Below are 576716 nucleotides of genomic sequence, written 5' to 3'. Positions count from 1 at the left end.
TGAATTTTGGCCCATTCCTCTTGACAGAGCTGGTGTAACTGAGTCAGGTTTGTAGGCCTCCTTGTTCACACACGCTTTTTCAGTTCTGCCCACAATTTTCTATAGGGTTGAGGTCAAGGCTTTGTGATGGCCTCTCCAATACCTTGACTTTGTTGTCCTTAAGCCATTTTGCCACAACTTTGGAAGTATGCTTGGGGTCATTGTCCATTTGGAAGACCCATTTGCGACCAAGCTTTAACTTCCTGACTGATGTCTTGAGATGTTGCTTCAATATATCCACATAATTTCCCCCCCTCATGATGCCATCTATTTTGTGAACTGCACCAGACCCTCCTGCAGTAAAGCACCCCCACAACATGATGCTGCCACCCCTGTGCTTCACGGTTGGGATGGTGCTCTTCGGCTTGCAAGCCTCCCCCTTTTTCCTCCAAACATAATGATGGTCATTATGGCCAAACAGTTTTAATTTTGTTTCATCAGACCAGAAGACATTTCTCCAAAAAGTACGATCTTTGTCCCCATGTGCAGTTGCAAACCGTAGTCTGGCTTTTTTTTATGGTGGTTTTGGTGCAGTGGCTTCTTCCTTGCTGAGCGGCCTTTCAGGTTATGTCGATATAGGAATCATTTTACTGTGGCTATAGATACTTTTGTACCTGTTTCTTCCAGCATCTTCACAAGGTCCTTTGCTGTTGTTCTGGGATTGATTTGCACTTTTCGCACCAAATTACGTTCATCTCTAGGAGACAGAACGCTTCTCCTTTCTGTGCAGTATGACGGCTGCGTTGTTCTTAACAAGTCAGTTAAGAACACTTTCTGACATTTTTTCAGTCCCTGACTATAAAAGGAGATCTGGCGTTGATTAGGATGATCATCTGACACTATTGTTTGTACAGATGAGTGTGGTACCTTCAGGTGTTGGGTCTTGGCATTGCTAACATCCTATCCTGAGCAGCTGTGCCTCCCCTCTCTAATATCGTCCACAGTCAGGATAGGGAGTTTCATTATGGGAGGTTCATTGTGATATTCTAACTCTGTCTTATTACCATGCTACTGGAGTTATAATTAAGCAATAAGCCCAGAGGGGGTGTGGTATATGGTCAATATACCACAGCCAAGGGCTGTGTTTATGTACGACGCAACACCGAGTGCCAGGATACAGCCCTTAGCTGTGGTATATTGGCAATATACCACAAACCCCCAAGGTGCCTTATTTCTATTATAAACTGCTTACCAACGTAATTAGAGGAGTACAAATAATTGTTTTGTCAAACCCGTGGTATATGGTCTGATATACCACAGCTTTCATCCAATCAGAATTCAGGGCTCGAACCACCCACTTTATAATTGGGTGTAACTGATTACATAAATTATGCTTTACCAACAGAGCTGTTTTGTCTTTTGAATGCAGAATTTTGTGGGGAAATCAGCTTCAGAAGAGGTGTTCGTTTTAGGCGGTGACAGATGGAATGGCAAAAAGAAAGTCAGGCAGGTTAACATTCTATTCATAAGTTGTGGGATTTGACATTCATACCCTCCACCTGAGAAGGGAAGTGAAGGCATATAAAGCAGTAGTGATACTGAGGTGATTCAACAGATGGCAGGGTTTTGTAATGTAATTCAGTTTAAAAATAACCACATCAAAGCATACTGATTAGCTTCCTCTATCTATACATTACAGTAGAGTAAATGGCTGCAACAACAATGGTTCATGCTTTCAAGCTGCCATTTCAATGTGCCTATTAGAAAATACTTGTAACTTCATGTGCAAGAGTGTTATGTTAACTCTTGAACCAAAGGGATCTATTCTCGGAGGAAAGAGATGCATAAGATGCAAATGTGAAGAGGCATTTTGCATCAGCCATGATGACTTTCTTAAAGGATTTCCCAGGATTCTGGTCATTCGCATACAGAGCAGTGGAATGAATGTCATATTCAGCTACTATGCTACTGGAGATATTGATACTCAAAGGACACATGCAGCCCTGTCATCACTACTTGAGATCGAGCATAAATAAATACAGTATTTCGTTAAATGATAACAGCAAATTATATTTATATAGATATAGAGAGGAGACTGTCAAAGTAAATACATTTTTAAGTGATTATGTATGAGTGTCTGGAAGCCTGGTTTAAACTTATTTAATGGAATTTCAAAGCCTTTAAAATTAGGATACTGTAAGGTCAGCCTTTCCTTTGAAAACTTCCCCAACAATTCATTTTGAGCCACCATTTCCACCAGGAACTACAGTAGCCTATGCATGTACTATTCAGGAGGGAATATCCCTCATATGCAGGATGTCATAAAATAAATCACAAAGAAAAAAACACAGTACCAGTCAAAAGTTTGGACACACCTACTCATTCCAGGGTTTTTCTTTATTTTTACTATTTTCTACATTGTAGAATAATAGTGAACACATCAAAACCATGAAATAGCAAATATGGAATCATGTTGTAACAAAATATATTTTATATTTGAGATTCTTCAAAGTAGCCACCCTTTGCCTTGATGACAGCTTTGCACATTCTTGGCATTCTCTCAACCAGCTTCATGCGGTAGTCACCTGGAAGGCATTTCAATTAACAGGTGTGCCTTGTTAAAAGTCAATTTGTGGAATTTCTTTCCTTCTTAATGCGTTTGAGCCAATCAGTTGTGTTGTGACAAGGTAGGTGTGGTATACAGAAGATAGCCCTATTTGGTAATAGACCAAGTCCATATTATGGCAAGAACAGCGCAAATAAGCAAAGACAAATGACAGTCCGTCATCACTTGAAGTCAGTCAATCCAGAAAATTTCAAGAACTTTGAAAGTTTCTTCAAGTGCAGTTGCAAAAACCATCAAGCGCTATGATGAAACTGGCTCTCATGAGGACCGCCACAGGAAAGGAAGACCCAGAGTTACCTCTGTTGCAGTGGATAAGTTCATTAGAATTAACTGCACCTCAGATTGCAGCCCAAATAAATGCTTCACAGAGTTCAAGTAACAGATTGCTACTGCTACTCTCTGTTCGTCATATATGCATAGTCACTTTAACCATATCTACATGTACATACTACCTCAATCAGCCTGACTAACCGGTGTCTGTATGTAGCCTCGCTACCTTTATAGCCTCGTTACTGTATATAGCGTCGCTACTATTTTTCACTGTCTTTTTATTTCTTTACTTACCTATTGTTCACCTAATACCTGTAAATAAGCATTTCACTGTAAGGTCTACACCTGTTGTATTCGGTGCACGTGACAAATAAACAAATAAACTGATTTAATTTGAGACACATCTCAACTGTTCAGAGGAGACTGTGTGAATCAGGCTTTCATTTTATTTTTAACTAGACAAGTCAGTTAAGAACACTTTCTTATTTTCAATGACAGCCTAGGAACAGTGGGTTTAACTATCTTGTTCAGGGGCAGAATGACAGATTTTTACCTTGTCAGCTCGGGGATTCAATCTTGCAACCTTTCAGTTACTAGTCCAACGCTGTAACCACTTGGCTACCTGCCGCCGTCATGGTCAAATTGCTGCAAAGAAACCACTACTAAAGGACACCAATAATAAGAAGAGACTTGCTTGGGCCAAGACACATGAGCAATGGACATTAGACCGGTGGAAATCTGTCCTTTGGTCTGTTGAGTCCAAATTTTAGATTTTTGGTTCTAACCGCCGTGTCTTTGTGAGACGCAGAGTAGGTGAATGGATGATCTCTGCATGTGTGGTTCCCAACGTGAAACATGGAGGAGGAGGTGTGATGGTGTGGGGGTGCTTTGCTGGTGACACTGTCAGTGATTTATTTAGAATTCAAGGCACACTTACCTCAGCATTCTGCAGCGATACGCCATCCCATCTGGTTTGCGCCTAGTGGGACTATCATTTGTTTTTCAACAGGACCCAACACACCTCCAGGTTTTGTAAAGGCTATTTGACCAAGAAGGAGAGTGATGGAGTGCTGCATCAGATGACCTGGCCTCCACAATCACCCTACCTCAGCCCAATTGAGATGGTTTGGGATGCGTTGGACCGCAGAGTGAAGGAAAAGCAGCCAACATGTGCTCAGCATATGTGTGAACTCCTTCAAGGCTGTTGGAAAAGCATTCCAGGTGAAGCTGGTTGATAGAATGCCAAGAGTGTTTAAAGCTGTCATCAAGGCAAAGTTTTTTTTACTATGTGATTCTATGTGTTATTTCATAGTTTTGATGTTTTCACTATTATTCTACAATGTAGAACATAGTAAAAATAAAGATAAACCCTTGAATGACTTGGTGTGTCCAAACTTTTGACTGGTACTGTATATATTCTCTTTATTAGCCAAATACAAAAACAAAAGCCTTTTCATGTAGGATAAGACATATGAGCCTCATAAATAAGAGAAGGTTCAGGGGACCCAGGTCACAGAATTACTGAGCTATAAAAAGGTCTCACATATTCACCTGAAAAAAAATACTGTATGGAGATTGGCTGGAGGGGAAATGGAAGTTCTCTTTGGAATTAAAGGGTCGTTCCTGACGGCTCCTTTATGCCACATCACCAGACTCAGTGGCATTATAAATTAATTGAATGGGGTCAAAGTTATCAAATGGAGCCGTAGTATTGCAATGATCAAATGGACCTAACCCTCTGAGATCTGATATGGCTGTCATCAATTCATTTCAAGACATCTTTGCAGGGCACGCTGCTCTCTAGTGTTATACTGTAGCTGTCCATCAAGCTTCACAGTGCACACAATATTGATTCCTGAATATATACAAAAAGCTACTGTAAATACCTGTCCTGTACACCATAGAAAATTGTTCTATTAAGTAATCAAGAGACCCTACCATCACTCAGGGGCCTCAAATCACTCTGTCTGTCTGACAGATGTACTGTACCTCGGCTGTATATCTGAGTGTTGCCTTGGTTCCCTGTCTACTCCTTTCTCTAGCCTGTGTAAGGCCTCACTCCTTCATTAGACTCCCAGTAAACCCTGCTTCCACAAAGGATATATGCAAAGGTGAGGACTTTTGTCATTTGAAATTAAATTTCATCAGTAATTCAATGTGTCAGGTTTTCATATGCAGTTAAATTGCATTGTATCTCACCTGGATTCAGTGTCACTGATATTTGAATAAATGAAAGAATTTGTCCTTATGATTGAACTCAGTCTACCAGCTCTAATATATATTCAACAATTTTGACTTTAATAAGATATTACATTTTTCAGCATGCATAAATACATTCTACACCTGCGAAGTATACCATTTTGAGGGTTGCTGCAGTAGGGTAGTGTTGTAGCGCGTATGTCTGGACACAGGAAGAATTCTATAGTAAAACGTAAACCAGAGTCCTATAGAGTATCATGAGGATGATTTACTGTCTTATCTTCTCATCACCTTGTCCTGTCAACCTTGCCAAAATAGCAGATTCATTCCAGTGATTGTATTTCAAACTCAGGAAATGGAATCCAGGTGATAAACGGGAGATCTATATACTGTTAGGTCAAGAAAGCTGGACTGTGCAGAGGGTTCATTGATCCATGGGCCGTTCATCTGGAATAGATCTCAGATGGAACAAAGACAACGACCATGACAGGCCACTCAGTCACCTGACAGATATAGGGCAGGCCAGGGAGGAGAAAAGCAACAATGATATTAGATCCTTCAACAACAACAAAAAAATGTTTTTCTTTTTGTTTAAAGAAGCCACTCTTGAATTCCCTCTGTAAAGAACCTATACTGTATCTAAAATATATGTATGTTAAGAATTATTTTCATGAAAATTTGGCAATGGCTGACAAAACAGAGACATAATAAATCCCCCAGCAGAACACAGGGACATACTTCTAAGGGAAATGAATTTTCCTCTATGAGGAACTTGAGGACACCGGGACTGATTTTCTGATCTGTGATAAATGATCTCTCCCTGGATATCCTGTTTTACAGCCTGTTGGAAGGAAAATTGTGTGTTTCTATAACATGGCAAATATGTTTTATGTCAGACATAATGCAGTTATCTATGTTGTCCACAGCCGTGCTCTTTCTTACTAATGTGGAGAAAATAGAAGGAATAGAGCCTCCTGAAGTCTTTTATAATGCATACTTAATGAAACTCCTGCAAGAAGAATAAACAAATCGTGTGCAGGCCATTGCCTCCAATGAATCATCTACTGTGCTCAAGCGTCATGGCCACTGTGCCTTCATTGATACAAGAGAAATGAAAGCACACAAAACACTGGAGAATAGGTCTAGTCTTGATAAGTTCTCTACATAAATAATTAATGTAACAGAAACTTTTAATTAAACTAAATTATATAACATCTGGACTTGTCGTACTAATTTGTGTTTGCTGTGACTAAATGTGACTGAACAGCTGAGATACTGAAATGGAGTCCCACAACCTACTGTAGATCTCAAGGAGAGTCATTATCTCCTCGATGCAATCAGAGGGATAGCATTTTTCGACTAAGACATTTAAATCTGAATGAGGGGCATGAAATGTTAATAGGAATGGGCCCAGACCCCCAGTATTCTCTGAGAAAAACAAACTGTTCATAGTTATATTTACTTCATCAATTCAATCTGTGAACTCCTGCCAGGCCGTAAAAACGTCAGATTCCCAAGGAGACACCACAAAGGCCCTGATCCATAAGGGAGAATATTGCCTAGCAACACATATTAGCAACAGCTCTAAGGTGGACTAGAGCAGTATGATCACCTCAGCATGTGAACATTCTACAAGATGGGGCAATGGGTTCATGGCTATATCTGTCATTTCAAAAAGCCAGTATGGGCCTAGATATCAAATAAGATAAGGACACACATTTATTCCAAAGTCAACTTGAGAACATGTATGGATGTAATTATCCTGACTGAAGCCATGGTATCCCTTCACTAATATGAATGACATACAGTTGAAGTCAGAAGTTTACATACACTTAGGTTGGAGTCATTAAAACTCGTTTTTCAACCACTCCACACATTTCTTGTTAACAAACTGTAGTTCTGGCAAGTCGGTTAGGACATCTACTTTATGCATATGTCACGGCTTCCACCTAAGTCGTTTCCTCTCCTTGTTCGGGCGGTGTTCGGCGGTCGGCGTCACCAGTATTCTAGCCATCGTCGATCCACTTCTCATTTTCCATTTGTTTTGTTTTGTTTTCTTACACACCTGGTTTCCATTTCCATCATTAATTGTTGTGTATTTAACCCTCTGTTCACCCCATGTCCTTGTGTGGAATTGTTTGTTTGTAAGTGCTTGTACGCTATGTTACTGGTGCGTGTTGGGTTTTGTACCCATGTAGGTTATTTTTGGATTGCCGTGGGTTTTGGAAATTAAACTGCTCTGGCTATTACCTATCTCTGCTCTCCTGCATCTGACTTCACTGCCACCAGTTCCGCAACCCTTACAGCATGACACAAGTCATTTTCCAACAATTGTTTACAGACAGATTATTTCACTTATAATTCATTGTATCACAATTCCAGTGGGTCAGAAGTTCACATACACTAAGTTGACTGTGCCTTTAAACAGATTGGAAAATTACAGAAAATTATGTCATGGCTTTAGAAGCTTCTGATAGGCTATTTGACATAATTTGAGTCAATTGGAGGTGTACCTGTGGATTTATTTCAAGGCCTACCTTCAAACTCAGTGCCTCTTTGCTTGACATCATGGGAAAATCAAAAGAAATCATCCAAGACCTCAGAAAAATAATTGTAGTCCTCCACAAGTCTGGTTTATCCTTGGGAGCAATTCCCAAACACCTGAAGGTTCCATGTTCATCTGTACAAACAATAGTACGCAAGTATAAACACCATGGGACAACGCAGCTGTCATACCGCACAGGAAGGAGACTCGTTCTGTCTCCTAGAGATGAACGTACTTCAGTGCGAAAAGTGCAAATCAATCCCAGAACAACAGCAAAGGACCTTGGTGCTTGCCTACGGAGCTGTGAGGGGAACGGCACCTCCGTACCTTCAGGCTCTGATCAGGCCCTACACCCAAACAAGGGCAGTGCGTTCATCCACCTCTGGCCTGCTCGCCTCCCTACCTCTGAGGAAGCACAGTTCCCGCTCAGCCCAGTCAAAACTGTTCGCTGCTCTGGCACCCCAATGGTGGAACAAGCTCCCTCACGACGCCAGGACAGCGGAGTCAATCACCACCTTCCGGAGACACCTGAAACCCCACCTCTTTAAGGAATACCTGGGATAGGATAAAGTAATCCTTCTAACCCCCCCCCCCCCCCCTTAAAAGATTTAGATGCACTATTGTAAAGTGGTTGTTCCACTGGATATTATAAGGTGAATGCACCAATTTGTAAGTCGCTCTGGATAAGAGCGTCTGCTAAATGACTTAAATGTAAAATGTAAATGAAGATGCTGGAGGAAACAGGTACAAAAGTATCTATAGCCACAGTAAAATAAGTCCTATATCGACATATCCTGAAAGGCCGCTCAGCAAGGAAGAAGCCACTTCTCCAAACCCACCATAAAAAAGCCAGACTACGGTTTGCAACTGCACATGGGGACAAAGATCGTACTTTTTGGAGAAATGTCCTCTGGTCTGATGAAACAAAATGAAAACTCTTTGGCCATAATGACCATCGTTATGTTTGGAGGAAAAAGGGGGAGGCTTGCAAGCCAAAGAGCACCATCCCAACCGTGAAGCACGGGGGTGGCAGAATCATGTTGTGGGAGTGCTTTGCTGCAGGATGGACTGGTGCAGTTCACAAAATAGATGGCATCATGAGGGGGGGAAATTATGTGGATATATTGAAGCAACATCTCAAGACATCAATCAGGAAGTTAAAGCTTGGTTGCAAATGGGTCTTCCAAATGGACAATGACCCCAAGCATACTTCCAAAGTTGTGGCAAAATGGCTTAAGGACAACAAAGTCATGGTATTGGAGTGGCCATCACAAAGCCGTGACCTCCATACTATAGAAAATTGTGGGCAGAACTGAAAAAGCGTGTGCAAGCAAGGAGGCCTATAAGCCTACAAGCCTCCTCTTATACTGGTCACGTCCTGACCAGTATAAGAGTTGTTTGTTATTGTTGTTTGGTCAGGACGTGGCAGAGGGTATTTTGTTTGTGGTTCGGGGTGGTGTTTTATGTAGTAGGGTGTTTGATTTATTATTTCCGGGGTTTTTGGGGTTATGTTCTAGTTTTTGTATTTCTATGTGGTCTCTAGTCTTTTGTATTTCTATGTCTAGTTTATTGGGGTTGGACTCTCAATTGGAGGCAGGTGTTTTCTAGTTGCCTCTGATTGAGAGTCCTATATATGGGTATGTGTTTGGTTAAGTGTTTGTGGGAGATTTGTTTCTTGTTTTGCATGTGTGAGCCTGACAATACTTTTTTTTTGTTCGTGAGTTCTTCGTTTTTGTTATTTTGGTGTTCTCTTTATTTTAAAATAAATACAAGATGAGCATCCACATTCCTGCTGCGTTTTGGTCCTCCATTCCCGACGACAACCGGTACAAAGCCTGATTCAGTTACACCAGCTCTGTCAGGAGGAATGGGCCAAAATTCACCCAACTTATTGTGGGAAGCTTGTGGAAGGCTATCCGAAACGTTTGACCCAAGTTAAACAATTTAAAGGCAATGCTACCAAATACTAATTGAGTGTATGAAACTTCTGACCCACTGGGAATGTGATGAAAGAAATAAAAGCTGAAATACATCATTCTCTCTACTATTATTCTGATATTTCACATTCTTAAAATAAAGTGGTGATCCTAACTGACCTAAGACAGGGAATTTTTACTTGGATTAACTGTCAGGAATTGTGAAAAACTGAGTTTAAATGTATTTGGCTAAGGTGTATGTAAACTTCTGATTTCAACTGTACATTACAGATATTTTGAAAGTAATGCTTTTGAAATGAGAGGGCATTCTCGATTCTGATTGCTTCAGAGTTTTGTTCCTCCATTTGACTTTTCCCCTAATTTTCCAAACCTATGTAAATAGCCGCCACCATAGAGATGTTCTGTTTAATTCTGTGGCCAACAGTATAAAGGACATGCGGGAGTTTACCTACCTATGAACAGCCCTATTGATGGAAGCATGATAGGGATCAGCATTACACCTGCATAAGACCTGTAAACCATGGCAACCATACGTGCTGCTTCAAGCTGCTAAATTGGGTTCAACAAGGTGTGTTAAAAAAGTGCGTAACGTCATCCTTGACAAGTCAATACAGTACTGTTGGTGTACATATGGTGTGAAAATCTACAATCCAACCAATAGAAGAACACTTTAATCATACATCATTAAAGGCAGTGTGTAGCAGAATCACCACATGGCCTTAAGCTCTACTCCAGCAGGATTCTATTGAGATAATCATTTGGATGCTTGGTGAGGAGAAATTAGATTGAGTCTTGAACTAAACATTTTATCACATGGGCAGCACTGTTGTACTATGTTTAACTAGATGTGTCGATACAGATGCCAGCTGCTGCAGAGAGAGACTTTCACACAGTGACAGTGAAGCAGGGAATGAGACATTATGAGGCAGCTCCTACCATTACACAGGGAAAGAAAACAAATGGAACTAACACTGCTAGCACTGACTTTGCTGATAACTACTTTATTGAGTAAAAATGTACTTACTATGACTGTGATATGTGGTAGTCTCAGCTAGCTATCTTAAAATGAATGCACTAACTTGTAAGTCGATCTGGATAAGAGCGTCCCTGGTTCTTAACGGCACCGAAGGAGATGGCCGCCGTTTTCCGATCCCGTAACCAACTGTGCTATTGTGTATGTTTTTTTCACGTTATTTGTAACTTATTTTGCACATAATGTTTCTACCACCATGTCTTATGACCGAAAAGAGCTTCTTGATATCAGGGCAGCGATTACTCACCCCGTACTGGAGGAATTCTTCTTTTTCTTCAACGAGTCGGACAGGAAGGATTTACTCCAGACACCCGACAAGGCTCTCATCCCCGTCATTCGCAGGATGGAAAAGATGGAGATGTCGTGGACGACGTTCCGGGTGCCTTGTAAGGATCCGTCGACCGAGAGGGTAATCTACCTTTACCATCGGTCCCATTAGCCAATGTAAAATCAATCGATAATAAAATAGATGAACTACGAGCACGTATATCCTACCAACAGGACAATAAAACTGTAATATCTTATGTTTCACTGAGTTGTGGCTGAACGACGACATGATTAACATACAGCTGCCGGGTTTTCAGCTTTTTCGGCAGCGGCCTCTGGTAAGTAAAAGGGGCGGCGGCCTATGTATATTTGTAAATAACAGCTGGTGCACGAAATCTAAGGAAGTCTCTAGGTTTTGCTTACCTAAGGTAGAGTAAATGTGCAACCAGAGGGAAAAAAACTCTAGCCCACCTTTACTTCACACACAGAGACACGTACAAAGCTCTCCCTCACTCTCCATTTGGCAAATCTGACCATAATTCTATCCTCCTGATTCCTGCTTACAAGCAAAAACTGAAGCAGGAAGCACCAGTGACTCGGTCAATAAGAAAGTAGTCAGATGAAGCAGATGCTAAGCTACAGGACTGTTTTACTAGCACTAGCACTGTTTTACTAGACTGGAATATGTTCTGGGATTCTTCCGATGGCATTGAGGAGTACACCACATCAGTCACTGGTTTCATCAATTAGTGCATCGATGACGTCGTCCCCACAGTGACCGTATGTACATACCCCAACCAGAAGCCATGGATTACAGGCAACATCCACACTGAGATAAAGGGTAGAGCTGCCGCTTTTAAGGTGCGGAACGCTAACCCGGAAGCTTATAAGAAATTCCGCTATGGCCTCAGACGAACCATCAAACAGGCAAAGCATCAATACAGGACTAAGATTGACTTGTACTACACCAGTACCGATGTTTGTCAGATGTGGCAGGGCTTGTAAACTATTACAGACTGCAAAGGGAAGCACAGCCATGAGCTGCCCAGTGACACAAACCTATCAGACGAGCTACATTACTTCTATGCTCGCTTCGCTGTTCCAGACGACTGTGTGATCCCGCTCTCCATAGCCGATGTGAGTAAGACCTTTAAACAGGTCAACATTCACAAGGCCGCAGGGCCAGGCGGATTACCAGGACGTGTACTCCGAGCATACGCTGACCAACTGGCAAGTGTCTTAACTGACATTTTCAACCTGTCCCTGACTGAGTCTACAATACCAACATGTTTCAAGCAGACCACCATAGTCCCTGTGCCCAAGAACACTAAGGTAACCTGCCTAAATGACTACAGACTCGTAGCACTCACGTCTGTAGCCATGAAGTGCTTTGAAAGGCTGGTCATGGCTCACATCAACACCATTATCCCAGAAACACTGACCCACTCCAATTTGCATACCGCCCCAAAAGATCCACAGATGATGCAATCTTTATTGCACTCAACACTGCCCTTTCCCACCTGGAGAAAAGGAACACCTGTATGAAAATGCTATTCATTGACTACAGCTCAGCGTTCAACATCATAGTGCCTTCAAAGCTCATCACTAAGCTATGGACCCTGGGACTAAACAGCTCCCTCTGCAACTGGATCCTGGGCTTCCTGACGGGCCGCCTCCAGGTGGTAAGGGTAGAGAACAACACATCCGCCACGCTGATCCTCAACATGGGGGCCCCTCAGTGGTGCGTGCTCAGTCCCCTCCTGTACACCCTGTTCACACATGACTGTATGGTCAGGCACGACTCCAACACCATCATTAAGTTTGCTGACGACACAACAGTGGTAGGCCTGATCACCGACAACGATGAGACAGCCTACAGGGAGGAGGTCAGAGACCTGGCCGTGTGGTGCCAGGACAACAACCTCTCCCTCAAGGTGATCAAGACAAAGGAGATGATTGTGGACTACAGGAAAAGGAGGACAGAGCATGCCCCCATTCTCATTGACGGGGCTGTAGTGGAACAGGTTGAGAGCTTCAGGTTCCTTGGTGTCCACATCCCCAACAAACTATCATGGTCCAAACACATTAAGACAGTCGTGAAGAGGGCACGACAAAGCCTATCCCAATCAGAAGACTGAAAAGATTTGGCATGGTTCCTCAGATCCTCAAAAGGTTATACAGCTGCACCATCGAGAGCATCCTGACTGGTTGCATCACTGCCTGGTTTGGCAACTGCTCGGCCTCCGACCGCAAGCCACTACAGAGGATAGTGCGTACAGCCCAGTACATCACTGGAGCCGAGTTTCGTGCCATAAGGACCTCTATATCAGGCGGTGTCAGAGGAAGGCCCTAAAAATTGTTAAATACTCCAGCCACCCTAGTCATAGACTGTTCTCTCTGCTACCGCACGGAAGCGGTACCGGAGCACCAATTCTAGATCCAAAAGGCTTCTTAACAGCTTCTACCCCCAAGCCATAAGACTCCTGAACAGCTAATCAAAGGGCTACCCAGACCCCTCTTTTACTCTGCTGCTACTCTCTGTTTATAATCTATGCATAGTCACTTTAACTCTACCTACAAGTTCATATTACCTCAATTACCTCAACTAACCGGTGCCCCTGCACATTGACTCTGTTTTTTTACTGCTGCTTTTTAATTATTTGTTACTTTTATTTTCTATTTTCTACTGATCTATTTTTTACTTAACACTTTTTTTTCTTAACTTCTTAATTATTGTTGGTTAAGGGCTTGTGATTAAGCATTTCACTAAGGTTGTATTCGGCGCATGTGACAAATAGAATTTGATTTGATTTGATGAGATTAAAAATATATGAACTGATGGAACAATGGGGAGTACTTGCATCTTGTCAGGGATTCTTTGACTTTTCATATTTTAGACACACACACACACACACACACACACACACACACACACACACACACACACACACACACACACACACACACACACACACACACACACACACACACACACACACACAGATAAATAAGCAGGGGGAAATTAATGCATCTCTCTTTCCTCTCCTACTTTCTCTCTCCCTCTTTCTAGCTCTCTCTCCCATCTGACTCTCCCTGTCACATCTCTCTTTCTCTCTAAGATTTGGAGTTGAAGTGCTTGTTTCAAGCCAAGCAAGGAGGCAGAATAGCACATGTGAATAATATACAAATGATTCTCATTCAAATGTTCCATTATAGCTGCCTGAGACACTCTTGGCAGGGTAATGATAAGCAGATTGTTTAGCTATTTATTTCTGCCTGCCGTTCCTGAGCTGGCCGGCTCAGCAAAGGCTCTGGTCATGGGAATTGAGGAAGGCACTGTAGGTTGTCTGCGATCTCGCTCTCTTTCTCTCTCTCTCTCTGCCACTCTTTGTCTTACTCTCTCTGAATTTGGAGCATTCAGCTGTATTTCTGTTAGTGAGGCATTGCTAGTCCATCCATCACCACCACTACCACCATCACCACCATAGATAACTGACATGACATCACAGTCTCCATCAGCTCCTCAGCTCTGACTGACACTCTCTTGAACAATCATTCTTATTGACAAGTAGGATTGTACAATGCTGATGAGACCAACTTTTGCTTTAGGATGTGTATAAGCATATTACTTCATTCTGAAATTGGTTTATTAACATCCCTGAGCAAATGATGATTAGCACTGAGGTGGCTATTATGATCAGTGTTACTAGGATCACAGCATCAGCTATCACACTGAACAAATATGACCTCCTCTATGCTGCTAGTGTAGGTGAATTCACCTACAGTTCTGTATCAGCCAATGCAGGCCGGCTGGTGCATCATCATATCTGTGTGTCCTCTGGGATCTACACACTAATCTGATGAGTCACAGTCACATCTGTGTTGGTCTGTAATTACATTTAGAGATAACCTTGGCGCGCTACACCCACACCTTCCTTTTTCAAGTTAATTTGGTGTTAGTGGGAGAAAGAGGGAGAAGAGAAGATGCTGAGAGGGGAAAAGAAGGATGTGTGGCGAGAGGAAAAGAGGGAGGAAAAAGTGACGAAGTAAGAGGGGGATCAAAATCACTGAGTTCCTAAGGTTCACTGGTTTAGGTGATTATTATAGACCTACATTTCTCCTCCATGCAGTCTCCATCAATCCCCTCCGACCTCTAGATATCCCTTCCTATCGAATGTGTCTCATTAGAGTGTTGGCCCTCAGAGGGAGAACAGGCCAGTGTGCTGGGAATCACCCATTCAACTAAAGTGGTGACAGCTGGCAGCGTCCTGCAGAGACTCCATCAACATCCTAAATGGTACCCTATTCCCTAAATAGTGCACTACTTTTGACCAGGGGCTTGAACCAAAATACATGTTAAAGAGTCCAGACACTTCAATACTTTTCCATGTATGAGCATGCGTGTGCTTTCTTGTTTCACCTCATTTGGAAGAGAAAGCACGTGAATGCTCGCACACGGAAAAGTATTGCTCAAGTCATTTTATTTCACCTTTATTTAATAACCAGGTAGGCTAGGTGGGAACAAGTTCTCATTTACAACTGCGACCTGGCTAAAATAAAGCAAAACAGTGCGACACAAACAAATATATAAATGTAAAATATAAATGTGTACAAGATCAAAAGAACAGCATCACTAAACTGAGAGTGTTGGCGTTTTTAAAATTACGCATTTGGGTGTTTTTGTAGCCTTTGTTAAAGTTTTCTGTGCCCTGGCACTGCAGAGCGAGCCTGAGGAAGTCTATCACTGGTGTGGTAAGTTTCTCAAAACCAAGTGAAATTGCCCAAAAAGTGTCTGGACTCTTCTATAACATACCATTTACATTTACAAAAATAGAGATTTGGTTAAAAAAAAGCTATATTTTCCTTAAAGATCTTGGGGAGGTAGAGAGGACAGAGTAAGCTACATTTGTCACGGTTGTCTAAAGGATCGGACCAAAGTGCAGCACGGTTGTAGTTCCACATATTTATTATTTCCGTGAAACGTTGCAATACACAAATAACTTGAAAAACAACAAACCGTGACGCAGAGAGAAATAAACACTACTCAAAAGATAACAACCCACAAACACAAGTGGAAAAAAAAACCCTGCTTAAATATGATCTCCAATTAGAGACAACGAGGACCGGCTGCCTTAAATTGGAGATCATCCCAAAAACCCCAACATAGAAATAGAAACCTAGAATAACCACATAGAAATAGATAACATAGAAACCCACCCAAAGACACCCCCTGTCACGCCCTGACCTACTCTACTATAGAAAATGACATCTTACAAGGGTCAGGACGTGACAACATTTGAGAGAGAGTTGACAAGGTTCAATGTGGTAGACATTGGGCTTGTCTGAAAATGTGTGATTTCTTACATTGTTCTTACACAAATATTATTTGTCACATGTTATTTGTCATAGAACAGGTGTAGACTTTACCGTGAAATGCTTACTTACGAACCCTTTCCCAACAATGCAGAGTTAAAAAGTTAAAAAAATTGCTAAAAATGTAAAAGGAAATAACAGTAATGAGGCTATATACAAGGAGTACCGGTACTGAGTCAATGTGCAGGGGTACGAGGTAGTTGAGGTAAAACGTACATGTAGGTAAAAGTGACTAGGCAATCAGGATAGATAATAAACAGAGTAGCAGCAGCGTATGTGAAGTGTGTGAAGGATGTATGTTTGTGGTTGTAAGGGTGTTTAACTGGCGGCAGAGAAGTCAGACGCAGGAGAGAAATAACTGTATTTCCAACGGCGCAGTTTATTTACAAAAACCTCCACTGGAAAACATAATAATACAAATCAATGGGTAACATAACCCGACGCACACCAGTACAGACGTACACAAACACTTACAATAAACAATCTCCGACAAGGACATGAGGGGAAACAGAGGGTTAAATACACAACATGTAATTGATGGGATTGGAACCAGGTGTGACGGAAGACAAGACAAAACCAATGGAAAATGAAAAATGGATCAGCGATGGCTAGAAGGTCGGTGACGTCGACGGTCGAACACCGCCCGAACAAGGAGAGGGAACAACTTCGGTGGAAGTCATGACAGGGGTGGAGTGTCAATGTAGTATGTGTGAGTGTGTGGCTAGACTCCAGTGAGTGTGCATAGAGCAAGTGCAAGAGAGTCTGTGCAAATAATAAGGGGCTCTTAGGGGATAACTTGCTTAAATGTGTAGCACCCAAATACCGTACTATAGGTGATGTACAGCTGCCATTTTAAGCTTGTGTGCTTGCTACACATTGGTAATTGCAGTGGTGAGATGTCATTCACCAGTTTAAACTGATTAAGCAACCAAGACTATAGCTACATTGGAAATTACTGTAAGGCACTATACAGATTTAATAATATTTCTACCATGACAATTTAAAATCCATGCATATGTAAGAGACAACGACTGAGTTTCCACTGCAATGTCACTACCCTTGAACTGTGTACATGAAAACAAGCTTACACGCTACATTAGCATGGATATAATTACACACAACGCCAAACACCATATTTTGGCCATAGAGCACATACACACTGTGAGAAACCGTCCTCACTATTCTGCCTTAAACATATTTGGTGTGCCATGTTGTGGCTTCTGGGAATGAGTCTTTTCCTGGCACCTATTGGCTGTCCTGCATCAATGCCAAGGACACAATTTTCTACTTCAAACATAACGGAAACACACTGCTGATTGAGGACAAAAAAGGGCAATACATGCCTATAAGGAGAAAGAAAACTCAAGTCTGGTAGCCGGATAAGTTTGTGCTTTAGCCAAGTACTTGGTACTGTATGGCATGACAGTGAACACACGTCAGACAAGTTCGCTGGTTGAAGTTCAAACAGATGGATACCAGGCCAAGAAAACATATGATTACTAAGAGAAGAGTACCCATTCACAAAACTATTTCAAGCTACTGTAAATGCAACCTGGTCTCAGAGCATTTCGTATTATTCTGTATGTAAATCTGAGAACACTCCATTTAGTATGATATGTTAAGTTTCTTATGGTATGTATTAATTTGTGGATATCCATCGCCAATTTTGTATGATATGTTACGGATTGCAATTCGTATTATATGTTACAAATGCTAGGTGGTTAACATTAGCTAGCTTGCTAACATTAACTTTGCATTATACCCCCATCCATCCACCCCAACCAACCACTATATTTTCGTTTTAGTCTTAAGTAACCATCTGTCTTATGTAACCATGCCAAACGTAACATATCATACTAATTGTAGCGCTCCAATTTACATTTACTATTGTTACGTCAAGTCTATAAAACCAGGCTGGTAAATGACATTACCTCAAGCTTAATAAAACAACCAGATATTATGAGTTCAGATCTTTTTGCCATATTTGGCATAGATTGGATTACTACAGTATTTGTTCAAACAATGAGCAACGGACAGGTGTCACTCCCTTGGCCCCATGAGTAGGTCCTATACAACTCCACCCCTGGAGAGCTCTCCCGCCATGCATGTCCCCACTCAGGGCAACAGATGTTTGAGAAATGTGACTGTAATCATTTGGGAAAGGCTGTTTAATTCCCAACTCAAGCTGCCCTTGTAGGAATCACGTGTGGCTGGGTGAGGATTAGCATGCATTGGTGCCATTGTGGGTTGGCACTTTCACTGTGACAGATGATGTCTAGATGCAGAAAGCCAGAACATGTAATCTCTGCATGGCCACTAGCATGACAAACCTACAGTCTAAAATGTATGCCACTCTAACCACACTAGCCTATGTTAGGCTTTTGATAAACCTCTATTGACACCAATGTAAAAGTCGGGGGATTGTAGGACAACAAATGGTGTGATCTTAACACAAATGTGCACTCTTATCCGGTTCCATTTGTCAATGGGAGCCATTGGCATACAGTAGGCCTATGTGTCTCCATAGACTTACTGGGATTTAAGAACTACATACTTAACACCTGCTTTGTTAATACTGTGTAGTAAATAACTAGAGAATAACTATTGGCCAAACAGACAATATCATCATATAATGGCACTTAAAATAACATCACATTAGCCTAGGTACTAACATGCTAATACTATCGTAACAACTTATAGTTATTCATAATAAAAACATGATTTTCCTAAAACTCACAATATTGGCAACAACCTGTTACAGTAATGATGCTCTAAAGAAGAGATGTACAATTTTGGTTGCATAAGAGGAGATTACATCAACTTTCAACTGCCGGAGTCTGTCACCCTAATCTAAAAGAAATCATCACACTGCTGCTGTCTCGACCGGCCAAACAGTCTTTCTGTCTGTCTATCTATCTGTCTCCTACTGCCTCATAAAGCTGGGCTAATACCATCATGCCATGTTGGTGTCGCCGTGGAAACAGACCCTGTACAGTACTTATCCATTTTTACAGTCCCAGAGGGTCATGAGATGTTCTGGTCAGGAAAAGGCGATGTGTCAGCACTCCTGCAACTTTAGGCCATGGTCGAGAGACAGAGAGAGATAGAGAGAGACAGAGAGAGAGAGAGCGAGAGAGAGCGAGAGAGAGAGAGAGAGAGAGCAAGAGAGAGAGTGAGAAATTAAATGACCTTGTATTGTACTCAGTTTGCCATGCAGCAGTCAGAGAGCGTGCGAGGGGGGGGGGGGGGGGGGGGGGGGCACTACTGCACCTGTCCCATGACAGTAATTGGGACAATGTGGGCAGCTCCACCCTACAAATGGCTTTGTCATCCAGGACCATTTCAATGGACCTATCAATGACAAATAAAAAACATACTTTCTTACATGTTTTAATTTCGCAATTTGCCATGGAAAAGGTGTTTGCCATTTTACAAATGTACCCACATTATATTTCTGTCACCTTGTCAAATGAGGCTCATGCAAGATAAAGCAAGCAACATCTTCCAGCCCTGAGTATTAACTTGTCAGAATTCTCTGTCACAGACATCAGACGATCTCTAAGAACATTTACGAACACAAGAATTCAGAGGATAGATATTTCCACGCTGTCATCCCTTGATTTCATCACTTGTTCCTGCCCAAAACTCTGTTTCCTCTTCTACAAAGGCACTTTCTCCTAATCAAGAGTGACAAAATAAATGGCTTCGCTGACCATGGTTTAAAAAAGAACAGTGTTACCCAAAGCTCCCAACATAGTCAAACGTGATATCCATCCAGTCGTGAAAGTATGTGGAGTGTTGGCACCATAGAAATATGTTTGGCACTGGCATTTTAGATTCACCAGTTCACCACCCTTCCAGGGCAGAGACCTCTATTACAATACTGCTGGTCCTCCAGGCAATGTTTCATATTGTCCCGGATACACAGTTGTCTATTGTGTGGCTAAATGTTTCCCCTGGTAGGACAACAGGATGAGCCCATGAGAAAATCATCAGCGGGGATAATGAATGCTGTGAACCAGATAGCAGTTAGCTCAAACTGTACCCAGTGAACTTGTTTTGATTGCTCTGAGTTTCACAACCCAATGCATTGCATGTGCCTCAACAGGGCGTCAAATTAATCACTTCTAATTGGAGTTGTTTACCGTATTGTAGCCCAACTCTCTCTACAAAGCCTGGAAAATGTCCCTGTCATTGCCTTGTAATGTCTTTCTAAACTCCTGAATGGCTTATGGTTGGTGATATAGGATACAGTCCAATCAACATTAGTCTCAATTTTGTCCCTAAAATGCTATTTATTTCTCAGATAGAGTATTTACAGTGCAGTTATAATTTTTTATTTATATATACACATTTGCAAAAATGTCTAAAAAACTGTTTTTGCTTTGTAATGATGGTGTATTGTGTGTCGATTGATGATGGGAAAAAACGGTTTAATACATTTTAGAATCAAATCAAATTTTATTTGTCACATACGCCGAATACAACAGGTGAAATGCTTACTTACAGGCCCTTAACCAACAATGCAGTTTTAAGAAAATACAAAAAAAAAGTAAGAGATAAGAATACCAAATAATTAAAGAGCAGCCGTAAATAACAATATATACAGGGGTCACCAGTACAATGTCAATGTGGGGGCCACCGTGTCGAGGTAATTGAGGTAATATGTACATGTAGGTAGAGTTATTAAAGTGACTATGTATAGATAATAACAGAGAGTAGCAGAAGAGTTCCAGAACGTGGGGGGAGGGGGCAATGCAAATAGTCTGTGTAGCCACTTGATTAGCTGTTCAGGAGTCTTAAGGCTTGGGGGTAGAAATTGTTTAGGAGCCTCTTGGACCTAGAATTGGCGCTCCGGTACCGCTTGCCGTGCGGTAGCAGAGAGAACAGTCTATGACTAGGGTGGCTGGAGTCTTTAACAATTTTTAGGGCCTTCCTCTGACACCGCCTGGTATAGAGGTCCTGGATGGCAGGATAAGGCTGTAACGTAACAAAATGTGGAAAAAGTCAAGGGATCTGAATACTTTCTGAATGCACTGTATCTGTCCATAATTCTGGGGAGTAGTCAGTGAAAGAATTGCGTTGTGTGTCATGATAAGCAGGAGCTGACACCTTTAAAGCCACACTTTCTGAATTGCTATCATTTTACTGAGGAAACTGCATGTGCAATATTAAGCCTATCATTCACTGGAATAAGACATAGTAAGTACCTTAAAGATACAGAAAACCAAGTAAACTGCTTTTATCCATATATGGATAGGAAAATAACACAATTTTGAATTGATGGAGAAGTACATTAGATTCTAGATAATTTTTCTGAGGGATATAAAAAAACATTTCTGTCATTTTGATTTGTTTATGTCATGTGCAGTGTTTGGAAAAAGTGTATCTTCATATCTCTCCACATTTTCACTGAATGGAGATGTAAAATGAGCGTGCTGATACGGTTTCAACACTATGCCATGTGTAGCTATGCTACAGATGGATTGGGAGCATTAGCTGACAAGGCAACCTCCCTGCAGTCCTCGAAGAAACAGGGGTAAAACAATGTTGGCATCTGTCGCCACACCCAACACATTAGCTGAGGTTGTAGTTGCAGAAAAGGAACGTTTTAACCCGGTGACAGCGACATGACCACTGCTCGAGGCTGTGAATGAGCGACAGACAGAGGAGAGACTCAGGCACAGCACAGACATCATGGCTCTTGCGCATCACCATCATAGCTCGCAGCATGAATAGATATGCCAACATTGACATGAATAATGAATGCATGTTCAAAGGCTCTCAATAGACTGGTCAGTATTTAACAATGATGGTGGCACTTGATAAGGAACACTTCAAGGCAGGCGTTTAAAGATGCGGACTCTGCTCTCTGTCAATGCGCATGATACTGCGGTTCCACTACTACGGCACGCTTCAACTCACCTTGAATTGGTACGCGTATGTTCTCCTGTCATTCGCATAGTAAGGGGCGGAAGAATAACCAATACACGCCCCAAATCCTCTATCAGCAACCAATCCAATGAAAGAAGAGGCGGAGCTTTTGGCTAAAATATCACACTTGGTTTCACTATGCGCTCGTAAAACAGTTCCGTCTACTACAATCGCGGCGGTGCAGGTGCTCTGTCTCTTCGGGAGAGGATGCGGACGGAAGGACGGGGGAGGGAAGGGATGAAGGGAATCGCCGAGAGGAAAGTGCATAGAATATGAATAAAAAGGCATCGATAAGAGCGCGCGCTGTGCAATGTCGAATATGAAAGATTCGTTGAACGGGGCACTTTGCGTGGTAATAGCTGGTCGGCAATAGTACTATGATTTGGTATGTGGCCACTTTGATAGCAAGTGTTTTCAGCACCAGAGGAACGGCCGCTCAAGGTGAGTTGAAGTGCAATATATTTTGTGCCGCCCATAATATATGATTTTGAGCGTCTGCATGTGGGTTTGCTGCTGGCGTTTGCATAGCATGCTCATTCTATATTGGTAGATAAACGAAATAGCTGTATTTCATTGATTTAAATGGCTGCATTTTCTCTAGTCACGTGAAAGTTGTGCCTTGGTTAATTGTTTTTTTTCGAAATAATTTATTTAAATATTAGCCTACTCCGTATCATGTAATTATGTAATACAGCCTAAAGAGTAAAATCTCACATTTGAAAGGAAAGATGTGAGACATAATATTGCATAATTCTGTATAAAAAAATTGCTCCATTATTTGAGCAGAGAAATACTACGAGCATATTACTGTCTCTACTGTAAGTACATAGTGCTATGCTCGGTGATAGTAGCCTATACAGCCAGGAGCATGTGTTTCAGATGTGTCAGATAAAAGGCCAAAAATACATTTTGTTCTGTTATTTGCTTTAGAAAAAAATCTGTCATGATCAGTAGAGGTGTCAGCAGTCTCAAATGTGATCATTTTGCCAAAAGGGGTGTGACGCTACACTAGTTTCCAGCATGGGAAAGTAACTCGTCACGAAATGCAGCAATATTGTCACATAACATTGGAATTTCTATGTGCATGAATGTATTCATTTAATGTTATGAATTTTGTCTGTTTAAATTCCATTTCAGAGGGTATGTAACTGCTGTGTGTGATGTGTCAGTAACTGACAAATAAAATAAAATCTAATCAAATTGTATTGGTCACATACACATATTTAGCATATGTTATTGCGGGTGTAGTGAAGTGCTTGTGTTCCTAGCGCCAACAGTGCAGTAATATCTAACAATTCACAACAATACACACAAATCTACAGTAAAAGAAGGGAGTTAAAAAATATATAAATATTAAGACGAGCAATGTCGGAGTGGCTTTGACTTAAATACAGTAGAATAGAATACAGTATATACATATGAAATGAGTAAACAGTATGTACACTTTATTAAATTGACTAGTGTTCCATTATTAAAGTGCCCAGTGATTCCATGTCTCTATATATTGGGCAGTAGCCTCTAAGGTGCAGGGTTGAGTAGCTGGGTGGTACCTGGCTAGTGATAGCTATTTAACAGTCAGATGGCCTTGAGATAGAAGCTGTTTTTCAGTCTCTCGGTTCCAGCTTTGATGCACCTGTACTGACCTCGCCTTCTGGATGGTAGCGGGGTGAACAGGCAGTGGCTCAGGTGGTTGATGTCCTTGATGATCTTTTTGGCCTTCCTGTGACATCGGGTGGTGTAGGTGTCCTGGAGGGCAGGCAGTGTGCCCCGGAAATGCGTTGGGCAGACCGCACCACCCTCTGGAGAGCCCTGTGGTGGCGGGCAGTGCAGTTGCCATACCAGGCAGTGATACAGCCCGACAGGATGCTCTCAATTGTGCATCTGTAAAAGTTTGTGAGGGTCTTAGGGGCCAAGCCAAATGTCTTCAGCCTCCTTCACCACACTGTCTGTCTGGGTGGACCATTTCAGATCATCGGTGATGTGTACGCCGAGGAACTTGAAGCTTTTCACTTTCTCCACTGCGGTCCAGTCGATGTGGATAGGGGCGTTGTGACTGGTGCAGTGCCCATCAGAGGTGTTTACCAAATGGTCTGGAGTGGAGCAAGGAATGTTTAACATTTACAATATCAATTATGCAAGTTTGTTCACATTTGAATGAAAACACTGTGTTGACCCATGGACTGATTTAACCTTGCTCTTCCAATAGTGTCCAGATGGGGGAGTGCTTTCTCGAGCTGTCACATGATGATGACTGAGCTCAATGACCCTTCATCCTCTGTTTAAAATTACTCTGCTTTCTGTCTCATTTGACAATTGAGGATTAGAATTGTTAATTTGTATGATTTGTGAGGGCCAGGGGTTCGACACAATATAAATAGTTTTTTCTAAATGAAACATAATTCGATTTTAGTTAGTCAAAACATACATTATTATTTCCTTTCTTGCTGTTTCTTTGATAATTCAATACCTGCCCTGGTCTCTCATGTAGTGGTCACATTCAGGGTTGTCTGTTCCATCCCTGAAATAGGTATTACCAGTGGCTATACAATGTTGGTTTTACTTTTTAATCCCGCCATGTATGTTGTTGTTACTCTGTTGGTTTAGGCCTCAATGGTTAGGATTTATTATTGCATAAAAACTGTTTTAGAGAAATGTCAACCGCTGAAATGTGATTGTACAAATCTGAAAACAACCTATGTAAATATTAGTTTAAACAGCTTTTGTGGAAAAATATTTATACAATTGGTATACTTTCTAAGGCTGTCTGCATCCTTTGGCTGTTGCTTTTGCGATCTCTGCGTTAGGCATGTTGGTAGATGAAGTAAGATGTCAGGGCAGAGGGTAGTGCCCCTAGCAAGGTTGGGGTCAATCCATTTCCATTTCCAATCAATTCAGAAAATTAATTCAGAAAAAATGATCCTTGGACTATGGGCATTCATTACATTTGAATTTATCTCCAGAATTGACTCAAGTTTAAATGGAAATGACCCCATTCCCAGTCCCTGGCACTATGTGTTTCATCCTACTGTACCATTACTGCCTTCCTCTGCCTTAGAGAAGGATACAGTCAGTCCCACATCTAGTCTCTTCTCTCTCTCTCACTCATTCATTCAACCGTTCTCTGAAATCATTCACTCGTCTATAGCACCCATTAACCTACAGATACCTCACTCACATGCATTTTTAACATTTATTTAACTAGGCAAGTCAGTTAAGAACAAATTCTTATTTACAATGATGGCCTACACCGGCCAAACCCGGGGGATGTTGGGCCAAATGTGAGGCGCCCTATGGGACTCCCAATCACGGCCGGTTGTGATACAGCCTGGATTCAAACCAGGGTGTCTGTAGTGACGCCTCTAGCACTAAGATGCAGTGCCATAGACCGCTGTGCCACTCGGGAGCCCACATTCACTCGGACATACAACCTATACCCTCACTCATTCACTGTCAGGCATATGCTCTATTTACTCTCCCAATCATGGGAGTAAAGCTTGTAAACCCAGCCTAGAGAAAGCCCTGTGCTCAAGCTGTGGAAGGCAGACTTCTGCCAGCACAGCACTGTGCATGTGCCAGCTCTTTCTGCTGCAACCACTCCTTTCGCCTCGGCCAGTTCGCTCCCAGTGGAATCTCCCTGCAAACAAAGCCTGGAGCATTCTGGGAAAGCCAGTATGAGGAACAGGCCTGATTGAAGCCCCCAGTCCTCTTTTCTTATTTTTCTTTTTTCTTTTTTAGGGGGTGGATCAGCTTTAATATTGCAAATAGATTGTGGCTTCTATCAATGTAATTGTCTGCATAATTTCCAATCCCCCATATATTTTAAATATACAGTGCCTTCAAAAAGTATTCTGACCCCTTGACCTTTTCCACATTTTGTTACATTACAGCCTTATTCTAAAATGGATGAAATAGTTTTTTTCCCTCATCAATCTAACAACCTGTTTTCGCTATTCCATTATGGGGTATTATGTAGATTGACAAGGGAAAAAATACATGTAATAAGGCTGTAATGTAACAAAATGTGGAAAAAGGGAAGGGTCTCACGAGAATCCCAGGAGTAGTAAAACCGCAAGCACTGCTCAGGCAGTCAAGAGGAAAATTGATTCCATCATTGAACAGGGAGGTTCCAAAGATTTAAATAGGGAAAAATAACAGTCATATTATTCGTCTCAGCAGAATTTAAGAGATGTAATGTAGTGTTATTGACATAGTGAGTGAGACTGAGTGTGGCAGAGTGAGAGGGTAGAGAGAGAGAGAGAGCGAGGGTGGAGAGAGAGAGGGTGGAGAGAGAGTGATAGAGGGAGTGTAGAGACAGAGAGAGGGAGTGTAGAGACAGAGAGAGAGGGAGTGTAGGGACAGAGAGAGAGGGAGTGTAGAGACAGAGAGAGAGGGAGTGTAGAGACAGAGAGACAGAGAGGGTAGAGACAGAGAGGGTGGAGACAGAGAGAGAGAGAGAGAGAGAGGGTGGAGAGAGAGTGATAGAGGGAGTGTAGAGACAGAGAGAGAGGGAGTACAGAGACACAGAGAGAGAGAGAGAGAGAGAGGGTAGAGAGAGAGAGAGGGTAGAGAGAGAGAGAGGGTAGAGAGAGAGAGGGTAGAGAGGGTAGAGAGAGAGAGGGTAGAGAGAGAGAGAGAGAGAGGGTAGAGAGAGAGAGAGGGTAGAGACAGAGACAGAGAGAGAGAGGGTAGAGACAGAGAGAGAGAGGGTAGAGACAGAGAGAGAGAGGGTAGACAGAGAGAGAGAGAGGGTAGAGACAGAGAGAGAGAGAGGGTAGAGACAGAGAGAGAGAGGGTAGACAGAGAGAGAGAGAGGGTAGAGACAGAGAGAGAGAGAGGGTAGAGACAGAGAGAGAGGGGGTAGAGACAGAGAGAGAGAGAGAGAGAGGGTAGAGACAGAGAGAGGGTAGAGACAGAGACAGAGAGAGAGGGGGTAGAGACAGAGAGAGAGAGAGAGAGAGGGGGTAGAGACAGAGAGAGAGAGGGTAGACAGAGAGAGAGAGAGGGTAGAGACAGAGAGAGAGAGAGGGTAGAGACAGAGAGAGAGAGGGTAGACAGAGAGAGAGAGAGGGTAGAGACAGAGAGAGAGAGAGGGTAGAGACAGAGAGAGAGGGGGTAGAGACAGAGAGAGAGAGAGAGAGGGTAGAGACAGAGAGAGGGTAGAGACAGAGACAGAGAGAGAGGGGGTAGAGACAGAGAGAGAGAGAGAGAGGGGGGGTAGAGACAGAGAGAGAGAGAGAGAGAGAGGGGGTAGAGACAGAGAGAGAGAGAGGGTAGAGACAGAGAGAGGGTAGAGACAGAGACAGAGAGAGAGGGTAGAGACAGAGAGAGAGGGTAGAGACAGAGAGAGAGGGTAGAGACAGAGAGAGAGAGAGAGAGGGTAGAGACAGAGAGAGAGAGAGAGAGGGTAGACAGAGAGAGAGGGTAGAGACAGAGAGAGAGAGAGGGTAGACAGAGAGAGAGGGTAGACAGAGAGAGAGGGTAGAGACAGAGAGAGAGAGGGTAGAGACAGAGAGAGAGGGTAGAGACAGAGAGAGAGAGAGGGTAGAGACAGAGAGGGAGGGTAGAGACAGAGAGAGAGAGGGTAGAGACAGAGAGAGAGAGAGAGAGGGTAGAGACAGAGAGAGAGAGGGTAGAGAGGGTAGAGACAGAGAGAGAGAGGGTAGAGACAGAGAGAGAGAGAGAGAGGGTAGAGACAGAGAGAGAGGGTAGAGACAGAGAGAGAGAGAGAGAGGGTAGAGACAGAGAGAGAGAGGGTAGAGAGGGTAGAGACAGAGAGAGAGAGGGTAGAGACAGAGAGAGAGAGGGTAGAGACAGAGAGAGAGGGTAGAGACAGAGAGAGAGAGAGGGTAGAGACAGAGAGAGAGAGGGTAGACAGAGAGAGAGAGAGGGTAGAGACAGAGAGAGAGAGAGGGTAGACAGAGAGAGAGGGTAGAGACAGAGAGAGAGAGGGTAGAGACAGAGAGAGAGGGTAGAGACAGAGAGAGAGAGAGGGTAGAGACAGAGAGAGAGGGTAGAGACAGAGAGAGAGAGGGTAGAGACAGAGAGAGAGAGGGTAGAGACAGAGAGAGAGAGGGTAGACAGAGAGAGAGAGAGGGTAGAGACAGAGAGAGAGAGGGTAGAGACAGAGAGAGAGAGGGTAGAGACAGAGAGAGAGGGTAGAGACAGAGAGAGAGAGGGTAGACAGAGAGAGAGAGAGGGTAGAGACAGAGAGAGAGAGAGAGGGTAGAGACAGAGAGGGAGGGTAGAGACAGAGACAGAGAGGGTAGAGACAGAGAGAGAGAGAGAGAGGGTAGAGACAGAGAGAGAGGGTAGAGACAGAGAGAGAGAGAGAGGGTAGAGACAGAGAGAGAGAGAGAGGGTAGAGAGAGAGAGGGTAGAGACAGAGAGAGAGAGGGTAGAGACAGAGAGAGAGGGTAGAGACAGAGAGAGAGAGAGGGTAGAGACAGAGACAGAGAGGGTAGAGACAGAGAGAGAGAGGGTAGACAGAGAGAGAGAGAGGGTAGAGACAGAGAGAGAGGGTAGAGACAGAGAGAGAGAGAGGGTAGAGACAGAGAGAGAGAGGGTAGACAGAGAGAGAGAGAGGGTAGAGACAGAGAGAGAGAGGGTAGAGACAGAGAGAGAGAGGGTAGAGACAGAGAGAGAGGGTAGAGACAGAGAGAGAGGGTAGAGACAGAGAGAGAGAGAGGGTAGAGACAGAGACAGAGAGGGTAGAGACAGAGAGAGAGGGTAGAGACAGAGAGAGAGGGTAGACAGAGAGAGAGAGAGGGTAGAGACAGAGAGAGAGAGAGGGTAGAGACAGAGAGAGAGAGGGTAGAGACAGAGAGAGAGGGTAGAGACAGAGAGAGAGGGTAGAGACAGAGAGAGAGGGTAGAGACAGAGAGAGAGAGGGTAGACAGAGAGAGAGAGAGGGTAGAGACAGAGAGAGAGAGAGAGGGTAGAGACAGAGAGAGAGAGGGTAGACAGAGAGAGAGAGAGGGTAGAGACAGAGAGAGAGAGAGGGTAGAGACAGAGAGAGAGAGAGGGTAGAGACAGAGACAGAGAGGGTAGAGACAGAGAGAGAGAGAGAGAGAGAGGGAGGGTAGAGACAGAGAGAGAGAGGGTAGAGACAGAGAGAGAGAGAGAGGGTAGAGACAGAGAGAGAGGGTAGAGACAGAGACAGAGAGAGAGGGTAGAGACAGAGAGAGAGAGAGAGGGTAGAGACAGAGAGAGAGGGTAGAGACAGAGAGAGAGAGAGAGAGAGAGGGTAGAGACAGAGAGAGAGGGTAGAGACAGAGAGAGAGGGTAGAGACAGAGAGAGAGAGAGAGGGTAGAGACAGAGAGAGAGAGAGAGGGTAGAGAGAGAGAGGGTAGAGACAGAGAGAGAGAGGGTAGAGACAGAGAGAGAGGGTAGAGACAGAGAGAGAGAGAGAGGGTAGAGACAGAGAGAGAGAGAGAGGGTAGAGAGAGAGAGGGTAGAGACAGAGAGAGAGAGGGTAGAGACAGAGAGAGAGAGGGTAGAGACAGAGAGAGAGAGGGTAGAGACAGAGAGAGAGGGTAGAGACAGAGAGAGAGAGAGGGTAGACAGAGAGAGAGGGTAGAGACAGAGAGACATTTATCGAGCAGATTCCATCACTCACACTTGTTCTTGAGGGCAGTGCAATTTCTTTGATTTATCGATGTTGAATAAACATAATTTTCCATAACCAACTGCAATTAGACAAGCCATATGAAAGTGCTAATAAGCATGCTTCTTGATGCAAATCATCTATCAGGTTATTATCGCTGAAGAATCTGCTACTTGTTTAAAAAAGGAAGGAAGTTGAGTCTGTGACTCGATCCGTGTTAGCATGGGGGAAATGTCAGTGACTTACAACTCCTGGCTGGCACAGGGCAGGGCAGGTACCACCCGCCGTATATCCTGATTTCCTGTAAGGTGCACCTCTGGCAGTGCTTCACAGTGTTGAGCTGGCCTTTGGGCCTCTGGCACGCCTGGCCCGTTTCACACCCCCTCTCTGTGCCCAGTGCCCAGGCAAGAGCAGGTGTCAGCTCATTGTTGAGTGAGGGCTGGGGCCCTTCCTTAATTGGTCTGTGCTTGTCTGAGGGGGACATGCAGCTACAGAGGGCCACAGAGAGTGGAGGGGAGAGAGACTGACTAGGCTGTGCTGGCTCACAACACTGGGCTGTCAGGCTAGAGATGTGTTTTAAAGGTATATGACACCCAGGTCTCTGTCTGTCAGCTCAATGCCACTGGTGTTTCAGAGATAGTAGGCAGCTAGCCTGCGGTGGCATGGCCTCTTGTCTGTGTTGTGTAGTAGTGGGCAGCCTGTGTAGGATGTAGTGTTCATGAGGCTGCTTTCCATGTAGGGTAGTGTGCTGTGCTCAATAGCATATGTTGTGCATAGAAGGAAGGGCCCACTAGCTGGCATCGAGTAGAAGGTAAAGTATAGGATTTCAAATCTGCATAATGTGTTCCCTGTCATGAAGGGTATTTTTTGAATCATAATGTAGAGAGAGAGGCTGCGAAATCTAAGGTTGCCTTCTCCAGACAATGATTCCAGCTTAGGGTTGCAAAATTCCCCACATTTTCTATAAATTCCCTTGTTTTCCAGAAATCCAGGTTGAAGAATTCTGGAATTCTTACTTATTCCCTCCTGATTCCCGGGGAATCCTACAACCTGGATTTCGGTAAAACCAGGGAATCTATTGAACGTTCCTGGAATTCTGCAGCCGTATTCCTGATAATAAGAAAGAGCATTTTTTTCCTCTGTTGTCATCACTTTTACGTATAGATGTTATCAGTACTCAGTTGGAGATTTTGGAGAGGTTGATAAGTAACCTACTTGACATACAGGTAACTGCCAAAATAATGGAAACACTTGAGTAAATGAGGGATACAAAGTATATTGAAAGTGGGTGCTTCCTGGGTTAATTCTTGGGTTAATTAAGCAATTAACATTCTATCATTCTTAGGGTCATGTATAAAAATGGTGGGCAGACCATTATTTTGGCTACCATAGCTATGCCCCCATAGGATGATATCCAAAGGGCACGAGTGGTAACTGAATGGTTTGATGTGCATGAAAACAATGTGAACCATATGCCATGGCTGTCTCAGTCACCAGATCTCAACCCAATTAAACACTTATGGGAGATTCTGGAGTGATGCCTGACAGAGCGTTTTCCAACACCATCATCAAAACACTAAATAATGGAATTTCTCATGGAAGAATGGCGTCGCATCCCTCCAATAGAGTTCCAGACACTTGTAGAATCTATGCCAAGTTGCATTGAAGCTTTTCTGGCTCGTGGTGGCCCAGCGCCCTATTAAAACACTTTATGTAGGTGTTTCCTTTATTTTGTCGGTTACCTATATGTGCTTATTGTTAATCTTTGTTCATGTCTCCCTCTCTGTGAAGAGTGGTTAAAGGTTCATTCATTTTTCAGTGAAGTTAGACTTCTCCATTATTCAACTACAATACCACTCTGTGGTGCCCAGGATCCTGCATGATCAAATACATAATGTTACCATTTATAAAGGTCATGATTAAGTCTCTCCTCTCCCATTTGCTCTGTCACCGTCTGTCTTTCCTGCCTTCCGCCTCACCCTGCATCACTATCACTGTAATGTATTCCTCTCGATTGCAGTCTGTGTTTGTCTTTTCATATGGTTTATGTTTTTGTATTAGTGCCACAAATCCAGATTTTTTTTAGGAAAGCTATTTATAGGGCAGCTATTACAATGTTTGTTTGATAAGTAGCTCAACAAGGATAGGATTGGCTTTTGTACTTGTATGTCACACTTTGATGTTAGGTTGTCAGTGTGTTCTGGGATGACTTATATTCAACACTAGTATTTTTACTGTGGCTGACTGTCTGGTAGTACTACGCTGAGCTTGGGTTTGACAGACTCCATGTGGCGCCAGTGGGTGTAACTGAGAGTGAGTCACACAGCTTCTGGTCAGTCTATGACGTTGGTTCACTCATATCATTGTCTCACGCTGCCTGTGTAGGAGGTGGTCATCTGTCATTAATTATATGTAAGTGTCCATGTTAGCTATCCATGCTGTTTCTCTGTGTGCAGCCTACTATGCAGTGCATTAGGCACTCCTATCCATGTGTCCTGACTACACTCATTGCATTGCACCTCATTGCCACACACACACACACACACACACACACACACACACACACACACACACACACACACACACACACACACACACACCTGTTCTCTGATGTGACCTTCAGCACATGCAGGCTGGCATTCAATTACCACCCTGTCAGTGGCCGATCCAGCCCAGTCGCTGCACGTCCTTGAGATTCATTCTCTAGTCTAGTCTATATTCCATTACATCCAGGACATTGTGTGTTCTGTCCAGTTTAATCTGTGCTCATATCCTTGCATCACATACACCATAACCATATGTGTGCTGGTACTGAAGTGCTTGTAGTGTCATATTCACCTTTGCTCAATACCTGATTTCATATCACAGATTATCGTGAAATAGACATTTGTGACAGGCACATGAAAAAGTTGTAAAAAATTGTGTCCACCACACAAGTTTCTTCTTCATAATCCAGTACACAATTTTCTTCATAACTAATTCAATTTTTTTGTGGCTAACGTTAGCTAGGTGGCTAACGTTAGCTAGGCTAGGGGTTAAGGTTAGGATTATGGGTTAAGGTTAGCGTTAGGGGTTAAGGTTAGTGTTAGGTAACATGCTAGCTAAGTAGTTAAAGGGTTAGCTAACATGCTATCTAAGTAGTAAAACAATTGTAAGTAGTTACAAAGTGGATAAAATGTTGTCCATCATGTGATTTGAACATGCACCGTTTGGGTTGCTAGACATTGACGTTATACGCCCACCCATCCTCCCCAAACAAACCTCCCTCCTATCGTTTCTGTCTTAAGTAACCTACTGCCTTTATCTGTGATTAAAATGGACTGTATACTGTTTTACTTTTTGTGTGTCACGAATTTCCCAAGTCATTGGTGTCTATTTCAGGATAATTTGTGATAGTGGGTTGTAGTGCTGTAGCACTGCCAGGATCCAAAGCATTTCTGTTCCCCATCCCCTCCCTTGTAATGTTCTGATGGTAAATTTGTCACAGATTGAGTCAGTGTCAGGAAGAGGATTTAGGCATCCTGGGGTGACATGAAAACCCCACAATGTCTCCAAATGTAGTACATTTATTATTTATATTTATTCAAATTGGACTTCGATAATGTCAAAATATTTCACAGCTATTGTTCTAGCTGCATAATTACAGCGCAAAGTGCCTGGAGAGTCCACACACACAAAACTGTGATCATTATTGGAAGTACAGTAAAGGGTACTTTTCATGCAAGTGCCATTATCGTTGCTGCAGCTCGAAAGGCTGGTTGAAATCTCCAGCGGATTTAACTCCTAACTGTCCCCGCTGTTCTACTGTGAACATTCATGTTCTGCTCTGGACAGATGTTGATTGACTCGGAACAGATTAATTTTATTGATTAAGTGAGCTGCAACAGAAGGAGGCTGCTTGCAGTGAGTAACTGGCTTTAGTATTGGTAGTGAACATGCCTATTTAACTGGTGCCAAATAATCTGGAATTATTCTCCTGCATTGTGCTCTGGGACATGGACTGCCTCTGATTTAGCTAATTTACCTGCAAATGCAGACAGCAGCATAGTGTACTGGATAAAGTCGTCCCTTCAGGAATTCGTTATGAGCAGGATCAGCACTACTGTTGCTTGCAGTTAGGAGTTGGATACTTGTACAGATGAGGTAGTTGCTGAATTATATGTTTTCCAAGATGGCGTAGCAGTTGGACGTGTATTTGTCCTGTGTACATATTAGTTTTCCTCGTTTTTCCCCCGTATATATTTAGTGTATATTCTAATCTCACTTTCCATTTACGAACTGAATATACTTTCCTGCAACCAGCCTCACCCAATGTGGTATGGATCTGCTATTTTTATACTTTAGAATCGGAACCCCCAACAGAAGCTAGCCAGCTAACTAGCTACTAGCTAGTAGTCAGTTAGCCACTGCTAGCGGTCTTCACCGTTAACTCGGACACCAACCAGCTTCAGCTCGGTCAATACCTGGCCTTCCCTGTAGCTCAGTTGGTAGAGCATGGTGTTTGCAACACCAGGGTTGTGGGTTCGATAACCACGGGGGGCCAGCACAGAAAGAAAAATTATGAAATGTATGCGTTCACTACTGTAAGTTGCTCTGGATAAGAGTGTCTGCTAAATGACTAAAATGTAAATACCTGCCAGTCTGCACAGCGCAATAACAACCCAGAGCATATCGGACTGCTTTTTCTCTACCTCATCACCGGATTCCTGCCGCAAGCCCTGGTCCATTACACTGGATCATCGCAGCTAGCTAGCTGAATTCGAGTGGCTACTGCTGGCTAGCGCCTTTGTCCCGAAGCAAGAACCAGTTAGCCTTGAGCTAACTGGTAGAGGTCTACCAGCTAATTCTTGGGCTACTGTCACGGTTGTCGTCGGTTAAGGAGGACCAAAATGCAGCAGAAATGAGTGTACTCATCCTCTTTATTAAATAAAGAAGGAAAACTGACAACAACAAACACGTACACTGAAACACTACGACAAAATAACAGTCTTGCAAGGCACACGGCTAAACACAGAACAATCTCCCACAATTAAACAGACAAACACACCCAACTAATATAGGACTTCCAATCAAAGGCAACACCACACAGCTGCCTTCAATTGGAAGTCCACCCCAATTAACTCTACATAGAAATAGACTACCTAGACTAAACATAGAATTACATAAACATAGATCATAAACCAAAAACCCGGAAATACTAAATCAAACGCCCTTTTACCAAAACACCACCTCGAACCACATAAAACAAATACCCTCTGCCACGTCCTGACCAAACTACAATAACAATTAACCCTTATACTGGCCAGGACGTGACAGCTACAATACCTCTTTTGCCAATTGGCCTGGACCCTTTATTGCCGACACAGAGCCCTGCCAATCCATCACGACTGGTCTGCCGACGTAATTGTCCGAGGTGGTTTCAACAGGCTTTTCTGTTGCGATGTCGCCGAAGGCCCATCTGCTAGCCCCGGCCCGCTAGATTGCAACTCCGCCCCCTTTGGCAGTTCTATCTTGTCGGAAAATGTTACAGTTAGGGATGGAAATTTCAGGGGTTTTGGTGGTCTTCCTAAGCCAGGATTCAGACACGGATAGGACATCCGGGTTGGCAGAGTGTGCTAAGGCAGTGAATAAAACAAACTTAGGGAGGAGGCTTCTAATGTAAACATTTATGAAACCAAGACTTTTACGGTTACAGAAGTCTACAAATGGGAGCGCCTGGGGAGTGGGAGTGGGAGTGGAGCTAGGCACTGCAGGACCTGGATTAACCTCTACAATACCAGAGGATGAGGAGGATAAGGATACGGCTAAAGGCTATAAGAACTGGTCGTCTAGTACGTTCGGAACAGAGAGTAAAAGGAGCAGGTTTCTGGGAGTGGAAGAATAGATTCAAGGCATAATGTACAGACAAAGGTATGGTAGGATGTGAATACAGTTGAGGTAAACCTATGCATTGAGTGACGATGAGAGAGATATTGTCTCAAGAAACATAATTTAAACCAGGTGAGGTCACCGCATGTGTGGGAGGTGGAATTAAAGGGTTAACTAAGGTGTGTTGAGCAGGGCTAGAGGCTCTACAGTGAAATAAGGCAATAATTACTAACCAAAACCTCAATGGACAAGGCATATTGACATTAGGGAGAGGCATGCGTAGCCAAGTGATCATAGGGGTCCAGTGAGTGGCTCAGGCGGGCCGGAGACACGGCGATTCAGGCAGCTAGTGGGCCGGGGCTAGCAAGCTAGCAGAAGGGCCTTAGAGGGACGTCGCGACGGAAGAAGTCAGTTGTAGCCCCCTCGTGCTGTAACGTCGGCAGACCAGTCATCGTGGATCAGCAGGGCTCCATGTGGTGAAAGGGTCCAGGCCAATTGGCAAAATAGGTACAGTGGCCAAAGAATTTGTCCGATGGGCCTCTTAAGCTAACAGTCCAATTTGAACCCTCTCTTTCTAAAATTATCCGCTTTAATTGTTGCAACCCCTATTACTAGCCTGTTCAACCTCTCTTTTGTATTGTCTGAGATCCCCAAAGATTGGAAATCTGCCGCGGTCATCCCCCTTTTCAAACGGGGAGACACTCTAGACCCAAACTGTTATAGACCTATATCCATCCTGCCCTGCTTTTCTAAAATCTTTGAAAGCCAAGTTAACAAACAGATCACCGACCATTTCGAATCCCACCATACCTTCTCCACTATGTAATCTGGTTTCCGAGCTGGTCATGGGTGCACCTCAGCCACGCTCAAGGTCCTAAACGATATCATAACCGCCATCGATAAAAGATAGTACTGTGCAGCCGCCTTCATCAACCTGGCCAAGCCTTTTGACTCTGTCTATCACCGCATTCTTATAAGCAGACTCAATAGCCTTGGTTTCTCAAATGATTACCTCGCCTGGTTCACCAACTACTTCTCAGATAGAGTTCAGTGTGTCAAATCGGAGGGCCTGTTGTCCGGACCTCTGGCAGTCTCTATGGGGGTGCCACAGGGTTCAATTCTCAGGCCGACTCTTTTCTCTGTATACATCAATGATGTCATTCTTGCTGCTGGTGATTCTCTGATCCACCTCTACGCAGACGACATCATTCTGTGTACATCTGGCCCTTCTTTGGACACTGTGTTAACAAACCTCCAAATGAGCTTCAATGCCATACAACACTCCTTCCGTGGCCTCCAACTGCTTTTAAATGCAAGTAAAACTAAATGCATGCTCTTGAACCGATTGCTGCACGCACCCGCATGCCCGACTAGCATCACTACTCTGGATGGTTCTGACTTAGAATATGTGGACAACTACAAATACCTAGGTGTCTGGTTAGACTCTGTAAACTCTCCTTCCAGACTCACATTAAGCATCTCCAATCCAAAACGAAATCTAAACTCAGCTTTCTATTTCGCAACAAAGCCTCCTTGACTCATGCTGCCAAACATACCCTCGTAAAACTGACTATCTTACCGATCCTTGACTTCGGTGATGTAATTTACAAAATAGCCTCCAACACTCTACGGAGCAAACTGGATGTAGTCTATCACATTGCCATCCATTCTGTCACCAAAGCCCCATATACTACCCACCACTACGACCTGTATGCTCTTGTTGACTGGCCTTCGCTACATATTCATCGCCAAACCCACTGGCTCCAGGTCATCTATAAGTCTTTGCTAGGTAAAGCCCCACCTTATTTCAGCTCACTGGTCACCATAGCAACACCCACCCGTAGCACACACTCCAGCAGGTGTATTTCACTGGTCATCCCCAAAGCCATCACCTACTTTGGCCGCCTTTCCTTCCAGTTCTCTGCTGCCAATGACTGGAACGAATTGCAAAAATCCCTGAAGCTGGAGACTCATATCTCCCTCTCTAACTTTAAGCATCAGCTGTCAGAGCAGCTTACCGATCACTGTACCTGTACACAGCCAATCTGTAAATAGCACATCCAACTACCGCATCCCCATATTGTTATTTATCTTTTTGCTCTTTTGCACCCCAGTATCTCTATTTGCACATCATCATCTGCACATCTATCACTTAGTGTTAAGGCTAAATTGTAATTATTTTGCCTCTATGGCCTATTTATTGCCTTACCTCCCTAATCTTCTACATTTGCACACACTGTACATAGATTTTTCTATTGTGTTAATGACTGTACATTTGTTTATGTGTAACTCTGTGGTGTTGTTTTTGTCGCACTGCTTTGCTTTATCTTGGCCAGGTCACAGTTGTAAATGAGAACTTGTTCTCAACTGGCCTACCGGGTTAAATAAAGGTGAAATAAAAAATTTAATAAAAAGGATGCCTAAGAAGGTTGTTATCTTAGTTACAATACTAAACTAATATAGGGCAGGCTATAATATATTGACTTGTGATCTTTCTGTTAGATGTATTGGTGCCTCAGTGATGACACCTGGTCTTTGAGAAAAGCTCAGCCTGTGAAGATATAGCAGAGGTTAGAACAGGGAGGGCCTGTAACATGATTTGCACAGCTGGCATTTATGTCTTGTTGAGAGCATAAATATGTTCCCTTGAAAAAGTTCCCATAAACACTGCCGGGTCACTGTGTCTCCATTAAGGAAATGAAAACGGCGGTAGCAGTGACTGGGCCTGTGCTGATCGTCCCCTTGTGATGATCTCATAAAGCGATTGGGCAGTTATTAGCCAGGCAGTATATTATCCTGGGTCTTTATGGTAATTCCTCTAGGATCCAAAAATAATGTTAGGCAGAATCCGTGAACTCCTGAAACCTGAACTGTCTGCAGGGAAACAATGGGTTTCAGCACTGCTGTGCCCCAAGCCCAGAGTGCAGGCTTTATAATGTGACAGCATTTAGTTCTCAAGCCAAACAATGTGGATAATATTTTATATTCCTCAACTTGTGTGGATAGTACTTGGCCTGCTTGGTCCCTTAGGGATAGACCATGTGAATTTCATGTTTTCATGTGATCACATGTGAAGTTAATGTGATGAAATGTGACAACATGTAAAGTAATGTGATAACATGAAACATGTGAAGTGTTCAACAACAAAGAATTCTAATGTGAAATGAAAGGGGTGGCTCATGTAGCTTAACCAGTGTTTGTAAAGTAGCTCACATAATGTATTGCTTTTCTCTTGCTCATGGGTTGCAGTTGATGATTACCTTTTAAACTCTCTAGACCCCTTTTATTTTATTAGTGTGGAAGACACATGTTGAGTCAATAAAAATATGTTAAATTGATAGAAGAGGGAACGATTTCAGGAAACTGAGCCTCTTGAAGTATCAAATTCTCTGATAAGTCTTCTACAGAAAAATACTTTGTTGTCTATTACAGACTGACTCCAACTGAATAGATTAGTTTCCTGAAAATAGATCCAGTCATTAGGCAGCTCCAACACACTGTAAAAGGGTGCTGTGAAAACTGAGAGGAGATAGTCTAAGATTGAAATATGGGGTGCGTAAAGTATACTGCACAACTAATATGTTATGAAGGTGTAATAAATAGGGGTGTTAAGGCCATCACCACTCAGTCCCCTCTACCATGTCTACCACCCTGCAGCCATCACCACTCAGTCCCCTATACCATGTCTACCATCCTCCAGCCATCACCACTCAGTCCCCTCTTCCATGTCTACTGCCCTCCAGCCATCACCACTCCGTCCCCTCTCACTGAGTCCTCTCTGTCACTGACGAATCAGATGCTACTGATGTTCTCCTTCCATTTTCTGCATCTTATCAGTGTGTGTTCGTTGCTGCTTTGCACCATTATCAGTTAGAATATACACTGAAAGTGCCTAATCTTTACTTTCATTAAGCATGATAAGTCTATGCATATTTAGCTTTAGATTGCAATTATAGGTGCTCTTAACTCGTTCCCTTCCCTGTAAATGGTCTCTTTGAGTCTAACTTATAGGCTACTTAGCCTCAGTATATTTATAATGCTTGTGTAGGCTGTGTTGCTGGTTTGTTTAGCTACGGCTTTAGGTCTTAGTTACAGGCTGAATTGTGGTCATGTGCAGGGTCCAGTGACTCGGCGTATGGCACATGTGTTCCAGTGGGTCAGTCATTAACTCTAAACCATGTTTTTTTATGCTGCCTTTTTTTGCACTACTTACCAGAGAGACACAGTGGCAGAGCAGATTTCAGAAGTAAGGCCCGTGACTGGCAGACCACAGCTCCACTTTAACAAAAAGTGTAATTTGATTAAATCTGCTCTGTTTCAGTCCAAAAGCTGTGCTGGCTAAATCACATAAAGTGGATTAACTCTTCTACCGGATAGAGCAGATTAAAATTGTAAACACAATCACTGACTGATGCATAGGACCTTCAGGGGTGGAGCCTGAAATAGAGGTAAAGAGGCTTCATGACTGTTTAATTGGAAAGGAACAATGGCAACCGTAGCACTTCCTATTTTACACAACACTGACAATGGTTTACACACTCAACACAAGGCATGAGTTCCATTACAGAAACCTACCTAGAGAATCGTACTGCTACCTTTTCCCCATCCTGAGGCGGAGCCTTTCTTTACCACTACTGTACTTGGATGCTGTACTTCCTGAAAACATTAGTAGCCATAATGCAAGTAATAGTGTTAATGAAAGCGCTAAGTTATTCAGCCGGTGTTTCTGGAGAGTGAAACGTCAGCATGTCTCTTGATCCCTGAAGCGATGTTCCCCCCGGGGCGAGGGGAGGGGGGGTGAGGGAGGGTGGAAGGGCGGCAATGCTCAGTCTAATGGAGGAGATCCAGAGATCCAGGCTGACTCAATGAGAGCAGAGCGGGGGAGGCAGCTGGACAAAATCCATTCCCAGAGTGAGCGTTCTGCTGAGGCAGGTAGGCCGACCTTTCAGCCGTCCGATAGGTCAACCCTCGGCAGTGTGCCTGAACATCCATGGCTAAACGCCAGCCCACCCCTGGTACAGCTCATAGTAAAGCCCATATGAGCAGCAGCCAGCTCTGATCAATAGAGCCGCCTGGGCTGGTAACTTATTTACAGTACTGTAGGCAACCAGACAGAATTCTCTCTCACCAGGAGAGATGACGACAAGGGAACTGTACAGAGCCAGACTGTCCTGTACTAGATCCATATAAGTACCTACTAGGGTCTATAAGTGGGGCCAACACTGTAGGCAGGGGTGTTCAATCTTAGTTTTGACGAGCTACATGGCCTGTTTTTTCAATCACTGTAGCTATAATGGAATTTGTGTTTTATAGGCATTGGGAAACAAAGCAGCAATATCTTCTCTGCTTGGTCAGCACAGCTGTAGTAGTCGAGAACAGTACAGCACATGTACTGTACCATGACCTCCCTCCTTCTTTAAGGCACCCTCAGCTCTTTGGTTAAAATAACCTCTCCTGTTTACCCCCCCAGTTGCCCACGGAGTGAGAGAGGAGCCCCAGTTTGTGACGGCGCGCGCTGGCGAGAGCGTGATCCTGGGATGTGACGTGTCCCCTCCCCTGGACGGCCAGCAGCCCCCCTACGTGGTGGAGTGGTTCAAGTTCGGAGTGCCCATCCCCTTCTTCATCAGCTTCCGCTTCCATCCTCCTCATGTCGACCCAGAGTACACCGGTAAGAGCCAAGCCGACCACTCTCCTCATGTCAACCCAGAGTACACCGGTAAGAGCCAAGCCTTCCACTCTCTTCATGTCAACCCAGAGTACACCGGTAAGAGCCTTCCACCTCCCCATGTTGACCAAGAGTACACCGGTAAGAGCCAAGGATCTAGTGAGCATTTGCCATGTAGCCTGGTTCCAATGCTATGAAATTACAGAAAAGAACAGAACAGAGGCAGCACTAACACGCTGACGCACATTGCAGCTCAGATTAAAGTGTATTGTGGGGACAGATGCCATGTTACAGTAGAGCTGTGACAGTGTGATAATGGTTGAGACTGGGCCATGGTTCATGAGAACCTCCCCTGGGTGTTTTATGGGACTATATCCTCTCTGTGTCTACATGGAGCTGAGTGGCTGGAGTGTCTGGAGATTACCATGGCCCACTAGGCCAGAGTGGCCTGCTGCCTAACACACGCATGCACACACACACACACACACACACACACACACACACACACACACACATGCACACTGTATAAGATCTGCCTGGCTGGCTATTCTCATGAATCCCCATTTCCCATTTCTCACCAAATAAATAATTCATCTGGGTGGAACAGAGATTAAATGTACTGTCATTGCCCGGTTAGACTGGCTAGTCCTGCAAGGCAGTCAATGTACTGCTATATTTCTGGGTGTTAATGTACTGTATTCAGCCTATATTTCTGTGTCTTAATGTACTATATTAATCCTATATTTCTGGGTCTAAATGGATTCATGCTGAAGATAAGAGGTTTTGGATGGCCTTTTACAGTAGCAGAGCTCGTATGCGGGGGTAAGCTAGCTTCTCACGCCTCTCTGCCTCTATGTCTGTGAGCTTTAAATGGGCATACCTGAAGACTGAAGTGTATTTTGTAATTCCACTATGACCTTATCTTTTACAAGGGATTCTATCTTAGATTATGTTAAATAATGGGGTTATGGTTCACATCATATGTGTTGTATTTATGTTGAAGTGGATTGGGAGTGGCACACCTCTCTCTTGCAGGGAGGAAAATACAGACTTTTACTGTTCGACTGAATATTACCCTTTGGCAAGTGTCTTAATCCGTGCTAGACAGAAATGGAGTGCTCCTCTAGTGTGTTAGCCAATTGCCCAAGGTGATATGCAAATCTAACATTTAAAATCAGCTAGTTTTGCACCAACTAACGCAAAGAAACAATCAATAATGCAGACACTATGATATTTAGTTTGTGCATTTTTAGTTAAAGATTTTTGGGGACAGGCTGGTCTTACATCTCACCCAAACCCAATTCCCAGTCTCTCCTCCAATCAGAGCCAGGGAAAAGCCTGCAGAGGGATTATGGTCTTTAAAGAACTGAACGTTTAGCTGCATGGCTTTCTTTAGCTCTACTCTCCTCTCCTCCCTCTACAGCTATTGCAGCAGTGCAATGGATCGAAGCCTATGTGTGATATTAATAAACCCAGAGGGCAATATTCACTGTAGGCAGCAGTAGTGTTAGATTACAGTGTGTGTGAATGCCCTGGAAGGGCTGGTCCTGATGTGTACATAGTATTGTTAATTCTGTTTACAGCACGCCTCTCACTCGGTGACAGATTGAACCTGAGGTCGATCCCTACCCTTCACGCCACCACCTACCCTACTCAGCACTTCATCACCCAGGCTAAAATAGACCTGACTTTTAAAGCCTCGCCTTTTTACTGCAAGACTGCAGTCTCCCTCTTTCCTCTACCCTCTTCCCTTTGCCTTATCGATTTCCTGCTCAACAAAAACCTGCCGTTTTCTTCGTCAGTTATGGCAGCCATCCCAGTAAAAGGCTATCTATCGAATCTATATGCAGCGCTACTGGAAGAGCAATCCAGCCCGCCCTCCACGCCAATATGTTTTCCTGACGTTCAAAATGAACAAACAAGCAACAGTACTTACAGTACATACCGTATATACATCTCAATGTTTGGAAAAGGATCTTTGTCCCAGGGCACGGCTCTAACAGAGGAGAGAGTGTTTCAGTCAGTTTATCTGGCTCGACTGTCAGGGCTGTAGCAGAAGCCGTGTGGATGCAGTGGGTTGGAAGCTGTGAGACAGATTTCAACATGCCTGGTTTACTCAACTTCTCTCATCCTCTGTGACATGACTTTCTACTTTTAGATTTCCTATTAATCTCCTAAGCCTTCAAAGAAAAGTCAGTCTTTTTCACTATTGACACTAAGTGCTTTCCCTTTCCAAGCCCTGTGCTTCATCAGGTAGCTGTGGGGAGCTTGGAACAGGGTTGCCAGGTCAAGCTAAAAATTCTTGCCCAATGACCAATCAAAACCCGCCCAAAAGGCCTGAAAACTAGCCAATTTTTTATTTTTTTTTCACAGCAAGCGAGGAGTTGCCATATCTATACAATAAACACTTTTTTCCATAACGTTATCGAGACAATTAAGAACGAATATCATAGTAACTTGGAACGACCATTACAATTCAATAATTATTGCAATCTATGACATGACGTAATAAAGACATTTGAATATGTGACAAGAGAAAATAGAATTTTCCCTGATTAAACTCGTCAGATCTTTTTCCATCAATGGATGTCGTTTTAACCCGCTTGACTGGTATGATTAAGCAATAAGGCTACAGTAGCCTAGACAAGATGTAGGCAAGATGTAAACTGAACGATTTAGCAGTTTGCTTAGTTCAAATTAACAGACTGATTTATTCAACATGAATAGTGAGGCGATTTCGCAATAGTAAATGCTTGTTTCCTCAATTTCCTGCTGGAGTAGGCTACTGAGGATGGGGTTATAATTTCAATCACTGAATTAAATATGAATAATAGGTATATGAACTGAATATGCTCGTCAACAACAGCCAGTGTTTATTTTTTACATTTGTTTTACCTGCAGCCTAATCTGACTACTGTTAAAGTCAATCTAATGCGTTCATAATAACACAAGGCTACAACAACAAACTGAAGATATAGGCTTTTTATTCAATTCGTTTGCCAGCTCCAGGTAAGCTACACAAGTGGCACAAATTGATTTGCAATGATTCCAGTGATATCGTAATTTCAATATATTTATTTGATCAAATGTTAGCCTACAATGGCATATATATTAATAGGCTACTTGATGGCCAACAGAGACAAATGTATAATTCTCCACATTTAGCCTAGTTTCATTGAGTACTTTTCCCCATAAAAAGAACCACGCGAGGGTTTCATAACTTCCATTTAACCTGTTAGGGCTAGGAGGCAGTATTGACACGGTTGGATAAAAAACGTACCCGATTTAATCTGGTTACTACTCCTGCCCAGTAACTAGAATATCCATATAATTATTGGCTTTGGATAGAAAACACCCTAAAGTTTCTAAAACTGTTTGAATGGTGTCTGTGAGTATAACAGAACTCATATGGCAGGCCAAAACCTGAGAAGATTTTATTCAGGAAGTGGCCTATCTGACAAGGTGTCGTTCTTCTTGTCTCTGTTTATTGAAGAGTGAGGATCTTAGCTATAACGTGACACTTCCTACGGCTGCCATAGGCTCTCAGAAGGCAGCAAAATGCTGAATCGTGGCTTTGCAGGCTCTGGCTGAAAAAAAAGTACCGCGTTTGGGTAGTGGCTGGTTACAGTACTGTGAGACTCAGGCTCGTGCCCGCGTCGACCGAAAGCTTTCTTTTCCTTTGTCTGTTTACCTAAAAGGATATTCCCGGTCGGAATATTATTGCTTTTTTACGAGAAAAATGGCATAAAAATGGATTTTAAACAGCGGTTGACATGCTTCGAAGTACGGTAATGGAATATTTAGATTTTTTTTTGTCACGAATTGCGCCATGCGCACGACCCTTATTTACCATTTCGGATAGTGTCTGGAACGCACGAACAAAACGCCGCTATTCGGATATAACGATGGATTATTTTGGACCAAACCAACATTTGTTATTGAAGTAGAAGTCCTGGGAGTGCATTCTGACGAAGACAACAAAAGGTAATCAAACTTTTGTAATAGTAAATCTGATTTTGGTGAAGGCTAAACTTGCCGGGTGTCTAAATAGCTAGCCCGTGATGGCTGGGCTATGTACTTAGAATATTGCAAAATGTGCTTTCACCAAAAAGCTATTTTAAAATCGGACATATCGAGTGCATAGAGGAGTTCTGTATCTATAATTCTTAAAATAATTGTTATGCTTTTTGTGAATGTTTATCGTGAGTAATTTAGTAAATTGTTAGTAAATTCCCCGGAAGTTTGCGGGGGGTATGCTAGTTCTGAACGTCACATGCCAATGTAAAAAGCTGGTTTTTGATATAAATATGAACTTGATTGAACAAAACATGCATGTATTGTATAACATAATGTCCTAGGGTTGTCATCTGATGAAGATCATCAAAGGTTAGTGCTGCATTTAGCTGTGGTTTGGGTTTTTGTGACATTATATGCTAGCATGAAAAATGGGTGTCTGATTATTTCTGGCTGGGTACTCTGCTGACATAATCTAATGTTTTGCTTTCGTTGTAAAGCCTTTTTGAAATCGGACAGTGTGGTTAGATTAACGAGAGTCTTGTCTTTAAATAGCTGTAAAATAGTCATATGTTTGAGAAATTGAAGTAATAGCATTTCTAAGGTATTTGAAAATCGCGCCACTGGATTAGACTGGCTGTTGCGTAGGTGGGACGAATTCGTCCCGCCTAGCCCAGAGAGGATAACATTTCCACTCGGGCTACCCCGAGACCCAAGAATTGAGCATGCACAAAGCACTTCGCTTGATACCGTTATATTTAAGCAGTCAACATTAGAATGCAGTTTAAACCACCTCCAAGCGGATTTATGTAATGCACTCTAGTGAGCCGAAAAGTAGTTTTCCAGTGCTTAAAACTTCTCTAGGGCCGGCGGGACAAACTTCCGGTGAATTTACAAAAAATTTACAAAATTACTCACGATAAACGTTCACAAAAAGCATAACAATTATTTTAAGAATTATAGATACAGAACTCCTCCATGCACTCGATATGTCCGATTTTAAAATAGCTTTTCGGTGAAAGCACATTTTGCAATATTCTCAGTAGATAGCCCGGCATCACAGGGCTAGCTATTTAGACACCCAGCAAGTTTAGCACTCACCAAAGTCAGATTTACTATAAGAAAAATGTTATTACCTTTGGTGTTCTTCGTCAGAATGCACTCCCAGGACTTCTACTTCAATAACAAATGTTGGTTTGGTCCCAAATAATCCATAGTTATATCCAAACAGCGGCGTTTTGTTCCTGCGTTCAAGACACTATCCGAAAGGGTAAATAAGGGTTACGAGCATAGCGCAATTCGTGACAAAAATGTTCGAAATATTCCATTACCGTACTTCGAAGCATGTCAACCGCTGTTTAAAATCCATTTTTATGCCATTTTTCTCGTAAAAAAGCGATAATATTCCGACCGGGAATCTGCATTTAGGTAAACAGACGAAAGAAAATAAAGCATGGGGTCGACTCGGGCACGCGCCTAAGCCCATAGTACTCTGATCGGCCACTTGCCAAAAGCGATAATGTGTTTCAGCCAGAGGCTGCCTCGATATCGTTCAGCTTTTTCCCGGGCTCTGAGAGCCTATGGGAGCCGTAGGAAGTGTCACGTTAGAGCAAAGATCCTCAGTCTTCAATAAAAAGAGCCCAGATGAACAACAACTTGTCAGACAGGCCACTTCCCATATAGAATCCTCTCAGGTTTTTGCCTGCCATATGAGTTCTGTTATACTCACAGACACCATTCAAACAGTTTTAGAAACTTTAGGGTGTTTCCTATCCAAAGCCAATAATTATATGCATATTCTAGTTACTGGGCAGGAGTAGTAACCAGATTAAATCGGGTACGTTTTTTATCCGGCCGTGTCATTGGAAGGAAAGCGCTGAGAAGCGGAGAGGGCGTGGGACCTTTGGGCGGAGCGAAGGTGGCGGTGAAAAAGATCAACTTTTCCCAACTTTAGGCAAATCACCAGCGCGACCGCTGGGTGAATACCAATCATTTTACATTTACATTTTAGTCATTTAGCAGACGCTCTTATCCAGAGCGACTTACAGTAGTGAATGCATACATTTCATACAATTTTTTATTTTTTTCCTGTGCTGGCCCCCCGTGGGAATCGAACCCACAACCCTGGCGTTGCAAACACCATGCTCTACCATTGGTTCCCATGACGAATTTGATGCTATGCGACCCAAGGCTGGAGACTTTCTTCAGAAAAGACGGCTGACAAAATACTATGATGGAAGCAAATGTAAGTGATTATAACATCATAACGAATCATGCAAAAAATGAATGTACAGTTGACAGGAATATGTTAGTTAATGTAGAGACAAACGAGTATGCATATTTTTTACCATAAAGTTAATTTACGAAAATCTCGATTTAGCAAGCTAGCTGACTAGCTAACATTAACCAGCTAGCTGGCTAGCTTTATGGGTGTTGTGACATGAGTATGAAATTGTAATTCTGGTTGTTTGTTTTAGGGACTCCTGAAACAACCAGCAAACCAGGCTGTCGTCTTGTGAAACAGTGGATGTAAAGAATCTAGCTAGCTAAAGCATTTACTGCAAATTGAATGTACAATTTTGTAAGCTTGCCTTGCTGATATTTGCCATGCAATGCAGATAGATTAAATAACGTAGCTAGCTATGTTCTTGCTTATTGTGCAGTGGAGGATAAAAATACCTGTGTGCCTATGGATGTGTAGCTAGCTATCTAGCCGATCTGTGTATGGACCCAAACGTTTGGTATACATATTAGTTCAGAACCTAGCTATGAACCTTAGCTATCATAGCCAGTTCAAAACAGTCTGAATAACATTAATGAAGCCTATGGATTGAGTAGAATATAATATAACTTTGTGCCAAGGATGCAAGTCGTAGACAAGTTATTACCATGCATGAGTACCCCACATTGTAGCCTGTACATTTAATATATTCACTGATCATGTACTCTACCTTGGCAAATAAAGGTGCAGTTCAGGTATGAATGTCTTTGAGATTATTTTTCAAGTCATATCCAGTACCAGGAGTATCAAATTCCAGTCTTTGAATGATGCTGTGTCTGCATGTATGCATTACAATTATACACTTCAACAGTGTTTACCAATCTTGATCCTGGGACATCAATGGTTACACGTAACTAATAGACTAGAAACAGGATTTAACTAGTTAATTGCTGATTTGTAATTCATATACAGAAATAGAATTTTAAAAACCATACACTACAAATCCTATGCATCATGCAAATACTCTAAAACCGGTTCATCTCAATATCTAATGCCCTTCATCTGCATTGATCTGATAAACACAGGATATGACTTAATTTCAACCAGTAGAGAATGTGAAACGCTTTATTGAAAGAAGTTCATTATCAAAGTGTTATAAATACATGCCTTATAAATATGATTAATGAATCAGTGCTATCCAAATATTCTCTCGGTTCATCACAATTACATAATAGTGTCTCTAGTTGGCCTGAAGGTTATCTTAAGAGTGGGTGAGGTGGCGATGATGGGACTGGTTGGCATCCTCTCTCATCAAAACATATCTGCAGATGAGAGACAGATGGCGAGAAAGAGCATGTTTAAGCCTTGTTTTTATTTTTATTCTAACATTGTTAGTCATCATAATCATCAGGAGGTGACATGCAAAACTGACCTTGGATCATTAACTCTGGGACTACTGCATCTCGATCTATATTTCAATGTAAAGCATCTCTTTAATAATACTTCCTGTTACCTGACCAAGTGACTTCTCACCTCTGATCATGCTGTGCCCTCTATGTAGCCAGTTCAGATGCGGGAGGGGTTCACCGACATAGCTGATATAACCTAGAGGATTTAGGGAGAAGAGGAGAGAGGGATGAAGTGAAGGAGAGATACTGTTATTGAGAAAATAAGGTAGTTAAAGAGACAGTGTTCTAACAGGATTCTGTGTTTGTGGCCTCACCTGCTGTCCACACCACACTAAGTGGCTGCATAGTACTTTGTGCTGGAAAAACATGAACGGGCACACCAGGACAAACAATATAGCCTAGTTATATAAATAATGAAGTGTCTTACTATTCTCCATGGTTGGTCCTCTTGCCTATTCCTTGAAGGTGGAAGGCGCTACAGTTATACACCTGAGCCTGCTTACTTCACAACACAATCCATCAATCAGATTGATACATGAGTATGTAGGTGTGGGTTATAGGGTGTCTAATTGTCCTACATTTTTTCAATATGGGTGATTTAAAATAGCCTGTTTTGTTTTTGTACAGACATCACACCCTTACTTAAACAGCACCCTCACCTGAGAAATAGAAATCAAAGGGAGAGAAACTGGGAATTTAATAACTGCAGTTGACATAGCTAAGTAAATGGAAGAATACCCTAATTGCAATGTAAATGGCTCTTAAAATAGCCTTTGGTTGTGCATAGTGTAGTCTATGGTGTCGCCAGGGAACAGCACCCTCTTCGAAGAAGTAGGAGGTGAAGATCTCCCGTACATGGATTGCCTCTTGCTGCGTTGTTGGACCCCATCCTTGAAACATCCTGCAGAACAGCAGACTTCTCCTCTGGCACACGGCGGCAAGCTGCAGATCCCCTCCTGGTCCTCGTGTCCATCCTCATGAAGTTATGCAGGACACAGGTAGCCTTCACACACCTGAATTCCTCCACGAGGCAGTCCCAGATGGCCCTGGTCACCCAACCTTGCAGTGCCCTACATGTTAACTGTAGGCAATCGTTTTGGAGGAATCTCCAGTTACAAGGTTTCTGTAGGAATGTGGAAGACAATGTAATTATTAGCCTTTTACATCACCAGGTCATTGTGGATTACTGAAGTATAATATCCCTGATAACAAATCATGATAACATTGGATGATTGATAGATGCATATGCACACATATGTGCATGTGACAATAACAGGATCATATCAAGGATAGCATCACAAATGAATACATAAATACCACTTGAAGCTTGATGAGTTGATAATTTGACTCAGCTGTGCAGTGCTAAGGCAAAAACAAAAATGTGCACCCCTTTGAGTCCCCAGGACCAGGACTGAGAACCACTGCTCTTCATTGGGACCTCTTCGTATGTCTCTTTATCAAAGGACAGAAAACTTTACAAGAAACAGACTAAATTATAGTCAAATTACACTGCACTGAATATTATGTTACTATTATCTCCATCCTCACTTCTAGGGACAGGAACTACACAAAAGTATGTGCCCTATCCAGAATAGCCAACTCACTTTTTTATATATATAATTTGTTTTACCAGGTAAGTTGACTGAGAACACATTCTCACAGTGGGATGCAACTTTGACAGTTGGGGCTGCTATTCTTTCACCCTCCTCTAAGGCTGTTAGCTAGCTACCTACAAATGCATTTGGAGTTTATTTTTTACAGTGATAAATACATCAAGATAACTAGCTCATATGAAGTTAGTTAGTTGGTGATATTTAATTCACTTGGTTAGCTATCTATACAGTATGTGAAGTTGGCTAGATAGCAAACTAGCTAGCTCATTTAGCAGATCATTTGAGTTAGCCTGTACTGTAGCTAGTTAGGTAATAATACATCTTTATTTTTTTATTTTTTAACATTTTTGAAATGTATTTACTTACTTGAGTAGGTTCTCCAAGCCATGTGGACAATTGGAAACAGGGCAGCAAAGTGTGTTTGTCACCAGAGCGTTTTAGAAGATATTACTATTGAACTATGTACCCATTTAATAACCAGACCTTTATACAAACTTGCTATGTTGAATTATTGACGCACAATCGAATATGCTGCCAGCACGCCCACAAGCGAGTCACATAAGCGGCACGCGGCAATTTACCGCTATCTAGTGTACATGCACCGTGACTCAGCCAATAACTTTAGCGCTCTCTCAACACACACACACACCTCCGACCCTCCCCACCACTCACTCAGCAACAGCCTGTCTCACTGCCTGACAGTCAATAGCAGGTCACAAGGAAATACAATTTTTTTTAAAGAGAAATGCCATGGCAGCCGCGGTACAACTGACATGCTGCTCGCGTTGCAAAATAAATGTACACATACATGTTATTCAGTCATTGCATCCAAACTGTTTGCACAAGTCAACGAGCATTTGCGTAGCAAGGGACTAAAATGGGCTCCCGAGTGGCGCAGCAGTCTAAGGCATTGCATCTCAGTGCAAGAGGCGTCACTGCAGTCACTGGTTTGAATCCAAGCTGCATCACATCTGGTCCCATAGGGTGGCGCAGAATTGGCCCGGCATCGTCTGGGTTTGGATGGGGTAGGCTGTCATTGTAAATAAGAATTTGTTCTTAACTGACTTGCCTCGTTAAATAAAGGCTAAATAGAACTTTGTTCCAAGTCCCATCTCCTCATTGGTTTTTAGAAGTATAGGTGAGACTCAGGGGTATGCTAATTTAGTATACAGCAGACCTAACCAACTCTATTAAATTAGTCAAAACAGGATCATTTTACATCTGGCTAGAAATTAATAAATGAATAATTATCTCAACAGAGAAAAATGTCCTCATGTGTGCTACCTATATCCCCCCCAATAGAATCTCCATACTTTAATGATGACAGCTTCTCCATCCTAGAGACGGAGATCAACAATTTCCAGGCTCAGGGACATGTACTAGGTCTGTGGCGACCTAAATGCCAGAACTGGACAAGAACCAGACACCCTCAGCACACGGGGACAATCACCTACCTGGAGTTGACAGCATTCCCTCCCCCATATGCCCCCCTAGACACAACTACGACAACATAACCAACAAAAATGGGTCACAACAACTCCTGCAGCTCTGTCGGACGCTGGGTATGTACATAGTTGGTAGGCTTCGAGGGGACTCCTATTGTAGGTACACCTACAGCTCATCTCGTGGCAGTAGTACTGTATACTATTTTATCACTGATCTCAACCCAGAGTCTCTTAGAGCATTCACAGTCAGTACACTGACACCCCTATCAGATCACAGCAAAATCACACTCTACTTGAACAGAGCTATGCTCAAATCATGAGACATCAAAGCCAAAGGAACTGAATAATATTAAGAAATGGAAGGAAAATTGTGTGGTAATTTACCCAAAAAACAATTAGGCAAGAACAAATTCAGTCCCTTCTAGACAATTTCCTGGACAAAAGGTTTCACTGTAATAGTGAAGGTGTAAACTTGGCAGTAGAAAACCTAAACAGTATATTTGACCTCAGCTTCCCTATCAAATCTAAAAATGTCAAGCAGACAATGGAAGAAAATTAACAACAATGACAAATGGTTTGATGAAGAATGCAAAAACCTAAGAAAGAAATTGAGAAACCTATCCAACTAAAAACATAGACCCAGAAAACCTGAGCCTACGCCTTCGCATGGTGAATCACTAAAACAATATAGAAGAAGTACACAACGAAAAAAGAAGGAATAGCACTTCAGAAATCAACTCAATGTAACTGAAGAATCCATAGACTCTAACCACTTCTGGGAAAATTGGAAATCTCGAAACAAACAACACGAAGAGTTATCTATCCAAAATGGAGATGTATGGATAAACCACTTCTCCAATCTTTTTGGCTCAAAAACAAAGAACAAACAGCAAAAATATATACATGATCAAATACAAATCTTAGAATCAACTATTAAAGACTACCAGACCCGACGGGATTCTCCAATTACATTGAATGAACTACAGGACAAAATACAAACCCTCCAACCCAAAAATGTCTGTGGGGTGATGGTATCTTAAATTAAATGATCAAATATACAGACTACAAATTCCAATTGGCTATTAAACTTTTTAACATCATCCTCAGCTCTGGCGTCTTCCCAAATATTTGGAACCAAGGATTGATCACCCCAATCCAGAAAAGTGGAGACAAATTTGATCCCAATAACTACCGGGGGATATGCGTTAACAGCAACCTTGGGAAAATTCTCTGCATTATCATTAACAGCAGACTTGTATGTTTCCTCAGCGAAAACAATGTACTGAGCAAATGTCAAATTGGCTTTTTACCAAATTACCGTACGACAGACCACGTATTCACCCTGCACACCCCAATTGACAAACAAAACAAAGGCAAAGTCTTCTCATGCTTTGTTGATTTAAAAAAAAGCTTTAGACTCAATTTGGCTTGAGGGTCTGCTATTCAAATTGATGGAAAGTGGTGTTGAGGAAAAAACATACAACATAAAATCCATGTACACAACCAACAAGTGTGCGGTTAAAATTGTCAAAAAACACATTTCTTTCCACAGGGCTAGGGGGTGAGACAGGGATGCAGCTTAAGCCCCACCCTCTTCAACATTTATATCAACGAATTGGCGAGGGCACTAGAACAGTCTGAGGCACCCGACCTCACCCTACTAGAATCTGAAGTCAAATGTCTACTGTTTGCTGATGATCTGGTGCTTTTGTCCCCAACCAAGGAGGGCCTACAGCAGCACCTAGATCTTCTGCACAGATTCTGTCAGACCTGGGCCCTAACAGTACATCTCAGTAAAACAAAAATAATGGTGTTCCAAAAAAGGTCCAGTTACCAGGACCAAGAATACAAATTCCATCTAGACCCCCCAAAAAATATATCTAAATATATATATACACACATATACCTCGGCCTAAACATCAGCTCCAAAATACTTGAGTCAGTTATAAAACCCATTGTCACATGGAATGACGCTGGAGAGACGAAGCAGGTACGGGGAGTAAAACATTTAATAAATAACGGACATGGAACGAGACAGGAACAGCTTCAGCAAACAAAGACAAAAAACTATTAATGCAGCAGCGGGGAACAGAGCAAGGGAACTGACAAATATAGAGGAGGTAATAAACAGATGAGTGAGTCCAGGTGAGTCCAATATCGCTGATGCGCGTGACGAGGGAAGTCAGGTGTGCATAATAGATGATAGGAGTGAGTGATGCAAGGCAGCCTGGCGCCCTTAAGCGGGGGGGGGGGCTTCAGATGTGAATCTCTCCACTCCTCCATGTCATCTGGTTGCCTTTTCCTGCTCAGGGTCTTCCATTGATTGTTATGCATCCTCTGAAAAAACTACATGTAATCACTTAACTATGACAATACAGTATAAGTAAAATAACAGTGGAGTGAGAACCTTGTTATTGTTTCAATTAAGGATTGTAGCTTTACCCAACTTTTGTCCACCCTTTTGAAACTTATGTTTCACTTTCTATAGCCTGCCCCTGTCTCATAAACACAGGGCTGGGGTTGGAACATGTACCAACTCACACATGGACAAAGCTGTGAATGCAATGATGTCTATGGTGGTTTATATTGTTTGTATAGAAATACTCAAATATTTATTTGGGTTGAAAAACAATTGAACAGCAGGAAAACTGCAGTGTGGCTTTATTGAGTTGGGTAGCATGGTACTCTGAAACCATAGCTAGCTAGCTAACTAAGTTAGCAACAACCCTGACAGTGAGCATCTTGTAATGTTGGGTTACAGAGTGCAACTAACGTTAGCTTTCAAAACATTTTTTTTTTGTACTTTTGATTTAGCTAGCTAGGCTATGTAGCCCAGTGAATTTCACCCAACTATCTACAACTGATTTGTCTTAGTTAAAATATATTTCATTAAATTGTTAAATTAGCACAATAGCATACTTGCTATGATATCTTGCTAACTACAGTAGCTAGCAACCGACATAGTGAGCAGCATACCACATAGTGTAGGAGAGTTGGCAAGCAAATTAGCAAACTAAACAGGCTAGCTAGCTAGAAATCTGACTAAGTAGCTAGCTAGTACTCTCTGAAATCTCCGACCTATACCGTAAGATTGGTAACATTGTGAAGATAACCTGTCTGTCTCTACAGACTAGCTAGCTAAGCAAGATAATGATCCACACCTGCCAATCGTCATCCTTACGTCCAAGTGTTTCTTCAGGTTCGAAGTCGAGTCTCTGGATGTCGACAGCAGCTTTACCGTGGGCAAACATAGTTTGCATTGAACTGTTACATTACTGCCCTTTTCTTCTCTGAACACATTGTTCTTTGAAATGCCATCCAAAAAATGTACTGCGTTGGTTTAGGGTAATGCACTGCGTTGGCGCGCCATACCCTTTTCTTTTGTGACCGTGTATGTTGCTCAGGCGGTAAGATCAAAGAGGTACTTTTTCAGTTAATGATATGATTGACGTTAATATGAAAGGAAAAAAAATATTCCGAAAACATCCCTTCTAAATTTGAAAGTAATCCTAGAAGTAATTATCTACTTAAAAAAAAAGAGCTGGTAATGTAACGGTTTACAGTTATATTTTGTAATCCGTTACATGTAATCTGTTACTCCCCAACCATGTCAACCTCCATATAACGTCCAAAGAAGAAGCCTGAAGGAGGAGAGATTACTACAAACAAACTCGGTTTACCCTTTTATCTGTGGATTAATTGTCAGAGTAGGGGACCTTGTGCATTTCAGGTAAAATAACAACCCAATGTTTATATCCCAGGACAAATTAGCAAGCAAACTAGCTAAATTGCCATAATCTGTCCCCAAATGAATATAGTTGGTTCAGAGTTCGTTTTGATATTTCAACCTACGTGTCCTGATCGCGTCTGGTGTGGATGGGTAAAATCAACATGCGCGCAATGGCCCGGTCTAGTCAGCGTGTTAGAAATAGCCCCAAAACCCGCAAACCATGACCAATACATTTTCAACTGCAACATCGTTTTCAAGGTAGCCCAATTTGGTGGGAAAACTGCAAACATGACAACACTGGCTGGGGAGAGACAGAGAGAGGTGGGGGTGGGGTGGGGTGGGGGGCAAGAGAAAGAAAATATATATAGAGTAAGAGATGGAGAGGAGAGGAGAACCTTAGCTGGGAAGCTTCTAGACGAGAGAGAGCAAGAGATATTGCCCTCCAGGTAATGTTATCTATTAATCCTAATACTGGAAGGCAGCTCTCTTCTGGCCAGGTTCTGTTGGTAGTTTGTTTATTGTGAGAGGTTGTGAAGTAGTATGGATTGGGAACAGCTCAAATTCAAATCCAATCATTTTCATTTTGGGTCAAATCAAATCTCCCTGACCTTGGTCATTAGCATTCTTTATATTGAAGCCATCTGTAATCAAACTGGATAGGTTAGGGGGTATCTAACAGCACAATCTAAGGCCACTGGCTTACCAAATGAACCTGCTCAGAGACACAGAGAAGATGCTGTTGGCAGAGCAGCTACGTATTTGCCAGCTGTGTGATGTCTGTGTCAGTGCTATGTCAGTATGCTGGTGTGTGATACTGTAGTGTCATTAATGAATTGAACAGTCAGTGGAATAATGAAAGAGCTGTGTAAGCGTCATCCATGTTTAGATATGCACATCACACTGATTCATGGTGCTCTTTGGGTACACTGGCGGCCATGTTGGGTGTACCATTTGGATCAACTCAAATTCTATGGTCCTGACTCCTGACCCTACCTGTGTTCTTCTCTCCTAACCCAGGTAGAGCCAGCCTGCATGGGAAGGCGTCTCTTCAGATCGACCCAGTGCGCTCAGAAGACCAGGGCTGGTACGAGTGTAGGGTCCTGATGTTGGAGCAGCAGTACAACACCTTCCACAATGGCAGCTGGGTGCAGCTCACAGTCAATGGTGAGTCAGTCGCTGGCTGCATCCCAAATAGCAGCCTATTCCCTATGTATTGCATAACTTTTGACCAGGGCCCATACGGCTCTGGTCAAAAGTAGTGCACTATATAGGGAATAGGGTGCCATTTGCTTCACTTCACTGTTACTTTACTGTCAGCACCAACAGATTGGAGTGTGGTAAGTGTGGTTTGGGATTGAGACCCAATATGGGGAATGGGTTTCTACAGTGTAATCTCGTCAGATGTGTGTGCTCGAGTGATTCATGTCAATGTTCACCTCATAGCTTGCTAACATTCCAAGCCGCCACGGTTTTCATTGTTTTACCTCAGATAGCTTTACTATAGCTAACTACATTCTGAATATTTTGTCAGAACATTCATTCTCTGACTCGCCAGTCAGATACAGTAGAGGTGGCAATGACTTGTCTGTCTGAGATTTCAGATTTACTGTGTGCCTGCTGATTTGTTTTATCACTTGTCCAGTCTGATGTTTGGCTTTTTACTGATTGTATGTGGTACTGTACAATCATTTGTCCGCCCAAATAATTGTTTTCATGATTTATGGCCATTTCCCTGTAGTCACTCAGTCTATGTTTATTCTGAGATGCCAAAGCTATGATGAGTGGCAATTAGGTATTCTTTTAGATAATGCCTTTTCAAGAACGTCACACAGACAGACACATTTCAGATTGCCTTGGGGATAAAGGGATGAGAGACTAGTGAGAAGGGGAATTGATTGTGGCCTGTTTGACACAGTTCCGGCAGGGAACGTCTGGGATAGTCTGGGAGCAATCAAATGAATGACCAGACGGGAAAATAATCTGCATGTTTGCACTTCCCAGGAAGGCCCCATTGGGTTAGCAGCTAGCTGCTTCTATCTATGTAATGTGTTCCAGTACATTGTTCAAGACCAGAACCATGTATTTATAGAGTTGGGACTTTTAGAAGGTTGAATAATGTTCTAATTGTAGACATTCAGTTACATAGCGTTATTTAAATATTTAAGCATTATTTCAATATTCTCCATGTAATGTTATTCATTTTGTCATATCTTATAATAGACAATAAAATATACTTGTCTTAGAGAAATGTAATGGAATTTAATTTCACGTTGCCATATTGAATTCAGTTTGCAGGGCCGCGGATGCTAAATTGTAGCTGCAGCATATCTGTCCATTCCAATTATTTTGGTCTGCTGGTGTTATTGAGATACAATGCATCTCCCATTTGGCCGTCCTCCGGATGGATAGAGGTGGGTAGTTATTTCTCCATATGATGCAAGCATTTGAAAATAATGGGCTCGACCAAATGCAGTGGTTTCGTTAGTCATTTTTTTAACATTAAACAGTTTTTTCCCCTCCAGATAGACACCTCACAAGGACTGAAGATATTATTCATGTGACAGTTTGCAGTTTATACTGTCAGATTCACACACTCAAAATATATTTTTGGTGTGTGAACTTATGCTCACTGTCTGTGTGAGGCTCATTCATATTCTCATCAGGAACTTTCTAATCTGTAACTGACTGTTAACAGTATGCATATACAGTATACTTGACATTGGATGAGGTTCAACATATGTTCACTGTAAACCTAATGGTCACTATGAAACTGAAAAGGTAGAGATTATGAAGAGGGAGACTACCAATGTGTCAGTGTGTGCAAGCTTGCATCTACACACTGTGTATTTGTGTGTGAGATCATTGCATGTGTGTAAGGGTACATGTGCGTTTGGCTGTGGCTAAATGAGTTCTCTATCTGCTGAGTTACACTCGCGGTTCCCTGCCAGGGAGTGTCACCTGCGCAGCCTCTAGGGGGGCGGGAGGGAGTGTGTGAACATCTGTGTGTGTTTGGTTTGAATGGCTTCCTGTGCAAGCCGGACGGGCACACTGCATCTCTATGGCCGGCCTCATCAGTGTTCACGCTCAACTCACCAACTCACCAACTCACTCACTCACTCACTCACTCACTCACTCACTCACTCACTCACTCACTCACTCACTCACTCACTCACTCACTCACTCACTCACTCACTCACTCACTCACTCACTCACTCACTCACTCACTCACTCACTCACTCACTCACTCACTCACTCACTCACTCACTCACTCGCCTATGCTCTCCACCTCTCCTACTCCCAGTCCTTTACACTATCACTGAGTTGTCTGGATAATATGTTTGATGTGTCTTTATCCTGTGTGTTGGAACCAGGTTTTGGTGTCTGAGTTCATATAAAACAAGTCTAAAATATTTTGTTTGCCCATACTTTGTTTACAGCAGTGTAATAGCAAAGGTGCAGGGCATAAGGGTAATGCCTTGTTTTCCCAATCGGGGACTGTTGGGGCTGAACCTGAAGCCAAGCTCTCATGTCTACTGAAAGAGCCACAGCAAAATGGCTGGCAGTGTTTGTGCTTGTTTTGAGACATCTGTGTGTTGAATTGACATTCAGAGGCCTCATCATAGCTGTATGTCCCCTCAAAGGGCCTCTGTTGGGAAGGCAGGTGCTCTCCTGGCCAGGCTTCATCACAGATACTAAAGGCAGCCATTTCCTGGGGCCTGTGGAATCTACATATGATACACTCCCTGCTTTGACTTCCTGTTTGCTGCCCTCTACTTCCTGCCAAACGGAGAGAGGATTCATGCCCACTCAGTGGCAGGTGTCAGATGGCAAGAACTTGTGCCCGAAAGACAGAGAGGCTACTGTGGTGCCTCTCCTCCTCTCACCCTCTCCTCTCTTCTTAGTTTAGTATCAGTTAACAGTATGCTAATAAATCAGCAGCTTTTGGATAGAGTGAGAGAATACGTCAGTTAGAGAAACAGTGCGTGAGAGATTGTGCGTGTCAACTCACACAGCTGCAGTAACTTCAGAGACAAATAGTCTGAAGGGGATCCCTTGTTGCCTTGAGGGAAAATGGTTGTTGGGTTGCGGATGGAAAGTAGAGTACAGTAAACAGTAAAGAGCTAAATATATGCTGCGATTCAATAAAAATGCATCATGATCCTTTTGTGCTGTAAGTAGTAGTCCTCAGGGAAAATACGCTCTCTCACCCACTCTGGCTGACTCTGTACTGTAAATGTTCATTTTGTCTGAAATCTGCTCATAAAGGGAAATCAAAGAAAAACGGTGTAAAAAACTGTGCATCCCCAAAGAGCAGTCTTCCAGGGAGTGGGAGAAAGAGAGATGGCGAGAATGAGGGAGAAAGAGAGGAAGGCGGAGAATCAGAGTGAGGAGGAGAGGAGAGAGAAGGAGAGAAGGAGAGATGTCGGTGAGCAGGTATGGAGCTCTAAGGAGGCCATCTGCTCGTGTGGAAAGGTCTACAGATGGGAGTGGTGTGAAAACAGAAGCATCTGAATCCAGGAATAAAGGAGACGTGAAAATTAGGAAAGTAAGGCGAGATTGTGATGCTCGACTTGGCTTTTTGTAGAACATCTCCCAAGTTCCCCACTTGATGACACTTACGTACTGATGTGTTGTACCTGATGGGTGGAAAGAACTCCCCTGTCAACTATTCCACTCACAGTAAATGCAAACTCCTGTTTGCCACCTACTTAGTGTAAATTAATGTTAGGTCATCTAAACCACATTATAGATGTGAATCAAAGATGTAGACCTGTTCATAGAAAATAATCTACACCACCATCCACAAAATTGTTGCCGATAAAGCACACTTGCATTGTAAATCACTACAAAAATCAGAGGGGGTTGCTTACAAATGTGCAGAAAGGAATATATTCTAGTATACTTGCAGAATGACAATACAGAATGACAATAAAGAATGACAATACTTGCAGAATGACAGTCATTGAGAGAATGCCTAGAACAGCTGTTAAAGAGATTGAATGGGATCTTAAGCACATTCATATCATATTATACGATTCAGTAGGACGTAACATATCAATGGAAATGGAGGACGTTGTGCACAATTTTCGGGGAGCTGTTTTGGCACGTGAGCTCTACTTTCAAAACTACTGGCTGAAATTACATCACTTTAAGAAGTTCCTTAATGGTAGTCACTGGTAGTCTCTATACAGGAGCATTGTGCAGTGAGGGGCCAAGATAAGGAGGCAGATGTCTAGAGATGCTAATTGTTGTGTTTGTTTACTCCACACCGTGTGTGTGTGCAGTTAGAAGTCAAGACAAGACTCCCATCGGCTAGCCATGACCCACTTGGGTAGAGAGAGAGTGATCCTCTCTTCAGCTAAGTTTAGTTCAAGTTTTATTGTAACATGCACAAGTACAGTAAAATACTTAACTTGCGAGCTCAACCCAACAGTGCAGTAATCAATGTCTAAAATAATAAAGCTAATAAAATACAAAAATATACTGTATATAATTAAGAAAACATGAGAAATAAGAGAAGAAGCTATATAGAGGGTGTCACGACTTCTGCCGAAGTCGATGCCTCTCCTTGTTCGGGCGGTGTTCGGCGGTCGATGTCGCCGGTCTTCTAGCCATCGATGATCCATTTTTCATTTTCCATTTGTTTTGTCTTGTTTTCCCACACACCTGGTTTTCATTTCCCTCATTACGTGTTGTGTATTTAACCCTCTGTTCCCCCCATGTCTTTGTGTGGTATTGTTTGTTGTAAGTGCTTGTGCACATTTGTTTGACTGGTGCGCGTCGGGTTATTATGCCCATTTTTTTGTATTTCTTATGCCGTTGGTTTTACTATTAAACTGCTCCGGCTATTACCAAGTTCTACTCTCCTGCGTCTTACTTCCCTGCCACCAGTTACACACCCCAGTTACACACAGAGGGCCAATGCCAATACCACATTTACAATGTGCAGGGATAATGGAGTAATTTGAGGTAGATATGTACATGTAGGCAGGGATTAGGAGAAAGTGACTGGTAACAGGATAAATAATTGTAATAGTAAACAGTATGGCAGCAGCATAAGTGGTAGGTGGGTGGGTGGGTGTGGGTGTTTGTTTGCGTGTGTGTAAGTGTTTGAGTGTGTGAGAGTGTCAGTATTAGGCGTGATAGGTGGATATACATGTAAACATGGCTGTTAACAGGAATATATAAATACTTATGGTATTAACTAGTGGTAATATATACAGTGCCTTAAGAAAGTATTACCCCTTGACTTATTCCACATTTTGTTGTGTTACAGCCTGAATTCAAAATGGATAAAATATTTTTTTTTCCCTCACCAATCTACACATAATACGCAATAATGACCAAGTAAAAACTTTTTTTTTCTTTTTGCTAACTTATTGAAAGTGAAGTGCAGAAATATCTCATTTGCATAACTATTCATACCCCTGAGTCATTACTTTGTAAAATCACATTTGGCAGCGATTACAGCGGTGAGTCTTTCTCGATACGTCTCTAAGAGCTTTCCACACCTGAACTGAGCAACATTAGCCCATTATTATTTTCAAAATTCTTCAAGCCATAGATTTTCAAGTAGATTTAAGTCAAAACTGTAACTCAGCCACTCAGGAACATTCACTGTCTTCTTGGTAAGCAACTCCAATGTAGATTTGGCCTTGTGTTTTAGGTTATTGTCCTGCTGACAGGGGAATTCATCTCCCAGTGTCTGGTAGAAAGCAGACTGAATCAGGTTTTCCAATTGGATTTTGCCTGTGCTTCGCTCCATTCCGTTTATCAGTATTGTATTTGCACCAAACATAACACTTTGTATTCAGGACAAAAAGTATATTACTTTACCACATGTTTTTCAGTATTACTTTAGTACCTTGTTGCAAACAGGATGCATGTGTTGGAATATATTTATTCTGTACAGGCCTCCTTCTTTTCACTCTGTCAATTAGGTTAGTAACTACAACGTTGGTGATCCATCCTCAGTTTTCTCCTATCACAGCCATTAAACTCTGTAACTGTTTTAATGTCACCATTGGCCTCATGGTGAAATCCCTGAGCGGTTTCTTTCCTTTCCGGCAACTGAGTTAGGAAGGACGCCTGTATCTTTGTAGTGACTGGGTGTATTGATACACCATCCAAAGTGTAATTAATAACTTCACCATGCTCAAAGGGATATTTAATGTCTGCTTTTTAAACGTTTTACCCATCTACCAATAGGTGCCCTTCTTTTCAAGGCATTGGAAAACCTCCCTGGTCTTTGTGGTTGAATCTGTGTTTGAAATTCACTGCAGGACTGAGGGACCTGTATATGTGGGGTACAGAGATAAGGTGGTCATTCAAAAATCATGTTAAATACTATTATTGCACACGGAGTGACTCCATGCAACTTATTATGTGACTTGTAAAGTAAATGTTTGTCCTGAACTTATTTAGGCTTGCCATAACAAAGGGGTTGAATAAATTTCAGCTTTACATTTTTTATTAATTGGCAAAAATGTCAAAAAACATAATTCCACTTTGACATTGTGGGGTATTGTGTGTAGGCCAGTGACCAAAAAATCAAAATTTAATCCATTTTAAATTCAGGCTGTAACACAACAAAATGTGGAAAAAGTCAAGGGGTGTGAATAATTTCTGAAGTACTAGTATTAGGATAAATAGATAAGGGGTGTGAATACTTTCTGAAGTACTAGTATTAGGATAAATAGATATATACTAATGGTAACGGCAATCAATGAAAGGCAACGTAGTGGTAGTAATAAATCTAATCAATAATAATTTTAGCAGCAGCGTAGGTGTGAGGGGGAGCAGTAGTTATTACCCATTTAACAGTCTTATGGCCAGGGGATAGAAGCTGTTTAGGAGTCTGTTGGTCTGAGAACCCGATACCGTCTGCCAGACGGGAGCAAGGAGAACAGTCCATGTCTTGGGTGGCTGGAGTCTTTGGCAATTTTTGGGACCTTTCTCAGACACCGCCTGGCATGTATGTCCTGGATGGCACAATGCTGCTGCTGCTGCTGTTTAGAACCAGAGTTACCTTGCGATATCAAATGCAGAGAATGCCAAGAGTGTGCAAAGCAGTCATCAAGGCAAAGGGTGGCTACTTTGAAGAATCTCAAATATAAAATATATTTTGATTTGTTTAACACTTTTTTTGGTTACTACATGATTCCATATGTGTTATTTCATAGTTTTGATGTCTTCACTACTATTCTACAATGTACAACATAAAAATAAAGACAAATCCTGGAATGAGTAGATCTGTCACAGCTTTTGATTGGTACTGTAGTGTAGCAGCTAGTTAGCTAGAAATAGATGATAAACCCATAAGGATACTAGCGAGACCCAGTAACAGCTGTGCAGTATGCTGTACTGATTGGTTTTATTAGTGGCTGTATTATGTTAGATGGTTGTGATATTATGCTCTTTGCTGGGTTCATATAGAGCAGATTAAGTCATCTTTGCCTAAATTGAAGAGGGAACAAATTTGTTATAGTAAATTTTAGGGATTTATCAATGTGGGGTAGCAGGTAGCCTAGTAGTTAGACCGTTGGGCCAGTAACCGAAAGGTTGCTAGATTGAACCTCCGAGCTGACAAGGTAAAAATCTGTCGTTCTGCCCCTGAACAAGACAGTTAACCCACTGTTCCTAGGCCGTCATTGTAAATAAGAATTTGTTCTTAACTGACTTAAAAAATTGGTTTTGACATTTTAACAGTCATTCCTCATCCCTGTGTAATGCTGGTTAGAGATGCATGGGCATAGACATTTGATAGGCTGTTAATTTAAAGACTATGCCACATCCCTGAAATTCCCAACTTTTTAATACCTTCAAGAAATTAAGATATTCTCTGTGGATAGAAAATATGCTAATGCTGTTTTTTCTTTCCCAAAGCCCCTCCCACTTTTACGACCACGCCCCCACAGTATGTGGAGGCCAAGGAGGGGGGAAGCACACTGCTGACTTGCTCCGCCCAGGGAAACCCCAAACCCATCATCAGCTGGCTGAGGGAGGGGGAGGAGCTTGCAGCCAGTGGAAAATACAAGGTAAGACAAACAAATTTACTGTACCTCGGGCTAGAAATACATGCCCTTTAAACCTTGAATCAGTAGTGAAATGGCCTGTGAAAGTGACTCTATTTTAGGTCAGTAGAAATAAAACATGCAGCTTTGTCCATATTCTTGGGCTGCCATGACATTGATATTTAGGGAAATGAGCCTTGAAGGTATATGGATTTCAGATAATTTAGCCCTTTAAGGTCTTGGAGTCATTCAGATGTGAAGTTGAAATCTTAGATATTATACCTGTCTTGCATGCTTAACACCAGCCCCACCCCACTCCTGAGGATGTCACTGCTCCTGATGGTTTTTTGTTGTTGCTATGGAACAAAGTACAGTAAGCACTGAACAGTATGGAAATATTCAGAACAACTGAACTGTATGGAAATATTCAGAACAACTGAACAGTATGGAAATATTCAGAACAACTGAACAGTATGGCTAGGCTATATCCTTTCACAGACAAGCTTTCACAGACTCCAAAACAATGTGTGGTGCCAGAACCACAACCTCTCCCTTAACGTGATCTAGACAAAGGAGCTGATCGTGGACTACAGGAAAAGGAGGGCCAAACACACCCTCATTCATATCGGCGGTGCTGTAGTGGAGCAGGTCAAGTGCTTCAAGTTCCTCGGCATCCACATTACTAAGGACCTATCATGGTCCAAACACACCAAGACTGTCGTGAAGAGGGCACGACAACACCTATTCCCCCTCAGGAGACTGAAAAGGACCCATTTGGGATGGGTCCTCAGATCCTAAAAAAGTTCTACAGCTGCACCAGTGAAAAGGGCTCCTTAACAGCTTCTACCCACAAGTCATAAGACTGCTGACAGTGCCATCCGTTTTGTCACCAAAGCCCCATATACTACCCACCACTGCGACCTGTACGCTCTCGTTGGCTGGCCCTCGCTTCATACTCGTCGCCAAACCCACTGGCTCAAGGTCATCTAGAAGACCCTGCTAGGTAAAGTCCCCCCTTATCTCAGCTCGCTGGTCACCATAGCAGCACCCACGTGTAGCACGTGCTCCAGCAGGTATATCTCACTGGTCACCCCCAAAGCCAATTCCTCCTTCGGCCGCCTCTCCTTCCAGTTCTCTGCTGCCAATGACTGGAACGAACTACAAAAATCTCTGAAACTGGAAACACTTATCTCCCTCACTAGCTTTAAGCACCAGCTGTCAGAGCAGCTCACAGATTACTGCACCTGTACATAGCCCATCTATAATTTAGCCCAAACAACTACCACTTCCCCTACTGTATTTATTTATTTTGCTCCTTTGCACCCCATTATTTCTATTTCTACTTTGCACTTTCTTCCACTACATATCTACCATTCCAGTGTTTTACTTGCTATATTGTATTTACTTCGCCACCATGGCCTTTTTTTGCCTTTACCTCCCTTATCTCACCTCATTTGCTCACATTGTATATAGACTTATTTTTCTACTGTATTATTGACTATATGTTTGTTTTACTCCATGTGTAACTCTGTGTTGTTGTATTTGTCAAACTGCTTTGCTTTATCTTGGCCATGTCGCAGTTGTAAATGAGAACTTGTTCTCAACTTGCCTACCTGGTTCAATAAAGGTGAAATAAAATATTTAAAAAAATAATCAAATGGCAACCTGACTATTTGCATTGACCCCCCCCCCCCTCCTATTTAAAAATAATAATAATTACACTGCTGCTACTCACTGTTTATTATCTATGCGTAATTACTTTACCTACATATACATATTACCTCAATTACCTAGACTAACCTGTACCCCTGCACAGCCTCGTTATTATTATTTTATTGTGTAACTCATTCTTTTTTTCTCTATAGTTTATTTAGTAAAAATGTTCTTAACTCTTATTTTTCTTAAAACGGCATTGTTGGTAAAATAAGCATTTCAAGGTAAGGTCTACACCTGTTGTATTCGGCTCATGTGACAAATCGATTTGAATTGATCAGTTTAGGCAAGTCTAATGACAACAATTTACAGTTGTGAATGCTACACACTTTTTGTGAAAATATATGATTTAAAAAAAATAAAAACATGCATGTTCCTCTATCTTGGTACTCAGACTGGCTGTAGACAAGTCTATACAGTCTGTTTCATAAGTAATGTTCAAGCAAGGAAGGCAGTCTATAGGTGTGGTTGTGTGTGCTGGAGGAAATCTTCAGCACACACCACCATCTGCCTGAGTATATGTGAGACTGCTGTCTGTCTGTGCACTTTTCACTGCTCCCAGATTGCAGATCGAGAAGCCCTTAATTGGACTGTCTTGCATGTCTGTGATTGGCCAGGAGCATCTGTCAGTCAGGCTGCAGAATGCCTGCAGAGGGCGGGTCCCTGAGGGGAGGAAGAACAGTCCAGGCGTGTCAAGCCTCGGCTGCACCCCCTCTCTCATTTGTCATGTTTTGCGTTAGTGTTCCAGTTCTCTTTAAGGAACCCTGTGAACCATGGCCAACCCCCTCTCTCACCCCTCTCTCAGCCCCCCCTACACTGAGATATTTCAGATGGAGTAAATCCCTGAGCTTGCTGAAGGCTGCACCTAACATTTGGAAATGATGTGTGATGTACAGGAAGTGACAGCTATCCTCATTCCTGTGTCATAGTTTATGTCACTCAGCGAGCTGGCGCTCTGTCTTGTCCCTCTCTCACCCCTCTCTCATCCCTTTGTCATCCTTCTCTTAGCCAGTCACCCTTCTCTCATCCTTCTTTCACCCTTCTCTTTCATCCATCTCTTTAACTCTTCTCTTTCATCCATCTCTCTCACCCCTCTCTTATCCATTCTCACCCCTCTCTCTCACCTCACACTCTCTCACCCCTTTCTTTCATCCATCTCTTTCACCCCTCTCTTTCATCCGTCTTTCACCCCTCTTTTTCATCCATCCCTCACCCCTCTTATCCCTCTCTCTTTCATCCTTCACTCTCTCATCCCTCACTCTCTCATCCTTCACTCTCTCACCCCTCTCTCCCTTAACCCTCTCTCTCACACCTTTCTTTCATCCATCTCTCTCACCCCTCTCTTATCCATCGCTCATCCCTCTCTCTCTCACCCCTCACTCTCGCTCACCCCTCTCTCGCTCACCCCTCTCTCTCTCGCCCCTCTCTCTCTCGCCCCTCTCTCTTTCTCTCTCTCTCTCTCTCTCTCGCTCTCTCTCTCTCACCCCTTGCTCTCTCACCCCTCTCTCATTCCTTTCCTCAACCCCTTTCTTATCCCTCTTGCTAACCTCTCTCTTCCCTCTCTCACCCCTCTCTCATCCCTCTCTCACCCCTCTATCATCCCTCTCTCTCACCCCTCTCAGGCTCCCACACCACAGCCTCGTCAAAGGTCAGAGTGGACGAGCCCAGGGCTTTAACATGCTTGCCTTAGTAAACGATCAGAGGACTTCCTCATCCTACTGCATCAATATTACATTACTCTTAATATGAATGTTATACTAAACATGAATATCAACAGTGAGCCAAGTGCCTCACTTCTAAACCATGCTTTGATTCAGACAACATTTAGGCGTATTGGTAGTGAGGGTGGAATATGTGTATGATTTGTTTGAACACTCAAATTGTTTTTGATTTCCATGTGGTTGGTTTGCTGTGAGAGGAAACTGGAAAAACATATATATACCCAAACCAAGCCATAGTCTAGACATTTCAGGACTCCCATTGTAGTAAAGAGATGGTGGTAATGTTTGTGCTCCATGGATAACTAGTGTCCATAAGGACTTGTTAGAGAATGGCAGGGATGTGACAGTGAAGAGGAGGAATCATGGTCAACATCTCAGCACCCCCTGCTGTTTGAGGTCCCACACATGAATCAATGTGTTGTGTCTGAAAGTCATTATCCTCCTCCTCCACCTTCGTCTCCTCATCCTTCCCTTCCCACCCTCCCCTCCTCATCCTCCCTTCCCCATTCTTCCCTATAGCTATAGAAGCGGCCTGCTGACTACACTGCTGCAAGTGTAGTGTAGGTTACTGTGTCATAACTGTGGCCCAGCTAGGTGTGTTTGTCCTGCCGTGGAGTGGGATTAACAGGGAGTCCTACTTCAGCTGGGCTGACCCAAGGTAGGATGGACCACTGTGTGGGTGTGTCTAGTGGCTGCTAAACTCTCTTGGCTGAAAGGTTTGAGAGACTGATGAATAGGTATAATCCCTCCCATGTTTTCTTTAGCAGATTCCCTCCCATTTTCTTGAATGGACAGGGCTACAGCTGTGTGTAACCTGAATGGACAGAACCCAGCAACCCTACTGCATCATTTATGAGGGTATTTGTATTAGTTTGGGTTAATGTCTTCCCTCCCTGCTTATTGGTTCCTGTCAGCATCCTCCTCGGCAGAGGGGTGAGGAAATACAGGCGCACAGTGAGACGTTTCCCAGGTTACCGCTTGGAGAGATTAGCTTCACATCACAACCAAAGTTAATTAGAGAATAACCTCATCCCCAGGCTATTGCGCATATAATCCTGGCATATCAACCACTCAACGTTTTCCTTAGTGGGAGTGACCATAGAATTCAATGGGTGTGACCTGAGTAAATTATTTTTCATTTAATTTTAGCGAATCACACGACCTGCAAGGCGTGGCTCTGTGCTTGTGGTTTGCTAGCATATGCGGGAGAGTTAGGGGGAAGGTGTTGTGGGAGATGATTGGTTGGTAGATTAAGACGATTAAGCCAATTCCTATGCGCCGGGAGTTTCTCCCGGCTCTCTGTATTGGCTCACGAAGGCCAAGTTTGACACATTGGTCCACCAGACTCTTTGCGTATTTGCGCGGAAGTGTCTGGGAACTAGATTAATTAGAGAGTTACATGATGATGAGTTTAGACTTTAGAGTATTGGTTGTATGCTCTCTATAAAACATACATTCCTACCAAAGACAGAACCTCAACCCTGCCTTGATTTTGGTGTGCCATTTCACTAGGTTATGCATATAAATACCATTTCTGTATGTTTGCTCTGTCTCGCACAAACATGTCCACCACAGGTGCATGATGGGAGTCTGACGGTGCTGGGGATCACTCGGGACGACAGAGGGGCGTATACGTGTCGAGCCTTCAGCGACCAGGGAGAGGTACTCCACACTACCCGTCTGCTGGTCCAAGGTAACAGGGCAACAGTCACACTGTAACGTCACAGATGGGTGTAACTTCAAAGGTTGTTATGGTGATGGGAGGGAGAAATCCTGACTTTTCTCTACTGAGGTGCACACTGATTATTGAGTATGAGTTTTGAGGAGAAGATTCCTAGGACAATTGCTGGCTGAATACTGAAAGAACAGTTTGTCCTGACTTCGTGAAAATTCCCTTACCAGTTAATCTTTACACTATTTTTACCTTACACCTGCTATTAAACATCTATTACATGCCTACAGCTATGCAGTACTGTGTCTGAATTGTGTTTAAGATAGAGAAAGTAAGTCCTGCCGCTATCTACTTAAAAAGTCTCTGTTTCCTGCCTTTGTCACAGTATGCAGGGTTAGTGTTTGGTTTTATCAGTGTGGTAATATGGTTTAGTCGGTATCAGTCAATAATCTTAAATCCTCTCCTGACCTAGTCTGTGGCTACTGCTGCTGCTGGTGTGTGTGTGCATATCACTGTCTGTCTGAGGCATACATCACTGTCTGTCTTCGGTCCATTAACCAGGCTCTCTCTCGGCTAGACAGACACAGAACTGGGCTCTGCTCTGCTCAGATAGATGGATCTGATACAGGCTTCCTCCACTTCCTGCCTTTGCCTCTATGTCTTCATCAAACACACGCGCACACGCACACACATTCTCTCTCTATCAAAACAAGCACTGGATGAGTTAACAGGCTGTACATTAGACGATGGAGCAGGTTGGTTTTATGGTAGGCTTGTTAGGTTTAATGGTGGGGTAAAGATGTGTCAATTTCAGTCAATGTCTAAATGGAGGATGGGCAAGAAGTCATTGGTTACATCTTGGATTTTGAGGAAGGTTTAGTCTACTGACCCCTCTAAACACACGCACACACTGCATGCACATGCCTGATAATACAGGAAGTGGAGGGTTGTCTAGAACAGCTGACAGGTGAGGGGAAAGATTTAAATGAATTGGTCTGACTGAAACATCCTCATAAACCTCATACATGTCTTAGATGGTTGGAATAAGGCTTTTACAAATCCAGAGTGAATTGGAATAAATCTGAGATATAATGATACATATGAGTTTTGTACACCAGCAATATTGCAGCCTGTTTTTGTTTTTCACTAAGGAGTATCCATCCATAAGCAGGCTCTGTGGAAATGTGCCAATGAAGTTGTCTAAGGCTCTCTGAGCAATTACAAGCAGCTATCGGAGGAGTCGTGATTCTCACTAAAGTGATCTGTTTTTATTTGTTCTGTGACTTAACCACTCTTTCAGTAGTCCCTCCTGATGTATAAAGCTATTCAGTGTATATTAAGGAAATAACCAGGAGGCTTGTAGCTGGGCCCACTTATAAAAGACAGCTTACGTTTCACTGTCTGTAATATAGTACAGAAAGCAGAGCATCAACCTCAGGGCACTGAGGGCTCATGCTGTGGAGGCATCTGCAAGTCTGGCAACCAAGTGTGTGGTTCAAGTTACAATATCCCTGCTTACTGTATCTCATAGGCTACTAGAGAGAAGCTTGTGCCAGGGGTCTACTGTACCTATTTAACAATAAACAGATGCTGAATGGGTCATAAGATAATATTTCAGTATCCTTATCTACACTGAATAAAAATATAAACGCAACATGTAAAGTGTTGGTCCCATGTTTCATGAGCCGAAATAAAAGTTCCCAGAAATGTTCCATCCACACAAAATTCTAATTTCTCTCAAATTATGTGCACAAATTTGTTTACATCCATGTTAGTGAGAATTTTTACTTTGCCAATTTAACCCATCCACCTGACAGGTGTGGCATATCAAGAAGCTGATTAAACAGCTTGATCATTACACAGGTGCACCTTTTTCTGGGGCCACTATAAAATTTGCAGTTTTGTCAAACAACACAATGTCACAGATGTCAGTTTTGATGGAGTGTGCAATTGGCATGCTGACTGCAGGAATGTCCACCATGGCTGTTGCCAGAGAATTTAATGTTCATTTCTCTACCATAAGCCACCTCCAACATAATTTTTGAGAATTTTGCAGTACGTCCAACTGGCCTCACAACTGCAGACCACATGTAACCACGCCAGCCCAGGACCTCCACATCTGGCTTCTTCACCTGTGGGATCGTACGAGACCAATCACCCGGACAGCTGATGAAACTGTGGGTTTGCACAACTGAAGAATTGATGCACAAACTGTCAGAAACCGTCTCAGGGAAGCTCATCTGCGTGCTCGTTGTCCTCACCAGGGTCTTGACCTGACTGCAGTTTGGCATCATAACTGACTTCAGAGAGCAAATGCTCAACTTCGATGGCCACTGGCACGCTGGAGAAGTGTGCTCTTCACAGATGAATCCCGGTTTCAACTGTACCGGGCTGATGGCAGACAGCATGTATAGCATCGTGGGCAAGCGGTTTGCTGATCTCAACGTTGTGCCCCATGGTGGCGGTGGGGTTATGGGATGGGCAGGCATAAGCTATGGACAACGAACACAATTGCATTTTATCGATGGCAATTTCAATGCACAGAGATACCGTGACGAGATCCTGAGGCCCATTGTGCCATACATCCATCACCTCATGCTTCAGCATGATAAAGCATGGCCCCATGTCGCAAGGCTCTACACAATTCCTGAAAGCTGAAAGTGCCCCAGTTCGTTCATGGCCTGCATACTCACCAGACATGTCACCCATTGAGCATGTTTGGGATGCTCTGGATCAACGTGTACGACAGCGTGTTCCAGTTTCCGTCAATATCCAGCAACTTCGCACAGCCGTTGAAGAGGAGTGAGACAACATTCCACAGGCCATAATCAACAGTCTGATCAACTCTATGTGAAGGAGATGTGTCATGCTGCATGAGGAAAAAGGTGGCCACACCAAATACTGACTGGTTTTCTGATCCACGCCCCTAACTTTTTTTAAAGTTCCTGTGACCAACAGATGCATATCTGTATTCCCAGTCATGTGAAATCCATAGATTAGGGCCTAATGAATTCATTTTAATTGACTGATTTCCTTATATGAACTTTATATCAGTAAAATCTTTGAAATTGTTGCATGTTGAGTTTATATATTTTTTCAGTGTATGTTTTGTTGTACACTAAAAGCCTTTGTTTGTTTCCTCTAGGGCCACCGTATATTAAGTCACCGCCAGAGAACATCACTGTCAACATATCCCAGAATGCACGCTTCACCTGTCAAGCAGAGGCGTATCCTGGCAACCTGACCTACACCTGGTTTTGGGAGGAAGATAACGTCTACTTCACTAAGAAGTAAAGTTATAATCGAGATCATGTGTCTGATTGTCTGTGTGCCTTCCCTTTGGTCTTTGAGTCTTTTTCACCCTGTCATCTAAAGGCTTTTGAATCTTGTCCTCTCCTGTGACCTTAAAGTATTTTGTACTGTGTCTTGGCATAATTATTATTTGAGTTTTCCAGACCCTGTCTTGATTCAGTGACTTTGAATGTGTGTGTGTGTGCTGGTGCCCTGTCCTGCTCTGGTCCGGCAGCAGTAAGAGAGGGCCTAGCAGGGGCTGTCTGGAGCACGCCAGCCGGGTTAGAATGCTCTGATGACAATTCCACGTGCCTCTTATACTGTAGTAATGATCTGAAGCGTAGCCAGGAGGTGTCAGACTCGCCCCAAGCACCGCTTTATTTTAGTGATGGAGACGTTTTAGAAAGAACAAGTGACTGGGAGACCAAGTGTCTGTCTGGGAGAATCAACCTATCAGAGAGTCCCTTAGAAAGAGCCCATCTCAAATAGTTTTCTAAAGGCCTAGAAAAAGGCTGTGCATAATTAACCCTAGGATAAGACACTACTATCCTAGTTGGGCTGCGTACAATGTTTGGTCTATCCTTGGAGGCAACAGTCTATCACGAAAGGGTATTTTTGGTCTAATCATACGATTTATTTACTAAAAAATATTCATAGTTTAGATTAAAATATTCCCTCTGCTATTTCTTTTGCATAATGTCCTCTCAAATATTGCTCAAATGAACATGGTGTGAGGTGTGTTTGTTCTTTGTTTGAAACACAGCGGGAATAGAATATCTGCCAGTGTACTCTTCATGAGGGTACTTCATTTAAAGTGGCAGTGCGAGAGAAAACACTAAGGCTGCAGCATCAGGTGATTGTGGAAATTAGGGGATTTATTTGACATACAACTGCTTCATCTTTTGGAACCTATTCAGCCTGGATGGGTTTGACCAAATGCTGCCCTCTCATGGCAAGCTTGTGCAATTACATTAATGCAGCCCCCAGTGTGTGAGTGTGTCTCTATGCTATGGCATATTCGATAACTGTCTGCTTCATCTCGGCAGTGACCTGAAAAACCGAGTCCGCATCCTCATCGATGGAACCCTCCACATCTTCCGGGTGAAACCAGAGGATGCTGGGAAATACACCTGCAGCCCAAGCAACAGCCTCGGAACTCCACCGTCAGCATCAGCACACCTCTCTGTTCAGTGTGAGTGTTACCATGGTGACGGAGGGAGGGAAAGGGGGAGGGGCAGACAAGGCTGGCTGGCTGTACTGGAACAGGAGGAGAAATAACAGTATCACAACCTGCATAATGGCAGCCAGAACACTGCTGATGTATTGTCATTGGTGATGCACTACCATACATATTGCCCTGCTGAAACTTTTCCACCCTTGGCTGAATTTCAGAGTCAAAGGTCGGGACGAGGGAATGATTAGATATTCCTACTGCTCATCATCTTGGCAGGGCCTCTCTCATCACCATATTCTTAGCATTTTTTCCCCGTCTATGATTCCAGTCTCTGTAGAGTTGTTTATCTTCCATTGCTAGACACTGAAAGAGACAGTCTGCTAGTCTCACCCCATAGCATGCTGCTCAGTCTCCCCTTAGAGAAAGAGTCTTGGTCTCCTCAATGTGCCGGACTGAATTGAAACGGTGACCTTTTATTTCATCTGCTATGTGGGGGGGGGGGGGGGGGGGGAAAATGCCACCAGGCCGGATGTCTAAGTGTGTTTGCTACTATGCTAATTCCCTCTGGAGTCGCTGGTCATTGATTTCTGTGTTCTTAGAGAGAGAGAGAGCGAGAGAGAGACAGTAGCAGCTGACCATGACTGTCTTTGTGATTGGCTTCAGAGGGTGACCAGAGCCCCTCGCTGAAATGAAAAACCAAATTCAACAGTCTTACACAATTGTCCTTTTTCCTGTTATGTACTATCCAAGTTGATAGCTAAAGACAATTAGTTAGCAGCTAGCTTGGGCCGCCATAAAGTCACTTATAAAATACTATTTCTTAAATGGCTTCCATATCGACCAACTTATTACAGGAGAAGTACCTGGCAGTTGTAATTGTGATTTAACAGTTTCAGACTTCATGCTCCAGTCTATTTTCACTGAAAACATCTCCTGTCCATCTGTACAAAACCTCGTGCTCTGTCCTCTCTGACATCTAACCTCTGACCCTCAGACCCTGCCCGCGTGCTCAACATGCCCTCCATCATATACGTCCCACGGAAACTGCCAGGGATCATCCGCTGCCCAGCGGACGCCAACCCGCCGGTGATATCAGTGAAGTGGGAGAAAGATGGCTACCCTCTCAGAGTGGAGAAGGTCAGTCTCAGTCTGCCATCTGTGGGGGCCTCTGTCTGTCTGGACTGATGCTGATTACACCTCATTCACCATAACAGCTGTTCACAAAGTATCCCAGAGTAGAATTGCAGATCTTTCCCTTTTAGACCATAATGAATGTGATTTATATGGACGCGGATCCTAGATCAACACTCCTTTAACGCTGTTTGAATACAGGCCCTGACATGTTGTGGAGAATATTGCATCCCTGTGATGTTGAGTGTACCTCCTCTCTCCTGTCCCAGTACCCCGGTTGGAGCCAGGCACCGGATGGAAGTATTCGGGTGGCGGAGGCCACAGAAGACTCCCTCGGCACCTACACCTGTATGCCTTACAACGCCCTGGGTACTATGGGCCAGTCCGACCCAGCCATTCTGGTGCTAAAGGTACTGGTACTGGAAGAAACCTCTGACCAAATGTGATATGTGTAGTCTTCTCTCCCCCCTTTTGGTGAGACTTGTTGTGAGACTTGGTCTGTGACATTGTGTGTGTTGGCCCGGCCCACAGGATCCCCCCTACTTTAACGTGAGGCCTGGTGGGGAGTACCGCCAAGAGGCTGGTAGAGAGCTGGTCATCCCCTGTGCTGCCTCGGGAGACCCTGAGATACCAACCATCACCTGGAGGAAGGTATGAAACCACTCTACAGCTGGGACTAGTCTGGGAAGAGAGACATGGAAAACTCAAACTGCTTTTTTGATATAACAACCAGGGAACTGTGTGTGTGCTTGTGTGTGTGTGCGCATGTGTGTGCATGTGTTCAAGGTGGGGAAGCCCAGCAAGAGTAAGCACAACATCCTTTCCAGTGGCAGCTTACAGTTCCTGTCCCTCAGCAAGGAGGATCATGGGGAATGGGAGTGTGTGGCCACCAATGTGGTCACCAGCATCACTGCCAGCACGCGCCTCCTCGTTATTGGTACCGTCCCCTGTGACCTCATAACCCTCTGTCCCCATGCATGTCTGATGATCCTAGTCATCGGTACAGTCCCCCCTGTATTTTCTCAGCTCTTCAGGGTTCAGAGTTTCAGTTAATCTTAATTGAAGTAGTTTGACAGCAACCCTGCAGCTTTCTGTTCCCATTCATGATGACCCTAGTCCCAGCTGTACTGTATGTATACTGAAGTACTGCTTAGACATTCATGATGACCCTAGTCCCAGCTGGACTGTATGTATACTGAAGTACTGCTTAGACATTCATGATGACCCTAGTCCCAGCTGGACTGTATGTATACTGAAGTACTGCTTAGACATTCATGATGACCCTAGTCCCAGCTGGACTGTATGTATACTGAAGTACTGCTTAGACATTCATGATGACCCTAGTCCCAGCTGGACTGTATGTATACTGAAGTACTACTTAGACATTCATGATGACCCTAGTCCCAGCTGGACTGTATGTAGACTGAAGTACTGCTTAGACATTCATGATGACCCTAGTCCCAGCTGGACTGCATGTATACTGAAGTACTGCTTAGACATTCATGATGACCCTAGTCCCAGCTGGACTGTATGTATACTGAAGTACTGCTTAGCCATTCATGATGACCCTAGTCCCAGCTGTACTGTATGTATACTGAAGTACTGCTTAGACATTCATGATGACCCTAGTCCCAGCTGGACTGTATGTATACTGAACTACTGCTTAGCCATTCATGATGACCCTAGTCCCAGCTGTACTGTATGTATACTGAAGTACTGCTTAGACATTCATGATGACCCTAGTCCCAGCTGGACTGTATGTATACTGAAGTACTGCTTAGACAAGTGACTTGCTTGCGTATTTACAGTACGTATGAGTAATAAGCGTGCCTCAGGACTTCTCACAGTCATACACCCTAGCTGGCACCTTCCCAAGTGTCCCCTCACTGGAGTGACAGGTGACATGTCAGATGTGCTGAGTGTGGAGAGGACAGCTTTGACGTTTAGACCGTAGTGGTCAGGACAGCAGGTCTCCATTTAATCCCAGTTAAAAGGTGCTGGGTCTTGGGATGATGATGGTCTGGCCAAGCCATAGACCTTCACTCACCTTTACCTCACCATTGGTCAACACCTCACAGTACAGGGCATTAGCCAATCAGATAGGCCATTCACAGCCATTGTAGACAGTTATATACTGTAGAGGACTGTGAATGGTAATGACAGCACAATGTACATTATTTGACTTAATAGGACACATTTTTGGACAATGATAGTCATTCTGAGTGAGAAGGCTTTTTATACATTGACAAAACAGCTGTTATGGGAATAACACACTTGACTCATACTGTGGTTATTGAATAATGGTCATCCTAACCTTCACTGTACAGTACATATAGACCTAACAGATTGCGCTATCACTCTTTAGTGTGGGCCAGAGCAATATACAGTAGAGATATAGAGAGGTATACTGTAGATGGCTCTGGTATTAAATATGATGGTCTCTTTTCTCTGACCCTCAGGCACCAGCCCACATGCTCCAGGCAACATTCGTGTGTTGCCCTCGGTGACCTCGGCCAACGTGTCCTGGGAGCCGGGTTACGACGGAGGCTTTGATCAGACATTCTCAGTGTGGTACGGCCCAGTGTAAGTACTCCCAGCATGCTCTAGTCTACTATCACATCTTATACTCAGATTGCAGCTGATTCCCCTAATAGAGGTGGGAGGACAGAGACTTTGGGGATTGATCTTCAATAGATATGTAGATATGTAGGGATCTGATTTGTTATCAACAGGGCTGTTGCGGTGACCGTATTACCGCCACACTGGCGGTCACAAGTCATGAAGCCAGTAAAATTCCACATGAACGTTTAGTCATGGTAATTAGGCTTCTCTAAGCTCTGATGCTGCTGCTGGTCGTTACTAGCTTACCAAACTTGCTTACTACCTGGTACTCAGCATGACATCAATGCAAATGTAATCAAAAATCCAATCAAACACTTCAGGAGAGCCCATGAGCTCCTGTTGCGCAACATTTCTATAGGCTATGCAATTGCGCTAGAAAACAGAGTGATGGCCTCTATTAAAAAGAGGAGGATCAGCTTTCTATAGACTAGGCCGACTATATTTATTTCTCAACCTTCCTAATATTAAGCACATTGCTTATCTTTACAACAGTAGTATAGCCTACCTGGCTGGCATGAAAATAAACCACGGGGAAAAGCGTCCTCCATTCGCTATTTAAATGCATAGATGACATGTTTCGATACAGGTGCACGGTAGGCAATTAAGGTCACAGTTATGAAAACTTAGGACACTAAAGAGGCCTTTCTACTGACTCTGAAAAACACCAAAAGAAAGATGCCCAGGGTCCCTGCTCATCTGCGTGAACGTGCCTTAGGCATGCTGCAAGAAGGCATGAGGACTGCAGATGTGGCCAGGGCAATAAATTGCAATGTCCGTACTGTGAGACGCCTAAGACAGCGCTAAAGGGAGACAGGATGGACAGCTGATTGTCCTCGCAGTGGCAGACCATGTATAACAACACCTGCACAGGATTGATACATCCGAACATCACACCTGCGGGACAGGTACAGGATGGCAACAACTGCCTGAGTTACACCAGAAATGCACAATTCCTCCATCAGTGCTCAGACTGTCCTCAATAGGCTGAGAGAGGCTGGACTGAGGGCTTGTAGGCCTGTTGTAAGACAGGTCCTCACCAGACATCACCGGCAACAACGTCGCCTATGGGCACAAACCCACCGTTCCTGGACCAGACAGGACTGGCAAAAAGTGATCTTCACTGACGAGTCGCAGTTTTGTCTCACCAGGGTTGATGGTCGGATTCGCGTTTATCGTCGAAGGAATGAGCGTTACACCGAGGCTTGTACTCTGGAGCGGGATCGATTTGGAGGTGGAGGGTCTGTCATAGTCTGGGGCGGTGTGTCACAGCATCATCGTACTGAGCTTGTTGTCATTGCAGGCAATTTCAACGCTGTGCATTACAGGGAAGACATCCTCTTCCCTCATGTGGTACCCTTCCTGCAGGCTCATCCTGACATGACCCTCCAGCATGACAATGCCACCAGTCATACTGCTCGTCCTGTGCGTGATTTCCTGCAAGACATGAATGTCAGTGTTCTGCCATGGCCAGCGAAGAGCCCGGATCTCAATCCCATTGAGCACGTCTGGGACCTGTTGAATCAAGGGTGAGGGCTAGGGCCATTCCCCCCAGAAATGTCTGGGAACTTGCAGATGCCTTGGTGGAAGAGTGGGGTAACATCTCACAGCAAGAACTGGCAAATCTGGTGCAGTCCATGAGGAGGAGATGCACTGCAGTACTTAATGCAGCTGGTGGCCACACCAGATACTGACTGTTACTTTTGATTTTGACCCCCCCTTTGTTCAGGGATACTTTATTCCATTTCTGGTAGTAAAATGTCTGTGAAACTTGTTCACTTTATGTCTCAGTTGTTGAATCTTATGTTCATACAAATATTTACACGTTAAGTTTGCTGAAAATAAACGCAGTTGACAGTGAGAGGACGTTTCTTTTTTTGCTGAGTTTAGATTGACATAGGCTAGTGCTTTTGCTGTACGTTAGGCGTACTCATCTTGTTGGCTGACTAAAGTAAATGTGGACAGTTCATCCAATATCTTCAATATGCTCCTCGGAATTGGATAAGGACGCATGCAGTTGCGTCCCCGATCTGTCTGTCTTAACAGAAAGACCCAATCACTGACAGAGAGCAGTGTGAGTGAGAGGCGCTTCGGATTGCAGCACACTCAGGGAGAAGGGCACAACGCAGCACTCCAGGTCGCAAAAGGCATGGATTTTTCTAGGGTGCATGACGGCCACAAAGGGGATGCCGCGGTGAAATTTGAGGCATTATCAAGTGCTTGTCAAATTGTGAATGACAGACTACTGGAGTGTGTACAGCCTGCACAAAAAAACAAAGCATAGCTCATGTCTTTCGAGTTACTTTATTCAAATCATCATTAGAGTCTCATCATGCAGCCTTACAATGTATTAAACATCCAAACATACAGCCCAACGTTTGTATCACAACTAAAGTTACATTAATAACTCTAAATTAAGCATATAGGAGTATCTATTTCTTTGTTAACTGCTGAACACAGAATAGCCGCATGTGCACACTCCCCCAAATCGTTTGGAGACAATATTTATAATTTATTCAGCTTTGTTTGATTGTATTGTAGACCTGCTGTTTTCAACTCTCTAGAGACAGCAGGAGTGGTAGAGATACTCTGAATGATCGGCTATGAAAAGCCAACTGACATTTACTCCTGAGGTGCTGACCTGTTGCACCCTCGGCAACCACTGTGATTATTATTATTTGACCCCGCTGAACATTTGAACATCTTGGCCATGTTCTGTTATAATCTCCACCCGGCACAGCCAGAAGAGGACTGGCCACCCCTCATAGCCTGGTTCCTCTCTAGGTTTCTTCCTAGGTTCTGGCCTTTCTAGGGAGTTTTTCCTAGCCACCGTGCTTCTACACCTGCATTGCCTGCTGTTTAGGGTTTTAGGCTGGGTTCCTGTACAGCACTTTGTGATATCAGCTGATGTAAGAAGGGCTTTATAAATACATTTGATTGATTGATTATTCTTCATACTATAAAATAATATAAAATAATGCCACAGAATTATAAGCAAATCTTGTCTGCTAAATTAACTAGTGTAGCCCCCAGCCATTTGGCATAGCCACATCAGGACCTAACATAAGGACAACTGAGTATGCTATTCTGTTCTTCTGAAATAGACTACATTTTCTTCATATCATGCTTCTTTAGACCTGTCTAAAATAAATCATGGATTTATTGTGAAGGTGTAGGCTATATTACATGGATTTATTGTGAAGGTGTAGGCTATATTACATGGATTTATTAGCCTACAATCCATTTTAAAAAGTCTACGTGTGGAACCCAGGAGATGCTAGAGGTGCTTATGTTAATTAACGGTCAATTACCGTGAGACTGACAGTTCTTTGCTTGACAATCACCGGCTGACAAAATGTTGTGACTGCTACAGCCCTAGTTATCAGTAAGGAAATATTGAATTACTTGAATTATTACAACGGTATCCAGGGAGAAACATATAACGGTATCCAGGGGGAAACATATAACGGTATCCAGGGGGAAACATATAACGGTATCCAGGGGGAAACATATAACGGTATCCAGGGGGAAACATATAACGGTATCCAGGGAGAAACATATAACGGTATCCAGGGGGAAACATATAACGGTATCCAGGGGGAAACATATAACGGTATCCAGGGGGAAACATATAACGGTATCCAGGGAGAAACATATAACGGTATCCAGGGGGAAACATATAACGGTATCCAGGAGGAAACATATAACGGTATCCAGGGGGAAACGGTATCCAGGGGGAAACATATAACAGTATCTAGAGGGAAGCATACAACGGTATCCAGGGGGAAGCATACAACGGTATCCAGGGGGAAGCATACAACGGTATCCAGGGGGAAGCATACAACGGTATCCAGGGGGAAGCAAACAACGGTATCCAGGGGGAAGCATATAACGGTATCCAGGGGGAAGCATATAATGGTATCCAGGGGGAAACATACTATCATCAACAGACAGGTACTACAACATAATTTTGACAGCACAATGCTAATGGTTTATTACTCAGTCCTTCAGTAATATCACTCAGTTACTCAGTATTTGTATTTACATTATTTGCATTGTTGAAGAGTTGGGCATACAGTAAATCACAGAAGATGCATAATTCATGTGTTCATTCATTTATTAAAGGCGTAATGGAAAGACATTGCAGTAACATTCTATTAGACAACATCCACGAGGTGCCATAAAATCTCCATTATCATTTTATGTACATGTCAGCAGTCATACGAGCCATACTGTGTTGAATGGGGGCTGTGTGTGAATAATAATCTGATAGAAGTGGTGCTTTTGGCAGTCTAATATTAACAGCCATTCTCATCCATCTCTCTGGCATGGCCTGGTGACACCTTAATGGACATTTGTTGACTGTAATATTAAACCATGTGCTTTGAGGAACATTGCATATACATGGAGGCATCTCTTGTGTACTTAAATAATGAATTACTTTGTACAGAGAGCTGTTACTATAAATGTACGAGTCAAAGTGATCTAATTACCTTTAGTTAAGATTACAGAGATGGTGACGTGAATGTGAAGAGGACATTAAACAGAGTGAGATATAGCCTAGCAACAGTATTGTATTGCAACACTGTGGCCCACTGCCTGTGTAGTTTGACAGAGGCACACTACATAAGACTGTCTATCTACTGTACACCATATCTGCTATCTGAGTGTTACCAGGATGGCCCATTGACCTTATAGTCGGGGTGCAGGTTAGTTAGTATTGATACCTCTCTCTGTGTTTCTGTCCTCCAAGGTTGAAAAAGGAGAATTTTGGCCCCCATGACTGGCACTCCATGCCGGTGTCGGGGTCTCAGACGTGGTTGGTGGTGCCGGGACTGGAGCCCAGGACAGAGTACCAGTTCAGCGTCCTGGCACAGAACAAGCTGGGCACAGGCCCTTTCAGCGAGGTCGTGACGGTTAACACAGTAGGTAGGTGGCACCAGCGCCAGAACAACTGCCTACACTGGACTGATACAGTATGCCTATACTTGTATTTTATATTTATTAAGGATCCCCATTAGTTCCTGCCAAGGTAGCAGCTACTCTTCCTGGGGTCCAGCAACATTAAGGCAGATATATACAATTTAAAATATTACAGGACATTACATTTCATAACACTTTTCACAACACATTGTGTTCCCACAGGCCACTACTCTACTATCACATATCTACAATACAAAATCCATGTGTATGTGTGGATTTAGATACCTGTAGATACCTAGAATTTACTATTTGTAATGCATGTTTTTTTAGATAACTCTATAGCTTATGATATGCCTTAACTTGAAATATAAAAGATTTGTATTTAAATGTTTACACATCAGTGTGTCCATTTCAGACATGTCATGTTGATTCTGTATGCTCACAATATCATTGAAACTACTGCTCTCTAGAGCTATGTTCTAGAATGCAGTTTGAAATTGCTCTCACCATCTTCTGTTTATCTCTGATTGATCACATGTGAATGTATGGGTTTGTTATGGCTGTTTGAATAATATGAATTGCTTAACTTCCTTCTAAAACTGGTCTGTTCTCTTGTCCCCTTAGTGTCTCCCCTGAGTACCCCTGAACCACAGGTGCTTCTTACTCCACCACGGTGCCTCACAGCCAATCGCACGCAGCACGGCGTCCTGCTCACATGGCTCCCGCCAGCCAATCACTCCTCGCCTGTCGACCGCTACATCATGGAGTTCCGTCTCGGAGAGAGGTGGGAGGTCCTCGACGATCTGATCCCTGCCGCTGAGACTGAGCTGATGGCCAGGGACCTAGTCCAGGTAAAGGACCGTAAACACCTACATGTATAAACAATGCTGTCTGTTTATAGTGACTACTGCCAATGTGTAATTAGTGTCATAACTTGTCTATAAGATAATAATGAACACTTTACAAATGACTTGTAAATCCTATATAAATCCTTTTAGGTATACCTTCATGTATTTGTAAGTCGCTCTGGATAAGAGCGTCTGCTAAATGACTAAAATGTAAAATGTATACTCAAACTGTTATTTCTATTATTTTGCCAATGGCAGTTGTTTTGGGGTAATGACACCGTTATTTTGAGACAGTGGTTATGCTGAGGGGAATTGGACTGTGGATGTGTTATGTGTGTGGAATGGACAGTGGAGGAGTGTGTTGTTTTATGTCCCTGGCAGGAGTCCTGGTATGAGTTCAGAGTCATGGCCGTCATGGATGACCTCATCAGTGACAGCAGTAATGTGGTGGGAGTGTCCAGCACAGGTAAGTGTTACACATAATATATTACACTACAATTCAGAATTAGATTAAGAGTATATTCAAATAATATTCCCAAATAGCTACAATGGAATGGAATCTTTTTAAATGCTGCTGATATGTCACTCCATTACATCCATTTACCCCCCCCCCACCCTCCATTTACCATTTACCCCTCCCCCCCACCCTCCATTTCTGAACCCCTGGGTACCTTTTCCGCTTCAGATCCCTTCCCCCCTACGGAGGTGACTGAAGAGGGGTTGGCGCGGCCCGTGGTAGCGGGCGTCGTGGCAACCATCTGCTTTCTGGCGGCTGCGGTGCTCTTCAGTACTCTAGCAGCCTGCTTCGTCAACAAACAGCACCGACGCAAACTCAAACGCAAACCAGGTATGCCTCCAATTCCTCTAACTGTCTAACTTCTACTGTTCATTCACTGGTCTTGGTTGTAATCTCTATATCTCTGTTTTGTCTCTTCTAAGACCCTCCCCTGTCTGTAACACACTTCAGGAAAAGCATTGACTCACCGTAAGTACTAAAAATTTGTAAGTCGCTCTGGATAAGAGCGTCTGCTAAATGACTAAAATCTAAAATCTAAAATCTAAAAACAAACCCAGAGAGATTAAAAAACAGGAGCCAACCTTTTGAGCTCATATGTCGATTCACAATGCAGTAGTCACTGGATTGAATTTAGATGCAACAATAAACTCCTCTTTACCTGTCTTAAGAGTTATTGTTATGGCCTCTGTTCACTTCACTCCTGTTCAGTACCAGCTGTCAGGGCAGGGTATCTTTGCTAGGACATGAATATGGTTTGGATGTATATTGTGTGTATGTCAAAGGTTTGGAGAGAGGTCTATGTTAAAAGGAATTGGATGTGTTGACTTGCATTATAATGCATGTTCCAGTTGTTTATATCAGAATAGTGAAGTCTAGTCCTCTTGTGACTCCGTGATGGTCCCTCCTGTGTTGTGTGGAGGTTTGGCTTAGTTGACAGATGACCGTGGCCCATGTCATTTGTGTGTCTCCCACCGCAGGCCTCCTCTCACCCCCTTGCCCGGGGTAGAGCCCTGTTGGGACGCGCCAGCCAGGAGCAGCTACATGCCCCCACCAGCCAGCTCCCTGTGAGTGCTTAGCTGCTTGCACCATGCCACAGTGTGTGCTGTGCTGCACTACGCTATGCTGGCTTGGCTGCATGGATAATAAATGAATTTTATAGATTTTATTTACTTAGTGCTCTGCTGGCCTAACCGCATGCACAGTATACATTATATGCACCGTATAGGGATTTGTGTTTGCGTTGGCTCAGCTGCATGCACTGTACTGTGTATATGCACTCTATAGTTGACTGTGTTGTTTACAATGCTGCTCCTGGTGTGTGGCAAATAGAAAAAAAGGGCTAGTTGGATGTCATCTGCTTTATTTTTATGCCATAAAAGCATTTGGCGCAGCATATGTCCCCAACAAGACAAATGGCCCTCGGTTTTTACCCAAGAGCAAGTAAAAAAAGATCTGTGAGACGGTTGTCATGGCTGCTTGGTAACGGTTCCTTTCTCATACTTTCGCTGGGGCTACAGTCATTAGCTTCAATGCTAGCAGAATGCACTGGATACTATCAGGTTGAATACAAATGAAACAGGTGTATTTGCTTTGACATGGTGCCATGGCTTTGGATTTTATCAGTCTAGCATAGTAGTGATGCCTACTGTGAATAACATGCTATTTTACTGTGTACAATTAGGCAGTTTATTGATGAATAACTGCTGTTTAATAGGTTCATTATGAAGCCATCATGTTTGAGTGTCTGCCTCTGTGTTGGTTGTGCCTGACAGGCTGTCCTCTGGGAAGATCAGTCCAGAGAGCTCCCCTCCCGCCTCGCGGCCCCAGTCCCTGTCTTCAGATGGGGCCCACGGCCCGGGCCTGTACGTCAGGAGGCTGCCAAGCCCTCAGAGAGACAAGGACAAAGAGCTTTCCTTCTACAAGAAAACCAAGCGTGCCATAGCCAGCAAGAAGTACAGCGTGTCCAAGCACGAGGCAGAGGTCACCAGCCCCATCGAGCTGATCAGCCGCGGTCCCGATGGTCGTTTCAGCATGGCCAGCCCGCCATCAGCCCACCGCCGCATCCAGGGCTTCCCATTCGCCGAGGAGTCCGACATGTATCCTGAGTTCCGGCAGTCCGACGAGGAGAATGACTTTGACCCCGGGCCCCTGCCCCCGATCATGGCCACGCTCCGACCACAGCTCTCCCCAACATCCTCCAGTCTGGAGTCCACGCAGCCCCCCAACTACAGCCCCCGCCTCCACAGGCCCATGGAAGGTATGAGCTTTGTGGAGGGCAGTGGGCATCATGCTGCAGGGCAGGCCCCAGCCTCCCTCTACAGGGATTTTCCACAGGTCCCCTTCTATGGGTATCTAGGCAGCTGCGGGGAATCGGGTATACCGCCACCTTTTTACATGCCTGACATCAGTCCCCGTAGTTCCACTCTATCCTCCCCCCCAGGCACTGCTGACGGGGGGCCCTACGGTTATCCCTCCATCCCAGAGGAGAGGGAAGAGATGGAGCTCCATCATCAGTACACTGCCTCTGGCCATTCCCTTCCTCATACACACAGTACTCCCCCTCGCTCCCCTCGCTCACCTGACAGCTGGCAGCCTCACGAGTTCCCCTTTCTGGGTCTGGAGGGGCCCCGCTTCATTTATCCACCTCACCACCCCTTACATCATCACCAGGACCTTCCCGACCCTCCACCGTACCCCCCTCTCCACTCTCTCCCCCCCAGCCGCCTGCACCTCCCCAGCCCTCGGCTCCTGCAGCTGGAGGTCCCAATGGCTCCGCAGAGCAGGGACCGACCCCCAGGCCCTCCAGCTAGGCGCTTAGCTATGCAACAGGCCCAGAGTCTCGGCCAGCTCAGACACACGTCCCATGGTGTGGGTGTACCAGTGTTGCCTTACCCTGACCCGGCAGCCCGTGAAGGGAGCCTAAGCACAGCCCGTAGCAGCAGCCCCCAGTCCTGGCTCAGCCCGAGGTCAGGGCGTAGGACAGACCCCTCCCTGCCCCCGCTGGTCCTCCAGCCCTCCCGCCTCTCACCCCTCTCCCAGAGCCCTCTTAGCACCCAGCCAGGTTCTCCAGATATTCTAGTCCGCCCCCCGCCCCGCCCCAGCATCCTCCGCACATCCCACTCTCTGGAGATGCCTGAGATCACCCTGCACCCCCAAGCCACTGTCAGTTTCTCCCGAAGGTCCTCCCTGGCCACCTCCCCCACCCAGGCCCAGCAGGGAAGCCGCAGGCCCAGCCCCAGTTACCGTCCCCACATGTCCTATGCCTCCACCGCAGCCAGTTATCCCTCCCAGTCCCCCTCTCCCCCCTTGGAGGGCAGGGATGTGTTCGGGCAGTGGCCATCCCAGAGAAGGACAGAGGAGGAGATGCTGCCCTCAGAGCCCTCCCAACTCCAGATATCCGCCTCAGGGTAGGTGACCTACACCGGTCCGGCAGGGACAGCAACGCACTAACTAACGCACATAACAAACTTCTCCAACCTGGGCACTCAATTCTTAATGTATCCCCAGTTTATAGAATATGACGTAATGTTTTACTTTTGGCATACCAATAATGCATATTTAGGCTTATATGCAGAAAGCATGTATTTGCATCTGGCACACATCTGATCAGTCATAAACAAGTTATTAATAAAAAAATTGGCAATATACCCATCTGAATCAAGGCAAATGATACAATTCATACTTTTAAAGTGTGTCCTTATGACACATTTTGAAATTTAACCCTAGAACAAAGTCACATCTGAAGATATTGATATTGATCTTTGAATTCTGTAATTATTATTTATTAGATATTTGTGTTTTTATCTGTATGGCGACCCATTTTCAGAAGAAAATGTGAGTTTTAACTGCCATAGTTCACGGAAAATACTGTTTGCTAAAGAAAATGTTGGCAGGAAGCCTAACCTAGAATGTGTAAAATGTTACAATTGCATTAAGATGCAATCTGTAGCATAGGATTTCAGGTGGCAGACTTATGGGATCTTTGAGCGAATGCATCCCTAAATAATTAGCTAGCATATACAGTGTTTTTTTTATTGATTGAAAACTCTGAATACTACTCTGAATACTGAATAATAGTAATATTTATTCTTACATATTTAGTTGATTTCCTTGTATTATTGCCCACCTTTGACATCTTAGTAGAGGCTTTCCTTGACTGCTACTGTTTTTTAACTGGTGGTAAATGACACTGTAGCTAAACTAAAAAATGACGATTGAGTGAGACCTACAGTGCCTTCGACCCCTCAAACAAAATGTGAAATGTACAAGGTAGCAAAGTTAATTTAATGATATTCAGCGTCATTATTGCCCACATAAGCCTTCTATTTCAGGAATGATCTTCACACATTTGAACATTTGAATATCAGAGATTTATGACCAAACACCTGTTTTATTTTTTTATTTTTTACCTGAGACCATTTGGACAACTTGATCATTTCTAATTATTATCTATTACACCCACATAGTCATACAGTAATCCTCTGCAGGACAATAGAAGACATACACGAGAGCAATATACCTGAGGCGCATATAATCCTCCCCTTTTGTCTGTGTACCTACATGCTTCCCCCTCACACCCACCTCCTACCTTTCTGAATCCCAGGGATTGCCAGGTTAGCGTAAGCGGTCACGGTCTTTTCCCACCCCTTTACAGTGTCATGGTCATATGGGCAAGTATAGTGTAGGCCTGCTGGTTTGTACAATATGAGGGCTCAGGGGTCTTACCTCATCTGTTTTTGATTGATCTCAGCTATCTGGGCAGCGTTGTTGTGAGCCGGTCCCCTACGCCGCAATAGGTAAGGGTCGGACCCATGTCTGAGAGGGGAGGCGTCAGCAGGGGAGGGCTCTAATCACTCTCTCCTTTAAAGGGGAATCGCTGACTTTGGGTTGAGCCTCTTTACTGGATTCAAGTTTGCTAGCTCTAATGCTAACTGCTAACATACAGGTTACATTCCCTACAGTTCTTTGGCACAACATGCCTGCTGTCGAGCACAGTTATTAGGCTGGTGAGCAATATTAGGAGCTGTTTTGGACTGTGGAGCAGTATTTGAAATACAGGCACGGTTTCCCTGCACTCAAAAAAGCCTTGAATCAATAGAGGACCCAGATTACTGATAGACTGGAGTATTCCCCTTTAAAGTTTTGTTCCATGTGCAAAATGCCATGCATGCCTTCTCTAAATATCTCTCTTTTGACTCAAACGTATAACAATAATTCTCAAGACTAAATTCTTCGTCACATTCGTCGTCTTAAGTGCTTTCGTTTCTGTCATGTGACTGTTTTTAATGGCCATTTCCTCTTCCTGTCATGTGACTGTTCTTTAACGGCCATTTCCTCTTCCTGCCATCTCCTCCCGTCAGCATGGTGAAGCCTCTGTACACAGTGTTCATGTTGATGAAAGTGTGCTGTACAGTGTTCATGTTTTATGGAAATGTACTGTATCTAACTAACTGTGGCCCCTGCACACAGTATTTGTGATTATGAAAATGCTACTATTTATCTAACGAGGAATGCTTTAATTCTCATATTTGTCTCCCCTCTCTGCTAATGGCTCTCAATCTCTCTCTCTCTACAGTGACACTATGAAGGACAACACCTCTAAACCTTTGTGTTCCTACAGTATGCCTTTTGAAACAATATGTTTTGGCAGAATCACTTGACTTTAGATATCGTCAAGTTAGGTTTTGAAGCTGGTGTATTCAATCCATTAAATGGCAACAAACATTTAATCTCATGAACCTGAACGTAAATGTTTGGTGTTGATGAGGTTATTTTGGGTCTTAATATCATTACTTGCATCTTTCTATGATGGACTGCAAAACAAGAGTATTCATTATGAGGTAAAAGTATTTTTCAAAACAGATACCTTTCTGTGTAAAGCTCATCAACGTCCTTCAATTTGACATGGATTTACAATTAGCCAATGATAGATACTGCTCATCTTTAACACATTAAAATATATTCAGTATTAGGGTGATTTTGATTGATATGTCATTCATTAAATGAAAATAATCCACATACCGTAGCTCTATCAAAAGATGAGAATCCTCTTTGTTGCCCCACTCAACAAAACAGACAAGCCATTCTCACTGTAGAGCAAGAGGAGCAACTCAGTAACTATAGAAACTGAAGCCTTTCTTATGTAAACTGTTATTACAATTACAGTATAGAGATTATTTTCATTTTATGGGTATCTGAAAGTGACAAATATTGACGTATTCCTTCATAATTATTTTGAGAATTAACACAGTTCGTCCCATAGTACTTTATTAATTCCTCACAATCTAAAGCCAATGAATTTCTCAACAAATCATCAGTTTATTTATGGTTCAATATTACAGCCTTTCGGAATCAATGTCCTCCTGACTCCCCATCTGACTAATCACTGAGAGGATAGCGCTCCCCGGTGGTGAGTTAAAGTAAAGCATGTGTATTGTGCCTGTCTTGTCCTCTTTCTAGGGAACCTCTAGGTGCGTCTTGTGATCCTGCCGGGTCTGAGAGCTTACAGTCACTGCTACACCACTGTATTACTAAAGCCAAGAGAGTGGCTGCCAACACCAATAACAACTCCACTTCCAGGAGAAGAACAGGTCAGTCTCTGAACTAAAGAATAGGCCACAGGCTGACACACAACTGTTTGAAGTACCAATAAGAATAACATTTAGTGAGTTCATTGTAGCCTTGTCCCAAATCTGTTTGTGATGTAAAGCCAAATCCTATCGTTGTCATGCCTATGTAACGACCATACTTGTTTGCTTTACAGCACTTAGACAAGTCAGGGGCCATACGAAATGCTTCTGTGTTGTATCCTCAATAACACTACCTCTCCCTCGCTAGGTGTGTCTCCCTCTCAGACCCAGCAGCAATCCCAGACTCCCCCGGCTCACAGGAAGAGGAAAAGGCAGAACAGGAAGAGCCCATATCTCTTTTTGTCCTCACTCCTGCGCCGCAGCAGACGCTCTGAGGAGGACCAGGCGGCCATCCTGGCCAGTATAGACTCAGACGGGCCCAACTATGGGACCCTACACTGACCACTGACCAGTATGTCCACTACTGTCACTCACAGACAGCCCAAGCCATGGGACGTGACTACATTGACCCACCAACCTAGATCTCCCTATAACTCCCATACACTGATGATGATAATCAGATGATTCATTCCATTCAGCTTTTGGCAGTGGAGAACCTGTCTCTATCATTTTTCTAATATTTTAGAAACAAAATAAAGATGTTTTCCATGTCTCCCTGAGGATAATGTAGTGAGGCTCACCAGATAAAACATCTGTAATGTAAATATATTAAATAATGAAAAGGGGGAGAATCTCTCCTATTGTAGGAAAGTGCATTGATCTAAATAATTCACAACACCTTAAAAGTCACTGGTCAGGAGGAGTCTATCTGAGGTGTTACAGTGACACCGTGGACTATAAAACCTGGTGTGTTCCTTAGACAAGGACCTCAGTCTACCTTTCCTACAATTCAAATAGTGTCAGTATCTAACACAGGGTTCGTATCACAAAATATACCTCAGAGTAAGCGTAGAATTGCTGTAATTCTAGTGGTATATACTGTACGTATTTTACATTATTTTTCAAATGAAATAAATGGTATATAGTATCATACACTTCCCATATGAAATGGATGCTATGGCCTGAAATCTGATTTTGATCCGCATTTAATATCGATCCCAATCTGCATATTTTGCTTAATCCCAAAATAATATTATCATCCAATACGAGGCGTGATATGATATTGGTACATTTCAAACCACTAAAAGACATGTCCTCACTCTCTTGCATGTTGGCTCAAAGCCTTTAACCATGTGATCACATCCAGTAAAGTTGAGCCCATGTTCTTCTTGCTAAGATATACAGTAACCTTGTGTTCAAAAGAGGCCAAATGTTCACTTGATAGGGTGAGTACAGAAAAGGGGTGAGGAAATGTGATGTCTATACAGTGTTTTTCATTAATATGGAGGAAACCTCGAGTCACTTGTGGAATATGACACATCTCTAGGGGCCTTGTTTGCCTTTTCTCTCTTGTTTTTGAAAAGTGAATTAACTGCCTTTTCCTTCGCCTTCACGCATTCTCTCTCTCTCTGTTGGGACTCATTATAAACTCCAGTCTGACGTGGTGCAGACTCAACTTTTTCTGCCAAGGACACCTAGCTGTGAGGAAGTGGTACTGAAGGTGCATTACTCTGATTCTTTTATAAAAAATCTATCTTGACTGTGTATATTCTACTAATAGAACAGACCTATAATAACAATTAGTGATTATGATAAGTGTTATTCATTTCAGGTTTCGAATTGTGGTAATGTTATAACATAGATTTTTTTTAAATCACAATTAAATCAACATTTAAATGTAAATGATACAGAAGTAGTTATTATGCAGAAAGTGAAACTTGCCATTGATGTTCATATTTCAAAACAACTGTAATACTTAATACTGTATTGAAAGATCTGATTGCTGTTGATTTATTATGCGATTTTAACCAATGGGCTTGTTAGATGACAAGTGACAACATTTGTGTTACAATAACTAAGGTGAAACTCAAGGTGGGGTGGCTGTCTCGACTCTCGACTGTTTATCTCTCTAACAACTGTATAATATTACCTGCTAGCTATTTCTCTTTATGTTTATTCATTTTAACACTAACCGATAATGAATGTATGTTTTGCTGTACAGGAAATGAATGTCCTGATGTCACAGTACAATGGATGACCTGTCACATGTGGTGGTATTAAGTTTAGGTTTAATTGGCTAGTTGGCACAATAGATTGATTTGATTTATCTCAAGGGGCTAGCTGGTTAGCCAAGGAAGAATGTTTTCCTTTACACTGATGGTTACTGTTAGCATTTTCTTCTCACTCTGTAGACTATACCTATTAGAGCGCTTTACGCTTACACACTGACAAGATGAATCACTGGAAGACATTGACATTTTAAACCCATTTGTCTGACTTGGAGTCACTTTTATCTCTACTGATAGCAATTCAGGAGTTGAACTAGCCATAACAACTCTCTGAATGTATGTTAATTAATACCCTCTCTGCTTGCTATAGAATACAATTCAGTGATCAAAACATCAACTTTATCTGCCCTCTTCACTCACTTTCCAACATATTTTCTTTTGAATTAGTGAAATAGTTGTTTGAAATTGATACATCAACATGCATATTCTAAGAATTGGTTATATGTAAGATATGATGAAAATCTATATTTATAATGTATACATGGTGTGTACTGTATTTGTAAAGATGAAACTAAACAGAAAGATTTTCTGTCCGTGTCAATTATGCTTGAGGACAAAACTCTAGATACAGATTTAAAGCAAATTATATTAGATGTGATGAAACTATTTGCTTTAAGGTAGGAAGTGGACAATATTTATAAAACATCTTAAGGTGCCTCTTTTGTCATATTTTCGGAGACGTTGTTTTACATTTATGGAAAAGTAAATGTTAGCACAGAACAAATGTGTTATTGTCATTTGGGCCTGCTGGCTGCACAAGTTCAGTAGTATTTCTTCTGTTGTATAGTATGTGAATGAATACCAATTTGAAAAGCTTTAGAAGCATCAACGTGTTGTCGCTGGACTAAACCTTATCTGGAACAGAAAACAACTTTTCTTTTCTCACGAGCACACAGGTAGATTCACTCATGATCACTTGCCTTCAGATGTCCAAAGTATGAGAGAAAGAAAAGAGAGACCACATTTTTCATTGAGCCACAATGTCATCGTTATGGGGTACTGTATGTGCTGCAACCGAAGTCGTGTTTACATTAGCTAGAGATGACATACGTGATACTAGGACGTAGTTGCTTTCAACATTATGACTTGGTGCTATGTTTAACTCTGTGGTGCTGTAGATCAGAGGCCTAATCTCTTGAAGTCCTCTGTGTTTTACTAACTCAACTAGTTCCATCGTTGTAGGTCCTATTAGTAAACTAGTGTGATTGGCAATGAGCAAATTGTATTGATTGTGGAATCAGATAGTGGCAATAGATAGTGTGGTGACATTCAAAAAATACATAAAAGAGACTTGTAGCAGTCAATGGAACAATAGTTAGTTTCTGTCTCTGTTACATCCTCTGTCTGTGCTTCCAGGGTACCCTCCAAAGTGTTGTACTTGTGTTGAAGGGGAGATATAATATCCAGATTAGATGGGGAAACCTACTTGGTGTGAAGTTATTTATCAGTACTTTGGATCAGTATTAAATATGTAACAGGAGACAGGGGAGGGAATCTGAGCCTATGGTCAGGGTATGAGAAGGTTGTTCTACACTACACACTTCCTACAGGTCAAAACTATTTTTGATTGACAGCACTGTTTTCAAGCACACTACTGCAGGGGCATAACCTTCCTACGTGATTTCTCTCTACTGTTGTCGCAAAGTCTCCTATTGGGGGACAGTATTGTACAGTATAGCCAATAAGAGTATTCATCAAACAGCGTTTGTATTTAAGCTGATTCTTCTCGTATGTTTTGGTAAAGCTGATTCTTCTCGTATGTTTTGGTAAAGGTATTTCTGACACATTCTCCATGTAGAATTTTACTAATGTATGTAGTCTTCCGGGCTCTTTTGCTTAAAAAAAACATATAGTATGTAAGAGGGCTACTTTGGAGGTACAGATGTAGGATCTTAATTTGAGCCAGTTTGATACTGCAGGAAAATAATACCTTCAGCAAGAAAAAATGTGAATTATTATAATGATTATAATTAATGGACATTTTTTTTAGGGGTTGCAAAAATGTTCTTAAGGGAAAATAAAGTCTGAAATGTCAAAGTGGAAATTACAAACTTCAGAAGCCTTTTTAAACCTCAAATACACTACAAGTCTGAAATATCCTGCATTGCAGGAAAGTTCTCCTGCAACAGGGCGATCAAATTAAGATCCTGTTCTGTTAGATCGACTTTTGTTTTGTGTTTTTCTGCCCTAATGCTTTTAGTGCAGGAGCTGGTAGGATTATACTTAGAGCCAATTTGATTTAACTATATTTATCTTGCATGTAGAGACAATACAAAAAAGCCTATTCAGCAATCAGTCATAAACTTTCAACCTGGTTGTGATCAGACAGAAAATGGAATATGTAGTATTTTCTATGTTCTCTGTTTTTCCATGTGTACCAGCACTGAGGAAATAGAATGTATTATTACTGTACAATAAGCGCTACATCTTTGACTGTTTTAACTAATGCTCCTCATCTTCAAGCAAGCCAGTAGTGCTTAAAGGAAGAATATGTAGTCATGTCTTAGCATATTTTCATCCATTGAGCCGTGTGCGTGCTGTACATCACACATTTACATTCTATATTTTATGTTGGCGTCTTCTGCGCATAATCTGTTTCAATATGCCTTTTTAACTGAAACAATTGATTGATATCAGACTGTTCATATGTAAATATTCAGAAGCAAAAACATAAAATACCTTTTACTTTTTGTCTGTTTTAGAATGATAACCTGCTGATAATTTGGAGCTTCATCATTCAGTTCTTTTGGATTGACATCAGGAATTATTTTCCACTTAACTTTTATGTGAGCAATTAACTCATCCACTGTATGGTGCTGTACCAAAGCCTTATGTAAAAAACTAGTCTGTGTTGATTTTCTCTTTTGCCACTGTTGTCCAGGGAATTCAATATTGCCTGGGATCACATGTTACTCACTTCATGTTCAACTGCCATGGAACGTTGTTCTTCAGAATAAACCCTGATACCACCAGTGGCTTCTAGATGATAGGTGACAGAAGCTTATGACCTGTGGCATAGGCTCAAGACAAAGTGACATAGGTTTATTAAAAAAGGCATTGGCACAGTTTTTGTAACATTGGCTCATGAGCGGTTTGACATAGACATACAGCATGTTCTATGATGATCCATGGCATGTCCATGAGAGGTGGAAAGCAGCGTTGCGTTCATGTCCATCATATGTCCATTTCCAACGCTTAGTCCAATGTAATATTTTCCTCTCCAATTTTTGTATTTTGATATAATAAAAATCTAAAACGTGCTTATGTATGTGTTTGCGTTATTTTTGGATTAACAAACTAAAATGGAATTTCTGTCTGACCTTTTGTCTGACCTGTAGAGGTGTAGTTTCAACTACTGGACACAAGGTGTGGGTGTTAGAGAGCCAGACACCATGACTGGCTGCTAGATAAATTATCAGGTCAGAGAAAAGTATTTATTTTGAGTATTTATATATATTATCGTGAGGCTATCTAGTCAGATTTACAGTTCATACAATTGGTATATAGTGAGTTATAAAAATGTCTGACCATACAAGGTACTGTAGACCTATATCAAATTAAGATTATGTTAAATTGAAATCACTTCCACAAGTTGCTAAGTGGGATTATTTCCATTTATAGTATATAACAAACTACTATGTGAAACCTGGAAGGTCAGTCATGAATCTAGTGTTAAGAAAGCTCCACCACCCAATGACCAAACTGTGGATATATACTGACAGTGAATGACTGGCCTTCGCACTAATGTTCAAATTCCTTTCTGGCTTTGCAAAAAATGATCCCTTTCAGTCTGCATATACACAGAATATACCAAACATTAGGAACACCTTCCTGACATTAGGAACACCTTTCTTATAAATATTGTTTTAACCTGTCTCCTCCCTTTCATCTACACTGATTGAAGTGGATTTAACAAGTGACATCAATAAGGAATCATAGCATTCACCTGGATTCACCAGTCTATTTCATGGAAAGAGCAGGTGTTTTTAAGGCAATTTACATTAAGCAAAAGACGATTGGTCTCTTAGGCCTTATTGTTGGTAATAGGTACACACAGATGATGTCATTAGTATATCACCTGTGTTCGGTGTGTTTATCTTTATTTTACAAGTTAAGTTGAGAATTTATGTTTGTACATGTATTTTATACTGACCTTATAGACACAATTGACTTTAAGTTAATATACAATGCATTCGGAAAGTATTCAGACCCCTTGACTTTTTCCACATTTTGATACGTTACAGCCTTATTCTAAAATTGATTAAATTGTTTTTTTTCCTTCATTAATCTACACACAATACCCCATAATGAGAAACAAAAATAGTTTTTTCAAAATGTGTGTGAATTTATTACAAATAAAAAACTGAAATATCATATTTACCATTTACTCAGTACTTTGTTGAAGCACCTATGACAGCGATTACAGCCTAAAGTCTTCTTGGGTATGATGCTACAAGCTTGGCACACCTGTATTTGAGGAGTTTCTCCCATTTTTCTCTGCAGATCAATCAATCAATAACATTTATTTATAAACCCCTTTTTACATCAGCAGATGTCACAAAGTGCTATACAGAAACCCAGCCTAAAATCCCAAACAGCAAGCAATGCAGATGTAGAAGCATGGTGGCTACAAAAAAACTCCCCAGAGAGGCTGGAACCTAGGAAGAAACCTAGAGAGGAACCAGGCTCTGAGGGGTGGCCAGTCCTCTTCTGGCTGTGCCATCACGTCTGACTCAATCCACTCAAGTGACACACCCCTCCTAGGGACGGCATGGAAGAGCACTAGTAAGCCAGTAATAGGGTCAGAAACAGAGAATCCCAGTGGAGAGAGGGGAGCCGACCAGGCAGAGATAGCAATACCGGTTCGTCGCTCCAGGGCATTGCCATTCACCTTCACACCCCTGGGCCAGTCTACACTCAATCATAGGACCTACTGAAGAGATGAGTCTTCAGTAAAGACTTAAAGGTCGACACCGAGTCTGCGTCTCTCACATGGATAGGTAGACAATTCCACAAAAATGTTACTCTAGGAGAAAGCCCTGCCTCCAGCTGTTTGCTTAGAAATTCGAGGGACAATAAGGAGGCCTGCGTCTTGTGACTGTAGCGTACGTGTAGGTATGTACGGCGGTACCACATCGGAGAGATAGGTAGGAGCAAGGCCATGTAATGCTTTGTAGATTCGCAGTAAAACCTTGAAATCAGCTCTAGCCTTAACAGGAAGCCAGTGTAGAGAGGCTAGTACTGGAGTAATATGATCAAATGTTTTGGTTCTTGTCAAGATTGTGGCAGCCATGTTTAGCACTAACTAAAGTTTATTTAGTGCTTTATCCGGGTAGCCGGAGAGTAGAGCATTGCAGTAGTCTATTCTAGAAGTGACAAATGCACGGATTCGATTTTCTGCATGATTTTTGGACAAAACATTGACGAATTTTGCAATGTTACGAAGATGGAATAAGGCTGTCCTTGAAAAATTCTTGATATGTTCATCAAAAGAGAGCAGGGTCCAGGGTACAGGTCCTTCACAGTTTTATTTGAGATGACTGTACAACCATCAAGATGAATTATCAGATCCAACAGCAGTTCTCTTTCTTTCTTGGGACCTAGAACTAGCATCTCTGTAAAAGTTTAAAAGAATTGCTAACATCCACTTCCTTATCTCTGAAACACAGGCTTCCATAATAGGCAGTTTTGGGGCTTCATCATGTTTAAACAAAATGTACAGGTGTGTGTCGTCCAGCACTAAGGTATAGGAGCTCGAGGACAGAATTTGGTCAAGTGCGGTCTCAGTGCTATGATGCTACATTATTTCTCTTCAGGAAGCCAGTAAGTTGCTGCACAACAGCTTCTTTTTTTTTTTTTTGAGGAATGGGAGATTCGATATAGGCTGATAGTTTTTTACATTTTCCGGTACAAGGTTTGGCTTTTCAAGAGAGGCTTTATTACTGCCACTTTTAGTGAGTTTGGTACACATCCAGTGGATAGGGAGCCATTTATTATGTTCAATATAGGAGGGCCAAACACAGGAAGTAGCTCTTTCAGCAGTTTAGTTGGAATAGGAGCTTGAATATGCAGCTTGAAGGTTAAGAGGCCATTACTATTTTCATGAATGTGTCAAGAGGTACAGGATTCAAAAACGTGAGTATTTCCATTGATCCTAGGCCCTGGCAGTTCTGTGCAGAGTCAGGACAACAGAGTTTTTGAGAAATACGCAGATTCAAAGAGGAGTCCGTAATTGCTTTATAATGATCAAGATCTTTTCTTCGAAGAAGTTCATGAATTCATCACTGCTGAAGTGAAAGCCATCCGCTCTTGGGGAATGCTGCTTTTTAGTTAGCTTTGCGACAGTATCCAACAGGACAACGACCCTATATTTTGGATTTTTCTTATTCTCCTCAATTGGATTGGAAAAATAGGATGATCGCGCAGCAGTGAGGGCTCTTCGATATTGCACGGTACTGTCTTTCCAAGCTTGTTGCAAGACTTCCAGTTTGGTGTAGCACAATTTTTGTTCCAATTTTCTAGAAGCTTGCTTCAGGGGTTTGGGATCATCTCAAGCTCTGTCAGGTTGGATGGGGAACGCTCAGGACCTCAGACTGGGGTGAAGGTTCACCTTCCAACAGGACAACGACCCTAAGCGCACAGCCAAGACAACGCAGGAGTGGCTTCGGTACAAGTCTCTGAATGTCCTTGAGTGGCCCAGCCAGAGCCCGGACTTGAACCCGATCGAACATCTCTGGAGAGACCTGAAAATAGCTGCGCAGCGACGCTCCCCATCCAACTTGACAGAGCTTGAAAGGATCTGCAGAGAAGAATAGGGGAAACTCCCCAAATACAGGTGTGACAAGCTTGTAGCATCATACTCAAGAAGTCTTGAGGCTGTAATCGCTGCCAAAGGTACTTCAACAAAGAATATCTAGTTTTTTTTTATACATTTGCAAAAACTTCTAAAAACCTGTTTTCACTTTGCCATTATGGGTATTTTAGAATAAGGCTGTAATGTAACAAAATGTGGAAAAAAGGAAGGGGTCTGAATACTTTTTGAATGCACTGTGCATGTAGTTTATTCATACTGACATATAAAATCAGCACTTTCAAATAAACAATTTCCAAGATTTTACTGAGTTGCAGTTCCTATAAGGAAATCAGTCAATTTAAATAAATTCATTTGGCACCAATCTATGGATTTCACATGACAGGGCAGGGGCGCACACATGGGTGGTCCTGGGAGGGCATAGGCCCACCCGCTTGGGAGACTGGCCCAAACACTGGGAAGAAAGACCTAGCCATGCAGAATGAGTTCTTCCCCACAAAAGGGCTTTATTACGGTCAGAACTACTCCTCAGTTTCATCAGCTGTCCACATGGCTGGTCTCAGATGATCTTGCAGGGGAAGAAGCTGGATGTGGAGGTCTTGAGCTGACATGGTTACACGTGGTCTGGTGTTGTGAGGCCGGTTGGGCGTATTGCCAAATTTTCTAAAACGATGTTGGAGGTGGCTTATGGTAGAGAAATGGACATTCAATTCTCTGGAAACAGCTCTGGTGGACCTTCCTGCATTCTGCATGCCAATTGCGTGCTCCCTCAAAACTTCTGTGGCATTGTGCTGTGTGACAAAACGGCACATTTTAGAGTGGCCTTTTATTTCCCCCAGCACAAGGTGCACCTGTGTAATGATCATGCTGTTTAATCAGTTTCTTGATATGCCACACCTGTCAGGTGGATGGATTATCTTGGCAAAGGAGAAATGCTCACTAACAGGCATGTAAACAAATTTGTGCACAGAATTTGAGAGAAATAAGCTTTTGTGCACCAGGAACATTTCAAATCAAGTCGAATGTTATTGGTCACATACATTCACATTTACGTAATTTAGCAGACGCTCTTATCCAGAGCGACTTACAAATTACACATGGTTAGCAGATGTTAATGTGAGTGTAGCGAAATGCTTGTGCTTCTAGTTCCGACAATGCAGTAATATCTAACAAGTAATCTAACAATTCCCCAACAACTACCTAATACACACAAATCTAAAGTGGTGAATGGGAATATGTACATATAAGTATATGGATGAGCGATGGCCGAGAGGCATAGGCAAGGTGCAATAGATGGTATAAAATACAGTATTTACATGTGATATGAGTAATGTAAGATATGTAAACATTATTAAAGTGGCATTATTTAAAGTGGCATTGTTTAAAGTGACTAGTGATCCATTTATTAAAGTTGCCAGTGATTGGGTCTCAATGTAGGCAGCAGCCTCTCTGAGTTAGGGATTGCTGTTTAGCAGTCTGAAGGCCTTGAGATACAAGCTGTTTTTCAGTCTCTCAGACCCAGCTTTGATGCACTTGTACTGACCTCGCCTTCTGGATGGTAGTGGTGTGAACAGACAGTAGCTCGAGTGGTTGCTGTCCTTGATTATCTTTTTGGCCTTCCTGTGACATCGAGTGCTGTAGGTGTCATGGAGGGCAGTTTGCCCCCGGTGATGTGTTGTGCAGACCGCACCACCCTCTGGAGAGCCTTGCAGTTGAGGGCGGTTCAGTTGCCGTACCAGGCTGTGATACAGCCCACAGGAGGCTCTCGATTATGCATCTGTAAAAGTTTGTCAGGGTTTTGGGTTACAAGCCAAATTTCTTCAGCCTCCTGTTGCGCCTTCTTCACCACACTGTCTGTGTGGGTGGACCATTTCAGTTTGTCTGTGATGTGTACACCGAGGAACTTAAAACTTTCCACCTTCTCCTCTGCTGTCCCTTTGATGTGGAAAGGGGGGTGCTCCCCCTACTGTTTCCTGAAGTCCGCGATCATCTCCTTTGTTTTGTTAACGTTGAGTGAGAGGTTGTTTTCCTGACACCACACTCTGAGTGCCCTCACCTCCTCTCTGTTGGCTATCTCGTCATTGTTGGTAATCAAGCCCACTACTGTTGTGCTGTCTGCAAACTTGATGTTTGAGTTGGAGGCGTGCATGGCCACGCAGTCGTGGGTGAACAGGGAGTTCAGGAGGGTGCTGAGCACGCACCCTTGTGGGGCCCCAGTGTTGAGGGTCAGCGAAGTGGAGATGTTGTTTCCTACCTTCACCACCTGGGGGCAGCCCATCAGAAAGTCTAGGACCCAATTGCACAGGGTGGGGTTGAGACCCAGGGCTTGATGATGATCTTGGAGGGTACTATGGTGTTGAATGCTGAGCTGTAGTCAATGAACAGCATTCTTACATAGGTATTCCTGTCCAGATGGGACAGGGCAGTGTGCAGTGTGATGTGATTGCGTCATCTGTGGACCTGTTGGCGTGGTATGCAAACTGAAGTGGGTCTAGGGTGGCCGGTAAAGTGGAGGTGATATGATCCTTGACTAGTCTCTCAAAGAACTTCATGATGACAGAAGTGAGTGCTATGAGGCGGTAGTCATTTAGTTAAGTTATCTTTGCCTTCTTGGGTACAGGAATAATGGTAGCCATCTTGAAGCATGTGGGGACAACAGACTAGGATAGGGAGCGATTGAATATGTCCGTAAACACACCAGCCAGCTGGTCTGCGCATGCTCTGAGGACGCGGCTAGGGATGCCGTCTGGGCCAGCATCCTTGCGAGGGTTAACACGTTTAAATGTTTTACTCACATCGGCCACGGAGAAGGAGAGGTGGGGGGCGCAGTCCTTGTTAGCGGCCCGCAACGGTGGCACTGTATTTTACTCAAAGCAGGCAAAGAAGGTGTTTAGTTTGTCTGGAAGCGTGACGTCGGTGTCCGTGACGTGGCTGGTTTTCTTTTTGTAGTCCGTGATTTCCTGTAGACCCTGACACATATGTCTCATGTCTGCGCTGTTGAATTGCAATTCCACTTTGTCCATGTACCGGCATTTCGCTTGTTTGATTGCCTTGCGGAGGTAATAACTACACTGTTTATATTCAGCCATATTCCCAGACCTCTTTCCGTGGCTAAATGCGGTGGTTCACGCTTTCAGTTTTGCGTGAATGCCGCCATCCATCCATGGTTTCTGGTTAGCGTAGGTTTTAATAGTCACATCTCCAATGTACTTCTTTATAAACTTTATAAACTCACTCACAGAGTCAGCGTATAGGTCGGTGTTGTTCTCTGAGGCTGACCTGAACATATTCCAGTCCACATGATCAAAACAATCTTGAAACGTGCCTTCTGATTGGTCAGACCAGTGTTGAATGTTTCTAGTCACTGGTACATCCTGTTTGAGTTTCTGCCTATAAGACGGTAGGAGCAAGATAGCGTCTTGGTCGGATTTCCCAATGGGAGGACGGGGAGGGCTTTTTATGCATCGTGGAAGTTAGAGTAGCATTGATCGAGTGTATTACCCCTGCGCGTCGTGCAATAAATATGCTGCTAGAATTTAGGTAGCCTTGTTCTCAAATTTGCTTTGTTAAAATCCCCAGCTACAGTAAATGCAGCCTCAGGATATATGGTTTCCAGTTTACATAGAGTCCAGTGAAGTTCCTTGAAGGCTGTCTTGGTGTCTGCTTGAGGGGGAATGTACACAGCTGTGACTATAACTGACGAGAATTCTCTTGGAAGGTAAAATGGCTGGTATTTGATTGTAAGGAATTCTAGGTCGGGTGAGCAGAAGTACCTGAGTTCCTGTATGTTGTTAGGATTACACCATGAGTCGTTAATCATGAAACATACACCCCCGCCCTTCCTCTTCCCAGAGAGGTGTTTATCTCTGTCGGCGCCATGCATGGAGAAGCCCGGTGACTGAACTGATTCCGACAACATATCCCGAGAGAGCCATGTTTCCATGAAACAGAGAATGTTACAAACTCTGATGTCTCTCTGGAAGGCAACCCTTGCTCGAATTTCGTCTACCTTGTTGTCAAGAGACTGGACATTGGCGAGTAGTATACTCGGGAGCAGTGGGCGATGTGCACGTCTACAGAGCCTGACCAGGAGGACGCTCCGTCTGCCCCTTCTGCGGTGCCATTGTTTTGGGTCGGCTTCTGGGATTAGATCCATTGTCCTGGGTGGTGGTCCGAACAGAGGATCTGCTTCGGGAAAGTCTTGTTCCTGGTCATAATGTTGGTAAGTTGACGTCGCTCTTATATCCAATAGTTCTTCCCGGCTGTATGTAATAAGACTTAAGATTTCCTGGGGCAACAATGTAAGAAATAATACATAAAAAAACAAAATACTGCATAGTTTCTTAAGAACTCAAAGCGAGGCAACCATTTCTGTCGGCGCCATCTTACATTATTTCAGCTCATAAAACATGTGACAAACACTTTACATGTTGCGTTTATATTTTTGTTCAGTATAACAGAAGCAGTAATATGCATAGTAATAATGGACTGTATTTACACTGTATTTACAAATATGAAGTGGGTAATGACACTCAGTAGAATTAAGCAATAAGTATGTAGTATATGGCCAATATACCATGGCTAAGGGCTGTTCTTAAGCACGACGCTACTCGGAGTGCCTGGAAACAGCCCTTAGCCATGGTATATTGGCAAGACACCACAAACACCCGAGGTGCCTTATTGCTATTATGATCATGGTATACAGTCCAATATACCACGGCCTTCAGCCAATCAACATTCAGGGCTCGACCCACCCAGTTTATAATAAATTGTATATATAGTAGAACAGCAGTGTTGACCGTGTGTATGTACGTATGTGTGTGAGGCTTGAGTGTGTGTGTGTGTGTGTGTGTGTGTGTGTGTGTGTGTGTGTGTGTGTGTGTGTGTGTGTGTGTGTGTGTGTGTGTGTGTGTGTGTTTAGGGACACTCAAATGAGTATATGTGTTACGTTTGGTATGGTTATATAAGACAGAAGGCAAAAACGAAAGTTGGGTGGGTGGTCAGGGTGAATGTGTGGGCATATAACGCGAACGTCTAGCAACCCAAAGGTTTCATGTTTGAATCTCACCATGGACAACTTAACCATTTTAGCAACTTTGCAACTACTTACTACTTTTTAGATACTTTGCAACTACTTAGCGTGTTAGCTAACCCTTCCCCTAACCAAACCTTAACCCTTTAACCCAACTCCTAACCCTGACCTTAACCCTAACCCAACGTTTCCCAAACTCGTTCCTGGGGACCCCAAGGGGTATACATTTTGGATTTTGCCCTAGCACTACACAGTTGATTAAAATTATCAAAGCTTGATGATTAGTTGATTAGTTGAATCAGCTTTGTAGTGTTAGGGCAAAAAAATTAAACATGCACCCCTTGGGGTCCCCAGGATCGAGTCTGGGAAACAATGCACCCCCCGCTAGCCTAGCTAACGTTAGCATTAGCCACCTAGCTAACATTAGCCACAACAAATTGGAATGGTTAACGTTAAGTTTAGTACATTTTTTAAATACGTAACATATTGTACGAATATGAATTTGTAACATATCATACAAATTGTAAATCGTTACATATCAAACAAAATGGATGATGGAAATCCACAAATTAATACATACCATACGAAATGTAACATGTCATTAATTGGAGTGTCCCGGATTAACATTTACTATGTTATGTCTAACCCTGAATCCAGGTTGCAACATGGGTGTGTGTGTGCACATAACCTACAGTATATACTACTGCAATCCACTGTTGAAATAGTTGACAAGGCTCCTTTTTGTATGCCAATAGCAAACATCTTTCATCTCATAAATCACCCATGACATAGTACACATAGATGTGTTTCTTTGTTAGGAGTGGAAGAGCGATTGAAACCTGTTTTCTGATGTACAAGGACAGTTGAGGGCACTAGGACTAGAGCAATTTCAGGAATCATTTATTTACCTTGCTGGCGCGTACGCGCACAGCCGGGTTTGCGCGTTCGCAGCGTTGGGTGCAGAGCATACGAGGCTACGGGTTCTGTCTCGCAGTCTCTTCTGTAGGACATGTTCACTGACGAATCCCATATTTGTTTTATTCTCACTGAAGCAGTGCAAACTGGGCTTCGTAGTGGGATGCTGAAAAATCCAAGTCATTGCTGTCGAAAACCTCAACAGTAGTAAAGTGCGCGGCACACTGCGGCTCGGAGGATATAGAGAAGAGACCCTTGGTGTGGTGGTTTGTCCTGCGGTTACAGGTATGTTTAAAAGACCATCTGAAAGTGTTACCATCGTCGTCATTCTTGTGCTTTGTATTGAACTCGGTTTTAGGTGAGTGAGAAAGATAGGATGTGAATGAATGTTGTGGCTTTTGAAGGTTATGAGATATGTCAGTTGTGTATGTAATGACAACATGTTGACTACGTAAAGATCCTGTTAACTTACTAGAGGAGCTGTGTCATAAACCCTCAATTCCATTATGGGAGAAAATGGCAGCCATCTTGGTCAGGGAGAAATCTAAAACCAGTCTGATTGGAATTAATGGCGTAGGCGATACATGTCCAGCTTTTACTTAAGAAGGAAAGTAAAAGTAATATGTGGTGTATCAGAAATAGTGTAGTTTATTTATAGTCAACCTAGAATATTGTCATATAATTATAAATACAGGGTCTTTCCATGTCATTTCAGCAAGCCATGACACCCACCATCTCACATTGTTCTGAAATTGTTTCAGTAATTTATTAAGATAATTGATTGCACCTAAATTTGCCATTTTAATTTATAGGATTCATATATTATTCAGTAAAAATAGTGGACCAAACTTTTTTTTTTAAAACAATAACCATGTTTCCATCCACAGTTTCAATGTGAGTAAAGTTGTACCGTATAAAAAAAACTGCTGTAATGGAAACAGGAAGTTTTGTTTCAATTTGATAAATGCAGACAGATAATTTGTTTGTTCAACATGGTGGAATCTCTTTGTGTCTGGAAAATGTATCATGTGAGCAAACTGGGATATGCTTAACACCCCAGCCGTCCTACAATCTAAGCTTGATGCCCTCAATCTCACACAAATTATCATGGAACCTACCAGGTACAACCCTAAATCCGTAAACACGGGCACCCTAATAGACATCATCCTGACCAAGCTGCCTTCTAAATACACCTCTGCTGTCTTCAACTCGGATCTCAGCGATCACTGCCTCATTGCCTTCGTCCGTAATGTGTCCGCGGTCAAACGACCACCCCTCATCACTGTCAAATGCTCCCTAAAACACTAAAGCGATCAGGCCTTTCTAATCGACCTGGCCCGGGTATCCTGGAAGGATATTGACCTCATTCCGTCAGTAGAGGATGCCTGGATATTCTTTAAAAGTGCTTTGCTCACCATCTTAAATAAGCATGCCCCATTCATTTTTTTAACAATTTTTTTAACTAAGAACAGCTATAGTTCTTGGATCACTCCAGACCTGATTGCCCTTGACCAGCACAAAAACATCCTGTGGCATACTGCGTTAGCATCAAATAGCCCCCGCGATATGCAACTTTTCAGGGAAGTTAGGAACCAATATACACAGGCAGTTAGGAAAGCATAGGCTAGCTTTTTCAATATGCTAGCTTTTTCAATATGCTAGCTTTTTCAAACAGAAATTTGCATCCTGTAGCATTAACTCCAAAAAGTTCTGGGACACTGTAAAGTCCATGGAGAATAAGAGCACCTACTCCCAGCTGCCCACTGCTAGGAAACACTGTCACCACCGATAAATCTACGATAATCGAGAATTTCAATAAGCATTTTTCTACGGCTGGCCATGCTTTCCACCTCGCTACCCCTACCCCAGTCAACAGCTCTGCATCCCCCGCAGCAACTTGTTCAAGCCCCGCCCCCCCCATTTCTCCATCACCCAAATCCAGATAGCTGATGTTCTGAAAGAGCTGCAAAATCTGGACCCCTACAAATCAGCGGGGCTAGACAATCTGGACCCTCTCTTTCTAAAATGATCTGCCACAATTGTTGCAACCCCTATTACTAGCCTGTTAAACCTCTTTCATATCGTCTGAGATCCCTAAAGATTGGAAAGTTGCCGCGGTCATCCCCCTCTTCAAAGGGGGAGACACCCTAGACCCAAACTGTTACAGACCTATATCTATCCTACCCTGCCTTTCTAAAGTCTTCGAAAGCCAAGTTAACAAACAGATCACCGACCATTTGAAATCCCACCGTACCTTCTCCGCTATGCAATCTGGTTTCCGAGCTGGTCATGGGTGCACCTCAGCCACGCTCAAGGTCCTAAACGATATCATATCCACCATCGATAAAAGACAATACTGTGCAGCCGTATGAATCGACCTGGCCAAGGCTTTCGACTCTGTCAATCACCACATTCTTATCGGCAGACTCAACAGCCTTGGTTTCTCAAATGACTGCCTGGCCTAGTTCACCAACTACTTCTCAGACAGAGATCAGTGTGTCAAATCGGAAGGCCTTTTGTCCGGACCGCTGGCAGTCTCTATGGGGGTGCCACAGGGTTCAATTCTCGGGCCGACTCTTTTCACTGTATACATCAATGATGTCGCTCTTGCTGCTGGTGATTATCTGATCCACCCTCTACGCAGACGACACCATTCTCTATACTTCTGGCCCTTCTTTGGACACTGTGTTAACAAACCTCCAGACGAGCTTCAATGCCGTACAACTCTCCTTCCGTGTCCTCCAACTGCTCTTAAATGCAAGTAAAACTAAATGCATGCTCTTCAACCGATCGCTGCCCACACCTGCCCGCTCGTCAAGCATCATTACTCTGGACGGTTCTGACTTAGAATATGTGGACAACTACAAATACCTAGGTGTCTGGTTAGACCGTAAACTCTCCTTCCAGACTCACATTAAGCATCTCCATTCCAAAATTAAATCTAGAATTGGCTTCCTATTTCGCAACAAAGCCTCCTTCACTCATGCTGCCAAACATACCCTCGTAAAACTGACTATCCTACCGATCCTTGACTTCAGCGATGTCATTTACAAAATAGCCTCCGACACTCTACTCAGCAAATTGGATGCAGTCTATCACAGTTCCATCTGTTTTGTCACCAATGCCCCATATACTACCCACCGCTGCGACCTGTATGCTGTCGTTGGCTGGCCCTCGCTTCATATTCTTCACCAAACCCACCGGTTCCAGGTCATCTATAAGTCTTTGCTAGGTAAAGCCCCGCCTTATCTCAGCTCACTGGTCACCATAGCAGCACCTACTTGTAGCACGCGCCCCAGCAGGTATATTTCACTGGTCACCCCCAAAGCCAACTCCTCCTTTGGCCGCCTTTCCTTCCAGTTCTCTGCAGCCAATGACTGGAACGAATTGCAAAAATCACTGAAGCTGGAGACTCATATCTCCCTCACTAACTTTAAGCATCAGCTGTCAGAGCAGCTTACAGATCATTGCACCTGTACATAGCCCATCTGTAAATAGCCCACCCAATTACCTCATTTCCTTTATTATTATGATTTCTTTTTGCTCCTTTGCACCCCAGTATCTCTATTTGCACATTCATCTTCTGCTCATCTATCACTCCAGTGTTTAATTGCTAAATTGTAATTATTTCGCCACTTTGGCCTATTTATTGCCTTACCTCCCTAATTGTACTTTATTTGCACACACTGTATATAGATTTTTCTATTGTGTTATTGACTGTACGTTTGTTTATTCCATGTGTAACTCTGTTGTTTGTGTCGCACTGCTTTGCTTTATCTTGGCCAGGTCGCAGTTGTAAATGAGAACTTGTTCTCAACTTGCCTACCTGGTTAAATAAAGGTGAATTAAAAAAAATATATATATATTGTATAATTGGAAACTCCTTTATGTGCAGATATTGATATACAGTGCATTCGCAAAGTATATAGACCACTTGACGTTTTCCACATTTTTTTACGTTACAGCCTTACTCTAAAATGGATTCAATAAAACATTTCCCTCATCAATCTACACACAATACCCATTAATGACAAATCAAAAACAAGTTTATAGAAATGTTTGCAAATGTATATGAAAAAAAACATCTTATTTACGTAAGTATTCAGACACTTTGCAATGAGACTTGAAATTGAACTCCGGAGCATCCTGTTTCCATTGATCATCTTTGAGATGTTTCTACAACTTGATTGGAGTCCACCTGTGGTAAATTAAATTGATTGGACATGATTTGGAAAGGCACATCTGTCTATATAAGGTTCCACAGTTGACAGTGCATGTCAGAGCAAAAACCAAACCATGAGGTCCAAGGAATTGTCCTTAGAGCTCCAAGACAGGATTGTGTTGGCACTGATCTGGGGAAGGGTAATAAAATATTTCTGAAGCATTGAAGGTCCCCAAGAACACAGTGGCCTCCATCATTCTTAAATAGAAGAAGTTTGGAACCACCAAGACTCTTCCTAGAGCTGTCCGCCCGGCCAAACTTAGCAATCGGGAGAGAAGGGTCAGTGAGGTGACCAAGAACCCGATGGTCACTCTGACAGAGCTCAAGAGTTCTTCTATGGAGATGGGAGAACCTTCCAGAAGGACAGCAATCTCTGCAGCACTTCACCAATCAGGCCTTTATGGTAGAGTGGCCAGATGGAAGGCACTCCTCAGTAAAAGGTACATGACAGTCCGCAAAGTTTGCTAAAAGATACCTAAAGGACTCTGAGAATGAGAAACAAGATTCTCTGGTCTGATTGAACTCTTTGGATTGAATGCCAAGCGTCACATCTGGAGGAAACCTGGCACCATCCCTACGGTGAAGCGTGGTGGCAGCATCATGCTGTGGGGATGTTTTTCAGGGACTGGGAGACAAGTCAGGATCAAGGAAAAGATGGACGGAGCAAAGTACAGAGATCCTTGATGAAAACCTGCTCCAGAGTGCTCAGGACCTCAGACTGGGGTGAAGGTTCACCTTCCAACAGGACAGCAACCCTAAGCACACAGCCAAGACAACGCAGGAGTGGCTTCTGGACAAGTCTCAATGTCCAGAGCCCGGACTTGAACCCAATCGACCATCTCTGGAAAGACAATGACAATAGCTGTGCAGTGACGCTCCCCATCCAACCTGACAGAGCTTGAGAGGATCTGCAGAGAAGAATGGGAGAAATCCCCAAATACAGGTGTTCCAAGCAGGTAGCGTCATATCCGAGAGGACTCGAGGCTGTAATAGCTGCCAAAGGTGCTTCAGCAAAGTACTGAGTAAAGGATCTTAATACTTATGTAAATGTGGTATTTCAGTTTTCTAAACCTGTTTTTACACGTCCAGTCAATATAATTGACCACAGGTGGACTCCAAGTTGTAGAAACATTTCAAGGATGATCAATAGAAACAGGATGCACCTGAGCTCAATTTCGAGTCTCATAGCAAAGGGTCTGAATACCTATGTAAATAAGGTATTAATAAAAATGTGCAAACATTTCTAAAACCCTGTTTTCGCTTTGTCATTATGAGGTATTGTGTGTGTGTAGACTGAGTAAAACAATTTAATACATTTTGAATAAGGCTGTAACGTAACAAAATGTACTTTCCAAATCCAATGTACTAACTAGTGATGCACCCATATGACATTTTTGGCTGATACCGATGTTCAATATTTTCCTTGCCAAAAAACCCAATACTTAAAATTTGAGTGGCCTTTTAAGCATTCTAGTATAGTTAAAACAGACACATGGACTCAGCGGTCTAAGGCACTGCATCTCAGTGCAAGAGGCATCGCTACAGTTCCTGGTTCGAATCCAGGCTGTATCACATCCGGACGTGATTGTGAGTCCCATAGGGCGGCGCACAATTGGCCCAGCGTCGTCCGGGCCGTCATTGTAAATAAGAATTTGTTCTTAACTGACTTGCCTAGTTAAATAAAGGTTACACACACACACCACACTGACCAAAAGGCTATTTTGTTGGAATTTACATATGTCCCCATTACCAGTAAAACATAATCAAAACCTATTTCTTTCACTTACTTGCTGTGCTGTTTCGTTGTTCATTTGTTCAGTCGTTTCATTCTCAACCAGGATTTCTATGGAACGCCGTTTGGGTCTTTGCGTGTGTCAAAAAAGATACACATCAAATAACACCATTTGACGTATCAAATAACGCTATTTGACCATTCAGGACCCGAAATATGATTGCACGTCACATAAGAATTTAACGCGTTCATTAAATTTTTACGTAGTTATTACACTTACACTTGTATTTCATATGTCACAACGATTCATCGATACTTATGCTATGATGCTGGTAAAGTTGTTTTGCACACCTACAGTGCTGGTCATAAAAAAGCTAGCTAGCTCATGGATGCAAACAATGTTCTTCCCCAAAAACATAGCAAAACGACAGTCTGTTTCAGTAGCTATTGTTAGTTAGCTAGCTAACTATATAGCTAGGTGTCAACATCTAAAATAACCCTAATTTATAAGACAGTTCTTATTTGATTATGGTGGTTGGTCCCATCTATATGAAGCTAGCCACAATAAGGGTTAGCCTTCAAAATACAAGTATGGCATAATTCTACTCTTTGTATTAATTTGCATCACTGTCAATGACCTACTTTTATTTTGACGCCAAACTGCAAATTCCATTATTGTGCCTAATCCTTATTGTGGCTAGCTTCACAACACAACGTGGTCTGGTCGCGCCTCACTAGCCAGATGAAGCTAGCTGGCTGCTTATAACGTTATCTTTGGGAAACAGGGTTAAGTAGCTGACTAGCTATTTATTTTCATGAACTGAAGTTCAATTTCAGTTGGCGAACAACAAGTGGCAACCTAGCTAATACTTACTCACAAGGATTCCTAAATCATTGCTAAGAATAATGAAAATGACTGCAGTTTCTACTGGTCATTGTTTGTATTGGTACTAGCTAGGTACCAAGCTAAAACTAGCTACCCCAGAAGTTGCGGTCGAACAAATGATGCTTTATTACCAATGCTGTATTGTAAACGCATCGTTCGTGGCCGGTGTTTGCTTGTTTACAGACTTTTTTGTACAGCTTTGACAGTGCTACTGTATCTTTTTTGACACGCAAAGACCCAAACGGCGTTCCATAGTATGTATGTATGTATGTATGTATGTATGTTGTGAAGCTAATAGCAGTAACGCTATTACTGTGTAACTTCGGTAGGGCAACATCTGAAAAATAGCGCGCTTAGTAGTGTGTACCGATGCTCGACCAGTCGGCGAAAGCCAACATCGCCCACGACAGAGTACGGTTGATTGTCAAGGGCAATGAATTCCATTATCTTGGCTTTAATGGATTTGGCCTTTGAGTTGTCTCGCTAAAATGTTCTTTCTCTTTAAAATGACTGCTCGACTTGTTGACTGCTCGATCAACACAGCAGACATTGTGGGCTAGGTTAGGAATGCTGTGTTGTATGTGTAGCGCCAAATTTTACCTATGTTATATAGGTATGCACAGTAGCTTTGACATCGGTTTATAACATCTTCGTTAAACTAGAAATCGGGCCGAAACCGATGTTGGCATTTTTAGCTAATATCAGCCGATTCCGATATATCGTGCATCTCTAGTAATAACCATCATATCGAAGTAAATTTGGAGTTACGCAATGATATGGTGTGGTCCTCCTGCTACGATTCGGCAAACCATGCACTTGATTAGGCTACAGATTAAATAAGTTATAATGAACTTCACAGGGTGGTGAAAGTGATGAGCTTGATGCTCATTTCCAATAAATATTGAGGGTCTTATTCTGGTGACAATTCTGGTCGATGCAGTCAAGCATCAACCATGTCACCAGTTTGGTGGAAACACCCCTGGTGGGAAAATGCACCCATTTTTCTTTATGCAGATTTTTTTAAATATTCACATGAAATCTGTCATCAGTTGGATGGAAACCAAGGCACTGAGTAAAACATGAGGAGTCCAAAGAAATTGTCAAAAGCCACCCAACAACGAGTCAGTCTCCATCTCCACGAACTTGTAAGGATTTTTGTCCTATTAATACTGTAAAATTAACAGCTGTACAGAAAGACTTATGTTAAGGCCAAATTAGAGGAGAAAGTTCTTGATACAATTAAAGCCTTTTAAATCCGGGAAATAATTTTTAAAAAATTGTTGGATATTATTAATCCTAATCAGACAGGTTTTTTACATGGACAATACATTGGAGATAATAAGACAAGTATTGGAAACATTTAAACACTATGAAAAATCGGGGAAACAAGGCCTGGTATTCGTAGCTGACTTTGAAAAGGCTTTTGATAAAGTACGACAGGAATTTATATATAAATGCCTGGCATAGTTATATTTTGGAGAATCTCCATACAATGGGTTAAAGTTATGTATAGTAACCCTAGGTTTTAAAATAGTAAATAATGGCTACTTCTCAGAAAGTATTAAACTGTTGGAGTAAAATAAGGTTGTCCACTGTCGGCATATCTATTTATTATGGCCATCGAAATGTTAGCTATTAAAATCAGATCCAACAATTTATATCAAGGGCCTAGAAATACAGGGCTTAAAAACAAAGGTGTCTTTGTACGCTGATGATTCATGTTTTCTTTTAAATCCACCATTTGGATCCTTCCACAGCTTCATAGATTATCTACTTTTTCTACCCTCTCTAGATTACAACCAAATTATGCTAAATTTACTATATTACGTATTGGATCACTAAAATATACAACTTTTCCATTACCGTACAGTTTACCAATTAAAATGGTCTGACGATGATAAGGACATACTCGATATTCATATCTCGAAAGAAAGAAATCATCTAATTTCAATGCATTTTCATAGAAAGTTAGCAAAAATAGATAAGTTCTTGCTACCGTGGAAAGGAAAATACCTGTCTATTTGTGGAAAAATCCCCCCTTTAGTCATATCCCAGTTTACTTATTTGCTTATGGCATTGCCTACACCTAGCGACTTGTTTTTTAAATTATATGAGCAAAATATTTAATTTTATTTGGATTGTCAAGCCTGACAAAATGAAACGGGCCCATTTATATAATGAATATGAATTCGGAGGGCGGGAATGATTAAATATTAAAGCATTAGACCTCTCACTAAAGGCTTCAGTCATACAAACGTTATATTTAAATATTAACTAGTTCTCTAGCAGATTAGTAAGAATGTTTCAACCCCTGTTCAAGAATGGTCCTTTTCCCTTTAAACAGATTACAACCTCTTACTTTTGGTTATTTGAAAATGAAATGATCTCCAAAAATATCGCTATTTTTAAAACAAGCCATAGAAAGTTGGTTGCAATTACATTTTAATCCACCAGAAAAAAAAAAGAACAAATATTACACCAAATATTATGGTTAAACTCAAATATACAAATTTATAAGAAACCAATCATTTTGAAAAAATAAAAAGGTAGAATCTTTGTAAATTATATCTAGGCAGAGTTGCAAAGAAAAAGCCATATCTCAGACTGGCCAATAACAAGAAAAGATTATGAAGGGCAAGAGAACAGACACTGGACAGAGGAACGCTGCCTAGAAGGCCAGCATCCCAGAGTCGCCTCTTCACTGTTGACATTGAGACTGGTGTTTTGCGGTACTATTTAATGAAGCTGCCAGTTGAGGACTTGTGAGACGTCTGTTTCTCAAACTAGACACGCTAATGTACTTGTCCTCTTGCTCAGTTGTGCATCGGGGCCTCCCACTCTTTCTATTCTGGTTAAAGCCAGTTTGCGTTGTTCTGTGAAGAAAGTAGTACACAGCGTTGTACCAGATCTTCAGTTTCTTGGCAGGTTCTTGCATGGAATAGCCTTCATTTCTCAGAACAAGAATAGACTGACGCGTTTCAGAAGAAAGTTCTTTGTTTCTGGCCATTTTGAGCCTGTAATCAAACTCACAAATGCTAATGCTCCAGATACTCAACTAGTCTAAAGAAGGCTGGTTGTATTGCTTTTTTAATCAGAACAACAGGTTTCAGATGTGCTAACAAAGTTGCAAAAGGGTTTTCTAATGATCTATTAGCCTTTTAAAATGATAAACTTGGATTAGCTAACACAACGTGCCATTGGAACACAGGAGTAATGGGCCTCTGTACGCTTATGTAGATATTCCATAAAAAATCTGCCGTTTCCAGCTACAATAGTCATTTACAACATCAACAATATCTACACTATATTTCTGATCAATTTGATGTTATTTTAATGGACAAAAAAATGTGCTTTTCTTTCAAAAACAAGGAAATTTCTAAGTCACCCTAAACTTTTGAACTGTAGTGTATGTCAACTAAGCTTAAAGAATTCTTGTGGGCATCAATTCATCACACCAGCCCATGAATTGTAATACAGGTTTCATAAATGGCATGCAGAATTGCGTAGGCTGCCCTAGTTTTCCTAGAATACCATGTAGGCCAGAGTCGTCAAAGACAGATCAGCACTGTTTCTCTCTCCTGGCAGCAGAAATGGAGAACTTCCTTCAAGTGGTGAACAAGATATCTTGTAGCTACCGCTACTGTACATTGCAGGATGATGGCTTTACTATCAGTCTGGCATGACTGACAGATAAGTGGGGTAAGGATAATGTCCCAAATTACACCCTATCCCTATATAGTGCACTACTTTTTTAGCTCTGGTCAAAATAAGTGCATTATGTAGGGAATAGGGTGCCATTTGGGGGACACAAAATGTAAGGCATTGGCTAACATGTCAGAAAACATCTGTGTCCTCATTAAACTGTATAGCTTTGCCATGTTATCGATATTTAATGGATAAATGAATGTATGTACCTTGTCATGTTGCCATAAGGCGGTGCTGAGTGTATCTGCAACGCAGCAAAGTGAAGCACAGGATGCCCTTATCTGAGAAGAAACATTCTCCATTCTGAACAATCATCAAGGTCAGGCATGTTACATTTGATAATAGAATAAATGCAATGCAGTCGCCTACAGAGCTTTTGAAAAGATTACTGGAGGAACAGAAAGTTGGACCACACATTCTGATGGGTGACAGAGTGCCAGACTATACTGAATGGTAAAAACATTCTGTACATGCAAACTGTTGTATTACTTAGTTCATCTTTAAAATCATGTAGCCTATCCCTGGAGAGATTCAGGACAGCTTTGGGACTTCACATAAATTGTTGATAGTTTTTTTGTGTGTCATCATGCTATCCTCTCTCATTAGATAGATATTTGTTGTAATAATTGTGGCAAAGAAGGGGGCCGAGTAATACATGGCAGATATGTGAGGGCAGAACTAATAAACGGGCTCTGCCCTCTCATTAAGGGTTGGCCAGATAAGGAACTACAAAGCACAAAATGTCTGACCCAAAGAGAGAGAAACTTCAATCCACAGAAGCAAGGGGAACGCTTGCAAGGTGGGGCCGACCCACGTATATGAGCGATCTATCGAGAACCTGATTTGTGTACCGAACCCTGCTATCCTCGAATACGCCTGCAGCCCAGAACGGTCCAGGCTGGAGAAACAAACATTCAGGTGCTGCCCTGTTGGAAATAACTCTCTCTGGTGTGATTTTGTGTCGGTCTCCCGCTTAATTTGTGTACGAACTCTCCTAACCTTGAAGAGAATTGTCACATAATGTTTGGCCATGTTCTGTTATCTCCACCCGGCACAGCCAGCAGAGGACTGGCCACCCCTCATAGCCTGGTTCCTCTCTAGGTTTCTTCCTAGGTTTTGGCCTTTTCTAGGGAGTTTTTCCTAGCCACCGTGCTTCTACACCTGCATTGCTTGGGGTTTTAGGCTGGGTTTCTGTACAGCACTTTGAGATATCAGCTGATGTAAGAAGGGCTATATAAATACATTTGATTTGATAGGAGATCCTATAGCAAGGCTACAGCCGCCATTGGAAAGATGAAGTGAGAGTACAGTGGAATATAGTAGATCTGTGCGTGTGGAGTGGGTCTGGTTTGGCCTGGGTCTCTGGCTGGTCACATTGCTGAGTCAGAGGGCTGTGTGGAACTCTGTCATCAGTGAGCACCACTCTGTGGCTATGGGCCAATGGGCTGCCTCCCTCTGCCTGCTTGCTTGGGGAAAATACTACCCTGTAATGTAATGGCTGGCCTGATGTATCTATTTAGCTACTACTCCTTACTCCAAACGTCTCCTATGGTCATCATTACAGCTTCTGATTGGAGAAGAGGAAAACTCCTGCTTTACTACCTCAGTATTGGTTGGCTGGGGAGTTTTAATGCTGAGGTGTAGAACCGAGGTACTTTGAGTGCACAATGCACATATTGCAGCACTCCAGGACCAGGGTTGGTTGGTTACCACTGCACAGTGTTTGCCAAATATCCCACCAGATGTTAGTTCAGCTCCCAGCGTTGCCTTTCATGAGGGCTAGTTATGGAAAGATTTGGAAGGCTGTGTGGAGGTGTTTTGTTTTGCTCTGTCAGAGCATTCCTTTTATTTGTTGACTGTATATAAAGAGCTGAATTAGGGATGATGGATCATGGGTGCTGTCACAACACTCCTCATGGGGGCTGTCACAACACTCTCTTCACAACACTCCTCATGAAGAGTTTGTTTCTGCCTTTCAGGACCATTCCAAACACAGTCATTCAAGTCCCAGTGCTTTACTCCGCCTGCAGTATGGATGGATTCCATATCGTTTTAAAAATATTTTTTTCAATATTACCTGTTTGAATGAAACAATTTTAGTATGTAAGAAGTGGGTATTTACTTGTTTACTGAATGCCTTTCTTACTGTAGACTCATTAACCATTCATTTGTTAAAAGGCGTGAAGTGATTCTAGAGAGAGCAAGCTGCAGCTAAGAGTGGGTTCATGTCTGGCAGCTTCCCAGCTAAGTCTCTCTATCTCTCTCGACTGTTGCAGTATGATGGAGGCTGGCTGTGGGGTTGCCGCGGTGATCGGGAATGCTGCCTCAGGACCCCAGGGAAAACCAGGAAGTGGTGACGTCCTTGAGGGGTGAGTTACTCTCTCACGCGCCACACAGAACCAGTTCTATGTCAACTGACCAGGACTCTGCAGATATCACACCCATAAATGCAAAGGAGACATGTTGAGGGTGTGTGTGTGGGTGATTGTACGGGCATGTGTTATGTGTTTGTGAGAGATTGACAGGGAGGAAGAGAGTGATGGCGAGAGGAATTCTAAAGACATTAGAGATGGCTATACTATATCATCCCATTGTAAAGGGTTGTGATGACACACATGATATCTTCTCTATCTACTGTAAGTATTCTGAAAAACAACCAGGCCTAGATAGGATAATTTAATCACAGATCTCCAGCAGATGAGACGAGTTCATTCTTTCAGTGCCAGTGTTCTTGTCTTTATCAGCAGATCTCATGTCTGAGCCCAGGAAGGAAGGAGAAATCTCAGGGATCCACTCTTCTTCATTGTACCTGAGAAAAGTTGGGCTGAAAAGACTTTTCTTCCTCTGCCTAGCACACTGACTCAGATTTCAGCTGCAGGTTTTGTGAGGCAATCCCTGGTGGGCCCAGGATGTGTTTTACTGTATGTAGGCTAGGCTATACTCCTCTCTGGAGCTTTCTGTACCAGTCAGTAGCCATTTGAGACTGTGTGCAGTTATTTGTTACCACCAGAATAACAAGGATGTAAATACCACAGTTTGATTTGATTCGATCCCCAAACATAATGTGAATACATCGGTCTCTCTCGCTGGCTCCCTCTGGTGGAACCCATGGACATTTTTATTTATTTTAAAGTATGTCAAATGTAATGTATTTATGGATTCGGATTCTTCCTGACTCTGTCGGTCCTTCCCTCCCTCTGCCTGTGTAGGGCCATGTCACTGTGTATTACACCAGATGAAGACAAGAACCAGCCTGATCCATACAAGAGTACTACTCCAACAGATAAGTCCCCACAAGGGAGCACAACTGCCATGGTACAGTCTTGTATTGCTAGATGAGGTCTGATAAGAGCACTGTAACCTGGGAATAGCAGTCTCTTAACTCTACTACTATGTAGTCTTATAGATACTGCTAGTATGGGTTTGACCATCTTGTAATTGGTTTACACTTCAGGAATGTTGAGTTTTGTGTGTGTTGATTGGCAGATATTGTGTGTTGATTGGCAGGTACGGAATGATGAGCTCACAGAGCTTCCTGCCGAGCCTGAGCCCACCCTGCATTCCTGCGTCAGCACAGCCAGCATGAAGGTCAAAAACGTGAAGAAGTAGGTGCTCCTGTCCCCACGGAAACAGGCTATTATGGGCTGTAAAATGGGCCTCTAAACCAGGGCAGTAAATTGATGGGCCGGGCAGAGACTGACTGGTCAACTTGCTATCTCACTCTCTCTATCCACTCTCTCTCTTTCACGTTACTATCTCCCCCTTCTCTTGTTTCCTGCCGTCTTTCTCTGCTCTCTCCTTTCTCTCTCTCTCCTTTCTCTCTCTTTCTCTCCTCTCTCTTTCTCTCTTTCTCTCCTCTCCTTTCTCTCTCTTTCTCTCCTCTCTCTTTCTCTCCTCTCCTTTCTCTCTCCTCTCTCCTTTCTCTCTCCTCTCTCCTTTCTCTCTCCTCTCTCTTTCTCTCCTCTCTCTTTCTCTCCTCTCCTTTCTCTCTCCTCTCTCCTTTCTCTCTCCTCTTTCTCTTTCTCTCCTCTTTCTCTCTACTTCTCTCCTCTTTCTCTTTCCCCCTTTCTCTTTCGCTCGCTCTCTTCACTCGCTCTCTCTTTCGCTCGCTCTCTCCTCTTTCGCTCGCTCCTTCTCTCCTCTCTTGCTCCTTCTCTCCTCTTGCTCTCCTCTTTTGCTCTTTCTCCCCTCTTTCTCCGTTTTCTTTCTCTTTTTTCTTTCTTTCTTTCTTTCTTCCTTTCTCTTCTTTCCTTCTCTCTCTCTCCTTCTTTCGCTCTTTCTTGCTCTCCGCTCTTTCTCTCTCTCCTCTTTCTCATCTTTCTCTTTTCTTTCACTCTTTCTCTCCTCTCTTTCTCATCTTTCTCATCCCTTTCGCTCTTTCTCTCCTTTCTCTCTCCTTCTCTCTCGCTCCTTCTCTCCTTTTTCTCTGCTCTTTTCTCTCTTCTCCCCTCTTTCTCCGTTCTTTCCTTTCTCTTTTTCTTCTTTCCTTCTCTCTCTCCCCTTTCTCTCCTCTTTCTCGCTCTCGTTCTTTCTCTCCTCTCTCTGCTCTTTCTTTCTCTCCGCTCTTTCTGTCTTCTCTTGCGCTCTTTGCTCTTTTTTATCTCCTTTTCTCCTTTCCTTCTCTCTTCTTTCTCTTCTCTACTTTCTCTCTTTCTTTCTCGCTCTCTTTCTTTGCTCTTTTTCTCTTTCTTTGCTCTTTCTCTCATTCTCCTCCTTCTCTTCTCTTTCTTCTTTCTTCTCTTTTTCTTCTTCTCTCCTCTTTTTCTCTTTCTGTTCTTTCTCTCGCCGCTCTCTCTTCGCTCTTTCTTTCTCTCCTCTTTCCCTCCACTCTCTCCGTTCTTTCTCTTCTCTTTCTTTCTGCTCTCTGCGCTCTTTCTCTCCGCTCTTTCTTCTTTCTCTCCGCTCTTTCTTCTTTCTCTCCGCTCTTTCTCCTTTCTCTCCTCTCTCCTCTTTCTCTCTCCTCTCTTTCTCTCTCTGCTCTGTCGCTCTCCTCTTTTCTTCCTCTCCCTTTTCTCTCCTTCTCTTTTCTCTCTCTTTCGCTCTCTCTGCACCTCAGTGTATCACCCAGTAGAATACTGATGAGGTGATGCTGCTGTATTACAGGCTGACGTTCCCCAGAGGTCATTTTCCCAGGCTGGCTGAGTGTGCCCACTTCCACTATGAGACCGTTGACTTTGGCACAGTGCAGGTGAGACCCGGCCCAGAACTGAACACTCATACATTCTATGGAGAACAGAAGTCATTTGTTGCTGGTAGTTTGGTAATTGTGTCCTTGGCTCGAGTTCATGTGTAGCTCAGTGGACATCATGGTGAATTGTTCCACAAAATACCTAATTCCCTTAATGGAACCAAGCCATTGCATCAGCAGTTTGTTCTAATTATTTTAGGTCATCCTGTCCCTGCCCCAGCCCCATTCCAATTTCCCATATTTGGAAAAAGTACAGGTGGAATTTAAGTTCTCATTCATTATGTACTTAAAGGGATGCGTTGGGATTTTGGCATGCTTGCAGATACCCATAGACTTCCAGTCATTGCACTAACGCTAGTAAGCATTGGCTTGCAAAAATAAACCTAACTTCCTTCATACTAGACACAGTGACATAAAAATGGTATCCACTAGTTCATCTGACCCTGGGGAGTAGATAAAGAGCCTCATTGCCAAAATCCCGAAGTATCTCTTTAATTTGTAAATAAAATTGGATAAGTGATACAGCCGTCAGAAACATGGAATCCAATACATCAGTATATTTAAATGCTGTTTATGAATTTTTCATCCTGTGTGTGTGTGTGTGTGTCTGTGTGTGTGTGTGTGTTAATCCACTAAGTAGCATTCATTCCTCTGATCCGCTCAGCTCAGGATAAACCTGTAATCCTCAGTACTAGTTTGGATTAAAGTGATGATATCAACCAGAGAAATAGGGGTTTTCTGTGCAGACAGCGTTACTGTGGGAGCATCTACAGCCAGTCAGTACTACTGTAGTACAGAGCGTGAACTGTGGCAGCTTCAACTTCCAGGAGGTGGCAGGAGAGAGCAGTTATGTGCATCACTGGAGAATGTAAGAGAACATTTCATTGTTTAAGATGTTGCTTTGCTTAGCTTGCACCTGTGATATCATCCCATAGCCTCATCAGGTGGTCATTTTAGGATGGCCCTAAGGGTAATTTTTGCTGACACTTTAACTGAAGATTCATTGCCATTACAGTCAGCACAGATTTCAGATGGTTGAGAGTTTTTTGTTGTTGTTGTGCCTGTGGTGATAATTAGAATCAGTCAAGCGGAAGTGGTTACTCACTCATTTGTGAAAGTGGCTGTTTATTGCCTGCATAATTCCTGTGTAATTTTGTTGGCTTGCTAGCAGAGAGCAGTAGTCATCTACTCATTCGCACACTGATGCTTTTACCACAGTTTCTAAACCCAGAGGCCCATCATTGCGAGACTTACGGGAAGGAATAGGAAGTAGACACAGCAGACCAGACCGGGGTTTGGAGTTAGAAAAGTAAACAATTCTTCCTAAGTTGTTAATTTTTTCACAGTCTAAAGGCACAACCTAGATTTGAGCCAAAGTCTTAGTAGCTGGACATGTTATTACTCCAACCTAGTGAAAGTGACATACTGACACGTTTTTATTTTTGTAAAAAAAAACAATTTTTTTATCAAAGTGCCTTTTTAATTTGACGGCATGCACATGCGCAGTTTGTCGCGAGATGACCGTTAGACCTGATTTACATATTTATGCGCATGAGTTTAGCTAGCCAACCTCGTGGTCATGTCTACTCCCGCCTCTCCCCTCCGGCGTTCGACGTCGCAGGTTTACTAACCACCGGTCCTGGCATCAATCATTATACGCACCTAGCATCAATCATTACGCGCACCTGCGCTTCATCATGAGGCACACCTGGACTCCATTACCTCACTCATTACCTCCCCTTTATCTGGCACTCCCTTAGGTTTTTTCCCCAGGCATTATTATTTCTGTGTTTCATGTCAGTATGCTACTCCTATATTGTATCGTTTTTTTGGTGTATTAAATTTACCACCTGCTTCTCAACTCCCAGCGTCTACTTTACAGAATACAGCCTCACAAAATGGAAGCTGCAGGAAATCAGAACATCTCCCAGACAGTCGACGAGCAGGGATAACTACTTCGTCAACACTACGACCAGCTGGTGCAACTGGGGACGGCTATGGAAGAGGTTCTTTGCAGTGTTCAACGTCTCGGAAAATACCCGAGAAGCGTTGCCTTCAACTAGCGGAGGATACTCTACCACCAGTCGAGCCAGCACACCAGTCCATTCAGTAACCCACCTAGGTCAAAGACGCCTATTTGTCCTTCCCGGCTAATATGACGGCACCCCATCTAAATGCCGTGGCATCCTACTCCAGTGCTCCCTCTATTTTGCGCACCAGATGAGAGCCCCCACCATCAAGAGGTCCAAGGTTGCCACGGTTATTTCTCTGCTGACTGGGCGGGCGTTGGAAAGGGCCACGGCCGTCTGGATTCGTATGAGGCTTCATGGCTCTGTTCAGTGGTATCTTCGATCATCCAGTACAGAGAGGGGAGTGAGCGCCTACTCCAACGACGGCAGGAGGACCAGACTGCTGCCGAGTACGCGCTCACCTTCCGGACAGTAGCAGCATCCAGCGGATGGAATGAGCCGGCGCTTCATACGCTATTCAGAAGAGGACTATGTGAGAAGGTCCAGACGGAACTGGCCTGTCGAGACGACAACCTCTCCTTGGACGCACTCCTCAAGATAGCCATCCGTCTGGATAACCTACTTCGGGAGCGTCGGGACTCATCGCTTCTCTCCCTCCCTGGCTGTTACACTGTGGTAGAAAGGACAACGAGATAGAGGCGAGAGGAAAGCGAGCTGGAGGACTTGCTTTCCTGTCCCCTATGGTTGCACGTTGGTTGAGAGTCATGTGGTTGTCCTTCAGCCCAACATCCCGGAGGTATACCAGGACCTGCGGGAGGTATTTTCCAAAACCCGCGCCACCTGTCTCCCTCATCGCCCCTGGGACTGTGCCATCGACCTGCTTGCAGGCTCTGTGCCCCTTTGCAGACGCATCTACCCTCTGTCGGTGGCTGAAACCAAGGCCATTGAGGAGTACATCCATGAGGCGCTCAACAAGGTTTCATCCGTTCGTCCACTTCTCCTGCGTCTGCAGGCTTCTTCTTCGTGGCCAAGAAGGATGCAGGGTTACGTCCATGTATTGATTACAGATGAGTCAATGAGATCACCACCAAGTACCGTTACCCTCCCGTTGGTGCCGGCAGCCATCGAACAGCTCCACGGGGCCCGGTTCTTTACCAAATTGGACCTAATGGTGCATACAATCTCATCCACATCCGGGAGGGGGATGAATGGAAGGCAGCCTTTAGCACGATGTCTAGTCACTACGAGTACTTGGGGATGCCATTTGACTTAGACAGTTTTCTGTCGGTGTTCCAGGCATTCGTCAACAAGGTGTTCCCGGACATGTTCGGAGGCCAGGTTGTCGTGTATATCGATAACATCCAGGTCTACTCGGCTACCTTGGAGGATCACATCGCTCACATCCAAGTTGTCCTGGAACGCCTCCTGGCTAACCAACTGTTTGTTTGTCAAGGATGAGAAGTGCCAGTTTCATCGGGAGGCTGTCTCCTTCCTAGGCTACCAAAGATGGACGTCAAGAAGGTAGATGCTGTGAGGTCATGGCCAGTCCCAACTACCATAAAGGGGTTACAATGGTTTTTGGGGTTTGCCAACTTCTACCGCCGTTTCATCAGGAACTTTATCTCCATTGCCATTCCTCTCACCTCAATTGTTGTCCCCGTAGGTTGATGTGGAGTCCAGCATCTGATGAGGCCTTCCGCCTACTGAAGGGACGTTTCACCTCTGCCCCATTGCTCAAATGACCAGATCCCACAATACCCTTTGTGGTGGAGGTGGACGCTTCATAGGTGGGCGTGGGGGTTGTCCTGTCTCAACGACAAGGTAATCTACAAAAAGGTTACTCTTAATGAAACTGTCCCCTTCAGACAGGAATTACAATATTGGCGATCGAAAGCTCCTGGCGGTGAAGTTGGCATTAGACACTAGCTGGAGGGCGACAAGGACCCATTCGTCATCCTCACTGACCATCGGAACCTGGAGTACATACAGACAGCGTGGAGGCTGTATCTGCGCCAAGCAACGTGGGCCCTTTTCTTTACGAGATTTGACTCCACGCTGACCTATCGCCCAGGTTTAAAGAACACCAAAGCCAATGCCCTGTCCTGTCTTTACGATTTGGGAGAGGGTCCAGTCCAGAATGCACCCATAATCCCATCCTTTTGAGTCGTGGCCCCTGTGATCTTGGACGTAGATGTGGACATTCACCAGGCTCTGGAGAGGGAGCCCGTACCCACTACCTGTCCTCCTGAGCCCATCTATGTTCCCACAGGGATAAGGTATCTGCTGCTGACCTGAGCGCACACAGCTGTTGTCGCTGGACATCCAGGTATTTATCGCACTACTCAATCTATCTCTGAGAAGTATTGGTGGCTACCTTGGCGCAGGACGTTATTTGCTACATCAACTCCAGTTCTGTATGTGCTCAAACCAAATCCCCCCCCCCCCCCCCCCCGGCATGCTCCAGCAGGGAAACTTTTCTCGTGCCTCAGTGTTCCTGGTCTCATCTATCCATTGACTTTGTCACTGATCTCCCCACCATTTCAAATTTTACGGTTCAGGGTTGCTCCCTCTGCTGTTTCCTGAAGTCCACGATCATCTCCTTTGTTTTGTTGATGTTGAGTGAGAGGTTATTTTCCTGACACCACACTCCGAGGGCCCTCACCTCCTCCCTGTAGCCTCTCGTCGTTGTTGGTAATCAGGCCTACCACTGCAGTGTTGTCTGCAAACTTGATGATTGAGTTGGAAGCGAGCATGGCCACACAGTCATGGGTGAACAGGGAGTACAGGAGAGGGCTGAGAACGCACCCTTGTGGGGCCCCAGTGTTGAGGATCAGCGGGGTGGAGATGTTGTTTCCTACCTTCACCACCTGGGGGCGGCCCGTCAAAGTCCAGGACCTAGTTGCGGAGTTGAGACCTAGGGTCTCGAGCTTAATGACGAGTTTGGCGAGTACTATGGTGTTAACCTCTATGGGCTAGGTGGGACGTTAGCGTCCCACTCTATTCAACAGCCAGTGGAAGAGCGTGGCGCGAAATACAAAAACCTCAAATGCTATAATTTCAATATTTCAAACATACAACTATTTTACACCATTTGAAAGATAAGACTCTCGTTAATCTAACCACATTGTCCGATTTCAAAAAGGCTTTACAGCGAAAGCAAAACATTAGATTATGTTAGGAGAGTACATAGACACAAATAACCACACAGCCATTTTTCAAGCAAGCATATATGTCACAAAAACCCAAAACACAGCTAAATGCAGCACTAACCTTTGATCTTCATCAGATGACACTCCTAGGACATTATGTTATACAATACATGCATGTTTTGTTCAATCAAGTTCATATTTATATCCAAAAACAGCTTTTTACATTGGCGTGTGATGTTCAGAAATTGTATTCCCACCGAAAACTTCCGGTGAATTTACTAAATTACTCATGATAAACGTTGACAAAATACATAACAATTATTTTAAGAATTATAGATACAGAACTCCTTTATGCAATCGCTATGTCAGATTTTAAAATAGCTTTTCGGCGAAAACACATTTTGCAATATTCTGAGTACATAGCTCAGCCATCACGGCTAGCTAATTTGACACCCGGCAAGTTTGGGGCTCACTAAACTCAGAATTAGTACTAGAAAAATTGGATTACCTTTGCTGTTCTTCGTCAGAATGCACTCCCAGGACTGCTACTTCCACAACAAATGTTGTTTTTGTTCCAAATAATCCATAGTTATGTGCAAATACCTACTTTTGTTTGTGCGTTCAGGTCACTATCCAAAGGGTAACGCGCGAGTGCATTTCGAGACAAAACATTTCAAAATGTTCCATTACCGTACTTAGAAGCATGTCAAACGCTGTTTAAAATACATTTTTATGGTATTTTTCTCGTAAAATAGCGATAATATTCCAACCGGACAATGCTGTATTCATTCAAAAAAGAAGAGAAAAAATGGCGAGGTCTGGTGAACGCGCATTTCCAATCTCTTAGTCACCAGGCAGTCCACTGACAAACTGTGCTCCTGTTATCTGCCCAGAGACAGGAGACGCCTCAATCCGCTTTCTGAATGCTTTAGAGAGCCAATGGAAGCCTTAGAAAGTGCAATATAACCCCACGGGCACTGTAGTTTCGATAGAGAAGCAAAGGGAGAACTACAAATTCGCAGACAGGCCACTTCCTGCTTGGAATTTTCTCAGGTTTTTGCCTGCCATATGAGTTCTGTTATACTCACCGACACCATTCAAACAGTTTTAGAAACTTCAGAGTGTTTTCTATCCAAATCTACTAATAATTTGCATATTCTCGTTTCTGGGAAAGAGTAGTAACCAGTTTAAATCGGGTACGTTTTTTATCCGGCCGTGAAAATACTGCCCCCTAGCCCAGACAGGTTAAATGCTGAGCTGAAGTCAATGAACAGCGTTCTTACATAGGTATTGCTCTTGTCCAGATGGGATAGGGCAGTGTGATGGCGATTGTGTCGTCAGTGGACCTATTGGGGCGGTAAGCAAATTGGAGTGGGTCTAGCGTAATCGGGTAGGGTGGAGATGATATGGTCCTTGACTAGTCTCTCAAAGCACTGCATGATGACAGAAGTGAGTGCAATGGGGCGATAGTCATTTAGTTCAGTAACCTTAGCTTTCTTGGGAACAGGTATAATGGTGGCCATCTTGATGCATGTGGGGACAACAGACTAGGATAGGGATTGGTTGAATATGTCCCTAAACACACCAGCCAGCTGGTCTGCGCATGCTCTGAGGACGCGGCTAGGGATGCCGTCTGGGCCGGCAGCCTTGCGAGGGTTGAAAATGTTTAAATGTTTTACTCACATTGGCCACGGAAAAGGAGAGCCCACAGGCTTTGGTAGTAGGCTGTGTCAGTGGCACTGTATTGTCCTCAAAGTGCACAAAGAAATTGTTTAATTTGTCTGGGAGCAAAGCGACGGGGCTGGTTTTCTTTTTGTAATCCGTGATTGACTGTAGACCCTGCCACATACGTCTCGTGTTTGAGCCATTGAATTGCGACTACTTTGTCTCTATAATCCGATTGGTCAGACCAGCTTTCTATTGACCTGAGCACGGGCGTTTCCTGTTTTGTTTTCTGTCTATAGGCTGGGAGCAGCAAAATGGAGTCATGGTCAGATTTGGCGGGGGAGGGCTTTGTATGCATTGCGGAAATTCGAGCAGCAATGATCCAGAAAGCTACCAGCTCTTGTTGCACATTCGATATGCTGATAGAATTTAGGAAGTATGGTTCTTAGGTTAGCTTTGTTAAAATCCCCAGCTACATAAATGCAGCCACAGGATGTATGGTTTCCAGTTTACATAGAGTCCAGTGAAATTCTTTCAGGTCCGATGAGGGATCTGTTTGGGGCTATACACGGCTGTGACTATAATCGAAAATAATTCTCTTGGAAGGTAATGCGGTCGGCATTTGATTGTAAGGAATTCTAGGGCGGGTGAACAAAAGGACTTCAGTTCCTGTATGTTGTTGTGATTACACTATGAGTCATTAATCATAAGTCATACACCCCCACCCTTCTTACCAGAGAGATGTTTGTTTCTGTCGGCGCGATGCGTGAAGAAACCGGGTGGCTGTACCGACTCTGACAACATATCCTGAGTGAGCCATGTTTCCGTGAATCAGAGATTGTAACATTCTCTGATGTCTCTCTGGAAGGCAACTCGTGCCCTAATTTCGTCCACCTTGTTATCTAGAGATTGGATGTTGGCGAGTAATATGCTTGGAAGCGGTGGATGGTGTACTCGCCTTCTGAGTCTGACCAGTAGGCCGCTCCCTCTGCCTCTCCTGCGGCGACTGCGTTGTTTTGGGTCGGCCTCTGGGATAAGATTGCATGTCCAGGGTGGAGATCCGAACAAAGGATCCGCTTCGGGAAAGACGTATTCCTGGTTGTAATGATGGTAAATTGACATCGCTTTTATATCCTATAGTTCTTCCCGGCTGTATGTAATAACACTTGAGATTTTCTGGGCTAACAATGTAAGAAATAATAAATAAAAAAACAAATAAGTGCATAGTTTTCTAAGGACCTGAACATCTCTGTCGGCGCCATCTTGTGTGGTTGTGGATAGATTTTCCAATTCAGGTTGTTTCATCCCCTTCATCCATTATGGTCTTCCTACTGCTCTCTAGGTCGCTGAGGCAGTATTCCATCAGGTCTTCCGGCATTATGGTCTTCCGGAGGACATCGTCTCTGACCATGGCCCCCAATTCACATCAAGAGTATGGAGAGCCTTTATGGAGAAGCTCGGGGTCACGGTCAGCCTCCACTTCCAGGTATAGGCCTCATTCTAACGGGCAGGTGGAGAGGATGAACCAGGAGCTGGGGAGGTTCCTGAGGAGTCATTGCCAGGACCGGCAGGGAGAGTGGGCCCGATTCCTTCCATGGGCGGAGTACGCCCAGAATTCGTTAAGTCACTCCTCCACCGGGCTGACTCCGTTCGTTCCAGTGTGTTCTGGGTTTTCAGCTTACCCTGGCTCCGTGGACCTCGGGCTTGATCAAAACTCGTGCGGTGGATAATTGGTTCAGCCCCACAGAAGAAGTGTGGAGCGAGACTCATGTGAGACTCCAGCGCACTGTCCACCGTCAGAAGGAGCAGGCAGACCACCACCGCAGTGGTCTGGAGGATCTCACTTTTTCATGTTTTCCTTCTCAGGCTGGTGGTTCCTGGTCCCCTGGTTGATGCTGTCCCCCACGGCACGCCTCGGCCCCCCTCCTGGACTATGCCGTCAGATCCCTACTGGACTCCCGACGTCGTGGGGTCGGCTCCAGCAACTAGTGAACTGGGAGGGGTACGGCCCAGAGGAGCGGTGTTGGGTTACGGTGGAGGACATTCTGGATGATTGATTTCCATCTTTGCCATCCGGCCTGCTACTCGTTCTTGGGGCCGTCCCTCTGCACCTGCATCGTCCTGCAGCTGGAGCCGGATTACTAACCACCGGTCCTGGCAACCATCATTACATGAACCTTGCATTGTTCCATGTTCTTTGTTATATTAAACTTACCACCTGCTTCTCGACTCCCAGCGTCTACGTTACAGTTGCCATGACATCGCCTACAAGCGTGATCTGGGATTTCTATTGGGGAAGCAGTTTCTACATGTCATCATACTAAACCATCTTTGCTTTTACTGTTGAGAGTCTCAGTGAACCGCTTTGTTCGCAGCGTGGTATAACATAACATGACCAGCAAGCTATTACATGTATGCTAAGGGACGTGTGTGAGCTGATGGGAGCTCTAGCACAGTGCATTGCAACTATATAATAGCTGACCTACTGTAGCTGTGGCAGCTGTGATGCATTAGATTCGTGACTGGGGCGTAGCTGCTGAACAGAAATCTGTCTGTGACCTTGATCTTCCTACAGGAGGAGATGAGATGTGCTATGAGAGAAATATCACTCTAGGGAGAGACCAGCCATGCCTCACTCTGAAACTTATAGTACAGACCACACATACACGCAGTGCATTCGGAAAGTATTCAGACCCCTTGACTTTTTCCACATTTTATGTTACAGCCTTATTCTAAAATGGATTAAAAATATATACAGTTGAAGTCGGAAGTTTACATACACTTATGTTAGTCATTTCAACCACTTCACAAATGTCTTGTTAACAAACTATTGTTTTGGCCAGTCGGTTAGGACATCTGCTTTGTTCATGACACAGTCATTTTTCCCACAATTGTTTACAGACAGATTATTTCACTTATAATTCATTGTATCACAATTCCAGTGGGTCAGAAGTTTACATACACTAACTTGACTGTGCCTTTAACCTCTCTAGGGGAGGTGGGATGAAATCGTCCCACACTATTCAACAGCCAGTGAAAAATCAGAGCGCCAAATTTAAAACCACAAAATGTCATAATTCAAAGTTCTCAAACATAGGACTATTTTACACCATTTTATAGATACACTTCTCCTGAATCGAACCACGTTGTCCGATTTCCAAAAGGCTTTACAGCGAAAGCAAAACATTAGATTATGTTAGGAGAGTACATAGACACAAATAACCACACAGCCATTTCCAAGCAACTAGCATGCATCACAAATACCCAAAACACAGCTAAATGCAGCACTAACCTTTGACGATCTTAATCAGATGACACTCTTAGGACATCATGTTACACAATACATGCATTTTTTGTTCGATCAACTTCATATTTATATCTAAAAACAGCATTTTACATCGGCGCGTGACGTTCAGAAAATACACTGCTCAAAAAAATAAAGGGAACACTTAAACAACACATCCTAGATCTGAATGAAAGAAATAATCTTATTAAAACCTCTCTAGGCTAGGCGGGACGAATTCGTCCCACCTACGTAACAGCCAGTGTAATCCAGTGGCGCGATTTTCAAAACGTTAAAAATCCTATTACTTCAATTTCTCAAACATATGACTATTTTACAGCCATTTAAAGACAAGACTCTCGTTAATCTAACCACACTGTCCGATTTCAAAAAGGCTTTACAACGAAAGCAAAACATTAGATTATGTCAGCAGAGTACCAAGCCAGAAATAATCAGACAACCATTTTTCAAGCCAGCATATAATGTCACCAAAACCCAGAAGACAGCTAAATGCAGCACTCACCTTTGATGATCTTCATCAGATGACAACCCTAGGACATTATGTTATACAATACATGCATGTTTTGTTCAATCAAGTTCATATTTATATCAAAAACCAGCTTTTTACATTAGCATGTGACGTTCAGAACTAGCATACCCCCCGCAAACTTCCGGGGAATTCGCTAACATTTTACTAAATTACTCACGATAAACGTTCACAAAAAGCATAACAATTATTTTAAGAATTATAGATACAGACCTCCTCTATGCACTCGATATGTCCGATTTTAAAATAGCTTTTTGGTGAAAGCACATTTTGCAATATTCTAAGTACATAGCCCAGGCTTCACGGGCTCGCTATTTAGACACCCGGCAAGTTTAGCACTCACCATAATCATATTTACTATTATAAAAGTTTGATTACCTTTTGTTGTCTTCGTCAGAATGCACACCCAGGACTGCTATTTCAATAACAAATGTTGGTTTGGTCCAAAATAATCCATCGTTATATCCGAATAGCGGCGTTTTGTTCGTGCGTTCCAGACACTATCCGAAATAGTAAAGAAGTGTCACGCGCATGGCGCAATTCGTGACAATAAAATTCTAAATATTCCATTACCGTACTTCGAAGCATGTCAACCACTGTTTAAAATCAATTTTTACGACACTTTTCTCGTAGAAAAGCGATAATATTCCGACAGGGAATCTCCTTTTCGGCAAACAGAGGAAAAAATCCCAAAGGCGGGGGCGGTCGGGGTCACGCGCATAAGCCCGTGTCCCTTGATCGGCCACTTGAGAAAGGCGATAATGTGTTTCAGCCTGGGGCTGGAATGACGACATTCTGTTTTTTCCCGGGCTCTGAGCGCCTATGGACGACGTGGGAAGTGTCACGTTAGAGCAGAGATCCTTAGTAAATGATAGAGATGGAAAAGAAGTTCAACAAATGGTCAGACAGGCCACTTCCTGTAAAGGAATCTCTCAGGTTTTGACCTGCCATTTGAGTTCTGTTATACTCACAGACACCATTCAAACAGTTTTAGAAAATGTAGGGTGTTTTCTATCCATATGTAATAAGTATATGCATATTCTAGTTACTGGGTAGGAGTGGTAACCAGATTAAATCGGGTATGTTTTTTATCCAGCCGTGTCAATACTGCCCCCTAGCCCTAACAGGATAAATACTTTTTTCTTTACATAGTTGAATGTGCTGACAACAAAATCACAGAAAAATAATCAATGGAAATCCAATTTATCAACCCATGGAGGTCTGGATTTGGAGTCACACTCAAAATTAAAGTGGAAAACCACACTACAGGCTGATCCAACTTTGATGTAATGTCCTTAAAACAAGTCAAAATGAGGCTCAGTAGTGTGTGTGGCCTCCACGTGCCTGTATGACCTCCCTACAACGCCTGGGCATGCTCCTGATGAGGTGGCGGATGGTCTCCTGAGGGATCTCCTCCCAGACCTGGACTAAAGCATCCGCCAACTCCTGGACAGTCTGTGGTGCAACGTGGCGTTGGTGGATGGAGAGAGACATGATGTCCCAGATGTGCTCAATTGGATTCAGGTCTGGAGAACGGGCGGGCCAGTCCATAGCATCAATGCCTTCCTCTTGCAGGAACTGCTGACACACTCCAGCCACATGAGGTCTAGCATTGTCTTGCATTAGGAGGAACCCAGGGCCAACCGCACCAGCATATGGTCTCACAAGGGGTCTGAGGATCTCATCTCGGTACCTAATGACAGTCAGGCTACCTCTGGCGAGCACATGGAGGGCTGTGCGGCCCCCCAAAGAAATGCCACCCCACACCATGACTGACCCACCGCCAAACCGGTCATGCTGGAGGATGTTGCAGGCAGCAGAACGTTCTCCATGGCGTCTCCAGACTCTGTCACGTCTGTCACATGCTCAGTGTGAACCTGCTTTCATCTGTGAAGAGCACAGGGCGCCAGTGGCGAATTTGCCAATCTTGGTGTTCTCTGGCAAATGCCAAACATCCTCCACGGTGTTGGGCTGTAAGCACAACCCCCACCTGTGGACGTCGGACCCTCATACCACCCTCGTGAAGTCTGTTTCTGACCGTTTGAGCAGACACATGCACATTTGTGGCCTGCTGGAGGTCATTTTGCAGGGCTCTGGCAGTGCTCCTCCTGCTCCTCCTTGCACAAAGGCGGAGGTAGCGGTCCTGCTGCTGGGTTGTTGCCCTCCTACGGCCTCCTCCACGTCTCCTGATGTACTGGCCTGTCTCCTGGTAGCGCCGCCATGCTCTGGACACTACGCTGACAGACACAGCAAACCTTCTTGCCACAGCTCGCATGATGTGCCATCCTGGATGAGCTGCACTACCTGAGCCACTTGTGTGGGTTGTAGACACCGTCTCATGCTACCACTAGAGTGAAAGCACCGCCAGCATTCAAAAGTGACCAAAACATCAGCCAGGAAGCATAGGAACTGAGAAGTGGTCTGTGGTCACCCCCTGCAGAACCACTCCTTTATTGGGGGTGTCTTGCTTATTGCCCATCATTTCCACCTGTTGTCTATTCCATTTGCACAACAGCATGTGAAATGTATTGTCAATCAGTGTTGCTTCCTAAGTGGACAGTTTGATTTCACAGAAGTGTGATTGACTTGGAGTTACATTGTGTTGTTTAAGTGTTCCCTTTATTTTTTGGAGCAGTATATGTTTCCACATTCTGAGGTTGGAATAATACTGTAAAACTGTAAACAATTATTATTCCCTTTTAGTGTAAGAGCTGTTTGAAAAGACTGCCTGAAATATTTGCCTGTTTTGGGGCCTTTCCATGGTGATTTCACCATGCGGTAAATGAGTTAATAGACCAATAAGAAAGAGTTACAAACCTCTGCCGATAACAGCTAGTTTTCAGTTTTCCCCTCCCCACTCAGACCACTCTGACAGTCCTAGCAAAATTTTAGCTTGAGAAATTGCTCTTTGCAAATTAGCTATTTTTGTTACTGATTGTTTTCAATAAAAATAATCAAAAGTAACATTACTTATCTGTTTTGTAGTCGAGTCACTAAACCTCTTGTCTCAGTCGAGTCACCAGTCCCCTGAGGTCGAGTCACGAGACCTTATGGCTAAGTCCGAGTCGAATCCGAATCACCAATGGTAAAGTCACCAGTCTATGAGTAGTCCTAGTGGGCGAGTCCTTGTCCAAGTGCTCAAGTCTGAGTCAATGGGTCTGAGTTTAACAAAAAATACTACATTTTCTAATATTGGTTAATGTGCACATAAAAAAACTTTTGAAAGCCAAAATAATTATTCAGGGTTCTTTAGACAAATTTGATATTTTGGTTACTGCTGTTTTAAAATGTTTTATTGCTGGCTTATTGCTCGTTGCTAGATTCGTGGCTGTATTGATTTGGCTCGGATTTAGTTGAAGATATCTGCCCAGCAGCAACTAGTGGCTGGCTGGCGGGAAGAATTTAATGTGAGCATTGAAGTAACGCAAATATTTTCCTCCTGTTGCACAATGGTCATAATTGCCTGCAATATAAACTCAGAGATAATTCGTAAAAGTCCAAATAACTCTTTATTGTAAAAGGGTTTAAACACTCTGTCCCATGCTTGTTCAATGAATCATAAACAATTAATGAGCATGCACCTGTGGAACGGTCGTTAAGACACTAACCACTTAGACAGTAGGCAATTAAGGTCATAGTTATGAAAACTTAGGACACTAAAGAGGCCTTTCTACTGACTCTGAAAAACACCAAAAGAAAGATGCCCAGGGTCCCTGCTCATCTGCGTGAACGTGCCTTATGCATGCTGCAAGGAGGCATGAGGCCTGCAGATGTGGTCAGGGCAATAAATTGCAATGTCCGTACTGTGAGACGCCTAAGATGGCTCTACAGGGAGACAGGACGGACAGCTGATCGTCCTCGCAGTGGCAGACCACGTGTAACAACACCTGCACAGGATCGGTACATCTGAACATCACACCTGCGGGAAAGGTACAGGATGGCAACAACAACTGCCCGAGTTACACCAGGAACGCACAATCCCTCAATCAGTGCTCAGACTGTCCGCAATAGGCTGAGAGAGGCTGTACTGAGGGCTTGAAGGCCTGTTGTAAGGCAGGTCCTCACCAGACATCACCGGCAACAACGTCGCCTATGGGCACAAACCCACCGTCGCTGGACCAGACAGGACTGGCAAAAAGTGGTCTTCACTGACGAGTCGCGGTTTTGTCTCACCAGGCGTGATGGTCGGATTCGCGTTTATCGTCGAAGGAATGAGCGTTACACCGAGGCCTGTACTCTGGAGCGTGATCGATTTGGAGGTGGAGCGGTCCGTCATGGTTTGGGACGGAGTGTCACAGCATCATCAGACTGAGCTTGTTGTCATTGTTGGAAATCTCAACGCTGTGCGTTACAGGGAAGACATCCTCCTCCCCCATGTGGTACCCTTCCTGCAGGCTCATCCTGACATGACCCTCCAGCAGGTCAATGCCACCACGCACAGAACGAGCAGTATGGCTGATTTCCTGCAAGACAGGAATGTCAGTGTTGGCCAGCGAAGAGCCTGGATCTCAATCCCATTGATCACTTCTACGACCTGTTGAATCGGAGGGTGAGGGCTAGGGCCATTCCCCCCAGAAATGTGCGGGAACTTGCAGGTGCCTTGTTGGTAAGAGTGGGGTAACATCTCACAGCAAGAACTGGCAAATCTGGTGCAGTCCAGGAGGAGGAGATACACTGCAATAATGCAGCTGGTGGCCACACCAGATACTGACTGTTACTTTTGATTTTGACACCCCCTTTGTTCAGGGATACTTTATTCAATTTCTGTTAGTCACATGTCTGTGGAACTTGTTCAGTTTGTCTCAGTTGTTGAATCTTGTTGTGTTCATACAAATATTTACACATGTTAAGTTTGCGGAAAATAAATGCAGTTGACACAGTGAGAGGATGTTTTGTTTTTTGCTGAGTTTAAAATAGCCATTGAAACAAATAAGTCTTTCATACAGTCTCACACATTTTGTTTTAATATAATGTTCAATAGTTATGTCAAATCAGTAGTGACGTTTGGAACGGATGAATGGTCTGTAACGGAATTGGCTATTGTCTCATGTCAGATTGACCGGATTATTATTTCCTACTTTTTTGTAATCACCCACTGATATTTATTTTTGAATTATTATAATTTTTTTTACCCCTTTTTTTTCTCCCCAATTGGTAGTTGTCTTGTCCTATCGCTGCAACTCCCGTACAAACTCCCATGTCAGCGTGCGTTGCGCTCTGTCCACCACAGGAGTCGCTAGAGTGCGATGGGACAAGGACAACCTGGCCGGCCAAACCTTCCCCCTAACCTGGACGATGCTGGACCAATTGTGTGCAGCTTCATGGGTCTCCTGGTCACAGCTGGCTGCAACACAGCTTGGGATCGAACCAGGATCTGTAGTGGCGCAACTAGCACTGCAATGCAGTGATTTAGATCGCTGTGCCACTCGGGATGCCCACCCACTGATATTTGTGTAGGTGGTTTTATTCCAGAGTGAAAACTAAAGGGAGACTGGAGAAAGTGGAACTTTTTTTTAAACTATTCAATACTGAAAGGGAGAGTGAGGGAGACAATAGCTTTACTGTTTGACTTTTAAACTCAATACTATTGTTTTCAATATCGTGAAGCAGTTTGTTTCTTAACCTTGCAAAGCTAAACAGTAGGCTGGTGACTGGTGGTTACGGGGAAGCAAGAGTCGCTTGCGTGATGTGTATGATCGGAGGCGGAGCCAGAGCGGAGCCTGCCTGCCTGTCCACACTCACCGCTTGCTGGTGTAGCGCGTCCTTCCATTGCTAGAGAACAGAACCCTCGCTGCTCTGCGCACCCATTGTTGCGTATCATAGTAGCCTATCCAGTCAAAGTGCAAATACAAGTCACGGGAAGGCGAGTTAGAGCCACCAATGGTCGAGTACAAGTCCTGGACTCGAGTACTACAACACTGCTTAATTGTTACCCAGAAATGATTTGATATTGAGATAAAAACAGCTGCATTGGACCTTAAACAGCTGTCATGATATAATTTATGTGCTGACTTCACCCTGAGAGGAAGTGGGCTGACAGATTAGAGGGAGTATCATAACATTATCCCTGTGGTGGGTCTCATGACTCATATGCTTGTTCTAGAACTCACACACAGGACCATCGGGAATATGACAGATCAGGTCTCAGACAGAATGGCAACATGAGGACAGCAGCCTCTGAAACACATACAGTGTACTGGGCTGATTCTGCCCAAGATTACTTCTATTCTCTACAGAAGCACAATTTTGAAATGGAGATGCCTGGGTGGTCTGTGTCCTCCTGCACCTCTGTCTCTGTGTGTCAGGGTTACATATGGGCGTGTGCTAACTGCTCTGGTTTAGCCTATATACTGTAGAGCTTCTTTGTCACGAGAGGATGACGAAAGGTAGAGGGAGGGTGGGAGGGAGATTGAAATGGGGAGCGGGAGGGAGGGAGATTGAGGAAGGGATGGGAGGGACAGAGGGAGAGCGAAACAGCGGGATGCTTCCCCTATTTCTATTCTCTGCTCTTGTGGTCTAATTGAACAGTGAAAACATGTTGTGGTTCCACCTTGCGGCGAAGGACAGGCTGAAGGGGATTTAACCTCCGGGACAGATGAAAGCAACCAGCATCTGTGGTAGGCAGCGTAGGGTTCAGCCTGGTGACTTCTATCTGGAGACACAGGACTGCAGTTGAACGCTGTCTGGGAGACATCCAGCTGTGTTGTAACCTGACTAAATAGCTGAGGACCAGTTAAGAGTCTGCGTTGGCAGGTACCAGTATGCGGTTGTCTTCATTTCTGTCTCTGGGTCCAGATGTGTGTATTAATAGTTAATGACTGCAGGCATGTTTCTATTTAGGGATTTGTGCTGCGCTGTGTGAGGTTGTCAGTATTAGTTGCTTGGCTAAAATGCGTTGGTAAAAAGAGTTGGGGGATGGAAAGAGCGTAAACAAAACATAAGTAAGACTTGCACTAAATTTACTCAGTTTAGTCTTCAGTGTTAAATGACTGCTCCATGTGACTGTTTTTCTGTCCAGACATCCTCTTGACATATTGTTAGTAATCATTGATTCATGTTTGTTGTCTTATTATGCTGACAGTCCATCTTTCCATCCACATGACCATAGTTAATGTTATTGTTCAATTCACTCACTGACTTGTGCTTATTTTTTAAATCCTCTCTATATAGCTATGTGTATGAAGGATCTGTGGTTTACCATGTTATTGAGCAGTGATGGGTAACTAGGTCATATTGTGTTGGGTATCTAGATTAGTTATAAATAACCAAAACCTCCCCTGCCTCGCAGCACTTTGAAGTTTTGCTTGTATTTGATATACATTTATTCCCCTAACTATTCCTGAGGCTTTGATCTCCTCTTGGTATAGGATGTTATGGAGTTCTATGGGAGGGATGGAGGGAATTTGACAAGGATTTTTGGTACATTTCCATAGCCTCTCAAACTCTGTAGGGGTTTTCAATTGCTTATGTATTATTCATATACTGCTTATATTTTGGGTTGAAAAACATATGTCAAGGGGTCAATGTTGAAAATGCACATTCACACTTTCTTAACCTCCCAAGAGTTCTTTCCTTATTATGTGTGAAGTCAGCAACTCTGAAGACCAAAGGACCTCCAACAACCCATTTATTAAAGGGGCCTCTGTTCTTTTTTTCTTCTTTTTTTTAAGACCATGATTGTTTTTATTATGTATTATCTAGATGTTTCTGGTCATGACAAACCATACCCATTTCTTACCATGGTAGTATTACCCAGTTTGGTTTACTGTCCATTATTGATAGAGTTTGGAGAGTTGGCTAAGTGACCGAACATGAATTTGGTGTATGTTCTACTTTCACAGTAGTTCAGTTACAGAAAGAGGTTGCTGTATTAAACTCCTACATTATTTAGAGTGTGGTGTCCCTCACTATTTGAATCTCTCTGTACCCATTCCCCTGCAGCTGTCCTTTGCAGAGGAGCAAACTGAGGGCCAGAAGGCAGGTCTGGATTCCAAGGAGCCACTCTTCCTTGTTCAGATCTGCTGCCAGGTATAATGGAGCTTGAGGGCTAGGCCCTAGTTTCTGACCCATAGCAAAATCTGGAACATTTAATTGAAGCATGATATTCATATCTAAGGGGGTAGGATAATCCAGTGCTTCTCAACCCTTTCCTCAGGGACCCCCAGACATTTAACACATGTAGTTGTAGCCCTGAACTAGCACAACTGATTCAAGTAGTCAAGGGCTTGACGATTAGTTAACAAGTGGAATCAGGTGTGCTAGCTCTGGACTAGATCAAATACATGGAATGTCTGGGGGTCCAGGAGGAGAGGTTTTGAGACAGGCTGATGCCTTTGTGTACACTATCTTTGTCCTAGATTTCTTCAATGTTTTTCTCAGTCTGGTCTCATTTCAGGCTCACTCTTGTCTCTGTGTCTCAGAGTCGGAGCTGGTTGGTGAAGCGCTCCTATGAAGACTTCCGTGTGCTAGACAAACACCTCCACCTTTGTATCTATGACCGACGCTTCTCCAAACTCAATGAGCTGCCTCGCTTTGACTCTCTGAAGGACACAGTAGAGGTAGGAGTCAGTCAACAGGACTAACTGGGAATATTTTACTATCTGCTGTGATTGAGACCATATGTATCCCAAATGACACCCCATTTCCTAAGTAGTACACTACTTTTGACCTGTGCATAGGAAACTGGTCTAAACTAGTGGACTACTTAGGGAATAGGGTGCCATTAGGGACACTTACACAGCCATAGTTACATTACATTATCTCCCTTGGCTTTACATTCTACCTAACTCATTGCTGCTGATTCTATTCTCCGTAGGAAATAACCAAGATGTTGGCAGCCTACTTGTCCCATCTCTCAGCCATCGCTGACAACAAGATCAACTGTGGTCCAGTGCTGACATGGATGGAGGTGAGCTACTCATGTTTCTCTTACTCACTCCTCAGATCAACAGGACAGCTTGTTTATTCAATTAGACTTCATGCACAATTAAATGTTCCATTCTAGTAATTGATCTGATATCTATGCTGAACTCCATAATGTTGAGTATTTTGTAGACTTCGTCAACCTGTGTTTTGTCTCTCAGATTGATAACAAGGGCAACCGCATGCTGGTAGCTGAGGAGTCCTCCATCAATGTTCCTGCCATCGCCGCGGCCCACGTTATCAAACGCTACATTGCCCAGGCCACAGACGAGCTGACCTTTGAGGTGACACCTCTGTGCATCTTGTCATTGGACAGGAAAGGGGAGGGGTTTAGGGAACAGTGGGGAGATATGGGGATACATTCTGCCGTGGTTATTGATCAGTCCCTACACCCAAACGAGGGCACTGCGCTCATCCACCTCTGGCCTGCTGGCCCCCCTACCTCTGAGGAAGCACAGTTCCCGCTCAGCCCAGTCAAAACTGTTCGCTGCTCTGGCACCCCTATGGTGGAACAAGCTCCCTCACGACGCCAGGACAGCGGAGTCAATCACCACCTTCCGGAAACACCTGAAACCCCACCTCTTTAAGGAATACCTAGGATAGGATAAAGTAATCCTTCTAAACCCACTCAAACTGCTATACTCTCATTTGTCTTTTCTGTGTTGACCCTGTTGTAGGTAGGGGACATTGTGTCAGTCATTGACATGCCTCCTAAAGAGGACACTGGCTGGTGGAGAGGGAAACATGGTTTTCAGGTAAAACTCCTCAAATAAGTCTGACTCAAACAGCTCTGTCTGTCCCTTCATACTAGTGATCCATTTTCTGCATACCACTCCCTACTGTACATGGAGGTTACTATCACTTACAGTGAGGGGAAAAAAGTATTTGATCCCCTGCTGATTTTGTACGTTTGCCAACTGACAAAGAAATAATCAGTCTATAATTTTAATGGTAGGTTTATTTGAACAGTGAGAGACAGAATAACAACAACAAAAATCCTGAAAAACGCATGTCAAAAATGTTATAAATTGATTTCCATTTTAATGAGGGAAATAAGTATTTGACCCCCTCTCAATCAGAAAGATTTCTGGCTCCCAGGTGTCTTTTATACAGGTAACGAGCTGAGATTAGGAGCACACTCTTAAAGGGAGCGCTCCTAATCTCAGCTTGTTACCTGTATAAAAGACACCTGTCCACAGAAGCAATCAATCAATCACATTCCAAACTCTCCACCATGGCCAAGACCAAAGCGCTCTCAAGGATGTCAGGGACAAGATTGTAGACCTACACAAGGCTGGAATGGGCTACAAGACCATCGCCAAGCAGCTTGGTGAGAAGGTGACAACAGTTGCTGCGATTATTTGCAAGGTCCCCGTGCTCAAGAAAGCACATATACATGTCCGTCTGAAGTTTGCCAATGAACATCTGAATGATTCAGAGGACAACTGGTGAAGTGTTGTGGTCAGATGAGACCAAAATGGATCTCTTTGGCATCGCTGTGTTTGGAGGAGGAGGAATGCTGCCTATGACCCCAAAAACACCATCCCCACCGTCAAACATGGAGGTGGAGACATTATGCTTTGGGGGTGTTTTTCTGCTAAGGGGACAGGACAACTTCACCGCATCAAAGGGACGATGGACGGGGCCATGTATCGTCAAATCTTGGGTGAGAACCTCCTTCCCTCAGCCAGGGCATTGAAAATGGGTCGTGGATGGGTATTCCAGCATGACAATGACCCAAAACACATGGCCAAGGCAACAAAGGAGGGGCTCAAGAAGAAGCACATTAAGGTCCTGGAGTGGCCTAGCCAGTTTCCAGACCTTAATCCCATAGAAAATCTGTGGAGGGAGCTGAAGGTTCGAGTTGCCAAATGTCAGCCTCGAAACCTTAATGACTTGGAGAAGATCTGCAAAGAGGAGTGGGACAAAACCCCTCCTGAGATGTGTGCAAACCTGGTGGCCAACTACAAGAAACGTCTGACCTCTGTGATTGCTGACAAGTACTAAGTCATGTTTTGCAGAGGGGTCAAATACTTATTTCCCTCATTAAAATGCAAATCATTTTATAACATTTTTGACATGTGTTTTTCTGGATTTTTGTTTGTTATTCTGTCTCTCACTGTTCAAATAAACCTACTATTAAAATGATAGACTGATAATTTCTTTGTCAGTGGGCAAACGTACAAAATCAGCAGGGCATCAAATACTTTTTTCCCTCACAGTACTCATCCTTAGATCATATCTGGTGCATTATAGAGCGCAGGAGAGTTACTATTCTTCCTTCTGTTTCTCTCTGCAGGTTGGCTTCTTCCCCTGTGACTGTGTGGAGCTGATCAGTGACAGGATTCCCACCTGTGTGTCCAGCTCTGTGCCAAAACCAGGTACTGTGGCCTGTTTTACAGCAACAATACTCTGTTATACTCTGTCCTCCCTCTTCCCTATGATTAATGTATAGCTGACTGGAGTTAACTCTTAAAGTATGTCCTGAAAAGATGAGATGTGTGTGTGTAACAGCGTTGTATTGGTGGACTCTTTGGGAATAAGTGTTTTTATTCTTACTTTCATGTGTTATCCACTGGGATTCAAATGCACATCTATTGTATGTTTTATTTACAACCCAAAAACAAAATGTATATTCATTCAGTGTGTCCATCAGTGTGTAAGAAGCATGGGAAGCTGGTGACATTCCTGAGGAGTTTCATGAAGTCCCGTCCACCCCCCCAGAAGCTGAGGCAGCGTGGGATCCTCAGGGAGAGGGTGTTTGGCTGTGACCTGGGGGAACACCTCCTCAACTCAGAACATGATGGTCAGTTTCCCAGCAGCCTTTTCTCTCTATAGTTAGCACTGTATAGAGAAGGTAGTCTTCTCAGTCTTTGTTGTTAAAATCTCTTGGATGTTACTTTGTTGACGGCCCTTTCTCCTCTCCTTTCTCCAGTCCCCCAGGTGATAAAATGCTGTACTGAGTTCATTGAGAGACATGGTGTCGTGGACGGGATGTACAGACTCTCTGGGATCTCCTCCAACATCCAGAAACTGAGGTACGTCCCTGCTTCACTTCTTAACATCAAATAATGTACAACATCCTGGAAAACAATGAAGTTGAATCATCATGTCAGTACTGCTTACGGACTTCTACAGTGTTGATTGTACGTGGTGGTTTGATGTTGAGTGTTAACCAGTGTCTTCTCTCATCTGTTTCCCCAGACATGAGTTTGACTCGGAGGAGATCCCAGACCTCAGTAGAGATGTTTTCAAACAGGATATCCACTCCGTAGGGTCCCTCTGTAAACTGTACTTCAGAGAGCTGCCCAACCCTCTACTCACCTACCAGCTCTATGAGAGATTCTCAGTAAGGAGCAGAACACTGAACTGACCCTGAGGGGAAAGGTGGACGCTGATTGGGGAATAGATTACTAATATAGTCATCTTGGAATAAACCAAGGGAGATACTGTACTAACAAATAAGCTACTCTTTCCCATTTCAAAATATGTGAAATAGAAAGGACTTATCACTGAAATAAACTTAGAATTCTTAGTCAGAAATCTCCTTGTAGCACAATGGGGTGTATTGAAGATAAACGTAAAGGGGGGAACGACAGTAAAGGACAGAAAGCTCCTGCAGGCATAGTTAACAGGCTCTCTCTCAGTATGGACCTCTGGTGTTCCACAGGAGGCTGTATCTGCAGCTACTGATGAGGAGAGGCTGGTGAAGATCCACAACGTCATCCAGCAGCTTCCTCCTCCTCACTACAGGTCAGTGGGAGATGAGTTCACAGCACACCCTAGTGGCTCCTGCAATGCGGCATCTTCTATATTCACTACAGTAGTGTATAAAGTCACCACTGAACTGTAGGTGCTAAGGCGCCATCTGTTGGCTAAAAGAGAGCATTGAAGTCACCATCTTGGCTTTGTAGGCTGACTGTAAAGAAGGGTGTATTCCACATGTCTGTGTTCTACCTGATCTGTAATACTCCCTGGTCTCCGCTGCAGGACTCTGGAATTCCTCATGAGACATTTGTCCCAACTAGCCACCTTCAGCCCTATTACCAACATGCACACCAAGAACCTGGCCATCGTCTGGGCTCCAAACTTGCTCAGGTATATTGTAACGTTCCAACCACCAACACTGTCATTAGTATTAACTGCGATTTATAAACTGGGTGGTTGGAGCCCTGAATGCTGATTGTCTGAAAGCCGTGGTATATCAGACCATATACCACGGGTATGACAAATCATTTATTTTTACTGCTCTAATCACGTTGGTAACCAGTTTATAATAGCAATAAGGCACTTCGGGGTTTGTGGTATATGACCAATATACCACTGCTAAGGGCTGTATCCACTCTGCGTCGTGTCTAAGAACACCCCTTAGCCGTGCCATATTGCTTAAATGTACACTGTTTTGTAACTGGCTATGACTGGCAATGCTGTTGATTAGGACATAACTGTGTTTCAGGTCCAAGCAGATTGAGTCGGCCTGTTTTAGTGGAACTGCAGCCTTTATGGAGGTGCGTATCCAGTCAGTGGTGGTGGAGTTCATACTGAACAACACAGAGGCACTCTTCATCCCCAAGGTCAACGCCCACAACCGGGAGAGCACAGGTACAGCATTACCCTGGCTTAGGCAGTCATTATGGGGACATTATGGGAACTTCAAAAACATTTCTCTCTCTGCTCCCAGGTACCAGTACCCTATCCAGGCCCAAGTCTCTGCTGGTGTGCTCTCCCTCCACTAAGCTCCTATCTCTGGAGGAGGCCCAGGCCCGTACCCAGGCCCAGTTGGGCTCCCCTGTTACTACCCCCGGTCTGTCCCACAGCGAGTACATTGAAGTGGGGGAGGGACCCGGGGCACTGATGGGCAAGTTCCACACAGTCATCGCGCTCCCCACTGAGATGTAGGTTGTTGGTGCTTCTAGAAACTAGTAGCCTACAGTACATTGTAGTTTGATAAACCATATAAACTCAGCAAAAAATAATCATCTGGTCAATCTGACAGGAGGCAATAGCCAATTCCGTTTAGAGACCATTCATCCGTTCTAAACGTCTACTGATTTGACATAACTATTGAACATTATATTAAAACAAAATGTGTGAGACTGTATGAAGGACCTATTTGTTTCATAGGCTATTGTAAACTCAGCAAATAATGAAATGTCCTTTCACTGTCAACTGCGTTTATTTTCAGCAAACTTAACATGTGTAAATATTTGTATGAACATAAGATTCAACAACTGAGACAAACTGAACAAGTTCCACAGACATGTGACTAACATAAATGGAATAATGTGTCCCTGAACAAAGGGGGGGGGGGGGGTCAAAAGTAACAGTTAGTATCTGGTGTGGCCACCAGCTGCATTAAATACTGCAGTGCATCTCCTCCTCGTGGACTGCACCAGATTTGCCAGTTCTTGCTGTGAGATGTTACCCCACTCTTCCACCAATGCACCTGCAAGTTCCCGGACATTTCTGGGGGATTGGCCCTAGCCCCCGCCCTCCGATCCAACAGGTCCCAGAAGTGCTCAATGGAATCGAGATCCGGGCTCTTCACTGGCCATGGCAGAACACTGTCATTCTGGTCTTGGAGGAAATCACGCACCGAACGAGCAGTATGGCTGGTGGCAGTGTCATGCTGGAGGGTCATGTCAGGATGAGCCTGCAGGAAGGGTACCACATGAGGGAGGAGGATGTCTTCCCTGTAACGCACAGCGTTGAGATTGCCTGGAATAACAAGAAGCTCAGTCCGATGATGCTGTAGCACACCGCCCCAGACCATGACGGACCCTCCACCTCCAAATCGATCCCGCTCCAGAATACAGGCCTTGGTGTAACACTCATTCCTTCGACGATAAACGCGAATCCGACCATCACCCTTGGTGAGACAAAACCGCGACTTGTCAGTGAAGAGCACTTTTTGCCAGTCCTGTCTGGTCCAGCGACGATGGGTTTGTGCCCATAGGCGACGTTGTTGCCGGTGATGTCTGGTGAGGACCTGCCTTACAACAGGCCTTCAAGCCCTCAGTCCAGCCTCTCTCAGCCTATTGCGGACAGTCTGAGCACTGATTGAGGGATTGTCCGTTCCTGGTGTAACTCGGGCAGTTGTTGTTGCCATCCTGTACCTGTCCCGCAGGTGTGATGTTCGGATGTACCGATCAGGTGTTGTTACACGTGGTCTGCCACGGCGATGACAATCAGCTGTCTGTCCTGTCTTTGTGTAGCACTGTCTTAGGTATCTCACAGTACGGACATTGCAATTTATTGCCCTGGCCACATCTGCAGTCCTCATGCTTCCTTGCAGCATGCATAAGGCTTGTTCACACAGATGAGCAGGGACCCTGGGCATCTTTCTTTTGGTGTTTTTCAGAGTCAGTAGAAAGGCCTCTTTAGTGTCCTAAGTTTTCATAACTGTGACCATAATTGCCTACCGTCTGTAAGCTGGTAGTGTCTTAACGACGGTTCCACAAGTGCATGCTCATTAATTGTTTATGATTCATTGAACAAGCATGGGAAACAGTTTTTAAACCCTTTACAATGAAGATCTGTGAAGTTATTTGGATTTTTACAAATTATCTTTGAAAGACAAGGTCCTGAAAAAGGGATGTTTCTTTTTTTGCTGAGTTTGTCTTTGACACCCTGTACGGTCCACTGTTTTCACTGGGGATGTTGTGTTGTGTTATAGTAAGAGGGCTCCTGGGAAGGTGAAAAAGTCCCCAGTGGGAAGCTGGCGTTCATTCTTCCACCTGGGCAAATCGTCCTCCATGACCTCCAAACGCAAGCTGAAGCGTCACCCCAGCGAACCCAATGAGATCAAGAGCATCGCGCTGCCAGGTCAGGACTTAACCAGCACTACACGGTCACCATCCACTACTGTACACAACCATAAGGACCGTCTTCACAGCCATGTTATAAAATACCTCCAGTCATGTCTCTGTGGTTAAATGTATGGCTGTTTATTCCACTTGGGTGATGTGATGAAGTCATGTTTTTTCAAAAAGAAGTCCATTTCAACTTCAGTTTGTACTTCCATATTATTCAGGTGGAAGAGGTGATAGTGGGACACTGCGCTCCACCAAAAGTGAAGAATCTCTCACGTCTTTGCACAATTTGGAAAGTAAATATGCTCTGTCATACTTTCAATCCTGTCAGTACCTGTGTTTCATAATACGCGATAAACTAATTTAGATGGATCATTTGTTACCTTTATTTTTATGTTGTCTAATGTTGAAGTCTGTCGCTGAGTGGTAATTCATACTGTCTGTCTGCCATAGGGGAGCCCCAGATGTACCGCCTCCCTAGACCACACTCCACCAGCGATGCCCTCTCCACCGCATTCAGGGATGACCTGTGTGATGCTAGGGTCAAAGTTGACCACTACAATAACCAGGCCAAGGAGGTCCATAGTGGTGCTGATGGTCCAGCCTATGACCCAGCTGGCATGTCCCCTCCACATCAGGAGGACGACCTTGACCTCTGTCTTCCAGCCCCTGGCATGGCCTTTCTGGACTTTGACCCCATGTCCTTCCAGTGCAGCCCAGTGAGCCCACCAACAGCTAAATCCGCTCCTCAACGCAAAGCAAGCGTCAACTGTAGGAAGCATGTCGGGGGTTCCAGTGAAACAAAGCCCACCTCCTCATCCCTGAATAAAGTCCCCAGTAACTCCCAGTCCCCTGACATCAGCCCAGTCCATAGGAAAAGAGGGGAGAAAAAGAAAGCGGCTCGGGTCGTCTCCCCCAAACTCCGACGGAAGTCCTCTACGTCCCCCCCTGTGGTCGAAACAGATGTGCACACTGTGTGTGTGTCTGCCCCACGCGGTGTCTCAGACACCCAGGGGGGGGAATCCTCCCCTCCACCTCTGGATCGGTGTGAGTCCCAACTAGTGAGTGAGGAGGGGAGTGAGGCTAGGGCTCCCCGCCGGCCCCCCAGCCCACCAAGCTTCACCTCAACTGTCACAGACAGCCTGGCTTCACAAAACCCTCCGGATGCAGGTCAGTGGCACATTAAAAATACATTTCATTTCAGTTCATTATTTTTATTTAACTAGGCAAGTCGGTTAAGAACAAATTCTTATTTACAATGACTGCCTACAAAATGGAGGCCTGTGGAATGGGGGCTGGGATATTGAAAAAAAAGACAATTCATCACGACGAGACAACACTACATAAAGAGACCTAAGACAACAACATAGCAAGGCAGCAACACATGACAGCACAACATGGTAGCAGCACAAAACATGGTACAAACATTATTGGGCACAGACAACAGCACAAAGGGCAAGAAGGTAGAGACAACCATACAAAGCAGCCACAACTGTCAGTAAGAGTGTCCATTTTTGAGTCTTTGTAAAGCCTTTTTCAATCGACAGTATCAGTAATGTGCAACAATGTTTAACATGCATATGTACAGTTCTTATTGTGTTCCATTGTTAGCTGAAGTTCTTATGGTATTATTCTATGTGTTGTCCCCTCATGTCTGATCACAGCGTTGTTTGTCCTGTCATACTGTAGCAGCATTGTTTGTCTTATGCCTCCCCAGGAACAGATAGGCTTGTGAATTCAGTGTCTGTCCTCCCTCCTCACCCTCCGTTGACGAGTGCTGCCCGCAGGCTGGCCCTGGCCCTGGCTGAGTCTGCCCAGAAGGCCACACTGACCTCCCAGAGGAGGAGCACCCAGCCCCCCTACCTTCTCCAGAGACAGGACACCCCCCACCCCGTGGACAGACCCCCACGACCCTCTGTTCTCCACCTCCAACCCTGCTCTCAGGATTACGGTGACCTCAAGGTCTCTTCTCCAGCCACCCTCTTACCCATGGCTGGCACACCAGTTGAGAGTCCTTGTGACCGTTTCCCTGGCCATGAGAGAAAACAGGCCCCTGAAGGACAAGTGGCCATGAGTAACTTCACTCCCACTGTCAGTCCCTTAGAGGCTGGAGCTGTACTGAAGGGGAGCACAGAGGTGAGGGACCAGAGGGAAGGGAGAGACCGGCCCCTGGGAGCTGTAAGGACTGTTCATCTTCAGACTGTGTCCTCCTCGTATCTCAGTGGTGGGGCCCCCCCTCCCATTCAATCAGTCTGCTCCATTCAGAGCCAGTTAGCTGCCGCTGTCCTTGCTAACACTGACTCAGTCAATGCCTATAACTATCAGACTGTTCTTGCTGAGGCGTCCATGCCAGGGTCTGTGGAGGAGATCCCTCCACGTCGTCCTCTGCCGTCCTTAGTCAATCAGTACAGCTGTGATGGAGAGAGAGCTATGAGGGAGGCTGAAGACGTGTACAGACTTCATCGGGTCAATCCAGCAGGACAGGTATCTGGACCTCCTCGGCCTGACTATTTCCCTCCCCACCAGGCAGGGCCCAAGAGCATGTACAAACCCACGCCTGACAGCTGCTACAGTAGTTTAGGCCTCCGGTACTACCCCTCTTTCTCCCCCCAGTACAGTGGTCTACACCAACCCAGGGAGGAGCACAGCTCCAGTGCCCACCACAGATCCAGGGGACAATGGCAGAGGACTGAGGATAGAGCCCTGGGCTACCCCGGCATCCGCAGGGCACGCTCCTTCCATGCCCAGCAACCTATTCGTATTCAACTGGCAGACACCCTGTTCTACGTCCAACGTCCAGCTGTCCAGGAAAAGGAGTACAAAAGGCTACTCCAGTCAGATGTCCAACCTCTGCAGCCGTACTTTGAGAATGGCTGTGTTCAGTACCGCTACAGCCCCTATTCAGACGCAGTGCCTCTAGAGGAGTCTTACTGCTATGTGGACCCTTACAGGACGAGCCGCATCCGACACAGTCAGTCATACACCATGCGCTCTACCAAGGATTGTGGACATCCTGGTTACCACTACCGTCCCTCACACAACATCCCACCTACAAAAAGAGAACTCTTCTTGGAGAGCAGGGATCCAGAGCGTGCCATTTACAAGTCCTGGGACCACCCAGAGGGTTGTGACAGACCAGTCTATCAGCCAATCAGGCAAGAGAATAGAGCCAGGCAGAGGCCCCAGGGCCCTATCATGTCTCCTTATGAGAACCTGAATCCTCCCATCCCACAGAGTGACATCAGGGGCAGAGATATCAGTCACACCAGAAGCAGGTCAGACCCAGGTAATGCCTGGCTGCTGGCCATCGACAGAGTGGACAGCCAACGTGAAGTACCTGCCATGTCTCCAATCTCCCCTGGTCAGCAGCTTTCAGACCCTAGTGATTACATCAGGCACCAGAGGGTTCATTGGCCAGGCAAGGAGCCAGTCCCTCCCATGAGAGAGAGCGTCTCCAGGAGAACCCAGTCCAAGCAGGGCACCCCCCAACGATATCAGCCCCAGCCACAGCATTGCAACGTCCCCATGCTCCTAGATGTTAAGAACGTGGAGCAGGGTGAGGGTGGTCATAGTAGAGGCGGTGACCAGGACAAGGTAATTATGGGCAACACTGCTAACAGCTACTCTGCCCGATTAAAACCAAGCATCCCCAGGAGACCACGATCACAGAGCATCAAAGAGCCTCGTTACTACCACCATGTCAAATCACCTGTGGAACCAGATCACCCTGGGTCCTTCTCCACTCAGCACCACAGGAGAACTCAGAGTACCAAGGCCATGCCCTCTCACTATGATAACCTGGAGGGGTACTACCCAGCTCCCAAGCCCAAACCCTCAGGATCTAGTAAGGCCATGCCAGGGCCGTTCCCTGGCCATGGCTGCATGCCCCCACACAGTCACAGACTGCTGTCACATGGCCTAGGGGGCCATGGGGCCTTCCTGCAGACAGGCCTCAGGCCGGAAGCTGGAGTCTATGCTGAGTGATTCAGTCCCCTAATCACACCAGCAGCTAAAAGAGGCCAGCTTGGCATATATCTCCTAATCAACAGATTAATGTTGATAAAAATGTAAGAAATTCATAGACATATCCCTTCAAACTGTTTTTAAGAAAATATTGAATTGACACGAATGGGTGGGTCATACTGTTGGTAACATGTAGATAGCAAAGAAAGAGGGACATTATTTTCTCATAAACTAAGAGGTGAGATTTTGAAAGCTTGTTTTGGGAAATTGTTTATGAAGGTGTTGTATAATCTTCATTTAATGTCCGTAAGATAATATTGTCCAACAAACAGAAAATGCCATTTGAAATGTCTGCCAAATATTGTTAATCTAATGAGCAATAATATTGTAAGATATATGTCTTACTGGGCCTACTGCCAGCGTGATATTGTTTGCCTAGATCATTTATGCCCTAACTGAAGAAACATGCACTTTTAAAGAATTATAGCATCTGAGAACCATGCATAGATCCTTGACTTTTTATGTTTTGCTGATTCTTCACTGAAGGTGTTTGGTAACATTGGCACTTGTGGTGTTATTTAGTTCATACAATAATGGAAGACACTGAGGACATTTCTTCACCTGCACGTCTCCCACCTTCACAAATCAAGACACTCAGACATGGAAAGATTAAGGATCATGGAGGATTGTGACCACAGCTGGGGTCCATCTAATGTCATGTTACCAGGATAAATAACTTCCAAACATGTACGTGTGCTGCAAATGTGAAAGAAGTGTACAGAATGTCAGTGCACTCCTCACATTAACAGGAAGCTAGGATGTTGTATGCTGAGGACATTCCTTTCTCTCTTTGTAGGCATATTTGAATGGTATGTCATGTTTTAACTGTTGCTTTACTCTTTTGTTATAGTTTTTTATTCATTAAAGATGTTATTTAAAGCGAACCCTCTGTAAATGAGATATTGCGAAGACATTTTAATGTTTTTTTTTTTCATGAGATAAACTAAATGAAAAAATAAATAATATTGTAAATCATACAATGACATTGTGGCTGGGTTTATTTGATATTTTGTCCTTTGGAATGCACTTCTGATTAAGTAATTGGTTGGAGCAACAATGCGTACTCTCTGGGCCTTGAGTTTGCTACCGTGCAGATTCAGAAGTTTATTAGACTGCAGAGGGCACTGCAGTATTGCAGAAAAAGTGGTTCCCTAATAATGCCTCTGAATCTTTAGTGAAGATGGAACAACATTTTTCTTTATGAATACATTTTTGTCCTAAAGTCTCTCATTCCTTATATGTGTAGTGTATTACTACACACACAGCAGTGACTGTAGTTGTTTCCCAATAGTATCTCATTAGCATAGACAAATCTGACATCTTCTGAAAATCTAGTATTTTTGTTAATGCATCCTCTCCCCTTGATCTGTCATCCATATCCAAGGAAACTGCCAGTGCAAATTTAGGAACAAATCATTCAGGATCATTTATCTGTAGTCTGCCGAGCAAATCGGGAATATTCCCAGAACATTAGCTAACATTCCAATTAAGTTCTAGTTAAGGTTTGAACCAGTATCTGGGCAGAGGAGACGATGACTGACAAGATCTCCTCTGCCCAGAAAGCTACCATTTCAAGCTACCATTCACCAGCTCTGCAAGCGTTATGTCAAAATAAGTTTGGTACTCACCAAATATGCCTGGCCTGCTCATCAACTATCATCATTTACTGCCGTTACGCCCGGTTTGTACTAATAAAAAAGGTCAAAATAAAAATTCACAGGATGGTAACGTCCCACAAACATTCAAAGCATGTTTTTGACCAAATCATTTACAAGAATTTCTAACATTCAAATGTTGTTCACAACATCTGTAAAATCTACCATAACATTCCCCCAAGGTTCTCATTTGGTTGCTAGGGAATGTAATAAAACAATGTTCTGGTAATGTTCTTAGAACATAATGGCACAGCAAAATGTGGGAGCAATAGAAGTGGTTCTGAGGAAACATTACAGGAATGTTCATGTATATGTTATTCAAACAATAATATTCCTACAATAGTGTCATAAAAAGAGTGTGACATTGACATGATGGTTCTAATAATGTTGCCTGAACATACTTCAATAAAATGTTGGAGCAATAGAAGTTCAAAAAAAATCCTGGAATATTGTTGTTGATGGAACTGTTACTATTAACACCTACAGTGCATTCGGAAAGTATTCAGACCCCTTGACTTTTTCCACGTTTTGTTGCATAACAGCCTTATTCTGTAATGGATTAAATAAAAATAAAAAACCCCATAATGACAAAGTGTTAACAGGTTTTTGTTACATTTAAATGAATTTTTTTTTTAAATGTAGAAATTACATTTACATAAGTTTTCAGACCCTTTACTCAGTACTTTGAAGCACTTTTGACAGCGATTACAGCCTCGAGTCTTGGGTATGACGCTACAAGCTGGGCACACCTGTATTTGGGGAGTTTCTCCTAATCTCTGCAGATCCTCTCAAGGTCTGTCAGGTTGGATGGGAAGTGTCTCTCCAGAGATGTTCGATCGGGTTCAAGTCCGGGCTCTGGCTGGGCCACTCAAGGACATTAAGAGATTTGTCCCGAAGCCACTCCTGCGTTGTCTTGGCTGTGTGCTTAGGGTTGTTGTTCTGTTGGAAGGTGAACCTTTGCCCCAGTCTGAGGTCCTGAGCGCTCTGGAGCAGGTTTTCATCAAGGATCACAGTACTTTTCTCTGTTCATCTTTGCTTTGATCCTGACTAGTCTCAAAGTCCCGGCCACTAAAAAACATCCCCACAGCATAATGCTGCCGCCACCATGCTTCACCGTAGGGATGGTCCCAGGTTTCCTCCACACGTGACGCTTGGCATTCAGGCCAAAGAGTTCAATCTTGGTTTCATCAGACCAGAGACTCTTGTTTCTCATGGTCTGAGTCTTTAGGTGCCTTTTGGCAAGCTCCAAGTGGGCTGTCGTGCCTTTTACTGAGAAGTAGCTTCCATCTGGCCACTCTACCATAAAGGCCTGATTGGTGGAGTGCTGCAGAGATTGTTGTCCTTCTGGAAGGTTCTCCTATCTCCACAGAGGAACTCTAGACCTCTGTCAGAGTGACCATCAGATTCTTGGTCACCTCCCTGACCAAGACCCTTCTCCCCCGATTGCTCAGTTTGGCTGGGCTGCCAGCTCTAGGAAAAGTCTTGGTGGTTCCAAACTTACATTTAAGAATGATGGAAGAAACTGTGTTCTTGGGGACCATCAATGCTGCAGAAATGTTTTGGTACCCTTCCCCAGATCTGTGCCTCGACACAATCCTGTCTCTGAGCCCTACGGACAATTACTTTGACATCATGGCTTGGTTTTTGCTCTGACATGCACTGTCAACTGTGCGACCTTATATAGACAGTTGTGTGCCTTTCCAAATCATGTCCAATCAATAGAATTTACCACAGGTGGACTCCAATCAAGTTGTAGAAACATCTCAAAGATGATCAATGGAAACAGGATGCACCTGAGCTCAATTGTGAGTGTCATAGCAAAGGGTCTGAACGCTGAAGTAAATAAGGTATTTCAAAAAAAAAAACAGTTTTTGCTTTCTCATTATGGGGTATTTTTTTATTTATTTAACCAATTTTAGACAACTGGACAGTTTTTATGTTATGAGAACATTTTCCGCAAACTAACAAATATTCTGGGAACTTTCACAGAATAAATTTTGGTTTGCTAGATGTTTTGTAAATGAAGAGAAAACAAGCCTCCATCAAATCACAGCTGACAGAGGTTTCCTTGCACTGTGGCAGAAGCAATTACTGAGACCTGAGGAGGTCGAGACATCCCTCCTGTCAGCTCAGTGTTGCTCCGGGTGCAGCCATCCCACAGAGCCATTTTATATTCATCGCTGCATTGACATTCAATGTGCACCAATACCGCGTCCTCTCGTAACCAACAAGTTGCAATTTTTATGCTTGTGAACATTGGAGGGGAAATTACTTATTGGAGACGACTGGGGTATAGTGAGCTTTTAGCAAAGCGTTTTGCGCTGCATCCAGACCCAGAGCGATCCGTTTGTTTCTTGGATGTGCTGTTTCACAGCAAGGTGTGCATGCATTATTCAGATTTACTGTGGTGGGTCTGGTCCCCAGCTAGATGGCCATCTGCTCGGTGGACATTGTGATGTTTTTGGAACATGCTGCCTTTCAGTTTCAGGTTTACGCCTCATAGTTCAGTGGGGACAAATTAAATGAAGGGGTTATGGATTCCTGTGATAATGTCCTTTTCTCAAAGTTGGCCGCCCTCTCCCCCTAACCAAAGTAGTTTTAAGTTAAGGGGAAGCGAGGGTTAAGATGAGTTCAACTGTGAAGAGAAAGTCTGAATCCTCTTTACCTGGTTGCTTGGAGAATTATTCCTGAACAGCTGTGCTTGTCCAGATGCAGAGACAGCTAAAATGTGCTGTGTGGGGGGAGTTTGGTGCCAAGCTGTGCCCGTTTGGTGGAGACAGCAGGTGCCTGGCGGTAGGACGCCTCTCAGGGGGGAGTGGTCTGTAATCTGCCCTATGGGTGTGATTGTTGTCTGAGAAAGCGTGTGGGTGGCTCAGCACTATAGACCCCTGTACAGAGACACTGTCCTTGGGGATAATACCAGGGGGAAAGCAGCTTTATGGGGTGTCATGCAGACGCTAAGGAAAAAGACCATGGTGATATGCACTTTTGAGTCTGATTAGCATGTGGCATATTCTGCTTTTCAGCAGCTCACGGTTGACCCTATTGGAATCATTTCAATTGCTTGTTCTGTCAAAGGGGTAGTTGCCATTACCAAGGCAAATAGAAAGCTTAAAAAAGTATTTGCATCCCTCATAATCACCTCAGCAATAGAGTGCTAAATGAATTAGCAACAACCCCAATCAACAGAACCTTGTTAGTGCTTGAGGTTTCAAATGCTGTAACCTTGGATTCGGATGGAAGAAAGGAGGCAATCAGTGGCGTTCACCTTCTTGCTGATGGATTGGAGGAATAGGGGTTGATGGGATAGAGGAGGGCAGAGAAACAATATGGGCTGATTAAGTGCCTGATTAGACCTCACAATTACATTAGGCAACAGCTCTTCACTGAGCATCAACCCTTACATGGCCCCTCTTCTATTCTGATATTCTCATGTGGATTCTGTATTCTATTCTAGCGGAGTTGATTGTGGTTGAGGAGAAGGCGTAGTTGGACTGTGGACTGATGCCAAATGCCAGGTGTCACTGTCACAGACTGATGATGAAGCGCTTGACCTTTCCCTGTAGGTGACCGATCCTAAATGATAATGCCCTACCTGTCACCCTAGCAAGGTAGGCAATTATTCAGGAAAATACTGTTGCTACAAAGGGTAATTGTTAGACATTTGATATGAATTAGTTGTGTATCGCTAATTATCTGCTGTACTTGCCACTAGTCAGGATTTAACCTTGTCCCTAGGCTCAAGTGCTAGAGAGCCAGCTGGGGACTAGATTAGTCAGTTTCTTATAATACAACTGTTATTGGGTGATTGTCTTTATAAGGTGTAAGGAGAGGGTTAAAGGATTTATCGTCTTTTATAAGGTGTAAGGAGAGGGTTAAAGGATTTATCGTCTTTTATAAGGTGTAAGGAGAGGGTTAAAGGGTTTATCGTCTTTTATAAGGTGTAAGGAGAGGGTTAAAGGATTTATCGTCTTTTATAAGGTGTAAGGAGAGGGTTAAAGGATTTATCGTCTTTTATAAGGTGTAAGGAGAGGGTTAAAGGATTTATCGTCTTTTATAAGGTGTAAGGAGAGGGTTAAAGGGTTTATTCCATAAATGGCTGTTTGTTTTCTGCCTCCCTTCGGATCACTTAACATTTATGACTGATCCATAAAGGTTATGTGCTTGAGTCACTTGTTCCCCATCAAATGAGATACCAAAACACATACACACACACACACACACACACACACACACACACACACACACACACACACACACACTATGCTAATAGGCAAAACACTCAACGGATGCCAGTCTTCCATGACTGAGTGAAGACAGTACAGTATCAAGGCCTTTTCTGTCATTGCATTCTTTGATGGAGAGAACCTGAGTGTATTGAATCACATGGTTTATGGTTCTCCCCCTGAGAAGCCACACATGGTCAAGATAAGATGGTAAAATGATTTGAAATACGTTACCTCTCGGAGTCGGAGCTCAGGGGACCGTGATTAAGACGTAATATTGATGATCGCTGCAGGTTCATCTTGCCACCTTTGTCTTAAAAAGGAAGCCGATGACTGTACAGGAAAGGAAATGTAACTAGTTTATGGCTTCTGAGGCGAGCCACTGGCCACCAGCGTCAGATGGGTCACTGGACTCCAGCCATCTCCCCAGAGGCAGCCATGTGTGCACTACAGCAACTACACACACTCAATAATAAACAGGTAGTCCGTTATCTCTTAGAATAATTTGATGTGGATTTCATTAACGTGCTTTACGACATGAAGGAGCTGAGGATGTGTCATTATTATAAGTCAGCTGATTGGCACACTCATTAATCAAATGGAAACACAAATTAGGAGGTAAACAATGTAAAGAGCAATTACTGCTGCCTTGTCCTGCAGCTGTATCAGACAGATTGGGCTTGGCTCTAATCGTTTTACATTCAAAATGAGACATAATGGGAAAAATAAGACTTTGTCCGTCTTGATAAGAGGTATTTTACAGAATTGATGAACTCTTTCGAAAAATAAATAGGAGTAATTTAATACTTTGGCCTCAGACAATAGGCCCATTTGGCCTCTAATACATTTTCTCCTTTTTTATACAGAGCCAATTTTCCTCTGTTCACATCAGTGGTTCTACTGATGGACACAGCCTATTGATAATCTGCTGGGCGAGATAGTGGGAGTTCTACTCTCTAACTTCAGATACTTAGCTGTGCTCTGCTCTGCCTTTCATGCCGTTGGAGAATGAATAGCCTTTGATAGCTGTTGAATTCTGCTCTTGGTGATGACTTTGCTCATCCACCCAGAGTGAAATTCCATTCCACCGCACCTCTGTCTGAGTGTTCCATCGTATAGAGACATGCTGTGTCACATAGAGCATGAGGATGCCACAGGCGATATGCTATACTGTATTATGTGTTATGCATGTGTTATAACAAGATTCTATAACAAGGTTCACTATTGTTTTCACAATATATTTTCCCTCTTGGTGATGTCATTCGGAGACATAATGTTAACTTTTACTGCTATACGGAGGACACACAGCTGTACATTTCAATGAAACATGGTGAAGCCCGAAAATGTCCCTCCCTGGAAGCCTGTGTTTCAGACATAAGGAAGTGGATGGCTGCAAATGTTCTACTTTTAAACTCGGACAAAACAGAGACGCTAGTTCTAGGTCCCAAGAAACGAAGAGATCTTCTGTTGAATCTGACAATTAATATTGATGGTTGTACAGTCGTCTCAAATAAAACTGTGAAGGACCTCGGCGTTACTCTGGACCCTGGTCTCTCTTTTGAGGAACATATCAAGACTGCTTCAAGGACAGGTTTTTACATCTACGTAACATTGCAAAAATCAGAAACTTACTTTCCGAAAATGTGGCAGAAAAATGTATCCATGCTTTTGTCACTTCTAGGTTAGACTACCGGTACTGCAATGCTCTATTTTCCGGCTAGCCGGATAAAGCACAAAATGAACTTCATTTAGTGCTAAACATGGCTGCTAGAATCTTGACTAGAACTAAAACATTTGATCATATTACTCCAGTGCTAGCCTCTCTACACTGGCTTCCTGTTAAGGCAAGGGCTGATTTCAAGGTTTTACTGCTAACCTACAAAGCATTACATGGGCTTGCTCCTACCTATCTTTACGATTTGGTCCTGCCGTACATACCTATACGTACGCTACGGTCACAAGACGCAGGCCTCCTTACTGTCCCTAGAATTTCTAAGCGAACAGCTGGAGGCAGGGCTTTCTCCTATAGAGCTCCATTTTTATGGAATGGTCTGCCTACCCATGTGAGAGACGCAGACTCGGTCTCAACCTTTAAGTCTTTATTGAAGACTCATCTCTTCAGTAGGTCCTCTGATTGAGTGTAGTCTGGCCCAGAAGTGTGAAGATGAACGGAAAGGCACTGGAGCAACGAACCGCCCTTGCTGTCTCTACCTGGCCGGTTCCCATCTCTCCAATGGGATTCTCTGCCTCTAACCCTATTACAGAGTCACTGGCTTACTGGTGTTCTTCCATGCCGTCCCTAGGAGGGGTGCGTCACTTGAGTGGGTTGAGTCACTGACGTGATCTTCCTGTCCGAGTTGGCGCCCCCCCCCCCCCCTTGGGTTGTGCCGTGGTGGAGATCTTTGTGGGCTATACTCGGCCTTGTCTCAGGATGGTAAGTTGGTGATTGAATATATCCCTCTAGTGGTGTGGGGGCTGTGCTTTGGCAAAGTGGGTGGGGTTATATCCTGCCTGTTTGGCCCTGTCCGGGGGTATCATCGGATGGGGCCACAGCGTCTCCTGACCCCTCCTGTCTCAGCCTCCAGTATTTATGCTGCAGTAATTTATGTGTTGGGGGGCTAGGGTCAGTCTGTTATATCTGGAGTATTTCTCGTGTCTTATCCAGTGTCCTGTGTGAATTTAAGTATTCTCTCGCTCGCTCTCTCTCTCTCTCTTTCTCTCTCTCTCAGGACCTGAGCCCTAGGACCATGCCTCAGGACTACCTGGCCTGATGACTCCTTGCCGTGCTGCTGCTCCAGTTTCATTTGTTCTGCCTGCGGCTATGGAACCCGGACGTGCTACCTGTCCCAGACCTGCTGTTTTCAACTCTCTAGAGACAGCAGGAGCGGTAGAGATACTCTGAATGATTGGCTATGAAAAGCCAACTGACATTTACTCCTGAGGTGCTGACCTGTTGCACCCTCGACAACCACTGGGATTATTATTATTTGACCCTGCTGGTCATCTATGAACATCTTGGCCATGTTCTGTTATAATCTCCACTCGGCACAGCCAGAAGAGGTTCCTCTCTAGGTTTCTTCCTAGTGAGTTTTCCTAGCCACCGTGCTTTAACACCTGCATTGCTTGCTGTTTGGGGTTTTAGGCTGGGTTTCTGTACAGCACTTTGTGACATCAGCTGATGTAAGAAGGGCTTTATAAATAAATTTGATTGATTCTGCAAGAAACTCCACAATAATATGGTGTACCGTGTCGATGAGCTATGCAAACTTTTAGCATTCAAGAGCATTGAATGTACGACTTGATGTACTACATACTACATTACACTTCACAGTCGAGTAGTCCATATTTACTCTTTAAATACATAAATACACTTCCTATGATAGTCAGTTTGACATATAGCCATTGGCAGCTACTTGCATACAAACACAATATTCTGTCACTCTAAGATGCTTTTCCACACCCACACAAAGAAAATTCGAAGGAGAGGGTTAAAGGATTTATCGTCTTTTATAAGGTGTAAGGAGAGGGTTAAAGGGTTTATCGTCTTTATGTGTAAGGAGAGGGTTAAAGGATGTATCGTCTTTTATAAGGTGTAAGGAGAGGGTTAAAGGATTTATCGTCTTTTATAAGGTGTAAGGAGAGGGTTAAAGGATTTATCGTCTTTTATAAGGTGTAAGGAGAGGGTTAAAGGGTTTATCGTCTTTTATAAGGTGTAAGGAGAGGGTTAAAGGATTTATCGTCTTTTATAAGGTGTAAGGAGAGGGTTAAAGGGTTTATCGTCTTGTATAAGGTGTAAGGAGAGGGTTAAAGGATTTATCGTCTTTTATAAGGTGTAAGGAGAGGGTTAAAGGGTTTATCGTCTTTTATAAGGTGTAAGGAGAGGGTTAAAGGATTTATCGTCTTTTATAAGGTGTAAGGAGAGGGTTAAAGGATTTATCGTCTTTTATAAGGTGTAAGGAGAGGGTTAAAGGATTTATCGTCTTTTATAAGGTGTAAGGAGAGGGTTAAAGGATTTATCGTCTTGTATAAGGTGTAAGGAGAGGGTTAAAGGATTTATCGTCTTTTATAAGGTGTAAGTTTAAACGCTAATGAATAATGTGCCACTAACCTTTTGTTTTCTGATGGAGTCCTATAGTGTTTGAATTCATGTCTATTTAATTAATTCATGTCACACTTAATTACCAAACTAATTAATTTAACAAGGCAAATGCGTCACACGGATAAATGATTGGGGAGGAAGTAGGCAGTGTTCGTATTTAGCCACTCCCTCCCTGCATCAACAAAGCCTATTTCTTATGGCTTCAATAAGCCTGATTTATCCACTAGTTTACTGTTATTTCACTCACTGGTCGATCAACAAAACAGATGATACTTTACACACTGTTAATAATCTAGACAGCCCTTTATGAGATTGGACTGGACAAATAGTGTTAAAGGTTGAGACAGTTTTACACAGTCATTTGTAGTGTTGCTGAGCAGCTGCTCTCCTCATTGTAGATGAAGCAGGAAGACTAGGGGTCATGTTTTCTCTTGTGTTTTTCTCCAGGACCCTAGAGGAGCTAGAGGGCACTAGTGGGAGAGATGTGAGTTCAGGTAGCAGATGAGATGTCCACCGTACTGAGGTTAGGTAGCTGTCTGTCTGTATAACATTAACATAACGCTCATTCAGTCAACAAAGTAATTAGAAGTAAACCTCTCTGGCTGTTAGACTGGCAGAGAAAAACAACATTCACAATTAAATAAACCTGCCACAGAAAAGTTATAAAAGTATTTCCTCTGTTTTTTTTACTGACACTAATAAGTACTGTGTCTTGTGGTCGCCTAATTGGACAAGTTCCAAAGGAAAACAAATTAAACATACGTCAGCAGACAAAGTAAGAATATAACTAATCGCACACAAAGACAGAAATGACATAAATACTGAAAGTAGTTGAAGTGAGAAGCAGGTAGGAAACATCACATTTCTTACTGTACTTGCAGCAATGCTATCTTCAAGCTATTCAAGTCCATAGAGATAAACATTAACTACTATCTAACCACTACATTCAAATTGAAAGTTTAGAAAATGAATTACATTTGAAGAAAACTAAATAAGATGCAGAACAGGAGTAGATAAGGTCACAGGACTGGGAAGATTTAAATACAGTTAGGATTGTGAGATAATTTGTTCTCAGATTTCGATTGACTCTTGGTAACTGTTCAACAATGTGATAAATTGCATACAAAAACAATTTGAGAGAAAAGGAGTCGCCTTGAAAATAAGTTTGAGAGACGCTTGAGGGAAACATCTCAAGAGTGCTAAAACAGAACATTATATTGTTTTCTTTGACATTCTTTAATTTAATCTATTTTCATAGAATAGTAAGAATAGTAAGGTATTATTATAATTGTGCTGTTTTTGCATTATCAGCCATATGCAAACTGAACATCGAATCCAGCACATTTTCCCTCTGGTAAACATCAGTGTCTGATTAAGTACTAGGCAACGAGTATTAAACCGAACATCAAGCAATAGCATCTCTGACTTATGAGCCTGTAGTGCTGTTCACAGCATCTTCAGGCTTAGAGTTAATCACCTCCCAAACACAAGACTCCTCTGTCTGCCACTCACACACAGGATTAGCAGGGCTTGGTTATGTGTTTTAATTAACCAACGTCTCTCCTCTTCATAAAAGGCTGAGATAACGGCCTGTCTTTCGGACTGATCATACGATTCAGGTGTTTGCAATTGAGATTCAGTATTTAGATTTATTTATAAAGTTGGGGCTAACCTCATCTATTTTGTTTGTTCATATATGGGGCTTTGGTTTTTAGTTTTCTACTTTTTAATGAGGTCTGTTTTGAGCATTTGTTTCCCATTAAAAGTTTTTCCTCAATATACTCCAATGTGTGCCTTTGCTTTATGACCAAGCCCTGACATCCTCCACAGCACTTCTGGTCAAAATGATATTCTTATTCTAGTGAAGCAGCCGTTGTCCCTCAACAATCAATTACCTCCACTGTTGGTAGTGTAGATCTCTTGTACAAAGCAAGTCCCTGAAATAATTATATGTTTTCTTGTTGGCTGTTGTGTGTATTTCCACTGAATATGTTGTAACAAAAGCATCTCTGTGGAAAAACTAGAGGACATATCCTCTTTTGAACACTGAGAATTAGAGCTTTGTACAGAAGGATGTTAGGTAACTGGAGTAAATGTTTGTTTGTCCTTCCCAGTCATTGTCCACTTATGAATCATGTGTGTGTGTGTGTGTGTGTGTGTGTGTGTGTGTGTGTGTGTGTGTGTGTGTGTGTGGAGTTACACAGTACCTGGAATTACGTTAGCAGGCAGAGCCCGTCACCCCTAGCTGTCTATGCTCACACACATGCATCTATTTATACTTATATCATTTAATTAGGCTGCAGCCAAGCGAAGTGATACATGCCATCAATCTTAATCAATAAATTAGTCAACTAAACAAGCCATGCACTGACACTCATTCACTCTCCATTCCCCCACTGTGCTAATTACACTTAAACATGGCATTGCAGATTAAAATGGAACGTTTAAATAGAACTTCTTAATGAAACATCATACCGTAAAGTTCATCAATTCATGTACTTGTGCACTGTTTCATGTTATACGTGTGTATGCATACAGTGTGCATAATGTTCATTAAAATGTCAGCATTTGCATTATTCATATTTTCACATTGTTGTCCCAAGTTCCTCCCATGTTTAGATCAGATTGTTTCAGTCATTTTCACACTAGGGTAGTTTGCAGAGGCGAACTCTTCACAACTGTATATAGACTTAGAGGTGTAGAGTAGAAATTATGAAACACACTATACATACAACAGTATGTGGACACCCCTTCAAATTAGTAGATTTGGCTATTTCAGCCACACACAGGTGTATAAAATCGAGCACAAATACATGCAATCTCCATAGACAAACATTGACAGTAGAATAGCCTTACTGAAGAGCTCAGTGACTTTCAACGTGGCACCGTCATAGGATGCCACCTTTCCAACAAGTCAGTTCGTCAAATTTCGGCCCTGCCAGAGCTTCCTGTAAGTGCTGTTACAGTGAAGTGGAAACCTCTAGGAGCAACAACAGCTCAGCCGTGAAGTGGTAGGCAACACAAACTCACAGAATGGGACCTCTGAGTGCTTAAGCGCGTAAAAATCATCTGTCCTCGGTTTCAACACTGCCTCTGGAAGCAATGTCAGCACAATAACTGTTCGTCAGGAGCTTCATGAAATGGGTTTCCATGGCCAAGCAACCACATACAAGTCTAAGATCACAATGCGCAAGCGCCGGCTGGAGGGGTGTAAAGCGCCATTGGACTCTGGAGCGATGGAAACGCATTCTCTGGAGCGATAAATCACGCTTAACCATCTGGCAGTTCGATGGATGAGTCTGGATTTGCAGGAGAACGCTACCTGCCCCAGTGCATAGTACCAACTGTAAAGTTTAGTGGAGGAGGAATAATGGTCTGGGACAGTTTTTCATAGTTCCGGCTAGACCCCTTAGTTCCAGTCAAGGGAAATCTTAATGCTACAGCATATAGTGACATTCTAGACGATTCTGTGCTTCCAACTTTGTGGCAACAGTTTGGGGTAAGCCCTTTCCTGTTTTAGCATGACAATGCCCCTGTGCACAAAGTGAGGTCCATACAGAAATGGTTTGTTGAGATCGGTGTGGAAGAACTTGACCGGCCTGCACAGAGCTCTGACCTCAACCCGATCGAACACCTTTGGGATGAATTGGAACGCTGACTGCGAGCCAGGCCTAAACGCCCAACATCAGTGCCCTACCTCACTAATTCTCTTGTGGCTGAATGGAAGCAAGTCCTCAAAGCAGTATTCCAACATCTAGTGGAAAGCCTTCCAAGAAGAGTGGAGGCTGTTACAGCAGCAAAGGGGGGACAAACAAGGGGGGTATTACTTTTTCATGATCCTGGGGATAGTGAAGAGAAATGTCTGGTTTCTAAGGTTAAAACATTTCCATTAAAGCTTGAATAATTCTCCTGACCTTTAGCTGGGATCACTTCAAATAATGGGAAAAGGCTGCTGTGACAGAATTATGAAGACAGAATGGTCCATGCTAATAAATTAGGTCCTGTTCTTGAAAATGCTTCTCAATTTGTCAAATCAATGTTAACTTCCAAGGGCTGTTACTGATATCTTAACGTGTGTGGAGTTAAGCTACTGTATGAAAAAAAGACCCCTTCAATCAGGATCACTAAATACAGTACATCACTCACCACATCACATCTAATTGAGATGAAATACACTGCCCAGTTTCAATTGAGAGGCCAAACTGGGTAGTAAAAATATTTAAAAATATTTAAGAAATATCAAAAGCTCTGGTTCTAGAGGCTGAGTTGAATAGAGGGTTTTGAAGCAAAGTTCAAATACAAAATCTATATCCACACCAGGGGTAACAGTGCAGGACCAAGGGAATGATTGCTGTTACAGTGCAGATTGGATGGTAACCACCTTTATGGCTTGAACCGTATTAGAACTTCTTGACAATAGGAATATCAGGTAAAAGACAATACAGTCCATTTCACATTGATATCTTTTTATTAAGACAAGTACTCTTCAGATTTTTTTTTGTGTAAAAATGTTTTATGAACCAATACAAAATATGTATGGGAACATGAGGAAACCTTTCTTTACGACACAGAAATGTTGCCCAGGTACAGAGAGACTAAAGATTTGACCTCAAAACAACTAACTGGGGCAATGAACAACCAAAACGTTCTAGGCATCAAACATGTTCTCCATCCAAACAGCCAAGAAATGTTGGGAGTTAATCAGAAAACTTAACCACTGCAATTACACCACCTGTTTTTTGAAAACCAATCTGAGAATGTGACTGACATGCATCATATTCAGGATGCTAATACACCATTAGAAAGTAAATAGATGCTATTTAAGTCTCTACACAATCCGTATCATGGAAGTTCAGGTTTACAACGTGATTCAAATTTAAAGGCAATGTTCCTGCGTTAGCGAAGGAAAACACTGTATATGTCAGCTCAATCGGAAATGACCTTCAAATTTCTATCGCGCAATCTGTAACGCGATCAGCGATACAAATTCAATAGAGCCTTTAGTCTCCATTCTTTTTTGTGATTACTTGTTCTTTATGTCTGGGGAAAAAACAGATGATACGTTTTACTGTGGATATAAGGATTTATCAATCACCACCCTTGTATTTTGCTGGACACTGACTGTACAAGCGATATTGTCTGATTAACAAATCTAGTTCTTTCTTTGTGAACTAGGTCTATACAAAATAATATGTAACATTTAACAGTGCACCATATATTAAGAACACAAACATATACAACTGAGAAAAAAAAATATATATTTTGATTTGATAACTTTCTGAAATGTGTAGTATTCTTGGGGGGCTTTCACTTTGCATTTCACCTGAGATGCAAAACACAAGATTCATGAACCTGAGAAAGTGGAAACACATGGACTACATATCAAATAGCACTCAGTGGCCAGTTTATTAGGTACACTCATCTAGTACTGGGTCGGACCCTCCTTTGCCTCCAGAACAGCCTGAATTCTTCAGGGCATGGAAACATTGCTCAAATTGGTATCAAGGGCCATAATTTGAGCCAGGAAAACATTCTCCACACCATCACACCCCTGCCACCAGCCTGTACCGTTGACACCAGGCAGGATGGGACCATGGACTTATGCTGTTTACACCTAATCCTGACTCTGTCATCAGCAAGACGCTACAGGAACCGGGATTCGTCAGACCAGGCAATGTTTTTCCACTCCTCAATTGTCCAGTGTTGGTGGTTGCTTGCCTACTGGAGCCGCTTCTTCTTTTAAGCTGATAGGAATGGAACCCACTGTGGTCATCTGCTGCAATAGCCCATCCAGTAGGCAAGCGATCACCAACAAAAAAACAGGAGGCTGGCCGTTTCTGAGATACTGGAATGGTGCGTCTGGCACCGACGATCATAACACGCTCAAAGTTGCTTAGGTCACTTGTTTTTCCCATTCTAACGTTCAATTGAGCAGTAAGTGAATACCTCAATGTCTGTCTGCCAACTGTATATAGTGTAGCAAGCCATGGTCATGTGACTCACTGTCTGCAGGAGCAAACCATTTTCAAGAATGGGGTGGTGTACCTAATAAACTGGCCATTGAGTGTATACTGAAAACAAAAACAACACTTAATTGGAATCCCTACAGCGATCATTTCAGTTGTATCCAGAATAAAACATTGATGATTAACAAAACAAAAGCAAGTTCAGAACTAATCAATACACTTTGAGATGAATATTGATTTGCAAATTTTAATTTGTTATACTGGTATTGGTTATGTTCTGCATCACCCTCAAGCAATTCAATTAAATAAACATCAGATTTCCAGTGCGATTTTGCTTGTTTTACCTTTCCCAAAGTGTGGTGAGCCTTGGCCACAATTGCAGCATATAACCTCATACAATAACCTTATAAATACAACTAAAATTGATTTAGCAAATAAATTAAATACACTTTTTTTGCCTACCTTGTAAATTCTTATTGGACAGAAATAGATCGCCCGTAAATAAAATCATTAATACTACTTAGCTTGTTTGTTATAAGGAGCTGTTTTTTAAATAGAAGCAGCCATATCATTCAGTTATGATTCCAATTATTTATCCAACCTGAAAATAACTTTAGCTTGTTATTCCAGTTCTTAGTACTGTCTGTTTTATGAGTTACATGTGAATAGAGAGTAAGACCACCACTACTAGTGTAAGGTACAGAGAGATTCATATACTAAGATATATCCGGAGTGACACTGTTGACATCATACTGTATACCCTTTAAATAAAGGAAGGCACTGCATTTAGTCCTTCACTCTTGTTTTCTTCATTATTATGATATATTCAAAAGCAAAGTTTTATTGTTATATTGTTTTAAGGCAGTGGCTGTCCTTTTTTATTCATGTATTTGGAGTTGTTTTGTCTATCACACTGTTATATCCAATAAATCCATTGACTAATGCACCATGGAAAGATAAAAGCAGGAACTTCAATATGCATTACAGGGATTCCACAGCAATCTGTACATTTACTTCAAAAGCTGAAACATGGCAGAAATGGAAACCGTGCTAGTCATTCCCCATTCAAAACTTATAGGGGATCTTCAATACCTTATTATTCACAGACACGATTAGGAATGCTCATTGAGCAATGACCATTAGTTTTGTGTTACTTTTTCTAATATGAAAACAAAACATTTTAACAAAACAATGTCATGCAAAAATGATATTCAAAGTGTATCATAATATCCATAAAATATACAATGGCAGTCAAAATAATACATACAGAATTCCTTGTGTACTGGCTACTGTTTGAAAAATTCAAATGTTTTAAACATCATTACAATTAAAACGTCTTCAATCTAAAGTAGAAGTAACATTTTTTCTTCCCTTTCATATTGAGATATATTCCTCGCAATAGCAACCCGAGTCAACAGATTAGACAAAGGCCTAAGACAACAATAAAATCGTGTTTGAAGGTCCTTGTAAGGTTTCTAAATATATATTCAATATATTAAAGTCAGTATATTATTCAAGAACAAACTCAAACTTGTTTTATCTGTAGAAGATAATTATTTGAACTGGATTTGACCCTGTGCTGAAAACACTGGGTAATATATGCACTGTATTTGAACACGTACAAGCATTACTATTACATTGGTCCTTCACTGACCATTGAGGGTATGAGTATGATGACCCAGAGTAAACCATATTGTAGCGACCTTAGCCCAACACCTAGTGACCTCATCAAGGGGATCGGACCTCTTGGCATAACAGTTAAGGCGTTGGCTTAACAATTGCTGGACCCAGGTTCGAGTCCTGGTTGGGACTACCCCCCGAATTCACTATAATATCATGATGTTGAAACAACACAACAGCCTGTTGCTCCGACCCACATCTGACAGATAAACCAACAATGCTTATGACCATGGCAGCAACTCCAGTCAGTCTTTTAGCCACAGAACAAACATAAAAGGGATGTTTCAGGATGTCTGATAGAGCAGGAGAGGTCATATTTATGCTTGAGTTAAGAGCGACAGTACAGTTTGATATTGATGAGAGCTGTTTACAATTGATTTTAGATAGTCTGGAAATGACTCATATGTGTTGTTGGCTGCTTCTACAGTACACAGCATAGAGAGAGAGTGCTTCTAAAAGCCTGGTACACAAGCTAAGATAGAGCTGCAGGACAACTAGAGAAGAAGTGCCGTGTCATTCAATCTCCTCTGAAAGCTAACTGCAGCAAAAAGGATCTGGTGGAGTCGACAGGCTTGAGGGGAAAAAAGAAAACAACAATTACGAAAGAAATAGAACAAGGCACAAAATTGTCTGTAAAATAATTGAACTGTACAGAATGGGCCCCAGCAGTCCAGGAGAGGTTGGATGGGCGAATCCACGACAAAGCAATGAAGCCTCCAACTACTCATCCACTCTAATCCTCCTCTCCTCTAGAGTTCTCATCATTCTTCTCCTCTTCTCTTCTCCTTTCCCCACCTCTCATCTTTCCTTCTCAGCTGCACCAGTTCGACATCCCTCGTTACCCCCCCTCCCCCTCCCCCACCCTCTCAGAGTTAGATATAGTGCTCCTACAGGACGCCCCCCCCTCCCCCCTCAACATAACACCCCCATGGCCTCTCATCATTAGATGTAGTACTCCTTCTTCTCTTCCGTGTTGTTGTGTCCCCCCTCTGCATTAATGATGGCCGTGTCTGCATCTGCTGCGTCGTCTGCCCCTTTGGCTTCATGTGTGAAGTAGGTGCCTGCAACGAATAAACAAATTCATGAACACCCCTGTTGGACTCAAATGAATGGTAATGAATCTCTACAGCTAGTCCACCTCTAGGTCTATGAATTATCAATGATAGTGTACAGCAGTTCATCTCAAGCCAGTGGAAGCATTGTAACAGCCAGGGGACCCAGGTGAGCCGTTATACCTTTGTGTCTGGCGAAGTAGCGCCCCAGGACGATGAGTGCACAGAGGATAGCGAACATCACCACGGCAACCACGCCCCCGATGACAGCGTGGTCTATCTTCTGTGGCGCCCCCTCACCAGCTCTGGAGTCTGGAAACAAGCCAATCACAGCCTCTTAAAACAATGATCCCCAGACCCCTTCTTTGAGCCAATCACAGCTACAGTTGAAGTCGGAAGTTTACAAACACTTAGGTTGGAGCCATTAAAACTAGTTTTTCAACCATTCCACAAATGTCTTGTTAACAAACTATAGTTTTGGCAAGTCGGTTATGACATCTACTTGGTGCATGACACAAGTCATTTTTCCAACAATTGTTTACAGACAGATTATTTCACTTATAATTCACTGTATCACAATTCCAGTTGGTCAGAAGTTTAGAAACACTAAATTGACTGTGCCTTTGAACAGCTTGGAAAATTCCAGAAAATTATGTCATGGCTTTAGAAGCTTCTGATAGGCTAATTGACATCATTTGAGTCAATTGGAGGTGTGCCTGTGGATGTATTTCAAGGCCTACCTTCAACCTCAGTGCCTCTTTGCTTGACATCATGGGAAAATCAAAAGATATCAGCCAAGACCTCAGAATAATAATTGTAGACCTCCACAAGTCTGGTTCATCCTTGGGAGCAATTTCCAAACGCCTGAAGGTACCATGTTCATCTGTACAAACAATAGTACGCAAGTATAAACACCATGGGACCACGCAGCCGTCATACCTCTCAGGAAGGAGAAGCGTTCTGTCTCCTAGAGATGAAGGTACTTTGGTGCGAAAAGTGCTAATCAATCCCAGAACAACAGCAAAGGACCTTGTGAAGATGCTGGAGGAAACAGGTACAAAAGTATCTATATCCACAGTAAAACGAGTCCTATATCGAAATAACCTGAAAGGCCGCTCAGCAAGGAAGAAGCCACTGCTCCAAAACCGGCATAAAAAAGCCAGACTACGGTTTGCAACTGCACATGGGGACAAAGATCGTACTTTTTGGAGAAATGTCCTCTGGTCTGATGAAACAAAAATAGAACTGTTTGGCCATAATGACCATCGTTATGTTTGGAGGAAAAAGGGTGAGGTTTGCAAGCCGAAGAACACCATCCCAGCCTTGAAGCACGGGGGTGGCAGCATCATGTTATGGGGGTGCTTTGCTGCAGGAGGGACTGGTGCACTTCACAAAATAGATGGCATCATGAGGGAGGAACATTATTTGGATATATTGAAGCAACATCTCAAGACATCAGTCAGGAAGTTAAAGCTTGGTTGCAAATGGGTCTTCCAAATGGACAATGACCCCAAGCATACTTCCAAAGTTGTGGCAAAATGGCTTAAGGACAACAAATTCAAGGTATTGGAGTGGCCATCACAAAGCGCTGACCTCAATCCTATAGAAAATCTGTGGGCAGAACTGAAAAAGTGTGTGCGAGCAAGGAGGCCTACAAACCTGACTCAGTTACACCAGCTCTGTCAGAAGGAATTGGCCAAAATTCCCCCAACTTATTGTGGGAAGCTTGTGGAAGGCTACCCGAAACGTTTGACCCAAGTTAAACAATTTAAAGGCAATGCTACCAAATACTTATTGAGTGTATGTAAACTTCTGAGCCACTAGGAATGTGATGAATGAAATAAAAGCTGAAATAAATCATTCTCTCTACTATTATTCTGACATTTCACATTCTTAAAATAAAGTGGTGATCCTAACTCACCTAAGACAGGGAATTTTTACTAGGATTAAATGTCAGGAAATGTGAAAATCTGAGTTTAAATGTATTTGGCTAAGGTGTATGTAAACTTCCGACTTCAACTGTATCAGAGCAGTGACTCACTTCTGATTAAATCACAGAGCAGGAGACTGAAAGTAGCATAGTAATTTACAGTGTATTCAAAGTCAGTGTATTCAAAGAAATCAGATAACATATGCTACCAGAAATACAGGGATGTAGGAAGACTACATTTAGCAACTTCTACATAGAAGCTACCATAGACGTCCATGGTCAACGATTGACCCATTCAGGGAGGTAGCTGCGACTCAATGAAATTCTATCAGAGCTATTCTGTTACAGGGTGTGTTGTTCAACAATGAAGGACAATGACGCATTGTACAACATGAAGCAGTGGAGTGAAAACAGTGTTTTCAGTTCAAATCAACATTCAAATGTATGATTAACCTCCTCCCACTCAGTCACACCTTCTCTTCCCTTCCTACTGTGGCTGTATGCGCTGTAGAACAGAATAGCCCACTTCATTTCGGTTTCATTACTTTTTCTGCATACAGTTGAAGGGCACTTCTGGATGATGTTATTCAAACTACCAAATGCAAGTCTAATGTATATGTATGTGTTACATAATGAAGACCCCATGGCCATTCAAACTGATACTGCACTGCCGTGAATGAGGCCTCAATCGTCATCTGTATCTAGAGTATGTCATTTATAAGTGATTAGTCCTTGTCTGTATGTGGCGATGGACATTCACAACAGGATATCTACAACGTTTGTTCTCTGTGCTTTCAGATAGAGTTCTCCAGATTTCATTCTATGACACTGTATCATATTTCCAAATACCACTTATTCTGGGAGGCTAGAGCTTTTCATCTCCAAAAAGTATTTGTGTAAAATGTTCTGAGACTGTTACATAAAAATCATATACTTGACATACCCCACAATTTCAACAGAAACAGTCCAGGGAACTGTAAAATACACTGATTTAAGAGGTAATATCAGGAAGTTATAAACCTCAATCATCGGGAGTAGACACAAGCACATAGATAAATCTGGCTGCAATGTGCTGTCCCCTCTCACAGAAATACATTTCACCCACGGGAATCCAAAAATTGATCGTTGTCCACTGTTTAGGGAGATTTATACGTCTGGTAGCTACAAAAGAACAAGGCAAGGCATTAAATCTCCAAACATTCCACATTTTCGGCACTCGAGGTCTACAGATTAAGTGTGGGGACCTGTATCAGTTGAGACTGATGGAGGGGTGAAGAGGAGAGGTGAGAGAAGGGGTGTTACTTTACTGCCTGAAGGAGAGACTCCATTTCCCATCAGTCCCCTCTAATCATGAACTGAAATTGGATGGTTTTGAATAAAGATTATGATTAGGAGAAATTACTTTCTTTCTGAATGCGAATGGGAAAAGCCTAAAATGTCTGACACCTACTTAACTTGAATAGAGAGTAAAGACATGCTTCAATGCCATTTCCTCTTCAGAATGGACTTACCTCCACCAAGCAGGGGCAGAGCTCACATACTGTTGACACAGACTAGAGTCTCATCTGCTGCTGCTGTTGGTTGTATCTGAGGCAGGATGAGGCGAGCAGAGCAGAGCTGTTTGTTTCCAGTATCAGGGACGTCTTGTAGCACAGCACAGAATGCTCCCTGAGGAGAGGGAAGGGCCCGTGCTCCATGCTACTCAACATCAACCCGCTAAATGGACTGAGCCGAGGAGCCCTGTCACATCCCCTCACTCGCCCCGGCCCCGGCCCGCCCCGCCCCGCCTCACCTTGCCCCCCACCGCCTTCCATTTAACACCTGAACCAGCCAAACGTCTGGGAGCACAACCAGCCTGCCACAGCGCACAGAGGGGGAAATGGAGCGGGTTTCTTTCACACAAAGAAGTGGGCCCGTCTATATCATTGAACGTATCTAAAAGGTATTACAAAGTATCAGCAGGGGGACTGTAAAATCTATAACCCGTCACTAACGTCTAATGGCTAGATGAATGACAGATCTGTAATGGAATTGTCCCATGCTGTTGCCCTGTCTGGAGTCATTCAATTGTTCTGCCTTTTAGTTCAGAACCACATTAGAGGTCCTTTATGGCATTGCACACAAACTAAATAGAATTTTGATTATGTTTAAAATGTGGAAGTGCTCTAACAGTCGGCCATTACCTCCCACATAGTCCTGCTGTTGGCTGGGGAGCTGTGACATGCCCACACCTCGGTCCTGACAGGATGTAGCTGGGGGAGCTGTGACATGCCCACACCTCGGTCCTGACGGGATGTGGCTGAGGGAGCTGTGACATGCCCACACCTCGGTCCTGACAGGATGTAGCTGAGGGAGCTGTGACATGCCCACACCTCGGTCCTGACGGGATGTGGCTGAGGGAGCTGTGACATGCCCACACCTCGGTCCTGACAGGATGTAGCTGAGGGAGCTGTGACATGCCCACACCTCGGTCCTGACAGGATGTAGCTGAGGGAGCTGTGACATGCCCACACCTCGGTCCTGACAGGATGTAGCTGGGGGAGCTGTGACCTGCCCACACCTCGGTCCTGACAGGATGTAGCTGAGGGAGCTGTGACATGCCCACACCTCGGTCCTGACAGGATGTAGCTGGGGGAGCTGTGACATGCCCACACCTCGGTCCTGACAGGATGTAGCTGGGGGAGCTGTGACATGCCCACACCTCGGTCCTGACAGGATGTAGCTGGGGGAGCTGTGACATGCCCACACCTCGGTGCTGACAGGATGTAGCTGGGGGAGCTGTGACATGCCCACACCTCGGTCCTGACAGGATGTAGCTGGGGGAGCTGTGACATGCCCACACCTCGGTGCTGACAGGATGTAGCTGGGGGAGCTGTGACATGCCCACACCTCGGTCCTGGCAGGATGTGGCTGAGGGAGCTGTGACACGCCCACACCTCGGTCCTGGCAGGATGAGCACAGCCAGGTGGATTTATGGGGAAATAAAGAGGATTTGTGGCTGATGCCCACATCGTTCGGCACAGCACTGAAATGTGCTCTGCTGGAGTGAAGGGGCTACATGCTTTATGGTTCCCTCTCTCTCTGTGTCTGTTCTGGAATGACAAATTATACATAGCCAGGTCACTAACCAGCAGCCTTGAACTGACTGACTGGCTGACTTAGTAACTGACTGATTGACTGAATGATGTATTGACTGATTGACTGACTTAGTAACTGACTGATTGACTGACGTATTGACTGACTTAGTAACTGACGTATTGACTGACGTATTGACTGATTGACTGACTTAGTAACTGACGTATTGACTGACGTATTGACTGACGTATTGACTGACTTAGTAACTGACGTATTGACTGACGTATTGACTGATTGACTGACTTAGTAACTGACTGATTAACTGAGGTATTGACTGATTGACTGACTTAGTAACTGACGTATTGACTGACGTATTGACTGACGTATTGACTGACTTAGTAACTGACGTATTGACTGACGTATTGACTGATTGACTGACTTAGTAACTGACTGATTAACTGACGTATTGACTGATTGACTGACTTAGTAACTGACTGAATGACTGACTTAGTAACTGACTGATTGACTGACTTAGTAACTGACTGATTGACTGACTTAGTAACTGACTGAATGACTGCCTGACTGATGTTTTGACTGATTGACTGACTTAGTAACTGACTGAATGACTGCCTGACTAACGTTTTGACTGATTGACTGACTTAGAAACCGGGGATCAGTTGTGTGTATCTCTGTCCCCTGGCTGATTACATGGGATATTGATTTCATTACTCATACTGGAACTCACTTGTATGCACACTGTGGATTTACAGATGTAATTACACACATTTAATTGCAATGATGACTCTTGTGAATTGATGGAAAAAGCTCATAACATATTAGGCAAGGGGCCAAATTCAATCTCACCCTCCATTGCAATATGTTTGTGGAGTATGTGGCCTGCTCTCACACACTCCTGAAGAAGACTGGAAGCATCTACTTTGTAGCAGAGTCTACTTGGTAGTAGCAGAGTGTACTTAGTAGTAGCAGAGGCTACTTGGTAGTAGCAGAGTCGACTTGGTAGAAGCAGAGTCTACTTGGTAATAGCAAAAGCTTTTTAAGCATGTTGTTTTGTTGAAAAAGAGCTGCAGATGTAGAATCTTAATTTTATCACCCGGTTGCAGGATAACTTCCCTGCAATGCAGGAAATGTAATATCTGTAGCGTATTTGAGGTTTAAAATGGTTTCTGAAGTTGGTAATTTCCACTTTGAAATTTCAGACTTGATTTATCAACCTACAAAAAAGTCCATTAAATATAATGCACACAATAATTAAAAGTTCCTGTTGCTGCAGGATTATTTTCCTGCTGTAGCAAACTGGCTAAAATTAAGATCCTACATCTGTACAGGATAAATATGGCAATTCAGGCTGGACTGAATTCAAATGAGCCTTAGATTGCCTAGTTAAATAAAGGTCAAATAAAACAAATCAAAAAGATTTGAAAGCATCTTTGTTGAGGTCAGTTCATAGAGTGCAGGCATCACTTAGGGCTGTGAGGTCAATCCTGTATGTTTTGTTTGGAAGGAAAATGAAAAAAGAAAAGTTCTAATTTATGTTTTCATTTAAAAAAAAATACATCTTATTCTAGACAGGGTCATCTAAAAATCTCCAACTGCACTGCTGAAAAATATGAGCATTGTCCTCAATACAATTGCAATGCCTCGACCTTCTTCAGCACAATAGAGATTCAGAGACAGATTTGCTTTGTCAATTCTGAACAAAGCAGTGAAGATTCACAGACTCAACCGGGACATTCTATCGAGGTGTGAAAATACAGATGAAGTACTATTGGCAACACATCAAATCTGTGAATGGAGAGTTAACTGTGAACTCTGTACCTTGGGATGTTAGCAAACATGTAGTTGGGAAAACTTTGGATTGACAAAACAAGCTTCTTGACTAAACAAAAAAGGACATTGTGAATGCTGCCTGCTTCTACCTAGTTTTTGAAGCTGTTTTTCTGGAGGTCATGGCTAAGAAAAGTGATTGACAAGCTAATGGAAAAGATGTTCCAGTGCTCTGCTCTGCTCTCACAGTAGCTACTGCACCACAACATAACCAACTCTAACCTCCTCAGAAAGAATATTCAAGGCACTGAGTTATCTGAACTTCTAATGCCAAATATTGTTACCCTTTTCAGGGTCAGCAGGTAGACAAACTAACAAACCACTTCTGGTTAGACATTCTACTGCGGTGCATGTCAACCTAAGAATGTTGAAAGGGTTCATCATGGGTTTTGAGGAATATTGAATCTATCTGTGCCTGTTTTCCTTTTTTTACCTCAAATATTCCCAAATATGCTCTTCTAACATCACAACGTCAGTTCCTCAAGAGCTGAGAAAAGTTTTAAAGTTAAGTATCCATATTTCAAGTTAAAATCAGGCCATATGAGAAAACCATCTTCATTTAGTATGATACTCTTTGAACATCCCCATCCTGGCACAGTAAAACCCATATACCCCTGGAGACCAATTAGAACGGACTATTGTACAGACTAGAATGGAGCCAGTGGCTCATTTTCTCCACATATAAATATCATTTATTTTTTGTTGATAAATCAAGGAAGCAAAGCACACCCATTACAAAGGGAACCAATCTGCTAATCTGAGCCAAAACTCATTTGCATATTAAATAAGAATTGAACGTTAAGCCTCAAAGGCTAATGATATACAAGTGTTAGGTGTTTGCATTAAATGTTCAACAAATGCTATAATGTTTGATGAACAATGAATGAACACACATTTGTGCATTCTTATTCAGGCCCTAACACTATTGACTCAGACAGTTAGTGTGTATTAAAACCTGTTGAGGATAGGGGGCAGTATTTTCACGGCCGGATGAAAAACGTACCCAAATTAAACTGCCTACTACTCGGACCCAGAAACTAGAATATGCATATTATTAGTAGGTTTGGATAGAAAACACTCTGAAGTTTCTAAAACTGTTTGATGTCTGTGAGTATAACAGAACTCATATGGCAGGCAAAAACCTGAGAAAAATCCAACCAGAAAGTGGGAAATCTGAGAATTGTAGTTCTTCTTTTGAATCCCTATCGAAACTACAGTGTCTGTGGGGTCATGTTGCACTTCCTAAGGCTTCCATTGGCTGTCAACAGCCTTTAGAACGTTTTTTCACCCTTCTCCTGTTACTGGGCAGAGAATAGTAGCTCAGTCAATGAGTGGACTGCCTGAGGACAAAGGGCTTGGTTATGCGCAAGCCCGCGAGCGCGCCGTTCCTTCTTTTTCTCCTGGAATGAATACGCTATTGTCCGGTTGGAATATTATCGCATTTTTACGTTAAAAATACCCTAAAGATTGATTGTAAACAACGTTTGACATGTTTCTACAAATGGTAATGGAACATTTTGACTTTTCGTGTCTCGATTTATGCCTTTGGATAGTGATCTGAACGCACGAACAAAACTGAGGTATTTTGACATAAATATGGAGTATTTCGAACAAAACAAACATTTCTTGTGGAAGTAGGAGTCCTGGGAGTGCATTCCGCCGAAGATCAGCAAAGGTAAGGAATGATTTATAACACCAATTCAGAGTTTTGTTGATGCCAGAATTTGGCGGGTAGCTGTATAGCTTGCATTGATGGTTGAGCTATGTACTCAGAATATTGAACAATGTGCTTTCTCCGTAAAGTTATTTTGAAATCTGACACAGCGGTTGCATCAAGGAGTAGTGTATCTATAATTCTTTAAACAATTGTTATATATTTTGTCAACGTTTATGATGAGTATTTCTGTAAATGAATGTGCTCATTCACCGGCAGTTTTGGTGGGAATACATTTTCTGAACATCACGCGCCGATGTAAAATGCTGTTTTTGGATATAAATATGAACTTGATTGAACAAAACATACATGTATTGTGTAACATGATGTCCTATGAGTGTCATCTCTTGACCCAAATTGCTATAGACCTATATCCATCCTACCCTGCCTTTCTAAGGTCTTCAAAAGCCAAGTCAACAAACAGATTACCGACCATTTCGAATCCCACCGCACCTTCTCCGCTATGCAATCTGGTTTCAGAGCTGGTCATGGGTGCACCTCAGCCACGCTCAAGGTCCTAAACGATATCGTAACCGCCATCGATAAGAAACAATACTGTGCTGCCGTTTTCATTGACCTGGCCAAAGCTTTCGACTCTGTCAATCACCACATCCTCATCGGCAGACTCATTAGCCTTGTTTTCTCTAATGATTGCATCGCCTGGTTCACCAACTACTTCTCTGATAGAGTTCAGTGTGTCAAATCGAAGGGCCTGTTGTCCGGACCTCTGGCAGTCTCTATGGGGGTGGCACAGGGTTCAATTCTTGGGCCAACTCTTTTCTCTGTATGCATCAATGATGTCGCTCTTGCTGCTGGTGAGTCTCTGATCCACCTCTACGCAGGCGACACCATTCTGTATACTTCTGGCCCTTCTTTGGACACTGTTAACTTCTCTAGGGCCAGCGGGACGAAATCGTCCCACCTACGTAACAGCCAGTGGAATCCTGTGGCGCGTTATTCAAATACCTTAGAAATGCTATTACTTCAATTTCTCAAACATATGACTATTTTACACCATTTTAAAGACAAGACTCTCGTTAATCTAACCACACTGTCCGATTTCAAAAAGGCTTTACAACGAAAGCAAAACATTACATTATGTCAGCAGAGTACCCAGCCAGAAATAATCAGACACCCATTTTTCAAGCTAGCATATAATGTCACAAAAACCCAGAAGACAGCTAAATGCAGCACTAACCTTTGATGATCTTCATCAGATGACACACCTAGGACATTATGTTATACAATACATGCATGTTTTGTTCAATCAAGTTCATATTTATATCAAAAACCAGCTTTTTACATTAGCATGTGACGTTCAGAACTAGCATACCCCCCGCAAACTTCCGGTGAATTTACTAAATTACTCACGATAAACGTTCACAAAAAGCATAACAATTATTTTAAGAATTATAGATACAGAACTCCTCTATGCACTCGATATGTCCGATTTTAAAATAGCTTTTCGGTGAAAGCACATTTTGCAATATTCTAAGTAGATAGCCCAGGGCTAGCTATTTAGACACCCAGCAAGTTTAGCACTCACCAAAGTCAGATTTACTATAAGAAAAATGTTATTACCTTTGGTGTTCTTCGTCAGAATGCACTCCCAGGACTTCTACTTCAATAACAAATGTTGATTTGGTCCCAAATAATCCATAGTTATATCCAAATAGCGGCGTTTTGTTTGTGCGTTCAAGACACTATCCGAAAGGGTAAATAAGGGTTACGAGCATGGCGCATTTCGTGACAAAAAAATTCTAAATATTCCATTACCGTACTTCGAAGCATGTCAACCGCTGTTTAAAATCCATTTTTATGCCATTTTTCTCATGAAAAAGCGATAATATTCCGACCGGGAATCTGCATTTAGGTAAACAGACGAAAGAAAATAAAGCATGGGGTCGACTCGGGCACGCGCCTAAGCCCATAGTACTCTGATCGGCCACTTGCCAAAAGCGATAATGTGTTTCAGCCAGAGGCTGCCTCGATATCGTTCAGCTTTTTCCCGGGCTCTGAGAGCCTATGGGAGCCGTAGGAAGTGTCACGTTAGAGCAAAGATCCTCAGTCTTCAATAAAAAGAGCCAAGATGAAGAACAACTTGTCAGACAGGCCACTTCCCATATAGAATCCTCTCAGGTTTTGGCCTGCCATATGAGTTCTGTTATACTCACAGACACCATTCAAACAGTTTTAGAAACTTTAGGGTGTTTTCTATCCAAAGCCAATAATTATATGCATATTCTAGTTACTGGGCAGGAGTAGTAACCAGATTAAATCGGGTACGTTTTTTATCCGGCCGTGTCAATACTGCCCCCTACCCCCAACAGGTTAACAACCCTCCAGACGAGCTTCAATGCCATACAACTCTCCTTCCGTGGCCTCCAACTGCTCCTAAATACAAGTAAAACTAAATGCATGCTCTTCAACCGATCGCTGCCTGCACCTGCCCGCCTGTCCTGCATCACAACTCTGGACGGTTCTGACTTAGAATATGTGGACAACTACAAATACCTAGGTGTCTGGTTAGACTGTAAACTCTCCTTCCAGACTCACATCAAACATCTCCAATCCAAAGTTAAATCAAGAATTGGCTTCCTATTTCGCAACAAAGCATCCTTCACTCATGCTGCCGAACATACCCTCGTAAAACTGACCATCCTACCGATCCTCGACTTTGGCGATGTCATTTACAAAATAGCCTCCAATACCCTACTCAACAAACTGGATGCAGTCTATCACAGTGCCATCCGTTTTGTCACCAAAGCCCCATATACTACCCACCACTGCGACCTGTACGCTCTCGTCGGCTGGCCTTCGCTTCATAATCGTTGCCAAACCCACTGGCTCCAGGTCATCTACAAGACCCTGCTAGGTAAAGTCCCCCCTTATCTCCGCTCACTGGTCACCATAGCAGCACCCACCTGTAGCACGCGCTCCAGCAGGTATATCTCTCTGGTCACCCCCAAAGCCAATTCCTCCTGTGGCCGTCTCTCTTTCCAGTTCTCTGCTGCCAATGACTGGAACGAACTACAAAAATCTCTGAAACTGGAAACACTTATCTCCCTCACTAGCTTTAAGCACCAGCTATCAGATCAGCTCCCAGATCACTGCACCTGTATATAGCCCATCTATAATTTAGCCCAAACAACTACCTCTTCCCCTACTGTATTTATTTATTTTATTTATTTTATTTTGCTCCTTTGCACCCCATTAACTCTTTTTCTACTTTGCACTTTCTTCTACTACAAATCTACCATTCCAGTGTTTTACTTGCTATATTGTATTTACTTTGCCACCATGGACTTTTTTTTTGCCTTTACCTCCCTTATCTCACCTCATTTGCTCACATTGTACATAGACTTATTTTTCTACTGTATTATTGACTGTATATTTGTTTTACTCCATGTGTAACTCTGTGTTGTTGTATGTTGTCGAACTGCTTTGCTTTATCTTGGCCAGGTCGCAATTGTAAATGAGAACTTGTTCTCAACTTGCCTACCTGGTTAAATAAAGGTGAAATAAATAAATAAAATCTGATGAAGATCGTCAAAGGTTAGTGCTTCATTTTAGCTGTATTTTGGGTTTTTGTGACACGTCTCCTTGCTTGGAAAATGGCTGTGTGGTTATTGTTTGTCTATGTACTGTCCTAACATAATATAATGTTTTGCTTTCGCTGTAAAGCCTTTTTGAAATCGGACAATGTACTTACATTAAGGAGAAGTGTATCTTTAAAATGGTGTAAAATAGTCGTATGTTTGAGAAATTGAAATTATTAGATTTTTGATGTTTTGTATTTCGCGCCCTGCTGTTCCATTGGATGTTGGCTAGGCGTTCCACTAGCTGAACGTCTGTCCTCAACAGGTTTTAATTCATTGTTAATCACTATGCAGTGAAACCGACCTATTGCAACTACTGATCACCTCTCTTTCATTTACAGTATATTTCATAATACACTAGTATGACTTTACTTCAGTCCTAAATGCATACATTACCATAAGGTGCCATCTAATTTCTAAGGTGCTAGACCAAGTGGGTGTATGTATTTGGAGGAGTCACTCAGTCAAAGCCGTGAACAGCTGAATCATTCATGTCTTCTTGCTTCTGTCTCAGCACCAGGAGAATCAGCATAATAAAGTCACTGTCTGTCTGTCTGTCTGTCTGTCTGTCTGTCTGTCTGTCTGTCTGTCTGTCTGTCTGTCTGTCTGTCTGTCTGTCTGTCTGTCTGTCTGTCTGTCTGTCTGTCTGTCTGTCTGTCTGTCTGTCTGCAGAGCTATCTTTGGCAGTGCTTCAGCAGCACAACTAGGAGTGCCAAAGTTAGACACTGTACTGTTTCAACATCAGAACGTGGAAGACTTCTCACTTCCACTGTAGCCCATTAACTCACTGACATAGGCAACACTATTTAGTGACACCATTTAGCCTCACCTTGGTGTGGTTGGCAACACTCAACATGGCTGTATTATCTAACAGATAGGACTTAGCTCGTAAGATACTGTTAACAATTCTTTTCTCAAACTAGCATGTATTACTGTTTATAATCTTGTTACACATTGTTGTGACAGTAAAGACAGTTTGATATTTTGTAGAACATTTGCTAATGTTTGTTTGTGCTGAAGATTACATGCACAGCTTGAAGACACCGCCCACATACTTTTGGAAGATGAAGAAGCCAAACCACTCCATAAGACAGCAATGAAACATTTGAGAACACATGAATACAAACAGTGAAAGTATCAATGTGCACTTACAGTAAGACAGCATACTTTCTCTAGTTTCACTCCAATACATTTCAGCTTTAGTCATTGACAAACAAATTGCCTCACAAAACAAAGCAGGGGAGAGAAAAGTCGAGGTCAAGAGTTTCATTCATTCCTTATTCTTAGTGCCAGCTAAACTCAGATTGACTCATTTATTGTTTATGAAAGGTCCTTACCTGGAGTAGGATCAGTTTAGCTGGTTGATAGTGGATATACTGTGGTGGGCTAGCATCCTTGCATCATACAAACACAGGCTTGACAGAGTTCTGTGTGGTAGCAGGCAGCATGACTAGTGGCCTATCTTTGGCTCTGTATACATGATATCCTTTAAGACAATATGGAGCCTGCAGCTGAACGTGGAACTGTGGGAACCCTGCATGGGGAGGACTTAGTGCTCCTCCAGCCACTGAGCCTGTACATCTGGACCAGTTGTTAAACAATCGGGCTCTGGCAATCTCATTCAATTGAACAGGATTCTCAACATTTACCCTGTTTCTTCTTACAGTTCATTTATTCAACATGCTCACCAGAATAATGTACAGGAGCCCTGTCAAGTGGTTTGAGTTTCCCATAGAGATCATTGTGAATGGTGAGAAGTGTTTCTGTGCAGATTCTTCTATACTCTCTACTTTCTCCAGCCAAGGCGAGGTAAGGAGGGTGTTAGCAGGAGATTACCCTGGATATGATGTCCCTCCCTGGGATCATCTCTGAACGTTTGACGAGCGAGGGCTTCACCTTCGCAGACTGCCTTTATAAACCCTGAGCTGTAGAATCAGAACGACTACTACCCTCTCACCAATAGAAACCAGCCTGCCAGCACAATACCAGAAACCACTCTGTTTGATATTGCTGCCTGAAATCTATTCAAGCCAGCCCCTCATATAAGCCATGGTGCCTGGAGCATTGCATTAGGTTAGCAAACCAATCAGAGAGGCAGCACTTATGAATTAGGATGGGCACTGTACTTGTTTGTATGCCATTTTATAATAGTAAAAATCATTTTAAAATAACTTCCCCATACATTTGTGAATTGGAAGAAGGTTTGGGAACCCCTGTACTCTCAGCCTCTTTACTTAAAAAAAGTGAACACAGCTTTAAAAGCTACTTTCAATGCACTTTACAATAACCTTTGGTTAAATAACTATTGGTGTATGTGTAGTTAACAGTACAGCATTGAAAATAGATTTTATAAAACCCATGACAACGCTTTCATAGACTGATAGTGACTAATTTCTCGCTGAACTCTACAGTTCAGCCCCTTAGTCCTACATACAGTATTTTATATAGGAACGCTGAAAAGCTTGACAATGTGAACTGTCCAAGCTGCCTCTTTCTTCCTTCCTTCCTTCCTTCCTTCCTTCCTTCCTTCCTTCCTTCCTTCCTTCCTTCCTTCCTTCCTTCCTTCCTTCCTTCCTTCCTTCCTTCCTTCCTTCCTTCCTTCCTTCCTTCCTTCCTTCCTTCCTTCCTTCCTTCCTTCCTTCCTTCCTTCCTTCCTTCTTCTTTCTTTCTTTCTTTCTTTCTTTCTTTCTTTCTTTCTTTCTTTCTTTCTTTCTTTCTTTCTTTCTTTCTTTGAGATAGAGCAGTAGATACAAAACGTGGAGGGCTGGCCAGCTCTACAATAGAGATGTACAAACGACTGTGGTTTCATGCTTTACCATGGCATTTGCTCCTCCTCACAAAACCATATTTAGGCCTTGAACCGCTGCCGCTCTCGCCTGTTGCTAGGCTACACCAAGGAAATTGAGAGAAAAAATAAAACACTTATCAGAGGAGAGAAAAATCTAGCAGGGCATGAAAGCATTACACTGTGGAAATGAAAAGCTACATTCCACATGAACTAGGAGCCACACAAAGAGGAAATGGTGCATAAACAACTTGTTCAGAATGGAACCCCACAGAATGTTTCCCTTAGCTTATAAAAGGGAAGTGGAGAGGCCACATGGAGGGACGGTTGCTTGTGTGGATCAATGGAAAATGGCAGCTTGAGAGCTGTATGTTTACACATTCATTTGGATAACACCATTCACACACATCACAGGAGCGCACTGTGTGGTGCTCAGGGCTGGGAGGAACTAGCTCAAGTTGTCCTCGACGTGTTCCTAAAAGGAAATTCCTATGAAGGCCAATACAGAGTTATCTAAGTACAATGTAAAGCTATGGTACGTTACATGATATTTCAATCTCTATGGGCCTCAGGTTTACAAGAATATTCTGATAATGACACTCATTACCCTCTGTTGCGAATGTAAGTTTTGTGCTTGAACAAAGTAAAACGCCAACAGAAGGTGCAGTTCTGCAGCTTAGAGTAACACAATGTGATGCATTGCATGCCAGGTTAACAAGGCCCCTGAGACATAGTATTCAGAAGAGTAGTAAACAGCAAGACAGCTCTATTACATCCTACCAGCATGCACTGCAGAAATCATGTCAAACCCCCGTTTTAGTCCTGTCTCTCGGAAATCACTGAGGAGTTATGAAAACGTCTCCGCTGCCGCATGCATTAAACTGTGTGAAGAGTAATTGGTTTACAATGAAAAACACAACACACAATTTTAACAACCACCTGTTTACGAATTGCATTTTCACAGTAAATTGGCTGACGCCCATGGGAGGAGTCATCTGTTGATTCTCTGTAGAGACCATATGAGATCAACAGTCTCCTCAGAGTTTTGTCCTAGTCCAAGGACAATCATAGAACATTAGACGTACACATGTAGGATCTTTTGAGCCAGTTTTCTACAGCAGGAAAATAATCCTGCAGCAAGAGGAAATGTGAATTATTATATAGGTTATAATTAATGAAAAAAATATATCTTTCAAAGTGGAAATTCCCAACTTCAGAAGCCTTTTTAAACTTCAAATACACTACAGGATTAAAATGTCCTGCATTGCAGGAAAGTTGTCCTGCAACAGGGTGATCAAATTAAGATCCTACATCTGTATAAAAGTAGAAATACCGGGACACAGTATAGTAGGATTGTCATTGATACAGGAGATCCTATATATAAAAGTTCACCCCTCTTCTGTGGAGTAAAATATTCCAAATGGACTATTCAAAAAACCTTAGAAATAGGAGCTAGAGCTTCTTCATGTCCCAGACCACTCATTCACCTTGTAGACCTGATTGTGCAGTTGATGAGACACTCAGGCTCTCTACTCCCTCTACTCAGACACACAAAATGGCCTCTGGAGGTTTCCAGCACCAGCATGAAAGGGACCTGATTACTTCTCTAGTGCCTGAGTGGAAATCAAAGAGCCATACTGTACCACCACCCACCACCACCACCTCCTCCTCTGTAGGAGCCTGCGGTGTGACATGCCATTGGACATGTACGTATGGTACATCTCGGTGGGCTGGCTTTGAATGACTTGGGATGACTTCATGTTAGCTCTGGAAGTACATTGTCAGCTATGAACGTGCATTTGCCCCTCCCCTGTGTGTTAGTAGAGAATCACAGCAGTACCTATGGAGTACTTCCATAGTGCAGGATTTCATCCAAACGTTTGAGGGAACTCTGCTTGCAAATATTGATAGAAATCAATTACGAGGTCTGCGTTTAGCTGGCAAACAACAGAGAATATAATTAAATGGCAGTTGTCAGTGCTGCAGTTACTCTGCAATATAAATGCCATATTTAGTTATCTCTAAATGTCACCTCCTGATGCTGCCAAGTACTTTTGGCCAACATTAGGCTTTAATAGATATTTTAAAAGCTCCAGCCCATCCCAGTACTCCCATTCTATTTCTCTCACTGCCGTTTATCAGAAATGTATTATCTTCTAAATGGACTTTCTCTCACTGATGAATGAATTTGGCATTCCTAATAAATGGTCTCCATGTGTCTGTATATGAACAAACCTGAACTATCTAGAATGGAGGAGAGACAGATTTTTGTTTTGTTTTTCAGTTTATTTGAACAACCATATTATACACAAAGAAGTCTTCCCAATAGTCAACACACTTCTTCCTCCACAAAAGTGAAAAGAATAAGAACTACATATAGTACCGTAGAAGATCCAACACTAAACCGTATGTACAGAGGTGGGCCAGCTGACACTGTAAATAAACTGTCCTTCATCCATATCATAAGTCAAAGAGAAAACAAATCAGTCAGTGTTTCCAGGCCTACAAAGATGGATGTGATTGTGATTTGATGGGGGAGATGTAAAGGGCATTGTAATGTGACTGTGATGTGAGTGTGGGCAGGTTGAGATATGGCTGCATGGCGATGCTGATAAGATAGCAGAGTGCCGAGCGACTGACATGTCTCCTCCATCCTCACAGATCAAACGTGACAGGAAAGGGCTGTGACAGGTGTCACTGAAAGCACAGCGCAGGGCGTCCGCTATGGCACCTATCAGTAGAACAATCTGATTAAAACTGCCCGCCCGCTGTCTCAACCTCTCTCTGTCTCTCTCCCAAACTCTCTCACCCACTCTCTCTTTCTCACTGTACTACACTACTGCAAACACACTCACAAGCAAGCATGCACACGTGTACACACAGGCGAGGGGTGAGAATGAACAAAGTGGGGACATACAGTACCTTGGGTGTTGTCTAGGTTCAAGGTGGTGGGTGTGGGGATCGTGGTAGGAGCATCTAGATGGAAAACATACAAAATCAAGAAGAAATGTATAAGAAATAAAGAAAGTGTGAGAAGCCATTAAGGATGGGGTCATGCAAGTATGGAAGTACTGTAGCAGAATTGGGAAAGTATCAAATCTCTCAGTAACTACTGTAGTATTACTATAGAGCGAGATAATGATTTAGGTTCTGTATGGTCTCAGTAAGATGGCTGTTTTTCCCACAGGAAGGATGTTGCTTTTCCCATATTGCATTCTTCATCTGTAACCTGTGTCAACGCACCATTGGTGTCTTTTCTACTGTCTGGTGATAGTGAATGCAATATCAGAGCTTTGACAATGCACAGTGTTTGATATCAGGTCATTCCAATCTTACTTAAACCTCTACTCATTAACAATAGGCCAAAAGGTTGGAATGAACACATCTAATTTACTATTTTGTATTCTCATACTGTAGTTTGAAAAACGAACTTAATGTGCCCGATATTGTTCATAAACATTCAATGGGTAGTTGGGAAGTTAGAAATTAACATATTAAGGGATTATTTCCAGTAATTAAGTTAAGCAGTGCATTAAGCAACTCTGGTGCACTCCCCTGTAGTTCTTCTGCACCTCTTGCAACAACAACAGACTGATAGTGTACTGACAAGGCCTTTCATAACACCACAAACAAAATAATGAGAATTACAAAATGGAGGCCAATACAGGTATGCAGCGGTGCTAAGAGACTGAAAAGCTTCCCTGCCACTAGGAATATCTTCCTGTTTCTGGCACAGAGAGATAGTGCCGGCCCCTTGCTGGAGACAAGTCACAGCGGGAGAAATTTGTCTGGCTGTCTTCATGCCTTTACTGTCTGTGCCCATCAGAAGCCCACAGTAGGGGACCACACACTTCCAAACTAATGATAAAACATCAATGGTGGCATAATGTCGCTTCTGGGGGAGGAGGGGGCAGGGGGGAGAGGTGAGGGGATATCAGGAACAGATTCTCCGCAAACAATATTTATAGGGGATTTCTTCTTTCCCTGTGACCGAAGGCGGTCTGATAGCTGAAATGTCAGAGTCTGGGAAATTGGGCATGCAGGCCAGGGATAAGAGGCTGCCACAAAGGCCTGGATGGGATATGGCACATATAATAGTCTAGCAAACAAGTATTCTCCATGGGCAATTTGCAGGCTGGATTACTCTTGGCTCCACATTATGAGAGCTGAAATATGAATGTATTTGGAGGTGCCATATTTTCAGGGTACATTTCTATTTGTAAGAACATTTGATATGAGAAATTCTAAGCATAAACTGAAACAATGCGGGAGAAATTGTTTAGCTATGCCCTCTTAAACCTGGCAGCCAAAAAACTTTATTTTTCTTCAGCTTGTTAGCAATTCTGAATACATTGTTTTATATGCACATTGTCTTCATAACATAGCAATGGAGATTTCTGACTCAAACAAATATTCCATAAAGTAATACAGTACAACAATGTCCTCAGATGCATTTTTCAAAACACATTAAACTATGTTTTCTCTTGAGACTGTATGACTTGGTTATTAATTTGCAGCCTGATGTTTCATTAGTTATTCTGTACTATGGTGCAGAGATGGGTGATGGTTCAGAATCCGTGTGATTCAACACGTTTGTTTTCACAACAGCGCTTCATCCAAGTCAGGGTCAACAGAGCCATATTTGAGCATACTTTCTGACTGGGCTTGACGCCCAGATGGCTGCATGGGAATCTTTGACTTCATGGCCGTGTAGGAAATCTCTGGGTCAGAGAGTCAACTGCAGAACAAACCCTTGAGCAAAATACATAATTGTTCTCCTGCCAACAGCCAGTATGTGTGAGTTATAGCACCAGGTCAGCTTTGTACAGTGAACGGAGTTTGGTGGGAGCCTACAGTAGCTGGGAGCCTAGTTGCTTTGGACCAGTTTACTCCTACACCGGACGTCAACCAACCACAGACCAGCACTCATAGTCTACTGAAAACAACCCAGAACCAGCAGAGGAGGCAAACCAGCCTAACTACCTTCTCTCTCACCCTTAGACCAGAATACAACTGACAACTAAACATGCTTTGTTACTTACTATATGCTTTTTTATTTACTGTAGGAGAGTACACAGAGTATACACAACATTTCTAGTGTCAGGGATAAAGTGTTTTAGTGCAGCGGTAGGCAGAGGCAAGATGAGAGTAGCATACTCTATATTCCAACTCTCAGAAAGTAGCACACATATGAATATCTAATATATCTAGAATAGCACAGACCATTGGTACACATACTGTACTCTCCTGTTGCACTACATTAGCTAGGTTCCTGGTCATCTAGCTTTGACATGGTACTGCACACAGTCCTCTGACAGATCCACATTAATGAACATCAGGGACATACTAAGAGATAGCAGCTGTGGATTCCAACACTAGACACTAATGGGCTCCTCCTGGGCCTAATACAAGTAGAAAACAGGAAAACCCACCCAGCAGTCTCTTCACGTATAGACCCACCTGCTAAGCTGACACATCTGTGGTTCTCATCATGCTTACCCCTAGATGGAACCATGTTCAGAAAGACACACTCATTATGCTAGTGTACAGTAACTAGTATGATTAGTCAGGGAAAACAATCCTCTTATGGACCAACAACATGGCTTCTTTTGTCTAGCATCTAATTCTGTGGAATAACAGAACTGGGAATCTCAAACATAATTACTCAAAGTGTTATCAACACCTTTCACAAATCTCCAGTGTCTCATTAATGCTCTAACTAAAAGAATAGAGACTGTACTGATAACACCAGAGATATGCTGTCTCTAATGTTGAGGTGGTAAAAGACTGAAAAAGACTTGTGGTGGGAAGCTATTTCTGTAAGATGGGATATTTCATTGTGCCAAAGGCATACAAATAGATAATTCTACTACAAAACATGTACAGCTCACACATGCTAGCATGTTTGCTGCACCGGCAAACACACATTTTCACCATGGAAATTCATTCACGAGTCTTTTTAGTGTATAGCTGTTTGTCTAGTTTATCTCTGTTGAGTAGGGAGCAGGTTGTTCCTTCAAAGAAATGTAGGAAAATGCAATATGGAGACGTGAGGAGGGCATATATGAAGAGACGCCTACTATAGAACTTGATTATGCATGGGAGAGGGGTATATCTCCAAAACAAATAGTCAGCTCACATTCCCAATCAAACCAATGTGCCAAAACAAGTATGAAAGTAAAAGACAAAACAACATAAATCAAAAGATGGTGTGTATGGAAAATGTTTCCTGTTCTGGCAGTTTTCATTTCTCACAAGCTCCTTTATGAAGCTAAATCTATTTGGAAATGGATGATGTGTGTTGTTCAAAGCCAAAAGTAATCATATTCCAAACAAAGGATCCATATGGAAGCAAGACTACAGCCTGCTTCACAAACCTCAAACCTCTTCCTGTAGATACAGTAACTGTATGACAGTTACATTACAGAGGGAAAGTGAATCATGCCTCTAATGGATGAGAGTGGATGGGGCGCCAATTATGACTTCAGTCATAGGATGAAACCCTGGATAGGCCTGGACTGTTACTTAATAGCACGTTCCATGCTTTTGTTCTGGAGATGATCACTAGAGGACTAAGAGGGACAAACAAATGTCACCATCTGCCTAAGAGCACTTACAGAAATACAATCTCAGAGTGGCATTGCTATAAGTGCCATAGTAACCTAAGTCAGAGATTCATACGTAAGCTACAAGTTAGATTGAGGATAGTCTGTGAGGTGTCAGTCAGAATAAATCATTAAGTCAGAGCCATCTGTTACTATGTCAGTGACATGGTTTCTGTGACAGATTCACCCAGAGAAACCTGTAATCAGTGAACTGACACATGAGAAGTTTCAATGGAAAATTTAGCAAATTCTAGTGAGTGGCCATGATTGCCTACTCGACACATCCTGTATCAGCAATACAGACCACCTGGCCTGGACTCATCTCCAAATATAGATAGAATCGCAAAACAAACTACAGGCGACAGTAGCCATGACAGTACCTACCGTATACAAAGAGGATATAGTCATCGTAGGCATCTCCCACGGTGTTGGAGGCAACACAGCGGTACGTGCCGTTGTACGACTTGTTGAGGTTTTCGATGAAGAGGTCAGAGCCGGTGATCACGGTGTGAGATGGCACATCATCATCCACTCTGAGCCAGCTGATCTGATGGGGCCTGGATGACACAAAAACCAACCACATCAGAAAGACCCTGCACGATGCCCGTCAATAGACCAAATCTCACTCTAAAGGTCTGAACTCAGATCAGCGTGGGAGAGCCATTGGCAGGTTCCTCCTAATGATGCCTTTTACACAAAACACACTAGCAATTGGTAACATATAAATGCTACAATGCATTGGGAAGGTTAGGGGAGTCCTTTGGCTGGCAGAAAAGGGATATAGGAAGCCTGGAAGTGTCATGTAGCTGTCTATGTTGGCATTTTTAAGGACAGAGTGGAATGCTGTACTGTTAACTAGTATTAAATTATATGTGTGGATGGATGGATACTCACTGTGGTTTGCCTTTTGCTATGCACGTCAGCTCTAGATTCTCTCCCTCTCTCGTTAAACCTTCAGGGAACGCCTGAACGATCTTCACTTCTGGTTGATCTGAAAGTAGACAGATGGTATTTTCACATACACATTGTATAGAAGCAGTACACACTTTATAATTCATATCATATTCACAGCTCTAGCAATGTCAACCTATCTCAATCTGACTCATGCTTTCAGTCACTCTATAAAAAAGTGTTATTGTATGTTCAAACCAGTGAAAGAGCCATTTGTCGGTGCGCTATAATATAACAACAAATGTCATTTAGCAGCCACTTTTATCCAAATAAATCTACAGTCATGCGTGCATTTTACATATGGGTGGTCGCGGGAATCAAACCCACTACCCTGCTGTTACAAGCACAATGCTTTACCAACTGAGCTACAAAGGACCATGCTGCAATGCATTGGGAAGGTTAGGAGAGTGCTTTTGCTGGCTACGACAGTGCCATTACTCCATTGCTTATACACTGCTCAAAAAAATAAAGGGAACACTTAAACAACACATCCTAGATCTGAATGAAAGAAATAATCTTATTAAATACTTTTTTCTTTACATAGTTGAATGTGCTGACAACAAAATCACACAAAAATAATCAATGGAAATCCAATTTATCAACCCATGGAGGTCTGGATTTGGAGTCACACTCAAAATTAAAGTGGAAAACCACACTACAGGCTGATCCAACTTTGATGTAATGTCCTTAAAACAAGTAAAAATGAGGCTCAGTAGTGTGTGTGGCCTCCACGTGCCTGTATGACCTCCCTACAACGCCTGGGCATGCTCCTGATGAGGTGGCCGATGGTCTCCTGAGGGATCTCCTCCCAGACCTGGACTAAAGCATCCGCCAACTCCTGGACAGTCTGTGGTGCAACTTTTGCGTTGGTGGATGGAGCGAGACATGATGTCCCAGATGTGCTCAATTGGATTCAGGTCTGGGGAACGGGCGGGCCAGTCCATGGCATCAATGCCTTCCTCTTGCAGGAACTGCTGACACACTCCAGCCACATGAGGTCTAGCATTGTCTTGCATTAGGAGGAACCCAGGGCCAACCGCACCAGCATATGGTCTCACAAGGGCAACAGCATGTGAAATTTATTGTCAATCAGTGTTGCTTCCTAAGTGGACAGTTTGATTTCACAGAAGTGTGATTGACTTGGAGTTACATTGTGTTGTTTAAGTGTTCCCTTTATTTTTTTGAGCAGTATATTATTACTCTTGTATGACCAGTATATTTTCAGCTCAACTCCACCGACTAAGGCTTTCAGTGGTATAGGACTGCATAAACCTGGCTATCAAAGCCAGTTGGGTTCTCAGTACATCGCGCCGACAGGACAAAACATCTATTTGGGAAGCAGAAGGGTGGAGGTATATGTTTTATGATAACGACTTATGGTATAACTATGATAACATACAGGAACTCAAGTCCTTCTGTTCACCCGACCTAGAACATCTCACAATCAAATGCCAACCGTACTATCTCCCGAGATAATTTTCATCAATAATAGCCACAGCGGTCTATATCCCCCCTCAAGCCGATACCACGACGGCCTTCAAAGAACCTCGCTGGACTTTATACAAACTGAAAACCACATATCCTGAGGCTGCATTTATTGTACATGGGGATTTTAACCTGTTAGGGCTAGGGGGCAGTATTTGCACGGCTGGATAAAAAAATTTACCCGATTTAATCTGGTTACTAATCCTACCCAGTAACTAGAATATGCATATACTTATTATATATGGATAGAAAACACTCTAAAGTTTCTAAAACTGTTTGAATGGTGTCTGTGAGTATAACAGAACTCATTCGGCAGGCAAAATCCTGAGACATTTTCTGACAGGAAGTGGATACCTGATGTGTTGTATTACCTTTAAACCTATGCCATTGAAAAACACAGGGGCTGAGGAATATTTTGGCACTTCCTATTGCTTCCACTAGATGTCACCAGCCTTTACAAAGTGTTTTGAGTCTTCTGGAGGGAGATCTGACCGAACAAGAGCCATGGAACGATGATGGCCCATTAGACACCTGGCTCGCGAGTTCATGTTGGGTACCCTCGTTCCAATACGTTATAAAAGAGAATGCATTCGTCCACCTTGAATATTATTCATGTTCTGGTTAAAAAAGGCCCTAATGATTTATGCTATACAACGTTTGACATGTTTGAACGAACGTAAATATATTTTTTCCCCTCGTTCATGAAGTGAAGTCCGGCGGGCTTAGATCATGTGCTAACAAGACGGAGATTTTTGGACATAAATGATGAGCTTTTTTGAACAAAACTACATTCGTTATGGACCTGTGATACCTGGAAGTGACATCTGATGAAGAGAATCAAAGGTAATGGATTATTTACATAGTATTTTCGATTTTAGATCTCCCCAACATGACGGCTAGTCTGTATCGCAACGCGTATTTTTCTGGGCGCAGTGCTCAGATTATTGCAAAGTGTGATTTCCCAGTAAGGTTATTTTTAAATCTGGCAAGTTGATTGCGTTCAAGAGATGTAAATCTATAATTCTTTAAATGACAATATAATATTTTACCAATGTTTTCTAATTTTAATTATTTAATTTGTGGTGCTGACTTGACTGCCGGTTATTGGAGGGAAACGATTTCCTCAACATCAATGCCATAGTAAAACGCTGTTTTTGGATATAAATATGAACTTGATAGAACTAAAAATGCATGCATTGTCTAACATAATGTCCTAGGAGTGTCATCTGATGGAGATTGTAAAAGGTTAGTGCATCATTTTAGCTGGTTTTATGGTTTTGGTGACCCTGTCTTTCAATTGACAAAACATTACACACAACTCTTGTAAATGTACTGTCCTAACATACTCTAAATGTATGCTTTCGCCGTAAAACCTTTTTGAAATCGTAAAACGTGGTTAGATTAAGGAGATGTTTATCTTTCAAAGGGTGTAAAATAGTTGTATGTTTGAAAAATTAGAATTTTGACATTTATTTGGATTCAAATTTGCCGCTCTTGAAATGCACCTGCTGTTGATGGAGTGCACCACGGGTGGGACGCTTGCGTCCCACCTAGCCCATAGAGGTTAACAAAGCAAATTTCAGGAAATGGCTCCCCAAATTCTATCAACATATTGATTGTTGTACTCGCGCTGTTAAAACTCTCGACCATTTTTATACTACCTTCCAGAATGCATATAAGGCCCTCCCCCGCCATCCATTCGGCAAATCGGACCACAATTCCATCTTGCTTCTCCCCTCCTATAGGCAGAAAGTCAAACAGGAAGCACCTGTGGAAAGGACTATTCAACGCTGGTTTGACAAAACGAAATCCTCGCTTCAAGATTGTTTTGATCACGCGGACTGGAATATGTTCAGAGTAGCTTCAGAAAATAATATCGACACATATACCGATACGGTGAATGAGTTTATCAGGAAGTGCATAGGAGATGTTGTACCCACTGTGACTATTAAATGTACCCCAACCAGAAACCGCGGATAGATGGGAGCAGTCGCGCAAAACTGAAAGCGTGAAGCACCGCATTTAACCAGGGAAAGTGTAGAAAATTCCCTCCACAAAGCAATCAAGCAGGCTAAAGATCGGTATAGGGACAAAGTTGAGTCCCAGTATGTGGCAGGGTCTACAAACAATCACGGATTATAAAAGGAAAACCAGCCACGTCGTGGCCACCGACGTCTTGCTTCCGGACAGGCTGAACACCTTCTTCACATGCTTTGAGGATAACACAGTGCCATCGACGCGGCCCGCTATCAAGGACTGTGGGCTCTCCTTCTCGTGAGTAAGTCATTTAAGCGTGTTAACCCTCTCAAGGCTGCTGGCCCAGATGGTATCCCTAGCCGCATCCTCAAAGCATGAGCAGACCAGCTGGCTGTTATGTTTACAGATATATTCAATCTCTCCCTATCCCAGGCTGTTGTTCCCACATGTTTCAAGATGACCACCATTGTCCCTGTACCTAAGAAAGCAAAGGTAATTGAACTAAATTACTATCGCCCAGTAGCACTCACTTCTGTCATCATGAAGTGCTTTGAGAGACTAGTCAAGGATCATATCACCTCCACCTTACCTGCCACCCTAGACCCACATAAATGTGCTTACCTCCCCAATAGATCCACAGACGATGCAATCACCACCACACTGCACACTGCCCTGTCCCATCTGGACAAGAGGCATACCTATGTAAGAATGCTGTTCATTGACTATAGCTCAGCATTCAACACCATAGTACCCTCCAAACTCATCATCAAGCTCAAGGCCCTAGGTCTGAACTCCGCCCTGTGCACCTGGGTCCTGGACTTCGTGATGGGTCGCCAGGTGTTGAAGGTAGGAAACAACACCTCCTCGCAAATCCTCAACACTGGTGCCCCACAAGGGTGGGTGCTCAGCCCCCTCCTGTACTCCCTGTTCACCCATGACTACGTGGCCAAGCACGCCTCCAACTCAGTCATCAAGTTTGCAGACGACACAACAATAGTAGAGTTGATTACCAACAACAATGAGACAGCCTACAGGGAGGAGGTGAGGGCTCTGGGAGTGTGTTGCCAGGAAATAACCTCTTACTCAATGTCAACAAAACTAAGGAGATGATTGTGGACTTCAGGAAACAGCAGAAGGAGCACCCCCCTATCCACATCGATGGGACCACAGTGGAGAAGGCGGAAAGCTTCAAGTTCCTCGGCGTACACATCACTGACAAACTGAAATGGTCCACCCACACAGACAGTGTGGTGAAGAAGGCGCAACAGCGCCTCTTCAACCTCAGGAGGCTAAAGAAATTTGGCCTAACACCTAAAACCCTCACAAACTTTTACAGATGCACAATTGAGAGCATCCTGTCGGGCTGTATCACCGCGTGGAATGACAACAGCACCGCCCACAACCGCAAAGCTCTCCAGAGAGTGGTGCGGTCTGCCAAACTTCCCACCCTCCTGGACACCTACAGCACCCGATGCCATAGGAAGGCCAAAAAGATCATCAAGGACAACAACCACCCGAGCCACTACATGTTCACCCCGCTATCATCCAAAAGGCGAGGTCAGTACAGGTGCATCAAAGCTGGGACCAAGAGACTGAAAAACAGCTTCTATCTCAAGGTCATCAGACTGCTAAACAGCCATCACTAGCACATCAGAGGTCGCTGCCTATAGACATAGATTAGGAATCACTGGCCACTTTTAGAAATGGATCACTAGCCACTTTAATAATGATTCCGTATCTAGCATTACTCATCTCATATGTATGAACTGCACTCCACATAATTCTACAGTATCTTAGTCACCTTTAAAAAATGTTTACATATTGCTTCCCCCATCTCATATGTATATACTGTATGGTATTCTACGTATACTACACCACTGACTGTTAAACAGCCATCTCCAGCACATCAGAGGCTGCTACCTAAAGGCATAGATTAGGAATCCCTGGCCACTTTAAGGAAATGAAACACTAGCCACTTTAATAATGTCTGTTTTTCTTGCATTACTCATCTCATATGTATAAACTGTACACTATACTATTCTACGGTATCTTAGTCACTTTAATTGTGTGTAAATATTGCATCACCCATCTCATATATATATAGATATATATACACTGTATTCTCTACTATGCGACTGTATCTTAGACCAATGCCGCTCTGACATATATGTATACTGTATATTCTTAAGCCATTCCTTACTTAGATTTATGTGTATTTTGGGTATATGTTGTGAAACTGTTAGATATCACTTGTTAGACATTACTGCACTGTCGGAGCTAGAAGCACAAGCATTTCGCTCCACCGGCAATAACATCTGCTAAACACGTGTATGTGACCAATATATTTGATTTGATCATAGCCCCTTGGTTAAACATATAGAGAAAAGGGCTGTGTTCAGACAGTCTAACTATAAAGTAAAATATATATATATTTTTCTCTTATCTATGTTAGCAAAAGATTGCCAAAATGTCAAGTGGTTCAAGTTGAGCTTTCCCTTTTGCCTAGAAAGGTTAGGCAAAGCACTCGTCTATGTTAATAAATGAATATTCTACACAGACTACCAAAGGTTAGCTTAACCTTTATCTGATGTTCTACAGTGTGTAAGGATGGCTGTTTTACCTCTTCAATCAATAAACCATTGGAGGAAACAGCAAATCACATTTGACACAAGACTAGAGCGTGCAGTTCTCTCTTCTTTCATGTTACACAACACTACAGCAAAAGTTACTTTTCCCTGGAGGTGATTCTATTACATTCCAGGAGACGTATTGTAAAGTGAATCTCTGGGCTGCCAGGTATTTTAATTAGATACAGAATTGATGATCTAATTCATTCATATACAGTACAGTGCCTTCAGAAGTATTCATACCCCTTGACTTATTCCACATTTTGTTGTGTTACAGCCTGAACTCAAAATATATATATATTAAAAATCTCACTCATCTAACCACAATACCCCATAATGACAAAGTGAAAACATGTTTTTAGAAGATTTTATACAGAAATATCTCACTTACATACAGTTGAAGTTGGAAGTCATTAAAACTTGTTTTTCAACTACTCCACAAATGTCTTGTTAACAAACTATAGTTTTGGCAAGTCGGTTAGGACATCTACTTTGTGCATGACACAAGTAATTTTTCCAACAATTGTTTACAGACAGATTATTTCACTTATAATTCACTGTATCACAATTCCAGTTGGTTAGAAGTTTAAATACACTAAGTTGACTGTGCCTTTAAACAATTTGAGTCAATTGGAGGTGTACCTGTGGATGTATTTCAAGGCCTACCTTCAAACTCAGTGCCTCTTTGCTTGACATCATGAGAAAATCAAAAGAAATCAGCCAAGACCTCAGAAAAAAAATTGTTGACCTCCACAAGTCTGGTTCATCCTTGGGAGCAATTTCAACACACCTGAAGGTACCACGTTCATCTGTACAAACAATAGTATGCAAGTATAAACACCATGGGACCACGCAGCCGTCATACCGCTCAGAAAGGAGACGCGTTCTGTCTCCTAGAGATGAAGTACTTAGGTGCGAAAAGTGCTAATCAATCCCAGAACAGCAAAGGACCTTGTGAAGATGCTGAAGGAAACAGATACAAAAGTATCTATATCCACAGTAAAACGAATCCTATATCGACATAACCTGAAAGGCCGCTCAGCAAGGAAGAAGGCACTGCTCCAAAACCGGCATAAAAAAGTCAGACTACTGTTTGCAACTGCACATGTGGACAAAGATCGTACTTTTTGGAGAAATGTCCTCTGGTCTGATGAAACAAAAATAGAACTGTTTGGCCATAATGACCATCGTTATGTTGGGAGGAAAAAGGGGGATGCTTGCAAGCCGAAGAGCACCATCCCAACCGTGAAGCACAGGGGTGGCAGCATCATGTTGTGTGGGTTCTTTGCTGCAGGAGGGACTGGTGCACTTCACAAAATAGATGGCATCATTGCAAAATAGTTGGGAAGAGATGTTCGATGTGCCCATTCCATGGCACATGGTTTATGAATTGATACGCAAAACAACGCCGGATTCAAAACTTAACATTTTTCAATTTAAATTACTATACAAAATTCTTGCGACTAATAGAATGTTATATATATGGGGGATACAATCTTCCCAGCTCTGCAGATTCTGCTGTGAGGAGGCAGAGTCATTAGATCATTTATTTTGGTATTGTCTATATGTAGCTCATTTTTGGTCACAGGTCCAGGAATGGCTGAAGAATTGCAACATTTGACTAGAACTAACGCTGCAGATAGCAATACTGGGTGATTTGAAAAGCCATAGTAAATCAATCAAAAATATAATAATTATTTTAGCAAAAATGTTTATTTTTAATTTACAATCTGTAGAAGCTATGAGAATAGAAAGGTTCAATTCTTTTGTGAAGCATCACAGCACAGTTGAAAATAAATGGCAAATAGAAATCCGAAATGGATGATGTTGATGGATAGATGGGAGGGGTTGAATGGAGCTGAAGGGTGGGACTAATAACAAGATAACCAATGTAAAACATACGGGATCTGTAAAATGTATATAGGTTCAGAACCTTTGTGATATAGCACAGTTACAAATAGAAATCAAACTGGATGGACATCAGAAATAGAGGAAGGACTAAAAACAAACAAAAAATAACTATTGTAAAATAGACTGTCTGTAAAATGTGTATAAGATGAATAAATTGAAGGTAAAAGCCGAAGTGTTTATTAGTTTACTCCAATTGGGCGATCGGTGGTAGGGTTTGCGGGGAATAATAATAAAGGTATATTCTTTAAAAAAGTATGTCTATATAGGTATGTGTATGTATATATGTGTATATGTATGCATGCGTGTATGGATATATATATTTACCAAAAAAATAAATGGGGGATTGGAAATGATGCAGACAATTACATTGATGGAAGCAATATTCTTTCCGCAATATTAAACTGATCCACCCCTAAAAATGTATAAAAAATAAAAAATAAAAAAATAGATGGCATCATGATGAAGGATGTGGATATATTGAAGCAACATCTCAAGACATCAGTCAGGAAGTTAAAGCTTGGTCGCAAATGGGTCTTCCAAATGGACAATGACCCCTAAGCATACTTCCAAAGTTGTGGCAAAATGGCTTAAGGACAACAAAGTCAAGGTATTAGAGTGGTCATCACAAAGCCATGACCTCAATCCCATAGAAAATTTGTGGGAGAACTGAAAAAGCATGCGCGAGCAAGGAGGCCTACAAACCTGACTCAGTTACACCAGCTCTGTCAGGAGGAATGGGCCAAAATTCACCCAAATTATTGTGGGAAGCTTGTGGAAGGCTACCCGAAACGTTTGACCCAAGTTAAACAATTTAAATACAATGCTACCAAATACTAATTGAGTGTATGTAAACTTCTGAGCCACTGGGAATGTGATGAAAGAAATAAAAGCTGAAATAAATCATTCTATCTACTATTATTCTGACATTTCACATTCTTAAAATAAAGTGGTGATCCTAACTGACCTAAGACAGGAACTTTTTACTTGAATTAAATGTCAGGAATTGTGAAAAACTGAGTTTAAATGTATTTGGCTAAGGTGTATGTAAACTTCCGACTTCAACTGTAATTATTTACACCCCTGAGTCCATACTTTGTAGAAGCACCTTTGCTGGCGATTACAGACTTGAGTCGTCTTAGGTATGTCTATATCAGCTTTGCACAGATTTTCTCAAGCTCTGTTAAGTTAGAAAGCGAGCGGCTGTGAACAGAAATCATCAAGTCTTTCCATAGATTTTCAATGGGATTCAAGTTTGGGCTTTAGCTGAGCAACTCAAGGACTTTCACATTCTTGTTCTGAAGCCATTCCAACATTGCTTTGGCTGTATACTTGGGAACATTGTCCTGTTGGAATGTACATTTTTTCCCCAGTCTAAAGTCGTTTGCACTCTAAAGCACCATTCATTGTCCCCTTTATACTTACCAGTCTCCCAGTCCCTGCTGCTGAAAAGCATCCCCATAGCAAGATGCTGCCACCACCATGCTTCACGGTAGGGATGGTGTTAGACAGGTGATGAGCTATGCCTGGTTTTCTCCAGACATAGCACTTTGCATTCAGGCCAAAGAGTTACATTTTTGTCTTATCAGACCACAGAATCTTTTGCCTTATGATCTCAGAGTCTTTCACGTGCCCTTTTGCAAACTCATGGCAGTCTGTCATGTGCATTTTTCTCAGAAGTGGCTTCCGTCTAGCCACTCTCTCATAATGTCCAGATTGGTGAAGTGCTATAGAGACTGTCGTCCTTCTGGCAGGTTCTACCATTTCAGCCAAGGAACTCTGTAGTTCTGTAAGAGTTCTTGGTCACCAAGATCCTTCTTTCCCGGTTGCTCAGTTTGGTCGGACAGCAAGCTCTAGGCAGAGTCTGGATAGTTCCATATTTTTTCCATTTCCCAATGATGGAGACCACTGTGCTCTAGAAATTGTTTTATATATGCCTCATCACAATTCTATCTCGGAGATCTACGGACAGTTCCTTGGACATCATGGTATAGTTTCTGCTCTGACATTCACTGTCAACTGTGCAACCTTATTTAGACAGGTGTGGTTCTTTCTAAATCATGTCCAAACTATTTAATTGGCCATAGGTGGACTCCATCTCAAGATGATCAAAGGAAATTGGATGCACCTGAGCTCAATTTGAAGTGCCATAGCAAAGGGGTGTGAATGCGTATGCAAATTTGATATTTCTGTATTTAATTTTCAATAAATTTGCAAAAAATTATTAAATAAAAAATGTGTCACTTTGTCGTTATGGGGTATTGTGTGTAGATGTGTGGAATTCCATTTGGAATTCAGGCTGTAACACAACAACATGTGGAATAAGTCAAAGAGTTTGTATACTTTCAGAGGCACTGTATTCCTTATCTCTGTGATAGACCTCATAGGGACTATGAGAGTCAATAACATTCTATTTCCAGGTCATGCCTGTTTCACTTCCGGGTCACTCACATAGCACTTCCAGGTATCTCTGTGCCCGGAGGTCCTTCACGGCTGGGTGGTCGATGATGCAGCTGACTGGCTCTCCGTCGTCCTCCTTGGACACAGTGAGTCTCAGCCGACTGGTGACCGTGAACATCCTGTCATAGGTCTCATCCACCGTCATCTCGCCTAGGAACAATATAACATACAAAGGTGTGATGGAACCAAAGTCTATAGAGATGTCTCAACTCACAACAGACTATCATACAGAGCATGGGGTTACTGAGTCAGCTTAAAACAATGTGACTAGGATCACCTGGTTATTCACATGGACACAACTAACATGTACTGCAACGGATGTATTCTATTTCACACTGCACACTTTTTGCAGTCAAGCTAAAAACAAGGTAACTTTGACCACCCTTTACACCTTAAAATCATTACATTTACTTAAGCCTACTTGATGTGGTTTTAGAACCCACAGATTCTCATTGAGTCCAACGTGAGGTAGGGACGATGTGCTTGTGGTTTGTTAACGGTGTCTATGCAGCATCCTGGATGCTGAGTGGGGTTCTGTTCTGTGGTGTCCAGGCTAACCCCTACAGTAATCAGCTGCCCTCCAGGCTCCTACATGTGTCTGGCTGTCAGAGGGGCATTCATTTAGAGAGCATTACAATGCCACAGGGCCAGCGCATTAGCCGCGGTGCTGAGTGTGATGGTTTACTTGCACTTAATGAAGTGAGGAAATAATTACAGGGCCTTCTGTGACCTGCAGCACACTTCCATCTCCGCCAGCCGACCAGCCAGTCACAGGGGGGCACGCTTAGGGCTCAGAGAAGGCATCACACTGCTGCTCCAATACACACTGACCACATACACTAACATGCACATTGCTATAGCTTTTAACCCAATGACACTTACATAGGGAAACATCCTGAGAGATAGGCGTTGAAAAACAACCTTAGAGAAAGGTTTTTTCTAGTGGTTTTGCTCTGCAGATATACAGTAATAATCGTAGCAAAACAAACATGGATTAGGCCCCTGTTTTTAGGTGTTTCCAGATGATCTATTCTTAATTGTACATCACCAATTTGTGACGGATCTCAATGTGGGCACAGACGTCAATTCAACATCTATTCCACGTTGGTTTAACATAATTTCATTGAAATGACATGGAAACAACGTTGATTCACCCAGTGTGTGCCCAGTGGGGAGCTAATGAATTGCTTATGAGAAGTGAGCTGTGTTTCCAGAGGTGCTAAAGGACGTGACTTCCTGGTCCGTCCACGTCCTCCTCTGCCAGTCTGGATTAGCCCCTGTTCAACATGGTGGCATTTCACTAATCTAACGAGCCTGTCTGCTTGCCTGCCTGTCTAACGTACCCACACCACACCAGCCCAGCCTTCCCCAGAGGGCCTGACATCTCATAAACACAAATTGACTTCCACTTCTCTAACACTGGAGGCGCAGATGGCATTTAGCTTATATTCGCTCCTTCTAAATATTTCATCCTCTCAACAAGCCAAATATGTCCTCTCTATTCTAATACATACATGTATATCATTTGACGACAGAGATATTCAGTCCTTATGTAAACAGGACCAGGCTGTGAAATGAATTCTCCCTCTTGCTGTAGTGTATGGATAGGCTGAATAATAGATGAGTCATCTTGATCATATGTGAGGCAATAAGGCACCACACCACAGTACCATACACTACTGCACCTCTCTCCAGGAGCCTACAGTGAACTTGAGGCATTCAAATAAAGTACTTTCATAAAAGGACAGCAATTAAAGGTAATAAGTGAGGTTGAAGGCTTTCAAACCGTTGGATCAGAAGTCTGATCAACCAAAAGACAACATGTGATCAACAGAAGCAAACGTGTTGCTGGTGTGTGAGCTGTGGTCCTTCAGCAGCAGGTGACGTATGCTCTCAGTAGACAGGGGCTGTGACCAGATTTACAGGCTGTTGCCGGGCGGATTCCTCAGAGAGAGTGTTGATTCCACATCAACTCCCTGGTGTCTGGCGATGACACAGGTTTATGAGTGTATTAAACCAGTAAAGACACTGGGTGCCTCAGTGATGTACTAAAGGGATGTACTTTAGCCTACACACTGTTCTGATACAGCTAGGCTGCTGGCTGGGCGATGGGGGAGGCTGTAGTGAGTGGGTGGTGAACAGTTGGGAGTTAATTTGAAGCCACTTATCTGGTCATTGGAAAAAGCCCACTACAAGTTCAGCCCAGCACTAAAATGCTCTGCTTCTTTGGTAACTGTTATAATATGGCTATTGCTGAGGAGACAGTTAGCTAACGCAGTGCTTTATGAATAGATAATAGTCAAAGTCAACGCTATACCTAGTTCAATTGAACAACTGAAATACTCATATCCATTCTCACTCTTTAGTCCTTGAACAGATCAGTAGATATAGCATACTGTGATGAGTGTGAAACCAAGTCCTGAATGTAAAAGGAGCATTTGCAATTTCCAGTAGGATGCTGTGGAGAGTTAAAGCTGCCTGGCTGGGGTTTTATCTGAAGGATATCTGAGGGAAAGATATTCCTCTGACCTGTCAGCTCCTGCTCTCCTTTCATCCATCTGATGGAGGCGGCAGGCTTGCTGACCATGGCTGTACAGGTGAGCTCTGTCTCGTTCCCCTCACTGACCACATCCTCTCGGGAATCCATGATTGGACTGCCTGGTGGGACTGACAGACAAACAGCAAGAGCCTCAGATATATATGTACAGACAGACCCACATATACACAGACGCACACACACATGTTTGTGTGTGCACAAAGGAATGCACACAAAAACATGCATGCACTCTCCCTTGCTTGCAAGCACATCAACACATAATGTCCTGTTCCACTACGCTATAGGCTATAATGTCCTGTTCCACTATGCTATAGGCTATAATGTCCTGTTCCACTATGCTATAGGCTATAATGTCCTGTTCCACTATGCTATAGTCTATAATGTCCTGTTTCACTATGCTATAGGCTATAATGTCCTGTTCCACTATGCTATAGGCTATAATGTCCTGTTCCACTATGCTATAGGCTATAATGTCCTGTTCCACTATGCTATAGGCTATAATGTCCTGTTCCACTATGCTATAGGCTATAATGTCCTGTTCCACTATGCTATAGGCTATAATGTCCTGTTCCACTATGCTATAGGCTATAATGTCCTGTTCCACTATGCTATTGGCTATAATGTCCTGTTCCACTATGCTATAGGCTATAATGTCCTGTTCCACTATGCTATAGGCTATAATGTGCTGTTCCACTATGCTATAGGCTATAATGTCCTGTTCCACTATGCTATTGGCTATAATGTCCTGTTCCACTATGCTATAGGCTATAATGTCCTGTTCCACTATGCTATAGGCTATAATGTCCTGTTCCACTATGCTATAGGCTATAATGTCCTGTTTCACTATGCTATAGGCTATAATGTCCTGTTCCACTATGCTATTGGCTATAATGTCCTGTTCCACTATGCTATAGGCTATAATGTCCTGTTCCACTATGCTATAAGCTATAATGTCCTGTTCCACTATGCTATAGGCTATAATGTCCTGTTCCACTATGCTATAGGCTATAATGTCCTGTTTCACTATGCTATAGGCTATAATGTCCTGTTCCACTATGCTATAGGCTATAATGTCCTGTTCCACTATGCTATAGGCTATAATGTCCTGTTCCACTATGCTATAGGCTATAATGTCCTGTTCCACTATGCTATAGGCTATAATGTCCTGTTTTACTATGCTATAGGCTATAATGTCCTGTTTCACTATGCTATAGGCTATAATGTCCTGTTCCACTATGCTATAGGCTATAATGTCCTGTTCCACTATGCTATAGGCTATAATGTCCTGTTCCACTATGCTATAGGCTATAATGTCCTGTTCCACTATGCTATAGGCTATAATGTCCTGTTCCACTATGCTATAGGCTATAATGGCCTGTTCCACTATGCTATAGGCTATCATTTCAATTTCCCCTTCCAGAAACAAAACATATATATTAGCATGACCAATGAACACAAGCTAAGCATGTCCAACCTTGATTATTTATTCCGCTGTCTCTCACATAGGGAAACCAGCCTGAGACACTTGTAGAAAACTCAGAAAGATGTGTCGCGTCAAGAGCTCCTAAAAATCACCCTTAGTTCACACTTTTTGCTATTAGATTTCATTTCTAAAAGCAGAGTAATTACTTTGAAGTGTACTTAATTCCTTTTCAATCCCCTAAGATGCCTGCAAGTATAATACAGCTGTAGTATTAGTGTAATTTCACGCCGTAGCTCCACTGTTTGTCAGAAATGACTCTCAATAGGGAACTACTTAGAGCATCCAAGTTAACATTCAGTAGGATTCACACACTCAACAGTCAGAAGTCATCAAAGCCAGTCTGAGATAGATCTGTTCTGTTATCCATAGCAGCATCTGTTCCTATTCATTACCATGCTATTGAGCACTGTAAGAGCCTAATTGGCTGACAGTGGGACAGTGGGACTCAATATAACACGATTAATCAAGAAAATACATAAATTCAAATAATTGTATATTCACAGTTTATATAGGATGTGTGAGAGTGTGGTAGAAAGCAATGTCTAAGTTATGAATATGGCACCATGTAATGTGCATACATAACATGTTGTGTACATACATAGTGTCATGTGTGTGTGTACGTTACTTGGGTATACATGCAGGCGTACATTCATGCATGTGAGTTTAGGCATGTGTGTGTAAAACCTACCCAGCACAGTGATGTCTGCGTAGGCCTCCTGAGGAGGGTCTGTGTAGAGCTGGCACACATAGCGTCCCTCATCTGAGAGAGACACGTTGGACAGAGACACCCGCAGCTCGTTGTCGGAGAAATTCACCAGCTGGAACCGGCTGTCCTTCAGGGCTGAGGAGATACAGATACCAGACAGACAGTTAGGACTGGGAGATACACACGCACGTGTGTGTGTTTGTGGTATGTGTGTGTGTGTGAGAGAGAAGCAGAACGAGAGAGAAACAGAGAGAGAAACAGAAGAGAGAAACAGAGAGAGCAAAAGAAAGAGAGAAACAGAAAGAGAGAAACGGAAAGAGAGAAACAGGAAGAGAGAAAGAAAGAGAGAAACAGAAAGAGAGAGAAACAGAGAGAGAAACAGAGAGAAACGGAGAGAGAGAAAGAAAGAAAGCAAACAGAGAGAGAGAAACAGAGAGAGAAACAGAGAGAGAGAAACAGAGAGAGAGAGAAACAGAAAGAGAGAGAAACAGAGAGCGAGAGAAACAGAAAGAGAGAAACAGAGAGAGAGAAACAGAGAGAGCAAGAGAAACAGAGCGAGAGGGAACAAACAGAGAGAACAGAGAGACATACTGAAATAGTGCAGTAAAAGTATTTGGACTGTATTCATATAGCTAGTAGTTATGCTGAAAAATGCCTCCTAAATGGTAAAAAGCCTCAGCATTACAACCCAGGTCTCTAAAAAGAAAAGTGAGTTTCAGAATGATTTATAAAAGTTGATTTATAAACCATTTTATCTCTCCAGTCTACAGAGCACTCCCTGGGCAGGAAAATAGGAGAAGTGCCCATGAAGACCTCACATATTCTGGAAAAGGAGAAGTACTGTAACATACATTATGAATTCAATCACAAGAACTTGAGGTCCATACTAAATAAAAAAGTATCTGTTTTGAACAAAAATCTGTAGTTTGGACTGGCGTGCCATAGAAGTGTGTTGTTGCTCGAGTTAGCTTTGAGTGTGGCAACCTAGCTTAACATCCTACATCTTATATTTAGCTACATCTTTTTTCCATGTCAGTTAACCCCCCACTTGAACACTGTTTTACATAAATACCCCCAGATGGTTCCTTGGAGAGTGTAATGATGTTTTGACCTACCCATTCCTTATCAGGTCTTCTATTAGCGCAGAGCTAAATAACTCAATCTATTCAGCCTATCTTTAAAACATGGGGAGTGTTCGTTCCTGTCAGAGCTCCATGTCAGGCAGCATCTTGATCATTACAGAGGCCTTTGAGCATCTTCCTATATGAGACCTCATTCCCAGTCTTGTCTCATAATTTGAGGAGTCTTTGGAAGTCTCTCCTCAAAGGATAGCGATGAGCCTTGGCATAGCTTTGAGAGTCAAAGGCCTTGCTAGGGAGGAATTAGTTGGCATGAAGCAGTTTGTTCATTGACAGGTGATTACTCAAGTGTTGAGATTATAAAGAGCCTGTAGCCAACATCAGGGTTGCACTGTAAAACAAGTTCAGAGGAAAAATGCAAAACAAATACAATCAATAAGTAATGTTGGATCATTGCCCTCTACACCAGGTGTAATGTACTTTAACTCTACCTACATGTACATATTACCTCAATTACCTAGACTAACCGGTGCCCCCCGCACATTGACTCTGTACCGGTACCTCCTGTATATAGCCTCGCTATTGTTATTTTATTGCTAATGTTTAATTATTTGGTACTTTTATTTTCAATTTAACTATTTTTTACTTAACATGATTTTTTCTTAACTTCTTAAAGCATTGTTGGTTAAGGGCTTGTAAATAAGTATTTCACTGTAAGGGCTACACCTGTTGTATTCGGCGCATGTGACAAATACAATTTGATTGGATTTGATTTGATGTACTGTATGTGAGCTATAAAGGTTGATGATGACACCAACATGAATTGATGATGACATCAATAAAGTTGGTTTGTTTCCTCGATCCCTAAGTATTGGAGCACTGGGCCAAATATATAAAGCAACAGCAAAAGCCTTGACATTGGGTCTCTAGCATCAGGTTCAGGGACAGTGTTACTGTGTTAGTATTGCTGAAACAGTAACTTCCCAGGTGGTTGACAGTGAGTGGACTTGATAGCTCTGTTGAGCAACTCTATGGTATTTCAACCAAAAGAAGCAGACGGAGAAAGCTAGTGCATTAGTAGATTTGATGGGGGATGTGTAGCCCTACGGTAAATGTTGGGTATTATTATCCTGGTAGAGTGTTTTGTGTAAGTGTCTGTATCTGTTTGTGTCTGTTGTTTTCCCTGTGTGACTGTGTGTCATGGTTGTTTTCCTCCTCACACACAAAGGGCTGACTCTGTAGAGAGAGGCCCTGGTGACAGGTAACAATGCCACTAGTCAGAGGGGGGTCACCACAGAACACAGCCTTCTGGGAGCCCAGCCCAGAATAGACCTGCGTCCCTGGGATTTACCAGGTTCCGCTGCGGGTGTAATGTTCAACCGGGAGCAGCAGTTAGATATGATCAGAGCTCTGACTCATATCTGATACTAACTTCAGCCAATTTACTGATACCCAACTGTTTCTGTAATTACACTTGACTATTGCACTTCAGCCATTTTCATTGCTGCTAGTGTGAGTTGGCTTTGAAATGGGATAAGTGGTAAAATGACAAACTGTTAAAGAGGCTGTGTGGAATATGAGACTAAATAGAGAAAAGATGTGAGGCCAGAGCTCTTTCAAACACAGATTTGATAGATCACACACCATTCTATTTGTGTTGCATTCAAGGCTGTCAGGGGTGTCTTTGTGTTATCTTTATTTGAATCTGTCCTACAACGCGGTAAAACACATAAATTACATTAGCAATACAAACATCACAGAGATGTACACTCAGCCTTCCGTAACTTTCTGCCATACAGTGGAAAATTAGAACACCAATCTGGATACCACTCAGACTTGTGAAATAATTTTGGATGGAGATGAAATATGAAAACAAGAAGAAGTGTTTCTCATATCACCTTGAAGGTTGGCTCCAATCCAAGACACAAACAAGTGAAACTCATGCAAACTCTGGTTGAACCTAGAGGAAGCCATATGTTCATGCATAAACATTGTCCTAATCTTAGATTCTCTTTAGATTCCTAATCTAAGAGATTATCTGGAAATTGCATGAACAAAATGATTAATAAATCAACTCAATGGCCAATTAAACATTAAATCAAGGACAGAAAGCATCCCATTTATATCAGTATTGTAATCTAGTCCTTGAAATATGACGCCATCACCAATAGCATCATAACTGATGAGTTGCCATAAACTGCCAAAACCTTAAAGAGTGATTTATTTTACTACAAGAGGCCCTGAAATATGGTACTTGAGATGAGACCCTGAGATATGGTTCAAGAGGGACATAACCTGAATGTCATATTTTGGAAATGTGTCTAATGAAATGGTCAGTATAACAATAGAGTATCCAGCAATGTTCTTCCTGTTGAGAGTATCCAGTATGATGGGGGAGTGTCCAGTGAAGCAACACCATAGAATACTAGAATGGATGTGTTAGATAGCTAGCCAGGCTGTTTTAGAGGAATGATTCCATAGCATTTTCAGATTTAAGGATTAGTTAGCTTTTTTACAACCACATCTATATTTTTGATGTAAATAGCATGTTATAGGAGGATCCAGACACCTTTTTTTGTGATTTCATGTTTTTGAGAAACTTATCCCAAACAGCAAATCACTTCCTTATCCTCATTGTATAGTTTGAAAAAACATGAACAAAGGTCTTTAGATTGGGTCATTCCAAACTTTATCCGTAATGTTATATTCCATTTTTTGTGTGATTCAAGTGATACCTCTCCGTTCATTCTATGTGTAACTGCCAAAATAAAGGAAACACTAGAGTAAATGACGGATATGAAGTGAAAGCTTGGGGTGCTTCCACACAGGACGATCCAGACACTTGTAGAATATATGCCAAGGCACAATGAAGCTGTTCTGGTGGCTCATGGTGGCCCAATGCCAACACTTTATGATGGTGTCTCCTTTATTTTGGCAGTTACATGCAGCAGCAGGCTACATGGAAAATGGAACAGCTGGATAGGGGAAATGGCTTCAGTCGAACAAAAGGGAATATAACATTGAGGATAAAGTTCAGAACTACACAATTTCACGTGTACAACATCTAAAGACCTGCATCACTATACTGAGAGCTTTGCCGTTTCTAAAAGGATGTATTTGGGTGTTTTTGAAGCCTTTGTTGATGTTTTCTCAAGACCCTTATACTGCACAATGAGGATGAGGAAGTGATTTTCTGTTTGGGGTAAGTCTCTCAAAAACATGTGAAATCACAAAATAGGTGTCTGGAACCTTCTTTAACATGCCATTACATACAATTTCAGATTTGTTTGTGAAAAGGAAACCTCCTTTAACTGCCAATATGCCAACATTCCATTCAAACAATGCAGTCAATCCACAGCCATACACTGTCTCCAATCAGTTGATGATAGGACTTAGACAAGCTGTAAATGCAACAAGTACTAGAATTGTATAACATAATAGCGCTCACAGCTTTTCAAGTAAACTAAATCTGAGACATTTATGATCTGTTTACATATATTTTAGGGGCTATATAGGCAGAAAATTGATATAAAACCTGAATGAACTGCATTTATAATTATATGACATTAATAATTCCATTACACAATTTCTGAGACATCACATGCCTTACTTGCATTTTCCGCAATAAGTAAAAGCAGGAAATGCATCACCTACTGTTTGCCTATACTTCCATTCATTCCGAATAGACCGGTTTTGGATTTGTCACTAACCAAGATGGCTGCCATTTTTGCCCCATTATGGAACTTTGAGGGTTTATGACATAACCCCTCTAGTAATTTAATAGGATCTCTATGAGAAGCACTTACGTCTGACGTCTCTGAAGTAGATGGTCTGTCTGTTGGGGTTAAGGAGCTGGATGACTGAGTCATCATTGTTCTTCACCCTGCAGCTGATGGTCGCCATCTCCCCCTCGATCACTGACACATTATCAGTCCCCAGGTTTTGACCTTCAACTGGACACAGACAGATGACAAGAGGAGGAGTAAAACGCATGAAAGGTCTAGAATTACTGCCATTCAGATTTCTTTTCATTGTGTAATGTTAATAATTTTGGGATTGAGACACACAAAACATCATTGGCACCATAACAGACCACGGATTTGAACAGCATGATACTTCAGCACACCCACAGAGACGTGAACACAGCCTGACTGCTATAGACATATGTTGGCTGTACTTGCAGCCACATTCCTAATCCTCCTAATACAGTAGAAGGGCCTAGAATAATAGAGCTGAAGGAGATGGCTGCTGTTTTACGATCCTGTAACCAATTGTGCTACTGTGGCCTTTCACGTTATTTGTAAGTTATTTTGTACATAATGTTTCTGCCACCGAGTCTTATGCCCGGATATAGCTTCTAGATATCAGGACAGTGATTTAGGTCCCGTGGAGCACTGGAGGAATACTTTTTCTTCAACGAGTCGGACGGGAAGGATTTACTTCAGACGCCCGACAAGGCCCTCATCCCCGTAATTCGCAGGAGAAAGAGACGGAAGAATCGTGGATGAAGGTCCGGGTGCCTTGTAAGGATCCGTCGCCGAGAGGGTAATCTACCTTTACCATCGGTCCTATTAGCCAACGTACAATCAATCAATAATAAAATAAATTAAATACGATCACGTATATCCTGCAACGGGACAATATAAACTGTAATATCTTATGTTTCACCGAGTCGTGGCTGAACACCGACATAAATAACATGCAGCTGGCGGGTTTTAAGCTTTTTTGTCAGGATAGAATAGCGGTCTCTGGTAAGAGTGCACGAAATCTAAGGAATTCTCTAGGTTTTGCTAGCCTGAGGTAGAGTATCTGTCACGCCCTGATCTGTTTCACCTGTCTTTGTGATTGTCTCCACCCACCTCCAGGTGTCACCTGTTTTCTCCATTAGTCCCCGGTGTATTTATCCCTGTGTTTCTTGTCTCTCTGTGCCAGTTCGTCTTGTTTTGCCAAGTCAACCAGCGTTTTTCCTAGCTCCTATTTTTCCCAGTCTCAGTTATTTCCTAGCCCTCCTGGTTTTTACCTTTACCTGTCCTGATGCCGAATCTGCCTGCCTGACCACTCTGCCTGTTCTGACCTCGAGCCTGCCTATCGCCTGGTACTGTTTGGGCTCTGACCTGGTTTATGAACTCTCGCCTGTCCCCAACCTGCCTTTTGCCTACCTATTTTGTTATAATAAATATCGGAGCTCAACCATCTGCCTCCTGTGTCTGCATTTGGGTCTTGCCTTGTGCCCTTATAGTACGAACTGGCCATGACAGACCCAGCAGACTTGGACCAGCTCCGATCTCCTCCAAGGCACCACACCATCACGTGGTTGGCTATATTCTCTATCCGGCCTGGAGGCTAAGGCCATGGAGGAATACATAGAGGAGTCTCTGGCTACTGGAGGCATCCATCCGTCTGCATCTCCTGCCGGTGCAGGGTTTTTCTTTGTGGAAAAGAAGGACAAGACCCTGCGTCCGTGCATTGACTACTGGGGTCTGAATGATATAACAATAAACAATCGTTACCCCCTACCACTCCTCTCCTCAGCTTTTGAACCTCTCCAGGGGGCCACCATTTTTTCCAAACTGGACCTTCGGAATGCCTACCACCTGGTTCGGATATGGAAAGGAGATGAGTGCAAGACAGCTCTTTAACACAGCCAGCAGACATTATGAGTACCAGGTCATGCCGTTTGGACCTGTCTTCCAGGCTCTGGTAAACGATGTGCTCTGGGACATGCTAATCCGTTTTGTGTTCGTCTACCTTGACGACATCCAGTTTTTTTCACAGTCTGCCGAAGAACACATTCTTCATGTCAGACAAGTACTTCAGTGCCTCCTGGAGAACCAATTGTTCGTGAAAGCCGTTTCATTCGGGGCTACAGCACCCCCTCTCTGCACTCACCTCTCCCAAAGTAATGTTCACATGGTCTCCAGCGGTCGACAGAGCCTTCGTGGACCTGAAGCATCGGTTCACCACAGCACCCATCCTCGTCTATCTGGATCCGTCCCGTCAATTTGTGGTAGAGGTTGATGCTTCAGATGTTGGAGTGGGGGCCATCCTGTTCCAGCAATCTGCCCAGGACCTAAAGCTCCATCCCTGTGCCTTCCTGTCCCATCGTCTCAATCCTGCAGAGAGGAACTACAACGTAGGCAACCGAGAACTCCTGGCGGTCATGATGGTGCTGGAAGAGTGGAGGCACTGGCTGGAAGGAGCAGAACAGCCATTCTTGGTTTGGACCGACCATAAAAATGTGGAATCTCCGTAAAGCCAAGCGCCTTAATGTTGAGGACAGGCGTTCCACTAGCGGCCAACATCCAATGGAACAGCAGGGCGTGAAATACAAAACATCAAAAATCTAATAATTTCCATTTCTCAAACATACGACTATTTTACACGATTTTAAAGATACACTTCTCCTTAATGTAACCACATTGTCCAATTTCAAAAAGGCTTTACAGCAAAAGCAAAACATTAGATTATATTAGGAGAGTACATAGACAAAAATAACCACACAGCCATTTTCCAAGCAAGAAGAGGCGTCACAAAAACCAGAAATACAGCTAAAATGAAGCACTAACCTTTGACGATTTTCATCAGATGACACTCCCAGGACTCAATGTTACACAATACATGTATGTTTTGTTTGATAAAATTCATATTTATATCCAAAAACCCCATTTTACATTGGCGCGTCATGTTCAGAAAATGTTTTGCCTCCAAAATTTTTGGTGAATGAGCACATCAATTTACAAAAATACTAATCATAAAAGTTGATAAAATTTACAACAGTTATTGAAAGAATTATAGATACACTTCTCCTTAATGCAACCGCTGTGTCAGATTTCAAAATAGCTTTACGGCGAAAGCACATTGTTCAATATTCTGAGTACAGAGCTCGGCCATCAAAGCAAGCTATACAGTTACCCGCCAAGTTCTGGAGTCAACAAAACTCAGAAATAGTATTATAAATCTTCACTTAACCTTTGCTGATCTTCGTCGAAATGCACTCCCAGGACTCCCACTTCCACAAGAAATGTTCATTTTGTTCTATAAACTCCATATTTATGTCCAAATACCACCGTTTTGTTCACGCGTTCAGATCACTATTCCAAAGGCTCAATGCGCGAGTGCAAAACCCTAGATGAAAAGTCAAAAAGTTCCAATACCGTTCGTAGAAACATGTCAAACGATGTTTACAATCAATCCTTAGGGTCTTTTTATCATAAATATTTGATAATATTCCAACCGGACAATAGCGTATTCATTACAGAGGAAAAAGAAGGAACGGCGCGCCTGCGTGAGCGCGGAGTAAACAATTCATTGGCGTCAGGCAGTCCTCTTGTTGAGTCAGCTCTTATTCTCTCCCCAGTAACAGTAGAAGCATGAAACAAGGTTCTAAAGACTGTTGACATCTAGTGGAAGCCTTAGGAAGTGCAAATGAACCCTAAGTCACTGTATACTGTATAGGCAATCACTTGAAAAACTACAAACCTCAGATTTCCACACTTCCTGGTTGGATTTTTCTCAGGTTTTTGCCTGTCATATGAGTTCTGTTATACTCACAGACATCATTCAAACAGTTTTAGAAACTTCTGAGTGTTTTCTATCCTACCTTCTGAGCCTGAGTAGCAGGCAGTTTACTATGGGCACGCCTTTCATCCGGACATCAAAATACTGCCCCCTACCCTAGAGAAGTTAAATAATAAATGGAAAGCAAAGTTATATTTGTCTCCCTTTTTTTTTTGCTTATCCAAAAAATGATCCGATCCGTGACACAAAACCGTGATCCGATCCGAACCGTGAGTTTTGTGATCCTTTGCACCACTACATTATAGTATCTCATGATAAGCTGTAGACCACACTATTTACCAAGAGAGATTTCATCTGTATTTTTCGTAGCTGTCTACATACCACCACAAACCAATGCTGGTACTAAGGCCACACTCAATGAGCTGTATAAGGCCATAAGCAAACAGGAAAACACTCATCCAGAGACTGCACTCCTAGTGGCCGGGGACTTTAATGCAGGAAAACTCAAATCTGTTTTACCTAATTTCTACCAGCATGTTAAATGTGCAACCAGAGGGAAAAAAACTCTAGACCACGTTTACTCCATGATAGAAACGCGTACAAAGCTCTCCCTCGCCCACCATTTGGCAAATCTGACCATAATTCTATCCTCCTGATTCCTGCTTACAAAGAAAATCTAAAGCAGGAAGCACCAGTGACTCGGTCAATAACCTCTACGGGCTAGGGGGCAGTATTGAGAATTTTGAAAAAAATATGTGCCCATTTTTAACTGCCTCCTACACCAACTCAGAAGCTTGGATATGCATATTATTAACAGATTTGGATAGAAAACACTCTGAATTTTCTAAAACAGTTTGAATGGTGTCTGTAAGTATAACAAAACTCATATGGCAGGCATAAATCTGAGAAAAATACAACCAGGAAATTAGAATTTTGTGGCTGTACTATTTTCAAGTCATTGCTAATAGATCACACAGTGACAAAGGATTCATTTTGCACTTCCTACGGCTTCCACTAGATGTCAATGATCTTTATAAAGTTGTTTGAAGCGTCTATGATGAACAGAGACCGAATTAGAATGCAGGGAAGTTGACGTCCCTGGGATGTCGTCACTTCATTATTGCGCGCACCTGCGCGTGCATGTGAGGCGAGACATTTTTCAAAAACGTTTTTCAACACACAGGAGAGGTCAGGTTGAAATATTACTGATGTTTCACGTTAAAAATGGCCCTAAAGATTGATGCTAAACAACGTTTGACATGTTTGAACGAAGGTAAATAGATTTTTTTTTTACTTTTCGTCGTGACTTTTCCCCCGCCCTACATTTTGAGGAGCCTAACAACATGGAACAACTTGGAGTTATTTGGACATAAATTATGAACTTTGTCGAAAGAAACCACATTTGTTGTGGACCTGGGATTCCTGGAAGTGCCTTCTGATGAAGATAATCAAAGGTAAGGTTTTATTTACAATAGTATTATTGATATTAGATGGTGCTAACCTGTATATCCTAGCCTATTGTTCTTAGCATGTTCTAAGCATAGCACCCCATTTATTGCAAAGTGTGATTTCCCAGTAAAGTTATTTTGAAATCTGGCAATGCGGTAGCATTTACGAGATGTTAATCTATAATTATTTTAATGACAATATTATAATTTACCAATGTTTTCGAATAGTAATTTTGTAAATTGTAACGCTGATTCACCGGAAGCATTTGAGGGAGAAAAAAAATCTGAATTTCACCGCTACTGTAAAATGCTGTTTTTGGATATAAATATGAACTTGATGGAACAAAAAATGCATGTATTGTATAACATAATGTCCTAGGAGTGTCATCTCATGAAGATTGTCAAAGGTTAGTGCATAATTTTAGCTGGTTATCTGCTTTTGGTGACGCCTGTCTTTGAATTGACAAAACATTACACACAGCTATTTTCAATGTACTCTCCTAACATAACCTAACTTTATGCTTTCGCCGTAAAGCCTCTTTGAAATCGGACAATGTGGTTGGATTTAGGAGATGTTTATCTTTCAAATGGTGAAAAATAGTTGATTGTTTGAGAAATTGAAATTATTAGATTCTTGCAGTTTGAATTTCCCGCCATGGTCTCTTGACAATAAATCCCAATACCGGGATCAGGTCCTCAACAGGATAAGGAAGTGGTCAGACGAAGCAGATGCTAATCTACAGGTTTGTTTTACTAGCACAGACTGGAATATGTTCTGGGATTCTTCTGGTGGCATTGTGGAGTACACCACATCAGTCACTGGCTTCATCAATAAGTGCATCGATGACATCGTCCCCACAGTGACCGTACGTACATACCCCAAACAGAAGCCATGGATTACAGGCAACATCCGCACTGAGCTAAAGGGTAGAGCTGCCGCTTTCAAGGAGCGGGACTCTAACCTGGAAGCTTATAAGAAATCCCACAATACCCTCCGACGAACCATCAAACAGGCAAAGCGTCAATACAGGACTAAGATTGAATCATACTACACCGGCTCCGGCGCTTGTCGGATGTGGCAGGGCTTGCAAACTATTATAGACTACAAAGGGAAGCACAACCGCGAGCTGCCCAGTGACACAAGCCTACAAGACAAGCTAAATAACTTCTACGCTCACTTCGAGGCAAGTAACACTGAAGCATGCATGAGACCATCAGCTGTTCCGGACGACTGTGTGATCACGCTCTCCGTAGCCGATGTGCGTAAGACCTTTAAACAGGTCAACATTCACAAGGCCGCAGGGCCAGACGGATTACCAGGATGTGTACTCTGAGCATGTGCTGACCAACTGGCAAGTGTCTTCACTGATATTTTCAACCTGTCCCTGACTGAGTCTATAATACCAACATGTTTCAAACAGACCAACATAGTCCCTGTGCCCAAGAACACTAAGGTAACCTGCCTAAATGACTACAGACCCGTAGCACTCACATCTGTAGCCATGAAGTGCTTTGAAAGGCTAGTCATGGCTCACATTAACACCATTATCCCAGAAACCCTAAACCCACTCCAATTTGCATACTGCCCCAACAGATCCACAGATGATGCAATCTCTATTGCACTCAACACTGCCCTTCCCACCTGAACAAAAGGAACAACTATGTGAGAATGCTAATCATTGACTATAGCTCAGCATTCAACACCATAGTGCCCTCAAAGCTCATCACTAAGCTAAGGACCCTCGGAATAAACACCTCCCTCTGCAACTGGATCCTGGACTTCCTGACAGGTCGCCCCCAGGTGGTAAGGGTAGGGAACAACACACCCACCACGCTGATCCTCAACAAGGGGGCCCCTCAAGAGTGCGTGTTCAGTCCCCTCCTGTACTCACTGTTCACTCATGATTGTATGGCCAGGCACGACTCCAACACCCTCATCAAGTTTGCCGATGACACAACAGTGGTAGGCCTGATCACCAACAACGATGAGACAGCCTATAGGGAGGAGGTCAGAGACCTGACCGTATGGTGCCAGGACAACAACCTCTCCGTCAATGTAATCAAGACAAAGGAGATGATTGTGGACTACAGGAAAAGGAGGACCGAACACTCCCGCATTCTCATCGATGGAGCTCCGGTGGAGCAGGTTGAGAGCTTCAGGTTCCTTGGTGTCCATATCACCAACAAACTATCATGGTCCAAACACACTAAGACAGTTGTGAAGAGGGCTTGACAAAGCCTATTCCCCCTCAGGAGACTGAAAATATTTGGCATGGGTCCTCAGATCCTTAAAAGGTTCTACAGCTGCACCATTGAGAGCATCCTGACTGGTTGCATCACTGCCTGGTATGGCAACTGCTCAGCCTCCGTCCACAAGGCACTACAGAGGGTAATGCGTACGGCCCAGTACATCACTGGGGCCAAACTTCCCGCCATCCAGGACCTCTATACCAGGCGGTGTCAGAGGAAGGCCCTAAAAATTGTCAAAGACGCCAGCCACCCTAGTCATAGACTGTTCTCTCTGCTACCGCACGGCAAGCGGTACCGGAGTGCCAAGTTCACGTCCAAAAGGCTTCTTAACTGCTTATGCCACCAAGCCATAAGACTCCTGAACAGCTAATCAAAGGGCTACCCAGACCCCTCTTTTTACACTGCTGCTGCTCTCTGTTTATTATCTATGCATGGTCACTTTAACTCTACCCACATGTACATATTACCTCAATTACCTCGACTAACCGGTGCATTGACTCTGTACTGGCACCCTCTCTATATAGCCTCGCTATTGTTATTTTACCTTAGCTGTTTAACCTGTTGGGGATAGGGGGCAGTATTTGCACGGCTGGATAAAAAACGTACCCGATTTAATCTGGTTACTACTCCTGCCCAGTAACTAGAATATGCATATAATTATTGGCTTTGGATAGAAAACACCCTAAAGTTTCTAAAACTGTTTGAATGGTGTCTGTGAGTATAACAGAACTCCTATGGCAGGCCAAAACCTGAGAAGATTTCAAGCAGGAAGTGGCCTGTCTGAGAAGTAGTGTTTCATCTTGGCTCTTTTTATTGAAGACTCAGGATCTGTGCAATAACGTGACACTTCCTACGTCTTCCATAGGGTCTCAGAGCCCGGGAAAACGTTGAACGATATCGAGGCAGGCTCTGGCTGAAACACTTTATCGCTTTTGGCAAGTGGCCACTCAGAGTACTATGGGCTTAGGCGCGTGCCCGCTTCGACCGAATGGTTTCTTTTCCTTTGTCTGTTTATCTAAACGCAGATTCCCGGTCGGAATATTATCGCTTTTTTATGAGAAAAATGGCATAAAAATTTATTTTAAACAGCGGTTGACATGCTTCGAAGTACGGTAATGGAATATTTAGAATTCTTTTGTCACGAATTGCGCCATGCTCGTCACCCTTATTTAGCCTTTAGGATAGTGTCTAGAACGCACAAACAAAACGCCGCTGTTTGGATATAACGATGGATTATTTTGGACCAAACCAACATTTGTTATTGAAGTAGAAGTCCTGGGAGTGCATTCTGACGAAGACAACAAAGGTAAGAACAGTTTTCTTATAGTAAATCTGACTTTGATGAGTGCTAAACCTGCTGGGTGTCTAAATAGCTAGCCCTGTGATGCCGGGCTATCTACTGAGAATATTGCAAAATGTGCTTTCACCGAAAAGCTATTTTAAAATCGGACATATCGAGTGCATAGAGGAGTTCTGTATCTATAATTCTTAAAATAATTGTTATGCTTTTTGTGAACGTTTATCGTGAGTAATTTAGTAAATTCACCGGCAGTGTTCGGTGGGAATGCTAGTCGCGTGCTAGTCACATGCTAATGTAAAAAGCTGTTTTTTGATATAAATATGAACTTGATTGAACAAAACATGCATGTATTGTATAACATAATGTCCTAGGGTTGTCATCTGATGAAGATCATCAAAGGTTAGTGCTACATTTAGCTGTGGTTTGGGTTTATGTGACATTATATGCTAGCTTGAAAAATGGGTGTCTGATTATTTCTGGCTCGGTACTCTGCTGACATAATCTAATGTTTTGCTTTCGTTGTAAAGCCTTTTTGAAATCGGACAGTGTGGTTAGAGTCTTATCTTTAAAATGGTGTAAAATAGTCATATTTTTGAAAAATTGAAGTAATAGCATATCTAAGGATTTGAATAACGCGCCACAGGATTCAACTGGCTGTTTCAACTCGCTTGCGTCCCACCTAGCCCATAGAGTTTAATCATTTGTTACTTTTATTTTAAATTTTTCTACTTATCTATATTTTACCTAACACATTTTTCTTCTTAACTTCTTAAAGCATTGTTGGTTAAGGACTTGTAAGTAAGCATTTCACTGTAAGGTCTACACCTGTTGTATTTGGCGCATGTGACAAATCAAATTTGATTTGATTTGATGTGATTTGCACTGGTTGGCGTTATTGATCTCTCAGTTCAGAGTGGGTCCTGTGACTCTCTGCCAGATGGGCTGTAAGCACTACCTCTCACACACAAAGAGAAAGAAGGAGAGTTAGAGAGAGAAAGAGAGAGGGAGGGAGAAAGACAGAGCTGAATTATAGATCTCCATCTGAGAGAGAAGGAAAAGAAAGGAGACAGGGAAGGATGGAGAGAGACAGAAGGAAAGAGGGTAGTGGAAGAGAGGGAAGGTGGAAGAGAGAGAGGTGAAAGAGAGAGAGACTGAAAGAGAGAGACAGACAGACAGACAGACAGACAGACAGACAGACAGACAGACAGACAGACAGACAGACAGAGAAGTTAGAGTGAAGTACATCGGAAAAAAGCAACAGAAAACTGCAAGACTGAATAGGAGACAAAACAAGCAACAAACAAAGAAGATAGGCTTTTGAAAAAGTAACTAGAAACAACACTTCTATTGCAACAATGTAGCCAACATCACCAGCTTTGCTATGGAAATAGTTGAAGTACAGCTCTCCATCTGTCTGTGAGCACAGGGCTTTATTCTCTATCTCTTAGGAACAACAGCCCACTGAGTCACCCACTGAGTCACCCACTGAGTCACCCACTGAGTCACCCACTGAGTCAGCCACTGAGTCAGCCACTGAGTCAGCCACTGAGTCAGCCACTGACTGAGTATTGCCACACCTGTGCCTGCCTGCACGGTCATGCCCTCATCATTAAAGCCAGAAACCAAGCATCCATTTGGTTTTCACAAAGAAAAAAACATTTGTTTTCAGCCTTCCAGGTGAGGGAGGGGGTAAATCAAAAGTCACCTTGTGCTATACGGCAGGAGCCAAAAGGCATAAGAAGAAGAATAGAGAATGCTTTTAAATGCCTCGGATTCGCACCACGAGAGGAATAAGACTCCCAGCAACAGCCTGAAGAAAACATCCAAAGCACATTTGCATGCCTGAGTCGTCAGACACCTCCAAACCGGGCTGACATTTACAAAGTGGAAAAAAGCCCCTGCGTTTTCAGATAGTGATAATGGGAATAGACAGCCAAACTAACAGGATTCAAATGAGCTGAGAGAATGCAGCGACCAGCAAGAAATTAACCTCCTGTGGAGAAATACACCTCAGACCTGTCTGTAGCAATGAACTTTCCATTTCATTCCACATCACAGATATTGGTTCATCAAGCACACACACAACACAGGATGGTGATGACTGAAAATGGACATTGATATTGACCAGAGTACAGTACATTCTGTACTAAATGGGTAGTATCTTGAGGTATGTGAGTGTTATCCTATTGTAAGGGAATCATTTTCTTCTACTCCATGGAAGTGTCCTGTTTTTAAACTGTCTTAATTGAGTATCTGTGATGTTTGAGGAATCCATATTTGTTTTATTATTAGAAGCCTCTGTTTTCAACTACCTCTGAAGTGTGAATGTATAGTGGACTACTAGCATAGCGAAATACTCTAAAGGCGAATTGATCCATAATTAACTCATTATAACACAATCAAATTCTTGTTTATTAAGTGTGCTCCAATGTTGGAATGTGGAAGTGTGTAATTAATTTGAGTGTGTCTGACTGAAACCCGAAAGGCTGCTCTGACATACTTATAGTAAGTATGCCTACCCCAGCAGAGGAGCCCAAAACAGTTTGAAGTGTTGTTTTTATTTCGGTTTTGTTAAAGTAATCTAGCTGGCAGTCAAAACAGCAACACGAAGAAGCCTCAAAGAAAGGTTATTCTGTTCCAATCTGTTGGACTGAGAGGAAAGGGACTGCTAGAGAAAATATCCATGGTTTCAGCAGCCCTTAGTAGGGTTGGGTCCTCTCCAATATCCATGGCTCATCTCCAATTCAAAACACACATAAATAACGGCGCTGTGATTAGTAATCCCATCAAAGGGAAAACAGGCCACTTTGCGGAACATGGAGGGTTTTTTGCAATTCTAGTAAACATTTTCAATTGCCTCAGCATCCTGGTCATGATTCGGTGCAAATGAGGAGAGGCAGTCATTCATTTCTGCTGGCGGGAGGGGTAGGAGGAGAGAGATATGGGGCGCAGACAACTGGCTGATAAATTCACCCTCATTCTAGCAGCTGTCTCAGAGTGCAAAGCGCCGGTATTGCCACACATGGCTGTCTTCCTGTTCCTACGTCAGAACACATTGAATGACACAGTCAAAGATAATTAATTACAGGGCCTTCAAAGGTCTGTGAACTCAAATGCTGGGATGTTACAGCAGCGGCCTGAGATGGGCTCCATCAACAAGCAGCTCATAACGCAAGACACGGAGAAGAAACTCTGCCGCTAACATTTAGTAGTTGGGGGGTTGAAATCAAGAAATATAATCTAAGTTCCTCTCATTCCTTCAAAGAAGTTAAGAAAGGGCACCTTTTGATTTTCTTTGAACTTCTCTCTCTCTTTTTATTTTCTCACCGAAAGACATGAAAGGGGCAGTGGAAAGCAGGACAGCGCCAGGCCCCTGATTCCTCTCCCCTGAGTCACCGGTGTCTGGAGCGGCCCTGTCCTTTTCATAGAGGAACCAGGATCATTCTACAGTCATTAAGAATGAAAATAGCTCTCGTTCTCACACTCCCATTCAATGCCTTATGAGCTACATACATGTCCAGCTCAGTCATTAAGCCCTGCTCTCTAAGAAGGGAAGCTCTTTCAAGGACATCTGTGAGTAAAAAGCCATCATATCATTGGGCATTATTAGTGCTTCACTGTTTCAAGGCTCCTCTGCATCGTAGCAGGGCTTCTAAAGTTTCTGGCCTTCTAATGTAATCTCTTTTATCTCTGAAGTCAATCTCTCACTCAACTTTCATCATGTTTCTGATGTGATGTCAGATGTCTGATGCTGCTTTGACAAGGCTTTGACTGAATAGAGATGTACGGAGACATTTCCCCTCGGAAAAGCAGCTCTCCTGTACTCTATTATCTTATGCAGATTGTGCCATGTTCACTGCAGATCAATGTTGAGGACTGCTCAATCTCATGTTCCACTGTATTGGCAGGTTAGAGGCTCTTCGTGCTCGTTCTGTCTTCTTAAGTGTGACAGAGAGACTAGGGGAGCTTCTAGCCTATAGTAGTGGTAGACATGGGCTTTCACAATACAGAATGTTTACCTTTGGTTTAGTGTAGGCTACCATAGTCACTTTGTACAGTACATACCAGTCATGGGTCAACCAATAGAACACTAGACATAGACAACAATATACCGTAAATTCCGGACTATAAGCCGCAACTTTTTTCCCACGCTTTGAAACTCGCGGCTTAAACAATGACGCGCCTAATATATGGATTTTTCCAGTTTTATTTTTTTTATTTTTTTTAAAACACATTCTGTGACGTGCTCAGTTTTTTGGCGGCATGAAGCTTTCATTAGACCAATGAAATTGCTGAACGGGTTAATGAGTCGATGATAAGACGTTGGAAACAGCAGCGTGAGGAATTGACTCAGTGCAAAAAGACAACTAAAGCTTACTGCTAATTTTGTATTTTTTGTTACAAGCCGTGTTTCGTTAAAGCCTATTTATTTTTGTTACAAGCCGTGTTTCGTTAAAGCCTATTTATTTTTGTTACAAGCCGTGTTTCGTTAAAGCCTATTTATTTTTGTTACAAGCCGTGTTTCGTTAAAGCCTGTGTAAAAGTTCATTTGTTTCAATGTACCGGTAGGCACCTGCGGCTTATAGACATGTGCGGCTTATTTATGTTCAAAATAATATTTATTTTTAAATTCAGTGGGTGCGGTTTATATTCAGGTGCGCTTAATAGTCCGGAAATTACAGTAATGCACAAACAGTAAACATAGTGACAGTAGCCAATAACAACAGGGAATGTAGAATGTACTCTGCCACCATCTGACATAGTCTTAGTTGAAATGGTCTCTATGCACAATAGCTGTGCTATACAAATACAATCACTTTGGCAGTAGATTGACATACGATTGTCGAGATTGCACAGCACATGAACACACAACTCGATGCTTTACACAAATAAATAAAGAGCAAGTGGAGCAAATGGCATCAGACATCGTCAGATGAACATTAGAGGGAAATCAAAAGTACCTGACAAGGTCTCAGCGGCTCCTGTTGCAGCAGTAGAGAAGGAGGAGGAGAGGAAAGGAAAAAAGAAAGACAGAACAATTGTAAGCAGAGGCCCATATTCATGATAAGACGGACACATTCATTCATAATTCCCACACGGAAGGTAACTCTGTCAAAACTCATCTCATTTTGGATGAGTCATAATCCACTGGTTTAAGCGCTTCCGCTTTTTAATTTTAGAGACTGGCATAAATCCCGAATGTGTGTCAACTGAAATACTGAAAATTCCAATGTATTTTAGAGTGTATAGCTTTACAATCCCACACAAAAAAATAGAAACTTTTCAGCGCCTCTTTTACAACTACTGTAAAGTTTCAGTCGTTTGGGGGATATTAATATGAAACAGCTCAGGGGTAGCTAGTTAGCTATCTGTGGACTTGTTTTTCCCACCTCTCTCTGTTTGAGATTCCTGCCAGCCCAGGGGTAGAGCAGCCTCTGCCTAGTGAAGGTCCCCTGAGAGCCCTGGGGCACACTGGAATTCGCACGCTCGGAACAGTGGCCAGCCACCAGAGACTGGTATCTCACACCAGCAGGCCAAGGGAGACTGGCATGTTCTCAACTCCCCACGGCACCACCCTGGGCATCCTGGACTCATAGCACCGCTCTGAGCGGGCTCAGAGCAGCTCCATGGGGCCCTACCCTGGGGATAACTACCATCATTCACACACACAGACCAACTGCCATTCATAAAACAACTCCACTGACTGCATAGTCTTATTGGCATCCTATTTCTAACATCACAGCTTGTTATAGTAAGCCTATTGATGCAGGCTAACATCTAATTGGACCATTTCGTAAAGAGCAAGCAGGCACACACTAGTCTTCTTGCCTGAGTTATCATCTTTGACCTAACCTGAATGGAAGGCATGTCCTTGTTATACTCTCTCAGCCTGGCAGGAATCCCCACAGGAGACAAATCACAAACCAGCACATAATAATAAAGGTACATGTCAGATTACAAATCATACAGAAAGTCGACTGAAAAAGCTTAATTTCTGTTATAGTATGAGGAGTGAGGATCTAATATATCTATATTCTCAGCCTAGTTTACAACTATATTACAGTTTTTTCCAACTGCTTACACACAACATCTTTTCATGTCACACAATTTTTGAAACCTCTCACTCAAAGTGCAGAACTACACACCAAATATCCAAAACCATAAGCTATTTCTCAGCCTTTGACTCAGTTGTCAATTGCATAAAACACTTTTTTCAAAACACTACACACAATTCTCTAACTAAAACACAAAAATCTAACAGGAAGTGACTTGCTTTCCTTTTCCAAACACAACCAATCAAAATGCTACACTTATTCACCAGGTCACACACACAATAGGACAGAGGGCAATTACCAATGTCCCTGGACAGCGTGGGGGTAATATAACTATGTGTGCTGCCATCACTCAAAACGGGGTCCTCCATCACAATGCCACACTGTACAACACCGGCCATATGCTCACTTTTCTGGATGCAATTTACACAATGCTTGTCCCTGATCCAGATCAGGAGCCTGCTAGATTTGTGGTTTAATGGGACAATGTTAGTTTTCACCAGGCTGTTCTGGTCCAAAACTGGTTTGCCACCCATCCACAATTTGTAGTTTTGTACCTAACCCCATATTCACCTTTTCTAAATCCCACAGAGGAATTCTTCTCAGCCTGGCGCTGGAAAGTGTATGATCGCCAACCCTATGCCCGCATGCCGCTTCTCCAGGCAATGGAGGACGCATGTGGGGACATAGAGGTTGCCTCTGTCCAAGGTTGGATACGCCATGCTAGGAGATACTTCCCTCGATGTTTGGCAAGAGAAAACGTAACTTGTGATGTGGACGAAGTATTGTGGCCAGACCCAGCCCAGAGAAAAGATGAAGCGTAGCTTAGCACTGGTGACTGCCCCCCCCCTACCAATTCCTGGACTGCCCTCCCAGGACCCCACACACACAATTGTGTTCTTTACTGTATTCTAAAGAATATACTTTTGGTTTACATATGTTTATGGTTTTGTTGTATGCTACTGTATACAACAGTAATGTTTGGCCTAATAAATATGTTCTGTTTCTACATTGCATTGGTGTTTACAGTGTACTTGTTACCCCTCTCAGCAGATTACTTTCACTGTAGAACATTGTATTGAAATGTAGATATAAGCCTATGAAAGACCAAAGAGCTTTAGATTTAGAACAACAGTGTTTACATGGTATATCCAAAAATGTACTATTATGAAAGCAGTCTTTGCCATTTGATGCAAATGCTTCATTCTGACATGTGTTTATGACATTTTGAATGCAGTGTTACATTTTGAAGGAGATGTGAGGCATTTTGCATTTTGTGAGTGCAGTTTAGGGAATTGTGTGTAGAGTTTTGAAAAAAGGAGTGACAGTTTTGAAAACGTGTGTAAGCAGTTGGAAAAAACTGTAATGTGGCAAAGTGTACAGCCACAGACAGGACTACTATAAATACCTGCTGGTCCTGTCTCTTGTCCCCTGCGGCCCCCTGCTACCACCATCCCCAATACTCCCCTGTACCTGGAGCACATTAGGCAGGAGTTATGAGGTGCCAGCCAGGCTGTGATTAGATGTCATGGCTGTCTCTCTGCTTAGACAGCACTGATAGACAGATTTCAGGGGAAATGCGCGTGATGCTATTCCCTGCAAGTGGCAGCCTCCACCGCAATCTGTCAATCATAGAGGATGAGGCCAGACAGGCCCACCGTCCTCCAAATAAAGCCTGTCCTTGTCTGGGCCTGCTCTCCTCCTCTTCTAACACATATTCCTTAGACTTCTGTACTTTATTGTACTTAGACAGAATCTACAAATGTCTGATATGCTGTTGTATGAATGTATTACCTGACAGACAATAAAATCTACAAACTATCTGAGCATTAGATAGTATGTGCATGCTTTCAGACAATACTAGCAGTGTTCAACAGGCTGTCATCTGGGTGAATCCACAGAGCTGCAGTACACTCTGTGAGCCAGATGGATATCTCTGGAGACGGTCTCTCTTGGTGAGGGTGGAAGAGAGCAGCCTCTCTTTCCAGGCTGCTGGGTAATAGCATTTGGGGAAAGGTAACATTCTGTCAAGGAAACATTTTTCCTTCTTATTTCTGGCCATGATCTGCAGCTTATCGCATGATCGCATGTTATCTGTGTGTGTGTTCACAACGCATGTGTGGCAACAGCAGGAGGAGGATGCTGGGATGCTGTGCGGCCCAGGCAGTCTCCTCTCCTCAGTGACTCAGCTTCTGGCGCGCGCGCGCGCGCGTGTGTGTGTGTGTGTGTGTGTGTGTGTGTGTGTGTGTGTGTGTGTGTGTGTGTGTGTGTGTGTGTGTGTGTGTGTGTGTGTGTGTGTGTGTGTGTGTGTGTGTGTGTGTGTGTGTGTGTGTGTCCCACTGTGCTTTCATTTAATTAAAAGGTTGGGAGGAGGGATGCAGACCTTTTTCTTAAAGGACATTTGGTGGAAAAGCCAGCACCTGCTGAGTAGACCCAAGGAACACAGATTGGCCGCTGTGGTCATCATTTTCCAAACAGCAAGCCATCAGATGGTTTAAGACCTCTTCTCAAAAGTAAGAACACTGTCCAGTGACCTTCAGTGATGTCTAAGATTTGTGTTATAGCCAGTGTCTAGCCACAAATACCTCTCACAATCTCCTGTGTTTACATTTTCCAAATAAACAGCTTTAAAAAAAATTAAATACTGTACATTCAATCTGGGATTTGAATGTGATATTACTGTAGTAACCACTCTCACTCATGCTGAGTTCATGTCATCTTTGTCTCAGCCTCAAGTCAAATACCATAATATTGTTAGGTTCTAATTTTCAGAGTACAAACTCAACGGACACTATGAAAGCATTAAACCAAGTTTATTCTTCCCAGAGGGTCAATACAGCTGCATTAGACAAAGACATGGTTCCACCCGTGGTAGTATACAGACCCCACTTTGGATGGAGTCTCCTCGTTATCGCTACACATTGCATCCTTATTGCTAGGAAGGGAGCTGAGTGATATGGGCCTTAAACGGTTCCTCCCCTCGCCACATGTGATCCTTTTCCCTCACTCGGCCCCTCCCAAGCATCATTATGGCTCCACATCTGTCTCTTTATAACTAATGATTAATAATAGTTAAAGCTCAAAAACCAAACGTATCAATATTCACTTAGTGTACAAAACATTATGGACAACTGCTCTTTCCATGACATAGACTGACCAGGTAAATCCAGAAGAAAGCTATGATCCCTTGTTGATGTCACCTGTTAAATCCACTTCAATCAGTGTAGATGAAGGGGTGGAGACAGGCTAAATAAGGATTTTTAAGCCTTGAGACAATTGAGACATGGATTGTGTATGTGTGCCATTCAGAGGGTGAATGGGCAAGACAAAAGATTTAAGTGCCTTTGAAAGGGGTATGGTAGTAGGTGCCAGATGCACCGGTTTGTGTCATGAACTGCAACCACACTGGGTTTTTCACACTCAACAGTTTCCCATGTTTGTCAAGAATTGTCCACCATCCAAAGGAGATCCAGCCAACTTTAAAAAAAAATGTTATTAAACTTTTATTTAACTAGGCAAGTCAGTTAAGAACAAACTCGTATTTACAATGACGGCCAAACCCTAACGACGCTTGGCCAATTGTGCGCTGCCCTATTGGACTCCCAATCACGAACGGTTGTGATACAGCCTGGAATCAAACCAGGGTCTGTAGTGACGCCTCTAGCACTGAAATGCAGTGCCTTAGTCTGCTGCGCCACTCGGGAGCCCCAACTTGACACAACTGTGGGAAGCATTGGAGTCAACATGGGCCAGCATGCCTGTGGAATGCTTTTGACACCTTGTAGAGTCCATGCCCCGGTGAATTGAGACTGTTCTGATGGCAAAAGGGGGCGCAACTCAATATTGGGAAGGTGTTCTTAATGTTTTGTATACTCAGTGTAGTACAATGTGCAAACACTGGACAAAATGTAACACTCCAGCTATCTGTGTAGTTGCCTGCAGCAGAGCGCTTTAGAGGGAGGTGTAGAGAGAGGTGTCAAGAGCAGCTATAGCTAAACAGAGAGAGCTGCTCTGGAACCCCACCGTTTTCTCAGATATGGCTTAATCCAGGTATCTGGTTGCCTGTGGAATATCTGTGAAAACACTTACCTATAACACCAGAGGGAATGCTCAGGCTAATTCCTCTCAGTGGCAGACAGAAACATGTTACAGTTTTTCTCAATTGTTTACACACAAATACTGGTACTTGAGACACAATGACCACAACATGTAACTCATGCACCAACCCCCTGAACCAATTCTGCTAAACTACAAGCACAATTCCTGCTTTACACTCATATTGCAGTTCTAAAACACACTTTTTTCAAAACACTACACACAATTCTTTGCATTTGGCACAATTTTCATGCAGAAAATCTCTTGTTTTCACAATGAACACACTGCCATTCAAATATGCACACTGACTCATCACATGGGCAAACACCCGTCACACAGTTTTACATTTAGCAATCAGAGCTTTAGCATAAAAGGGCAACAGGTGAGCTCTTCTGTTTTGGAGCAATGGATGCCAACATTGGAAACAGAGGCAGAGCCAGAGGAGTGAGAGTAAGAGGAGGAGGAGGGGGAGGACAAGGACGAGGACGAGGAAGGCCAAGGACCGTAATCTCTGATGAGATCCGAGCCACTTTGGTTGATCATGTGGTCAACCATGGTCTAACAATGAGGGAGGCTGGGCAAAGAGTACAGCCAAATTTGAGCAGGTACACTGTAGCATCCATCATCCGGACATTCCGAAATGAGAATAGGTAAGAAATCTACTCTCACTAGAAAATTGCAGTACTGCATATCAATACAGTACTCAATGAGTACAGTAGTACAGTATTTCCTGTGGACTGTTCTGTAGGACTGTAAAAATAAAGTATGTTTCAAGTATTTGGGAAATGTATTCCTACTTTGTATTTACAGTATTTTACTATTTGTTTGGCAGAGCTGAAAGATTACCAACACAAGGTGGTCGGGAACGTGTTCTGTCTCCTGAACAGGAAACTGAAATCATGAACATGGTCCTAGAAAATAACGCCATAACATTACGGAAAATACAAAGAAAAATAATAGAAAACAATGAGATATTTCAAAATATTGATAGGGTAAGCTTATCAACACTGGACCGTGTCTTGCGCAGAAATAATCTCAGGATGAAGCAGGTCTACAGGGTGCCATTTGTACGCAATTCAGAAAGAGTCAAAGAATTGCGATATAACTATGTGCAAGTGAGTCCTATACAATCCCACAATTGATGCATACTCTCAACACTGTAGAAATTATACATATTTCAGTATTGTAATCATAATGATTGTGCTTCACAATAGTGTCTATTTCTGATATTGTCATTTGTGTTTCAGAGAGTCCTTGAGCTAGAGGTGGCTGCAGTGGAGCACCAGTTCATCTTCATTGATGAGGTTGGATTCAACCTCACAAAAAGACGAAAGAGGGGAAGGAATATCATCGGCCAGCGTGCCATTGTTCAAGTCCCTGGCCAGCGTGGAGGGAACATCACAATGTGTGCAACGATTACCCACCACGGCGTCATCCATCACCATGCTACCCTTGGCCCCTACAACACCGCCCATCTGATCACATTCCTGGACACCCTACACAACACACTCATTCCACCAGATCAGGTAGATGGCCCAGAGCAGCTCAGGTACGTTGTCATTTGGGACAAGGTAAGTTTCCACAGGGCTGCTCTGGTTCGTAACTGGTTCACTGCCCAGCCACGCTTTGTAGTTGTTTATCTCCCTCCATATTCTCCATTCCTACATCCTATTGAGGAATTCTTTTCTGCCTGGAGATGGAAAGTATATGACCGAAATCCACAAACGTGTATACCTCTTCTCCAAGCTATGGAAGACGCATGTGGAGATATAGCAGCTGATGCTAGGCGATATTTCCCCCGCTGCTTGGCCAGGGAAAATATTGCTTGTGATGTGGATGAGGTGCTGTGGCCAGACCGCAACAGAACAGAGGATGCAGCATAGTTTTTATTTTTTATTTTTTTACTGTAACTGTATACATTAAATTTGTCTGTTTTGTATGTAGACCACTGTATGTGCAACTTTGTGTTGGTTGGGAATGGGATGTACACTGTACATTGTTTTTGTGGGAAAAATAAAATATATTTGTTACTGTGTATTTGTGTGTTCTGAGTATAAAACAATATTCTCAAGTATTTTACAACACACTTATGTATGTACTGTCTGAAGTAATGGCAACAATGAACCAAAAAAAGGCCTAAGTCATTATGATGAATGGAGAAGAAGTGTTTCATCATAGTGTTTTACATTGAGCACATCAGTGTTCAACTGGTTCTTATAAATGTCTATTCATATGATGGTTTGTGTGTCATTTGAAAACAAAATACCATTTTGATAAGAAATAACATTGTTTTGAATGTAAAGTTTCATTTTGCTGGAGAATTGAGGGGTTTTGCCCATTGTGTGTTTTTTGATCTGTGTGTAGAGTTCTGAGAATATGAGGCATGCTTTCAGAAAATGTGTGTAAACAATCAAGAAAAACTGTAATACATCTACAGGCTGTTCCTTCAATATACTGTAGTCAAAGAGGATTCTATATGTATCCCCACTTAAACACTTTTCCCATGGCCAGAGGAGGTTTAACTGCACCCTATTGATGGAACATACAAACAGACACTGAAGGTCAGATATGACAACCTCTCCCTGGATATGGCTGATTCCATGCTCAGAATATTAACATGGGCCAACAATTCAGAGGGATTGAACAGTACTCTCCCATGGTGAGTTCACAGTGTGATTTTCTGGTATTCAAGGGCTAGTTGGTAAGGAGGCTGATGTATGTGAGGATCTTGCAAAGATTGCATCATGTTTGTCTGAAAGCATTTGCAATACGTGTTTATAAGTTCTTCAATCAGAACTTCAAGTCCTCTCTGTAACACTAAAGTAATGTCTTCATTCTGAGAGCAGAAATGAAACAGAAAACATAGAAGCTGACAGAGAACTCTGCCCCTGCCTGTCTCAGGTGCCACTCACTGTCCGTGGTTGTGTTAGAGATACACGCCTCTGACTGGATGCCCAGCAGCCCCGCCAACTGCCATCTCTCACTCTAAACATGTCACATATACAAAGCTTTCTCTGCAAGTTGTACAGACCTGTGCTGTATATCTGTGCAGAATACTGGCATCCTTTATTAATAAAAAAATGAACAAAGAAACCAACAAAGCAACGAACTACCGCTATGTCACCATGACACTTCAAAGTCACTCTGGTGTTTGACATAGCAAAATATAAATGACCACAGAACAGCATTTTTCACCCGAGAAAACGGAACCAAAGCCATTATACAACAACAGTGACACCTCAGCCTCCCACAGTCATCCAAAATAGATTTAAAGGGGTTCAAAGGTTTTGAACAAAACAACCAATATCAGTATAAGCATGATTCTGCATTGTGTTATTCTACCAATAGCAATGTACGCACCCACAAAACCACACAGGTGTAGAGAGGAACAAATCATAGTGAATGCGTAAACCCTGGCTGTGAGACACATCACATCTTATTCACGGTGTCTGTTCAGCTAAAGCCCTGTCTTCCATCTTGCTCCAGAGGGAGAGATCACACAGAGCCTTGATTCTTTTCAACCCGGTCTCAGGTGGAGGCGAGGCGGCAGCAGGAGCGTTAGTGTTAATGCCGCTGGAGAGCACACAAAGCTCTGACTCAATGCACAGCTCGCCTCTGATTGCATTGTACTCACATGCAGCTTCTTTAAATCAAAACTTGGAAAGAGTCGTATACGGTGTAATCATTGCCTCTTTCCTTTTAGTTTTGGGTACATTGTTCCCCTTCATCTAATGTGGTGCCAAGCAAGGGGCATACCAATGCTGTGCTGATGCCTGACAGGACAGGTTGGGATGTGTGTGTGTGTGTGTGTGTGCTTGTGTGCATGTGTGTGTGTATATGCATGCGAGTGTGCACATGCATGCGTGCCTATGCTTGTGTGGGTTCATGTGTGTACATGCATGTGTATGTGAATGTGTGTGGGGGGTAATTAGGACATCAGTAGAAGCCTCTGACAGCCTGTCCAGCAAGAAGAGAGTGGTCAGGGAGGTAAGAGGGGCTGGAGATGGGTCAGGAGGCAGCTGCTGCACCACCGCTCACTGTCTGGAATCTCTCACAGAATATTAAACCACTGGGGCCTCAGGCAAGACGCTCCCTCGCCTCATTTATGGAAAACACAAAGCCATCTCAAAGGGTATTGCTATTTGATAACTATGTCTGCATTGTGATGGAGTATGGCTATGAGCCATGAGATTTGAGTTTTGAGACAACTTGACAAAATGTGTTTTCTAACTGTTTTAAAAATCCCCTCGTTATGACATAATGAAAAATCCAGTCAGCTATTGTGAGCCTAACCACTGAGCATGCTATGACATTGAGGATCTGTATTACAAAGAGACAGACACATTAAATATAATCTCCATAGACGGGCATTTCTGGTGACCTTGGTTATGGCATATCATTAATTCTATATATGGATGATTATTTATCCCCACAACAACGTCTTCTCTCTCTCTCTCTCTCTCTCTCTCTCTCTCTCTCTCTCTCTCTCTCTCACTCTCACTCTCTCACTCTCACTCTCTCTCTCTCTCTGTCTCTCTCTCTCTGTCTCTCTCTCTCTCTCAAATTCAAATTCAAATTCAAGCTGCTTTATTAGCATGAAAAACATTGTCAATATTGCCAAAGCAACAATGTATACCATATACAGTGGGGGGAAAAAAGTATTTGATCCCCTGCTGATTTTGTACGTTTGCCCACTGATAAAGAAAGGATCAGTCTATAATTTTAATGGTAGGTTTATTTGAACAGTGAGAGACAGAATAACAACAAAAATATCCAGAAAAACGCATGTCAAAAATGTTATAAATTGATTAGCATTTTAATGAGGGAAATAAGTATTTGACCCCTCTCAATCAGAAAGATTTCTGGCTCCCCGGTGTCTTTTATACAGGTAATGAGCTGAGATTAGGAGCACACTCTTAAAGGGAGTGCTCCTAATCTCAGTTTGTTATCTGTATAAAAGACACCTGTCCACAGAAGCAATCAATCAATCAGATTCCAAACTCTCCACCATGGCCAAGACCAAAGAGCTCTCCAAGGATGTCAGGGACAAGATTGTAGACCTACACAAGGCTGGAATGGGCTACAAGACCATCGCCAAGCAGCTTGGTGAGAAGGTGACAACATTTGGTGCGATTATTCGCAAATGGAAGAAACACAAAATAACTGTCAATATCCCTCGGCCTGGGGCTCCATGCAAGATCTCACCTCGTGGGGTTGCAATGATCATGAGAACGGTGAGGAATCAGCCCAGAACTACACGGGAGGATCTTGTCAATGATCTCAAGGCAGCTGGGACCATAGTCACCAAGAAAACAATTGGTAACACACTACGCCGTGAAGGACTGAAATCCTGCAGCGCCCGCAAGGTCCCCCTGCTCAAGAATACATATACATGCCCGTCTGAAGTTTACCAATGAACATCTGAATGATTCAGAGGACAACTGGGTGAAAGTGTTGTGGTCAGATGAGACTAAAATGGAGCTCTTTGGCATCAACTCAACTCGCCGTGTTTGGAGGAGGAGGAATGCTGCCTATGACCCCAAGAACACCATCTCTACCGTCAAACATGGAGGTGGAAACATTATGCTTTGGGGGTGTTTTTCTGCTAAGGGGACAGGACAACCTCACCGCATCAAAGGGACGATGGACGGGGCCATGTACCGTCAAATCTTGGGTGAGAACATCCTTCCCTCAGCCAGGGCATTGAAAATGGGTCGTGAATGGGTATTCCAGCATGACAATGACCCAAAACACACGGCCAAGGCAACAAAGGAGTGGCTCAAGAAGAAACACATTAAGGTCCTGGAGTGGCCTAGCCAGTCTCCAAACCTTAATCCCATAGAAAATCTGTGGAGGGAGCTGAAGGTTCGAGTTGCCAAACGTCAGCCTCGAAACCTTAATGACTTGGAGAAGATCTGCAAAGAGGAGTGGGACAAAATCCCTCCTCATATGTGTGCAAACCTGGTGGCCAACTACAAGAAACGTCTGACCTCTGTGATTGCAACAAGGGTTTTGCCACCAAGTAATAAGTAATGTTTTGCAGAGGGGTCAAATACTTATTTCCCTCATTAAAATGCAAATCATTTTATAACATTTTTGACATGTGTTTTTCTGGATTTTTGTTGTTGTTATTCTGTCTCTCACTGTTCAAATAAACCTACTATTAAAATTATAGACTGATCATTTCTTTGTAAGTGGGCAAACATACAAAATCGGCAGGGGATCAAATACTTTTTCCCCCCACTGTACATTGTAATACAATTATAAACAATAACAAATAATAATATAAAATGGCAGTAAATAATAATACAAAAATAATAACAATAAAATGGTAACAGTCAATAGTAGAATGTAATGTAATAAATATAAAAATCAAAATATGGAAAATGAAACTATAACTAACTTATAACTAAATAACGGTCATATTCACCATTACATCAGTACTACAACTACTATCATCATTACCACTACTACTACCACCACCATCACTAAACTGCTATCATTACCATTACCACCCATACCACTACTATTTGGAATGATAAACAACAATAATAATAGTAATAACAATAATAGTAATGATAAGTAAGTTACTGCTTACTATGCAGATGTTATTATTCAGTGTCCCTCAGGCTATGGCAGGCAAATACATATTTGGCTGCAAGAGGAGCCATTGCTCCCATTAGTATTTTTAGTTTTTCCTCTGGGTTTAATAAGTTCAAATTTGGAATAAATGTAGTCATTTCTGTGAATAATGAATCTCTTTGTGAGAAATATTTATCACAGTAAAGGAGAAAGTGCATCTCTGTCTCTACCTCCCCTGTCGTGCAGTGACCACATACACGCTCCTCTTTGGGTAGCCATGTCTTTTTATGTCTGCCGGTTTCTATTGCCAATCGGTGGTCACTCAGCCTGTACTTGGTAAGGATCTGTCTCTGCTTTGTATAATCAGCCAATTCATATTCTATGTTTAGGGTCAGATAGCAATTTATTCGGCTTTGGGATTTTGTTTCGTTTTTCCAATGTTGTAAATATGAGTCCTTTGATTGGTTCATGATTTTGTTTATTTGAATTCTTTCTTTTGGTCACTTGGTTGGTGAGGTCCAACACCAGCTGACTGAGAGGACTCGTTTCTGGGCTCAGCTCTTGGGTTTGAAGCGCTTTAAATTGCAGACTTGAATTTGGACTTGAATTTAGATGTAGCCAAAATTTTTATGATCTTTTCTGTATTTTCATTATTACTGGAAAGTGGCCCAAATCTGTCCAACATGCATTAGTTGGTGGATTTCTCTGGACTTGTCGGATTTTCCGACAGAATTCTGCATGTAGGGCTTCAATTGGATGTTTGTCCCACATTTTAAATTCCAGTTTATTGAGTGGCCCCCAAACCTCACTTCCGTAAAGAGCTATTGGTAGGATTACACTGTCAAATATCTTGGTCCAAATTGTAATTGGGATGTTGATTTTGAATAATTTCATTTTTATTGCATACAATGCACTGCGGGCTTTTTTTGAGTGCATTCACTGCCATATTAAAGTTTCCCGATGCAGATATGGTCAGACCAAGGTAGGTGTAATTTTTAGTGTGTTCAATTATGGTGTTGTTTAGGGTGAATTTATATTTGTGTTTCTGACATCAGTTTTTTTTGTTGGAAAATCATGATTTTTGTTTTTTGGAAATTTACTGCCAGGGCCCAATTATGGCAATATTGCTCTAGAATATTAATGTTATGTTGAAGACTTTCTTTGGTTGGTGATAGAAGTACCAAGTCATCAGCATATAGCAGGTATTTCACCTCTGTGTCAAATAGTGTGAGTCCTGGGGCTGGAGAATGGTCCAACATGTCTGCTAATTCATTGATATAAATGTTGAAAAGATTTGGACTCAAACTGCAGCCTTGTCTCACACCTCAACGTTGTGAAAAGAATTCTGTTCTTTGGTTTTTGATTTTTATTGCACACTTGTTTTCCGTGTACATACATTTTATTAAGTCATACACCTTACCACCAAGCCCACATTGGAGAATTTTGTAGAATAGCCCTTCGTGCCAAATAGAATCAAATGCTTTTTTAAAGTCAATAAATCAAGCAAAGATTTTGCCCTCTTTTTTTTGGTGGACGTGTTTATTAATTATTGTGTGTAAGGTGTATATATGGTCAGTAGTGCGATGGTTAGGGAGAAAGGCAATTTGACATTTACTTATTAAATTTCTTTCTTGAAGAAAGGTTTGAATTCTTGAATTCAAAATGCTACAGAAAACCTTTCCCAAGTTACTGTTTACGCAAATTCCCCTGTAATTATTGGGGTCTGATTTGTCTCCACTTTTGTGGATAGGGGAGATGAGCCCCTGGTTCCAGACATCAGGGAAGCAGCCAGAAGTTAAAACCATGTTGAACAATTTAAGCACAGCATTTTGCAACTCAGGTGTGCGTTTTTCAGCATTTCATTTCTGATGTTGTCTAGACCACAAATCTTCTTTGATTTAATAGATTTGAGCTTTTCATTTAGTTCTTGTTGGGTTATTGGGTAATCTAATGGATTTTGGTTGTTTTTAATGACTGATTCAAGGATGTTCAATTTTTCTTTAATTTCTAATTGGTTATGTTGTAAGTCTTTTTGTGGGATGTTTTTGTATAGATTATCAAAATAAGTTTTCCAAATTCCTACATCTTGCATGGCTAATTCTTGTGGCTTTGTTGTGCTTAAATTGTTCCACATGTCCCAGAACTGATTTTGGTCAATTGCGTTTTCAATTTCATCAAGTGTCTTGTTGGTATAATTCAATTTCTTGCATTTCAGTGTTTGTTTATATTGTTTCAGAGTTTCAAAGTATTCATATCGTAGCTCTGGGTTGTTTTGCTGCTTATGTTTTTCGTTTGACATTTGTCTTAGGTGTTTTCTAACTGTTATACATTCATTATCATACCCTTTTTCAGAAACATTTTGTTTTTTGTTTCTGATGTTGCATTTCTTTGGTTTTCTCAAATTTGCTTTCGATGCTGCTTTTTGGAATATGCAGCTGATGTTTTGAATAGCCGAATTGACACCATCTTTACTGTTTTGGTATTGTGAGTTATTGAAAAACTGTATAGAGTTCATTATTTCATTTGAGTTCAATGTTTCAATGAATCTCTCTGCACTGTTTGGAGCCCATCTGTACGATTGGTTTATGTTGTAGAGTTTATTGGGCAGTTTTTTTTTATGAGTATTGCTGGTTAGTTTCTTCAGAAACACGTTGATCTGACTGTGATCTGACAGTGAATGCACTAATGGAGGAGGGGTCAATGTCGGTGATGGTATAATCGACTACACTTGTCCCAAGAGCTGAGCAGTAAGTAAACTGACCTAAAGAGTCCCCTCTGATTCTACCATTAAGCATGTACAGGCCTAAGGCTCGACAGAGATACACTCCTTCCCATTTTTGTTCAGTATTTGGTCAGGACTGTTTCTATTATTTATAATAGGGCTACTGTACAAGGAGGGGTGTCCAAATATGTGGTGGTTACCTCCCGCATCAGTGTAGTCAGGCTCAGAATCTGTTCTTGCATTGAAATCTCCACAAAGAAGCACTTTACCCTCTGCCTGAAATGTAATGATTTCTGTATGGAGATTGTCCAAAAACTGATCATCATAATATGATGAATCTGAAGGAGGAGCATAAGCTGCACATATGTATACTTCATTGTCACAATAGATTGTACCTTTGTTATGTTTTAGCCAAATGTGACTGGTACCTTTTTCATTTCATTCAGTGCTAAGTCCTGCTTATGCCAAATGATTCCACCTGAGTCTCGGCCCCGTTTAACATTTTTATGTTTGATTGATGGTAGTAAACTTTCTCTATAGCCTGAGGGACACTGAGTATCTATGTCTCCACGACACCATGTTTCCAGTAGGATTATGATGTCCTGTCCCTTGATGGATTCTGGATTTGTTGTTTTATAACCAAAATGTGAAGAGCTGATAGTTAATGATCTCATTTATAATAAGTGATATTCACTGGTTTGAGTAAAGCACATTGAAAAAAAAACTAAATAATAATAATAATATATATATATATATATATTACATACATACATACATACATACATACATACATACATACATACACACACACATACACACGCACACGTGCGCATACACACACCATTACATATAATTATTATTATAATAACGGTGCCAATAAAATTAAGAATAGTTGTAAAAAAAATTAATAAGAATGGAATAAGATTGCACAAAAAATAAGTACAAAATAAGTACAATGCAATCTGCAACCCTGTGTGTGCATGTGAATTAAAGGGTCTGTCTAGCTCAGTAGTCTGCATATTAGATGCAGTAGTTGGCACACCTCTCCAATCTCTGATTGTTCTGGGTGTCTTTGCCAGAGGTTACCTCAGCATATGTAGGCTGATGATCTGAATGATACATGGTGTGGACTGCATCATGTGGTGTACTTCTCTGAAGGACAGTGTTCTGTCCGACCCTGGAGTAGTGGTCAGAGCTGTGTTGTGATGGGCCTGGTCTAGTAGAGCTGTGTTGTGAAGGCCCTGGTCTAGTAGAGCTGTGTTGTGAAGGCCCTGGTCTAGTAGAGCTGTGTTGTGAAGGGCCAGGTCTAGTAGAGCTGTGTTGTGAAGGCCCTGGTCTAGTAGAGCTGTGTTGTGAAGGGCCAGGTCTAGTAGAGCTGTGTTGTGAAGGCCCTGGTCTAGTAGAGCTGCGTTGTGATGGGCCTGGTCTAGAAGAGCTGTGTTGTGATGGGCCAGGTCTAGTAGAGCTGTGTTGTGATGGGCCAGGTCTAGTAGAGCTGTGTTGTGATGGGCCAGGTCTAGTAGAGCTGTGTTGTGAAGGCCCTGGTCTAGTAGAGCTGTGTTGTGATGGGCCAGGTCTAGTAGAGCTGTGTTGGGATGGGCCGGGTCTAGTAGAGCTGTGTTGTGATGGGATCTAGTAGAGCTGTGTTGTGATGGGCCTGGTCTAGTAGAGCTGTGTTGTGATGGGCCAGGTCTAGTAGAGCTGTGTTGTGATGGGCCAGGTCTAGTAGAGCTGTGTTGTGATGGGCCAGGTCTAGTAGAGCTGTGTTGTGAAGGCCCTGGTCTAGTAGAGCTGTGTTGTGATGGGCCAGGTCTAGTAGAGCTGTGTTGTGATGGGCCAGGTCTAGTAGAGCTGTGTTGTGATGGGCCAGGTCTAGTAGAGCTGTGTTGTGAAGGCCCTGGTCTAGTAGAGCTGTGTTGTGATGGGCCAGGTCTAGTAGAGCTGTGTTGTGATGGGCCAGGTCTAGTAGAGCTGTGTTGTGAAGGCCCTGGTCTAGTAGAGCTGTGTTGTGATGGGCCAGGTCTAGTAGAGCTGTGTTGTGATGGGCCTGGTCTAGTAGAGCTGTGTTGTGAAGGCCCTGGTCTAGTAGAGCTGTGTTGGGATGGGCCGGGTCTAGTAGAGCTGTGTTGTGATGGGGTCTAGTAGAGCTGTGTTGTGATGGACCTGGTCTAGTAGAGCTGTGTTGTGATGGGCCAGGTCTAGTAGAGCTGTGTTGTGAAGGCCCTGGTCTAGTAGAGCTGTGTTGTGATGGGCCAGGTCTAGTAGAGCTGTGTTGTGAAGGCCCTGGTCTAGTAGAGCTGTGTTGTGATGGGCCAGGTCTAGTAGAGCTGTGCTGTAATAAGCCGTGTCTGTATCTTTTCTCCTGGGGATGGTGGAGGTACTGTTGTTTCAGAATGTGGAGTGGGGGACCTCTGTTGCTGAGGTGATGGGTGTGTGGGTCCCTGCCGAGTGTTGCATCTTTTAGGTCCTTGGCAAAGGTTCTGATACTGTCCTGATCAAGATGTACATTATGGTATAAGTGTTGACATGTCAGAGTGGGATGGTGAGCCGTTCTGACGTTGAGCAGTGAGGCTCAGTCCACAGTGATCTGTTGATTTATATTGTCCATCAACTGTCCTGGGAAGTCTTTTCTTTGTAGGAGGGTGGACACAACTATATTGGTTGTTGGGAACATAGCCTGTGCCCATTCTGCCACTCTTCTCACTGCCCCAGATACATTTTCACCTTTGGCATGAAGGTTGTTTGTGCCAGTGTGGATGATGATGTTGTCGGGGGTGTCAATCCCGGTCTGACTGAGTAGCTGCATTGCACTGTCAGTTGTAGGACACCAGAACTTATACACCTGGTGTCTAGGGAATAATCTTTCCTGGACTAAGAACTTCCCATTTGAATCAATAAGGATTGCAGTTGTGGGTGATTGTCTGGGTGGAGCAGACTGGGCGACTGGTATTCTGACCTGAGCTGGAGCAGACTGAGAGGCTGGTAGGTTGACCTGGGCTGGAGCAGACAGGGTGGCTGGTTGGCTGACCTGGGCTGGAGCAAACTTGAGAGGCTGGTAGGTTGACCTGGGCTGGAGTACACTGTGCTGGAGCAGACTGGGAAGCAGGTAGGCTGACATGGGCTAAAGTAGACTGGGACGCTGGTTGGCTGATCTGGGCTGGAGCAGTGTCATCAGGCTGTGTGGTGGAGGCCACGCTGGTCTCAGGTTCTGCTTGTGTTATGCCAAGCTGGTCGACATGTTCTCTAGATGCAGAGGACATAATTACTCGCTGCTGGTTGAGGGGGTCAATGTACCTCTCTCTTTGTTCTAGCTCCTTTCTTGTTGTGCTCAGATGGTCTCTGAGGTCATCATTTGTCTGACTCAGTTTGTCCATTCTGCTTTCTAATTTAGTAATAGATGCTCTGCTCTCCTCCCTGAACAGTTTCATCTCTTCTTTTAGTTTTTGGACAGTGTCCTCCTCTTGAAGCTTGTTCTCTCTGAGTTCTATGACCTCTGCTTCAACTAGAGAGAGGGTGTTGTGGAAACGTTGCATAACAGGTGTTCTTGGTGTTGTAGGCATGTCCTTCGCTCTGTCTGCTGCAGGTGAGGTAGGTAGAGGGACACTGAGGGCTTCTTGCTGGGTCACAGAGACCATTGGAGCCTGCTTTTCTCCATCTCCCTCCTTGACTTTTTCCTCAGTTTCTGAGATGATTTCAGCTTCTGCTTTTAGGGTTGCAAACCTATTCTCAAAAGCCTGGAGGCTTGAATCATTGCCTTGTATCAATACAGTTCCATTATTATATAAGTTTACTGTTTGATACGTGTTGCTCTGGTCAGCTTCTTCAAAAATGCTGATCTGACATCCTTGGCTGTTGCCTCTCTTTTTTTAGAAAGGGAAATGGTTGCAAATAACCCTTTTCCATATGTGCCCTCGTTTGGTATTAAAAATTACATTTGCTCTTGTTTTGCAACTGGTAAGATCTGCAAACAGGCATTCATGGTTCTGTCCCATCAACAAACCTTTGAAACTTTTCTTAGCTTTCTCTGTTTGGATGTCTGGTGGGTAAACAATTTCCATAGCAAAGCTGGTGATGTTGGCAACCTTGTTGCAATAGAAGCTTGTTTCTTGTATTACTGTCTCTTGTGACTTTAGAGGACTGTTTCACTTTGATGTCCTTTTTCTTCTGTCCTTTCTTTTCTTCTGTTAACTAGATATTCTTTGTTAGCTAGCTAGCTTCTTCCAGGAGAGTCCCTAGCAACTGCTTAGCAACTGGTAAACAATTCAGCTAGCTAAGATAACTGTACAATTTTATGAAAAATAGTTACTTTTTCAAAAGCCTATCTTCTTTGTTTGTTGCATGTTTTGTCTCCTATTCAGTCTTGCAGTTTTCTGTTGCTTTTTTCCGATGTACTTCACTCTAACTTGTCTGTCTGTCTGTCTGTCTGTCTGTCTGTCTGTCTGTCTGTCTGTCTGTCTGTCTGTCTGTCTGTCTGTCTCTCTGTCTCTCTCTTTCTGTGTGTGTGTGTGTTGCACCTGTGCTCATTCTGTCTGTGTCTGGCCCCGGTGCTCATACTCTCATAATCACATCCATCAGCCCACAGCTCTAACTGCATCCAGGACCGCTAAATACATCCATTTGTTTGCAGGTGTAATTTATTTTGTGTGCCTCAATCAGACACCTGTCACACACACCTGTTGCCTGTGTGTGTGTGGAACTCAAAAAATAATAAAAGAGAAGAGGAGGCCTTTTGTTTCTTCTGCGGGTTTATAATGAGCACACTGTTCCCAATCTTCTTCCACCATTTTTCAATTTCCTATTTCCTTTTCACAGTCAAATCACAGCTATCAATCAGGTGTGTGTGTCTGTGTGTGTGTGTGCGTGTGGTGTGTGTGTGCGTGTGTGTGTGCGTGTGCATTGTGTGGTGTATTTGAGTAAATGGATCTATTTTACACACTGTTCTTTTACAGTGGTTCAGACAGGAAATGCCATGTATTCATTTAACCATTTATTAGAAAAGATTACAATACTTGCAATATGTTAGTCTTGGCGTTAGGCTCTGCTCCTTCGGGGTAGCTCACTGCCAGAGCATGCATAATGATAAGATCATAATAGTAACAGAGAGTGAGCAAGATATGCTAGATCAATCCCCCTGGACGAAGCAAAATCACAGCCCAAACAGGTGGAGGCTGCGATGGGAAAGCAGAAAACAGACATGGCGAGTAATGCATGTTACAGCAATAGCATGTCACCATGAACACCAGCACATCGTGTGCACGTGGCACCCGTCAGGGATTGAGGGTGCAGCACCTGGTTTGACTAAATAGGCCGCCATATTAAGGTAGAGTGAATCTAATTGCCGCAATATCAGCTGATGCAAATACTCGGGTTTCCTGTCTGGTGTTGCTGTAACTACTGATAACACATTATAACACATTTTACAATGTATGTATACAGATATAGGATCTTCATTTGAGACAGTTTGCTGTAGCAAGAAAATAATCCTGCAGCAACAGGAAATGTGAATTATAATGTGGATTATAATTAATTACATTTTTGTAGGGGTTGATAAAAAAAATTGTGAGGTAAAAATCAAGTCTAAAATTTCAGTGGAAATTACAAACTTCGGAAACCTTTTTAAATCTCAAATACACTACACATTTAAATGTATTTAATTGCAAGCTCTGCTGCAACAGGGTGATCTAATTAAGATCCTACACCTCTATGGCTCGGCCTACACAACACAATGAAGAACACAAATACGCTACGGTGAATAAAATAATTGGCTCAGTAGATATCAAGTTTGCATGTTTGAAACCATAGGAATATTGCAATCTAACGTCAAATCGATAGCATGTGGCAGCAAATGCAAAGCGTCAGCAGTAAAAAGAGGAAGATAAATCTGACTGACAGCACTCCCAACGTAAAATAAAAAATGGACTATTTTAACATAATGCAGCATTTACACTACCGTTCAAAAATTGTGGGTCATTTAGAAATGTCCTTGTTTTTGAAAGAAAGTTTGAGAAACAGACGCCTCACAAGTCTTCAACTGGCAGCTTCATTAAATAGTACCCGCAAAACACCAGTCTCAATGTCAACAGTGAAGAGGCAACTCCAGGATGCTGGCCTTGTGAGGCGTCTGTTTCTCTAACTAGACACTCTAATGTACTTGTCCTCTTGCTCAGTTGTGCACCAGGGCATCCCACTCCTCTATCTATTCTGGTTAGAACCAGTTTGCGCTGTTCTGTGAAAGAAGTAGTACACAGCGTTGCACCAGATTTTAAGTTTCTTGGCAATTTCTCGCATGGAGTAGCCATCATTTCTCAGAACAAGAATAGACTGACAAGTTTCAGAAGAAAGGTCTTTGTTTCTGGCCATTTTGAGCCTGTAATCGAACCCACAAATGCTGATGCTCCAGATACTCAACTAGTCTAAAGAAGGCCAGTTTAATTTCTTCTTTAATCAGAACAACAGTTTTCAGCTGTGCTAACATAATTGCCAAAGGGTTTTCTAATGATCAATTAGCCTTTTAAAATTATAAACCTGGATTAGCTAACACAACGTGCCATTGAAACACAGGAGTGATGGTTGCTGATAATGGGCCTCTGTACGCCTATGTAGATATTCCATAAAAAAATCTGCCATTTCCAGCTACAATAGTCATTTACAACATTATCAATGTTTACACTGTATTTCTGATCAATTTGATGTGATTTTAATGTACAAAAAATAGATTTTCTTTAAAAAACAAGGACATTTCTAAGTGACCCCAAACCTTTGAATGGTAATGTATATGTATAAAGAAAAAATCTAATGGGAGGGAAGACTATTAGTGAGGACTAACTCCAGGATTATGCAGAGTCGGCGATATGCGCCAGTGTTTTACAGAGTGCATTGATTAAAACAGAGATCTATTTGAAGTGACCGCGCCAAATGGCAACTATAGTAAATTCACAATGGCAGGTTAATATACGACTTCACAGCTTGACATTTCCTCCCCTCCACACGAAGCGCTCTCTAGCTGTGTGCCAATGGCCATATGATTTAGTCCGGACTCACATGAATATTTCATATTTGCGCCTAGCTGGCTCGTGGCTTCCAGAAAATGGATTAGTTTTAGTGAGCTTTGCAGAGACAGCCAGGAAATCCCTCACACTTTTGATGAATGGCTGGATAGTTTATGTTGTATTAAAAGTGCAAAACAAATGACTATCAATCATCGGACGTTGACATGACAGCAGCTATACGCTTAACCCCTCCCATTTCTGACATTCCCTGGATCAGCTGCCAAAGCAAATCAAATCAAAGCCTGAGCTCTACAGAACAGGTCAGCTTGGAGTTCACTATTAGCCAAGCCTACTCTGAAAGAGATAGCAAAATACTGGTTACTATAAAATATGGGTTACCAAAGAGGGCGTTTTTTTGTAATGCGTTAACTTTCAATAGACACAATACTAGGCTCTAACCTGGAGTTTGACCCTCTAGTTCATTTAGGAAACACATGTTAAGTAACACCAACTGCTTTAAGAGCATACTAATGGTTTCAGATAAAAGGAGGAAATAGAATTCAACTATGAACGTGGTGTGATTTGAAATCAATGAAACAGAATTAAGAATTACATTCGTTTTTCAGGATTTCTGCCTGAGTGAAAAAGTAGATTGCAGCGATGACATCTGAGTGTGCATAAAGGTAGAATTGCTAATGAATGATTAAATCTGCTCATCATGCTCCCACTACTACCTGTGTGGAGTGGGCTTCATTTGATTGGCTGGGTAATTACCTGAACGCTGGTTAATTGCTTGTTAATTTGCCCCTGATGGCGACCACATCCAACTCATGACAAGTCTGCCAATCAGCAGTTTACACATGGTGCACAAGGGGACTTGCTCAGAGAGTATGCATACACATGGGCACATGTATGTACTACGCACATTCTACAGCCCTGCAGCTTAAATCTTCTCCATAATTAAATATAATGCAAATAACTATACATAACCCATAACTCCAAAATTCACTTACAACAACATAGCTATGATCTAAAATGAGATTAGGCCAATCTCCAGCAAGAGAGCAGATAATCAACTACTAAATGATCCCCATGTGATAAACAGTAGCTGCTATGCCAAGCTGAGCGAAGCAGGAGCTCTTCCATTTGGATGTCCATTGAAAAACAGCAGACATGATTGAGAGAACAAGACCACTGAGTGTCTTGGCTTCTGAGTTAGAGAGATAGGCGGCATGCTCACAGACTGGCAGGGAGAAAGAGAAAGAGACACATAGAGACATATATAGAGAGATGCATGGGACTGACTATAACTGTTCACTCCCCCACCAGATTTATATTTTATGGTGTACGATGTGGTACAGATGACATGGAGAGGCTGAGATGAAGTGAGAGGCAGTGTGCAGGCAGGAAGAGTTCAGTGATTTATTGTGTGGGTGCATGTCTGGCATGTGGGTAAGTTTATTTCAGGTATGTGTGTGTGTGTGTGTGTGTGTGTGTGTGTGTGTGTGTGTGTGTGTGTGTGTGTGTGTGTGTGTGTGTGTGTGTGTGTGTGTGTGTGTGTGTGTGTGTGTGTGTGTGTGTGTGTGTGTGTGTGTGTGTGACTGTGTGAAGAAACTGTGTCTGTGTGGGTGTGTGTGAAGAAACAGTGTCTGTGTGGGTGTGCACGAGTCCACCCACGTGTGAATGTATGGTGGGATGCTGAGACAGAACAGAGATTGCGTATATTTGTATGTGTGTCCGCGCGCACACGCGTGTGGGTGTGTGCATGTGTGTGATGAGTGAGCGCTGCCTGCAGTCAGACTGAGCCCATTAAAAAGTGGAGACACAGGGGGACAGATGCACCTCTCTCTGAGCCCAACATGAGGCACAGGAAACAGGCTCTTTGATCATTACCTGCCTGCCAGTCTGCCCTCCACAGGGACCGCCCATTACCACTGCTGATGTGCTGCTCTGACAAGCCATAAACACACACACACACACACACACACACACACACACACACACACACACACACACACACACACACACACACACACACACACACACACACACACACACACACACACACACAGACAGAACAGCAACTACTCACATTCACAACTATCACTCAAACTAGTGTTGTCGTCAATCAGACCTGTCCCCCAAAGACACATATAGAATAGCCATGGCAATGGGGTTGAGATGAATGCATTTACAGGTATTGATTGTTTTGGTGGATATACTGTATGTAAGCTACTCAGTTCTTTTCTCTCTGTCTAGAGGGCGATATAGCTGGTACATAGGCAGTATAGAAGCACTTCTCACTTCTGTTCTCACCTATATGGTGAGAGGGGTAACTGGAAAACATATCACTCACAGACTACTATGAGAGTCTCATTAGCTGACAGTGTCATGTCTCCCCCCCACGCTCCCTCCCCACAACACGGCCAATAGTCTCTCTCCTTGATGTGGTTTGGCTCCATCAACCTGTACCGGGGGGGTGAGGCCCAGCTACAAACTGTGTTTGCTCTGTTGATGGGATGGCTGATATGAGAGCTGCAGGTTATTGGCACAACTGAACTGGGTTTCAGGTAAACTCATTTTATTGTTTGCTCAGAGAGGTCATTCACATAGCTCTCAAATAGCCATCACATAGCTCTTTCAGCAGAGATATAGAATGCATCACACAGATTTTATCAGACTCCCAGCATTAGCCATCAGACAGGAGGCATCAGACATCAGCACACATCATCAAACAGTTGCCATCTAACAAACAGCATCGGCAGAGATGCTCCTCTGTGACTCAGAGCCTGTTAGCTCTACATTCCCTCACTGGAACCTATTTTGTCTTCACAGACACAGTGCCTGATGACAACATCTATTACTGTGCATATGCACATTCCCATCTTCAAATAAGTCCCTATATGAAAATATAAACCTCAACATACAACTGAACACAGTACAGATCCTAGGCATACAAATACATTTGTGGAGGGAGTTGAAAAGAGAACACACAGAAGCCTGTTGTATAAAACACCTGTCTACGGATTACATCTTCAAACTAAGGGCAACCATGGCATCCGTGATAGAGAGGGAGAAGCGTTCATCCATGTATACAGGCAAGAGAGACTAGCTAGCTACATTTTCAGATGTTATGTGTTTCTAATTTGGTCAGAAAGTCATTTTCATTGCAATGTTAGCTGGCTGTCTCGCTAGCTAATGTTACGTGTAGGATATGTGTAGTAATATTATTCGTATCTCAGCGACATTTGCATTGCTAGTTATAGCCTAATTTTAGCTAGCTAGCTAACATTGCACCTAGTTGGTTAGCTACCTGCAGATTCATTGTAGTAGTAACGAAAAGAGTTGGGATTATGGTTAATTGTTTAGCTAGCTAGCTAAACAAAAGACTCCACTATGCAAGTAACCATTTCACAAATTAGCTAAAGTTAAGACGTTTGATTATTTGAACTGGCTAGCCAGCAACATTAGCTAGCTAGCTAACAAGCTAGAAATGAACCAAAACATTGTTTAGAAAGTTGCTTTTAGTTGCCTGGTTTGCTAGATTGACAAATACTAAATACATTTTTAAGCAGATGGGTTTACTGGTTTTAAAATATACCAGTTATGCTATTTTGGACCACCAGGCTGCTGATGTCATGCAGCCTGTAGTTTTTGTGTATACTTTTTCATAACGACGATGACAGATTGATTTAGGACGACAATAGAATGTTCATGATGTCACTGCGACAACTGTCTACAGACATGTCGATAGACATGTAGTATAAACAGTCTTTAGTCTTGAAATCTTTGGTTGTGTCACGTCCTGACCAGTAAAAGAGGTTGTTTGTTATTGTAGTTTGGTCAGGGCGTGGCAGAGGTTGTTTGTTTAGAGTGTTTCGGGTTTGTTGGGCTATGTTCTTGTTAGTCTATTTCTATGTTAGTTCTAGTATGTCTATTTCTATGTGGTGTTTATTGGGTTGACCTTCAATTGGAAGCAGCTGCTCCTCGTTGCTTCTAATTGAAGGTCCTATTTAAGAGGGGTGTTTTTTCTATGGGATTTGTGGGTAGTTATTTCCTGTTTTGTGTTCGTGCACCTGACGGGACTGTTTAGTGTCGTTTGTTGTTTTTGTATACGTGTTTCTTTTGTTTTCCTTCTTTAATAAAATAATAAGAGGAGTTTACACGTTCCCGCTGCGTTTTGGTCCAATCCCTACAACACCCATGACAGAACTACCCACCACCAACGGACCAAGCAGAGGAGGAAGGAGCAGCAGCAGAACTATAAGGAGTTTTGGACTTGGGCGCAGATACTAGCGGGAGAAGGACCATGGAGGAAGGCTGGAGAGGACAGAGAACGCTATGCTGGGACACGGCTAGCAAGGAAGCCTGAGAGGCAGCCCCAAGAAATGTTTTTTTGGGGGGGGCACACGGGGAGATTGGCTAGGGCAGGCAGTAGACCTGAACCAACTCCCCGTGCTTATTATGGGGAGCAGCGGATCAGAAGAGCGCCGGTGTATGCGGAAGTGCGCACGATCTCGCCCATGCGCACGCACAGTCCGGTGCGAGCGATCCCAGCCCCTCGCAAGTGCCGTGCTTGAGTGGGCATCCAGCCTGGAAGGAGGATGCCTGCGCGCACATCTGGCCACCAGTGCGCCTCCTAGGCCCAGGCTACCCTATGCCTGCTCTCGCACGGCAGCCATTAGGTCTCTGCCCAGCCCAGTTCGCCCTGTGCCAGCACTCTGCTCGTGCAGGGCTACTATTACCATCCAGCCAGGACGGGTTGTGCAGGAGGTGCGCTCCAGATCTCCAGTGCTTGTTCATGGCCCGGTGTGTCCAGTTCCTGCTCCTCGCACTAGCAATGAGGTGCATGTCTCTAGTCTGGCACCTCCAAAGCCAGCACCACGCACTAGGCCTCCAGTGCGTCAGCCCAGTCCAGTACGTCCTGTTCCCTCTCCTTGCACTAGCCTTGGGGTGCGTGTCTCCAGTCTGGTACCTCCAGTACCAGCACCAGGCCTCCAGTGCGTCAGCCCAATCCAGCTCATCCTGCTCCTGCTCCTCGCACTAGCCCTGTGGTGCGTGTCCCAAGTCTGGCACCTCCTAAGCCAGCCCCACACATCAGGCCTTCAGTGCACAGTCCCCGTCCAGAGCTTCCGACGACAGTGCCCTGTCCAGAGTGTCCGGCAACAGTGCCCCGTCCAGAGTGTCCGGCAACAGTGCCCCGTACAGAGTGTCCGGCAACAGTGCCCCGTCCAAAGTGTCCGGCAACAGTGCCCTGTCCAGAGTGTCCGGCAACAGTGCCCCTTCCAGAGTGTACGGCGACAGTGCCCCGTCCAGAGTGTCCGGCGACAGTGCCCCGTCCAGAACGTCCGGAAACAGTGCCCCGTTCAGAGCTTCCGGTGACAGTGCCCCGTCTAGGGATGGCCCACAGTCCGGAGCCTGCAGAGACGGCCCACAGTTCGGAGCCAGCAGAGACGGCCCACAGTCTGGAGCCAACAGAGACGGCCCACAGTCCGGAGCCAGCAGAGACGGCCCACAGTCCGGAGCCAGCAGAGACGGCCCACAGTCCGGAGCCAGCAGAGACGGCCCACAGTCCGGAGCCAGCAGAGACGGCCGACAGTCCGGAACCGACAGCGACGGCCCACAGTCCGGAGCCAGCAGAGACGGCCCACAGTCCGGAACCGACAGCGACGGCCCACAGTCCGGAGCAAGCAGAGACGGCCCACAGTCCGGAGCCAGCAGAGTCACCCTACAGTCTGGAATTCCCAGAGTCACCCTACAGTCTGGAATTCCCAGAGTCGCCCTACAGTCCGGAACTCCCAGAGTCGCCCTCCAGTCCGGAGCTCCCAGAGTCGCCCTCCAGTCCGGAGCTCCCAGAGTCGCCCTCCAGTCCGGAGCTCCCAGAGTCGCCCTCCAGTCCGGAGCTCCCAGAGTCGCCCTCCAGTCCGAGGTCTCCAGCGATGCGCATCAGCCCGAGGTCTCCAGCAACGCGCATCAGCCCGAGGTCTTCAGCGATGTGCCATAGCCCAGAGACTTCGGGAGGGGTAAAATATAATATGCATTTAGCGGGGGTGGACAGGTTAGGTTGGGGAGTAAGGCCGGAGCCTGAGCCACCTCCGTAGTAGGAGGTTGGGGAGGGGGGGTTGTAGCACAAGAACCGTCGGTGACGGTGGCCACCCTCCCTTCCCTCCCTTTAGTTAGGATTATTTTTTGTTTTGGGGTTTATTTGTTTGTGTTTATTTTTGTGTGAGGTGCTTCCGGGGTCTGCACCTTTGGGGGGGGGGGGGGGGGGTACTGTCATGTCCTGACCAGTAAAAGAGGTTGTTTGTTATTGTAGTTTGGTCAGGGCGTGGCAGGGGGTGTTTGTTTAGAGTGTTTCGGGGTTTGTTGGGCTATGTTCTTGTTAGTCTATTTCTATGTTAGTTCAGGTATGTCTATTTCTATGTGGTGTTTATTCGGTTGACCTTCAATTGGAAGCAGCTGCTCCTCGTTGCTTCTAATTGAAGGTCCTATTTAAGAGGAGTGTTTTTTCTATGGGATTTGTGGGTAGTTATTTCCTGTTTTGTGTTTGTGCACCTGACGGGACTGTTTAGTGTCGTTTGTTGTTTTTGTATACGTGCTTCTTTTGTTTTCCTTCTTTAATAAAATAATAAGATGAGTTTACACGTTCCCGCTGCGTTTTGGTCCAATCCCTACGACACCCATGACAGGTTGTTTAGTATACTACCATACTCACTCTGTTTAGCACATGGTCTCACTTGTGAATATTTAATGAGATTGGTGTGGCTAAGGCTTAAAAGGGTGTGAACTATGCTGAATGGGTGTAGACAAAGAAGAACTCTCCTGTAAGTGTACCAAAACATTCAAGGGCCATTTTCTCAAAAATGGGTTTACAAGTTGATCAACTTTCAAAGCAGAATTACTTTCCTATTGTTCCTCAACTATAGTTTTTGAAATACAATTTTTGGGCTCTGAGTCTCCTTTTATCCAATGTAAAAAACACAATTTCACATTTTGCAACGTAAGACCGAGCCAGTAGGTCACAAATAGAGACTAATGTTGTTTTATCTGTTGTTCTATCTTATGTTTGGGAGAGGCTGTGCTGTACTGTTCTTAGAAGCTCAGGGGGGAGAGGGACAATTACAGGAGGACCAAGGTCACGGTTAGGAGGACACAGTTTGTTTGCACCTGACAAGAGGCTGGCATGGGAACGAGAGTGTGAACAGCCAGCGGTGCAATATCAGTGCTCTGTACTGAAGTGTTGGACCCATCATGGCCCCCACAGTCAGTATTGGAAAGCCCTGCCTAGCTCTTGGCAGAGATGTGGCTCTCTCTGTGCTTCTCCTCTCGGTGCACTGCTCGCTGGGCTATGAGTCAGTGAGTCAGCCCCAACAATGAAACCACATCCCCAGGAGCCATTGCTCACCTTTGATTTGTGCACAAGGTTAAACGAAACGTTGCATGAAAGCAATAGAGACCGTGATTTCCTGGGGTAAACTGAATGGGGTATGACAGAGGCACAGACGAAGGTAATATTACCCTCTGAGCTACAGGTCTGTATGTTGCCCTACTCCCCCTCCTCCTCAATATGACCCACCTAGTTGCTATGGTGGCCAAATGTCACATTTGCATTTCTTTTGTAAGTGGATTTTAGCAAAAGTTAGGTGGAAGGGTTTATGATAGAAAAATGATATCTGCAAAATACTGTGTCGTAATGTAAATTAACTTTTATCACAAACAGATCTACACGTCTGAAATAAACACTTGCAAAAACAATAACACTCAGACTGAGCTAATTTTCGAAAACTAATTTCATTGTTGCAAATTGGCCAGTTTACACTGTTCTCTCTCTCTCTCTCTCTCTCTCTCTCTCTCTCTCCTATGAATGAGGTATAGAGCAACAGCCTTCATTATCTAATGAGATTACCAGAGTCAATTTCAACGATGCACATACCCCACATACAGCCTGGCAATAACACAGGGCCATTAATGAGGTAAAATAAAGTCTAAATGAATCCCTATCAGTGGAGCCAGGGGATGGGGGAATGTGAACTGTGCACAATTAGCCAACTCATCCAGAATACAGAATCAGCCAGCACCACACTACTCACATACTGTAAACCTCGTTAAGGCAGCAAAGCACACAGTCAGTCAATCTACTGTAGCGAGCCCTGTGGTAACATACAGTCAGTCAATCTAGTGTAGCGAGCCCTGTGGTACTATACAGTCAGTCAATCTAGTGTAACTAGCACTGTGGTACTATACAGTCAGTCAATCTACTGTAGCGAGCCCTGTGGTACTATACAGTCAGTCAATCTAGTGTAACTAGCACTGTGGTACTATACAGTCAGTCAATCTACTGTAGCGAGCCCTGTGGTACTATACAGTCAGTCAATCTAGTGTAACTAGCACTGTGGTACTATACAGTCAGTCAATCTACTGTAGCGAGCCCTGTGGTACTATACAGTCAGTCAATCTAGTGTAACTAGCACTGTGGTACTATACAATCAGTCAATCTACTGTAGCGAGCCCTGTGGTACTATACAGTCAGTCAATCTACTGTAGCGAGCCCTGTGGTACTATACAGTCAGTCAATCTACTCTAGCGAGCACTGTGGTACTATACAGTCAGTCAATCTAGTGTAACTAGCACTGTGGTACTATACAGTCAGTCAATCTAGTGTAACTAGTACTGTGGTACTATACAGTCAGTCAATCTAGTGTAACTAGCACTGTGGTACTATACAGTCAGTCAATCTAGTGTAACTAGCACTGTGGTACTATACAGTCAGTCAATCTAGTGTAACTAGCACTGTGGTACTATACAGTCAGTCAATCTAGTGTAACGAGCACTGTGGTACTATACAGTCAGTCAATCTAGTGTAACTAGCACTGTGGTACTATACAGTCAGTCAATCTAGTGTAACTAGCACTGTGGTACTATACAGTCAGTCAATCTACTGTAGCTAGTACTGTGGTACTATACAGTCAGTCAATCTAGTGTAACTAGCACTGTGCTACTATACAGTCAGTCATTCTAGTGTAACTAGCACTGTGGTACTATACAGTCAGTCAATCTAGTGTAACTAGCACTATATTACTATACAGTCAGTCAATCTAGTGTAACTAGCACTGTGGTACTATACAGTCAGTCAATCTAGTGTAGCTAGTACTGTGGTACTATACAGTCAGTCAATCTAGTGTAACTAGCACTGTGCTACTATACAGTCAGTCAATCTAGTGTAACTAGCACTGTGGTACTATACAGTCAGTCAATCTAGTGTAACTAGCACTGTGCTACTATACAGTCAGTCAATCTAGTGTAACTAGCACTGTGGTACTATACAGTCAGTCAATCTAGTGTAACTAGTACTGTGGTACTATACAGTCAGTCAATCTAGTGTAACTAGCACTGTGCTACTATACAGTCAGTCAATCTAGTGTAACTAGCACTGTGGTACTATACAGTCAGTCAATCTAGTGTAACTAGCACTGTGCTACTATACAGTCAGTCAATCTAGTGTAACTAGCACTGTGGTACTATACAGTCAGTCAATCTACTTTAGCGAGCCCTGTGGTACTATACAGTCAGTCAATCTACTGTAGCGAGCCCTGTGGTACTATACAGTCAGTCAATCTACTCTAGCGAGCACTGTGGTACTATACAGTCAGTCAATCTAGTGTAACTAGCACTGTGGTACTATACAGTCAGTCAATCTACTGTAGCTAGTACTGTGGTACTATACAGTCAGTCAATCTAGTGTAACTAGCACTGTGGTACTATACAGTCAGTCAATCTAGTGTAACTAGCACTGTGCTACTATACAGTCAGTCAATCTAGTGTAACTAGCACTGTGGTACTATACAGTCAGTCAATCTAGTGTAACTAGCACTATATTACTATACAGTCAGTCAATCTAGTGTAATTAGCACTGTGGTACTATACAGTCAGTCAATCTAGTTTAACTAGCACTGTGCTACTATACAGTCAGTCAATCTAGTGTAACTAGCACTGTGGTACTATACAGTCAGTCAATCTAGTGTAACTAGCACTGTGGTACTATACAGTCAGTCAATCTACTGTAGCGAGCCCTGTGGTACTATACAGTCAGTCAATCTAGTGTAACTAGCACTGTGGTACTATACAGTCAGTCAATCTAGTGTAACTAGCACTGTGCTACTATACAGTCAGTCAATCTAGTGTAACTAGCACTGTGCTACTATACAGTCAGTCAATCTAGTGTAACTAGCACTGTGGTACTATACAGTCAGTCAATCTAGTGTAACTAGCACTATATTACTATACAGTCAGTCAATCTAGTGTAATTAGCACTGTGGTACTATACAGTCAGTCAATCTAGTTTAACTAGCACTGTGCTACTATACAGTCAGTCAATCTAGTGTAACTAGCACTGTGGTACTATACAGTCAGTCAATCTAGTGTAACTAGCACTGTGGTACTATACAGTCAGTCAATCTACTGTAGCGAGCCCTGTGGTACTATACAGTCAGTCAATCTAGTGTAACTAGCACTGTGGTACTATACAGTCAGTCAATCTAGTGTAACTAGCACTGTGGTACTATACAGTCAGTCAATCTACTGTAGCGAGCCCTGTGGTACTATACAGTCAGTCAATCTAGTGTAACTAGCACTGTGGTACTATACAGTCAGTCAATCTAGTGTAACTAGCACTGTGGTACTATACAGTCAGTCAATCTAGTGTAACTAGCACTGTGGTACCATACAGTCAGTCAATCTAGTGTAGTGAGAACTATATTACTATACAGTCAGTCAATCTAGAGTAGCGAGCCCTGTGGTACTATACAGTCAGTCAATCTAGTGTAACTAGCACTGTGCTACTATACAGTCAGTCAATCTAGTGTAACTAGCACTGTGGTACTATACAGTCAGTCAATCTAGTGTAAGTAGCACTGTGGTACTATACAGTCAGTCAATCTAGTGTAACTAGCACTGTGGTTCTATACAGTCAGTCAATCTACTCTAGCGAGCACTGTGGTAATATACAGCAAAGAGAGAGCAGGATCTATCTGGCTCTGCCTCTCATTCAGTTCATTACCTCTGTACATTGATCATACAGAGACTGAACTAAGATCAGTCCTTACAGTCTGAACTGCTGTTCATCTCTTGTTCTAACAAGTCATGGTTCATTATTTGGAAAACACTTTCCAAAGGGGTGCTGACAGAGCTTTCATCTCCTAACATTTTTCCCAAATCCCGGAACGACTCTAACCCCCATGGTTAAACATGAGAGAACTGAGATATTTTAAAGTGACACCACTTCAAAGGCAGTGTGTGTGCTGCAGACCCAAAGAGAGACACCGGAAAGAGATTCACACAAGCCTCCTAGTCACCTGTAATCCACTGTTAATTCTAGGTCCCTTAAATCACACATTAAAATGCATGCCCACTCATCCAGGAACTGGTGAGTACTTGGGGACACATGGATGTTAGGATAATTCAGGAACATATGATTCAAATATACACTGACTGCATAACTCTTCAGCCACACTAAACATTTGTGTGCTACACACTGATTAAATACTGATATGTATGTAGAGAATCAGGTAGCAGCTATGTGTTGATATGGCCTAATCCAAGAGAAGGAAGAACTCTGCTCATGAACACTGCTCATGAATATATCATTGTCATTTAGCATCGGCAGCAGCCGTTTTAAAGATACAACTCCTCTATAAACTGAAATCTACCATGTTTTCTACCTTGTTGTTTTTAGCTGTTCCACTGTATGTCTCACTCTTTCATCACTTCCCTCCTTTGTCTTTGCCTTCAAACTCTTTGAGTTTCTTCTCACAGCGGGTTTTGAAAGGTGCATCTCTCTGACAGTGAACTGCTTTACCCATAAATAAACTGAATACAGCTACACCAAAAACTATTGACTGCAGTGGAGGTAAAATCTCCATTAGTCTTCCAGGTGCAGTAGAAAGAAAAGCAACGTGTCCTCTGAGGATGGAAACACATCAATAAATAGAGGAAAATAGCTTTTAAAATGCAAGATTGAACTTATTGTGATGAGTCCCTTGTATCAGCATCTACAGTATGCCCACCTAATTTTGACGGGATGTTAAATTGCTCAAACAGACAGTTTTAACAATTTAAAAGTATATCATGTAGGAGTGAAACTACTCAGTGACACTATCTCGCAGTGACACTATAATCATATGCCAGTATACCCATGATGCAGTTGCAATGGAAATGAGAAACACTAATTTGGCAGAGTACTAACAAGCTCTTGTGGGGAAAAAGTGCTTCATCTTAAGCTGCTCAAATTTCCATTTCCGTTTGATTGGACTCTCAGAGCGTTCTATGTCGGTTTGGCAGTGGAGCGAAAAGAGTCCACTTCATAAAGCATTCTGGCTCTTTCTGGACATCTTGTCCTCAGCAAATATGCAGAAAGCAGATTGTTAGGATAGATTATACTAGAGAGGGACAGCATAGTAACTAAAGGAGAGATGACTACTTGATGATTTGATGTCTGTACCATAACAGAAGTTCTCCCTTGGGGTTAATGGCGAGGGAAGGGCATTGAGTATTCCATGTGTTGTGTTCAAGAGCCACAGCTGTTCAATAACTGGTCGGCTTTCAGTTAGCTTTTATTTGTTTTACCCAAACCTCCATAATTCTGCTGGCAGATCTCTTCTGCATCAACATATGAGAGCATAATGGCAAGGAGATTGAGTCTGAGCATTCCAGACCTCATAGAGGGATCAAATACCATCTAAAACATTATTTCTAAAATAGATACGTTATTTGTTGACACACACTCCATTCACCAAATCTTTCAGCTAAATTCCCACTTTCATTTTCTCTCTCGTGTGATTTGAAGCGTTCATGTTCAATCAACAGTGACGAATGAGAACATGAGACCCTCCTGAGGGTGAAGCTGCCTTGTGCTAGGCTACTTGTTCCTGATGATGATGTATGTGTTTGTTGGCTTAAAATAAAGCTGAGAGCAGCTAAATCTCTCCACTCTATATTTTGCTGTCTCTTTGGGTTTATCATGTGCAGATTTGGCAGCCAATTTCAGTCTTAAACACAACATCCAAGGGCAATGCTAAGGTCAACAACGATCCATAAACAATCCCTAAGTCTGAGACTCTTCCACTAAGCGTTATTCAAAGACGATCAATAGGATTTTGCGATTCAAACCCTAAAAACCAATTATGCTGCTTATCAGCAAAGCTCTCTTCTCTCCAAGAACTTTCTCACTGATCAATTATTAAAATCAACTTCAGATTTATTTTATTGTGTAGAACTTCTGAGAGGTAATTTTTCATTCCAACGGCCTTAAGCATTTCTTATTAAAATACATTATTGTTCTTGTAGATGTATTTATTTGATGTGATAGCTCATTAGTCAGATGAATGTAATGTACTCTCTCCTCTCAGCAGAGCTGGTGTGCTTGCAGAGTGGCCACCACGCTCCTGTGTAAATAAAACACTCTCCATGGAAAGCTCAAGTGCATTGGTTTGCCACAACAAATGGCTCTTACAATGCATTCGCAATCAATCTAATTTGAAAAATTAGCAGATCTTTGGCATTTAATTAAATTGGAAGTTGTCGTTACATATTCCACACACACATGTAAATGTATCTGACAGTTCTTACAGTTTCAGTACAGTGCCCAATTAAAACAATTATACTCATCAAACTAGCCTTGTCTAACTGTAATAGCCCCCATGCACCAGAAACCCACAGAGAAAAGTCCTCCCTCAGTATTAGTATTCTTTTCAGGACCATCTGTGAGTGGGCAGAGCGTTGCAGTATCCCAAATGGCACCCTATTCCCTACAAAGTGCATTACTTTTGACCAGAGCCCTACCATTCAGGACACAAAACATGGCTCTGGGTTTACAACTGACTTGCTGGTCCAGAGTGAAGTCTTCTATAATCCTCTGATTAGACAGAGAGTGAACTCTCATCCCGCCAGATACAGCAGGCCTCTCTACTACCTAACTAAAGGTTTACATTTACATTTTAGTCATTTAGCAGACACTCTTATCCAGAACGATTTACAGTTAGTGCAATCATCTTAAGATAGCTAGGTGGGACAACCACATATCTCAGTTATAGTAAGTACATTTTTCCTCAAAGTAAGCTACCAGCAAAGTCAGTGATAGTAGGGGGGAAAAGTCAAGTGTGAGTGTTAGTTCATGATAAGCATTTATTAGGAGGGGCTGCGAGGGGAGGTGCCGTGGGATTATTTAAGATACTCTATGAAGAGGTAGGGTTTTAGATGTTTTTGGAAGATGGGCAGGGACTTTACTGTCCTAGCTTCAGGGGGAAGCTGATTCCACTTGATTATTTATTGTATTTTATCATTATTATTATTTTTACTTTAGTTTATTTAATTTATTATTTTCAGTGGTTTGATGGCACAAGCGGGGAGCCCAGCCAACAGCGAGTTGCAGTAGTCCAGACGGGAGATGACAAGTGCCTGGAGTAGGAGCTGCGCCACTTCCTGTGTGAGGTAGGGTCATACTCTACGGATGTTGTTGTAGAGCATGTGTAATACACTCACCATTGTTTTGCACCTATAGGCTACGCTACAGTACAGCTCTACAGAGTTTAAATGGAGTGTGTAGATGTACACATAAAGTGCCTTTGTAATTGATAGTTCCATTGATGTCTGATACATGTCTGCACTCTATAGTAGATAGGCTATATAATAGGATTGAAACAATAGCAAATTGACTTCATTTCCTAATTTGTTCCCTGAAGATGAGAGCTGGATCGTAGACTGTGAATCATCTCATCCCCCAGCCAACCTCAGCCTCAGGCACTTTCTGTTTTAGGCATCTTGGCTTGAATTGGCTTACTACCCTTTACACTGCCAAAGATTACCTACAGTACATTGTTTGGGTGGATACTACAAGTTAACTCTTCAGGGCCTAGACCAGGGCTGCATCCCAAATGGCACCCTTTTCTCTATACAGTGAACTTCTTTTGGTCTGTGTCCACTATGTGCACCACGTTGTCCACTAGAGAATAGAGTGGCATTTGGAACACATCGCAGAATTTGATCCACAACATGACAACGTGTCACTCAGGTTGACCCCTTTTCTAAGACAACAGTAAAGGACAACAGCCAGTGGCGTGAACTTCAGAGCTGTCCTTGTAACACACTCCCACCTCTGTGAGTGGATGTGAGTGGACATAGAGTATAGTACATATAAACCTACAGGTGTAGCATTGATGTGGCTTGAAGCTACATGCCCCATTACCTCCAAATCCAAACAGGATAACACGTTTTGCTTTTATTGTGTCTGAAAAGGATTTCGATTACACAGTTAAACACTGTTTACAAACTGTGCTAATACAATTGAGTCCAGTGTTTGATCGGAGTCCTGGAGCAATTTTTCAAATCTATCTGCGCTAGAAAACAGACTGATGGAAAACACATTTACTGTGCTCTGATTACAGATTATTACAACCCAATGAACAAACACTTGTCTTGTCAACATCTCCACCATCAAATACTTCCTCATGATTGCAATCCTGTTTAGAATTTTAACTGAATGCATTTTTTTCACGTCACACAGTCATTCCAATATGCATTATTCAACAAACTGAAAAGCACAAACACACGCGAAAGTGTACATAGTCCATTCATTACTTTGGAAAATACTAGAGCAGTAATTGCATCTAAATTCTGCTTTTGTTTTTTTGGCATCATCCCAAAGAAATGTATGAAAAATGTAACGAAACAAAATGCACAGCTACATTGTAACTTCTAATCCCCATAAAAGAAAGCCATCACAGCTGAGTGAAGTGTGAACTTGAGGTGGATATTTAAATCTGCTAGCCTGGAAATGAACTGCACACTGTGCACACATGTAATGCCAGGTTCAAACTGGCAGGAAACCAAGGCTTCAGGCACTGTTTCCACAGAAACACACTCAGCCTTACTGTGAGTTTAACTCAAAATCAAAGGAGATTTTCCCCACAGGCTTTCTGATTCAACGTATGACCTTTCAGCTGAGCATTCTTAAAGTCTTCAGGAAAAAATCCAGAGGTTTAGCTTTAGCTTTGCTCCATGACTGATGAGCTGGGGAAGTTTCCTCAGCTAAGGCTACAACATGACACCTTGCCCTGGGCAGACAGACACACAGTTTAGGCTAGGCCTCAGTGTTACCTACAGTACCACTGCACTGGCAGGGAAGGACGGCCAACATTGATTTATGTCCTAACATGTAGGGCCTCCCATTATTCAAGTTTCCATCAATGCATACATTAATACGTGGAAGGGTAATATGAAACCTTAGCAGTGTGCATTGGTGAAGAGATTTGAGCTATTCTGATAGTGTAGTCAAGTTAAAAAGCTCCACTCTAAGCTTATGTTATCCTGATCAACAGTACAGGTTTATCTATCTCTTTTGCCAGTGCTCTGAAAAGAACCATACCAAGGGGAGATCCATGGAAGAGCAGAATTGGCATCTGTTACTGTATCACATTCACATTCAGCTCTACAGGAAGTTGTCACAGGCATAGCTCACACTACAGGAAGTTGTCACAGACATATCTCACTCCACAGGAAGTAGTTACAGACATAACTCACTCCCCAGAAAGTTATCGCAGACATCTCGGTGTGTAGGTACATGATGCCCTTGGCGCGGGCCCAGGGACGGGGAACAGTGGATCCCAGATAAGTCGCAGCACAGAGTCAGTTGGCAGAGCACAAAACAGGAAGTGATCACGACCCATATCTCAGACCACAGGAAGTTATCAGATGCGGTGTACTACACAGAAAGTCATCAATGACAAACATTAAAGTAACATGAAAAGATAAGTTATGTTACCCTCTGCTGTTACTAATTTCTACCTCTGAGATTTTTCATTAGGGCCTATGATTGTTCGAATGAGGGAAGTGCATTTTGTAATTGGATATGCAAGCAAGTAAGTGAATAATGGATCTTTATGAGTAAAAAGCCTGTTTTGCATATGATAGGGAAAGCTGCTGTTTTGCATAGTGTGTGGTGGTGTGGTGGTCATTTTTTAAACTGATAAATGTGTTTTCAGGCTTGTGCGATACACAGTGTGCATGAGAACACCCCCATCTGTGATTAAAAGGAGCAGTTTTATATCAGAAACATTTGCTTTAATCAGCTCTAATGGGATTGCCTTTTATTTCTTCTGCACAGCCCATAGCCTTGACTTAAAGGGATACTTCTGGATTTTGGCAATGATAATTATCTACTTCTGCAGAGTCAGATGAACTCGTGGATACAATTTGTATGTCTCTGTGTCCAGTACGAAGGAAGTTAGAAGTAGTTTTGCGAGCCAATGCTATCTAGCATTAGCACAATGACTGGAAGTCTATGGGTATCTCCCAGCAGATACCCATAGACGTCCAGTCATTGTGCTAACGCTAATTAGCAATTGCGCTAGCTCTAGCTAGCAACTTCCTTCAAGTGCAGAGACATAAAAATGGTATCCACAAGTTCATCTGACTCTGTGGAAGTAGATAAACGGCCACCTTGGCAAAATTCCGAAGTATCCCTTTAACTTCAGAAGCTCCGTATGCTACAGATTCCTTCCTCATCCATTTAATCAGCCCCCAACCAATCACAATATAGACTTTCACTATTTTAAAAATTATTTTCAGATAGAGGTACACCCAACACATAGCTCTCATACCTCACAAATAAGATCATGGTATTAGGCAGGTTATTGAGTCTTGGAGAGCATGAAGAAAATAAGCGCTTCTCTAGCTATTCTCTTAAACTCCTCAGCTCAAACAACACTCAATAAGTTACACTTAATACACTCTTAGCAAGAGTCTAATAAAGCAGAGTACGTCTATATTCTTCCTCTGATATCATCTGGCAATATACAAAAATGATTCCTGTAACTATAAAGTACTCCCAAATCTCTCTGTGGCTGGCAACATAGGCCAATAGTGCCTCCACGGCTGGACTCAGAGCTCAGAGCATGGCCTCAGGTTACGCTGCTATCAGACAGCTGATAAAATGTTAACAAAGAAAGAAGACATTAGAAAGCAAATGGGAGACAGCTGGTGGAATCTTACTGGTGCAGCAGAGGAGATGTCAGACAGTCATGCTGAGTCACTGCCAAAAGCTACAATATGGTCACTAAAATATCACTGGCATTACATGGGCTATTCTGTGAAAAGAAAACAGCACCAAACAGAGACACAGTTGGGTCTTTAGGCTTGTCTTTTAGACCAACTACAAAGCAAAGTGTATGCACTAACCATACTATTTGTGATGTAAATTGAGTATGTAGTATGGTACTTGGTCATAGTATAGATATAGTTAGTATGCCAAAAGTTCTCGGATGTCGTACTACATTCGCCATAATTAGAAGTATACAAGCACTGGACACTATTTCTGTGCTTTTAGGAACCATAACGCAATTATTCAGAAAATAGGCGTGGCTTTGAAACATTTTCAGATTTGAAGAAAATGGCGGAAAATATGCTGCCGATGTTCAACGAGAGCGGATGCAAATGCACAGAAAGTAAATATTCATTGCTTGAACTAACTATGGCAAATGTTAAGAACATTTTCAGCAATGTAATAAAAAAGTAATGACTTTTCAAATAAGTTACGTAACACACTATGTTGGCTGACAATTTGTTAGCTACACTACTAGCCTACGAACCGCATAGCATATCATTACAGTAGTTGCTCGTATGTACAGGTATATCAGCTAGCTACCTATAGTTAACTTAGTTGGCTACTAATACATCGAACTTGCCAGTATATGACTATTACATAGTTGTATGTGGTATGTCTATCTCGATCCGCATACAGTGCATCGTGTGCCAAGTTGAGCCATATTTGGTTTAACATAGAAATGGACACAAATAATGAAAAATCAAATACAGATAGAGGAAAACATTTATTGACTTTATTATTCACGTCATTCTTAGCTTAGCTAAGTGGTATAGTCGTTGTGTGTTCTCAATGGACTTTTTGGACATTTTGTCCATTTGTTATTCTAACAAGCTAGCAAGAAGTAGCATAGCAACAGCATCAACTTCCGGTAGACAGGCTAAGTGCTAGTACACTAAACTGAAAGGATGCTGTTAATTTACAGTATACTGAAAAATGAACTAATAGTACAGTCGTGGCCAAAAGTTTTGAGAATGACACAAATATTAACTTCCACAAAGTTTGCTGCTTCAGTGTCTTTAGATATGTTTGTCAGATGTTACTATGGAATACTGAAGTATAATTACAAGCATTTCATAAGTGTCAAAGGCTTTTATTGACAATTACATTAAGTTGATGCAAAGAGTCTTCTCAAATCCAATCAAATCAAATTTTATTTGTCACATACACATGGTTAGCAGATGTTAATACGAGTGTAGCGAAATGCTTGTGCTTCTAGTTCCGACCATGCAGTAATATTTAACAAGTAATCTAACAATTTCACAACAACTTGTCACGTCCTGACCATAGTGAGTGTTATTTTCTACGGTAGATTAGGTCAGGGTGTGACAGGGGGTGTTTGTCTGGTTTTTGTATGTCTATCTTTTGGTTCTAGGTTTGTATTTCTATGTTGGTGTTATTTGGCATGACCTCCAATTAGAGGCAGCAGGTTGTCGTTGTCTCTAATTGGAGGTCCTATTTAAGTTTAGGTTTGTCCCACAGGTGTTTCTGGGTGATTGTTCTTCGTGAGGTTTATGTTCCTCCAGCGTCACGGTTTGTTATTTTGTATTTACTTAAAGTGTTAATCGTTGCATTCGGTTTCAGTGATTTAAATAAAACATGTGGAACTACGAAAACGCTGCATCTTGGTCCGCTCTTTCAAACTGCCGTGACACAACTACCTTATACACACACAAGTGTAAAGGAATGAATAAGAATATGTACATAAAAATATATATGGATGAGTGATGGCCGAATGGCATAGGCAAGATGCAGTAGATGGTATAGAGTACAGTATATACATTTAAGATAAGTAGTGTAGGGTGTGTAAACGTTATAAAAAGTGGCATAGTTTAAAGTGACGCGTAATACATTTATTACATCCAATTTTAATTATTAAAGTGGCTAGAGATTGAGTCAGTATGTTGGCAACAGCCACTCAATGTTAGCGATGGCTGTTTAAGATAAAAGCTGTTTTTCAGTCTCTCGGTCCCAGCTTTGATGAACCTGTACTGACCTCGCCTTCTGGATGATAACGGGGTGAACAGGCAGTGGCTCGGGTGGTTGTTGTCCTTGATGATCTTTTTGGCCTTCCTGTGACATCGGGTGGTGTAGGTGTCCTGGAGAGCAGGTAGTTTGCCCCCGGTGATGCGTTGTGCAGACCTCACTACCCTCTGGAGAGCCTTACGGTTGTGGGCAGAGCAGTTGCCGTACCAGGCGGTGATACAGCCAAACACGATACTCTCGATGGTGCATCTTTAAAAGTTTGTTAGGGTTTTTGGTGACAAGCCGAATTTCTTCAGCCTCCTGAGGTTGAAGAGGCGCTGTTGCACCTTCTTCACCACGCTGTCTGTGTGGGTGGACCATTTCAGTTTGTCCGTGATGTGTACGCCGAGGAACTTAAAACTTTCCACCTTCTCCACTACTGTCCCGTCGATGTGGATAGGGGGGTGCACCCTCTGCTGTTTCCTGAAGTCCACGATCCTCTCCTTTTTTTGTTGATGTTGAGTGTGAGGTTATTTTCCAGGTATTTTCCAGTATTCCAGGTATTTGACCACAGTGTATGTGTTTGTGCACTATTTTACATGTACAGTAATATGCTTCTTTCTTAGACGCGTTGTACTACCAGTGAGCCAATATGAAAATAACCAAAAAAATTGTCTGCAGCTCATACAAATAAAGAGGCAAAAGGAATACTGACTATTAGCTCATTGCAGCATCTTCGGAACCTAATCTTATTTGGGTGAAGTTATCTCCTTTCTGACTTTATGGAGAGATTAAAGGAGCAGAGAGGATTTTATTGAGCTTTACTGAACTTGTCAGACCTGGGTACTCCTGAGCTCAGTTTAGCTGAGCCAAACAGGCCTAGAGAGAGACATGAACCACTGGGTCTGAACACCTGACCAGCAAATGAAAATTACAGAACTAGACGCATTCTAAAATGCTAACACAGGTCATATACTTCACACAACTTCTGAATGAAAACTAACCTTATATAGATACACACCTGACAGCACAGTACAAGTGTGTACATTGCACAATGACTCACAATTAGCAAAAGACATAACCGGGGGTGTTCTATTTTCCAAGCAATACCTATTGTAAGACAGCTGCAGTACGAAAGGTTACTCTGCGCTGCTCCAGGGAAAACACATTTTTCCCCCGTCTATCACTAAAGTTGCTCTATCAGCCCCAGAGATACAAGAACAAAATAAATTGTATTCTGCTGTTCCAGCTTCCAAATTGTACTCTTAAAATGGGAGGTCTAAGGCAGAGAGTGGCCTTGGGAGGCCTGTATACAGCAGCATCTCTGCTTACTCTCTCTGGTTTCTCCACTGACTTTCATTCATTCATGGCCTGACCCCTGGTCGCTGCCCTTAGCCAGATACAGAATGGGTGCTATGATGGATGCCTTATTAGAATCCTTTATTGGTGTACTTTAGCCGGGAGATAAACTTTGTAATTAATGTCTCAGTTTGGTCATCTCTCATTTATTTCAATCGGCTAAAGGTGACTCTTTCAGTCGACCGGAGAACAATGGCCATCGGAGAAGACAGGAGTTTGGCAGCAGAGCGGAGCACAGGAATGCTGAATAACAATCCCACCATCCATCATGGAATCGTCCTGGGGAGAAGGTCCAAGGAGGAGGATTGCTAGCTAACCACCACAAAGAGTGGGAAGAGTCACGCTGCTACTACTCTGCTGGTCAGCGCTGGCTGGATGACACAGCATCAGAACACACCATTAGCTTCTTATCCCTGTTACTGTGGAACAAGCAGAGACTTACCAGGTCTTCTTGTGAAGCTTAATTCTTATTTGAGGACGGGAACACACAGTACACAATAAGCTCTTGTATTGTTTGCTTGTCCTGCCCACTAAAGCAGCTAGCTAGAGTCTTGAGACTCCAGCAGCCCTCCATCTTTCCTTGCTGTGAGAGGACAAAATGCTAACCCCAGCACTGGAGGTAATGGGATATGCAGTCATTAATTCTGCTGCTGGCTGGTTCAGGCTCTTTGACCAAATGACATGCTGGAACAGGGCCATGCTGATACAGTACTGGAGGCTAGCATCAAGTTTAAAGCGCTGCCATTACTAATCCAGAGGAGAGCAGTATCCTGATAACACCACTGGCCTGCATGCTCTCTGAATGAGTCACAACACAACCATGAAGGATACAAACACAATGTGCTCTCTATGCATACACTGCAAATAGGTGGCTGAACAATGACATCTCCCACGGACAGATTTAATGCAATACCTGAACTTGCTATAGGCCTACAGTTTAATTGTGCAAAGACATTTCAAGGGAACTCAAAGAAAAACCGAAGCAACTTCAAAGCTGTCCTTTGCTTAGAGGTCAACACAACAACCTTGTGTTTGCTATGGATCAACTGATGCAGTGTGGTCTGGTGCGCGTCATGCCAGGTTGGTCTATGGCATTGGTACTGTATTATTGGTCCCCAGGTCAACTGGACTAGCTTCCTGTTGAGGCTGCCTGATGCTATGCAGGTAGTGGGCACTGCCATGACCCTCTCTGCTCCCTGAAGCAGATGGCCAGTAATGTCAGCTTTTTTCCACTCATCTCCCAGCCCACCTAATGCTCTTATCCCAGCAGTTATTCCAATGGTTCTCAAAAGGTCACGTCTGCCATGCTGAAGCCAACAGAAGTCTGTTACACTCACAATAACACTGCCACTAACTCATCCTGTCTGGCGACACACTCCACAAGGGTTCCTGTACTCTGTGTGTTTTGTTTAAGTGGCCCTGTCTCCAATCGGCTAAATCAACAGGCTGTGTTGGGAAGTGGCGCTTCAGAGAGACAGGTGTGGTGTGTTGCTGTTTAATCTTCAAAAGCCTATCTTCTTTGTTTGTTGCTTGTTTTGTCTCCTATTCAGTCTTGCAGTTTTCTGTTGCTTTTTTCCGATGTACTTCACTCTAACTTCTCTGTCTGTCTGTCTGTCTGTCTGTCTGTCTGTCTGTCTGTCTGTCTGTCTGTCTGTCTGTCTGTCTGTCTGTCTGTCTGTCTGTCTGTCTGTCTGTCTGTCTGTCTGTCTGTCTGTCTGTCTGTCTGTCTGTCTGTCTGTCTGTCTGTCTGTCATTCTACAGCTAGAGGACTGCTGATAACTCTAGGAGTGATAAGTATTATTTGTTTTGTCTTTATATGTTGTGGTCTAGTAGTCTTTTTTCTAGTTAGGGCCATCTCCTTTAAGTGCTGCCTGTTTTCCCAGTGGCCTACTTGGTGTGTGAACTGCTGACTGCTCATAATTTGCAGATAGCTGTTGACACATCAACCAGGATCAAGGGGCAGGGCAATTTGTGACTTGTTTTGGTAATCAGTTACTGTATGGGGGGGAGTGGTTTCACCTCTCCTAGGCAATTAGCAATTAGTACTTCGAGGTGTGCTCTCCACCTCTGCAAGGCAATTAGCAATTATTGTTAGTTATTCAGTCTCCCCTGGTTTCTCAGCGGCGGCTGTGTCAGTGGCGGTTGTGTCGCAAAACTAAGACCATCGCCGAAACAAAGACTGTTCTGCAAGAGTTGTTAGAGGAAGGAAAGAGAGGGAGACTCCACATCGCTCATTCACTTGAGTATCTTACCTAGTTATTTACAGATTATCAAACGTTGCTATTTTGTAGCTTTCTCAACTATGTGTGTGTTTTCTATACCTGTTCACACCTCTCCCTGTAGGCTTTACAGACACTCCCCACCCCTTGCCTTCAACCCTTCTAATTCAGTGTACCCTGTGCGCACAACCCATGTGAATTCCGGGACTCTAGCAGCGTTTGGAACTGCTGATCCGCAGTGAAGAATGCTGAGTTCATCTCAGCCTATGCTGCCCTTCAATCCCTTGACTTTTTGGCCCTGACGGTGACATGGATCACCCCAGAGAACACTGCTACTCCAGCTGCTCTCTCTTCATCGGACTATGTTTTCTCTCATAGTCCGAGAGCATCCGGTCATCACGGTGGTGGCACAGGTCTACTCATTTCTCCTAAGTGGAGATTTTCTCTTTTCTCCGTCTCACCTGTCCCTCACCTGTCCAACTCCTCATTTGAATTCCATGCTGTCACTGTCACTTGTCCACTCAAGCTTAACATTAAAGTCATCTATCGCCCACCAGGTGCCCTTGGAGAGTTCCTCAATGAGCATGACACCTTGATAAGCTAATTTCCTGACGATGGTTCACCGCTCTTCGTACTTGGTGACTTCAACCTCCCGACGTCTGCCTTTGATTCATTTCTTTCCAACTCTCTCTCCTTGCCTTTTTGACCTCACCCTTTCACAATCCCCTCCAACTCACAAGGCAGGCAATACGCTTGACCTCATCTTTACTAGAGTCTGCTTGCCTACTAATCTCACTGCAACAGGTCTCTGATCACTACTTTGTTTCCTTTTCTGTCTCCCTTTCCTCCAACCCTAACCACTCAGCCCCTACCCAGACTGTCGCAATCTTCACTCTCTCTCTTCTCTCTCCTAACATCTCTCCTTTCTGCTAAATCCTACCTTCTGTCTCCTGATTCTGCCTCTTTGACCCTCCTCTCCTCCCTTTCCGCATTCTATGACTCACCCTGTCCACTTTCCTCCCGGTCGCCTTGGCCTTCCCGTCCTGCTCCGTGGCTGAGTGACTCATTGCGATCTTACAGAACAGGGCTGCAGGCAGCTGAGCGAAAATGGAGGAGAACTAAGCTTCCGGAGGACCTATCATCCTTTCACTCCCTCCTCTCGACCTTCTCTTCCTCTGTATCCGCTGCTAAAGCCACTTTCTACCACTCTACATTTCAAGCTTCTGCCTCTAACCCTAGGAAACTATTTTCCACCTTCCCCTCTCCTTAATGCTCCACCCCCTCCCCCTTCCTCCTCCCTCTCTGCGGACGACTTTGTCAACCACTTTGGAAAAAAGGTTGAAGACATCCGCTACTCATTCACTCAGCCTATCAAGTCCACTGGTCTCACTCACACACAACTACCCTACGCCTTGACCTCTTTCTCCCCTCTCTCTCCAGATGACATCCTACAACTATTGAGGTCTGGTCGCCCGACAACCTGCCTGCTCGACCCATCCCATCCTCCCTTCTTCAGACTATCTCTGGAGACCTTCTCCCATTCCTCACTTCCCTCATCAACTCATCCCTGACCACTGGCTATGTCCCCTTTGATTTCAAAATGGCCTGAGTTGCTCTCCTCCTCGACTCATCTGACGTCAAAAACTATACATCCTTATCCCTTTCTTTTATTTTCAAAACACTTGAGCGTGCTGTCTCTGATCAACTTTCTCATCATCTCTCTCAGAATGATCTTCTTGACCCTAACCAGTCAAGCTTCAAGACAGGTCACTCAACTAAGACTGCTCTTCTCTGTGTCATGGAGGCTCTCAGCACTACCAAAGCTGACTCTCTCTCATCTGTTCTCATCTTCCGAGATCTATCCGCTGCCTTTGACACCATGAACCATCAGATCCTCCTCTCCACCCTCTCAGGGCTCGGCGTTTCAGGCTATGCACACTCTTGCATTGCATCCTACCTGGCAGGCCGCCCCTACCAGGTGATGTGGAGAGGATCGGTGTCTGCACCACATACTCTCACTACTGGTGTCCCCCAGGGCTCGGTTCTAGGCCCTCTCCTCTTCTCTCTATACACCAAGTCACTCAGCTCCGGCAGACGGTCTCTCCTATCTAGTCTCCGACCACTACCTTGTATCCTTTTCCCTCTCGCTCTCATCCAACACTTCTCACTCTCCCCCTACTCGGATGGTATTGCGCCGTCCCAACCTTCGCTCTCTCTCTCCCGCTACTCTCTCCTCTTCCATCCTATCATCTCTTCCCTCTGCTCAAACCTTCTCCAACCTATCTCCTGATTCTGCCTCCTCAACCCTCCTCTCCTCCCTCTCTGCATCCTTTGATTTCCTCTGTCCCCTATCCTCCAGGCCGGCTCGGTCCTCCCCTCCTGCTCCGTGGCTCGACGACTCACTGCGAGCTCACAGAACAGGGCTCCGGGCAGCCGAGCGGAAATGGAGGAAAACTCGCCTCCCTGCGGACCTGGCATCCTTTCACTCCCTCCTCTCTACATTTTCCTCTTCTGTCTCTGCTGCTAAAGCCACTTTCTACCACTCTAAACTCCAAGCATCTGCCTCTAACCCTAGGAAGCTCTTTGCTACCTTCTCCTCCCTCCTTAATCCTCCTCCCCCTCCCCCCCCCCCTCCTCCCTCTCTGCGGATGACTTCGTCAACCATTTTGAAAAGAAGGTTGACGACATCCGATCCTCGTTTGCTAAGTCAAACGACACTGCTGGTCCTGCTCACACTGCCCTACCCTGTGCTTTGACCTCTTTCTCCCCTCTCTCTCCAGATGAACTCTCGCGTCTTGTGACGGCCGGCCGCCCAACAACCTGCCCACTTGACCCTATCCCCTCCTCTCTTCTCCAGACCATTTCCGGAGACCTTCTCCCCTACCTCACCTCGCTCATCAACGCATCCTTGACCGCTGGCTACGTCCCTTCCGTCTTCAAGAGAGCGAGAGTTGCACCCCTTCTGAAAAAACCTACACTCGATCCCTCCGATGTCAACAACTACAGGCCAGTATCCCTTCTTTCCTTTCTCTCCAAAACTCTTGAACGCGCCGTGCTTGGCCAGCTCTCTTGCTATCTCTCTCAGAATGACCTTCTTGATCCTAATCAGTCAGGTTTCAAGACTGGGCATTCAACTGAGACTGCTCTTCTCTGTGTCACGGAGGCTCTCCGCACTGCTAAAGCTAACTCTCTCTCCTCTGCTCTCATCCTTCTAGACCTATCTGCTGCCTTTGATACCGTGAACCATCAGATCCTCCTCTCCACCCTCTCCGAGCTGGGCATCTCCGGCACCGCGCACGCTTGGATTGCGTCCTACCTGACAGGTCGCTCCTACCAGGTGGCGTGGCGAGAATCTGTCTCCGCACCACGTGCTCTCACCACTGGTGTCCCCCAGGGCTCTGTTCTTGGCCCACTCCTATTCTCGCTATACACCAAGTCACTTGGCCCTGTCATATCCTCACATGGTCTCTCATATCATTGCTATGCAGACGACACACAATTAATCTTCTCCTTTCCCCCTTCTGACAACCAGGTGGCGAATCGCATCTCTGCATGTCTGGCAGACATATCAGTGTGGATGACGGATCACCACCTCAAGCTGAACCTCGGCAAGACGGAGCTGCTCTTCCTCCCGGGGAAGGACTGCCCGTTCCATGATCTCGCCATCACGGTTGACAACTCCCTTGTGTCCTCCTCCCAGAGTGCTAAGAACCTTGGCGTGACCCTGGACAACACCCTGTCGTTCTCCACCAACATCAAGGCGGTGACCCGATCCTGTAGGTTCATGCTCTACAACATTCGCAGAGTACGACCCTGCCTCACACAGGAAGCGGCGCAGGTCCTAATCCAGGCACTTGTCATCTCCCGTCTGGATTACTGCAACTCGCTGTTGGCTGGGCTCCCTGCCTGTGCCATTAAACCCCTACAACTCATCCAGAACGCCGCAGCCCGTCTGGTGTTCAACCTTCCCAAGTTCTCTCACGTCACCCCGCTCCTCCGCTCTCTCCACTGGCTTCCAGTCGAAGCTCGCATCCGCTACAAGACCATGGTGCTTGCCTACGGAGCTGTGAGGGGAACGGCACCTCCGTACCTTCAGGCTCTGATCAGGCCCTACACCCAAACAAGGGCACTCCGTTCATCCTCCTCTGGCCTGCTCGCCTCCCTACCTCTGAGGAAGCACAGTTCCCGCTCAGCCCAGTCAAAACTGTTCGCTGCTCTGGCACCCCAATGGTGGAACAAGCTCCCTCACGACGCCAGGACAGCGGAGTCAATCACCACCTTCCGGAGACACCTGAAACCCCACCTCTTCAAGGAATACCTGGGATAGGATAAAGTAATCCTTCTAACCCCCCCCTTAAAAGATTTAGATGCACTATTGTAAAGTGGTTGTTCCACTGGATATTATAAGGTGAATGCACCAATTTGTAAGTCGCTCTGGATAAGAGCGTCTGCTAAATGACTAAAATGTAATGTAAAAAAATGTAAGTCGCTCTGGATAAGAGCGTCTGCTAAATGACAACATTTTTTTTTAAATGATGTCTCTCGTTCTCTGTGTGTCCCTGTGTTATCTATTCCACAGCCTGTGAATGGCAGGCAGGACTTCAGCCACTCTCCTATCAGCAGTGACACATCCCAAGGGTTACACAGGATATCCATTAGCCCAAAGCTGCCGTTTGACATGCTCCAAGTGAATTGTACTCATCCTGACACAATGCCATCTGAGGCTGAGGCTGGCCCGTGGTGGCGTGGAGCTAACTCACTGGGAATTACCAAGTAAGCAGCCAAAAAACATGTCAATACCTCTCTATTACAGAAACATGACTTGATATACAATATAATTTGCAGTATGAAGTAATGTAGTAATGTTCAAAACTACACAAGTAACAGAATGGTATCTGGTTACTATCTGGTTACTAGCTGCATGGTTAGACCTGCTAATACAATGTACAAAACTAACACCAGCTCAGGCTAAAGAGGGTCATATTTGGCAGGTAAAAAGACTGGTGACTTTCCTGCCATCTGGTGACCTCTTAAATGAGACACGGAGACATTTCTTCCCCAGAGCAGCCCTGTGTGATGGTGTCTCAAATCATTTGTGATTCCTCCCTCCCCAGGTGTCCTTCATTTCCATTCAGGTCACTCTTTCGACCGTGTTAAACAAATAATATTACACACAGATTGCAATACGATTGCAATTTCTCCGCTTGGCAAATTACACGGGAAGCCAGGAGAAATTGAAAAGCTGGCAGCGGCACAGGTATCTGACAGGGGCTGTGACCATGATGAAGAGTCTTCCACTAAGCATTGTTTACTTGGCCAAATATCAGAGCTTTCCATAGTCCCCACCTCCTGTTCCCAGCCTGCCAGCCTAATAAACAGAAGGGGAGAGCTGCCAAAACTTTGCAAATAAGGAGCACCAACAGACCGATGATAGCTACAGCCTGTAGAACAATGTTCTAACTGCCTGGCTGAGAGGCCATTTCATCTCTGCTACTGCCTTAACTAGAGGACCTTAGCATGGCCTGGAGGGCTACTGGTTAGGAGGGCTACTGGTTAGGAGGGCTACTGGTTAAGAGGGCTAGGGGGATTTGGGAAGCCTAAGGATTAAAACCAGGCTAACAATCTAATATCATGATAAAATTAATATCAAGCCCAGCTCCCAAAAGACATCCATGACCTGGATAAATGCTTTAGAAAAATGTACATGCAAGAAGCAACACACAAGAAACACAAGTTAGTATTGTATGCACACCTTCATTCCAGACCAAATGGATAGCTACATATTTGTAATAAGATTTAAACTGTAAAACACCAGGTCCCAAGGGAGGTACTACTTTGAGGCATATTTTCCCTCACGCTCAACAATTAAAGATCGGCAGAGTATATCTTGAACATGACCAGATTATTTAGTATAAACATATACAGTAAACACACACATCCATGGTTAAAACACACACACACACACACAAAACACACAAAACACATCTGCTCAACTCAGAGAGAGAGAGAGTTATGACAGGAGTAAAGTGGCTATCTGAGATAAGAAATGCCTATCCTTCACCTGAAATCGTTTTTCGGACTCCAAATTTTATCTGTCAGAGACACCTGTTGTAATAACAACTCAAATGGATGCAGAAACATAGAGTATTCACCTGTAATCCTTTTAGAACCAGTGGGAGAAAATGAAGTTATATAATATCCCCCGTTTTAAGTCGTTCTTTGATGTGGAAATCTTTATACAAGTTAAGCCATCTGGTGAATGCAAACAGATTTCTAATAAACAGCATTTCTCTACCTAGAAGCACATCGATATGATTATGAATGGTAACTCCTCTGGAAACAAATGCATATAATATAAAAATAATTTTTTCGCTTTATAAGCTCATTTAAGTACAAACATTTTAACATTACTCTAAACAAATTTTCTCTGCTATTTTAAGCACGAGGATCTCAGCTAGTTTTCCTCTCTGCCTCTATCGATCATGTCAAAGCATCTCTTTTCATAGGGGGCCTTTCTGCTGTGACAAGCTCCAGACATGCTTCCAGCACCCTGTGTTTTAGGCTGAAAACCGGTATTTATGTGGATGACAGCGGGCTTTGCCCAGAACTATGTGGTGTGATAGCAAATTGATCCAGTCCTTTTGAGTTGTGAAGAAGGAATATACTTGACCTGCTGGCCTTGAGGAAATGTTGTGTTGATATAGCAGTAAAATACAGGTTTGGACATGACTGGAGAATTATGGTAACGTCAGTAGGCAACAACTGATGATTTTTCTCTTTTTGGGGCTTTGGTGGATAGTTCTATTCTGTAATAGTATGGAATCCTCTGAGGGATTCATCTAGACATAACAGACAACTATACTGAGCTGCCGAACTGTGGCATTTTTATTTTTTATTTTGTGATATCCAATTGTGATCTTGTCTTATTGCTGCAACCCCCCAATGGACTCGGGATTGGCGAAGGGTGAGTCATGGGTCAACCTGCCCGCTTAACCCAGAAGCCAGCCGCATCAATGTGTCGGAGGAAACACCATTCAACTGGCGACCGAAGTCAGCCTGCAGGCGCCTGGCCTGACAGAAGGAGTCACTAGAGCGCAAGGAGCAAGGTAAAAAAACCTGGCCAAACCCTCACGACGCTGGGCCAATTGTGCGCCACCCTATGGGACTCCTGGTCACGGCCGATTGTGACACAACCTGGGATCAAACCCGGGTCTGTAGTGACGCCTCAAGCACTGCGATGCAGTGCCTTAGACCACTTGCACCACTCGGGAGGCCCTGTGGCTTTTTTTAAATGATATACAGTATGTCTTAGCTTTACTTGCCTGTGTCCACTGTCTTCTGAATTGTAAAAATGCTTGGGCATACTGTTTCAAAGGATTTCAAATTAGGCTACTGTAGCATGCATTTGTAGTGTTAAGTTCTAATTTTTCAGAGTAAATGACTCACGGACACTAGAGAAGCTTAACCAAGTTTAATTCTTCCCAAAGGGTCGACACAGCTGTATTCAGACAAAGACATGTTTCCACCATCACAAGTATATATACTCCACTTTAGACACTCCTCCTTCTCTCCAATCCTTACATCTTATGGTTCCACAGGAAGAGGGTAATAGGATAATAAACCATAATTTCTCCCTTCGGGGGATCTTACCTGACCACAACCCCTCCTTCACCTAATCCACAGTCCATCCGCTTCCGCTATAGCAATCCTGTGACTTCCTCCCGTCCACCCAACACATTCCAAAGCCAGCTGTCTTTCTACAGAGAACCATTAACTTCTGATGTAAAAACCAGTCTCTTACTCTCCTTAATATACTATGCTTCTGATCTATCATGTCTCTAGTATATCAATGTTCAAAGTTTACCCCGAATCCAACATGAGTAAGAACGTGAATAAGTCAGCATCAAATCATGTATCTCTATATTGCAACAGCAGTGCATGCCACACAGTTGCTGCTTTCTAAAGTAAAAGGAGAATCTCATACAGTATATGATCAGAGATATGTGAAACATTAAGAAATTAGGACGGATAAGAGACAAATTTAAGAATATCTTCCACACAAACCTTTCTCAGAGCATCAGTTCTGTATTAGCAGGGCTTGACTGTAAGTGTTTTAATGTGGTATTGATTAGTGGGGTCATTAGCACTGATTACAATCTTCAGCTATCATCCCAGTGGTCTTTGAGTGTTTGGACTGTAGATGAGCTGACTGGAGGGAGAGCAGGGAGAGCAGAGCAGCCTGTGGAGGGGACGGGAGCGGTGTTACATGCAGAGTAGCAGGCAGCGCTTGATAGGCTAGCTGTGATTTAGTGTTCCCCAGCCAGGGCAGTGCTGTTGATTGAGGAGAGCATTACATCACAGTTGATAGATCCGAGAGAGAGGCCCACAGCAGAGTGGAGCTACATCAACGGCTTCTGACAGTGGCGTTAGTTCTGTTGACAACTGACGAAAATGGGTTGGTGAAGAAAACACTAAAATTATGCACACAAACAATGCGTACTCACACACGGAGGCACAGACACAGAAGGACAGGCACACCTAACTAAATAAGAACGAGACTGCGCTTCTAAGATAAATGATATGTTTGACTGTCTAAGATCTCCTCTGAATACATGACTGCAGTCAATATTGAGGGTCAAACCATAACAGAACAACAAAAAGACTGATGCTCAATGCATATGGAATTACAGTAAAAAAAGCATTTCAATTATATTGAGATTTTGAAGAATGTCTTTGAAATTATTAAGGATCTATGGAATCATCCACCCATATACCAAAACATTTAGCAATTCTTATGATTCATAATTGTATTGTAATTGTGTATAATTTCCGGAGAACACAACCATTCCCTCTACAGCACCTCCTTTCCTCTCCCACCCAGCAGCAACAGCAGCACCACAGCAAATCCTGCTATTGGGCCAAAATACCAATTACCTACCAACACAAATGCTAATGTGACCTTTAATATAAATACAACATTATGAATGAGATTTGAATTCAATAGCTGTCAGGCATGAAACACATTTGCTCATTTGACAGGGACTTATAGCAATGTCTATGTAGATTAATTGAAGTCAGACTAGTTTAGTGGTATAAAATACAAACATGTCAGTGGATTTAACAATGCTAGACAAACATTGTATTGGGTTGATAATGCTGCCTGCACAAGGATTTGACTGTTTTGATGATGTGAGACAGACATTTTGCTAGTTTATTCATGCATAATAGGTCATTTCTCTGGTCAACTTCAAATGCTCAATTGTAGTAGAATGACATTGAAAACATAAACTGGACATTGCCCCTGACCTTGCAACCAGATTCCACAATAACTCAAAATACGTTTTTTTTTTGTGGCAAAAGACTATTCCCCCAATAACCTAAAATGAAATGCAACAGAGAATCTCGCCATGAGGAACATGTGTCACATATCCAATTAGCTGCAGAGAGCTCAGCGATACAAATGAACAGTGATAAAAATGCCTTCAATTTCCTTTATCAGACAGTGGAACTCCCAGCCACTGATAAGACCTATCCTCAATAAGACACTGGGAGATGACAGGATGCTAGTAGTGTGTGGTGGTGCTATGTTATATAGGTCTGAGATAAGGGATAACTCTGTTCCACACATCACCACTCTGACTCCATAGCTCTGTTCCATACAATACACTCTCTCTCACATGAACACGCACACATAACTCTGTTCCATACAATACACTCTCTCTCACATGAACACGCACACATAGCTCTGTTCCATACAATACACTCTCTCTCACATGAACATGCACACATAACTCTGTTCCATACAATACACTCTCTCTCACATGAACACGCACACATAGCTCTGTTCCATACAATACACTCTCTCTCACATGAACACGCACACATAACTCTGTTCCATACAATACACTCTCTCTCACATGAACACGCACACATAGCTCTGTTCCATACAATACACTCTCTCTCACATGAACACGCACACATAGCTCTGTTCCATACAATACACTCTCTCTCACATGAACACGCACACATAGCTCTGTTCCATACAATACACTCTCTCTCACATGAACACGCACACATAGCTCTGTTCCATACAATACACTCTCTCTCACATGAACACGCACACATAGCTCTGTTCCATACAATACACTCTCTCTCACATGAACACGCACACATAACTCTGTTCCATACAATACACTCTCTCTCACATGAACACGCACACATAGCTCTGTTCCATACAACACACTCTCTCTCACATGAACACGCACACATAACTCTGTTCCATACAATACACTCTCTCTCACATGAACACGCACACATAACTCTGTTCCATACAATACACTCTCTCTCACATGAACACGCACACATAACTCTGTTCCATACAATACACTCTCTCTCACATGAACACGCACACATAACTCTGTTCCATACAATACACTCTCTCTCACATGAACACGCACACATAGCTCTGTTCCATACAATACACTCTCTCTCACATGAACACGCACACATAACTCTGTTCCATACAATACACTCTCTCTCACATGAACACGCACACATAACTCTGTTCCATACAATACACTCTCTCTCACATGAACACGCACACATAACTCTGTTCCATACATGAAAACACACTCATTCACCTGAACTGAACACACACTCCACAGACAGTGGAATGTCAATCATGACTCCGATACTAACAGATACACAGTGTAATAAATTCATAAGACTATTCCCTCAGTGTCGTGAGGATACACACACACACACTAGCACGCACACGTGGGGCGGCAGGTAGGCTAGTGGTTACAGTGTTGGGCCAGTAACCGAAAGGTTGCTAGATTGAATCCCCGAGCTGACAAGGTAAAAATCTGTCGTTCTGCCCCCGAACAAGTCAGTTAACCCATTGTTCCTAGGCCGTCATTGTAAATAAGAATTTGTTCTTAACTGACTTGCCTAGTTAAATAAAAACAAATGTACACACACACAATGATAAGGCCCATGGCAATATTACTGGTACAGTAATTGTGTCAGGCAACCCTGCATCTCACTTATTGGCATAATTAAGCCATGCAAGAGTGTCATACCATCCTAAACTATTAACGACAATAATACTCCCTGCCTGCAATGTAATCTAAATACACATCAAACACACCTTTGGATGCACTATCATTTAAACATATTACACAGTACAACCACAAACCTGAGAGTCATTCACTTAATTCCAAAACAATCTGCTTTCTGAATAACCAGGCCCACAACCTAAAGCAGCGGTTCACAAATAAAGGGTAACCTGTGGGATCACCTGATATGAAAATGGGGTCGCGGGAGAATTTCCAAACTCCTGAAGAAAAAAAATATATATCCAATATATATATGTATTATAATATTGTTTTTGTATCTCAAAATCATTGTAATGTGGTTAACCTTAATCTAAATTAAAATTATTCAAATCTAAAAGATCAAATTCAGCCAGAGCTCCCTTAGATCAGGGGAAAAGGCTGCACTTGGGACAACGTTGCACTTGAATCATTCCCACAGTGAATGGCTAGGCCTGCTACGATATGAAACCACACACTATTGCAGAGACTTTGACATTAAGGGTCACAATTGATATGGTGAAAACAATGTGTGGGGAGGCAGAGACAAAGAAACTCACATCAATACCTTTGTCAGATAACACTGTTAAATGAAGAATGTATGCTATTGCTATCAATCAAGAGTTAACTCTGACTGAACGATTCAAAAACTCCCCAGCTTATGCTCTCCAAATGGACATTAGCTGTGAGGGCCGAGATGCCCATGCATTGACTTTTGTTCGCTATATGTCGGGGGATGCTATTCACGAGGACATATTGTTCTGTCTCACGATTCCCGAGCATGAAACGGCACAGGGGATGTTCAGTGTGCTGCAAGGCTATATTGACGAAAAACTAATTCCATGGGATCGAATGGTGGGCTTTTGCACAGATGGGGCTCCCTATATGGCAGGATGGCGGGCAGGCCTCTGCACTCTAGTTATGAATATGTCTCACTCTGTTATATGGATGCATTGTATGATACACCGAGAGCAACTGGCGGCAAAAGAGCTGAGTACAGAACTCTGAGATACTGCAGCAGGTAATTTCGATTGTAAACTACATCAAACCACATCTACTGTACGCACGCCTGTTCACAATATTATGTGGAGGTATGGGATCAGAGCAGGACAATGTTCTATTTGGTGGTTATTTAGGTGGAGCGTTGGAAAGATTTTTCGCATTCGTGAGAGGAACTGTTGTATTTCACAATAGATGTAAAAAAAAACAGGCTTGGATGACTTTCTGTGTAATGAAAAGAAAATGTCTCATTGCCTATGTAACAGACATATCTGGGAAACTAAACAAACTGAACGCAAACATGCATGGGAAATACAAAAACATTCTACAGATGAGTGACCAAATCAGTGGATTCAGAGGAAACAATTATTTTTGGAGAGAGTGTCTTTCAAAAGCGAACCACTCCCCCTTCCCTTGGCTGTGCATGTTTCTAACAGACAACAGCATCAGTAAGTGTCCCACACAAGTGATGACTGCTCATCTCCAATGCTTGGAAGAGCACCTTGGAATCTACTTCCCAATCCGTTTGACTGTGATCCTGGCTCAGTGGACATGCTGGTAAGTGAAATCGAACAGCTGACCAAGCTGTCATGTCACCAAATGCTGTAGACAACACACTTCACAGCTCATATCTGTGTGAAGCTGGATTCAGTGCTCTCGTCTGCATTAAAACCTAATATTGATCCAGGTTGGATGTGACAGCAGAGATGAGGCGCGTACTGTCAACCACGCCCCCTGACTTTGAGAAGCTCTGATGCGACATGCATCAAGCCACACCCATCTCATTAGTGGCGGTGAGGTAAGAGATATTATGTCAGACTAATTTGCAAATGACTGTCAAAGCCCCACATTAAAAGTATGTGATGGTGAGAAGACAATCAGAAATACTGTTAGAACGTTTTTCAATTGACTGCCATCGCCCCAAATAAAAAAGTAAATATTGGCTGTTAATGACATAATTATTTTCATATGGTTGTGAGAATCTTAAGATATCAAAATGGGGTCGTGGCCAAAAAGTTTGGGAACCCCTGGCCTAAAGCCTTATGACTGTACAGTTATCGCAGTGAAAACAGTGCCAGCAGAGTTGGGTTGAATATTTATAACAGAGTGCTCAAGTGCGCACTGATTTAAAGCAATGATAATCGAGTGATAGGCTGTTTTAAAACATATTTATTTGTGGATGCAAATAAAAAGATATATTTGCAATTAAAAAGTAAGGTGACCCCCTAAAGCTAGATAGAATTGTGTAAATTAGACACGCATTCAGTCCTTATATTATCCTTGTCACAACGTCGACTGAAGGTGGCGCCTCTCCTCGTTCGGGCGGCGCTCGGCGGTCGTCGTCGCCGGCCTACTAGCTGCCACCGATCCTCTTTTAATTTTATTTTGGTTAGGTCTGGTTTAATTGTGCACCTGTATTGTGTTAGATCGTTAGGGGGGGTATTTAGTCTCTCTGTTTAGGTTTGGGTATTGTGTTAGATCGTTAGGGGGGGGTATTTAGTCTCTCTGTTTAGGTTTGGGTATTGTGTTAGATCGTTAGGGGGGGTATTTAGTCTCTCTGTTTAGGTTTGGGTATTGTGTTAGATCGTTAGGGGGGGGTATTTAGTCTCTCTGTTTAGGTTTGGGTATTGTGTTAGATCGTTAGGGGGGGTATTTAGTCTCTCTGTTTAGGTTTGGGTATTGTGCGTGATAGTTTTTTGTCTGGTTTGGTTAGGTTGGGGTTAAGGCATTTTCCTTTGCCTTTTGTGTATGTAAGGCTGTGTAACAGTATAGCTTCCGTCCCTCTCCTCGCCCCAACACAAAAGCCACGGCCCTTGCAACGCAGGGGGAACAACCACTTCAGATCTCAGAGTGAGTGACGTCACCAATTGAAACGCTATTAGCGCGCACCACCGCTAACTAACTAGCCATTTCACATCGGTTACAGCTGCGTGTTTTGGGCTGCGCCCCTACGCTGTTTTCGGGCTCTTTCTGTGTTTGTAGTTTTGCCCTGCCTACATGTTGTTGGCAGTTTTTTGACTATTGTCTATTAAACGTGTGTTCATGGACCTTGGTCTCCTGCGCCTGACTTCAGCCCTCCTGCTGCTTTAAGTCCCCTGACAATCCTACTGTAGCAAAGGCTATGCTCCAGCAAATGTAGGTCTGATTGTCACAAGAAAAAAGTTATCATAATAAGATGATACATGCATTGTGAACTACGCTCCACAGCCTACTGAGATGCTCTGTCTGTCCCCACCCTGAGCGTTGACGATTGATCATGCAAATAGCAGCGAGAAGCCAGATTTAGAAATATAATTTTATAGTTCCATTTCACGTCATGCTGTTAATAGAAATAATTGATAATCATTTACCTGTTTCTCGCAGTTATTTATCCCGGGAAAAGGGAGTGGGTTTTGGCAGTAAATCTCGGTAACCCAGTTCCCACTTTTCAACCCTACTGCAGAGGGCTTTGTGTATATGACCGCACGGGAGCTTTTTCTCAATACAATAATATTACATTCAATTTCTTGTACCGGTATGCTAGTCAGCTTTAAGTTTGCTCTGAGTCAACTCTTTCACATCCCATTCAGGCAGTGACTGTCTATTGAGGCCTGCTCTCCAGATTGGGGTGAGATGAGGGTTGAGTCTCATGCCTCCAGCACCATCTGCTCCATAGGGCTGCTTTTAGACATGCTGAATAGACAGTAATGTAGATGCACTTTGTGATTATCAGCGCAACTGCTTCATCAATGGAGAGGGAGAGGGAGGGAGGGAGGGAGGGAGGGAGGGAGGGAGGGAGAGAGAGAGAGAGAGAGAGAGAGAGAGAGAGAGAGAGAGAGATAGCCCCCTGAAGGTACATATAAACAGTGGATTATTATAACAGATCAATCACCCATCTCTATCATTCCACACTAATTATTACAGTGCATGCACATTGGTACAACGTTTTATTTCCTCAAACGATAACACAGGTTCCATTTTAAGACGTGTAATTGAAGGTAATATCAAGGTGTGCCAGTGAGTGAGATGACTGTGATATTTCACTGATCCCTCTGGACCAGGCAGGAACAGGAAAGGAAAGCAGCCCAGAAGTAAAGCTGAAGAGAGTGTTTCTACTGTATGTCAGTGGGCTCATCTTAAAGCCTCGCTGATCGAAAGCACATCTCTCTTCTCCTTTCATATCCCTTCTTCTCCTATCCTGTCCTCAACTCACACCTCTTCCCCCTCCCCTCTCCACTCCTCTACCCTACTCTTCGGCCTCCTCTCATCTCACCTCCTCTAGCCTCCTCTTCCCCTTCCTCTCTCCCCTTCTCTCCCCTACTCTTCCCCCTACTCTCTCATCTCCCCTCCTCTACCCTACTCTTCCCCCTACTCTCTCCTCTCTCCTTCTCTACCCTACTCTTCCCCCTACTCTCTCCTCTCTCCTTCTCTACCCTACTCTTCCCCCTACTCTCTCCTCTCTCCTTCTCTACCCTACTCTTCCCCCTACTCTCTCCTCTCTCCTTCTCTACCCTACTCTTCCCCCTACTCTCTCCTCTCTCCTTCTCTCCCCTACTCTTCCCCCTACTCTCTCCTCTCCCCTCCTCTACCCTACTCTTCCCCCTACTCTCTCCTCTCTCCTTCTCTACCCTACTCTTCCCCCTACTCTCTCCTCTCTCCTTCTCTACCCTACTCTTCCCCCTACTCTCTCCTCTCTCCTTCTCTACCCTACTCTTCCCCCTACTCTCTCCTCTCTCCTTCTCTACCCTACTCTTCCCCCTACTCTCTCCTCTCTCCTTCTCTACCCAACTCTTCCCCCTACTCTCTCCTCTCTCCTTCTCTACCCTACTCTTCCCCCTCCTCTCTCCTCTCCCCTCCTCTACCCTACTCTAACCCCCTACTCTCTCCTCTTCTCTCCCCTACTCTTCCCCCTATTCTCCCCTCTTCTCTACCCTACACTTCCCCCTCCTCTCTTCTCTACCCTACTCTTCCCCCTACTCTCTCCTCTCTCCTCTCACCTTCTCTATCCTACTCTTCCCCCTCCTCTCTCCTCTCTCCACCCTACTCTTCCCCCTCCTCTCTCCTCCTCTCTCCTCTCACCTTCTATACCCTACTCTTCCCCCTACTCTCTCCTCCTTGTTTCTTATCCATTCCTTTCCTTCCCTCTCTTCTGCTCCTTCCCATCTTCTCCTCCACTACTCCCTCCCTCTCCTCCCCCTATACCCTCCTCCCCCTCACCTCTCCTCCTCTCCCTGGGAGGTCAGATGTGATTCAGTGGTCAGCTCTGTGACAGCTGGTGATGGGAGGTCAGATGTGATTCAGTGGTCAGCTCTGTAACAGCTGGTGATGGGAGGTCAGATGTGATTCAGTGGTCAGCTCTGTGACAGCTGGTGATGGGAGGTCAGATGTGATTCAGTGGTCAGCTCTGTGAAAGCTGGTGATGGGAGGTCAGATGTGATTCAGTGGTCAGCTCTGTGAAAGCTGGTGATGGGAGGTCAGATGTGATTCAATGGTCAGCGCTGTGAAAGCTGGTGATGGGAGGTCAGATGTGATTCAGTGGTCAGCTCTGTGAAAGCTGGTGATGGGAGGTCAGATGTGATTCAGTGGTCAGCTCTGTGACAGCTGGTGATGGGTGGTCAGATGTGAATCAATGGTCAGCGCTGTGAAAGCTGGTGATGGGAGGTCAGATGTGATTCAATGGTCAGCTCTGTGACAGCTGGTGATGTGAGGTCAGATGTGATTCAGTGGTCAGCTCTGTGACAGCTGGTGATGGGAGGTCAGATGTGATTCAGTGGTCAGCTCTGTGAAAGCTGGTGATGGGAGGTCAGATGTGGTTCAGTGGTCAGCTCTGTGAAAGCTGGTGATGGGAGGTCAGATGTGATTCAGTGGTCAGCTCTGTGAAAGCTGGTGATGGGAGGTCAGATGTGATTCAGTGGTCAGCTCTGTGACAGCTGGTGATGGGTGGTCAGATGTGATTCAATGGTCAGCGCTGTGAAAGCTGGTGATGGGTGGTCAGATGTGATTCAATGGTCAGCTCTGTGACAGCTGGTGATGGGAGGTCAGATGTGATTCAGTGGTCAGCTCTGTGAAAGCTGGTGATGGGAGGTCAGATGTGATTCAGTGGTCAGCTCTGTGACAGCTGGTGATGGGAGGTCAGATGTGATTCAGTGGTCAGCTCTGTGACAGCTGGTGATGGGAGGTCAGATGTGATTCAGTGGTCAGCTCTGTGACAGCTGGTGATGGGAGGTCAGATGTGATTCAGTGGTCAGCTCTGTGAAAGCTGGTGATGGGAGGTCAGATGTGATTCAGTGGTCAGCTCTGTGACAGCTGGTGATGGGTGGTCAGATGTGATTCAATGGTCAGCGCTGTGAAAGCTGGTGATGGGTGGTCAGATGTGATTCAATGGTCAGCTCTGTGACAGCTGGTGATGTGAGGTCAGATGTGATTCAGTGGTCAGCTCTGTGAAAGCTGGTGATGGGAGGTCAGATGTGGTTCAGTGGTCAGCTCTGTGAAAGCTGGTGATGGGAGGTCAGATGTGATTCAGTGGTCAGCTCTGTGAAAGCTGGTGATGGGAGGTCAGATGTGATTCAGTGGTCAGCTCTGTGACAGCTGGTGATGGGAGGTCAGATGTGATTCAGTGGTCAGCTCTGTGACAGCTGGTGATGGGAGGTCAGATGTGATTCAGTGGTCAGCTCTGTGACAGCTGGTGATGGGAGGTCAGATGTGATTCAGTGGTCAGCTCTGTGAAAGCTGGTGATGGGTGGTCAGGGCTCATGCATATTGAAGACAGAGTCAGCAGGAGTTACAGCTACCTGACTATCTGCTGAGCAGTAATACTGCTATAAGCATGAATAGTAATACTGTAGGTTGATCTGAGTATTAATACTGCAAGGCTACATGTATGTAATCATATGCCATGGTTATACTACTATCTCCTATGCATTAATACTGAAGGCCTATTTAAGTATAAATGCTGCAAGACTATAATATTCCTATATATCAATATGGCATGGTTGCAATAATAAATAGGCCTATTTCTGTACACAGGAGTACTACAAGAGTACATTTCTATAGTAACAGTGTGCCATTGCTGCACTGACTCTATGCTTGTCTGTGTATTGAAACAGCAGGGCTACAAGCCCATCTGCTGTGAATGGGCAGAGCCATGCTGCAGTACATCACCTCAATCAGTCGTCCAACCCCTCATAGGGAGTGATCACCACCAGAGCACAAACCCCCATCCCCGACAGTGAGGCCAGAAAGTGCTTACCTAAGTGAAAAATACAGAGAGGGCATTAAATCAGTGAGCATAACATCCCAGTGAGCGGCAGACTCGCTTTCACAGATTAGCCAATCTCTCTTCAACATAGCATACTGCCAGAGTGAGTTTTTTTTCTTCTCTTAGCTTGAATTGAAATGGAGAGAGAGTAGGTTATCCCATACATTCTGGTGCTCAGCATTTTCTAATGTGACTAAGTACAGAAAATGAGGGAGGTCAATGCACATCGGAGCGTCTCACAGTAACAGTATGATTGAATCGAGAGAATAATGACAAAGTATTGCATGGGGTAAAAAAGTCAACTCTCTCACAAAAAAAACTAATTTCACAAACTTCTGTGAGCCACAATAAAATATTTGTATGGGAGTTAGAATTTGTGATGTGGAGGGAGAACATACCCTACCGTAGTGTTAGGGAAAGCTTACATTTTTCTAGGAATACGTTTGCAAAAATATTCTGCTTCTACAGTTCTCTGGATCTTCACAGAACAGACTAGATAGTGTTAGTCTGCCCAACAACCTAACTGGGAGGAAGAGGACAACAGTATTGAGCTAGCTGAGAGGTGGGCTCTGTCCTTCAGCCTTGCCTGAGAGCTTCCCTACAGAGGGAGATACTGCACTGCATTCAGACTCAAGCTATGTGTGAAGTGTGTTTTGTGCTCAGCTCAATGAGAGTGGTTCCATCAAAAGACAAGGACGTCTTCCAGCCAGGCCAGTACATCAACACAGCTTGGTTCTGACTACCTCTCTCTGTTATTTCTCAGGCCATTCTCTACTTTCTCAATGCTCCAAGATCCTCTCAGGCTCAAACCAAGAGGCAATGAAGGCAGACACAAAAACAAGGTCAATGTGGAAAAGAAAAACAAGGAAGACCCTGCCACAACCTGAGAACGAATACACCCATGCATGTATGAAGTCTTTAATCTAGTCAGGACAAAATACCCTCTTTTGTCATACTAAAATACATGAAAAACCTTCAGACACTAACAAACCCAGTAGAAAACTGTCTAGTTTCTCATCCTAGTCTCAGAAAATGTGGTATTATTCTGTATATACATCCAAGACACTCCATTTAGTATCATATGTTACATTTCGTATGGTATGTATTCATTTGTGGATATCCATCACCCAATTCGTATCCTATGTTACGAATTACAATTAATATTATATGTTATGATTTGTTGAATGTACAATATGTTACACATTTGCAAAACGTACTATATGTTATGAATTTTCGAAACTTATGATATATGTTACGAATTCTAGCTAGGTAGCTAAAGTTAGCTAGCTGGCTAACGTTAGCTAGGCTAGGGGTTAGGGTCAGTGATTATGGTTAAAGTTAGGGTTAAGTTTAGGAGTTAGGTTAAAGGGTTAGCTAAAAGGGTTAAAGTTGGGGTTAGGGTTAGCTAACATGCTAAGTAGTTCCAAAAAAGTATTAAGTAGTTGAAAAGTTACTAATTAGCTAAAATGCTAAAGTTGTTCTAGATGAGATTCGAACTCGCAACCTTTGGGTTGCTAGACATTCGTGTTATAGAACCAACAATCCACCCTGACCAACCACCCTACTTTTGTTTTTGCGTTAAGTAATTATCTGTCTTATGTAACCATTCCAAACGTAACATATTATACTAATGTGAGTATTCCTCCCTCCTGAATCCTCCTCCCCCTCCCCCCCCCTCCTCCCTCTCTGCGGATGACTTCGTCAACCATTTTGAAAAGAAGGTTGACGATATCCGATCCTCGTTTGCTAAGTCAAACGACACCGCTGGTCCTGCTCACACTGCCCTACCCTGTGCTTTGACCTCTTTCTCCCCTCTCTCTCCAGATGAAATCTCGCGTCTTGTGACGGCCGGCCGCCCAACAACCTGCCCACTTGACCCTATCCCCTCCTCTCTTCTCCAGACCATTTCCGGAGACCTTCTCCCCTTCCTCACCTCGCTCATCAACTCATCCTTGACCGCTGGCTACGTCCCTTCCGTCTTCAAGAGAGCGAGAGTTGCACCCCTTCTGAAAAAACCTACACTCGATCCCTCCGATGTCAACAACTACAGACCAGTATCCCTTCTTTCTTTTCTCTCCAAAACTCTTGAACGTGCCGTCCTTGGCCAGCTCTCCTGCTATCTCTCTCAGAATGACCTTCTTGATCCTAATCAGTCAGGTTTCAAGACTGGGCATTCAACTGAGACTGCTCTTCTCTGTGTCACGGAGGCTCTCCGCACTGCTAAAGCTAACTCTCTCTCCTCTGCTCTCATCCTTCTAGACCTATCTGCTGCCTTTGATACTGTGAACCATCAGATCCTCCTCTCCACCCTCTCCGAGTTGGGCATCTCCGGCGCGGCCCACGCTTGGATTGCGTCCTACCTGACAGGTCGCTCCTACCAGGTGGCGTGGCGAGAATCTGTCTCCGCACCATGCGCTCTCACCACTGGTGTCCCCCAGGGCTCTGTTCTAGGCCCTCTCCTATTCTCGCTATACACCAAGTCACTTGGCTCTGTCATATCCTCACATGGTCTCTCCTATCATTGCTATGCAGACGACACACAATTAATCTTCTCCTTTCCCCCTTCTGATAACCAGGCGGCGAATCGCATCTCTGCATGTCTGTCAGACATATCAGTGTGGATGACGGATCACCAGCTCAAGCTGAACCTCGGCAAGACGGAGCTGCTCTTCCTCCCGGGGAAGGACTGCCCGTTCCATGATCTCGCCATCACGGTTGACAACTCCCTTGTGTCCTCCTCCCAGAGTGCTAAGAACCTTGGCGTGATCCTGGACAACACCCTGTCGTTCTCCACTAACATCAAGGCGGTGACCCGATCCTGTAGGTTCATGCTCTACAACATTCGCAGAGTACGACCCTGCCTCACACAGGAAGCGGCGCAGGTCCTAATCCAGGCACTTGTCATCTCCCGTCTGGATTACTGCAACTCGCTGTTGGCTGGGCTCCCTGCCTGTGCCATTAAATCCCTACAACTCATCCAGAACGCCGCAGCCCGTCTGGTGTTCAACCTTCCCAAGTTCTCTCACGTCACCCCGCTCCTCCGCTCTCTCCACTGGCTTCCAGTTGAAGCTCGCATCCGCTACAAGACCATGGTGATTGCCTACGGAGCTGTGAAGGGAACGGCACCTCCATACCTTCAGGCTCTGATCAGGCCCTACACCCAAACAAGGGCACTGCGTTCATCCACCCCCCTACCTCTGAGGAAGCACAGTTCCCGCTCAGCCCAGTCAAAACTGTTCGCTGCTCTGGCACCCCAATGGTGGAACAAGCTCCCTCACGACGCCAGGACAGCGGAGTCAATCACCACCTACCGGAGACACCTGAAACCCCACCTCTTATTAAAATATATGCAGTCATTCTGAATAAGAGCGTCTGCTAAATAATTAAAATGTAAAATGTAGTCTGAGACCAGGCTGAGTTTCTAGTGCACTTATCAGACAACAGATGACGTGGAACAAGATTTACGCATCCGATTTCATAAATTATTCATGATGTTGACACTGGGGTGCCAAAGCAAAGAAATTACTGAATTCAAGGGTGAAACAATGAGCCACCACCTACACAGGGAGGAAGATGGAGAGCATCCGTCATAATCATAATAAGCAAAGGGCGGGGGCATATTATTCCAGGAGCATAGGCATTCAAAGTAAGAGTAAAACATAGCTGTAAGCTACGGTGTAAGTAAAAACAGGGTCCAGAAAAAGAAGAAGAATATCCCGTGGTGTCTCACAGACCAGTGATACAGGTTCATCATTGGAGAGGCCTCCAATAGTGCTGCAGGCCGTTTAATCAAAAATGAGCTGAGCTGTGACAGTCAGTGAAGAACCTAGACAGACCAGCCCACACAAAGAATGCCACAGATAGTTAGAGAGGGGGAATAGAAAGAAAAAAGAGGTGCGGAGGGATGGAGGGAGAGAAAGAGAGTGTGTGAGAGTGGAGATGGGAAGAGTAACAGAGAGAGAGAGAAAAAAGAGAAAGAGAAAGGGGAGAAAGAGAGAGAGAGAGAGAGACAGAAAGAGAGAGAGGCGAAGAGAGAGGAGGAGCGGGACATAGAGAGGTGGGGGAGATGGAGTGAGGGTGAGAGAGGGAGGGAGAAAGGTTAGGGGGAGAGAGAGGTTGGGAGCTCTGTCTCTGTAGGACAACTCTCTGCTTCAGTGAGAGATCAAGATTGACAAAGAGTAAGAGTTATGGAAGGTTGCAGTGCATTATATGGGGGATATAAAATAGGGAGCTACAGGGAGGGAGCTGGGGTGTTGTCAATAGTCTTTAAACATAACACAGAAAGAGAAGTACTGTACATTAGCTGAAAATACAGTTATGCTTGACCAGATTCTAAAGAATTACATATTTCCTCTGATTATTTTTTTATTAATACATGCGCCAACTGTTATTCCAATTACTGTTCTGTATGATGATATCTTGTGAAATAACACAAACGAGCCAAACGAAAGAGACCAGGGGACACAGAGGGCTGAGTTCAGACAGACTTCAGTCTGGTTCAAGAAAGCTTGTTTAGATGTATCCCACTGCAATATGTAAAGCATGCCTTTGAACCCCCTCTATTGCATCTGCCCTCCGCTTTCAACAAGAGGCTCTTTTCTTGCCAAGGGATGTCGCTCCCCTGCATACAGAGATACTGTACCTGTGACATACAAAGAGACAGAGAGGGGACAGCAATACGATATTGAATAATTTCAGCAAAGAAACAAAGGTGGGAGGCACAGCATTAGCAAAGTGAAATTAAATTCTACATTTGGACTAGAAAGTTTGACATTTAACCACTCAGAAACTGCTTAGAGTGTTCTCTTTAATGTGGCAATACAGTGAGGGAAAAAAGTATTTGATTCCATGCTGATTTTGTACATTTGCCCACTGAGAAAGAAATGATCAGTCTATAATTTTAATAGTAGGTTTATTTGAACAGTGAGAGACAGAATAACAACAAAAAAATCCAGAAAAACCCATGTCAAAAATGTTATAAATTAATTTGCATTTTAATGAGGGAAATAAGTATTTGACCCCCTCTCAATCAGAAAGATTTCTGGCTCCCAGGTGTCTTTTATACAGGTAATGAGCTGAGATTAGGAGCACACTCTTAAAGGGAGTGCTCCTAATCTCAGTTTGTTACCTGTATAAAAGACACCTGTCCACAGAAGCAATCAATCAATCAGATTCCAAACTCTCCAGCATGGCCAAGACCAAAGAGTTCTCCAAGGATGTCAGGGACAAGATTGTAGACCTACACAAGGCTGGAATGGGCTACAAGACCATCGCCAAGCAGCTTGGTGAGAAGGTGACAACAGTTGGTGCGATTATTCGCAAATGGAAGAAACACAAAAGTTGCAATGATCATGAGAACGGTGAGGAATCAGCCCAGAACTACACGGGAGGATCTTGATTGGTAACACACTATGCCGTGAAGGACTGAAATCCTGCAGCGCCCGCAAGGTCCCCCTGCTCAAGAAAGCACATATACATGCCCGTCTGAAGTTTGCCAATGAACATCTGAATGATTCAGAGGACAACTGGGTGAAAGTGTTGTGGTCAGATGAGACCAAAATGGAGCTCCTTGGCATCAACTCAACTCGCCGTGTTTGGAGGAGGAGGAACGCTGTCTATGACCCCAAGAACACCATCCCCACCGTCAAACATGAAGGTGGAAACATTATGCTTTGGGGGTGTTTTTCTGCTAAGGGGACAGGACAACTTCACAAATCATTTTATAACATTTTTGACATGCGTTTTTCTGGATTTTTGTTGTTGTTATTCTGTCTCTCACTGTTCAAATAAACCTACCATTAAAATTATAGACTGATCATTTCTTTGTCAGTGGGCAAACACACAAAATCATCAAATACTTTTTTTCCTCACTGTATGTAACTTTTATAGATCTATCATTCTACTTGAAAGCAAGTCTAAGAAGCGGTAGATCAGTTCTTTGTGCGCTATTTCTGCTTCCCATTCTTAAGTCTTTTACTTTGTTTTTTTTTCTTTTTTCACTAGCTTCAAACAACTGAAACAAAAATATTTTTAGTGATGGAAAATATATTTCACAGGGGTTTAGATGGTACAATGATTCTCTACACTATACTAGCTTATTTTGTCACATAAACTGAAATTAGGTGAACTATTAGAATTTTAGCAGCCAGGAAATGGTGGAGCGATTCCTGCATAGTGCATCTTTAAGTCACTGTGGGAAACTTCCATTTTACTTAACTCTGCAACTATAAGTCATTTGCTTCAATAGCACTCAAACCTGGCCATTCAGCTCAGGGTGATGCTTATTGTGTAATCATGCTGATTGCTCTCTTCATCACCACATATAAACTCTGTACCTTCATAACTTACAGTAGCTTTATAACAAATAACAAAAACACGGAAGTCTGTTGCATTGCTCAAATAACAGTCAAATGCTCAGTTTCTAAAGACATGGTTTAAGTACCTGCTAGGTGATATGGAAAGGCCATCAATACATGGCCATAAATGCTATCAATCATAAACTTCAATAACTACAAATTATGAAACAGATCAAACAATGAAGTAAACGTACATCAATTACCCATTACGCTCAATGATAGGAGAGAGTGGAGAGACTGACCACAAGATAGAATGGGAGGGACAGTGCACTTGGCAACCGTATTTCATCCATTTATCATAGACGTAAAGGTAATAGGACTTCAGAGCACTGCTAATAACCAACGACAGCCTCTCTGTAAAATAGATGAAAAGTGTGCCATTATGGGGTGGACTCTTGAGAGGAGAGGCCATGCGGCTAATGACTCATTAGAGACTTCTATAGCCAGACAGGCTGGGAGCCAAAAGGCCAGGAGTCCTCTTTAAAGACTCAATAACCAGCTGACACTAATTGTAGCCATCAGGTTAGCACAGATTTTCATCTGAGATAATAACAGTCTGCCGCCTTGATACGTCTTGGCCTGCTACCCCCAATTGGCATGGTATGTCCAGTAGGGCTGACCCCATTTAGTCGACTGGTCGATTGTTTGGTCGGTGTTGGTCGACCGAGATTTCTTTAGCCGAGCAGTAGCAATAATTTTTTTTTTAAGAAATTGAAAAAAAAAATATAAAAAAAAAAAATAATATATATATATATATATATCATGGTGTACAAGACACCTGTCTGAGTGGACTGCTCCATTGTGGAGGCCGTGGGAATGGCAAAGTATAGGGGCGGCAGGTATCCTAGTGGTTAGAGCGTTGGACTAGTAACCGAAAGGTTGCAAGATCGAGTCCCTGAGCTGACAAGGTAAAAATCTGTCATTCTGCCCCTGAACAAGGCAGTTAACCCACTCTTCCTAAGCCATCATTGAAAATAAGAATTTGTTCTGACTTGCCTAGTTAAATAAAGGTTAAATAAAAATATCAGTCTAAGATGTGCTACTGAAATTGAATATGGTTATATCACATAAGAAGAATTGTGCAACACTAATAAAAATGATATTCTTTTATAACAAATGCGCTTTCTCCTGCTTTGGATAGTGGTCACTGTCTGGGGTTCAGAAACACATCAGTATGCTGTGAATTGGCAACTTTTCCTAAACCATGTTGCTATGTGCATAATAGCAAAGTTAACCAGCATATTAGTGTTGAGAACAATGTGGTGGAGGCAACAGCAGAATTAGGAGATGAGGAAACAGCCCTTGCCTTATTGTCTAAGAAAGGTGAGGAGAGAGGAAACCCCAACTTAATTAGGTCTATAATCTATAGCCTAACTGTTAAATGTGCCTGGCTTTATAAATCATCCATTAAAATGTATAATAATAATAACGCTCCTTTTTCTTGATCTCCTTCTCCTTCTTATTGTTATTATTACTATTATGATCATAAGTAATGTCATAATCATTAGTAGGCTTACTATAACAGCCTTATATAACCACCATTGAGCTGTAGGCCTAAGAGCGCATCCTGTTAAGTCTTAATAACATAACTTAGTTAGGCCTATATTTCAATACTTATATAGGCTACTGTATCAATCAATCATTCATTCGTTCATGTCATCACACAGCATAGGAGTCATTCCTGATTTGAAATGCAATCAAGCATTTTAGTTTTAAAATAAAACAAAGCGAGCCTTAAATAATTAGCTTAAACTATCAATAAACTGTTCTATTTCGGAAATTGCATTCATGAATCAATGCTACTGTTTTTAGTCTTTGCTTTAATAAAGGCTTGACAACAACAAAAAAGTTACAACAAACTCTCTGGTACGCTTATAATTTATAAAGTGTTGTTTACGTTGTTCCAAATGGTCAGAAAAATGATATTGTAATCTATACAGCACCTGTTTGGCATACATAATATCCATGCAGCGCTTGCTCCTTACCTTCTTTTTCTTGATCTCCAGTATTTTCCACAACTAGTCACATTTATTCCACACATTTGACTTTTCCTTTACCTTCTGAGCAACCAGTAAACCTTCCCACGTTTCGAGCTTATTTGTCACATCCTCTGTATCCATTTTGCTGTCACATGTGTTACGGTGTTCAGAGTTTGTTATAATATTGACGTGATTATGATATGCTATAGGTCAGGCCCTGTCGTGCCCTATTTGGACGGGGTACTGATACTGATTAAGATACTGATTAAGATACAATGAGTGCAGGCCTCCTGTTAATGGGACTAACAGCATATCTCATGATCTAACTAGCTAGGTAAAAAAAGGCGAAACAGGAATTCTAAGATTGAGCAGATATATTGTCATATTTCTGCTTCAGCATACAGCTAGCCAACATAGCTAATAGCAGACACCTGCGGTGACTAGCACTATCTCTCACTAAGACAGAGGCAGGCAGGGCAGGATGCTTTAAAGTTCAGTACCTCTGCCTAGGCCTGTCAACGTGGTAATGTGTTTCAGTTACAAAAGAGCCAGATAAGAGGAGAGAAAGAGACTCAGAGCTCATCTTTTCTTCCTCGCAGCGCTCAGACATATGACACACAAGGGTCTACCAGCTAGCACAGATAAAACTATAAAACCATGCATGATACATTGACATTTGAGCAAAGGCACTTACTGCCTGGTTCGGAAAGAGTGGCGCATTCTTGATGCTAGATTTAAATGCTATATAAGTTACTTAGGAGAGGGAGTCTTGCTGCCTGGCAGTACAGAGTACTTCAAACTTAATATGGCTGATTGACAGCCAGAGGAAAAAACTGAAGTATTTTACAGCATGAGTGACAGAGTGAGACCTAACAACCCTACTGGCATTATGTCAAAAACACGAGCGGAGGAGTCCACGACCTAAGCCTTGATCCTATTTTTAAAAAGAGTTGTGACAACTCAATATACCATTAAGGCTATTCCCCGTTGGGTTCTAGATTATTTGTATAGGTTTGGATCTGAGGGTTTTGTCAGTGAAGACTGACATCTTTGGGCCCTTCTTGGACAAACTTGGCAGCGATAACACAGGGGTTAATGACTGTATTTCCACCAGTGCTGTTGTTTACTGAGGTAAGCTGTAATGTCTATTCATAGCTATCAATAACAAGATGACTCATCAATGCACAGTAAACAAACCAAACAAAGTGTGTGGTGGTCATTTCTCACAGCACGTTCTGATGGAAAGGCTGTGGTTCAAAAAAACACAATAGAAACACATTTTTTATGAATGGTTTCCAACTGGGAGTTAAAGCTTTGACTAACAGTGTCAATCAGGGGAAACAGATCCATAACCACTGCTTTTATAAGGCCACCGTGAAATAGGAGCTTTTAAAAGACCAGGAGTGTAAGCTGAGAAACAAAGGTCAATCAAATATGGACTCCTTTAACGATTGCTTTCCTCTCTCACTAATTCCCAGAGGTCAGGGGAGGGGACAGGGGGAGTGGGGCATAGTCAGTACTGCTAGTGCTAGCTCAGTCTCCAATGCTTTGTTATCCCTATCGAAAATACTCCACACACCACTAAGTAACCATTAAGAGTTTAACAAGGAAAAGCATTCTCACACCACTAAGTAACCATTAAGAGTTTAACAAGGAAAAGCATTCTCACACCACTAAGTAACCATTAAGAGTTTAACAAGGAAAAGCATTCTCACACCACTAAGTAACCATTAAGAGTTTAACAAGGAAAAGCATTCTCACACCACTAAGTAACCATTAAGAGTTTAACAAGGATGTCACGTCCTGACCAGTAAAAGAGGTTGTTTGTTATTGTAGTTTGGTCAGGGCGTGGCAGGGGGTGTTTGTTTAGTGTTTCGGGGTTTGTTGGGCTATGTTCTTGTTAGTTTATTTCTATGTTAGTTCTAGTATGTCTATTTCTAAGTGGTGTTTATTGGGTTGGCTTCAATTGGAAGCAGCTGCTCCTCGTTGCTTCTAATTGAAGGTCCTATTTAAGAGGGGTGTTTTTTCTATGGGATGTGTGGGTAGTTGTTTCCTGTTTTGTGTTCGTGCACCTGACGGGACTGTTTAGTGTCGTTTGTTGTTTTTGCATACGTGTTTCTTTTGTTTCCTTCTTTAATAAAATAAGAAGATGAGTTTACACGTTCCCGCTGTGTTTTGGTCAAATCCCTACGACACCCGTTACAGAACTACCCACCACAAACGGACCAAGCAGCGGAGGAAGGAGCGGCAGCAGAGCTGTAAAGAGGACTGGACATGGGAGGACATCCTGGACGGCAAGGGATCCTATACGTGGGAAGGGATCCTGGCCGGAAGGGATCGCCTCCCATGGGAACAGGTGGAGGCAGCCAGGAGAGAGGAGATACTGACGGGTGAGTCACCATGGAAGAAGGCTGAAGAGGACAGAGAACGCTATGTTGGGACACGGCTAGCAAGGAAGCCTGAGAGCCACCCCCAATAAAAAAAAAAATTGGGGGGGGGCTCACGGGTAGTTTGGCTGGGCCAAGGGTGAGCCCTAAGCCAACTCCCCGTGCTTATTATGGGGAGCGTGTGGAGTGGAGAGCACCGGTGTATGCGGAACTGCGCACGATCTCGCCCATGCGCACGCACAGTCCGGTGCGAGCGATCCCAGCCCCTCGCAAGTGCCGTGCTAGAGTGGGCATCCAGCCTGGAAGGAGGATGCCAGCGCAGCACATCTTGCCACCAGTGCGCCTCCTAGGCCCAGGCTACCCTACGCCTGCTCTACGCACGGCAGCCATCAGGCCTCTGCACAGCCCAGTTTGCCCTGTGCTAGCACTCCGCTCGTGCAGGGCTACTATTACCATCCAGCCAGGACGGGTTGTGCAGGAGGTGCGCTCCAGACCTCCAGTGCCTACTCATGGCCCGCTGTATCCATTCCTGCTCCTCGCACTAGCCCTGAGGTGCGTGTCTTTAGTCTGGCGCCTCCAAAGCCAGCACCACGCACCGGGCCTCCAGTGCGTCAGCCCAGTCTAGTACGTCCTGTTCCCGCTCCTCGCACTAGCCTTGGGGTGCGTGTCTCCAGTCTGGTACCTCCAGTACCACCCCCACGCACCAGGCCTCCAGTGCGTCAGCCCAGTCCAGCTCGTCCTGCTCCTGCTCCCCGCACTAGCCCTGTGGTGCATGTCCCTAGTCTGGCACCTCCTAAGCGAGCCCCACGCATCAGGCCTTCAGTGCGCAGTCCCCGTCCAGAGCTTCTGACGACAGTGCCCCGTCCAGAGTGTCCGGCAACAGTGCCCCGTCCAGAGTGTCCGGCAACAGTGCCCCGTCTAGAGATGGCCCACAGTTCGGAGCCTGCAGAGATGGCCCACAGTCCGGAACCAGCAGAGACGGCCCACAGTCCAGAGCCAACAGAGACGGCCCACAGTCCGGAGCCAGCAGAGACGGCCCACAGTCCGGAGCCAGCAGAGACGGCCCACAGTCCGGAGCCAGCAGAGACGGCCCACAGTCCGGAGCCAGCAGAGACGGCCCACAGTCCGGAGCCAGCAGAGACGGCCCACAGTCCAGAGCCGGCAGAGACGACCCACAGTCCGGAGCCGACAGAGACGGCCCACAGTCCGGAACCGACAGAGACGGCCCACAGTCCGGAACCGACAGAATCGCCCTCCAGTCCGGAACCGGAGCTCCCAGAGTCGCCCTACAGTCCGGAACTGGAGCTCCTAGAGTCGCCCTCCAGTCCGGAGCTCCCAGAGTCACCCTCCATTCCGGAGCTCCCAGAGTCGCAGTCCGGAGCTCCCAGAGTCACCCTCCAGTCCGGTGCTCCCAGAGTCGCCCTCCAGTCCGGAGCTCCCAGAGTCGCCGTCCGGTCCGAGGTCTCCAGCGACGCGCCATAGCCCAGAGACTTCGGGATGGGTAAAATATAATAAGCATTTAGCGGGGGTGGACAGGTTAGGTTGGGGAGTAAGGCCGGAGCCTGAGCCACCGCCGTAGTAGGAGGTTGGGGGGGGGGGGGAGGAGTGTAGCACAAGAACCGTCGGTGACGGTGGCCACCCTCCCTTCCCTCCCTTTAGTTAGGATTATTTTTTGTTTTGGGGTTTATTTATTTTTTGTGTTTATTTTTTATATGAGGTGCTTCCAGGGTCTGCACCTTTGGGGGGGGGGGGGGGTACTGTCACATCCTGACCAGTAAAATAGGTTGTTTGTTCTTGTAGTTTGGTCAGGGCGTGGCAGGGGGTGTTTGTTTAGAGTGTTTCGGGGTTTGTTGGGCTATGTTCTTGTTAAGTTTATTTCTGTTAGTTCTAGTATGTCTATTTCTATGTGGTGTTTATTGGGTTGACCTTCAATTGGAAGCAGCTGCTCCTCGTTGCTTCTAATTGAAGGTCCTATTTAAGAGGGGTGTTTTTTCTATGGGATGTGTGGGTAGTTATTTCCTGTTTTGTGTTCGTGCACCTGACGGGACTGTTTAGTGTCGTTTGTTGTTTTTGCATACGTGTTTCTTTTGTTTCCTTCTTTAATAAAATAAGAAGATGAGTTTACACGTTCCCGCTGTGTTTTGGTCAAATCCCTACGACACCCGTGACAAAGGAAAAGCATTCTCACACCACTAAGTAACCATTAAGAGTTTAACAAGGAAAAGCATTCTCACACCACTAAGTAACCATTAAGAGTTTAACAAGGAAAAGCATTCTCACGCCACTAAGTGCCTCTCCTTTACCATTTTCATAAATACTTGAGGATACGCCATACTAACCATCCTTGAACTGAGTGCAGGACCTGCCGTGTTGCTGTTAGCTGCTGTTATTACTGTGGTAATTTAAGCCCCCTGCGAGGATTCCTAGAATTAATTTAGGCATTTGGGGATGATGCTTAGCGATGACAAGGGCCATCCGTCTTGTCTTAACAGTCCTAATCTTTATGGAGGATCCAGACCTCAGGTAGTACATGTGATGGATAGCACCCTGCCTGAGGACAGTCGAGAGAGAGAGAGAGAGAGAGAGAGAGAGAGAGAGCCAACCACATAGCCCATACCCTGCCTACCTGGCTGTAGCTACCACCAGCTACACTGTCCAAAGTGCTTTACTGGGGGGCTGGCTACCTGGCAGGTCTGTATACTACATTCCCAAAGCAAAGCCAATGTTTTGGAACAAAAGTCCACTCCTGTTAACAATTCTTTCCAGTAGTCCACATGGACTGAGATAGTCCTAGGCTTGGAGATAAGGGCTGCGCAGAGCTCCAGCTCTGGGCTGAATGCCCACTCACACAGGATGACTCTCCACTGAGTGGTTCATTACTGACCTGAAGACAGAACAATCACCAACCCCTTCTGCTCTCAGAGAAAGAGCTGAATCACGTAGCCTAGTATGAGATGCCCTGAAACAGATGGGTCTGGAGGACTGCAGGTCAGATATACCACAGTGTTATTGAGGATGGAATAAACATGTACTTAACATGTGTATGTATTCTGTTATACCAATGACCTTGAACACAACATCTGTGTTAGTTTGAGAGAAAATAGATAATTACATTGTGGGTTAGATGTGTTTTTCACTCCATCCATAATGTCCCATTAAGTGTTTTGTTTATCTATGGCATACTGCAGTAAGCCTTTAACAGGTACACACTGTCGCTCAGACCACTCCTGCCCGGTGGGAGAGCACATTGACGCTCCATTCAAAACCATAACGTGGCATTATATTCATAAAAGTAAAAAAAAAAAATCCCTGTTCAAATTGCATGCAGATACACTGTTGTTAAGTCATTATGACAAAACACAAAATCACTGTTTTGTGCACATTCATTTAGGCATTACATCAAGCTCTAGTGCCTTTTGACTGAGCAAATAAAGAGAAGAGAAAGTGCAGTTATCCATCACAAATCATCTCGGGCCTCCTGTCATCTCACACAGCATGTTAGCCTGTCACAGCTTTAATTAACTTATTCTGCAACTGCTGACAACAAAATAAAGAATGAAATGGTAGAAAAATAGAGGAGAAGTGTGGGGAGTTAATACGGAGACATGAAGCATCTGGCTGTGTCCCAGTACTCTCGCTTCTTTATTTTTTATTCTCTCACTTCTCTCTCTCTCAATCTTTCTCTCTCCCTCTCTTTTTCCCTCTCTCTCATGCACCAGTGCTCAATCATGCCAACTGTACACATGATTCCTTGACAAACAAATGATTAATTGTATGTCATGTTACTAATATCATCATCATCATCATCATCATCATCATCATCATCATCATCCTTCTCATGCCACATCACCACTTCATATGACTGTTCTCTTTCTCTGTGTGTGTACAGTATGTTCTCTCTATTGTCCTCGCTTGTGTCCCCCATTGTGTCTGTATCATAGAACACCATGGCACTACTCTCCATACTCTCTAACATGAGTCCTATCTGCTACACACTAAGCGTCTATATGACATCAGCATGGCACCATGCCACTGACTCTCTGTCACTGACAACATACATCTAACTGCATCAAAACAGTTTAGCAACAGGAGAGGCCTCTTTACTGAGAGTGGGGCCTCAGATCCGTATCAGTGGGCATTATGGAGGACATTAAGTTAACCATTAGTGGACATCTAGGTAGTGTAACTACAGTAGGAGTGTGCATTAAGGTACTTGTAAGAGGGCCTTGAAATAACTATAATTGGGCATTGAGCTGAGGAGGGGCGCTAATTGTACCCTCAGATAAATATGAGCGGGCACTTTTGCAGATGAGAGTTAGGAAATAAGATAAAGCAGCTTGGAAAGATTTCCTCAGGGGAGTAGAAACCTTGGCTCTCAACTCTCAGCCGCATTCTTTGTCTTTTTGTCTTTTGTTTTCTCCACTTTAAACAGAGGAATAATCTGCTTCAAATGGCACCATATTGTTGATAGCAGAGAGGCTTATTGTCTGCCTTTCATGTCTCTGATAAAAGACGGAGAGAGAGCTACTGTTCCAGAGGAGAGTGTGCCATTACACTTCTTCATCTCCATAAAGGCCCTATTCATCCCTCTACCTCTCAGGACTCTCTGGTCTCTAGCAGCCTGCAGGCAGCAGCAGTGGAGTGCAGAAGGCTGGGGCCGGAGAGGATAGCCTGAAGCAGCCTGATGCGCTGAGCAGTAAGCAGTAAGCACATCCCTTTTGTTGTACTCTTTCATTAAGACAATTAACATGGGACTGCTTTCGAAACAGCACAACTCAGTGGGACAAAAGACTGGCGTTGGCGGCAGCGATAGCTAGTTTTACTCCCCAACTTTGAAACCGAGCGATAACCATCTGTCTGACGCGCTCAGGCAATTCGAGCCAGCAGAAAAAGATACAGAGAGCAGGGAGAGAATATATTATTTATTTTGACACATCACTGAGGAGGACGGCGGTGGTACCACTTATCTTTGCAGCAGTAAGGCGTCATGCACAGCAAAATAATCTTAATTACATATTAATATCACCAAATGAACCTGTCAGTGGAGATCAGTCAACACAGTGTTGATCGTAGTACATTTCTGCTGATGACTACTTTAACCACTCTCCCATAATGGGTGTAGAACTGAGGTGGAGAGGTAGAGTTATTGCTAGCCTGTTTTAACATTAGTACAATCATTCTAATTATGTTAAAATCATGGTTAACTTTGTCTGTGGTTCAAGTTTGAACCAGCATCATAGTTAGGCAAGCAGGGAAGACAAGAGTCAGAGACTTGAAACTCACTCAGAAGTACATTTCATTTCACTTAGAGGGAGGACACACAGACATGTTGTGTTTTATAAAGAGCCCTAAAGGAACACAATGGCTGTGGAAAGCTTTTTGTGGTCACAGAAGAGAGGGGTGGCTGACCTCCACTTGGCCATCTTTATCACAGCCTGGGAGAGAGTATCAGGAGCTACAGGCCATTATAGTAGCAGGGGAGGGCTAACTAAGGCTGTTACGGTGACCATATTACTGCCACACCGGCAGTCATGACAGCAGTAAACTTCTGTGTGACTGTTGATCTCCTCTTATGCTTTGGTAGTACCCTACTTGCTAACGACCGTCAAGTCCTAATGGCCTGGTACTCAGGGCTCTATTGTCCCGCCATCAGGTCCTAATCGCCTGGTACTCAGGGCTCTACTCTCCATCCATCAGGTCCTAATGGCCTGGTACTCAGGGCTCTATTGTCCCGCCATCAGGTCCTAATCGCCTGGTACTCAGGGCTCTACTCTCCATCCATCAGGTCCTAATGGCCTGGTACTCAGGGCTCTATTGTCCCGCCATCAGGTCCTAATCGCCTGGTACTCAGGGCTCTACTCTCCATCCATCAGGTCCTAATGGCCTGGTACTCAGGGCTCTATTGTCCCGCCATCAGGTCCTAATCGCCTGGTATTCAGGGCTCTACTCTCCATCCATCAGGTCCTAATGGCCTGGTACTCAGGGCTCTATTGTCCCTCCATCAGGTTCTAATGACCTGGTACTCAGGACTCTATTGTCCCTCCATCAGGTTGTAATGGCCTGGTACTCAGGACTATATTGTTCCTCTAACCACTCTGACATCAATGCAAATGCCATGGAAAATCACATCAAACACTGATCATCAAAACAGTAGGCTTATAGTACTTTTAAAACTCACCACACTGTGATACATTTGAAGAACGAAGTTCAAAAGCAGGTTGAACCAGTGTAAAACATGGTTGTTGTGGATGTTGTTTCAAAGTCTAACACAATGAAACGGACAGCGTTTTCAAAAGTGATGATTTATTCAAAACAATACATAGACTACCGCATATTACCCAAGGCAGAAAAACATAAAACAAAACTGATTTAAGATGTCTTTGGTACACACTGTAATTGGTCTAGCCTATCTGCCGAAATTGTTGCAATCCCTATTACTAGCCTATTCAACCTCCCTTTCGTATCATCTGAGATCTCCAAAGATTGGAAAGCTGCCACGGTCATCCCCCGCTTCAAAGGGGGAGACACTCTAGACCCAAACTGTTATAGACCTATATCCATCCTGTCCTGTATTTCTAAAATCTTCGAAAGCCAAGTTAACAAACAGATCACCGACCATTTCGAATCCCACCATAACTTCTCCGCTATACAATCTGGTTTTCGAGCTGGTCATGGGTGCACCTCAGCCACGCTTAAGGTCCTAAACAATATCATAATCGCCATCGATGAAAGTCAGTACTGTGCAGCCGTCTTCATCGACATGGCCAAGGCTTTCGACTCTGTCAATCATCGCATTCTTATCGGCAGACTCAATAGCCTTGGTTTCTCAAATGACTGCCTCACCAGGTTCACCAACTATTTCTCAGATAGAGTTCAGTGTGTCAAATCGGAATGCCTGTTGTCCGGACCTCTGGCAGTCTCTATGGGGGTGCCACAGGGTTCAATTCTCGGGCTGACTCTTTTCTCTGTATATATCAATGATGTTGTTCTTGCCGCTGGTGATTCCCTGATCCACCTCTACGCAGACGACAGGATGCTGTATACATCTGGCCATTCTTTGGACGCTGTGCTAACAAACCTCCCAACGAGCTTTAATGCCATACAACACTCCTTCCAAGGCCTCCAACTGCTTTTAAATGCAAGTAAAACTAAGTGCATGCTCTTCAACTGATTGCTGCCCGAACCCTCCCGCCCGACTAGCATCACTTCCTTGGACGGTTCTGACTTAGAATATGTGGACAACTACAAATACCTAGGTGTCTGGTTAGACTGTAAAGTCTCCTTCCAGATTGGATCTCCAATCCAAAATTAAATCTAGAATCAGCTTTCTAATTCGCAACAAAGCCTGCTTCACTCATGCTGCCAAACATACCCTCGTAAAACTGACTATCCTACCGATCCTTGACTTCGGCCATTTACAATATAGCCTCCAACACTCTACTCAGCAATCTGGATGTAGTCTATCACAGTGCCATCCGTTTTGTCACCAAAGCCCTATATACTACCCACCACTGCGACCTGTATGCTCTCGTTGGCTGGCCCTCACAACATATTCGGTGCCAAACCCACTGGCTCCAGGTCATCTATAAGTCTATACTAGGTAAAGCCCCGCCTTATCTCAGCTCACTGCTCACTATAGGAACAACGACCTGTAGTACACGCTCCAGCAGGTATATTTCACTGGTCACCCCCGAAGCCAACACTTCCTTTGGCCGCCTTTCCTTCCAGTTCTCTGCTGCCAATGACTGAAACAAATTGCAAAAATCACTGAAGCTGGGGTCTTATATCTCCCTCTCTAACTTTAAGCATCAGCTGCCAGAGCAGCTTAACGATCACTGTACCTGTACACAGCCAATCTGTAAATAGCACACCCAACTACCTCATCCCCATATTGTTACTCATCCTCTTGCTCATTTGCACCCTAGTATCTCTACTTGCACATCATCATCTGCACATCTATCACTCCAGTGTTAATGCTAAATTGTAATTATTTCGCCTCCATGGCTTATTTATTGCCTTACCTCCCTACACTTCTACATTTGCACACACTGTACATAGATGTTTCTATTGTGTTATTGACTGTACGTTTGTTAATGTCTAACTCTGTGTTGTTGTTTTTGTCGCACTGCTTTGCTTTATCTTGGCCAGGTTGCAGTTATAAATGAGAACTTGTTGTCAACTGGCCTATCTGGTTAAATAAAGGTGCAATCAAATAAAAATAAATACTCCAAAATTAAACAAATTTGAGTAATCGCCTTTGTGTGGACTGTATTATTATGCATACTGGATGGCCTGGTTACCTTATGCGACACTACAAAATGTCAATGGCTTAGTCTGGGAGAGAACGTATAGCCCTAGGCGATGCTGTTGGTTCATTGATTGTGCAGGGTGGCTTACAGTTCACCTACAATTATTGAATTTGTATTTGATTTTGAATAGCCTACTAATAGGGATTAAAAAATATATATTTTCATAATTAATTGCGTGACACAATACCTTTAGCTATACAGAATATCTCACCACCATGCGTTTCTATGTCTCTTCTTCTCTATCCTTTATTCCTTTCTCGAGCAGACGGCTGTCAACACTTTAGTAAAATATGTTTTGTTGTGAAAGCATGTTAGGCTACGATTGATGTTCCCGAAACAGATTTCAATTGGTTTCCTAAATTAAGCACTGGGTAGCTGCAGGAACAAGGTTGGAGAGCCCATGGCATTCAGAGTTTGAGCGTGTCTGTCACGACTGCTCCCCCTCTCTGGCGCTCGAGGGTGCCATGCTGCCTTTCATTATGCACACCTGTCACCATCATTATGCGCATCAGCGCTTCATTGGACTCACCTGGACTCCTTCACTTTGTTGATTGCCCCCTTTATATCTGTCTGTTCCTCAGGTTGTTCCGCGTGTCAGCATTAATGTCGTTTTGTTTCTCCTGTCCAGACGCTGTCCGTGTTGTTTCATATCCGTTGTTTATTGAATGTTCACTCCCTGTACTTGCTTCTCGTCTCCCAGCGTCTGTCCTTACAGAATACTGACACCAATATTGTAAGCATCAAGGAGTTTCGTTTTGGTTTTTGTTTGGTTGGTGACGTCGGTCCGGGGGCCACTGCCGAAGGAACCCGGGGGTGCCTCAGCCGGTTTGTCGGGCTTCCACGCCTTAGCTGGCTCGAGAGGTTTCCTTGCCTCGGTTGGCTCGGCAGGCTCCCACCCCACGTCATGCCTCAGCCGGTTCGTCAGGCTTCCACGCCTCAACCGGCTCATCAGGCACCCACGCCTCAGCTGTCTAGTCAGGCTCCCATGTGTCAGCATTAATGTCCGTGTTCTGTTTCATGTCCATTGTTTATTAAGGACAGCGTCTGTCCTTACACTGTCAGGCAGCGAGAGCATGCTCCTCAAACAGTGGTTGATGCATGGTGTGAAATAAGTGTTCTTATATTTATTTCTCAGCCGCTCATATTAAGCACATGCTCTGCTAAAAACTCGAAGTAGCCTACAAAACGGACAGGTGGGAAAGTGTGCTGCCTCCATTTGCTACTCGAGTGCGTACAGACTGTGTCTTTTTCCCCTTGGCCCTGTTCCTGCCCATTTCATAATGAGCCATTCTAAATCTAAACAAATGTTCCATATTAGTAAAGACAAGACTAAATTGATAATAGTCTGATGGGTGAAAATATGATCACTTGATGAGAGAATAGCTGTGCAGCCTGAGGCAAGGAACAGGGGGCAAACTTTTTTTGCTACTTTCTCAAATCATCAGTAGCCTTCAGTCACACCATGCAGCCCATATATGTTTTGATTTCTAAGACATTCTGAGGTTTGTATCATTCACAACTAAAGTTGCCAAATAACTCTAAATCTAGCATATAGGACCTGTTTCAAATGTTCACTTTTACGCTCAACATAGCCACTTCATATGCGCACTCGCTCCATAATGGGAAAAAAAATTCTTCCTATTTTATTCAGCTAAGCTCAATTCTTATTGCATGGGACTTATAAGCATATCTTGTCATCTTAATGAACAAGCCTACAGCCTATGGCATAGAGCATCGCCAGATAGCCTACTGTAGGCCGAAGTTAACTCAGTATGTTCTTCTAAAATATTTTTTCTTCATATCATAATGTTTCTTTAGACCTGACTCTTTTGCATGACAATAACCGGCTAACAAAATGTAATGACCACCACAGCCCTAGGGTTAACCCGTAGAGCCTTTCAGACACCTAACAGACAGACAGACAGACAGACAGACAGACAGACAGACAGACAGACAGACAGACAGACAGACAGACAGACAGACAGACAGACAGACAGACAGACAGACAGACAGACAGACAGACAGACAGACAGACAGACAGACAGACAGACACACACACACACACACACACACACACACACACACACACATATTAACATCAGAGGACAATGATGTGACATGTACATACACACAGTCACAATTTATATTCATAATAAAGGTCATATTCACAGGTGGAGGGTTCATTTCATACAATCTAAAAGTGGCATTTCGAAAGATAAAAAAGCAATAAAAGAATATAAAATTGTCTCGCTACCAAACATATTTGGTGGAATCATTACTATTGAAATAGCGGAGTATATTTTCCAGATGATATACTTTAAACAAGATAATCATAGGCGGTGAGAAGTGAGGTAGAAATTTCATTGTGCAAACGATGTGATTCTTTTATTTAGAATCCAAAGGGAGGCGCAGGCTGAATATGACATGAGATGATTCAGAAGGAGTCGAGCGTAATGGAATACTTTACAAAGCTATGGGCATCATAACTCTCTCTTGTGGTATAATACAAGACATATCCAAGGAGGTGTGAAAGGAGTGGGAATTGAGACGTGTGTGCTGTACAGAGTGTACATTATAAAGCTTTTGAAAAATGATAAAAGCCTTGGATGTGTGAACTCTGCCTTGAGTAAAAGTGTGAACTGCAAAAGTTTGAGCATCAAAACTTGAGTCTTTGCAAAATAAAATTATAGGAACTCTTTATGATGGATGCAGTATTTACAACTGCACAATCTACACAAAAGAAGACAGGCACTAGTATTTTTTGGCATTACAGTAATCACACGACAGTTGTTAGATTTTGAATGCTCGTGTTGTATCAGCCGCGGTTTTGTATGCATTTCACTAAAGCTACCAATGGGGAGGAAAGCCGAAGAGGCTACCAAGGGCAGCTTTAATAAAATGGCTGTTGTTTTTCAAATCTTGTCTCACTTCACAGCACTTGCCTAATAATTTACTATCTCCACCCCCTCTCCCCTCCAAAGGCTCTGCTAATCAAATAGCGTCTCTGAAGAAATTCAACCCGTTCTTCAAATTAGTATCATCATCATAACTGAAAATAGTCCTTGTCAAGTTAGCCCAGTGATAACCTCCTAACATGTGGTAAATAGAATGGCCACCATGAGACAGGACTCATGAAGCGAAGGGAGGGATTGGTATTGGTTTAAACATAAAGCCAGTGGAGATAAAGCACATACTATGGACATGCTCATTCCAGGTCCAGTGGGGTCAATATGAAGCTGTAGTGGACAGCAGACAGATTTAAGGCCTTATTGAGAATGGGACTCTGAAGGCTATTAAAGGGCCAAGGCTGTTAAAGGGGATGGCTGGATACAACCAGGGGAGAAGAATGAGGAAGTAAATCACCTGGCTGGACCCAGACTGACTGACTGGAGTTAAGGGAGCCACACTGTCGGCTAGTCTAGTCCATTCAGACCTCTAAGGACTCTTACAGATGAACACTCAACAGCTCTATGAATGCTCATCGACAGGACAAGTCCATAGATAAACACTGCCAATGTCTAGCACACAGACAGCCCTAAGGAAGCAGGAGATGATATCACACCCATCTCAATGTGGGTAATCCTCTGGGAGCTTCCCTTCTATAGCCCTGATACAACACATGAATGCAGAGCAGGCTGTTGACAGGCATGAGACAACATAGGTTAGAGTGGGTCAGGGCTCATTCCAATATCCCTAACAGACCCAAAAGCACAAGGAACATAACTCATTCATAGAGATTTCATCAACATTTCCTCTGATAAGGCTTTTCATTTATCACAGCCATAAATATTTCACTATAGCTCTCACATTTGGAAACGTGGCACTTGTGGAAGTCGTTCCAGGAATTTATCAACCCTCTGTCAGAGAACATGGCAGCCAAGTTTCCCTCTGTGGGGATGAGGATCATGCTGGCACTGATAAAGCAGAGACCAAACTGTGGGGATGACACACTGGAGGATGTATTGGCGATTGGGATCAGGTTTCATAGAAGGGAGAGTAAATCATACAAGAAGCGATATAAGGGAGGGTATTTTACAGGCAACAAAACAAATCATAATTTTAGATCATTCATAGACCATTCAGCTCATGGAACATGACGCAATTATACTGAAAGCTTCAACCATAACTTCTGTTATTGGCTAAATATAATGATGGATTTGAAACTAAAGTAAAAAAAAATGACCGCTTTTTCTCTTCCTCTGAGCTGCCCGTCATTAACTTTGATGACGACCATCACCATTAATGAACCAAAGAGCTGTATTAACACAATAACAAAAGGAACACTTTGTAGACTGACATAAAAGGCCAAGTTCAAAGGAATATTGAATTGCAGAGCATTGCATCATGTGAGGACACCACTGAATCATCTGCTGTGGAACCCGTTCCAGACGAACCTACATCTGATCATAAGCTGAGAGACAACAAAGGTTTCAGCTCCACTGATCTTGTCAACCACTATCACCTCTTTTAACAGATCTTGTCCTTAAAATTCTCTAGAAACAAATGAGCAATGTACAAAGCAAATTAATTTGTCTGTGAATTTCATCATCTTATGTCAATGCAATTAACAGTGTCGAAAAACGTAATTTTCTTTGAGACAGATTTTTTTTTATGTTTGAAGATTTTCATGTCTGAAATAGCAGCTTTCAGAAGGTTGTATCATAAAGGCCTAATTTAGTCTATGGCTTTCCGTTACACAACCTCCACTATGAACTAAAACACAGGGTGGTTCCCTTTCGCACAACCATAATGATAGCCTGCTATTTCTGCTCTGGCAGCTGGTTGGCTGCTCTGCTGCAAACACACTCTGCTTTATTTGCCCCCCGAATCTCGTAACACATTGTTTGTTTCAGTTTCATAAGGTTGCCTGTGTTATTTAAGTTGGAAATGGCTTTAAAGGTTTTAAGTGTTGACTGTGAAACTCACACTTTACGTTTTGAATGAACAACAGTCTGTAGACCATAGGATTCCAGAGTGTTGTGTTAATTGTGTGAAGCAAAACACTCACTGCCTGCCCAGAATAAAGTCAGTAACATCTCTACAGTGAGACTTGTGTTTAATGATCAGGGTAGCACAGGGCATGTACATATTAGCTCATCATTAACTATCTGACTTTATGGCAAGGGCAGGGGAGCAGAGTCTCAAGTCTAGAGTGAGGAGAATTAAGTGGGAGAAAAAAGAGAGGCCATTTAAAAAAAATATTAGAGTGGCTTGAAGAGGTACAATATGTTGGTTTAATGGTTTACAAAAATTCGATGAAAATTGTATACTTTGGAAATCGAATAGAGAGACAGCAAAAATGTTTTACTTCTGAAATTGAAGAGCCAGTGTATTAGCAGGTGCTTATAAAAATGTCAGTATTTCAAGTATTTTATGTCTTGTTACAATTTACCGTGTAATAATATACAATATATATACAAACGGTAATAAAGAGAAGTTCATGAATGAAGAAGAAAATAGCCAACGGGGGAACAAAGATTTTCATTTCCTCTCTAAGGATTTTCTTCAAAAATTGTCTGGTGTCCGGTCTGGTCTGTCTGTGAGTTAACAGGAGCCGCTAGGAGCTAGAAGTAATTAAAGAGAGCTAGCAGATCTGTTCTACAGAGAGAAACGAGCTGTGAGCAGCGATAAGATACCTGCTCATCTGTTATTCAGCTTTAGTACAAGGTTTAAAGTCTGTTCTGTTTGGGGCCTTGAGCAGTTTAGTTCAGAAACCTACAGCTTTGACAGGCGAGCAGCGCAGCTGTCATCTCTGACTGATTCCACCCCTCCACATACTCAATTAGCATTAAACATACTGTACATGACAGTTTATTTCTGAGATTTTCTCAGCGCATAAAATAATTACGTGGCAAAGTTTAAATGTTAGATTTAATTGAAATGTGGATGAATGTGGAAATAAACAAAATTAAAAGAGAGTCTGACTAATTGCAGCTATAATTAGCCACCTCGGAGACACAAGACTTTATCTAATTAAAACACCCAACCAGCCATGCAGTGAATGAAAGAAGAAAAGCCAGCAGTCAGAAAATCTTGAAAGGAATATCCTGAAGGAAAGGAAGGCTGAGCTGCTTTATTTCAGTGGAAAGCTCTTCACCTCAAGGTTACAGCAGCCAGCCAGTGTGCTGCAAATGAAATACTCAAGGAAGACATAAGTCTCATTAAGACCCATAAAGGACATCTCTAATAAAATCCTGGGCCTGACATAGGAGCTCTCTAGTGATGGCTGATTAATTGCTGGTGCAAATGAAGGCATGGGAGAGAGGCTGGGCTTTGTGGGTGTAATTTATCCTCCTCTGTCCTGTCTTTTCCTCGCTGCCTGGGGTGATCTGCCTGCAATATGGGGCAGTGGTGTCGTAGATGGAGAGTGGGAGGAGAGGGGGACTGGCTGTCTTCGTAACACAGAGGATATCATGTTCATGTTTAGATGCCGGCTAACATCATCTATTTAGATTGTTATTTGGTGATGACAAGCTGTAGATGTTGACACCTGGGGACTTTCACCAGGAAAAATATTTCCCTTAGCATGTCCTAGATTGATTCTGATGACCCTCACACGAGGCTGTGGATGAAATATGGTGACAAAGATTTTATCCAGTCTGAAGTTGACCCAAAATATAGTCCAAGCGCATCATACATCAAGTGGAAACCATGCTATTGTATGACAGCTTGCTCAATAATTCATCAGTTATATACTGTAATTTCACAGATTCTCTGACAGGCAGAAAGGACAGGATGTATATTTCATCATAGCTAACCTCACCTTTTGTCAGATATCGTTCTGATAAACAGAGTGCTATCCAATGCCAGGGAGGGTTTACTTGTCAAACATATGGCTAATGAGTGAGTAATTACCTTCATAAAGTGCTTTGATGCCTTGCCTTTGATCATTTCTAAATCTAACTGAAGTGGATTAATCATTAGAAAGAGATGGGCTTTAAGAATAGCCTGTAAATGATACATGGGGTTGGTCTGTGGTTTAGCAGCCAGGGGAAGGACATGCAGGGGGGTGGGGGGGCTGAGGACCATCCATGACCATCCAGCCCAGGCATGATATAAGACCCACTGGGACCAGACCCCCATCTGCCCCATAGGTGCCACATTGGTCAGGGCCAAGCCACACCAGGAAGTGGAGTGAAGGAGAAAGAAGGGGATAATCCATTTACAGTGAATTAGAAGAGTATATAATTAGAGTGTATAATCTTCCCCCTTTGGCATGGCAGGGCACGACCCATAGAGCAGCAGCGGTGTGTGGGTAAAATCACTGGGGAAGACAAGCCAGAAAAAAAAACATATTACAACCTACATGTTGTGATAATTGTGTTGCTTGTGTTGTAATTGTGTCTATAACCTGTTAGTTTGTATGCCTTAACACTGTGATATATACTGCTCCAAAAAATAAAGGGAACACTTAAACAACACAATGTAACTCCAAGTCAATCACACTTCTGTGAAATCAAACTGTCCACTTAGGAAGCAACACTGATTGACAATAAATTGCACATGCTGTTGTGCAAATGGAATAGACAACAGGTGGAAATTATAGGCAATTAGCAAGACACCCCCAATAAAGGAGTGGTTCTGCAGGTGGTAACCACAGACCACTTCTCAGTTCCTATGCTTCCTGGCTGATGTTTTGGTCACTTTTGAATGCTGGCGGTGCTTTCACTCTAGTGGTAGCATGAGACGGAGTCTACAACCCACACAAGTGGCTCAGGTAGTGCAGCTCATCCAGGATGGCACATCAATGCGAGCTGTGGCAAGAAGGTTTGCTGTGTCTGTCAGCGTAGTGTCCAGAGCATGGAGGCGCTACCAGGAGACAGGCCAGTACATCAGGAGATGTGGAGGAGGCCGTAGGAGGGCAACAACCCAGCAGCAGGACCGCTACCTCTGCCTTTGTGCAAGGAGGAGCAGGAGAAGCACTGCCAGAGCCCTGCAAAATGACCTCCAGCAGGCCACAAATGTGCATGTGTCTGCTCAAACGGTCAGAAACAGACTCCATGAGGGTGGTATGAGGGCCCGACGTCCACAGGTGGGGGTTGTGCTTACAGCCCAACACCGTGCAGGACGTTTGGCATTTGCCAGAGAACACCAAGATTGGCAAATTCGCCACTGGCGCCCTGTGCTCTTCACAGATGAAAGCAGGTTCACACTGAGCACATGTGACAGACGTGATAGAGTCTGGAGACGCCGTGGAGAACGTTCTGCTGCCTGCAACATCCTCCAGCATGACCGGTTTGGCGGTGGGTCAGTCATGGTGTGGGGTGGCATTTCTTTGGGGGGCCGCACAGCCCTCCATGTGCTCGCCAGAGGTAGCCTGACTGCCATTAGGTACCGAGATGAGATCCTCAGACCCCTTGTGAGACCATATGCTGGTGCGGTTGGCCCTGGGTTCCTCCTAATGCAAGACAATGCTAGACCTCATGTGGCTGGAGTGTGTCAGCAGTTCCTGCAAGAGGAAGGCATTGATGCTATGGACTGGCCCGCCCGTTCCCCAGACCTGAATCCAATTGAGCACATCTGGGACATCATGTCTCGCTCCATCCACCAACGCCACGTTGCACCACAGACTGTCCAGGAGTTGGCGGATGCTTTAGTCCAGGTCTGGGAGGAGATCCCTCAGGAGACCATCCGCCACCTCATCAGGAGCATGCCCAGGCGTTGTAGGGAGGTCATACAGGCACGTGGAGGCCACACACACTACTGAGCCTCATTTTGACTTGTTTTAAGGACATTACATCAAAGTTGGATCAGCCTGTAGTGTGGTTTTCCACTTAAATTTTGAGTGTGACTCCAAATCCAGACCTCCATGGGTTGATAAATTGGATTTACATTGATTATTTTTGTGTGATTTTGTTGTCAGCACATTCAACTATGTAAAGAAAAAAGTATTTAATAAGTTTATTTCATTCATTCAGATCTAGGATGTGTTATTTTAGTGTTCTCTTTATTTTTTTGAGCAGTGTATATATATACCTCTGTCTGGTGAAGTCCACCAAACATATTGCATGTAACAAACAGTTACATGACCTACAGCGTGTTCAAGCAAGTTAATGTTTTGGACATTTTGGGACTACTGAACAACTATTGATTTAGAACCACAGAGATTAACCGCAAGTCGCAAAGAAAACAGGAGCTGCCTCCACTATTCCATCACCATTTCAACTTCAACATTTCAACATCATGAAATCACCTATGCGTAGTCTAATACAGAGACAATTAAAAGATACCAAAAACTGTTGTCGAATCAATATAAGCTAAATATGATGTGGCTGTCCATGGTTCAGATTGTGTGTGTGTGTGTGTGTGTGTGTGTGTGTGTGTGTGTGTGTGTGTGTGTGTGTGTGTGTGTGTGTGTGTGTGTGTGTGTGTGTGTGTGTGTGTGTGTGTGTGTGTGTGTGTGTGTGTGTCTGTCTGTTAGGTGTCTGAAAGGCTCTACGGGTTAACCCTAGGGCTGTGGTGGTCATTACATTTTGTTAGCCGGTTATTGTCATGCAAAAGAGTCAGGTCTAAAGAAACATTATGATATGAAGAAAAAATATTTTAGAAGAACACACTGAGTTAACTTCGGCCTACTGTAGGCTATCTGGCGATGCTCTATGCCATAGGCTGTAGGCTTGTTCATTTTGCTGACAAGATATGCTTATAAGTCCCATGCAATAAGAATTGAACTTAGCTGAATAAATTAGGAAGAATTTTTTCCCATTACGGAGCGAGTGCGCATATGAAGTGGCTATTTTGAGCGTAAAAGTGAACATTTGAAACAGGTCCTATATGCTACAATTAGAGTTATTTGGCAACTTTAGTTGTGAATGATACAAACTTGTGTGTGCGTGCATTTGTCCAAGTAGAATTTTCTTTTGACCTAACCTACTTGAAGAGAAACGCCAACGCTATCCTCCTCTCATGTTCACAAAATGGTCTATCCCTCCATCATACAGTGCACGCTTAAAATGTTTAGGTCCTAGGCTACCTGGCTGAAATGTTTTTCTTTATTTTTACTGTTTTCTAAATTGTAGAATAATAGTGAAGACATCAACTATGAAATAACACATATGGAATCAATTTGTGTTGGGTCATTGTCCTGTTGAAAAACAAATGATAGTCCCACTAAGCTCAAACCAGATGGGATGGCGTATCGCTGCAGAATGCTGTGGTAGCCATGCTGGTTAAGTGTGCCTTGAATTCTAAATAAATCACTGACAGTGTCACCAGCAAAGCACACCCAAACCATCACACCTCCTCCTCCATGCTTCACGGTGGGAACCACACATGCAGAGATCATCCGTTCACCTAATCTGCGTCTCACAAAGACACGGCGGTTGGAACCCAACATCTCAAATTTGGACTCATCAGACCAAAGGACAGATTTCCACTGGTCGAATGATCTTTGCTCGTGTTTCTTGGCCCAAGCAAGTCACTTCTTCGTATTGGGGTCCTTTAGTAGTGGTTTCTTTGCAGCAATTCGACCATGAAGGCCTAATTCACGCAGTCTCCTCTGAATAGTTGATGTTGAGATGTGTCTGTTACTTGAACTCCGTGAAGCATTTATTTGGGCTGCAATTTCTGAGGCTGAACTTATCCTCTGCAGCAGAGGTAACTCTGCGTCTTCCATTCCTGTGGCGGTCCTCAAGAGAGCCAGTTTCATCATAGCGCTTTATGGTCTTTGCAACTGCACTTGAAGAAACTTTCAAAGTTCTTGAAATGTTTCGTATTTACTCACCTCCATGTCTTAAAGCAATGATGAACTGTTGTTTCTCATTGTTTATTTGAGCTGTTCTTGCCATAATATGGACTTGGTCTTTTACCAAATATGTCTATCTTCTGTATACCACCCCTACCTTGTCACAAAACAACTGATTGGCTGAAACACATTAAGAAGAAAATAAATTCCACCAATTAACTTTTAACAAGGCACAGCTGTTAATTGAAATGCATTTCAGGTTAATACCTCATGAAGCTAGTTGAGAGAATGCCAAGAGTGTGCAAACTTGTCATCAAGGCAAAGGATGGCTACCTTAAAGAATCTCAAATATAAATATACACTGCTCAAAAAAATAAAGGGAACACTAAAATAACACATCCTAGATCTGAATGAATGAAATAATCTGATTAAATACTTTTTTCTTTACATAGTTGAATGTGCTGACAACAAAATCACACAAAAATAATCACTGGAAATCCAATTTATCAACCCATGGAGGTCTGGATTTGGAGTCATACTCAAAATTAAAGTGGAAAACCACACTACAGGCTGATCCAACTTTGATGTAATGTCCTTAAAACAAGTCAAAATGAGGCTCAGTAGTGTGTGTGGCCTCCACGTGCCTGTATGACCTCCCTACAACGCCTGGGCATGCTCCTGATGAGGTGGCGGATGGTCTCCTGAGGGATCTCCTCCCAGACCTGGACTAAAGCATCCGCCAACTCCTGGACAGTCTGTGGTGCAACGTGGCGTTGGTGGATGGAGCGAGACATGATGTCCCAGATGTGCTCAATTGGATTCAGGTCTGGGGAACGGGAGGGCCAGTCCATAGCATCAATGCCTTCCTCTTGCAGGAACTGCTGACACACTCCAGCCACATGAGGTCTAGCATTGTCTTGCATTAGGAGGAACCCAGGGCCAACCGCACCAGCATATGGTCTCACAAGGGGTCTGAGGATCTCATCTCGGTACCTAATGGCAGTCAGACTACCTCTGGCGAGCACATGGAGGGCTGTGCGGCCCCCCAAAGAAATGCCACCCCACACCATGACTGACCCACCGCCAAACCGGTCATGCTGGAGGATGTTGCAGGCAGCAGAACATTCTCCACGGCGTCTCCAGACTGTCACCTGTGCTCAGTGTGAACCTGCTTTCATCTGTGAAGAGCACAGGGCGCCAGTGGCGAATTTGCCAATCTTGGTGTTCTCTGGCAAATGCCAAACGTCCTGCACGGTGTTGGGCTGTCAGCACAACCCCCACCTGTGGACGTCAGGCCCTCATACCACCCTCATGGAGTCTGTTTCTAACCGTTTGAGCAGACACATGCACATTTGTGGCCTGCTGGAGGTCATTTTGCAGGGCTCTGGCAGGGCTCCTCCTGCTCCTCCTTGCACAAAGGCGGAGGTAGCGGTCCTGCTGCTGGGTTGTTGACCTCCTACGGCCTCCTCCACGTCTCCTGATGTACTGGCCTGTCTCCTGGTAGCGCCTCCATGCTCTGGACACTACGCTGACAGACACAGCAAACCTTCTTGCCACAGCTCGCATTGATGTGCCATCCTGGATGAGCTGCACTACCTGAGCCACTTGTGTGGGTTGTAGACTCCGTCTCATGCTACCACTAGAGTGAAAGCACCGCCAGCATTCAAAAGTGACCAAAACATCAGCCAGGAAGCATAGGAACTGAGAAGTGGTCTGTGGTTACCACCTGCAGAACCACTCCTTTATTGGGGGTGTCTTGCTAATTGCCTATAATTTCCACCTGTTGTCTATTCCATTTGCATAACAGCATGTGCAATTTATTGTCAATCAGTGTTGCTTCCTAAGTGGACAGTTTGATTTCACAGAAGTGTGATTGACTTGGAGTTACATTGTGTTGTTTAAGTGTTCCCTTTATTTTTTTGAGCAGTATATTTTGATTTGTTTAACACTTTTTGGTTACTACATTATTCCATACGTGTTATTTCATAGATTTAAAGTTTTCACTATTATTCTACAATGTAGAAAATAGTAAAAAATTAAGAAAAACACTTGAATGAGTAGGTGTGTCCAAACTTTCGACTGATACTGTTCATCTAGCTACATATTGAGCTTCCATCATCTCAGTCCAGGGGCACAACGTATGAATTTATGGTTGGATCAGAATCGTCGTTATAATCATTGGCCATCACGGAGAATTAAGTAAAAACACATGTCCAAATTCCTATCTCCATCCATGGGTAATTTTAGCTAGCTAGCCACCGGATGAAAACAACACAACAAGATGCAACAATTCAAGTTGTTTCTGTCAATGAGGTATTTCTCTCGATGCGATGTGATAGGAGTGAAGACAAAACCAAACTGGCTTCCCTTTACACTTTTTTTTCGTGCCCCAGGACCATTCACAGTTGAGGTCACTCAGTTTAGCTCATCGCTGATTGGCTATTATTTTATACTTTTTGATCAAGGGAGGCCAAATGCTCTCTGGCTTCCCTTGCATTCAATGTTATGGGCGGCAACAATGTCATAGTCTTTTTGACCAGACAGCATCACATACAGAGACAGAGGGGCGCTCGCTAAGATGCTTTCTCCAGTGAGATACATTCAGCCTCTTGTGAATTGAAGGAAAATTATGAAAACACAGAGAGATGAAAGATAAATTATTTGATATGATTTTTTTCTTTATTTTTAGTATTTTTTTCAGGGAAGCCTGGCTTCTGTTGGCATCCATAAATACATGCCATGGAGAGTCAAGAAGAGTGAACAATCACAATGAGAGGGGGAGCAGCCAGAGCGCAGTGGCAAACACAGGCTAACAAGCAGCCACTCAGACAGGCTGACAGAACACTGTAGACTCACAGACCAATCAACTAGCAGGTAACAGAGAGTTCCTCTGACAAGGTGAAGAGGAAACATCCCGAAATGTAACACAGTAGGCACTAAGCAGCACCATGACCAAGCTAACACACAAGAGTCCCAGTCAATATAACAAGCAGCACCACAGACATTGACGTCACTTCCTCTGCTGTGGGTGTAGAAGAAACCACAGACACCCTGGCAGAGTCAATGTCACTCTGGGGGTCTGTAAGTGCTGCTGTATTAGTGGGATCCATAAAGGCTACATGTCATGTGAACTAACAGGCAATTGGCTGGATTGATGATGATTTAAAAGGCTGTGAGAGGAGTAGATGGCCCATCTAAAAGGCTGCTGACAGTAAATGTCTACAATATGGGCCTGATGCATCCTGGTGTCACCTTCACATGGGCCCCTCTTCCTCTGACTGAAGGTTTGATTGGTTCCATAAATACAGATTCTAATTACATCCAGAGAGAAACACAACGTTCTCTTAGAGGCCATTCTGACAATCTGAAGACAGAGTAAATGAACCAGGCCTCCGCGGCCGTTATGCATACCGTGTCTGGCTGATATGTCAAAGTGATGGCTTAATGCTCCATAATTATGCCATTGTAAATGTCTGATAGCTGGGCTGGCCTGGGGTTGAAAATGTACTGTAATGTGTAGAGAGTCTGAAGAGGACGACCGTCTGAGATGTTTTGCTGCAGATTTCAGTGTCGGTGTTGATGACATGAGAAGTGATGAATATTCAGAGGTGACCTACCCACACAAAGAACGATGGCAGGAGACAAAAAACAAACATGCATTTAGTCTGTGTCTGGTGTCTGCCCCAATCTGGGGAATCATTAGACATGATTATGCATAATGGCTGGACAAGGAATACCATCCATGCCATCCATCACACTAATAGTATGTTTATACAGAATTCCTTATTTGAATGCGTACATACATAAATAGCCCAGTACGCCTACTGTACATAGGATCAAGGTTTGAGGGTTTGTATAATAATGTCAGTTAGATGTTCAATAGTTGGACTGACTGACAGGCAGCAGGTGGCTTCCCCGGAGATGCAGGGTGTCATTAAACATGCAGTCAGTCATTGAGGGAAATGTGTCTCAGGTTCTTTTTGACAATATTAAAGATCCATTTAAGATAACTTAATTCAACAAGCAAGTCTACAGTAGAGTTAATTCCACAAATTCACTTATAATTCAATTCCCTATCCCGCTAAATTCATTTTAATGTAATTCCAATTCCAGGTCAATCTTTGAATTCAGAAATATTTTAATTCCTCTCAATTCCAATGTTAGGTACAGTTGAAGTCGGAAGTTTACATACACCTTAGCCAAATACATTTAAACTCAGTTTTTCACAATTCCTGATATTCAATCCTAGTAAAAATTCCCTGTTTTAGGTCAGTCAGGATCACCACTTTATTTTAAGAATGTGAAATGTCAGAATAATAGTAGAGAGAATGATTTATTTCAGCTTTTATTACTTTCATCACATTCCCAGTGGCTCAGAAGTTTACATACACTCAATTAATATTTGGTAGCATTGCCTTTAAATTGTTTAACCTGGGTCAAATGTTTCGGGTAGCCTTCCACAAGCTTCCCACAATAAGTTGGGTGAATTTTGGCCCATTCCTCCTGACAGAGCTGGTGTAACTGAGTCAGGTTTGTAGGCCTCCTTGCTCGCACATGCTTTTTCAGTTCTGCCAACAAATTTTCTATGGGACTGAGGGCAGGGCTTTGTGATGGCCACTCCAATACCTTGAATTTGTTGTCCTTAAGCCATTTTGACACAACTTTGGAAGTATGCTTGGGGTCATTCTCCATTTGGAAGACCCATTTGCGACCAAGCTTTAACTTCCTGAGTGATGTCTTGAGATGTTGCTTCAATAGATCCACATAATTTTCCTCCCTCATGATGCCATCTATTTTGTGAAGTGCACCAGGCCCTCCTGTAGCAAAGCACCCCCATAACATGATGCTGCCACCCCCGTCCTTCACGGTTGGGATGGTGTTCTTCGGCTTGCAAGCCTCCCCCTTTTTCCTACAAACATAACGATGGTCACTATGGCCAAACAGTTCTATTTTTGTTTCATCAGACCAGAGGACATTTCTCCAAAAAGTACGATCTTTGTCCCCATGTGCAGTTGCAAACCATAGTCTGGCTTTTTTATGGCGGTTTTGGAGCAGTGGCTTCTTCCTTGCTGAGCGGCCTTTCAGGTTATGTCGATATCGGACTCGTTTTACTGTGGATATAGATACTTTTGTACCTGTTTCCTCCAGCATCTTCACAAGGTCCTTTGCTGTTGTTCTGGGATTGATTTGCACTCTTCGCACCAAAGTACATTCTTCTCTAGGAGACAGAACGCGTCTCCTTCCTGAGCGGTATGACGGCTGCGTGGTCCCATGGTGTTTATACTTGCGTACTATTGTTTGTACAGATGAACGTGGTACCTTCAGGCATTTGGAAATTGCTCCCAAGGATGAACCAGACTTGTGGAGGTCTACAATCTTTTTTTCTGAGGTCTTGGCTGATTTCTTTTGATTTTCCCATGAGGTCAAGCAAAGACGTACTGAGTTTGAAGGTAGGTCTTGAAATACATCCACAGTTACACCTCCAATTGACTCAAATTATGTCAATTAGCCTATCAGAAGCTTCTAAGCTTCATGACATAATTTTCTGGAATTTTCCAAGCTGTTTAAAGGCACAGTCAACTTAGTGTATGCAAACTTCTGACCGACTGCAATTGCAATCCTCCGCTCTCTCCACTGGCTTCCAGTTGAAGCTCGCATCCGCTACAAGACCATGGTGATTGCCTACGGAGCTGTGAAGGGAACGGCACCTCCATACCTTCAGGCTCTGATCAGGCCCTACACCCAAACAAGGGCACTGCGTTCATCCACCACTGGCCTGCTGGCCCCCCTACCTCTGAGGAAGCACAGTTCCCGCTCAGCCCAGTCAAAACTGTTCGCTGCTCTGGCACCCCAATGGTGGAACAAGCTCCCTCACGACGCCAGGACAGCGGAGTCAATCACCACCTTCCGGAGACACCTGAAACCCCACCTCTTTAAGGAATACCTAGGATAGGATAAAGTAATCCTTCTAACCCCCCCCCCCCCCCCTTAAAAGATTTAGATGCACTATTGTAAAGTGGTTGTTCCACTGGATATCATAAGGTGAATGCACCATTTTGTAAGTCGCTCTGGATAAGAGCGTCTGCTAAATGACTTAAATGTAAATGTAATGTAAATGTGATACAGTGAATTATAAGTGAAATAATCTGTCTGTAAACAATTGTTGGAAAAATGACTTGTGTCATGCACAAAGTAAATGTCCTTACCGACTTGCTGTTGAAGTGGTTGGAAAAGTGGTTGAGTGGTTGAAAAACGAGTTTTAATGACTCCAACCTAAGTGTATGTAAACTTGTTGAAATTATACAAATTGAAATGATGTAAAACTCATCCTGGAGTCAATTTATTTTAAATTCCAAAGATTAAATGTTTTTACAATTCCAATTCAATTCCAATTCCATAACTTGATTGTTGAAATTTGGATTGAATTTAACATAAATTCTCCACTTCATGAGTCAATTCAAGAATTTTATTAGAATTTGACATTAAATTGTAATTGACCCCAACCCTAGTCTACAGTAAGTGACACAAATCCCTTCATATGCCATAGAGAAGTTCTATGGCAGGCTTATGTCCCTGTAAATGACAGCCAGTCGTCCATTCCTTCTAACAGTTACCTTAGCTAGGACTTTTCTCCCTGTAGATGATCCTATCCTCATTCTAACCCAGTGGGTTGTGGTGGGTGTGTTCACCAAATCCCTCCCCAGGTCACGTTTTCCTCAGAACTGTAACAGAAATGTTCCGCCTGCGGACGTTTGACCACAAAGGTCTGTGAGTGATATAGTGAAGTTAACATAATACAATCTGTGCCTAATTAAGGCCACCTGGAGCTGGAGATCTGTCTTAAACCTAGTACTGGAGCCTTAAACCATAGTTAATGTTTGTTTTTTAAATCAAATATTTCACTATGAGTTATGAAAGGACTAGCATAGATAAAAGGGGAAACCCAGGTAGTTCACATGGGGTATGAAAAGAAAATGTCATGAATAGAGTGTACTACGTTTTGTAAACTTGGCCCGTTGCCAAAGTGTAAAGAAAATGGCGTTGTTTAGAAGGATGGCAAGGGCAAATTGATTTATTGCACACGCACACTTCACAGAGTAGGCGTTCTCTAACAGAAATATGGAAATACATACTAAAACACGGCAATTAGATCTCGTCAGCTCGTGCTTGGCTCTGCCCACCTCCTTGCTTGTTCTGCCCACTGTGCTTATTTGCTCCCATTGACGCAGATTAATTATCTTGGGTTAGTTGCCAGAGTCGACTACTCTGGTGATACCAGAGCTCAATCTCCACAGTGGTAGGTTCTGGACAAACCTAGAACTACTGGAGTTGTGAGCGATATGAAATTCTCTGAAATGACATGCAAAACCAGAAAGGATATAGTTAACTGATTTCATCTGGTTTAAGAGACAGAAATGTATCTAATCTAGCATGTGATGTCAGTAAAATAATTTCAATTGTATCAATGAAAACAACAAGACGTTGATAGATGTCTGAACAGATAAATCAAGCCTGTATCTCTGGTACGTGTAAGAGTCTGGGATATTATCTGACACCACAACATAGCAACACCATAGCCTCATCCTCTCTCACAAGTCATCACCTCCATATGGCGAGCCAGCCATTCCAGCCCACAGTCTGTTATGTGCTGTGAAATGATTTAATTACCAGTCTGGTGATGACTCTGTGTCTTAAGCCCTCATTATCAGACAGTGCACATTGGTAGGGAGCTGGAAAATGGCACATTTGTAGCACATAAAAGGCTAAATGGCAGCCTCAGGTCTCCAAACAAAAAAGATCAAAACAAAATGGCAATACAGATCACATTTTAACATTATTATCATTTTTATCAGACAGACAGAAGACATGACAACCAAAGCATCTTTGTCCTTTTGAAGATCCTTTGTGGTGATGCATCTTTTTTTAAACATGAGTAAAATAAACTGTTAAAATCTTGTTGAGATAGTGTTGGAAAGAAAGAGAACGAAGGTCAATTTGGAACAAAGAATTTCCTGAGTTTACATAACTGCTGGGTGATTAGGTGGCCTAGATACTGTATATTTGATGAGGCCAGATTGGGAAGACAGCCAGGCATTTTGGCTGCACCCGCTAAAAACTGGAAGAGCCTTTTTTGCAAACAGACTCTTGAGAGGAGGGAGGCAGCAGACAGTAACAGTAGTCTAATACTTGAAACCTGCACATCCGGATGTATTATACAGTGACAATCCTCACTGCACTGAACACATTTAAATTAATGCAGACTTGGGATTTAAGATGAAACCAACGTGTCTGTCATAGTGATTGACAATTACATTCAAATGAACAATATTTCACAGCTTTGGAGTAAAAAACATTTGTTTCTAGTTGGAATTTCTGCTTCAAATGTATTTCAAAAGTTTTCCAGGTGTTTTTGTCGTTATATTGTTTATTATGAAATGTACTGTACATCAATCATTTTAATCATACCTTTTACCATCTAAAAGGCTTGAAGGAACAGAGTGATTTGCTTGAGCTCTGGGATCCATGATATGGTTTCTGAACCATTTCCCTCCACACTACTTCAGCCTATTAAGATTATGCAAAGCTTTCAAAACTTTGTTGAAAATCACTCTGAAAAAAAGTCAAATTAGAAAGTTCTAGCAACTGTGGAAAAATATGAAACAACCTACTGAAATACTAATGGGAACATTCATATCCTGTCAATGTTGTTTTTAATGGAATATGTGACGCTGTGATAAGACGTTCAGTCACGTTTGTTTGTCACCATATCACCAAACATTTATTGGAGACAAAAAAAAGAAAAGCCTAAATGTGAAGTGGTTCAAATGAATTGGCCTGGACAGCCAATTAAAACATGTAGAGAAAAAAAAAAGACCCCCTTGAATTTAAATACTACTTAAAAAGTTATTGTTTAGTCAAGCTAATCGATTCATGACAGCAGGGCAACACAAATCACTCACAGTTCCAAAGTCATAACTATTCACATCAAACTTTAACAATATGACCAAACAAGTCCACTGAAAAATACATAATTCTCTCAACTCAATAGACTCCTTCCTCTACCAACTGAACTCTTGTAACATAACATGTGACTGTCTGCTTGTCCACCTGAAGACTAATAACATGTGAACAAGCTAATCCAACTTCCCCAATACCAACCCAATTACCAGAGTTAAGACAGGCCTGCTCTCAGGCTGGGGAAATCAGCCATAGCTCCTCCAACAGTGCCTTTGTCAAACAGGCCCACCCTTTCCCTTCCTAACTCAACTATCCTCCTCCCCTCTCCTGCCTGCTCAACCACAACTACTATGCTAAATAAACCATTTACATCTCCCACTGCAGCAGCACAGCTTATCTACATTTTCCAATAAAACTCCTAAATTGATGGATGTCATCTTAGTGCTCACAGGTCATAACTCATGCTGCTTTCTAATAACACTGTGTTGTGATGTTATTAGGTATAGACATGCTATTCTTTTCCACACCATCACTAAGCCTGTCCTGTTTTCCTTTATTGATATCTATTTAAACACCAGCGGAGTTAGCCTTCCTCTGAGGCATGTTGTATACACATGCATTTGAGAATCCAGCTTTTGAGGCGAAGGAAAGTAAATTCTCATTGAAGTGTAGACTTTGACTGTACAAGGAGCAGACATAGATGCTTTGAGATGGGTCCTTGTCGGACCACTGAGCATAAACAAGCATAATGCATCATGTAAATATTACACAAACACAAACTCTCTGACCTTACATCACTTGCGACTTTTTGCAAGGTGTTTTTAGTTAACACTGAGTATGTAATGTGTGTTTTCAGATACCAGAGATGTCCCACACTGGCCTTGGACAGCCTACCCTTCCAAAATGTCGTAAATGTTAAATGACAGCCACAGTCATCAATGAGACAACAAATGAGTCCAAATAGCCCTGTTAATGAAAACTATTTTCCATTCATTCTGTTTTAGGCCTCTGTGAGGAGAAACCAACGGGCTTGACTTGGTGAAATTAAATGAACAATGTCGAGAGGCCTCAGTGTTCTGGGTGAATAAAGGACACGTCAGGTCAGGGGAAGATGATGATGGAGGAGAAGAGGAGGAAAGGAGGATAAAGAGTGCTCCTTCCCTGTGACAAGAGTTGCAAAGGGATAAACTTCAACAGGGATGGTGATATGAGTAAGAAGAGTTTGCAGCAAATTGTTTTGATGTAGACATTCAATCAAACCCCCACTGCAGACAAAGCAAATTGCTATCCTGCAATTCAAATGTTTTTGTTTTGTTTTTAATCAATTCAATTCATTACATTTAAATGTGGATTAATGTGACAGATTTTTTTTCTTCTCATAACTATTTCATTTACTGAGAGTGCAAGTGGTGGGTCTATGTTATACGTTGTTATAAACGCTTAGTCATCATGATGAAACCTTCAAAAAAATACTAAACATGCCTTTAGTTAGCCTATGCTGTGGCCAATCGAGTTTGTTAGCCAGTCAAAAATTGCAATGAGTGACAATAAGGTGAAAGACAGCTACAGTGGCAAAACCACAAAGCAGCATGGGAGAAGAATTCATTATAAGAGGACTGGTAAGGCTATGGTATGGAGTGTCCATAAAGTGGCAGGCAGATGACACCTGTAACACCTGAACAGATTAGATAGTTTGACAGTGGGCTTGCTTTCCTTGTTAAGTACAAACAGACTGTCATTTGGCAGCCCATGGACGAAGCCCATATTTCCTCTTTAATACATTTACCTGTCATCTTAGAGGTAAGCAATGTGACTTTGAGTTTTTGCCTTCCATTAACTATATTGCCTTCCTGTCTCGCCGTCCCTTGACAGACAGAGCACTGGACCAAGAGTGAGAAGTAATCAATGGGCTGCTGGTTTGGGTCAATTCATATTATTGCTTGGGTTGCACAGTCCTGATTCAACTGACAATGACAGATTAAAGGTGTGTGTGGGAGAGTAATTAAGATGGTTCTTAAGTCAGGTTGATAACTCAAAGAGGTTGACGCCCCAGGCTAGTAGCACACTACCTGCAGACTGCAAACCCTCTCTCATATAAACATCAGAAATATGATTTTATACCACACAGTATACGACCTTGAGAAAATATAAGTTCTACAGTAGTTGTGTACACTGTTGATGTGGTCCTATATGACCCTATCTTAATAAGATTTCATACAGGCACATCATGCACAAATTGCTGCATTGACATACAAGGCTGTTGTGTGTGACAACTCTTGAGGGCAATTCTACAAAATGCATTTGTCTATGAAATACATAATATTCCAACACAATTTATTTTCTTTAAATAGCTATAGCTAAGTATTTTAGCCCTTTACCACTGGAAAACAATTCAAAGGGAGAGAGTTATGGCATAGTAGCCAAGCCTAGTTGTTAGAGCTTTGGGCCAGTAACCGAAAAGTTACTAGATTGAATCCCCAAGGTAAAAATCTGTTGTTCTGTCCCTGAACAAGGCAGTTCCTAGGCTGTCATTATAAATAAGAACTTGTTTTTAACTGACTTGCCTAGTTAAATAAAAAGGTTAAAATAGGCTTACAACAAGTAGCCCAGTAGCTGTTTACTATTGACAGCATATAATGTATTGTAATAAATTCTATAATGTATTAAAATAACGACGGAAAATAACTGTTTGTATTTGTATTTATTAGGGATCCCCATTAGCTGTTGCCAAGGCAGCAACTACTCTTCCTGGGGTTATTTTTTTTCCTCATCAATCTACACACAATACCCCATAACGACAAAGTGAAAACAGGTTTGTTTTCGCTTTGTCATTATTATTTACATAAGTATTCAGACCCTTTACTATGAGACTCGAAATTGAGCTCAGGTGCATCCTGTTTCCATTGATCATCCTTCAGATGTTTCTACAGCTTTATTGGGGTCCACCTGTGGTAAATTCAATTGATTGGACATGATTTGGAAAGGCCCACACCTGTCTATATAAGGTCCCACAGTTGACAGTGCATGTCAGTGCAAAAAGCCATGAGGTCGAAGGAATTGTCTGTAGAGCTCAGAGACAGGATTGTGTCGAGGCACAGATTTGGGGAAGGGTACCAAAACATTTCTGCAGAATTGAAGGTCCCCAAGAACACATTGGCCTCCATCATTCTTAAATGGAAGAAGTTTAGAACCACCAAGACTCTTCCTAGAGCTGACTGCCTGGCCAAACTGAGCATTCGGCGGAGAAAGGCCTCGGTCAGGGAGATGACCAAGAACCCAAAGGTCACTCTGGCAGAGCTCTAGAGTTCCTCTGTGGAGATGGGAAAGCCTTCCAGAAGGACAACCATCTCGGGCCAGACGGAAGCCATTCCTCGGTAAAAGGCACATGACAGCGCACTTGGAGTTTGTCACCAAAAATGACTCAGACCAAAAATAAACAAAATTCTCTGGTCTGATGAAACCAAGATTGAACTCTTTGGCCTGAATGCCAAGCGTCACGTGTGGAGGAAACATGGCACCATCTCTACGGTGAAGCATGGTGGTGGCAGCATCATGCTGTAGGGATGTTTTTCAGCGGTAGGGACTGTGAGAATAGTCAGGTTGAGGGAAAGATGAACGGAGCAAAGTACAGAGAGATCCTTAATGAAAACCTGCTCCAGAGCGCTCAGGATCTCAGATTGGGGCAAAGGTTCACCTTCCAACAGGACAACAACCCTAAGCACACAGCCAAGACAACTCAAGAGTCTCTAAATGTCCTTGAGTGGCAAAGCCAGAGCTCGGACTTGAAAAAATTAATTTAATCCATTTTAGAATAAGGCTGTAACGTACTGTAACAAAATATGGAAAGAGTCAAGGGGTCTGAATACTTTCCGAATCCACTGTACAACAATATTACAAAGTACGTGTGTGTAGAGTGTGTGTGCTAGCGCTTGTGTGTGTATGCATGTGTCTGTACCTTTGTGTGTGTCTCTTCACAGTTCCCGCTGTTCCATAAGGTGTATTTTTACCTGTTTTTTTTTATCTGATTCTACTGCTTGCATCAGTTACCTGATGTGGTATAGCGTTCCATGTAGTCATGGCTCTATGTAGTACTGTGGGCCTCCCATAGTCTGTTCTGGACTTGGGGATTGTGTAGAGACTTCTGGTGGCATGTCTTGTGGGGTATGCATGGGTGAGAGTGCTAGTAGTTTAAACAGACAGCTCGGTACATTCACCTTGTCAACACAAAAACAAGTAGTGATGAAGTCAATCTCTCCTCCACTTTGAGCCAGGAGAGATTGACATGCATATTATTAATATTAGCTCTCTACGTACATCCAAGGACCAACCGTGCTGCTCTGTTCTGAGCCAGCTGCAATTTTCCTAAGTCCTTTTATGTGGCACCTGACCACACGACTGAACAGTAGTCAGTAGTCAAGTCAAGGTAGGACCTGCCTTGTTGATAGTGTTGTTAAGAACGTAGAACAGTGCTTTATTAAGGACAGGCTTCTCCCCATCTTAGCCACTGTTGTATCAATATGTCTTGACCATGACAGTTTACAATACAGGGTTACTCCAAGCAGTTTAGTCACCTCAACTTGCTCAATTTCTACATCATTCATTACAAGATTCAGTTGAGATCTAGGGTTTGGTGAATGATTTGTCCCAAAAACAATGCATTTAGTTTTTGAAATATTTAGGACTAACCAATTCCTTGCCACCCATTCTGAAACTGACTGCAGCTCTTTGTTAAGTGTTGCAGTCATCTCAGTCACTGTAGCAGCTGACGTGTATAGTGTTGAGTCATCCACATACATAGACACACTGGCTTTACTCATGTGAGTAAAGAATTTAAAAAGTAAGGCGCCTAGACAGCTGTCCTGGGGAATTCCATTCTACCTGGATTATGTTGGAGAGGCTTCCAATAAAGAAGACCCTCTGTGTTCTGTTAGACAGGTAACTCTTTATCCACAATATAGCAGGGGGTGTAAAGCCATAACACATACGTTTTTCAGGCAGCAGACTATGATCAATAAAGTCAAAAGCCGCACTGAAGTCTAACAAAATAGCTCCACAAACTTTTTATCGTCAATTTCTCTCAGCCATTCATCAGTCAATTGAGTAAGTGCTGTGCTTGTTGAATGTTCTTCCCTATAAGCATGCTGCAAGTCTGTTGTCAATTTGTTTACTGTAAAATAGCATTGTATCTGGTCAAACACAATTCTTTCCAAAAGTTTACTAAGGGTTGGTGACAGGCTGATTGGTCGGCTATTTGAGCCACTAAAAAGGACTTTACTATTCTTAGGTAGCGGAATGACTTTTGCTTCCCTCCAGGCCTGAGGGCACACACTTTCTAAATGAAATACATTTATTTTATTTAACCTTTATTTAACTAGGCAAGTCAGTCAAGAACAAATTCTTATTTACAATGACTGTCTACCTCAGCAAACCCGGACGATGCTGGGCCAATTGTGCGCTGCCCTATGGGACTCTCATAGCATGATGTGATTCAGCCTGGATTCAAACCAGGGACTGTAGGGATGCCTCTTGCACTGAGATGCAGTGCCTTAGACTGCGGCGCCACTCGGGAGCCCAAATAGGCAAATAGGAGTGGCAATATCGTCCGCTATTATCCTCAGTGATTTTCCATCCAATTTCTCAGACCCCGGTGGCTTGTCATTGTTGATAGACAACAATAACTTTTTCACCTCTTCCTCACTCACTTTACGGAATTCAAAAGTACAATGCTTGTCTTTCATAATTTTATCAGTTATACTTGGATGTGTAGTGTCAGGGTTTGTTGTTGGCATGTCATGCTTAACTTTGCTATTCTTGCCAATGAAAAAATCATGAAAATAGTTGGCAATATCAGTGGGTTATGTGATGAATGAGCCATCTGATTCAATGAATGATGAAGCCGAGTTTGCCTTTTTGGCCAAAATTTCATTTAAGGTAAAAAGCTCCAAAGCTTTTTACAATCATTCAATATTTCATTTATTTGTGCTTCATAGTCTAGTTTCTTCTTTTTATTTAGTTAAGTCACATGATTTATCAATTTGTAGTACGTTTTACCAATCGGTTGTGCTGCCAGACTTATTTGCCATACCTTTTGCCTCATCCCTCTCAGCCATTCAATGTTTCAAGTCCTCATCAATCTAGGGGGATTTAACCTTTTTTACAAACATTTTCTTAATGGGTGCATGCTTATTTGTAACTGGAATAAGCAATTTGGTTGCTCCTCAATACACACCACAGACCTGCAAATATTCTTTACATCATCAACATAAGAATAACTACAAAACTTCTTCTATGACCTCTTGTACACTATATTAGGCTCAGCCTTTGGAACTTTGGTTTTCCTAGATATGGCTACTATATTGTGATCACTACATCCTATGGATTTGGATACTGCTTTAAAGCAAATTTCTGCAGCATTAGTAAAGATGTGATCTATACATGTTGATGATTTCATTCCTGTGCTGTTTGTAACTACCCTGGTAGGTTGCTTGATAACCTGAACCAGGTTGCAGGCACTCAACCAGACATCATTCTTCAGAGATACTTTAGATCAGTGGCATATGTTACTTCAGATACTATTTACCTGAAAAGGCTTTGTGAAAAGGCTTTTTCCATTCTTCACAATAATTTTCATTGACCAATTCCTTGCTCAATGATCATGGAAGAACATAAAGGATATTAGAAATTACTAGTAAAACGGTGAGTAGTACACTATATATACAAAAGTATGCTGACAGATGTATAAAATCAAGCACACAGCCATGCAATTGCCATATACAATCAATGGCAGTAGAATGGCCTGTACTGAAGAGCTCAGTGACATTCAATGTGGCACCGTCATAGGTTATCCAAGATGGCGTAGCAGTCAGACGTCTTTGTCCTCGTCTTGTCGTGTCCCGTGTATATATCTTTTATATCTTTTTTCTTCACATATATTTTTAAAATATTTTTCTTAACCTCAACTTCAACATACTCTCGTGCAATCCACCTCACCCAATGTGGTATGGAACTGCTATTGTCTTTACTTTTGAACCGGAACCCCCAACAGCAGCTAGCCAGCTAACTAGCTACTAGCTAGTAGTCAGCTAGCCACTGCTAGCGGTCATCAGCTAACCTTTAGCCCGGACAACTCTCGCCAGTCTGCACAGCACGACTCAAACCAGAGCAAATCGGACTTATTTTTCTCCATATCTCCGGATTCCTACCGCAAGCTCTGAACCTTTTCACCTGGATCATCGCAGCTAGCTAGCTGCTATCCGAGTGGCCACTCCTGGCTAATGTCTCTGTCCCGAAGCAAGAACCAATTAGCCTGGAGCTAGCCTTTGCTAGGCCCATCTCCTGGCTAGCCGAAGAGGTCCATCAGCCACTCCTTGGGCTACAATGCCTATTTGCCAATTGGCCTGGACCCCTTTAACAGCCAACATGGAGCCCCGCCGACCCGTCATGACTGGACTACCAACATAATTTGCCCGAGGGGGTTTTTCAACTGGCTCCTCCGTCGCGACGTCCCCTGAATGCCCATCTGCTAGCCTGGGTGCACCTCAGCCACGCTCAAGGTCCTAAATGATATCATAACCTCCATCAATAAGAGACAATACTGTGCAGCTGTCTTCATAGACCTGGCCAAGGCTTTCGACTCTGTCAATCACCACATTCTTATCGGCAGACTGAACAGCCTTGGCATCTCAAATGACTGCCTCGCCTGGTTCACCAACTACTTCTCAGACAGAGTTCAGTGTGTCAAATCGGAGGGCCTGTTGTCCGGACCTCTGGCAGTCTATGGGGGTGCCACAGGGTTCAATCCTCGGGCTGACTCTTTTCTCTGTATAGATCAATGATGTCGCTCTTGCTGCTGGTAATTCTCTGATCCACCTCTACGCAGACGACACCATTCTGTATACTTCTGGCCCTTCTTTGGACACTGTGTTAACCTGTTAGGGCTAGGGGGCAGCATTTGCACGTCTGGATAAAAAAAATGTACCCGATTTAATCTGGTTACTAATCCTACCCAGTAACTAGAATATGCATATACTTATTATATATGGATAGAAAACACTCTAAAGTTTCTAAAACTGTTTGAATGGTGTCTGTGAGTATAACAGAACTCATTTGGCAGGCAAAACCCTGAGACATTTTCTGACAGGAAGTGGATACCTGATGTGTTGTATTGACTTTAAACCTATCCCATTGAAAAACACAGGGGCTGAGGAATATTTTGGCACTTCCTATTGCTTCCACTAGATGTCACCAGCCTTTACAAAGTGTTTTGAGTCTTCTGGAGGGAGATCTGACCGAACAAGAGCCATGGAACGATGATGTCCCATTAGACACCTGGCGCGCGAGTTCATGTTGGGTACCCTCGTTCCAATACGTTATAAAAGAGTATGCATTCGTCCACCTTGAATATTATTCATGTTCTGGTTAAAAAAGGCCCTAATGATTTATGCTATACAACGTTTGACATGTTTGAACGAACGTAAATATATTTTTTCCCCTCGTTCATGACGAGAAGTCCGGCTGGCTTAGATCATGTGCTAACAAGACGGAGATTTTTGGACATAAATGATGAGCTTTTTTGAACAAAACTACATTCGTTATGGACCTGTGATACCTGGAAGTGACATCTGATGAAGAGAATCAAAGGTAATGGATTATTTACATAGTATTTTCGATTTTAGATCTCCCCAACATGACGTCTAGTCTGTATCGCAACGCGTATTTTTCTGGGCGCAGTGCTCAGATTATTGCAAAGTGTGATTTCCCAGTAAGGTTATTTTTAAATCTGGCAAGTTGATTGCGTTCAAGAGATGTAAATCTATAATTCTTTAAATGACAATATAATATTTTACCAATGTTTTCTAATTTTAATTATTTAATTTGTGACGCTGCCTTGACTGCCGGTTATTGGAGGGAAACGATTTCCTCAACATCAATGCCATAGTAAAACGCTGTTTTTGGATATAAATATGAACTTGATAGAACTAAAAATGCATGCATTGTCTAACATAATGTCCTAGGAGTGTCATCTGATGGAGATTGTAAAAGGTTAGTGCATCATTTTAGCTGGTTTTATGGTTTTGGTGACCCTGTCTTTGACTTGACAAAACATTACACACAACTCTTGTAAATGTACTGTCCTAACATACTCTAAATTTATGCTTTCGCCGTAAAACCTTTTTGAAATCGTAAAACGTGGTTAGATTAAGGAGATGTTTATCTTTCAAATGGTGTAAAATAGTTGTATTTTTGAAAAATTTGAATTTGACATTTATTTGGATTCAAATTTGCCGCTCTTGAAATGCACCTGCTGTTGATGGAGTGCACCACGGGTGGCACGCTAGCGTCCCACCTAGCCCATAGAGGTTAACTAACCTCCAGACGAGCTTCAATGCCATACAACTCTCCTTCCGTGGCCTCCAACTACTCTTAAATGCAACTAAAACTAAATGCATGCTCTTCAACCGATTGCTGCCCACACCTGCATCACTACTCTGGACGGTTCTGACTTAGAATATGTGGACAACTACAAATACCTAGGTGTCTGGTTAGACTGTAAACTCTCCTTCCAGACTCACATTAAGCATCTCCAATCCAAAATTAAATCTAGAATCAGCTTCCTATTTCGCAACAAAGCATCCTTCACTCATGCTGCCAAACATACCCTCATAAAACTGACTATCCTACCGATCCTTGATTTCGGCGATGCCTGCTAGCCACGGCCCGCTAGCTGTCTAGAGCATATCAGACTGTTAGCTGAAGAGGCCCATCGGACAAATTCTTTGGCCACTATACCTATTTTGCCAATTGGCCTTGACCCTTTTACCACACGGAGCCCTGCTGATCCATCACGACTGGTCTGCCGACGTAACAGCACGAAGGGGCCACAACAGACTTCTTCCTTCGCGACATCCCTCTAAGGCCCTTCTGCTAGCTTGCTAGCCCCGGCCTGCTAGCTGTCTGAATCGCCGTGTCTCCAGCCCGCCGAGCTACTCACTGGACCCCTATGATCACTCGGCTATGCAATTCCCTAATGTCAATATGCCTTGTCCATTGCTGTTTTGGTTAGTGATTATTGCCTTATTTCACTATAGAGCCTCTAGCCCTGCTCAATGCGCCTCAGCACACCCTTTAGTTCCACCTCCCACACATGCGGTGATCTCACCTGGTTTAAATAATGTTTCTAGAGACAATATCTCTCTCATAGTCACTCAATGCATAGGTTTACCTCCACTGTATTCACATCCTACCATACCTTTGTCTGTACATTATGCCTTGAATTTGTTCTACTGTGCCAAGAAACCTGCTCCTTTTATTCTTTGTTCCGAACGTACTGGACGACCAGTTCTTATAGCCTTTAGCCGTACCCTTATCCTACTCCTCCTCCGTTCCTCTGGTGATGTGGAGGTTAATCCAGGCCCTGCAGTGCCTAGCTCCACTCCCATTCCCCAGGCGCTCTCATTTGTTGACATCTGTAACCGTAAAAGCCTTGTTCATGCATGTTAACATTAGAAGCCTCCTCCCTAAGTTTATTTTATTCACTGCTTTAGCACACTCTGCCAACCCGGATGTCCTAGCGTCTGAATCCTGGCTTAGGAAGGCAACCAAAAACCCTGACATTTCCATCCCTGACTATAACATTTTCTGATAAGATAGAACTGCCAAAGGGGGAGGAGTTGCAATCTACTGCAGAGATAGCCTGCAGAGTTCTGTCTTACTATCCAGGTCTGTGCCCAAACAATTTGAGCTTATACTTTTAAAAATCCACCTTTCCAGAAACAAGTCTCTTACCATTTCCGCTTACTATAGACCACCTTCTGCCCCCAGCTGTACCCTGGACACCATATGTGAATTGATTGCCCCCCATCTATCGTCAGAGCTCGTGCTGTTAGGTGACCTAAACTGGGACATGCTTAACACCCTGGCCATCCTACAATCTAAGCTTGATGCCCTCAATCTCACACAAATTATCAATGAACCTACCAGGGACAACCCCAAATCCGTAAACACGGGCACCCTCATAGATATCATCCTAACCAACCTGCCCTCCAAATACACCTCTGCTGTCTTCAACCAGGATCTCAGCGATCACTGCTTCATTGCCTGTGTCCATCATGGGTCTGCTGTCAAATGACCACCCCTCATCACTGTCAAACGCTCCCTAAAACACTTCAGCAAGCAGGTCTTTCTAATCGACCGGGCCCGGGTATCCTGGAAGGATATTGGCCTCATTCCATCAGTAGAGGATGCCTGGTTATTCTTTAAGAGTGCTTTCCTGACCATCTTAACCTGTTGGGGATAGGGGGCAGTATTTGCACGGCCGGATAAAAAACGTACCCGATTTAATCTGGTTACTACTCCTGCCCAGTAACTAGAATATGCATATAATTGTTTGATTTGGATAGAACACACCCTAAAGTTTCTAAAACTGTTTGAATGGTGTCTGTGAGTATAACAGAACTCATATGGCAGGCCAAAACCTGAGAAGATTCTAAACAGGAAGTGCCCTCTCTGACCATTTCTTGGCCTTCTTTGTCATCTCTATCCAAAACAGAGGATCTCTGCTGTAACGTGACACTTTCTAAGGCTCCCATAGGCTCTCAGAAGGCGCCAGAATGTTGAATGATGACTCTGCAGTTACTGGCTGAAAAACAGTAGCGCATTTGGTAAGTGGTCGATCTGAGAACAATGAGACGGGTGCGCGCATGCACGTGAAGAGTCCATTTTCTTCTTTGAGTCTTTGAACGAAAACAACTTCTCCCGGTCGGAATATTATCGCTATTTTACGAGAAAAATTGCATAAAAATTGATTTTAAACAGCGTTTGACATGCTTCGAAGTACGGTAATGGAATATTTTGAAATTTTTTCGTCACGATATGCACCGGCGCGTCACCCTTCGGATAGTGTCTTGAACGCACGAACAAAACGCCGCTATTTGGATATAACTATGGATTATTTGGAACCAAACCAACATTTGTTGTTGAAGTAGAAGTCCTGGGAGTGCATTCTGACGAAGAACAGCAAAGGTAATCCAATTTTTCTTATAGTAAATCTGAGTTTGGTGAGTACCAAACTTGGTGGGTGTCAAAATAGCTAGCCTGTGATGGCCGGGCTATCTACTCAGAATATTGCAAAATGTGCTTTCACCGAAAAGCTATTTTAAAATCGGACACCTCGATTGCATAAAGGAGTTCTGTATCTATAATTCTTAAAATAATTGTTATGTTTTTTGTGAACGTTTATCGTGAGTAATTTAGTAAATTCACCGGAAGTGTTCGGTGGGAATGCTAGTCACATGCTAGTCACATGCTAGTCACATGGTAATGTAAAAAGCTGGTTTTTGATATAAATATGAACTTGATTGAACAAAACATGCATGTATTGTTTAACATAATGTCCTAGGAGTGTCATCTGATGAAGATCATCAAAGGTTAGTGCTGCATTTAGCTGTGGTTTCGGTTTTTGTGACATTATATGCTAGCTTGAAAAATGGGTGTCTGATTATTTCTGGCTGGGTACTCTGCTGACATAATCTAATCTTTTGCTTCCGTTGTAAAGCCTTTTTGAAATCGGACAGTGTGGTTAGATTAACGAGAGTCTTGTCTTTAAAATTGTGTAAAATAGTCATATGTTTGAGAAATTGAAGTAATAGCATTTCTAAGGTATTTGAATATCGCGCCACGGGATTCCACTGGCTGTTGGCAAACATCCCACCTAGCCCAGAGAGGTTAAATAAGCATGCCCCATTCAAAAAATGTAGAACCAGGAACAGATATAGCCCTTGGTTCACTCCAGACCTGATTGCCTTGACCAGCACAAAAACATCCTGTGGCGTACTGCACTAGCATCGAATAGCCCCCGCAATATGCAACTTTTCAGGGAAGTTAGGAACCAATATTCACAGGCAGTAAGGAAAGCAATGGCTAGCTTTTTCAAACAGAAATTTGCATCCTGTAGCACAAACTCCGAAAAGTTCTGGGACACTGTAAAGTCCATGGAGAATAGGAGCACCTCCTCCCAGCTGCCCACTGCACTGAGGCTAGGAAACACTGTCACCACCAATAAATCCACGATAATTGAGAATTTCAATAAGCATTTTTCTACGGCTGGCCATGCTTTCCACCTGGCTACCCCTACCCCGGTCAACAGCCCTGCACCCCCTACAGCAACTTGCCTAAGGAACACCGACCAGATCACCCCATTTCTCCATCACCCAAATCCAGATAGCTGATGTTCTGAAAAAGCTGCAATATCTGGACAGCTACAAATCAGTCGGGCTAGACAATCTGGACCCTCTCTTTCTGAAATGATCCGCCAAAATTGTTGCAACCTCTATTACTAGCCTGTTCAACCTCTCTTTTGTATCGTCTGAGATCCACAAAGATTGGAAAGCTGCCACAGTCATCCCCCTCTTCAAAGGGGCAGACACTCTAGACCCAAACTGCTACAGACCTATATCCATCCTGCCTTGCCTTTCTAAGATCTTCGAAAGCCAAGTTAACAAACAGATCACCGACCATTTCTAATCCCACCGTACCTTCTCTGCTATGCAATCTGGTTTCCGAGCTGGTCATGGGTGCACCTCAGCCACGCTCAAGGTCCTAAATGATATCATAACCTCCATCAATAAGAGACAATACTGTGCAGCTGTCTTCATAGACCTGGCCAAGGCTTTCGACTCTGTCAATCACCACATTCTTATCGGCAGACTGAACAGCCTCGGCATCTCAAATGACTGCCTCGCCTGGTTCACCAACTACTTCTCAGACAGAGTTCAGTGTGTCAAATTGGAGGGCCTGTTGTCCGGACCTCTGGCAGTCTATGGGGGTGCCACAGGGTTCAATCCTCGGGCCGACTCTTTTCTCTGTATAGATCAATGATGTCGCTCTTGCTGCTGGTAATTCTCTGATCCACCTCTACGCAGACGACACCATTCTGTATACTTCAGGCCCTTCTTTGGACACTGTGTTAACTAACCTCCAGACGAGCTTCAATGCCATACAACTCTCCTTCCGTGGCCTCCAACTACTCTTAAATGCAACTAAAACTAAATGCATGCTCTTCAACCGATTGCTGCCCACACCTGCCCGCCCGTCCAGCATCACTACTCTGGACGGTTCTGACTTAGAATATGTGGACAACTACAAATACCTAGGTGTCTGGTTAGACTGTAAACTCTCCTTCCAGACTCACATTAAGCATCTCCAATCCAAAATTAAATCTAGAATCAGCTTCCTATTTCGCAACAAAGCATCCTTCACTCATGCTGCCAAACATACCCTCATAAAACTGACTATCCTACCGATCCTTGATTTCGGCGATGTCATTTACAAAATAGCCTCCAACACCCTACTCAGCAAATTGGATGCAGTCTATCACAGTGCCATCCGTTTTGTCACCAAAGCCCCATATACTACCCACCACTGCAACCTGTATGCTCTCGTTGGCTGGCCCTCACTACATATTCGTCGCCAAATCCACTGGCTCCAGGTCATCTATAAGTCTTTGCTAGGTAAGGCCCCGCCTTATCTCACCTCACTGGTCACCATAGCAGCACCAACCCGTAGCACGCGCTCCAGCAGGTATATTTCACTGGTCACCCCCAAAGCCAATTCCTACTTTGGCCGCCTTTCCTTCCAGTTCTCTGCTGCCAATGACTGGAACGAATTGCAAAAATCACTGAAGCTGGAGACTCATATATCCCTCACTAACTTTAAGCACCAGCTGTCAGAGCAGCTCACAGATCACTGCACCTATACATAGCACATCTGTAAATAGCCCATCCAACTACCTCATCCCCATACTATTATTTATTTTACTTATTTAGCTCCTTTGCACCCCAGTATCTCTACTTGCACACTCATTTTCTGCACATCTATCACTTCAGTGTTTAATTGCTATATTGTAATTATATTGCCACTATGGCCTATTTATTGCCTTACCTCCCTTATCCTACCTCATTTGCACACACTGTATATAGACTTTTTCTATTGTATTATTGACTGTATGTTTGTTTATTCCATGTGTAACTCTGTGTTGTTGTTTGTGTCGCAATGCTTTGCTTTATCTTGGCCAGGTCGCAGTTGTAAATGAGAACTTGTTCTCAACTAGCCTACCTGGTTAAATAAAGGTGAAATTAAAAAAATAAATAGGATGCCACCTTTCCAACAAGTCAGTTCGTCAAATTTCTGCCCTGCCAGAGCTGCCCCAGTCAACTGTAAGTGCTGTTATTGTGAAGTGGAAACGTCTATGAGCAACAACGGCTCAGCCGCAAAGTTGTAGGCCACACAAGCCCACAGAATGGGACTGAAGAGTGCTGAAAAATCATCTGTCCATGGTTGCAACACTCACTACTGAGTTCCAAACTACCTCTGGAAGCAACGTCAGCACAAGAACTGTTCGTCGGGAGCTTCATGAAATGGGTTTCCATGGCAGTAGAAACGCGTTCTCTGGAGTAATGAATCATGCTTCACCATCTGGCAGTCCGAAGGACAAATCTGGGTTTGGCGGGTGCCAGGGCAACGCTACCTGCTCCAATGCATAGGAATAATGGTCTGGGAATAATGGGAATAATGGTCTGGGGCTGTTTTTCATGGTTCGGCTAGGCCCCTTAGTTCCAGTGAAGGGAAATCTTAACGCTACAGCATATAATGACATTCTTGGCGATTCTGTGCTTCCAACTTTGAGAAAACAGTTTGGGGAAGGCCCTTTCCTGTTTCAGCATGACAATGGCCCCGTGCACAAAGCGAGGTCCATACAGAAATGGTTGGTCGAGATCAGTCTGGAAGAACTTGACTGGCCTGCACAGAACCCTGACCTCAACCCCATCGAACACCTTTGGGCTGAATTAGAACGCAGACTGTGAGCCATGCCTAATCGCCCAATATCAGTGCCTGACCTCAGTAATGCTCTTATGGCTGAATGGAAGCAAGTCCCCACAGCAATGTTCCAACATCTAGTAGAAAGCCTTCCCAGAAGAGTGGAGGCTGTTATAGCAGCAAAGGGGGGACCAGCTCCATATTAATGCCCATGATTTTGGAATGAGATGTTGGATGAGCAGATGTCCACATACTTTTGGTCATGTAGTGTATGTCACTGATCAGATAAGTTGCTAACAGACAGTTTCTAAATGACTGTCAATAGGGTGAACTAACACCATGCAGATGTCAGATTATGAAGTCAGTAGGCAACAGGCAGTCATTACTGAACCCCCTCGTCTTACTGACTCCTCCAGTCGACTAGTTCAGTGGATTGGGCAGGTTTCCAGAGGGCCACTGATGCTGATGGCAGGTGGGACATCCCACCGTTGCCCTCCAAAACGTCCAGTCGCATCCAGCTGTGTAAGTGGATAATGTGGCTGCCATTTGAGTCAATCTGGGCGAAAGCATCTGCTAAGCAAACCACATCACTTAACCATGGCCGATGAGGAGTGACTGCAGCGTGACTGTTGATGCGGAGAGGGCAGAGCAAACAGATGTTGATGAGTCTCACCCATTTACTTCCTCCAATTAGATTAAGTTGAGGCAATCTGATGACCTGGCATTCTTGAGTATTTATCAGATCAGTTGAATACGGTATTCCCAGTTACCCAGCCAGCCCTACTCTCCTCTCCTTTGGCAGCATCTGTACATTTATTGATCGGCTGAGTCTCTTGTTCAGAAAGCTGGATCTGTACAGATTATCGATTAGGAATTCTCTCCCTCACAGAAAGCTGATGGTCTTCTATCCACCACACTGATCAGAGATGGGGATGCTTCTCAGCTGTTGTCATGGTTTCTGAATTGTTCCACTTTCTCTCCGTGAGGCTGGTTAAATAAACTGCATGCAAGTTGTGAAGTTTCCAAGAACATTTATTTGAAAAATTACAACATTTCCACCTGCAACTAGCTACAATTTACCTTTTTGGAAACTCTGGACAGTACTCAGATTTGAAGAAATCTTGGTCGGCCAATCGATTGGTCTACATTTTTAAATGTGTATTTTTCCATATATAGAAACACCATATGTGTTTTAATAAAATCAACTATATATGCACTGAGCTTGTCTGATGCTTAAGCTCACGGTTTAATGAAATAAGACACAAATGACTCAAGAAGGATCCAGAGATCAACATAACCAGAAGAATAAAAACCTTCACCTGTCCCGACCATCCTCCTCCCGCTCCTACAGGATTTAGCAGATTCTGCAGTTACTGTATATTGAATGCCTTAAACAGACATTACAGTAACCAAACAAACATTGTAGATTAGAAATTATAGGAATTAACGGTAAATGTACTACTGATGATATACACTTCATGGCCCAAAGTATGTGGACATCTGCTCATTGAACATTTCATTCCAAAATCTATGTATGGAGTTGGTCCCTCCTTTGCTGCTATAACAGCCTCCACTCTTCTGAGAAGGCTTTTCACTAGATGTTGGAATATTGCTGCGGGTTCTTGCTTCCATTCAATCACAAGAGCATTACTGAGGTCGGGCACTGATGTTGGGCAGTTAGGCCTGGCTTGCAGTCGGTGCTCCAATTCATCCCAAAGGCGTTCTATAGGATTGAGGTCAGGGCTCTGTGCAGGTCAGTCAAGTTCTTCCACACCGAACTCGACAAACCATTTCTGAATGGACCTCACTTTGTGCACAGGGCCATTGTCATGTTGAAACAGGAAAGGGCCTTCCCCAAATTGTTGCCACAAAGTTGGAAGCTCAGAATCGTCTAGAATGTCATTGTATGCTGCAGTGTTAAGATTTCCCTTCACTGGAACTAAGGGACCAAGCCCGAACCATGAAAAACAGCCCCCGACCATTTTCCTCCTCCACCAAACTGTACAGTTGGCACTATGCATTCGGGCAGGTAGCGTTCTCCTGGCATCTGCCAAACCCATATTCGTCGGACTGCCAGATGGTGAAGCGTGATTCATCACTCCAGAGAACATGTTTCCACTGCTCCAGATTCCAACGGCACCGAGCTTTACACCACTTAGGCTTGTGCGCGGCTTCTCACCCATGGAAATCCATTTCATGAAGCTCCCAACAAACAGTTATTTTGCTGACTTTGCTACCAGAGGCAGTTTGGAACTTGGTAGTGAGTGTTGCAAACGAGGACAGACGATTTTTACACACTACACGCTTCAGCACTCGGCTTTCCCGTTCTGTGAGCTTGTGTGGCCTACCACTTCGCAGCTGAGCCGTTGTTGTTCATAGACGTTTCCACTTCACAATAACAGCACTTACAGTTGACTAGGGCAGCTCTAGCAGGGCAGAAATTTGACGAACTGACTTGTTGGAAAGGTGGCATCCTAAGACGGTGCCACGTTGAAAGTCACTGAGCTCTTCAGTAAGGGCCATTCTACCGCCAATGTTTGTCTATGGAAATTGCATGGCTGTTTGCTTGATTTGATATATATCTGTCAGCAATGGGTGTGACTGAAATAGCCAAATCCACTAATTTGAAGGGGTGTCCACATACTTTTGGCCATGTAGTGTATGTAATGGGGATTTGATAGACACTAACAATCAAATGCAAACAATTCACAGAATGAAGTTATGAAACAATGAATGTGCACAAATTGGTGGGAAAGAGCGCATTCTGGAGAGAGATGTGCATTGTGCATCTTAGTGACACCCCTTCTTCTTGAACTGTGCCATCCCAGTGTCCTCTGCAATGGATTAGTTCACTGAGATGGACGTAAATAAGACAAGTGTCTTCTGTGCCATACAAAATATATATATATATTTGCTGATGCTCGACTAAAAAAAATCTTGGTCGAACAACAGCCTATCGACCAAACAATGGACCAGTCGAATAAGTGGGGTCAGCCCTAGTTCTGTGCATGCTAGGGACTGTATGTCTGTGCCATGTCTGTTGATAGACACGGTTTTGTTCTGCATTAAAACTGTCCCATGTCTCCATTCACGAGGTGCTGTGCTGTGAGCCGGTGACTGGTCCACAGTATCTCTTAATGGTGTGCTGTGATTGCTCCATGAGGCATGCTAATGTGCACTCTATGCCTTCCTAAACAACAACATTGCTTCTTCATTTTCTTATCATGGAAATGATTCGCACAGCCAGGCAATGTGGACAATGCAGTGAGGACCCTCAGATCTAGGGCACAGAGAGAACAATGTCATATTCATACCAGCAGACACCACTCCTCCTCATTATCACAGCACTGGCATGAATGAAGCACTCTGTCCTCACACTCATCAAAGGGCCCGCCACCAGTCCTTTACTGCTATTTGACTGTTTACTACACTTAAGTTCAACAGCCAACATTGTTGTTTCAGTACTATCTCCAGCATTCTACATTCATTGACAACTCGTTCTCTATAGTGAAAATGCCTTTGACGAAAAGGTGGGAGGTCTGATTCATATTCCATCCACAAATAACTCTAAAGTCAATAGGATGTCAACAATTCCCCTCTCCCTGCCCTTTGACCTTGGCCTAACACATATTTATTTAGCAAAAGGCTATTTTACACAGACAGCAAAGTTGTATTGTGTTCCCCTGCTGAGGACTTGAAGGGAGGACTATGTGTTTGTCCCAAATGGCACCCTATTCTCTATATAGCGCACTATTTGAAAAGTAGTCCAATATAAAGGGAATAGGGTGACTTTTGGGATGCATCCTAGGAGTCTTGAAAGGTTGAAAAGCTATACAAGGTCAGTGATGGAGAGACATTCTGCAAGCACCACCAGACATAGCCAAAGGCCATCTCTTCTGACCTCTCACCCCTCTTTAGCTGCGTGCCTTCACCCAGTTTGACTTGAAGACAAATACAACAGTGGAGCCTCACTGCAACCCTTAATCACACTTCAGCTAGATCCTCTGCTTCCCTTCACATTTTAGCAGACTTGCTTATCCAGGTGCAATTAGGGTTAAGTGCCTTGCTCAAGAGTACATCAATAGATTTTTCACCTAGACAGCTTGTATCACGGTCGTTAAATAAATAATCGGACCAAGGCGCAGCGTGTGTAGAGTTCCACATATTCATTAGTGAAACTTCAAAACAACAAAGAATTAACGAACGTGCAATACGTAGCGCACATAGGCACTCATACCAACAATATCCCACAACGCAGGTGGGAAAAGGGACACACTAAGTATGATCCCCAATTAGAGGTAATGATTTTACATTTACATTTTAGTCATTTAGCAGACACTCTTATCCAGAGTGACTTACAGCAGTGAATGCATACATTTCATTTCATGCATTTTTTTTTTTTTTGTACTGGCCCACCATGGAAATCGAACCCACAACTCTGGCGTTACACACACCATGCTCTACCAACTGAGCCACAGGGAAGACGATTATCAGCTGCCTCTAATTGGATACCATACACCAACATAGAAATAAACTAACTACAAATCCCCCTAGTCACGCCCTGACCTAATACACCATAGAGAACCCTGAGGGCTCTCTATGGTCAGGGCGTGACAGTACCCCCCCAAAGGTGCGGACTCCGACCGCAAAACCTGAGGGTTAGGGTGGGCAACTAGCGTTGGTGGCGGCTCCGGTGCGAGATGTAGCACACGCTCAGACAGCGGAACCGGCCATGAAGCCGGGCTGAACGCCGTGCCCGGACTGGGCACCGGAGCAGAGGAAGGCTCCGGCCATGGAGCAGGACTGGACGCCGTGCCTGGACTGGGCACCGGCGCAGAGGAAGGCTCCGGCCATGGAGCGGGACTGGACGCCGTGCCTGGACTGGGCACCGGCCATGGAGCGGGACTGGACGCCGTGCCTGGACTGAGCACCGGCGCAGAGGAAGGCTCCGGCCATGGAGCGGGACTGGACGCCGTGCCTGGACGCCGTGCCTGGACGCCGTGCCTGGACGCCGTGCCTGGACGCCGTGCCTGGACTGGGCACCGGCGCAGAGGAAGGCTCCGGCCATGGAGCGGGACTGGACGCCGTGTCTGGACTGGGCACCGGCGCTGAGGAAGGCTCCGGCCATGGAGCGGGACTGGACGCCATGCCTGGACTGGGCACCGGCGCAGAGGAAGGCTCCAACCATGGCACCGGCGCAGGAAGCTCCGGGCCATGGACCGTCACTGGAGGTTCCGGGCTGTAGACCGTCGCTGGAGACTCAGGGCTGGTGACACACTCTTCAGGGCGAGAGCGGGGAGCTGGCACAGGACATACAGGGCTGGGAAGGCACACTGGAGGCCTGGTGCGTGGAGCCGGCACAGGTTTCACCGGACTGATGACACGCTCTTCAGGGTGAGTGCGGGGAGCCGGCACAGGACGTACCGGGCTGGGAAGGCGCACTGGAGGCCTGGAGCGTGGAGCCGGCACAGGTTGCATCGGACTGATGACGTCGTCGCTGTCCTCCTTTACCCTGAGGGCTCTCTATGGTCAGGGCGTGACAGCTTGGTGATTCAAACCAGCAACCTTTCAGTTACTGGCCCAACACTTAACCACTAGGCTACCTACAACCCTGTACAGAGGACAAGTCAGCAAGAGCTCACTGAAGAAAGTGTGTGGACACGCACAGAATTTGAGTCAGAAGCAGACAGAACTACCCACATGTGCTGAAATGTGCTGTCTTCCATCAGACACTAATGACTAACAAAACTGCAGTAGCTGATTTTCTTATGGATGTCAACAGTGTCTACCGGATCTTCTCTATTTCTCAAGTTGTACTGAGAAGAGCTGCCATGTCTCAGCCTTCCCTTCCCTAAGAGTAACATTGTTTGCTGCCACCATATCAAGTAATATCCTGCATTATCTAGCAATTAGGGTGAGGCTTATTAAGCAGAATCTAATGTAAATTTAATGAGCTATAAATTCAATTTCTTTAAATAGAAGAGTATATTATTGTTACAAATGATGTAGTGAGCCCAGAGTACAGGCAATGAAATATTTCACTAGCTGGCAATGGGCCATTAGCTTGGGTGTTAAATTTGACTTGAAACAGGATAAGTGCATTTCACTGCAGGCTGTGAGAGCTGTGCAATTTTCCAACCACAGTGCCCACAGGATATCAATGGGGCTGTACTTATTACTTATCATTCAAATCTTCTATGAGCATACAGAACAAGTTAAGTGGACAGGATCAGTACACTGGCCCCAACAGTCAACAACACTGTTAAACTGCTGTATTCAGGATACGTGAAGAACACAGGACCATATATTCTATTTAAACTGGCCCAGTATATGCCAGTTCAGTTACCAAGGCCTGTGAAGTATGAGGGTGATGATGCAGCGCACAGACAGAATACAGTGCAGCAGCCTTACATCACTCTGTTTCAAAGCCAAACCCTTCAACAGCACTCGGACAGCCATCTTCAATCACCATCCATGTCACACATAGCAAACTGTATGGCAAACATAAGCACCATAACAAGTGTATGTTTCCTTTGTTTCTCAGAGAAACACACCAAAAGCAGTACAGGCCTGCCTAAGGCTCCATGACAGCTTCTATTGATCCATTTCACCATCATTCAGTGCTGATGAATGAGCTGGAGCTGACAATAAAGAAGCATTATGCAACCGTCTGAAATACCATGATCAGATCACAACGGATATGTACTATAATAGAGGAGAGATAGAGGGACCCCCTGGAGAGATAGTGAACCCCCTGGAGAGATAGATGAACCCCCTGGAGAGATAGAGGAACCCCCTGGAGAGATAGTGAACCCCCTGGAGAGATAGAGGAACCCCCTGGAGAGATAGATGAACCCCCTGGAGAGATAGAGGAACCCCCTGGAGAGATAGAGGAACCCCCTGGAGAGATAGATGAACCCCCTGTAGAGATAGAGGAACCTCCTGTAGAGATAGTGAACCCCCTGGAGAAATAGAGGAACCCCCTGGAGAGATAGTGAACCCCCTGTAGAGATAGATGAACCCCCTGTAGAGATAGATGAACCCCTGGAGAGATAGAGGAACCCCCCTGGAGAGATAGATGAACCCCCTGGAGAGATAGAGGGACCCCCTGGAGAGATAGATGAACCCCCTGGAGAGATAGAGGAACCCCCCTGGAGAGATAGATGAACCCCCTGGAGAGATAGAGGAACCCCCTGGAGAGATAGATGAACCCCCTGGAGAGATAGAGGAACCCCCCTGGAGAGATAGAGGAACCCCCTGTAGAGATAGATGAATCCCCTGGAGAGATAGATGAACCCCCTGGAGAGATAGAGGAACCCCCCTGGAGAGATAGAGGAACCCCCCTGGAGAGATAGAGGAACCCCCTGGAGAGATAGAGGAACCCCCTGGAGAGATAGAGGAACCCCCTGTAGAGATAGATGAATCCCCTGGAGAGATAGAGGAACCCCCTGTAGAGATAGATGAACCCCCTGGAGAGATAGAGGAACCCCCTGTAGAGATAGATGAACCCCCTGGAGAGATAGAGGAACCCCCCTGGAGAGATAGAGGAACCCCCCCGGAGAGATAGAGGGACCCCCTGGAGAGATAGAGATAGAGGACCCCCTGGAGAGATAGAGGAACCCCCTGGAGAGATAGATAAACCCCCTGGAGAGATAGACGGACCCCCTGGAGAGATAGAGATAGATGAACCACCCTGGAGAGATAGATAAACCCCCTGGAGAGATAGACGGACCCCCTGGAGAGATAGAGATAGATGAACCACCCTGGAGCGATAGAGGAACCCCCTGGAGAGATAGAGAGACCCCCTGGAGAGATAGAGATAGAGGGACCCCCTGGAGAGATAGAGGAACCCCCATGGCGAGATAGAGGTACCCCCCTGGAGAAATAGAGGAACCCCCTGGATAGATAGAGGAACCCCCTGGATAGATAGAGGCACCCCTGGAGAGACAGAGGCACCCTGGAGAGACAGAGGAACCCCCTGGAGAGATAGAGGAACCCCCTGGAGAGATAGAATAATCCCCTGGAGAGATAGAAGACCCCTGGAGAGAAAGAGGAACTCCTGGAGAGACACAAGGAGAAATACAGAATGTTATAAGGTTCAAACAAACCCTTTTTTTACATTCAGCATCTTATCTCAGCGGTTTATCAGAGAGGAGGATGAGCCAATCCATCTCTCACCTTGGGTAATGTCTCTGTAAGAGATGGATTATTCCAAACAATATTTACAAGATCCTTCAACAGTCATTTTAAATCTGTATTTTTGTATCGCTACTTATCTTTCCTTTGAGGTATAAACCAACCAGGCTTGAGGTCAAATAAACGCCTGCCAAGCCTAGACCAGCTAAGCAAGATCTAGTCCGACTTTGCCCTTCTCTTTGGTACTCTACTCTCACTATAAAAACATATCTAAATGCAGTGGCGACCCGTCATTTTGAGCCCCACATTTTTTAGGGGGGAGCTTGCCTGTTTTGCATGTTATTTTGGCATTAATACATGTCACATATCAGTACGTAAACTATGTAAAAAAAGATATATATTATTTTGAGGTAGTGTATGTTTCACCTCTTCGTCACGGTTTGTTATTTTGTTTAGTAGATTATTTGTATGTCTTGCATAGTTTCACAGTTATAATAAAATGTGGAACGATACACACGCTGCGCCTTGGTCCGCTCCTTCATACGACAAACGTGACAAAGGGTCTCTTTTCCAAGTTTAAAATGATAAACATTCAACATTGGTCATGCTGTCAATGAAGCATGATTTGTGCCACGCTCAAAACAACTTAACTCAACTGTTAACTCGGAACTTTACCTCCCTTATCCTACCTCATTTGCACATGCTGTACATAGACTTTTCTACTGTATTATTGATTGTATGTTTGTTTATTCCATGTGTAACTCTGTGTTGTTGTTTGTGTCGAACTGCTTTGCTTTATCTTGGCCAGGTTGCAGTTGCAAATGAGAACTTGTTCTTAACTAGCCTACCTGGTTAAATAAAGGTGAAATAAAAAATAAATACAAATAAACTGTGAAAACTTGACTTCAGTGAGTTCAAGACAACTGGGAAATCGGGAATAAATGAGCTACAACTGAGAAAATACGTTTTGAACTTTCATCCAACTCAAAATTATAAATCCGTCATCTTTCTAGAGCTACGACCTGAAGATCAATCATCATTATTCAGCCTTGTTTTTTTCCGAGTTCCCAGTTGCTTTGAATGCACCATAAATCCAGAGAATGGCAGACTTTGCCCACGAAGAACCGCCGCGCCACCTTCCTGTTCAAGCATGCACAGCACAACAAGGTGAGTCCAAAAATGTCCTGTATGCTGCTGCATAAATGATGTAATATTCCAGGGAGATGTGTATACTGTAGCTAAGAAAGTAATACTAAGTGTATGTTGTGTAGTTAGCTGTTAGTTGCCCATGAGCCTCAACCTAATAATTTGGTCTATTTTCCCCTAATTTCGCCTACTGTTCTGACTTGGTAGTGCACATGTAGCCTATAACGTGTTTTTGAGAAATGTAATCATTGAATAATGTAAGAGCTTTCATTGTTTGCTCATAAGCCCCCTTTATTTATCTTACGGTTCTGACTTGGTGTACAGGGAGAACACTGTAAGAACGGCCCATGTCCTGAATTCTGTTGCTGTACATTTCAAAAGTGCTGATCATATATTGTTATTATTATTATATTATTATTGACTACGTACATCCTAGCTCGCTCATTAATGTCTTAATAGAAATTACAGATTGCCTCTTATCCGCTTGTCGTCCCTTTATGCCATAGTTTGTACATCTCAATTGTCAGTAGAAACCACATTCGTTTGAGCAAGTCAGCCATATCAGCTATGTTTTTTTTAAAGGCAGTAAATGAGGCTGAATTAACTGTTTTGCTGCCAGACAAGGTTCCACTGATAGCCAGGTGTAGCAGGGGTATAGTGCAATTGATGTATTGTTTAGTGTTGTGTTGTGTAGTGTAGTGGCTTTGCTGGCAGGCATCCCACTTTTTTATGTTTTTGCCCCACAAAGATTTACATGCTAAAATCGCCACTGTCTAAATGTTATCCTACCAAGCCTGGTTAACTGTGGTCCTAACAATATGTGGGTTTTGTTACAACTGTAAAGCTTTGCTAGGCCAGAATGTAATCTTCAACTCTTGCACCACTTGGGATATTGTATTGGAAGCTATTGTGTATTTTGGATGCATTTAGGCATTTAACACAGAGAGAGAGAGGTTAATTAAATGAATAGTGACAGAGAGCGAAGCTCTAAAATACAGTGAATGGTGTTCAACCACTACTCAATATAGACTACACTCCATTCAACAGTTGTCAAGTGAAAGCCTGTAGTTTACTATGTTACCTATACATGTACAGTGCCCTCAGAAAATATTCACACCCCTTGACTTTTTCCATATTTTGTTGTGTTATAGCCTGAATTTAAAATTGTTTAAATGTAGTTATTTTGTCACTGGCCTACACACAATACACCATCATGTCAAAGTGGAATAGTTTTTTGAAATTTTTTCAAATTAATGAAAAATGAAAAGCTGAAATGTCTTCAGTCAATAAGAATTCAACCCCTTTGTTATGACAAGTCTACATAAGTTCAGGAGTGAAAATTTGCTTAACAAGTCACATAATAAGTTCCGAGCACTCCCATGGAAAGATATAGGTGTCCTTCCTTACTCAGTTGCCGGAGAGGAAGGAAACCGCTCAGGGATTTCACCATGAGGCCAATGGTGACAAACAGTTACAGAGTGTAATAGCTGTGATAGGAGAAAACTGAGGATGGATCAACAACGTTATAGTTACTAACCTAAATGACAGAGTGAAAAGAAGGAAGCCTGTACAGAATGGAAATATTCAAAAACAGGCATCCTGTTTGCAAGCCACTAAAGTATTACTTCAAAAACAATTTGCAAAACAATTAACTTTTTGTCCTGAATACAAAGTGTTAGGTTTGGGGCAAATCCATGCTTGTAATCGTTAAGGACTGGGGAGTTTTTCAGGATGAAAAAGAAATGGAATAGAGCTAAGCACAGGCAAAATCCTAGAGGAAAACCTGGTTCAGTCTGCTTTCTACCAGACACTGGGAGACGAATTCACCTTTCAGCAGGACAATAACCTAAAACAAAAGGCCATTCTACACTGGAGTTGCTTACCAAGAAGACAGTGTATGTTCCTGAGTGGCCAAGTTACAGTTTTGACTTAAATCTACTTGAAAATGTATGGCAAGACCTGAAAATGGCTCTCTAGCAATGATCAACAACCAATTTGTCAGAGCTTGAAGAATTTTGAAAATAATAATGTGGAAATATTGCACAATCCAGGTGTGGAAAGCTCTTAGAGACTTACTCAGAAAGACTCACTGCTGTAATCGCTGCCACAGGTGCTTCTACAAAGTATTGACAAAGGGGTGTGAATACTTATGTAAATTAGATATTTCTGTATTTCATTTTCAATATATTTGGCAAACATTTTTGAAAACATGTTTTTGCTTTGTCATTATGGGATATTGTTTGTAGAAAATGTGGAATAAGTGGGAACACTTTCTGAAGGCACTGTGTTTCTTTAGCCATGTTGCTTTAGTTTGGATAGGCTTCTGAGCAACGAAATGTGGAATCCTGATTAGACCTCCCCCAAACATCCATCCATCCAACAAACAAACACACACACACACACACACACACACACACACACACACACACACACAAACACACGCATGCACGCGCATGCACGCGCACACACGTAAAAATACACACAGAGACCTGTTGATTTTGAGTTGGGAAAATGAAAGGCTACATCTGAGCAACATAAGAGACCTGTAAAGAATGTTATGGTCATCATTAAAAATAATGTATCTTATAAATTGACTGCATATTAGCGACAGATCATGAAACAAAAAAATACATTTTAGACTACTGTCCACACTACAACAGCAGGGTAAATTAAAAGATAATGAAAATATTTTTGCCTACAGTGTCTGAGGCTTACTATATGAAATTATACGGGCGGGACTGACTGCTGCTGGGTAGAGATTGGTACATTGGTTTTGGACATCATTTACCGTGTAGACTAGTGCGTGCACCGTATCAGCGCACCTCAGTCTATGTAGCCTACAAATAGCAGGAACAGTCGGGCAGGATTTAAATTCCTTGTAATCCAGTAATTCAAGAGATTTCTGGGTCCGTCAGTATCCCATTCGCGGGAAATAATACGTAGACAAGCTCTAACTGTCAATATGTATAATAGGATAATAGTACGGAGGTACAGTATGTTGTTGGTAAAAGCCTATGTGCCGAAACCTGTTCACCGCAGCCGTAGAGGGGACACACTGACGTGAGTGTAGCCTACTGTAGCTGCATTGCGTGTTTTCCGGACATCCATTTAGAGTAGTCGAATTGGCATTCGAGTTATTGAACATAAATATTAGCAACTGTGAACATTTGCAATACATTTACACTGACCACTCTGTTCATGTTACACCGAGGAAACTCTTCCACTGGCAATTATGTGGCACATAGAAGTTACAGTGTTAGATTAACGTTACACTGTAGCCTATGTTATTTTCTTTGAATTAAAATTGTAGGCTATTTGTTGATTAGCTCATTTACTAATTATCACCACTTTTTAGGTGCAACATACCCTACATAATAGGCTAATTTCTGATTATAAAAAGGACGGACAGGCTATCCAAAGGTCCCCCAAAAACCATGGCATATATGTTGTTTTGTATATAGGGACACGGGTTACAGAAAAGGTTGCACATTGAAGTAAGATTAAAAGAAGCAAAGTGCCGATGCTGAGATTTAGGAGAAGCTCACGCGCATCCCGCACCAACCATCTCAAGTTGTAGGTAACCTATGCTCTTTCACTCCATGAGGTTAAACAATTTTTGATGCGCTTGATCACGAGTAAGTCATCCTACCTTTTAGAAGAAACGCCGCTGAAATCACGAAAACAGAGAGAGAAATAGTGAGAGATCCGTTTCCCGTGATCGCCATGTTGGACACCTGCTTGAGACTGGCGGCGCTAAATCACCTAGAGACGGCCATGGGATGCGAGCGGAGGGAGGGCGCAAATAGGGAATCTTCTATCAAATGAGACTCCGTGATTTTTTAGAGTCACTTACCTTATGTTTTGCATAATTCCACCCATAGTTCAGTGTTTGTGATTTGAGACAAATGTCAAATTTAGGAAAAAAAATAAATATTATAGCATGTTTATAAACTGTGTAGGCTATGTGCATTAATTATCTATGTTGATAATTATCCCCAGTCCAATTAACACTTCATCGGCTATAAAAAAAAAATAAGTATTACGTTGTCATTTTCTGTTTTTTGATTAGGCCTAATACTGTGTCAAGGTGCTTTTTATGCTAAACCCCTTATTCAAATTAGTTTATTACTGTTTCCCTATAATACGAGCAATAATGTGTCAATAACAGCGTTTAATAGAGCGTGTTTCGTTAGTCAGAATGTCTATCACGATCATAGATCACGATTCAGAAAACATCATGTACTTACAGTTTGTTTTGTCAAGTACCTACGCAGTTTGACATTTAACCATTGTCACTCACAGAGCGCCCCCTACGTTATTCCCTGAGCAGAGCAGTTTGTCACGAATTACGACGTATAGGCAGTATCCCTATAGGCTACATTATATGTGATTCGGTGTTAAACTTTGTCAATGCGTGTGTGTGTTTACAGACTCAGGGACTAATAGCATCAACAGCAACCTTGTTCAGTACAAAACATGTCATTCATGTGCTTTAAGCACGGAGCACATGTGTATCTAGAAAGTTAATCTCAAGCAATGGTTTTACTTATAGCTAGGCAAGGAACAATACAGTTCACCAGATTGTTCTACACACAGTGCCTATACATCTCTCTCGCTCTCTCTCTCTCTCTGTCTTTCTCTCTCTCTCTCTTTCTCCCTCTCTCTCTCTCTCTCTCTCTCTCTCTCTCGCTCTCTCTCCAGTAACTACACAACCTATCAGTCGTATCTTCAACAAATAGACTTACTCTCCAGAGTCCAACCTGGGTGAAATAGTGTCACAAGGAAGTGTGCATGAAGGAGTCTGCATGATAATGTTGAATCTCATTTATCTTTTTATGGTGTCAAAAAGAAGCCAGGACAGCTAATTGCACAATCTATTCTCTGAGAGTTTGTGTCAATCCTCATTTCAGGGGATGAGCAGATAACATTTTAGAACTTCACTCTAATGGCTGAGCCGTTTCTATCGCTACAGATTGAATTCCCTCCCATCAAATTCATTTATGATGTCATTACCCCTGGCAGCTTGACAGCCCTGCCTGTCACTCAGATATGTACACAAGGTATTTTCCTGACGCTACTTTGTTTGCTAGGAGAATAAGATGATGGGCAGCTGTCAAGGATTGTATAGCACACATTTATTCTATAATAACCCTGCATTTACATTATTGGATTTATTAGAATATTTCTTGTAGAGCTGTTTTGAGACAGTTTTGTGAGCTTGGTGTATTTGGACAAAAACAAGGGGCTTTGTTATATGCTTTAGAACAAACCATAGTGTTTCATGTATGTCAGAGTCTGTTGCCTACTTCTGATGAGAATCCAACATGATTTTAAATGGTCTTTCACATATAACATTGCAGAGTACTAGAGAAAATATTTCACAACAAAAGGAAAGTTTTGGACAGAACTATTTAGTTGTTATTGCACTCCCAAAACTCACACACACTTCCAAACTTCTGTTGTACCTGCTTCTCTCTTTTGCAGCTTTGCAGGCTCCCTCCACTGGTGTGTGTCTTTCCTGCGCTCATGAGGATAGATGAGGTTCCTGGGTCTCTCTGAGGTGCCGACCTGATCGTCTTTCCCCCAGCAAGATGAATAATGGATGGGACTGGATCAGATGGCTGGCTCTCTTCATGTGGGTCCTCTGTAGTAATGACCAGCCTCAGTCCAGTGTGTGTGTGTGTGTGTGTGTGTGTGTGTGTGTGTGTGTGTGTGTGTGTGTGTGTGTGTGTGTGTGTGTGTGTGTGTGTGTGTGTGTGTGTGTGTGTGTGTGTGTGTGTGTGTGTGTGTGTGTGTGTGTGTGTGTGCGTGCGTACGTGTGTGTGTGTGTGGTAGAAGGTGACCACAGTGTCAGTGTGTTCTCTGGAGAGATAAGGACCTGCAATGCAGACAAACAGAATTGGTTCATATTTTGTTTTTCGATTCATAAACACCTTGTGTCTATGGCTAAACATTATTGTACATTTTTTACTTATCAGATAATCTCTATCAATGTTATCTATGCAGCACAGTAAGTGCCATGTTAATTCTGGATAGGAGTGAAAATAATTGGTTGAAAACATTCTAGTTGAAAATAAATCTCACACACCCCTCCAATCAAGTTCTGATTAGAAATGCAATGCATTTTAAATTAACAATTTTTTGTTGTTTTTGTTGAAATCAATCAAATTAACATAATTATTTGAGGTGGTAATCTTTTTATCTAGACAAACAGTTTTACCATGAAAACAAGTTGCTTCTGTTGTGAAAGAAAAAAATAATTGAATAAGACCTTTAAGATAACCCCAATAGCATGAGAGAGAACAGGCTTATTGAAATGAAATGTGCATTTTCTCATGCTTAAACCAAGTAAGTAGGATGGAGGTGCATATGATAGTGTGTGTGTGTGTGTGTGTGTGTGTGTGTGTGTGTGTGTGTGTGTGTGTGTGTGTGTGTGTGTGTGTGTGTGTGTGTGTGTGAGAGAGAGAGACAGAGAGAGAGAGACAGACAGACAGAGAGAGAGAGACAGAGACCTGTCGCATCTCATCTCTTGATTTATACATTCATGAAATATAATTTAATAAAGAATTTAATAAAGAATTAAATACATTATAGTTGACCAACTGCAGTACAACAACATTCAGCTGGATCTAATTACCTTCCTTAGGTTACCCTTCTACTTGGCAGTTGTCAATCATGTTAGATTAGCTCAAAGACTGAACAGATATAAATAATCTCCCACAATTCCCACCACTGTTCCCCCCAAAAGTAGCAGATTTTTCCTGAAAACTGCATTCTTTTATTATATAAAAGTCTGATTGATAAAAAGGTCAACCAACTCCTGGGCATTTATTAATTGGTTTAATTTGCATAAGAAAATTAGCTCTATGTACAGTATAATGAAGCATCATAAGCTATAGTTACTTTAGTGTTCTGTCATATTCACTGCCACATTTGCACATACTAATTGGTGAAATAATTTTATAAAGTTAGGACAGGAAAGGAAATCACTTCAGACTTTCCCATGATCTAGTTTTATGACCAGTTGCAGAAATTCCGTAAGGGATTTGTTACGGATTTGTAACAGAACTTTGAGTTGTAATGACTTATTAATTCATAAACAGTAAAAACACTTTAAATCTAATTGCTAGGTCTACCTTTATTTGTAACTACTGTTGACTTTCATCATCCTCCATCCCTGTGGCGATTTTAGCATGTAAATCTTGGTGGGGCAAATCAAATAAATAAAGTGGGATGCATGCCATCAAAGCCACAACACAACACTGAACAATACATGAATTGCACTATAACGGTGACAAACGGTGCCCACATAAAGCTATCCCAACAGTAGTCCCAACATCTTACCACTGCTACACCTGGCTATCAGCGGAGCCATGTCTGGCAGCGAAACAGTTCATTCAGCCTCATTTACTGCCTTTAGAAAAAATATAGCTGATGGCTGACATTGTTATTTTCTGTTTTTACTTTAGGCCTAATACCGTATCAAGGTGCTTTTTATGCTAAACCCCTTATTCAAATTAGTTTATTACTAGTTTCCCAATAATACGAGCAATAATGTGTCAATAACAGCGTTTAATGGAGCGTGTTTCGTTAGTTGTCGGTTCTTACAGTGTTCTCCCTGTACACCAAGTCAGAACCGTAGGATAAATAAAGGGGGCATGTAAGCAGACAATGAAAGCCCTTACAATATTCAATGATTACATTTCTCTAAAACAGGTTATAGGCTACATTTGCACCACCAAGTCAGAACAGTAGGCGAAATTAAGAGGGGAAAAAATACCAAATTATTAGGGTGAGGCACATGGGCAACTAACAGCTAACACAACATACACTTAGTATTACTTTCTTAGCTACAGTATACATATCTACCTGGCATATTACATCATTTATGCAGCAGCATACAGGACATTTTTGGACTCACCTTGTTGTGCTGTGCTCACTTGAACAGGAAGGTGGCACGGCGGTCCTTCGTGGGCAAAGTCTGTCATTCTCTGGATTTATGGTGCGTTCAAAGCAACTGGGAACTCATAAAAAAAACAAGGTCGAATCATGATGTCATTGATCTTCAGGTCGTAGCTCTAGAAAGAGGCCGGATTTATAATTTTGAGTTGGATAAAAGTTCAAAACGCATTTTCCCAGTCGTAGCTTGTTTATTCCCGATTCCGCCGTTGTCTTGAACTCACTGAAGTCAAGTTTTCGTAGTTCCGCGTTAACAGTTGTTTTGAGCGCGGCACAAATCATGCTTCATTGATGGCATGGCCAATGTTGAATGTTTGTCATTTTAAACTTGGAAAAGAGACCCTTAATCTTAGACTTGGGACCACACAGCCACTCCACTGAATAGCAGGCTAATGATTGTTTTGCAATGCTTGCAGTTAGCAACTGATTCCTTCCAAACCACTCGTTGAATTTGCGATTTCCAACTTGTGTAATGTTTGTCAAATGGCCGACAAGCACCTATACATTTTACCTGTAATTCATTTTCCTTATTTCTCTTCATATGAAAAGGATTAAAAAGGATTTCCCAGTAAATTGTTGATTTGATTCATGATGACTGCTAGCTAAGATTTTGAAAGTATGATGTTGACATGATCAGTACAATCAAAGCTACTGTACATATAACATGATTTGGCATAATTTTATCTGTGGCCAATGACCTTGAGCCTTCTTAGATGGGCACTTCTAATGTAACTCTATGGCAGCACCCAAGGGGCTAGAATTGTCTAGCTCTACCCTTAGATGTAGTATACCCATGAGTGACAGAACACTGATCCAATCACAGCGCAACGCTCCGTATTTTCTGCTGGCTTGCCCCACCACCACAAAAAGCACTGCGCTAGGCTGAAACACCTGCATTTTGGAGCTGCCTTACAAAACAAAAAAAAAGGCCATGTTTGTATGCAGTTTTATTAAATCAATGATAAACATATTGCGTTTGAAAAAAATGGAATTTGAAAAATGAGAAGTTTGTGCTGGGAGCCAATGAGGTAACCACAAGTGGTTTTCCCCAAAGGCGGGTAGGGCCATGACCTTCTATCTAATACCGACTGGGACTATGAAGATCTCCACTCGCACTTGTAAGTGATATCATAGCGACGTTGGTTAGATAAGCTCGTCAAACAGCGCTTCTGGGTTCCAGGTAGCCTCCACCGCTAGCATGCGGAACTCCACCGCATAGTCTGCCACACTGAGCGTGTCCTTCCAAAGCTGGAGTAACTTCCGGGCAGCCTCTCTCCCGGACACCGGAGCCTCAAAAACCTTCCTCACCTCTGCCACGAATACCTATAGACTGAGGAAGACCGCAGATTGTTGCTCCCACACCGCTGTGGCCCAGACGAGTGCCCTCTCGGACATCAGCGTAATAAGGTACGCTATATTCGAAGCGGTCCGAGGGGGAACTAAGAAGGCTGCAGCTCGAAAACAAGAGAGCACTGGGAGGCCCGGCAGGTTCTGGAATGTCCATCGTAGAGCTCCGGAGGTGGTAAGCGGGGTTCCCGGGAAACCGGGTTGACGGCGCTGCTACCAGAGGGGCTGGGAGGTTACCGTCATGGTAGGCTGCCTAGTAGGCAACCCACAGAATTGCTCCAGCAATGCGTCTGTCACGTCCTGACCAGTAGAGGGTGTAGTTGGGTCAGGACGTGGCAGAAGGGAGTAAGTGTTTTATTGTTTCATTTAATTTTGGCCGTGTGACTTCCAATCAAGCACAGCTGTAGAGGGTTGTGGTTGATTGGGAGTCACACATAAGTTGCCTACGTTTCCGTTGTGTGGTGTGGGTAATTGTGCTTGTCACTGTTGTTGCACCTGACAGAACTGTGTTGGCTGTCAGTTTTGTTGTTTTGTTAATTGCATAGTGTTCGTAACATTAAAAATGACGAACCCTAACTCCGCCGCATTTTGGTCCACTTCTTCCGTAGACAGCCGTTACAGAATTACCCACCAAACCAGGACCAAGCGGCGGAAGAGGAAGGAGCAGCAGGACTACTGCGTTATGGACAAATGGACATGGGAACAGATCCTGGACGGAGAGGGACCATGGACTCAGGCTGGGGATTATCGCCTCCCGCAGTGGGAGATTGAAGCGGCGAGAGCGGAGAGGCGATACTACGAGGAGAGAGAGCGCAACGAGCGCGAGAGGCAGCCCCAATATTTTTTTTTGGGGGGGCACACGGGACAGTCGGTGGAGCTGAGGTCGGAACCAGAGCCAGTCGGGATGACATTGGAGGTGAGCGAGGGCTATGAGACAGAGACTGTGACGGGGTTAATGGGAAAATTAGGAGAGAGAGAGATGAGAGAGCTGCTAGTGTGGTGCATAAAGTACGGCATTCGCCCTAATGAGCGTGTCGTGGGTATGATGTCACCTGAGGCAGCTCTCCATACTCGTCCTGAGGTGCGTGCTGGTTGTCTGGTAAAGACTGTGCCTGCGCCCAGAAACAGGCCTCCTCCATGTCTTCCCAGCCCTGCACATCCTGTACCTACGCCCAGAACCAAGCCTCCTGCATGTCTTCCTATCCTGGTCAAGCCCGTGCCTCCTCCACGGACCAGTACTCCAGTGGGTCTCCCTATCCTGGTCAAGCCCGTGCCTCCTCCACGGACCAGTACTCCAGTGGGTCTCTCTATCCTGGTCAAGCCCGTGTCTCCTCCACGGACCAGTCCTCCAGTGGATCTCCCTATCCTGGTCAAGCCCGTGTCTCCTCCACGGACCGGTCCTCCAGTGGGTCTCTCCACCCTGGTCTCTCCTGTGCCACCTCCTCAAGCCAGGCCTCCGTTATGTCTCCCCAGCCTGGTGAATCCTGAGTCGGAGCTGCCCGCCAGTCAACAGTCGTCAGAGCTGCCCGCCAGTCAACAGTCGTCAGAGCTGCCCGCCAGTCAACAGTCGTCAGAGCTGCCCGCCAGTCAACAGTCGTCAGAGCTGCCCGCCAGTCAACAGTCGTCAGAGCTGCCCGCCAGTCAACAGTCGCCAGAGAGGTCAGACTGCCCTGAACTGCCGGAGTGGCCAGACTGCCCTGAACTGCCGGAGTGGCCGGACTGCCCTGAACTGCCGGAGTGGCCGGACTGCCCTGAACTGCCGGAGTGGCCGGACTGCCCTGAACTGCCGGAGTGGCCGGACTGCCCTGTTCTGCCAGAGTGGCCGGACTGCCCTGTTCTGCCAGAGTGGCCGGACTGCCCTGTTCTGCCAGAGTGGCCGGACTGCCCTGTTCTGCCAGAGTGGCCGGACTGCCCTGTTCTGCCAGAGTGGCCGGACTGCCCTGTTCTGCCAGAGTGGCCGGACTGCCCTGTTCTGCCAGAGTGGCCGGACTGCCCTGTTCTGCCAGAGTGGCCGGACTGCCCGGTTCTGCCAGAGGTGCCCGCCTGCCCTGATCTGCCAGGGTGCCCGGTCTGTCAGGATCAGCCCGAGTGGTCCTCCTGCCCTCCGGTCCAGCCCGAGTGGTCCTCCTGCCCTCCGGCCCAGCCCGAGTGGCCCGCATGCCTTCCGGCCCAGCCCGAGTGGCCCGCATGCCTTCCGGCCCAGCCCGAGTGGCCCGCATGCCTTCCGGCCCAGCCCGAGTGGCCCGCATGCCTTCCGGCCCAGCCCGAGTGGCCCGCATGCCTTCCGGCCCAGCCCGAGTGGCCCGCATGCCTTCCGGCCCAGCCCGAGTGGTCCGTCTGCCAGGGTCAGCCCGAGTGGCCCGTCTGCCCGGCGCAGCGATCGGCGCCAACAGAGTGGGCGACGCCGAAGGTGGAGCGAGGTCCACGTCCTGCACCTGAGCCACCTCCAGGATAGGTGGGTTGGGGAGGGAGGGTGTAGCACAGTGCCGTCGGTGACGGCAGCCACCCTCCCTTCCCTCCCTTATTGTTTAGGTGTTCCTTTTTGTTGGGGATTTTTTTTTGTGTTTTCCTTTTTTTAGGTGCATCCCGGGGTCTGCACCTTGAGGGGGGGGTACTGTCACGTCCTGACCAGTAGAGGGTGTAGTTGGGTCAGGACGTGGCAGAAGGGAGTAAGTGTTTTATTGTTTCATTTAATTTTGGCCGTGTGACTTCCAATCAAGCACAGCTGTAGAGGGTTGTGGTTGATTGGGAGTCACACATAAGTTGCCTACGTTTCCGTTGTGTGGTGTGGGTAATTGTGCTTGTCACTGTTGTTGCACCTGACAGGACTGTGTTGGCTGTCAGTTTTGTTGTTTTGTTAATTGCATAGTGTTCGTAACATTAAAAATGACGAACCCTAACTCCGCCGCATTTTGGTCCACTTCTTCCGTAGACAGCCGTTACAGCGTCCAAGGCTAGGTCGTGACGTTTGGCCACGGCCTGGAACCCTTCCATCAGACCGCGAAGCAACTCCTGGCTCCTTGGGAGGAGATGGCATTGCAGAGCTGGTCCAAGTCTGCTGGGTCAGTCAGGGCCAGTTCGTACTATCAGGTATCAAGGTAAGACCCAAGTGCAGACTGTGTGAAGTAACAATGTTATTGTAACAACAGGGTCAGGCATACAACAGGTCAATGCAGGCAGGGGTCAATAATGCAGAGGTGGAGCAAAGGTAAAGGATGGCAGGCAGGCTCAGGGTCAGGGACAGGCAGAGTTCAGTAATCCAGAGGTGGAGTGAAGGTACAGGATGGCAGGCAGGCTCAGGGACAGGCAGAGTAGTCAGTCGGGCAGGAACAGGGTCAGGACAGACAAGGGTCAAAAACCAGGAGGACGAGAAAAAGAGAGGCTGGGAAAAGACAGGCGCTGACAGGACAAACGCTGGTAAGCTTGACAAACAAGACAAACTGGCACAGACAGACAGAAAACACAGATATAAATACCCAGAGGATAAGTGGGGAAGATGGGCGACACCTGGAGGGGGTGGAGACAAGCACAAGGACAGGTGAAACAGAACAGGGTGTGACAATATAAGGTTGTTTTTTGATGAAAACCACACCTCGGCCTGGTCTGCTTGGTCTGTTTCGCAAGCGGTCCCGGAAGTCTTGCGATGTTGCGCCTCTGTGCTACAGATGTGTTTGTCAGACCAGGAGACGTTCCAAAAATCTGTCTTCTCACGAAAAAGTCTGAACGGTTTGAGCTACATCAAATCAAATCAAATCAAATGTATTTGTCACATACACATGGTTACATGAGACTCACCTGAAGTTCCTGATACTTTTTCCTAAAACTTTCCTATATCTCTTAGATGCATTTCAGACACCTCAATCCATACTTCCTTTTGATTTATTTTTGGACTATCTGTTTTGCCATGTATAAATGTGTTATTCAGTGTGTTTCTGTGGGATAATACAGGGGTCGGCAACTTAAGGCATGTGTGCCAGCCTTGGCTTGGCACACTGTATTTGCCTTGGCACGCCAAGGCTTGGCAAGCTACCCCCCAAAAAATTAAAATATATATATTATATTTTATTCTTTTTTTTGAAATCATTGAAATTGCATGCATTAGTTTCGAAGTTGCTTTGGTATTTATTGCAACATTGTAGTTCCTAAGGTATGTCAATCCTGATTAGCCAATGGGCTTTCATGATTTTGCAGGAGTTTCATATCAGTTCAGCGGAAGACGACCCGCCTCGCCTCTCCCACCAAATTCAAAACCAAGGCAGCACTGTAGATGATATACTCGTTTTCACTTAGCAAGCATTCTTTTGTTATTTTAACAAGTTCAGGGTTCAAAATGTCATCAGCAAAGAAAAATAAGGCAGATGTCCGCTCATTTATTGCCTCTTGGATAAAGGAATATGAATTTGTTTTACTGAAGGACCGGTCTGTTTGCGCTCTCTGTTGTAAAACTGTTGTTTGTCAGACATGAAGTGTACCGCATTATTTTGAAACGAGACATGAGAAAAACTTCAAGGATGAGGCAGACAAGGCTGAAGGAATCAAGAGGGCCGTGTCCAGGTATGAAAAGCAAAGCAGTGTGTTTAGAAATCTACATGCAGTCAAAAATCAAGCTACAGAGGGGAGCTATAAAGTTGCACAGTGCATTGTTAAACATGGAAAACCATTTACTAATGGGGAATATATCAAGGAGGCTTTCCTCAGTAGTTCGCAGGCTTTATTTGATGGATGGCCTAACAAAGATACAATCATCTCAAAGATAAAATACATGCCTGTGTCTGCCATAACTGTTGAAAGGTGCGTTACCCAGATGGTTGAAAATGTACAGGAGCAGCAAACTAGCGTTAAAAGATTCACCTGTGATGAGTGTGGATGTGAATGACTTTCCACGTCTGGCAGTTGTAGGAAGATACTGTGACTCAGAGCAGGTACGTGAGAAGCTGCTTTGTCTATAACCCATGCATGGTATTACTAAAGGAGAAGATGTAGCAAAAGCCTTCACAGATCATTTTGAGGAGAGAGGTGTCGATATTAAAAACGTATTCGCTATCACAACTGACGGTGCCCCCGCTATGGTGGGGAAACATAAAGGATTCGTAAAGCTGATTGAAGATAAGATTGGCCACCCCGTGGTTAGTTAAGTGATAATGCCTGAGAAGCCGATGTTTAGAGGATATATTAGCACGTGTGTTGTTAGGCCCGAATCTGAACCTGTATTCCAAGATCAAGCCCGTGGTGCTAATAGACTGTTTAGCGAGCTATGGAATATTCAACAGACACAATTAGTTGTAATGCACATATGAAAATCATAACTGACAAGCAGATCGTTAGAAATGGTAGGATAAATTGGCACTCCACCCCTGGGCTAATAGAAGTAAGGCCAAGCAATTTCAATGTTTCATCAAATAATTTCTAAATATTTTTTTGTGATACCTACATGGGTCATAAAATAGCTAAATGATCCATGCTATGACCGTCTTAAAACAATTCCATGTGTTAGCTTAGTGGAGGCTTAGACTCTTAGTCTTCATCTGATTGTAGACCCATACTTTAATAAATCGTAACAATAAAATAATAACAAAGCTATTGAACAAACAGAATGGCAAAAGTCTTACCAGACTTGATCCATTTAATTCAAACAGGGTTTATTACAATAGACACTTACAAACAAATACAAGAAGCAGTAGCAGTGTGTGGGTAAAATCACTGGGGAAGACAAGCCAGAAAAAAAACATATTACAGCCTACGTGTTGTGATAATTCTGTTGTTTGTGTTGTAATTGTGTCTATAACCTGTTAGTTTGTATGCCTTAACACTGTGATATATAGGCCCAAGGCCGATACAATAAGAAGACACAGTGGCAAAATAAATTCAACCACACCTTTGTTTTATCACAAAACCGGAGAGCAACCTCTGTCTGGTGAAGTCCACCAAACATATTGCATGTAACAAACAGTTACATGACCTACAGCGTGTTCAAGCAAGTTAATGTTTTGGACATTTTGGGACTACTGAGCAACTATTGATTTAGAACTATGGAGAGTTATTGTAAGTCGCAAAGAAAACAGGAGCTGGCTCCACTATTCCAGCTCCATTTCAACTTCAACATTTCAACATCATCAAATCACCTCTGCTTAGTCTAATACAGTGACAATTAAAAGATACAAAAAAAAAGGCTTTTGACTGTCTTGAATGGACTTTTCTTTCAAAACTTTGGAAGCTTTCAACTTTTCAGCTGAAATAATACATTAAAACAAATTAAAAATGGGGGTGTCCTAAAGCAAAAATATACACAAATAATATACTGCTCCAAAAAATAAAGGGAACACTTAAACAACACATCCTAGATCTGAATGAAAGAAATAATCTTATTAAATACTTTTTGCTTTACATAGTTGAATGTTCTGACAACAAAATCACACAAAAATAATCAATGGAAATCCAATTTATCAACCCATAGAGGTCTGGATTTGGAGTCACACTCAAAATTAAAGTGGAAAACCACACTACAGGCGGATCCAACTTTGATGTAATGTCCTTAAAACAAGTCAAAATGAGGCTCAGTAGTGTGTGTGGCCTCCACGTGCCTGTATGACCTCCCTACAACGCCTGGGCATGCTCCTGATGAGGTGGCGGATGGTCTCCTGAGGGATCTCCTCCCAGACCTGGACTAAAGCATCCGCCAACTCCTGGACAGTCTGTGGTGCAACGTGGCGTTGGTGGAGGGAGCGAGACATGATGTCCCAGATGTGCTCAATTGGATTCAGGTCTGGGGAACGGGCGGGCCAGTCCATAGCATCAATGCCTTCCTCTTGCAGGAACTGCTGACACACTCCAGCCATATGAGGTCTAGCATTGTCTTGCATTAGGAGGAACCCAGGGCCAACCGCACCAGCATATGGTCTCACAAGGGGTCTGAGGATCTCATCTTGATACCTAATGGCAGTCAGGCTACCTCTGGCGAGCACATGGAGGGCTGTGCGGCCCCCCAAAGAAATGCCACCCTACACCATGACTGACCTACCGCCAAACCGGTCATGCTGGAGGATGTTGCAGGCAGCAGAACGTTCTCCACGGCGTCTCCAGACTCTGTCACGTTTGTCACGTGCTCAGTGTGAACCTGCTTTCATCTGTGAAGAGCACAGGGCGCCAGTGGCGAATTTGCCAATCTTGGTGTTCTCTGGCAAATGCCAAACATCCTGCACGGTGTTGGGCTGTAAGCACAACCCCCACCTGTGGACGTTGGGCCCTCATACCACCCTCATGAAGTCTGTTTCTGACCGTTTGAGCAGACACATGCACATTTGTGGCCTGCTGGAGGTCATTTTGCAGAGCTCTGGCAGTGCTCCTCCTGCTCCTCCTTGCACAAAGGCGGAGGTAGCGGTCCTGCTGCTGGGTTGTTGCCCTCCTACGGCCTCCTCCACGTCTCCTGATGTACTGGCCTGTCTCCTGGTAGCGCCTCCATGCTCTGGGCACTACGCTGACAGACACAGCAAACTTTCTTGCCACAGCTCGCATTGATGTGCCATCCTGGATGAGCTGCACTACCTGAGCCACTTGTGTGGGTTGTAGACTCCGTCTCATGCTACCACTAGAGTGAAAGCACCGCCAGCATTCAAAAGTGACCAAAACATCAGCCAGGAAGCATAGGAACTGAGAAGTGGTCTGTGGTCACCACCTGCAGAACCACTCCTTTATTGGGGGTGTCTTGCTAATTGCCTATAATTTCCACCTGTTGTCTATTCCATTTGCACAACAGCATGTGAAATTTATTGTCAATCAGTGTTGCTTCCGAAGTGGACAGTTTGATTTCACAGAAGTGTGATTGACTTGGAGTTACATTGTGTTGTTTAAGTGTTCCCTTTATTTTTTTGAGCAGTATATTTTAGAATAAGGCTGTAACAAAATGTGGAAAAAGTCAACTGGTCTGAATACTTCCCAAACACACGTGTGCCTTAATTAAAAATATATATATACTCCAAGCTCCTGCGTTTGATGTGCCGGTTTACTAACCACCGGTCCTGGCAGTCATTATTACGCACACCTGGCATTCATCATTACGCGCACCTGCGCTTCATCAATAGGCACACCTGGACTCCATCACTTCACTGATTACCTCCCCTATATCTGTCACTCCCTTAGTCAATACTGCCTGGGGAATAGAACTATGTGTTTCATGTCTTTACGCTACTCGTGGTTCTTGTATTGTTCCTTGTTCCGTTTATTCCTAAATTCACCACCTGCACTTGCTTCCCGACTCCCAGCGTCCACGTTACACTCATGGGTCCTTTTACATGGAAATGACCTTTTGCAAATTAGTCATGGTGCAATGAGATGGCCTTTGAAATGATATAATATGCATATTATTCACTGAGTCAGTGCCATTCTTATTCAACCCATAAGTGTTTTGGTCATCCATGGGCATACATTATACTGGATAAAGCCATGAATGGCATTCACAGATGAATGAATGGAGAGGGAAATAGAGGATTCTACAGTGTATAACTAGACTACTACAGTGTTAACAACACCACCATGATGATTATTAATTTCATGCCAGCCAGTTAACGATAGATAAGAAGCTTGTAATGAACGGGTGTATGAATTAAAATAGCATCCAGAGGTTTCACTAGTTCATTCCCATACAACACCAAGACAGCATCACACCTTATCAGCCCAAAATACACACTTCCTGACTGCCTGCTCAGCCAATCAACACCTGCTCTGGCATTCACAGTCTGACAGTGTCTGGCTCCATGCAGCCCACAATCAATTAGGCCAATAGAAAACGTACAGTGGAATTTCCTCATCATCACTCGGGAGAGCAATGAACCGGACAGGAGATCAATGCAAATGAAGGAGGCCGCAGCACATCAGAATGAGAGATATGACAACTCGTCACACAATCACCAGGCCTCATTACAATAACTAATCTGCCCATTGAATTATTCAGCTCGCTGGAACAAGATAGATGACTTGTGTTTGCAAAGTGACCCTAATTATCCCAATCTTTTATTAGCAATTTTGTACTCCCCTGTAATTGTGATCTGAGGAGGTAATGTTGGCAAATACCTTTCTAGACATTATTATAACATCATGCATAATGCCTTACTCAGGCAGGCTGTGATTAGGTATAGACCCGTTTAGCATAAATTAGCATCTCCAAAGCGTTGGTCACATGCACGCTGCGCTGTTTCTACAATATGAATAAAGGAAACATACTTATATGGGAAGTCACTGGCTTATTTCAGTGAGGAAGCAATGCTTTCCCCCTTGTCTATTGATGTACTATCAGATTATTTAGATTTGCCATCATTATCAGAGGAAAATAATATTGAGATGTTTTTATCCCAAATATTGATCAGAGTACTTGAGTCTGGCAGTCTCATCATAACTTGGAAACATGGTAGATTCTGTTTGATATCAGGGGATGCACTGTGTATGCAAATAAATAGAGGGAATTAGTTTAATATTGTCTCAATGAGCTGTCAAAAAACCAAATCTAACTCCCAAGAACAATACTTCCTTTGTTTGTATATTCTGGAGATTGGCACCTTTCCCAGTAGATGAAAGCAGTACAGGGTCATTTGAATGAGGTCAAATAGAAAGTATTGTTTGATTTTACCGTGCTGTTCTTCAGCACATTTCTTAAGTGACTCATCACTTCAGCTGGAGGGCTCCCTAAACAGTTCTGATGCTCTCTCTCTTTCTCACTCTCTCAGTGTTCTTGATAGGATTTGTGTACAAATATGAATTTGGATGAGTGATACACACGTTTGTGCATTTGCATCAGCAGGGACTGTCAATAAACGCCAGTTTTAGAGCCTTAATAGAGAGCCTCAACCAGAAAACCATGTTTCAAATGACTATTATTGACCTGTTTCTTTATCTATTGTACTCTACTATTTTGTCTACCAAACCCAACTAACTTCACACAGCTGACTGGGGCGTTGTGAAATATTTATCATTCTCATGGTAACTACCCCTGCTGAGCTTGTCAGCCCTACACAGTGGAGAGGAGACATGTTTGATCTCTTCATCAGCAGCCTCACACATTGAATTGGAAATGGTTTACACACATATTTATAACAAATAAACAAGGCCAACAAACAACATACAGAATCTATTTAAAGCTTATTTACTAATCTGCAAATTGCAAAATTATTACAATGCAATGAAGCTCTGTGAGATTCTGTGAAATGCGATGGCTGGTTTCGGCTGGTTATGTGTCCACCTTGATAACACGTTGCCTTCATTATACAATGGATATGCCTATGTTTCCCAGATACAGTAGATGTGGGCTATGTGGTTAGTTTGTGCTCTGATCTAGACTAGGGTTGTTCTATAACTGTCACGCCTGCTCCCGCTCTTCCCCCCTGGCGCTTGAGGGCGCCATTCCCCCCAGCATTGCGCACTCCTGCCACCATCATTATGCACACCTGCCTTTCCCCGTCACGCGCATCAGCGTATTATTGGACTCACCCGGACTCAATCACCTGTTTATTATCTCCCCTATATTTGTCAGTTCCCCATCTCCGTTCCCGGCCGGGATCCAAGAATGTCAAGCCGGATGCACTGTCCAACCACTATAGTCCCTCGACTACGACCCCGGAACCTGAGACCATCCTTCCCACTTCATGCCTGGTGACGTCACTCAGCTGGGGAATAGGGAAGCAGGTCCGTGAGGCGCAGCGTTCCCAGCTGAACTCCGGGGGGAGGGGGGCTCTGATAACCGAATGTTCTTTCCTGGCACGTCTGCTCCGCGGTCCTGGAGTGGGCCCACTCATCCAGGCTTGCCTGCCACCCGGGCTCCTATCGGACCCTGGCCTTTGTGCGACAGCACTTTTGGTGGCCTACCATGGTCCCCGACGTGTCCGCATTCGTTGTCGCTTGTACGGTTTGTGCACAGAACAAGACACCTTGGAAAGCTCCGGCTGGTCTCCTCCAACCCATGCCTGTCCCTCACCTCCGTGTTCCACCCCCAGTCCAACGGCCAGTCGGAGCGAGCCAACCAGGACCAAGAGACTACTCTGAGCTGCCTGATCTCCACCAAATCCACCACCTGGAGCCAGCAGCTTGTGTGGGTCGAATACGCCCACAACACCCTTCCCTGCTCTGCTACGGGCCTATCTCCTTTTGAGTGTTCCTTGGGGTATTAGCCCCCGCTCTTCCCTGAGCAGGAAGAAGTGGTCGGCATACCTTCTGCCCAGATGTTTGTCTGCCGCTGTCGTCGTACGTGGAGGAGAGCCCGGTCAGCCCTCCTCAAGACCACCTTCAGGTATCAACGACAAGCGGATCACCACCGGATCCCGGCTCCCCGGTATGGTCTCGGGCAGAAGGTATGGCTGTCCCCCCGGGATCAGCCCCTCCGGGTGGAATCCCACAAACTCTCCCCCTGGTTTATTGGCCCGTTTCCCATCTCCAAAATCATTAGCTCCTCTGCTGTTCATCTTCTGTTGCCCCGCACCCTTCGTATACATCCAGAGTTAAAACCATGTCTCACAGCCCTTTGTCTCCTGTTTCCAGGCCTACCCCTCTCTCCAACCAGCATACACGGTGAGGCGTCTCCTGAAGGTTTGACCTTGTGGCAGGGGGTTCTAGTACCTGCTTGACTGGGAGGGTTATGACCTGGAGGAGAGGTGCTGGGTCCCCGCCAGGAACATCCTGGACCAGGCCTCATCGCGGATTTCCAACACCGACACCCCAGTCAACCAGGTATGCGCCCAGGTAGGACGCCAGGTGGTGCCCCTGGGGGGGTACTGTCACACCCTGATCTGTTTCACCTGACTTTGTGATTGTCTCCACCCCCCTCCAGGTGTCGCCAAACTTCCCTATTATCCTCTGTGTATTTATAGCTGTGTTCTCTGTTTGTCTGTTGCCAGTTCGGTTTGTTCATCAAGCCTACCAGCGTTTTTTTCCCTTGCTCCTGTCTTTGCTATTGTTCCTGTTTTCTTGTTTCCCAGTTTTGACCATTCCTGCCTGCCCTAACCCTGAGCCTGCCTGCTGTCCTGTACCTTTGCCCCACCTATCTGGATTACTGACCTCTGCCTGCCCTTGACCTGTCCTTTTGCATTCCCCTGTTATAATAATAAACTTTTGTTATTTCGACACTGTCTGCACCTGGGTCTTACCTTAAACGTGATAATAACCTTACGGCTCCTTCCTCGGTACCCACACTGTCACGCATGAAGCTGGGCTATCTTTCCCCTCAGCACTGATATCACACCATAGATATCCTATTAAATTCCTAATAATACAGTTGAAGTCTGAAGTTTACATTCACTTAGGTTGGAGTCATTAAAACTTGTTTTTCAACCACTCCACAAATTTATTGTTAACAAACTATAGTTTTGGCAAGTTGGTTAGGACATCTACTTTGTGCATGACACAAGTAATTTTTCCAACAATTGTTTACAGACAGATTAATTTATTTATAATTCACTATATCACAATTACAGTGGGTCAGAAGTTTACAAACACTAAGTTGACTGTGCCTTTAAACAGCTTGGAAAATTCCAGAAAATGATGTCATGGCTTTAGAAGCTTCTGATAGGCTAATTGACATCATTTGAGTCAATTGGAGGTGTACCTGTGGAGGTATTTCAAGGCTTACATTCAAACTCAGTGCCTCTTTGCTTGACATCATGGGAAAATCTAAAGAAATCAGCCAAGACCTCAGAAAATATTTGTAGACCTCCACAAGTCTGGGTCATACTTGGGAGCAATTTCCAAATGCCTGAAGGTACCACGTTCATCTATAAAAATAATAGAACGCAAGAGGGACTGGTGCACTTCACAAAATAGATGGCATCATGAAGGAGGAAAGTTATGTGGATATATTGAAGCAACATCTCAAGACATCAGTCAGAAAATTAAAGTTTGGTCGCTAATGGGTCTTCCAAATGAACAATGTTGTGGTAAAATGGCTTAAGGACAACAAAGTCAAGGTATTGGAGTGGCCATCACAAAGCCCTGACCTCAGTCCCATAGAACATTTGTGGGCAGAACTGAAAAAGCGTGTGCAAGCAAGAAGGCCTACAAACCTGACTCAGTTACACCAGCTCTGTCAGGAGGAATGGGCCAAAATTCACCCAACTTATTGTGGGAAGCTTGTGGAAGGCTACCCGAAACGTTTGACCCAAGTTAAACAATTTAAAGGCAATGCTACCAAATACTAATTGAGTTTATGTAAACTTCTGAGCTACTGGGAATGTGATGAAAGAAATAAAAGCTGAAATAAATCATTCTCTCTACTATTATTCTGACATTTTACATTCTTAAAATAAAGTAGTGATCCTAACTGACCTAAGACAGGGAATTTTTACTAGGATTAAATGTCAGGAATTGTGAAAAACTGAGTTTAAATGTATTTGGCTAAGGTGTATGTAAACTTCCGTCTTCAACTGTATGTGTCACACGTGCTGCAACTGCGTCACATTGTCACTCTTTAGGTGCCACCTTCTCATCTTCTCAACATCATTGGGAATTTTAGGAGATTACAGCTGAATAGAACAGTTGCAATGGTCAACTAAAGTACCCAAAGATATAAGTATAACTCAACTCAGTTAACTCAATATGTCTGGTTCAATAGCATTCTCCAGATTGCCCACCCACCCAATAGTGAGATATTCTCAATTGGTACTTGGCCATTTCAGAATGGATCTTTGAGAGGAAGACATTCCTGAGTGTCTGACTATCTAGTTAATACACAGGGACAAAGAATGACTTTCTCCCCAAGGAAATGTCGCTCGGTTGTAAGCTCTTGTATTAATAGTCCACTGAGATTTTGCTCTCTGAAGCCATTATGTTGCTTCTTTGTCTAAAATTGAACTCCACTCAACTGTGAGGCACAGAGCAAGTTGACTGAAATGTACACATTCAATCATAACGATAATTGTGCAACATCACCTCCATTCTCAAATAGGAACTATAGTACTAATAATTTTGGGTCCCATCTTTAACATATCAATCCAATAGCAAATTGTTTTTCTCAATATTGCTTAGTCCCTCCCTAGATCAAGTTAAGGGAGTTGTTTCTTGTCCTGGTACTACTGGTGATTGGTTTTGAAAGGGGTTTGCCTCTCTCAGGGGTTTTTGTCTCTCTGTCACTCTGACAAAGTGACAAAATTGTGAGACGTATAAAACATGTCAAACTGAACACAATTTAAACTGAATTTAACATGTCCTTCCCTCCTCAGTGAAGCTTGATGAAATCCATCTTTAGCGCTCATGCAATGGATGAATGTAAAGTTGGTGATGCAGCTTGCTTCATATTTCCCCAGTGAGATATCAGGTCCCAGTGGAACATATTGATGAAGCCCCTTCAGCCATCTCACTCTCTATCCCTGTTTACATGTGCGTGTGGCCATTGATGATTGATAAAGCAATTATAGTTCAATCTGAACTATCCATCTGCCATGCAATGAAAAAGAAAGAATAATCTTTCATAGAAAACATTGCATGTAAAGTCACACAAAAATATTCAAGTGTAACAGTCTATGATAATGGGGCGCTGTGTTGGAAGTGGATGGATTGGACAGTAAGTTATGCCATACGCCTCTAACTTAACCTAAACATGAATGACCTCATCTACAGCTAATGCTACATGGCATAAACAGTCACAGACAGTAAGTATACACAACCACACAATATTGCATTACCATATTGCACCTGTAATTGCATAATGCATACTGCATCCTTTGAGGCACTACCCTAGAGCGCTCTAAAAAAAACACATTATCAATTGATTTGACTTGAAGATAACCTTGAGCTGCTCTGTGGCTGTGCCAATGTCGCTTTACTTGAATGTAAATGTAGGGGAAGATTTCATTCATTCAATATACGGTGTAATCAGAAAGGGACAGGCATGAGACCCCTAGATAAAAGTGACGCCAATTTAAATAAATCAACTTATAGACTGTATTACCAATGGGAGGACAATACAAGTACATTTAAATGCTGAGGAAATGCCTGATCAGAGGTAGTCCATGGTTAAGAACAAAGCAAACTGCACGTTTATATTGCATTTTTTATAACGGGTGTTAAAACTTTAAAACATAAACCTACAGAAGTTATTTTTTTATTCAGAGGGGCCTAATAAAACATTCTGAGTTTGGTCTTAACATTCTGATAAAACAAATGTAACTTTTATTTCAGACTGACAACTGATTAACTATTTGAACAACCGATACATTCAAACTAGTAATCTGTTGAATTTCTAACTATGTTTATGTTGTTCTGGTTTACTAGTGTCCCACTCCTTATTCTGATACTGAATGTATTTGTCTGTTATACTAAGAATTATGCAAGCCCTATACATCATTCATTTATTACATTTACATTTACATTTAAGTCATTTAGCAGACGCTCTTATCCAGAGCGACTTACAAAATGGTGCATTCACCTTATGATATCCAGTGGAACAACCACTTTACAATAGTGCATCTAAATATTTTAAGGGGGGGGGGGGGGGGTTAGAAGGATTACTTTATCCTATCCTAGGTACTCCTTAAAGAGGTGGGGTTTCAGGTGTCTCCGGAAGGTGGTGATTGACTCCGCTGTCCTGGCGTCGTGAGGGAGCTTGTTCCACCATTGGGGTGCCAGAGCAGCGAACAGTTTTGACTGGGCTGAGCGGGAACTGTGCTTCCTCAGAGGTAGGGGGGCCAGCAGGCCAGTGGTGGATGAACGCAGTGCCCTTGTTTGGGTGTAGGGCCTGATCAGAGCCTGAAGGTATGGAGGTGCCGTTCCCTTCACAGCTCCGTAGGCAATCACCATGGTCTTGTAGCGGATGCGAGCTTCAACTGGAAGCCAGTGGAGAGAGCGGAGGAGCGGGGTGACGTGAGAGAACTTGGGAAGGTTGAACACCAGACGGGCTGCGGCGTTCTTTATCCGTTATTTATCCGTTATAAAGGTACTCACTCACAGCAGACATTAGGTATTACCATTCAATCTGAATAGCTGAATAGTGACTAATATGAAACATCTTTATTAAAAACTGGACTGTCCCAAATGCCCCCACTCCCTATGTAGTGCAGTATTGTTGACCAGGGCTCTGGTGCATTACATAGGGAATCGGGTGCCATTTGGGACGCAAACATGGTCTTCTGTAGAATCCAACATCTGTCCATTCACCAGTCTCTTATTAAGTCTCTCTGTTACAGTCTGTCACTCATATCTAAAAATATGTAATCATATCCTATATTTAATCATATGTAAATGTAATGTAAATGTAAATATCTCATAGAGACCAGAACTCAGTGAGGGGCAATACTGATACTGTGTAACGGCTGTCTTCTGAATTGAACCAAGGCGCAGCAGGTATGTGAATACTCATTTTTAATTACCCAACAAAAGGAGTAAAGCATCCACAGAAAACAATAAACAATGACAGTGCAACAGTTTTGCAGGCTATCCTAACGCAGTGCAAAAACAACCACCCACAACCCCAAAGAAAAACACACACACCTATATAGGACTTCCAATCAAAGGCAACTCAACACACCTGCCTTCAATTGGAAGTCCCAATCAACAATACAAACATACCCAACACAAACATGCCACGTCCTGACCAAAACTAAAACACTAGCTCCATCTGCTGGTCAGGATGTGACAGTACCCCCCCCTCAAGGTGCAGACCCCGGAATGCACCTACCAACAGAAAAACACCAACAAAAAACCCATAAACAATAACCCTTAAACAATAAGGGAGGGAAGGGAGGGTGGCTGCCGTCACCGACGGCACTGTGCTACACCCTCCCTCCCCAACCCACCTATCCTGGAGGTGGCTCAGGTGCAGGCCGTGGACCTTGCTCCACCTTCGGCGTCGCCCACTTTGATGGCGCCGATAGCTGCGCCGGGCAGACGGGCCACTCGGGCTGACCCTGGCAGATGGACCACTCGGGCTGGGCCGGGGGACAGGAGGGCCCATCGGGCTGGGCCGGAGGGCAGGCAGGGCACCCTGGCAGATCAGGGCAGTCTGGCCACTCTGGCAGTTCAGGGCAGTCTGGCCACTCTGGCAGTTCAGGGCAGTCTGGCCACTCTGGCAGTTCAGGGCAGTCTGGCCACTCTGGCAGTTCAGGGCAGTCTGGCCACTCTGGCAGTTCAGGGCAGTCTGGCCACTCTGGCAGTTCAGGGCAGTCTGGCCACTCTGGCAGTTCAGGGCAGTCTGGCCACTCTGGCAGTTCAGGGCAGTCTGGCCACTCTGGCAGTTCAGGGCAGTCTGGCCACTCCGGCAGTTCAGGGCAGTCTGGCCACTCCGGCAGTTCAGGGCAGTCTGGCCACTCCGGCAGTTCAGGGCAGTCTGGCCACTCCGGCAGTTCAGGGCAGTCTGGCCACTCTGACGACTGTTGACTGGCGGGCAGCTCTGACGACTGTTGACTGGCGGGCAGCTCTGACGACTGTTGACTGGCGGGCAGCTCTGACGACTGTTGACTGGCGGGCAGCTCTGACGACTGTTGACTGGCGGGCAGCTCTGACGACTGTTGACTGGCGGGCAGCTCTGACGACTGTTGACTGGCGGGCAGCTCTGACGACTGTTGACTGGCGGGCAGCTCTGACGACTGTTGACTGGCGGGCAGCTCTGGTGACTGTTGACTGGCGGGCAGCTCTGGTGACTGTTGACTGGCGAGGCTGGGTTGACACACTAGACTCCTGATGCGTGGGGCTGGTATAGGACGTGCCAGCCCGGAGACACGCACCTCCATGCTAGTGCGTCTGGCGGGAAACACCGGACCGAAAGGGCGCGCTGGCGGTCTTGATTGTAGGGTTGGCATCACCCCTTCCGGCTCGATGCTCCCCTTGCCCTGGCACCTGCGGGGCGCTGGTACTGGGTGTACTGGGCTGTGCGTCCGTATCGGCGAGATGGTGCGTACCACAGCGTAACATGGCGCCCTCCACCTCAATTGCACCTCCCTGTAGTCACGGGTAGCTGGCTTACGGCTCTTCCCTGGCCTGGCCAAGCTACCCGTGTGCCCCCCCCAAACATTTTCTTGGGGGTGCCTCTCGGGTTTCCTAGCCAACCATGTTCCAGCATAACGTTGCCGATGGTTCCTCTGTCCAGCTGCCTCCACTCTCCTGAGTGCCTCCACCTGTTCCCATGGGAGGCGATCTCTTCCGGCCAGGATCTCTTCCCAGGTGTAGGCTCCCTTGCCGTCCAGGACGTCTTCCCATGTCCATTCCTCCCTTTTTCTCTCCTGTCGCTGCTCCTTCCTCTTCCGCTGCTTGGTCCTTGTTTGGTGGGTGGTTCTGTAACGGCTGTCTTCTGAAATGAACCAAGGCGCAGCAGGTATGTGAATAGTCATTTTTAATTACCCAACAAAAGGAGTAAAGCATCCACAGAAAACAATAAACAATGCAACAGTTTTGCAGGCTATCCTAACGCAGTGCAAAAACAACCACCCACAACCCCAAAGAAAAACACACACACCTATATAGGACTTCCAATCAAAGGCAACTCAACACACCTGCCTTCAATTGGAAGTCCCAATCAACAATACAAACATACCCAACACAAACATGCCACGTCCTGACCAAAACTAAAACACTAGCTCCATCTGCTGGTCAGGACGTGACATACTGACACATCAAGGTCTTCTAAAAGCCTCGTCAATTGGTTTCTGCATAATTCTCCATCCTTAATATCTGGATGCTTATCCGTATGATAATGGTTCTGCCTGTATTATCCTGAATGGGATGAATCTGATGAGAACTGGCTGTTTGCAGCTCTGCTAGTTTGTTGTGTAGTGCACTCCCAGTCCCAGCCACTGACGAGAAGCTCCACAGGTTATTAGACCAGACAGGGAATAGAAGTCTCCCAAATGGGCAGCGGTCCAAGGCACTGCATTGCAGTGCAAAAGGCGTCACTACAGACCCTGGTTTGCTCCCTGGCTGTGTCACAACCGGCCGTAATCGGGAGTCCCATAGGGCGGTGCACAATTTGCCCAGCGTCGTCTCGGTTAGGGGAGGGTTTGGCTGGGGGAGTAGGCCGTCATTGTAAATAAGAATTTATTCTTAACTGACTTGCCTAGTTAAGTAAAGGTTAAATAAATTAAAAAATTAAAGTACTGCATAGTCAGATACTGTATGTATACTGTCTTTCTGTCAATAATTGAGAATTTGGTCAAGGGAGAGATGATCTTAATCACACCGTACTGGTTCCACAAATTCTGTCACCATACAGTGGCCACATGTAACGCCCTGGCCATAGAGAGGGGTTTTTTGTTCTTTATTTTGGTTAGGCCAGGGTGTTACATTGGGTGGGCGTTCTATGTTCCTTTTTCTATGTTTTTGTATTTCTTTGTTTTGGGCCGAGTAGGGTTCCTAATCAGAGGCAGCTGACTATCGTTGTCTCTGATTAGGAATCATACTTAGGCAGCCTGTTTCCTTTGGGGTTTTGTGGGTAGTTGTTTCTGTTGTGTGGTTTGCACCGACAGAACTTTTGGCTTTCGGTTTCCCTGTTTGTTTTTTGAAGTGTATCATTAAAAATCATTATGACCACTTACCACGCTGCATCTTGGTCCCCTCTTCCAGACGATCGTTACACCACATGAGAATATGCCATTGCACTTCATCAGCATTCTAAACCCATAATACTGGGCACTCATCCTTCATCAATCTCTCTTTCTTTCTCTCTCTCTCTCTCTTTCTCTTGCTCCCTCTCGCTCTCCCACTCTCTCTTTACTATTTCTATCTCTCTCACCTCAGAGCAAGTATGCACCCTTTAGCGTTCAATATGTTGAGTTAATGCAGATGGTTTGATATACTGCTTATGTAACAGTGTAGGTTCCGTCCCTCTCTTCGCCCCAACCTGGGCTCGAACCAAGGACCCTTGCACACATCAACAACTGACACCCGACGAAGCATCGTTACCCATCGCGCCACAAAAGCCGCGGCCCTTGCAACGCAAGGGGAAACCCTACTTCAAGTCTCAGAGCGAGTGACGTCACTGATTGAAATGTTATTAGCGCGCACCACCACTAACTAACGAGCCATTTCACATCGGTTACACTTATATACTAAACAAAATTATAAACACAACATGTAAAGTGTTGGTCCCATGTTTCATGCGCTGAAATAAAAATCACAGAAATTTTACATACGGACAAAAAGGTTATACAAATTTGTTTACATCCCTGTTAGTGAGCATTTCTCCTTTGCCAAGATAATCCATCCACCTGACAGGTGTGGCATATCACACCTGTCATCACACAGGTGCACCTTGTGCTGGGGACAATAAAAGGTCACTCTAAAATGTGCAGTTTTGTCACACAACACAATGCCACTGATGTATTGTGTGTTTTGAGGGAGCGTGCAATTGGAATGCTGACTGCAGGAATGTCCACCAGAGCTGTTGCCGGAGAATTGAATGTTAATTTCTCTACCCTAAGCCGGAGAATTTGTCAGTACGTCCAACCAGCTTCACAACCGCAGACCATGGCGTTGTGTGGACGAGCGGTTTGCTGATGTCAACACAGTGAATAGAGTGGCCCATGGTGAGAGTGGGGTTTTTGTATGGGCATGCATAAGCTATAGACAACAAACACAATTGCATTTTATCGATGGCAATTTGAATGCACAGTGATATTGTGATGAGATCTTGAGGCCTATTGTTGTGCCATTCATCCACCGCCATCACCTCATGTTTCAGCATGATAATGAATGGCCCCATGTCGCAAGGATCTGTACAATTTCTGGAAACTGAAAATGTCCCACTTCTTCCATGGCCTGCATACTCACCCGACATGTCACCCATTGAGCATGTTTGGGATGTTCTGGATCGACGTGTACGACAGCGTGTTCCAGTTCCTGCCAATATCCAATAACTTCGCACAGCCATTGAAGTGGAGTGGGACAACATTCCACAGGCCACAATTAACAGCCTGATCAACTCTATGCGAAGGAGATGTGTCGCGCTGCATGAGACAAATGGTGGTCACACCAAATACCGACTGGTTTTCTGATCCACGCCCCTACCTTTTTTAAGGGTTCTGTGACCAACAGATGCATATCTGTATTTACAGTCATGTGAAATGCATAGATGAAGGGCTAATGGATTTATTTCAATTGACTGATTTCCTTACATGAACTGTAACTCAGTAAAATCTTTGAAATTGTTGCATGTTGTGTTTATATTTTTGTTCAGTATATTTGCTTTGCAATCACATTGTGGCAGGTTTCACTAGAATTGAGAACTAGACTTTAATATCTTGAGGAAGTGAGCTGAAAGTGATGTGGATGATAAAGCCATTAAACGGTTCATTTGTGACACATCAGTTAGCATATTGTTCACCTGACACACAACTCATGTAGGTCTTTGTGCTACTGTATTAACGTTAATAAAGAGTTATGTATTTTATTCTGTGATAATCATTGAATTTCACAGAAAAAGCATGAAAGGACTCATTAGTGGAGACTAGTACCGTGGGGCTGGCTGGAGATAAAGTTGAAGAAGGTGGTGGTGGCAGATAGGATAAAAATAATAAAATGTGATTTAAAATATGCATGTGAGGATGAGGACATACCGACATAAGATGGTGTAGCTAGCTGACTTCAAAGAGAAAAGCGACACCTAAAATACTTTGTCCAGGTCCAATATCCATTGGCTGTGAAATGAAACGTGATCAAGTATTACATGAAATATTTACAGGATCACTTCAAAGAAAAGCATAGTCCTTTTCTGGCTGTTTATCTTAATGCTTTTTTAAATGGGTGCTGATTTGACTGAGACCTCTCTGTTTCAACCTTTCAAACAAAAATATTTGATCATAGCGCTATCCTTCAAATAATGAATTCCTTTAAGTGTCCGACAATGTTTCAGAGAAATGACCCATAGCCAACCACTGTCCAGCCACTGATGTTGATAATGTGTCATCATGCAGCATCAACTAAAATACATTAAAATATAATACATTAGGTAGGGGTTCCATTCAAGTTAACAAATAAAAAACAAGGTGACTAACTTTTCACACACACGCACACATACATAGGTCCTCTGTAGCTCAGTTGTTAGAACATGGTGCTTGCAACGCCAGGATAGTGGGTTTGATTCCCAGGACCACCCATATGTAAAATAAAATATATATATATACATTCATAACATAACTGTAAGTTGCTTTGGATAAAAGAGTATACCTAATCAGTTACAGAACCTGAATGCATTCAACCGATGTCTCTCCCGCATTTTACCCAATCCCTCTAATCAACGTCCATGTCATCAGCGCCTGGGGAGTTAACTGGCTTGCTCAAGGGAAAAAACGGCAGATTTTACCACCTTGCCGGCTCGAGATCCAGCGACCTTTCAGTTACTGGTCCCACGCACTTAACTGCTAGGCTTCCTGCCTAGGCTTCCTGCCACCCCAATATTGCATCTGCTAAATAGCATAATATGATAATTTACACAATGGGTGGGTCTAATCCTAAATGCTGATTGGTTAAAACCGCATTCCAGCCATTGTCTATTCCACAAGTTACCACCGGCTAAATCTCTGATGTTAAAATGCCTATTTACACTGTTCCATCTGACTGCACAATCCATCCTGTCTCATCAGCCCTGCCAATTCATTTCTAAACTTGATCTCCACTATAAAAAGCATCAAGACATTATCTCACATTTCTTTTAAACTAACATTTTGTTTTCAAAAGCAGAGATTTGTATAAACCTTGCTGTCTGTCTCTCCGACTTCAACACTGTAATTGTATTAGCTGTGTTGCTGACTAGCTCCTCTGAACAACAGTGTCCTGACTATGCCATGCAAAATCGCACCTCATTAGCTCATTGTTATGGATGTATCCAACTAAATGTCACTATAAAACAGCTTAAACAAATGCAAATGCAGCTACTTGGCTATTATTCTGGCTACTCTTTTTGATGTGACTGTAAATTAGCCGTAGTTGGCTAGCTAGCAAGCAAGGGATAAGAACATTGCCGGCCAGTATGGCAATGGAACATTTAGAACAAACGACTGGGTTGCGTCCATAGATACAGAACAAAAAGACTGAGCGACTGGGTCGCTTCTCTAGCAACCGAACCGATAGAACGAATGACCAGCCGGCTTGGGTAGCAACCCTAAACTATATATTGTGGAAGGATGAAATACTATGAATAAATTCCTCAAAATAAAGTTTTCAATACAAATATGTCAATCATTATTTGAATATGTTGGTAGCCCGTTATATAAAAGTGATAATGGCCTCGAATTCGTCTCGGACCTAACAACACCTGTGCCAATATATCCTCCAAACACCGGCTTCTCAGGCATTATGACTTAAATAACACACACGTAATCCAGGAACATCATGGCATGCATTTATCAATAATGAGGATCAATGTGTCAGCAGGAGTCTTCATTCCCACAAACAAATCCAGTCTGTCATATTGTAATGTTAGTCATGTTAGTTTGTGTTCCCACAAAATATTGCAGTAGTAGAAAAGCAGAGAATTGTTTTCATTTCAAAAGAGAGATGAGAATTGAAAATGAATCCCAGGAAATAAGAGACGGGTGATCTTTCTACCTTTCTTCTGCCCACACATATCACACAATCAATGGAATTGAACAGAGGAACAAGCAGGGCCCTTCAAAGTACGGCTCATGCAGTTTACAGTACTTATTGTACTCAGAAGACTAGAGTTATGCTAGGGCACATGAATGAGTCATCACAGGCTTGTCTCTGACCATTGATTATGGGTATGGTTGAGCATGTATAATATGTTTTGTCTTCACATACTGAGATGAGGCCTATCAGAGTTGGGTAGGTTACTTCCTAAATGTAATCCTTTACAGTTAATAGTTCCCTGTCCAATATTGTAATCAGTAACGTAACTTTTGTATTATCCAAACTCAGTAACATAATCAGATTACTTTCCAATTACTTTCCCCCTTATGAGGCATTAGAAGACGACAAAAATGATCCATCAAACACATTTGGTGTGTTAACGTAGTGGTCTCTGACTTGTGGTCAGACTCGATCACGAACAAACTTAAACTTGCACCTTTTTTCAATGCTGAATTGAATGTCAATGACAAAACACAAAGTTGCCATAATGTATTTGTTTCGCAAACACCATTTCTGAATTTAAAAGTAATTGAATAAGTAATCATATAGTTTTTCAAAAGTATCTGTTATCTGATTACAGTTACATTTTTGTAATCATATTACAAGTAATTGATTACATGTAATCAGTTACTCCCCAACCCTGAGGCCTGTTGGGAGGAGTAGTCTTGTTGTATTAAGGGTGTTCAGTGAAGTTCAGTGAGTGTGTGTGTGACTGTAAATTAACTTGCAGTCAAACTTGAGGTACAGCCCACTGGGCAAAAACTGGTTGAATCAACGTAGTCATCAAGGCAAAGGGTGGCTACTTTGAAGAATCTGAAATATAAAATATATTTTGATTTGTTTAACACTTTTTGGTTACTACATTATTCCATATGTGTTATTTCATAGTTTTGATGTCTTCACTATTATTCTACAAATTAGAAAATTGTAAAAATAAAGAAAAACCCTTGGATGAGTTGGTGTGTCCACATTTTTGGACTGTACTGTATACAGTTGAAGTCGGAAGTTTACATACACTTAGGTTGTAGTATTTAAAACTCGTTTTTCAACCACTCCACAAATTTCTTGTTAACAAACTATAGTTTTGGCAAGTCGGGTAGGGCATCTACTTTGTGCATGACACAAGTCATTTTTCCAACAATTGTTTACAGACAGATTATTTCACTTATAATTCACTGTATCACAATTACAGTGGGTCAGAAGTTTACATACACTAAGATGACTGTGCCTTTAGACAGCTTGAAAAATTCCAGAAAATTATGTCAAGGCTTTAGGCTTCTGTTAGGCTAATTGACATCATTTGAGTCAATTGGAGGTGTACCTGTGGATGTGTTTCAAGGCCTACCTTCAAACTCAGTGCCTCTTTGCTTGACATCATGGGAAAATCTAAAGAAATCAGCCAAGACCTCAGAAAAAAAATTGTAGACCTCCACAAGTCTGGGTCATCCTTGGGAGCAATTTCCAAATGCCTGAAGGTACCACGTTCATCTGTACAAACAATAGTACTCAAGTATAACAGGAGGGACTGGTGCACTTCACAACATAGATTGCATCATGAGGCAGGAAAATTATGTAGATATATTGAAGCAACATCTCAAGACATCAGTCAGGAAGTTAAAGCTTGGTTGCAAATGGGTCATCCAAATGGACAATGACCCCAAGCATACTTCCAAAGTTGTGGCAAAATGGCTTCAGGACAACAAAGTCAAGGTATTGGAGTGGCCATCACAAAGCCCTGACCTAAGTCCCATAGAAATTGTGTGGACAGAACTGAAAAACCGTGCGCGAGCAAGGAGTCCAACAAACCTGACTCAGTTACACCAGCTCTGTCAGGAGGAATGGGCCAAAATTCACCCAACTTATTGTGGGAAGCTTGTGGAAGGCTACTTGAAACGTTTGACCCAAGTTAAACAATTTAAATTGTTTACTAATTGAGTGTATGTAAACTTCTGACCCACTGGGAATGTGATGAAAGAAATAAAAGCTGAAATAAATAATTCTCTCTACTATTATTCTGACATTTTACATTCTTAAAATAAAGTGGTAATCCTGACTGATTTAAGACAGGGAATTTTTACTAGGATTAAATGTCAGGAATTGTGAAAAACTGAGTTTAAATGTATTTGGCTAAGGTGTATGTAAACTTACGACTTCAACTGTATATAATAATAATAATGTAATAATTGTTGTTGTTGTTTCTCCGTAATACTACTAGCTACCTAGAAATTGGATGAAGTTGGGAGGCAATACGGGCTAGCTAAAGCCAATCTACCAACTTCATAACTAGCTACCAAGGATACATTTCAGGCTATCAATCAAGTTCGAGGAGCTAGCATTGTATGAAGGTAAAATTGTGCCATAAAGCGTACAAGTATGTAAAGAATGATTTGCACATGTAAAATATGAGTTGCACCTGTATAATCAGTTATATATATTTGCAAATATGTAACTTATTTTGAGAAAAATGCAACGACACTTGCAAGTCCATAACTTGTTGTGTGAATAAATACACCAACACTTGCAAACATGTAAGTTGATATGTGAATAAATTCAATAAGATTTGCAAGCATGCAACTAAATTTGAGAATGAATGCAACTAATTTACTAAACTTGCTACTGGTAAATCTTCTTATGTGAATCAAAACAACATTTACCTATGTCGAATCTGTGCGCTCATAGTTTAGGCACTAATTCAGGGACGAAGCTCGGCCAAACAACATCTGCAAGCAAGCAGCAGAGAAACACACACGTTCTGGTGGACAGGGCTTTTTCTTCTGGCCAATCAGATGAACAGGGCTTTTTCTTCTGGCCAATCAGGTGAGGCGTTGTCATTCTGGATTGCGCTTTCATGTTTCACAGGGTTCCGGTCTGGAAGCACGCTTTCCACTGTACTAAATATGGAATAAATGTATTAAAATTACTCGGTAGCTAAATTATATTCACTGAATTTAAAAGCTACAACAAGCTTGCTAATAATATTTTGAGGAGAACAGGCTAGCTTCCTGTAGAATCAAGACAAGAATAATGGTATGCCTCTTTCAGATTTGCTTAGCATACCTCTGCCAGCCACAGAACCACTGCCTGTGGTTGGTAAGCTCCTTCCTGGCTGGCCTTGTCCAGGGGTGACATTGGACATACCCACAGTGTCTCCCAACCCCCCTGTCTCAGTCCCCGGTAATTATTCTGCAATAGTTTATGTGTCGGGGGCAAGGGTCAACTTGTCTTATCTGGACCCTTATTCACAAAGCATCTTAGAGTAGGAGTGCTGATCTAGGATCAGTTTGACATTTTAGATCATAATGAATCAAATTATATTGACTGCACCCTAGATCAGCACTCCTACTGGTGTGTTGCATTACCATACAGGATTTACCTCAGTGTTTTGCCTAAAAGGCTGAGACTGGTCCATGGCTCTGGCAGACCTGCTCTCACTTGGGGCCAAAGCCAGGACACTGGTACTTTTCAGCTTTCATTTACATAACAATGGCTAAGTGTGAACTTTAACATCTTTAACAACTGTTTTGATTATGCAGAGGTTGTTAATTTTGCTCTTCACAAGTCCTCACTGTCAGCCCAAGCTATGGAAACAACTTCCTAGTACAACAGAAGGCTGTATACACTAGTGTAACACTGATGTTACAGGGGAAAAGCATCATTGGATGCTCTGTGAAAATGGGCCCTGGTGTAATTCTCGGTACCGGTACCCCCTGTATATAGCCTTGTTATTGAGATTTTATTGTTTTACTTTTTATTATTTTTTACTTTTAGTTTATTTGGTAAATATTTTCTTAACGCTTTCTTGAACTGCATTGTTGGTTATGGGCTTGTTAGTAAGTATTTCACGGTAAGGTCTACATCTGTTGTATTCGGAGCATGTGACAAATAAAGTTTGATTTGATTTGAATGTGTGATTTTAGGCATGCTCCCACTAACTAGCTCCAAGACAGGATTGTGTCGAGGCACAGATATGGGGAAGGGTACCAAAACATTTCTTCATCATTGAAGGTCCCAAGAACATAGTTGCCTCCATCACTCTTAAATAGAAGAAGTTTGGAACCACCAAGACTTTTCCTAGAGCTGGCCGCCCGGCCAAACTGAGCAATCGGGGGAGAGGTGACCAAGAACACGATGGTCACTCTGACAGAGCTCCAGAGTTCCTCTGTGGAGATGGGAGAACCTTCCAGAAGGACAACCATCTCTGCACCCCTCCACCAATCAGGCCTTTATGGTAGACTGGCCAGACGGAAGCCACTCTTCAGTAAAAGGCACATGACAGCCCACTTGGTTTGCCAAAAGGCACCTAAAACGTTTTATTATACATTTTTGCAGAGGAACTCAAACAAATAGGGTATCTCCTGATTTTCACTTTAACAAACATAGTTCTGAAGCTTTTGGCAGACTTTGGCAGATTCATTGGCTGTTTCCAGCCACGCCTCTCAATAGGAATTGTAACCACCTTAAAATAAGTTGAAAGTTGAGGTACTGTAATAGCGAGCCGAGTCAGTTGAAAGATTGATGCCAGGGATATTTTTGTTATCTGTTTGCTACTGAAGTGCTGTGGCCCTGTGTGGTCTTTCATTAGTTTTGTTTTTATTAATTTATTTCTGGTATCCTCCTACCTGAGCGGAATGAGGCCTGTCTTGTGTCGCACTATTAAAATCATCCCAGTGTGGAGATGAAACACCTGTGTGTTGCAAAGTCACATGCTCTAAGTCCTCTCTGCTCTACCTAGGTGTTTTAAACTAATGACTGTTTCAGCATGTACAAAACAACAACACCAAACATACATCATCTTAGCAAACATTTAAAAAGACGCCATAAAATCAAATTGACTTGACTACATTTAAAACAATACATTATACTATAGACCTGCTAAATTAATCACATCCAGCATAAAACAAATTCTAATTATATTGTATATTTATTTTAGAAGATGCAAAAATGATTCATGAAGCAAACATTGGATGACTTGGTGAAGGTGTGGTAGAGAGAAGCTGTTTTCCTCCCCCTCCTTCATCCATGGTGCTACTTCAAAATAGCATTAGGAGAGTCCTGTGAACATCAACAGTCATGAACTTGTCATTCTGAACAGCACCATCTTCCTAATTAATAACTTTGACATATTGGCATAATACGAAATTTGATGGGCAACAGTATCACCCCCATATCCTCCATAAAGTCTAAATACATGTTTAAAGATTATTTCAGTCAAGCATGTTGCCATGATGTGTAGAATCTGTTGTTGACAAAGGGGAATATTAATCCTAAATAAATAGAAAATGTTGTTGTTCCATGTAGATGGTGGATGGAGATGGTAGTCATGGATAATGATGGATGTTAGTCATCCTAGCGAATAATTAAAATATAGTCCACTTCAGATCAGCTAAATGTTCACACAATACTCACTGTTCTTGTTTCAAATGCATGGCTATTGTCTCACATTAATTAGGACCGCCCTGATCAACAGTCACAAAGTGCTTTACAGATACCCAGCCTGAATCCCCAAAGAGCAAGCAAAGCAGAGGCAGAAGCACAGTGACTACCTGGCTAAACTTGACCATCAGAAGTCTGAGACAAGGTAGAACGCCCTGTGAAATCAGGCCAGGGGTCCACAGCTGCAGTCGGAATGGCAGCACGACAAGGGGCTCAGGTCCTCCTGGAGGGGAGAAACAGACTGTTAGTGGGAGCATGCCTAAAATCACACATTACATCAGGGCCCATATTCACAGAGCATCCAATGGTGCTTTTCCACTGTAAGATCAGTGTTACACTAGTGTATACACCCTTCTGTTATACTGGGGAAATTGTTTCCATAGCTAGGGCTGACAGTGAGGACTTGTGAAGAGCAGAATCAACAACCTCTGCATAATCAAAACAGTTGCTTTGTGAGATGTTAAAGTTCACAGTTAGCCATTGTTATATAAATGCAGGCTGAACAGTATTAGTGGCCTGGCTTTGGCCCCAAGTGAGAGCAGGTCCGCCAGAGCCATGGACCAGTGAGACAAACATGTAGATTGACACAGAAAAGTCTGAGCCTTTTGGGTAAAACACTGAGGTACATCCTGTAAATCCTAGGGTCAGGTCCCATCAGTCAGTATCATTTGTTTCACTATGATCTAAAATGTGAAACTGATCCTCGATCAGCACTCCTACTCTAAGATACTTTGTGAATAAGGGTCCAGGTAAGACAAGTTGACCCTAGCCCCCGGCACATAAACTATTGCAGAATAATTACTGGTGTCATGACGTTAGCCTGTTGGGGGAGGTTTATGACCCCCATAAATACCTTTCCCCTTTTCTCTCTCTCTACTCTATAGAGTTGACTCTTGTAAAGCCTTTGTAACATAGAGTCTGGTAACATCAAAAGGTGGGAAACGGAACCATATTTCGGTAATCCAACCAGTTGAAAATATGCTTTGGTACTTAATGAATATGATCTCAGATCAGTTGTTGTCTGAGACATTACTACTAATGACAGGATGACAAACTGTATCTTGGAAAGTCGACACACTCTAGTTATCAGATTCACATGGAATTGTTGTGCAATTTAAATGTTTAAATATGAAACTATTTGTGAATAGATTAAATGTAATTTTAGCTTCTTAAATGAGAGAACGGTTTGTCATAGAGAAACTCTGCTCACTCAGAGGCCCCGCCCAAGTGAACAGACTTTGGTTGTAAACTATGAAACACGCCCTTCTTTCACCACTATATAAACCTGTTGACAAAAATTTAACTTTCTGTTCCGAGGACGCGAGGACGACGGTCCTACGTTAAAAGGGCTCAGATAATAACCTAATGAAATTAGCATCGTGTTCAATGTGACGATTGACACGCCGAAAGGATGAATTTCGACTATACCAGCCAGAATATAGCATAAACTTAAAAGTATGGCAACTTGGTATGAACTTTGAACTCTTATTCAGTAAAGAAGTGATACCTCCTAGCCGTTGCGTTAGCAACAGCAGCTGTAAACGTGGGCTAGGAGAGGACGGACAGAGTATCCATTCTACCACGCTCCAGTTCACAACTAGACATTCTTCAGAGGACAAGAGATCCATGCTGGACAACCCGGCCGTCTATCTACGACCAATCTGGACAAGAGATCCATGCTGGACAACCCGGCCGTCTATCTACGACCAATCTACCGAAGCGCAGCTCAGAGTAAATATTTATTGCATTTTCCTTTTTCAAATGGGCGGTTATTTAGAATGCAAAAGATACTGTATTTACGATAGCATAGCTGCCTACAGCCCGATAGAGACACAAAATCTCTTTGTTCCTCAGTCTTCCCGCTCTTTCATTCAAAACCCAACCCCCTTTCTTTGTGTAACCAGCCGTCATATCTGTTCCGTCCGCTAGGGACGTTTTCCTTTATGACATAATTCGCAATCAATGTATGATCCATTCTGTGTAGATGTAATTCTGTGTGATTATTTAGGTATTTAGTAAATAAATAATTAAACCAAATGTTGTATTGCTGATTCAACTTGTTAGCCAGGGTTCGTGAAGATAACCAAGAATTTACAACTTTCAGATGAGACTGAAGAAAGTGACGATTAAATATTGACTGCTACTGATGTAAAAGATTACCAGGTCTTTAAGAGTTTATTCGGAAGATAACAGCTCTATAAACATTATTTCGTGGTGCCCCGACTTTCTAATTAATTACATTTCCCTGATTAGCTTAATCCATTCTGTGTAGATGTAATTCTGTGTGATTATTTAGGTATTTAGTAAATAAATAATTAAACCAAATGTTGTATTGCTGATTCAACTTGTTAGCCAGGGTTCGTGAAGATAACCAAGAATTTACAACTTTCAGATGAGACTGAAGAAAGTGACGATTAAATATTGACTGCTACTGATGTAAAAGATTACCAGGTCTTTAAGAGTTTATTCGGAAGATAACAGCTCTATAAACATTATTTCGTGGTGCCCCGACTTTCTAATTAATTACATTTCCCTGATTAGCTTAATGATTTTATAGAATAGCATGTTATATAACTTAATCCGGCATAGCCAAAGACACGACACTGGGGACGGAGACAGGGTGTTGGGAGGTATTGTGGCCCTGTCCAATATCAGCCCTGGACAGGGCCAGCCAGGAAGGAGCTTACCCAATCACTCAGAGGCAGTGGTTGTGTGGCTAGCAGAGGTGTGCTTAGCAGATCCGAAAGAGAGGCATAACATTATTTGAATGAGAATTCAGTCCACTTGACAATTCAAACAGAATTCAGTATTCTTCATGCTGATGATTTGTACAACAGACAGATAGCAATACAGTGCAGATATATTAAAACATAATATGGAATGTAACACAGAAACAGATTATATGAATGAGGTGGTTGAAAATAATACAATTACTACAGGTAGCTAGCTCTGTTCATGCTTTTCCTGAAAATGTTTACCTGATATTATAGCTAGCTAGTTGATGATGTTGTTCTAGCTAGCTCACTCAACGCTGGCTTTTGTCCTCTTCGCTGGTCTGCAGATGCATGACTACATGATCATGATGTTGTGGCTGTAACATTTAACGGACACTAGAACATCAACAACTAGCTAGCTGACATTTCAGGAAAAGCTAGAATCTGAGAGATCTCACTCTTTTTTCTGTGTAGCAGTTAGCTCTCATCTCATCTGGGCACTGCATCAGCCAGATGAAGCAACTGCACATCTAATCTTCTTCCCCATCCCATCTTGTCTTGTCTTGATTCTACAGGGAGCTGGCCTGTTGTCCATAAAACTTTATTAGCAAGCTAGCTAACAGAGATCTCAACTTGCTAACTAGCAAAGCCAAGCAACTACACACCAAATATACACAGAGCCAACAGTTATTTTCAAAAAAAATGTGTCTCTACCAAATGACAAGTACACAGCTAGACCTACCGTATTACTCTGTTACACAACGTAAGAACCACTAACCACAGACTAGCCAGAAAGCTCTAATGCTAGCTAGCTAACGTTAGCTAACCAGCATTGTAATGTCAATAGATAAGAGGCTAGCTAGCTAGCATCAGCTTTGTAGCAGTTATGCTATGTTGAAACACTTTTTTAAATGATTCCCTTCATCTTCCTCACCAATGCCGTATTGTAGCTTTCAAATTCTGTGAATATCATTTAGCTTGCTAGTCATTTTTACAAATTTGATCCATATTTAGCACAGTGGAAAATGTGCTTTCAGACCGGAACCCTGTGAAACATGAAAGCGCGTTCCAGAATGACAGCACCTCAGCTGATTGGTTGGAAGAAAAAGCCCTATCCATCAGAGCTTGTGTATTTCTCTGATGCTTGCTTGCATAATTGTTTTTTATAACTACAAAACATTTGCCTGAGGTTAGTCGCAAAATTAGTGCCAAAACTCTCTGCGCACAGATTCGACATCGGCAAATGTAGTTTTGATTCACCGAAGAAGATTCACCAGTGCAAGTTTAGTAAATGAGTTGTATTCATTCTCAAATGTAGTTGCATGTTTGTATGCAAGCGTTGTTATAATTATTCACATATCACATTATCTGCTTGCAAGTGTTATTGCATTTATTATCCAAATATTTTTTGCAACTACAAGACTGATTATACAGGTGCAACTCATATTTTACATGAGCAAATCATACTTTAAATGCTTGTACACTTAAGGCACTATTTTAACTACATAAGCTAGCTTGTCTAAATATCTTAGCTGGCCTGCAATAACTAAATGTACTGAATAAGACTCATATTCCTTTCAATCTTTTACCCAGATTTTAGCAGAGATGCAGACTAGCGTATTTAGTTTCTTTAAAGAAATAACCACCAGTCAGGAGGACACAGACAGCTCAAGAGATGTGCTTATAGATACAGTATGTAGAAAAATAGGCAGATTTTTATTTACATAGAATTAAGCATAATGATAATGACTCTAGACTGCAAGAAAAAGCTGTTTCAGGTGTTTGAAAAATGCAAAATTCGCCAACTCACATACTTCCTGTCCCCTCAGTTTTTGGGTTGTAGGATACCCCTGGTTGTGCCTCATTATTTGCAATATATCAGCGTAGGAATATGCAATCAGTAAACAAAAATACCTACTGATCATGAATCAACATGAGAAATTAAAACAAAGAGATTAATATGAATCTTGTCATGGCTTGTCATACATCATGAATAAACTGACAATCCCAGACAACATTCTAGAGAGATTGAAGCTGTGAAACAAACATAATGACATTGCACATTAGCTGTGAATACTGAGCACAAATACCATATTTCTGAGGACTATCGCATCTCACTGAGAATTTTTTTTAGATAAACTCCACTGCATTGTCTGTTAATCAATAATGTATGTTACGTCCTTCATCCATCTAGATGGGCTCATTTGGAGAACAGTTTGGATGCTTATGTTTTGACAGATTTATGATGCTAGGCAGTTCTTCACCACCTGTTCAAACACCACAGCTGCAATGATGTCATTTTATGTCATTATCAGATTGTAATTTGGATCTGTATTTCAGTTATTGTAATTTGGATCTATATTTCAGTTATCCATCACAATAATTGAGTGGCAAAGTATTATGTTTTCTTTCATTTGGTATGGCTGCTGCTGTGTGAGTGAGTGAGTGACTATGATTGTGTGGTAAGAGTGTGTCTACTGTATGAGTGTGTGTGACTCAGAGGCACTAGCGTAAGTGGTCCTGTATGGCTCAGTTTTGTAGAGCATGGCGCTTGCACTGCCAGAGTTCTAAGTTCGCTTCCCGCGGCCACCCATACGTACAAATGCATGTATGACTGTAAATTGCTTTGGATTAAAGCGTCTGCTAAATGGCATATATTCTTATAAGGAAACTGCATCTGGAAACATACAGTATGTAATAATGAGAGAAAGGAAGAAAGAATTTGTGACATAATGACAGACTTCTTGTTGTAGGAGGACAACACACTAAGTGTGTTTTTGTATCAGAAACCTTTATATTGAATTTAATTTAATCTTAGCTACACTCTTGATAATCTGAGGTAGGCTTGACAATGAACAGCAGTTTTGTCTCTTCATATTCCACTGATTAGTAATTGGATGAAAACAATGCGCATTTTCATTTGCTTTTTAATTTATGGAATGTATGATGGTGTCATGCGTTTTATTGTTTTGTTTTGTCAATTTTCAGACCAAATCATAGCTGCCAGTTAATTCAGTAGCACAGTCTCTCTCGCTCATTCATTTGTCACTCCAAAGTAATTATTTTTTGGTAAAGCATGATAAGATTGCAAGGTTGTTTCAAACAGTGTGTAATTTATTAAATGGAAAACAGAATGCATTATCAGACGGTAAGCTTATTAGTCTCTATTTAGAGTGCCTTTTTGTCTCTCTCACGTGTGTGTGTGTGCGTGTGTGTGTGTGTGTGTGTGTGTGTGTGTGTGTGTGTGTGTGTGTGTGTGTGTGTGTGTGTGTGTGTGTGTGTGTGTGTGTGTGTGTGTGTGTGGTGTGTGTGTGTGTGTGTCAGAACGAAGTGGGTGTGCATGTTGTTGGGATTTTTCAGATCCAGGTGTCAAGTGTAGAACCAGAGATGAGATCAGACAACAATGTAAAAGCAAAAGTTAATATTTAATGTATGGTAATGGAGAAAGTTCATGGAACCAATATCTTTCAAGACAGCAGGGCTGAGTATACACAGCAGTCTACAGCATATGTGTCTCTTTCCCAAGACTGTAAATGTACCTTGCATTTATCACTGAAACCTATCAGTATTCTACAATGAAAGAGTAGACAGCTGCTGCCCCCAACAGACATCAAGGCAGTATTGCAGGAATGTTGTAGACCCCTGCTGAATCCTACGGAAGTCCAGAAAATACATATGAATAAAAAAGCAATTCCCTTGTTATGTCGAGATCACATATTTATAATCACTACATAATACATTTGTTTTATTGAGATCACGAGAATTTTCATGACATAACAAAATTTGTTTCTGTCGAGATTACGAAATAAACTCTATAAATAGCACTATACGTATTGATGATAGATTGACAGTATGGCTGAGACTGCAGAGCCCACGGAGGATCAGCACATACGTTTTAATTGATTGCTACACTAAGGGATTCTACATTTCATGTTAACGTCATGCTTTCATTCGTGTTTAAAGCTCATTATCAGTCTATAAATTAGCCCTGAACGATCCCTGACAGGCAGCGCCGTCTCCCAGGATGTGTGCCACCCCGAAGACCAGTGCCAATTGCATGCAAGCAACAACGCAGCTAACTTGGCAAATGTTGTAAGCGAGCGAGCTAGCTAGTTAACTACATAGTTTTGTTTTCCAAGCTGGTTGTTAGCTTGCATCTCTAATATGTGAATAAGGGACACTAATATCGACATTTACAGAGCGAGTGAGCTCGATTCCTGACAGGCCGATCAGAGTCAATAGCAGCCTCAGATCAGTATTTACCTGGCTAAAAGAGAAGGAATATAATATCTATTGTTTACAGGAAACCCATTCAACAATTTTAGATGAAGTTTTGTGGAAAAAGGACTGGGGGGTGAAATATATTTCTCCCATGGTCAAAGAAATTCAAAAGGGGTGATGGTTTTAATTGTAATTTTGATCCAAATGTGCACATTTTCCAAACAGATCATCAAGGGAGATGGATTATTTTAAATATGTTATTGGACAATAAACAGATATGGCTTATTAACCTATAAGGTCCAAATAATGATGATCCAAGCTTCTTTGACAATATATATAAGAATTGATCAACTGTACAAGCAACACTAGACTCTATTATTATAGTGGGAGATTTTAACACGGTCTTAAATACCTCTATGGACCGGAAAGGAAATCACACTACAAACTATCACCCTCAGGCACTTAAGGAAATCATGAATGTCATAGATATATTGGAATTAGTGGATATATGGAGACTTAAATACCCTCCCTGATCTAGTGAGATATACATGGCGGAGGCTTAATCAAACTAGTCATCTTGACTACTTTCTTATGCCATTCTCTCTGGCACCAAAAGTTTAAAAAGTGTTGATAGGGGACAGAATGCGGTCGGATCATCACATAATTGGCATATATATTACTCTTACAGAATTTCCAGGTGGGCGAGGATATTGGAAATTTAATCAAAGCCTACTAGATGATAAATTGTTTAGAACTAGGACAGAAGAATTTATAACTGACTTTTTCAGACATAACATAGGTACAGCATATTGTATGGGACACTTTTAAGTGTGCCTTTAGAGGCCATGCAATTCAGTACTCATCTATAAAACAAAAGCAATTTAGATCAAAAGAGTCTATATTAATAAAGGAAATTGAAGGACTAACAGTACAGTTAGATAGCAATAAAAACTGTACCATAGAGGCACAGAATAAGTTAGAGGAAAAACAAAAAATGCACCAAATTTTTCAATCTTCTATATAGAAATGCTACCAAAACATGTATTAAAACTTGTTACAAATGATGGAGTCACACATGATTCACCAAATGATATTTTGAAAGAGGAAGTAAAGTACTTTAAGAATATGTTTTCGTTTCAGTCTCCTCCATGGATGGATTTTTTTCCCTAATAATAATGTAAAATTAACATCTGTACAGAAAGACTCATGTGAAGGCCAAATTAGAGAGGAGGAACTTCTTGATGCAATTGGGGCCTTTAAGGATGGGAAAACTCCAGGGCTGGATGGCATACCAGTGGAAGTATACAGAACTTTTTTTTTATACACTCAGGAGGACCATTATTAGCATGTTTTAACCACTCCTATATAAATGGTAAATTATCAGACAAGCAACAAGAAGGTCTGATATCATTATTACTGAAACAGGACCCAAATGGTATATATAAAGATCCAGTCCATTTAAAAAATTGGAGACCTCTTACACTTCAGTGTTGTGATGCAAAAATCCTAGCAAAATGCTTGGCGCATAGAATTAAAAAAGTATTGTCAGATATTATTCATCCCAGGTTTTTTACATGGACGATACATTGGAGATAATATAAGACAAGTACTGGAAACAATAGAATACTATGAAATATCGGGGACACCAGGCCTGGTTTTCATAGATGATTTTGAAAAGGCTTTTGATAAAGTACGACTGGAGTTTATATATAAATGCCTAGAATATTTTAATTTTGGGGAATCTCTTATAAAATGGGTTAAAATGATGTATAGTAACCCTAGGTGTAAAATAGTAAATAATGGCTACATCTCAGAAAGTTTTAAACTATCTAGAGGAGTAAACAAGGTTGTCCACTATCGGCATATCTATTTACTATTGCCATCGAAATGTTAGCTGTTAAAATTAGATTAAACAATAATATTAAGGGATTAGAAATCCGTGGCTTAAAAACAAAGGTGTCATTGTACTCTGATGATTCATGTTTTCTTTTAAAACCACAATTAGAATCTCTCCACAGCCTCATAGAGGATCTAGATACTTTTGCTATCCTCTCTGGATTAAAACCAAATTATGATAAGTGATCCAATATTACGTATTGGATCACAAAACAAATGCAAATTTTACATTACCATGTAGGTTACCAATTAAATGGTCTGACGGAGATGTGGACATACTCGTGATACAAATCCCAAAAGAAAGAAATGATCTCACTCCAATAAGTTTTTATAGAAAGTTATCAAAAATAGATAAGATCTTGCTACCATGGAAAGGAAAATAACTGTCTATTTGTGGAAAAATCACCCTGATTAACTCTTTAGTCATATCACAGTTTACCTATTTGCTTATGGTTTTGCCTACATCTAGTGACCTGCTTTTTAAATTATATGAACAAAAAATATTCAATTTTATTTGGAACGGCAAGCCAGACAAAATTAAAAGGGCCTATTTATATAACGAATATGAATTCGGAGGGCAGAAATGATTAAATATTAAAGCATTAGACCTCTCACTAAAGGCATCAGTCATACAAAAATTATACTTAAATCCAAACTAGTTCTCTAGTAAATTAGTAAGCATGTCTCATCCTATGTTCAAGAAGGGACTTTTTCCCTTTATTCAGATTACACCTGCTCACTTTCGGTTGTTTGAAAAGGAAATAATCTCCAAAATATCGTTATTTTTTTAAACAAGCCTTAGAAAGTTGGTTGCAATTTCAGTTTACTCCACCTGAAAAGACAGAACAAATAATACAACAAATATTGTGGTTAAACTCAAATATACTAATTGATTAAAAAAACGTATTTTTCGAAGAAATATTTAAAAATTGTATAATTTTAGTGAATGATATCATAAATAGGACTGGTGGAGTTATGTCACACATACAGCTAACACAGACATATAGAAATGAGCTGCTCTACCCAAAATTACAACCAATTAATTGCAGCACAACCACAGAAATGGAAGAGGCAAGTAGAAGGGAAGAGATAGTTGGGAAGAGATTTTCGATGTACCCATTCCATGGCACATGGTTTATGAATTGATACGTAAAACAACACCGGATTCAAAACTTCGAATTATACACAATTCTTGCAACCAATAGAATGTTATATATATGGGGGATACAATCTTCCCAGCTCTGCAGATTCTGCTGTAAGGAGGCAGAGTCATTAGATCATTTATTTTGGTATTGTCCATATGTAACTCGTTTTTGGTCACAGGTCTAGGAATTGCTGAAGAATTGCAACATTTGCCTAGAACTAACGCTGCCGATAGCAATACTGGGTGATTTGAAAAGCCATAGACAATCAATCAATAATATAATAATTATTTTAGCAAAAAAATATATTTTGAATTTACAATCTGTAGAAGCTATGAGAGTAGAAAGGTTCAGTACTTTTGTGAAGCATCAATGCACAGTTTAAAAATATATGGCAAATAGAAATCTGAAATGGATGATGTTGCGAGACAGATGGGATGGGTTGAATGGAGCTGAAGGGTGGGACTAATAACAAGATAACCAATGTAAAACATACGGTGTCTGTAAAATGTATATAGGTTCAGAACTTTTGTGAAATAGCACAGTTACAAATAGAAATCAAACTGGATGGACATCAGAAATAGAAGAAGGACTAAAAACAAACAAAATTTAACTATTGTAAAATAGATTATGTCTGTAAAATGTGTATAAGATATATAAACTGAAGGTAGAAGCCTAAGTGTTATTGTTTATTAGTTTACTCCAATTGGGGAAGGGTGGTAGGGTTTGCGGGGAATAATAAAGGTATATTCTAAAAAAGTATGTATGTCTATATAGGTATGTGTATGTATATATGTGTATATGTATGCATGCGTGTATGTATATGGATATATATATTTACCCAAAAAATATATGGGGGATTGGAAATGATGCAGACAATTACATTGATGGAAGCAACATTCTTTCCGCAATATTAAGCTGATCCACCCCTAAAGAAAAAAGAAAAAAAGAAAAAAATAGCAGCCTCTTAGGCTGATAAATCAGCATGCTGGCTTGTAGGCTGTTTCATAGGTAAAGCTCCTTGCAGGCAAATTAGGAGTCAGTGCATTATGTATATGATCAAGAGTGGGGGTGCTATATTCCTGGCAGGCTGATCAGATTCAATAGAAGCCTCAGAGGCTGATAAGTCAGGATGCTGCCTTGTAGGCAGTCTGCAAGGAGCCTTACATATGAAACAGGCTACAAGGCAGCATCCTGATTTATCAGCCTATGAGGTTACTTTTGACTCTGATCAGCCTAACAGGAATAGAGCCTACCCTCTCCGGATTATATGCATCAGCCTTTAAAGCGCTGACAGCTAATCTGCCTGCAAGGTGCCTTACCTATGAAACAGCCTACAAAGCAGCATACGGATTTATCAGCCTCTGAGGCTGACATTTAATGTGATTATCCTGTCATGAATGGAGTGACCCTTATAATTATACACATCAGTAATGCAAGCTAACAACCAGCATAGATAACAAGCTAGTCTACTAGCTAGCTAGCCAACATGACTACCTAGCTAACAATACTAGCCAAGTTAGCTGTGTTGTTTCTTGCATGTGATTGGCTGTGGTCTTGGGGTGGCACTCAGCCTGGGAGACAGGGCTGCCTGTCAGGCATCGTTCAGGGCTTAAATGCCCCGCTTTGCAATGCAGCCACAGGGCCACTTGGTGAGGTGGTAATAATGCTTCTGAACAAATGAATGGATGATGCATGGTCATTTTGATTATCTCGTGATCTCGACAAAGCTACTTTTGTTATGGTGTGATCATGAGATAAATCTCGACATCATGATCTCGACATAACGAGGGAATATTTTTTTAAATATAGTATGTCCTCTCAAAATTTTCGTAGAATCCAACATTCTCTCCATGTTTCTTTTCTGCAACAACATGTGTGGCATTATACTACCACTAGATGGTAGCAGCTGCCCAAAATGATATCTAAGGGTTGTCGCGTCTGGCATGAGGAGCAGGTTCAAAAGTCGTTCTTCAGTGCCTCTGTCCTCTGATTCTTCCTGTGCAAGGCCTTTCATATTCCCAGAATTCAGACAAAAACAAGAGAGTGGAGGAAGGGGGATATAGTTTCAGTTGTATGGCCTTTAGATGTCTTGCAGGTAGCTACATTGTTTATTATATTAAGATTTATAAACTGGGTGGTTCAAGCCCTGAATGCTGATTGGCTGACAGCTGTTGTATATCAAACTGTATACCACGGGTATGACAAAACATGTATTTTTACTGCTCTAATTACGTTGGTTACCAGTTTATATATGCAGTAAGGCACCTCGGGTGGTTGTTGTATATTGTCAATATACCACGGCTAAGGGCCGTGCATAAGAACAGCCTTTAGCCGTGGTATATTGGCCATATACCATACCCCCTCTGGCCTTATTGCTTAAATAACCCACAACGTTAACACTTTACTTGACACCCTGTGTCATAACACTGTCATGTAGACCTATTGTAACATATATAGCGTTATTTTATGGCTGGTTATGACACCAACATAAGAGTGTCAAAACCCACAAAACCTACCACGGTAGTTATTTTATGGCTGGTTATTACACCTACATAAGAGTGTCAAATACCACAAAACCTACCACACAAGGCGAACCATTCCATTACACCATAGCCTACTTGTCAACAGTATGTTTACGTTAAATAACATTTTCTGAAATGTACCATATTAAATGATCATTGTAATTGGGCACAATTTTATGTCAGGCACATATACCAATGCTCTGTTGCTGATGACTGGGATGAATGAAGGAGCAGATTTCAGGAGCAGTACAAGACACCCTCTTTGTGACTGAATGCTGACATGAGCATGTACTGTACGTGAAAGACTTATCTGGTTTATATGATTATGATGGTCATAATGCTTTTTGACAGTGTCATAAAGTGCATTTTCTGCAATTTATTTAAAATGTGATGAAGAAAAAAACATTACTGTAAAGAATGCATTGCAACAACAACAAAGGACTTAAGAAACAAACTTTAAAACGAAAGGAAACTTCTTGGCAGGGAAAAAAAACATTTGAATATGTAGGTGCCATAACCAGCCATAATGCAATATATGTCACAACAGGTGTAAATATATGGGTGATGACAGTGCTATGACCATATTATTACAGGTTTTTGACAAGTTATGTCAGCTGTTATGACATACTATGGCATGGATATGACCGTATCATAACGTGTTATGACGATGGGTGTCAAGTAAAGTGTTACCCAAAGTAGGGCAATGTATTTGGAGAAGGAAATGGGATGTTGGGACTGTGGGAGTGATGAGGACACATTCATTGCATTATGCTATGGGCACAATAACACAGTATTAGCAAGGGAACTAATACTAAGAATCTAATAAAATCATGAGATGCTCATAGCTGCTAGGAGAACAGGTAATCTAGGCACTGAAAGATCAATCTTCTCTCTGTTTTTATAGATTTGTTCAATGTCTCCCATATGGATTTCATGTAACGAAAACATGAACAGGGCAGACTACACACCAGTGGAGGATTTCACATCTAAGTACCATAGGGTTATCAGTAAACTCTCAAAATAATATCCAAGCCACTTCACCTGTGTTGGATCGAACTGTTGTTCTCTAATGCATGCTTTTAACCCTGCATTATCTGTGTCACGGGAGCCAAGCTTGCACAAGTAATTTGGACAACATTCATTATAAATACATACTAGAGCAGATAGACCTCTATGGAACCAATCTACAGACCTGGGCCCCTTATTCAAGTGTAGGAGTGCTGATCTAGGATCAGGTCTCCCCTGCGCACTATTTTACAGCAAATCCTTGTGATTCGAATTGGGCGGATTAATTCACGTGTATTCATCATGATCTAAAAGGCCAAATTTATCCTAGATTAGCACTATGACGCTTTATGAATACAGGCCCTGGCACTGGTCCTCTTTCACACAGCATCCATAAAGACAAACCCATGCTCTGTCTTCTAAGACGTCATCTTACCAATGGATACAATAGCTCTAGTAAGATGTAAAGTATTCACAGAATATCTGAACTGTTCTTTATACAACAACCCCAAACATGCTAGAGAAGAGCAAAGGTGATGACGTGTGGCACCATTATCGCTGACCAGTGAAACACTGGACAACTATGTGGTGAAACGAGGATGGGATGATGAACGATCTGGTGAGAGCACAGCACGGAAGTATGGTGATGACATCATATGACTAGTGATGATATCATAGGCTTGTAGTTGCAGTGACAAATATGATTACGTAAAAATATATAGTATCACATCTAATGACATAAAGATATGTAACTCCTTGAGATAGATACATCTCCAATTTGATGGCAACAACAATATTACAGGCCTGTTGCCATGATATCAGCTTCCCAATTCCTTTAAAGACTTACGTGTGTTTGTGTGTATGTGTGCTCGTCTATGTCTGTATGTATGTGTATGTGAGACACAGGCAGACTCCTCTAGTTCTCTGCCTCCCCAGATTAATATCAGGGCTGTACAAAGGGGCCCTCTATGCCCTGCAGGACGACTCCCAGGACAATGAATCCACTGTCTGACAACACCATCGCTAACTCCTGTTAACTGATACATGTGCAAATCTCCCAGCTGAGATTACAGGGAATCTCATCCCTCAATTGTACCTGTTCTTCCTGTGATAATAGTTATGACAACGTTTATGATGATGGCGTGACCAAACCGTTCACTTGTGTAATTAATCAAATCGATTTGACAACAATACATAGACTAAGTTTACTTTCTTTTTCGCATGTATGACTTGTGCATTTTCTAGAAATAATCATGTTGAGGTGGAATAAGAGATGTACTGTGTTTTCTGTCAGAGATGACAAAGAGAAAGAATTTGGCTTTCCAGATAGAGAGAAGATAACAAAGGCTTTCATGTGTCTATCTTACAATCTGCTCTGCTTGAACTTCAGCTATCTTAAACCTATTATGTTTTGACAAAATAACTCTTAATTCAACAGCCATTCTGAAATCACAGTAGCTGTTGGAGAACGTGTGACTATAGTCCTTGTCTGCTCAGCAGCAGTAGCCTACACCTGAACAAAAAATGAATTCAGAAAGTGTCAGTCTAGATCTCTCCTGTGTTGGTATCATCTCACAGCTCTGTAGTTTGATTTTAAATGTATATTTTGCATACGTCTGTCAAAATGTTGAATAATGGTAGGCGTATACGAATAGCCCTATAGTTTATGTTTGACCTGTTTTGAATTGAAAAGGTAGGAGGACCACGGACTACTGCGCATAGCGCACTATTTTACAGCAAATCCTTGTGATTCGGATTGGGCGGATTAATTCACGTGTCTATGGAGGCAGTGGCTTGTCACTCATTCTTTGAACAGTGTGCTGGCGCTGATCTTCTGCCGCTGCTACATCGATAATCAACTATACAGAATACCAATTTGCCATACGAAAAATAAATATCTAGCAATATGGGAATGTATTATTTTTGAAAATATCAAGAACAATATCTAAATATCAAGAACAACCACAACATTCTTCCATAAGACATTTGCGTGGTCTAATCAAGGAGTTGCGATGCTCCACGCAAAGGATTTCATTTTAGCCTTGCTTCTCGTGGGCTCTACAGGTAAGATAGTTAAGCTATTGTTACAGTTTTTCGTAATTACTTCTATTCAGGCCAGAGATTTGATAAAATACTCGAATTAGGAAAGGTGGACTGACAATCGTCCATGACAATCTGCATCCATTGAAGGACTGTGCACATGTCCCTCCTTCGACAGTATCAGGTGGATGGATGTAAGATTGTCCAATTAAACGTTTTTCAGTGGGATGGTCTTTCCATGTAAATTGGCTGGCTAGCTGCTGCCATGTTGTTGACATATTCTGCCATGGTGTACACGAGTAAACATTTGCTTAGTTAATAATGCATTACTATATTTGATATATAGCTAGTTGTTTTATCATATTCTGAGGGAAAATATAATGTTCACAAGTGTTAGCTAGCTAACCTTACCTACCTAGCCAGCATGCCTATCAGCAAAGCAGTTTATTCCATCAAGACAAGGCATTTCAATTATGTTACGACCATTGGCATACACCTGTGATACGTTTAAGTTGCTCTCATTACATTAGGGTTTATCTTTTGTTGTCATATCACCAGTAATTGCATTAATATAGAATACAGTATGGATTTGTCTATTGAATGGATAGCTTGCAAAAACAGTGCTTGCTTGCGTACATCAATGCGTTTGTTGCTACTAACTCCTCCTGGTCATCTCTCCCAAACATCATGACTGTTTGCAAGCAACCTAAAATTTAGCTAGCAATGTTTCTGAAATTGAGATGGAGCTACTTTCACAAGTGCAGCTACTTTCACTCGCTTGCAATTTTGTTAGCATCCATTTTACTATGGTCCAGGTCCACAACTAGGTGGTCCAGCCCTATCATCACAGGGAAGGGAATTTGGAGGGGAATTATCGGCTCTATTGGGGAGAGGTACGCCACCCATGCGACTCGTGGCTATTTAACAGTCAGAGGGCCTTGAGATAGAAGCTGTTTTTTAGTCTCTCGGTCTCAGCTTTGATGCACCTGTACTGACCTCGCCTTCTGGATGGTAGGGGGGTGAACAGGCCGTGGCTCGTGTGGTTGATGTCCTTGCTGTGACATCGGGTGCTGTAGGTGTACTGGAGGGCAGGTAGTTTGCCCCCGGTGATGTGTTGTGCAGACCGCACCACCCTCTGTAGAACCCTGCGGTTACGGGCGATGTAGTTACCGTACCAGGCGGTGATACAGCCCGACAGGATGCTCTCAATTGTGCATCTGTTAAAGTTTGTGAGGGTTTTAGTGGCCACGCCAAATTTCTTTAGCCTCCTGAGGTTGAAGAGGTGCTGTTGCGCCTTCTTCACCAAACTGTCTGTGTGGTGAAAAAGATTGAGCTGGAGGCGTGCGTGACCACGCGGTCATGGGTGAACAGGGAGTACAGGAGGGGACTGAGCACACAGCCTTGTGGAGCTCCTGTGTTGAGGATCAGCGAAGTGGAGGTGTTGTTTTCTACTTTCACTACCTGGGAGCGGTCCGTCAGGAAGTCCAGGACCCAGTTGTACAGGGCGGGGTTCAGACTAGGAATGCACGATATATCGGTGAACATATCGGAATCGCCCGATATTAGCTAAAAATGCCAACATCGGAATCGGCCTGATGTCTAGGTTAACACGGATGTTAAAAGACGATGTCAAAGCTACTGTGCATACCTTTATAACGTAGGTACATGACATAATGATGCCATGTAAAATGTTGTGCTACACGTGCAACACAGCATTCCTAACCTAGCCCACAATGTCTGCTGTGTGGATCGAGCAGTCAACAAGTTGAGCCATCATTTGAAAGAGTAAGAACATTTTAGCGAGACATCTCAAAGGCGAAATCCATTAAAGCCAAGATAATGGAATTTATTGCCCTTGACATCAACCGTTCTCTGTCATGGGTGATGTTGGCTTGTCGACTGGTCGAGCACCGGTACACACTACCAAGTGCGCTATTTTTCAGATGTTGCCCTACCGGAGTTACACAGTAATAGCATCACTTCTATTAGCTTCACGACATGCATACTATGGAACGCCATTTGGTTCTTTGCGTGTCAAAAAAATACAGTAGCACTGTCAAAGCTGTACAAAAAAGTCTGCAAACAAGCAAACACCGGCCACGAACGATGTGTTTGCAATACCGCGTTGGTAATAAAGCATAATTTGTTAGACCGCAACTTCTGGGGTAGCTAGCTTTAGCTTGGTACCTAGCTAGCACCAATACAACAAGCCTGAAAACAATGACCAGTAGAAACTGCAGTCATTTTCATTATTCTTAGCAATGATTTAGGACTCCTTGTGAGTAAGTATTAGCTAGGTTGCCACTTGTTGTTCGCCTGTTGAAATTGAATTTCAGTTCATGAAAATAAATAGCTAGCCAGCTACTTAATCCTGTTGCCCCAGCAGCCAGCTTGCTTCATCTAGTTAGTGAGGCTCGACCGGACCGGGTTATGTGTTGACCCGTCTATGTGAAGCTAGCCACAATAAGGATTAGCCACAATAGTGGACTTTGCGATTAGCCTTCAAAATAATAGTATGGCATAATTCTACTATGTATTAATTTGCATCACTGTCAATGACATACTTTTATTTTGAAGGCAAACTGCAAATTCCACTATTATGTTCAATCCTTATTGTGGCTAGCTTCACATAGATGGGTCCTACCACCATTAATCGAATAAGAACTGTCTTATAAATTAATGTTATTTTAGAGCATGACACCTAGCTATATAGTTAGCTAACTAACTATAGCTACTGAAACAGATTGTCATTTTGCTATGTTTTTGGGGAAGGTCATTGTTTGCCTCCATGAGCTAGCTAGCTTTTCTTTATGGCAAGCACTATAGATGAATTTTTGTAAAAAATGAAATACGAGTGATACTGTAATCAATGTGTAATAACTACGTAAAAAATGTATGAACACGCTAAATTATTATGTGACGTGCAGTCATATTCAGGTCCTGATTGGTCAACAAGCTTATTTGACACGTCAAATAGTGTTACCGTAATTTCCGGACTATTGAGCGCACCTATATATATATATATATATATATATATATATATATATATATATATATATATATATATATATATATATATATATATATATAAAAGCCGCACCCACTGAATTTAATATTATTATTATTTTTTAACATAAATAAGCCGCATATGTCTATAAGCCGCAGGTGCCTACCGGTACATTGAAACAAATGAACTTTACACAGGCTTTAACGAAACACGGCTTGTAACAAAAATAAATAGGCTTTAACGAAACACGGCTTGTAACAAAAATAAATAGGCTTTAACGAAACACGGCTTGTAACAAAAAATAAAAAATTAGCAGTAAACAGTAGCCTACCAAGAAAGTCATTGGTCACCATCTTCCTTCTCCTGTGCACTGAAACCACTGAAGTCATCTCCTTCGGTGTCGGAGTTGAATAGCCTCAGAATTGCTTCATCCGATATTGGATCGTTTTCATTGTATTTGATGTGTATCTTTTTTGACACATGCAAAGACCCAAATGACGTTCCATAGAAATCCTGGTTGAGAATGAAACGACTGAACAACGAAACAGCACAGCACAGTAAGTGAAAGAAATAGGTTTTGATTATGTTTTACTGATAATGGGGACATACGTAAATGCCAACAAAATACGTTTTTGGTCAGTGTAGTGTGTGTGTGTAACCTTTATTTAACTAGGCAAGTCAGTTAAGAACAAATTCTTATTTACAATGACGGCCCGGATTACACTGGGCCAATTGTGCGCTGCCCTATGGCAATCCCAAGCACGGCCGAATGTGATACAACCTGGATTCAACCAGGGACTGTAGTGACGCCTCTTGCACTGGGATACAGTGCCTTAGACCGCTGTGTCCATGTGTGTGTGTTAAATATTTAACTGTACTAGAATGTTTAAAAGGCCGCTAAAATGTTAAATATCGGGTATCGGTATCGTTTTTTTTGGCAAGGAAAATATTGGTATCGGATAAAAATGTCATATCGGTGCATCACTAGTTCAGACCCAGGGCCCCAAGCTTAATGATAAGCTTGGAGGGTGCTATGGTGTTGAATGTTGAGCTATAGTCAATTAACAGCATGCTTACATAGGTATTCCTCTTGTCCAGATGGGATAGAGCAGTGTGTAGTGCGATGGCGATTGCATCGTCCGTTGATCTATTGGGGTGGTACGCAAATTGAAGTGAGTCTTGGGTGTCAGGTAAGGTAGAGGTGATATGATCCTTAACTAGCCTCTCAAAGCACTTCATGATGACAGAAGTGAGTGCTACAGGGCGATAGTCATTTAGTTCAGTTACCTTTGCTTTCTTGGGTACAGGAACAATGGTGAACATCTTGATGCAAGTGGGGACAGCAGACTGGTATAGGAAGAGATTGAATATGTCCGTAAACACTCCAGTCAGCTGGTCTGCGCATGCTCTGAGGACGCGGCTAGGGATGCCGTCTGGGCCGGCAGCCTTGCAAAGGTTAACATGCTTACATTTCTTACTCACGACGGACAAGGAGAGCCCACAGTCCTTGGTAGCGGGCTGGGTCGGTAGCACCGTGTTATCCTCAAAGCGGGCGAAGAAGGTGTTTAGCCTGTCCGGAAGCAAGACATCGGTGTCCACGGTGTGGCTGGTTTTCCTTTGTAGCCCGTGATTGTCTGTAGACCCACATACGTCTCGTGTCTGAGCCGTTGAATTGCGACTCCACTTTGTCTTTGTACTGATGTTTAGCCTGTTTGATTGCCTCACGGAGGGAATAACTTCACTGTTTGTATTCGGCCATATTCCCAGTCACCTTGCCATGGTTAAATGCGGTGGTTCACGCTTTCAGTTTTGCGCGAATGCTGCCATCTATCCACGGTTTCTGGTTAGGGTAGGTTTTAATAGTCACAGTGGGTACAACACATCCTAAACTCTTCCTGATGAACTCAGTCACTGTATCCATCAATGTTATTCTCAGAGGCAACCCGGAACATATCCCAGTTCACGTGATCAAAACAATCTTGAAGCATGGATTCTGATTTGTCAGACCAGCGTTGAATAGACCTTAGCGTGGGTACTTCCTGTTTGAGTTTCTGCCAATAGGAAGGGAGGAACAAAATGGAGTCTGGATCGGATTTGCCGAAGGGTGGACGGGGGAGGGGCTTGTAGGCATTTTGAAATATTGAGTAGCAGTAGTCCAATGTTTTTCCAAAGCGAGTACTACAGTCAATGTGTTGGTAGAACTTCGGGTAGTGTTTTCCTCAAATTTGCTTTGTTAAAATCCTGAACATTAGCGAGTAAATACTCGGAAGCGGTGGATGGTATGCACGCCTCCTGAGTCGGACTAGAAGTCCACTAAGAATACCTCGTCTCCGCCGGTGGTGTTTTGGAGCAGCCTCTACAATATGTTCAATTGCCCTGGGGGTACGAACAAAGGATCCAATTCGGGAAAGTCATATTCTTGGTCGTAATGCTGGTGAGTTACCGTCGCTCTGATATCCAAAAGTTATTTCCCAGCTGTATGTATTAACACAAAATCAATTCTGGGCTAAGAAATAACACACACCAAAAAAAAATAATACTGCAAAGTTGCTTAGGAGCTAGAAGCAGAGCTGTCATATCTGTCAGCGCCATCTTACTCTGTCATAGCTGTTGGTGCCAACACACCCCCTCTGAAAGACACACATACAGTACATTTGGAAAATATTCAGACCCCTTTCGTATTCCCCATATTTTGTTACGTTAAAGCCTTATTCTGAAATGGATTACATGGTTTTTTCCCTTCAACAATCTACACGCAATACCCCATGATGACAAAGCATAAACAGGTTTTTAGAAATTTCTGCAAAAAAAACAGAAATATCACATTTACATAAGTATTCAGACCCTTTACTCAGTACTTTGTTGAAGCACCTTTGGCAGCAATTACAGCCTTGAGTCTTCTTGGGTATGACGCTACAAGCTTGGCACACCTGTATTTGGGGATTTTTTCCCCCATTATTCTCTGCAGATCCTCTCAAGCTCTATCAGGTTGGATTTGGAGTGTTGCTGCACAGGTATTGTCAGGTCTCTCCAGAGATGTTCAACTGGGTTCAAGTCCAGGCTCTGGCTGGGCCACTCAAAGACATTCAGAGACTTGTCCCGAAGCCACTCCTGTGTTGTCTTCGCTGTGTGCTTAGGGTCATTGTCCTTTTGGAAGATGAACCTTCGCCCCAGTCTGAGGTCCTGAGTGGTCTGGAGCAGGTTTTCATCAAGGATCTTTCTGTACTTTGCTCCATTCATCTTTCCCTTGATCCTGACTAGTCTCCCAGTCCCGGCCGCTGAAAAACATCCCCACAGTATGATGCTGCCACCACCATGCTTCACAGTTGGGATGGTGCCAGGTTTCCTCTAGACGTGACGCTTGGCATTCAAGCCAAAGAGTTCAATCGTGGTTTCATCAGAACAGAGAATCTTGTTTCTCATGGTCTGAGAGTCCTTTAGGTGCCTTTTGGCAAACTCCAAGCAGGCTGTCACTGTGCCTTTTACTGAGGAGTGCCTTCTGTCTCGCCACTCTACCATAGAGGCCTGATTGGTGGAGTGCTGCAGAGATAGTTGTCCTTCTGGAGGAATTCATCTCCACGGAGGAACTCTGGAGCTCTGTCAGAGTGACCATCTGGTTCTTGGTCACCTCCCTGACCAAGGCCCTTCTCCCCTATTGCTCAGTTTGGCCGGGCGGCCAGCTCTAGGAAGAGTCTTGGTGGTTCCAAAATTCTTCCATTTAAGAATGATGGCGGCCACTGTCTTCTTGGGGACCTTCAATGCTGCAGACATTTTTTGGTAGCCTTCCGCAGATCTGTGCCTCGACTCAATCCTGTCTCGGAGTTCTACGGACAATTCCTCATTAATTGTTTTTTGCTCTGACATGCACTGTCAACTGTGGGACCTTATATAGACAGGTGTGTGCCTTTCCAAATCATATCCAATCAATTGAATTTACAACAGGTGGACTCCAATCAAGTTGTACAACCATCTCAAGGTTGATCAATTGAAACAGAATGCACCTGAGCTTAATTTCATATCTCATAACAATGGCTCTGAATACTTAAGTAAATATGGTATCTGTTTGTAATAAATTTGCCAAACATTCTAAAATGTATTTTCGCTTTGTCATTATAGGGTGTTATTTGTAGATTGATGAGGAAAATGTTTAATTTAATCAATTTTAGAATAAGGCTGTAACGTAAAAAAAATGTCTGGATGTCTACATACATATACAGGTTTTTGGAAATGTGCACACTAAAAACTGGTTCTATATAGTGCCAAATAAGGGTTATTGGGCTTGTAACCATAGCGGAACCCATTTAGGTGCTATAGGTAACCTTTTTTGAAGGTTCTATAAAGAACCATGCTTATAAGGTTCTTCATGGAACCTGTATGGTGCTATAAAGGTTCTATCCTAAGGTTCTATAAAGAACTATTTAAAAAAGTTTCAATGTAGCACCCTTTATTATGGCTCTATGGAGAATGGTTCTATACCCTAGTCAAGAAATCCTATTGGATTTCATGTTATAGGATTCCAATAAAATAGTCCAATAGAAAAATCCTATAAGATTTTTGAACCAGTCCTATTGGAGCCACTGGGATTCTATGCTATAGGATTTTGTCTTATAGGATCCTGTAGACTTCCAATACAAGAATCCAATAGAATAATCCTATCAGATTTTGGAACCTATCCTATTGGACTGATTTTTCTATTGGATTCTTGTATTGGAATTATATAGGATAACACCCATTTAATGGGTTCAATTAAGAAAAATACTTATCAAAAACCGATAAGATCCAAACGGATTACTTTTGATTTCCAATAGGAAAAATGTTGTCCAATAGAATTCCAATACAGGTGACACAAAATCCTATAGGACTGTGAGAATCCTATAGGATTCCATTGGGAAAATCACTAATCATTTTTACATTTTAGTCATTTAGCAGACGCTCTTATCCACAGCGACTTATTTTTTTCCATACTGGTCCCCTGTGGGAATCAAACCCACAACCATGGTGTTGCAAACACCATGCTCTACCAACTGAGCCACACAGGACCGTGCAGTTCCCTAATTCCCCGTTCCCACACGGGAATCCTATTGGATTTTTTTGTAGAACCATACAGGGTTTTGTTAAAATTCCCTAGGTTTTATATTTGTTTATTAACAAGTTGAATCAGGTTTGTTAGCTCTGGAATGGCTGGGGGAGGAGAGAATTGAGAACTACTGACTTAGTCAACTGTTCTCAATTGACACAAGGCCATACGTGAGTCTTTCACAAGACACAGTCATATATAACATGTAATAGTGTAACACAGCAGCGTTCTTTGGATCAGGATGGTTCCACGTAGAACCATCACTCTTCCCAAAGAACCAAAGAACCACTGAGGAACCCACATTTTTTTTGCGTGTGCGGGTGGCTGCCACACTGGGCACACAGGGAGCTGTTGTGGGGGGTTATGTGCCTTGTTCAAGGAGGCAATGCTATCTAGGATTTGATACCAGCAACCCTCCAGTTGGCAGCTCACTGCCCCCCCAACTTTTCGCGTTGGACCCGGGATTCTAATTGGCCACCGTCCGGTTGCTGGCTCTCCCCTCTAACCGCTAGGCAACCTACTGCCCCTAAGTCATGAACAAAATCAGTTTGAGTTTGCCCTAAAAGATCCTACAGTGGTTTTTCCATAAACGTAAATAGGGTTTTAGTGGGGTTTTTAGTAGGGTCCAAGTTAGTATACAGACACCCATGCATTTTTTATAGCCTACCCAGTCTAATGGTGGTGCACCGGTGCAGGAAACCAAGTGTTTCCCTGATTACAAAACAAGGCCACTATTGTGTTATGCTATCATAAAACAGGACTATGCTTCAATAAGTAGGCTACTTAACATCTCTCTTTGCATCTCACATAACATGATGTTTAAGATGTGCATACATGTAGCTAGATGTGTAATGAATGCTTCATGAACATACTAGATCGTTACTGAAGGTTTTAGTGGTGATGCTCACTCAACTGCTACACGCTGTGTGTGACTCATCTCTGTGATGTCACCTGATATGGTGACGAGTTGTGGTCCTCGAGCTCCAGTCGTGATGGAGGCTGCTGTGCCTGGTAATGCTGCTGTGTCATCATCATGGTAGCTTAGCTAGAGGATGTAGCCTACCTGGTAATACCATGTCTTCTCTATCAGCTGTGATAAAAGGCTGTTTTGGTTAAGGCTTATCTCCTGGCCATCTGTTGTAAGGATTGTGTTTGGTTTCATTCCTCCCAGGAGCAGGACACTGTGTTACCCCCCTGAGATACCTATAGTAGCACGAGGAGGAGATGCTAATTGGCAATAAACCTTTGCTTATAATGTCAACAAGCAATGTTGTTGTTCCTCTTGATATATAAGCCATTTGAATATACATTTTGGCTGGAATATTCTCAAATCTTGTTGACTTTACTTAATCGTAATCCTACCTAAACTTGAAAGTAGACCTGGCCTATTGACTATTTTCCACGTCTGTTGATGGTTTTAATAGCAACCTGATATAAACTTTAGAATTTGCCATAATTGGATGAACGTTGATTTTAGACCCATAAATTCTGAGTGGTTACAGGGCTCGCGAGTTCAAGCCCAGTGCTGCATTGTTGTTTTTTGTGAGCGCCGACAAAGGCACATATATAGATGTCCTCAGGACCTTTTCAAACGTCAGAAATCAACGTCTCTTTCTTGTGACCAGCCTGTTTATATAGCCCAGCCTCGGCTATTTTAGGCGTATGGCAAGCTTTTTCAATAACTTTTACGCTGCACACACCCTTGTTTGGTGAACCTGAATAGGCTTAGCTGATACAGAATGTGAGGCACAGATGTTCTTAACGCAGAAGAGCATGGAGAAGTGAACGTAGCTCTTCATCCGATGCAGGCAACCTGGGTATTCCTCAGAGACCAAACGAATGGAAGAGCGAATGGACTGGAAACCTTTCTGCGTGATGATCTAATGCAATTGCTCTGATGCTCATTAGCAGAAGAAAAAAACATAGGATGTGAAGACGGAAGCTGGAGAGAGAAGGTCGGAAAAGGCATGTCAGAGACAGTCAACACATAACCAAGTATCTGATTCATAATGCTGTTGGACTAATATCTCCATTTAGAGGTTTGTGATTAGAGAGATCAGCAGTATGGTAGTGGGGATATCAGGGCTGCACTTCTTGATGCTGGTTAGCCTACTCTCTATGAATGGTAACTTTGACTTCCAAGAAGTAATATCTGAAGGTATAATTTTGACAGACGGCAGCTATGCCTCTCCATGGTCCATTTTGGTTCCTGCTGTGACTGCCTGCACAGTCTTATGAGTGGTGATTATGACAACAACACTACAGCCAATCATGCAGGCCTAGGTCTATGCTTGTATTTCTGCTGGATCCTGTCATATGACCCCAGCCAATCATGTTAGTGGAGATTTTTGCTCCAGGAGCAGTGGTTCAGTCTCAGTTGCCAGGGAATCATAGGATAATGTTCATTCAGATCAGATCATAGCTGATCACTAATCAGCATTATATACTAAAGCTGTGTTTGTTTGTAAACACACTGGTATCAGGACGCAATTGCCTGTGCTCTTTCTTCATAGTGAACAGCATGGACATACCTGCAGTGAGCGTTCACCTAGGGGGTCCTCCATTACAACCTGCTTTGAGAAGAATTGGCACATGTACAGAACGTTACAACACACTTACTAACCTACACTTAGTTGCTGGACTGCTATCTTTAGTTCAGCTGGTGTTTGAATAGCATATGTTACTTAAGCTGTTTATGGGTGGGCTCCCTCCCAGACAAGCTGCTTGGCACCTTGGAGCTCTTAGCATGTACAGTGAAACTTCTATTTCAATGTGTGTTAAGTAAGGTTTTATATCCTATTTTATGTCTGTGTTACCAATACAGCTTCATAACTGTATATTTGATGTGTTGTGGGCTAAGTAGTTGGATCAAGCTAAGAATCATGTCTGCCTTTTATCCTTAAAGCCCAGTTGGCATCCACATTTACTCAGACCTGTATGTGCAGCTGGCTGGCTGGCTGGCTGGCTGGCTAGCTGGCTGGCTGGCTGGCTGGCTGGCTGGCTGGCTGGCTGGCCAAATCATCCACAAGGAAATATTTCACAGTGCAAGATGGTGATGATCTCAGATTGACCACCAGACACAACTGAGATCATGGGATGTTTCAATTCATCTTGGATGGACGAGCTACATGGATGTGGATGGAGGATCTAGGAGGAATGTTTGGATGAAGGATCCAGTGAGATCAGAGTATGCACTGTTTCATATTCTGGGTATCCAGCAGAGCAGAGCCTATCTCAGAGGCGTAGGAGAGGACTCTGCTTCTGCAGCCAACCTCAGCTTCTCCTTTGATGGTGAGTGGAGCAGACAAATCTGGGCCTCTGAGAGATGCTTGGCCCTAGGGGACTAAAAACATGACGTTACACATGCACACTAACACAGTGTTCTGTCTACACACAAAACAACACTCACAGTGACTAGGGCTGTGACGGTCATGGAATTTTGGATGACAGTTATTGGTCAGCCAAATGATCGTGGTCACTGTTATATCCATTAGAATTGCAAAAAAATATTTGTTTTTTTAAGACACATTTTCTCCTCTCCTTCGCTCCTGACTGCATATGCTGCTGCTGCAGGGAGGGGGATGTTGCCTAGGCAACCAAAGATTCATTTGCTACAACACCTTGCTTGTTTCAGCAAGGAGCAATACAGTTTCATCGCGTTGTTAAGAGTCCGTGTTACTGCAGAATAGGATATTATTTTTGACAATATTGCAAAATTAATTTTGCGCTAGCTGGCTGTACCTGCACCAAAAGTCCAGTATTTTTCCTTCATAGCTTGTTCTCCATATTTGTTTTCAGCTCTTTTATTTCCATGACTGATCAAAACTCGTTTTCTCATGGGTCTCTCTTGTCCCTCTGCAGCAGATATATGATAAGCAATATGTTTGGAACATCGAATCGCAAAAAAGTCACAGTATGGAATCACAATACATATGGAATTGTGAGAATCATGAGAAACGTAATACATAATACTAACTATCGCGATAATATCGTATCGTGAGGTCCCTGGCAATTCCCAACCCTACCTCTGTGTGGCTACTGACTGCCACACAGTGCCTGCTGCTTTTGTCACTGATTAGCATACGACTTTATGCCCCTGCCCTTTTCATTAATAATATTGTATGACAAGTGTTGGTTTTCCATTCATCGACAGCTATTTGAAATGCAGTTTCTTGTTGTGCTATTTTCTACCTTTCTACATAGTTGTCTTGTTTCACCGTTTGCCCTCCAGGTTATAGGGAACATATATCAAAAGTTGGCTGATTTGGTCAACGTTTTGTCGAAGCAGCAGCTGGCTTACAGTACCTTGGCTTTGGGAGGTCATTTGGCATTAGATCAGGATTTATAATAGCACTTGGCAATGGGGGGAAAACAACCTGTTTGAGTTGTTAAATTGGACAGTATTGTTATCTTGAGCTTTGGGCTAGGGTCCACCACCAGCTCTTTCCATTTGCGGCTTGTTTTGTTGAGAGCATCCCTTCCGGCCATGTTACGTAGTCGTATTGTAATGATGATTGTTATAGAGGAGTAATTACAGAAGCATGTGTCATGATTAAGGACCCTATGTTCCAGTGTGGTGCTGGATTCACCCTCCACTGCATGTCCTAATCCTGGGGGCAACAGTCATCTTCTGAACCTGACCTGCTCAACTCAACCTCCCCTGTCTGACAGACAGCCTCATAGGCAGGCCAGCTGAATGATGAGAAGCACAACGGTTAGACCATGATGATGAGGGGGTAGCCTACTGTACATTCATGCTGGAAGGTGTACATTCATGCTGTACATTCATGCTCTGACTGTCGGAGTCCAGTGAGAGTCCAGTGACATCTCAAAGATTAAATACATTTTCTGGTACTTTGGCTACTAAGAAAGTATGTTTGTTAACCTCCCACTTTGGCTTAATGTGTCAATGTGTAGTTCATACATTCATAATCACTGAATTACTGTTTTACCTCAATTATACACTAAATCCCTAGTTTGAATGCGACTGTTTTCTTGAAGCAGTGCCGTGCCATTTTCCCTATATTTACCCCCATGTGGGTCAGCCCCCTAGCAATTCCAGTGACAGCTAGCAAGAGGCCTGCTCAGCTTATCCAACGAGGTTGCAGGACGTGCTCAGCGGCTCAGTGGACACAGCAGATAGGGAGGGAGAGAGAGCAATGGCGTGGTGCACATATCTGCACATATGTGACATAGTACACAATCTTTGGGGACCACTTTTGGCTCGTGAGTGATACCTTCAGAACTACTGGCTAAAAAATATACGAAAGTACTGGAGAATCTCTTTAAGCCTACAACATCAGTTTTTCTTTGAGTCATCCATTCTGGAAAGATTTTCCACTAGGAGAGGGGAAGTCCAGTCCACATCTCAACATTTTTCAACAAAAGTTTCTCAGTTGCTTAGTTTCTCTCTGAGCTGACATAATAATGACTGAGCTAAAATAATCCAGTGGGCTAATCTTCAGGTTGATGATGAGCTTTATGCACCATTTATTTGGTGCTAGGTAGGGCTGGGAATTGCCAGGGACCTCATGATATGATATAATCATGATACTTAAGTGCTGATACGATATTCATTGCCATTTTCACTATTCTATATGTATTGTAAACGAGTTTTGATCTGTCGTGGAAATAAAAGTGCTGAAAACAAATTGGGTCCTTATTTAAAAAGAAGATGGAGAACAAGCTATCAAGGAAAAATACTGGAGTGTTGGTGCAGGTACAGCCAACTACAGTCTTTGTGTTCATGCATCCATGCACAATACGGTGCATTTATTATTAAAACACTATAGAAGATAGTATAGAACACTATAGAACCCAGCTGCCTGTACACAGGCAACATGAAGAATAGGGATCGTTCCCCCTCAGGTAGTTACACAGCAACATCCTACCCATCATCTCAGAGCTAAGATTAAACCTTTAGTCAACTGTTGTCAATGTGCTTTCCTTGCATATCGTATGTAATACTGTAAACTAGCCATGCTAAAAATGTTCAGGGTTTTGCACAAGGCTTATGCTAAACCCTGATCATGCTTAGCATGACTAGTAAAAAGCGCATATTATGTAAGGGAAAATAACAGTGTATTTGGGCAATGTTGGGCCCTAATAATTAGGGTTTATTAGAGCTGCTGGGGTCTGGGAAGGCCACAGACAGGGCACTATCTCCAGAGGAGCCACAGTGTAGAGACTCTGCCCATCATTAAACATTAAAACGTAATTATCCTTCCACACTAGTCACTCCAGCTGAATCCTAAATGAGTGTAAAGCTTAATAACAAAATGCATTAACATTAAGCCTGGTGTCTTGGAGAGACTTGGCAACTAATAATCCTGAATGTTTTAGCAGGTCAACTCCTGATTTGACTCCATAATAGCAGTGAAATAAATGATTAGGCTAGGAAATATATATTTTTTAATTACAGTAATTTATTCATAGTTTAATCATTCACACGTTTCAGTAAAACATTCTTTGGCATTTGGTCAAACGTCATCATGACATAACACAGCGCCACCGTAGACCTTCAGGGTCCACTTTGCCCTTTTTCATTACTAAAGCATGGCTGTTGTGTTCCCAATGAATAATGAATGACTAATGAAATGGGCATGGCCCTTCTCTCTCACCACCACCACTGTTTGCCTCTGCTTGACCACTCTGCAACGCTCAGGAGAAATACTGCTGTCACACTGAAGCTGTAAGAAAGCCCTTGTTGTTACTCACTGCTTGTTCATTTCTCATGCAAGCCAAGTGTGTTTATCAGCATTTAATGCTCTTAAGAGAGTTGTGTAAAGCTAGGTGCCAGGGAATAACAAGGTCCCTCAAATAAATGGAATGTTACCTTGCAGCTGTACCTTGTGGCATTTCATATTTTTGCTACGTCTGACCTTGCACACTCCATTCATGTTGAGGAGAAAGAATTGCTTTGAATAAATACAACTAACAAATGGAAAATGTACCTTTTTCCTTCCGCATGAAAATTGGATGTCCATTTGGATGCTGATGAAGTGTTCATATTTCTGATCCACACACACGTTTGGCTGCCTCAACCTTTCATTTGGCAGCTGAACCTCATGAATTATGAAGTGATGCTGGAAGCTCAGGGCAGCTAAATCAAAGAAGAAAGAGAGAGCGAGAGAGAGGGAGGGAGGCAGGGAGACAGAAATGGGGGAGAGGGAGAGATAGGGGAGAGAGAGATAGGAAGGGAGAGAGAGCGATGGGGAGAGGTGATGCCCTTGTCTCAGAGAAGGATAAAGAAGTGGTAAGCCCTACACTGTTGTAGTAGAGGGAGAGATAGGGAGAGAGAGAGATAGGAAGGGAGAGAGAGCGATGGGAAGAGGGGATGCTCTTGTCTCAGAGAAGGATAAAGAAGTGGTAAGCCCTACACTGTTGTAGTAGAGGGAGAGATAGGGAGAGAGAGAGATAGGAAGGGAGAGAGAGCGATGGGGAGAGGTGATGCCCTTGTCTCAGAGAAGGATAAAGAAGTGGTAAGCCCTACACTGTTGTAGTAGCCTAGCCCTCAAAGTTGTTCCTAGCCAGCTAGCATGGAGTAGATTGATGGATCCAATCTTCTCAGACCTCTGATATCTGAACCAGAGCCTAGTATTCTAAACTAACATATGTTGTATATGCTTACAGTACTGTGGTTTGAGTGATACAGTACACAGCATTTATTTCACAGGAAATGCACAGCATCTTTTAATGCCTTTTTAACTCTGAGAAATAGTTGTTTAGTTCTGGGTTTTTGCTGTGTTGATCATAAAGCATTTAAATCCTCATGCAAGAAGTGAAATGCCATCACTCATCTGAGTCATGCAGGGCCAAGAAATGCTGTATCATTGTCTTATAGCTGAAGGCCAAAAATCTAACTTAACCTTCACTTTACTTTCGTATGTAAATGCATTTGTTGAGTTCAACTCAAGTATGATTGCCCTGACAGGTATTTTTAAGTTAATATTCAAGTCTAGAGTAGGGCATCAAAGCATCTATCCTATTAGTTATTCATGTTAGTAACACATCACAGTTTGTTTCCATGCAGGCTTGTATGAACTGTAGTCCCCCAAAATAGAATAAAAAAGCTTTATCATGATGACCAAATGGATGTAACATTCTCTGTGACGACTAGTTTCCATAGACTTGAACTGCAGCAGCCCAGTGGCTGAGATGATGTCTGAGAAGTTTTTAGTGTCACTGCTTGAGGGACATTAAAGTAGGGTTCCCATTTTTAAAATAGGTTTGCATGTACCCATTTTTGCTTAGAAGCTACTGTGGCCTGATTACAGATTATTTCTTTCAGAATTCTAGTTCCCTATTTAGCCCAAGTTTGTTTCTCTGTTCAGCTGGCATGACTCTTCAAACCTCCTCTTTCCCCCTCTCTCTTTCCATATCCCTCACTTTCCATTGCTCTCTCTCTCTCTCTCTCTCTCTCTCACCCCCCCTCCCTGAAGGGCCTGTCCTCAGTGTGACTCATTGCCCTGCTCAGGCTGAAAGCCCTCTTGCTCTTGCTCTCATCTTGCGCTCTTGGCCAACAGAAACAGGATGTGTCATGAACCCCATCGTTTTGCCTTTGCACGGATGCCATGGAGTGCAAGCGGGGCTGATGACAGCCAGAGCCATCTGAGGCCAATCAAACTATCTCACAGAGCAAACGACCACTGAGAGGGTCGCTGCCTTTTGTCTTAGACGAGTGGAGCTCAACACAGTGAGCCCTAGTGTTACTAAAGCACTCTGAGATATGCACTAAGTGGGAAAGTCTCCCACAATTTTGCAGAGTTCGCCCCTTTTCTTCTCCTTGCATCTTTTATTATGGAAGCTAGCTGCCTTCTGGGAGCTATAGGCAGCAGTCACAAATGTGCCTCTTGGTCTGCAGCCAGTGTAGTAGGAAGCCCTTCCATTACTATAAATGGCCACCCGGAGATGCCTACATCCGCTGCTACTGGAGGTTCCTTGGTTTGTCAGGACCAACCCACATCCCCATCAAGACGCAGAGGGACAGGAAGTACCCATGTCAGTCCTTCCCTGGCCAGATCTAGCTGAGTACAGCAGTCACAGCACAGTGCTGTTCCTTCTGCCTTGCTGCCCAGCCTAGTGCAAAGTGGAAACCTATTCTGCCTCACTGCCCAGACTAGTGTACAGTGGAAACCTATTCTGACCGAACAGGGTCAACTTTCTGTTTGTTCGACCAGAGACTTGATCTGATGATGTAGACATATTGTTGGGCATGGTTTATGCTACTGAAATTATATGAATTCATATGGAGGAGGATTAGGGTTGCACATTTTGGGGAATATTCAGAGGTGGAAACGTTCCATGGGAATTCATGGAAATATATGCAAATGAATATTAATACCATTTAAATGTAGATGTTTTTTGCATTGGATATATTTGCAATATCATATGGAGACAGAAACATAAACTTTTTACCTTATCATGAGTAGACATAATTGCAAATGATTAACCTCTATGGGCTAGGTGGGACGCTTGCGTCCCACCTACTCAACAGCCAGTTGAATCCTGTGGCACGTTATTCAAATACCTTAGATATGATATTACTTACATTTTTCAAAAATATGACTATTTTACACCATTTTAAAGATAAGACTCTCGTTAATCTAACCACACTGTCCGATTTCAAAAAGGCTTTACAACGAAAGCAAAACATTAGATTATGTCAGCAGAGTACCGAGCCAGAAATAATCAGACACCCATTTTTCAAGCCAGCATATAATGTCACATAAACCCAAACCACAGCTAAATGTAGCACTAACCTTTGATCTTCATCAGATGACAACCTTAGGACATTATGTTATACAATACATGCATGTTTTGTTCAATCAAGTTCATATTTATATCAAAAAACAGCTTTTTACATTAGCATGTGACTAGCATGTGACTAGCATTCCCACCGAACACTGCCGGTGAATTTACTAAATTACTCACGATAAACGTTCACAAAAAGCATAACAATTATTTTAAGAATTATAGATACAGAACTCCTCTATGCACTCGATATGTCCGATTTTAAAATAGCTTTTCGGTGAAAGCACATTTTGCAATATTCTCAGTAGATAGCCCGGCATCACAGGGCTAGCTATTTAGACACCCAGCAAGTTTAGCACTCATCAAAGTCAGATTTACTATAAGAAAAATGTTCTTACCTTTGTTGTCTTCATCAGAATGCACTCCCAGGACTTCTACTTCAATAACAAATGATGGTTTGGTCCAAAATAATCCATCGTTATATCCAAACAGCGGCGTTTTGTTCGTGCGTTCTAGACACTATCCTAAAGGCTAAATAAGGGTGACGAGCATGGCGCAATTCGTGACAAAAGAATTCTAAATATTCCATTACCGTACTTCGAAGCATGTCAACCGCTGTTTAAAATCAATTTTTATGCCATTTTTCTCATAAAAAAGCGATAATATTCCGACCGGGAATCTGCGTTTAGATAAACAGACAAAGGAAAAGAAAGCATTCGGTCGAAGCGGGCACGCGCCTAAGCCCATAGTACTCTGATCGGCCACTTGCCAAAAGCGATAAAGTGTTTCAGCCAGAGCCTGCCTCGATATCGTTCAACGTTTTCCCGGGCTCTGAGACCCTATGGAAGACGTAGGAAGTGTCACGTTATTGCACAGATCCTGAGTCTTCAATAAAAAGAGCCAAGATGAAACACTACTTCTCAGACAGGCCACTTCCTGCTTGAAATCTTCTCAGGTTTTGGCCTGCCATAGGAGTTCTGTTATACTCACAGACACCATTCAAACAGTTTTAGAAACTTTAGGGTGTTTTCTATCCAAAGCCATTAATTATATGCATATTCTAGTTACTGGGCAGGAGTAGTAACCAGATTAAATCGGTACGTTTTTTTATCCAGCCGTGTCAATACTGCCCCCTAGCCCTAACAGGTTAAATCCTTCCAATAGAAAAAAACCAATTTCGTTAAAAATTGAACTTTAATTAATTGAGTCGACTCTTCATATGGGATGATTTCACTGAACAACCAAAGGGAATATTGAATGATCCCCAATGATCCATCGCATCTCCCAAAATCGTTTTCAACATACATCTGTAAAATGATAATCTAGAAACTAAAGCTTTGGTTGTCTTCCTCCCAGGCTTCCATGTCTTCTCCCTGGACCTCCTCAATGTCCACCTCTTGAACATCAGACTCAGAGGCCTCATCTTCACTGTCACTTTCAAACCTTGTTGAGGATGGCTCGTTGTCAGGCTCAAAAAGCCTCAAATTTGCCCAGATGGCCACCAATTTATTCAACCCTTGTATTGGTCAACCTGTTGCGTGCTTTGGTGTGTGTGTTCCCAAACAAGGACCAGTTGCGCTCTGAGGCGGCTTATGTTGGCGGGATTTGGAGGATGATGGAGGCAACAGGGCAAAGAGCCTCAGATCCACAAAGTCCCTTCCACCAGGTGGCTGATGAGATATGTTGGCACAACTGCCCTCATCCACGCCAAGGTGGCGAGACACAGTAGTGATGACACCATAGGCCTTGTTGATCTCTGCACCAGACAGGATGCTCTTGCCAGCATACTTGGGGTCCAACATGTATGCTGCGGCGTGTATGGGCTTCAGGCAGAAGTCTTCACGATTTTTGATGTATTTCAGAACTGCAGTTTCCTCTGCTTGGAGGAACAGTGAAGTGGGCAGGGCAGTACGGATTTATTCTCTTACATCTGCAAGCAGATTCTGAACATCAGACAGGATGGCATTCTCTCCCTCAATCCGTGCAATGGCTACTGCTATAGGTTTCAGGAGTTTCAGGCTGCTTACCACTCTCTCCCAAAATACATCATCCAGGAGGATCCTGTTGATAGGGCTGTCCATATATGCAGACTGTGATATGGCCATTTCTTGGAGAGCCTCCTTCCCCTCCAAGCTATAACTTGATGACCCTTCACATACCTAATAATTTCCTTGGCTCTCTTGTAGAGTGTATCCATTGTTTTCAGTGCCATGATGTCCTTGAGGAGCAGATTCAATGCATGAGCAACACAGCCAATGGGTATGACGTGAGGGTAGGACTCTTACACTTTAGACCAAGCAGCCTTCATGTTCGCAGCATTTTCTGTTACCAGTGCAAATACCTTCTGTGGTCCAAGGTCATTGATGACTGCCTTCAGCTCATCTGCAATGTAGAGACCGGTGTGTCTGTTGTCCCTTGTCTGTGCTCTTGTAGAATACTGGTTGAGGAGTGGAGGTGATGTACTTAATTACTCCTTGCCTACGAACATTCGACCACCCATCAGAGAGGATTGCAATACAGTCTGCTTTCTCTGTGATTTGCTTGACCATCACTTGAGCTCTGTTGAACTCTGCATCCAGCAAATGAGTAGATAAAGCATGTCTGGTTGGAGGGGTGTATGCTGGGCGAAGAACATTCAGAAATCTCTTCCAATGCACATTGCCTGTGAGCATCAGAGGTGAAGCAGTTGTATACACAGCCAGAGCAAGACATTCATCAGCATTTCTCTGACTACGTTCCTCCATTGAGTCAAAAAAACTTCTGATTCCAGGAGGACCATGAGCTGTTGCTATCGATAAGGTGACTGATTCATAATTTTCACCTCGAATAGAAGTAGAGGGACTTTTGTCAGAGGTTGCTTGTTGTGAGCACTGAGGGAACTTTATGCACTTGGCCAGATGATTCTGCATCTTTGTTGCATTCTTCACATATGATATGGCACAGTATTTGCAAATGTACATAGCTTTTCCTTCTACATTAGCTGCAGTGAAATGTCTCCACACATCAGATAATGCCCATGGCATTTTCCTGTAAAGATTAGAAAACATTTGTAAGAAAAACCCAAATACAATTCCATGTACAGATAAATAGTTAAGCAGTTAGATTAAACAACTCATTTGTAAGATAAATGTTTTAAAATGAAACATGCATGGAAACAGGTGAATTAACACTCATCAGTTAGCACGCTCAAGCAAGCTAAAACCCACATGGTAGCAAAAACTAACTAGCAGAAATAGTTAACAAGTTAGAAATGATTTAAACATACTTTGCTGTAGGCTACTATTTACTAGTTAACAAAAAATCATATATGTCATATAAAATATATTCACCCCACCCAGTATTGTAATCAAAACTTACCAGAAAGCATGTAGTCCTTGGCTCAGACAGTGTAGTAGTGTGGGCTCAATGACATCTCATTAGTGTGCAGATCTTGAGAATCAGCTGTACATGTGATGGAAGAGTGCACTGCACATGTGATGAAGAATGCACTGTGCATGCAGAGGGTTGCAATTCCATTGAATTGGGGATAGTTTAACCAAAATATGCCACAAGACCTAGAATTGCCTTATGTGTATCCCACAAAAAAAGGTTCACTGTTATAAGCTAACATTTTTGATGAATTTAAGCAAAATTCCCAGGCTTTGCTTCCCATGGAAAATTTCCTATATAAATTCCGGAAATTTACAGAAAAGTTTACGACCCTTTGCAGCCCTAAGGGAGGATGCATTGTGTCTGTGATGTGGCTATTTATAAGTCCCGTGTAGCTCAGTTGGTAGAGCATGGTGTTTGCAACGCCAGTGTTGTGGGTTTGTTTCCCACGGGGGACCAGTATGGAAAAATAAAAATATGTATGAAATGTATGCATTCATAAATCGCTCTGGATTAGAGCGTCTGCTAAATGACTAAAATGTAAAATGAAAATGTAAGTCTAGATGTGTTTGGTCTTTATTAAATGCAATGAAAAACCCATGGCATCACAGCATAAATGCTTGAGACCAGAGCATATATTTATGGTTCTACTTGAGACTAGCTTCTGTTGAGACTTTCCTGCTGGGTAGATTCTCTCATGTATATGGAATATTGTCTAGATATGGGCCATTTTTCAGCATGTGACATCCATTAGCCCAAAAGAAAAACGACCCTCCGAAGGCACCTCTCCTCTCCTGTATAGCAGCTGCCTGTCTGTGTAATGCATTATGGTCATGATACATGGCACCATACAGGAAGGCTAAATGCCAAGACTTACTGAGGTACCATATAAGGACATTTCTGTACTGGTGCCCAGGTGCAATGATGTGCCAATGTCGGAAGGAATTTAAAAGGATTCTCTCTTTGTGGCCCAGAGTTATGCTGACAGTTGCTGGGGATTCTAGGTTGGTCTTAAAAGGGTCTGTGAGGTGATTTTAGACTGCAGTTTGTTTGATGTGTGAGGACTCTGTATGAAGCTTCACATCAAAGTCAAAACAAAGTAGCAACCAAGAGAAATTGGGGAGGAAAAACCTGTTTAAATGAATATCTTTTTACATGATGCGCTGGTTAGTTGTTGTTTTTCACAGCTGAATATGGAAACAGGCTCTGAGATCCGTCGTTTGATCGAGCCAATTACAATTGGGAAATATCACTTCTGAAATGGAACAGAACTTCAATTTCCAAACTGTGTTGGTGACTGAAGCCTCCTCATGTTTCTTTACCTTTTGATGTTTTTGCTTTTTAACATGCAGCCCATTACTTTTTCCTTTCTTTCCCTCTTGCTGTAATGAGCTCAGAGTGTGTGCGTGCGTGTTTGCGCGTGCATACCGGCATGCATGTGATCTCTGCTGTGGACATCGTGTAATCCACCTCCTCAGGCCCATCCTTTTCTTATTCTGTTTGATCAGTTTATATTGGCTAGCTCCTACAATAAGCAGAGCAGACCCATACTGCTGCTATGAATCCTAAACCTGGCAAAGTCTAATCCGGGGATAAAACCACCTCACAGACCTCCCCACTAAGACCTCCAATGTGTCAGTTGAGTCATCCCGCTGCTCTGTAGTAGACGCATTAGACTAATCAGTCAGTATTAGACTGAAGTGCAGCTCAAATGGCACCCTATTCCCTATGTAGTGTACTGCTTTTGAAAAGGGCCCATAGGGTTCTGGACACAAATAGTGCAATATACAGGGAATAAGGTACCATATGGGATGCACCCTCAGACTTCTCAGTCAGTAAGTGGAGAGTCAGTTGCAATTGATGTCGATCTGACTACAGACACAAGCTCAGTGGGACCTAGAGTGTAGCCAACAACTCTCTGGAGGAAAGCCTTGTTCCCATCACAGACTATTTTTAATCGCCCAGCTTCTGATTGGCCAGTAAGGTGTGTGTGGTTTATGTTGTGTGGTGAGGTGCCTCTCTGCCATCTGTCGTCCTGCTCTCAGCCACACTAATAACAGAACACGCCTAGTCAGTCAGTCTCAGGCCTGCAGGGAGGGCAGGGCATCTTCTTAGGTTTCCTTTGTTACTGGTTACAGTCATTGCATTAAAAAGAGTGTAGAACAATTTAGTATTGTAACGTTCATCAATGGCAAGGTTTACGTAGCCTGAGTGACAGTCTGTTTGTGGTATCATGACAACCCCGTCACTCAACATCATGCTATGTTTGGCTTGACAATAACAGCAATGTACTGTAGTAAGCAAGAGCAGAACAATCTGGGACCAGGCTAAGGTTTAGCTGCTTATTATAAACCAACCTGAGGTTTGTTTGGCAGTGACAGTGTATTACAAAGTCACAGTAGATGTCTTACATTATACTACAGTATATCTAATCCAGACAAGGAGAAACAAACGTCTTCTCAGGAGCACTGCATTCATCTTCAGGGTTACAGATGAAGTGGAGGGCAAGGCAGGCCATCAGTGCACTAACAACAGAGTAGGTCAATATGTCCCATGCTGCCATTCTGCACACGCAAAGGGATTAGGAACCTTAACCCCAGCAAGGCTTCACTGAATCTCTATCACACTGAATCTACTGTTGCATTCTAACCAGCAGATACATAACCATTTTACATTGCAGTCATTCTTATCCTATCCAGAGCAATTAGGGTTAAGTGTCTTGCTCAAGGGTATATTGACCAATTTTTCATCTAGTCAATTCAGGGATTTGAACCAGCGACCTGGTCAAACACTCAAACCTCTAGGCTACCTGCCACCCATACACAACACAGCAGATCTGTTGACCCTAGCTACCTACGATTAAAGGGATATTTCAGGATTTTGGCAATGAGGCCCTTTATCTACTTCCCTATACTCAAATTAAAAATGTTTACGTCTCTGCATGCAGTTTGAAGGAAGTTGCTAACTAGTGCTAGTGCAATTGAATAACTAGCATTAGCGCAATGACTGGAAGTCTATGGGTATCTGCTAGCATTCAGCATTGGCTCACAAAACTACCGCTAACTTCCTTCATACTGGACACAGAGACAAAAATTGGATCCACGAGTTCAGCTGACTCTGGGGAAGTAGATAAAGGGCCTCATTGCCAAAATCCTGAAATATCCCTTTAAATGGGCAATCTGCAGTTGCTACATCCATTTTTGGACTTAAATTATTGATATGAACCCTAGGGCTGGACGGTATCCAGATGTTCATACCGTCATACTGCCATACCATACCGGGGTATACAGTATTACCGCAAGTATACACGAGGGCGCTATAAAAAATATTCAAATAGTATTATCATTTTTATAAAATAATGTACACACAAAAAAATAGGCAACAGGGATCTTGATCCAGGAGGGGATTGAATGTCTCTGCTGTAATCAAGAAGCTTGATCTTGACATCTAGACACTTAGTTAGCAACTGGGAAAACCTGAATTTGATATTTATTTGACATCTTAGATTTCTTATTGTTATACTTAACTTATAAGAAGTGGTGTAGCACACACCCTATGCATTTCAAAATACCTTGGTATACGGTAAAAATGGTATATGGCCCAAGCTTAATGTACCCATTGGTTCTTAAGAATGTACCTTATACATTGAGTATACTGCTCTTTCCATGACATAGATTGACCAGGTGAATCCAGGTGAAAACTATGATCCCTTATTAATGTCACTTGTTAAATCCACTTCAATCAGTGTAGATGAAGGGGTGTAGACAGGTTAAAGAAGGATTTTCAAGCCTTGAGACAAGGATTGTGTATGTGTGCCATTCAGAGGGTGAATGGGCAAGACAGAAAATGTAAGCCTTTGAACGGGGTATGGTAGTAGGTACCATGCGCACCAGTTTGTGTAAAGAACTGCAATGCTGCTGGGTTTTTCACGCTCAAGAGTGCTTGTACTGTATTTTTATCAAGGTGATGCCAGTGTTACTGGTGGCTAATCAGTCCGAGCTCAAGACATTTTTGAGGAGTATGACGAAGTGGCCCAAGAGCACACATGGCATTAGCATAATGAGATGTGGCGTGGATTATTGAGGGATGTCAAGGACAGGCTCGATTAACCCAGTACAGGCAGCAGGCTAACAACAAGGTAACATGCTACAGTATCACTACAGTACAAGTACAAAATCACTAGAAGACATAGACATTAGCTGTTTCATAGCACCAGAATAGTGTACTTATCAATTGGTGTTAGCAGCAGGCTAACATGCTACAGTATCAAGTTGCATCATGTAATACAGTACATGTACAACAACACTAGGGTTGACCCCAATTAGTCAACTAGTCGATTGTTTGGTCAATAAGCTTGTTGGTCGACCAAGATTTTTAGTCGAACCGTAGCAACAAAAAAAATAATATATATATTTTTTTATAAATATATATATTTTTTTGTATGGCACACGAAACACCTGTCTGATTCGCACCCATCTCAGTGAACTAATCCATTGCAGAGGCCACTGGGATGGCACAGTTCAAGAAGAAGGGGTGTCACTAAGATGCACAATGCACATCTCTCTCCAGAATGCGCTCTTTCCCACCAATTTGTTTCATAACTTCATTGTGTGAATTGTTTGCGTTTGTTTGTTAGTGTATATCAATTCCCCATTACATATATCCCCAGTTGTCACAACATCCACAGAAGGGGGCGCCTCTCCTCGGTCGAAAGCGGCGCTCGGCGGTCGTCGTCGCCGGCCTACTAGCTGCCACCGATCTGTGTTTCAGTGTCTATTAGTTATGTCTGGTTTTTGTTTGCACCTGTTTTGTGTTTTGTCATTAGTGGGGGGGTTATTTAGTCTGTCTGTGTTTAGCTAGGATTTTGTGCGGGATTGTTCGTTGTTACGTGTGGTGTTACTTTTATTATCTAGGCATTAGGGTTGCCGGGCTGCGCCCCGTCTGCCTTTTGAACGGAGCTTCTTTTTGTCCATTTTTCTGACTGTTATGCTCCCAGCCGTATGTGAAACTTACCCGTGGATTTATTAAGTTAAGATTGTTCCAACGGACCTCAGTCTCCTGCGTTTGACTCACTCCTTAAACTGTTCATTCCGCTCGTGACACCAGTAGTACATTTACGGTTAATTCCTATAATTTCTAATCTACAATGTTTGTTTGGTTACACTAATTTCTGTTAATGCCTTCAATATATTATTATTCCAGTCTTTTACAGTTCTCATTGTCAGAGTGGACATGTTGTTTGCAGAGTGCACAACCTATACTTGTGAGAATCAAGCTTTGGTTTATTTCATTCCATTTATGAGTTTTGTCAATTTAATCATTGTCTTTTGTTTGGAGCACTCCTGTCAATGTTGAGTAAGGATACGCACCTGATTATGCATAGAAGTAGGCCTATTGGCTACCTGGTCTGTGCGCAAATATATATGCATATAAATGTGCCCATTTGGGGATCTGATAGTATTTCTGATTTGCTTAACTCACCACCACTAATGAGCTTTGGAGCTTCTTCTCAAAGTAATGTTTTTTTTCACCTCAAATAGCAAGCAAACAAAGTCTGTTTTTACATCCATTGAGAATGACAATAGTTCCTCAATGTATTTGAAAAATCTTTCCAGCGCTCTGCCTTTCTATAACCACTCAGCATGAAAGGGAAAATGTCATGCTCTGATCCAGTGGAAACATCATAAAATAGGCCTACCTGATGAACTCTTATCCCTTGCGCAAATAGCCTACAGCTATTGAGATGAGGTAGTTGAATGGGCTATTTACAGACGAGCTATGTACAGGTGCAGTGATCTGTGAGCTGCTCTGACAGCTGGTGCTTAAAGTTAGTGAGGGAGATATGAGTCTCCAGCTTCAGTGATTTTTGCAGTTCGTTCCAGTCATTGGCAGCAGAGAACTGGAAGGAAAGGCGGCCGAAGGAGGAATTGGCTTTGGGGGTGACCAGTGAAATATACCTGCTGGAGCGTGTGCTACGGGTGGGTGCTGCTATGGTGACCAGTGAGCTGAGATAAGGTTGGGCTTTACCTAGCAAAGACTTATAGATGACCTGGAGCCAGTGGATTTGGCGACAAATATGAAGCGAGGGCCAGCCAACGAGAACATACAGGTCACAGTGGTGGGTACTTTATGGGGCTTTGGTGACAAAACGGATGGCACTGTGATAGACTGCATCCAATTTGCTGAGTAGGGTGTTGGAGGCTATTTTGTAAATGACATCGCTGAAGTCAAGGATCGGTAGGATAGTCAGTTTTACGAGGGTATGTTTGGCAGCATGAGTGAAGGAGGCTTTGTTGCGAAATAGGAAGCCGATTCTAGATTTAATTTTGGAATGGAGATGCTTAATGTGAGTCTGGAAGGAGAGTTTACAATCTAACCAGACACCTAAGTATTTGTAGTTGTCCACATATTCTAAGTCCGAACCATCCAGAATAGTGATGCTGGACGGGCAGGCAGGTGTGGGCAGCGATCGTTTGAAGAGCATGCATTTAGTTTTACTTGCATTTAAGAGTAGTTGGAGGCCACGGAAGGAGAGTTGTATGGCATTGAAGCTCGTCTGGAGGTTAGTTAACACTAGAGGTATGGCCGATTAATTTGGTCCAATTTCAAGTTTTCATAACAATCGGTAATCTGCATTTTTGGACACCGATTATGGGCGATTACATTGCACTACACGAGGAGACTGCGTGGCAGGCTGACTACCTTTTATGTGAGTGCAGCAAGGAGCCAAGGTAAGTTGCTAGCTAGCATTAAACTTATAAAAAACAATCAATCTTAACATAATCACTAGTTAACTACACATGGTTAACGATATTACTAGTTTATCTAGCTTGTCCTGCGTTGCATATAATCGATACGGTGCCTGTTAATTTATCATCGAATCTCAGCCTACTTCGCCAAACGCCCATTTGCGAAAAAAGCACTGTCGTTGCACCAATGTGTACCTAACCATAAACATCAATGCCTTTCTTAAATTCAATACACAGTTAATATTGCATGCTAACATGAATTTCTTTTAACAAGGGAAATTGTGTCACTTCTCTTGCGTTCTGTGCAAGCAGAGTCAGGGTATATGCAGCAGTTTGGGCTGCCTGGCTCTTTGCGAACTGTGTGAAGACCATTTCTTCCTAACAAAGACCGTATTTAATTTGCCAGAATTGTACATAATTATGACATAACATTGAAGGTTGTGCAATGTAACAGCAATATTTAGACTTCGGGATGCCACCACCTAGATAAAATACGGAACGGTTCCATATTTCACTGAAAGAATAAACGTTTTGTTTTCGAAATGATAGTTTCCGGATTTGGCCATATTAATGACCTAAGGCTCGTATTTCTGTGTGTTATTATATTATAATTAAGTCTATGATTTGATATTTGATAGAGCAGTCTGACTGAGCGGTGGAAGGCAGCAGCAGGCTCGTAAGCATTCATTCAAACAGCACTTTCCTGCATTTGCCAGCAGCTCTTTACTGTGCTTCAAGCATTGCGCTGTTTATAACTTCAAGCCTATCAACTCCCGAGATTAGGCTGGCAATACTATAGTGCCTATAAGAACATCCAATAGTCAAAAGGTATATGAAATACAAATGGTATAGAGAGAAATAGTCCGATAAGTCCTATAATAACTACAACCTAAAACTTCTTACCTGGGAATATTGAAGACTCATGTTAAAAGGAACCACCAGCTTTCATATTTCTCATGTTCTGAGCAAGGAACTTAAACGTTAGCTTTTTTACATGGCACATATTGCACTTTTACTTTCTTCTCCAACACTTTGTTTTTGCATTATTTAAACCAAATTGAACATGTTTCATTATTTATTTGAGACTAAATAGATTTTATTGATGTATTATATTAAGTTAAAAAAATCATAATCGGTCGACCTCTTGTTAATCTTACATCTAGACGTTCCGCTAGCGGAACACCTGCTCCAATATCCAATGATAGGCGTGGCGCGAATTACAAATTCCTCAAAAATACAAAAACTTCAATTTTTCAAACATATGACTATTTTCCAGCATTTTAAAGACAAGACTCTCCTTTATCTAACCACACTGTCCGATTTCAAAAAGGCTTTACAGCGAAAGCAAAACATTAGCTTATGTCAGCAGAGTACCCAGCCAGAAATAATCAGACACCCATTTTTCAAGCTAGCATATAATGTCACAAAAATAAAAACCACAGCTAAATGCAGCACTAACCTTTGATGATCTTCATCAGATGACACACCTAGGACATTATGTTATACAATACATGCATGTTTTGTTCAATCAAGTTCATATTTATATCAAAAACCTGCTTTTTACATTAGCATGTGACGTTCAGAACTAGCATACCCCCCGCAAACCTCCGGTGAATTTACTAAATTACTCACGATAAACGTTCACAAAAAACATAACAATTATTTTAAGAATTATAGATACAGAACTCCTTTGTGCAATCGAGGTGTCCGATTTTAAAATAGCTTTTCGGTGAAAGCACATTTTACAATATTCTGAGTAGATAGCCCAGCCATCACGGCTAGCTATTTAGACACCCACCAAGTTTAGCCCTGACCAAACTCCGATTTACTATTACAAAAGTTTGATTACCTTTGGTGTTCTTCATCAGAATGCACTCCCAGGACTGCTACTTCAATAACAAATGTTGGTTTGGTTCAAAATATTCCATTGTTATATCCAAATAACGGCGTTTTGTTCGTGCGTTCAAGACACTATCCGAAGTGTAAATAAGGGTCACGAGCATGGCGCATTTCGTGACAAAAGATTTCTAAATATTCCATTACCGTACTTCGAAGCATGTCAACCGCTGTTTAAAATCAATTTTTATGCAATTTATCTCGTAAAAAAGCGATAATATTCCGACCGGGAATCTGCGTTTAGGTAAACAGACGAAAGAAAACAAAGCATGGGGTCGACTCGGGCACGCGCCTGAGTCTCACAGTACTGTAACCAGCCACTATCCAAACGCGCTACTTTTTTTCAGCCAGAGTCTGCAAAGCCACGATTCAGCTTTTTGCCGCCTTCTGAGAGCCCATGGGAGCCGTAGGAAGTGTCACGTAACAGCAGAGATCCCCTGTAATGGATAGAGATAATCAAGAAGGGCAAGAAATTGTCAGACAGGGCACTTCCTGCATGGAATCTTCTCAGGTTTTGGCCTGCCAACTGAGTTCTGTTATACTCAGACACCATTCAAACAGTTTTAGAAACTTTGGAGTGTTTTCTATCCAAAGCTAATAATTATATGCATATTCTAGTTTCTGGGCAGGAGTAATAATCAGATTAAATCGGGTACGTTTTTTATCCGGCCGTGAAAATACTGCCCCCTAGCCATAACAGGTTAACACAGTGTCCAAAGAAGGGCCAGAAGTATTCAGAATGGTGTCATCTGCGTAGAGGTGGATCAGAGAATCACCAGCCGCTAGAGCGACATCGTTGATGTATACAGAGAAAAGAGTCGGCCCGAGGATTGAACCCTGTGGCACCCCCATAGACTGCCAGAGGTCCGGACAACAGGCCCTCCGATTTGACACACTGAACTCTGTCTGTGAAGTAGTTGGTGAACCAGGCGAGGCAGTCATTTGAGAAACCAAGGCTGTTCAGTCTGCCGATAAGAATGTGGTGATTGACAGAGTCGAAAGCCTTGGCCAGGTCGATGAATACGGCTGCACAGTATTGTTTCTTATTGATGGTGGTTATGATATTGTTTAGGACCTTGAGCATGGCTGAGGTGCACCCATGACCAGCTCGGAAACCAGATTGCATAGCGGAGAAGGTATGGTGGGATTCGAAATGGTCGGTGATCTGTTTGTTAACTTGGCTTTCGAAGACCTTAGAAAGGCAGGGTAGGATAGATATAGGTCTGTAGTAGTTTGGGTCTAGAGTGTCTCCCCCTTTGAAGAGGAGGATGACCGCGGCAGCTTTCCAATCTTTGGGGATCTCAGACGATACGAAAGAGAGGTTGAACAGGCTAGTAATAGGGGTTGCAACAATTTTGGCAGATCATTTTAGAAAGAGACGGTCCAGATTGTCTAGCACGGCTGATTTGTAGGGGTCCAGATTTTGCAGTTCTGTCAGAACATCAGCTATCTGTATTTGGGTGATGGAGAAATGGGGGAGGCTTGGGCAAGTTGCTGTGGGGGGCGCAGGGCTGTTGACCGGGGTAGGGATAGCCAGGTGAAAAGCATGGCCAGCCGTAGAAAGATAGTTATAGAAATTCTCAATTATCGCGGATGTATCAGTGGTGACAGTGTTTCCTAGCCTCAGTGCAGTGGGCAGCTGGGAGGAGGTACTCTTCTTCTCCATGACCTTTACAGTTTCCCATAACTTTTTGGAGTTTGTGCTACAGGATGCAAATATCTGTTTGAAAAAGCTAGCCTTTGCTTTCCTAACTGCCTGTGTATATTGGTTCCTAACTTCCCTGAAAAGTTGCATATCGCGGGGGCTATTCAATGCCAATGCAGTACGCCACAGGATGTTTTTGTGCTGGTCTAGGGCAGTCAGGGGCAGTCACCTCCTGAAATGGTCAGCCAGATCTGAACACAATCAGACCACAAAGCAACTTTTGTGTGCCTAGACCCGTCTTTTCAATGCGATCGTCATATTCTGATAGCAGAACTCGCATGTAAGTGTCAAGTGTAGACACAACCTCTGAAAGAATATTTAATACAATGTTGCAAGGTTTCGTGCCAGACCCAAGTTGATGCCTGATACAATGTTTCAAGTTTGTTGCAGACAGGCCATGCGAAGCCAATGTGATTTATAGGATTTTTTTATCAGTATGTTTTCTACCTGCAATCTGCAATGTATTTATATGTTGGCTATATGTGGGCTATTTTTACAGATTTGGCAATGGACATAGAAATAACTTTTTAGGTTTGTATCATTTTCATTTAGATAGAATTTTGATTAAAGGAAATTGTTTTTGTCCATCTCTGAGTGATGTTCTATCGATTTTCCTGGGTAATTTCATGTGTATCTGTAATGCTTTTGGTTTGGGGACGTAGCGGAGTCAGGCGCAGGACACAGGTTTGAGTGCAAAACAGTCTTGTTTACTCAAAAACACAATCAAAAATCTCCAACAGCAAAATAACAGGGTGAGGAGAAACACAAGGTGTATGTTAACTTCCCACTTCAACTGTAGATGTTTTTTGCATTGGATATATTTACAATATCATATGGAGACAGAAACATAAACTTTTTACCTTATCATGAGTAGACATAATTGCGAATGATTAAATCCTTCCAATAGAAAAAAAACAATTTCGTTAAAAATTGAACTTTTATTAAATGAGTCGACTCTTCATATGAGATGATTTCACTGAACAACAAAAGGGAATATTGAATGATCCCCAATGATCCATCGTATCTCCCAAAAACGTTTTCAACATACATCTGTAAAATGATAATCTAGAAACTAAAGCTTTGGTTGTCTTCCTCTCAGGCTTCCATGTCTTCTCCCTGGACCTCCTCAATGTCCACCTCTTGAACATCAGACTCAGAGGCCTCATCTTCACTGTCACTTTCCAACCTTGTTGAGGATGGCTCGTTGTCAGGCTCAAAAAGCCTCACATTTTCCCAGATGGCCACCAATTTTTCAACCCTTGTATTGGTCAGCCTGTTGCGTGTTTTGCTGTGTGTGTTCCCAAACAAGGACCAGTTGCGCTCTGAGGCTGCTAATGTTGCCGGGATTTGGAGGATGATGGAGGCAACGGGGGAAAGAGCCTCAGATCCACAAAGTCCCTTCCACCAGGTGGCTGATGAGATATGTTTTCACAACTGCCATATTTCATCTCCATCCCAAAGCCCTTGCTTGGAAGTGTACTTCGCCAGACTGCCAAGAACCTTGCCCTTATCCAGGCCAAGGTGGCGAGACACGGTAGTGATGACACCATAGGCCTTGTTGATCTCTGCACCAGACAGGATGCTCTTGCCAGCATACTTGGGGTCCAACATGTACGCTGCGGCGTGTATGGGCTTCAGGCAGAAGTCTTCATGCTTTTTGATGTATTTCATAACTGCAGTTTCCTCTGCTTGGAGCAACAGTGAAGTGGGCAGATCAGTACGGATTTCTTCTCTTACATCTGCAAGCAGAGTCTGAACATCAGACATGATGACACCCCAACGGGTGTTGCTGCGCAGCTTCAATGTGGTGTTCTTATTCTGCTCACTTTGCTTGGTGAGGTAGATTGCTGCTATAACTTGATGACCCTTCACCTACCTATCCATTTCCTTGGTTCTCTTGTAGAGTGTATTCATTGTTTTCAGTGCCATGATGTCCTTGAGGAGCAGATTCAATACATGAGCAGCACAGCCAATGGGTGTGATGTGAGGGTAGGACTCCTCCACTTTAGACCAAGCAGCCTTCATGTTCGCAGTATTGTCTGTCACCAGTGCAAATACCTTCTGTGGTCCAAGGTCATTCATGACTGCCTTCAGCTCATCTGCAATGTAGAGACCGGTGTGTCTGTTGTCCCTTGTCTGTGCTCTTGTAGAATACTGGTTGAGGGGTGGAGATGATGTCGTTAATTTTTCCTTGCCCACAAATATTTGACCACCCATCAGAGATGATTGCAATACAATCTGCTTTCTCTATGATTGGCTTGACCATCACTTGAGCTTTGTTGGACTCCAGAAAATGAGTCGATAAAGCATGTCTGGTTGGAGGGGTGTATGCTGGGTGAAGAACATTCAGAAATCTCTTCCAATACACATTGCCTGTGAGCATCAGATGTGAAGCAGTTGCATACACCGCTCGAGCAAGACATTCATCAGCATTTTTCTGACTACGTTCCTCCATTTAGTCAAAAGATCTTCTGATTCAAGGAGGACCATGAGCTGTTGCTATCGATAAGGTGTATGATTCATAATTTTCACCTTGAATAGAAGTAGAGGGACTTTTGTCAGAGGTTGCTTGTTGTGAGCACTGAGGGAACTTTATGCACTTGGCCATATGATTCTGCATCTTTGTTGCATTCTTCACATATGATTTGGCACAGTATTTGCAAATGTACACAGCTTTTCCTTCTACATTAGCTGCAGTGAAATGTCTTCACACATCAAATAGTGCCTGTGGCATTTTCCTGTAAAGATTAGAAACAAATGAGTAAAAAAACTAAATACAATTCCATGTACAGATAAATAGTTAAGCAGTTAGATTAAACAACTTATTTGTAAGATAAATGTTTTAAAATGAAACATGTATGGAAACAGGTGAATTAACACTCCTCAGTTAGCAGGCTCAAGCAAGCAAAACCCCACATGGTAGCAAAAACTAACTAGCAGAAATAGTTAACAAGTTAGAAATGATTTAAACACACTTTGCTGAAGGCTACTATTTACTAGTTAACAAAAAAATCATATATGTCATAAAATATATTCACCATATCCAGTATTGTAATCAAAACTTACCTGAAAGCATGTAGTCCTTGGCTCAGACAGTGTAGTAGTGTGGGCTCAATAGCATCTCATTAGTGTGCAGATCTTGAGAATCAACTGTACATGCAGAGGGTTGCAATTCCATTGAATTGGGGATAGTTTAACCAAAATATGCCACAAGACCTAGAATTGCCTTATGTGTATCCCACAAAAAGGTTCACTGTTATAAGCTAACATTTTTGATGAATTTAAGCAAAATTCCCTGTATTCCCAGGCTTAATTAGGGATAGCCCCCTTTTGTATCAATTTTCGCCTAAATGACATACCCAAATCTAACTGCCTGTAGTTCAGACCCTGAAGCAAGGATATGGATATTCTTGGTACCATTTGAAAGGAAACACTTTGAAGTTTGTGGAAATGTGAATTGAACGTAGGAGAATATAAAAAAACCAACCGGTCTTTTACTTCCACCATCTTTGAAATGCAAGAGAAAGGTCATAGCTGTAGCCATCACTCTGGTTGTAATTCCGATAGTGTCCACAAGATGGCAGCAGTGTATGTGCAAAGTTTCAGATGGAAAGCTTGAAATATGAGTGGACAACAAGACTTTTAGTGTGAAGTCCCCAGGTACATTTGGGCAAATCGTGAAGCAGACATTCACATTCATATTCCATTTTTCTGCAAGAATATCGTCAAATCTGTATGCTTGGACTTTGATTTAGCTTTCCAAGTATTAGTAGCCATATTATAAGTTCAACATTTGAAAAACAACCAGTTTTCATGACTTCATAACTCTGAATATCCTTATAATTTTTGTCCAAAATGAAAAGGCATGCTGTCGTACAAGGATAGAAGCTACATTTTACGACATATATATGGTTTCCGGATACTCCCGTAAAGCCCAGCTCATTGGCTATCTAGCTTGCTTTGTTTGACTCCAATTGGTGCTTATTTGACAAAGATACAGTTGTTCAAGTGATGGCTGCACGTGTCATCGGCGTACCATGAAGGTGTTGCTCTCTGACCAAATATGGTGTCTTATAGGATATACTACACCCCAACTGAAATAGTGAAGTCTTGTTACCTTCTAGGATCTCTGAGGAATAGATACAAATGTGATTTGACTTGTTCAAACAACATTTACGGTGAGATTTTCACAGATTTCTTTGTTTGCAAATTGAACGAGTGGAAATACAAAATCAATCGTGCGTGCTATATGGACCTTTTTAGGATATGAAAAAGGATTTTATCTAACAAAACGACACTTCATGTTATCTCTGGGACCCTTTGGATGATAAATCAGAGCAAGCTTTCAGAATGTTAGTACACATTTCACCTTCAGAGGTGAATTCATCAAACCTATTGCGTTGAAAATAGTGTTTTGTTGTTAGGAGCTCTCCTCAAACAATAGCATGGCATTTTTCGCAGTAATAGCTACTGTAAATTGGACAGTACAGTTATATGAACAAGAATTTAAGCTTTCAGCCGATATAAGACACTTCTATGTACCAACATTTATTGTTACTCTAAAATCTGTGAGCTTGATATAATGCGCTGTATGATTTACAACTGTCCCGTTGACGGAACGCCGATCCTTAATTAACTTCCCATGGAAAATTTCTGGAAAACTTCCTGGAAATTTACCGTAAAGTTTCCGACCCTTTGCAACCCTATACAGGCCCATACAGTATAGGGCTATATAGGGTTTTTTCCTGGTTAGGTCTCGTGTGTAGCCAGGAACAATTAAGACCCTATACAATTCTGCATGAAGATATATCATTTACTGTACAGAACTGTCCTATCATTCCTTCGACAGCTCATTTAATGGTTAGCTTTTTATTGTATTGGAAGTTCTGTTTTAATGGCGGAAGAGATGAGCCCAATTCGAGATGATCAGAGGAAAACTGAGGGCCAGTGTGCGGTACTGTGGTACAGTGAGACTCAGTCTGCTTCCCAAATGGCATCATATTCCCTATTAAGTGCACTACTTTTGACCAGGGCCCATAGGGCTCTATGGGGAGATTCTCTGCTCCGCTCTGCCTGATGTGAGACTATATCATTGGCCTCAACCATCGGCAGAGGAAATGCAGCATCTCTGCCTCAGAGACGGGGTGTCAAATCTAAAATCTATATCAAACATTCATCTCTTGCAGTTGGCCATGAAGCGAACAGATATAACACATCAAATGACCTCATATTGCTGGGGTTGACGTGTGGTTATGAAGATTGATTACTGACTAAGTAGGATAAATACCCTGCTATGGCTCAGTTGGGTTTTACTATGTTTGTCTTATCTTTCTCAAATTGCACCACAGAGAATTGACATGCCAGACAGGACACATAGCCTACTTCTGTCTGTTCCTGCTCCCTCTTCTCTCTCGTCTGAAATCCAAACACGGCAGATGGTTCTCCCTTTGATTTTGATTGCCAATCTGTTGACCTCCATCAAAATCAATGGCTGCGTTTACAGTGGATGAGTCACAGTATTAATGATACACTGAGTTTACAAAATATTAGGAACACCTGCTCTTTCCATGAGAGACTGGCCAGGTGAATCCAGGTGAAAAGCAAAATCTCTTATTGATGTCGCTTGGTAAATCCACTTCAATCAGTGTAGATGAAGGGGAGAAGACAGGCTAAATAAGGATTTTTAAGCCTTGAGACAATTGAGACATGGATTGTGTATGTGTGCCATTCAAAGGGTGAATGGGCAAGACAAAAGATCTAAGTGCCTTTGAGTGGGGTATGGTAGTAGGTGCCGGGGTACCAGTTTTAATGTGTCATGAACTGCAACGCTGCTGGGTTTTTCACGCTCAACAGTTTGCTCAACAGTATCAAGAATGGTCAACCACCCTGTGGAACGCTTTCGACACCTTGTAAAGTCCATGCCCCAACGAATTGAGGCTGTTCAAATAGCAAAAGGGGGTGCAACTCAATGTTGTATTTAGCCAGAATGCTCTGCTCTGATAGATCTGACCTTTAAGATGGTTCTCTTCAGTGCCTCATGTTCTTCTTCGCTCCTTGAATAAGGTATTCTCTTTGCTCTACAGTTAACTACCTAAGTGGCATTTAATGATTCACCAATGACTGCTTGCAATCAATCATCTTTCACCACAATTGAAGCACTGTATAGGGCTAATATAAAAGTATGGCAGAGAAGCAGTAGACTTGAACTGAACTTTTTTTTAAGGCAGATTGTTCTGTTGTTCTAAGGCATACTGTTCTGTTGTTCTAAGGCATACTGTTCTGTTGTTCTAAGACAGACTGTTCTGTTGTTCTAAGGCAGACTGTTCTGTTGTTCTAAGACAGACTGTTCTGTTGTTCTAAGACAGACTGTTCTGTTGTTCTAAGACAGACTGTTCTGTTGTTCTAAGACAGACTGTTCTGTTGTTCTAAGGCAGACTGTTCTGTTGTTCTAAGGCATACTGTTCTGTTGTTCTAAGGCATACTGTTCTGTTGTTCTAAGGCAGACTGTTCTGTTGTTCTAAGGCAGACTGTTCTGTTGTTCTAAGGCATACTGTTCTGTTGTTCTAAGACAGACTGTTCTGTTGTTCTAAGGCATACTGTTCTGTTGTTCTAAGACAGACTGTTCTGTTGTTCTAAGGCAGACTGTTCTGTTGTTCTAAGACAGACTGTTCTGTTGTTCTAAGGCAGACTGTTCTGTTGTTCTAAGGCAGACTGTTCTGTTGTTCTAAGGCAGACTGTTCTGTTGTTCTAAGGCATACTGTTCTGTTGTTCTAAGGCATACTGTTCTGTTGTTCTAAGGCAGACTGTTCTGTTGTTCTAAGGCATACTGTTCTGTTGTTCTAAGACAGACTGTTCTGTTGTTCTAAGACAGACTGTTCTGTTGTTCTAAGGCAGACTGTTCTGTTGTTCTAAGGCAGACTGTTCTGTTGTTCTAAGGCAGACTGTTCTGTTGTTCTAAGGCAGACTGATGTTGTTGTTCTAAGATGATGACCAAACCGGCTCTGCGCGTGTGCCAACATGCACATGTTGTCTATCCCCACCAGACACGATCAGGACACGCAGGTTGAAATATCAAAACAACTATATTAATTTGGGGACAGGTCGAAACACATATGAAACATTCATGGACATTTAGCTAGCTAGCTTGCATTTGCTAGCTAATTTGTCCTGGTATATAAACATTGGGTTGTTGTTTTACCTGAATGATACAAGGTCTTTTTTGGGCTGGATCTTTGAAAAAAGTCTACCCATTTTGAGTCACACAATCGTGTGTTCTCTTCTCCGATTATTAATCCACAGATAAAAGGGGAAACCTAGTTAGTTTCTAGTAATCTCTCCTAGTTCAGTCTTCTTCTTCTGTGGATTTTATATGGTGGTTGGCAAAAAACTTTAAGGTGCATTACTGCAACCAACTAGACTGGACATCTTTCAATCAACCACGTGGGTATATGTTCCTAAAAACCAATCAGGAGATGAGCGAGGCAGTACTTGCAGCCTGCCAAGTTCTATTTTAGCGCCTGGCTACGCAGACACTTATTGACGCATGCGTGCAGTTTGGATGAAATGGTTGAATGACATGTATGTGTAAATTTATGAGGGCTGAACCCATTTAGTCGACTGGTCGATTGTTTAGTCGTTAGGCTGTTGGTAACCCAAGATGTATTTAGTTGAGCAGGGGCAAATATACACTACTGGTCAAAAGTTTTAGAACACCTGAAGCGTTTTTATTTATTTGTACTATTTTCTACATTGTAGAATAATAGTGAAGACATCAAAATGATGAAATAACACATATGGAACCATGTAGTAACCCCAAAAAAATGTTTAACAAGTCAAAATATATTTTATATTTGCGATTCTTCAAATAGCCACCCTTTGCCTTGATGACAGCTTTGCACACTCTTGGCATTCTCTCAACCAGCTGAAATGCTTTTCCAACAGTCTTGAAGGAGTTCCCACATATGCTGAGCACTTGTTGGCTGCTTTTCCTTCACTCTGCGGTCCGACTCATCCCAAACCATCTCAGTTTGGTTGAGGTCAGGTCATCTGATGCAGCACTCCATCACTCTCCTTCTTGGTAAAATAGCCCTTACACAGCCTGGAGGTGTGTTGGGTCAATGTCCTGTTGAAAAACAAATGATAGTCCCACTAAGCCCTAACCAGATGGGGTGGCGTATCGCTGCAGAATGCTGTGGTAGCCATGCTGGTTAAGTGTGCCTTGAATTCTAAATAAATCACAGACAGTGTTACCAGCAAAGCACCCCCACACCATAACACCTCCTCCTCCATGCTTTACGGTGGGAACCACACACACGGAGATCATCCGTTCACCCACACCACATCTCACAAAGACACGGCTGTTGGAACCAAAAATCTCAAATTTGGACACATCAGACCAAAGGACAAATTTCCACCGGTCTAATGTCCATCGCTAGTGTTTCTTGGCCCAAGCAAGTCTTTTCTTCTTATTGGTGTCCTTTAGTAGTGGTTTCTTTGCAGCAATTTGACCATGAAGGCCTGATTCACGCAGTCTCCTCTGAACAGTTGATGTTGAGATGTGTCTGTTGGGCTGCAATTTCTGAGGCTGGTAACTCTAATGAACTTATCCTCTGCAGCAGAGGTAACTCTGGGTCTTCCATTCCTGTGGCGGTCATCATGAGAACCAGTTTCATCATAGTGCTTGATGGTTTTTGCGACTGTACTTGAAGAAACTTTCAAAGTTCTTGAAATTTTCTGTATTGACTGACCTTCGTATCTTAAAGTAATGATGGACTGTCATTTCTCTTTGCTTATTTGAGCTGTTCTTGCCAAAATATGGACTTGGTCTTTTACCAAATATGTCTATCTTCTGTATACCACCTCTACCTTGTCACTACACAACTGATTGGCTCAAACACATTAAGAAGGAAATAAATTCCACAAATTAACTTTTAAGGCATGCCTGTAAATTGAAATGCATTCCAGGTGACTACCTCATGAAGGTGGTTGAGAGAATGCCAAGAGTGTGCAAAGCTGTCATCAAGGCAAAGGGTGGCTATTTGAAGAAATAAAAATCATAAATAAAAATAAATAAAATATATTTTGATTTGTTTAACACTTTTTTACTTACTACATAATTCCATATGTGTTATTTTATAGGTTTGATGTGTTCACTATTATTCTACAATGTAGAAAATAGTAAAAATAACAAAAAACCCTTCAATAAGTAGGTGTTCTAAAACTTTTGACCGGTGGTGTATATAAACAAATGATGGCACACGACACATCTGTCTGAGTGTAGACCACTCAGACAGACGTGAATCAGATAGGTGTCTCATGTACCATCATTTTTTAATATATACACTGCTCCAAAAAATAAAGGGAACACTTAAACAACACAATGTAACTCCATGTCAATCACACTTCTGTGAAATCAAACTGTCCACTTAGGAAGCAACACTGATTGACAATACATTTCACATGCTGTTGTGCAAATGGAATAGACAACAGGTGGAAACTATAGGCAATTAGCAAGACACCCCCAATAAAGGAGTGGTTCTGCAGGTGGTGACCACAGACCACTTCTCAGTTCCTATGCTTCCTGGCTGATGTTTGGTCACTTTTGAATGCTGGCTGTGCTTCCACTCTAGTGGTAGCATGAGACGGAGTCTACAATCCACACAAGTGGCTCAGGTAGTGCAGCTCATCCAGGATGGCACATCAATGCGAGCTGTGGCAAGAAGGTTTGCTGTGTCTGTCAGCGTAGTGTCCAGAGCATGGAGGCGCTACCAGGAGACAGGCCAGTACATCAGGAGACGTGGAGGAGGCCGTAGGAGGGCAACAACCCAGCAGCAGGACCGCTACCTCCGCCTTTGTGCAAAGAGGAGCAGGAGGAGCACTGCCAGAGCCCTGCAAAATGACCTCCAGCAGGCCACAAATGTGCATGTGTCTGCTCAAACGGTCAGAAACAGACTCCATGAGGGTGGTATGAGGGCCCGACGTCCACAGGTGGGGGTTGTGCTTACAGCCCAACACCGTGCAGGACGTTTGGCATTTGCCAGAGAACACCAAGATTGGCAAATTCGCCACTGGCGCCCTGTGCTCTTCACAGATGAAAGCAGGTTCACACTGAGCACATGTGACAGACGTGACATAGTCTGGAGACGCCGTGGAGAACATTCTGCTGCCTGCAACATCCTCCAGCATGACCGGTTTGGCGGTGGGTCAGTCATGGTGTGGCGTGGCATTTCTTTGGGGGGGCCGCACAGCCCTCCATGTGCTCGCCAGAGGTAGCCTGACTGCCATTAGGTACCGAGATGAGATCCTCAGACCCCTTGTGAGACCAAATGCTGGTGCGGTTGGCCCTGGGTTCCTCCTAATGCAAGACAATGCTAGACCTCATGTGGCTGGAGTGTGTCAGCAGTTCCTGCAAGAGGAAGGCATTGATGCTATGGACTGGCCTGCCCGTTCCCCAGACCTGAATCCAATTGAGCACATCTGGGACATCATGTCTCGCTCCATCCACCAACGCCACGTTGCACCACAGACTGTCCAGGAGTTGGCGGATGCTTTAGTCCAGGTCTGGGAGGAGATCTCTCAGGAGACCATCTGCCACCTCATCAGGAGCATGCCCAGGCGTTGTAGGGAGGTCATACAGGCACGTGGAGGCCACACACACTACTGAGCCTCATTTTGACTTGTTTTAAGGACATTACATCAAAGTTGGATCAGCCTGTAGTGTGGTTTTCCACTTTAATTTTGAGTGTGACTCCAAATCCAGTCCTCCATGGGTTGATAAATTGGATTTCCATTGATTATTTTTGTGTGATTTTGTTGTCAGCACATTCAACTATGTAAAGAAAAAAGTATTTAATAAGATTATTTCATTCATTCAGATCTAGGATGTGTTATTTTAGTGTTCCCTTTATTTTTTTGAGCAGTGTATTTGCCACTGCTCGACTAAATAAATGGTGGAGGCTGGGGGGAAGGCACACCAGTATCACCAGTAGTAGATTTACCCTTAATTCCCATTATTTCAAATCTACAGTGTTTTTTTGGTTATGGTAATTTCTGTTAATGCATTCAACATATTATTACAGTGTTAACGTTGTCTTAGTTGCAGTGGACACATTGTCTGCAAAGTTCACAACCTAGGCTACACCGGTGAGAATTAAGTTTTGGTTTATTTATTCAATCTTATGGACACACACTTGATTAGTTCTACCTTACCTGTGCGCAAATGTAGTCGTATAAATGTTCCTATTTGGGGATCTGATATTATTTCTGATTGTCTTAACTCACCATCACTGTGGCGCTTCAAAGTATTTCTTTCTTTGCCTCAAACAGAAAGTAGACCAACTCTGTTTTTACATCCATTGAGAATGACAATAGTTCCTCAACATAGCCTAGTTGTAAAAATCTTCCAGCTCTATCCCTTTCGATAATCACTCAGCATGAAAAGGGAAAAAAAATGTCATGCTCTGGTCAGGTGGAAACGTCATAAAATAGGCCTACCTGATTGATTGTTATCCCTTGCACAAATAGCCTACAGCTTTGTCTCTTTGTCCGGAGCTCACTGGAGCCGGAAACACTGAGGGCCCAGATTATTTTTATACAATGTTGCAAGTTTGCTAGCACACGTTTGGTGTAACGATGTGCGCTGAGAGTCAGGAAGCAAGTTCAGGGAGTGAGTGTTTTAATAAACAAATATAATATAATACAAAACATAAACCGCAAACAACACACAGACATGAAACAGAAATATAACACCTGGGGAAGGAACCAAAGGGAGTGACATATATAGGGAAGGTAATCTGGGAAGTGATGGAGTCCAGGTGAGTCTGATGACGCACAGGTGCGCTTAACGATGGTGACAGGTGTGCGCCATAATGAGCAGCCTGGTGACCTAGAGGCCGGAGAAGGACACGTGACACTTAGACTGACCAAGTTAATAGTTGATATAATGTTTCAAGTTCCTTGCAGACAGGCCATGTGTAGCCAATTTGATTAATAGGATATGTATTTTTATCAGCATATTTTCTACCTGCTGGGAGCAAAGTTTTTTTTGTTGGCTTTATGTATTTTTTTTGTACATATTCGCAATGGCAATAGAAGTTACTTTTAGATTTGTATCATTTTCATTTAGATAGAATGTTGATTAACAACATGACATTGATTTTGAGATATGAAGACTTTATTATAAATTAAATGAAACTGTTCCACGAAAATGCGCATATGAAAATCATAACTGGCACGCATATCAGTAAAAATGGTACGATAACTTGGCACTCCAAATGAAAAAGGTTTCAGACGGCTGGTGTAGCTTATTTATAGCAACTTCAGGAGCATAAAGGGAGGGTCGGCAACAGGATTTTTTTCTTCTGTTTAGTCTATATTGATCTCTGATTCCTTTTTAGTAATTTATGTCTTCATTTTTAATCGCAGTGCTCAAAGCATCCGGCAAGCTCAGTAGCCTACATATAGTTGATTTTATTCAAACACAGAGTGTGTCTATATATGGAAAAATACATGTTTTAAAATTGGTAGAAAGAACAGGCGACTCTTAGTCGGCCAATACTTTTTTTTGTCTGGGACAGCTCTAAAATGGATTTTGCAACACTCGCACATGCAACGCGGCCGGTGTGGTCAGCATGTAATGCAGACTGTGCTGTTGGTCTAATGCAGACTGTGTTGTTGGTCTAATGCAGACTGTGCTGTTGGTCTAATGCAGACTGTGCTGTTGGTCTAATGCAGACTGTGCTGTTGGTCTAATGCAGACTGTGCTGTTGTTCTAATGCAGACTGTGCTGTTGGTCTAATGTCTAATGCAGACTGTGCTGTTGGTCTAATGCAGACTGTGCTGTTGTTCTAATGCAGACTGTGCTGTTGGTCTAATGTCTAATGCAGACTGTGCTGTTGGTCTAATGCAGACTGTGCTGTTGGTCTAATGCAGACTGTGCTGTTGGTCTAATGCAGACTGTGCTGTTGGTCTAATGCAGACTGTGCTGTTGGTCTAATGCAGACTGTGCTGTTGGTCTAATGCAGACTGTGCTGTTGGTCTAATGCAGACTGTGCTGTTGGTCTAATGCAGACTGTGCTGTTGGTCTAATGCAGACTGTGCTGTTGGTCTAATGCAGACTGTGCTGTTGGTCTAATGCAGACTGTGCTGTTGGTCTAATGCAGACTGTGCTGTTGGTCTAATGCAGACTGTGCTGTTGATCTAATGCAGACTGTGCTGTTGGTCTAATGCAGACTGTGCTGTTGGTCTAATGCAGACTGTGCTGTTGGTCTAATGCAGACTGTGCTGTTGGTCTAATGCAGACTGTGCTGTTGGTCTAATGCAGACTGTGCTGTTGGTCTAATGCAGACTGTGCTGTTGGTCTAATGCAGACTGTGCTGTTGGTCTAATGCAGACTGTGGTGTTGTTCTAAATCAACATAGAGCATCAACATGAGCCAGAGGGAAGAGTGTGTCATGCTACACCCCATAATGAGTGATCAAGTGCTCCACTGCATTCCCATTCCCTCCCCAGTTCCCGCCCTGCCTGTCTCTCTCTGTCTGGCTACATCTGAATCAGTGCTTCCCTTCCTATTGATCCTTTCTCTGGTGGACTCCCAGGCTGGCTTAGCCGACACACCTCAGCCTCCAGCTTCCCTGCCTGCCTGCTCAATGGACACCCAGAGAGCCATGGTCTGCGTCCCAAATGGTACCCGGTTTCCTACATAGTGCACTACGTTTGACCAGAGCCATGGTAAATGTAGTGCACTATGTAGGGACTAGGGTGCCATTTGGGACGTAGGCATTAATGTGTGCCAGGGCTGGGGCTTTGGTCGCAGCAAGGCAACTTATGGCTGAGTGGTCATTGTCCTTTCTCTCCCTCTCTCTGTCTTTTTGTTACAGTCACCAGAGGTACAATCAGAACTGGTCAGTCTGTAGAGCCTGAATGTCTACCTTGTTGCTAGAGAGGACAACTGCTGCGTGGGCTCGTTGTTTTGCCCATGTGAGTGTGTCGTGACTCGTGAAGAGGGAACGAAATGGAGGACCACATTGATTAAAGGGATGATTCAGGATTTTGTCAATAGAGTCAAATGAAGTCGTTGATACCATTTATATTTCTGCGTGCAGTTTGAAAGAAGTTGCTAACTAGCGTTAGCGCAATTGCTAGCTAGCGATAGCGCAGTGACAAAGTCTTTAGTAACTACTAGTATGCTAGCAGATACCATAAACTTCCAGTCATTGCGCTAACGCTAGTTAGCATTGGTCTGCGCTAGTTAGCAACTTCGTTCAACTACCACTAACTTTCTTCATACGGGATGCAGAGACATAAATGTTATATATGAGTTTATGGTAAAGACTGGTAAAATAGATACAGGGCTTCATAGGCAAAATCCCGAAGTATCCCTTTAAACCTCAGAATGACTCATCTTCTGTTGCCAGAACAGATTTGGTCATTTAAGGCGTTCACAGAAACATGGTGACATGATGACACATCTCAATTTCTGTAAAATGTCACAGAAAAGTCAATCTATATTTGTGAGATGCAGGTGCCACACAGACAGAATGAGAAAGCTGCAAACTGATTTTTCATCAGAACATGAAGCCATTCCCTCCATAGTCCTAACTCTTCACTTCACGTCTTTTTAAGGCACAGCAAGCTCCCTGTTTTTTAATCCCACTGCACGTTGTGCATCTGACAAAAGAAGACTGGGGGGGCTTGCTTCAGTTTTTGCTAGAGAGCACCCAGTTCCTAATCTAAAAGTGAACACTAAGATCAGGCAATAATATGGGCCTCTGAAATTGGGAAGTTCAGTAAGTTGAGCTTCATTAATATTAGTTCCCTGACTCCCTGTTCTGTGTTTAGCTGTAGTAGCCTGGGAGGATGGAATGAATAGGCTAGTTGGGGGATGGGATAGGAAAGTGGTGTTATGAGTCGGCAGATAGCCTAGCGGTTAAGAGAGTTGGGCCATTAACCGAAAGGCCTCTGGTTTGCATCCAGAGCAAGGCAGTTAACCCCCAACAACAACTACTCCCTGGTCACCGATGATGTGGATGTTGATTAAGACATCTACCTCTGATTCAGAGGGGTTGGGTTAAATGTGGAAAACACATTTCTAGTGAATGCATTCACTTGTGCAACTGACTAGGTATTTCCTTTCAGCAGTTGTTTATCTCTATCTCTCTAAATGCCCTTGCCTGCCTAGCCTACTTTTTCTGCATTTTCCTCTGGCCCTATCTTCTGGCCCTGTCCTGGCCTGAATTCAGCCTACTAAATGCTGTCTAATTACAGAAGAGCTCAGCGTGCCATGATGGGCCACAGACGCCCTGTTCTCTCCCTACTCTCGCCCTGTTCTCTCCCTACTCTCGCCCTGTTCTCTCCCTACTCTCGCCCTGCTCTCTCCCTACTCTCGCCCTGCTCTCTCCCTACTCTCACACTGCTCTCTCCCTACTCTCGCCCTGCTCTCTCCCTACTCTCGCCCTGCTCTCTCCCTACTCTCGCCCTGCTCTCTCCCTACTCTCGCCCTGCTCTCTCCCTACTCTCGCCCTGCTCTCTCCCTACTCTCGCCCTGCTCTCTCCCTACTCTCGCCCTGCTCTCTCCCCACTCTCGCCCTGTTCTCTCCCTACTCTCGCCCTGCTCTCTCCCTACTCTCGCCCTGCTCTCTCCCTACTCTCGCCCTGCTCTCTCCCTACTCTCGCCCTGCTCTCTCCCTATTCTCGCCCTGCTCTCTCCCTACTCTCGCCCTGCTCTCTCCCTGCTCTATGCCTCCCTGGGCTTTTGTTGCGCTGTGCACAGCTGCGGCAGATGCTGAGGGGCACTCACACTAAATTGTCTGATTATGGGTGAATCTCATTGGCTACAGGCAGCAGCTCACAGGGCAGACATCGCCCGTGAGCTGCTTGTTGAGTCACTGCTAATCTTCAACAATGAGGAGAAAAATATCCTGGCAATTTTTCGGAGAGTGAGGTGCATTGCTAGCTCAGATTTCTGTCTGTTTATTTGAACCTGGTCTGGCTCATGATATACACTGCTCATAATGTACATATAGTATTCAGAAAGTATTCACACCCCTTGACTTTTTTCACATTGTCATGGAAATTCTACACATGGGATACTTGAAGTCAATCTTAAATGAATCATTGTTTATTAACAGCAAGCTGGAGAGGTCACAGTCAAACTTAGATGGATAAAGTACCGGTCTGAAGTTAGTTCCACCAGGGCAGTCACACAGACAACTTATATTTGCATGATTTTGCTTATTCATTATTCATAATTAATTCATCAACGTTTTGGTTCATGCATGTGACAGACCTATACCTCACAAGGCTTCTTTTCTCCAAGCTGAGAATTTGAAACTGAGATATTCTTTCATTCTCAAAACAAGGTTGTGTGCGTACTGCCAAATTGCAGATATTGATAGTGAGGATTCCTTCAATCAGTCACTTGCATGAACACAGTTATTAGAAAGCACAAACATAACATTTTTCATCACAACATTTTGTTGTGTTACAGCCTGAATTTAAAATGGATTAAATTGAGATGTTTTGTCACTGGCCTACACACAATACCCCATAATGTCAAAGTGGAACTATGTTTTTAGACATTTTTAGAAATTTATAAAAAACTAAAGGCTGAAATTTCTTGAGTCAATAAGTATTCAACCTCTTTGTTATGACAAGCTTAAATAAGTTCAGGAGTAAAAATGTGCTTAAAAAGTCATATAATACACTATTATTGCATTAGTCCATGCAATGTATTATGCCACATGTGCCGAATACAACAGGTGTAGGTTTTACAGTGACATGCTGTCACGTTCTGACCAGTAAAGGGGTCATTTGTTATTGTAGTTTGGTCAGGACGTGGCAGGGGGTATTTGTTTTATGTGGTTCGGGGTGTGTGTTTATGTAGAGGGGTGTTTGGTTTGAGTATTCCGGGGTTTTTGGGTTATGTTCTATGTGTCGTATTCTAGGTTCTATCTATGTTGTGTATTTCTTTGTGTTGGCCTGGTATGGCTCTCAATCAGGAACAGCTGTACATCGTTGTTGCTGATTGTGAGTCATACTTAGGTAGCCTGTTTTCACCTGTCCCTTTGTGGGAAGTTGTATTCTTGCACTGCTATGTTTAGCCTGCGGAACTGTTAGCTGTCGTTCGTGGTTTCGTTTTGTTGTTTTTGTGTGGAGTTCGTAATAAAATAAATATGAGCATTCACGTACCCGCTGCATTTTGGTCCACTTCCTACGACGGCCATTACACATGCTTACTTACAAGCCCTTAAACAACAATGCAGTTTTAAACTGTAATATCTTATGTTTCACCGAGTCGTGGCTGAACAACGACATGAATAACATACAGTTGGCTGGTTTTACGCTGCATCAGCAAGATAGAACAGCCGCCTCCAGTAAGACAATTGGTGGAGGTCTGTGTATATTTGTAAACAACAGCCGGTGCACGAAATCTAATAGTAAGTCTCAAGGTTTTGCTCGCCTGAGGTAGAGTATCTCATGATAAGCTGTAGACCGCACTATTTACCAAGAGAGTTTTCATCTATATTCTTCGTAGCTGTCTATTTACCACCGCAAACTGATGCTGGCAGTAAGACCGCACTCAATGAGCTGTACACAGCCATAAGCAAACAGGAAAACGCTCATCCAGAAGCAGCGCTCCTAGTGGCCGGGAAAACCAGAGGGAAAACAACTCTAGACCACCTTTACTCCACACACAGAGACACATACAAAGCTCTCCCTCACCCTCCATTTAGCAAATCTGACCATAATTATATTCTCCTGATTCCTGCTTACAAGCAAAAACTAAAGCAGGAAGCACCAGTGACTTGGTCAATAAAGAAGTGGTCAGATGAAGCAGATGCTAATCTACAGGACTGTTTTGCTAGCACAGACTGGAATATGTTCCGGGATTCCTCTGATGGCATTGAGGAGTACACCACATCAGTCATTGGCTTCACCAATAAGTGCATCGATGACGTCGTCCCCACAGTGACCGTGTGTACATACTCCAACCAGAAGCCATGGATTACAGGCCACATCCGCACTGAGCTAAAGGCTAGAGCTTCCGCTTTCAAGGTGCGGGACTCGGAAGCTTATAACCCGGAAGCTTATAAGAAATCCCGCTATGCCCTCCGATGAACCATCAAACAGGCAAAGCGTCAATACAGGACTAAGATCGAATCGTACTACACCGGCTCTGACCCTCGTCGGATGTGGCAGGGCTTGCAAACCGTTACAGACTACAAAGGGAAGCACAGCCAAGAGCTGCCCAGTGACACAAGCCTACCAGACGAGCTAAACTTCTTCTGTGCTCGCTTCGAGGCAAATAACATTGAAACATGCATGAGAGCACCAGCTGTTCCAGATGACTGTGTGATCACGCTTTGTGATCCGCAGCCGATGTGAGAAAGACCTTTAAACAGGTCAACATTCACAAGGCCGCAGTGCCAGACAGATTACCAGGATGTGTACTGCAAGCATGCGCTGACCAACTGGCAAGTGTCTTCACTGACATTTTCAACATCTCCCAGTCCGAGTCTGTAATACCAACATGTTTTAAGCAGACCACCATAGCCCCTGTGCCCAAGAACACTAAGGTAACCTGCCTAAATTAATACCGACCCGTAGCACTCACATCTGTAGCCATGAAGTGCTTTGAAAGGCTGGTCATGGCTCACAACACAATTATCCCAGAAACCCTAGCCCCACTCCAATTTGCATACCGCCATAACAGATCCACAGATGATGCAATCTCTATTTCACTCCACACTGTTTCCCACCTGGACAAAAGGAACACCTATGTGAGAATGCTATTCATTGACTACAGCTCAGCGTTCAACACCATAGCGCCCTCAAAGCTCATCAATAAGCTAAGGACCCTGGGACTGAACACCTCCCTCTGCAACTGGACCCTGGACTTCCTGACGGGCCACCCCCAGGTGGTAAGGGTAGGTAACAACACATCCGCCACACTGATCATCAACACGGGGGCTCCTCAGGGGTGCATGCTCAGTCCCCTCCTGTACTCCTTGTTCACTCATGACTGCATGGCCAGGCACGACTCCAACACCATCATTAAGTTTGCTGATGACACAACAGTGGTAGGTCTGATCACCGACAACGATGAGACAGCCTATAGGGAGGAGGTCAGAGACCTGGCTGTGTGGTGCCAGGATAACAACCTCTCCCTCAACGTAAACAAGACAAAGGAGATGATTGTGGACTACAAGAAAAGGAGGACCGAGCATGCCCCCATTCTCAGCGACGGGGCTCCTTGGTGTCCACATCACCAACAAACTATCATGGTCCAAACACATCACTACAAGCTGACCATAAACAGTAGAACTGGATTTAGCCTATTTGGTATGAAGCATAGGATATATTGAGGATTGTACTGAGAAGGAATGGCAATACAAATCAAATAGACAATCCTAAACATAGATAGGGATCAAAATTCTCCACTTTGGGGCAGAGCAGTGCTTGGTTTTGACCCTCTTTTCCTTATTCTAATGTGCACAGCACTGTTACATAACCTATAAAAATGCTTCCCTGTTATGTCAGTGTTTCAAGTGTTGTTTTTATGCTCTCTTTCACTTACATGCAACATCTGGCTGCAACTGCAAACAAAATTGGTGGTCTGCTGATGATTGTAGTAGAAAATAATGTCTCTTTGAATTTAGTATTTTCTTGTGTAAATTTAATATTTTTTTCATGAAAATTGATTTACTGTTAACAAATAACGTCTTCCTGGAATGAGCAGGCTGGGAAGCCTTGGGCTGTGGCTTCTAGCTGTAATAAAGTATGATGCATTGGTTCTCTATGTAGAGAATATTCATGTTTACAGCCTACATTTTGGCATGAAGCATTTCTTTCTCTCTATAATTTTCAAGAATGACTTGTCATATTTGATATTTTGATTTTGTTTATCTTATTAAGATATCATCCTAAACGTTATCCTAAAATATTTGGCAACCACGCGGTAGATAAACCAAGTAAGGAGTTACACTACAATAGCTAGTAACCAATCACTATCTTTGACTGACTGTACCTTGCTTTGATGGATTATACACACAGTAATGCCTAGGGCTGTGATGGTCATGGAATTTTGGAATGACGGTTATTGGTCAGCCAAATTAGAGTGTGACCGTAATAACCGTTCGAATAGGAAAATGTTTTATAAACTCAGCAAAAAAAGCGACGTCCTCTCACTGTCAACTGCATTTATTTTCAGAAAACTTAACATGTGTAAATATTTGTATGAACATAAGATTCAACAACTGAGACATAAACTGAACAAGTTCCACAGACATGTGACTAACAGAAATTGAATAATGTGTCCCTGGACAAAGGGAGGGGTCAAAATCAGAAGTAACAATCAGTATCTGGTGTGGCCACCAGCTGCATTAAGCATGCATTAAGCATCTCATCCTCATGGACTGCACCAGATTTGCCAGTTCTTGCTTTGAGATGTTACCCCACTCTTCCACCAAGGCACCTGCAAGTTCCCAGACATTTATGGGGGGAATGGCCCTAGCCCTCATCCTCCGATCTAACAGGTCCCAGATGTGCTCAATGGGATTGAGATCTGGGCTCTTTGCTGGCCATGGCAGAACACTGACATTCCTGTCTTGCAGGAAATCACGCACAGAACGAGCAGTATGGCTGGTGGCATTGTCATGCTGGAGGGTCATGTCAGGATGAGCCTGCAGGAAGGGTACCACATGAGGGAGCAGGATGTCTTCCCTGTAACGCACAGCGTTGAGATTGCCTGCAATGACAACAAGCTCAGTCCGATGATGCTGTGACACACCGCCCCAGACCATGACAGACCCTCCACCTCCAAATCGATCCCGCTCCAGAGTACAGGCCTCGGTGTAATGCTCATTCCTTCGACGATAAACGCGAATCCGACCACACCCCTGGTGAGACAAAACCGCAACTCGTCAGTGAAGAGCACTTTTTGCAAGTCCTGTCTGGTGCAGCGACGGTGGGTTTGTGCCCATAGGCGATGTTGTTGCCGATGATATCTGGTGAGGACCTGCCTTACAACAGGCCTACAAGCCCTCAGTCCAGCCTCTCTCAGCCTATTGCAGACAGTCTGAGCACTGATGGAGGGATTGTGCATTCCTGGTGTAACTCGGGCAGTTGTTGTTGCCATCCTGTAACTGTCCCGCAGGTGTGATGTTCGGATGTACTGATACTTTGCAGGTGATGTAACATTTGGTCTGCCACTGCGAGGACGATCAGCTGTCCGTCCTGTCTCCCTGTAGCGCTGTCTTAGGCGTCACACAGTACGGACATTGCCATGGCCACGTCTGCAGTCCTCATGCCACCTTGCAGCATGCCTAAGGCACATTCACGCAGATGAGCAGGGACCCTGGGTATCTTTCTTTTGGTGTTTTTCAGAGTCAGTAGAAAGGCCTCTTTAGTGTCCTATATTTCCATAACTGTGACCTTAATTGCCTATCTTCTGTAAGCGTCTTAACGACTGTTCCTCAGGTGCATGTTCATACATTTTTGTATTTAATTTTTTTATTTAACCTTCATTTAACTAGGCAAGTCAGTTACGAACAAATTCTTATTTACAATGACGGCCTAGGAACAGTGGGTTAACTGCCTTGTTCAGGTGCAGAACGACAGATTTTTAACTTCTCAGCTCGGGGATTCGATCTAGAAACCTTTCAGTTACTGGCCCAACGCTCTAACCACTAGGCTACCTGCCGCCCCAATTAATAATTGTTTATGGTTCATTGAACAAGCATGTGAAACAGTGTTTACATTTTTTTACGAATTATCTTTGAAAGACAGGGTCCTGAAAAAGGTGCTTTTTGCTGAGATATATATATATATATATATATATATATATATATATATATATATATATATATATATATATATATATATATAATATATATATATATATATATATATACATAATATATATACACACACACACACAGGATATATATACATATACATATATACAGTTGAAGTCGGAAGTTTACATACACCTTAGCCAAATACATTTAAACTCAGTTTTTCACAATTCCTGACATTTAATCCTAGTAACAATTCCCTGTTTTAGGTCAGTTAGGATCACCACTTCATTTTAAGAATGTGAAATGTTAGAATAATATTAGAGAGAAGGATTTATTTCAGCTTTTATTTCTTTCATCACATTCCCAGTGGGTCTGAAGTTTACATACACTCAATTAGTATTTGGTAGCATTGCCTTAAAATTGTTTAACTTGGGTCAAACGTTTCGGGTAGCCTTCCACAAGCTTCCCACAATAAGTTGAGTGAATTTTGGCGCATTCCTCCTGACAGAGCTGGTGTAACTGAGTCAGGTTTGTAGGCCTCCTTGCTCGCATTCACTTTTTCAGTTCTGCCCACAAATTTTCTATGGGATTGAGGTCAGGGCTTTGTGATGGCCACTCCAATACCTTGACTTTGTTGTCCTTAAGCCATTTTACCACAACTTTGGAAGTATACTTGGGGTCATTGTCCATTTGGAAGACCATTTGCGACCAAGCTTTAATTTCCTGACTGATGTCTTGTGATGTTGCTTCAATATATCCACATAATTTCCTTTCCTCATGATGCCATCTATTTTGTGAAGTGCAACAGTCCCTCCTGCAGCAAAGCACCACCACAACATGATGCTGCCATCCCCGTGCTTCACGGTTGGGATGGTGTTCTTCGGCTTGCAAGCGTCCCCCTTTTTCCTCCAAACATAATGGTCATAATGGCCAAACAATTCTTTTTTTGTTTCATCAGACCAGAGGACATTTCTCCAAAAAGTACGATCTTTGTCCCCATGTGCAGTTGCAAATCGTAGTCTGGCTTTTTTATGGCGATTTTGGAGCAGTGGCTTCTTCCTTGCTGAGCGGCCTTTCAGATTATGTCGATATAGGACTCGTTTTACTGTGGATATATATACTTTTGTACTTTTTTCCTCCAGCGTCTTCACAAGGTCCTTTGCTGTTGTTCTGGGATTGATTTGCACTTTCGCAACAAAGTACTTTCATCTCTAGGAGACAGAACGCGTCTCCTTCCTGAGCGGTATGATGGCTGCGTGGTCCCATGGTGTTTATACTTGCGTACTATTGTTTGTACAGATGAACGTGGTACCTTCAGGCGTTTGGAAATTGCTCCCAAGAATGAACCAGACTTGGGGAGGTCTACAATTCTTTTCTGAGGTCTTGGCTGATTTCTTTTGATTTTCCCATGATGTCAAGGAAAGAGGCACTGAGTTTGAAGGTAGGCCTTGAAATACATCCACAGGTACACCTCCAATTGACTCAAATTATGTCAATTAGCCTATCAGAAGCTTCTAAAGCCATGACATCATTTTCTGGAATTTTCCAAGCTGTTTAAAGGCACAGTCAACTTAGTGTATGTAAACTTCTGACCCATTGGAATTGTGATACAGTGAATTATAAGTGAAATAATCTGTCTGTAAACAATTATTGAATAAATGACTTGTGTCATGCACAATGTAGATGTCCTAACCGACTTGCCAAAACTATAGTTTGTTAACAAGACATTTGTGGAGTGGTTGAAAAATGAGTTTTAATTACTCCAACCTAAGTGTATGTAAACTTCAACAGTGTACAGTGCCAGTCAAAAGCTTAGACACACCTCCTCATTCCAGGGTTCTTCTTTATTTTTTTTACTATTTTCTACATTGTAGAATCAGAGTGAAAACATCAAAACTATGAAAACACACTGATTGACTTGAAAACATACAAGACGAACTGGCACAGAGAGTCAGGAGACACAGGGATAAATACACTGGGGAAAATGAGCGACATCTGGAGGGGGTGGAGACAATCACATGAACAGGTGAAACAGATCAGGGCGTGACACCAAAAAGTGTTCAGCATATGTGTGAACTCCTTCAAGACTGTTGGAAAGCATTCCAGGTGAAGCTGGTTGAGAGAATTCCAGCTGTCATCAAGGCAAAGGGTGGCTACTAAAATGTAAAATGAACTTTGAAGAATCTAAGATATATTTTGATTTGTTTATCACTTTTTTGGTTACTAATTGACTCCATATAGTATGTGTTGTTTCATATTTTTGATGTCTTCACTATTATTCTACAATGTAGAAAATAGTAAAAATAAGAAAAACCCTTGAATGAGTAGGTGTGTCCAAACTGTTGACTGGCACTGTATATTTATTTTATTTAAGATGCACATTTTCTCCTCTGCTTTCTCTTCCCCTCTGACTGCATGTGCTGCTGCTGCAAGGAGGGAGGCGTTGCCTAGGCAAAATAACATCACCTTGTGGACTCCACGTTACAGCAGAAACGGACTCAACTGCACAAATGCCCGGCCGTCAAGTCTTTAGTCAGCTATCGGTTACTCGGTTATACGATAATTGTGCCAGCCCTAGTAATGCTTCTTATATTAAAAACCCAGTAATATGTTCCATCCTGCCTTCTGTTGTGCCACTTCTGCTTTTGGCTAAGTGTAATACACAAATGAAATGCCCTGAGTGTGTTTTGACCATAGAAGATATGGATGCCTGTGATTTGAACTGAAGGGCACTGTATGGCTTGACAACTCCAGCTGAGCCTCAAATAATACATCAAATATTTAACTTAGGTCATGTGATTCCTAAGCGTATCGCACCCAGGTTACATGATCTTCAGTGTGATAGACCAGTGTGTTTTCTCCTGACCAACTTGTTCAGATGTTGGACCATTCAGATCTTGTTCAGATGTTGGACCATTCAGATCTTGTTCAGATGTTGGACCATTCAGATCTTGTTCAGATGTTGGACCATTCAGATCTTGTTCAGATGTTGGACCATTCAGATCTTGTTCAGATGTTGGACCATTCAGATCTTGTTCAGATGTTGGACCATGAAACAACCCTGTGTCCCATGATGTTCACTGTTTGACTGTGTGTGACTGTGTTTGAGTGTGTGCAGTATCTACTAACACCCTGGCCATGTTAATGTTAATTCACCTCCTTGGAGGCCGTGCCCTTGAATCCAATCAGACAGAGCCGTGGAGTGAGAGGGAGGAGTGAAGGCGGATGAGAAGAGCAAGCAGGGAAACATGTTTCCATAGCAACTGGTAGCAGTGAGTATAACTGTGTTAGAGAGGCATGAGCAGCAAGCAAATTCCCATCCACTGGCTCCCTCCCTAACTGACCCCTTTTGATGTAGCCAACTAACTGCACTGTCAGATTAGCTTTGGGAGGCTAATGTTTATTTTAAACCTGTGAGAGATCAGTGCAGTGGTTTGATTATTTTGTTAAAAAATGAAACCTTTTGTAAAATTCTCTACAGTTCACGTCAAACACTAGCGATGTTGTTTCTTTGCTGGTTTGCAGTGACAAATGAAAGTCAGTAGCTACAAGCTAATATAACACTAAGTTGTTTGCTTCACAGCTAAGTAACAGAATTGCCCCAAAAAACTGTTGAGAATGGATCATCATCCACACAATATCAATTGATGTCTTGTTAATTGATTTGTTTGAAAGGCCACCCACAGGGAGGTTTCATCCTCCTCGCCCTGCTGCTTTGTGATGAGATGTGTCCCAAATGGCACCCTGTTCCCTATATAGTGCACTACCTTTGATCTGAGCCCAATGGGTGCCATTTGGAACGCAGGCATTGGAGTTCTGTGGATTAGAGTTTGTTTGCCAGACCAGTCCTACAGACTGAAGATACTGTCCGGTGATCTGTCTGTCCCTGTCCCTGACCTGTATGTGTAAAAGGAGGCAGTGAGGCACATAGATAATATGATTAAACCCAGAGCACACACTGCTAGTGGAACAAGACGGGAGGAAAGCTCAATGCAGAATCCTAATAACAACATAACTAGGGCCTGTATTCATGAAGCGTCTCAGAGTAGTAGTGCTGAATCTGATCTGGGATTCGTTTGTCTCCCTCTCTGGCCTCTAGGTCACCAGGCTGCCCGTTAAGGCGCACACCTGTCACCATCATTATGCGCATTAGCGCAATATGACACTGACCTGGACTCCATCACCTCCTTGATTACCTGCCCTATATATGTCACTCCCCTTTGTTCCTTCAGCAGGTGTCATTGTTTCTGTTTCTTGTCTGTGCGTTGTTCGTGTATCTTGTTTTGGTTTATGTTGTGTTTTTCCATTAAAACACTCACTCCCTGAACTTGCTTCCCGACTCTCAGAGCACATCGTTACAGAATGACGCCTCACCAAAGGGAAGCATCAGGGAGTTGTTTTGTATATATTTCAATCTCTTTTTTCCATTTTGGAATTAAATATACCTTCCTGCAACCCGCTTTACCCAATGTGGTACGAATCTGCAATTTTTTTTACCTTATAACTGGAACCTCCATTAGGGGCTAGCCAGCTAATTAGCTACTAGCTATTTAGTCATTGTTAGCCACTGCTAGCTCTCTTTACCTTTAGCTCAGACTCTAGCCGCTTTAGCCCGGATAATACCTGCCAGTCTGCACAGCGTGATATCAGCCTTGAGCATTTTGGACTGCTTTTTTTCCCACTACATCACCGGATTCCTGCCGCAAGCTCTGGACCATTACACCGGATCCTCGCAGCTAGCTAGTTGCTACCGAGTGGCTATTGTGGCTAACGCCCTTGCACCAGTTAGCCTCGAGCTAGGCCCATCTCCAGGCTAGCAAACGAAGTACACCAACTACAATACCTCTCTTGTCAATTGGCCTGGACCCTTTATCGACACGGAGCCCTGCCGATCCATCACGACTGGTCTGCTGACATAGTTCGGCCGATGTGCTCTCAACCGGCCTCTGCGTCGTGGATGTTGGTGATGATCCATCTGCTATCCCCGGCCCGCTAGCTTCCTGAACGCCATGTCTCCCGATCACCTAGCATAGTAATCGACTACCGAACGGCTCCCTGTTTCATCTATTGCTGCTCATTGGACCCTATGTTCACTCGGCTACACAGCTGATGCCTGCTGGACTGTTCATTAACACGGTACTTCATTTTGTTTCTGTCGGCCCCAGCCTAGAACTCAGGCCCTGTGTGTAGCTAACTGACCCTCTCTGCCCATTAATCTCCATTTAACCGGTGTTGTTGTCCTAGCTGTTTACCCGTTGTTGTCTTAGCTGTCCCTATCAACACCTGTGATTGCTTTATGCCTTTCTCTAATGTCAATATGCCTTGTATACTGTTTAGGGCAGCTCTCATTGTTTTATTTTACTGCGGAGCCCCTAGTCCTACTCAACATGCCTCAGATAGCCCCCTTGTCCCACCCGCACCTAGCTTAACTGGCACCTCCAGAGATGCAACCTCTCTCATCGTCACTCAATGCCTAGGTTTACCCCCACTGTACTCGCACCCTACCATACCTTTGTCTGTACACTATGCCCTGACTCTATCCTACTGCGCCCAGAAATCTGCTCCTTTTATTCTCTGTTCCCAAAGCACTAGATGACCAGTTCTTATAGCCTTTGGCCGTATCCTCATCCTACTCCTCCTCTGTTCCTCTGGTGATGTAAAGGTTAACCCAGGCCCTGTGTGTCCCCAGGCGCTCTCATTTGTTGACTTCTGTAACCGTAAAAGCCTTGGGTTCATGCAGGTTAACATCAGAAGCCTCCTCCCTAAGTTTGCTTTATTCACTGCTTTAGCACACTCCGCCAACCCTGATGTATTAGCCGTGTCTGAATCCTGGCTTATGAAGGCCACCAAAAATTCAGAAATGTCCTTCCCCAATTACAACATTTTCTGTGAAGACGGAACTGCTAAAGGGGGCGGAATTGCAATCTACTGTAGAGATTGACAGAACTCTGCAGGCTTACTATCCAGGTATATGCCCAAACAGTTAAAGATCCATCTCTCCAGAAATATCCTGGAAGGATACTGACCTCATCCCCTCAGTAGAGGATGCCTGGTTGTTCTTTAAAAGTGCTTTCCTCACCATCTTAAATAAGCATGCCCCATTCCCAAAAAAATTAACCAAGAACAGATATAGCCCTTGGTTCACTCCAGACTTGACTGCCCTTGACCAGCACAAAAACACCCTGTGGCGTACTGCACTAGCTTCGAATAGTCAACGCGATATGCAACTTTTCAGGGAAGTCAGGAACCAATACACACAGTCCGTTAGGAAAGTAAAGGCAAGCTTTTTCAAACAGTAATGTACATCCTGCAGCAATAATTCCAAAAAGTTTTGGGGCACTAAAGTCCATGGAGAATAAAAGTACCTCCTCCCAGCTGCCCACTGCACTGAGACTAGGAAACACTGTCACCACTGATACATCCACGATAATTGAGAATTTCAATAAGCATTTCACTACGGCTGGCCATGCTTTCCACCTGGCTACCCCAACCCCGGACAACAGCTCTACACCCCCCGCAGCAATTGGCCCAAGCCCCCCCGCTTCTCCTCCACCCAAATCCAGACATCTGATGTTCTGAAAGAGCTGCAAAATCTGGATCCCAACAAATCAGTTGGGCTAGACAATCTGGACCCTCTCTTCCTAAAGTTATCCGCAGCCATTGTTGCAACCCCTATTACTAGTCTGTTCAGCCTCTCTTTCGTATCGTCTGAGATTCCTAAAGATTGGAAAGCGGCCGTGGTCATCCCCCTCTTCAAAGGGGGAGACACTCTGACCCAAACTTTTACAGACCTATATCCATCCTGCCCTGCCTTTCTGAAGTCTTTGAAAGCCAAGTGAACAAACAGATCACCGACCATTTCGATCCCACCGTACCTTCTCCGCTATGCAATCTGGTTTCCGAGCTGGTCACGGGTGCACCTCAGCCACGCTCAAGGTCCTAAACGATATCATAACCTCCATCGAAAAGAGACAATACTGTGCAGCTGTCTTCATAGACCTGGCCAAGGCTTTCGACTCTGTCAATCACCGTATTCTTATCGGCAGACTCAACAGCCTTGTTTTCTCTAAGGACTGCCTCGCCTGGTTCACTAACTACTTCTCAGACAGAGTTCAGTGTGTCAAATCGGAGGGCCTGTTGTCCGGTCCGCTGGCGGTCTGTATGGGGGTGCCACAGGGTTCAATTCTCGGGTCGTCTCTTTTCTCTGTATATGTCAATGTTGTCTCTCTTTCTGCGGGTGATTATTTGATCCACCTCTACGCAGACGACACCATTCTGTATACATCTGGCCCTTCTTTGGTCACTGTGTTAACAAACCTCCAAACGAGCTTCAACGCCATACAACACTCCTTCCATGGCCTCCAACTGCTCTTAAATGCTAGTAAAACGAAATGCATGCTCTTCAACCGATAGCTGCCCGCACCCGCCCGCCCTACTAGCATCACTACTCTGGACGGTTCTGACTTAAAATATGTGGACAACTATAAATACCTAGGTGTCTGGTTAGACTGTAAACTCTCCTTCCAGACTCACATGAAGCATCTCCAATCCAAGGTTAAATCTATTTCGCAACAAAGTCTCCTTCACTCATGCCAAACATACCCTCCTTGACTTTGGTGATGTCATTTACAAAATAGCCTCCAACACTCTACTCAGCAAATTGGATGCAGTCTATCACAGTTCTATCCGTTTTGTCACCAAAGCCCCATAAAGTACCCACCACTGCGACCTGTATGCTCTCGTTGGCTGGTCCTCACTACATATTCGTCGCCAAACCCACTGGCTCCAGGTCATCTATAAGTCTTTGCTAGGTAAAGCTCCACCTTAACTCAGCTCACTGGTCACCATCGCAGCACCCACCCGTAGCACGTGCTCCAGCAGATATATTTCACTGGTCATCCCTAAAGCCAACACTTACTTTGGCTGCCTTTCCTTCCAGTTCTCTGCTGCCAATAACTGGAACGAATTGCAAAAATCACTGAAGTTGGAGACTTATATCTCCCTCACTAACTTTAAGCGTCAGCTGTCAGAGCAGCTTCCCGATCGCTGCAGCTGTACACAGCCCATCTGTAAATAGCCCATTCATCTACCTACCTCATCCCCATATTTGTTTTTGTTTTTCAGCTTTTTTGCACACCAGTATTTCTACTTGCACATCCTCATCCGCACTTATATCACTCCAGTGTAAATTGCTAAATTGTAACTACTTCGCCACTATCGGCCTATTTATTTCCTTACCTCCTTACGTCATTTGCACACACTGTACATAGATTTTTCTATTGTGTTATTGACTGTACGTTTGTTTATGCCATGTGTATGTCTGTTGTTTTTTTGTCACACTGCTTTGCTTTATCTTGGCCAGGTCGCAGTTGTAAATGAGAACTTGTTCTCAACTGGCCTACCTGGTGAAATAAAAAAACATGTCTGTCACTCCCCTTTGTTCCTTCCCCAGGCATCATTGTGTCTGTTTCTTGTCTGTGCGTTGTTTCTTGTTTTGGTTTATGTTGTGTTTTTTCATTAACACTCACTCCCTGAACTTGCTTCCTAACTCTCAGTGCACATCGTTAATAATGATTAAGAGTAGGCTATATGGACAGGGTGGACCTGACCCTAGATCAGCACTCCTACTCTGATACGCTTTATGAATACAGGCCCAGAGAGGTGTTCTATGAAAACTAGAGGCTGAGAAAACAGGGCAAAGCCTTCATATAAAGTTGACCTTCTCATCTGGGCCATAGTTTAGCTGATTAGCCTAAATCCCATTAGTAATGTTGAGCTCTTTTTCTAAAAAGTCACTGTATTCCTGGAGGAAGGACGCTCTGAGAGTGATGAAAATGTCACGGGCTGCAGAGCACAGCCCCCTGGGAAACCAACATATGAGAGAGAGGTACAGTGCTGTGTAGGCCTATGACATCTGCCTAGACCAGGGGTTCCCAAACTTTATTGCTTTGTGACCCACCAATTGAGGTGTCTTTTGATTCACAACCCAGGGGAAAAAGGATATAGACATCCTTTTTTTAATACATGCTCACTTCCATTGATTGTTAACTTGTGGTGGCTGAAGTTAGCTGAGGTTTGTAGTGGCTGTTTACAGAAAACTGAACCATATATTAAAGTTTCTCCTGGCTCATGAACTACTTTCAGGGTGAGGAACCATCTAACATCAAATTGTAAAATAGTGAACTACTCCTTTGAAGTACATTTCTTGCAATTCTACACATTTTGCCACGGAGCTGAAATAAAATGTTGCAGTTTTAAAGCCATCTTTCCTGCAATTCTATGCATTTTTCCATGGCTAATCCTGTGTTCTTATGCTAAAACATAATTACTAAATCAATGGGGGCCTGTCTAGCTTATCTTTTTAATTGTAAATTCTCAAAGATTATAAGCTATTTTAAAATATATGTCCATCATCTTTTCTTTCTATTTGGTTTTAGTCATTTTAGTTTACACTGAAAGCGTTTGTCCATCCCAAAAAATGTATTTAAAAAAAGTTAAATAATTATCCCGCGATCCACCTGAACCCCTGCTGTGACCCGCAAGTGAGTCCTGACCCACAGTCCTGACCCACAGTTTGGAAACCACTGGCCTAGACTTTCTTCCTAGTACTAAATACTGAAGTTTATGGTCCTCTCAAAGAGGACAAACACTATGGTCATCATTAGTTCATTACCATACTCTATAGACTTTATATATATATATATACACACACACACACACACACACACACACACACACACACACACACACACACACACACACACACACACACACACACACACAGGATGCCACCATCCTATGCTGCTGCTAAGTAACAGAGGGATCCCTAAGGGAATGTGGGATCTTGGAGCGGGGCATCAAGGAACTTGCCCTTGTAAAATAGAAAGAGGAAAGAAACCCTTGGGCTACTTTACTCCCTCCTCAGTTCCTAGTATGGAGCAGGGACACTGTGCCAGTGAATTGATCAGCCACTGCTGCAGAAACCTCTAGCAGAGCTCATTGTTACAGTATAACAGGATACAAAGTAATATATTTATAAATTTTCTGATATAAACTAACCCCTCCTCTTTCTAATATTGGATGGAAATGCATGTAGGGCCTATTCAGAATGGAGATGCATTTTTTCATAGAGCCCTACATTATTAGAGACTGCCAGCTGTCAACTATGGGCTGCATGATCAGGCTGGATCCAAATGTGTCAATCCCCATAGCTAATGTGATATGTCACACTGCCAAGTCCTCTTGTGTTGGGATTCTTCCTGTGTTACTGTTTTACAGTATCTCTGTTCAATACCTAAAAAAAAGCTCTTACTGTACTTTGCCTAGATTTCCCTGAAGGCTATGAAGCTTAGCCTAGCCCTCACTGTTAACAATCCACTACATCTCCACATTCTCAGAGAGTTTGTAGACATGGGTCAATAGAACAAGTCTTAATTTGTTGTCTGGGAGATCAGGACTAGAATTATTCATTTCTATGTTGACGATAGGCTAGATCTCCAATAATGTGTATGCTACCCATGGGTTTGCATACTAGATTACATTATGAACACAGTTATATCCATAACAATGCTAATCAGTTGTACATGTCTCAAAGCTCACACACTCTCCTTTTTCCTCAATCCTCTCTCCTTACTACTCTCTCTCCACTCTCTCCTCACTCCTCCTTCTCATCACGCCTCTCTCTCCATCTCTCTCTCTTTTCCCCTCTATTTCTCTCTCTGATGGGAAAAGGCTCCCCTGATTTACAGCGATGAAAGCCTTTTCAATTTAAAGGAAATCTTAGATCAGCCAGGCAGACAGTATTTTCAGTGCAGTCAGTGAGGACTCACTGAGTTGGTTTTATCTTTTTAATCATCCATTTCTTGGTATGGCCCTAATACAAGCCTCTTGTTTTATATGGAAGGGGGGTTCCTATTAAAGGGATAGTTTGGGATTTTGGCGATGAGGTCCTTTATCTACTTCCCCAGAGTCAGATGAACTTGTGGATACCATTTTTATGGATGTGCGTAGTTTGAAGGAAGTTGCTAACTAGCATTAGCACAATGTCTGGAAGTCTGTAGACTTTAATTTATTTGAAGTGAACTGTTGGTAGGAAAACAATTAGTATGCCCTCAATTCATCGCTCTCTATGTAGTGGAGCTACTGTGAACTGAGAACCTATTAGAGTTTGCAGTTCAGAAGTATTTAAATGTGTGAGAAATCACAACTCTGGGTAGACGACAGCAGTGTTTCTGTACATCTGTTAGTGCGACGGGGAATTGGGGGTGGTACTATGTGCAGTGTAGTGGTACTATGTGCAGTGTAGTGTTGCACGTTATACATCATGATACTTATAATACCAACATTTTAGAATACCATAGTACCGTTTCTACTGATCTAAAGAACCTGCTGGTGCCTGTTATAATATGTTTATAAAGTCAGTTGAATTTAAGCAACGGCCACTAGTTTATTATATGCGCAGGCTCATTAATATCCACTTCAATGTTATGTGCATATCATGTCATGTGTGGCAGCTGTAATCAGCCAGCTGCATTCCCTACCAGCCCTCACTCACCTGCATCTCTCTGTCCGGTCTTCATGCACATTTATTCCTCCATCATTTCCCCCAAAAAGTAATTTAGCGTGAAGGCAAGCAGGGATGCAGACCCAGATGAGTCTTCTGTTGTTAGAATTATACATGTTACATTGGAGCAATGCGCAGACCGAGCAATGTTGATGCATTGTATCATTCAATCTCCTGTTATAAGATCACAGGCCAGTCTGAGTACACTTTGCAAGTTCACTGTCATGCAGCCTCTGAGTGCCAGAGAGGGGAAATGGAGCACCAATCTCGACAGGCATGTTTGCAGAATTTCAGCAAAGAAAACGTATTGTCGCTAGTTTAAAAGTAAAGAAATGATGACCCATATTACCGGAGATGCCTTTGTTTCTTTCTATCTGGATTTGTGCCCATTTGATATAATTTCACAAACCATGTCGCGGGCCATTTTAAACTAATCCTGGGTTGCTAATTATTGGTTTGATAATAAAACAACGTTGTTCAGTAATGTTACCTAGCTAGCTAACAACCTGGTAACTTGACAATAGGTTTAGGAAAATGTGATTGGCACAGGAAGAAAGGAAAAAAGTCTGCTACTCATGAGATGTGCTTCAAACGTAGGATTCATATAGGCCTAATGTAAGCCTAAACTATATCAAAAATACATTTATTTCTGGTGCTTCTTAAATGCTGTTTGGTGCCTAACATTTTCAAAGTTGGGAGCAGTGTGTGTATGTGTGGGAGAGAGAGTGGTGTGTGTGTGTGTTTATGAGACAGAGAGAGTGTAAGGAAGGGAGGAAGCGTGTGTGTGTCTGTGTTAACTCAAGAGTAAAGAAGATTTAATGCAGTGTTTTCCCCTTACTGCCACAATGACATGCAGATCATTATGCAGTGTTTTCCCCTTACTGCCACAATGACAAGCAGATCATTATGCAGTGTTTTCCCCTTACTGCCACAATAACATGCAGATCATTATGCAGTGTTTTCCCCTTACTGCCACAATGACATGCAGATCATTATGCAGTTTTCCCCTTACTGCCACAATGACATGCAGATCATGATGCAGTGTTTTCCCTTTACTGCCACAATGACATGCAGATCATTATGCAGTGTTTTCCCTTTACTGCCACAATGACATGCAGATCATTATGCAGTGTTACCCCTTACTGCCACAATGACATGCAGATCATTATCCAGTGTTTCCCTTTACTGCCACAATGACATGCAGACCGTTATGCAGTGTTTTTTCCCCTTACTGCCACAATAACATGCAGATCATTATGCAGTGTTTTCCCCTTACTGCCACAATGACATGCAGATCATGACATGCAGTGTTTTCCCCTTACTGCCACAATGACATGCATATCATGACATGCAGTGTTTTCCCCTTACTGCCACAATGACATGCAGATCATTATCCAGTGTTTCCCTTTACTGCCACAATGACATGCAGATCATTATACAGTGTTTTCTCCTTACTGCCACAATGACATGCAGATCATGACATGCAGTGTTTTCCCCTTACTGCCACAATGACATGTAGATCATTATGCAGTGTTTTCCCCTTACTGCCACAATGACATGCATATCATGACATGCAGTGTTTTCCCCTTACTGCCACAATGACATGCAGATCATTATGCAGTGTTTTCTCCTTACTGCCACAATGACATGCAGATCATTATCCAGTGTTTCCCTTTACTGCCACAATGACATGCAGATCATTATACAGTGTTTTCTCCTTACTGCCACAATGACATGCAGATCATTATGCAGTGTTTTCCCCTTACTGCCACAATGACATGCAGATCATTATGCAGTGTTTTTCCCTTACTGCCACAATGACATGCAGATCATTACGCATGTACTGTATATTCCTTACTCCCATTCCTCCAGTGAAATCACAGGTAGGCCTTTACAAATATCAGCAAATCAGCTATTCTCTGCATTATTCTATTGTACACTGAATAATGTGAAGTTAAATTCAGTGTGTTGTATTCAATGGGAATTTCAGCGCTAGGTTTTTTAGTAGCACATGCGCAAAACGTTTAGAAAACGGGAAAAGCGTCCTGGGGAAGGGCGGAACAGGACGCTAGGCCACTGATTCACCTCCCTTCATGGTATCGCTATACTACTCAGTATCAGGATATTTGGCCTGGTATTGTATCATTAGTAAAATGTTGGTATTGTGACAGCACTAGTACTATGTGGAGAGAACATCTTTTGGGACTCTCATTATTCTGTCGTCGCCGTGTGTTTGCCATGCAGCAGGAGATGAAAAGTGTTGTTACGCATCAATAATTTTATAACAGTTGCTTTTAGTAGATGAATAATGTTGAGGCAGAGCGCTATCATGCTCTTTCCATGTTGGCAGTTTGGACAAGCTTCTCTGCTCCACTCCAGTGGTCCTTCCTTCCAGTAGTGAAAGGGAGGGAAGTGGTTAATGGATTATTGAGCATACACATAACCAAACTATACACTGCCCAGTTGTGAAGGGGACTTTTTGTTTTTGTTTAAATCACATGGAGTTATTGTATCACACTGTAGGCTGGCAGGCATCATTGATTTCTTGGAGCAAAAAAAAACAAACATATTTTTTTCAAACTCCAGCGGTTACCTTCTTTAGCCTAAAGTCTGCTGTGTTGTTGATCATTGCTGCTGGGCTGACCTTATTTCTATACAAAAACAATGCCAGCAAAACAGAGAGGAGATATGCTTGTCTGGGCCATACATAATGGGACTCACTGGCACTGGCACTGCTGAAGCAGCCCATCTCTTCTTCTCTCTCTCTCTCTCTCTCTCTCTCTCTCTCTCTCTCTCTCTCTCTCTCTCTCTCTCTCTCTCTCTTTGTGTGTTTGTGAGATAACATTTATCTACTGGCCACTGTGCTCAGTCAGGGATTGACTGTATACTGTATTTGGATCTAGTCTTAAAGCCCCCTATCTACTGTAAACTATAAATTGTTCTCCTCTTTCAATCTTACATTGGTTTCAAGTTCCCATGGTCAGAGAAGGCTTTATGATAACTTACAGTATCTAGAGCCTATCTTTTCTCATGTATTAGCCTATCTTTTCTCATGTATTAGAGGCTGATCCCATCTCTCTTAGAAATCTGATTCTTCCCTTGTGGGGTGCCTCAGCAAATTGACTCCCCCTAATCCAGTCTACTGCAGCCTAGACAGCCTGACAGCCAGATCCTTAATATCACCCATCTGGTAATAATACCCTCCACAATTAGGCTTATTTACATTTCAAAAGCAAGCTAATCTTGCATGCACAAATGGATAACCTCCATGATACCTAGCTACCGTTGTTTTTTCATTCTGTGCTATGTGCTTATACTGGATGACAGAGTGATATAACCTAATCTTACTGAACATCTGTAGCTAATACTCTGCTGGTCATATGAAGCTCAGATGTTTGCACACAGAGATACAGTATGTATCACAAGAGCAAGGATTACATGTCTCACCAACCAGACATGCATATTTAATCTACTGCTTGGTACTTGAGGTTAGTTTTGCTTGGTTTATGACGTTTCTGCCTGCCCTATATTGGAAATGACTACTTCCAGAACTCGCTATTCTTGACGGTGGAGACCCCATTATAGCCATGCAACTTCCATATGGGCTGGCCCAGACAGAGGCTCCTCAGAGAAAACTAGCTAATGCAGGAGCCCTTTTGATAGGTCAGGGCTGAGTCCCAAATGGCAGCCTATTCCCTATATAGTGCACTACTGTTGAACACGGCCCATAGGGAATAGGGGGCTATTTGGGACGCAGACAAGGTCTCATATTGGCCCTCTTACCAGGCTCCTCACAGCATCACTCGGGATAACCAGACAAAAGGCTGGTGAATGAGACGATAGCTGCCTGGCCTCGGAGGGCTGTCTTCTCCAGTCGGAAGTGGGTGGTGCTGATGGTGTGTGGGAGAACGCTGAACGTATGAATCTATCCTGTGAAGTGGAATGGAGACAGACATTTGTTATGAGTATACTTTCTGCTGTGATGCTGTTTATTTCAAAACAGCTCTATGTAAATTTGATTTTGATGTGTCTTAAGTTCTTCTTCCAAGTGTGCGAATTAGCCATGGGATTCATCATACTGAAAGCTGCGTTATAAGTAGCGTGTTTTCCCCATAGAATTGTTATGAAGTTGATTGGCACAAGGTTCTTCCAAGGGTAGGCTACACAGTTTGTGTAACCAGTTTGCTTTCATGCCGCTTGTTGTCTTAACGATTCCAGGATACTTTGTGATAACTAGCCCAATCTGCTGATGCATGGTTCTTCGCTATCTGGAGCTCTATAAATCTGATGATGTATGATTCTTCGCTATCTGGAGCTCTATAAATCTGATGATGTGTGGTTCTTCGCTATCTGGAGCTCTATAAATCTGATGATGTGTGGTTCTTCGCTATCTGGAGCTCTATAAATCTGATGATGTGTGGTTCTTCGCTATCTGGAGCTCTATAAATCTGATGATGTATGGTTCTTCGCTATCTGGAGCTCTATAAATCTGATGATGTGTGGTTCTTCGCTATCTGGAGCTCTATAAATCTGATGATGTGTGGTTCTTCGCTATCTGGAGCTCTATAAATCTGATGATGTATGGTTCTTCGCTATCTGGAGCTCTATAAATCTGATGATGTATGGTTCTTCGCTATCTGGAGCTCTATAAATCTGATGATGTGTGGTTCTTCGCTATCTGGAGCTCTATAAATCTGATGATGTGTGGTTCTTCGCTATCTGGAGCTCTATAAATCTGATGATGTGTGGTTCTTCGCTATCTGGAGCTCTATAAATCTGATGATGTGTGGTTCTTCGCTATCTGGAGCTCTATAAATCTGATGATGTATGGTTCTTCGCTATCTGGAGCTCTATAAATCTGATGATGTATGGTTCTTCGCTATCTGGAGCTCTATAAATCTGATGATGTATGGTTCTTCGCTATCTGGAGCTCTATAAATCTGATGATGTGTGGTTCTTCGCTATCTGGAGCTCTATAAATCTGATGATGTATGGTTCTTCGCTATCTGGAGCTCTATAAATCTGATGATGTGTGGTTCTTCGCTATCTGGAGCTCTATAAATCTGATGATGTGTGGTTCTTCGCTATCTGGAGCTCTATAAATCTGATGATGTATGGCTCTTAACTTCTATCTGGAGCTCTATAAATCTGATGATGTGTGGTTTTTCGCTATATGGAGCTCTATAAATCTGATGATGTGTGTTTCTTCGCTACCTGGAGCTCTATAAATCTGATGATGTGTGGTTCTTCGCTATCTGGAGCTCTATAAATCTGATGTGTGATTCTTCGCTATCTGGAGCTCTATAAATCTGATATCAGAGCTGAGCTGACAGTGTTACAAATTTGAAGTGCCATTTCCAGAATGTTATTTCTCTGGGTTGATGAATTTGGCTTATATGGTTGGTAGATAACATCTCACATCAATCACCTCTGATGCAATCAGATATTTTATAGGAAATGTCCAACAAATACAGATTGATATCCAGGCTGTATCACATCCGGCCGTGATTGGGAGTCCCATAGGGCGGCGCACAATTGGCCCAGCGTCGTCCAGGTTTGGCCGTGGTAGGTTGTAAATAATAATGTTCTTAACTGACTTGCCTAGTTAAATAAAGGTAAAATATATATAAAATATGCTGCAGTCCTTCAGTAAGGGTTTGCCCACTCTTCTCAGCACATTACTATCACTAGGGAGATGGTTGATCTGTATTCCCTTGTCTTTAAAGCCTTGTTCACACTACAGGCCTTATTAATGCTCAAATCAGTTTTGTTTTTCAAATCTGTTCTGGTATTCTGACTGTTCAAACAGCAAGTTACAAGTGACTAAATCGGATGTATGTGTTCAGACTGACATGGCTACGCTAGTTGACATAGTAGTGGCGAGTGTGTGTGCACTCAGAAGTTGTAGTGTAGCATCTAGCAAGCTAAGGTGACAACAATGCCTGCCATGGAAGTCTCCCTGTTGCTTTGAATGATCATAATCATAGTGTAAGAACATTTTTAAAGCCTCAAACGATAAGATGATCTGACTTTCAAAACGAGTCGGTTTTGGCTAGCCACAGCAGTCAACTAGCTAACTAGGTAGCTGTTTAGCCTGCTAACACATTCCCTCGTTGTTTGTAAACAATTAACAAGCTAGTTAGCTACCACACGTTCTTGTCAAACTGTCAACAGTATAGCTATAAAGCAACAAGATATACCAAATAACAGTCTAGATATCACTTAAGGGCAGATAAATCAGATATGACCGTTCAGACACAGGTCACATGGCCAGGAATCTGATTTATATCTGATTTCAAACAACCTACGAAGGTGGTTTGTAATGTGGTTTGAAACATCTGATTCCATGTGCTTTTTGCCTGTTTAGACTGCAGGAAAAATATGAGATTCTAATAGGATATGCAAAGAAAATGGATTTGAGTCACTTCAAGCTACCAGTGTGAACAAGGCTTTACTCTGCAGGTGTCAGCCAAGTGCATAGTCTTACCGTGGTCTTACCATTCAATAAAATAAAGTCTCAATCGATCTGCCAGAGGTGCTTCTCTGAGGCCTGAGCCATGGCTTGGAATAGATTTCCCCCCTTGGCTGCTCCACTGTCAATAAGAGCAGTAAAACCTTACCTAACTACCTGCATGCTGAGATGGAGGCTTCTGTATCACCTTAGGCATGGACAAAGTACTTTCTCTCTCTCTGCAGCCCGTTCTCTCTTTGCTGTGTTTTGTTTACCATTTCATATGTTTTCTACTGGTTCATCCGAGCATGGTGTACAGTAGGATGTTGCTGCTGTAGAGGCGTCCAGGCCAGCGTCCTAAATGGCACCCTATTCCCTATATAGTGCACTACTTTTGACCAGAGCTACGAGCCCTGGTCAAAAGGTGCTATCTAGAATCTAAAAGGGTTCTTCGGCTGTTCCCATAGGGGAACCCTTTTTGGTTACAGGTAGAACCCTTTTCGTTTCCATTTAGAGAACCCTTTCCACAGAGTGTTCAAAATGGAACCTAAAAGGGTTGAATCTGGAACCAAAAAGGGTTATTCTATGAGGACACCTGAAGAACCCTTTTGGAACCCTTTTTTCTAAGAGTCTAGTGCGCTATATAGGGAATAGGGTGCCATTTGGAACGTACCCCAGGTGAACCATGTGGTTGCAGTAATAAAGCCAACTAACTTCCTAATGTGTCTGCCATGATAAGCTGTGGCAGAACTGGTGGTTTCCATGACAGGCTGCTGTGCTAGCAGAGAGGGTAAAGACACTACTGCTAAGGAGTGAATGAAGAACACTGAGAGACACAGGCACAGTGCTCGAATTATACATTTTAAGCAGCGCTGTAGACATAAGCTTTAATATCATATGTCATTAATGAAATGTTCTCTCTACACATGCACACACGCACACACACACACACACACACACACACACACACACACACACACACACACACACACACACACACACACACACACACACACACACACACACACAAACACACAAACTTAACATTGCTTCCAAGTACTCCTCTGTCTAATGTCCCTATTTTGTTCTCTTCTCAGTTTGTCTGGAAGTGGAGATCACCCCCACCCAGGGAGAGATCAGTGTCGGAGAGTCCAAGTTCTTTCTGTGTGAAAGTAAGCTTGCCCCTGTATCATTATACTGTAGTAGACTACTGTCTCTTTGGAATTGTTTGGATCCCATTGTGCAGTACTGATTATACACTGTGACCTTTTGTGTCCTGTCCTGATATGCTGTGTGTAGACCACAGGTGTCAGGCCACTAGACAGGAACAAGGTAGCTGTAACCTTCTCTAGGATAACAGAGTACTATTTCTTAAGAAGGTGCTTGTTTCCTAGGTTGATAGCCTTCTTTTTGGCTCTTTATTTGTCTCGTTTAGAGATCAACATTGTGATAGCGAAATGTTTGATCGTAATGATTCTAGTTAGATACAAAAACAAACACATGTAACCGTCTCTTGTCTCTGTGCAGTTGTTGGGGTAGCAAAGGAGATTGACTGGTATTCGCCGAGCGGAGAGAGGATAGAGCCCAACAAACCAGAGATCACCGTAACCCGAAACGACGAGTCCTCGTCCACCCTCACGCTCTACAAGGCCGGGGTGGACAGCGCTGGAACCTACAAGTGTCTGGCCACCAACGGAGACCAGTCAGCGGAGGCCACCGTCAACGTCAAGTTTTACCGTAACCTACTCCTCCTTCTTCATTCTCTAGGGATGTGTCCAAAAGGGCAGCCTAATCCCTCCCTATAAGGTTCACTACTTTTGACAAGTGCCTATGCCCTATATCGTGCACTACTTTTGACCAGAGTCCCATTGGCCCTGGTCTAAAGTAGTATACTATTTAGGGAATAGGGTGCCATTTGGTACGCAGACTAGATGTCTCGTTCAAAACCAGTGTGTGTTTGCATTATGACATAGTATAAAAACTCAGGGGGATGTCCTGATCACAGAGCGTTAAATTGTTATATTAAGAACCCTAAGCTGAAATGTTCTTAACCTTCAGTATAATTTTGAAGGAAAAGCTCAAACTTTTTATTGAGGGCTTGAGGGAAAAATATCTTTATTTTCTGTTTTTCAACTGGAGATGGATTTTTCATCAGTTCAATAAACCCCTCCAAAGCCCATTAAGACAAGGCCTAATGTCTGTTGTGCATGTCTTCTGACTAATGGTTTCTATAGCTAAACACCGCCAAGCATCAGCAGACGTCCATCATCTAAACCCTTTATGGTTTCCCACAGGCACAACATGCTAATGTGTTTAGAATAAAGGGCGTTAAGAGGCTGAGGTGTAGGGGAAAACAGTTCAATCAACCCATTGCTATGTCTCAAATAGCACCCTATTCTCTATGTAGTGCACCCTATGGGCCCTGGTCAAAACTAGTACACCATGTAGGGAATAGGGTGCCATTTTAGACACACCCATTATGTTCTTCATGGTTTTAAATGGTTGACTAACATTCTTGTATTTTGTCTTGTAGAAAGGATCACCTTCAAGAACGCCCCCTCCCCCCAAGAGTTCAATGAAGGGGACAACGCCAACATCGTCTGTGACGTCATCAGCTCCCCTCCCCCCACCATCATCTGGAAGCACAAAGGAGCTAAGATTCAGATGGAGAAGGATGGTGAGATAGATGCCATTTAGCCTGGAGTAGGGTTGCACAATTCCAGTAACTTTCCCCAAATTCCCATGTTTTCCAGAAATCCCGTTTGAAGGTATCAGGATTTCCTGCTTAAATCTAAAAGCAGGATTTGTGGAAAACCTGTGAAGTTTGGTAAAGTTATCAGAATTGTGTAATGCTAAAGGGTTCCTACATTTTTCCTGTTTCCTCTTTCCACTTTTTCCCCCCCTCTTTGACTGTCAGCCTTGTCACCCGTTGTTACTCAACTATGTCAGAAAAGCCCCTATCCAGCTGTCAGACAGTGTTCCATTTGAGCAATTCTTTGACAAATATTATAACTGGTGGGTATGAAACTGTTTAAACACTTTAATTAAAGAATTTACATAGAAAGTGAGATTTAGTGTTAAGGGGTCTCTGTCTGAAAAGCCCTTTCTTATCCCTCAATCAGAATACTCATACATTACAATTGAATTCTGATTTGATCCTTCTCTCAGTCCGCTTTAAGATCCTACCCAACAACCACCTGCAGATCCGAGGCATCAAGAAGACAGACGAGGGGTCGTACACCTGCGAGGGCCGCCTCATGGCCCGGGGAGAGATTGACCTCAAGATCATTAGGGTCATCGTCAATGGTCAGCCCACTTCTTCTTCCCGCTCTATTCCCTTGTCACTTTATTCATGGTTTTGACACCATTTTGTGGTGTTAAGTCATCTATCAACATCCTAGACAGCAGATGACTGTGGGCTGGATTTCAGCTGTAATAACTTGACAGCTGTGTTAATGTCCCTCCCTCAGTGCTCCCTACCATCCGGGTGTGGCAGTCGGAGGTGAATGCCACAGCAGGCGTGGGCCAGTCTGCCATTTTGACCTGTGCTGCTGATGGATACCCAGAGCCCATGGTGACCTGGGCACGGTAAGACTGGAGCACATAGTCTCTCACGCCCACACACACACACTCAAGGCTGGAAGACTGATATACCACTAACCAGTGTTTTGCAGATGTCCCTCTGACCATGGAGCCCATAGGCCACCAACACCAATGCGAGTGATAGTCCCCTGCCCTTGGTTTTCTGTTGGCAGTGTAGTGTGTTGCTCTCACCTGCTCTCACCTTCTTAGAAGAGTTAGAGGAGCTGTTCCCCGTGTTGCTAGGTGAGGGAAAGGACTGGTGTGAACTCCATGTGACAATTGTCTTTGGGGTTGAGTGTTAGGTAAAGGGGGAAGAGCTATTTTAACTCAGCAGTCAAGGTGATAAGCTTTGCCCTCAATCTCACAATCTCTCTCTCCTGCTCAAGGTCCAAGAGGCCACAATGTAATTATCTGTGGTCAAACCTTGAGCCTAGGGGTCATTGTCAGTGCCAATAAATAAATGGCTCTCTAGTATAGACTATAGAGATCACGACTGAAGACTGGATTAAAAATATTCAATGTCATTAAATCGGAAATAGCGATTCAATGTCACACTGAAACATTATTTTGGTAAACAATGAATTGAGCTAATTTGAATTAAGTCTGTTTGACTTCTTCACAGAGGGAAAAATACTTGTTTGGAAGTTATTTATTTATTAGATAAAAATTCTCATCAAGCGTAGTTAGCAGCAGACTTATTTTAGCTGTGTTGTCAAATCCGATTCTCTTCGTTTCACAAAAGCTGATTGTAATCAGAATAATCAGTGTGTGTGTTCCCTTTCTCTCCCCCAGGGCCGGTGTTCTTCTGGAGTCAGGAGACAAGTACAGCTTTAATGAGGACGGTTCAGAGATGACCATCATGGAGGTGGCCAAGCTGGATGAGGGAGAGTACACCTGCATCGCTAAGAACAAGGCTGGGGAGAGCGAACAGGAAGTCAGCCTCAGGGTGTTTGGTGAGGGACTCCTCTCACTTGGTGCTGACAGATGATTGACTATGTGACGGGTTTGTGATGGTTAATCATGGCTTGTGTATACTTATTCACAGTGGGAGGGTTTTAACATTGGATTATTTTGGGGGTTATGTTGTGATTATAACTCTAGGTATTAAGTACTAGCATCAGATCTGGCAGGTGATTGATGTCACTATGGGATTGCATGCTGCTTGTAGTGGGTGTGTGCATACTGTGAATGTAGCTATACTGTAGGTCATACAGGTGAGTGTCACTGCAGGTTGGTTATAATGGCTCTGTGTGTGTCTGCCTTTGCTACAGTGAAACCTAAGATCACCTTCCTGCTGAACCAGAGCACGTCTGAGATGGAGGAGCAGGTGACTCTGACGTGTGAGGCGTCAGGGGACCCCACCCCCACCATCAACTGGAGCTTCGGCCTGCGCCCCTTCACTGAGGGAGAGCAGGTACAGTAGAGGCAGCGTACAGAGAGAGGCCAGCCTGGGGCTGTGTCCCCACTGCAGAGGGACACTCAGGGGATGTGTTTCACTTAAACATGGCAAGGTTCCCTTAGCCAGGTTCATCTCTACTGATTAAGTATGGCCCCAGAGCAGCAGCTAGCTAATAGAAGTTCATATTACTACCTAGTAGCTACCTAGTTACCATCCCACCTAAGACGTCGTCCCTATAGCAGCTTAGAACTATGTCCCTATAGCAGCTTAGAACTATGTCCCTATAGCAGCTTAGAACTATGTCCCTATAGCAGCTTAGAACTATGTCCCTATAGCAGCTTAGAACTATGTCCCTATAGCAGCTAAGACCTATGTCCCTATAGCAGCTTAGACCTATGTCCCTATAGCAGCTTCGACCTATGTCCCTATAGCAGCTTAGACCTATGTCCCTATAGCAGCTTAGACCTATGTCCCTATACATGTAGCAGCTTAGACCTATGTCCCTATAGCAGCTTAGAACTATGTCCCTATAGCAGCTAAGACCTATGTCCCTATAGCAGCTTAGACCTATGTCCCTATAGCAGCTTAGACCTATGTCCCTATAGCAGCTTCGACCTATGTCCCTATAGCAGCTTAGACCTATGTCCCTATAGCAGCTTAGACCTATGTCCCTATACATGTAGCAGCTTAGACCTATGTCCCTATAGCAGCTTAGAACTATGTCCCTATAGCAGCTAAGACCTATGTCCCTATAGCAGCTTAGACCTATGTCCCTATAGCAGCTTAGACCTATGTCCCTATAGCAGCTTAGACCTATGTCCCTATAGCAGCTTAGACCTATGTCCCTATACATGTAGCAGCTTAGACCTATGTCCCTATAGCAGCTTAGACCTATGTCCCTATAGCAGCTTAGAACTATGTCCCTATAGCAGCTTAGAACTATGTCCCTATAGCAGCTTAGACCTATGTCCCTATAGCAGCTTAGACCTATGTCCCTATAGCAGCTTAGACCTATGTCCCTATACATGTAGCAGCTTAGACCTATGTCCCTATAGCAGCTTAGACCTATGTCCCTATAGCAGCTTAGACCTATGTCCCTATACATGTAGCAGCTTAGACCTATGTCCCTATAGCAGCTTAGACCTATGTCCCTATAGCAGCTTAGACCTATGTCCCTATAGCAGCTTAGACCTATGTCCCTATAGCAGCTTAGACCTATGTCCCTATACATGTAGCAGCTTAGACCTATGTCCCTATACATGTAGCAGCTTAGACCTATGTCCCTATAGCAGCTTAGAACTATGTCCCTATAGCAGCTTAGACCTATGTCCCTATACATGTAGCAGCTTAGACCTATGTCCCTATAGCAGCTTAGACCTATGTCCCTATAGCAGCTTAGAACTATGTCCCTATAGCAGCTTAGAACTATGTCCCTATACATGTAGCAGCTTAGACCTATGTCCCTATACATGTAGCAGCTTAGACCTATGTCCCTATAGCAGCTTAGACCTATGTCCCTATAGCAGCTTAGAACTATGTCCCTATAGCAGCTTAGAACTATGTCCCTATAGCAGCTTAGACCTATGTCCCTATAGCAGCTTAGACCTATGTCCCTATAGCAGCTTAGACCTATGTCCCTATACATGTAGCAGCTTAGACCTATGTCCCTATACATGTAGCAGCTTAGACCTATGTCCCTATAGCAGCTTAGACCTATGTCCCTATAGCAGCTTAGACCTATGTCCCTATAGCAGCTTAGACCTATGTCCCTATACATGTAGCAGCTTAGACCTATGTCCCTATACATGTAGCAGCTTAGACCTATGTCCCTATAGCAGCTTAGAACTATGTCCCTATAGCAGCTTAGACCTATGTCCCTATACATGTAGCAGCTTAGACCTATGTCCCTATAGCAGCTTAGACCTATGTCCCTATAGCAGCTTAGAACTATGTCCCTATAGCAGCTTAGAACTATGTCCCTATACATGTAGCAGCTTAGACCTATGTCCCTATACATGTAGCAGCTTAGACCTATGTCCCTATAGCAGCTTAGAACTATGTCCCTATAGCAGCTTAGACCTATGTCCCTATACATGTAGCAGCTTAGACCTATGTCCCTATAGCAGCTTAGACCTATGTCCCTATAGCAGCTTAGAACTATGTCCCTATAGCAGCTTAGAACTATGTCCCTATACATGTAGCAGCTTAGACCTATGTCCCTATACATGTAGCAGCTTAGACCTATGTCCCTATAGCAGCTTAGAACTATGTCCCTATAGCAGCTTAGACCTATGTCCCTATACATGTAGCAGCTTAGACCTATGTCCCTATAGCAGCTTAGACCTATGTCCCTATAGCAGCTTAGACCTATGTCCCTATAGCAGCTTAGACCTATGTCCCTATAGCAGCTTAGACCTATGTCCCTATAGCAGCTAAGACCTATGTCCCTATAGCAGCTTAGACCTATGTCCCTATACATGTAGCAGCTTAGACCTATGTCCCTGTAGCAGCTTAGACCTATGTCCCTATAGCAGCTTAGAACTATGTCCCTATAGCAGCTTAGAACTATGTCCCTATAGCAGCTTAGACCTATGTCCCTATAGCAGCTTAGACCTATGTCCCTATAGCAGCTTAGACCTATGTCCCTATAGCAGCTTAGACCTATGTCCCTATAGCAGCTTAGACCTATGTCCCTATAGCAGCTTAGACCTATGTCCCTATAGCAGCTTAGACCTATGTCCCTATAGCAGCTTAGACCTATGTCCCTATACATGTAGCAACTTAGACCTATGTCCCTATACATGTAGCAGCTTAGAACTATGTCCCTATAGCAGCTTAGACCTATGTCCCTATACATGTAGCAGCTTAGACCTATGTCCCTATAGCAGCCTCTGCTAGTCCCCTGCAGATCGCTACATACAGTCATCTATCTATCTTATATTTTCATACAATGCCACATTGTCCATATACGGTGCCTTTGGAAAGTATTCAGACCCTTTGACTTTTCCCACATTTTGTTAATTTACAGCCTTATTCTAAAATTGATTACATTTTTCTCTCATCAATCTACACAAAATATCCCATAATAACAAAGCAAAAATTTTTTTAGAAATGTTTGCTAATTTATGGGAAAAAACTGAAATATTACCTTTACATAAGTATTCAGACCTTTTACTCAGTACTTTGTTGAAGCACCTTTGGCAGCGATTACAGCCTCGAGTCTTCTTGGGTATGACGCTACAAGCTTGGCACACCTGTATTTAGGGAGTTTCTCCCATTCTTTGCAGCTCCTCTCAAGCTCTGTCAGGTTGGATGGCGTGCGTCGCTGCACAGCTATTTTCAGGTCTCTCCACAGCTATTTTCAGGTCTCTCCACAACTATTTTCAGGTCTCTCCAGAGATGTTCAATCAGGTTTAAGTCTGGGCTCTGGCTGGGCCACTCAAGGAAATTCAGAGACTTGTCCCAAGCCACTCCTGCGTTGTCTTGGCTGTGTGCTTAGGGTCGTTATCCTGTTGGAAGATGAACCTTCGCCCCAGTCTGAGGTCCTGAGAGCTCTGGAGAAGGTTTTCATCAAGGATCTCTCTGTACTTTGCTCCGTTCATCTTTGCCTCAATCCTGACTAGTCTCCCAGTCCCTGCCGCTGACTAGTCTCCCATCCCCACAGCATGATTCTGCCACCACCATGCTTCACCATAGGGATGGTGCCAGGTTTCCTCCAGAAGTGACGCTTGGCATTCAGGCCAAATAGTTCAATCTTGGTTTCATCAGACCAGAGAATCTTGTTTCTCATGATCTGCGAGTCTTTAGGTGCCTTTTATCAAACTCCAAGCAGGCTGTCACTGTGCCTTTTACTGAGAAGTAGCTTCCATCTGGCCACTCTACCATAAAGGTCTGATTGGTGGAGTGCTGCAGAGATGGTTGTCCTTCTGAAAGGTTCTCCCATCTCCACAGTAGAACTCTAGAGCTCTGTCAGAGTGACCATTGGGTTCTTGGTCACCTCCCTGACCATGGCCCTTCTCCCCCAAATGCTCAGTTTGGCCAGGCGGCCAGACTTCTTCCTTTTAAGAATGATGGAGGCCACTGTGTTCTTGGGGACCTTCAATGCTACAGAAATGTTTTGGTACCCATTCCCCAGATCTGTGCCTTGACACAATCCTGTCTCGGAGCTCTACGGAAAATTCCTTCGACCTCATGGTTTGGTTTTTGCTTTGACATGCACTGTCAATTGTGAGACCTTATATAGACAAATGATGTCCAATCAATTGAATTTACCCCAGGTGGACTCCAATCAAGTTGTAGAAACATCTCAAGGATGGTCAATGAAAACAGGATGCACCTGAGCTCAATTTCGAGTCTCATAGCAAAGGGCCTGAATACTTATGCAAATAAGCTATTTCTGTTTAAAACAAATCTAAAAACCTGTTTTTGCTTTGTCATTATGTGTGTAGATTGCTGACAATCCTTAAAAATAAGTGTAACTTAACAAAATGTAACTTAACTGTAACTTAACAAAATGTCGAAAAAGTCAAGGGGTCTGAATACTTTCCGAAGGCACTGTAGCTACTTCCCTGTAGTACCAATGATCCCATCTAGTCCAATAGACAGCTAATGGGTGGGGCCATTTAATCAGAGACACGCTGTAGGTACCTGTACAGGATAGGAGGAATGTGGATAGGCGGAGCCCACGGGAAGGTCCGTTTACTTCGCTACATTCTCTCCCCTGCAGGCACATCTAAACAGGATCTATCAGGTATGAAATCAGTGTGGCACAGAAATGGAACAAAATCAATTGATAGAACAAATTGCGTATGGGGTATGAGATTCGACAAAAACCCTGATAGAATCAAATAAGTATTTTTATCGAATTTTCTTGTCTGCTCTTCAGTCAATATTCCTTGAAAATCCTCAAGCTATGATCTTATCAGGGTTTATGAAATCGATTATAAAATGGCATGTTTTCTAAATATAGCCTGACTTTTGCGTTGCACTGGTCCTTACATAAGAGAGTGGTTCTGGGTGTTTAAACTTTTGGGGTTTCCTCTGCCTTGTCTACTGAGGTCAGAAGAGAAAACGGTTACCGTAATGACCTTAAAAAGAGAACCTCCTCATTTCTGTGTTGCCATTCCCGGTCCGATCATTTCCGTCTCTATCCATGGGGGCAGCTCCATGCCATACTGCTGCTCAGTGTCACTTTCTGTCCTCACATGTAGACGATCTGTCTCATTTCATATCTGTCATCAATCATTCTGTCAAGGTTGAAGCCAAAAGCAAAATGCCTGAGTTTGCACCTGTGTTGTACAGGTATAGCCATCTCTCCATGGTGGGGGGGTGAAGAAATGATTAGCAGCCTGCAATGAATTATCATTAGGAACATATTTCAAAACAGGAGCTTTAAGGTGTGGCCTTCACAGCTGTGGCATGGCACTGTGGGTCTCATGGGCAATGATCCGGAGGGAATGTCTTCTTTACTAGCAAGAAGCCAGGATAGTGTGATTTGGAAAGTGGCTGCTAATTGTTTTTGAACCTGGCTGTCCGTCATTTCTGCCATGCTAGCAACACTCATCATAGCAGCTGTGGTTGAAATGGGTTGGGAGACAGGTGAAAGGGTAAGCTAATGATCAACTCTCACATGAAATATGTGCCACAGTCATCTATCTATCCAGCTATTATGGTGAATTGTTCATATGGGCCTATTATTTCAATCAGTGTTGTTGTATTTGCTTATTGACTATCAGCATGACAATTGTGGTTTTGTTTTTCCTATGTGGAATTGGTGTTGAGGGATATTTGTGAGAATCGTGTCTGTGTTACAAGTGTGTGTGCATGTGCATGCTGGGGTGTGCTGTTCACTAGTGTGTCACGCTACATATGCCTTTGCCACCTCTCTCAGTGCTTTAACGTTCCTTTACATTGCAGTCTACTGACTGTTGTACTCATAGAAATGGTGTAAAGGGTTGCTGGATTGCCATCGTCCCTGTTGACAGGGCGTTGAAGTTTATTATTCCCTCAGATAGCTTCCACTCGTCCTCTCGAGTTTGACTGTTGTCTTAGGTAATGTATGTAATGACTAATAACTATAGCCTAAGAGGCTTTACTTTATAAAGGATATGTTTTATTTTTTATTCTACACAGCATATTCTCTCCTTACACATTTACGATAGTGATGGCAGACAAATGAACATTGTCACATTTGTATATCTACATAGACATTGAGATGGCAGTTGAGATGATCAGATTGGCAAAAGGATTGAGCCCATGGAATAGCCTAAATGTGGGTCACACATGCCATGGTAGCGTTGTCTTCCAAGAAGATAGTGTATGTTTTAGCTATTACATAAACAGGTTTAACCCAGTTTACTGTTCTATTCTAGTGCTCTGATACTCATATTTGTTTTGTAATTAAGTCGTTGTTTCAACCCTCTTATTTGAAGGCACTTGTTGTAACAATTGTTAATAGCTCAAATGTAATTGAAATGTTTATGCAGGCTTTGGATATTATCTCTCAAACTGAAAGGCTGGGTTATTTGAATATATATTAAACATTATACTTGATTTACAAAGTTTGCAAGCTGCAATTATCTGAGAACATTCAGGCTCTGGAAAGGAGGAGCAAACTCACTTGAAAATGTGTTTCTTCAAAGCTCATTAGAGCTCAAACTTGGTACAGATGACCAGATATTGAATATTTCAGATTACTGTGTATTACATCTTACTGGAGCTGCCTAATTTATGATAATGCGCTCCATGGAAACACAATGAGATCGGTCTAGTATTCAGCTAGTTGAGAGTTGTAAAGAGAGTAGGAAAGTAGCTATTAACTCTTGGGAATTGCCATTTGAAGGTGAAGTGTTCTGAATGATCAGAGAGCTGAATCATGTGGTGCTGCTGCATGCTGTTGGCTGCTGCACTATAACATGATTGGTTCAGGGAGCGGTGTTGAAAAAGAAGGATGCTTTCAATCCAAGGGCTTACTAAGCACTGGTACAGTAGAGTGAGACTGTGGAGAGGCTGTTGTTCTCTAGCTACAGTTCTAACACAATGCTCATTTATGTGCCTGTCTGGTTAGTGGTGGTACAGTGTGGTTCTCTGGACATTGAATGGCAGTTTGTTCTCATGGTATGACGGTTGGAATGCTGCTTGCCAGGATAAATGATGGAGAGCTTCCTAACTGATCCCAGTCAGGATGAATGAAAAAACACTGCCCCAGTCCTGTAACCATACCATACCGTTGGGCTGGTTATGACTGTAGAGAGGATGCCTTTTGTGTGGTACTGGGTGAGATAGTTATGTGAGTGTTTCTCCTGTAGAATCTCCTCTACAACAGTGCCTCTCTTCCTCCCCCCTCCCCCACCTTCAGTGATGTGATCATACATCACAGCTGAGAGAGAGAGACGCTCGCTGCTCACTGCTTACCCAGGGGATGAGGAGCGCTGCTTGGAAATTAGATTTGTCTGGGGGGGGATGTTATGTAGTGCTGGTTTGCACTAAACTGATTAGATGCCATGGTGTTTACAGCTCTCACCATCAGCTAGTCATTTTCTTTTGGTCCATGTCCCATTGTTTAAACAAACATAAAACATGGGTCTGACAGTGATATGTGTCAACTCAATTCCATACCTCCCAGTTCTGTGTCAGACCAGCCAGGAACCAGGGGTGCTGTTAGTTATGCGTCCTGTAATAATGAGCAGCAGCACCAGTATTACGGAGCTAATTGAGCTGCTCCTCCTCTGTGCTGTCGGGTCTGGAGCCAAACTGCTTTTCTGACGTAGGTGTTAAATGGGCCTGTCTTGCTGTGTGTGTCTCTCCTGTCTCGCCACACCCCAGTGGACCGTAAAGAATAGTGATATCATATTACCAACACACTCACTATCTACATTAGCTACATACCATGGCTCAATAAACAGTAGATGTTCATCTGGACCCTCCCTACTTAGGATGAGTCTTCACTCAGTATCTTTAACTTGACATACTGTATTGTTAGTCTGGTTTATTCATGTGTGTGGGTCTGCCCTGCAGTGTGAGTAAAGCTTTCCCAGTGTTAACTAGTCTCTTGATGTGTGTGTTGTCTTTCTCTATGACAGGCAGTGAGTCTACAGTGGTATAGGTTAGCCCGCATTAAAGATAGATGCCAGAATAGAAGCCAGATGAATTCACTCATTATTCACTCATTATTCACTCATCTATGAGTGATTGGAAGGCGTCCAGCTCTAAACGAGAGAGGATGGTCTGGAAGGAATGTTAAGATTGACTGTATTAATAATGAATTGAGTTCTGGGCCTTTTTGCCTGCAGTACGTTTCAGCAGATGGGACACTTGGTTGTTTTCTACGTCTGATGGAAAGCTGTTTACCATTTTGCTTGTCGTCTGGCTTCCATACTCCTTTCCATTCATCACTACGCCGTCGTCCATTATCAATCATCTCTCCTTCATGCCTCTTGTTTCTCCTTAACATTAGGAAACCCATAAAGCATGTTTTATTACAATACCTGAATGGCAGAATTCAGAGAAAATAAATCCTCTATAAGTAAATGTATTTCAGAGGTAGACAATACTTTTTCAATCACGTTTGATTACGTTTTGTCGTGCTGAATTGTGTGTTAAGTTTTGTGTTGATTATATAACTTCATATTAAATGTGGATTCATCATGATTGATAATCATGAAAACAATTGTTAATAATTCGATTTTGAAGATGATATGTGGAGAAATGTTTGTATGATTTTTTTTTTCTTTCAGCATCCCTCCATGCTAGCTCCAATGTAGTGTCTATTATTTACACATGAACATGTACCCGGCAGGCCAAACTGGTTGAAATGATGTCATTATAACTATTTTAGCCCGCTGGTTAGGCTTTTTCTAGTTTGATGCTGAGTAGTTTAATACAACTGAGGAGTGTAAAGGTTGATGAGTCTAATTGTTTTATAGTTTTAGCGTTAGCCCATTTCACTGGACTACAGCAGGTAAACGTTCGGTATATGAGTGGGGCAGTGTTGTTTGTCCTAGCTGTGAGGTACTGGATAAGGATTCCTGTCTAAGGATTGCTTTGCTTTTTGTTGTTGTTCTATTCTGTCTGTGTCCTCTACAGGCCTCTTGGACTCGGCCCGAGCAACACAAGGTATAGCTTCTATACTATACCCAATACCCATCACAATCTACCATGTACCATGCCCTTGCATCCTCTTTCACCATATTGATTTTCTGCTTTACAGTTCTCTTCAACACTGTTTTCTATTGTTGCCGTAGTCATGGAAACTGATGGAGAAACTCTTATCAGTCCTCTTTGGTTTATTAGTATGGCTTCGCTCAGCCTGAAAAATTCCCCTTGAAACCTGTAGCCGGGTATCAGACAACTGGTGAAGGATGTTTGTTCCCATTCTTTCCAGGGAATAAGATCTCGGGTACACCGATGATCGAGCTAAGCTAAAATTGCTTGATGTTTCCAATAGGCACCACCACCCTGCATTATTAATAAACTCTCTTTTGTTGAAAACCATAGTTATGAAACTTTAATGAATCTATGTTCTCGTGTTGCAAATGAACAGAAATTGATGCTCTCCCTTTGGACACAGATTGAGATTGTGTATCATGGTCTGGTCTGCCATGTGGTTGTCCAGGCTTTGGCCATGATGATGAGTTGTTGTTGACCCTCTTTGACCTCACAATACAACCCAAAAATGGAATATTCTATCTACGCTACACCAAGATCTTCTTAATGTACCTGGCACTTGGACTTCATCGCTTCATCAAGAACCACAATAAGACCTGCCTGTACATAAGGGATGGCATGTGTGAGTGCAGCACAAGGCTGGCAGGACACTGTCACACTCACTGGCCACCCTTTCAGCTGTGATGTAATTATCCCTGTCAGTGTTTGGAGAAGGTGGGGGGATGGAGGGTTGGGGTGGAGGAGGCGGATGGGTTGGAATGAAAAGGGGACTGACTGCCTTGCCTGTGTTATAGAAGCGTTTCCTCAGGCATACTTAATGCCCCAGACATGCTGCTTCTGTTGAGTTTGAATACAGAACTAATGAGCGCTGTTCTTCTCTTAGTTAGTTTCCCAAATCACATATAGTAGACTATTTTTGACTAGGGCCTATAGGGCTCTGGTCAAAAGTAGTTCACATTGTAGGGAATAGGGTGCCATTTGAGCCACTGCCTTGGTTAGTTTGTCCCCCAGACTGGTCCCCACTGTAGCTAATTGAACAACACAGAGGCATTCATGAGATGGTTCACATATAATGGGTTGGTTTTTGATCGTCAAAGCCATGCAAAATATAATGCAGAGGTCGCCAGGAGTTCAGCTCTTCTACGACACCTAACATGAGTTAACAGTGGTTTGGACTTGCGTGAGAGTTCCAGACCCGGACTGTTCAGTGTCAACAACAAGAGTAGCCGACCCCGACGCTAAAGGTTACGTACATGGCTGTTTATTTAGACCTTGTGAATCTGGTGTTAATGAAGTCAGGTAGTGTATCTCGAGACAAACGTCAATCCTGTTAGCTATTAGCAGGGTTTCTGCTCTAGTTTTAATTGGCAAGGTCTTGAATGTATAGGCACACTGTGTTCTTGTCCTCTTCCCCATTTCACATGCTTTGGTTCTACTTCTGAAGCTGGAGTCTTAACCACCATTTCATTTAGTCAGCATGGTGTTGCTTCAGTTTAGAATTACAGAGACGGTTCACAGTTGACACTCCACTGACTAGGTAGCTAGTTAATTCTACGGAATAGAAGCACCTCAATGAGTTGATGTACTGTACATTCATTTCATGGATCAACTTGGGGTCTAGAATGCCTTCCCTATAATATGTATACAGCAGATGTATGAACTGTACATCAGACAGTATGTTGCTGTTGGGAAAGTACACAAATAATTCAATACTGAACAATTCAACACTGAATCTCACACGATAAAGTGAACCACACAGCAGGCTGTGTGTAAAAGTGCTTGCTAGGCATGTTATCCTGTCCACAGGAACCACTACTAGACACCAGTAGCGTTTAACAGGCTGAGACCTAAATAGCCTGCTGTAACTGATTTCAGCCACATCACTCTACAGCCATTGTGTGAAGAGCTCTTGATGGCTCCATCCATCCAGCTTCTTCTACCATTAGTGATGTGCTCTGCTACTGTACACATCTCTACTGTACAATACAGAGGGTTGTGATCTTTACTCTACTGTATCTCTGTCTCTCTTAAGTGTGTAGTGTCATCACTTTTTGCTGTTACAGCCATAGGAAAAGCACTCAATGCTACAATGGTTTGTCTCCAGGCTCAGAGTTCAATGTTACTATGATATAACTACAGAGTGTTATAATGTATTGGTTATCAATAATGCATGGATCACAATGGGATATGAGGTTAACATTGATGTACTGCAAACAGAGGTCCTTTTGTTGCTTGCTACCCTATGATTTCCTGCCCTATAGAGTCTGGATGGGAACGTCGTAGTGAGGAGTGATGCTCGTGTGTCCTCCCTCACGCTGAAGTACGCCAATTTCACCGACGCTGGCCAGTACCTGTGCTCTGCACGCAACGCCATCGGAGTGGATTCTCAACCCGCCTACCTAGAAGTCCGCTGTAAGAACTCCACATGTCACAAGGCTGCATCTGAAATGGCATCCTATTCCCTATACAGCGCACTACATTTGACCAGAGCCCTACACCCTATAGTTCACTACTTTTGCCAGGGCCCATAGGTTCCCAAAAGTAGTGCACTATATAGGGAATAAGGACGCAACCACTGTCTCTAGTGCTTAAAGTCTTAGTCAGGCCTGGCTGGCATACTGCCTGCAGCTTCTAATGTTTGTGCCAAAGCCTACTCTTTTAAATATTTAAGAGAAAAGACAGGAATCTCTTATTTACGTTGCTGGCTGATTCCTCCATAGATGCTCCTAAGATCCAGGGCTCAGTGACAGTGTATACCTGGGAGGGGAATGCAGCTAACATCAGCTGTGAGGTCCTGGCCCACCCCAGTGACGTGTCCATGCTGTGGCTGAGGGACGGGTTTCAGCTTCCCAACGCTAACGTCACCAAAGCCAAGGTTTTCCAGAGCCCCACAGCCAGCTACCTGGAGGTAGAGACCCGCAGATTTATCACACACACATTCACATGCATGAGCACACAGACACACACAATACACACACACACTAAATTAAGAACACTCCACATTTCATAAAGATTTAATGTGTGACAGCTAGTATTTGCAGGGTTCTCCCCCAGTTCCATTGTGGGGAGACTGAGTGTGTTTTCATTATTCAGTAGAGGGAAGCACAGAGACAGGGGACTAAAATAGGCATCTCTAATGGACAAACAACAGTGGAACAAACTGACTCAAGCATATAGTCACCTTATGTTTGTAATGCTTTGCTGCCCTGAGTTTCTTTCATGCATTGATTCTCTCCTCTGTTCCAGGTCACTCCAGAGTCTGAGAATGACTTTGGGAGCTACAACTGTACTGCTTCCAATGAGATGGGCACAGAATCCAAGGAGTTCCTCCTCATTCAGGCTGGTCAGTCACAATAACAATCTGTAGCTAATTATCCAAAATCATCATGCTTCTATATTGTGAATCTAATATTTAATGTTGGCATGAAATGAAATATACTGTAGTTGTTAAATGAGTACCTTTATGTGTGATTCCTCTCCTCTCTAGATGTCCCATCAGCCCCGTCCCTCGGGGAGGTGGAGCCGTTCTCCAGCTCAGCCAGGGTGGAGTTCCAGGAGCCTGACGCCACCGGGGGTGTACCCATCCTCCAATACCGGGCCGAGTGGAAGACTGTGGGCAGGGGCAGCTGGGTGCAGAGGGTCTATGACGTCCAAGGAGGTGAATACAGGGGCAGGGCGGGGGGCTACATGGATAAAGAGAGAGAGTATGTGAGGGGATAACAAAATTAAATGTGTTTCTTTTTCTCAGTCATTGGCCTTTTTTAATGAAACATCCATCCGTTATAATAATTCAGCTGGTTTGATTTACCCTCAAATGAGAATAAAATAAAATGTTGTCTGTAATAATTGCATCCTTGTTACTTGTCAAATCAAATCAAACTGTATTTGTCACATGCGCCGAATACAACAAGTGTAGACCTTACCATGAAATGCTTACTTACAAGCCCTTAACCAACAGTGCAGTTCAAGAAAAGTTAAGAAAATATTTACCAAATAAACTAAAGTAAAAAATTATAAAATAACAATAACGAGGCTATATACAGGGGTGTACCGATACCGAGTCAATGTGCGGGGGTACAGGTTATTTTAGGTAATTTGTACATGTTGGTTGGGGTGAAGTGACTATGCATAGATAACAAACAGCGAGTAGCAGCAGTGTACAAAACAAATGGAGGGGAAGGGGGGGTCAATGTAAATAGTCCGGTGTCCATTTGATTAATTGTTCAGCAGTCTTATGGCTTGGGGGTAGAAGCTGTTAAGGAGCCTTTTGGTCCTAGACTTGGCGCTCCGGTACAGCTTGCCATGCTGTAACAGAGAAAACAGTCTATGACTTGGGTGACTGGCGTCTCTGACAATTTCTGGCTGAATGCAGAGTCTGTTGTGGATGTGTCAGTATTTGTACTTCTCAATTGTATCCTCAGGAGCTCTGAGTGAAGTAACCATCATAGGCCTGAAGCCTGAGACCAACTATGAGGTGAAGATGTCAGCCATCAACGGCAAGGGAGAGGGTGAAACTAGCCCCGCTGTGGTCTTCAAGACAGAGCCTGTCCGTAAGTCACACACACACACACACACACACACTTCTCAGTTCCACAACACCCCTTTTACTTCACCTTGCCACTACCCATTGCACCTCCCCATTAGAATGAATCAATACATACAGCCATGTTTGTACAGCATGTTTACCAGCTCCATTATAGACATATTGGTCAGCACTTGCTTAGAACCTTTAGATCAGACATATTTGCCCTATGCTGTGCTTGAAAATCTATGACAAGGGTTGTACTGCACAATTGGCTTGAATTCTCACTGCTAGGATGATGACAACCCTTGTTTTAACTCTCTCCCTCACTCTCTCCTGCTCTCTCGCTCTTTACCATTGATCGCCCCCTGCTGGTTGCAAATTTGATTTCATTTGATTTGAAATGTGACTGGAAGTGGAATGTCTGCGCCTTATTAACTCAGGAATATTATGCATGTGTAGAGTTGAACTGATAGTTTGGTATCCGAGGACATTCTGAGTATTATTTGCTATGTTTGATGCTGCTATCACAAAGCCTCGCAAGTTTCATTTCTTTCGTTTGTCTCTTGTGTCATACTCTTGTTGTGTAGTTTTTTGTTTATTCAGTTTTCTCGTCTGTTTTTCTGTTGGACCGCTCAGGTTATTCTTACGCAAGTAAGTGCCTCATCATCATACACACTCACTCTGAGTATTAGTTTGAACTTTGAACTTGTTTTCAAAACAGTCTCGCTCCAGTACCTAAAATGGTGTGTTTTATGTATACCCTCATTGGATTTACTGTGGCTTATGGTCTCTCTGCCTTCCGCATCTTTTCCACTGAGATTTGGCAGTCATTAAATATTTCTTCATGTTTATTTTCCTTTCTGTTCTCTGATCAATCTAACCTAAATAGTTGAATACCTTTCATCGGCAGGAATATTATATTGCAAATAACAGATTTGTACAGAATTACTAGCTATGTGTAAAGCCTTTGTTTTTGCCTGATATCTCTTCTTTTATGTTTTCTTAGATGGCATTTTTCATTTTTTCACTGAGGACTCAGGTTTGTTATGTGGTTATTGTGGAGTAGACCTATAGATCATAGTTATTAGGGGTAGTTATCATGGGACTTAGACACTGTTATACCAAGACAAATAGCCTAGAACACCCCCTATTACCTGCTGCTCTTCCTACTGTACAGTACCTACAGTAAGAAGCTATGGTCATTTACTGATACAACTGTTAACTCTCCCCAAATATTATTGTGTTATCATGTCATGTCATGTGTTGGTTGTACATGTACAACTGATACTACAGTGTCCATCAGTATTGGCAATACTAAGAGGTATTAGGAATACGTCTGTATTTCTGTCCTCTTTTTCAATGCTGCTGTTTTCTGTCAGTATTTCCAGTATGTCTGCAGCGTTTCCTCTGTTGTCAATCATTTTGTCTTGCAGGAGAAGGATGGTTTGGGATGTAGCGTTTCCATTTATTACCATATTTTGAAAGACATTTTATTTGAAATGACTGTAAATGTAGAACATAAGCTGCAGTAGCAGAAGTCATGGTTTCTCTCAGAGGAAAGCCTGTCATTTGTCCCTGCTTGTGTATTCAGTGTTGTCAAAAGTTCACTGTTGTTTTGTGTTACTCTTCAGTTTCTGTTTTGTTTCATTTTGTCTTCAAGTCTTATAACTGTGTTATTCCTGTCCATGTTTACATTGTCTATTTTTATATCTTTCATGTTTCCACTTTCCTTTCAACCAATCACATGCGTGCGTTTCATGTGACTGTCATCATGTGGCTTGCATGGTGCTGATGATGTCGTCAACTCCGCAGAAGGTAACTTTTCAGTCCCAATTTTCACAAGAAGAATCTTCATTTTACTGGAGAGTCATTCATAACATAAATACTAAATGTACCAATTCAAACGTTTCCCATTTATTTCCATTTATTTTCCGTCTTGTTAACCCATCATATGTAGCCAGTCCCCTTCTCTGGACTGATTGGAGCTCCCTGGAACTATTACAGTCCTTTAGCAAGGAAGTGTTCCTTCCCTGTCTGATCTAATATAACTTGGATTTATCCTAACAATTTCACTGATTTATCACATTGTAATAACTTTTTTGGACTAACTGTCATTTGTCCCTCTCAAGTAGTTTACAGTGCACAAACACCCCCCTCTAGTGGCTGGGTCCGATCCAATCATGTGTAATTGCTGTTTAAATACTACTTTCATTTTAGCACTCCACAGTAGTCTAACAGCTTGATCATGAGGGCTTTTAGTTGGAGAGGCAGACAAGTGCCTCTAGCACAACAGTATGGAGGAATGGTGCCATCTGGAGAACACTAGGACTGAATATTAACAGCTTTCTTCACATCTTTGAAGCAGGTTTAGGAGAAACCGGTTGGAAGATTTCACAGCAGCTGCTGACCAGCCGTAATACATTCTACATCTTCTGAATGACCACTTCAGCTCACTAACTAACCTTGATATCTCTGATGTGTCTGTTTAGGGGAACCTGAACCGCCTAAGCTGGAGGGAACACTCCAAACAAAAGGCAACTCCCTCAAAGTCAACTGGCTCAAGCAGGATGATGGAGGCTCACCCATCACACACTACCTAGTCCGCTATAAACCAGTGAGTATTCACACTACCTAGTCCGCTATAAATCCGTGAGTACTGCTACTACCTAGTCCGCTATAAACCAGTGAGTATTCACACTACCTAGTCCGCTATAAACCAGTGAGTACTGCTACTACCTAGTCCGCTATAAACCAGTGAGTATTCACACTACCTAGTCCGCTATAAACCAGTGAGTACTGCTACTACCTAGTCCGCTATAAACCAGTGAGTACTGCTACTACCTAGTCCGCTATAAACCAGTGAGTATTCACACTACCTAGTCCGCTATAAACCAGTGAGTACTGCTACTACCTAGTCCGCTATAAACCAGTGAGTATTCACACTACCTAGTCCGCTATAAACCAGTGAGTACTGCTACTACCTAGTCCGCTATATACCAGTGAGTATTCACACTACCTAGTCCGCTATAATCCAGTGAGTACTGCTACTACCTAGTCCGCTATAAACCAGTGAGTACTGCTACTACCTGGTCCGCTATAAACCAGTGAGTATTCACACTACCTAGTCTGCTATAAACCAGTGAGTATTCACACTACCTAGTCCGCTATAAACCAGTGAGTATTCACACCACCTAGTCCGCTATAAACCAGTGAGTATTCACACTACCTAGTCCGCTATAAACCAGTGAGTACTGCTACTACCTAGTCCGCTATAAACCAGTGAGTACTCACAATACCTAGTTCGCTATAAACCAGTGGATTTGGGGCACTGTAGACAGCTGTAGACAAACAATGTGCATTCTTATGTGCAAAAAATATGTGCTAATGTTACCATGCCCTTTCAAGGAATGCATTCCTAAAAGAGACTGTCAGGTACTGTATTGTATCATTAAGTTGACCCTGGCCTATTTTGTGTGTCCTTTAGAAGCATCAGGCCGACTGGAAGCCAGAGATCCGGCTGCCCAGTGGCAGTGAGTATGTGGTTCTGAGCGGACTGGAGTGGAACACGGAGTACAATGTGTTTGTGGTGGCAGAGAACCAGCAGGGGAAGTCCCAACCTGGAACCCTGACCATCAGAACCTCTCCAGAACCCGCTGCCATCCCAGGTACCCCACCATGCACCGGGCACTCACACTGGCACTGCCACACACAGCTGAGACAGCAAACTCAAACATATCCCAAACAGGAGCCTTTTTGGTTCTCACAACCACATAAATCTGACAGTACACTTAATAGGAATTAGATGTCTAGATGTTTTCAGCAGGCAAAATGAAGAAAATAGAAGAACAAGCCAGCTGTTGGTCAGAGCTGTTCGTGGGTGTTCACTCTGCAGCAGAAAATATTCAATCTTTCTAACTAGAACTCTCCACTGTCTGTCTGAGAGGGTATGTGAAGTGGGTGTTGTCTGTCTGAGAGGGTATGTGAAGTGGGTGTTGTCTGTCTGAGAGGGTATGTGAAGAGGGTGTTGTCTGTCTGAGAGGGTATGTGAAGAGGGTGTTGTCTGTCTGAGAGGGTATGTGAAGAGGGTGTTGTCTGTCTGAGAGGGTATGTGAAGAGGGTGTTGTCTGTCTGAGAGGGTATGTGAAGAGGGTGTTGTCTGTCTGAGAGGGTATGTGAAGAGGGTATTTGTCTGTCTGAGAGGGTATGTGAAGTGGGTGTTGTCTGTCTGAGAGGGTATGTGAAGTGGGTGTTGTCTGTCTGAGAGGGTATGTGAAGTGGGTGTTGTCTGTCTGAGAGGGTATGTGAAAAGGGTGTTGTCTGTCTGAGAGGGTATGTGAAGAGGGTGTTGTCTGTCTGAGAGGGTATGTGAAGAGGGTGTTGTCTGTCTGAGAGGGTATGTGAAGTGGGTGTTGTCTGTCTGAGAGGGTATGTGAAGCGGGTGTTGTCTGTCTGAGAGGGTATGTGAAGAGGGTGTTGTCTGTCTGAGAGGGTATGTGAAGAGGGTGTTGTCTGTCTGAGAGGGTATGTGAAGTGGGTGTTGTCTGTCTGAGAGGGTATGTGAAGTGGGTGTTGTCTGTCTGAGAGGGTATGTGAAGAGGGTATTGTCTGTGAGGACCACCCAAACAAACACTTCTTTTTGACCATGTCCAGAGTTTGTTTTTTACAGTAAATGTTTTGTGATGATGGCAGACATCACACAATTTGTTTCCAATTTTGAATCTGTTAGAATTAAACTGCTACACCGAAGCTGTCAGTGACACTCTGTATGAGTTTGCTATCTCAGTGTTACAACAGGCTGCCTCCGCTATGGACAAAGGCTATCCTACTACAGTGATGGGTACAGTATGTAGATGGACGGTCTATCCTACTACAGTGATGGGTACAGTATGTAGATGGACGGTCTATCCTACTACAGTGATGGATACAGTATGTAGATGGACGGTCTATCCTACTACAGTGATGGGTACAGTATGTAGATGGACGGTCTATCCTACTACAGTGATGGGTACAGTATGTAGATGGACGGTCTATCCTACTACAGTGATGGGTACAGTATGTAGATGGACGGTCTATCCTACTACAGTGATGGGTACAGTATGTAGATGGACGGTCTATCCTACTACAGTGATGGGTACAGTATGTAGATGGACGGTCTATCCTACTACAGTGATGGGTACAGTATGTAGATGGACGGTCTATCCTACTACAGTGATGGGTACAGTATGTAGATGGACGGTCTATCCTACTACAGTGATGGGTACAGTATGTAGATGGACGGTCTATCCTACTACAGTGATGGGTACAGTATGTAGATGGACGGTCTATCCTACTACAGTGATGGGTACAGTATGTAGATGGACGGTCTATCCTACTACAGTGATGGGTACAGTATGTAGATGGACGGTCTATCCTACTACAGTGATGGGTACAGTATGTAGATGGACGGTCTATCCTACTACAGTGATGGGTACAGTATGTAGATGGACGGTCTATCCTACTACAGTGATGGGTACAGTATGTAGATGGACGGTCTATCCTACTACAGTGATGGGTACAGTATGTAGATGGACGGTCTATCCTACTACAGTGATGGGTACAGTATGTAGATGGACGGTCTATCCTACTACAGTGATGGGTACAGTATGTAGATGGACGGTCTATCCTACTACAGTGATGGGTACAGTATGTAGATGGACGGTCTATCCTACTACAGTGATGGGTACAGTATGTAGATGGACGGTCTATCCTACTACAGTGATGGGTACAGTATGTAGATGGACGGTCTATCCTACTACAGTGATGGGTACAGTATGTAGATGGACGGTCTATCCTACTACAGTGATGGGTACAGTATGTAGATGGACGGTCTATCCTACTACGGTGATGGGTACAGTATGTAGATGGACGGTCTATCCTACTACAGTGATGGGTACAGTATGTAGATGGACGGTCTATCCTACTACAGTGATGGGTACAGTATGTAGATGGACGGTCTATCCTACTACAGTGATGGGTACAGTATGTAGATGGACGGTCTATCCTACTACGGTGATGGGTACAGTATGTAGATGGACGGTCTATCCTACTACAGTGATGGGTACAGTATGTAGATGGACGGTCTATCCTACTACAGTGATGGGTACAGTATGTAGATGGACGGTCTATCCTACTACGGTGATGGGTACAGTATGTAGATGGACGGTCTATCCTACTACAGTGATGGGTACAGTATGTAGATGGACGGTCTATCCTACTACAGTGATGGGTACAGTATGTAGATGGACGGTCTATCCTACTACAGTGATGGGTACAGTATGTAGATGGACGGTCTATCCTACTACAGTGATGGGTACAGTATGTAGATGGACGGTCTATCCTACTACAGTGATGGGTACAGTATGTAGATGGACGGTCTATCCTACTACAGTGATGGGTACAGTATGTAGATGGACGGTCTATCCTACTACAGTGATGGGTACAGTATGTAGATGGACGGTCTATCCTACTACAGTGATGGGTACAGTATGTAGATGGACGGTCTATCCTACTACAGTGATGGGTACAGTATGTAGATGGACGGTCTATCCTACTACAGTGATGGGTACAGTATGTAGATGGACGGTCTATCCTACTACAGTGATGGGTACAGTATGTAGATGGACGGTCTATCCTACTACAGTGATGGGTACAGTATGTAGATGGACGGTCTATCCTACTACAGTGATGGGTACAGTATGTAGATGGACGGTCTATCCTACTACAGTGATGGGTACAGTATGTAGATGGACGGTCTATCCTACTACAGTGATGGGTACAGTATGTAGATGGACGGTCTATCCTACTACAGTGATGGGTACAGTATGTAGATGGACGGTCTATCCTACTACAGTGATGGGTACAGTATGTAGATGGACGGTCTATCCTACTACAGTGATGGGTACAGTATGTAGATGGACGGTCTATCCTACTACAGTGATGGGTACAGTATGTAGATGGATGGTCTTTGTCCGTGTGTGTGGATGCAGTCTGTTTCTACATAATTTGGCCTTAACTGATGCAGCAACATTCCTGTACCATAGCAGGTCTGAGCTGAAACTTACTGCTTTTACTGACACCTACAGACACCTGTGTTGCAACACTACACAGCTAGGCTGCGACAAACCCCTAGCAGGCCTCAGGTGATGCAGAGTGCTTTACTGAAACATAGCAGGACTTATCCTTCCTCCTCACTTCTCCTGTTTGTTCTTTCCCTTCTAACTCACCTCCCAGATAAACACGCGTCCCATTCACAACCGTTCAACCCCCAGTTTCCTTACTCATGGTTTGTGGCGTAGTCCTCTCTCACATGCTGTGCTTTTGCTTTAACTTGCTTTTTAAAGCTAGAATCTTTAGTTGCTACATAAACGTTTTGACTTATAAATTAATGATATATACAAATTGATTCTTGAAGAATATAACTTATGAGCTTAGTTTAACAGTCGTACCCCATCAGAAACCAAAATAGAAGCTTTTTTACTCTCTGTTTGTAAACAATGTAAATGTATACAAACACTGTATACCCTTAAAACATGGTTAAACTATAATTTTGATCAAATGGATGGTCAATAAAAATGGATGCATCCATAGCGCTGTCTATGAATTTGAGAGTGGTTAAATTTCTCTAGGCCCAGCCCTCCGCTTTTTACCAAAACAGAAGGGGTGACGGCATTGTTATTGTTTGTGGATTCTAGATTTAACTCCTTGTCAGTTTAAAACGACTTTTTAAACTTTTCTTTTGTTCTCTATTCAGTTTTGTTTACAAACTTGACATATTTTCTCTTCTCTCTCCTCTCCTCCCTCCATTTTCCCACCCTTCTGTCCATTTCCACTCTGTTTCCATCTCTTCATTTCTCTCTCCCTTCCCCCCCTTCCCCCCCTCTCCTCCCTTTTCTCTTTATCCCTCTCCCTATGTCTCTGCACTCTTGCCTGGTTTTGGACACTGGTGGACTTCACTACATGAACACTTTCCTCATTACGTATTACTCATTTCTGAATCTGTGTGTCTCATCTTTCCGTTGGTTTTGACTATGTTTTGGTTTGAGCAGCGACCCAGGGCTGTTCGTCTGTGACATACACTCTGATCTCCCTCGTCCTGTCCATAGTAGCTGTGTTGCTGCTCTCATAGCTAGTTATATGAGGCGATGCTGGTCTCTCTCTCACACACACATAGAGGAAAGAAAGCTAGCCTTTCTCTGCCCTGGCTGGCTCTCTCTCTGGATGGATGCCTAGACAGACACATGTCTCTCAGTGGGTGGGGAGTAACTACAGAATAGACCAGCCTGATTGACTGAACTGAACCAAAGGCACTGGTATCAGCTTAGCCTGGTTCCAGATCTGTTTGTGCAGTATAGCTAATTCCTATGGTCGTTGACAACAACCATAGTAAGGAGTTAGCTATACAGCACAAACATATATAGGACTAGGCTAGTATCAGCTGTGTCCTACAGGTCAGTGCTGTACCACTCCGCTCAGCAACATAGCACCGCTAGTAGCAGCATTCCGAACTAGAGAACTGAATGGAGCTCCAGTTTACATTAATGAACATTAGGGTATTGAATGAGTGGAAATTGTATTCTGAATTCTGAATACTGTGGTAGAATACTGAGTGAATGGTGGTGAGCACCAGACAGTTTACGTAAAGGATGTATATTATTTTTCCACTTACTATATTGTATGTACTGTAAAGATTTTTAATAGCATTCATTTTTACATGGACATTTAATTAACAAAGTACCCGTTTATAATATGCTAATATTAACATTGTTGTATTATGACTCACTGTCTACGTACGTATAAGCAGTATGGATACAGTTGGGAACTGCAGCAGTCAATTGTGTTTTATTGATCGCTGAAGAACTACAAATGTCATTAAAAACTAGCAATACATTTTTTTATACTATTAAGTTGTGATTATTTTGTTCCACAACTGCATTACAAATAGACCCTGAAGTCAATACTGAGTTGTTAATACTCATTTTTGTAAGTGAATCAGAAGTCCCGAGGAGCTGATATTCAGGGTGCTCTCGTTAGAATGGAAGCTGGACAGGTAATGCTAGAGATCATGTATATGTGTGTGGTACAGTAGTCACTAGCTAGCCACACACACATGGTTGTTTACAAAGTATCTCTTGAAGCACATATTATGCATTTTCTTCAGGCGTTTTTGGTTATGACTAATATCAAATAAAGTTGATTTAATACATCTTAATGGGTTTGCATTTATTAGAGGGTAAGTGATTTAGATAGATGCCTTTACTGCTCCAAAGACAAGGTACAAGTCACGTGTGATGTCTGTTTGAGCCTTGTCAAGGAGACATTGATCTCCCAATTTGAGCACATCAAGGTACCAGTATGAAGTTAACGCCTACAAAACATCTGATTAGAAGCTGTGATCTCTTCTCACTATGTCAATGTGCATGACAGGTGAGTTGTCTGTGTTTTATGAAACCATTATGTAGAAAACAGAGATGGTTCCATATTCTAACAGTATGTCCACATTCATTCAGCTGTCTAACTGTGGTGGTATATGTTCCTAGTGAGTCATGCTGTGTCTGTACCGTAGATATAGACGGGGAGTCTGCCCTCTCCACGGGCATCATGGCAGGGATCCTCATCTTGGCCTTCGTCCTGCTGCTCCTGGCTGTGGACGTCACCTGCTTCTTCACCAACAAGTGTGGCCTCATCATGTGTCTGTGTGGCAAGCCAGGCAGCGGGGCCAAGGGACACAACCTAGAACAGGGCAAGGCTGCATTCCTGTGAGTGTCTACTGTCTCAATATGTGCGTCCCGAAATGGCACCCTGTTCTCTATCTAGTGTACTTCTTTGGACCAGGGCCCATAGGGAATAAGGTGCCATTTGGGACAATGACATAGACTGAAAAAGGACTCTCTGCATACTTGCAATTTAGATGCAATTTCACAGTTCTCATTTGCTAAGCTTTGGGTACGTGATGACCTTCGTCTGAGAATGTCTGGTTCAGGTATTTAATCATCCTCATTATGCTGTAGTTCTGTGTTACTGAGATCCTGGAGTCTGTTGTCGTGGTGTCTATGTAACAATCAGAATCCTCTGTGTGTCCGCAGAAAGGATGAGTCCAAAGAACCGATAGTGGAGGTGAGGACAGAGGATGAGTGCACAGCCAATCACAATGCAGGAGGACCCACGGAACCCAGTGAGACCACACCCCTTACAGAGCCAGAGTGAGTATAACTTGACATACAGACACACACACACACACACATACACACACACACACGCACACACATACACACACACACACACACACATACATACACATATATATCGTTGTTGGGCTAAAGCACAGTACATTCCTCTTGTAAGAATCACGATATTCCTGCACAGTTTTGAGTACATTGTAATTAATGGAATGTTTCTGACTTTTTGGCATAAGCAGTTAGTTTATACATATGTCTGTGATTCCTATAAGCAGATTGCACCGTCGTGTGCTCATGCTTTTATACTTTTTGTTGAAAGTTCTCTACAGTCACACTGCACTTAGCCCAGGGTTAACAAATGCTTGTGTGAAAGGAGGGTTAGCTAACCCTAAACAAGGTTTAACCCAGCATTAAGGATAGCCCTGGTCTAACAACATGCAGTGTGAAAAACCCTTGTGTGTGTTGTAGTTTCTTGTGTGTTGTTTTGGGGAGGGCTTTTTATTTCTTTGCTGCCACAATAGTTTTTTCTCAGGATATTTCTCAGGAGATGAATCTTTTCGATATCACGGTTGAATTGCTACCAGTCAAAGACGTGGACAGATCCACTGTGCTTTTCCTGTGTATGGTGAACTTGATGAAGCCCGTCTAAAAAGGGAGACATTAAAAACTGGAGTCACATGAGATGAGTGTCTGGTACTATTCAACCCTTCAGGTGGTTGTGTGTAGTGATCCTTTCCTTTAGAAAGACCTGTTTTCAGTTCATTAGACCCTACATGTTCTCCATGTTAGTCTGTGCATGGACAGTGTCCTTTCTTATTTGATGTGCCTCACTGCATGGAACCCCCTTGTGTGTCCTTTCTCTCTGGTTGATGTTGTCTGCTCTGTGTGTGTGATATCTAACTGCATGCCTCCCCTAACCCAAACCTCCTGCTTGCTCCTCCTCTCCACCCCTCCTCCCCAGTCCCCACGTCGGGTCCCAGTCACCTCACTGTCTAGTGTGTGTGTCTGCTCTCTCCCTGCTCTCTCTCCCAGGCTTGCCGCTCACACTGCTGCCCTGGCTCTGGACACCCTCTCGTCTGTAGCCACCATCTCTGACACAGCCAACACAACCTATGATCCCGCCCAGGACAGCCCCTCTAGTGAGAGCACCGCTCTCACCTGTAGCCTGTCTGGCCTCGCTACTGACCCCCTGCCTGCCCCCGCCCCAGCACCCACCCCAGAGTCCAACACAGCCCCCCCAACCCCCTTCATCTCCACCTCTGACATCACAGCTAGAGTAGCCCCCCTGTTAGACCTCCTGGGAGACAGCTCTCCTAGAGCAGAGATGTATGCCACTGCTGTTAGTGCCACAGATAGCCCTAAATCTCCTAAAAAGTCCCCTATTCCAATACCACCTAGGCGTCGAAACTCTAACAGACCTGCTCCTTCTCCTCCCACTCCCAAGAGCCCCACACCTACCCACTCCACCCCCTCTCATACAGTGGCCCCCAGGAAATCTGCCCCGGAAAGTCCCTCTCTTGCCCCCTCCACTGCCTCTCCTAGTCCAAACACCAGGAAAGCTGCTCCTATTGCCCCAGACAGCCCCTCTCCTGCTCCTACGGCGTTCACTTTCCCAGCCTCTGACACCTCCACCTCTAAAACTGCACCTACTGCCACCAGCACTGTTACCCCTGTCCCTGGTACCCCTACTGTCCTGGGCTCTAGTACACCAGTCCCTGACCCTGACAAACCTGACTCTACTACCAAAGACACTCACACTCCTGCCCCTAATATAGACCCCACTCCCACTCCCACTACCACATCTGTCCCTAGTGCTCCTACTACTGCCTTCAATGCTGAAATAACTGCTGCTATCGTTCACGAGGACACAGCCAAATGTGCCCCTGTTTTCCCAGACATTCTCACTAGTATTCCAGCCCCCACCACACCTGCTGCCCCCACGGTCACTATCACACCGGCTTCTACTATCTACGACACCCCAACACCCACCCTGACCCCCCACATGCCCACCACCACAGCACCCCAAGCCCCAGAGATAGAGTTAGAGTTGACCAACGGGGTGGAGACTGAGAACCCCTCCCTGTCCGCAGCAGAGCCCACTAGGTTTCAGAGTAGTCCCACTCCCTCCCCTGCCCCTGGCCTTTCCTCGTCCTCCTCCCCCCTGGCTAACGGAAACGGGTTTGGGGCAGACCTCCGGGCCTCAAGTCCCCCAGCTCTGGAGGAGTTAGACAGTCTGGCCAAGGCTGCTCCACTCAACAACGAGTATGGCTCCCTCTAGAGGTTTATACGTGTCAATGTTTTTGTGTGCCCAGTAATCTACTATTCTATTATCACTCAGTCTCCACCTTTCCATTTGTCTTGTGAAGTAAAGTGAAATTGTAGTAGTCAATTGTGGTAACAGTGGTGATAATTGTTAATTAATGAGACCTGTGTAATGGTGACAAGTGCTGTAGTCATTGCCATGGTAGTGGTTGTGTGGATGTGTGTGTGTGTGTGTGTGTGTAGCGTCGTGTGGAGTAGTAAAGTACTGTATAGTAGTATGGTTCCCCTTGCAGAGTGGGTTGTGGAAGTTGTGGAAGTCTTGTAATGACAGTACCGGGCATTAGTACTGCTCTTAGGCTGGGGATAGGGCCAGAAGACTAGATCTTTCACTCACCCCGCCTAATGTCTATTCAATGGTAGGGCAGACACTGCAACAGTGGTCCTTAGTACTGCTTTATCACTTTGACTCAGAGGTGCTCTGTAATTATATTACTTGTGATGGTATCAATCGTCTAAGAATTACTACCTATGGCTATTGTCTAAAAATATATTTGAAAAGTAGCGGTTAAGAGCGTTGGACCAGTAACCGAAAGGTTGCTGGTTCAAATCCCAGAGCCGACTAGGTGAACAATCTGTTGGTGTGCCTTTGAGCAAGGCACTTAACCCTAATGTCTCCTGTAAGTCACTCTGGATAAGAGCGCCTGATAGAATGTAAATGTCTATATTTGGGGTGTTTTTTGTTTGAACGCAGCAGTTGTGATTTTCTTAGGAATGTTGTTGTTTTTCTATTGCATTGCAGGTAGACTGTTCATTTCGAACATTTTCTCCATTGCATTGCAGGTAGACTGTTCATTTCTAACATTTTCTCCATTGCAGGAAGATATTTGGAGGTGAGAAAGGTAAAGCGGAGGAGGCTGAGGTGAAGACAGCCCTGTCAGAGGTGACCACAGAACACAACAATGTCACACAGACAAACGCCAGCGACAGCAAAGCATGATTGGGCAGCCTCAGCCCATCCAAGATGGCGGCGGCAGCAACACTCATTACAGTCTGCAGCAGTTTTTCTTTCCAGTGCCCTTACTGCATTTCCAGAACAACAACATGTGTCTGTGCAATAGAGTTCATTAGAGCACGATCTGATTGTGAAAACATTTTTATTCTCACGTATGATTTGTTTCGCTACACACATGGAACACTAAAGAATACCATTTGAGTGATTTCAAGTGGTATAGGAAACAAAATTCTAGTTTTTACAACTACTCAGAGTTATAATTGTTTTCAGTGCGGATAAACAATGGATTATTCAGGAACATAACACTGAGTGTACAAAACTTTAGGAATATCTTCCTAATATTTAGTTACACCCCCCTTTGCCCTCAGAATAGCCTCAATTCGTCGGGGCATGGACTCAACAAGGTGTTGAAAGCGTTCCACAGGGATGCTGGCCCATGTTGACTCCAATGCTTCCTGCAGTTGTGTCAAGTTGGTTGGATGTCCTTTGGGTGTTGGACCATTCTTGATACACACGGGAAACTGTTGAGTGTGAAAACCCAACTGCATTGCAATTCTTGACACACGGTGTGCCTGGTGCCTACTACCATACTCCGTTCAAAGGCACTTAAGGATTTTGTCTTGCCCATTCACCTTCTGAATGGCACACATACACAATCCATGTCTCAATTGTCTCAAGGCTTAAAAATTCTTCTTTAACCTGTCTCCTCCTGTTCATCTACACTGATTGAAGTGGATTTAACAATTGACATCAAAAGGGATCATAGCTTTCTTCTGGATTTACCTGGTCAGTCTGTCATGGAAAGAGAATAAAGTTTTGTACACTCAGTGTATATATACTGAAGAGATTGACTATGTAGACATTATTTTATTATTTCCATGTTACATTGTTCAAATGTTTGATGGCTAGTCTCATCGAATAGTCTCATCGAATAGTCTCATCGAATAGTCTCATCGAATAGTCTCATCGAATAGTCTCATCGAATAGTTTGGTTTGGCATGTCTGATTTGCAAATGGTTCTTAATGTTTTGTTTGAAACATTTGACTGTTTTACTCTTTATGTCTGTATTAGGGTGGGTTATCATACAGATTGTTTTCATGTTTCAAACAGAAGTTCATTGATTTGGTTAACACCACTTCCCCATGCTCCAAGGCAAGCTCTGAGTGACAGAGACAGACAGAAAGGAAGGTAGGGTTGTTTCTGACCAGCTAGCAGCCCACAGTGCTGGGAATGCTCGGGTTTCAGAGAAAGCCATATTATCATAGATATGTATCAGGAGTTATCATATGAGATGTCTTCAACTCGCCTTAGGAAATTAATACTGTATTGCGCTAAATGGAGAGGTACGTTTTGAGCGAATATTGTACCAGTATTGACAATGGAACACAAGATAGAGCCATGTGCAACCGATCCAGTGGTTCTCACAGAGAAAAGTTGTAGAGAATAACTTTTAGTGATCTAAGTGAATGTCTCATCATGACCCAAGCACCACCTCCTCCTTGTTTTAACATCAACTATGATGAGTATCTTATCATATTCACAAGAAAACAAAGAAAATGCCTGACCTTTATCATTTAAAATCATGTTTTTGAAGCAAAAATCTTTTAAAGCATTTTTGTACTCTGTATATGGAAAGGTTTCTTTTCCACTCCTTACTGCGAGCTTGTGCACTGTGACTGTGTCAATAGATTGTCTTGTCGTCACTTTCAATAATATCTGCATAGCTTTGTCATGAAAGGTTTACCTGTATATTCTTTTTATATTGTATCTATAAAAACAGTACAGCAAATGTATATACAGTATAGAGTTGTTGATATGTCCCATCACACTGAGGTCTAGTGCGACCTGTAACACAGCCGGTGGAGATATGTTGAGTTTTTGGCATGATGAATACAAACTGTACTTTATAAAATATGTGTAACAGAAACCCAAACAGACATGCCTATGTTTGTTTAGGCAATACGAGTTTCATATTGAGTTATGTGAGGGAGTTATCAGAATGAGGTCTGTTCAGGCCTATAAAATGCTTTATTTTAGTCTCCAGTTGTTGTTCAAGTGTTCTGTAATGTTGTCTTTGAATTGATTTTGTTTTTGTACAATAGCAGGCATCATGAGCTTGCTGCCTGTTGAGTTTATAATGTCAGAGACAGAGGGCAGGGTGGTAATCTGACAACAGAAGAAAACAACACTCCATAATGTTAATACTGTATGTTGTTCTGCCACCTAAACAATCATTCCCCTCAGTACATCAGTGGAGTAGGACAGTCATGCCAGAACCTGTACAATACAACCCTCTGCTGTTGTCATCCTCCCACCCCGTCCTCTATCTCTGGAGCCTCTTGGTTTTACTGGGTCAAACCCAGTGGACCGTTCTGCTCTCAGCGGTCTACAGTCTGAGTACTAACCCATTTACAAAATAAAACAAGGTTTTGGAACCTCACGCTGTTTACCATTGTTTTAATGGCAAGTCATTGTTTTCTACAGTGCTATTATATTATTAGTGTGCCCTTTGCCTTCTGATGGAGTTAGTAGATGTAATATACAATAGTGAACACTAGGTGGCATGAAATGACAATTTACAAATGTAGTATTTTTAGCAAGATTATATCAATGTCCTTGTTTATGATAAGGTAATATATCAAATAACTCCTTGATTAAGGTTATTAAATTATTACCTTCTAGATTACGTGAAGAGATAGGAAAATGCTAGATGGTAATAGGGTATGATAATGAGTTGGTGTTGCTGGATTCCCTGAGTTAGGGACTCCTTTTGCTCCTCTGTCTAGACTTGAGTGACTAATAGAATCGTAATGAGCCAGGGCAGATACATATAACCCAGACAGACCTACCAGTATTTTTTCAATCTCAGTAAGTGATGAATAATGGTTAATTGAACTAGTTGGTTTCAATTGCATCTGGATCCAAAGGCTACTGACTTTCATTCACCCTGCCCAAAAACCAGGTCGTGAGGACTGCTGCCCTGTAGATGTCTCTCTTTCCAGCCTTGATAGAACCGGGAACAGAGGACAATCATTCAAAGCTGTGACGTCGCCTGGGTGATAATTTGCCTACTCGGAGTGGGGATGAGTTTGGAGCGGGTTCTGTGAATTGCTTTACCATGATGTTGCCTGAATGATAACGCAATCGGCTGAGTGAGGACGTAACAGGCCGCTAAGGTAAGGGGAATGAATGATAGCAAAATAGTTGTCTTTCTATGTTCTCTATTGCAGTAATACTGTCGTTGCACAGGTGAATCGAATATACTTTCTGAAATAGCTATTCTTCACCCTGTTACCAATTCATGGACAACGCTGAAATATTAATTTACATATTCACCAAATGGCAATCCCTTTGTGTTTGTTTTTATATACATAGTGGCGTTTCCTAAAACGTGATTGAGCCTAAAGTTTGCCCGCAGTTACAGTAACGGATTTAAAAACTTGACTGCTTAGTATGCCCGCCATACGATCAGACAGAGAGAGAGACGTGACTAAGCCGTGCTGTGCTGTGCGCCCAGGCTATGTGTTGCTCCTATACAGTTTAACACTATGGCCATATTGAATTATTTCATGTTTAAAGCGTTAGTGACCAGATAAATGTACATGTTGGTGTTTTAGGGTAGGAATTCGTGATTCCATCAGAGCATAGTTAGCACCTGATGCGCTCTGTTGCGGAACTACCCAGGCTGAGTGTCAGCATTATCCATTAAGTGTATATGGGTCAGTGGTCACTGAAGGTCAGAAACTATAACAAATAATCATGTAACTATTTATCGTAGCATTTATCTTTATGATCGTAGGATATATAGGCTATATTGGTTGAGGAGTGGCCACCCCTACAAACATTAAAAAAGCGCTCCAAATGTGTGTGATTGTCAACGGTATTTTTCACCTTTCTAAATCTAACATTTGGTTCAAATGTAATCGTGGTTTGATAGTAGTAACTTATTAGATCGATTTATTCAGGAGTGTTCCCGCTGTAGCTCATCCATAATCGTTTACGCAATCCATATGCGCCCATATCAGCGAGTGGCTCAGCGCATAGACAGTATAGACATTAAAGTACATGCATCCGTGTGTTACCTGTTGCAGTAATACAGTTAAAGTGCGTGTGTACTAATACATTTACAGCACATGTAATAGTGTATGGCTCTGTCCACTTGCAGCCTATGACATACAGTGCATTCCGAAAGTATTCAGACCCCTTGACTTTTTATCACATTTTGTTACGTTACAGCCTTATTCTACAATGGATTTAAAAAATATCCTCATCAATCTAAACACAATAACCCATAATGACAAAGCGAAAACAGGTATTTAGAAAGATTTGCAAATGTATTAAAAATAAAAAACAGAAATCCTTATTTACATATGTATTCAGACCCTTTGCTATGAGAATCGAAATTGAGCTCAGGTGCATCCTGTTTCCATTGATCATCCTTGAGATGTTTCTACAACTTGATTGGAGTCCACCTGTGGTAAATTCAATGGACTGGACATGATTTGGAAAGGCACACACCTGTCTATATAAGGTCCCACAGTTGACAGTGCATGTCAGAGTAAAAACCAGGCCATGAGGTCAAAGGAATTGTCTGTAGAGATCCGCGACAAGATTGTGTCGAGGCACAGATCTGGGGAAGGGCACCAAAACATTTCCGCAGCATTGAAGGTCCTCAAGAACACAGTGGCCTCCATCATTCTTAAATGCAAGAAGTTTGGAACCACCAAGACTGTTCCTATAGCTGGCCACCCGGCCGAACTGAGCAATCGGGGAGAAGGGCTTTGGTCGGGGAGGTGACCAAGAACCCAATGGTCACTCTGACAGAGCTCGAGTTAAGATGGAAGAACCTTCCAGAAGGACAACCATCTCTGCAGCACTCCACCAATCAGACCTTTATGGTAGAGTTGCCAGATGGAAGCTACTTCTCAGTAAAAAGCACATGACAGCCCGCTTGGAGTTTTCCAAAAGGCACCTAAAGGACTCTCAGACCATGAGAAACGAAACAAGATTCTCTGGTCTGATGAAACCAAGCGTCACATCTGGAGGAAACCCGGCACTATTCCTACGGTGAAGCATGGTGGTGGCAGAATCATGCTCTGGGGATGTTTTTCAGCGGCAGGGACTCGGAGACTAGTCAGGATCGAAGAAAAGATGAACGGAGCAAAGTACAGAGAGATCTTTGATGAAAACCTCCTCCAGAGCGCTCAGGACCTGACCGGGGTGAAGGTTCACCTTCCAACAGGACAAGTACCCTAAGCATACAGCCAAGACAACGCAGGAGTGGCTTCGGGACAAGTCTTTGAATGTCCTTGAGTGTCCCAGCCAGAGCCCGGATTTGAGCCTGATCGAACATCTCTGGGGAGAGCTGAAAATAGCTGTGCAGCGATGCTCCCCATCCAACCTGACAGAGCTTGAGAGGATCTGTAGAGAAGAATTGGAGAAACTCCCTAAACACAGGTGTGCCAAGCTTGTAGCGTCATATCCAAGAAGACTCAAGGCTGTAATCACTGCTAAAGGTGCTTCAACAAAGTACTGAGTGAAAGCTCTGAATACTGTGATATTTCCGTTTTTTTTTTTTAAACATTTGCAAATGTATTAAAAACTGTTTTTGCTTTGCCATTATGGGGTATTGTGTGTAGATTGATGAGGGGGAAAAAACTATTTAATCCATTTTAGAATGAGTCTGTAACGTAACAAAATATGGAAAAAATCAAGGCGTCTGAAAACTTTCCGAATGCACTGTATAGACATATACAGTGCGTGACTAGTATCAAACAGACCTCATGGTGCACTCCTGGATTTAGGGAATCTATAATTCCCCTGTATTTCCTTCCAGTGTATTTCCTTATAGTGACACATTACCATACAATATCAACATTTCAACTCAGTCCCTGACATTTGGTCAGCCAATGCTAAAATATTATTACTTTTCTTTCCCTCTGCAATTGTTGAACATGCAAGATATTGACATAAGACATCATTTTTTTTTTAAAACATGGCAATCAACCAGACCATTCTAATTCACTATTAATTGTACTGTCATTACCATGATCTGAGATTTGAATATTTAATGTGGTTTCTTCTGTATCTCCCTTTAGACTTATAGACACATTGAAGGAAAGCAGGTGGGATAGAACACACCTCATGCGTGGGCTCAGAGAGGGTCCGAGGCCGTACGGATCATCTGACTAAGATGGGTGTTCTCCAGCTCCACAACCCCACCCTCCCCGCCACGCTCCTGCAGAGGGCCAATCATATGCGTCTGTCGGGAACGCTGTGTGACGTCATCATCACAGTGGACGGCCAGGAGTTCCCGGCCCACCGCACCGTCCTGGCCTGCACCAGCAAGATGTTTGAGATCTTGTTCCACCGCAGCAGCCTGCGCTACGCCCTCGACTTCCTCTCCCCCAAGACCTTCCAGCAGATCCTGGAGTACGCCTACACGGCCTCCCTGCAGGCCACGGCCGAGGACCTGGATGACCTGCTGTACGCCGCTGAGATCCTGGAGATAGAGTACCTGGAGGAGCAGTGCCTCAAGGTCCTGGAGACCATCCAGTCAGAGGAGAAGCAGGACCACCTGAGTCTGAGTGGGAGGAACCACGGGTCTGGAGAGAGCGAACATGGCAGGGCAAGACACTGGAGGAACATGCTAATATCCAAGAAGCATTCCATGCAGGAGGGTGGTATCAACCCCACCGCCCTGCACCACCTGGCACTGTACCACATGACTGACAGGAGTCCCTCTGGGCCAGGGGGACTACCTATGGGGCTCCCTGTAGCTAGTCCCACACAAGTTGGAGGGGTTAGTCTGGAGGGCCTGGGTCAGTCTCCACTGCAGTACAGCCTCAATGGAGCCCATTACCCCTCCCTGCCTCTGACTAAGAGGATAAAGACAGAGGACAATAACATGCAGGTGGATGAAGTCAATAGCTACGAGGGCCGGTCCTCCAGCGGAGGGGAGGGGGGCTTTGAATCGGACCAGCCCAGAGATGAGGGCCCGGGGACCCCCCAAAGAGGCAGTGTCATCACCTCGGCTAGAGAGCAGCACTCGGGCCAAGAGGAGGGGGGCATAGTGGGGAACAACTCTCCTCTGGACAGTTTCCCTGGGCTGGCTGAGAAACACTTGGCCTCCCTCTACTCATCCATGCCCTCTAATCACATAGGGGAGGTGGGGCTGGCTATGCCCATGTCGGTGGCCCCTTCCCTGGCCATGTCCCTGGACCTGAGGGCCTACGGGGGACTGCTGCCCCAGGGCCTGCTCCACAGGGAGATCCTCAGCAGGCTGGGCCAGTTTGCAGCAGGGATGAGGCGGGAAGGCCAGAGTCAGAGTCAGAGCTGTGGGGACTGTGGTCTCCAGCTGCATAACAGAGAGGCCATGGAGCAACACAGGTAGAGAACAGATTACTGCAGACTGCATACTCAACTCACTGTTATATCTCTAGGGTGTCTTTAGGTATTATGGATCTCTAGGTATCATTGAAGGACGTAGTTTGTCAGAGAGTGCCGGCAGGTAAATGTAGTTGAATGTGGAATGCAATTAGATTGTGTCACCCCTTCACCCACAAAGTGCTCTACCTGGTCGCTATACACTAGGAGGTCTGTGAGAGACAGAGAGAGGGATTTGGAGTGTGTATGTGTGTGGTGAGTCTGGAGTCTTCATGCTAAATGGTTAAATGTTTTATTAGAATGTGCAGGAAGAGATAAATTGTAGTACACAACTTCTAATTTAAAGGTTGGCGATTTTTTTTCTTGTCTTCATTAACTTTTAACACGTTAAAAGACTTCAAAGGAAAGACCTGGGAGCAACGATATTAAATATCTTAATTTGTTTAAAAAAGACACCTGCTCTTGTGCCTGAATAGAGGGACTTCATGAGAGGTATGAAATAGGTCTTTGTTAGCCGCTTAGCATACATGGTGTGGCATAATGAAGCTGTTTACTAAGTTGCTAAATTTCACAATTCTGTATGATTATTTTTAATTAGATATGACTCATACTTAAAACTGTCTCTGAGTGCATTTGGTATGCATTCCTTTGCATTAGTGAGGAGGGAGAGTAGCCTGCCTCTATAGGGATCAGGAGACTTCTTGGCATGTGAAGGCAGAAGCCACTGGTTGACAGTTATACTGCTGCCTCATGACTTGGTGGGTTTAGACTAGAGGTTGGTGGGTTTAGACTAGAGGTTGGTGGGTTTAGACTAAAGGTTGGTGGGTTTAGACTAGAGGTTGGTGGGTTTACACTAGAGGTTGGTGGGTTTAGACTAGAGGTTGGTGGGTTTAGACTAGAGGTTGGTGGGTTTAGACTAGAGGTTGGTGGGTTTAGACTAGAGGTTGGTGGGTTTAGACTAGAGGTTGGTGGGTTTAGACTAGAGGTCGACTAGAGGTTGGTGGGTTTAGACTAGAGGTTGGTGGGATTAGACTAGAGGTCGACTAGAGGTTGGTGGGTTTAGACTAGAGATGGACTAGAGGTTGGTGGGTTAGACTAGAGGTGGACTAGAGATTGGTGGGTTTAGACTAGAGGTAGACTAGAGGTTGGTGGGTTTAGACTAGAGGTCGACTAGAGATGGGTGGGTTTAGACTAGAGTTTGGTGGGTTTAGACTGGAGGTCGACCGATTAATCGGAATGGTCGATTAATTAGAGCCGATTTCAAGTTTTCATAACAATAGGTAATCAGCATTTTTGGACACCGATCATGGCCGATTACATTACACTCCATGAGGAGACTGCGTGGCAGGCTGACTACCTGTTATGCGAGTGCAGCAAGGAGCCAAGGTAAGGTGCTAGCTAGCATTAAACGTATCTTATAAGAAACTATCAATCTTAACATAATCACTAGTTAACTACACATGGTTGATGATATTACTAGTTTATCTAGCTTGTCCTGCGTTGCATATAATCGATGCGGTGCCTGTTCATTTATCATTGAATCATAGCCTACTTCGCCAAACGGTTATTTAACAAGCGCATTCGCGAAAAAAGCACTGTAGTTGCACCAATGTGTACCTAAACATCAATGCCTTTCTTAAAATCAATACACAAGTATATATTTTTAAACCTGCATATTTAGTTAATATTGCCTGCTAACATGAATTTCTTTTAACTAGGGAAATTGTGTCACTTCTCTTGCGTTCTGTGCAACAGAATCAGGCTATATGCAGCAGTTTGGGCCACCTGGCTCGTTGCGAACTGTGCGAAGACCAACTTCGCCAAACGGGGGATGACTTAACAAAAGCGCATTTGCGAAAAAAGCACAATCGTTGCACGAATGTACCTAACCATAAACATCAATGTCTTTCTTAAAATCAATACACAGAGGTATATTTTTTTAAACCTGCCTATTTAGATAAAAGAAATCCAGGTTAGCAGGCAATATTAAACTAGGGAAATTGTGTCACTTCTCTTACGTTAATTGCACGCAAAGTCAGGGTATATGCAACCATTTGGGCCGCCTGGCTCGTTGCGAACTAATTTGCCAGAATTTTACGTAATTATGACATAACATTGAAGGTTGTGCAATGTAACAGGAATATTTTGACTTATGGATGCCACCCGTTAGATAAAATATGGAACGGTTCCGTATTTCACTGAAATAATAAACGTTTTGTTTTCGAAATGATAGTTTCCGGATTTGACCATATTAATAACCTAAGGCTCGTATTTCTGTTTGTTATTATGTCATAATTAAGTCTATGATTTCATATTTGATAGAGCAGTCTGTGTCACGACCTGACCATTAAAGAGGTCAGGTCGTTATTGTAGTTTGGTCAGGACGTGGCAGGGGGTGTTTGTTTAATGTGTTTCGGGGTTTGTTGGGCAATGTTCTATGTTAGTCTATTTCTATGTCTGTGTCTAGTTTATCTATTTCTATGCTTAGTTTATTGGTTTGACCTTCAATTGAAGGCAGCTGTTTCTCGTTGCCTCTAATTGAAGGTCCTATTTAGTAGGGGTGTTTTTTTCATGGGTTTTTGTGGGTAGTTGTTCCATGTGTAGCTGTATGTCTCACAGGACTGTTTTCTCGGCGTTGTTTTGTTTAAGTGTTTGTTTTGGTTTTTCATCTTAATAAAGAAGATGAGTATTCACATTCCCGCTGCATTTTGGTCCAATTCCTACGACGAACGTGACAGAACTACCCACCACCAACGGACCAAGCAGCGGAGGAAGGAGCAGCAGAGCTCTTTGGATTTATGGACATGGGAGGACATTTTGGACGGGGCAGGACCTTGGCACCAGGCTGGGGAGTACCGGCGACCTAAGGAGGAGCTGGAGGCAGCCAAGGCGGAGCGGCGTCATTACGAGGCATTATACGCGCAGATTGTCAAGTGCGAGAGGCAGCCCCAAGAAAGATTTGGGGGGTGGGACATGGGTAGTGTGGCTAGGTCAGGCAATAGACCTGAGCCAACTCCCCGTGCTTATTATGGGGAGCAGCGGATCAGAAGAGCGCCGGTCTATGCGGAAGTGCGCACGATCTCGCCCATGCGCACGCACAGTCCTGTGCGAGCGACTCCAGCCCCTCGCAAGTGCCATGCTAGAGTGGGCCTCCAGCCAGGTAGGAGTATGCCTGCGCAGTACATCTGGCCACCAGTACGTCTCCTAGGCCCAGGCTACCCTACGCCTGCTCTACGCACGGCAGCCATCAGGCCTCTGCACAGCCCAGTTCGCCCTGTGCCAGCACTCCGCCCGTGCAGGGCTACTGTTACCACCCAGCCAGGACGGGTTGTGCAGGTTGTGCGCTCCAGATCTCCAGTGTTTGTTCATGGCCCAGGGTATCCAGTTCCTGCTCCTCGCACTAGCCCTGAGGTGCGTGTCTCTAGTCTGGCGCCTCCAAAGCCAGCACCACGCACCAGGCCTCCAGTGCGTCAGCCCAGTCCAGTACGTCCTGTTCCTGCTCCTCGCAGGGGCAGGGGGTGTTTGTTTAATGTGTTTCGGGGTTTGTTGGGCAATGTTCTATGTTAGTCTATTTCTATGTCTGTGTCTAGTTTATCTATTTCTATGCTTAGTTTATTGGTTTGACCTTCAATTGGAGGCAGCTGTTTCTCGTTGCCTCTAATTGAAGGTCCTATTTAGTAAGGGTGTTTTTTTCATGGGTTTTTGTGGGTAGTTGTTCCATTTGTAGCTGTATGTCTAACAGGACTGTTTTCTCGGCGTTGTTTTGTTTAAGTGTTTATTTTCGTTTTTCATCTTAATAAAGAAGATGGGTATTCACATTCCCGCTGCATTCTGGTCCAATTCCTACGACGAACGTGACAGTCTGACTGAGCGGTGGTAGGCAGCAGCAGGCTCGTAAGCATTCATTCAAACAGAAATAGTCCTATAATAACTACAACCTAAAACTTCTTACTTGGGAATATTGAAGACTCATGTTAAAAGGAACCACCAGCTTTCATATGTTCTCATGTTCTGAGCAAGGAAGTTAAATGTTAGCTTTTTTACATGGCACATATTGCACTTTTACTTTCTTCTCCAACACTTTTTTTTTTGCATTATTTAAACCAAATTGAACATGTCATTATTTGAGGCTAAATTGATTTTATTGATGTATTATATTAAGTTAAAATAAAAGTGTTCATTGCACCTATTGTTGTAATTGTCATTATTACAAATAAATAAACAAAAATCGTCCGATTAATCGGGATTGGCCTTTTTTGGCCCCCCAATAATCGGTATCGGCGTTGAAAAATCATAATCGGCCGACCTCTAGTTTAGACTAGAGTTCGGTGGGTTTATAACTTGTAAGATTATTGTGAACTCATGAGTCACATTTCCCATAACTCTGTTGATGACACGTGCTACACCAGCTCAGCTTTAGCTTGTGAGCAGTGCTACTCATGACATTACTACAGCTTCAGACAGGTCCTCAGGTACCATTGCTAAATCAATAAACCAAGCCATCATCAGTGTCAGAGCACCAACTTCTACCCTTTCTCCTCCCACGCAGATGGTTGACATTTCTGGCCTGTGCCACTCCAGTGTTTGAAAGAGCCTGATGACACAGAACATCCAGCAGGGTATTAGCTAGCCAATGCTCAGTCATGGAGATAGGCAGAGGTTTGAAGGTTGGAGGAGTCAGTCCTTCTGGTGACTGCTGGTGTTGTAATGAAGCTAGTCCATGTCAGGAGACAGGTCACTGAGCATCATCCACTTTAGTCACATTGACATTTGTGAGTGGAGAGAACAGGGAGAGAGAAGTTTGTTAGGGCATAGCACACCTTTTCAGAACTGTAACTTCAGCTTTGATTAAGTGAATTATCTAAAGGAGAAAGCTGGGAATCGTATGAGGTGTCTGGTTTATAGTGGATCTGTTAAATCCTATTGTTTTGTATTCTATTTTGATGTAACGGGTTTTGTTGACATATTATTTTATTGGTACTATGTATTAGATAATCTATTATTTGACTGTGGTCTGTTTAGAACCGTCTATAGGACTGCTGTCTGACCATTGTACTGCAGAGGGGGATATGAGGATAACAATGCAGATGATGCCTCGCATGGCTGGACGTGTGTGATATGATATCATGGGGTTTGCTGCAGGCAAAGTCAGTTTTTTTTTTGTACTAGTTACGAGAGGAGTGTGTCTTGATTTCCATGCGTACGTGTGTGTCTGTGTTTCTGTCTGTGTGTGTATGTGGGTGTCTGTGATTCTGTCTGTGTCTGTACATGGGTGTCTGTTTCTATCTGTGTCTGTATGTGGGTGTCTGTGTTTCTATCTGTGTCTGTATGTGGGTGTCTGTGTTTCTATCTGTGTCTGTATGTGGGTGTCTGTGTCTGTATGTGTATGTGGGTGTCTGTGATTCTGTCTGTGTCTGTACGTGGGTGTCTGTGCTTCTGTCTGTGTCTGTATGTGGGTGTCTGTGTTTCTATCTGTGTCTGTATGTGGGTGTCTGTGTCTGTATGTGTATGTGGGTGTCTGTGATTCTGTCTGTGTCTGTACGTGGGTGTCTGTGCTTCTGTCTGTGTCTGTACGTGGGTGTCTGTGTTTCTATCTGTGTCTGTATGTGGGTGTCTGTGTCTGTATGTGTACGTGGGTGTCTGTGCGTCTGTCTGCCTGTATGTGTACGTAGGTGTAAGCACGTTTATTTGTATTGTGCTTTCTAAAATTATCCCTGATATTTTTTATATTGTATGTTCTTCTTTTGTATCGTACAGTGTGATACGGTGTGACTCACGACTCTTAGAGACCTCTTTACTCTAATGATGCAGCAGTACACAGAGAGGGATACTTTCAGGATGGAATTAAACATGCTGTTCTGTACAAGGACAATGATGTTGCTGCTTTTTGAAAACCCTTCAGAAAATGCACAAAAACATTTTTGAGCACCATGTCTGCTATTTTTGAGATCTCAGTCATTGGCTCATCACAGTCCTTTTGTCTCTGTCCCCACAGGAAGCTGCACAGTGGAGGCGAGAAGGGACATGGCTGTGAGTTCTGTGGCAAACGCTTCATAGACAGTGTACGGCTCAGGATGCACATGCTCTCTCACTCAGGTAACACTGCCATATGATGATAATAACAGAGTAAATTCCATTCAGAATACCCATGATAGAGCTGTACTTTTTTCACATGTACGTCTTCATTATGTCACACGTATATATGTCTTAAAGGATCCATAGGAAAGAGTATTCCCCTTATTGTCTGTCTCCTATCTGTCTCCTGTCTGAGACTGTCTCTGCATGTGTCAGATCTTCTGTGTCTCTGTCTTCTCTTTGTCTTCTCTCTGTGAATCTGTGTGTGTGTGTGTGTGTGTGTGTGTGTGTGTGTGTGTGTGTGTGTGTGTGTGTGTGTGTGTGTGTGTGTGTGTGTGTGTGTGTGTGTGTGTGTGTGTGTGTGTGTGTGTGTGTGTTTTCGGAGAGTCTGTCTGGCTCCATGCCAGCTCTGTCCCTCTGAGTGATGACATCATCAGTTGCCGGCAGGCCTGGGTGTTCTGCCAGTGCTCCGAAGCGTGTGTGATGGCTCGCTCGCAGATGTGTGTCCAGGAACACACTGTACCCAAACGCCGACTTAATCAGACCTGACTGCTCTCCCAGCCACTTTATCCAAAATAGAGCAGGAGAAGGGGAGGAGAGTAGGCGGAGAGAGGGCTTAAAAATGAAACTAAAATATAAACAGAAGCCCCACTCTGATGTAAGGAAGAATAACCACAATGCTGCTATAGCCATGTCTTTCCTCTCCTCTGATCCCTGTAAAAGTGATGGGAGATGGCTGACAGATGAGAGGTTCCCTTTCTCCAAACTGTGTTCATAAACTACCTGATCTCTCACAGTAGACACTCTATGATCTGAATGATAGTTGCATCAGGTCACGACATACAGTAAGTATTCTGCTAGTCGGCTAATGGCTACTCTCCTTTACTCATCCTGTCTGCATCGGTATGACCTGATGAGACATACTGGCTATAGTGTGTGTAATATAGGCCTGTTACACATCATTTAGCTACTTTGATCTTTCATTACAAAATAGATTTCTGAAACCTTCTTTCATCTAATTTGTATTCATGAACAAAATATATAGCCTCTGTATTGCACAAAAATAAAGAGTTTGATCTTATTTCATTGTCATTGTGTGTTGCCGTATAGCCCATAGCAGCCTTTAGATCCTCTGTTGGTTGCTAAGGAGCCAGTGCACCACAGCTCTAATGGGCTGATTTGGTATTCAGCTCGATGCTGGCTCGTATTTTGGTATGCCAGACAAAGTGTTTTGATGGAGGACTATTGCAGCCGCGTCTGGAGACAGTTTGATGGTTTATGGATGAGAGCACACTCCATGCCTTTGACGGCACAAGACAATGCACTATATTCTCTTCCTCCCTAATCACGCGCAATCTCCCAATATAACACACTGGACACACTGTCACAGAACATAACACACTGCACACACTGTCACAGAACACAACACACTGGACACACTGTCACAGAACACAACACACAACATTTAATGTACTGTCCTTAAAATGCTTCTCTCAGTCAAGGACAGCCCTGCAGTACATAACCTACCTACATCTAGGAAAAGGCTACATAGTATGCTGAAATGTTTTGTTTCCAAGATAAATGTCAAAGATCTGAAATGAGGTGAAATCTGCGGATGAGGTGATTGTAGCTAGCTACAGCACTGGGACTAGTGCAGCTGTACAGGGAGGTGGGGAGAGTTGAAAGAGGACTACATTTAGGCTGTAGCGCTCCCAGTTTCCAAAGCTTGTGGGTGTTTTAATTAGTCATTTTAACTTCATTTAAAGCCAGCTGAGCAGAAAATAGATCAGTGAATGAGCCCTGGGCCAGTATGGATCTGAAACCGATTTACATCTCACCACTAGCCAGCCCACATCCAAACAGCTGGGAGGGTGTATTCTCGTGTGTGTGTGTGTGTGTGTGTGTGTGTGTGTGTGTGTGTGTGTGTGTGTGTGTGTGTGTGTGTGTGTGTGTGTGTGTGTGTGTGTGTGTGTGTGTGTGTGTGTGTGTGTGTGTGTGTGTGTGTGTGTGTACAGAATCACCATTTGTCAGAACAACTGGCATCTCCTATAGCTGAGTGGTGTCAGTGCCCTTGTCTTCTCTGATCTCTTCATAGGAAAAGACAAGGGCATTCCAAAGGTGAGCAGGGTGCTGTGTGTTACTGAGGGAGATGGCTAGGGAGTGTTGACTCTGGAGGGTTTCTGATAAAGGCCTGTGCCGCAGGCTCAGATCGTCTGCTGTGCACAGAACACCCAGTCCTTCTGTGTCAACTCAGGCAGACAGGCCGTGCACTGTTCAGAGCCTGATAACAGGGTAAATACAACTCTTCAGCTCAGCTCCTCACTGTGAAATAGAGAGGCCATGGAACACTGTCTGGTGCCTTTGTTTGGCCAGAGTTGTGTTTTTTCCACTGGGTTCTGGTCTTTTTTACTCTGTGTGACTCCTTATGTAACTGTAAACAACCAAAAGTGTATACAGAAGAGGATGGTTACTTAGGGACTTTTAAATAGAGCATTGCATTGGCTCAAGGTTTGATATGGGTTTTAATCCAACAGCTTTCTCACCTTTTAAAAATGTGGTTTGAATCGGAAGTAAAAGTGGAGCTTTTATAGCCATCTGAGATTCAGATATTGATTGGTTGCCATAACCATGAATTCCATCCATCAAATTCAGTTGCGCCCTCTACAGCATGATCATAATTATTTTGTACAAATTACTGTATACTTCAATGTTTACATCTCACAAAAGAATGTACACCATATGTTAAGTGTTTGATGATGACACATGACTGAGATGTCCCCCTGCAGCTGGAGCTGAGGCCTTGGTGTGTGATCAGTGTGGAGCTACATTCTCTGCTGAAGACGCTCTGGAGGCCCACAGACAGACACACACAGGTACTGTATGACAGACACACAGACACACGCACGCAGGTACTGTCTGACAGACACACAGACACACACAGACAAACATAGCTTGAAAACGTACAGGTACCCAATGACTCACAAACACTCATTCACTACCCTTAAACAAGCAGGCTACAATTGACAAGACACTGTTTGAGGTCCGCTTATGTAATGTATTCTGTCTGTCTGTCTTGCTGCTTATTCAAAAAAGTGGTTAATAAACATATGACTATGGGGATTAACATCCTTGTTATTGTGCTGGCAGGGTTAAACTGTCCCTGTCATGTTGCTCCATAATTTATCAGCGGCTAGCGAGGACAGGAAGGCCCGCTCAGATATCACCAACTAATATCTCCTGGTATCCCGTGTGGGTGCATGCCTATTTACCACGGTGCTGGCAAGCCTAGGCCGCACTGCAAGTACATGGCAGTGTCATAGATATGCCATGCATCTAGGCTATGTGCGTGAGGAGCCCAGAGGGTTGTTACTCTATGGCTCTGACTCACGTCAACAACTTGGATCAACACATTTTGTTTGGGAATGATCTCATGGTGATAGATTCTATTTATCCTCTCCAGCTCAGAACATAATGGACATCAGTTCCTGGGAACTATTCTGAAACCTAGTTGTTTTAATTAGCGAGACAGTCCTCTAATCAGATGACTGGGTATCTCCTACCGAAGTTACACAAATGAGGTTGAAATAAAAGCTGCCTATATTTGTCTTCCTTCCAAAAATTCAGATCCTCTCCCAGTGCCTGAATCCCAGTCATTAAAGTATCTAAATTAAGCTCTACCTCATCTTAGACAAACCCTACAGTCGATCCACAATGAGTGTCAGAATCCACACCTTTTCTGCTACTGTCAGAGAAAGCTGATAACCCGCTCCGAAGCATTGGCATGTAACTGTAACTCCAGGTGCCACACACAATATGAATAGTTAATGCCTGTGGACATGGAGGGGTGTTAACGATGCCTAAAGTTTCTACCTCCTCTCCTTCAGGTTGTAAACATCCAGGGGTCAGTTATCGGCTTGGCAGTGTATCTAGTGCAGAGTACAGGAGGGCATTACTCACTCATTTTGTAATGATCTCAACGTGGTCTAGTGTGATAAATAACCCTCTTACTGCCACTTTGTACACTTTGTGCTCAGACCAGAATGGTATGATTTCTTTGGAGCTGTTTGGTGGTTTTAGGGAATTCAGCTACTGTACACATTCTCTTTTAGAATATGCATTCACTGTATGTTCTTATACTTTCAACACAAGCGAAAAAGTGTGACAGGTCTTCTGCACTCAAAAAGATCTCACATAAAGCTTACTTCTTTAAAAATATATATATTCTTACTGCATCAGGATCGCAAAAACAGACATTTCTGCTTATTTGCCTTCTTCAGTGTGTAACTTAAACACTGAAGTAGGATTCACTGGTTTAACGCACCAATCAAACTTTGAGTGCGCTATGATCCTCTTTTGATTATACTTTCAACACATCCTGGGTTTATAACCTTTCAGATCACTGGCTGAATGAATCTTGTTACCATGGCTTTATATATCGCCATGTCCAAGCTGTATCACATCCGGCCGTGATTGGGAGTCCCATAGGGACGGTCCCGCGTCGTCTGGCTTAGGCCAGGGTAGGCCGTCATCGTAAATAAGAATTTGTTCTTGACTGACTTGCCTAGTTAAATAAAATAAAATAAAAAAGAAATGTGACAGTATGCCAGGAAGCCAAACAGACATTATCACAGGTCAGACCTTAGCAGCCATAGCCCTTTAGTTTACTGATATATTCTCCCCAAGAAGAAAAACACCCCTACCTGACAAAGACCTGGTTGGCTCTCATATCAATCACGCTACAGAGACTGCAGTGCAGAGCCTAGCTCATTTCCAGTGAGTGAGAGTGTGTTTTGGCAATGTGAATGTCAGAGGTGAGTGGCCGTGGGTTGGCATTAAGTGGCTGGTTAGGGGGGAGTTCCTGAGGGCATTGGTTGGAAGGGTTGGTGGCATTGGATGCCAGGACTCCCAGGAAAACAACATCATGTGGTGCTGTTTACTCCATCTTTGCCACAGCCCTCTCTGTCACAGTTGCTGTCTGCTTTGCCTCTGACCTACTTGTGAGTGCCCAAAATAAAATAATGGAACTGTCTCAAGCAACAATGACCTTATTTCATTAGACCATGTTAGCTAAGTTCTCTGTGGTATCATCTTGTTTGAACAGTTTTGGAAAATGTAAGCAAATCATAGAGCGTAGTAATGGACTGGACATGGTGCAGAACATAGTGGCTAACCATTCTGCCACCTTGCCTGCAGGAAAAGGCCCTAAGAGTGCTGTCTTTGTGTGTTCTTACAAACAGCTGCCCTTATCCTACACATAAACACTTCCTGTACTGAATGTCCACAGTACACATAACCCCTATTATACAGAGAACACATCCTACTCCATCACACTTCCTTGTACATTCAATACTGCTTATGTGCATAGCATAGCCACTTCTCAATGAAATAGACCTCATCTAATTGCGCAATACTTATTGTGCAAGCTGCATTCACAATAATGAATATGCAATCGGTTGAAATGTATACCCCCATTCCACTTATAAATAGCTAATCGTTGGTACAGATCTTCAAGTACTGAGTCATACTGTACTCTACTTACACCCCAGTCTATTTTGCTGGCCTCTAGCTACAAAGTACACACTGCCTAGTGCTAGTCCAGTCATTCAGGCCCTGTAGGCTTCTACTTTGTCTTCATGTACTTTATGGTGAATGCTATTGGCAAAATATGCTAAGCATCCAGATTGGAGACAGCAGGTGACCTGAATGAAACGGGCCATGGAAGATGGAATGGTGGTTAAACACCAGCAACGTATGTCTTGTTGCATTAATTATTGAGCTGGTTGTTCCTCACTCTGGTAGATTAGCGGTCTGCTGATCAGTGGCTGGCCTACCTGGGATCATCTGAGGTTCTGTATGGTTACTGTCTGTCTCTAGACTTATCATAACATGTAGTCTACAGGGACCCAGTCTGAACCCAGTGTGCAAAATTGGTTGAAAGACATATTTCCTATGTCTTGTCAACGTCTTTTCAACCAAAAATACGTCTTTTCAACATCTTTTACTCATAGGGAAGGCACTGGGTCATATAAGGTCTGGTGCTCATTGCTCAGTGTAATGTACATAGTGTATATGTGTAACTGGGTCACAGGGGCAGCTAATGAGTGAACATGCTGAGGTGAGCCATATTAGGAGTTTTACTCATAGCGCCTTGATGTTGAGCCAGTCCGTTATAGCTCCTTTCAGTGAATCTGACTTAACCCAATAAGCAAGCTCTTTAAAGAGTGTGGCATAGTACTTTCAACTCTTTCAATGATCTGAAGAAAATTAGTTTAAACTCTTTGGCTTCATAGCTCAATATTTCCCAGAGCCACTGTGTAGGTTGAGCAAAACAGCTCTAGAACTATTTATACCTTCTTTTGTATACTGGTTTAAAGGAGCAGTCCATGGTTGCTTTGTAGTGGAATTATGGTGAGACCTGCACAGAAACGTGCTGTTAACACAGACCAATGAGATTAGATGGAGATCTATGGTGAACTAAACCTAAAGACGGTTAACATTACAGAGATCTGTATAAACATTATGCAATCCCTTGTTCAATTTGCAGTGGGGTTACTGTGAGATTCACAGGGTGGGAAAACTTTTGTTAGTCTTTAGAAAAGGAACAGGCTTTGCTTATTTGTGAATGGAGGGATTAGTTTGAACACTTCACCCCAAGGAGGGCCATGATCCAATCTGGTTGCCTAGAGACATGTTTTTGTCTGTTGAGCCACTTCCTCTGTGTTCCCTGCCTTAGTTGGACTATTGACAGGCTGTTATGTAAATGCTCCCATGTCATGTTCTGATCTGATGTCTGATAAACGGTTGACGTTTAATTCAACTATCAGGCTGAACTTCCCTTCTCCTGGCTAGAATATTTTTATGAAATGTCTTGTTTCTTGGCACCTCTTTTTCCGATTGGAACATAGGAACTCTGGAATGAGTTTAGTTTTAGTTCTGTATACACTGTCTGTCTAAAGTTTACTGAGAGAAACTATACTGAAGTTAAATAATCTTTCTCTGTGGAATGTCTGCAAGGCCCCTCCCCTGTGTGACTCAATAGATGCACAATGCTCAGTCAGCCATCCAGCCTTTGAGGAATACCATTGATTACATGGTGTTTACCACATTGAGGACCTAGGGTCAAGAGGTCAGAAGACCAAATCCCATTCCCTTTGTCTGGTTAAGGGTGAGAAAGCAGGGGGCAGTGGGGGCAGTGGCATGCCTACTGGAGATTGTGTTTTCTCACAGAAAGGCTGCTCTGCACTAAGGAGCAAAGCCTACTGGAAAAAGATGCTGTGAAAGCAAGTGTTTAGGTGTGAAAGTTAACAGAGTGCACTAGTGCAGGTAGTCATCAAACTAATGAATGTCAGCATAGATACATACTGTTTGTGCTGCACCTCCGACTTTATCTACTGATTTTATTTAAGGGACTATTTGTATTAGTGCTTCTGTTATTTTCTTTCAATGAAGTTGAATTGTTTCTGGTAACTACTCTATTACTCAAGGAGTTGTCACTGTGGAGGTGGGACTGAGATCATTGTTAAGCGAGAACTTTTGTTTTGACAGTTTCACATTATTGTCATGGCAGTGGGATGAGAGGGTATTGACTGAGCATCTGAGTGTCTAGAAGCAGGACATGACAAGTAGAACAAGAATGAATCCATACTGTTTAATGGTTCAGTGCTCAAAATAGGCAGAATGCAGACTTATGGGAATGGTCATTAAATGGTCATTTCAAGAATGAATGAATGAGAAGAGCTGAGGAATGATACTGAGTGAGAACATTTTCTGAGGAAAATCATACAGAACTGCAGAAGTAACTTATGGTACTGTATCATTTGAGGTCCTATCCAGCATGTTGGAGGCTAGAGGGAGTAGAAGAGTAGAGAGCACTCCACCTGCTGGCGCATTGAGATTGAACGGCTTGACACATTTTTCTTAGATTATTCTTCATTTAGTACCACCGGTCAAGCAGCACAGAATGGATTCTGCAGTTCCTAAAGGTCTTTTTACTTTTCAGGATACATGTTTATTTAGCCTAGATTGTTGGTGCATTCCAGTCAAGAGGTAGCTCTGCTTCTTTAGAAAAAAATCTGAAACTAAAGAAAGACATAACAGAGAAGCTTTCCTGTCTAGTCAGGGTTGGGGGCGGTACAGGGAAGATCTTTTGTCCATCGGTAATACATTGTGATCCGTGGGTGAGAAAAGCCCTGATCATTAGGCTACTACACAAAGCCTGGAAGTGTAGGAGTTGCATGAAGAGCCTATGACTAATGGATCTGGCCATTGAGGGTCCGAACCACATTGTGTTTCTATTGTGAAGATAGATGGCCACTGGAATAAAGCTAGTTAACAGGTGCAGTGCATTCCAGTAGGCCCTCTTTCTGCTGCATTGTGTGGAGTGGAGAACATCTCTCATCTTCTCTTTTTCTTATTGAGTAGAAGTAATGCTAAATTCTCCTAGTTCAGTTTAGGGCAAATCACAGCAAGCTCATAGCCTACTTTAATTCCATCAAGTCCCATGATCAATATCTAATAACGAGAGAGAAAATAAAAATAACACAGATGCATGTAATCTTAGAAATATTCTGAATATTAGTGACACATTTTATCCTATAAATTAGGCCTGATGTAAGCTATGCCTTTCATGTTGTGTATTCCCAGTCCCTGTAGCTCAGTTGGTAGAGCATGGTGTTTGCAACACCAGGGTTGTGGGTTCGATTCCCACGGGGGGCCAGCACAGAAAAAAATGTATGAAATTGTATGAAATGTATGCATTCACTACTGTAAGTCGCTCTGGATAAGAGCGTCTGCTAAATGACTAAAATGTAAAAATGTAAAATGTAAATGTGAAGAGGACCACGTGTAATGTGAGGCACTAAGATACTGACTGACTCACTCAGAGTAGGTTTTGTAGTGGTTCAATAAGTGAAATGTATCTGGGAGTAATCATGACTAAAATAAAATAAACATTTGGGAGAAATGTTGGTATGTGGATTGCAGGAAAACGGTAAACAATAGAGAGATACTATGATTTATTGCTGAAATTGTTGGAATTATTGACTATAAATATCCTTGTCTGTTAACTTGATTGAACTCCAAACACTGTCTGACAATCTCCTGTCTTAGTGTGAGTGTGCTGTATCTCTTTCCTGTACTAATTCCAATTTAATTGCCAGTTGCCTCAAGGCACTTCAATAACAGTAACAAATGATTTGATTTAGTGGACCTCATCAGACTGCATTTTAAATGCAACTCAGCAACCCCACTTGAATTCCAATGAAAAGCTGGCATAGCCTCCTGTTTACTAATGATCCACCGCTGGAGATGTCTGATTGAATCCGAGTCGTGAGCAATGGGACCTGCTTTGTAAATGATCCCAAAGCCGAGCAGACAGAGAAATACCGACATCATAACCTAACATTAGCCACCTCTCTGCAAGACTCATACATTATTACCAGTGGAATTGATTACCCGATGAACTGATTATTCAGTCCTACGTCACATCTGGATTTTCATGAGAGGGATAAGCAAAGGGGTCATTCAATAGTGTTAAGAACAAGTAAGAACCCTGTATAATGTGTGTGAGTGTATTTAATGGTGGTTCTTCACAGATCCTGTATGAGTAAAACTAGCCTGTGTTTCCCTATCTGTATTCCGCTCCACTCTCAGTGCAACAGGAGAGCAGCCCCAAAGTGATGCCAGGTCACACACAGGATTAAAAGGATTGTGTTTTTCCTGCAGTCCTGCCTTTAATGGCTTGATATCACTACTTAACATTCAGCACATAGCTCATAGTGTAGGCATCGTTCAGGGTGGAGCTTCTATCAGCCTCTCTCTGTAAACAGACACAGAGGACTTCAGAGGCTGCTTGAACACAGGCTTGATGGGGATTGAGGAGAATAATTCCGCTTTTAACATCCTATAAGGAGAAGGCATTGATTATGTGATTGACAGTTCCAGCATCCTGTGTATTGTGTTAAAAAAAATCACGAAAAGACCATGACTTCAGTCAGGAAAGTGTATAAAGTCAAACTGAATGTATTTCACGCCTGTCAAGGGGGTTAGTTTAGGAAGAAACACTTTGCTCTTTGAAAGAAGTGTTCTCCTCAGAACACTCAGGCTCAGAGTTGAGTGATCCAGTTTCCCCACTGAGTGTATGTTTGGTCCTGAAATAACTGTGTCTGTGTCTCTGTGTGGTCTCCAGGGACAGACATGGCAGTGTTTTGTCTGCTGTGTGCCAAGCGGTTCCAGACCCAGAAGGCTCTGCAGCAGCACATGGAGGTCCATGCAGGGATGCACAGCTACGTCTGCAGCCACTGTGACCACACCTTCCCCAGCCACACCACCCTCAAACGCCACCTGCGCTCACACACAGGTAAGGACTGCATCTGTGTCCTATGTCATCTTCGTCATCATCACCACCACCACCGTTTCCATCATCACTGTCATATCCGTCAACATCATCGCCTACACTAACACACAATCCAAAGCTGCAATGACATCAATTCCCATAAACCTCAACCCTTTAATCTTTAAATAACTTGAACTACTACTTCTCTCTTGGCACTAGACTGAAGTAGCATGAGACCAGAGTTCTTTAATTTCAGTCTACAGTCAGTTTCACTTAATTTATCATGTTTATGTTCACTTAACGTTAATAAACTCCGCTATGATTCACTTTCCTGATGACAGCAATGCTTCGTTATGGCCAGTGTTATGTTTGAGGCTATTTTATCCAGTTTATGTGTTTATGTTCTTAGACACAGCCTTCTAGGCCCCTGCCATTAATGCCTGTCAGTTCTACTGCAGTTCTCCCCAAATGACAGAGCAAACCGAAATAAATATCTACAGAACAACAAATGTCTGTGTTTTTCTCCGAGAGAGACTACCAAAGATTACTATTCCAAAACTATACAGCAAATGCTCTGAAAAACAACAGAAACCTGAAAACACCATCCAACCTGGAACTGAGTGAGTAATGTTTAGTCTGAAGCTATATTTTATTTCTAAAAGTCAAGGAGAAAGATACATTACATTATTTTATAATGATTATAAGGACTCTGAATGCCAAGTTAAGGCTACCAAGCTTGATACAACTTCAATTAGCACTGACGTGTCAAGTGAGAGGTATCAAAGCCCTTTAGCCCAACAATGGCAGGAGAGTCGCACAGTCTACTCCAACCAAATGGAGAGGCCTTAGAAGCTGCCTCCCGCTGTTCAGAGGTAATTCAAATATAGTACCCTGTTTATGTAAAGAATGATAAGACACGAAAAGATCACAAAATGAAGCTCCTTATGGAAAATCAAGAGACACTTTTTGCTGACTATTATAAAAATGGGAACATCAGCAACCTCATCTTCCACACAGACCATCCCCTGGCATGGCACAGTGCTATATTAACCAGACCATCCCCTGACACAGTGCTATATTAACACAGACCATCCCCTGGCATGGCACAGTGCTATATTAACCAGACCATCCCCTGGCATGGCACAGTGCTATATTAACCAGACCATCCCCTGGCATGGCACAGTGCTATATTAACCAGACCATCCCCTGGCACAGTGCTATATTAACCAGACCATCCCCTGGCACAGTGCTATATTAACCAGACCATCCCCTGGCACAGTGCTATATTAACCAGACCATCCCCTGGCATGGCACAGTGCTATATTAACCAGACCATCCCCTGACACAGTGCTATATTAACCAGACCATCCCCTGGCATGGCACAGTGCTATATTAACCAGACCATCCCCTGGCATGGCACAGTGCTATATTAACCAGACCATCCCCTGACACAGTGCTATATTAACCAGACCATCCCCTGGCATGGCACAGTGTTATATTAACCAGACCATCCCCTGGCATGGCACAGTGCTATATTAACCAGACCATCCCCTGGCACAGTGCTATATTAACCAGACCATCCCCTGGCATGGCACAGTGCTATATTAACCAGACCATCCCCTGGCACAGTGCTATATTAACCAGACCATCCCCTGGCATGGCACAGTGCTATATTAACCAGACCATCCCCTGGCATGGCACAGTGCTATATTAACCAGACCATCCCCTGGCATGGCACAGTGCTATATTAACCAGACCATCCCGTGGCATGGCACAGTGCTATATTAACCAGACCATCCCCTGGCATGGCACAGTGCTATATTAACCAGACCATCCCCTGGCATGGCACAGTGCTATATTAACCAGACCATCCCCTGGCACAGTGCTATATTAACCAGACCATCCCCTGGCACAGTGCTATATTAACACAGACCATCCCCTGACATGGCACAGTGCTATATTAACCAGACCATCCCCTGGCATGGCACAGTGCTATATTAACCAGACCATCCCCTGGCACAGTGCTATATTAACACAGACCATCCCCTGGCATGGCACAGTGCTATATTAACCAGACCATCCCGTGGCACAGTGCTATATTAACCAGACCATCCCCTGGCATGGCACAGTGCTATATTAACCAGACCATCCCCTGGAATGGCACAGTGCTATATTAACCAGACCATCCCCTGGCATGGCACAGTGCTATATTAACACAGACCATCCCCTGGCATGGCACAGTGCTATATTAACCAGACCATCCCCTGGCACAGTGCTATATTAACCAGACCATCCCCTGGCATGGCACAGTGCTATATTAACCAGACCATCCCCTGGAATGGCACAGTGCTATATTAACCAGACCATCCCCTGGCATGGCACAGTGCTATATTAACCAGACCATCCCCTGGCATGGCACAGTGCTATATTAACCAGACCATCCCCTGGCATGGCGCAGTGCTATATTAACCAGACCATCCCCTGGCATGGCACAGTGCTATATTAACCAGACCATCCCCTGGCATGGCACAGTGCTATATTAACCAGACCATCCCCTGGCATGGCACAGTGCTATATTAACCAGACCATCCCCTGGCATGGCACAGTGCTATATTAGCACACTACCCCTCTGTTAAGAGGGTGGTGTGTTACCGAGGGGTGGAAACTCAGGATACTAGACAATGAGGACTCTGAGTCAGCTAATATACATCTCTATAAGTCTGGAACAGTATTGTACAAGGCAACCCCAAACAGTTTCAGCTGGTCTTTCACCTAATCAAAGAATTAGCTCAGCAGGAGAAGCTCTCCCTTGAGAAGATACCCCCACCCCGAGCAGGTCAGACCAGACCTCTTCATTATATAACCCCACAGACAGGCAACCCCAAGCAGAAAGTCAACCTCTCAGCACAGAGTACTACTCCCTCATTGAAATGAAGGATACATTTACCCAGCTGGACGTGAGGCAGGTGGAGCTGAAACAGCAGGTGATTACACTCCAGTCAGCACAGACCCAGACAACAGTCCAGCACAACAACACCCCCTTAACCAGACCCGGAGAGCTGGAGGTGGAGAGGGACATATCTGGACTGTGGTGAGACAACTTCAACAGGAGAAGAAGCAGGAGAAGAACAGAGCACTAGTGGAGAGGATCAGACTGCTGGAGGAGAGGACGGGGGGATGGTGGAGAGGATCAGACTGCTGGAGGAGAGGGTGAGGGGGATGGAGGGAGAGGATCAGACTGCTGAAGGGGAGGGAGAGGATCAGACTGCTGGAGGAGAGGGTGAGGGGGATGGAGGGAGAGGATCAGACTGCTGGAGGAGAGGGTGAGGGGGATGGAGGGAGAGGATCAGACTGCTGGAGGAGAGGGTGAGGGGGATGGAGGGAGAGGATCAGACTGCTGGAGGAGAGGGTGAGGGGGATGGAGGGAGAGGGTCAGACTGCTGGAGGAGAGGGTGAGGGGGATGGAGGGAGAGGATCAGACTGCTGGAGGAGAGGGTGAGGAGGATGGAGGGAAGGAGAGGATCAGACTGCTGGAGGAGAGGGTGGGGGGGATGGTGGAGAGGATCAGACTGCTGGAGGAGAGGGTGAGGGGGATGGAGGGAGAGGATCAGACTGCTGGAGGAGAGGGTGGGGGGATGGAGGGAGAGGATCAGACTGCTGGAGGAGAGGGTGAGGGGGATGGTGGAGAGGATCAGACTGCTGGAGGAGAGGGTGAGGGGGATGGAGGAGAGGATCAGACTGCTGGAGGAGAGGGCGAGGGGGATGGAGGGAGAGGATCAGACTGCTGGAGGAGAGGGTGAGGGGGATGAGGAGAGGATCAGACTGCTGGAGGAGAGGGTGGGGGGGATGGTGGAGAGGATCAGACTGCTGGAGGAGAGGGTGAGGGCGATGGAGGGAGAGGATCAGACTGCTGAAGGAGAGGGTGAGGGGGATGGAGGGAGAGGATCAGACTGCTGGAGGAGAGGGTGAGGGGGATGGTGGAGAGGATCAGACTGCTGGAGGAGAGGGCGACGGGGATGGAGGGAGAGGATCAGACTGCTGGAGGAGAGGGTGAGGGGGATGGAGGAGAGGATCAGACTGCTGGAGGAGAGGGCGAGGGGGATGGAGGGAGAGAATCAGACTGCTGCTGGAGAGGGTGAGGGGGATGGAGGAGAGGATCAGACTGCTGCTGGAGAGGGTGAGGGGGATGGAGGGAGAGGATCAGACTGCTGGAGGAGAGGGTGAGGGGGATGGAGGAGAGGATCAGACTGCTGGAGGAGAGGGTGAGGGGGATGGAGGAGAGGATCAGACTGCTGGAGGAGAGGGTGAGGGGGATGGAGGAGAGGATCAGACTGCTGCTGGAGAGGCAGCGGGGGATGGCGTGTGACAGAGAACAACCCACTGGAGAGGTGGCCACCTCCGCAGAGAAACCAGCAGAACAGCCCACCTCAGCTCCCGACAAAACTCTCGACACCACAGCAGAACAGTCCACCCCAGACCCTGACCACATCTACATCACAGCAGAACAGTCCACCCCAGACCCTGACCACGTCTACACCACAGCAGAACAGTCCACCCCAGACCCTGACCACGTCTACACCACAGCAGAACAGTCCACCCCAGACCCTGACCACGTCTACATCACAGCAGAACAGTCCCCTGACCCTGACCACGTCTACACCACAGCAGAACAGTCCACCCCAGACCCTGACCACGTCTACACCACAGCAGAACAGTCCACCCCAGACCCTGACCACGTCTACACCACAGCAGAACAGTCCACCCCAGACCCTGACCACGTCTACACCACAGCAGAACAGTCCACCCCAGACCCTGACCACGTCTACTCCACAGCAGAACAGTCCCCAGACCCTGACCACGTCTACATCACAGCAGAACAGTCCACCCCAGACCCTGACCACGTCTACACCACAGCAGAACAGTCCACCCCAGACCCTGACCACGTCTACACCACAGCAGAACAGTCCACCCCAGACCCTGACCACGTCTACACCACAGCAGAACAGTCCACCCCTGACCCTGACCACGTCTACACCACAGCAGAACAGTCCACCCCAGACCCTGACCACGTCTACACCACAGCAGAACAGTCCACCCCAGACCCTGACCACGTCTACTCCACAGCAGAACAGTCCCCAGACCCTGACCACGTCTACATCACAGCAGAACAGTCCACCCCAGACCCTGACCACGTCTACACCACAGCAGAACAGTCCCCAGACCCTGACCACATCTACATCACAGCAGAACAGTCCACCCCAGACCCTGACCACGTCTACATCACAGCAGAACAGTCCCCAGGCCATGACCACGTCTACACCACAGCAGAACAGTCCTCATCAGTCTACATCACAGCAGAACAGTCCTCAGACCCTGACCACGTCTACACCACAGCAGAACAGTCCACACCAGACCCTGACCACATCTACACCACAGCAGAACAGTCCCCAGACCCTGACCACGTCTACCCCAGACCCTGACCACGTCTACACCACAGCAGAACAGTCCTCAGACCCTGACCACGTCTACATCACAGCAGAACAGTCCTCATCAGTCTACTTCACAGCAGAACAGTCCACCCAAGACCCTGACCACGTCTACATCACAGCAGAACAGTCCCCAGACCCTGACCACGTCTACATCACAGCAGAACAGTCCCCAGACCCTGACCACGTCTACCCCACAGCAGAACAGTCCCCAGACCCTGACCACGTCTACACCACAGCAGAACAGTCCACCCCAGACCCTGACCACGTCTACCCCACAGCAGAACAGTCCACCCCAGACCCTGACCACGTCTACATCACAGCAGAACAGTCCTCAGACCCTGACCACGTCTACATCACAGCAGAACAGTCCCCAGACCCTGACCACGTCTACATCACAGCAGAACAGTCCACCCCAGACCCTGACCACGTCTACCCCACAGCAGAACAGTCCCCAGACCCTGACCACGTCGACTTCACAGCAGAACAGTCCCCAGACCATGACCACGTCTACATCACAGCAGAACAGTCCTCAGACCCTGACCACGTCTACATCACAGCAGAACAGTCCTCAGACCCTGACCACGTCTACACCACAGCAGAACAGTCCACCCCAGACCCTGACCACGTCTACATCACAGCAGAACAGTCCCCAGACCCTGACCACGTCTACATCACAGCAGAACAGTCCACCCCAGACCCTGACCACGTCTACATCACAGCAGAACAGTCCACCCCAGACCCTGACCACGTCTACACCACAGCAGAACAGTCCACCCCAGACCCTGATGAAGTCTACACCACAGCAGAACAGTCCTCAGACCCTGACCACGTCTACAGCACAGCAGAACAGTCCACCTCAGACCATGACCACGTCTACACCACAGCAGAACAGTCCCGAGACCCTGACCACGTCTACTCCACAGCAGAACAGTCCCCAGACCATGACCACACCTACATCACAGCAGAACAGTCCCCAGACCATGACCACGTCTACACCACAGCAGAACAGTCCACCCCAGACCCTGACCACGTCTACACCACAGCAGAACAGTCCACCCCAGACCCTGACCACGTCTACACCACAGCAGAACAGTCCACCCCAGACCCTGACCACGTCTACACCACAGCAGAACAGTCCACCCCAGACCCTGACCACGTCTACACCACAGCAGAACAGTCCACCCCAGACCCTGACCACGTCTACATCACAGCAGAACAGTCCACCCCAGACCCTGACCACGTCTACACCACAGCAGAACAGTCCACCCCAGACCCTGACCACGTCTACACCACAGCAGAACAGTCCACCCCAGACCCTGACCACGTCTACACCACAGCAGAACAGTCCACCCCAGACCCTGACCACGTCTACACCACAGCAGAACAGTCCACACCAGACCCTGACCACATCTACACCACAGCAGAACAGTCCCCAGACCCTGACCACGTCTACCCCAGACCCTGACCACGTCTACACCACAGCAGAACAGTCCTCATCAGTCTACTTCACAGCAGAACAGTCCACCCAAGACCCTGACCACGTCTACATCACAGCAGAACAGTCCCCAGACCCTGACCATGTCTACATCACAGCAGAACAGTCCACCCCAGACCCTGACCACGTCTACACCACAGCAGAACAGTCCACCCCAGACCCTGACCACGTCTACACCACAGCAGAACAGTCCACACCAGACCCTGACCACATCTACACCACAGCAGAACAGTCCCCAGACCCTGACCACGTCTACCCCAGACCCTGACCACGTCTACATCACAGCAGAACAGTCCTCATCAGTCTACTTCACAGCAGAACAGTCCACCCAAGACCCTGACCACGTCTACATCACAGCAGAACAGTCCCCAGACCCTGACCATGTCTACATCACAGCAGAACAGTCCACCCCAGACCCTGACCACGTCTACCCCACAGCAGAACAGTCCCCAGACCCTGACCACATCTACATCACAGCAGAACAGTCCCCAGACCCTGACCACATCTACATCACAGCAGAACAGTCCTCAGACCCTGACCACGTCTACATCACAGCAGAACAGTCCCCAGACCCTGACCACGTCTACATCACAGCAGAACAGTCCACCCCAGACCCTGACCACGTCTACCCCACAGCAGAACAGTCCCCAGACCCTGACCACGTCGACTTCACAGCAGAACAGTCCCCAGACCATGACCACGTCTACATCACAGCAGAACAGTCCTCAGACCCTGACCACGTCTACATCACAGCAGAACAGTCCTCAGACCCTGACCACGTCTACACCACAGCAGAACAGTCCACCCCAGACCCTGACCACGTCTACGTCACAGCAGAACAGTCCACCCCAGACCCTGACCACGTCTACCCCACAGCAGAACAGTCCCCAGACCCTGACCACGTCGACTTCACAGCAGAACAGTCCCCAGACCATGACCACGTCTACATCACAGCAGAACAGTCCTCAGACCCTGACCACGTCTACATCACAGCAGAACAGTCCTCAGACCCTGACCACGTCTACACCACAGCAGAACAGTCCACCCCAGACCCTGACCACGTCTACATCACAGCAGAACAGTCCTCAGACCCTGACCACGTCTACACCACAGCAGAACAGTCCACCCCAGACCCTGACCACGTCTACATCACAGCAGAACAGTCCCCAGACCCTGACCACGTCTACATCACAGCAGAACAGTCCACCCCAGACCCTGACCACGTCTACATCACAGCAGAACAGTCCACCCCAGACCCTGACCACGTCTACACCACAGCAGAACAGTCCACCCCAGACCCTGACGACGTCTACAGCACAGCAGAACAGTCCTCAGACCCTGACCACGTCTACAGCACAGCAGAACAGTCCACCTCAGACCATGACCACGTCTACACCACAGCAGAACAGTCCCGAGACCCTGACCACGTCTACTCCACAGCAGAACAGTCCCCAGACCATGACCACACCTACATCACAGCAGAACAGTCCCCAGACCATGACCACGTCTACACCACAGCAGAACAGTCCACCCCAGACCCTGACCACGTCTACACCACAGCAGAACAGTCCACCCCAGACCCTGACCACGTCTACACCACAGCAGAACAGTCCACCCCAGACCCTGACCACGTCTACACCACAGCAGAACAGTCCACCCCAGACCCTGACCACGTCTACACCACAGCAGAACAGTCCACCCCAGACCCTGACCACGTCTACACCACAGCAGAACAGTCCACCCCAGACCCTGACCACGTCTACACCACAGCAGAACAGTCCACCCCAGACCCTGACCACGTCTACACCACAGCAGAACAGTCCACACCAGACCCTGACCACATCTACACCACAGCAGAACAGTCCCCAGACCCTGACCACGTCTACCCCAGACCCTGACCACGTCTACACCACAGCAGAACAGTCCCCAGACCCTGACCACATCTACATCACAGCAGAACAGTCCTCAGACCCTGACCACGTCTACATCACAGCAGAACAGTCCTCATCAGTCTACTTCACAGCAGAACAGTCCACCCCAGACCCTGACCACGTCTACATCACAGCAGAACAGTCCCCAGACCCTGACCACGTCTACACCACAGCAGAACAGTCCCCAGACCCTGACCACGTCTACATCACAGCAGAACAGTCCCCAGACCCTGACCACGTCTACATCACAGCAGAACAGTCCTCAGACCATGACCACGTCTACCCCACAGCAGAACAGTCCACCCCAGACCCTGACCACGTCGACATCACAGCAGAACAGTCCACCCAAGACCCTGACCACTTCTACATCACAGCAGAACAGTCCACCCCAGACCCTGACCACGTCTCCATCACAGCAGAACAGTCCACCCCAGACCCTGACCACGTCTACACCACAGCAGAACAGTCCCCAGGCCATGACCACGTCTACACCACAGCAGAACAGTCCCCAGACCCTGACCACGTCTACATCACAGCAGAACAGTCCACCCCAGACCCTGACCACGTCTACACCACAGCAGAACAGTCCTCAGACCCTGACCACGTCTACACCACAGCAGAACAGTCCCCAGACCCTGACCACGTCTACACCACAGCAGAACAGTCCACCCCAGACCCTGACCACGTCTACATCACAGCAGAACAGTCCCCAGACCCTGACCACGTCTACATCACAGCAGAGCAGTCCTCAGACCCTGACCACGTCTACACCACAGCAGAACAGTCCACCCCAGACCCTGACGACGTCTACATCACAGCAGAACAGTCCCCAGACCCTGACCACGTCTACACCACAGCAGAACAGTCCCCAGACCCTGACCACATCTACACCACAGCAGAACAGTCCCCAGACCCTGACCACGTCTACATCACAGCAGAACAGTCCTCAGACCCTGACCACGTCTACACCACAGCAGAACAGTCCTCAGACCCTGACCACGTCTACATCACAGCAGAACAGTCCTCATCAGTCTACTTCACAGCAGAACAGTCCACCCCAGACCCTGACCACGTCTACACCACAGCAGAACAGTCCACCCCAGACCCTGACCACGTCTACATCACAGCAGAACAGTCCCCAGACCCTGACCACGTCTACATCACAGCAGAACAGTCCACCCCAGACCCTGACCACGTCTACATCACAGCAGAACAGTCCACCCCAGACCCTGACCACGTCTACACCACAGCAGAACAGTCCACCCCAGACCCTGACGACGTCTACACCACAGCAGAACAGTCCTCAGACCCTGACCACGTCTACATCACAGCAGAACAGTCCACCCCAGACCCTGACCACGTCTACACCACAGCAGAACAGTCCACCTCAGACCATGACCACGTCTACACCACAGCAGAACAGTCCCGAGACCCTGACCACGTCTACTCCACAGCAGAACAGTCCCCAGACCATGACCACATCTACATCACAGCAGAACAGTCCCCAGACCATGACCACGTCTACAACACTGCAGAACAGTCCACCCCAGACCCTGACCACGTTTACATCACAGCAGAACAGTCCCCAGACCCTGACCACGTCTACACCACAGCAGAACAGTCCACCCCAGACCCTGACCACGTCTACACCACAGCAGAACAGTCCACCCCAGACCCTGACCACGTCTACACCACAGCAGAACAGTCCACCCCAGACCCTGACCACGTCTACACCACAGCAGAACAGTCCACCCCAGACCCTGACCACGTCTACACCACAGCAGAACAGTCCACCCCAGACCCTGACCACGTCTACACCACAGCAGAACAGTCCACCCCAGACCCTGACCACGTCTACACCACAGCAGAACAGTCCACACCAGACCCTGACCACATCTACACCACAGCAGAACAGTCCCCAGACCCTGACCACGTCTACCCCAGACCCTGACCACGTCTACACCACAGCAGAACAGTCCCCAGACCCTGACCACGTCTACATCACAGCAGAACAGTCCACCCCAGACCCTGACCACGTCTACATCACAGCAGAACAGTCCACCCCAGACCCTGACCACGTCTACACCACAGCAGAACAGTCCACCCCAGACCCTGACGACGTCTACACCACAGCAGAACAGTCCTCAGACCCTGACCACGTCTACAGCACAGCAGAACAGTCCACCTCAGACCATGACCACGTCTACACCACAGCAGAACAGTCCCGAGACCCTGACCACGTCTACTCCACAGCAGAACAGTCCCCAGACCATGACCACACCTACATCACAGCAGAACAGTCCCCAGACCATGACCACGTCTACACCACAGCAGAACAGTCCACCCCAGACCCTGACCACGTCTACACCACAGCAGAACAGTCCACCCCAGACCCTGACCACGTCTACACCACAGCAGAACAGTCCACCCCAGACCCTGACCACGTCTACACCACAGCAGAACAGTCCACCCCAGACCCTGACCACGTCTACACCACAGCAGAACAGTCCACCCCAGACCCTGACCACGTCTACACCACAGCAGAACAGTCCACCCCAGACCCTGACCACGTCTACACCACAGCAGAACAGTCCACCCCAGACCCTGACCACGTCTACACCACAGCAGAACAGTCCACACCAGACCCTGACCACATCTACACCACAGCAGAACAGTCCCCAGACCCTGACCACGTCTACCCCAGACCCTGACCACGTCTACACCACAGCAGAACAGTCCCCAGACCCTGACCACATCTACATCACAGCAGAACAGTCCTCAGACCCTGACCACGTCTACATCACAGCAGAACAGTCCTCATCAGTCTACTTCACAGCAGAACAGTCCACCCCAGACCCTGACCACGTCTACATCACAGCAGAACAGTCCCCAGACCCTGACCACGTCTACACCACAGCAGAACAGTCCCCAGACCCTGACCACGTCTACATCACAGCAGAACAGTCCCCAGACCCTGACCACGTCTACATCACAGCAGAACAGTCCTCAGACCATGACCACGTCTACCCCACAGCAGAACAGTCCACCCCAGACCCTGACCACGTCGACATCACAGCAGAACAGTCCACCCAAGACCCTGACCACTTCTACATCACAGCAGAACAGTCCACCCCAGACCCTGACCACGTCTCCATCACAGCAGAACAGTCCACCCCAGACCCTGACCACGTCTACACCACAGCAGAACAGTCCCCAGGCCATGACCACGTCTACACCACAGCAGAACAGTCCCCAGACCCTGACCACGTCTACATCACAGCAGAACAGTCCACCCCAGACCCTGACCACGTCTACACCACAGCAGAACAGTCCTCAGACCCTGACCACGTCTACACCACAGCAGAACAGTCCCCAGACCCTGACCACGTCTACACCACAGCAGAACAGTCCACCCCAGACCCTGACCACGTCTACATCACAGCAGAACAGTCCCCAGACCCTGACCACGTCTACATCACAGCAGAGCAGTCCTCAGACCCTGACCACGTCTACACCACAGCAGAACAGTCCACCCCAGACCCTGACGACGTCTACATCACAGCAGAACAGTCCCCAGACCCTGACCACGTCTACACCACAGCAGAACAGTCCCCAGACCCTGACCACATCTACACCACAGCAGAACAGTCCCCAGACCCTGACCACGTCTACATCACAGCAGAACAGTCCTCAGACCCTGACCACGTCTACACCACAGCAGAACAGTCCTCAGACCCTGACCACGTCTACATCACAGCAGAACAGTCCTCATCAGTCTACTTCACAGCAGAACAGTCCACCCCAGACCCTGACCACGTCTACACCACAGCAGAACAGTCCACCCCAGACCCTGACCACGTCTACATCACAGCAGAACAGTCCCCAGACCCTGACCACGTCTACATCACAGCAGAACAGTCCACCCCAGACCCTGACCACGTCTACATCACAGCAGAACAGTCCACCCCAGACCCTGACCACGTCTACACCACAGCAGAACAGTCCACCCCAGACCCTGACGACGTCTACACCACAGCAGAACAGTCCTCAGACCCTGACCACGTCTACATCACAGCAGAACAGTCCACCCCAGACCCTGACCACGTCTACACCACAGCAGAACAGTCCACCTCAGACCATGACCACGTCTACACCACAGCAGAACAGTCCCGAGACCCTGACCACGTCTACTCCACAGCAGAACAGTCCCCAGACCATGACCACATCTACATCACAGCAGAACAGTCCCCAGACCATGACCACGTCTACAACACTGCAGAACAGTCCAGCCCAGACCCTGACCACGTTTACATCACAGCAGAACAGTCCCCAGACCCTGACCACGTCTACACCACAGCAGAACAGTCCACCCCAGACCCTGACCACGTCTACACCACAGCAGAACAGTCCACCCCAGACCCTGACCACGTCTACACCACAGCAGAACAGTCCACCCCAGACCCTGACCACGTCTACACCACAGCAGAACAGTCCACCCCAGACCCTGACCACGTCTACACCACAGCAGAACAGTCCACCCCAGACCCTGACCACGTCTACACCACAGCAGAACAGTCCACCCCAGACCCTGACCACGTCTACACCACAGCAGAACAGTCCACACCAGACCCTGACCACATCTACACCACAGCAGAACAGTCCCCAGACCCTGACCACGTCTACCCCAGACCCTGACCACGTCTACACCACAGCAGAACAGTCCCCAGACCCTGACCACATCTACATCACAGCAGAACAGTCCTCAGACCCTGACCACGTCTACATCACAGCAGAACAGTCCTCATCAGTCTACTTCACAGCAGAACAGTCCACCCCAGACCCTGACCACGTCTACATCACAGCAGAACAGTCCCCAGACCCTGACCACGTCTACACCACAGCAGAACAGTCCTCAGACCCTGACCACGTCTACATCACAGCAGAACAGTCCCCAGACCCTGACCACGTCTACATCACAGCAGAACAGTCCACCCCAGACCCTGACCACGTCTACCCCACAGCAGAACAGTCCCCAGACCCTGACCACGTCGACTTCACAGCAGAACAGTCCTCCCCAGACCCTGACCACGTCTACATCACAGCAGAACAGTCCCCAGGCCCTGACCACGTCTACATCACAGCAGAACAGTCCCCAGACCCTGACCACGTCTACATCACAGCAGAGCAGTCCTCAGACCCTGACCACGTCTACATCACAGCAGAACAGTCCTCAGACCATGACCACGTCGACATCACAGCAGAACAGTCCACCCCAGACCCTGACCACGTCTACATCACAGCAGAACAGTCCTCAGACCCTGACCACGTCTACATCACAGCAGAACAGTCCTCAGACCCTGACCACGTCGACATCACAGCAGAACAGTCCACCCCAGACCCTGACCACGTCTACACCACAGCAGAACAGTCCTCAGACCCTGACCACGTCTACATCACAGCAGAACAGTCCACCCCAGACCCTGACCACGTCTACATCACAGCAGAACAATCCACCCCAGACCCTGACCACGTCTCCATCACAGCAGAACAGTCCACCCCAGACCCTGACCACGTCTACACCACAGCAGAACAGTCCCCAGGCCATGACCACGTCTACACCACAGCAGAACAGTCCCCAGACCCTGACCACGTCTACATCACAGCAGAACAGTCCACCCCAGACCCTGACGACGTCTATACCACAGCAGAACAGTCCTCAGACCCTGACCACGTCTACATCACAGCAGAACAGTCCACCCCAGACCCTGACCACGTCTACACCACAGCAGAACAGTCCACCTCAGACCATGACCACGTCTACACCACAGCAGAACAGTCCCCAGACCCTGACCACGTCTACTCCACAGCAGAACAGTCCCCAGACCATGACCACATCTACATCACAGCAGAACAGTCCTCCCCAGACCCTGACCACGTCTACATCACAGCAGAGCAGTCCTCAGATCCTGACCACGTCTACACCACAGCAGAACAGTCCCCAGACCCTGACCACGTCTACATCACAGCAGAGCAGTCCTCAGACCCTGACCACGTCTACACCACAGCAGAACAGTCCACCCCAGACCCTGACCACATCTACATCACAGCAGAACAGTCCCCAGACCATGACCACGTCTACACCACAGCAGAACAGTCCACCCCAGACCCTGACCACGTCTACCCCACAGCAGAACAGTCCCCAGACCCTGACCACGTCGACTTCACAGCAGAACAGTCCTCCCCAGACCCTGACCACGTCTACACCACAGCTGAACAGTCCCCAGAACCTGACCACGTCTACATCACAGCAGAACAGTCCACCCCAGACCCTGACCACGTCTACATCACAGCAGAACAGTCCACCCCAGACCCTGACCACGTCTACACCACAGCAGAACAGTCAACCACAGACCCTGACCACGTCTCCATCACAGCAGAACAGTCCACCCCAGACCCTGACCACGTCTACACCACAGCAGAACAGTCCACCCCAGACCCTGACCACGTCTACACCACAGCAGAACAGTCCACCCCAGACCCTGACCACGTCTACACCACAGCAGAACAGTCCACCCCAGACACTGACCACGTCTACATCACAGCAGAACAGTCCACCCCAGACCCTGACCACGTCTACCCCACAGCAGAACAGTCCCCAGACCCTGACCACGTCGACTTCACAGCAGAACAGTCCTCCCCAGACCCTGACCATGTCTACACCACAGCTGAACAGTCCCCAGAACCTGACCACGTCTACACCACAGCAGAACAGTCCCCAGACCCTGACCACGTCTACATCACAGCAGAACAGTCCCCAGACCCTGACCACGTCTACATCACAGCAGAACAGTCCTCAGACCATGACCACGTCTACCCCACAGCAGAACAGTCCACCCCAGACCCTGACCACGTCGACATCACAGCAGAACAGTCCACCCAAGACCCTGACCACTTCTACATCACAGCAGAACAGTCCACCCCAGACCCTGACCACGTCTCCATCACAGCAGAACAGTCCACCCCAGACCCTGACCACGTCTACACCACAGCAGAACAGTCCCCAGGCCATGACCACGTCTACACCACAGCAGAACAGTCCCCAGACCCTGACCACGTCTACATCACAGCAGAACAGTCCACCCCAGACCCTGACCACGTCTACACCACAGCAGAACAGTCCTCAGACCCTGACCACGTCTACATCACAGCAGAACAGTCCACCCCAGACCCTGACCACGTCTACACCACAGCAGAACAGTCCACCTCAGACCATGACCACGTCTACACCACAGCAGAACAGTCCACCCCAGACCCTGACCACGTCTACATCACAGCAGAACAGTCCACCCCAGAACCTGACCACGTCTACATCACAGCAGAACAGTCCCCAGATCCTGACCACGTCTACATCACAGCAGAACAGTCCTCAGATCATGACCACGTCTACATCACAGCAGAACAGTCCTCCCCAGACCCTGACCACGTCTACATCACAGCAGAGCAGTCCTCAGATCCTGACCACGTCTACATCACAGCAGAACTGTCCACCCCAGACCCTGACCACGTCTACACCACAGCAGAACAGTCCCCAGACCCTGACCACGTCTACATCACAGCAGAGCAGTCCTCAGACCCTGACCACGTCTACACCACAGCAGAACAGTCCCCAGACCATGACCACGTCTACACCACAGCAGAACAGTCCACCCCAGACCCTGACCACGTCTACATCACAGCAGAACAGTCCACACCAGACCCTGACCACGTCTACACCACAGCAGAACAGTCCACCCCAGACCCTGACCACGTCTACACCACAGCAGAACAGTCCCCAGACCCTGACCACGTCTACATCACAGCAGAGCAGTCCTCAGACCCTGACGACGTCTACATCACAGCAGAACAGTCCCCAGACCATGACCACGTCTACACCACAGCAGAACAGTCCACCCCAGACCCTGACCACGTCTACATCACAGCAGAACAGTCCACACCAGACCCTGACCACGTCTACACCACAGCAGAACAGTCCACCCCAGACCCTGACCACGTCTACATCACAGCAGAACAGTCCACCCCAGACCCTGACCACGTCTACATCACAGCAGAACAGTCCACCCCAGACCCTGACCACGTCTACATCACAGCAGAACAGTCCACCCCAGACCCTGACCACGTCTACATCACAGCAGAACAGTCCACCCCAGACCCTGACCACGTCTACATCACAGCAGAACAGTCCACCCCAGACCCTGACCACGTCTACACCACAGCTGAACAGTCCCCAGAACCTGACCACGTCTACACCACAGCAGAACAGTCCCCAGACCCTGACCACGTCTACATCACAGCAGAACAGTCCCCAGACCCTGACCACGTCTACATCACAGCAGAACAGTCCACCCCAGACCCTGACCACATCTACATCACAGCAGAACAGTCCTCAGACCATGACCACGTCTACACCACAGCAGAACAGTCCACCCCAGACCCTGACCACGTCTACATCACAGACGGTACAGTCCACCCCAGACCCTGACCACGTCTACACCACAGCAGAACAGTCCCCAGGCCATGACCACGTCTACACCACAGCAGAACAGTCCCCAGACCCTGACCACGTCTACATCACAGCAGAACAGTCCACCCCAGACCCTGACCACGTCTACACCACAGCAGAACAGTCCTCAGACCCGGACCACGTCTACATCACAGCAGAACAGTCCACCCCAGACCCTGACCACGTCTACACCACAGCAGAACAGTCCACCCCAGACCCTGACCACGTCTACACCACAGCAGAACAGTCCACCCCAGACCCTGACCACGTCTACATCACAGCAGAACAGTCCACCCCAGACCCTGACCACGTCTACACCACAGCTGAACAGTCCCCAGAACCTGACCACGTCTACACCACAGCAGAACAGTCCCCAGACCCTGACCACGTCTACATCACAGCAGAACAGTCCCCAGACCCTGACCACGTCTACATCACAGCAGAACAGTCCACCCCAGACCCTGACCACATCTACATCACAGCAGAACAGTCCTCAGACCATGACCACGTCTACACCACAGCAGAACAGTCCACCCCAGACCCTGACCACGTCTACATCACAGAGGGTACAGTCCACCCCAGACCCTGACCACGTCTACACCACAGCAGAACAGTCCCCAGGCCATGACCACGTCTACACCACAGCAGAACAGTCCCCAGACCCTGACCACGTCTACATCACAGCAGAACAGTCCACCCCAGACCCTGACCACATCTACATCACAGCAGAACAGTCCTCAGACCATGACCACGTCTACACCACAGCAGAACAGTCCACCCCAGACCCTGACCACGTCTACATCACAGAGGGTACAGTCCACCCCAGACCCTGACCACGTCTACATCACAGCAGAACAGTCCACCCCAGACCCTGACCACGTCTACATCACAGAGGGTACAGTCCACCCCAGACCCTGACCACGTCTACACCACAGCAGAACAGTCCCCAGGCCATGACCACGTCTACACCACAGCAGAACAGTCCCCAGACCCTGACCACGTCTACATCACAGCAGAACAGTCCACCCCAGACCCTGACCACGTCTACACCACAGCAGAACAGTCCTCAGACCCGGACCACGTCTACATCACAGCAGAACAGTCCACCCCAGACCCTGACCACGTCTACACCACAGCAGAACAGTCCACCCCAGACCCTGACCACGTCTACACCACAGCAGAACAGTCCACCCCAGACCCTGACCACGTCTACATCACAGCAGAACAGTCCACCCCAGACCCTGACCACGTCTACACCACAGCTGAACAGTCCCCAGAACCTGACCACGTCTACACCACAGCAGAACAGTCCCCAGACCCTGACCACGTCTACATCACAGCAGAACAGTCCCCAGACCCTGACCACGTCTACATCACAGCAGAACTGTCCACCCCAGACCCTGACCACATCTACATCACAGCAGAACAGTCCTCAGACCATGACCACGTCTACACCACAGCAGAACAGTCCACCCCAGACCCTGACCACGTCTACATCACAGAGGGTACAGTCCACCCCAGACCCTGACCACGTCTACACCACAGCAGAACAGTCCCCAGGCCATGACCACGTCTACACCACAGCAGAACAGTCCCCAGACCCTGACCACGTCTACATCACAGCAGAACAGTCCACCCCAGACCCTGACCACGTCTACACCACAGCAGAACAGTCCTCAGACCCGGACCACGTCTACATCACAGCAGAACAGTCCACCCCAGACCCTGACCACGTCTACACCACAGCAGAACAGTCCACCTCAGACCATGACCACGTCTACACCACAGCAGAACAGTCCTCAGACCCTGACCACGTCTACTCCACAGCAGAACAGTCCCCAGACCCTGACCACGTCTACATCACAGCAGAACAGTCCTCCCCAGACCCTGACCACGTCTACATCACAGCAGAGCAGTCCTCAGATCCTGACCACGTCTACACCACAGCAGAACAGTCCCCAGACCCTGACCACGTCTACATCACAGCAGAGCAGTCCTCAGACCCTGACCACGTCTACACCACAGCAGAACAGTCCACCCCAGACCCTGACCACGTCTACATCACAGCAGAACAGTCCACCCCAGACCCTGACCACGTCTACACCACAGCTGAACAGTCCCCAGAACCTGACCACGTCTACACCACAGCAGAACAGTCCCCAGACCCTGACCACGTCTACATCACAGCAGAACAGTCCCCAGACCCTGACCACGTCTACATCACAGCAGAACAGTCCACCCCAGACCCTGACCACATCTACATCACAGCAGAACAGTCCTCAGACCATGACCACGTCTACACCACAGCAGAACAGTCCACCCCAGACCCTGACCACGTCTACATCACAGAGGGTACAGTCCACCCCAGACCCTGACCACGTTCTACATTCCACAGCAGAACAGTCCCCAGACCCTGACCACGTCTACACCACAGCAGAACAGTCCACCCCAGACCCTGACCACGTCTACACCACAGCAGAACAGTCCACCCCAGACCCTGACCACGTCTACATCACAGAGGGTACAGTCCACCCCAGACCCTGACCACGTCTACATCACAGCAGAACAGTCCACCCCAGACCCTGACCACGTCTACATCACAGCAGAACAGTCCCCAGACCCTGACCACGTCTACACCACAGCAGAACAGTCCCCAGACCCTGACCACATCTACATCACAGCAGAACAGTCCTCAGACCATGACCACGTCTACATCACAGCAGAACAGTCCACCCCAGACCCTGACCACGTCTACATCACAGCAGAGACAGTCCTCAGACCCTGACCACGTCTACATCACAGCAGAACAGTCCACCCCAGACCCTGACCACGTCTACATCACAGCAGAACAGTCCACCCCAGACCCTGACCACGTCTACACCACAGCAGAACAGTCCACCCCAGACCCTGACCACGTCTACACCACAGCAGAACAGTCCACCCCAGACCCTGACCACGTCTACATCACAGCAGAACAGTCCACCCCAGACCCTGACCACGTCTACACCACAGCAGAACAGTCCCCAGACCCTGACCACGTCTACATCACAGCAGAACAGTCCACCCCAGACCCTGACCACGTCTACACCACAGCAGAACAGTCCACCCCAGACCCTGACCACGTCTACACCACAGCAGAACAGTCCACCCCAGACCCTGACCACGTCTACATCACAGCAGAACAGTCCACCCCAGACCCTGACCACGTCTACACCACAGCAGAACAGTCCCCAGAGCCATGACCACGTCTACACCACAGCAGAACAGTCCCCAGACCCTGACCACGTCTACATCACAGCAGAACAGTCCCCCCAGACCCTGACCACGTCTACATCACAGCAGAACTGTCCACCCCAGACCCTGACCACGTCTACATCCACAGCAGAACAGTCCTCAGACCCTGACCACGTCTACATCACAGCAGAACAGTCCTCCCCAGACCCTGACCACGTCTACATCACAGCAGAGCAGTCCTCAGATCCTGACCACGTCTACACCACAGCAGAACAGTCCCCAGACCCTGACCACGTCTACATCACAGCAGAGCAGTCCTCAGACCCTGACCACGTCTACACCACAGCAGAACAGTCCACCCCAGACCCTGACCACGTCTACATCACAGCAGAACAGTCCACCCCAGACCCTGACCACGTCTACATCACAGCAGAACAGTCCCCAGACCATGACCACGTCTACATCACAGCAGAACTGTCCCCAGACCCTGACCACGTTTACATTACAGCAGAACAGTCCCCAGACCCTGACCACGTCTACACCACAGCAGAACAGTCCACCCCAGACCCTGACCACGTCTACACCACAGCAGAACAGTCCACCCCAGACCCTGACCACGTCTACATCACAGCAGAACAGTCCACCCCAGACCCTGACCACGTCTACACCACTGCAGAACAGTCCACCCCAGACCCTGACCACGTTTACATTACAGCAGAACAGTCCCCAGACCCTGACCACGTCTACACCACAGCAGAACAGTCCACCCCAGACCCTGACCACGTCTATACCACAGCAGAACAGTCCACCCCAGACCCTGACCACGTCTACATCACAGCAGAACAGTCCACCCCAGACCCTGACCACGTCTACATCACAGCAGAACAGTCCACCCCAGACCCTGACCACGTCTACATCACAGCAGAACAGTCCCCAGACCCTGACCACGTCTACCCCACAGCAGAACAGTCCCCAGACCCTGACCACATCTACATCACAGCAGAACAGTCCTCAGACCATGACCACGTCTACATCACAGCAGAACAGTCCTCCCCAGACCCTGACCACGTCTACATCACAGCAGAGCAGTCCTCAGACCCTGACCACGTCTACACCACAGCAGAACAGTCCACCCCAGACCCTGACCACATCTACATCACAGCAGAACAGTCCCCAGACCATGACCACGTCTACAACACTGCAGAACAGTCCACCCCAGACCCTGACCACGTCTACACCACAGCAGAACAGTCCACCCCAGACCCTGACCACGTCTACACCACAGCAGAACAGTCCACCCCAGACCCTGACCACGTCTACATCACAGCAGAACAGTCCCCAGACCCTGACCACGTCTACATCACAGCAGAACAGTCCACCCCAGACCCTGACCACGTCTACACCACAGCAGAACAGTCCACCCCAGACCCTGACCACGTCTACCCCACAGCAGAACAGTCCACCCCAGACCCTGACCACGTCTCCATCACAGCAGAACAGTCCACCCCAGACCCTGACCACGTCTACACCACAGCAGAACAGTCCCCAGGCCATGACCACGTCTACACAACAGCAGAACAGTCCCCAGACCCTGACCACGTCTACATCACAGCAGAACAGTCCTCCCCAGACCCTGACCACGTCTACATCACAGCAGAGCAGTCCTCAGATCCTGACCACGTCTACACCACAGCAGAACAGTCCCCAGACCCTGACCACGTCTCCATCACAGCAGAGCAGTCCTCAGATCCTGACCACGTCTACACCACAGCAGAACAGTCCCCAGACCCTGACCACGTCTACATCACAGCAGAGCAGTCCTCAGACCCTGACCACGTCTACACCACAGCAGAACAGTCCACCCCAGACCCTGACCACGTCTACACCACAGCAGAACAGTCCCCAGACCATGACCACGTCTACACACTGCAGAACAGTCCACCCCAGACCCTGACCACGTTTACATCACAGCAGAACAGTCCCCAGACCCTGACCACGTCTACACCACAGCAGAACAGTCCACCCCAGAGCCTGACCACGTCTACACCACAGCAGAACAGTCAACCACAAACCCTGACCACGTCTACACCACAGCAGAACAGTCCACCCCAGACCCTGACCACGTCTACACCACAGCAGAACAGTCCACCCCAGACCCTGACCACGTCTACATCACAGCAGAACAGTCCACCCCAGACCCTGACCACGTCTACACCACAGCAGAACAGTCAACCACAAACCCTGACCACGTCTACACCACAGCAGAACAGTCCACCCCAGACCCTGACCACGTCTACACCACAGCAGCACAGTCCACCCCAGACCCTGACCACGTCTACACCACAGCAGAACAGTCCACACCAGACCCTGACCACATCTACACCACAGCAGAACAGTCCCCAGACCCTGACCACGTCTACCCCAGACCCTGACCACGTCTACACCACAGCAGAACAGTCCCCAGACCCTGACCACCTCTACACCACAGCAGAACAGTCCCCAGACCCTGACCACGTCTACACCACAGCAGAACAGTCCTCAGACCATGACCACGTCTACATCACAGCAGAACAGTCCTCAGACCCTGACCACGTCTACACCACAGCAGAACAGTCCTCAGACCCTGACCACGTCTACATCACAGCAGAACAGTCCTCATCAGTCTACTTCACAGCAGAACAGTCCACCCCAGACCCTGACCACGTCTACACCACAGCAGAACAGTCCACCCCAGACCCTGACCACGTCTACCCCACAGCAGAACAGTCCACCCCAGACCCTGACCACGTCTCCATCACAGCAGAACAGTCCACCCCAGACCCTGACCACGTCTACACCACAGCAGAACAGTCCCCAGGCCATGACCACGTCTACACAACAGCAGAACAGTCCCCAGACCCTGACCACGTCTACATCACAGCAGAACAGTCCTCCCCAGACCCTGACCACGTCTACATCACAGCAGAGCAGTCCTCAGATCCTGACCACGTCTACACCACAGCAGAACAGTCCCCAGACCCTGACCACGTCTCCATCACAGCAGAGCAGTCCTCAGATCCTGACCACGTCTACACCACAGCAGAACAGTCCCCAGACCCTGACCACGTCTACATCACAGCAGAGCAGTCCTCAGACCCTGACCACGTCTACACCACAGCAGAACAGTCCACCCCAGACCCTGACCACGTCTACACCACAGCAGAACAGTCCCCAGACCATGACCACGTCTACACACTGCAGAACAGTCCACCCCAGACCCTGACCACGTTTACATCACAGCAGAACAGTCCCCAGACCCTGACCACGTCTACACCACAGCAGAACAGTCCACCCCAGAGCCTGACCACGTCTACACCACAGCAGAACAGTCAACCACAAACCCTGACCACGTCTACACCACAGCAGAACAGTCCACCCCAGACCCTGACCACGTCTACACCACAGCAGAACAGTCCACCCCAGACCCTGACCACGTCTACATCACAGCAGAACAGTCCACCCCAGACCCTGACCACGTCTACACCACAGCAGAACAGTCAACCACAAACCCTGACCACGTCTACACCACAGCAGAACAGTCCACCCCAGACCCTGACCACGTCTACACCACAGCAGCACAGTCCACCCCAGACCCTGACCACGTCTACACCACAGCAGAACAGTCCACACCAGACCCTGACCACATCTACACCACAGCAGAACAGTCCCCAGACCCTGACCACGTCTACCCCAGACCCTGACCACGTCTACACCACAGCAGAACAGTCCCCAGACCCTGACCACCTCTACACCACAGCAGAACAGTCCCCAGACCCTGACCACGTCTACACCACAGCAGAACAGTCCTCAGACCATGACCACGTCTACATCACAGCAGAACAGTCCTCAGACCCTGACCACGTCTACACCACAGCAGAACAGTCCTCAGACCCTGACCACGTCTACATCACAGCAGAACAGTCCTCATCAGTCTACTTCACAGCAGAACAGTCCACCCCAGACCCTGACCACGTCTACATCACAGCAGAACAGTCCACCCCAGACCCTGACCACGTCTACATCACAGCAGAACAGTCCACCCCAGACCCTGACCACGTCTACCCCACAGCAGAACAGTCCCCAGACCCTGACCACGTCTACATCACAGCAGAACAGTCCCCAGACCCTGACCACGTCTACATCACAGCAGAACAGTCCACCCCAGACCCTGACCACGTCTACATCACAGCAGAACAGTCCACCCCAGACCCTGACCACGTCTCCATCACAGCAGAACAGTCCACCCCAGACCCTGACCACGTCTACACCACAGCAGAACAGTCCCCAGGCCATGACCACGTCTACACCACAGCAGAACAGTCCCCAGACCCTGACCACGTCTACATCACAGCAGAACAGTCCACCCCAGACCCTGACCACGTCTACACCACAGCAGAACAGTCCTCAGACCCTGACCACGTCTACATCACAGCAGAACAGTCCACCCCAGACCCTGACCACGTCTACACCACAGCAGAACAGTCCACCTCAGACCATGACCACATCTACACCACAGCAGAACAGTCCCCAGACCCTGACCACGTCTTCTCCACAGCAGAACAGTCCCCAGACCATGACCACACCTACATCACAGCAGAACAGTCCTCAGACCATGACCACGTCTACATCACAGCAGAACAGTCCTCCCCAGACCCTGACCACGTCTACATCACAGCAGAGCAGTCCTCAGACACTGACCACGTCTACATCACAGCAGAACAGTCCACCCCAGACCCTGACCACGTCTACACCACAGCAGAACAGTCCACCTCAGACCATGACCACATCTACACCACAGCAGAACAGTCCCCAGACCCTGACCACGTCTACTCCACAGCAGAACAGTCCCCAGACCATGACCACATCTACACCACAGCAGAACAGTCCACCCCAGACCCTGACCACGTCTACACCACAGCAGAACAGTCCTCAGACCCTGACCACGTCTACACCACAGCAGAACAGTCCACCCCAGACCCTGACCACGTCTACACCACAGCAGAACAGTCCTCAGACCCTGACCACGTCTATATCACAGCAGAACAGTCCACCCCAGACCATGACCACGTCTACACCACAGCAGAACAGTCCTCAGACCATGACCACATCTACATCACAGCAGAACAGTCCTCCCCAGACCCTGTCCACGTCTACATCACAGCAGAGCAGTCCTCAGACCCTGACCACGTCTACACCACAGCAGAACAGTCCCCAGACCCTGACCATGTCTACATCACAGCAGAACAGTCCACCCCAGACCCTGACCACGTCTACACCACAGCAGAACAGTCCCCAGGCCATGACCACGTCTACACCACAGCAGAACTGTCCCCAGACCCTGACCACGTCTACACCACAGCAGAACAGTCCACCCCAGACCCTGACCACGTCTACACCACAGCAGAACAGTCCTCAGACCCTGACCACGTCTATATCACAGCAGAACAGTCCACCCCAGACCCTGACCACGTCTACACCACAGCAGAACAGTCCCCAGTCCCTGACCACGTCTACTCCACAGCAGAACAGTCCCCAGACCATGACCACATCTACATCACAGCAGAACAGTCTTCAGACCATGACCACGTCTACATCACAGCAGAACAGTCCTCCCCAGACCCTGACCACGTCTACATCACAGCAGAGCAGTCCTCAGACCCTGACCACGTCTACACCACAGCAGAACAGTCTCCAGACCCTGACCACGTCTACATCACAGCAGAACAGTCCACCCCAGACCCTGACCACGTCTACACCACAGCAGAACAGTCCCCAGACCCTGACCACGTCTACATCACAGCAGAACAGTCCACCCCAGACCCTGACCACGTCTACATCACAGCAGAACAGTCCACCCCAGACCCTGACCACGTCTACCCCACAGCAGAACAGTCCCCAGACCCTGACCACGTCGACTTCACAGCAGAACAGTCCTCCCCAGACCCTGACCACGTCTACACCACAGCAGAACAGTCCCCAGAACCTGACCACGTCTACATCACAGCAGAACAGTCCCCAGACCCTGACCACGTCTACATCACAGCAGAACAGTCCCCAGACCCTGACCACGTCTACATCACAGCAGAACAGTCCCCAGACCCTGACCACGTCTACATCACAGCAGAACAGTCCACCCCAGACCCTGACCACGTCTACATCACAGCAGAACAGTCCACCCCAGACCCTGACCACGTCTACCCCACAGCAGAACAGTCCCCAGACCCTGACCACGTCTACATCACAGCAGAACAGTCCCCAGACCCTGACCACGTCTACATCACAGCAGAACAGTCCACCCCAGACCCTGACCACGTCTCCATCACAGCAGATCAGTCCACCCCAGACCCTGACCACGTCTACACCACAGCAGAACAGTCCCCAGGCCATGACCACGTCTACACCACAGCAGAACAGTCCCCAGACCCTGACCACGTCTACATCACAGCAGAACAGTCCACCCCAGACCCTGACCACGTCTACACCACAGCAGAACAGTCCTCAGACCCTGACCACGTCTACATCACAGCAGAACAGTCCACCCCAGACCCTGACCACGTCTACACCACAGCAGAACAGTCCTCATCAGTCTACACCACAACAGAACAGTCCTCAGACCCTGGACAGTCCCCAGACCCTGACCACGTCTACACCACAGCAGAACAGTCCACCTCAGACCATGACCACGTCTACACCACAGCAGAACAGTCCCCAGACCCTGACCACGTCTACATCACAGCAGAGCAGTCCTCAGACCCTGACCACGTCTACACCACAGCAGAACAGTCCACCCCAGACCCTGACCACGTCTACATCACAGCAGAACAGTCCCCAGACCATGACCACGTCTACAACACTGCAGAACAGTCCACCCCAGACCCTGACCACGTCTACATCACAGCAGAACAGTCCACCCCAGCCCCTGACCACGTCTACATCACAGCAGAACAGTCCACCCCAGACCCTGACCACGTCTACCCCACAGCAGAACAGTCCCCAGACCCTGACCACGTCGACTTCACAGCAGAACAGTCCTCCCCAGACCCTGACCACGTCTACACCACAGCAGAACAGTCCCCAGACCCTGACCACATCTACATCACAGCAGAACAGTCCACCCCAGACCCTGACCACGTCTACATCACAGCAGAACAGTCCACCCCAGACCCTGACCACGTCTACACCACAGCAGAACAGTCCACCTCAGACCATGACCACATCTACACCACAGCAGAACAGTCCCCAGACCCTGACCACGTCTTCTCCACAGCAGAACAGTCCCCAGACCATGACCACACCTACATCACAGCAGAACAGTCCTCAGACCATGACCACGTCTACATCACAGCAGAACAGTCCTCCCCAGACCCTGACCACGTCTACATCACAGCAGAGCAGTCCTCAGACACTGACCACGTCTACATCACAGCAGAACAGTCCACCCCAGACCCTGACCACGTCTACACCACAGCAGAACAGTCCACCTCAGACCATGACCACATCTACACCACAGCAGAACAGTCCCCAGACCCTGACCACGTCTACTCCACAGCAGAACAGTCCCCAGACCATGACCACATCTACACCACAGCAGAACAGTCCACCCCAGACCCTGACCATGTCTACACCACAGCAGAACAGTCCTCAGACCCTGACCACGTCTACACCACAGCAGAACAGTCCACCCCAGACCCTGACCACGTCTACACCACAGCAGAACAGTCCTCAGACCCTGACCACGTCTATATCACAGCAGAACAGTCCACCCCAGACCATGACCACGTCTACACCACAGCAGAACAGTCCTCAGACCATGACCACATCTACATCACAGCAGAACAGTCCTCCCCAGACCCTGTCCACGTCTACATCACAGCAGAGCAGTCCTCAGACCCTGACCACGTCTACACCACAGCAGAACAGTCCCCAGACCCTGACCATGTCTACACCACAGCAGAACAGTCCACCCCAGACCCTGACCACGTCTACACCACAGCAGAACAGTCCACCCCAGACCCTGACCACGTCTACATCACAGCAGAACAGTCCACCCCAGACCCTGACCACGTCTACATCACAGCAGAACAGTCCACCCCAGACCCTGACCACGTCTACACCACAGCAGAACAGTCCTCAGACCCTGACCACGTCTACACCACAGCAGAACTGTCCCCAGACCCTGACCACGTCTACACCACAGCAGAACAGTCCACCCCAGACCCTGACCACGTCTACACCACAGCAGAACAGTCCACCCCAGACCCTGACCACGTCTACACCACAGCAGAACAGTCCACCTCAGACCATGACAACGTCTACACCACAGCAGAACAGTCCCCAGACCCTGACCACGTCTACACCACAGCAGAACAGTCCACCCCAGACCCTGACCACGTCTACATCACAGCAGAACAGTCCCCAGACCATGACCACGTCTACAACACTGCAGAACAGTCCACCCCAGACCCTGACCACGTCTACATCACAGCAGAACAGTCCTCAGCCCCTGACCACGTCTACATCACAGCAGAACAGTCCACCCCAGACCCTGACCACGTCTACCCCACAGCAGAACAGTCCCCAGACCATGACCACGTCTACATCACAGCAGAACAGTCCCCAGACCCTGACCACGTCGACTTCACAGCAGAACAGTCCTCCCCAGACCCTGACCACGTCTACACCACAGCAGAACAGTCCCCAGACCCTGACCACATCTACATCACAGCAGAACAGTCCACCCCAGACCCTGACCACGTCTACATCACAGCAGAACAGTCCCCAGACCCTGACCACGTCTACATCACAGCAGAACAGTCCACCCCAGACCCTGACCACGTCTACATCACAGCAGAACAGTCCACCCCAGACCCTGACCACGTCTACATCACAGCAGAACAGTCCACCCCAGACCCTGACCACGTCTCCATCACAGCAGATCAGTCCACCCCAGACCCTGACCACGTCTACACCACAGCAGAACAGTCCACCCCAGACCCTGACCACGTCTACACCACAGCAGAACAGTCCTCAGACCCTGACCACGTCTACATCACAGCAGAACAGTCCACCCCAGACCCTGACCACGTCTACACCACAGCAGAACAGTCCTCAGACCCTGACCACGTCTACATCACAGCAGAACAGTCCACCCCAGACCCTGACCACGTCTACACCACAGCAGAACAGTCCTCATCAGTCTACACCACAACAGAACAGTCCTCAGACCCTGGACAGTCCCCAGACCCTGACCACGTCTACACCACAGCAGAACAGTCCACCTCAGACCATGACCACGTCTACACCACAGCAGAACAGTCCCCAGACCCTGACCACGTCTACACCACAGCAGAACAGTCCACCTCAGACCATGACCACGTCTACACCACAGCAGAACAGTCCCCAGACCATGACCACGTCTACTCCACAGCAGAACAGTCCCCAGACCATGACCACATCTACATCACAGCAGAACAGTCTTCAGACCATGACCACGTCTACATCACAGCAGAACAGTCCTCCCCAGACCCTGACCACGTCTACATCACAGCAGAGCAGTCCTCAGACCCTGACCACGTCTACACCACAGCAGAACAGTCCCCAGACCCTGACCATGTCTACACCACAGCAGAACAGTCCACCCCAGACCCTGACCACGTCTACACCACAGCAGAACAGTCCACCCCAGACCCTGACCACGTCTACATCACAGCAGAACAGTCCCCAGACCATGACCACGTCTACAACACTGCAGAACAGTCCACCCCAGACCCTGACCACGTCTACATCACAGCAGAACAGTCCACCCCAGCCCCTGACCACGTCTACATCACAGCAGAACAGTCCACCCCAGACCCTGACCACGTCTACCCCACAGCAGAACAGTCCCCAGACCCTGACCACGTCGACTTCACAGCAGAACAGTCCTCCCCAGACCCTGACCACGTCTACATCACAGCAGAACAGTCCCCAGACCCTGACCACGTCTACATCACAGCAGAACAGTACTCAGACCATGACCACGTCTACATCACAGCAGAACAGTCCTCAGACCATGACCACGTCTACACCACAGCAGAACAGTCCCCAGACCATGACCACGTCTACTCCACAGCAGAACAGTCCCCAGACCATGACCACATCTACATCACAGCAGAACAGTCCCCAGACCCTGACCACGTCTACATCACAGCAGAACAGTCCACCCCAGACCCTGACCACGTCTACATCACAGCAGAACAGTCCTCAGACCCTGACCACGTCTACACCACAGCAGAACAGTCCACCCCAGACCCTGACCACGTCTACATCACGGCAGAACAGTCCACCCCAGACACTGACCACGTCTACATCACAGCAGAACAGTCCACCCCAGACCCTGACCACGTCTACATCACAGCAGAACAGTCCACCCCAGACCCTGACCACGTCTCCATCACAGCAGATCAGTCCACCCCAGACCCTGACCACGTCTACACCACAGCAGAACAGTCCCCAGACCCTGACCACGTCTACATCACAGCAGAACAGTCCACCCCAGACCCTGACCACGTCTACACCACAGCAGAACAGTCCACCCCAGACCCTGACCACGTCTACACCACAGCAGAACAGTCCTCAGACCCTGACCACGTCTACATCACAGCAGAACAGTCCACCCCAGACCCTGACCACGTCTACACCACAGCAGAACAGTCCTCATCAGTCTACACCACAACAGAACAGTCCTCAGACCCTGGACAGTCCCCAGACCCTGACCACGTCTACACCACAGCAGAACAGTCCACCTCAGACCATGACCACGTCTACACCACAGCAGAACAGTCCCCAGACCCTGACCACGTCTACACCACTGCAGAACAGTCCCCAGACCATGACCACATCTACATCACAGCAGAACAGTCTTCAGACCATGACCACGTCTACATCACAGCAGAACAGTCCTCCCCAGACCCTGACCACGTCTACATCACAGCAGAGCAGTCCTCAGACCCTGACCACGTCTACACCACAGCAGAACAGTCCCCAGACCCTGACCACGTCTACATCACAGCAGAGCAGTCCTCAGACCCTGACCACGTCTACACCACAGCAGAACAGTCCACCCCAGACCCTGACCACGTCTACATCACAGCAGAACAGTCCACCCCAGACCCTGACCACGTCTACACCACAGCAGAACAGTCCTCAGACCCTGACCACGTCTACATCACAGCAGAACAGTCCCCAGACCCTGACCACGTCTACATCACAGCAGAACAGTCCACCCCAGACCCTGACCACGTCTACATCACGGCAGAACAGTCCACCCCAGACCCTGACCACGTCTACATCACAGCAGAACAGTCCACCCCAGACCCTGACCACGTCTACATCACAGCAGAACAGTCCACCCCAGACCCTGACCACGTCTCCATCACAGCAGATCAGTCCACCCCAGACCCTGACCACGTCTACACCACAGCAGAACAGTCCCCAGGCCATGACCACGTCTACACCACAGCAGAACAGTCCCCAGACCCTGACCACGTCTACATCACAGCAGAACAGTCCACCCCAGACCCTGACCACGTCTACACCACAGCAGAACAGTCCTCAGACCCTGACCACGTCTACATCACAGCAGAACAGTCCACCCCAGACCCTGACCACGTCTACACCACAGCAGAACAGTCCTCATCAGTCTACACCACAACAGAACAGTCCTCAGACCCTGGACAGTCCCCAGACCCTGACCACGTCTACACCACAGCAGAACAGTCCTCAGACCCTGACCACGTCTACACTACTGCAGGACAGTCCCCAGACCCTGACCACATCTACATCACAGCGGGACAGTCCCCAGACCCTGACCACGTCGACATCACAGCGGGACAGTCCCCAGACCCTGACCACGTCGACATCACAGCGGGAAAGTCCCCAGACCCTGACCACGTCGACATCACAGCTGGACAGTCCCCAGACCCTGACCACGTCTACACCACAGCAGAACAGTCCTCAGACCCTGACCACGTCTACACTACAGCGGGACAGTCCCCAGACCCTGACCACGTTTACACTACTGCGGGACAGTCCCCTGACCACGTCTACATCACAGCGGGACTGGCAAATGAAGAACCCCAAGCAAAGGAGATCTCACCCCCTCTGAGCTTCCCCCCTGTCAGCCACCCTGATAGCCCTCCTGACAACCACACCCACTGAGGACATACACAAGGCACAGATTGTACTCCTTATGGACTCAAACTTGAAATACATACAAGAAAAGAAATGTTTTCCCAAACACAGTGTGTCTCAACTCTGATGTCCAAACACCCAGCATGCCCTAGACCTTCTGTCTGAGGACCAACTAGGTTCACCTAGCCACATAATAATACACACAGGTACAAACGACCTGAGAGCACAGCAGGAAAGGGGTGGCCACAGCACTCAAGAGAGTGATTGAAAAAGCTTTTTCTACTTTCCCCAATGCACAGTGGTTATATCCACCCTGCTACCATACAGCGGGTAAACGCAAGTATTTCCCGTGACTCTGCCTCAAAACTAAATGTTTACCTGGCCCACCACTCCACCCTGGACTTGAACAGCCTTTATGACCAGGTCCACCTATACAAGGCAGCAGTGCCCACCTTCGCCCGGACACTAAAGGACATCGCTCTCAAACACAGCCCCAACACTTCATACAGGAGCAACAGATCAATAGACACAATGCCCAGACCAGCGAGATACTCTCCCAGACCTGCGGGGACCCCCCCCCCCCCCCCTGACCTACACATAGAGGACCCACACCTACATCCGGACCACAACACCACCAGCCACATCCACACCCCCACCCCAACCAATCAACAACCTCCCAAGTCAGCCATGCCCACACCCCATTTAGGCCCCCTCAGATCAGACCTATGCCCCTCCTGCCCACCCCATGCACTCCACACCCGCAAAGAGGGCCTCAACATGGAAGTCCCACATACGCCCAGGCCGTGAGCAGGCAAACAGGCCCAACCCCCACTCTTACACTAGCCCAAGCCAATGGCATGTACCAGGTGCTCAGCAGGCTCTGCTCACACTTACTGGCTGTGAATGATCTGAGAGACAAGGCAAGGTCATTCTATGCCATCAAAAGGAACATAAAGAATTCACAAAATGGGACAAACACCAGATTGAGACTCTGCATGCAGAATTCTGCAAAAATATCCTCCGTGTACAATGTAAAACACCAAATAATGCATGCAGAGCAGAATTAGGCCGATGCCCACTAATTATCAAAATCCAGAAAAGAGACGTTCAATTCTACAACCACCTAAAAGGAAGCGATTCCCAAACCGTCCATAACAAAGCCATCACTTACAGAGAGATGAACCTGGAGAAGAGTCCCCTAAGCAGCTGGTCCTGGGGCTCTGTTCACAAACAGACCCCACAGAGCCCCAGGACAGCAACACAATTAGACCCAACCAAATCATGAGAAAACAAAAAGATAATTACTTGACACATGGGAAAGAATTAACAAAATAAACAGAGCAAACTGGAATGCTATTTGGCCCTAAACAGAGAGTACACAGTGTCAGAATACCTGACCACTGTGACTGACCCAAACTTAAGGAAAGCTTTGACTATGTACAGACTCAGTGAGCATAGTCTTGCCATTGAGAAAGGTCGCCGTAGGCAAACCTGTCTCTCAAGAAAATACCAGCTATGTGCACACTGCCCACAAAATGAAGTGGAAACTGAGCTGCACTTCCTAACCTCCTGCCAAATGAATGACCATATTAGAGACACATATTTCCCTCAGATTACACAGATCCACAAAGAATTAGAAAACAGACCCGATTTTGATAAACTCCCATATCTACTGGGCGAAATTCCGCAGCAATATGTGTAACCTGTTGCCACAAGAAAAGGGCAAACAGTGAAGAACAAACACCATTGTAAATACAAACCAAATGTATTTTTATTTATTTTCCCTTTTGTACTTTAACCATTTGCACATTGTTACAACACTGTACATATACAGTTGAAGTCGGAAGTTTACATACACCTTAGCCAAATACATTTCAACACAGTTTTTCACAATTCCTGACATTTAATTGTAGTAAAAATTTCCTGTCTTAGGTCAGTTAGGATCACCACTTTAGTTTAAGAATGTGAAATGCCAGAATAATAGTAGAGAGAATGATTTATTTCAGCTTTTATTTCTTTCATCACATTCCCAGTGGGTCAGAAGTTTACATACACTCAATTAGTATTTGGTAGCATTGCCTTTAAATTGTTTAACTTGGAGGTTAAAACGTTTCATGTAGCCTTCCACAAGCTTCCCACAATAAGTTGGGTGAATTTTAGCCCATTCCTCCTGACAGAGTTGGTGTAAGTGAGTCAGGTTTGTTGGCCTCCTTGCTCGCACACACTTTTTCAGTTCTGCCCACACATTTTCTATAGGATTGAGGTCAGGGCTTTGTGATGGCCACTCCAATACCTTGACATTGTTGTCCTTAAGCCATTTTGCAACAACTTTGGAAGTATGCTTGGGGTCATTGTCCATTTGGAAAACCCATTTGCGACCAAGCTTTAACTTCCTGACTGATGTCTTGAGATGTGGCTTCAATATATGCACATAATTTTCCTGCCTCATGATGCCATCTATTTTGTGAAGTGCACCAGTCCCTCCTGCAGCAAAGCACCCCCACAACATGATGCAGCCACCCTCGTGCTTCACGGTTGGGATAGTGTTCTTCGGCTTGCAAGCCTCCCCCTTTTTCCTCCAAACATAACGATGGTCATTATGGCCAAACAGTTCTATTTTTGTTTCATCAGACCAGAGGACATTTCTCCAAAAAGTACAATCTTTGTCCCCATGTGCAGTTGCAAACTGTAGCTTTTTCATGGCGGTTTTGGAGCAGTGGCTTCTTCCTTGCTGAGCGGCCTTTCAGGTTATGTTGATATAGGACTCGTTTTACTGTGGATAAAAACAACTTTTGTGCCTGTTTCCTCCAGCATCTTCACAAGGTCCTTTGCTGTTGTTCTGGGATTGATTTGCACTTTTCGCACCAAAGTACATTCATGTTTAGGAGACAGAACACGTCTCCTTCCTGAGTGGTATGGCGGCTGTGTTTGTACAGATGAACATGGTACCTTCAGGCATTTGGAATTGCTCCCAAGGATGAACCAGACTTGTGGAGGTCTAAAAAACAAATTCTGAGGTCTTGGCTGATTTCTTTTGATTTTCACATGATGTCAAGCAAAGAGGCACTGAGTTTGAAGGTAGGCCTTGAAATACATCCACAGGTACTCCTCCAATTGACTCAAATGATGTCAATTAGCCTATCAGAAGCTTCTAAAGCAATGACATCATTTTCTGGAATTTTCCAAGCTGTTTAAAGGCACAGTCAACTTAGTGTGTGTAAACTTCTGACCCACTGGAATTGTGATACAGTGAATTATAAGTGAAATAATCTGTCTGTAAACAATTGCTGGAGAAATGACTTGTGTCATAGTAGATGTCCTAACCGACTTGTCAAAACTATAGTTTGTTTACAAGACATTTGTGGAGTGGTTGAAAAACGAGTTTTAATGACACCAACCTAAGTGTATGTAAACTTCTGACTTCAACTGTACATAATATGACATTTGTAGTGTCTTTATTCTTTTGGAACTTCTGTGAGTGTAATGTTTCCTGTTCATTTTTTAGTTTATTTCACTTTTGTATATTATCTACTTCACTTGCCTTGGCAATGTTAACATATGTTTCCCATGCCAATAAAGCCCCTTGAATTGAATTGAATTGAATTGAGAGAGAGAGACCACTTCTTCTGATCCACATCTAAATTGAACAAAAACATAATTGATTAGTGGAGTTTGGCCATCATTGTGTATCTTGTCTATACTGCAGTCTTCTTGGTAGTATCATTGGGTACAAGTCATGTGCCTGATGAGCAGTGCAGTGTACTGTCCCACTTGGCTGTTGCTGTGGACTCTGAGCTAATGAGACACATAGGTCATTGCAGATGACTCAATGCCACAGCCTCAGAGAGAGATGGATAAAGTATGGAAAGACCCACATGTCTAGAGGACTTCTATTAGCTGTTAGCAGGAGGGAGTGTCCTCACATGTCCTCACAATATTATGTACAGTATATTACATTACTTTTATTAAATACAGTACTGCGCAAAAGTTTTAGGCAGGTGTGAATAAATGCTGTAAAGTAAGAATGCTTTCACAAATAGACATGTTAATAGATTATATTTATCAATTAACAAAATGCAAAGTGAGTAAACAGAAGTTAAATCTACATAAAATCAATATTTGGTGTGACCACACTTTGCCTTCAAAACAGCATAAATTCTTCTACGTACACTTGAACACAGTTTTTGAAGGAACCCGGCAAGTAGGCAACATCTTGGAGAACTAACCACAGTTATTCTGTGGATTTAGGCAGCCTCAGGTGCTTCTCTCTTTTCATGTATTCCCAGACAGACTCAATGATGTTGAGATCAGGGCTCTGTGGGGGCCATACCATCACTTCCAGGACTCCTTGTTCTTGTTTACGCTGAAGATAGTTCTTAATGACTTTCGCTGTATGTTTGGGATTGTTGTCATGCTGCAGAATACATTTGGGGCCAATCACATGCCTCCCTGATGGTATTGCATGATGGATAAGTATCTGCCTGTACTTCTCAGCATCGAGGAGACCATTAATTCTGACCAAATCTCCAACTCCATTTGCAGAAATGCAGCCCCAAACATGCAAGGAACCTCCACCATGCTTTACTGTTGCCTGCAGACACTCGTTCGTGTGCCGCTCTCCAGCCCTTTGGCGAACAAACTTCTGCCTTCTGCTACAGCCAAATATTTGACTCATCAGTTCAGAGCACCTGCTGCCATTAATCTGCACCTCAGTTCCTGTGTTTTCGTGCATAGTTGAGTCGCTTGGCCTTGTTTCCACGTCGGAGGTATGGCTTTTTGGCCGCAAGTCTTCCATGAAGGCCACTTCTGACCAAGCTTCTCCGGACAGTAAATGGGTGTACCAGGGTCCCACTGTTTTCTGCCAATTCTGAGCTGACGACACTGCTGGACATCTGATTGTGAAGGGAAGTAAGCACAATGTGTATTTCATCTGCTGCAGTAAGTTTCCTTGGCCGACCACTCCGTCTACGGTCCTCAACGTTGCCCGTTTCTTTGTGCTTCTTCAAAAGAGCTTGGACAGCACATCTAGAAACCCCTGTCTGCCTTGATATTTCTGCCTGGGAGAGACCTTGCTGATGCAGTATAACTACCTTGTGTCTTGTTGCTGTGCTCAGTCTTGCCATGGTGTATGACTTTTGACAGTAAACTGTCTTCAGCAACCTCACCTTGTTAGCTGAGTTTGGCTGTTCCTCACCCAGTTTTATTCCTCCTACACAGCTGTTTCAGTTCATGATTGTGTTTCAACCTAGATATTGAATTGATGATCTTTAGCACCTGTTTGGTATAATTGTTTAATCATACACCTGACTATATGCCTACAAAATCCCTGACTTTGTGCAAGCGTACCACCAAGAATTGATGCTGTTTTGAAGGCAAAGGGTGGTCACACCAAATATGGATTTGATTTAGATTTGTCTTTTGTTCACTCATTTTGCATTTAGTTAATTGATAAATATAATCTATTACTCTATCTATAATCTATTAATGCCTATTTTTGAAAGCATTCTTACTTTACAGCATTTTTTCATAATAATATAATATACTGTATATAATAATAATATAATATACTGTATATAATAATAATATAATTGTCACGTCCTGACCATAGTAAGATGTGATTTTCTATGGTAGAGTTGGTCAGGTCGTGACAGGGGGTGTTTTGTGTTTTTCTATGTTTTCTTTTTCTATGTTTAAGTTCTAGTTGTTCTATTTCTATGTTGTTGTTTTTTAGGTTGATCTCCAATTGGAGGCAGCTGGTCCTCGTTGCCTCTAATTGGAGATCATATTTAAGTAGGGGTTTTTCTTCCTGGGTTTTGAGTAGTGTTTGTTTCTCTCTGCGTCACAGTTTGTTGTTTTTGTCAATTCAGTTATTATTGTTTTGCAAAGTTTCACGGATTTAATAAAATATGGAACTATAACCACGCTGCACTATGGTCCGCTCCTTTCGACAGCCGTGACAGAATCACCCACCACAAAAGGACCAAGCAGCGTGCCCAGGAGCAACAGAAATGGACATGGGAGGAAATTCTGGACGGAAAAGGACCCTGGAGGCAGGCTGGGGAGTATCGCCGTCCGAGGGAGGAGATTGAGGCAGCTAAAGCGGAGCGGCGTCATTATGAGGCGCTGTACCAACAACGAGGCAAGTGCGTGAGACAGCCCACAGGGAGGCACACAGGGAGATTGGCAGAGTGAGGTTGGAGACCTGAGCCAACTCCCCGTGCTTACTGTGGGGGGCGAGTGATCGAGCAAGCACCATGTTATGCTGAGATACACACTGTGTCGCCAGTGCGCAGCTACAGCCCGGTGCGCTCGGTGCAAGCTCCTCACAGGTGCCGTGCTAGAGTTGGCATTCAGCCAGGAAGGACTATGCCTGCTCAGCGTTCCTGGTCTCCGGTGCGTCTTCTCGGCCCAGGTTATTCTGCGCCAGCTCTATGCACGGTAACCCCAGTTCACCAACACAAACCTGTGCGACCTGTCACAACGCCTCGCGCTTGTCGGGCTATGGAGGTTATCCAGCCAGGACGGGTTGTGCCAGCCATAAGCTCCAGACCTCCAGTGCACCTCCACGGCCCAGTATACCCTGTGCCTATTCCGCACACCGGGCCTCCAGTGACGTTCCCTAGTCCAGAACTCTCAGCGACGTTCTCTAGTCCGGTGAGACCTATTCCAGCTCCACGAAAGAAGCCTCCTGTGATGATCTATGGTCTGAAGCCTCCAGTGATGATCCATGGCACGAAGCCTCCAGTGATGATCCATGGCGCGGAACCTGTAGTGATGATCCATGGCACGACGCTCCCCAGTCCGGAGCCTCCAGCGACGCTCCCCAGTACGAAACCTCCAGCGGCGGCCTGCAGCCCAGAGCCTCCAGCGGCAGCCTGCAGCCCAGAACCTCCAGCAATGATCTACAGTCCGGTTCTTTCGACGACGATCCATGGTCAGGTGGTAATAAAGCAGAAGGATCAGCGGGTGGAGCGGGGAGTATGCCCCGAACCGGAGCCGCCTCCTCTGCTGGAGGTTACATTGGGGGGGGAAAAGTATTTCATCCCCTGCTGATTTTGTACGTTTGCCCACTGACAAAGAAAGGATCAGTCTATAATTTTAATGGTAGGTTTATTTGAACAGTAAGAGACAGAATAACAACTAAAATATCCAGAAAAACGCATGTCAAAAATGTTATAAATTGATTTTCATTTTAATGAGGGAAATAAGTATTTCACCCCTTCTCAATCAGAAACATTTCTGGCTCCCAGGTGTCTTTTATACAGGTAACGAGCTGAGATTAGGAGCACACTTTAAAGGGAGTGCTCCTAACCGCAGCTTGTTACCTGTAAAAAAAGACACCTTTCCACAGAAGCAATCAATCAATCAGATTCCAAATTCTCCACCATGGCCAAGACCAAAAAGCTCTCCAAGGATGTCAGGGACAAGATTGTAGACCTACACAAGGCTGGAATGGGCTACAAGACCATCGCCAAGCAGCTTGGTAAGAAGGTGACAACATTTGGTGCGATTATTCGCAAATGGAAGAAACACAAAAGAACTGTCAATATCCCTCGGCCTGGGGCTCCATGCAAGATCTCACCTTGTGGAGTTGCAATGATCATGAGAACAGTGAGGAATCAGCCCAGAACTACACGGGAGGATCTTGTCAATGATCTCAAGGCATCTGGGACCATAGTCACCAAGAAAACAATTGGTACCACACTATGCCGTGAAGGACTGAAATCCTTAAGCGCCTGCAAGGTCCCCCTGCTCAAGAATACATATACAGGCCCGTCTGAAGTCTGCCAATGAACATCTGAATGACTCAGAGGACAACTGGTGAAAGTGTTGTGGTCAGATGAGACCAAAATGGAGCTCTTTGACATCAACTCAACTCGCCGTGTTCGGAGGAGGAGGAATGCTGCCTATGACCCCAAGAACACCATCTCCACCGTCAGACATGGAGGTGGAAACATTATGCTTTGGGGGTGTTTTTCTGCTAAGGGGACAGGACAACTTCACCGCATCAAAGGGACGATGGACGGGGCCATGTACCGTCAAATCTTGGGTGAAAACCTCCTTCCCTCAGCCAGGGCATTGAAAATGGGTCATGGATGTGTATTCCAGCATGACAATGATCCAAAACACACGGCCAAGGCAACAAAGGAGTGGCTCAAGAAGAGGCACATTAAGGTCCTGGAGTGGCCTAGCCAGTCTCCAGACCTTAATCCCATAGAAAATCTGTGGAGGGAGCTGAAGGTTTGAGTTGCCAAACGCCCAGCCTCGAAACCTTAATGACTTGGAGAAGATCTGCAAAGAGTGGAACAAAATCCCTCCTGAGATGTGTGCAAACCTAGTGGCCAACTACAAGAAACGTCTGACCTCTGTGGTTGCCAACAAGGGTTTTGCCACCAAGTACTAAGTTATGTTTTGCAGAGGGGTCAAATACTTATTTCACTCATTAAAATGCAAATAATTTT

At 43.9% G+C, this 576716-nt stretch overlaps 5 protein-coding genes and 2 long non-coding RNA genes across 21 annotated transcripts in view; 4 read left to right on the top strand and 3 right to left on the bottom strand.

Moving 5' to 3' along the window:
* The first annotated feature begins 22308 nt into the window (after positions 1-22308).
* LOC106613021 (protein turtle homolog B) lies at positions 22309-96373 on the top strand. 4 transcript variants are annotated; one of them, XM_082956339.1, is made up of 23 exons: positions 22309-22604; positions 41106-41303; positions 56750-56896; positions 64619-64770; positions 69756-69873; positions 72998-73142; positions 74190-74335; positions 75312-75454; positions 75718-75858; positions 75980-76099; positions 76235-76385; positions 77908-78031; positions 82821-82996; positions 83615-83841; positions 84220-84304; positions 84524-84685; positions 84778-84823; positions 85333-85419; positions 86128-87762; positions 89106-89151; positions 89931-90195; positions 90815-90945; positions 91193-96373. In XM_082956339.1, the coding sequence occupies exons 1-20, from the start codon at positions 22541-22543 to the stop codon at positions 89149-89151; spliced, it is 4113 nt and encodes a 1370-aa protein (XP_082812465.1). In that variant the 5' UTR covers positions 22309-22540; the 3' UTR covers positions 89931-90195; positions 90815-90945; positions 91193-96373. The 4 variants fall into 4 exon arrangements, with proteins under 4 accessions (XP_082812465.1, XP_082812468.1, XP_082812466.1 ...); XM_082956342.1 differs by lacking the exon at positions 85333-85419; XM_082956340.1 differs by lacking the exons at positions 89931-90195; positions 90815-90945; positions 91193-96373 and having other exon boundaries at positions 89106-89344.
* Positions 48647-51285, bottom strand: LOC123744743 (uncharacterized). 2 transcript variants are annotated; one of them, XR_006771178.2, is made up of 4 exons: positions 50924-51285; positions 50262-50416; positions 49069-50067; positions 48647-48857 (listed from the first exon to the last, which is right to left on the bottom strand). It is a non-coding gene; the product is annotated as an uncharacterized LOC123744743 (long non-coding RNA). The 2 variants fall into 2 exon arrangements; XR_014378903.1 differs by having other exon boundaries at positions 50262-50396; positions 50924-51284.
* A 9505-nt stretch (positions 96374-105878) lies between the features above and the next one.
* On the top strand, positions 105879-152963 carry LOC106613022 (rho GTPase-activating protein 32). Of its 2 annotated transcripts, none has more exons than XM_014214853.3 (22): positions 105879-106156; positions 118693-118785; positions 119626-119731; positions 119924-120021; positions 121520-121604; positions 140160-140246; positions 140639-140776; positions 141034-141126; positions 141302-141424; positions 141818-141895; positions 143440-143521; positions 143797-143946; positions 144076-144178; positions 144345-144489; positions 144811-144893; positions 145131-145238; positions 145597-145742; positions 145822-146035; positions 147817-147965; positions 148174-148248; positions 148406-149122; positions 149670-152963. In XM_014214853.3, exons 2-22 carry the CDS (start codon positions 118694-118696, stop codon positions 151934-151936), a joined length of 5139 nt encoding a protein of 1712 aa, XP_014070328.3. In that variant the 5' UTR covers positions 105879-106156; position 118693; the 3' UTR covers positions 151937-152963. The 2 variants fall into 2 exon arrangements, with proteins under 2 accessions (XP_014070328.3, XP_014070327.3); XM_014214852.3 differs by having other exon boundaries at positions 143785-143946.
* Positions 152964-168154: 15191 nt separating this feature from the next.
* On the bottom strand, positions 168155-357975 carry LOC106613023 (cell adhesion molecule 1). Of its 4 annotated transcripts, XM_014214863.3 has the most exons (11): positions 357838-357971; positions 226917-226937; positions 213246-213392; positions 208343-208495; positions 206144-206281; positions 203606-203764; positions 193101-193197; positions 192591-192763; positions 188524-188577; positions 170837-170965; positions 168155-170662 (listed from the first exon to the last, which is right to left on the bottom strand). In XM_014214863.3, the coding sequence occupies exons 1-11, from the start codon at positions 357911-357913 to the stop codon at positions 170544-170546; spliced, it is 1266 nt and encodes a 421-aa protein (XP_014070338.1). In that variant the 5' UTR covers positions 357914-357971; the 3' UTR covers positions 168155-170543. The 4 variants fall into 4 exon arrangements, with proteins under 4 accessions (XP_014070338.1, XP_014070342.1, XP_014070341.1 ...); XM_014214867.3 differs by lacking the exon at positions 188524-188577 and having other exon boundaries at positions 357838-357972; XM_014214866.3 differs by lacking the exon at positions 226917-226937 and having other exon boundaries at positions 357838-357972.
* Positions 357976-391319: 33344 nt separating this feature from the next.
* On the bottom strand, positions 391320-396368 carry LOC106613024 (uncharacterized). Of its 2 annotated transcripts, XR_006771176.2 has the most exons (4): positions 396120-396360; positions 395644-395769; positions 392582-392694; positions 391320-392090 (listed from the first exon to the last, which is right to left on the bottom strand). It is a non-coding gene; the product is annotated as an uncharacterized LOC106613024 (long non-coding RNA). The 2 variants fall into 2 exon arrangements; XR_014378902.1 differs by having other exon boundaries at positions 392582-395769; positions 396120-396368.
* Positions 396369-407749: 11381 nt separating this feature from the next.
* Positions 407750-513981, top strand: LOC106613025 (neural cell adhesion molecule 1). Of its 6 annotated transcripts, XM_014214873.3 has the most exons (21): positions 407750-408038; positions 480479-480553; positions 480909-481118; positions 481915-482058; positions 482550-482687; positions 482852-482969; positions 483756-483916; positions 484235-484377; positions 489089-489112; positions 493447-493476; positions 495789-495939; positions 496248-496435; positions 496774-496870; positions 497015-497185; positions 497949-498077; positions 500542-500666; positions 501537-501717; positions 507654-507846; positions 508174-508290; positions 509299-510528; positions 511405-513981. In XM_014214873.3, the coding sequence occupies exons 1-21, from the start codon at positions 407987-407989 to the stop codon at positions 511523-511525; spliced, it is 3798 nt and encodes a 1265-aa protein (XP_014070348.3). In that variant the 5' UTR covers positions 407750-407986; the 3' UTR covers positions 511526-513981. The 6 variants fall into 6 exon arrangements, with proteins under 6 accessions (XP_014070348.3, XP_014070352.3, XP_014070354.3 ...); XM_014214877.3 differs by lacking the exon at positions 489089-489112; XM_082956338.1 differs by lacking the exon at positions 509299-510528 and having other exon boundaries at positions 407752-408038.
* Positions 513982-514572: 591 nt separating this feature from the next.
* The window catches only part of LOC106613028 (zinc finger and BTB domain-containing protein 16-A), a 66017-nt gene continuing 3873 nt past the window's right edge, over positions 514573-576716 (top strand). The window contains exons 1-5 of the mRNA XM_014214894.3: positions 514573-514717; positions 517640-518930; positions 524923-525023; positions 527789-527875; positions 535189-535359. Of these exons, the coding sequence (XP_014070369.2) occupies positions 517735-518930; positions 524923-525023; positions 527789-527875; positions 535189-535359 (1555 nt within the window). The 5' untranslated portion in view covers positions 514573-514717; positions 517640-517734. The remainder of the gene's footprint in view (positions 514718-517639; positions 518931-524922; positions 525024-527788; positions 527876-535188; positions 535360-576716) is intronic.

The sequence above is a fragment of the Salmo salar genome, chromosome 09 (assembly GCF_965601325.2).
Source record: "Salmo salar chromosome 09, fSalSal1, whole genome shotgun sequence".
Taxonomy (NCBI): domain Eukaryota; kingdom Metazoa; phylum Chordata; class Actinopteri; order Salmoniformes; family Salmonidae; genus Salmo; species Salmo salar.
This window is presented reverse-complemented; position numbering and strand designations above follow the sequence as displayed.

What these genes read in the sequence shown, in the direction of transcription:
- LOC106613023 (XM_014214865.3), bottom strand. Translation starts at nt 357,913, where the DNA reads ATGGCGATCACGGGAAACGGATCTCTCACTATTTCTCTCTCTGTTTTC. An exon ending in GAGATACCTGGAAGTGCTAT is followed by an intron (nt 193,198 to 203,605) that starts GTGAGTGACCCG and finishes GTCTACTTTCAG; the next exon opens with ATCAACCAGAAGTGAAGATC. An exon ending in CTATATCCTCTTTGTATACG is followed by an intron (nt 188,578 to 192,590) that starts GTAGGTACTGTC and finishes TTTTCCATCTAG; the next exon opens with ATGCTCCTACCACGATCCCC.
- LOC106613021 (XM_082956339.1), top strand. Translation starts at nt 22,541, where the DNA reads ATGATTTGGTATGTGGCCACTTTGATAGCAAGTGTTTTCAGCACCAGA. An exon ending in CACGCGCCTCCTCGTTATTG is followed by an intron (nt 76,386 to 77,907) that starts GTACCGTCCCCT and finishes TCTGACCCTCAG; the next exon opens with GCACCAGCCCACATGCTCCA. An exon ending in AGGAAAAGCATTGACTCACC is followed by an intron (nt 84,824 to 85,332) that starts GTAAGTACTAAA and finishes CTCCCACCGCAG; the next exon opens with GCCTCCTCTCACCCCCTTGC.
- LOC106613025 (XM_014214873.3), top strand. Translation starts at nt 407,987, where the DNA reads ATGCTCCACGCAAAGGATTTCATTTTAGCCTTGCTTCTCGTGGGCTCT. An exon ending in CAAGTTCTTTCTGTGTGAAA is followed by an intron (nt 480,554 to 480,908) that starts GTAAGCTTGCCC and finishes GTCTCTGTGCAG; the next exon opens with TTGTTGGGGTAGCAAAGGAG. An exon ending in CCACAGCCAGCTACCTGGAG is followed by an intron (nt 496,436 to 496,773) that starts GTAGAGACCCGC and finishes CCTCTGTTCCAG; the next exon opens with GTCACTCCAGAGTCTGAGAA.
- LOC106613022 (XM_014214852.3), top strand. Translation starts at nt 118,694, where the DNA reads ATGATGGAGGCTGGCTGTGGGGTTGCCGCGGTGATCGGGAATGCTGCC. An exon ending in CAGACGAGCTGACCTTTGAG is followed by an intron (nt 141,425 to 141,817) that starts GTGACACCTCTG and finishes ACCCTGTTGTAG; the next exon opens with GTAGGGGACATTGTGTCAGT. An exon ending in CCACAACCGGGAGAGCACAG is followed by an intron (nt 145,743 to 145,821) that starts GTACAGCATTAC and finishes CTCTGCTCCCAG; the next exon opens with GTACCAGTACCCTATCCAGG.